Here is a 576716-nt window from a genome sequence, read left to right as displayed (position 1 = left end):
TCTGATCGCTGATAAGACTTCAGTTTGCATTTCAATGTGCTTCATTGTCAGTGCGCTATGAAGCTGTCACGTCAGCCAGGGCTCAAAAACTCTGATCAACTATTATTTGCTGTGTATTTACAGAATACTTCAATACCTTGATGTGAACCTACGATAGAAGAAAATGGCAGATACTAAATATTTGTAACAAAGCTTTACTTAACCATAAAACCTTATTCCAATTACACTGATGAAGATAAAGGTTTGTATTTACGTGCAATGTCCTCTCCACCAAGATGTCACTATTCATCTCCCATGCAGTACAGATTAGTGTGTCAGAATGACCAAAATTCTTCTCCAAACTGTGGGTAAACTGGCACATCTGCACTGATGGAATGGTGTCAGCTTTGATACAATGGCTGCACTCTCAGATTCAATTCAGGAGATTGTGGTTTCAAGTCCTATTGCAGACTCTTGAATGGAAAATCTAGGCTGACACTCCATTGACATGTTTACTGCCCTACTCCTGCTAATTTTAGTGAGGTTCTTAAAATAGTTGACCCAGATGCCTGTATGAAACTGATAGGAAACCAATTAGCCCATGTGAAATGGGCTCTTACACTGTCAAGAAGAACCAGATATAAAACTAATAAGTGATGTAAATTATTTAAAAAGTAAATTAATTAAAAACAAAATACAAATCAAAACATTAAGGTAAAATCATTTTTAAAATTACTCTTTCTCACAGCCGAGAATCCCCATTGAACTAAATGGGGTCTCTAATCCTTTTCCAGGTCTGAGTGGAGCAGATGAAGGGTCTCGACCCAAGAAGTCAGCTGCCCATTTCCTTCCATGGATGCTGCCTGACAAACTGAGTTCTTTCAGCACTTTTGGTGTGTGCTGAGTGGAGCAGAATTGGAGAGATAGATTAATCCCAGCAGACTGGGATTAAAGATCGTCATAAGATTCCTTGTGAAATGCAGTAACAGAGTGGACTACATCCATTACAGAATAGACTGAGACAGAAAAAACTATACTGGAGAATATTGGCAAAGAAATTAAATAATATATTGCGTCTAATTCACGGAAGAAGACACAGAAAACCTTGTGGAAATCATGGAGGAATAAAGATCTACTATAAATGAAGGGCTCATAGAATTTACCATTAGTAAAAATCTAGTATTGGAAAAATTATTGGACTGAAAGATAATAAATTCACAGGATCTGATGATCCTAGACTTTAGCAGGAGGTGGATGCAAAGATAGTTGGTACAGTAGTTATCATCTTCCAAAGGTACAGATTCTAGAACAGTTCCCACAGATTGGAAGTTGGCAAATGTAACATCATGATTAAGGAAGCAGAGAGAGAGAAAACAAAGAACTACAGATCAATTACTGACATCAGTTGAAGGGAAAAGGTTAGAATCTATTCTTAAGAAAGTGATAATGGACAGAAATAATAGGATTGGCAAAACTCAACAGGGATTTATGAAAGGGAAATCATGTTTGACAAATATGTTAAGAATATTTGATATTGTGAATGGTAGAATAGATAAGGTGTATCTGAACTTTCAGAAGATCTTCAAAAAAGATGCTGCATAGGATGTTATTAAACAAAATTAGAGTGTATGGTACAGGAGGTGTTCTACCATGGATTAGAACAAAGACAGAGTTCCCTAGTTCTCGCCTGACACACCACCAGCCTTTGCATTTAACATAACTTTACAATTTCCAGCAGCTCCAACATGATCCCATCACCAGTCACATCTTTACCTCTCATCCACTTTCTGAATTTCACAGCGACTCGTCACTCGTGACTTCTGATTTGCTTTTCCATCCCCACGGTCTGTCTCACGGCACCTTCCCTTGCAGCTGGAGGAGATGCAGCATTTGTCCATTCACCTCTTCCCTTCCACCATCTAGGGACCCAAACAATCATTCCATATGAAGCAGCGATTCACTTGCACTTCTTCTAATCTAGTTGACTCATTTGGTGTTCACAATGTGGCCTCCTCTACATTGGAGAAACTAGAAGCAGGTTGGGTGATTACTTTACGGATCACCCGTGCTCACTCTGCAGGGGTGATCCTGAGCTTCCTGTTTCATGCCACTTCAGTTCTCAACCCACTCCTATTCTAATCTATCTGTCTGTAGTATCCTCCACTGCCATAGTGAGGCCTAACCTGAACTAGAGGAATGACATCTTATCTTCTTTCTGGGCACTTTGCAATGAATGATGAATTTTCCAGCTTCAGATCAATTGCTCTCACTGTTTCCCATATTCAACCTTATGTCCCTTTCTCATCTTGTTTCCATAAAATGCCTCACTAATGGTCGGTACTCATGCCCCTTATCACCTAATTTGGCTTAACCAATTTCCATGTAGTGTCTTGCAACAAACAATCTGCTGGAGGAAATCGGCAGGTTGAGCAGCATCTGTGGGGGGAGAGGAACTGTGGATGTTTCAGTTCGAAACCCTGCATCAGGACCTGTTCAACTCACTGAGTTCCTCCAGCAGATTCTTTGTTCCTCCAGATTCCAGCATCTGCCGTCTTTTGTGCCTCCATATAGTCTCTGATTTTACACCTCACTCCTACCCTCAGCTCTGTTTTGTAAACTTGAACCCCTCCATCTTCCCCCAGTTCTCAGGAAGGATCCCTGACTCAAACCATTAACTGGTTTCTCTTTCCACAGATGCTTCTTGGCTGGTTATAATATCTTATGTTTTTGTTTCTATTTCTTGCAGATATCATCATGGCACAACATCCCAGCTTTCATTCAGCAGGGAAGTAAATAAACTCCTTGGCCCTTGGTCAACACGTGTATGTTATATATTTTAAATGGAGACACAAGAGACTGCAGATGCTGGAATCTGGAACAACAAACAATCTGCTGAAGAGCTCAGCGAGTCGAGCAGCATCTGTGGGAGGAAAGGAATTGTCGATGTTTTTAGGTCAAAAACCCTGCATCAGGATTATATTTGAAATAGTTAGCTGTTGCTTTGAGATCTACAAGGACATTTTCTGACTATAAAACTAAGTAAGTAAGTAACTTGAGTTTCTTGAGATGGAAACCAGAACTGGAATCCCACTGTGTCTGGAAAGTACTGCAGACATCAAGTTATAAAGAAGAATACATAATATACAGGTTGGGTAATCAGAGAACACAGGAACATGCTAGTTATTCACACAAGAATTCTTTCAAAACCTCCCAGGTACAGAGAAGAAGGATCTTATTCCAATGGCATTATCAAGAAAAACATGGAATTTTTGTTTGCAATGGAATAAATTACTATTGTTTTCTCACCTGGTCCAACCTATGCAACAATCAATGAAATATAGCTGGACACTGTATTGTTCTGTGCTCTTACACTGATGAAAGGGATTTGACTTGGAGATAGAATGGTTCTTTAAAGTAAACAATGCATAAAATAATATTTTACATGCCCCAGATTTTGCTGTTAAGCCATGGTAAGGCCACTGGTTTTGACTATTATTTATGCAAAACCAGTGCAGCAATTTCAGACAAGGGATGGGTGGGTTGTTTAAATGCCAGTACATAAAAGTTGATGTCCAAAATGAAAAAAACAGCACCTCAATATCAGCCCCATCATTCAAGGTGAATTGTAGATGGTGGAAGGGCATTGTGGTGTCAGGAGTTGAGTCACTCATCACAGATACCCAGCCTCTCCTTTGCTCTGCTAGCCACAGTATTTATGTAGCCGGTCCATTTGAATCTCCGGTGAATGTTGCAAATCCCTGAAGATAATAACTGCCAGTATAAGGAACAGTCCCAAGGGGTTACTGTACACATTGTAGGATTGGATAATGAAGAGGTAAAAATGTAAATTGCTGAATGGTGTCTATTGCACACCTCAGAAGAGTGATGCAGACAGTTTGTTTAAAGGCATCTATTTGATTGAGAAAGCTACAATAGGCATATGCATTAATGCAGTGGCAAGTTGGTCTGTTGTAGGAAAGGACATGTATCTGACATACCTCAACCACTTTCAGTTGAGTTGGAGCAAAATGGTATTGGGCACCTCTGCAGGAGAGATTCTGAACTTCGGGGGAAGTAAACCAATGGGCTGTCAGTGGAGTCGGGTGACCCAGTGGTTACAGTCTAGGACTGTGCGCCAGTGACCATGGACAAACATTGGATTGAGTGACTGTAGCTGAAGGATCAAAGCTTTGGGCACTGATTCAGGATCTACTCATCTTCAGGGTGAACTGGTCAGACCCAAATAAACTGCTAGTCAGGTGGGCTTGGAAGGTGCCAAGAAATCTCCAGCTAGCAGACACTGATATACTGCATTAATGCATATGCCTATTGTAGCTTTCTCAATCAAACAGATGCCTTTAAACAAACTGTCTGCATCACTGTTACAGGTCCAACAAAGTAGTCATGAAAAACAATAGGGCAATGGCTATTGTACAACCACATGGGACAATGAGTGAAAATACAACCCAGTTGAAAGGGGAGTGAATACAGGCAGCTCTCTCCATGGGGGAAGGTTTGGAGATCAAGGAGAAAGTAGCAATGTAACAGCATCACTGCACCTCTTTATGCCAGGAGTCAACCTGGTGAATTTTCATTACATTGCAAGTATATCTTTCCTTAAGTAAGGACATAAACATGATACTCAGTATTCTAGGTTTGGACTCAATGGTGCATTGCAGAATTGTAGCAAAGACTTTCCACTTTCATACATTATATGGCATAAGGTTAGGCATGGCTGTGAATTAATGTAGGTGCATTGAATATCCTCAGCATTACTGTTCAGAATAATTAATTAGGTCAGAGAATCCTTGGTCCCTTGGCAGGAGAGTAAAGCAGCAGAAACGACTCGATTACAGACACAGCTGCCAAAAGTTCTATACACTGGATTTTTATACAATAATCAATGGCAAAAGTTCACTTTACAGTTGATCACTGAGTCAACACACAAAATGTTCACACCGCCGGCTATTGCATTCCTAGGTCCTTTATGCTCACCACCGATGCAAGCCGCAACTGTTTTGTCCTTGTATCTGCGATTCATCATACATACTCACTGCTGAGGACAATGTAAACAATGACTGCGTACTTATTGCCACACCTGAGATATTAGGTATGTTCAGAACTAATGCACAATCTTAAAGAAGAAATACACAAAGTGTTCTTAAACAGCTAGATTGGCAAGGGTGAAGTCAAATAAGTTTATCTGTCAATTTGGTTCATTCATCACCTGCTACAGACCCAGCACTGGGTAAGCTGGTGATGCTACCAGCCCCTTCTTTGTGCTGGACATTCAAGTCCCCAATCCAGCACCCTTGTTATTTTCAGTGCTTCTTGCAGCTACTGTTCAGAACTGAGAGAGGATACTAGGTGGTAATCACGAGGAGGTTTCCTTGCCATGTTTGATCTAATGCCATGAAACTTCAAGGGATCAGGAGTCCATGTTGTGGACTCCCAGCAAATACTCACTTGCAACTGTATACAGTTGTACTGCCACCTCTGGTAGGTCTATCCTTTCAATGGGACAGGGCAGACCCATTGATTGTGATGGAGAAGTCAACATATTCACTGCAAGGTATCCTGCTACTTGACCAGTTTATGCTTCAGCTGCTCCAATTTAAACACCAGCCCTCAACTGTTCATGAGGAGGACTTTTCAAGGTTAACAAGGCTGAGAGTGATTTTGTCTTGTCAGAATTTTGTGTGTAATTTGATACTGGATTCCCTTTTGGGTTTGGTACTGAAAGTTAAATCCTGTCAAAACAAGCTCAATGATTTTTCAAAACATTATGATAGAGCTATTAATTATTACCAGTTAGCCCATCTTCCACCCAAACTGACAATCAAGAGTGTGGAATTTTTTGATCTTCATCAAGAATGTGGAATTGCATTTGTCTGGATACTGATCATTAAAGATATTTTAAAAATTCAAACCTACTTTTTTTTCAAAACAAATTATTCTGCCTGTCTTCCTGTCTATCTCCCTAAATCCATACTTACCTTCCCAGCCTAAATTTGTCTTTTCTCCACATTGAAAAAAGAACAAATGCAAATTGGATGACTGCTTTATAGAACATCTCCGTTTAGTCCGCAAGGATGACACATGAAACTTTTAATTGTCCTTCACTTAATTCTTCATCTCACCCCCGCGCCCCCCCCCCCAAGAACTCTCTGTCTCTGGTTCCTGCATTGTTTCCAGTGAAGTCCAATGTAAACTCAAGGATCTGCATCTTGTCTTCCACCAAGGTGTATCCTCAGGATTCAATATTGAATTCAACCATTTCATGTCGCAGTCTTTTCAGTTTGTATCAGAACTGGACAGTTCCGATTAAAAGTCAATAACTTATAACAGCAACTCCTTACTCCACATAAGCTGCCTGACCTGCTAACTATTCCCATTCTCTCTTATTTCAGTACCTCTATTTCCAGAACGCTTTCTCATCTGTCCTCTGTCCTCTTCATTTCCAAGGACAGCAACTTCACAATGCCAAAGACCTAGTTTCAATCCTGACCTCTGGTGCTGTTTGTGTGGAGTTTGCTTGTTGTTCCTGTGACTGTGTGGGTTCTTTGGTTTCCTCCCACATCCCAAAAGACATGCAAATTGGTGAGTTAATCGGCCACAATAAATTGCTCCCCCCCCACCTCCAAGTGTGTAGGTGAGTGGTAGAATCTGTGGGGATTTGATGAGAATGTGGGGAGGATAAAAGGAGGGACTTAGGTAGGATTAATATCAATGGGTGGTTGATGGTCAGTGCAAACTAGGTGGACTGTGAGGCCTGTTTCTATTCTGTACGGCTCTCTGACTCATTCTGTTTACATCTCCTGCAGACACATCTCCTGAGATTTACAAGCCTCACCATCTTCCCTCAGCCAGCACCACCAGCACGTGTCGTTCAGCCACTCGACATCTCCACCCAATCGCGGACATTCCCTTTGTTCTTTCTGCAATTTCACCACAACATAGTTCTGACGAAAGGTCATCAGCCCGAAATATTAACTCTGTTTTTCGCTCCACCGTTGTTGCCTGACCGATTGAATACTTCCAGAATTTTCTGCCTTTAGTTTAGATTTCCTTCTTCTGCAGTTTTTTTTTTGCTTTTCAGTTCTGTATCAGCATTGGTTGATTCTAATTCCATCACCATCACATGCAATGAATTCCAGAACATAACAAAACCCCAGATTAAAAAAAATGTTTTGTCCCTGGATGTTTTAGGCAAAACTTTAAATCAATGCCACTTGGTCCTTGAACCAGCTGCTATTAAGTCACCATCCCTCAATTTCCAATAGATCAATCAATCACTTCAGCTATTAATTCAGATAAAGCCAAAGAAATTGTGTGCACTGCTGAAAGTCAGATAACTTTGGAGTGATGGAATTTTGTGCACACTTCTGTGTCACTAAGGAACCTTTGCCAACATGATCTCTTCATTTTTAGATGAGTGTTCATTAGTTGTTCAAATATTATAAACAGCAGTACAACATTCAAAATGGGTCATCAGCAAGATTTTTTAACTACATTGGCCTGAAAAGTGACAGTTGTTCATTTGTAGAGCCACAGCTATTTTTTAAGAGGTAAACTGATTCTGATTTAAACAGCCAATCACACTAAAACTACCTTCATTGCCAGACTGCTGTACAGGCTCACAGCTTACTCTGCACATCGAAGATTAACCCTTCCTTGTAACTGTAAACACTCTGCTGTAACTAAAACCTGATTTACAATGGGGATTTGTCTCATCTTAACACTGATATGGGCATGCAGTAGACATTTTCGTGGCACCCACGAGGGTACACATTACAGGGAGGATCAGTGCCCAACAAATGATCCATGCAGGTTCATAAGGAGCCACATTCTTATCTGCATTTAGAGTCATCGAGTGGTACAGCACAGAAACAGACTCTTTGGCCTAATGAGATGATGGCAATGATCAAGCACCCATTTACAATAATCCCATTTTATTCACTATATTCCGATCAACTCCCCCTCGGATTCTACCATTCATCTACACATGAGGGACAACGTACAATAGCCAATTAACCTGCCAATTCACAAGATCACAAGACAAGGGAGCAGAAGCAGGCCATTCGGCCCATCGAGTCTGCTCCAAGGAAAAGGGAAAAAGAAATGGGGTGGGAAAAAAAGAAAAAAAACTATTCTAATCCCATTTTCCAGTCTTATCCCCATATCCCTTGATACCCTGACTATTTAGATATCTGTCTATCTCCTCCTTGAACACCCCCCACTGATCTGGCCTCCACTGCTGTGCGTGGCAAGGAGTTCCACAATTTCATCACCCTCTGGGTAAAGAATTTCTCCTCATCTCTGTCTTGAAACTGTACCCTCTAATTCTAAGATTGTGCCCTCTGGTCCTGGACTCACCCACCAAGGGAAACAGCCTAGCCACATCTACTCTATCCTTACCTGTCAACATTTTAAATGTCGCTACGAGGTCCCCTCTCATCCTTCTGTACTCCAGTGAGTACAGTCCAAGAGCCGACAAACGCTCATCATACTTAAGCCCTTTCATTCCCGGAATCATTCTCGTAAATCTCCTCTAAACCCTCTCCAATGTCAGCACATCCTTCCTAAGATGTGGGGCCCAAAACTGCGCACAGTATTCCAAATGAGGCCTCACTAGTGCCCCGTAGAGCCTCATCAACAATTAGCACGCTTTTGGGATATGGGAGGAAACCGGAACACCAGATGGAAACCTACACAGCCACAGCGAGAGTGTGCAAACCTCAAATACTAGTCCACACATATGCTTGGCCTGTTCTCACAGGGCATCTAGGTCACCCTTACTCTTGTCTTCCTTGCCTCAGAATCATTCTTGTCCCTATGACTGATATAGTTGTGTACTGCTCACCCCTGCATTTGGAAAGCTGTTGACACTCTCTGGACCACAGGGCCAGACCTCAGCCTACAGAACTAGAGAGAAGGCATAGTCATTTGCCACCATTGGGTAGGTGCTTATAGTCAATACAGTCCCTGTTCTCAAATTAATGAGCAAGTAAGTATATACTCCCAACATATATTTGGTGGCAGATGACGATCAGAAGATCTCTCTATTGGTCATTCCTCATGTGCATGCATTTGTTCCGAGTCCCAGCTGCCTTTCATCTTTCAGAAGCAACACTACCTTGAGGGTAGATTTTGTCCAAATGGCCACTCACCCCTCTCACAGCCTCTGCTGAGTAATACTACAATCACAGCCACACCAATATCTGCAGCTTTGTAGAAACAACAATAAGACTGTTAAAATGCAGTTTGTACAACACTTTACAAGGGCTTCACAGTAATCAGCAGTCAGGCTGCCATACTTTGTAGTGTTCTGCTATGCATTGCATAACTTGTCCAACAAATGATCTCAGCAACACACACAAAATGCTGGAGGAACTCCAGTCAGGCAACATCTACGGAGGGTGGTAACAGTCAATGTTTCAGGTTGAGACTTTCATCAGGACACTTTACCTTGATGTCGGCCACTGTTTGACAAGATGGAACCAGGGCAGCTTGAGCAATGGGGGTGAACAACAACACCAGGATGACCAGAAGGTGTTTCAACAAAAAGGAGGAATAAGTGGGTGAGGCACCACTCTGTCCTGATCCTCAGCAACATGAACCCCTTTCCAAGGCTCTCCTTGAGGGAAAATAAAACACATTTCTGGAAAGATTCTGAGTTTAATCCTGGTGAGATCCTCAGAAGTCCCATAACACCCATCTCTTCCTGCACACTCATTCTCAAATCACTCACAAAACTTGCAGGACTAATTTAATCCAGTACAGTACCTCAGCAATAAACTTCAATTAGCGTGATAACATAAATTGGTGCCACCATTATTGATTTCAATTAAAGTTACTCAACTTAAAATGAATGCAGACTTTCCGTTCCATAACTAGGAGGCTAAAGGTCTTAATTCACTCTCAGCCTCAGCCAGATATTGCAACAAGGGCTAATTCAGAGAGAAAAAAAAGATTTAATCGTATGTCAATATTGTCAAACATTGGAAAAAGATGAATGCAATTCCTCATTACACAAATACACAAGCACCCCGATGCATGTGGTCAACTCTAGGGTTTAGATGTTTCAGATATGATAGACAGGGTGTAAAAGAGGCGAGGGAGTTGCAGTACTGATCAGGGAGAGTGGCATAGCTGCACTTAGAGAGAACATTTGGCGGGCTCAACCAGTGAAACAATATGGATGGAGCTCAGAAATAAGAACGGTGCAAATCACTATGATGGGGTTATGTGGTAGCCTCCCAATAGCCAGCGGGATATAGAGAAACAGATATGTAGGCAGATAATGGAAAGATGCAAAGACAATAGGGTTTTAGTAGTGCTTGATTTTAATTTCCCCAATATTGACAGGGACTTCCTTAGTGCCAGAGGCTTATGGGACAGAATTTGTTAGGTGCATCCAGGAGGGTTTCTTGAAACATGAAGATATGAAGAATATTCCAACCCTTCCACACTGGACTTATATTGGGAAATGAGCTTGGCTAGGTGATCAAAGTTTCAGCAGAAGAGAATTTGGGAACTGTAATCATAACTCTGTAAGTCTGGGACCTGAGGGAATGTGCAAAATTGGGGGAAGGCTAATTACAACAGTGTTAAGCGGGTAGTGGGGAGAGTAGTTTGGGGGTGGCTGTTAGAGGGTAAATCCACATCTGACAAGTGAAAGTCGTTTAAAAGGCCAGCTGGTCAGAATTCAGGACCAATGTGTTCCCTTGGGGAAGAGATATGAGGATGGCAAGATTCAGGAAACCTTGGATGTTGGGAGATACTGTAAATTTAGGCAAAAGGAAAAAGAAGCCTATGTTAACTTAGGAAGCTGAATTTGGACTGGGCCCTTGAGGATTGTAAAGGAAGCAGGAAAGAACTTAAAACAAGGAATCAGGAGAGCCAAAAGGGGCTATGAAATGTAGGCAAGCTGATGTAAGTTTGTAGATGACACAAAAATTGGTGGAATTGTGGATGATGAGGAAGGTTGTCAAAGGATACAGCAGGATATAGATCAGTTGGAAGTATGGATGGTGAAATGGCAGATGGAGTTTCATCCAGAGAAGTGTGAGGTGTTGCACTTTGGGAAGTCAAATGTAAGAAGAAAGTATACAGTAAATGGCAGGACCCATAGAAGCATTGAAGTACGGAGGATCTGAGGGTGCAAGTCCATAGCTCCCTGAAAGTGGCAATGTAAGTGGATAGGGTGGTAAAGAAGGTGTTTGGCTTACTTTCTTTCATCATTTGGAGTATTTAGCATAAAAGTCAGCTTAATTGTAGCTGTATAAAAGTTTGGATATGTCACATTTGGAATATTGTGTGCTGTTCTGGTCACCGCATTACAGGAAGGATGTGGAGGCCTTGGAGCGACTGCAGAAGAGGTTTGCCAGGATTAGAGATTATTAGCTACAAGGAGAGGTTGGACAAACTTGGATTGCTTTTTCTGGAGCATCGAAGGTTGAGGGGAGACTTGATAGAAGTATATAAAATTATGAGAGCCATAGATAGGGGAGATAGCCAGAGTTGTTTTCCCAGGATGGAAATGTCAAATACTAGAGACCATTGCTTTGAGGTGAGAGGGGGAAAGTTTAAAGGAGAATTACAAGGCAAGTTCTTTTGCAAGGGAGTGGTAGGTGCCTGGAATGCATTGCCAGGGGAGGTGGTGGAAGCAAATACAATAGCTTCATTTAAGAGGCATTTAGACAGGTGCATGAACAGGCAGGGAACAGAAAGATACAGACCATATGTAGACAAATAGGCTTGGTTTAACTTGACATCATGGTCAGTGCAGACATCGTGGGACAAAGGTCTGGTTTCCATGATGTACTGTTCTATGTTCTATGACTTACCTCGGTTAAATAAAGGGAAGGAACTGAGGTATGGAAAGCATGATCAGAACTTGCAGTCTGGTAAGTTAAATGGTTTCACTCAGTATGAGGTACACAAATGAATCAAGAACAAACTTAATGGAACAAAAATATTTTGTTGTAAGGAAACAATATCTATTTGCCACTAATTCCTCCCAGTTTTTATGTATTTTTCCTTGCAGTTTTTATGTGCTTCTCTTGTGGTAATGCTGGCTGATTGAAGGCTTCACCTCTTCTTGACTTTGAAAGTCAGGTGAATTCTCAGGATACCCACAATAAGCTTGAGTGCTTTAAAGGGCTGACTCTAGACTCTGAGCTATCAACAGGTGTGGATTAAGTCTAGATAAGCAAGCTTGGGTATTCTGGTGAGCAGAGCGCCAGAGAGCAAAAAGCCTAACGTCTTAAAAGAGGACAAGGTTTCCCTACCTTGGCAAGTGAATTCTCAAGGTGCTGTGCAGATATTGGAATGTGCATCTGATGCTGTGCAGATTGAAGAATGGTCGTCACACATGGCTTGTAAATGGACCCTGGAACATATTTCTCTGCTCTCTGATAGCAAAACCAACGTCCTGCTGTCCCTGGGAATCAGCCTGCTGTTGGTTTAGGGTTAGCAGAGCTCTGGAGGACTTGGAATGGGCTTCAACACAGGCAGAATTCTGTTCCTTCAGCCATCATGTTTTCTTTTTGTGGTAGCCACATTCTCACCAATTCTCGCCAGATTCTACCACTCACCTACACACTAGAAGCAATTTACAATAGCCAATTAACCTTCTAACCTGCATGCCTTTGGGATGTGGGAAGAAACTGAAGCACCCAGAGGAAACCCATGCTGCCACATGGGAGAACATGCAAATTCGGGTCTCTGGCACTATGAAGAAACCTCTGCCACTGTGCCATCCAACTAGTCCAACTTCACAGTTGGCAGCAAGTCCAAGAGCACAGAAGGAAAAAGCACAGACCAAGTGGATGGAAGACAGTGATGGAGAGGGAGAAATAGGGAGAGGCACGCTGAAAAAGGAGGGAAAAGGCAAGATCAGATTAAGTGGAAGAGAGGCATATGGAGAACGACCAGGAGGCAGGAAAAGCAATAGGGACAGCAAGTGGGGAAGAGGAATTAGGGAGAGGGGAAAGATAGACAGAGTAGCCAAAACATGGAGAGAGAGAAAGCAGAAGGGATGCACAAGGAATGTATCAGTAAGAGTGGGTGTGTTGCAAGGAAAAATGTGGCCAAAATGTGAATGGAAGTGAAGACAAGAGCTGTATACAGGCGAGCCCCCACATTATGGCTGTTCGGGTAAGAGAAATTCATCCTTACAGAATTCACAAATCACTACCCAAAAATTTGAGATACTGAATAAAATTCACTCTCATAGAATTTATGTGAAAAAATGGCAAATAAATAAACGCAATCTTTTTTTAACTTCATGTTTCTTGATGCACGCGCAGATGACGCAACTCTGCATTACAAAAAAAAATCACGATAAGGCCCATTTTCTAGGAATGCAACCCGACACCCCCACCCCTCCCCATTGCCATAATGTGGGGGGGGTGGGGTTGCCTGTATACAGCTCTTGCGTTAACTTCCATTCATGTAATGATGAAATCTTGGGTATTTTGGATTCATCCTGACCAATTTTGTGAGATTGTGATAACTGTAGCATCACTGTTTGTATTGCAGGCAAATTTACTCCAAATCAACATCTTTCTTTGAAACCTTCACACCCATGTTGCCTGCATACAGCTCCGGAGGGTCTCTGTGCACTCCCTGAACAGAGGTAATCCCTCACATGGGCAATATGGTTGATCAGCCTCTCTTGGTCCTGCTCACTAAACCTGAAAATGAGCTCCATGTCCACTGGAGAGACATGCAGCCATCTCCAAGTAATTTACACTCTCCAATGGACAGATGATTGCTGCTGGTGATGTGTACATGTGTCTTTAAGGACTAGTTGTCTCAGCTGTGTGGCTAAGCATTGGCAGCTGTGAGAAACAGCCTGGCATTACATAAGGAAGCTCCGCAATGCTATTTTTCAAACTGCTGCACAACACTGTGATGTTTTTATACCCTTGTAAATCATGATGCCATTTTCACCCTGAGTAAATAATGCTTAGAAACTCTAGCTCACTATCTTGTACACCATATCAAATAAATTTTAACCAAATTTGCTCCAAATCCTATCTTCCCCATTCTAAACTTCAAACTGAGATTCCTAATCCTTGGAATAATGTTTGTAAACCCTTTCTGTTCTCTCTCTGGGGGACCTGCATATGCTTCCCGAGGTGTGCAGCCAGAAATGGTTGTCATTCTCCGGTTGTGGTCTGACTGTGCTTTATACAACATAACTTCCTCACTGCATATGTCATGTTTTGTTTATAGAGCGCAGGGTCCCGTTGGTTTCATTAATCACTCCACAACATAACAAAGTGTAAAACACTGCAGATGCTGAGAGTCAGAAATAAAAACAAAAAATGGTGAAAACACTCAGCAGGCCACACAGTGCCACCGGAGAGAGAAACAGCATTAACACTTGACGTCACTGAACCTTCAGCATAATTGGAGGCAACTTATGCAGTCATCAATTCTCTGTCAACTCAAGAAAAAAAAACTCAATCAGGTTAGTGAAATATGATTTGCCTTTATCAAATTCATTCTGGCTTTCATTATTGAACTCCAATGTCTCCAAGTGCTAAATCATGTTTTCCCAGAATATTCTTTCTTAAAGCCTCTTCACAACTGAGGTTAAATGTCTGTAGTTGCATGGTCTGTCCTTACAATCTATTTGGAACAGGAGTGCTACATTTGCCATTTTCCAGTGTTTTGGCACCTCTCTGCACTGAGGCAGATTTGGATGATTATAGCAAGCCCTTCTGCAGCCTCCTTAAGCAACCTTGAATCCATCCCATCCAGACTCGGTAGCTTGCTCACTTTTAATATCACCAACCTTTCTAGTGCCTCTTCCTGATCAATATGCACCCCATCATTAACAAACACTACCTCCCCATCTACTATAATTTTGGCAGCATTCTCTTCCATGGCAAAGATTGATGCAACATCTTCATTTAGTATTCCACCTATGCCTTCTGCCTCTCTGCCAAGTCCAGCCTCTTTATTCCTAAAGAGAGAGAGAGAGAGAGAGAGAGATGCCTCTACAAGACGTGGAGTTCTTTTTATACTAACTCCCAATCCCTTCTTATATTCTCTGTTAGCTCTTCTTATCTAAAAGATTCCCTCTTGACAGTTTCAGCCCGGTTTTGATTGGAGACATTCACTTTACATGCAAAATACTTTCCTCTTGTTTATCAGTTTCTCTAAAGCGTTGATATCCAAAGAGCTTTAGCTTTGGTTTCTCTACTCGTTCCCCCTGTGGGAATCTACCTAGGTTGTACCTGAAACATCTTCTCTTCAAATGCCCCTATTGTTCCATTATAGTTTTACCTTTTAATATTTGGTTCCATTGTATCCTAACCAGGTTCCTTTCATCCAATTGAAGTTAAGCTTCTTCCAATTTGGAAATTGTACACAGGATTTGTCCTTGGCCTTCTCCATTATTAATCTGAACCTTAAGATCTGATGATTTCTCCTCCTTCAATGTTCTCCCACTGACATGTGATCCAATTGGCCCACTTCAGTGCCCAGAATCAACTATGCCTCCTTCCTCAATGGGCCTGAAACACAGAGCTAAAAGTTCTTGGGCACATTTCAGGAAGTATAGATGCATTTCATCTATTGTAATATTGTTCCAATCAAAAATTTGATAGTTGAAATTACCTAGTATTAAACTTCACAGTTCTTCTGTAATTTCACTAATTTTCCCCACTCTCTCTCTCTCATTCACTGTTTCTTGGTCTTAAATACCCCCAGTAGCATGAGAGTGCGCTTCTTAATTTTTGACTGAAATCTATTTTAACGAAATGGATTCTATGCCTGACTTCTCAAGGATATTCATTCTCTACCATATCTTGCTTAAGTAAGGCTACTGCTCCATCTTATTTAATTCCTTCCCTATCTTTTATGAATACCTTGTTCCATAAAACATTAATTGCTCCATCCTGTCATTATTTTTGATCCATGTTTCACTTATGCCAAATATGTTATAATCCCACATGACTAAGTGTACTTGTGCTCTCACTGACCTTATTCACTGCACTTTGTACGTTAATACACATGGATTCTAAACATACTGTATTCCTTAGCTCGTATCTATCAAATCAACTGGGTTAAAGTATTCTGTTTGTAATAAACATCACAATATGTAATTTTTGAACAACATACAGAATTGCAAGTAGTGCCTGAAATATCCAGAAGATTTTCAACTTAGATGCTTAAAACAGACCTTAATCATTTGGAGTTGGAGTTTCTTCAAATGTATCCAATGAACAGAGGCACAAAATGAGTCCTCCAGTGTAGTGTCCTGGTTGTGGACAGGAATTCATCCATTTAACCCAGGAAACCGGTTGGGATGTTGGGCACTGGGTTGGAGTAATTTCTGTTGTTAGGGAAAACACTTTTCCTGGCCATACCAAAGTTCCAGTCAGAACACTTGTGCTTCTTTTGTGGTTCAGATTTGTAACTGAAAATTGTAAACGGCAAAGGACTCTAGTTTATTTAGAAATAGCCTCCCACTGCATCAAACAACCATGCTTCTTGTCCAGTTATAGGCCAGCCTGAAAATTTTAGCAGCTATGTATTGTGTGATGCCCCACCCTGGCAAATATCCATCTGTCATCTTCAAACCTTCAGGCAAGCAATGACCATCTGGCACAAGTAAATCTGTGCATGCTGACAAAGGAACTCAAAGCTAAGAATAAACATGGATTTTTTTTTCTTTGTTCACCTCAGAACGAGTTAGTTGTTTAGTTTGTTAATCCTCGCATCCCACCAGCAGAGGCCACTGTTGCAATAGTGACAGAACAGCATACAGAAAGAAATCAAATCTGACCTACTTCAGGAATTATCCTACAGATGTTATTATTAAACAAGGAATGAAATAAGAGAAGAATTTTTATTTGTGACTTTCATTGAAATTACAATCTGAAATGACACTGCATACCAATTTGGGAATTGAGCACACCATTATGTGCCACCTGAAGTTCAAGCACAAAATGTAAGCAGTCAGGAATTCTTCTCTCGTAAAAGCCACCTACAGAGTGGGAGCTGTAGTCTGTCTTTAAGCATGGAACGTGCTGTTCTTTCTGCCTCCATATGTGTTTTCAAACTGTGATTCTATTGGACATGATAGTCATGCTGTATGCCTGCTCTGCAATAATGTAATATTGTACAAACGATGTACTATTGCACAAATCATCTAGAACATTCATTCTGCACCAACAAATTAAAGACTCAACATGTAAATGGTTTAAATTCTGCACCAACAAATTAAAAACTCAACCTGTAAATAGTTTAAATCTGCTGCCTTTCAAATAAACCAATACCTCTTTTGAATATCTACATACTATATATATAAAAGCCAGAGAATGCTGGAAATACTCAGAGGGTACACTGGAGAGAGAAATAGAGTTGATATTTCCAGGCTATGACTCTTCATCAGAGTTGAGTTTCGAGGAATGGTTATTGACCTGAAATATTAACTCCAATTCACTCTGCATAGCTGCTGCCTGACTGTTGTGTACTTCCAGCATTTCCAGAATCAGTAAACCTTTTTGATTTTCAACAATTATATGTTATACTGTGATTCAGTGCATTTGTGAAAGCATTTAAGGGAGAGGATGCTGCCACAAAATATTGCCACATACAGTATTGCTCGGCAGTACAAGCACCTCATGTTGACTAAACTTGGAGGCATTGGAAGTGGAAGGAGGTACAGGCTAATTATCCAGCCTTCTTACTGAAAGCATTAACATACAGAAAAAAAATTTTTAAGAGGAAAGATGTGCTATAAGCTTAAGAATAAAAAGGATTTATGAATAATTCAGCAATATAACTTTTGAAATAAGATCTATTATTAGTTGGAGTTCAGCAAATTACTTCCCCTGTAACCAGAACCAGAACTGAATGTCTTAGGTTGCATTTATACAACAACTGAGACATTATTATAATTTTAAACTGAAGAATATGGTTGGGAAATTGTTAGGATTGGAACAACCAGCCTTTATAAACCCACCCGTGCTTAAGTTCTATTACATATTTCATTGGTACTACTGAAAAACCATGGTAGTGGAGAGTTATTCCTTGAAGATATTACTCTCATGCTCCTTTGCTTTGTGGGTAGTCTTAGGTTAACACATCGCAAACCCATCCAAAGGTGAAACAGAAAGGATTAGTGTGTGTCTAGTTTTACAATATTGCTCCCCAGTCCAAATCTGCCAATTTACTATTGAATTACGTTAAAATTTACATTCTGTGCCTCACCCACCTCCATCTTCAACCCCAACCATCCATTCTATTCACCCTTAAACATGCCTGGTCAGTTTAGATCATAAGTGACATAAATTTTGCATTGATGAAAAATTACAACGAACCAATCATTGTACTCTAAGTCACACAAATATCACAAAATACAAATTGGCCATTCAACCCATTCTAAAGAACCAATTGTCCTGATCCTATCTGTCCTTTCCAATCCCATACACCTTAAAGTCCTTTCCTTTAATAACCTATCCAAACTGTTCTTAAATTAAACCAATGTTAGACTTTCTTTAACACCATGCCTTTAACCATCTCCAGAAGTTTCCAATATAGATGATTTAGACATGGTACACAGTGCACATTTTTATAATGAATGTAGATAGAATGGAATCACATTGATGGATGCAATTGAACGGGGATACTTAAGGCTCACACACATAATTCTGGGAAGTGTGAATGCAGGCAGCTAAAGTCATAGAAAAAGTCAAAAGATTAGTATAAGTAATAGTAACAGTATAAGTAATATTGTTTATTAAAAGCCTGACTTGGGTCAGTGTTAGAGAACTCTGTTAGCTTTGGAATAAATGTGGAGCATAATCAGCTGAACTTGTATCACCTAATAGATGAGAATGCAGAATACAAGCTTCCCAACTGCTCATCAATTAGAACTTATTTAACCTTGCCTGACACCTTTCCCTCAAGGAGCCAGGTAGGCTGGCATTCATCAAAAACAGAAAGGAACACTGCAGATCTGTCAAGCTGAGAAAGTAGAATCAAACCTGCCACAGGCTTGGTTCCAATTTCTGCTTGACAAGTGTATATTCTTGATGTAACTCAGTATCAAGCTTACTGTTTCCTTCTAAAAAGTAATTAGCTGCTCCTTAGACAACTAGTAAGCATAGATTTTGAACTCTTATTAAGAAGGCAGTAAATATCAGAACTTTCCCATGCACCTTTTGCATATTACAAACAGAAATCTATGCATTGGAGGAGGTTTACAAGACAGAATAAGTGGATTTCTTATGAGGAAAGGTTGGACAAGCTAGGCTCAGATCTGCTGGAGTTTAGATGAGAAGCGATTTGTTTGGAATATACAAGATCCTGAACGGTCTCGGCAGGACTGATTTGAAGAGGATGTTTCCTCCATTGAAACAATTGAGTACTAAGGGTCATTGTTTATAATTACATGGCCCTCGTTTAAGGCAGAAGTGAAACAAAATGGTTTCTCTCAGCAGATCAAGAGTCTTTGGAAATACAAGAGACTGCAGACACTGGAATCCGGAGCAACAAACAATCTGCTGGAGGATATCAGCTGGTCAAACAGCTTCTGTGGGAGGAAAGGAATTGTTGACATTCGGATCGAAACCCTGCATTAGGACACCTAGAAATGTATTCCTCAGAGGACAGTAGAAGCAGAGTCTTTGAATATTTTTAAGGCAAAATTAGATCGATACTTGATAAGCTGTAAGGTTTCTGTGAGAAGACAAGAACTCGCTGTTGATGTTCCAGTCAGATCACCCATGATCTTCATAAATGGCAGAGCAGGCTCAAGTCTTGAATAGCTTACTCCTCCTAATTCATAAAATCATTTGAAAGTATTCAGACCATCTTTGAGTCCAGGGCATGCCACATACTTTAGGTCATTAACTTCTACATGTACCAATTTCTGGAGTGCAGCATCATTGGGTTTCTCAACAACTTTATTACGCTAACAACTGCATCTTAGGTAAAGATGGCAATTTTCTCACACTCTGCCTGTGAGCTCAGAGTCTTCTATTCAAGCATAGGTCAGACATCTATCTGCAGGCCTGATGAAAAGAACTACTCTGCTTAATTGGAAAATACTATCCATCTTGATATTTTAAACACTTCAGTGGAGTCTTGGGTGCAACACAAGGCTTATTCTTCATTAATTACATAATCCAATTCCCAATGTGAATGTAAGTGGAAAAAGAGAAAAACAAAAAGACAATGATCTTATTTTAATATGATGGATTTTGTATTTTTTCAGGAGAAACAAAATCTTTTTGACTCCAAAAGTCAGTCAAATTTGAATTAAGTGATTCACAATAATCTCTAAAAGTAAATACTGCAGTTCTGGATATCTCATGACCAAAGGTTAAATGCCATCAGCCTGAAACACCTAACTCTGTTTCTGTTTCCACACTGCTGCATGACCTGCTGAATATTTCCAACTTTTCCTATTATTTCATTAAAATCTCTTGATTTACTTGATACTGGAGTATTTTGATTCCTTTTTGGTCCCCCTCAGAAATCTTACAGCATTCCATCTATATGGCAGAGTTCAAGAGGGGGAGTTTGGTAATTCTCAACACAGATTAGTCATCCTTAATGTGATGGCTACTTACAAACTTTTACAGCAGATGTGCATATGCGAGAGAGAGTGAGAGAGTGCGAGAGAGAAAGAGTGTGAGAGAGAGAGTACGAGAGAGAGAATGCAAGGGAGCGAGATTGACTATTATTATTAATAATGCATTCCATTACTGAAGAGGATTACAAGAAAGCATGTTAGAAAGTATTTTTATAAAATATGCTGCACAGAAGGGTTTGAGGATGTTTCCTCCTTTGAAACAATTGAGTACTATCTGATGAGTCCCACTCAAATGCTGTCCAGACTTTTCCTTGTACTGAGTTACAACATTTTATTGTATTAGACTAAAAGGAACCAATCTGGAGAAATGAAAAGGGAATTCTAAAACTAATGTAATAATTAAGTAAATTGCGAGAGTCACGTAACAAATCTGTCAGTATCTGCAAAGAGCAAAGACAAATTAAGTATTATTTAATGTGTGATCTTTCTCAGAACCAGAATAAACACATTGTTTAGATTTTGGATGTGTACAATGCTGAAAGATGGCAGACATTAATTTTCTGATGTTACCTATGCACCATAATAATAATTACGTTGAGCAAAGAAAAGTTTCAGTTATAACATGCATAAGCACATTGACTAATAAACTGAATAGTTTATAGTCAGAAAAGCTAAAACCAGATAAGTTTTACTATACATAAAAATGTTAAAGTGTATTAAACAATATAATTATGAACAAGATCTGAGCTGGATTTCAGCTATTTCTAGATTTCAAATATTGTGTTAAATTAATACAAATTAATTATCCAATATATTTTGAATGTATTAAAATTGCATTGGCTGTTCTGAATTTATTCATATGAAATGAAATCATCAGTGTGGTAGCAAGTGCTGTACAGAAGGTCCATCGGAACATCAAATTCTTGTCTCCTTACACAAGTAGTCATTTTAAAATGCAACAAATCGTTCATACTGATACTGACTCATTCATTCACACTTTCTAAATTCTTCAAACACATTGGAATTTCCACTGAAAATAATTGCGTTCTTTGATTTCCCATACTGTGCATTTTACTGTAGCCAATAAATTTATAGGTTTATCCAGAGCTGAGTATCAGCAGCAGACATAATCAACCCCCACCAGACTCCCCCACCAAATTGTTATCAGCGCAAGAGGCACTGGGCAAGAATATGGGTTTCACTATTTATAAACCTATCTGTTCTGGTCTACAGGGGTGACAATATTAATGCATAGCTAAGTGCATTATTTGAGAGCAGACATGCAATTTACCAAACAAGTGTCAATGCCTGGTACCTGGAGTAGGTGTAGTACATAGTAAAGGAGATGGACGAATTTAATCTTGAATCAGCTGGCAAGTTACACAGTAGGTGCTCACACTAATGTTGCTGTGAAACCAATCCAAATTCTAATATTTCAATTTTGATGAAGGGATTTCATACTAAATCTTAATCTATCTTTTTGATTTTCCATTATTGAAAATATGCTGTGTTCCCTGCATTTTCTGCTGTTATTTTTGAGTCTGAAAGCAAGTATTAATTTAAAATATTCTGCCACAAACTCTGAAATGTAATATCATTATAAGCATGAGATCCCATTAATAGATCAGAAATTTCAGAAAATTTCAGAATAAAAGATGTTACCTCACCATCTAGATGCTAGCTGTGTGGAGCTTTTGACCGATCCTCATCGCTCTGCTTCTTCTCCATATTCTTTGACATTTGTCTCTTCATGTTTTTATCTAATCCTCTCTGAAATTCTGTGATGATTGCTTCCAATCACATGCAGTAATGCATTCTTATTTAATAATTCCTCACATAATTTTCTCAATATGATTTTAATACTCACGCCTCTTCATACTGTTTAACTGGCCAGTGGAAATAACGTTCCACAATATCAAGCTGTTCCAAAATTTTGGAACAGGATTTGTTGATTAAATAGCAGTAGGTTTAACATGTGTGGTTTGTATAAATAATTCAGAAATTTACAGATAGGAGGTGAGATGGTTTGAGATGACTATCACTCTAAATTCATGCATCATTTACCAATATACAAACATATCAGTTCAGAGTGGGAAGAGGTTACTCAGACCTTCATCCATCTCAACCATTTAAGAAGGTCATGGCTGATCTAACTGTAAACTCAACACAGCGTTCCTATCTACCCCAGAGTAACCTTTGCCACGTTGTTTATCAAGTATCTGTCTATGCCTTTAAAATTTTTCACAGAGTTTCTTCCCACTTCTCTTTAAGGAAGAGGGTTCCAAAGGAAAAACCGTATGAGAGAAGAAATGTCACCACATCTCCACCTTAAAAAGGCAACACCTCATTTTTGAACAGTGATCCCCAGTTATAGATTATCTGCAATAGTGAAAACTCTCTCCCCATCAACCCTGTCAAGATCCCACAGGATCTTATCAGTCCCCTTTTACTCTTTGAAACTCCAGTGTATAACTTCCTAGACTGGCCAACATTTCCTTCTAAGACAACCTGCCTATTCCAGGTATTAATCTGGTAAACCTTCTTTGCATCCTTTCTAAAATAAGGAAACACATACCGTATAGAATACACCAGATATATTCCCACCAATGGCCTACATAACTGAAGCTTTACCTCCCTACTTCTGTATTAAATTCAACTAGCAATAAACAATAACATTCTGTTAGCCTTCCTAATTACTTTCTGTACCTCAATATTATTCTTGACGAATCATTCACTGGGACACACAGGTCCATGTGCATCTCAGAGCTCTGTAATCCCTCACCATTTAAATAACATGTTTCTGTCTGCTGCCAAAATATTCAATTTCATATTTTAATTGATTATATTCTATTTGCCAGGTCATTGCCACTTCTTTAACCTATCAATACCCCATTGTAGCTCTCTTATGTCATAGAACCATAGAACAATACAGCACAATACAGGCCCTTCGGCCCACCATGTTGTGCCAACCTTTAAGCCATGCCTAAGACTATCTAACCCCTTCCTCCCACATATCCCCCTATTTTAAATTCCTCCATATGCTTATCTAACAATTTCTTCAACGACCAACATACCTGCCTCCACCACTACCCCAGGCAGCGCATTCCATGCACCTACCACTCTCTGGGTAAAAAGCCTCCCTCTGATATCTCCCTTGAACTTCCCATCCATTACTTTAAAGCCATGCCCTCTTGTATTGAGCAGTGGTGCCCTGGGAAAGAGGCGCTGGCTGTCTACTCTACCTATTCCTCTTAATATTTTGTATACCTCTATCATGTCTCGCCTTATCCTCCTACTCTCTGAAGAGTAAAGCCCTAGCTCCCATAGTGTCTCCTCATAATCCATACTCTCCAGACCAGGCAGCATCCTGGTAAATCTCCTCTGCACCCTTTCCAATGCTTCCACATCCTTCCTATAATGAGGTGACCAGAACTGGACACAGTACTCCAAGTATGGTCGAACCAGAGTTTTGTAGAGCTGCATCATTACCTCGTGGCTCTTAAACTCAATCCCGTGATTTACGAAAGCTAACATCCCATAAGCTTTCTCAACTATCCTATCTACCTGTGAGGCAACTTTCAGTGATCTATGGATATGAACCCCCAGATCCCTCTGCTCCTCCCCACTACCCAGAATCCTGCCATTAGCCTTGTACTCTGCCTTGGAGTTTGTCCTTCCAAAGTTACCACTTCACACTTCTCTGGATTGAACTCCATCTTCCACTTCTCAGCCCAGCTCTGCGTTCTATCAATATCCCTCTGCAAGCTTCGACAGTCCTCCACACTATCCACAACACCACTAACCTTTGTGTCATCTGCAAACTTGCTAACCCACCCTTCTACCCCCTCATCCAAGTAATTAATAAACATCACAAAAAGTAGAGGTCCCAGAACCGATCCTTGTGGGACACCGCTAATCTGAATGCACTCCCTCCACCACGACCCTCTGCTTTCTACAAGCAAGCCAATTCCGAATCCACACGGCCAAACCTCCCTGGATCCCATGCCCTCTGACCTTCTGAAGAAGCCTGCCATTTGGAACCTTGTCAAATGCCTTACTAAAATCCATGTAGACCACATCTACTGCACTACCCTCATCAATCTGCCTGGTCACCTCCTCAAAGAATCCTATCAGGCTTGTGAGACATGATCTTCCCTTCACAAAGCCATGCTGGCTATCCCTAATCAGTCCATGATTCTCTAAATGCTCATAGATCCTATCTCTAAGAATCCTTTCCAACAGCTTGCCCACCACAGACATAAGGCTCACTGGTCTGTAATTCCCTGGACTATCCCTACTACCTTTTTTGAATAAGGGGACAACATTTGCCACCCTCCAATCCTCCGGTACCATTCCCGTGGACAACGAGGACTCAAAGATCCTAGCCAACGATTCAGCAATCTCCTCCCTTGCCTCGCGGAGCAGCCTGGGGAATATTCCGTCAGGCCCCGGGGACTTATCTGTCCTAATATTTTCTAACAGCTCCATGTCCTCTGTCCTTACCCTCCATAACTTTCTGTGAGTATCAAGTCATCTCTGAATTTGGCAATGTTAAAATACATTGAGCACACCACAGAAAGAAAGGGCTTGTATTTCGTAACATAAGAACCCCATTAATGTTGAGATTTTTTTTCCTGCAATGCCATTCAAACTCTTCTTCCCAGAAAGAGAATAACCAAAACTGTGAAGTTTCATTCTTGTAGGAAATAAATTGCCCTTAGATATTCCAAGAACTTATAATTAACTTTCATATCTGACTCCCATCACTCTGATGCTTAATGCAGTCTTTCTTTCCCTCTCTATTTCTTTTTCTATTTGTGATTTAATTGCAGTTGACTCTACTCCATCTTCCATATTCAGAAATCTCATTGATTAAGCTGAACTACTCTTCCATCAATCACCAAGGTCCCAGATCCCCTGTTCATCTTGCTGCGCTGCTTTCAACTCCCACTTTCACCAATTTACAAAACAAAAACGCTTGAATAGGAGGCTGAGAAATGCAAAATATTAATGGGACGCACAACACAGCCTGCATCATGGGTTCCGTGTCTTAACTTTCTCTGCTGTGCTGAATATTATCATCATTTTTCAATTCTCTCTTCTTAACTATATCCATGCCTCCTTGGTATTTACGTTGCCAGATTTGTGCTGCAATGAAACTCGTGCTTATATTTCCAAGGCACAGTTGCTGACAATATAAATTCTACTAGGATGTATGCTCATATCTCATTCTGCAGCAGTCTATCTTCCATTAGGGATTCCTTTCATGCCTGCACGGATTGAGATGTGCTGTACATTCAGCCTGAAGCAGGTTCAAAGTAATTGCTTCTTTCCCACCGTTCACACCATGTGATTCTCAGAACAGGGGGTAACTTCACCAACTTTCCATCACATGAATATGTGGTGACGTAGACTTGCATAATTAGATTAGGCTTTGCAGACTGTGTATGTAAAGACCTTCACTGGGCAAAGAGGAAACATGAAGGACTTTGAATTAGTAGTAAGATTGCATGCAAATTTGTAACAAGCAAAAATCCTGAGAAATCATTTGGATGGTGAGGGAAGTACAATGAGCTTCACTTATATCTGTCCTTTTGTTTAGATTTGGGAATAAGGCACTGAATGGACTATATCAGACAGTCTTGAAAACCAACTTGGGGATTATGATTGGTGTTTAATCATTACCTATTGATTGCCATGCAGACAACATGTGCTCTGTACTGCAAGTTTATCTGAATGTTTTCTAGACAAACCAAGACTAACTGTACTGTTCATTGTCTTGTCTGTTCAAGCATCTAGTCAAGTACTTGAATTGCCAAGGCACAGAAAGCTATGGACCTAATGTAGGCAAATGGGATTGATGGAGAGGAGTATAACAGTTGGCATAGATGTAGTGGGCCAAAGGATCTGTTCTGTGGTGTACAACACTATGACCCTATGAGGGGTGCCTTATGGTTGGAACAGGTGCTGGTAAGCATGGAGGAACTGAATTAGTCCAGTAACAGTGAAGAAAAGAACAAAGTGGAAGAGAGCAGTTTCCAAAGGTTTCAGATGCTGGATTGGACACCTTGGTGAAAGTTGTCAAGCATAAAACAGTTGTCCTTTATCCAATGGGGCGGTGTGGGGTTGGGTGGATGAGGATCATGGAAGTCCTCCAGACAGGTTCAAAACTCAGTGGGAACATGTAGATCTGGAGTTTAATGCCACACTTCATCCCTGAGGGTCTACATATAGTGCAATGGCCTCACCAAAGTTACTGAATGTGTGTTCAAAGACCATATCTCACCATTGGATTCCTTTCATTTCATCACTGGCCTAAGGATAATCTTTAACACACGATTCATACCTAACCTTCACATGCACTACTGCATCATCCCATATTCAGTACTGTTGCAAGTCCCACAACCAAATTGTGCAGCCACCACACACTGTCACCTATTCAAGCATGCCACCTCCACCACCCAGATGCCTTACATTACACCCACTGACACATTTCCTGTTCTGTTGCAAGATAAAGTTGCAAATAACTGGAGTGGAAAGGAGCGAAACTGAACAGACATACTGACATGTCCGAATACCCATCAAGAAGACAGCATGGGCCATAATAGGAACAGAAAATGCAGAGCCTATGACCAGGAGCTGGGCTGAAATACCAGCCTAATCCTTCTTCTCGCAACCCACATCCTTCTCAGTGCACAATCTTTTTTAGTTTATAAGCTGATGATGGTGGAAATTTGTTATTAGGTAAGTGATCTTTCAATCCTCCCATTATTACTGCCCTGCCATCAACACTCTCTCCTTCCTGATCACCAAGAACTCCAACAACGTGGTGGTGGAACACAAGAAGACAGCGATGATGAAGAAACATCATCCCTTAATCTCACAGGTACCACCAGTCGCTCAAAGGTAGGATCTGTACGTAGCAAATGACATGGGATGAGCAGGCAGACGGAGAATAGCGCATATTCCAGCTCACCCTTGGGTAAGTCCTTGCATAACTTCTGTTTCAGACTCAGGTAAAGACTTCCATGGGGAAGGCGATAGAAGAAGGAGATGGAGTGCAGGTTGTAATGTTTGATGCATTGGTAAGCCTGCCATAAAGCTTGAATTTCATGTCAATGATCACAGAAGCATCTGACCTGTAGCTTTGTGCACAGTTTGGAGCCCGTGCCTTCCAGCATGGCTGCAGCAACCCTATTAGCACATTAAAGGACCAATCACCCACTTATCATTTGAAAACTGCAGTGGATGCTTAAATTACTGCCACACACACTCAGTTTTCTGCCACACACACTCAGTTTTCTGCCATGAAAGCTCAGTTTCCATCACGGTTATGAAGGGGCTTGTAAAATCGAATACATTTCAGTTGCCTGTCTGCCAACAGATCACTAAAATTATGGAGGGACTCCCTGGTGTACAGTAATGGCAGTACAGGGCACAGACCTTCTTCCCTACCTGAAGGGAGCATTCCTATTGTCATTTCTATCACTGTCAGTGTTCTGCTGTTGCCCTTTGGCTGGCATCCCTGGCCAAGGTGGTGTAGTTCATAGCTCCATATTCTAGACCCAGATCTGATCAATGCTCCAGGATCATTACTTGACTTTAGAATATAAAATGTTTTATTTCATTAATCAATTTGGTTTGGACATTCCCTTCCACTTCTTTTTCCCCTGTACCTCAGCTGCTCACATTATTGCTGGTGATCAGGGATGCCCTCATTCTGGCACTGCTGTGCATCATAAACCTTGATAGCCATTCTGCTAAGGCTGAAGTGTCTTCAGAGTGGTCCAACCAGTGAAAGCAGTATTTGATGAGGCCAGAGGCTTACTATTTCACATCTTATGTGGCTGTGCACTTGTGAGTTGTGCATCATATAGTCAGCACAATTGTCCTTGCTACACTGTAACCACCCTTTGGTTTGTCTTTTGCTCAAATAAAGCTGGTACAGTTGTATGGATCAAATTAGTGCCTTACATTGATTGGCATGATCTGCTTTCTTTGGATATTTACAGCAATATTTGCTGCAAATACTCTCAACGATCTGACGTTTGATGGCATTTATCCCCAGGTGCATGTGCTTTCTGTGAGTGCCAATGTAAAATTGTAAGGGCATTTATGCACCCAATAAACTGGCTCTAATGATCTCAATATCTTGCAGCAGTTGATATGAATTGGAAAAGCAGCTGTAGACTGCATGTTGAGGTGATTAAGAGTTGACCAATTTCAGGCTATTTGTGATCATCTCAAAATTCAAGTCAGAATTAAGAAATAAATAAGTGCTTAAAAACATATCTAGCAACTTGTGATGAATATAGCCAAATTATAAATAGTTGTTTGAAGCATAATTTTGATAAACAGATTTCTAGTCCTCTCTGTATCCTTTATTGAAATTTCTATCAAATGGCTTGAGTGATGGTTCAAAACTAATATGACATTTAAATTCCATTATATCTATAATTATATCAGCTAATCACATGAGAGATGACATATAAGGTTACTGTGGATAACTGCTCATGATGTGGTTACATACATGTGATATAAAGACCACAAGAGCTTCAATTTCTGCCCAGAATGGCAGTAGATCTACTGCAGTTCAACAGTTTAGAGAGAGTTGGAATTCATGCGGACCAACAGATTGGTCAAGGTGGAAAGAATGTGGCTCTCCAGTTCCAGAGAATAAGGACTCACAATTTTTTTGTGGAACCAGGAAGAAGCAAAAATCAGGCCCAGTGATTCTGGGCATAATTTATAATCAAACCATAATTTATTTTTGTACAATCTGCAAAATAATTTTATTATAATAATAATGTATGATATTCTCTTTTCACAAAGAAGTCATTTCATTTGCTCAGAGTGATTAAGAAGGGTAATTGGAAGCCACTTATTTCTTAATTCACTGCTATCGGAGAGTGGATGATTTTCTTTAAAGTTGCATGTGGGAAATTTACATTATTGATGGGCAATTCTGAGGTACTCAGCTGTATTAGTTGCTTAGTCAGGGATGAACGAATCAGCTGTGGTTCTAATTTTTATCACAGTTCTTTGTATTGGCAGTATTTAGGAAGTAGACATCAAATCTTCCTTTATAAGAAAACACTAAATTAAAGCAGTATTGGGATGAATTAATTCTGAAATTCCTATTGCTTCATGTATATTTAGTAATACTTTCCCTCTGTGGAAAAAACTTTAAAGATAAACAAGTAGTTTTTATGCAAAATTATTTTTAGTGGGTTATTGCCTTTTAATGACATCCATTAGAGCTTTTCATTAGGTAGCAAAATAGATGCCCAGGCCTATTCTATCAGCTTCCTGCCACTTGAGTTATACTAAAATTACACTTGGAGAATTTTGTATGAATAAATTAGTTGTTTGGGATGCTAATATCGTGCAGCACTCATCCAAAAACTACTACTTATTCAAGACCAGTTCAAGAACTTCTTTCTTTTACATTTCCAACATTCACTACTTATCCCCTATCTTCTTTAAACATATGCCAATAGCATATTGATTACTTTCACTAACTCCCATAATGTTATAAAAAAACAATGAATGAATGGAAGGATAATAAAATATATTCATGATTCATAATTGGTTTTACCAAGAAGTTTGGACAGTTAGGTGAAAGAGAAAAACCTGCAAATTCACGAATTGAGTGTGTACTTATAACCTGCCTGCTCCTAATCATAGTTGTTTCCATCTATTTCTTGAAAATCTTCAGGAAACTTCAAACTGTTGGTTATTGCTTCCAGACAGATAAACTACTTCTCACCACCAAACCCTCTGGAGCATCTTCATGAAACAATTGATTGCTACTTTTGTTTGATCTAACCAAAAGCATTATTGAAAAGCTTCCTGCAATTTTTTTTTCATTTTTGGCCTGGAGCTCTCAATAAAGTTACTTGGAACTTCCTCAAGTCCATTTTCTTTGCTATAAATAATAGCACTATTTCTTTAAACATTTTAATTCTGGTATTTAAATGAAAATGTATGACACACGATCCTTTGAAGTTTGCCAACTTCAGTATATTTACTTAACACAACCAGTTCCAATGCAGGACATTTCCATTTCCTACTTCAGTTGTTTTCTGTTCATTTAGGGCGTTTGCTTGACTTGAGTTAAAATATTACTTCCCAAAGTCATTTTATTCTGGAATCAAAAGTAGAGGATTTACAGCCAGATGGAAACGCAGCAGCTTATATCATTAATATAAAATACAGTTAATGCTGGACACACACTCTGCACTGTAATACAAGATCCTCATTTAATTATAGGGTTATTTTTGAACTGACAGATCTATTCTAACTCACTTGTACCAAAGAGTGTAAACTCTTGTTCAAATGCTTATTAGGAGTATAAAGACTATGTCCCCTCCTCTCTTATTAATTATTGTGTAACAGTAATCACAAAATAATAGGGTACCTTAAAACTTCAGCTTCAACAAGCTCAGTTCTAAAGCTAGTTTTACTGTCTGTAAACAAAGAGACTGCCAATCTGTTTATGCTGGCCTTATACAACTGACTACCAATTAGAAATTACAACAAGCTGTGATGATGTAATCATGCATTTTGTGCGCCAAAATATCTTATAGATTCAGTATAAACAAATAGCATGCATCATTGCTTAAGGACACTGAAAATAAAATTTGTTATAACTTCAAAACAAAATGAATCTTATATATTGATTATACAACATTGACAACTCACATTTATGAAGGAAGAGGACCATATTCATATCAGACTGAGAGGGATAGGAAAGGGAAGAAAATTAGAAGCATAAAATATTTGTGGAATGCTTCAGTTTACTTTTTTTATTAATCCTCAAGCTGAATATAAATAACTTCAGAATATTTTCCATTAAATAGGATGTGCAAAATAATTTATCAACTTTTAGGCACCTTCTTTAATACATTTTACTGGAACTAATGGAATTTGAAATGAATTATTGAAGACATGCAATACTTTACCAGATTAACATTGGTTTTCCTCATACATTGTGAACATGTTTTCTTCTGGCTACATTTGTATCTATCGACTCCAAATGTTGGATCACTCAGCTTTGTACTTCACTCAGAATGTAATTCACTTAGGCAGAATGCAAGGCTGTCCAAGAATCCTGAATCAGAGCAACAAAGAAGTCCCCCAAGAGTGTTGAATGCATTCAGATCAACTACCTGGTCGATATAAGATCTGCATGTGCAAAATTCATGTAAATCCATAGTAGGAGCTTCACCTCAGTCAGCTTAAAGAATGATACATTGGCACTTCTTGAGAGAAAGCTGATAGGCTTTTGCAGGGAAATTAAATTTGGAAGCAAATAAGTCTGGTGGCAACAGCAGTGATAAACCCTACCGTGAACAGAAAAAAACAGGAAAGTCACATTTTATCCTTCAGCTCAAATTATTTTGCAAGGATGCCAGAAGGACTTTATATGGTTTTGTTTAAAATAGGTGCCAAAAAAAGGCTTTATTTTCGGGATATTTCTTTTTAAAATCTATGCATTTTTTGGGAAGGACTCTACTGAGTAATTTTTATGCCCCAATATAAATTGTAGTTAAAGAGAACTAGTATGAAATATTGAATGGGAAAAACAAAGTGAAGGGGGAAATATTAAGGAATTTAATGCCTTTGAAAGTAGATAACGTACAAACACACAGAGAGTTCTCTTAAATAACATAGGAACTAGGAGGTCACTTATGCACGATCCTAATTATAACTACCGACGACAATAGGTCTGCCCAGGTAACAGTTAACAGGATCTTACAAAGCCACAAGTGATGTAAAAACCAAATGCCTTATAGAACCAGAAAAAATAAGTTACTTTAAAACAAGCTTACTCATACAATGTCACTAACTCTCAGCTAAATCTGTAATTAATTAACATTAGAAAACTGGCCAAAGCAAGCAGTAGATTTTCTAAAAACAACACTATGTTGAAAAGGGAGTTCAAAAATGTACGACCTGATTCTGATGTATGGAATTCTCACTGCATAAAACAACCTTCAAAACAAAATGAAAACCTTTAAGCATAAAATGCAATTTTTATGACATCCAGCTTTGCCTCACCACCACCTTTCTTGATCCTTCCACTTCCTTCAACTTGTCAGATTCCTTGCCAACATCCAGGACTGGATGAGCAGTTATTTCCCCAGTAAACACTGGAAGACTGAAACCAGTCTATATCATAATTTCTGTTTCCACATTCCTGATTCAATCCTAGCTACTGTCTGAAATTGCACCAGACCATTTGCAATGGTAGCCTCATTTATGACTATATTTGGACCATATATCTGAATCAGTAATACACAGCCTATTTTCACCTGCCTTAACTATGCCAATCCCTGAGCTCACTTGCTACCAAAGCTCTCACCTACGTTTCTGTTATCTTCAGAACTGCTTGTTCCAATGCACTCCTTTCTGGTCCCCCCCATTTTACTCTCCATTCACGTATCATCTAACCTCTGGTGTTCATATCCAAACTCAACAAGACCTGTTCACCTTTTACCCTTGTGTAGGTTGATCGACATTAGCTCCTGATCAAGCAAAGCCACTACTTTAAAATTCTCTCCTTTATTTTCATATCTCTTATTCTTCCCAAGTGCTATAATCCCCTGCAGCCCTGATGACCCTCTGTGATATCTGCATTCCTCAGATTCTGGCCTCCAGATCATGCTTGAATTCAATCACCTCACCTACTAATTCTCCATGGCCTGTAAATGCAATGCTAAACATCTTGCCTCTGTGACTCTCTTTCTTCCTCAAAGTGCTCATAAAAATCTACTCCTTTGCCCAGCTTTTGGTCATCTGCCCTTATACCTCCTGAAGTGGCTCAACATTAATCGTTTTTTTTGAATGACACTCCTGAAAAGTGCTTTGGAATATTTTTCTGCAATAAAGGCGCTACATAAATGAGAAATGTTATTGCTGTAGTGTGGCAACAAAAAAAATCCCTGTGCATGTTTCAGTAGTACCATAGCTCCATATTATTTACCATGAAAGCCAACCAATCAGAAAATTGACAAGGACAGATGTTACAGTGAAAATATTGTGAAGTAAAACATGAACAAAGTGTGTGTCAATGTCTCCAAAACATAAAAGCAGCACAAAACCATAAACGCATGCAACACCTCTACATTGTGATTGTTTATTCTATTATTATTAAGCCTCAACACCCAAGGAGGCATCAGAGAAAAGCAAAAGATGACTGAGACTTTATCATAAGGATAACATTTAATATCAAAGCTTAAGTGAAATGAACTAACTGCTGAAACTTTGCTCACTTACCTTGTGAAATGATTTGAACCTTTCAGCATATTTTATATGTGATATGTGGAACTGGTGGATTCAAGATGCTGGGATACAATTTGTTCATGTTTTACCTTCTACTACAATGAACCACACTATTTCAGGAATATCCGACGTTGTTCATTTTTAGATAGATCTTATTTTTTACAGTCAGTGTTTATAACCTTGTGACTATCTGTCAGGCAACTTTTGCCTTGCTAAAAATGTCAAGCTAATTTTAATTGTGATTTGGTGTTCTGCCTTCACAATATAATCATGGGAAAACCTTACACTAAATACCTAGACCTCTTTTCTCCTATATCTCTGCAATTAAAAACAAGTTATATATGACATAGGTCTTTTAATTGGAGAGATAGAAAGCAAATGATACAAAGCTGCAATAAGGCACCAGGCCTGGAGAATGTGATGTGTTTATTTCTGGATGGTGGGCCCAAACATCTGTAATGCCCAGATGAGGGCCATGATAAAGTGAATGTGGATGCACACACAGATAGTGAACGTCTATGTTAGGGCAGCTGGCTGAATGCAAAAAAATGACAAGGAGATGGAAGAGTCCATTTCAATGGTCCAGAGGAGGTTGTGGCAAGCCAGAACATGACCTCCACAGCACACTTCTTGGCAAAGACTCAGTCACAATCCCATCACACACTGCCAACTGGTTCAGGTGCCAGTGGCTGTGCAGATGCAAATGGATGGCACACCATTTCTTTCTGCTTTTATGTAGTCACAGCCTGATCCCACCAGAGGTCTAGTTCCTGCCACACAAGAGCAGCTTGATGTTCTCACTAAGCAGAGAGACAGCATTCTTGAGCAGATCATTCTGCTACAGGAGCAGAGAAGCGGCATGCTTGAACTTCCCCCTCTTCTGCAGTATAAGAGACAGACCCCCTCCACCCATCATCCTCAACTCACACACCTCTTTAGTGTGAGCAGAGTCCAGCTTAAATTGTAGAGGATGAGGCAGAAGGGTGAAAACAACAGACAACCTGTGCTTCGGGGTCTCTCGGTTGGGTTAGATCTGTGTCTGAAGGATGAAGCAACAGCAGTGTGTAGTGGATGCCAGCAGATTACTGCATCATTTTCTACTTGTCATGGGTAAGGAGATCACCGAGTGAACTTCCTCAGTTGATCAATTAGTTCTCCTCCTATTCAACAGCATTTGGAAGAAGGGCTGATATTGGCAAGGTCTCAGCAAATACTCTGGCTGAGGGATTACTGTGTCCTTCCTTAAGATTGTGTCAGTCGCATTGCTGCTGAGGAAGGAGAATTCTGTCATACAGGGCTTGCAGCAGAGTAGGAGAATCAGCATGAGGGAAAAACAAACCAGCTTATCCTCACTAATCTATCAGTTGCTGGTCCATTAGTCAAATGCAGTACTGACCATCTTGCAGACCCTGTGGAGAATTTTTGCCATCACACTGAGAAAACCATATTTTTGTTGTACTGCCACTATGTTCAATAGCTTTGATTCAGAATAGGTCTCAAAGCCCAAAACTGGGCATTCATGGGGAAGTGTGAGTCATCAGCAGTAGCAGATTCATAATCAGAACATCATCTACTTTTCCATTGACATTAAACCAGGAGACTAACTCTGGTTCAATGTGCAATACAGAATAAAATTAAAAGAGTCATAAGTGTATCTTCAAATGCAATGTTAATCTTGAGAAGTTACAACACAGGACCACAGGCGTGTCCATGCATGCTTCGCAGTGTGCCATAAATACAGCTGTGTGAATTCACAGCCAAAGGATCTGTTCAGAGTTCTGCAGTTCTGTTATATCCAGTACTAAATGTTAATGAATAAATAATAAACTAACAAGAGAAGCTTTCATGAACAACCCCATTCAAAAAGTCAGTGTGATCAATACATTGAGTGGTAAAGACAAGCATGAATTCTACCACCATCTTCAGCCAAAGGAGATGTGTGGATATTTTAATTCAGTCTCATCTGGACCCATCATCACCAAGTCAGTATTCAATTGCTTCAGTTTACTTCTTATGATATTAAAAACAGACAGAGCATGCTAAATGCACAAGTGCTATGGGACCCAATAATATTCTGGCTATATGTGATCCAAAACTATCTACACAAGCAAGAATAACATTGGTATCTATGATAACTTCTTGATATGTCCGGTCCACAAAAAAAGAAAGTAGGATAAATCCACTTTGAGTAGTTGCCATCCAATCAACCAACTCTCAATCAGCAACATTTTGGAAGGTTTTGTAGGCAGTGATATCACTCCTCATTGATGCTCAACTTGGTTACCACCAGGTTTATTTGGCTACAGCCCTCCTTGTAATCATGTCCAAATACGGACAATAGAGCTGAATTCTTGAAGTGTGATGTGATGAAGTAAGACTGCCCTCAACATCAAGATAGCTAAATGTGGCATTGTGAGCATAAGATTGAAGTGAGTAGGAACAGAGAGAAAACTCTCCACTGACTGGAGCCATTAGTAGCTCAGTGATGGCTATAATTGTTGAAGACCAATTATTTCAGACTGATACAAGAGCTCTTTAGGGAAATATCCTTGGTCTAATCATCTTCAGGTAGTTCATTAACACCACTCATCCATCTTCAGGTCAGAAATGGGCATGTTTCCATGTAATATCACAATTTGCAGCTCCATTCACATGCTCAATTCTTAGAGGGCACAACAGGGTAGATGTAGGAAGATGTTTCCTTTGGCTTAGAACAACAAGTCACAGTCTCAAAATAAGCATTAGGATAGGGGGTTGTCTATTAAGGACTGGATGAGGAGAAGTTTCTTCACTCAGAGTGCCATATCTTCAGAAACCTCTTCCCCAGAGGGTTGTGGAAGCTAATAAGATAAGGTAAGATAAGACTCAGCTGAGTTATTTCTTGCATTCAACACAGAAGTCATTAGATTTCTAGATATCAAAGGAATTAAATGACGTAGAGAAAAGTAGGAAGACAGTGTTTTGAGGTAAAAGTTCAGCTACGATCATGTTGAGTGGTGGAGCAGACAGAGGACTAAATGGCCTCATCCTGCTTATATTTCTGATGTTCTTTCATTATCTTCTCAGATAATGAAGCAGTGTCTATCTGTCTGAAGCAAAATCTGGAAAAACTTCAGGCATTTCTTGACCATTAACAAGCAGAATTCAATCTTTCCACCACAGTGGCACTATGGTGTGATGTGTACCGCCTGTAGGATTCATTGAACTAACTGAGCAAGGCTTATTTGACAGTGACTCACAGACCTGTTATTTTTATCACATAAATGGATAAGAGCAGCAGGTGCATGATAAAAACACCACCTGTAGGTTTCTGTTCAGATGACAGACTGTCCTAACCTAGAAACGTGTCACTTCTCCTTCAGTGCTGGGGAATTAGAATCCTGAAACCCTGTACCTTACAGCACTCTGGCTGACTAGTTGCATCACAGCCTGGCATGGAGGCAGAAGATACAGGAGCCTGAGGGCAAATAGCACCAGGCTCAAGGACAGCTTCTATCCCACTGTGACAAAACTATTGAATAGTTCCCTTATACAATGAGATGGACTTGTTTGACCTTGCACCTTATTGTCAACCTGCAATGCACTTCTCTGTAGCTGTGACACTTTACTCTGTATTCTGTTATTGTTTTTACCCTGTACTACCTCAATGGACTGTGTAATGAATTGATCTGTATGAATAGTATGCAAGACAAGTCTTGCACTGTACCTTGGTACAAGTGACAATAATAAATCAATACCAATACCAATGCACAGGGTCACAATAGGCTGCAGAGGGTTATAGACTCAGCCAGCCCCATCACAGGCACAACCCTCCCCACTATCAAGGACATCTTCAAGAAGCGGTGCCTCAAGAGGGCAGCATCTATCACAAAGGACCCTCACCATCCAGGACATTCCCTCTTCTCGTTACTACCATCGAGGAGGAGGTACAGGAGCCTGAAGACCCACACTCAACGATTTAGGAAAAGCTTCTTCCCCTCTACCATCAGATTTCTCAACGATCCATGAACACTACCTCATTACTTCTTTGTTGTTTGAACTATTTACTTCTGTAATTTATAGTAATTTTATGTCTTGCACTGTACTGCTGCCGCAAAACAACAAACTTCATGTCATCTAAGTCAGTGGTAAGAAATTTGATTCTGATTCTCTGAGAACAACTTCACCACCAGGACTGCAAGTGTTCAAGAAGGTGGGTCATCACCACTTTCTCAAAGGCAATTAGGGGTGTGCAATGAATGTTGACGATGTTGCAGTCACCAATGGTGGGCAAAGGAGATTGATGCATAGGAAAAAAAATCTGACATGAAGTTTCAACAAAGTGAAACCCTCCTGTATAGGATGGCACCGTGGTGCAATAGGTAGTGCTCATGCCTCACAGCTCCAGGTTCAATCCAGACCTCCAGTACTACCTTCTGGGAGCTTGCACATTCTTCCTGTGATGATGTGGGATTCCCTGAATACTCCAGTTTCCTCTCACATTCCAAAGACGTGCGTGTTGGTAGTTAATCGGCTACTATAAATTACCCTCAAGGTGGTAGTAGAATCAAGGTGGTAGGAAAGAGACTGGGTTATAGGGAAATAGCTGAGGGTTTTGGATTGTTCTGAGAGATGGTAGAGATGATAGGCTGAATGACCTCTTTCTCTGTCATAATGAGATATGAGACGATGAGATGTCAACTTCTCTAAAGTAAAGTTTTAAAATATCCATTTTGCAGTCTAGTTTACCAAAGTTTCATAATGTCCAATTGGATGCTGACTTTCTCCACATGCCTTTAGGCTACCATCACTGACTGCAGCATCAGTGGCCTCAATTTCACTTTTGGAAATTCCTCCCTTCAGTTCCTTTCCCTCTCTAAGTTCCTCCCTTCACCTCAGACCATCCCTCTTAACCCATCACTCTGTGATTGATGTGCATTTTTGTTTATGGTTCTCTGAATCCCTTTTGGACATTTTCTTACTTCAAGGAATTGTTTAGCAAAAAATGGAGAAAAACATTAAGCAGTTATAATTCTAACAGTTATGGCTGTAATAGATAGCCTAAACCTTTCTTTCCACTCAATCTTGCATCAGCTCAAGGATGAATGTACCATCGATGTTCTCAACATCAATTCTGGTAAAGGCACTAAAGTGGGAAAATGATTTTACATCCTGAGTTTTTGTGAAATTGCAGTTGTCAGCAAAGTTTACATAGGAGAAGGAATGATAATTAAGCTTTTATATCATAGTGGAAAATAAAGTTGTAATTAAATGCACATAAAAGGAGCTAAGATATGACCAAAAAAGTTAATGTTTATAACCAAAACTCAAAACTTCAACATACTTCTGACAAGCCAACTTCTAAAGGCTGGGCTTGTGGTTATTTTTTTCTCGGTGAGCTGTGGGATACAGAAGATCCAAAAAAATCTGTCTTGGTTGCATTTTCTTAACATTCAAATCTCCAATGAGATTCCCGGTGGTTGGGTTTCCCCTAAAACCTAAAGAAAATCAGATTAATTCAAAGTGAAATGCTGCATGTAAGACAGGTGGATTTTAACGCATATGTAAAGTCTCACGAGATGTGCCTTGTACTGTAACCCAAGTCCTCCATCATCATAGGAATTCAGTGGAGTCATTTTCACATCCCATTTACTTAATTACAGCTGCGTTTGCCCATTGCTGGGTTTGAATGATTTTCTAATTTTAAAAATACTGTAGTGTTACAGTAGATTAAGATCCAAGAAGAAAAAGATTAATCAAATTTGTGACAAACCCAAAATAGGCATGTGGGAGCTATGTAAACTTTGTTCAAGGCCAAGCTGCTTGATTGAAGAGAAAGATCTGCAGCACAAGTAAACATTTGCAATTGTCATCCAATTATAGTTTGAGTATTATTGAGGGTTTTATTGTGATAGAGGAGTCTTATCAAACTAGAAGTTGAATGTCAGAGAAATGTTAGAGTAGATGGACAGTATATTTTTCTAAGAAGAGCATTGATATAAAAATAGTTTATCAATAAAACAACATATGATGATGTTTTGCTCCAATATCTACACACCACCATAACTTCATATCTCTGGATTCATACAGGGAGACCTTAAACCATTTGAGTTCCTCAAAAATTAATGATGCCCAACAACCAATCATAGAACGAGGATTTCTGCACCCGTAGTGCAATATATATTCTTGATTTGTTTTTCAGTCTCCCTTTCTTCTGTTTTTTTTACAGCTTTTGACTGAAATAGTAATCACAGTTAGTTGAAGAGCTGTCATTTGTGAGAAAAAGTCTTTACACTGTTTTGTACTAATTGACAGCAATGGGCAATCATTTTCTCTGAATGACATCAATGGGCCACAGAACAAAAGAAATAAAACAAAAATGGATGCTTACTGACATCAATATGAACTTGCAGAAGTCTCTACTCAGAGACGGTCTAAGTGTTTCCTCACTTATATTTACAAAACAAATACAGTCATTCTTCTGCTTTAGTGCTTTTCAAATTATTTGAATGGACTATTGGAACACTGGTCTATACAATTATTCTTCCTTATTACAACACAAGTATTATCTGAATATTGTACATAATCAAGGGGGTTTGTACTCCTATACTTTTTAAGTTGTATTAATCCTGAGAAGCATACATCAGCCAATCCTCACTGTCAGCAGTAATAGATCTCTATAATTCCTAATACTAATTTCTTCTCGCAATATACATCCTGCATTTGCTATCCGTGGCCAAGTCCTAACACCATCTTTTATTGCAGGGATGCAATTATCTTTACCCAAATAAAACAACTACAATGAATCATCACATATTTGAAGACAGATTGCTTGATAATTACTATCTACTGACGAATTCTCTTGAAAACTGTTTGGCACAATGTTTATTCCAAACGGTGGCTGGCTCTGCTGGCAGTTGAGATAAATGTGAGAATTTAAAGAACAATTAAGCTACAACAGTAACAGTGGAATCTAAATGAAGGCACTTCAAGTACAAAGAGAAATCTTCTGCTTACAAAATACACCCCTCTTTCTTCCACAGTGCTGAGAAACTAATTATTCTGAAGCCAAATTGAGGAGGTTCATGGGATAAGAATGCATTGTTTCTTTTAGGAAATTAGAACAAGTCATTTATTCTTAAAGCCTATGTTTAAATGTCGGTTTGATCCTCAAGATATACACAAAGAATTAATAATACAGTAAGGCAAGGAAATCAAACTGTGTTCTGTAATAAACTGCTTCTTCATGTTCATTATATCGCAAGATTCCACAAAGAGCAAGACAGTTCTGATGCAAATGATGCTCCTACAATTCCTCATAATCTACCGGGAAACTTAAAGAATCAGGAACAAATATAAAATATACCTTTCAGCTAAGCTGTGTCCTTGAGTGTGATGAGTTTTACTCCCTTTTTTGTTTTATATACTAGTTTGATGCTATCAATCATAGGAAGCCTTAGGTATGACTTTGTTCTGTAGCTACTTATAAAATTGATGAAAAAAATTATAATAGGAGAGGAACATCAAAAATATGTTGGGAATTTGTTTGCATAAAGCTATGCTTTTGAGTGTCTCATGTTTGAAGAAATAGAATCCAAACATTACAAAATATTGAAGATCAATAATTTCTTCAATCACAAAATCCTACTCTGTGGCTGCCATGTTTTGGGTGTTAGCAGTGCCAAATTCTTTCCAATATTTTGTTTATTGTGTTCATACATATTTGTGAATTGTTAACCAGACGTTATACTGTTGAGAGAATTAACGTGGATGTAGGTAATGCCAGCCAGAAAAAGTGAGAACACTCCTCTACCTCTGGCCATGAAGAATCCAACTGATTGGTTTCCTGCAGAAACCATAGCATCTAGTAAACTACAATTAGTGTTAAGAAAAGATGATTGACTGTGATGCTGGGGAGCACCTGACTCCTGAGCAATGTTGCTGATTTGAATGAGGGTTCTGAAGCTATCTGAGAGATCATCCTGTTAAGCAGACATATCCTTACTGCTTTGTGTCTCTGTGACCATAATCTGTGGAGATTTGGCATATTTGGGTTTTGCTCTAATTTCTGGCCCTTAGAACACTTTGGAAATGTACTATGTAGATTTTTAGCTATTCTATTTGTGCATTGTGTTTCCACTACCCCAGGCTTTACAATCAGCTCTTCAGAAATCCCATGGATCTTCTCTAATGTACCTTCATTCAACTCACAACACCTGACATAGTTTGATGATATCACTGGCATTAGAAGTCTTCCAACATTCACATTTTCAAACATTTCAGACTCTGATAATTATTAAATAAAAATTCTTCATTTACCACTTTCGTCTCTAAATAGTGTTGAAACTGAGTTATGAAATGATAAATAAAACTGTGTTCAAATCTACTGACCATAATTAGATGAACATAATTTGATGAAAGGTAAAATGTATCTAAGTTACAAGGAGAAGTTGCAGAAAGCAGAGTTTGTTTATCCAAATGAAGATTGACAGCAGATCATATTGAGGTATTTATGATATTTTGGAAACTAAAAGGGCATTTTTTTATCAAAATTGTGGTAATGCAAATGCTCACAGTTATTTTTGTGCAACTTCAGTCAGAAGAACATGAATGATATCCAAACATTGCTACGCAAGATGTATCACTCAACTATTAGCTTCAAGGAAACAGCATTTTGTCTGCCATACAGATGATGTGCAATTGACTTGCTTGAAATAGCTGTATTTGCTCTGTAGGCCGAAACAAAAATTGCCACAGAAAGTTAGGGCACGTCTGAAGTGATGCAAGGAGCCTGCCTGTGTATCATTTAAGACTCCTACATCATTAATACATCCTGGATTCAGTCAGAGGAAGATCTTTTTTTACTGTCAGAACCTCTTTGTAGAGCATTCTGGATCCAGGGGATCAGATTTTTTTTTACATTTATGTGACATCAACAGCTGTGTAAGAGCTTAAAAAGGCCTATGAGACAGGAGAAGTCAAACAAAGTGGCTTTCTTCTCTGAGGATCTCATCGTTCAAATATTTACTGAAAGCACAGGTGAACCATGATGAGAACAACAAAAAAGGGTCAGATACTATGACTGGAACATACCAGGCATCAATCACCCATGCAGAGGAGCAGCCAAAATGGGAAAGTTTGGGTAAGGGTAGGAAAGACTGCAAGGATAGAAAAGGATGAGATCATAAGGGATTTGAACATGTGGTTGACAATTTTAAATTTGAACTATTCAGTCAAATGGAGTCATTAAACATCAATGAGGACTATGGACATGAGCAAGTATGGAGTAGTATATTAGAAATAGTTTTGGCTGGGTTTCCGTACAAGGTCACGGAAGACATGTCAGGTAACATTGGAATTGTCCAGTCAAGAAGAGACAAAGAATGAATGAGGGTTTCAGCAACACTTGGGCAACTAGAGAGACAGAGACAGGTAATGAGATGCCAAAGTTGCAAACAATACTTTGACACAATGGCTACAGAAGGGTGGAAATTAGAGGCAATACCCAGGAATTTTTTGACAGGAACAAAAAGCAATGGTTTTGCTCCTGCTTTTGGACAGAAAAAAATACAAATCATCCACAACTTCTGCCTGACAAGAACCCAGCAATGCAAGTCTGTGAAATTTGTTCAGAATTTAGTATTGGTATTGGTTTATTGTTGTCACTTGTACTGAGGTACTGTGAAAAACTTGTCTTGCATACCGTTTGTAAGATCAATTCATAACACGGTGCAGATACATTGAGTTAGTACAGAGAGCATTGAGGTAGTACAGGTAAAAAAAATAACAGAGTACGGAGTAAAGTGTCACAACTACAGGGAAGTGCATTGCAGGTAGACAATAAGGTGCAAGGTCATAACAAGGTAGATTGTGAGGTCAAGACTCCATCTCATCGTATAAGAGAACCGTTCAATAGTCTTATCACCATGGGATAGAAGCTGTCCTTGAGCCTGGTGGTACATGCCCTCAGGGTCCTGTATCTTCTGCCTGATGGGAGAGGAGAGAACAGAGAATGACCCGGGTGGGTGGGGTCTTTGATTATGCTGGCTGCTTCATCAAGGCAGTGAGAGGTATAGACAGAGTCCACAGTTCAGCAAAACAAACCTTTTAAATCAAACAGACTCAGGAAAATATGTATCTCTCCACTTTACTTTCTCCTTAAGGTAGCTGAAACAATGAACAACACATAGCAGTGCTAGCAGTGAGTGCATGCACTTGCTGCTTATATATGAAAGAGTACAGATTTATCTTTTGCAGGTCCCTCAGTGTTGAGTTGCTGGTATCTATTGTCTCACTCCTAATTAATGAGGCTATGCACAATGGCAGAGCCTTGTACAGCATAATCTATCCGAAACAATCCACACCCATTAAACAGTTGATTCAAACTAACAGCCTCCTCAGATTTTGAAAGCTGTCAAGGTGCTTTGAATGCTTGTGAATGCCACTAGCATTCAAAAACATTCAAAATCAATTACAAAGCAATGGAAACATTTTGAAAGCATTTAAAATGAAATATCACTTTTCAACAATTAAAATTATTAAATCAAATTCAACAAATTGAAAACTGTGCTACTGGCCTTACATTTACCCTTCCCCCTTCTAGCCATTTCTCTCTATTCAAGTGAATGCACTTACTGTTCCTGTGCAAAAGTTAATCAAGTTTAATGAGAAGATTCACCAATGTAACTGCTGGGGAATTTAGTAAATTGGTACTACACCATTGTTTTCCATGTGGTGCCCAACATCAGAGTGCAGCTGTAAAATCACTTTGGAGCTCAGCAGCAAGTTTAGGACTGCATGTTAGTCATAAACTTCCTGATGCCTGCAGTTTTGTGCTGAGCTGCATGCATTTCCCAGTATGGTTCAGCTCAATAAAGATTCTCTATTGATTTATTCTTTAAGCTGAAGTTTGTATGCATAATGATGCTCTCAACTGTGAATAAAAAGATGTGGGTTCATGGCCAAATCCAGGACCTGACCATAAACAATAGCTAACAGTAATAAAATGATGTTGCTGCTTTGTCAGGATTTACCGATGTTATGTTAAAATGAAGCTCTTCTGCCTGCTCAGGTTAATAAAAAAGAAAGGGTTTGGATTTCCCCATTCAAAATATGTCCCTCATTCTCCTCTTAAATGTAGGTTCACATTGCTTTTTGTTTAAGCTTATTTAAGGTAAGTGGTTGTCAAGCTTTTTCTTATAATCACAGTCCCTATACTTCAAAAATAATGAATTGCCTGCAAAGTGCTTTGAGGTATCTTGACGTCCTGTATACATGGACCTTCATTCTTTTTGCAGGATCTATTGTCAAGCTACAACTACAAATAATTGGCTTTATAAGCAGAAATGAACTCTTCTTTGTCCATTTTGAACACTGGACAATCATACTTTATCGTGATGACAACAACACAAATGCAATCTGAAGAATTGCAAATGGAGGAGAAAAAGAAAACATTTGTAGGTAAGTAATGGAGCTTTTTAATAAAAGTAGCAATTTACTTGTGTGTGTGCACTCAATCCTCTGGAGGGCAGAGATGTTGCTGCTCAGTATGACTTCATAAACGAGGTTGTACTAACTTGTCCTTCCTTTGTAATTTGTAAGTAAATAAATAGTTTCCTGAAGGTACTGGTGATATATTGCTTATAAGATAACAGTATATCTTTATTTTAAATGAAAGGGCACTTTGCAATTCATGGTAGTACTAGTAACAGCACTGCTGGCTATATAAATCAGTTCAGTTGTAATGAACTGCCAGTATCAAAACTAGTCTGACTTACTATGATACCAGCACAAAAAAATTTTGCAAAATGGTAAACATTGAGGAAACACATTCAGGTTTATTAAACTGTAGCTCTGGAAATGTTTTTATTCATTCAGAAGGACTACTGAGAACACAATGGTGAATTTTAAATTTTTGAGACCAGTGAATTCTCACCCTGACAGATGCCAATTTTATTCTGGGTCAGTGCCCCATTCAAAATAATCATGTTATGCCATTTTTTTCTCAGAGAAGGAGAGCTATTATTCATTAAACAGCAACAAACTACAAATGAACACGTCAAAAGTGTACAAGCTGATAACAGATGGAAACATTTCCAGAGAAAACTGGTAAAAATGCCTGATGTTTATTGTTTTTCAAACAATGGAGTATCTGTTTTCTTTATCCTCAATTTGCCCCAGCACCAGAATTGTTTTTCTCCTTCACTAACAAAACTATGACTTATGGAGCATGAAAATGGATTGATGGATCTGCTGTATACATCTCCTGTAAAGTGGTTCTAACTTCTGTAGTGAAACATCTGCAAGCACCTGAACACAGTGCCCAGTATCTAATTTTCAGTAGTGACAACTAGGGAGTGTTTCTGAATTATATGATTTACATATGCCCTCAAGTGTACCTTCTATTTGAAGATCAATACATGTGTGAGCATTTTCCTCTTTATTTGTTTGAGTAACAAACAACTACTTTGTTTCCCTTTAATGGGTATATCAGTTACATGCTAGAAATGCTTCTTCAGGTTCCACACAAAGCTTGTGCAGAATGCTAGAGCACCTTTGGCAAGGCGGGCCTCCCATCAGAACTTTTTTCCAAAGGTCAGACAATTTGGCATATTTCAGGATTGTTCCCAGGCATCTGTCAGGGAATTTTACTGAGAATAACAAGAAAAGTTTCCCCTTATGATGACCAAAAGACTCTGTGCATATTTAACAAAGATATATGCATGCTATCATAATGATTGCTTTGGACCCTTTAAAGATTTAAAACAAATCTCCTCGCCATACATACAATGATCAATGTCCGCAACTGGGAAGTATATTGAATGATGAAATTTCAATTGTTTTTGCTAACAGGAAATCTCAGAAATGACAGAGGAAAGCATAAAGCCATGGAAGCAGTTCCCAGTGCCTGCAGGGAAGGTTGATTGTTAGCTCGGCTCTCAGAGCACAAGCAGTCACCAATGGCACTGACTTACAGCTGAGGCAACAATTGCACCAATTCTTTTAACAGAAGTGGAGATTATTGTACCAATTTACAGTCAAAGCCGGAAAGGAGATTTCCATGCTGATATTTAATTAGCAATATAACACTGGGAGAAGATGGTAACTTCCATCAACAGCCTGAATTTCAATGTGCCAATTTTCAACTCAGTGCTGACAGAATGTCTCCTGGGATAAGTTTTTTTTACAGGCTTAGAGGTTTGGTTTCAGCTGTTCAATGCTTTTTTCCAAGCACATATATTCTCAGAGGAGTTTCTGAGCTTAAGCACGTATTTTATGCACTGGAAAAGTGTCATTTGATAGAATGCTTCTTTTATTTTGCTGCAATTTCTTTGTTTCTATGGATTTCTGAAAGATAGAGAGCCCAGTCTTTTCTGGGTGTGTCTTGCAAATCTTTGACAAGGATGACAACTATTTGCATTGTGATTGGTTTATAAGTATTTTACACATCATGCCCATCAATCAGGAAGAATAGGCTTTGACATTTTTACAATGCTTAAAGCCTTTCATAGATTTTCACAAAAGGCATAAAAATTAAATGCTGATTATAGCTTTTAGGGTACATATTCAATTTTCTTTGGATATGTCTTCTTTTGGAAAAGCACAATAGTGATTTGCAGAATAAATCTCATAGAAGAGGGCCAGATTTGAGGTAAATCTGCTCATGGCTGTTTATGGATCAGCCCATTCATACAAGGTGGACAATTGAGCATTTCCAAAAGCTGCTTTTCCAGAAGCATACTCCACCATTAGCTTTATTATTACTGTGACATTGCTATACTTGTGCAACAGATACAAACTAAATACAGATTTAAAGATATTTTTGGAAAAACTGAACTAACAGCCAGCTATACTGACATCCATTTAACAGTTGATGCAAACAGACAATCTCACGGCATCAACAGCCCAGAATTTGGGGTTGTAATGATGGCAAAAATAGTGTTGTATACAATCATAACATTATGAAACTGGCATCAACTTCATAATTTACAAGAAGACGCACACCGATATCCTGAAGGTTCACTGTTCCTCTGCCTGGTGTGTTACTCTAAAGCGTTGTCCAGCATAACCTCCAGAAAGCAGTGATTTGAAGAGAATTTCTAGTCTTTATGAACCATTCTTTCTGTAAAAATATATTCAAAATATTATACATATTGCATTGGGTACAATTGAGTTTTTACCAAATCACTAAGCCATATTTATTGCAGTATTACCTCTCTAGCCCAAAAATGCTAAAATAATCTGTATGAATTATAATTCTATTAAAATAAGTAATTCAAACAATCTATATTGAAATAATAAGATATTTTGTTTATAGTATTTTAAAGTTTTTTTTAACTAAAAATATCATTAAAATAGGTGCAAGAAATACAAGTCTTTCTTTACATTCATATTGCTATCCAGTCTCTACATGCATAATCTATACATGGAGACACAATAAATTCTGCAGATGCTGGAATCTGGAGCAATACACAAACAAAAGTGCTAGAGGAACTCAGCAGGTCTGGCAGCATCCATGGAGGGAAATAAACAGTCGACGTTTCGGGCCGAGACCCTTCATCGGGACTGGAAAGGAAGAGGGCAGAAGTCAGAATAAGAAGGCGGTGGGAGGAGGAGGAGTACATGCAGGCAGGGGATAGGTGAGTTCAGGTGACAGGCGAGTCCAGGTGGGAGGGGCAAAGTAGGGGTGGTCATCAACTCAGTATATTCAATATACAAAGCACACACTTCAAGTGTTTGAGAGACTGTTACACAGGACCCAGCCCCTCGGTGGCAGCAGGACCTTAGATTGCAGTCCTTCCTCACAACGCATTTGCATTGGCTGCACCAAGCTTCAGTGTGTCCCTGAGCACATACTCCTATGGCCCAGAATGTTCCAGGCAGCAACATTCACTTACAGACACCTTGTTGTACTGGAAGATCAACAATTTCCAGGCCAATCAAATTGCGTCTTTCACTGAGTGAATGATCTTCCAGCAGCACTTGATGTTGTCTCGGTATATGCCCCTAGGTGCAGCCCACAGACCAGAAAGTCTTCTGTTATGCAACTGCTTGGGATGAACCTTGACAAGGACCCCTGCATCTTCTTCCAGACCTTCTTTGCAAATGCACAGTTCACAAAGGTGATCATCAGGACAAGGGAAATGTTAGGAACATTTTTATTCTCATTCTCTGCAGATTTGTGCATTGTGACCCATATGACACATTCTATCTTGGGTCCCCAGGTGAGATGGAAGATGGCTCAGGTGACTGTCACAGCAGAGGAGCAGGGTATGAGCCACACTTATGCAATATCCAGCAACACTGAGGGCACCTTGAACCTGATAACCATCAATAAATTGTTTTTAAAAGGCCAGATTTTCCTAAGCTACATGTAGCTACTGGCATTTTCCCATATAACCATGAAGAGTCCCATCTTAGTGAGTGTGAACACAGAAGCCCTAAGCTTTCTCACAAACTGATTGCTGCAGTCATTCTAATTGCAATTTAACACTGGATTCCTCATAGAGTACCAGTTTGGATCTGGTAGAGATTCAGTGACTCCAATCCTTATAGTGGACTGGATTTTGAATGATGTAGCTCATTGTTTGCACACACGGCTGAGCCACACAGTTGTTCCATGCTTACCTTGTGTACATTCATGAATAAGAACTCATTGGATGTAACCCTTCTGGACATGATCAATGAGGCTCTGCATGATGCCAGGGTCACATAAGTGGGAATGACAACTCCTTTCCAAGAAAATGCTGATGGAAAAGCCACACACCATATCTTTCTCATTTATCATGCTGTGGTTTTCTCAATGCTTTTGAATGACAAAGGAAGAGAACCATAGTCATATAGTCATAGAGCTATACAGCATGGAAACAGGCCCTTCAACCCAACTCATCTGTAACAACTAAGCTAATCCCATTTGCCTGCATTTGGCTCATATCCCTCTCAACCTCTTCTATCAATGTAACTGTCCAGAAGCCTTTTACTTGTTGTAATTGTATCCACCATACCACTTCCTCTGGCAGTTCGTTCCATATACTCACCACCCTCAGGTTTCAGGTAATTCATTAATGTTCTTAAATGAAGTGAGATATAAATATTTGTCATTCTTGTTAAGTATTTTCTTATGCTCTGTGCTTTGATTTTTTATTATGTGTTTACATTTTTTTAACATTTTTAAATAGATACTAAATCTTCCACAGTACTTAAATCCTTTTCAATGCCCAAGACATAATGATAACTTAGACAGCCAATTAGTCTTGGGGGGGGGGGGGTGACTTAACCAGCTACCAGAGCATTTCTGTAGGATCTGAAACTGGAATACCCTGCACAGGTTTGAACCTGCTCCATTCAGGCAGTTTTAGCTGGGGGAGCTGCCCAAGATAAGAACAGGGTTAGCGGCTGGATGACCAGTGGAAAAAGGTGGTCCATTTCTCCCTGGTTATCCTGGGCCAGGGTTTCATCATCCACCATAATCTTCTGTGCACATTCTCTTTGTTACAGCTCTCTGTAAAATGGTTAAAATTTTAAGATTATGGCTTATGCTACCTGGTTTACATGTGAGAATTCTTCCATGTGGATTGCTCAGGCATCTTGGTGACATCACTTGTTGCTGCAGAAGTGAAGCCCAACAGCAACTAACATTGGAAAAAGGGAAAGCCCATGTCCTGGATTCTGCTTGGTCTGAATGTACTGCTTTCTTAAAAGGTGGTGTTGAGTGTTACAGTTACGCTGCTGACTAGAAAATCCAGGCCAACATGTTTACAACATCACTTCTTCCAAAGATTCGTTTGATGTGCTGACTGGCCTTTTGCTGTGCTACAGATTGATGAAATCACTGGCATGATTATACAAGGCCCAATACTACAAAGTCATTCGTAGAGGCACAATATTCTAAGTTTTAAAGTTAACCATTTATTCAGCTCTATTCAAACCAATACACTGGATAAATTGCAAATGGTATCTGGCCCATTTGATTAATTCAATCTCACTCAGGATGCACTTTTAAATATTCAGAAGGACGAACCTACAAGTCACCCCAAAAATGATTAAAATATGAATTATTAAATGAGCCAAGATTGAGAATCTCCCATTTTATCAACATTTAATCTTTATATAATTGGAGTCTCATCATAAGCTCAACTAATTAAAAAAGGCTAAATTAATCTTGTTGCTTTCCCATTTACAGGTCTCAGCCTTCAATTCCTCTTGCTCTCTGTTTAATTCATTCACTGCTCCCAAAGCTCTGATCCAGGATTATTTCACTGTTGCTTTCTTCAGGCCACTAATTCCTTCCCATCTCCAGCCCTGATCTCTTATTTCCAATTTGTATTCCTTACCTTTGATTTTTCTGTCCCTGCTTCTGATCTCTGGCTTCTGAGGTCCAAAATTTTTATTCTGTGTAAATGAAATTTCTCTCTTATTCACCACTAAATCTACTTAGCCTTTCACCTGTAATAGATGACAACAAATAAAAAATAGAAAGGCACAACATTGGGCAGAATTTTAACATTTGAGTAGGTTGGAAAGGTGAGCAGAGGGGTGGGAGTAGGTCGTACTGCTCGTTTGTGTAATGTTCTGCAGTTCATTTTTTGTCCCAGTTTTATTGACCATTAAGTTCAACAGATGTGATGGCTATGAACAAAGCTCAATTCTGCCTATACCATTGCTCATTTAAACAAAGGAAACTGTGCAAGACATGCATGGCTGTTTGCAACAATGGTTTGAGTTGGGGAAGCGTGAAGAAAATAGGTTTCACATCGAGATGTTCAGATAGGAGGTTTGTAATCTTGCAATAATGAAGGCATCCCAGGCAGTAACGTTTCTTTTGCCCCTTTTGCATTGCCCACATCAAATTCCTCCTTTTCACTCTCATTATCCAAAGAAGATCTGTCATCTCCTGAAGGTCCAACCCTCGTTGCTGTGTAATGTTGTCCTTGTGCAATAAATCATCTTCATTCTGGGAAACCCGATCGATTGGTATTGAAGGATCCCTCTGGGTCTGCCTAGACATCTGTATGAACATCATCAGCATGTTGTTATGCAGTTATGCAGTGTCTTTTTTGGTCGTCAGATAGATTTTCTTGCACTGATCCTGGGCTGATTGGTTTGGTTCCTCATAGTTATCATCAGCCATGTTTTAAAGGGGGTAGTCCTTGTCTTGAGCAACCCTTATAACTCTACTTCTAGGTTGGAAGAGATCAGGAAAGATGGATTGCCTGAAAACAAAGGCAGTATGGCAGTGAATTTTATATACACAGGCAGAAAGATCTTCTGTGGTTACAGATCTATTGCAGCTTGATGGAATGGCAAGCCTTCACTTTATGAAGTCCCTGGGGTGGGCTTTGACTGCAACAGGTCTGCTGCTGATACCACCCTAGAACTGCTAAACAAAGTAACAAAACTGAGAGCTAGTTCTTTCTGATAAGCTTCGTCACAAGCAAAGATGAAATAATTCCCACTCCTGGTTAACAAGCCATTAGGTTTTTCAGATCTCCCAGCAGAGCTTAAAAATAAATCCAGAGATTAAAAATAAATCTAATGTGCTGGAAACTTTGACAACCGCTGGTGAGGGACAATCACCTCAGCTATTAGTCACCTAGTCTCAAGGTGGTAGGTTAAGAATATCTGTCCCCAATTGGCATTAAACTCCAAGCTGCCTGGGACACTGATGTTTGGAATTTTTTAAGATTACTCTTTTCTTCAACACCTTGTATAACAATTATGGGGTCTCCTGTATGCTGGTGCCTTCTCCCCTGTACATCTGCAGGTATGTGAGGAGCAGGCTGCTGCTCTTCCTCAGGCTTCTGTTGATGATTATCATGACCATCCAACAATCCCCAACTTATTGCAGATGGATCAGCCTCCTTATGAATGTTGTCTTTGAGAGATGCAAATTGCAATTCATAAGTAGCCACCTCCAATGTTTGGAAAATGTACAAGCTTAAGTTCACTTTTAGTTTTACCCCAACATTTTCCAAGAGACCTTCCACCACAACTTCTTTGAACAAAGTCTTTTGTGGAGTCAATCAAGAAAACAGTTGTGGGGTTGATGAATTGATTGACTGATAATTGACTGACATGTTTGTCGATCCTTCAGCTCCTCTGGTAGCACTGTATTCTCACCTTGCTTTCACTGGCACAATCCTAATAGCTCAGGAAGTCTGTGCTTACTGAGTTAGAGTTCCTGTCACTGTTAACGAGTTATCAACATGGAAATTGATAATTCTCTTCTGCTGGGGGATTGATTCCACTCAGTTTTCCTGCCTTTTGCTTAAATGAAGATGATTGTGTCTTTAGAATCACTTCCCATTACAACATTACTTACGGCACTTTAAATTCCAAGTCATTTTCAAACACCCAAACTCACATAAAGTCTGGGCCATACAATAAATGGACTAAGATTTCCCATTGCTTTGATAGTTTGTGCGCCAGTGACTTAGTCTCTATCTCCCACTTCTGTCAAAGATATAGAAATAGTTGCTATAAAGGGCAGACTGTGTAGTGTGAGCCCTTAGATATTCTTCTCATATTCACTGGAAAAATACTTTGCATTTGCTTAGATTAGAGGGGAGTAAGAACTCTATAATGCAATTTTCACATTAGGGTGCCATGGGTTGAAACATAAAAACATGGAAATGTGGGAGCAGGAGTCGGCCCTTTGGCCCTTTGTGCCTGTTCTACCATTCAATATAATTGTGGCAGATAATCGATCTCAATATGATATTCTCTCTCTGCCCATACCTCATGAAATCTTTTGTGTGCAGAAATCTACCTACCACAGCCTTAAATATAATCATTAACTTGGCCTCCACCGTTTAATATGTTAGAGAGTTCTGTGTGCTCACCGCCTACTGACCGAAGAAATTTCTCCTCCTCTCAGTTCTTGCTGTCTACGTGACAATCCTAAATAACGCCATTCCCTGTCTATTGCTCCTTTCAAATCATTGCAGCTGAACTTGTACCAGGTTGTTCTTGGAGCACCTTTAATTATGTACTCCCAGAACAATTGAACCTGACTCCCACTGCACCAACCTGGGAGACTTTGGAACAAGCTAAAGTAAATAAAATACAAATCTAATTTCTTGGCCATCCTCCCACACACCACAATAAAACTACTCTTCAATACCTTATGGTCTTCAGCTGGATACTTGCTCCTTGACCTGAATCCTAATTCCCTGAGCAATTTCTCTCCCTTTACCTCGACAGACAAGAGTGCAGTGTTCCTGGTTTCCTTGGTCCATTATGCTCCCAGAGGAAGGGTAATTGTTTCCCCAATACCCAAACTGCACATCAAACATGCCAGTATATCACTGATTCTTCCTGCAACACCCACCATCTGAATGAGCCTATGGCCAATCTCTTGGGACTGGTCTCAGGAAAGGACCATGCTGCACATTTTCTGACATGATCTGTTGTGATTGATGCCCATTGGCCAACAATGAAAACAGTTTATGCCCCTCTACATCTGTATACCTTTAAGTTTACTTTTAGCTAAAGTCTTTAGCTTTCTATCCAAGAACTGAAAATATTGCAAACGTAAATATTTGAAGACTTATCAAATAAATAGTTAATTTGAAAATACATATTTTCTTTGAAAAGAATTGTATTGTACTTTTCCCGTAATTAACCAATGCTTTTTTATTTATACCTACACTTAAGGAAATATCTTAATGCAAAACTTACCATTTATACACTTGTATATCCTATTGTTTATATGTATTAATCTGTAGGCAGTGGGAAAGTTAATGCAGTCATGAATACAAGCATTTTAATTGCTCCGTATTGTAATCTGAAAATTTTAAATGTACATTTATTTTGATAATGCTGATGAATAATTGAGCAGCTGCTTGGAATAAACATGGGAAGCTTGGGGACGTTTTTTTTTGACAAGTGTTCTCTCTTGCATGACCATGCACACTACCTTGACAATAGTTATCATTGCTTGTTTTCCATTAGACTAGAACAGATGCATAGATCTCTATCTGTATCAGCAAGCTCACTACTGAGTGTACAGTAACTGTTTCATTGAATATTGAAATACTGAGGTATATAGAAAGAAGAGTGGGTTGTTAATTTTCATTTCTCCCTTTTTCATATGTACATGTGTGTTTAGGACAGGGCTTTATAATAGTCATTCTCATTGGAGAATTGCTTAACTGGGAGATGAGCAGAGAAGAACTAGAGCAGGCCAGGCTGTTCAGAGAAGGCTGAGGAAGAAAAGAGCTCTCAGCAGTAGGTCTTCTCAGCATGGTTAGGGAGCAATTCTCGCACCTGAATCTTAACAAGGAGCAGTTTCTGAAATGGCTGTTATTTTAACACCTTCAGAACATTTGAAACCCAAAGAAGGAGAGAGGAAAACAACAGAATGTTGGAAATGTGCGATATAAGGGTGGAATGGCTGATAATAAATATTGTTGAATTCATTGTTGAGTTCTGAAGGCTGTAATGTGCTAAATCAGAAGACGAAGTGAGTTTCTTAAACTGAGGTGACTTGACAGGGTGGATGTCAAGAGGATGTGACTCTTCTGGGAGAATCTAGAACTATGGTCACTATTTAAAATTAAGAAGTCAACTGTTTAAGATCGACGAGGCATTTTTTTCTCTCAAAGAATCATCAGTCTTTGGAACTGTTTTCCTTGAAGGATGGTGGAGGCAGAGTCTTTGAATATTGTTAAAGCAGAGGTAGGTAGATACTTCATAAGCAAGTGAGTGAAAGGTTACCATGGGTAGATGGGAATGCAGAGTTGAGGCTACAGTTGGGTCAACATGATTTTATTGAATGCTGAAACAAGGCTGAGGGGCCAAGTGACCTACTCCTTATACTAATTCTAATACATAATAAGTACACATGACATTATTTTAATTTCAATCAATATTAGATTCAACAGAATCTTATTGAGTACAAAGTGCACAGGAAAACATTTTCTAAATGAGATGCAAAAGATCCCTGATGTTTCTACTCATTGACGTTTTATATGGTTAAGGTAACAGAGAAGCTATTAGTGCTCTCTATTATGAAATAATTAATCCAACAGCAAATTCAAGTTTCAGCACGTCCAGTAAATTTCTGCCCAAATTATCCGGCTTCTCTAAAAGAATGTGGCAACAGTATCTCAGCAAAAATATGGCTATTGAAACACGTGGAAGGGTGTGAGATTGTGATAATTATGTAATTAAATACCCACTAAACCCATCAGAAATTGTTTGCAGTTTTTTTTATTCAAAACAAATATTTAACAGGATGATGAGTTAATTTTCCAAAGAATCTGACTGGCTTTGAGAATTTGCTTTTAACTGTGTCTTCTCATTCTTTTAGTTTCCAGTTATTGCCAGATATATAAAAATAAGAATAAGCAATTTGTTTTCACTTCTTCTTCCTATTGTTTCATCCAATCTTTCTTTCTCTCTTTTTATTACATTTTTTGTATGTTGTTACATTGAAACAACAATTCTAATTTGCATTTCCTGTTTCAGACTCTGAATTGTGCAACCTGATTGGTTAAGGAGATGAGCAGATACATCCTCTGTTCATATAAGTTTTAGATCCCCTGCATATTTTTGTCAGTCTATGAAATTTTCTGGTCACTTGATGTTCCATCACAGAGCCCATAGAAGGCCTGTGGGTTAAACATAGTCTGCTAAATGGCTGGCTCCTTTGTTTGCAGCTGACTTCAATAGCAAGGCATTAAGTCTCTGAGTGCTGTTGTTCGTGAATGCATTACTTTACGAATCTCAAGTTCAGATGGTTCCAGCCTGACAGGCAGCAGATTCTCAAATAGATAACTGTCTGGACATGGGCTTCGAATCAAACATTTCATCGTAAAGTGGTTTACAATACACCTTTAGAAATAGTTTGGAAAAAATGCTCTCCACAGATTTAAAAATGTATATTTGTACGATCACAATAGATGAATGTCCATTGTCCAGCAATTCCCATTTTAATTTTATCTTTAAAATCATTTTTTGTCTGTCTAAAACAACTTGGCATAAGTTAGAAAAATGCATAGTAAGGGAACCTTTCAATGCCCTCCTTGTGGAGGAGCTCTGGAGATGGATCAAATTTGCCTTTATGATAAGATTATTATTGGGAGAAAGTAGCACAGTGCAACAAAATGGAATCATCTGGGAGCTGGCTTAAGAGGGAAATGATGGAGTCATCAGTGGGTGCCATTGAACCTTTCCACCACAGGTGACATTCAACCAACAGAAGCCATCTGTAAACCCTATAACCATTATGGACTTCAGTTTCTCTGATAGCAATAGTAACTGGCAAAATATAGCTAAATATGGTATAGAAAAAGTCACTGGCATGCAGTGCAACAAAAACTCATGATTACAATTATAACAGCTGTAAATACTTTATTCTACATTCTGTTATTGTTTTCCCTTGTACTACCTCAATTTATTGATGTGATGAAATGATCTGCATGAATGGCATGCAAAACAAAGTTTTTCAGTGTACCTCAGTACATGTGATAATAATAAACCAATTTACTTATTTGCTTTACTTATCAAAATGCCAGTGCTGTACAGAAAATTGGATAGGCCCCTACTCAATTTTTTTTTGAGACTGGAATTGCATGCCAATGTGTTTCTGAAAACTGCTTGCAATGTATTTTGAGGTTATTCTCGTAGTGCTGGTAGCTTCAAACGAAAATAATTTCTAGGAGACACCAGGAACCTCAGAGCAATGTGTCTGCTATATTTCAGACTAAAAACAACTAAAGCATATTTATACCACACACGTGATGATATCATTACTTGACATACCCATGTGATTTACTTGTGTGCTTACATACTAATATATCATGTAAATATATTATGTCATCCAGAAGTTCAACAGAGCAAGTAACAACTGTCAACTTTACTAAGAAATTACGATTTGTTTTCTCCTTTCGTACCTCTATCTAGTTTTGAAGAAACATTTTATGATTTCCAATTAATAGAGATATATATGACCACTCTGCTATTCTGTGTTATGTGTGTACTGGTGATGAAAAAAACTATAGTAATAATCCAAGCATTGTTGCTTGAAGGAAATTATCCAATGTGGACTCTTTATCAAACAGAGAAGACATTGATCTGAAGTTGCCACTTAATTTACAACACAGAGTTGTAGTTCTAGTTGCCAGCCATATAAAGTACTAGAAATGCATTGCAGGTTCTTGCTTGGTAAAAATATAATATATTTAAGATCTTGTGCATTACCTTTAAATGAGGAAAAGAAGTCAGTCTCTGTGTGAAAAAAATAGCGGGGAAGAAAACTACATAGAAATTTTAACAGTCATGTATGGGCTAAGCAAATTTAATAGTCTGGAAATAGATTATTTTAAAATAAATGAAAGAATAAAAAAATGCGCACAAAAGAAATTTGTTCTTGGGATGGGCAAAATTTGCAAGGCGGAGTTCTCAGCTCCCAGTCACTTAGGTAGTTAGTAATGTAATGGCTGAGTTTTCAGGAAGATCCATCTTCTTTTGCAGGTGTCAGGCCATATATTACAGCACATTCAATTCAACTTCACAATTTACCCGTGTGAAATTTGAACTCATGTCATCTGGGTCGCTTGTTCATTTCTTCAACCACCATGCTTTCATACTCCTGATGTGGAGGAAAATATACATTTTTTCTTGGGTGTTAGGAGTTGTTAGGCGTGAGGTATCTTTCAGGAGATATGCAAGTGAGCAGCAGCCAGTTAAAACAAATAAGAACCAGTGGAGAACAAGGATAGCTGAATGAATAAACACCTTTGTCTGCAGAGAGAGCCTCTCCCAATATTGTGGTAAAAGGTGTCATCTGTTTAGGGTGTCTGAATTCCCAACAAAGGTGCTTCAACATGCAGAAATGTTCATGTCAGTTAAACTGTGCTCCCATTGTAAAGATATAATTCTGTGGACCCATTTGCCCACACCCAAAATGTTGAAGCTGAAACCGTATTTAATCACCTGCTAATATCTTTGTGCTTAAGAAGTGTAAAGCCTTGATTTACTTGAGTTCAGTGAGATTCATCCAAGAGACGTTCTTCCAGAATGCCTGCTTGTCATGTTGAATAAGGACCTTTTTGGTCTATGGCTCCAGTCTCTGTATCGCTCATTCAAAGTCAGGCGCCACAGTTCAAACTCAACAATAACTGAGAAAGGTGGCTGGGACAGCTATTGATGCTGCAGAGAAACTTCAATATGTTTCCTGTGCTAATGAAACTGCATGTGACTGAATATTCTATGAATCTGATGCCTAAAGCAAGGCCTCCATAATAATTAAAGATTCCAAAAACAATCATTAAATGATCCAGTGTCACAGAGTCAACCATGACGCACCAAGTTTATTGCATTATTGAAGCAGACCTACAAACCAACGGGAAATGATAACGTAATAACGATCTAATAACATGAAAATAATTAGTATTTCAACACAAACTAAATTTTAACTAACAAAATCTTCACAAAAATGTGATCAGCCTCTATAAAAATACCTACATGCTGGTAAACTGTGATTCTTCATGGGAAGTGCAAAGTAGGTCATTTTAAAAGTTTTCACAGCCAAATGGAATAGCTTCAGATTATTTTATAATGAGAAAGTTGTTGTTAGGATCATAACAATTATTGTAGCATTATGACGAATGGCTATTCCCATTTTATTTAAATGTAGTTTGGAGTGTGAAATAGCATAATGCAAAATACAACTTGTATTTCTACAGTGCTTGTCAACAGCATGAATGTTTTCTGCAAAAAGGAGGAAAATATATGTAGCAAACAGTGAACAGGAAAAGATTAAGGAATTAACTGAGGGGTCAAATCAAGGTGAAGGATATTTATAGAATATTTGAAAAGGTGGGAGGAATTGTCAAGGCAGGCAGCTGGGAAGGAAATTGCAAAAGCTGGGCATATGGAGGCTGATGTTACAGATGGAGAGTAAGGAGAAGTCCAGTGGTGGTGATTACAGTATATGTATGTACGGAGCAGGTTAAATTCCTATAAGTAGTCAGGCAGAGGAGCTCAGCTTTCTATGTGAAGACTCCAGCATATGATCTGGAATGAAGCTTCGATCTGCCATGAAACGCTCCTAAAACAGGCTGTGGAAAAAATCAGTCTGCCTTCATTCAGAGCATGTTTACTTAAAATCATTGCAATTTCATGAAATATTGGGAAATGTGGAAAACTTGGACTGTCAAAACAACTGGAGAGACGCAATAGTGATGCTCAAAGATTCCCTGCAGTGTGTTAAATAATGCCAGCTGGCAAATTAATATAATTATAGACAAGTAGATTCCCATACTGCATTCGGTTAACAAACTTCTCCCTTTGCATAATACAGTGACAGAAGGATTCAAAGTAACGTAAACAGATGAAAATGTAGAATACATTGACAATCCACATGTATAAAAGTTCCATAAAAGTGAATTTTGAAAATGCTAAAGAACCATTCAAAACATGTTTAAGGTCATTTTTAGCGCTATTACATACTGTGAATTTGAGGATACAGGGTATAGTTTTGTTCTCTACAATATGTGATGACATATTGAATGGGTATTAAATCCTTCCTTTAAATTTTGTTCCTTTGATTCAATGAAACAAAATTTCAGAATTGGGGTTCAATGGACATCTGTTATCACATTGAATGTTTTTTTTTGATTATGTTACCTCCTAATACACCACATATTATACAATAATCTAAAGATCATGTCACATGATTCACAAATATTTATTGAGAGCAGAAAAGAAAAAAAGCAGGAAACTCAATAAAGTAAAATAAAAGAATTTTAATATTTATTTGAAATATTCATGAAATATCAAATGCCAAGGGAAATATATTCCTTTATATTATATGCTTGTACCTTTGAGTTGGAAACCAAATATTGTGATTAGGTTGCACTTTGAATAAAAAAGAAAAAAGCCATGAAAATAAACCTTCAATGGGAATCAAGAATCAAAAAGCTAAATAATTTCACAAACTTCTTTTCACTGTAACTTCTTTAGGCTCAGTCACTCTAAATGTAAAAAATATGCACTGATTTATCAGAGCTAACTAAAAGTCTGCACACCTCTAAATGAAGGGGAGATCCTTATAGCAAATTATTCTTGAAGTGATATACGATAAAGTTGTCATTGTGTTTGCAAGATGGAAAAATAATTCAATGTCGTTAATCAGTACTTTTGCTACTGTGTAATAAAATTAAAAGGACTCAGTCTTGATAAACAGACAAAGTGTGTTGGTTTAGTTCACTCATTCAGACATTCCATGTTTGATACTTTCAGAACTGATAGACACTACAGATGTGTAGCAGTTCAAGATGTGATGGATGCTTTCTAGGTATGATGAAGTGTATTAGACTATTCTAGATTCAGTCAAAACTTTTAATTATAAAGCTAGATAATAGCAAGCAACTTGAGGCAACAATCCAATCTTAACATTCAAATAATTGTTATAAATTGCACAAGCTTTAGTCCCGTTATCCTTACTACTGTGTAATAAAATAAAAAGGAGTCAAAATTGTTAAACACATTAATTGGGGAGGCACGATAGCGTAGCGGTTAGCGCTACGCTATTACAGCGCCAGCGATCGGGGTTCAATTCCCATCGCTGTCTGTAAGGAGTTTGTACGTTCTCCCGTGTCTGCATTGGTTTCCTCCGGGTGCTCCGGTTTCCTCCCACATTGCAAAGACGTACAGATAGGTTAATTGGGTTTAAAATGGGCAATGCAGACTCGTAGGGCTGGAAGGGCCTGTTACCACACTGTAAATAAAAAAAATGTATATTTTTGATACATTCAGGACTGATAGATATTCCAGAAGTATAGTAGCTTGAGATTTGATGGACATTTTCTAAGTTTGATGCAGTGCATTAAATCCAATCTAGATACAATCAAGACTTTTAATAATATGGTTAGATACTATCAAGCAATTTTAGAGCATAATTCAATCTCAAGGTTTCAATAATTATTATAAATTGCACAAGCTTTAGTCCCATTATTTATATTGTTATCAGAACGTCACGATTAGTTTATAACCTTGTAACTCACTCTTGAATATCTATAAAAGATGCAAACAAGGGAGTAGTGACGAACAGAAGCAAACACACGTCGCACTCTTAGAAGTACTTAGGATTATGCAGCAATTCTAATAAATTAACTGAGTAGGATAAAGATTGTATAGCTTTCAGTGCATGATTTGTGCATTATTCTGGTTATAGCAAACATTCCATGCTAATTAAAGCATGAGCAATTGCCAAGTGGTTTGATCAACTCAGAGGTCTCTGTTCCAGCATAAAATTGATGAACATCCGTTACAATCATGATAATTGACCATCTTTAGATTTCCACAAAGTAGTGCTATCCCAGTAATAGGTTGTTCATCCTATTAATAACCTGCATTATTAATCAATGCATTAATGCAGCATAAACTGAAACCTAATTCCAGTTGGGAAAGAGCAAGATAAGACTTGCATTTAATGTTTGGTGATAGCCCAATGCATAAGCGACCAAGTAGAACATGTGTTCTTTCTTCCTCATGCGGTTTTCCATTTGCAACATAATTAGAAATATTCTGTAGAAGCTAAATTGCCTTCAATTTTTTGAGCAATTGCAGGAGACTTCTTGCTTTAACAATATTCTGACAGGTTATATGTTGAAAAGTGAGGAGGTGAGCTTTAACGCAACAATGCAAAGTAAGAACAGGATTTTGTTTGCTTTCATTGCTTCAGCACTGGCAGGATGGAAAATCCTGCTTGGTATTGCCAGGATTCTACTTTGTTTAAAATTACTATGTTCAGCACAACATCAGCAGATTAACTTTACCTACCCCATTCAAGTTTCCAATACATTGGGGTGCATTTGTCATGACGGAAAATTGAAATCAATGTCCCACGTGACCATCAAATTTACACGAATGTTTCCTCGCTTAATAAATACCATGGCGGAAAAAACAAATGAATACAAGTAGAAATATATGTACTAAACGTAATGAAAATCTCATGCATACTTAAATAATTGTGTCATTACTGCCAAACTGCCTTTGAAGTGTTGGTAGTGGCAGGGTAAAACAGCAAGGAAAAGGAATCAAATTTGGTTCCCAGATTCTCATGCAGCATCAGGGTGGATACATTCTCATCCCCACTGAAAGGAAAAATTAAGAGACTCAGCATGGGTTTGTGTCTGGCAATAAAACCAAGAAACAACAGAATTACAACATAACAAAGGCCTGCTCCCATTGTTACAGCTGCTCAGCAGAACAAACATATTTTCTTTGAACAGCTAAAGCTTCCTTAAAATCAGGAGAAAGATTAACCCTTAATTTGATGAAACATCAAGAAAATTTACTTGACCCAACTCCATCTGTTTTTAATTATTCACTTTGACCATAAAACAACATCACCGGTGGACTTAATGCCACATAATTCAATAAAATCTGGTGTTGCCATGGGTTCTGCTGCTATTACAACTTTGATTCAACCTCATAAACTTGGAGCATGTAAAAAAGAACAGCGACTTATTTCCAGTTTACCGTACAGCCTATGTTCACTTATTATGGGTTTTGGTGAAAATGTCATTTCCATCCACCCGCTGTAATTCCTGGTTCTAATGCAGTCACTGTGTCACACTTGATCATACTGTAATAAAGCTTTTCTAAACACCTCCTGATTGGGTTCCCAGTATAAACTTAATGAACAGTTTGTGTGACTTGGAGTAAGTGCAGCAGGTTTCAGGAAATGGGGTGCATAGTACACCCAATTTTGACTTAATGTTTCATGTCATATCTTACAAATGGAAAAAGAAAATGAGGCTACCCTCAATTTCACAATTGCTTCAGGCATGCAGCTGAATTTCAGGTGACAAATGAAATGCACATATGGTAGTACATCACACATTTGTCACAGGTCATCCCAGACAAATTTCTACCTCATTATCTATCAGTGTGATCTGACAAATGGAAAGAATATATGCAAGGACTGAAAGAACAAATTTTAAAATATCAATCTGTAAAGATTCGAACCTTAGTTAAATTGCATCTGATGTCAGTGGATGACTTACAAATGAGACTTTGATTTTCAGTATTCAAACATATCAACAAAAAATACATGTACCTAGCAAAGAACATTTAACATAGAAGAAAAATCACATGGCAGTTCATGGAAGCACAATAATAAAAATAGATAACAAATCAAGAAGAAGATATGTAGAAGCAAAGATCAGCTGTATTGTTGGGATAGTGTTGAGGATGCAGAATTTTGAATGGATTAAAGCCAATCAGAAATGGAGAAGGTGAAACAGTCTAGAATAGCATTGGAATTGTCAGTGAATGGAGCTGTCTAAAGCTTGGATAAAGCTATAAATAGTGGATCAGCTGAGTCAGAGGTAGAAGTGAGCAATATTAGCCAGTGTAAAGGATCTGCCTTTGAGATGAAACTTTTAAAGTACACAAAGCTTGCAAAGCTTACATTCTGCCTGGCAGAGTGCCTGAGAGGTAATCAATGTGGGATAGAGAGTTTGAAGAAAGGGGCTGAAGATGATGACTTTGGTATTCCTAATATTATAGCTTATCCAAAACTGGATATCAGACAAGCCAGCTTGTAAGCACAAAAGCTGTGGAGAGGCTTGAGAGGTACAGCTAGGTGACATCAATGTTAATATGGCAACAGATACTAAAACATAATATCATCATGCAGCAGCATGTAAATAGGAACAAGAAGAGTCCAGGATTATGGGGAAAGAGCAAGAAAGTGGTTTTGAAGTCAAGGTTGGATCAGTCATAATCTTATTGAATGGTAGAGAAGTCTTGAGGAGCTGTCTGGCCTATTCTTATTCCAGTTTTTTATGCACATGTATGAGGAACAACAATAAATCCTTGATAAATGCAGAGTGTAACCATAATCAGGACTTGAGGGCCTGAGTTATAGGGAGAGGTAGGGCAGGCTAGGATGTTATTCCTTGGAGTGTAGGAGACTGAAGTGTGACTTTATAGAGGTGTCCAAAATCAGGGACATAGATAGGGGGAATGTACACTGTGTTTTTTTCCAGGGAAAGGAAATCAAAAACTAGACGGAGGCACAAAAAATTCTGCAGATGCTGGGATCTGGATCAAGACACAAAATGTGCTGGAGGAGCTCAGCAGGTCAGGCAGCATCCATGGAGGGAAATAAACAGCTGACGTTTCGGGCCGAGACCCTTCATCAGGACTGGAAAGGAAGAAGGCAGAAGTCAGAATAAAAAGGTGGGGGGAGGGGGAGGAGCACACACAGGCAGAGGATAGGTGAGTTCAGGTGAGAAGGGGCATAGGTTTAAGGTGAGAGGGGAAAGGTTTGAAAGGGAACCGAGGTGTAATTTCTTCACACAAGAGTGGTATGTATATGGAATGAGCTGCCAAAAGAAGTGGTTGAGGCAGGTACAATAACAACATTTAAAAGACACTTGGACAGGTACATGGATAGGAAAAGTTTAGGAGAACATGGTCCAAATGCGAGCAAGTGGGACTAACTTAGATGGGAATCTTAGTTGGCATGGATGAGTTGTACTGAAGGGCTGTTTATGTGCTGTATTACTCTATGACTCTATAAACAGATTGGAACAACCATGATTGTGATCAGATAATTCAGGATAAACTGGATAACTGAGGAAAGTTCTTTGAGAAGTGTGGTATTATTGGCCATGTTAAAAGTTGTTAAAGAATCAAAGAAAGATAATGCATCATATCAGGTTGGAGGTCATTTGTGACTTTGATTGGAGGCATTTAGAGGCAAGAACAGAAAATAGAGTGTGAAGTTCTGATACAGAATGGAAGAAAGAATGGGCATAGATTTGGAAGGCATTATCTGTTTAAATTAAGTAATTTCGTATACTGTAAAACTTTGATAATCTGCTATCCGACCATTTGGAAAGCTTGATAGTTTGGCAGCTGGCTCACCTGGTGACATCTGCTGCTGTCCACCTCCACTCACCAGGGCCATGATTCCCGCACTCCCTGTCCACTGGCCGGGGCTGATTCCCACACTCTCTGTCCACTCACTAGGGCCATGATTCCTGAACTCCCTGCCCACTGGCCAGGACTGATTCCCACACTCTCTGTCCATTTACCGGGGCCATGATTCCCGCACTCCTTGTCCATTTGCTGCAGCCATGGTTCCAGTGATGCCTGTTCATTTGCCAGGGGCCTGGTTTCAGGGCCCCTTTTAAGCTCACCTGGTTCTTTTGGCTGCGCTTCCTTGAAAAATTACCTGATTCTGTTTCCTGCACTCCCTTTGAACATCGCGTTCACTGAAATGTTACTGTGGCACATTCTAATAAAAAATGAGAATTAAAATCATGTTGGAATACTGACAGTGCAGAATATCTGTTAGCCTGGCACCAAAGTCCCAATCATGCTGCATTAACAGTTTTACTGTATTACAGGCCACAATTTGAAGCTATTTATCTTAAATCTGATAATTCCAAACTTATACAAACATGATTAATGAACACAAATACTTTTGAAAAAAACTACTAATCACTGTAAAAGGAAATCAAAATTATATATTGAATCCCTAAAATAGCAGTAGTTTTGAACATTTCAATGGGAATTTTTCTCAAGAGATCATCATGTCCATTGTCCTCTATGTTTGCACAATAATTTAGAAAATGTCTGACAAAAGGCTGAAAACTGTTTAGCATTCCTTAATGCTGATCATGTCCCAGTGATGGAAAAGTACAGAACCATATTAGGACAGATTTCCACTAAATTCCAATCCACACTCTTAGGTCAGAATGAAGATCAATCTGGGATAAATTGAATACAGTTCCTCCAAGTGCCATGCCAGCTCTCCATGGGGTAGTATTGTACATAATTATTCTGACAACAGTGCTGATGCATACGTTTCTTCTTGCTTTGTTTAAGAATACAGAAAAGAAGAGTAAATGAATGGACAGTAAGTCAAAAGAGCAGATGGAACCTTTAATCTGGTAACTGCTTAGATTGCATTGCCTCTAAATGGCTTTCAGAATGATTAACCTCAGCCAGAACTGATTCAGCACTCACACCGTGTTGTTTATATTGGCAATTCGATTAGTTTTAAGCACATTTTGGGTCTGTTCTGACCTCCAATTGACAGCACAAATGGGCTTGCAGCATTATTATGTGCTTTGCAGTTTTTCACTCAAATAATGTTATGCCTAACTTACAACTTGTTGTTCTGTGAGAGCCAGAAGCAGTGAAACATTTTTCCTGAGAACCTTTAACATCTTAACTTGATTGTGTGAAATTTACATGCAGATTTGTTTTCATCTGTCAGATATTCTGGCAGACAAGAGGTTGACGATGACTTTTCATTTTCTGCAGTGGTGCAAAAGAAATGGTTGTGAATTGACTGCCTCTCACATATCCTCCCCAATTTCTTTTTCATGTGACCAATGCAAAGGATTACGAAGCAGAGTCTATGGCTAACTTTCCACTACTTAGCTTGTTCCCCTCCAAAACTGAATTTCATCTTCCTGATGTTTTTAGTGCAAGCTACACTGAGCCTTGAATATGTCAAGAGCAATATGATGTCCACAGTTATATCACCCATATGTGCTTCACTACTCATTACTGTTATGACTCAAGTGAAGAGTTATTTGGGGAGGCAGTCCCTTGTAGAGTGGCAGAGATGTCCAGCCAGTAGAGCTGCTGCCACACAGCTCCAGTGTTCCAGTCATTTCTGACTTCCAGTGCTGTCTGTGTGGAGTTTACACATCGTCCTTGTGACGGTGTGGGTTTCCTCTGAGTAACCTGGTCTCATGCCACATCCCAAAGATGAGCAGGTTTATAGGTTAATTGGCAACTTTAAATTGCCCCTAGTCCTGTAGGGACCAGTAGAATCTGAGAGAATTGATGGGAATGTAGGGAGAATCAAATTGGATTATTCTAAAGGATCCCAATGTTTAAACATCTCTATTATACAGGGCATGTTATTAAAAACATATTAATTAACATATGTTAAACAGGGCAACAAACAATCATCATATGAATGAAGTTTTCCTTGATGCAATGCTATGTTCTTTTTTTCAATATTGTAGTAGATTTGAAGACCAAGTTTCCAAGATATTTCATGACACCTTCCAAGGGTCCAGAGTTGTAAGCCAGAGTTATACACAGTTGAATGTAGACTCAGGAGAACAATTTACTGCTAAAATTCAAAGCAAAGTAAATAACATTGATGACCAATAGAATCTGGAGAAGGATGCTGATATGAAGGTGAAATAGTACCCATTCCAACCAAACTATGTGGATAAATCACAGTTCACCTGCTCTCACCATATTATGTGGTCGTCCTACAAACATGGCTTACACGTATCGTGTTTGCAGCCCAGGGTGTCTTTTTCCAGGTACAGTATGATAACTTTACGCTTAGGGTATCCATGTTCAGTTTTAAGGTGGATATCTCTGCCATATATTCTGCTTCCATATTGTTAAGTAGGGAGAACCTCATACTTTGTAAAACATATAGGAAAGATTTGATAAAATGCTAAAGCATCCCTTTTCCATTCAGCTTGACCACTTTTTTTTTGCTCTCAGTCAATTCTTCTCCTCATGCAATTACTCAGTTTCACAAGGTATAATTAAAGCCAGACTTAATCAATCTTATAGTGTTTGCATTTCTTCTTCACGCAGTCCTGTCCCCCCACCCCCACAGCAGCCCCTAAGTGAGTGCGTGCGTGCATGTGCGCGTGCATGCATGCGCGCGCGCGCGCACACACACACACACACACACACACACACATATTCCAGACAGGTAGGGAACAGCTTGCTTAGATTTTCTCTTGAGGCTAATTTACAAATCATTGCAAACTTTCTGAATATAGCAGGAAGAATTAATTAAACTAGAGACTGACTTTGCCAGATAGAGAGTTACCCTTGTGGAACTGTGTTCCTGTTATTTGGCAGCCTGCTTGAAATTTATGTGGATTTCTTTACATAATGGTGAATTTCTGAATATGCTTGGAGTGCACTCTGGTACTATGGGGATTGACAGAGTGCCACATGTGAAGTTGAAAATGAATAAAATGAATTGCTTACAACACAAGGCAGGGATTCAACTACTATCTGAATAAGTGTTGGACACATCTTGCTTTTGGATTTCTAATAAAGATGATGATCAGGCTTGGGTATTTCCTCTGGCTCCATTATGAAGCCTTACAGCATCTGCTGAACTGAGATATGGAAAAAAGATAGTTATAATGCTGAGCTTTCTACTTCAATGATGTACATTTGTTGCAGTATGATAGCATAGTGGTTAATTTATTGGATCAGTAACCCAGAGGTTTGGACTCATGATCCTGAGACAGTTCATATCTCTTTACATCACCTCAGGCATTTATATTCAATTTAGTAAATTCAAAAACAAAGCTAGAACCTGTTATAGTGACCGTAAATGTCTAGCCTTTTGTGACTCCACACCCACAGTACTATGATTGATTTAGTCCCCTCTGAGATAGCCAAACAAGCCGCTCAGGATATCTGACCCTTCATCAGATTTGCACAAATTTCAAACATGTGAATGAGGCTCTCAAATGGCATGAGCCTCAGACACTGAAACAGCTCGTAACCAGAGGGCTCATTAACCTGTCTGCCATTATCTTCTGGACCATCAATCATTTCATTGACCATCTGTCCGTCCCCTGATTGTCTCTCTGAACCCTGCTTCAGCAGCTCCTTAACTAAACCTCTCTCGATCATCTCCCCAGCTGATAACCCCCAGTGCTTCCACCTAAACCTGATCATCTCCTCTTTTTGCCTCACCCCATCCACAATCCAGTTTCCCAATCACTTTCTCAGTGATTACTACTCTCTGCAATGTGGAAGATCACAAAGAAAATACATTTTTTATACTGCTTTTGTATGGCCTGCAGGCAATTCCCCGGGCCTTTTACGAGAATGAATATCCAACTTTGGGAGGCTGTGCATGAAAGTGGCATGGATCATTTGCCTGGCACCCCTTACACACATTGTTAGACGCATTACAATTTCTAGACCCTAATCTAGTTTAGTGCCCATATGAACGATATTCCTATCACCTAGACCTATGCAATGTAAACAGACTATCAATCATATTTAAACCTATGATTACTTTAGAGACCCCCAATGAAATCTTTTCACAGTCAATGCTTTCCTGGAATAAGTCACCATACTCTTATCCTTCAATGGTTCACAAGGGCTTTTACACCAGCTGTCATTTCTCAGTGTTTCTATATCCACCCACCAAATCAGGAGATTGAAAATCAACTCACTATTTCAGTTGGTCCATCTAAGGATAGCAACTTGTTATTTATTGTATCTCATAATCCTAACAATGCAGCCACACTTTTGTGATAACCTTGTAGCACTGATCATGAACCTTCAGTGATTTATATACTGTGACACTTTGATCTTTCTCTTGCTCAAAGCCTTGAGACATCAACCCTGCATGGTTCACATTTAACATAAGCTGTATGCATTGCTCACCACTGCACTTAACTATATTTAAAGGAATTTGTTGCATGCAGGAACATCCATTCATCACATCTAAATCTGCATTTAAATATATTTTTCATTTTTGGAATCATAATACCCACACAAAATTCTGCATGATCTTCAAATATTTCCTTTGACTTCTTTAGCCAAATCTTCACTCCACAAATAAGTTGTGGATTCAAGAGTGATGAGGGACAAATCTGGATGTCTTCAGCAAGGCTTAGCCTCAGAAAGTTTGATTGCACCAGTTTGTTCTACAGAGACGATGTGACTTACCTCAGTGGACTTAGTTTAGAAAATTTCAGACCTTATTTTTCAAATGGGTACTTTGAAAAAAACCTCAATCATTGAACAATGTCTATTTAATATATGACCACTAATCCCAAGCTGAAAAACCATAAAGTGAAGTTTATTTTGTTTCATCCCACTTTTTTTTATTGGAGGATATGTCTGCAACTTGCCAGTATCTCACTTGACTTGCTCTAGTTTCTCCCAGTGGAATGATAACAGTCAATCTTCTTGTCTTGCCTTAAGTCAGGAACTGTGTATACATCTAATATTGTTGTCATCGGAAAAGTTGTAGAGACAGATGTGAATATGCATTTCTCTACAATTAGCAAATTTCTGTATCTGCCAATGGTAATTACTAACTGGTGGGATGAAGGTGTGCAAGTAAATTCACATAATAATCTGCCCATCTCCCACCAGTGTTGATTGTTTTTTAAAAAAACTATTCAAAGTGTATTCCCAAAACTACTCCGTACACTTGCATATCTGCAGCACTTGGAACATGTTTGATGTTGTTTTGAAAAAAATCTGATGTCATGTAGGGCTTCTCATATTTTAATTTGTTTCTTTGTTTTTGTATTGGAATTGTGACAGGCTGAAGAAAATGTGTTCTTTTACAATCTTGTGGCATTGTAGAGGCTAAGGGGCAGCTGCGGCTCATAATCCGGTTGCCTCTGTTGCTCTGTATGAAGAGTGCATCAACCAAAAATCACAGTACTGCCATTGTCTGTGACATTGAAAGTGCTCCCAACTGAAGCCACCTACACTGCGTTATAATGACTGACCTATTCCTCTAAGCTGCTCTCAAGGTTCAATCTATTGAAATGCATTCTTTACAGATAAGCCATTAAAACTGCTACTTCGAAGTGTACACACCAAAGATCACTGCTACTGACAGTCTTCTAGTGAATTCAAACAGCCTTGTAAACATCCTGAGCGAAAAATATGAACTGGTGTCAGGCATCATATGATGAACTGCAAGATTTTTGTATTAAACAACAAAATCTTAGCAGACGCAGGAAGGCAAGGGTGCCTCACAACATTTGCTATGTCCTGTCAGCAGGGGAGAACTAGTGGGGATGGGAATGGTTTCTTACTCACTGTGACTATGGCTTGGATTTTAATTGCTGCTAGTTCCTGGTGGGAAACCTGGTTGATTAGCACTTGGTCTGTTCCACCAGCAGGACGAGACCAGATTGATTACATTGAGGTCCAGATAAGCTCATTCCACAACAAAATAAAACATCGATCAACCTTGCCCTAAGAAGTAATTAAATTGCTATTTACTCAAGTATTTTCTTTTAAATTTAAGCTAACCATCTGAGATACTGGTGACAGAAATTGCAGGTACCTCAGCCCAGATATCAGAATCTAGAATGAAATCATTATGCAAGTTGAACTGGATAACTCTTGAAGACAGTATTGGGGATCACAATGCACAATTAGTCAATGCTGCTGGTTCTATTAATGGCAGCAACCAACTTTGTACTGCCTTCTGGTATGATTGTAGAATTTAGTAAGTGCTATCATCTCAGTTCGGAGCCTGCACACTGCAAAAGATCACAGGGATTTCAATGAAACCAGTACAGTAATAATTGAAAAATACTAACCATATCATTGGAAATTTCTTATGTTAAAAATGTCACCAGCAGTTTGAGGCCAGTAAGCAGAACGTATGCAGTGGGCAAATGTGCTGCTTTTCCCAGTTCAATAACAGCCCAATCAGCTAATAGGATGTTGCCGTCCTGCTCACTCACATTGACCAAGGTTTGGTTCTCATGCCTCTGGAGTGATGCTTGAACCTATAAACTTCAGACTCAGAGACAGGAGGACTACCATCTGTGATAGAAGTGACTCTATTGTGTATTGACTGATGACCGACATTTCAGCTTGCACTACCGAACAAGCTGAAGCCACCCAATGTCTGGATGCTGAGTGGCTTGTCATGAAAGCTCGGTTTGCTGCCACTCAGGCACAGACTGTGGCCATTCATGGGGTTACAGCAGTTCAGCAAATTGGCCAACTGCAGACTGTTAGCATCTCCAAGACGTTGCTCCAGAGAAGTGGCAGTGACCCCGTGAAACACATGCTCATTGTCCTGCTGAGGATATAGCAATTGACCTCCCATTACATCCATTCTGCCAGTTGCCTTGCCATCGCTCGTGAGTGAGATTGATTGGACTGGTAGTACACATGCCAAGATGGTGCAGTTGGGAAGCTTTCCAAGGCCAGTGCTGCTTCTTCCAATCCATCCACCATTGTAGGAGTTTTGACCCACAGCGTATGCAAGAAGGGTTGATGTCATTTGGATCCTTCTTTCCTTTAGCTCCAGCTCATCCTTCTCCTGAACCACTCACCATAAAACTGGTGGTCAGGGGTGGGGGCCCTCCTGATGGCCATGATGTGCAGCAATAGTAGACCCACCACAAATCTTGAAACCCACTTTGCGCAGTACTGCAGGGCTCCTCCTCAGTAATACAGGCAACGGAAAGAGTCAAAACTCTGCTCCACTTCCTTTCGAGTGGCTTTCCTGTGTGCGGATTTGCATCAGCCTTAAGCCATTCCATCATTGGTCGCCCCTGGTCACCCAGTGCTCAGCTCTTGGTTAGTTGTGATGATCAAATTTAGACGGCAAAGCAGTTTTCTGCCGAGATTCTGGGCATCGTCCAGTATTTTTGTTGTCTATGGACAAACATCAGATGGAAAATCAAGTCCCCTTTTGGTTGAAAAATATCTGTCAGGATCAACATTTGGTGCCCAAGAGTGACATTCATGCTGTAATTGCACCCTGCACTTTGGAGAAGCCTGTAACCTCTGCTAAATCATGTGCTCACTTCATGCGTAATTCTTGGATAAGAGATAGTAAAATATATTCATCTCTCTGTGAACAGAAAGCATCAAAACTTCTCAGTGCCACTGATAATGTAGTCCTTAGCCTACACTGGGGTTGCAGTAGCAATTGCAGCAAGTGGCAAGTTTCAGTAAGAAGATTCTTACTGAAGTGTAGCCATCCCTGACATGATTCCCCACTCTCAGGTAGGACTTCTGGTCCCTGAAGTCCTCAGATAAAAGTGCTCTCATGCTGAGAGCCATTACCCCTTGCTCTTCCTTTTTCTTCTCCCAATCATACTGCACCCCAAGTGGATGCATCTGTACAAGAGAGAAACTAAAGTGGGTCAGGACAAATGGCACCTGCACCTGTCACATTTTGCAGAACATCAGGAAACATCAAGTAGATGTAGACTTCTAGAAACAGACAGTGGAAGTAAACTGACCTGAAAATAAATGATGATCGCTTTAAACTGTACATATTAACAGGTCTTTCATGCTGCAGGTAGTGAGATAGTGGGTATGAGTGCTTTTTGGTTCAATTGTTGAGCAGCACTAGCATCAGATCAGTGTTATATGTTGACTGATATCTCAATCTGCCTGCTCTGCATACTTCCACATGTTATTGCTTTCACAAAACAATATTCATGTAACTTGAGTTACAGATGTGTACTGCATCAGGCACTATTTTAGAATGATCCAGTACCTGAGATGCCCAAAGGTCGAACACCACCAATCCAATTTTTGCACTTGTAGATGTGCTCCATACTCGTTCCCCTCACTGTCCATCGAAAAATATCCTGTCAACAATGTGGAAAGTTCATTTTGTTTTAACAAAGTAATTTTTACTAAATATTTTAAAAATTACTACACTGGTATTTTTTTAGCTTTACACATTCAGAAACTTAGTCCTGATGAAGTGCAAAAATGATCTTAGGGGCATTCACAGAGTATTATCAATTACATTCCCTCTCAGTAAGCCTTGAATTCCAACCAATTAAGTAACTAATTTCTAAATAATTTGTGTGTAGATTCAGTGTAATTGGAAGTTTAAAAACATTTAGTGAAGCTGTTAAGTCAGATCTTGTGGAACTGCTAATGCTCATCAGTGTAGAGTCAGCACAGTCATATTACAGAACTTTTCTCCAGCCTCATAGTCGGCTTCCCTCTAACGATGATAATTGCCAGTCCATAGTGACGACTATCTCTTTCATATAATCTGAGGCCTGTCATGCAGAATCAGTTGCACATCTTAGTAGACAAAAAAATGGACTCTCCACAAAACATTCACCAAAGAAAGGTTCTCTACCAGCTTGCCTCACTGCACAATATCACCCCCAGATCCCGACAGCCAAGGTCAACAATGATCATGTCCCATATCCAGGGAGGCAACCATTGATAATGATGGTGATTAATGCCCCGCTGTACACTTCAGAGACATGGACTACTTACAACGGACACCCCAAAGCATTGGAGAGGTATTACAAATATTATCTCTGCAAAAATCTTCCAAATTTCTGGCAGAATAAGCAAATCAATGTCAGTGTCCTCTCCCTGGCCCATCCATCAGAGACAGCTAGGTGTAATTAGAGCATTCCCAGAGTCAACACTCTAATTATACCTAGCTGGCTCTGATGGATGGGCCACAGTGTTTGCATTCCAACATCATACCCCTGAAATAGGCACTCTTTCAGCTCCATCACAGCAGGAGATTACCAGGAGGACAGTGGAAGTGCTTCAAGGATGTTTTCAAAGCCTCCCTGAAAAAATGTAACATCGTCATGAACTTCTGGGAAAGAGCATTCAGCATGGTATTGAGAATCCTGAGTCTTCTCACTGAGAGTACATTGAAGACAAGGAAAAACTGCAAAGGAATGCACTACCTCCCATACTATCCACCTACCTGTTAAGCACCTCCAGCCCCACCAGTGACAAAGTCCCACATTGATCTCATCAGTCACCTCAGAACCTACAGAACTGAAATGATAGCAAGTCATCCCTGATCTCAAGGATCTGCCCAGAAGCTACTCCTTGTGCAGGATCAGCATCAATCTGTTAGGATAGGCACACAGACTTTGATTGAACCTACTTCACACGGTTAACAGCAGCTCACCAGAGCTCACATTCCTCAAGAACTCAACAGTTGAAGGAGGATGAGGATAGATTCAGGTTCAGGGGAATGGTAAAAGTCTTGCTCCTCCTGGTCTGCAATCTTTTTGCAGTACTGATCATAGACCAGGAGGGGCAAGACTGTTACCCTGCCCCTAAACTTCCCCCATCAGTTCAGTTTTCCCTGTGATTAGACTTTCTTGGGTCATGAGTCAAGTTTACCAACTCTGGGCCAGAAGCAGCTGGGGTCAGAGACCGGAACGATGCCCCCAGGATCAGTCTTCAGAGATTAATGCTTCAGTTTCAGGCACAGGAACAGCAGGTCCTATATACTATAGTTTCTTTTTTTTTCCTTCCACTTATTTAGTATCATTTGATACAATCTGCATGGTTACAGTAGGCAGTTTGGCTCAATGAGCCTGTGCTGCTCCCAGGATTTTCTGTTGTACAGCAGGACTTACTGTGACCTAGCGTACATGACCCACTCACAACCTGTCATTATTGCTGGAATACGCAGTTGACATTCCTGGCTTACACCATTTATATTGGACCCATTTAACGCATTTTGCTGGAGATTTTGTTCAGGAAAGCTGAGGTTTTGAATATTCTGACTGTCAATCTCCAGGTTACTGAGACAAGAAGTAACACTGGTATTGGCACATAGCCACTCTTTTAGCTCAGATGCTTTTAATCTGTTGCTAAACATTGGTTTTTGGATCGGTGAATGGATTTGTTTGAGGATTCACTCATTATCAGATCAACTATAGTTGTAAGTAACAGCAGGGAGAAAAGAAGAGGGAGAGTATGACTGATCAAATCAAAGAGTTCGGGCTCTTCAACCATGTGCACACCCAGACTTTTCTCCCCCTCTGTGATCTCTGCTGCTCTCTGGCTCTTTGACCATGTGCTCACCCAGACCACCTGCCTATCACCACCCCCCCCCCCACCTGGATCCACCTATCACCTGCCAGCTCTTGCTCCACCCCTTCCCCCCCCCACTTTATATGCTGGCTATCTCCCCTCTTTCTTCTCAGTCCTGATGAAGGGCCTCGACCCAAAATATCAACTGTTCATTTCCCTCCAGAGATGCTACCTAACCCGTTGAGCTCCTCCAGCTTTTTTTGTATTGCTCCAAAGAGTCTTTAAATTGGTTTTCCTCTTCCTTTCAGAACACAGTACTGTGGAAATAGTGGTTGACGTTGGTGTGACGTTAACACAGCTAGAAAAACAAGAGTTAATGCTTCAGGTTGACTTTCATCAGAACGATGACCATTCCAATGAAAGGTCATCAACCTGAAACTTTAACTTTCTCCATCCACAGATACTGCCTGACTTGCTGAGTGTTTTCAACATTTTCTGTTTTTATTTTGGATTTCCAGCAATGCAAAAGTCCAGCTGGCATAGACAGGGTGGTAGAGTTTCAGCCAGAGATCCTTGCATTCTGTGGAATTTTTACTCCACTGTGTGCCCATAACCAAACCAATCCCTGGTGCCCAACAGAGCAGGGAAGACTCCAGTACATGCTGCAGAAAGAGGTAGTTCCATCCCTGATGGGAGGGAATGGTATCAGATCCTGGGGACGTCATTCCCATCTCTGGCACCAGCTGCTTCTGATCCAGAGTCAGTAGACTGATCCATGACCCGAGAAAATCTGATCACAATGGAACAGAATTGATGGGGGCAGTTTAGGGGTATGGTAATAGGCTTGCCCCTCCTGGTCTACAATCAGTACTGCAAAAAAAATATAGCCATTCCCTGAACCTATCCCCTTCAACTGTGCCCTAAGGATCCTAGCCTGGGAGGTTTGTTCTTCCAAAGTAAACTGGATGACAACACATTGCTCTTTTTAAGCACTTGTTGTGTCCTGGTGATTCCTGGCCCTGCTCTCACAACCTCTGTTGGTCTGATAGAAAAATTGGTCACATGCCAGAGTCAAGTTTCTTTCAGGTATAGGGGTGTTGGCAACTCCAGAGTAGGCACTGATTCAATAAGTCAGATGGAAGAGAATGTTCCAGAATTATTTCTTAACAATGGTAGCAATAGTGCACTTGGAGCCATGGGAACTGCCTCAAATTTTCATTCTTTTTAATGAAAGTAAAGATGAACTTACATGCAGTTTATAATTAAGCGCAGTACTCACAGATGCACCAGTGTTAATTGGGAGTTTGGTCTGAGCTATTGGGACAAGCTGTCTTCCTTTGCATTAGAGTCGGTAGATTTAGAGCGATGGCCAAAGGACCTAGAAAGAAAAGACACAGTGGATGGTTAAGATCTGGAACAGACTATCGGAAAGAACGGTGAGCTCATCGCCTTGAAAAAGTGGGCTGGTTGGTCATGGGGTAAAATTTGAGACTTAGGAGTAAGTTTGATAACTTCTTCAAAGAGCCAGCACAGATACAACAAGCTGGATGTCTGTTTGATTCCATTATTGTGAAACAACCTAATATAAAATTTAGGCTGAAAGGTATTCATCGGGAGCTATGATGCACCAAAACCTAAATAAAATGCATACTTTTGTTTTAATGATCTGCAATATAATGTAATCCTGGAATCAAGAACATTTTTACCAGTTAGTCATTAAATGCCAAAATTTAAAAAAATAAAATGTCATTAAAAAAGTGTAATTTTACAACATCAAGTCCTATTTTAAATGCCAACATCTTTATTTAAACATGCATGTGCTGCAATGTCAAATTACTGTGCTCTTAATGAATAACTTGTTGAATGTCACCTATGAAGTATCTTTCACACTGGCCATTTACAAGTCAATGCATCTTTCACGATTAGAAAATTCTAATTTACAAGGCTGCTACATTTCATCATCAGACATGTAATAATGTCTCTGTTTTACAACTTTAAGTTTTGTATGGAAATAAGAGAATTTTAACAAAGAAGGTAAGAACTGGATTTGGGAGGGTATGTAGAAAGAACCAATGACATATGGAAATTGGAATTCCATCAATTTGGAGCTAGCCAGTTGGTCCACAATAAACAAACCACAAGTGCAGCAGGAAATAAGACAATGGCTGGTGACCAATAAAAAGGTTTTACTGCAAAAATGGCTGGTGACCTTATAAGGAGAGCACAGAAAGGAGAATTTGTTTGAAGGCCTTCCTTTGCTGTGAGTTTACAGGACTACAACACATTTCTGGAATTGTCTGACCAACATGAGGAGGCTGTGCTTCTCCAGGCAGATGGTCATTGATCTATGGCACCTCCTCCACCAAAGCCCACACTAGTCCAGATGGCTATGGTAGTGAAAGATGCCAATATCCCGAACTTCATTCCCTTAAAGATCGCAACAGATACTATTTTACATTTCAGTCAGTCTTTAATGCATAATGTAGCTCACCAATCCCTTTTTTACATAAGCCAATAACCACACCAATAGATGCTAACAGGCATAATGAAAAGACCAAGGGATTTTCTGCAGTAACAGGCTGCCAATGCGGACATAGTCTACACATGTGTATCCATCAGAGTACACAACAATTAACCAGCAGTCGACAGTAATTTCTGCCAGAGAATCATGTGGCTACTTCACTGGCAGCTGCTGAAGTGAATTCTTATTGCTCCTGTCAACCATCCCCCTACATCTCAGGAAGATTGAAGATAACTTTTGAACAAGGCTACCCCATCTGCACATGGCCAAATGGAGACACAAGAGACTGCAGATACTGTTACCTGGGACAAAAAACAAGCTGCTGGAGGAACTCAGTAGGTCAAGCAGCATCAATGGAGGCACAGTGATGGTTGAGGTTTCAGGCTGAGACTCTGCATCAGGACATGTGGCCAATGACAACTATCTGTAAACCAAGCAAGCTTGCAGATACCCACATGGTCACAGGAACTGAACCCAGGTCGCTGGAACTGTGAGGCAGCAGCTCTACCTGCAGCACAATTGTGCTGTACTTTGTGCTGACCATTTGCTCCCTGGTAAACAGCAACGTGCTTGAAGGCTTTGGACTAGAGACAGCTTCAAACTTTCAGAAATGGCTCAGTTGCACCAGGATTTTTATACACCACATATTCATTAGTGTGCGGAATAAAGCTTCCTTTGGAAGCATAGCACTCAAAGGTTAGCATCTTTGTTCTCAGAACAATTTGAAGCCAGACTTCCCCACCAGTCAGTTGATTCTTGGGCGGTCCATCCACTAATCCCTGGGAATTTATGTCAGGTCCTCTGTGTAAAATGCACACTGTTCACATTCAGAGACTGCTGATTCATGCAGTGAATCAAACAGCAGCTTGATGCTCCTTGCACATTTTTTTTGTGTGTATTTGAGGCCTATAAATAACATGGGCCACCTGCACTAAAGCTGAACTTAACTGGAGAGTTGAGACCTGCTTCGATGTTACTTCAAGGGAGTGACGCTTATCTGGCATGCTGCTGGGGAATTCTAGTTTGTACTATCCATGCAAATCACCGAGTGCAGACCTTTCTCGCTCTTAGCCCACCTCCAGGAGGTTCCAAGACTTATGCTGATAATTGCAGGGATAGAATAGTTCTGGAGGGTTGTTTTTCTGTGTCCTCATCCACCATTTCCAAGTATATATAAAAAGTGTAGAGAAAGGACATAGAAACAAGGGTGTCATGGTATCAATCAGGAACACAAGAACATATGATGGAAAATAATTTCTCGCCCTTAGTGAGTGGCTACTGAGAATATGTAAATATGGGATTACACTCATATTGCATGTATGCAGAGGATGAAAAGCATTGTGATTAGTTTGGGGGAGAAGGGGTGATCAATTGAAAGAAATAGCTGGTTGTGAAATGACAAAGATTCCTAAAAAGATATTTAACATTTACTCCCAAACAAAAATGGCATCAGTGACCACTGTGAAGGCATCAAGCAATAGATCAGAGCATCAGTGGACTGAGATGTGGGTGCCACATTGAACCAAAGCGGCAGATGATATTAGACTGAGAAGTGTGCAGTTGTATAGAAGTGCATGCACCTGTACATGTCTGTTCACTGGCTGCAGTGAAGTGTGAGGCAAAAAAATATAAATTTATATAGATAGCATCATTAATACTCCTTTTGGAATTTCCTGAAGCACTTTACAGTCAATAAAGTAATTTTGAAGGATAGGTAATCTTATCATGAAGGAAGCCAGTACATATGGACTTTCTCTCACCTATGTTGATTCAGGCTGGTTCTTGAAGTGCTTTTGGCACTAATTCCATTTGCTGTGGGTGATACAATGGATCTTGACAGTGACTTCCAACTATCTTCTTACATTCAAGCTGATTCCCCTTGGGAATCCTCCTGGACTAAACCGAGAACAGGGCTGTCCTCTGTGTTTTCACTTCCTGAAGCAACACCCTCAAGACCGAGTTGGAGAAACTTGCTTCTCTTCGTTCTTCTATACTCAGTTCAGCCATTTTTTTCTCACCATTGAATGCAACATATTTTCAAGAGGAGATTTTGTAAATAGTACACTGAGTGGGCCAGTTGCAAGAAATCCCACCCTCCAAGTGGGAACGTTGTTCACCACTGCCACTATGTTACAGGCAGATAGTCATTCAAGTCTAAACTTCAGGGGTAATTTTAACCAAACTCTCTTGTTTGGAAATGGCAGAATCAGAATCAGATTTATCACTGACATATGCCATAAAATTTGTGGTTTTGTGGCAGCAGTACAGTGCAGAGATATGAAATCTGTAAATTACAAAAATAAATAAATCGTACAAAAAAAGTAATAATGAGGTAGTGATCATGGGTTCATGGATTGTTCAGAAACCTGATGTCGGAGGAGAAGAAGCTGTTCCTGAATCATTGAGTGTGGGTCTTCAGGCTCCTGTACCTCCTCCCCGATGATAATACTGAGAAGAGGGCATGTCCCAGATGGTGAGGGTCCTTAATGATGGATGCTGCCTTCTTGAAGCACTGCTTCTTGACGATGGTGGGGAGAGTTATGTCCGTGATGGAGCTGGCTGAGTCTATAACCCTCTTGCGATCCTGTACATTGGAGGCTTCATACCAGGCTGTGATGCAGCCAGTCAGGATGCAAAGATTTGACCTGCATTACTCCCCCTTGGAATTAAAATTGCCTTAATTTAATTGCCCAGTGGGTTTACTCCTCTCACCGCCTTCCCAAAAATAACTAGCAGATAAAATTTCTTCCTAATCTTCATTCAAGAGGCAATTAGAAACTGCTTGGAACCATTACTTCAAAATGTGGATCTCAACCAGACCTGAAACTTATTAATGGTCAGCACAAGATGAAGCACCTGAGCCAATTTTACTTTAACTTAAAGACATTTCCCAATTTTACCATTTGAAATGTGAAATGCAGGATTTTGTGAAGACCATTTGAAATTGACTGTGAGGAGGCTATTGGAGAGTGGCTGTCAGGAGCACCTTCGTTCCGTCCACCACAAAAGCAAGGACCTCCCGGTGGTCACCCACTTCAATTCCACGTCCCACTCCCATACTGACATGTCTATCCATGGCCTCCTCTACTGCCACACTGAGGCCAGATGCAGGTTGGAGGAACAACACCTCATATTTCGCCTTGGGAGTCTCCAACCTGACAGCCTCAACATTGATTTCTATAACTTCTGGTAACCCCTCCCCTCTTCTCCCCCCCCTTTGTCTTCCCTCATTCCTGTGGCCCCCTTCCCCCACCCTCATGACCTTCCTATCTATTCTCCACCTCCTTCCCTTTATTCCATGGTCCACTGTCCTCTCCTACCAGATTCCTTCTTCTTCAGCCCTTTGCCTCTTCTACCTATCACATCTCAGCTTCTTATTTCTCCCCCTCCCCCCTATCATCCCCCCTCACTTGAACTCACCTATCACCTGAACTCACCTATCACCTGCCTGCATGTACTCCTCCCCCTCCCCTGACCTTCTTATTCCAGCTTCTGCCCTCTTCTTTCTCAGTATTGATGAAGGGTCTTGACCTGAAACGTCGACTGTTTATTTCCCTCCATAGATGCTGCCTGACCTGCTGAGTTCCTGCAGCATTTTGTGTGTGTTGCTACAGATTTTTCTCTGCTTACAGGGACATGCTCAGTGGCTCCCCACAGTGGCATTGTTGAGATTAGCAACAGTGCAGATAGGAGTTCAGGTGTACACTTATTATTGACAAACTTATGAATTAAGAGCATGGAAAGGCCACCTGGACTCTCAAGCCAGCTCTGCGTTTTAATAAGATCACAGCTGATCTCATTACAATCTCAACTTTGCATTCTCACCCATCCATGGTAACTTTTCACCCCATTGCCTACCATGCATCTCTCTACCTCAAGAATATTCAAAGATTCTGCTTCCTCTGCTCTTTGAGGAAAAGAGTTCCAAAGACTCGTGACCCTCTGGAAGAAAAGAAACAATCAGCTCATCTCTGTCCCTGGATCTAGATTCTTCTACAAGAGAAATATCCTCTCCACATCCACCCAATCAACGATACTCAGGATTTTGCATGTTTCAATCTAGTCACTGGAACTCCACTAGAATGCTAGGATATCATCATGCTGTTAAATTATACCTTAATTAAATTCCCTACAGAGTTTCATTCATTTGTAGCAGCCAATAGAGTGACACATTGTGGGATGTGATGCTAAGGTTGACAGCAGGAAGGTAGTTAGTAAAATCATCAAAGTTCCTCATCAGCTATCAAGTTGTAAGTAGTTATTTTGCTGACCACCCGGTGAATGGTTTGGTTGTCTGTCCATCCAAAAGTGTCAAGACCATTTCTTAAATGTGTGGATCAGAGTCTGCTCATGTCACAAGTACTGACTGCTATTTTAATTTGGATCTAAGTCAAGTGAATCCACCCATCAATCTGAAGTATGTTTGTTCCTGTTTAAAGAGGCAGCAACATAAATAAATTGTTTGCTTTTTTGGAAAGGTCAGATCTCCCTTTCACTATGCCTACTGTTCTAACTCACCATTCACAAGATCCTCAGGAGACAGTCTCCCCTCACTTAACTGAGTGCCAGCAGTCCGATAAGACCATCCCAGTGCCTGACCCATTCAGATGGAAGTCCACCAGCGACATGTCAATGGAATTTGTAACTTGAAATAACCCTAGTTTGAAATCTTTAGTTACTGGCGCATTTTAACCAATCTGTTCAACACCCACCCACAGCTAAAATTGGAAAATACAAGTAATGCCACCTTTTGAAGTATTTGATCAAGTATGTATCACTGCGCACTGTCCCGTGTACCTTTCAGAGATCTCTTTGCTTCCTGCATGTTACGTCACTTTTGCCCAAGAACCCAGAGGAACAACACTCAAGTATGTTTAGTCAACCCACCCTGAACTATTTCATCCATTACTTCAGCAAACAATAAAAGATGCAGGAAGGTCAATATCAGTTAGCCTCTCCCAGTGACAAGAGAGGGCTGGTATTAATTACTTTTTAAATTGTGGAACTGTTGCTGGGGAATAGGTCAAGTGAGTGAACTAACTTGGAGGGGTGGGGTAATTTATTAACATATTTAATATAACAATTGAGAGGTTACTTTAAATTTAACGGTTGCTGGTTGTGTTTCATTGGCCGTGATTAATCCTCCTCCGACCTCCGTTGGTCTGCTTTCCCTCCTTCCCTATCAATTGCTAGGCACCATCATCATGGCTTATCTGCTGGCCAACCTGTCAGTTTGAAATGGAAAGGCTCCTCACTTGCTTCCTTCCACACTAATGTGCTCCTTCTCTGCATATATGTAAATATCAGGCCACTGATGTCAATTCCCAAGTTTCTCAGCAGCAGCAATCATCTATTTGAACAGCTGTTGAGAGGAAGAGTGACTGCGCAGGACAGGAAGGCTCAGGGGGACTGGCAGTTCTGCAAGTTTCACCATCTTCCTTGCTATAAACCCAAATGCCAGTCAGCTAGTAGTAACTATAACAAACAGTGGAACCCTTCTCCCTGTCCAATTAGCTGTCCCTGCTGTAGCTAAACTGTGCATTAACAGCCCTGTTATTGGTTTCATACCTCACACTTGGTTGCTACCATTTTTAGGCACCTTTGTTCTTGGGACAAATAAACCAGGGGTATTATTTCATCATGTCCCTGCAGGTGATATTTCAGCATAAGTAAAGAGAAAGTCCACTGAGCAAGAAATTTGAACAATATAATGATTATTTTCTCATTAGCTTCCGTGAATTAAAATTCAGATATGTACTACAACGATAATACATTTCTGTTTTCCAGCAAATGAGCCATTGAGGACACAGCAGAGACACAACAGAGCACGTAAAAATGAATACGCAACAGGCACAAATGTTCCAGTGGGTCACGGTATTAACACAACATACAATGGCAAATGCCAATATTAAATCTTTTACTCTCAACAAGCTGCCGTACAATACAAGCAGCCAAAGTATGATAACGATGCTTCTTCTGAATCTCGATTTCGCTATCAAGTACAGAAAAAGTTTGCAAATATTTTGGAAACAGCAATTGCCAAATATATTTTGATGACCTTACATGTAAAATAAGAGCCCAATCATGTTAACTGCAGATGATTCGAGATGACCCAAGTATTGAATGGGTAAACTTTTCCTTGTGACCAGTGATAGAAATGAACGGTATATATACAAACTGCTTTCCCAAGTACCCTTGTTTATTGGCTGTGGGATATCACAGAGTATTTAAAACTCATGAAAAGCTGCTGAATAAATGCAAGTTCTTTCTTTACAAGCAAGAGGTTTGAAAGAACCTCATTTAGTAAACCTTAGATCAGGGTGCCAGCTGCAGTCAAAACTGTTGTACACTCTACCACACAGAAATGACAAATCCTGTGTGGAAGTTCACAACTATGACAAAAACAAGCAACAAGGTGGATATACTCATCGGGCAAGGATTTCCTGCAGAAGAGTGTCTAATGACACCTGCCTGTTAGACCTGTTGCTGCGTCCTTCGGCTTGAAACATTTTTTGACTAAAATGTTATTGAAAATGTAAGCTGTAAGTTGTGCAGTGAAGGGACCAGACACTAAAGTCTAACTGAACATGACAACCAGCAGGGTAGCTGCTGATACGATGAAATTCAAAGATTAGGAGATAAATGTAAGAGGTACTGAGGATGAGGGCGAATTAAAGGAGGTGGATTCATTGTCAAAGAATGTACAAAAAGAGAGTGGAAATTACTAGAAGCAGAAAAATGAGACTAAGAGGAAAAAAGAAGGGAAAGATGACATTTAGATTTTGAGCCTTCGGTTCTTCCTGAAAAATTCAGGTGGTGAAGCAATGAGAATCCATTCTTGTAATCTCATTCAATATCAAAATGATTGGCAATATTTAACATCTGTTGCAGGATTAAAAGGGTACTTACACTTGTGATGGTGAAATTTAACTTCATGATGGATTTAGAGGGTAAATTAGACAAGGTCCCCAATTAAACAGGCCAATTACTATTTTATTAAAGGTAATGGCAGAGGAACACAATATACATATTTAACCATGCAGCCACACCGTATCCTAAATTTCTGGCAAATTGTGGTCTCTAAATACCATACATATGATTATTTAGAAGTAATGATCCAATGTAGTTATTGTTTTAATGTGCAGCAGCAGTCTTGTCTCAGTGCAAATCCTTCCCTTGTTACAGCTGATACCGTGATGACAGAATCTTTGTTGGATTTATTCCTCAATGGAATGCCACTGGCAAGTTGTAGACACCAAAGCACTAATGGTCCCCAGTGATGCGTGGGTGGGACCTCACTCTACTGGTCCCCTAGGAGGTCAGGCCAAGTTGAAGTAGGGCTGTAAAGAAGGGGAAACTCACCAGGATTTTTTTTATAAATCAAACCTTGTAGGATTGTGCTGTATCAGTATTAAAACAGATTATCCTGGGCTTGTAATAAAGGTTCATTGTATTCTCTCACTCCCCATCCATCACAAACAAAAAATCTATTCCTTCTCAATAAAATAACAAGCTTGATTAATAATTGATGTCAAGCACATATTATCCATTGGCCAGCATTAAAGCATTGTGTTATTACATTAATCAAAGTAATTATCAAGTCTTAGACTGATCTAGATCTGAATGTCCTTTTGGATTCTTACATTCATTGTTTTCTGGTGCAGTGTTTGCCTTAATCTAAATCAGAAAATATATCATTCCTCAGTTAACTTTGAGGATCAGTTTTGAGCATCAGATATGAATACTTGTTTATGCATAAAAAATGTATAGCATGAAATTAAATTAAAAGTAATGTATGTTTAATCACATTTGCTTCCTATCTACATCCATTTTTGCAAAATTAGCAGTGTTTGGCCAACTGAAATGAATTAAGAAAATGGAAAGACAAATTTTCTGTTTCATGCTCTCCCTATACTCTTCATAATTAATTAGAACTTCACTTTATTTTATATCTTTGAATTTATTATGCAGAATGCTGCACAGAGTCTATCATTTTTTCATGCATGAACATAATTTACTGAATATTTGAAAGATTTGTATTCATTTTAGAAGCTTCTTTCTTTAAGAAAATATAACACAAAAACATAAAGAATGAAACAAATATGGTTTGTTCAGCATCACAATACTGGGGTGGGACTGGTTGGTTAAGCAAATGCAGCCAATGTGGACACGACAATTTTTTAAAATGGCTCCTGAGCATAGGTTCAAGTTCCTCTCAAGACCTGAGCTGTACAGACACTTACCTGCAGTGGTGAGTTATGACTGCATTACTGGTATCTTTGCATTTCAGGTGCAATGTCCATCTACAGCTGTCTTGATTATTCAAATGAATGTAAATACATACCCATAGCAATTGTTTTGAAGTGCCAACGTTCGTGCCTCAAACAACACCAGAGCTTGTTCACTGGTCATTCACCTCACTGCAGTTTGTGGGGCAGGTGTCTTGTATTCAGACAATAATAACAAAGTGACTACATTCAAAAGAAACTGATTGACTGTGAAGCTTTTGACATGTCATTCCAGATCTACTATGTTGTGCTATCAACATAAGTCTCCATCAACCAGTGCAAGAAACAGATTACTTCCTCATTTGTCTTATTGATGTTTGTGTGGACTTGCTATATATGTAATTGCTGCTGTACTTACCTACACACAAACAGTCAGAGCACTTCAAAGAAATTCAATATTTGTGAAACCCTTTAAGACACTTTGCAGAAAGAGGAGCACTATATAAATATAGATTTCTCAGAGACATTCTTTCAATGAAAGTATATTTTTTCCCATGAATGTCTTTAGTTGCAGCAGAGCAAGGAATTGACAGTCCTTGCCAGAATTTCTGGTATGGTTTGATCCTCCTGAGCTATCAAATCACTGCAGAATATAAATTATATCTGACAGTTCATCACACTTTTGCAGGGTTCTTCAGTAAAGGCTACTCCTTCATAATATTAACAGTAGAATAAATCCTACTAAGCCTCAAAACCAAGATTACCTTTTAAATCAATTTGATATTAAGAAAGAAGATAGTTCTTCCTTCGAGAGTCAGACAGTTTGTTTGATTAAAAACAAATTGAATTAATATTCACTTACGTTTTTTGAAGTAGTTTCAACTGGTCTCATATTACTGTCCCCTCAGCCTGTTTACTAGTCTTTTTGTATCAGGTTGATATCTGTATTCTGGTAAAGCGAGAACGTATTTTTAAGACAACACAAAAGAGCTCAGCTACATTAACCACAGTTACGTGCCTGTAGTACTTACTTTAGCTAATCAAAGTATGTTCTGGTGTTAATTAAAAATAAAATTAGAATTTAAGGACATCATTAGAATAATTACCTTGTTATACAGTGGCATTTCAACTATGTTGTTTCAAATGTGATTAAAAGATCAGACATGTAACTGGCTAAATGCAAGAGAAAATTTAGTTTTATATTAGACCTATAAATAAGGAAATTGAACAAGTAAACCAAATGTATGTTTTCTTAATTAGAATTATCCTTTAACACAAACTTTATTTCACCTTTGTCATTTTCTTCATTAAGTTTGTGGACTACTACAATTAAGAATGTAATAATTTTACAGATAATGTATTTTAATGAGAAACACACACAATGATGCTGGGGGTATTCAGCAGGCCAGGCAGCATCCGTGGAGAAAAGCAGGCAGTCAACGTTTCATGTCAGGACCCTTCTTCAGGACTGAAGATGGGAAAAGGAGAAGTCCAATATTTAGGAGGGAAAATCAGAGCAGTGATAGGTGGACAAAAGGGGGGAGACAAGGTGGGCACAAGGTGGCGATAGGTAGATGCAGGTAAGAGATAGTGATAGGCAGGTGCGGGGGAGGAGGGGTGAGCAGATCCACCAGGGGATCAGTCAACAGTAAGGAGAGAAATAAAGGGGGGGGTAGAAAAAAGATGTAGGCTAGGAAAGGGAAGAAACGAAGAGGCATGGTTGGCGGGAGGGGGGGAGGTGGATTACTTAAAGTGGGAGAATTCAATGTTCATGCCATCGGGCTGCAAGGTTCCAAGACAGAAAAAGAAGTACTGTTCCTCCAGTTTGCACTTGGAATTCTCCTGGCAGTGGAGGAGGCCGACGACTGACATATCTGTGATAGTGTGGGAGGGGGAGTTGAAGTGACTGGCAATGGGGAGATGCAGATCATGGTTACAGACAGAGCACAGGTGTTCTGCAAAACAGTCACCTAGTCTGTGTTTGGTCTCACCAATGTAGAGGAGGCCACACTTGGAGCACTGAATGCAGCAGATGATATTAAGGGAGGTGCAGGTGAATCTCTGTCTCACCTGAAAGGACTGTTTGGGTCCCTAGATGGAGGTGATGGAGGTGGTGTAGGGGCAGGTGTTGCACCTATGGCAGAAGCAGTGGAAAGTTCCTGGGGTGGGAACAGGATGGGGGTGGGGGGTGGGGAGAAGGAGTGAACTAGGGAGTTGCAGAGAGCATGGTCCCTGCAAAATGCAGAAAGGGGTGGGAAGGGGAAGATATGCTTGGTAGTGGGGGCCTGTTGGAGATGGCGGAAGTGGCGGAGAACGATGTATTGGATACATAGGCTGGTGGGATGAAATGTGAGGACAAGGGGGACCCTTATCCTTGTTGGGTCTGGGAGGGGTGTGGGTGAGAGCAGAGGTGCGGGAAATGGCAGAGCTCTCTCGGCCACAGTCGGGGAGAAGCCACGGTTAGAAAAGAAGTTGGACATCTCAGGTGTCCTGGAGTGGAAAGCCTCATCATTGGAGATGCAGCGGAGGCAGAGAAATTAAGAAAAAATTGTGTCCTTGTAAGAGACAGGGTGAGAGGAGCTGTAATTGAGGTAGCGTCAGTGGGTTTGTAGAAGATGTCAGTGGATAAGGAATTTCCTGAGATGGAGATGGAAAGATCGAGGAAGGAGAGAGAGGTGCCAGAGAGAGGTCGCCAAGTGAACTGAAGAGTGGGGTGAAAATTAGCGGCAAAATTTATGAAACAGTTGAGTTCCGCATGGGTACAAGAGGTGGCCCCAATGCAGTTGTCGATATAGCGGAGAAAGAGTTGAGGAATGGGGCCGGAGTAGGCTTGGAACAGAGACTGTTCAACGTAGCCAACGAAGAGGCCAGCATAGCTGGGGCCCATGCGAGTGCCCATAGCCAAAGCCTTGATCTGTAGAAGGTGAGAGGAATCGAAAGTGAAGTTGTTTAGATTGAGGAAAAGTTCAGCCAGGCGGAGGAGAGTGTTAGTGGAAGGGGATTGGTTCTGCCTCTGGTCAAGAAAGAAGCGGAGGGCAGTGAAGCCATCATGATGGGGAATGGAGGTATATAGGGACTGGACGTCCAAGGTGAAGATGAGGTTGTGCATGCCAGAGAACTTAAAGCTGTGGAAGAGTTGGAGAGCATGTGATGTGTCGTGGATGTAGGTGGGAAGGGATTTGATCAAGGGGCACAAGATATAGTGTCCAGGTACGAGGATATGAGCTCCGTGGGGCAAGAGCATTTGGTCAAGAGAGCTTGCACCCGTATCTCTGCCATTTCCCGCACCCCTCCCAGACCTAACAGGGATAGGGTCCCATTTGTCCTCACATTTCATCCTACTGGCCTAAGTGTCCAACACATCATTCTCTGACACTTCCGCCATCTCCAACGGGACCCCTCCACCAAGCATATCTTCCCCTCCCCACCCCTTTCTGCCTTTCGCTGGGACCGCTCTCTCTGTGACTCCCTAGATCACCCCTCCCCACACTGGGAACTTTCCACTGCCCCTGCACCACCTCCATCATGGGACACAAACAATCCCTTCAGTGAGACAGAGATTCACCTGTACCTCCCTTAATATCATCTACTGTATTCGGTCCTCAAAGTGTGGCCTCCTCTACATTGGTGAGACCAAACGCAGACTAGGTGACTGTTTCACAGAACACCTGCGCTCTGTCTGTAACCACGATCTGCATCTCCCCGTTGCCAGTCACTTCAACTCCCCCTCCCACACTATCACAGATACGTCAGGCCTCGGCCTCCTCCACTGCCAGGAGAATTCCAAGCACAAACTGGAGGAACAGCACCTCATTTTCCATCTTGGAACCTTGCAGCCCGATGGCATGAACATTGAATTCTCCCACTAAGTAATCCCCACACCCCTTCCCCTCCCCCACAGCCCTCCCCCAACCATGCCTCTTCGTTTCTTCCTTTTCCTAGCCTCTATTTTTTCAACCCCCCTTTTTCTCTTCTCCTTACCTTTGACCCATCCCCCAGTGGATCTGCTTTCCCCACCTCCCCCACACCTGCCTATCACTATCTCTTACCTGTATCTGCCTTTCATCAACTTGTGCCCACCCCACCTCCCCTCTTTTGTCCACCTATCACTGCTCTGCTTTTCCCACCTATATATTAGGCTTTCCCTTTCCCTATCTTGAGTCCTGAAGAAGGGTCCTGACCCAAAACGTTGACCGCCTGCTTTTCTCAAATGCTGCCTGGCCTGCTGAGTTCCTCCAGCATCATAGTGTTTTTTTTCTCAATATTCCAGCATCTGCAGTCTTTTGTTTCTCTCATATATTAATGAACGTCTATAAAACCACATCATGCTGCTATCTGCACATAACCAGCTCCAGCATTATCTGATGTGCTGATCTTGAAATAGAATGCAAGCATAATAATGTGAAGTTATTGAGGACACGAGTTTGGATATGCACACTCAGTCCAGCTTTCACAGTATTGTAATGTTGAAAGTAGTTCGATCTCTCAGATTTTTAATACAGTATTAATTTTCCCCCAAAGCAGCAAACACTGAAAGTAACTGAGAACAAGCCAGTATTTTAAAAGGGGAACTTTATTTATAACACTGAGGGGCCAGGAGCAAATGCACCAGTTCTGCTCTGGTACACAATAAATTTGCAAAGCTGTTACTCAGTTTAACCATAACTGCAGTGGCACTAGAAACACGCATTCAAAATTTTTACTACCTTCCCTTTTTTTTGGTACAAAATGGTACAAACAACGATACAAAATATTTGTGCTGTTGACCATTACAAAAAAAGTTTCCTCTAACTGTGCAATGATTTGTGTTGAAATGTCGAACACACAACACGAGAAGAAATCATTCTTTGAAACAACCACAGCCATGCGAGCTTCAATATAAAACAACATGCAAAAAAAGAAAAAAGCTCCAATTATACACATAACATTAATTGGGTGATGTTTGCTTCAAGCTGTGCAACATTATGTACACACTACAGTAAGAAACCAAATGGATATCAATGTTAAAAAAATTAATTTACGTTAATTTGACGTCCATTCTACTTCAGGATGTTAAAAGAACACAACCTTAATACTAATGAAGACTAACCAGTCCTTCTGAATGTCCTTTCCTGTCCTTATCTTTACATTGCTTGACAATTAGACTTTCAATGTTAAGCTCTATACAACATTTACAACGTGATTAGCCACCCACCTGCTCAGTTTTAAACATGGTTGTTAATAAACGTGTTTCTGTACAGTTTTTTTTAAATGTATTTTACACTGATAGTTTAAAAGGCAAAAAGGAAAATCGGTCCTTTAACCAGAGTGGAAATAAATTGATTCTTTCATTTTCTTTTTGTAGCCAGTATTGGACCAGGGATCAATAGATGGTTGAATTTTAATCACTCCTGAGATTGAGGGAATCCGATAAAATGTACCAAAAAGGCACTTTAAAAACAGTGCTTCTGTACTAAGAAATTCAAGTTAATAAAGAGCTCCTTTCCTCTTTAGTTGTAAAGCAAATGTTGAGCGATATTCCTGCTGACTGACCAAAAATATGCAGCAAAGACAACAAGCATTCATGCTAACAGCTCATGTTCTAAAATAAAAAAAACCTAACACACCACTAAAATGTTATGGTCAGCAGGGAATATTAATGAAAAAAGCTGCCTCTTTTGTACAGTTCCTTCAACTTCTGGTGCACAGCGTACTGTTAGTCATCTTCACCACCACCGTACATATCTGCTAACTTCTTGAATCGTGGTCCCCAGTCATTAAGATAATCGTAATCATGGTCGCCAGAGCTGGATGAGTTCAGGGAGCTGACTGATCCTGCAGTTGAACCACTTCCTTCGTAATCAAAAACCAATAGGGAATCATAGGGTGGGGCTGTCGGGTCATTGTCCGCTGCTCTGAGACCCTGTAAAGGCAAAGACCAGGAAATCTTTAAAGCATTCTTGATAATAGTGAAGACAACATCTAATTTTAAAAACAATACAAAGTGGTCAGTTTTGAGGTCAACTCTACAAAAGCCTGAGCAATACCTTTTCCTCTATGAACTTATTTAGGATGCATTGGCAAACGACACAGCGAGCACAAGGAATTGGAGATATTTTTCAAGCATGCACTGAGGAACTTGGACTTCTTGTAACAACCTGAAGCAGCTGTGATTTCAGCACCCTGAGCTCTTGCTATGGTCATTTCAAATAGCCCAAGGAATGGGTCTTTTCTGTAATCGTCAGGTTTCAACATTCAAATTTCTTCCCTTAGTGACACACACTATGTTTCCAGCAGCAGGTAAGATGGTCTGGACCGAGCTCCATGTAAACATGAATGAATAATGTGGCTGCCATTCACTATCTTTTGCTGAGGAATACCTAACTAGAAACAGGCTATAGAAGAAGAATTAAAGAAAAAGGATAAGAATACCAGCATACAATTGTTAAATTACTGCACTAGTAATCCAGAGGTTGGACTAACAGAGACCAGAGTTCAAATCCCAACATGGCAGTTATAGAAATTCAGTTTCAATTAATAATCTGCTTATGGGCCATGATTAATAATAGCTGCAAGAACTACCATAATAAACAGTTCACTAGTGCCCTTTGGGAGAGGAATGTGCCATCCAAACCAGGTCTGCTCTGTATGCCATTCCAGGTGCACCTGCATGGTTGACTGAAATGGCCTAGCAATCCACTCATACCACAGCAGCTACATTTTGGACTGCAGCAGATCAGAAAGGTGATTCACCACCATCACCTCAGGGCCATTAGGGATGGGAAATAAATGCTGGCCTTCCAGTGATGCCCTGATTTCAAAAAATGATAGAAGTGCAGCCTTGAAACTCAAGTACAGGACTATCTGCTTGATGCTGTGTTTACATTCTTCAGTTACAGAGTAATCATAAATTATTATCCCAACTCCTATCTGAAATGAACTGGTGCAAATTTATTTCTAATTCTTAATATCTTGCAAATATGTATGTTTATTTTTTTTACAGTTACCAACTTTTCATTTATGTTTACAACTTAGATGATCTTAAATGAAACATTTTTCTAACAAAATAATTAAAGATAACAACTTAGACAAAAGCACAAAACTAATGAATTCAGCATTGTCATTAGTAATTATGGCAGGATGTGCAACGGAATATTAAAAAGTACTAAAATAAAAACAGAAACTGTTGGAACTATTCAACTGGTCAGGCAGCATCTATGGAGAAAGAAAAGTTCTGATCTGTTGAATATTTCCAGCATTTGCTGTATTTTGGATTTTAGTAAAAACCTAATTGCTGTAAAACTCTGATAATCCACAATCCGACTATTTGGAAATCACAATGCTTTGGCACCTGGCTCATTGGGTGATGTTTCCTGCATTCCATTCCAGTTGACTGGGGCCATGGTTCCCACATTCTCCTCAAACTCACTGGGGCTCTAATTCCTGAGCTCCCTTTAAACTTACAGAGCTCACTGGAAAATTCATAATACTGAACAAAATCTAAAAAAAATGAATTAAAAGTATACTGGGGTATTAACAGGAATAATGTCCAATGGTCTGGAAAATCACCACCAAAGTTCCAAGCGTATCAGATTATCAGTTTCAGAGCAAAAGATACCAGTCTGGTACTTCTGATTTATTACCTCATTAATAAAGTCTCCGATATCTCCAGGATGTGGAATTGTTGGGCGCAGTGGATACTGTGGCTCAGCACCAATGGGCCGTTCATCAACTCGCCTGATCCCAGGAGCCTTTGCCAATACAGGATCTAGTGCATCTGGTTGTTGAAGCTGGCTCAAGTCATAATCCTGCAGAACAGAAACCAAGGTTTTAGACCTAGCTCCTCTCAGATCACAAATTAAAATGAAACACTCATTCAAACTACTGCTTCCAGCACCTTTAAATATTTATTGAACCAAAGACTCAGGACTTAGCAATAACAAACCATATTTCAGAAATAGTTCATCTGAAACTATGACAGGAATGTCAGTTATATGGAAACCGTCAGAGGAAATGTACTGTGGAACAATATTTTTGCTGCCAGTTTCATTTGTTATTTAGTTTCAGATGCTTATTCAAAATTCTCAGTTATGGTTGGTTATTCAGACAGAAATATAGAATTCACATAGTTAAACCCTTTTTCAATGGAACATTGAACCTTTCATGCCAGATCGATATTGCAAAATAATGATTTATGTAAATCTTGCTGACCAATTTCAATGAACTCTGAAACCGGGCATGGATAACAATGGTACATGATTGACACAATTTCCATAATTTCCTTGCATCAGTAACCATAGTGTTGACTATCTGGGTGCTTCAGGAGGAAGCAATATTCAGGATGGCTATCATCATTTCAAGACAGGGGTAGTTGGATTTGTTCTTCTTAGCAGAGAGATAGTTAAGGAAAATTTGAGAGTTGATCAAAATCATGAATGGATTTGACAGAATAAATAAGGAAAATGTGCTTCCAATGGCAGAAAGGCCAATTATCAACTTCTGCCAATGATGACTTGAGGCAGATGGGAAAAGAATCAGAGGTATCATCAGAAAGTCATTTTGGACACAGACACCTGACGTTGATTTGACAGGACCTGCCTAGAATACAGGTTCAATTGTAAAGTTCAGTAGAGGATTATATAAATACTTGAAGGAGGAAAAAAAATTACAGAAAAATATACAGGGGAGTGGGATTAATAGGATAGACCAACAAGTGCTGTGTGACTAATTGCCTTCATCTATGACATCATTCAATAAATTCATAGAATTGTGCACAAAATCACAGGATTACACCACTTCCAAATACAGGCTTCCCAAAGTGATATTCCATTGGTGATGTTGAAAAATTTAGACATGCCAATAATAATGATCATGGAATGATTTTAAAGTGTGGACTTCTCTGAGATGGCCTCCTTCGGTGCTATAAAATTCAGATTTAGCTGTGGCTAAACCAGTGATTTGTAAAGGTTCTGGGTAACTTCCTCATTTTCAAACTCTATGCCTTTATGTAGGCATACACCAGCTTCTTAACAGTTTTCACAATCTTTCTCAAATACTGCCACCTTCAAGTACTTGCACACATATATTCCAAGAGCTCTCCAGTAGCTGCATTCCCTTCAGAATCACACCCCTAGGTTAGACTGCTTCTTTCTTCTTAACAAAATGTATAAACGTTGTACATTTTTCCTTTAAATTTCATCTGGTCATGTGTTCATCCACTCCTAGCTGTCTTTAAGCCCTCCTCGCTGTTCACTTCAGTTTCAAGTTTTGTGCCATCTGCAAATTTTGAGAAGCTCCCTGTACATTCAAGTATCAGGAAAAGGAGTAGTCCCAATATTGAAATCCGTGGAACATTTCTATCTGATATCCACCAGTATAATTAATAACCATTCACCACAATCTCTCTGGTTTTCTTGCAACAAAGACAAATGTTTATCCATACAGTTATTATGCTCAACAGTCCATGGACTCCAACCTTGCTGATGAGTCATAATTAACATTAACAAAATGTCTTTTGATAGCCCACATACACCACATCAACTGCATTGCCCAATTCAACACTCTCCCCAACAATTTCATTTATAGCCATAGAAATGCCTGCCTGTTCCCCTAATTAAAGAATCTCTATAATTATAGCATCCTCCTCCCCACCAGTACAGCTGACCTAGCTGAGGTGTTACAGATTTGGCTTTGGCTGTACCTTAACCCTCAGCAATCAGAGCTGAGTTCAAAAGCTGAATGTAATCTGAATGTTAGTTTGAGAGGGAGATCGAGCCAGGGGACTTCCGCATTAACTGCTGGGTCTTTCTTTTCTCCTTGACAGTCACTCATTCCTTCTCTGCTTGCAGATGTTTGGGTATGTTATCCACACAGCTCCCAGACATGCAGATGTATATAAAGCAGTGTCTCCCTCCCTCTCTGCAATGAAGTTCCACACTGACCAAACTCTCAGGTTGGTATTACGTTCAACTTCACTCTGCCAGGGCACTCTCATTAGTGAATAACAAATACTAAAACTATTCAGCAACCAGTCCAAAAGCAGCAAGGGTATGCTTTAATCAAAAATAATAATGTATCTCAATAAACCTGTCCTTCAAGAGGGGAAGGATAGACAATCCACTAAGGCAATAATGTAGTGAACAGCAGCAGACAGGTAGCTTGCTTGAATCCTTATCCAATTTGTTTTTTTTTGAGTTCAGAATGTTTTGCCGATTTTTCTCTCCCATTTTCTGCATTCACCCAGGGCCTATATCACCTTTAAAGAACCGAAATAGCTCAGGAAGTAGTCAAGCCAGTTTTTTAATAGCAGTAGTTACCTCCCAAACTGCACCAGGGGCTGCTCTAGGAATTCTCAGCACCAAGTCCTCTGACATATATTTGTGTGAATTATGCATTCTAGCATCCTCTCTAGAAAAGCCTTCAAGGAACTTCAGAGATGAGCAAAGTGGAACTGAAGGATTAGCATGCCTTTCCCCTCTGGGTTGCACACATTTAATAGCTTTATTTGGGAAGAGGATAGGAAAATTGGCCCTAGAAATATGGTATGATGGAATTGTTATAGGTGAATTTATCTCGCCTGAAGCTTCTCTGCTGAGGTTTGTTAAGGAGAGTTATAAGATCTGGCAGCACTTGAGGATTGGAGGCATACTAGGCCTGGGAATGAGACGAGTATGGCTTTTGTATTGCAAGTGCAAGTGCCTGATGAGACTCAAAAAATTATAATTTTATGCTCAGATAATCATCCACTGCTAGAATATTAAACTAATAATCAAAACCTGATGCTAACAAATCCCAGTGTGTACATTATGTGGAATTTACTTAGTGCTCAAATTCATCTTGACCACTTTTAGCACAATGGTCAGCACAGAATAAAACTCATAGAAATGCAAATATCTTCAAGTCCCAGCAATACTGCCATGAATAAAGTGGAACTAATCCTATTTCGTCATTATTATTGGAAATATATTAAAACCAGCATCAAATGTCATCAAAATGCATAATATAAAGGAGTAATTTGGTTTGAAACTGAGACACAATAGACTGCAGATGCTTTTCTTTTGTTTTTTTTTGTTTCAAACTGATATTAGTCACTACTGTGATGGTGGGATAGGTGGGATAGGGCATGAGCAAGGTCAGGAACACAGTGTAGGACATGGTGTAGCAACCACAGAGGTACTGTATGTCTTGAAAGAAATGTGGAAATTGCAAAATCCAGGTAACTCGCTCTTTCTTTCTGTCTGTACCAGAATTGGCCATTTTGGCCTATCATCTATCTGCTATTTTGTTTTTTTTTCCCTCTATTAGTATAGCCTGGCCTTTTGAGCATGTCTCAGAGCCATGATATTAGAGGCACATAACAGACAATGAATAACTGGACTCCAACTACATTTCCTCAGTATCAGACACAAGCATTCCTTTATTCTACCAACCCCTTCCCGACTTTCTCTGCAACTGAAAACTAACGTTTTCTTTCCTTCCCAGTTCTGACAAAGGGGTTGAGACTTGAAACATTAATTCTGTTTATCTTTCCACAGATGTCATCTGACCTGCTGAACATTACTAACATTTTCTGATTTCATTTCAGGTTGTCCAGCATCTGCATTTAAAAAAAAAATTCAGTATAAATTTATTTGGAATGCATTACTTGAAATATTAGCGGAAGAGGATTAAGTAATAACTTTCATTAGTGAAAATGATTTAAGATTTTTAAAAAAACTTTAATTACACTGGGGAAATGGTTGTTTCACAGGACAAACTGAATCACCCTTTCAAACATGGGCCAGAAAATCCAAGTGGCTACTTTGTGCACTGCATCACTCTATGTAATTTTATGAATTAATGCAAATAATGTGGAGCTTTATGCCTCAGTAGGTCACATCAGGAATTCAGCCAAGAATGCCAGCATGCCTGATTTGCAGTTCACGTAATTTACTAACAAATAATTTGGACAAATGATTTAAGATTTTTAAAAAAACTTTAATTACACTGGGGAAATGGTTGTTTCACAGGACAAACTGAATCACCCTTTCAAACATGGGCCAGAAAATCCAAGTGGCTACTTTGTGCACTGCATCACTCTATGTAATTTTATGAATTAATGCAAATAATGTGGAGCTTTATGCCTCGGTAGGTCACATCAGGAATTCAGCCAAGAATGCCAGCATGCCTGATTTGCAGTTCACGTAATTTACTAACAAATAATTTGGACAAAACACTGTACAGGTTACATTGATATCCAAACCAAATCCCTACTAAGTAGGTTAGCCTTATAAAGCTCTGCACTAGGAAGAAAAATCATAAAATTCTCTTCACAATGTAAACTTGAAGTTCAAAGAATTGGACCGTGATCCTTGTGTAGTGTATGCTGTGCACAAATAAAGTAGCCACTTGTAGGACCACAGCAAGCAGCTTTTCCATCATTCCCACTGAGCTGTGATTATCAGTAAGAACCACCAGCTGAGAGAGATAGGAAGCCAGTGGTGGTTAATGCTTTTAATCTAGTGTGAATAAGTTGTGTGGTGTATTTCTCCACATTCATGTTAATTATTTGATGTGACTTACTTGTGTGGTAGTAGCATCCAGAGGATAGACCACCTTTACAGAAGATACCCTCACGTAACAGGCCTGATACCAGTTAGGATCACTAGCTAAACCCATAACTTTACACTCCTCAATTGGTATTTTCAGGTAGCTTCATGATTATAGCTGCCTCTACTGCACTGAAACCAATGGTCTTTTTGGGTAATTTTCTGGTACAGTTCAGGTGGAGGAGGTTGCCTTCATAAATTACACTTCATACAAAATCTCCAACTCAAAAACAGGATCAGAACCATTCAATTTCTTATTTGTTTTAACTGGGACTGAGAATGCCAATAAGTTCAGCCTATAAGAATAACCATAGAACACCAGCAGCTTCTGCATAAAGGGGTGCACTTAATTATGATCTGACAACAAGGGGAGAACATGTGGTGCAAGCGTCATGTACACGTATGTTTTGTCACTTATATATCACACATAAATACAGATCATTAAAAAAATAAACATCGTGGATTTATTTATTTTGATAACTTAAACCCTTCAGAATTAAGTTGTTAAAGCTAAATTTTCCAAGACAGCACAGGATCCTGCCTGAACCAAACAATATTCAACTTGCAATATATTTCTTATATACAATAGAGAATATACAATATAGTACAATTGCATTGTATGCCTTAAAAGTGACCTGTGGAAGCATGGCCCAGGAGAGTACTGTAAGCTTGGCTCAAGTAAGTGCTTACTTTCCTAAAGGCCCTTCATCAACCTATCCCTGGTGTGACTGTCACCCAGCAAACCTCATCTCACAACCCTTGCCTGACCTGTCCTCTCACCAACTGATCTCCTAATACTACTGGGAAATACTTATCACCAACCTGCTGACACCAATTGACCCAAATAGCAATCTCTTGTGACAGTTAATCAAACCTCTAATACCTGATTCTATCCTCTGTCTTCTACTTACATGACTTAAGTTCCCCTCCATGTATTAATCCAACTAAAACCCTGCAGCAGACTATTAACCCTACTTATCCACATCTCCTACCTTCCAAGGACAAACACTGCTGTAATATATAGTATGTAGCTTAAATAATATTGAGTGTATACACCTAAGAAATGTAACCATATGTCTACATATACATTGGTACAATGTTTAGTGTTGAAGATGCAAGAAATGGTTGCCTCTTAAGCACAAACAAAAATAAATTCTCTCTCATTCCCCCTATTATTGTCACTCTCAGTCCATTTATTTAATCAAACAATTTCTTCATTGAATCTACTTGCTGACCTCCAGTATCTTAGAGAGTAAACTAATACTCGGTGTCGAAAGTGCTGCTTAATGAAACCAAGATGCTGGGGACTGGGGACGCATTGAAAAACTAGATATGGAACAAGAGGAGGGGGCTGGGAGGGAGGAATGGAGACCGACCATCATAGAGTCATACAGTTGTACAGCATAGAAACAGGACCTTCAGCCTGCCAGGTCTTTGCCAACCGTCATTCCCATCTACTCTGACCTCACTTGCCCACATTAATTTCATATCCCTCTACACCTTGTTCATTCATGTACCTGTTTCGACACCTCTTAAATGTTGTTACCTTCTCTGACATCTCATTTCAGCTACCAACTGCTTTTTGAGTGCAAAATTTACCCCTCAGATCCCCTTTAAACCTCCTCCCTCTCACCTTAAACCTATGCCTCTAGTTTTAGACACACTACCATGGGAAACAGACAGTGGCTCTCTACCCTATATTGGTAAATTGGTTTATTATTGTCACATGTGCAAAGGTACAGTGGAAAAACTCATCTTGCATGCTGTTCATACAGGTCAATTCATTACAACAGAGCATTGAGGTAAAGCAATAACAGGATGCAGAATAAAGTGTTAGAGTTACAGAGAAAGTGCAGTGAAGGCAGACAATAAGGTGCAAGGCCATAACGAGGTAAATTGTGAGGTCAAGAGTCCATCTTATTGTACTAGGGAACCATTCAATGGTCTTCTAACAGTGGGATAGGAGCTGTCCTTGAGCCTGGTGGTACGTGCTTTCAGGCTTTTCTAACTTCTGCCCAATGGGAGGGAGTAGAAGAGAGAATGTCTGTGCTGGGTGGGATCTTTGATTATGCTGGCTGCTTTACTGAGGCAGCGAGAAGTGTATTCAGAGTCCACGGAGGGGTGGCTGGTTTCCGTGATGTGCTGAGCTGTGTCCCCAACTCTGCAGTTTCTTGCGGTCACAGGCAGAGCAGGTGCTGTACCAAGCCGTGATACATCCAGGTAGGATGCTTTCTGTGGTGCATCAATAAAAATTGATGACGGTCAAAGGGGACATGCTAAATTTCTTTAACCTCCTGAAGAAGTAGAGGCACTGATGAGCATTTTTGGCCGTGGCATCTATGTGGTTAGACCAAGACAGGCTATTGGTGATGTTCACTCTGAGGAATTTGAAGCTCTCAACCCTCTCGACCTGAGCACCATTGATGTAGACAGCAGCACGTGCACTGCCCCTCTTCCTGAAGTCAATGACCAGCTCTTTTGTTTTGCTGACATTGAGGAAAACATTGTTGTCATGACACCCTATCTATGCTTCTCATAATTTGATCTATCACATCATCTCTCAGCCTCTTTCACTTCAGGACAAACAGACCCAGCCTATCCAATCTCTCCTTATAACTGAAGCCCTCCAATCCAGGCAACATCCTTGTGAATCGCTTCTGCACTCTCTCTAGCTTAATGGCATCCCTCTTATAGTGTGGCAATCAGAACTGTATACAGTTCTCCAACTGCAGCCTAACCAATGGTTTCCACAACTGTAACAAGATGTACCAACTCCTCTACTCAACGCCTCGGCTGATAAAGTCAAACACGCCACACGGCTTACTCACAACCCTATCAACCTGTGTTGCTGCTTTCAGAGAACCATCTACTCATACCCTTAAGTCTGTGTGTTCAATAATACTCTCTAGAGCCCTGACATTTACTGTGTACGTCCTGCCCTGGTTTAACTTCCCAAAATACATCACTTTGCACTTGTCTGGGTTAAATTTCTATCATCCCCTTGCCCACTTTCCCAGTTATATGTATATCCTGTTGTAACCTTAGACACTTCTTCGTTGTCCACTATACCAACAATTTTGGTGTCATCTTGAACTTACTAATCATGCCACCTACATTCTCATGTAAATCATTAACATATATGACAAAGGACCCAGCACTGATTCCTGCTACACACCACTGGTCACAGGCCTCCCGTATGAAAAACAACCCTTCATTCCACCCTCTGCCTCCTACCACCAAGCCAATTTTGTATCCAATTTGCAAGCTCACTCCAGATTCTCTGTGACCTAACCTTCCAGACCAGCATTCCAGGTAGGACCTTGTCAAAGACCTTGCTAAAGTCCATGTAGACAACATCAATCCTCTTGGTTATCTCTTCAAAAAACTCAAGCAAATTTATGAGAGATGATTTCCCACATGCAAATCAAGCTGACCATCCCTAATCAGTCCTTGCCTTCCCAAATGCAAATAAATCCTGTCCCTCAGAATCCCTTTCAATAACTTTCCCACCAGCCTATTGTTGCCTGGCTTATCTCTGCTGTCCTTAAATAAAGACATGATATTAGCTATGCTCAGGCAAACACTTGTTGGATTCGACTGTTTTAAGTAGTTTTTTTAAACATGTATAGTGTTTAATAAACCTCAAGCGGCTGCACAAGGAATGGCTGCTGTTAGTTTATTGGTTTGTCCATCAGGTGAATATGTGTTTTCTCACTGGTTGATTTGGCCACAGGAATCTAATAGGTTTTCTATTTGGACTATTGTTAGCTAAGGAGTACCTCTTATCTCAGGTATAAAAGGTGTCTTTTTTTTTTCCGTTAATCACTCTCTTGCTCTCTTCCTCCCCCGGCCCTAGCTCACCTTTAGTTCCTTTTGCCTCGGCTCATCTCCTAGTAGTAAAGCTAGTACCATGTGCTCTGTAACTGTTTCATTTTGAACTTTTCCAATAAAACTTTGTGAAGCACCAAGTTGTTTTCAACTCATTCCTGGACTCCTGAAGGAACCTGCGGATTCGAAAAAAACCGGATCCGACAGACTCTAACCTCAGCAGACCTGCATCCCCACCTTGAGTTTGGGTCCTCATGTACTGAGAAATCTCACAGCAAATTTTCTGCATCTAAGAGATCTTAATGGATCTCTGAAGAGGAGGAGTTATTCTGTAGATTTTGTAGTTGTGTTTTCCCAGATATGAGCAAACCCAAAATCTTTCAGTGTGAAGGACACAAAAAAATTGGTTAAGCTTGTAAAGCTCGATAAAGAGGGTGCATAATTAACCTGTTTCATCACACCACTTGGAGAACACACACTAGTCCTCATTGAGGGGTCAGCGGTGGAAAGGGTGAGCAGCTTCAAGTTCCTGGGCGTCAACATCTCAGAGGATCTATCCTGGGCCCAACACATTGATGCAAGTCACAAAGAAGCAGCTCTAATTCATTAGGAGTTTTGAGGAGATTTGGTATGTCACCAAAGACTCTTGCAAATTTCTACAAATATACGGTGGAGAGCAGTCTGACTGGTTGCATCACCACCTGGTATGGAGGCTCGAATGTGCAGGATTGAAAGAGGTTGAGGTGGGTTGCAGACTCAGCCAGTTCCATCACGGGCACAACACTCCTCACCATCGAGGACATCTTCAAGAGGCGGTGCCTCAAGAAGGTGGCATCCATCATTAAGGACCCTCACCATTCGGGACACACTCTCTTTTCATTACTACCATCTGGGAGGAGGTACAGGAGCCTGAAGAGCCACACTCAACATTTTAGGAACAGCTTCTTCCCCTCCGCCATCAGATTTCAGAATGGTTCATGAACCCATGTACACTACGTTATTATTCCTCATTTGCACTATTTATTTATTTTTGTAACTTATAGTAATTTTTATGTCTTGCACTGTACTGCTGCTGCAAAACAACAAATTTCATGACATATGTCAGTGATAATAAACATGATTCTGATACCAAGAATGCAATTTGAAATCAAGAAAGCACCAGAAAAATTTCAACAAAGGCTGCATTCTGCACTTGAAGGTGACAGTGAGGTAAAGACCATTGGAGATGGCATCTTGGTCTTTGAAGAAGGGCCATAATGGAAGAGGCAATTAGACCATGACTAGAAGCTCAGAGCCCCTGATGAATTGGTGCAGGGAGTAGCCAAAATGAAAGAATTTCCTTCATGGATCACTTTATCATCAGAGATGACCTGCGGCTAGATTCAGTAAAAGTCAATGCTGCAAAACGAATGCCAAAGAGATTCAGCATGTCCCCATTGACCCTCACCAATTTATATAGATGCACCATTGAAAACATCTTATCTGGATGCATCACGGCTTGGTATGGCATCTGCTCTGACCAAGACTGCAAGAAACTGCAGAGAGTTGTGGACACAGCCCAGCGCATCACAAAAACCAGCCACCCCTCCATGGACTCTGTGTACACTTCTCGCTGCCTTGGGAAAGCAGCCAACATAATCAAAGATCCCTCCCTCTCAGACATTCTCTCTTCTCCCCCTCCCTTTGGGTAGAAGATACAAAAGCCTGAAAGCAGTACCACTAGGCTCAAGGACAGCTTCTATCTCGCTGTTATAAGACTTTTGAATGGACCTCTTACAGGATAAGATGGACTCTTGGCCTCACAATCTACTTCATCTTGGCCTTGCACCTTATTGTCTACCTGCACTGCACTTTCTCTGTAACTGTAACACTATGTTCTGCATTCTGTTATTGCTTTTCCCTTGTACTTCCTCGATGTACTGTTTTTGTGAAATGATCTGTGTGAATGGCATGCAGAACTAAGTTTTTCACTCTACCTCAATACACGTGACAATAACATACCAATTTCCCAAACCTGATGAATGTTGCAGGAATACAATGGTGTCCTGGTTACAGATACTTTCTAAGCAAGTCCCTAATCCTCTTCAGTGAGATGTGTGAGCCACGCTGACCACTGACCAAGAAGGATGTGGAATGGAATTGATTCCATATTCATGATCAAATGAAATAAGGAGACAGTTACAGCAGAGCCTGTGCTGCATTATCTCAATGAAACTGGCACTGCAAGAAGAGGCCTCAGAAGAGGAGCAATGAACTTGTAGAAGATCAACCCACGGCATATACCATAAAAGCACTAACAGAGGCAGAAATGTATTACACACAAATTGAGAAGGAGCTACTTGCTGGGATCTTTGGTCTGGAGAACATCGACCAATATACTGTATAAAAGAACTGTATTTCAGCATAGTGATCACAAGCCACTCAAGATTGTTGCTGTGAAACCTCTCCACAGTATAGAAACAGCAGAAAATACTTGTGAGGATACAGTCAAACAGTGCAAAGAGTCATTGTTGTCCAGGCAAAGATCTGTACGTGGTCAACACACTTCGCTGAGCCTATTTCAAGGACACAAGGGTGACATGGATATCGAGTCTGAGAGTGATCAACATGATTCAATCTCTTAGCCATTGATGCCAGAAGAGGCAATCAGACAGGGTGATGTATTGCAGCACCTGAAATTAGTGAAATAGGTAAAATGGAAGAGACACAGGATGAGGTGGAAATTGTTCTCAGATTATTGATGAAGGCTAATGGAATGTTGGCCTGTATTACAAGGGGAATTGAGTACAGAAGCAAAGAGATTCTTTTGCATTTGTACAGGGCCCTGGTGTCACCACTCCTGGAGTATTGTGTACAGTTTTGGTCTCCAGGGTTAAGGAAGGATATCCTGGCTATAGAGGGCGTGCAGCATAGGTTTACGAGGTTAATTCCGGGGATGTCGGGACTGTCTTATGCTGAGAGGTTGGAGAGACTGGGATTGTACACGCTGGAATTGAGAAGATTGAGAGGGGATCTGGTTGAAACATACAGGATTATTAAGGGATTGGACAAAATAGAGACAGGAAATATGGTCCAGATGTTGGGGAAGTCCAGGACCAGGGGGCATGATTTAAGAATAAGGGCTAAGCCATTTAGGACAGAGGTGAGGAAAAACTTCTTCTCCCAGAGGGTTGTGAATTTGTGGAATGCACTGCCTCAGAGGGCAGTGGAGGCCAATTCTCTGGGCACTTTCAAGAAGGAGCTAGATAGGTTTCTTATGGATAGGGGAATCAAGCAATATGGGGACAAGGCAGGAACAGGATATTGATTGTTGAGGATCAGCCATGATCTCAGAATGGTGGTACAGACTTGAAGGGCCGAATGGTCTATTTCTGCTCCTATTGTCTATTATACTTCCAAATGAGTGATGAACTGGACACTCACATTGACCTGATCTTCAAAGGTGAAAGGACAAGCTCCAAGCTCCAAAGGAACAACATGATGACATGTGTTCCCTCCTCATATCTGAGAGCAAATTGTTGCCCCTCAGAGTAAGGAGAAATGTCTGCTGGCCAGGGATGAATGGGGAAATCAGGGACCAGGTGCAGAAATGAGAGACCTGCTCATCTCTAGAAAGGAACCAAAGGAAAAGCTTCACTTTCATCACATCTCAGGCAGACCCAGGGCCAAGGCCAGATCAAATCTGCTTCATCTTGAGGTGAAAACACATCTAGTGACAGAAGTCAGATCTTCAGATCCTTGTAAGGTAACTTTTTAGAAAACACCCATTAGTTGATAGAAATGAGCATTTTGTCAGACATAGCACTCCTCAGATGACAGAAGCTGCATGTCTTACATCCCTAAGAACAATATCCAGTCCAGTCTCTGAATACTTTACTTTGTTGTGAAATCTTCCAGACACTTGAACCCATGTACTGTCCTTCCGGATCTGGTTCTAATTTGTCACAGCTGTCCTTGATCTTTTGCTGCATTGTTCTCACTCTGCAGGGTTCTTAGTACACCCTCTGCATCAAACAAACTTTTTTTGCTGTTTTTTGTGACGATGTGCTTATTCTTCTGATAATGGGATACCCTTCAGAAGAACAGGTGCACACTTGACAGAAAAGACTCGAGTGTTCAATAGCCTGCAGTACACTAGGCCCACAAGCGGCTGAATTTCACACTGATAAGTCATCGATCAAAATGTTTGCTGGCCCATTGTGAACCATGACACATACCTTCAGAAATGCAGAGTAATTTCTCGGTACCAGACTTTCAGATGTCAACATGGCACAAAAGCCTAAGCTGATACTCCAGTACAGTAATGCACAGTCAGTACTATTGTCTTTCAAAGGTGACATTACACCTAGACCCTGTCTGATCTTCATCACGCAAAAATGATCTCATGGCACTGTTTCAAAGGAGAGCAGAAGAGATATTCCCAGTCCCCAGATCAAGATTTATCCTTAACTAATGTCATTGAAACAGATGACCTGGTCACTCTCGCAGTGCTGATTATTGGAGCCTGCTGTGTGAAAACTGTAAATACATCAGTCCAGCAGTGACAATACTTCACAAAGGTTGGTTTATTGTTTGTAAACCACTTAAAAGGGTGCAAAAGGCTCCACATAAATGTGTCTATATTTTCTTCCTTAAAAGTGACCAAAAACAAAACAAATTAAATGTCTTATCATATATGATCTAACATATTAAGTTTTTGCAATATGGTGACAATAACTGGCATGAGAAATCTGGAGACAGTGAAAAATTCAGAGGCCAAGAAATTAAATGGCACAGCAGTCCAACCCTCTTGACAGCTGACAAAATGGCAATGATAGAGAATGAGATATCAAAAACAAGGGTTGCACTAATTCTGTGTTCAGGACAGACTAGAGCATGTCTGAACAAGACTGGCAGATGGAGAGAGTCATCTTTTATCGCTTTCTTGCCTGCCTAGCATCTCTTCATGGTTCTTTTCCCAAATAAAATAGTACATGAGAACTCCCATGGAGAAACCTATTGCTCAAATACCTTGATTATGTAATAACAAAGGGCAATGAGAGATTATATGACACAGAGTCCAAGAGGTAGAGATGTTGAAACAGAACAGAAACAAAAACCATTTTCAGATATAATTTGTTCTCAAAAGGTTTAGAATATAATGCAAGGACACCTGATACATCAGATTCTAGCAACATTAATAAGGACAATTCAACTGTATCTCATTTCTGACTTGCAGATAAAGGCTGTTAACTGGAAATTAATTAACTATGATGAGCCAGAGCAATAAATTAGATAAGTATATTGATGGAAGAGAAGGAAGTAGTTGGAGTTATTAACTAAATATGATTGAAATCCACACCTAATTGCTGATCTCACTCCGTGGAGAAGCTCAGGGAAGAGAAAGGCATACAGTCCAAGTTCTACTAATTGGCTCTTACTCATGGAGAAATTTGCATCACCCGGGTTTGAGCCTGGAGCTATGAAAATGCCCTAATTGACCCTTTGTTCTAAAAACAGGCTGATAATTGGAGAAAGAAAAATTAACTTCATATGGTGAGTGAGTCATTTAACAGCAGCATTTAGCAGCTGTTTTACATGAGCATGTGGGAGAAATTACATCACTAATTTTATCAGTTTAAATCATGGAAGTTACAAGATCCTCCTCCACGTCTTCCCATTGTTCAGGCCATCAAGGCTGCTCTAACTTGATTTCACTCTTGCTGATCCAATTGTAACAAGAGGATCTGTATTAATGACCATAATTCTCAGTCCCATCTTGTCACCTTGGAAAGCCACTGAGCTATTCTTGGCAATCTCCTCTTGCATATCTACAAATGACCTGGAAAGTTGCTCACTGACATACTATTTTCATACAATGACATCCAGTTCTACAAAGTCACTGCTAATTCTTTCAAAATGTGCCTATTGCCTCTATGGTGTCAGATTGCTTCAATGATATTAATCCTAGTCCTTTGAAATAGTGAAATGACTGAAGCCATTGCATTTGCTCCCAACCGAAGGCTTAATTCCTTGCTGCACAAGTAATGCCTGACTCAATGTTTACAGTTCTGGCATTTGATCTGAATTACCGCTTCTGACATTACACTTTCCTATCACAGACATTACTTGGGGTCCTGTCAGTCACTGAGACATAGTCACATCAAGATAGTCAATTCTCATGGTCTCTTGGCCAGTTTTCCATCTTCAAACTTCAATACATCCAAAATTCTACACCAATTATCCTATTTTGCATCAGGTCTCACTCGATCATTACACTGTATCTCTCTTTGCTCTATCCTCAGTCCTTCTTGTTTGAACTGTCCACAATAGCTTAGACCTAACTGCATCCATGACCTTAAAATTTTCTAACACTGTGTCTCCTTGTAGCTTACTTTCAAGGTAACCTCCTCCAGTGTTTCAGCTTCTCTTTCCATGATTCTGACCCCAAGGATATCAATCCTCCCTTCTCCCCCATGATGGTGATGGTACCTAGGCCCCCAGCTCTGGAATTTCCTTCTTTGATTCCTCTTCTCCTGCTAAATCACTCACTGGTTTTACCATCTATTTTTTGAATCCCTACTTCTTTGGCTAAGCTTTTGGTCACCATTCCTAACTTCTCCTTTGGTTCGCTGTCCATATTTTCCCTTGTGAAAATGTTCATACATTCTATTTGCTGAATGAATTCTCGCTCAAAGAAATTCAAGCTATAAAACAACATGATCAAATGAATGATTGGTTGAACAACAACAATAGATTCATCAATCTCAATCAATTCACCCTTCCCTGTCATATTAGCATAAAAATAAATGAACACTGCTCTCTTCATTTGCATCAATCTATATTGCTCCTCAAGCAAGTATAATTAATAAACTTTTCTGTAGCATTGGATCAAGATGGCCTAATTAGCATGCACTCATGGTTTGAAGTGCACTTGTAAGTACTCACTCCACTTACAAGTGCTCGCAAGATAGTACTATTCTCAAGTATTTGTAAAGAGTAGATGGAAATACCTTACTCCCACTTACTTACTGCAAATTGTTTTTCTCAGCAGACAAATTCTATACACCCATGTTGGCATTTTTTTCCAGAAATCCATGGTTGCCTAGATTTTTCTCAAGTCAATAAATGTAACAGCTAATGGGAGATCCTGCTAGATCAACAGAGCTTCCCCTGGAACATATTACTTTACATCTTCCAATAATCTTTCTGCAAAGGTTCTTTGCATTATCTGTACCTCCAAATGAAGATCTGCAGAAATCTTTGAGAAAAAATTATTCTTTTTCTCCAGGTTTGTTTGCCTTTTGAATTATAGTATGCCATCTATAAAATACTCAACAATTACTCGATGTTTCGTACTTATCATCACAAGTTCAATGGTCTGATCATTCTCTGGTCAAACAACTACCCCTAATGCAGTTGGGAGTTACAGATACTGTATATTCCATGGCTTTTCACCAACTCCCAAAAATCAACAAGTGTAAACCTCTTTTCTCTGCCCACCTGAGCAAATGTTCACGATCTCCATAAATTTTGCTATCTCTGGTAAGAGGTTTTATTAGCCTCAGACTGCTGAGTCATTACATTCTTTATTGAACAGAAGCACAGCATTGCAACCTATCAATTCTCTGGAACACTCCAACATACGAGAAAGATTGTAAGATTGCTGTCAGAACATCCACGATTTCAACATTTACTATCTTCATCAATCTTTGAAGGCATCCCATCTGGACTAGGTCGCTTCTCTACACTAAGCACTATCAACCTTTTCAGCAACTTGAAGTATTTTGTCCCATCCAGTTTTGTTTTTGTTTTGCAACGTTTTTGTTGGAACTTTGAAACTTTAGTTGACAATGATCAGAAATCTTTTCTTTCTAGAAACCACAAATAGGTTATTACACTCTCACTCATCCAGTTAATAAAAGAAAAGGAAAGCAGCCAGAGTGTATAATTCCCCCTACTTGCTCTGTCCTACTGCCTAAACTGAAATACATCTACGTAGTTTAGTGTGATTACCTACTGGTTGCACTCCCTCTTTCACTGTACCCGAGTTTAATTACATTTTAGGGATGTTTTCATATAATAGTATCCAAATGCATCAGGAATACAAAGCACACAGCATGCAAATTGGAAATAAGTCTGATTCCACACTTTCACTTCTCTCAGCAACAAACTATCTGCAATGTACAAATTGCTTTGGCAAAGTAGTTATATTTGTTTTTGAAAGCAATGGTGCCAAAATCTTTTAAATTAACTCGTGACAACAGTGGCAGCTTTGGCAAGAGAGATCCAGTAGTTCTTTTCCCCTACAAATTGTCCAATTACATTGTTACTAATTTTGTACTTGAGTTAGAAAGCAAAAGAACAAAAATAACACATTACATCAATGTAACACGGGTTTAGTTTTTTTTGCCATTTTGCAAGATATGATATCAAGTGTAAAGCCAGCATTTATTGACTATTCCTAAACACCCTTCAGAATGTGATGGTGAGTCACCTTTTTGAACCTGTACAGTCACTCTGGTGAAAACTATATTGCTGGGTAGGGAGTTCCAGGAATGAGGCCAAGCAACAATGAAGGATTAGTGACACATTTCTAAGTCAGGATGTTGTAGGAGTTGGAGAGGAACCTGAAAGTGGTGGTGTTCCCATGTGAAAATCACCCTTGTCCTTCTTCACTACAAAGGTCAAGTGTTCGGGTGGTGCTATTCAAGCAGCCAAGGTGAGTAACTGCAATGCATTTTGCAGACGGCACACACTGTAGCCACGTTGTGTCGATGGTAGAGAGAATGATTATTATGGGTGGTGGATGAGGTGCCAGTCAAACAGGTGGCTTTATCCTGGATGGTGTCGAGCTTCCTGAGTGCAATTGGAATAGCACTCATGCAGTGAAATGGAAAATATTCCATTACAAACAGTTTGGAATGTCAGGAGTAGAGTCACTGACCACAGGAAACACTGCCTCTGACCTGCTTTTGAAACCACAGTTTTTATGTGTCTGGTCCAGTTGAGCTTCTGGACAATGTTGAATCCCAGAATGGTGATAATGGGACACCTAGTAACGGAATGTCAAAGATAGGTGGTTAGATTTTGACTTGTAGGAAATGGTGAATTTTGGTAATTTTGTGGTGCAAATGTTTACTGCCACTTATCAGCCCATGCTCGAAAGTTGTCTAGGTCTTGCTGAATGCAGGAATGAACTACTTTGCTTGCCGACGAGTTCTAAATGGAGCTTAATATTATGCAATCATCAGCAAACAGCCTCACTTTTGACTTTACAAAGCGGCTAAAGATGATTGAGCTGGGGACTCTTCCCTGTCAAATCCCTGCAAGGATGTCCTGGGGTTGGGACGGTTGACCTCCAACAATCACAGCCATCTTCTACGGTGTTCGATGCGATTTCAGCCATTGCAGTGTTTTCCTCTTGATGTCCGTTGACTTCAGTTTTACCAGGGTGCTTTGATACAACAGTCATTCACAAGCTACCTTGATGTTAATGGCAGTCACTTCCATCTCTTTAAAACTTTATTTTTAAAACTTTAATTATACAGCATGGTAACAGGCCCTTCTGGCCCAATGAGTCTACTCTGCCCATTTTTTAAATCCATGTTAACCTACCTGTACGTCTTTAGAACGTGGGTGGAAACCCACACAGACACGGGGAGAATGTACAAACTCCTTACAGACAGCGACGGGAATCGAACCCCAATTGCTGGCACTGTAATAGCGTCACACTAACTGCTACACTACTGTGCCACCCTATGTATGTGCTCACCTCTGGAGTTCAGCTCTTTGCTCCATGCTTGGACCAAGGCTATGATGAGGTTTGAAGTGGAATAGTCCTGGCAAAAGCTAAACTGGGCATCAGTAAGTGCAGTACATTAGAACTGGGACATAACGTCAACCAATATGAACAATGCAACACCAGTACTATTGTTGTCAAATAGATTGGTATTGCATAAAACCCCACTGTTGCTGTACGCTATTTTCTTGTGAATTAGCAGTTGTTTTAACTAACTGGTTTTCATTTGAACCTTTTACTCTTTTTAAAATTGGTAGTCAACTCATTGAATTGAACTTTTGAGAAAATTGTTTACTTCCTGATATAATGTGACCATGGCTGCTATTGTGACCATAGTTTGTATGTGCCTGGTCCAGTTGAGTTTCTGGTCAATGGTGGCACCCAGGATGTTGGTGGCAGGGCTATCAGTGATAATAACTCTAATGAATATCAAAGGTAGGTGGTTAGACTCTTTATTGTTTGAGTTGGTCACTGGCTTGCATTTGTGTGATGCAAGGGTTACATATCACTTATCGGGCCTTGCATGTGTGTTGTCAAGGTTTTGGTTTGCATATAATGAACTGATTCCCCAGACAGATATTTATATGACCTTTCATCAAACCTTCATTATCTCTGACAGGAAGTCACATCAGTTGGTTCATTAAAAAAGCCCAGAAATAATGCAAGCATGCTCTGGCTTTACCAATTAGTCAGTCCTGATGTTTCACAGATTTCCTTGATGATCCTACAATGCACAGAAGCTGGTGTAAAAAAAATCCTTTGAAGCATCAACTTTTGAAATATTGGGAAGAAACCAAAATAAATCATAATTACAATATTTCAACAGACACTGCGTAACTTCTGATTGTTGTGTTTCTGCTTGGTCCAGCATATTACACCCTTATGGCTCCAACAAATTTGTAAAAGATACATCGAATAAAACATTTTTGGAAAAAATAGATATTATTAATACTGTGGAGCAGCAATTAAGCAAACTAACTTCCAACAGTGCTGGTTTCCCTCACTCTCTCTCTCTCACCACATGTGCACACATTTGTATTTGTGGAAGGGAACCAATGTGTAGAGAATATTTGGTAGCTTTAAAAATGTAACTCGGGTTTTCATCCAGGAATCAAAACCCAAGAATTTGTTCCAACCCAGAACCTTGGAGTCTACAACACAATTGCACAGTAACGGGAATTCACAGTTTGCCAGAGTTCACCACTGCTTGCCCCATCACATGGAGTATGAAGGATAAGTAGGAGAAGCAAAAATCCAGTGCTTAACAAATGTTGTGACATGGAAATAGATCAACTATGGCTACATCATGTCTAGATGGGGTGGGTTAATGAACTGGATAGTTTGTTCCAATCCTTTGTAAATCTTTAAGTGTACTTTTCTTTTTTGAACTTTTAACTATCTCTTCATTTATGTCACATAATTGTTACAGCACAGGAGGACAACATTTGGCCCATTGAGCCTTTTCTAACTTCTAATAGAGAAACTCCATTGGCTCCATTACTCTGGTCTATCCTTGTAATTGTGCAAATCATTCTTTCTCAAGTGCCAATCCAATTCCCTTTAGGAGGCACTGATTGTTTCTGTTCCACCATCATCACTGGCAGTGAATTCTAAATCCTAATGACTGTTTTTCTCACATCTCCCTTTGTATATTTTGCCCAAAGTTATAAATCTGTGCCTCTGATCCTTGAGCCATCTGTTGTTGTGAACAGCTTTGCTCGATTTACCAGTCACCATCTAGTACACTTCTGTCAAATCTTCTCTCAATTTTCTCTGCTCCAATGAGAACCAGCCCAGCTTTTCCAATCAAAACTTATAGCTGAAATCCCTGGAACTATTATAGTAAGTCTTTTGTATACTCTCTCAGATATTCACATCCCTCCTAAAGTGTGGTGACCAGAGATGGACACAATATTTAATTTGTGGATTGAACTTTGTTTTGTTCATAGAGTCAGAGAGCAATACAGCATGGATACAGGCTCTTCGGCCCAACCAGTCCATGCTGACCATGGTGCCCAACCAGCTCGTCTCAATTTCCTATGTTCGGCCAATATCCCTCCAAGCCCTGCCCCTCCATGTACACGTGCTTCAAGTTCTTCTTCAATGAAACTATTGTACCTGCCTCAACCACTTCCTCTGGCAGCTCATTCCATATACTCACCACCTTCTGTGTGAAAAAGGTGCCCCTCAGGTCCTTTTTAAATCTTTCCCCTCTAAGCCTAACTGTATGCCCCTAGTTTTGGACTCTGCTGCCCTGGGGAAAAGACTGTTACCATCCACCTTATCTATGCCTCTCATAATTTTAAACATTTCTATAAGGTCGCCCCTCATTCTCCTACGTTCCAAGGAATAGAGACCCAGCCTGGCCAACCTCTCCCTATAATTTAGGCCCTCTAGTCCTGGTAACATCCTTGTAAATCTTTTCTGCATTCTTTCCAGTTTAACCACTTCTTTTCTGTAACAGGGTGACCAAAACTCTACACAGTACTCCAAGTGCAGTAACTAAGTACTCCAATGACTTATACCACTGCAACATAATATCCCAACTGCTGTACTCAGTGCCCTGACTGATGAATGCCAGCATGCTAAATGCCTTTTTCACCACCCTGTCTACCTGTGATGTTGCTTTAAATGAGCTATGTACTTATACACCTAGGTCCCTCTGTTCTATTACACTCCCTTGTGCCCTATCATTCATAGTATAAGTCCGACGCTGGTTTGGATTGGAATTGGAATTGGTTTATTATCGTCACATGTATCGAGGTACAGTGAAAAACTTGTCTTGCATACCGATCACACAAGTCAATTCATTACACAGTGAATTGAGGTAGTACAGGGTAAAACAATAACAGAATGCAGAATAAAGTGTCACAGCTACAGAGGAAGTGCAGTGCAGGTAGACAATAAGGTGCAAGGTCATAACAAGGTAGATTGTGAGGTCAAAAGTCCATTTTATCGTACTAGGGAACCATTCAATAGTCTTATAACAGCAGGATAGAAGCTGTCCTTGAGCCTGGTGGTATGTGCTTTCAGGCTTTTGTATCTTCTGCCCAATGGGAGAGGGGAGGAGAGAGAATGCCTGGGGTGGGTGGGGTCTTTCATTATGCTTCACTGAGGCAGTGACAAGTACAGACAGAGTCCATGGAGGGGAGGCTGATTTCTGTGATATGCTGAGCTGTGTTCACAACTCTCTGCAGTTTCTTGCAGTCTTGGGCAGAGTAGCTGCCATAACAAACCGTGATGCATCCAGATAGGATGCTTTCTATGGTGCATTGATAAAAATCAGTGATGTTTGACAGTGCCATGCCAAATTTCTTTAGCCTCCTGAGGAAGTGGAGGCACTGGTGAGTTTTCTTGGCTGTGGCGTCCACGTGGTTGGACCAGGACAGGCTATTGGTGATGTTCACTCCTAGGAACTTGAAGCTCCCAACCCCCTTGACCTCAGCACCATTGATGTAGACAGGAGCATGTGCACCTCCCCCCTTCCTGAAGTCAATGACCAGTTCTTTTGTTTTGCTGACGTTGTGCTAAAGGTTGTTGTCATGACACCATGTCACTGGGCTCTCTATCTCCTTCCTGTACTCCGACTCATTGTTATTTAAGATACGGCCCATTACGGTGGTATCATCTGCAAACTTGTAGATGGAATTAGAGCAGAATCTGGCCACACAGTGATATAGGGAGTAGAGTAGGGGGTTGAGGACGCAGCCTTGTGGGGCACCTGTGTTGAGAATAATCATGGCTGAGGTGTTGCTGCCTGTCCTTACTGATTGCGGTCTGTTGGTCAGGAAATCAAGGATCCAATTGCAAAGGGAGGTTTTGAATCCCAGGTCTTGGAGTTTGGTGATGAGTTTGCTTGGAATTATTGAAGGCGGACCTGTAGTCAATAAACAATCATCTAATGTAAGTGTCTCCACTGTTCAGATTTTGCAGAGATGAGTGCAAGGCCAGGGAAATGGTGTCTGCCACAGATCTGTTTTGGTGGTAGGCAAGTTGCAGTGGGTCGAGGTTTTCTGGGAGGCCGGAGTTAATGTGTGCCATGACCAGCCTCTCGAAGCACTTCATAATAGTGGATGTCAGACCCACCAGGTGGTAGTCATTAAGGCATTTTACCCTGTTTTTCTGATCTAACGGGATGATAGTGGTCTCCTTAAAGCAAGTGGGAAGCTCAGATTGAAGCAGGGAGATGTTAAAAATGTCTGCAAATACCCCTGCCAGCTGATCTGCACAGGACCTAAGGACACAGCCAGGGACACCATCCGGGCCAGTTGCATTCTGTGTGTTCACTCTCCGGAAGACTGATCTTATGTCTGCAGTGGTGACTGTGGGTTCAGGTGCATTGGAGGCTGTGGGGGTGGGTGGTGACACTCCAATCCCCTTCTATTCAAACGTGCATAGAATGTGTTAAGCTCATCAGGAAGGGATGTGCTGTTGTCGGTGATGCTGCCTGACTTCCAAAACGACTTTCCAACTTTTTGACTTTCCAAAATACACCAACCTCACACTTATCTGCATTGAAATCCATTTGCCACACCTTGGCCCACTTCCCTAACTGATCAAGATACCTCTGTAATCCACGATAACCTTCTTCACTGTCAACAACACCTCCTAATTTTGTGTCATCAGCAAACTTACTGATCAAGCCTTATGCATTCACATCCAAAACATTTATATAAATAACGAATAACAAAAGTCCCAACACCGAGCCCTACGGTTCACCACAAGTCACCGGCCTCCATTCTGAGAAACAACCTTCAACAACCACCTTCTGTTTCCTACCTATGGGCCAATTTTGAATCCACCTCACTAGCTCTCCCTGGAGTCCATGGGACCTACTTCTCCAGACCAGCCTGCCATGCGGGACCTTGTCAAAGGCTTTGCTCAAGTCCAAATACATAGATGACATTCACTGCCCCACTCTCATCTACCTTTTCGGCTACCTCTTCAAAAATCTCTAAAAGGTTAGTCAAGAACAACTTTCTACATACAAAACCATGCTGACCCCTCTGTCTATCCAAATGCTGGTAGATCCTGTCCCTCAGAATTCCCTCCAGTAATTTCCCCACTACTGATGTCAGGCTGACCAGCCTGTAGTTCCCTGGCTTGTCCTTGTCACCGTTCTTAAACAATGGAACAACATTACCCACCTTCCAGTCTTCAGGAACTTCACCAGTGGCTAACGATGAAGCAAATATCTCTGCAAGGGCCTTTGCAATTTCTTCTCTAGCCTCCCACAAAATATGAGGATGCACTTGGTCAGGCCCTGGGGATTTATCCACCTTAATCCACTGTAAAGTTGCAAGTACCTCCTCTCTGGTAATATGAATGTTCTCCAAAACATCTTCACTTGTTTCCCTTACCTCTTGAGCAACCATGATTTTCTCCTCAGTAAACACAGAGGAGAAATATTTGTTAAAAATTCCACACATCTCCTGCGGCTCAAGACATAGGCGGCATCACGAAGGGATGTGCTGCCTGACCCGCTGAGTTCCTCCAGATTCTTTGTGGATTTCACTTTAAGCCTGTCCATATTTAATCTAAATGTAAAAATATTATGATCACTGCTCCCCAAATGCCCTTCCATTGACACATGGACCACTTGGCTCACTCTATATAGAACCGGGTCTAATGATGTCTCTTTCCTCACTTGGTTGGAAATACATTGCACATTGAAATTCTTGAGCACATTCCAGAAAGTCATCCCCTTCTTTGTCCTTTACTGCAACAGTGTTCCAAACAACAGGGCAACACAATGGCAATGCTACTAGATCTGCTTCCTCACAGCTTGATTCAGTCCTAACTTCCAGTGCTGTCAGTGTGGAGCTGGTACATCTTCCTTTGTCCACATGGGTGCCCTGTAGGTATGCCAGTTTCCTCCCACATTGCAACAACATACAGTTTGGCAGTTTAACTGGCCACTGTAAATTACCTTGAGCACGGAGATGAGTGAAAGAATATGGAGGGAGTTGGTGGCGAGCAAGCCAAAGGGGCTGCTTCTGTGCTGCATGTCTCTATGAACTTTGGAGTAATTGATATCAATCCTCATCACCATTCCACAGCTTTTGCACATTTCTGTAAGTTCTCTGCAGGTTTGCTCCTTTGCCTTTCTCCCGTTCATTATTGTGTGACCTTTTGAATACCCCGCAATAATTTGACAGCTTTCTTTGTGCTTTTCATCTCTAACCAAATGAAATCTATACCCTGACCACTCAAGGACATTTTCTTCCTTCAGCACAATGATATCTTTCTTAATTAGTATTGTCACACTCACAAAACTCTATAACAGAAAACTTAACTAAATTTTAGAATGAAATAACTCTCTATAAGAGATATAAATTCCCATTTTTTAGATACACAGAAAGCGGCACACTGTGGAAAATGCACCTGATGTTCAACACTCTTTGTGACAATAATCTGAACAAGTTTCACACCCCTCCATTGCAGTCTTATCAACATTAGACCTAGAAATTGCTACCAATCCTGTTGGCATTTTGAGTGGTACTCACACACAAGTCAATCTAAGAAATGAAATCAAATTATATTTTATTAATGAGGAAGTGGATAATTATTCTAGTATCAGCTACAATTAATGACCATTTCATAGGTCAAGCTCTTATTTCCTACTTATCTGTCAAAAATCAACAACTATTCAGCACTTTATATAACAACATGAAAAAGCAGTTAAACATTAGTGAGACCAAATGCAGACTAGGTGACCATTTCACAGAACAGCTGCATTCTATCCGTAACTGCGACCTGCACCTCCCCGTTGCCAGTCACTTCAACTCCCCCTCCCACACTGTCACTGATATGTCAGTCCTCGGCCTTCTCCACTGCCAGGAGAATACTAAGTGCAAACTAGAGGAACAGCACCTCATTTCCCACCTTGGAATCTTGTGGCTTAATGGCATGAACACTGAATTCTCCCACTTTAAGTAATTCCTCCCACCCCACCTTGGTTCTTCTCTTCTTCCCTTTCCTAGCCTCTTTCTCTTTTTTTTACCCTTTTTTTCTTTTCTCTCCTTACCTTGGACTCATCCCCCAGTGGATCTGCTCTCCCCACCTCTCCATCACTATCTCTTACCTGTATCTACCTATCACCACCTTGTGCCCATCCCACCTCCCTTCTTCTGTCCACCTATCACTGCTCTGCTTCCCCCTCCCCTCCTATATTGGGCTTCCCCTTTTCCTATCTTCATTCCTGAAGTATGGTCCTGACCCAAAACGTTGACTGTCTGCTTTTCTTCATAGATGCTGCCTGGCCTGCTGAGTTCCTCCAGCATCATAGTGTTTTTCAAGCAAAACATTTATTTTGAAAAAACATCTGTGGTGTGATATTGTTAGTCAGTATTTTGATACAATTTATTAAAATACTATTTCTCCAACGAATATTCCAAGTGGACTGATTGCAAAAAGGAAAAACGGGATTGGGGTTGGATTACACTTAAAAATATAACCTTTGGAATGTTCTAATAAAATTTTCCAATGATTGTTGGAGATTCCAAACTCATTTGTTAGTTGGAAAACAAGTGGGTAGATACAGGCACTTTTCCACTTAAAGAACAATGTAATGAACTCTGATTCAATTAATTTTGTTTCACTTCCTGTACCTCAGCTTCTTGAATTAGCAATTCAATTTTACTTTAGTTCTAAGCTAATTTGAATTAGTTTAAATTCAAATGGATTCACTATTACTCTCTGATTGTGAAAACAATAAAAACCTTCATATATTTTCATTCATAATAAGTGAATAAGCTTGGTGAGAAGCTATTGGCATCTGTAGTCCATTCAACAGAAGGTTATATTTGGAACATGCTTAATAGCTCCTGCTATTCTGAGTGTTTTAGATAGGAAGCTAGATCCAAAAAAATCTATGGGACTATGAATATATCATCTATTAATTACCAACTGACAGTTAAATTTATCAGGATAGAAATTATACACATGTATTGTGCATTCTTACTTATTGTCCATTTCTTGTACACATGATGCACTAACACAATCCAACAGCAGAGATTATAAACAACAACCTGAGAACATGCAATCAATAGATCCAGGACTCTGTTACATGTGACGCTTATTTTAGAATTACAGAAAGCTGAAATTACTCATGTTAATAAGTTGTGCAATACAATTAGTGCAACCTCTATTACCTCTATTTATTTTTGGGGTGGCACGGTAGCGTAGCGGTTAGCACGACGCTATTACAGCGCCAGCAATCGGGGTTCGATTCCCGTCGCTGTCTGTAAGGAGTTTGTACGTTCTCCCTTGTCTGCGTGGGTTTCCTCCGGGTGCTCCGGTTTCCTCCCACATTGCAAAGATGTACGGGTAGGTTAATTTGGGTTTAAAATGGGCAGTGCTGACTCGTTGGGCCGGAAGGGCCTGTTACCACGCTGTAAATAAAACTTTTAAAAATTTTAAAAAAAACACAAAATTAACTGTTTTGGTCTCAGGCTGATTCTTTCTGTTCAAAGTAATGGAGGAAGAATTTCATTGCAGGGTGTTTTAGAATACTTGAAGGAAAATGATCAACCTTGAAAGCAAGGATTAACAAATGGAAGAGTAATTATAAATTTTAAAGGAATTTCCACACTCCTATTACATCTGCAATCCATTTTAACTACTCTGAACAGTAATTACAAATGCAAAATAGTTTTTCTTGTTGATAATTTGAAAAATCTCAAAGATATTACAGCAGAGGGATTAATCTTCATCACACAATCAAAATTATCTTGCCACAACTGGAGAATAAAAATATTGAAAACATTGTCAGTAAGATTTGTCAAAGCTCCAGAACTTGTGGTCAATGTTGAATCACCAGTGCCGGCTGCTCACCAATATCGAAAAATCAGACTTACTTTTTGTGGATCTCCCAAGCCTGACTCATTAGACAAAGCCAGCTCCACCCTCAGAAGTGAGGCTGTGTGCCTGGACAGGGCTTTCAGTGCGCAAATCTCAATACATGGGTGGGTTAGAACAAGCCCCACCCATGGATCTGCTGAAAAAACTCACAGCAGCCTGCACTCGCACTAACTTGTGGGTTGTCAAAGTTGTCAAAAGCACTGACTGTTTCTGACATTTGAACAAATTTAGAAAAGAGTTTTAAAAGTTAAGTAAAAAATAAAAAAAATACAAATGCACTTAAAAACAATTGAAAATCATCAAATAAATTAAAACAGCTTTAAAACTGAAAATTAATTAAAACTCACCTTGGCCCTATGGAGCCATTTGCCTCCATTCTGATAATGTTCCTCCATTAGATCTAACCTGCTGCAAATTAATTGAGTAGATTCCCTGATCGAAGTGTGGAAGTTTACTCTGTCACTGGACAATGAGGAACTAACTGAATGGCGGAAAACAGCTGGAAAAACGCTAGCTCATGCTGATAGGAATTTCGGGACTTCTGCATTTGAAAAAGACAACATGGAGGTCCCAAATTTGCAGGCACTTATATGGTATTTCCCCACGACATCTGGGGTAATAAATGAAAAGTTCTGTTTTGTTACTTTTCACACACAGTAATACCATGCTGCAATAAACTCCAGTGTGACATGCTATTGTGGAATCTTTTCGGAAATGTAGTGCTCCATTGCTCTTGTTAGATGATCAAATCAGTTTTAAAAATACACTACTTCTGCTTCACTAACACTATTGCCAAGGTCAAAAGTAGGTGATGTGCTGAACACTGCACAATCATTTACTTCAGTAAACTTTTATTTCTGAGGATCCTTAAACAAAAGCAATGAACTGGAGAAAACAAAATTGCACTTGTATCACAGAAGATGATATACTGCCAACAAATGATATGTTAGTCTTTTTGACTTCCTGCCGTCTACAAAACAGATCTTAAGTCAATGTTCTTTAAAAGCTGCATTTCACTGAATTTTTGTGAACTGCAACCTTTTCTCTTTAAGAAGCAGGTTGAACCTTGTCTATCACACAGGTTTGCCCCAGAATGTACTTCAAATATGTGGTTCATATCTCTTGTGGCAGAGTTATGTTAAAATGCTGTCTTACCTGATCTTCTTCACCACCACCCTCCTCATCATATTTCAGAATGTTGTCCCTGACGTCATCCTCTGGGTCAATTAGAAGTTGTTTTGTTTGTCGTTCTTTATCCCTGCGTTTCATCCATATCACAAATAGCAAGACGAGAACTGAAGGAACAAGCATTACATCGTTAATATTACACAATGCGACTTTAATCACTGTTTAATTCTACCTTCGCAACTTACTTAACAAAATGATGATGCATAGGAGGATTGCTATAATGGCTCCTGTGCCCAATCCAGCTGCTGCAATAGCACCAATGGCTGTACAATCTCCATGCTCATCACAAGGGCAGACTTTCACTTTAATAACAGTGGTGCTTGATAATGGAGGGTTGCCAGAATCTGTGATTATGATTGGAATATCATATACACTAGCGACCAGGAATCCAATTCTCAAACTGAGCTGAGCAGAGTCCCCTGTTGAATACACAGAGAGAAAATTAATCAGAATTTTATACATCATAAACAAGTCAATGAGCTCTTTCACAACTAAAAAAGCAGAAATAATCTCACAGTGATTGTAAATCACAAGCATGAAAGATCTAAAATTAACATAAAATATGTACATGGAAAAACATTCTTCATTGATGATAAAGAACAAGTGAAGCTGTCAATTGTCCACCAAGTACTTATAGAACAAGTCAGTACCAGAACCTTAGTGTATCCTTTAATTAAAGTGCTATGATAATGAATTATTATTAAAACAATGCACACTTGCCTGCATTGTCAATCTATAAGGCAAAATAAGGTTTTCACTTGAATAAAGCACTTTATGATTCACATAATCCCATTATCAAACCTATTCATGCAATAATACATGTACAATGCACTGTATTGTTGCTATTAAATTGTCTACTGTTCTATTTTGGAAAAGTTGGTGTGTTAATAGTTGTACTGTACACACTTGTGACAATTTCATGACTGAATTTGCCATAAACTGAAAACCAATCAATAAAAAAATGAATTTAAGTCACTGGGCTTATGGTTTATCAGCCTTTCAATCACTTATCACATTCTGAAAATCTTTTCCTCCAGGCACATTTACTTTTATTATTTTTATAGGATTGCCAACAAATAGGCAATTGTCATTTCATGATGTGTAATGGTATCAGAATATCAGAAATTAGTTGCTACTACATTTTCACGTGCAGACATAAATTCCAAGTAGAAATGATGATATAAACTACAAACTAAAGTGTTGCAATCTTGGACCAACATGGATATCATATTCCAGTATTCCTTTCACGCATCCTTGTAGGCTTTATGACACCTTCTGTAAAGTATATTTTCTGTGCTGAAAAACACAGCTAACAGACTCATTCTTGAAAACTGTACTCCAGAATGCTTAATATTTCAATGAATTTGAGTCTATCTAAGTGATGTTCTCCCCAGAAACATAAATTAATAATGCATGCAGTTGTAATTTATATATACACAAATTACATTAATTATTAAAAGAACTTTCACTATTTAAAAAAAAACATATCCTTCAGTTTTAAATTGGGAAGAAATATTTTCACTGTTTGAAGTGAAAATACTTCTTCCCAACACTGTTGCTTGTTTACTAGACGTGCAATGCTTTCCCTTGTTAAGCAGTATGAATTCAGCAAACCAGTTGTGATGGAGTTTTCCTTCACAAGAACTTGCATCATGTAACTCATGAGGAACTTCTGGGAGCTGGTTTAGTGCCTCAGAATGACAGCATTGAGGATGTATTGACAATGTATTTTCATGTTCCTGTGAGTGGCCCCCCATCGAGTTTCAGTCAGTCTTGCTCAGGACACATGGGAATGATTAAACTGGGATAGACTGGGTCAGAGCCCAGGTTCTGATGGCCAGAAGACATGGATATCCTTCCTTCCATTCAGCAGTCCAGATGTGTCAACTCAGGTTGCTGCTACCGGCATTGCTGGTGGTAGCGACTGTCAGCAGATTGAAGAGCAGGTAATTCCAGTGAGATACTGAGTTCTACGGACAGCTGAATGGATGGGAGGCTAACTGGAAGATAGGGAAACGGAGTCCAATTCAAAAAGATAGGCCTGTAAATACTGGCAGTTATTGGAGTAACTGCTGATGGGCAATTGCAGGATATGCCCCATTGTTTCCTTTGACTCCCCTGTTAGTGGCAAATATAATACTGCATCTGGTTTTTGCTGCACTCTCGTAAATTGAATTCCATCTTTCCATTCAATGTGGATTTTAGCAGCAATCTGCAACCCAAGTCTACCCTTCAAATGATCCAGTTGTGCCATTTTTATTTCTTCTTGCCTCAAATACATTGTCAATCCCATTCCTACACCAAACCATCATTCTTCACTAATGTTCCACTGTCCTAGGCTTGGATCCCTCTTTGGATGAGCCTACAGCCACACACAGTGCCATTCTAGGTATTAGAGTCAATGAGCCATACAGCACAAAGCAGGGCTTTGGATCATCTTGTCCATGCCGACCACCAAGTACCCATGTATATTTATCCCATGTTCTAGCACTTGGCCTGTAGCATCCCAATCTTTCACAATTCAAGTGCTCACCTTGATACTTCTTAAATGTTGTGAGCACTTCTGTCTCTGACATCCCCTTAGGCAGTGCATTCCAGATTTTAACCACTTTCTAGGTGAAAAAAAAATCTTCCCCAGATCTGCTCCAAACCCACCTCTCATCTTAAACCTCAAGTTTTGGATATCTGTGCTATGGGGAAAAGTTTTTTGCAATCTGCCCTATCTATGCCCCTTATAATTTCTCTGAGGAGCATCTATTAGCCTTCTCCTAAAGGACAACAAACCCAGCCCATCCAGTCTCTCCTGATAACTGAAATGCCCCATTCCAGGCAAAATCCTGGTGTATCTGCTTTGCATCCTCTTCAGAGTAATCACATCCTTCCTATTCTCCAAAATGGTTATCAGAGCACTCATCAACACACTCTCATGGGAAACAATACTTAGCTACCCATCTTCTTTGTTCACTGACTGCACTTCTAGTCTTCACCATAGTGGTGCAGGGCTTATTAAAATATTGCACTGTGTATCACCCTCCTGCTTTTGTGAGGATACACACTGTTCCACCAAAATTACCTCTTCTATAAAATTCTCATTCTTTATTGCCCCAGTTGTCTCACTGAAATATTCACCTTCTCTACCTGTAGTATATGCAGTACATACAGTATATAATGAATCTTAGTTATTTCAATTTCCATCTTTATTCACATTTTTCCCCACCCATGAGCTTTCCAACAGCCAACTCAGTTTAACCGTACAGCACTGGATCTATTGGACCACATGAAGCACGGTGAATCCACCTAGTGTCTCTGAACCTCTCACCCTTACCCTCTACCACCACCACCATATGCAAGAACCTGTGACTGTCTTTCTTGCTGTGAATCCAGGCCATCTCTTCAGCTGCCATGGAGACACAAAAGACAAGCAGTCCTGATGCGGGGTCTTGATCTGACCTGAATCGTCAACCATCCCATTGCCTCCACAGATGCTGCTCGACCTGCTAAGTTCCTCCGGCATTTTGTTTTTTATTCGGCTGCCATTACTGCTGCTGCATCCTTCGTTCCTCTTAATCACAAAAAGATATTCCACAGGATCACCTTGTTGCTCCTTCCTTTCTTCCCTAATGGCACCTTATCTTCTTCACCAAAACTCCTTCCTGCTCCATCAACTGCATTAAAGTTGATGGAGCTGGAATCTGTTCCATCTGTTGCAATAAAGTTCTCCCCATAACTTTTCTGCTGAATGATGTTATAAATAGGTCCCAGGCACTGACTCCCTCCATTTCAAACCTACCATTATCACTTCCATGTAAAAACACTTGCATCTATCCTTGTAGACCAACATTCAATATCCAAAAAACCCTCTTCCAACATCTCTTTGCTCAGATTAATTATGTTGCCTTCACTTAATTTTTTGCAGTTTATTAACAAACCACAGTCAAGCAATCTCCAGAAATAGCTTTTCATTTCAATTCTGCATCAGATTATTTGCAAATTCACCCCTATTTGACTGCTCTTGACATTTCATCAAAAAATCTATCTCAACTTCTGTAGCGTTCCCTGCTTCCATTGCTGCTTCAGCTCATCAGTTGCAGATAACTTTACCCATGCTTTTCTAACTTCCACAACGAAATATTCCAATGCTCTCATGCAGGCCTGCCACTAACCACTTCTGAGAAACCTCCGCCTCATCAAATCTCTGTTGTCCATATCTAATCCCCACCATGACTTCCTCTTTGCTGAGATTGGCTCCTGTTCCCCTTAAGTTTATTTTTTTTTAGAATTCTCACTATGGCATTTAATGTTCTAACATTGCTATTTTACTTTAAGATAGGGAAGTATTAAGCCTGCATGCTCTAGTCTAATTATCCTACATCCACTTCATCCAGAGATGCTACAATTTATTTCATTCTTGTTTGCAATATTGGTTCAAATAACTCAAATAAATATCGATATATACATTTGGGAGCAAAGATTATGATAACTACACTTGTATGAAATAAAATACCTTTCTATTTTTTTCTTAAATTGAGAAACCATATTAATTACCAGATAAATAAACGTTCATGAGGAGAATGCTGACGGCTCAGCAGATCTGCTTTTATAATCCATGTGATGGATGGCAATCCAACCAAACTGTAAACTCTTGGGGAAACTGGAAGAAAAGTAGTTTACTGCAGTACTTTTTTCTCCTCTGGCCCGAGTTCACATTCATAAACTGGATGAAAGTCTATTTTCTCTAATAGCCAGCAACTTATTGAGATGAATAGGGGCATGCTGGATCTCAGTAAACATAATCCACAATGGAAAGTCCTGTTTAAATTCAGCACATTCAAAACTTATTCAAGATGCCACTCAGAGGTCAGGAAGAAACACACATTGGGAAATGAAGAAATTATGCTTGTTCAACATAGATGCTCAAAGATTGAGGATCAGGTACACCATCAGAGTAATGCACATGGATTTCTACACTGCACTTAGCCTGTGTACCTCTGACCCAGGACTGATCAATACTGCCAGCAAGTAGGAAATCAATTCCCAACACTGCTTTGCAGTACATCTACAGGCACAACCCCATCAAATCTCTCAAAAGAAAACACAAAAACAATGGGTATATAGAAACATGTAAATTTAAACTCAAAGGGTCTCAGTAACTACTGAAAGGTAGCAGAATTTTTCTTAGAGTCAGTATGAGTCACACAAGCAGAAGTTCAAATAAAAGTACGAGATCTTTTTGTTAGTTGAAATTTATTTGTCAAATCCAGTGACATAAGTTGTTGTATTACCCATGTTCAAACTATTGCATGCTAAAACTGACAAAAATTGGGTCTATTTGACCCAGATTTCCTTACACAGATTCTGGAACTTATGGGATTGTGCCCTTTTTCTGAACAAGAACTCATCCAGTCTCTTTTAACAATTACTGCGATCTCTATTCCATTGTCCCAGCTGAGTTACCTGTTCCTTAGTTCTATTACTCTCCTATAAAAGGCAAGTTATTTAATTATCCTATTTACATTGAATTTTATTTTAACTCATTTCTCTGAATAACGTTCCTGACACAAAGTTGTCCTTGCAGCCAAGTTGTGTAGATCAGCAGGTATCTTCCCGCCTCCGCACTTCCATCACCCTCTTTCACTCTTCAGTAATCTCTCAGGGTAATTTCTCAGAGTTTAATTTTTCAGCAGCAGTTTCAGGTTTGAAGACACTGATTATTATCACTGCAACTCGTGAGCGTCATTACATTTGAGGGTTACATATGTTTTCTCTTCCATTATGTTGCCTTAATGGAATGATCTACTTGGGAACAATGGACTTTCAAAACAAAAGGCAACTTACTTCAGAATGACTGTGGTTGCTTTGCGAGTTGTAATGAATTGGTTTCTGATAAAAAATAGCTGAGATCCAAAACTGCTTACTTAGCACCAAAATAAAAATGATGAGTCATTGCCTTAGGAAAGATCGGTATGTCATGTGTGACTTAAAATCAAAGGATTCAGTGGAAAGACAGACCATGAAGCAAGAATACAGTTGTTCATATGTACAGAGGAATTTAAAATATATTTTTATGGATGCATGAATGATTTTACTTTAGGTTGTAAAAAGCAGAACTCTTCCTCAAGAAAATATAACAGCCAGTTAGTGTTAAGTTCATATTTAGCCAAATATTTTTTGAAGTGTGTTTGATCTCTAAGCCATGCATTTAAGTGCATGGAAGTGAATTAGTCCAACTGAACAGGATCACATAGAGAGGGCGAGAGTGAGAACAAGAATAGCTACGATCATATTGAACAGCTGGGCAGGCTTGAGAGATTGAGTGGTCTACTCCTGCTCCAATTTTCTTAAGTTCTTATATTTCAAGCCAATGACCCTTCTTCAGAACTAGGAATGAGAAAGCAGCTGTGTTTTAAGTTGCAGAAAAGGGCAAAGGAGAGTTCTGAAGAAAGATCAGTGATCTGAAACGTTTTCTCTATTTCTCACTCTGTTGTTGCTGTCTGGCCTGCTGTGCACTTCTACCATTTTCTGATCCTGTTTTGGATTTCTTGTACCTGCAGTTCCTTGCTCTAATCCAACAAAATTAACTGCTTAACTTTGTGTAAATAATGTGAAAATCTTTTAACATTCAGAGCTACGTTACCTGTGTAAACAATTGATAATATTTTAGATGCATATAAACTAATGGCACACAATAACTGTTTGCCAGCTATTGCATATGAGAGATCACCCAGTTCCAAACATTTATATATGGTTTCTGTCACGTTGTATAATATAAATAGTATTGCTTACTTGAGAACCATGCCTGTTCCAAAATGTATATACCTTTTCAGAATGATTGAAGTTGCTTTGTCATTTGTAATGTAGAAAATTTGACTCCTGATGAAAATGGATGAGATCTAAAATTGCTTACTAAGCCCCAAACAACTCCTATGCAACTCCCTTCAGCCTAACGTGTCAATGCAGACCAAAAATAACAACCAATTTCACGTGCTTGCACCTTGTCCATAACCTGTGTAAGCTATGGCACTTCAAATGCTCATCCAGGTGCTTGAGAAAGTGATAACAGTTTCCAGAAGAGGGTAGTAAGCTCCAGATGCTGACAAAAAATGCTCCTCGATTCCTCTCAAGTCCGACTCATAAACCAAAATCTATATTGCATAACCATTGACCTTTCTGCAAAGAGAAGAATGTTCTTATTGTTTATGCTGTCTAGGTCTCTCTCATGATTTTATTAACCTCAATGAAATCTCTGTGTAGCTCACATTATTTTGAGGAAAACCATCTCAGGCAACTCTTAGAAATTGTGGATGTTTTGAGACCCTATGTTTGTAGTACAATCACCAGACTCCTAATAGGTAGGACCAACAAGCACAGATAGTTGTGGCCAAGTGCTGAAAGTTGAAAGGATTGTCACTAAATGAAATCAATACCCACATCCACTTTGACCTGTGCTCCCTCAAGCTCGGTTCCATGCTGGAAAAAGAGGCTTCCAAAAAATTTCCCTTCCAGACAATTTGCACTAGATTATGATGTACATCAATATGTAATTTTAAGGGAATAAATAAATAATTTTCTTGTGCTAATTATGCAAATAATATAATTACACATTGAATAGTGACGTCAGCATTAATTCAGCATGAGAAACCACAAAGAATAATTTCCACTAAAGTAAATGAATATAATCACTCATTAAATAAAATTGGCTTTTTACAGCAGGATGGCTGAATATTACAGAAAATTCCATGTGATAGAATTTATCAAATATTGTACTGAAATTCTGATTGAAAGTATCCAAAGAATCCAGTACCTGAAAAAGGCATTAAAGATTTCAGTAAGAAGTGTTTAATTTTACCTTTGTGGAACTTTCCAGTATTGTTCAAATATCCATTTATTGGAGAATTTCAGGAACCAAACACACACAAAAAGATCACGTTCTAACAAAGTGGAAGCTGCTCATGACTGAAAACTATCTACAACTGTCCATCTGAGTTTCGGTAGATGAAATGTCTCTGGGATAAATAGTCAGAGTTGCTTCACTTTCATGACTGGTATCCTAAATTTTCAAGCCTCATACTGCCTGCAGCTCTGGACATAAACTCTTTTTGAACACAGCTCCTCACACACCTGAGCATATAATAGTCTATAGTGGTGCACTGTTGTATTGATTTATGAGATGCGAGTGTCATCAGAAAGGTTAGCATAGACTACCCATCCCTAAATCCCCTTAAGAAAGTTGAGGTTAGCTACCTTCATAAGTTGCTACAGTTTATGGATTGCAGGTGCTCCAATGATGCTGTTGGACAGGAAGTTCTTGGGGTTAGACCCAGCAATGAAAGAACCATAATAGATTTTCAATATAAATTCCCTGGCTATTACAGTAGGAGTCAGAATCTCACCTCTGGATTGTTAGGCTAGTCCTTCTGTTTCTTTCAGCCCAGTAATTTAATCCCTATGCTCTCATTACTGTAACTCTGACTTTCTGTCAAGGGCCACTCTCACATACAGCAAAACTACGAAAGAGTCATAGAGTCAAAAAGCCCTGCATCCCACCGAGTCTGTGCCTGCCATCAAGCACCCATTACACTAATCCTACGTTAATCCCCTTTTATTCTCCCCACATTTCCATCAACTCTTCTGAGATTCTACCACACACGTACATATACAAACCACGTCTTCGGGAGGTGAGATGAAACTGGAGCAACTGGGGGAAATCCGCCAGTCATAGAAGAGAGCGTTCAAACTCCATACAAACAATACCAGAGGTCAGGATTGAACCTGGGTTACTGGAGTTGCAAGGCAGCTGCTCAACCAGTTGCGCCACTGTGCTGCCCTTTGTATTGAGGTGTAAAACTGCGCTTGCACACTTGAAGAAAGAAAAGCTACAAAAATATATCACTCCCAGGGAGCTATGATTAGAAACAAGAGAACAGATTGCATGAATAAAGGAAAATTGTTACAATAATATTATGAGTAACACTGCATTATATTTTAACTTCTACTTTGACTGTGAACTGTTAATTCTATGGAGTTTACTTTTACTTTGACCTGACATGTACTATTCAGTACCAGAACAGATCAACACTCTCTAGGCTTGCAGCTTACCATTTAATCGTGTGATTGTCCAGTTCCGCTTGACACCCGGTGGTTTATTTGTCAGTTCAAACACAAATGGGTCTGTATTTGGATCTCTGTCAGCGTCTCCAGCTGTGATGTTTATTGCGTTTGGATTTGGCTTTTCACAAATTTGGGTTTCTTTGGGAATCAGCTCTGGTGCATTATCATTAACATCGATGAGATAAATCTGAATGGTGCCAGTTCCACTTGCTGCAGGATTGCCTGAATGGAGACAAGCACCTATTAGTTTACAGGAAATCATTCATCAAACCATTTTTTTTTAAATGGAGATGCTGATTCACGAAACTTTGCCACAAGGGGTCCAGCCAGCTCTCCACTGCTAGAATAAATTTTATTTGGAAGTTGGTCTTTGAGCATGGATAGATATATGGTGACTGCAAATTCTTCACGATATCATAAATAAATACAAAACAATACAAACACCTCCAAGTTTTGTTTAAAAATCTATTTACTATATTTTAATGAAACATTTTTATCCCAGATGCTGACTGGGACTTTTCACATTAATATTGCATTTATACTCCAACTGTGTTACAGGTACAAAAAGTCTCAAAATCAGATTGCTACAGTCTTGGTGTAAAGGGACGAAAAAGCAACCAAACAAGACTAATTGGTGAAGAGGTCTCCCTCCATTTTGCTTTATGCAATCTGGACCTTCATACCAGAGTGAAATTCCAAACATGAGCATCAAGTTTATCCACCCAGAAGTGGTAGTGTAGCGGTTAGCATACGTAATGCTATTACAGCACCAAGTGACCCGGGTTCAATTCTGGCCACTGTCTGTAAGGAGTTTGTACGTTCTCCCCATGTCTGCGTGGGTTTCCTCTGGGTGCTCTGGTTTTCTCCCACATTCCAAAGATGTACGGGTTAGGAAGTTGTGGGCGTGCTATGTTGGCGCCGGAAGCGTGGCGACACTTGCGCCCCCAGAACATTCTACGCAAAGATGAATTTCACTGTGTGTTTCCATGTACACGTGACTAATGAAGATATCTTATCCTGAACTCAGTGAGACTTGCATTGTTTTTGTAGAATGTCATTGGTAGTAGAATAGCAGACCATGACACAATTTCAACGATCAATTAAGGAAAATAAGAAATGAAATAAATGACCATTCAATTTTATTCATTCCTAATAACTTTCCACAAAATATCTGACCTGGGTGTAATCCTGCAAGCACATGAAGTTAACATATCACATTCCAGCATTTCTATGCTTTGAGACCATAGGAAGAGAATTAAAGGCACTTGACTGAAAAGATGCAAAAAGACAAGATATCACTAAGCTAGACATTGCATTGTATCACAGTAGGAAGCCAACACCTACCATTGTCAGCTGCCAGGAATGTTGCTTCATAAATATTATTTTTAACATAGATGGATTCTCTGTCCAGGATGGCTGTGGTTGTGATCTGACCAGTTGTGGCATTAATGTTCAGCCAGCTTGCAGGATCTGACAATTCAGAATATCTAAGAAAAGCAGTAACTATTAATAAAGGTTTTAGCTAGCAGGTAGGAAAGCCAGTGGCAGATTTAGCTGAATACACATGAAACCAACAACTTTATAAGCAACAGTCCCACAGACGAAAATTCTTCTGAAGTCGTATGTACCAGATAAACAAAATGTTTTTTATTGTTAGCCTCATTCATCTAGTTGCAAGTGTGATGCTTCCACATGAAAACATTTGAAAAGTTCCACACCGCCTATTCTTGGTGATGGACATTGAAGATGTCCACCCAGAGTACATTCTGTGCTCTTGCTACCTTCAGTGCTTCAAGTGTTGTTCAACACAGAACACTCTATCAGCTGAGAGATGATGGAAGGTCCATCCTTGCTCACGTTTGATGAGAGATTTCATGGAGTATAGAGTCATTGACCTGCCGAAGTCTCTTACCTCTACTCCCTCTGCCTTGCTGATGGGACTAGATTGTGGTGGATTAGCCATAATTCTGAACAATATAACCATTGGAAAAAACATATTTGGCACATTGTCTATAAGGTATGATTCAGAGAGCAGGACTATGTTAGGCTGTTGCTTGGTTAGTCTGTGAGACGGTTTCCCAAAGCGGTCACCAGGTGTTAGTGAGCTGGATTTGGCCAATTTGACTGGCTTGCAGCTGAACCTGCGTGATGGAAGATACTGGTGGTGAATTCAAATAAGCTGAGGAAAATTAATATTTAAAGAACCAAGGTGGAGGAAGTGAAAAACCAGGATATGTTAAACTTGGAGAGCATACAAGTATCAAATGAAGGAGATTCAGTGGAGTACATCATCCACATCAAAGCATAATTGACATTGAATCAAAATGAGTGGAACGGGATTGAGGCTGGAGGTTTGGACCATTTAAGACAGAGGTTGAAGCCGAAAAGGGAAGCCATACAGATAAGTGGCAAAATCCTGGCTCAGGTCTACTGAGACCTCCAGCAATGTACTTTTTGGTTTCTCGTGATCCCACTCCTGGCCTGAAAAATCTGCAGTCCATACAAAGCCACGGACATCCAGAAGGAAGACCCTTGTACAGTGTCCCCAGAATAAGCCTTTTACACAAATTCATTTTTTGACGTGTTTTCACCCTATTTTTTTCTTTTACATGACATTTAATTTATCAAGAAGATTTGTGCCATTATTCTGATAGTTTTTGCCTTGGTAAAGATAGTAGAATCAATGGAATTGCTGATGATAATTCTCCTCTCTAAGTATTTCAATAAAGTGAAGGAATGTCAGATTGGTCATTTGACAGGTGCTCCGTCCCCATTGGACCTGCAGTCCAAGCATGGAAACCTACCTCAGTAGAGCATCTCAGACATTCAGCAGAAGTCCAATAAGTTGCAAATAAAAACTCATCTTTGTGGGTTCTGGTGGAATAAGGAAGATGGCCACTGAGGCCCTTGGTCCACTCATTCCTCCTCCGCTCTTCTCAACCCCTGCAATTTACTTTGGAGCTCACCCAATCAGCTCTAAGCTTTTCAACCTTAATAGGTTCAAAGCCTTTGAGCTGACTATTATGGGTGGCTAGGTGTGCTGTTATTGATGCCCAGCCATTAAATAAAAATGAATCAAACCTTTCAGCACAGCTTCTAGGCCTGTGGCCCCATTCATTCCTGCAGCTTCTCATCTGCAAGTCAAAATTCTCCCTCAAGTGGCTATTCAGTGGAAGAATCCCATTGCCAGGCACTAGCTGACTTGTGCTTGAGTTGTATCTCTTCACAATTGGACATAAAAGAGCAATAACCAGAGCCATAAAGAAATAGATGTCTGAGAAAGTGCAGGAGTTTGCAACTGAGACTGCAGACGAGAGGAGTTTATATGGTAATCAATTCTGAACAATATAGCCATTGGAAGAAACACATTCGGGATCATTAAACATTAAAAGCAATAAAAGAAAATAAATATAGATGAAGTATAATACATTGTGCAGGGAAGGAATACTCAAACAGACAGATGGGCTCATCCATGGTCATGAACCAATGTAGTAAACATTTATGTTTTAATGAAAGTCTTATTGCCTTCAAGTTGAATTAATTTATTGGTTACTCTAATCATACTTTCCAGCATATCTGTTTAAGGATGAATGCAATGCATTTTCACAAAACTGAATGTAACACATAAATGGAAAAACAGGCATAGGTTATAAATAAAAATTAATTACTGTAATAAATCAGTTCTAAGCATCCCCTTTGCCATCACCTAATCTCCTTAGAATAAGTACTTTCAGAATTGAAAACCTGCGCATACACTTAGATTTCTTAGCAATCTTTTGGGCTCATTTTGCACAAGCATGCTAGTATTGTTGTAGATCAATTTAGACCACACTGAAGACAACAAACATGAAGCAGAATTTTAAATACTGGACTAAAACAAGATACGTGATGGACATATGTAGCATGTCCATTACGATCTCAGTTCCAAATGTTAATCTGCCTATTTCTCTTAATAGATACAAACAGGCTTTCTGTATGTTTTTAGATATGAGACCTCTTATAGATGTAGTTTTTTTTAAATATACAAATTGAGATCATGTAAAAGGAGTCACTTTGGTTTAACTGTAGATCTTAAACTAAAGTTAAGAAATAATAAATAAGTCTCAACCATTATACACTAGTGACAATTCAAAGTAAGTTTCTGCTACAAAGTTTCAATGTCACAAAGTAAGCATATCAAAGATCTTTTCCATGCTGGATTTTCCAAAAATGCACGCATTAACAGACACGTTTGGCAAGTATGCCACAAATGGTCCAACATTACAATAGCCTGCATTTTAAAAAAATGGAATTATTTCTTTATACATGACAAGACTGCAGAGTTGCTAAATTTCAAATTTGAAATGAATAAGTTTACAAAGCATGTTGAACCAATTCAACCTCATCCTATGGATTTTTCATTCAGAATATTAGCTGCAAAAATTGGTATTACAAAGTTCAGGAAGTGATTTCAGCTGTAAAATTGATATTTTCAGTGCTTTTATTCCAGTAATCATAAGCTTGAAGACCGAGTTGCATATTCAATCAGAGAAATGCTGCAAAGCTTTAACAAAAAACAAAAGTTAGTGAGATGCTAGAGAGCTTAAGCAACAAATATGACTGAAATCTGACATAAAATAAGCTGCTTTGAAGGAACAACTTCAATTAAAACAACGATCCAAGATCTTCATTGTTGTTTCAAGTCCTATTGCATACTCAATGCATCCTACTTAGTTGGTTGCATGGTGGGTAATGTTATTGGATGAACAGCCAGAAGTCTGGCCCATTGATCCAGATGCTGGAGTTCTAAATCTCACCATGCCATCTGGTGAATTTAAATATTAATAATTAAGTAATTATTTTATTTTAGAAGAGCTGATCTCAGTAAAGGTAACCATGAAACTATTGTTGTAAAACAAAACATCTGGTCTTTCAGAGAAGGAGATCTCTCATCCTTATCCAATCTGGCCTTTTTGTGATTCAAGACCATCAACTGGTTCGCTCTTAATACCTCCACAATTCAGGGGCATCAAGAAATGAACAATAAATGCTGGCATTTCCAACAACATCCACATCCTGTGAATTAATTAACAGTGAGCACCATCTGAGGAAAGTCTATCAGTATTTCCACTACTAGCCTTTGGAATTTACTTCCCAAACCTCTCTATCTTCTTGCCTGAAAAAAACACTCCTAAAATCCAACTACTTAAATTATGCCTCAATACCTCCTTTTCCATTTCTCATCACTCTGTTTTCTCAACTGTTGCTCAGGATTCCCCACTCACAAAGGATTCAGACACACCTTTGTGTGAGTAGTACCACATATTATCTGTTGATGTTGTCATAACAGCTCCAGGTGCCTTGAGCAAACTATAGAATGGCACTTCCCATAATTAGGACCCAAACCCATATTAAATTGTATCTAGAAATGTAAAAATACTTTTAAACTCCAAAATTAACATTGAGTTGGCATGAATAACTAGAGTGTCAATGTACTGTGGGATGAAATAGGATGCAGTAGATTAAAACAGTGCTGTCACATCACAGTTTCCAGTTGCTGTCGGGAATAGTCTTAAGCCACTAGTTAGTAACTTGGAAATAGGAATATGTTACAAAAATGAAAATTTGGATGGGTTGAAAAAGGTTCAAATTTTAGGCAGGCATCACAACATAGGTCCTCTTGACAGGAGGAACAGTAGAAATTAATTCTGTTGACCAGGAACCAGATTTCATCATCCACCCTTCTGCCACATTGCCCCACACTTCCACAGCCCCAGATACTTGTGAGGAGAGCAATGTTAAAATGATTTCAAAAACCCGTTACAAAAAAAAGTGTAAAAGGCATAGAAAGCTCCCGACCAGGTGCTGGTAAATGGGGTTAGTACAAAAGGGTACTTGATAGTCGGCAGAGATGGGGTGGGCTGAAGGATGTGTTTCTGTGCTGTATGACTCAGTGACTAAAAAAGCTTGAGGTAATTCTTGGTAGACTAAAAGGGGTCATATTTTTGTAATTGGAATCAGCACACATATGCTTCATTGTTATTTCAAAGTTGTACACTTGTTTTGCTGTACACAGCATGGAGAATACCATATTTTGGTTCTCCATTTCCCAGCTTTCCAGAAGGGGTTGATCCTTTGTTGGGCTGGAGGTTCGAGGCAATTGGGAGCAGCAAGTAATTCTCTGCATCTTCAGAAGGAGACAGGTGTCTGATAAGGCCAATAAACTGACATGCCAAACATCTGGTGAAATATTTTTAATTTGCCAAAATGCTTTAGAGATGGCCAGTTTGTTTCAGAGTCACATGCTCTGAAATTTGCTTTCAGCAAGAAGTTGATGGAAGTGAATTTCGGAACCAGCGTACGACATGGTGCTGCTACCTGAGGTTGAATTTCTAGCTGCTGAGATTTTAAAAAATAGCATATAATGGGAAACATTGACTCAGTGTTACACCTCTCCTGATTATTATTCTTGTGAATTGCAAATTTATTATCACTTACTTTACAATATTGCCAAAAGCTGAAGTGTATTTTTTTTAGGATGGGGATGAAATGGAAAGCTAAATTAATTTTTATGGCTGGTTTTCTTACCGTATTGCCTGCTGCATAAAGCGATCAGGATCTTGAGCTGCAAATGTTGTCAGCAGTGTGCCCACAGGCATCTCTTCCTCCTGCCTGACTAGTTTGGGATTGGGAATGAAAAATGGTGCCTCATTGACATCCGTGACGGAGATAGCAACTGTTGCCGTGGACTGGAGTGAAGATTGAATTCCAGTTGCCAGTGGAGCTTGATTCATTACCACCACAGTCAGTACAAAGGCCCTGTTTATTTCATAATCTACTGGCTGAAAAACACAAAATTCAGTGTGTTGGATTATGTATCTAATTTCCACATAAATTCTGTTCTAGGGAATAAAAAAAATCAAGTTCCATGCAGCAGGAAATTTGGACAAATTAACAGCGCAGTTATGACGAGCAATGCATTTTGCTACGAGTTTATAGTTGGGATGGTTAAGCCTCAATTATAAAAATAAAGCCTTTGTTTTTATTAATGTTAATTGTAAGTCTAATCATTAGTAATGCAAATGTCAGAATTCAAGTCTTATTGCAGCCATTTCTTGTTTTGAGATTTGGACGTACTCATATGTTAGGGGAGGGGAACGGAGTGGCAGTAACATTGACTGCAGAACACTGATTATGGCTTTATGCTACGTTATAATGCAGCCCATGGAAGAATGTTTGTAATGAGGAAATGCAAGCTTTGTTTTCCCCCAGAAAGAAAATAAATCTTTCAGCTATCATCGTCTATCCTTCTAACCAGTGATGAAATTCTGGAGATGGCATCAATGAATAGCTTGATTATCTGCAGTCTTTTGCAAGTGTCGTCAATGGTGACTCTTAACACACGGATGAAAGAAAATCAATTGCCACCATGTTTCCAATCAAGCTGATCTGCCCTCAATTTGTGCAATTATGTATTCAATCTCATTCAATAAAATGTTCCAAGTTTGAGGTTAAAATCAGGTGGATACAAAGAAACTTGTTGCTGATTACTATTTTGGTGGCTTATAACAGCAACTCAACCATTAGATCTCATGTTCTAACTTTATTATGAGAGAACCCATGAAATACAACTATATTTTGTTCTCTAGTTCATGTGGAAATAATGTATGTTCCAAATAAACAAAAAAAAACATAACTAGTTATAGCAAAGCTTATTTTGGCACTTTATAATGGATTCATTTAAACCGAAGTTAGTTTAAGATTAATTTTTGTGGTTCTTATACAAGGTCAAATATACAGTGGCATGCAAAAGTTTGGGTACCCCTGGTCAAAATTTCTGTTACTGTGAATAGCTAAGCGAGTAAAAGATGACCTGATTTCCGAAAGGCAGAAAGTTAAAGATGACACTTTTCTTTAATATTTTAAGCAAGATTACTTTTTTATTTCCATCTTTTACAATTTCAAAATAACAAGAAAGGAAAAGGGCCCGAAGCAAAAGTTTGGGCATCCTGCATGGTCGGTACTTAGTAACAGCCCCTTTGGCAAGTATCACAGCTTGTAAATGCTTTCTGTAGCCAGCTAAGAGTCTTTCAATTCTTGTTTGGGGGATTTTCGCCCATTCTTCCTTGCAAAAGTCTTCTAGTTCTGTGAGATTCTTGGGCCATCTTGCATGCACTGCTCTTTTGAGGGCTATCCACAGATTTTCAATGATGCTTAGGTGTATGAGGGCCATGGCAAAACCTTGAGCTTGTGTCTCTTGAGGTAGTCCATTGTGGATTCTTTTCATGAAATTCTGCACCCTTTTTTCTCCAAACATACCTTTGTTCATTGCAGCCAAAAAGTTCTATTTTAACTTCATCAGTCCACAGGACCTGTTTCCAAAATGCATCAGGCTTGTTTAGATGTTCCTTTGCAAACTTCTGATGCTGAATTTTGTGGTGAGGACGCAGGAAGGTTTGGAGAAAAAAGGATGCAGAATTTCATGAAAAGAACACTTCTCCAACTGTTAAGCACGGGGGTGGATCAATCATGCTTTGGGCTTGTGTTGCAGCCAGTGGCACGGGGAACATTTCACTGGTAGAGGGAAGAATGAATTCAATTAAATACCAGCAAATTCTGGAAGCAAAAATCACACTGTCTGTAAAAAAAGCTGGTTAAAAAGAGGATGGCTTCTACAACAGGATAGCTACCCTAAACACACCTCAAAATCCACAATGGACTACCTCAAGAGGCACAAGCTCAAGGTTTTGCCATGGCCCTCACAGTCCCCTGACCTAAACATCAATGAAAATCTGTGGATAGACGTCAAAAGAGCAGTGCATGCAAGACGGCCCAAGAATCTCACAGAACTAGAAGACTTTTGCAAGGAAGAATGGGCGAAAATCCCCCAAACAAGAATTGAAAGACTCTTAGCTGGCTACAGAAAGCATTTACAAGCTGTGATACTTGCCAAAGGGGCTGTTACTAAGTACCAACCATGCAGGGTGCCCAAACTTTTGCTTCGGGCCCTTTTCCTTTTTTGTTATTTTGAAACTGTAAAAGATGGAAATAAAAAAGTAATCTTGCTTAAAATATTAAAGAAATGTGTCATCTTTAACTTTCTGCCTTTCGGAAATCAGGTCATCTTTTACTTGTTTAGTTATTTACAACAACAGAAATTTTGACCAGGAGTGTCCATACTTTTGCATGCCACTGTAATTTTCAGACAAATTAATGAAAGTAGTATGAAGACATTTACATTACATATGGAAGCCTACACAAAATTTGAATAAAGAAACACGTACTAGATCAATTTTACCAGCTTTTAATTTGTAAGACCTAATCTGCCTTTGGTAGAGCAAATTGTGTGTCTGTTCTCTAATTTTTTTTAATCTCCCTCTTCTTATCCAAGCCTGGCTATTAGCATTTCAACCACCATCATCTCTATACTTAAATTACTTAAGTGCAGTTGGCTTTAAAATGACAATGTTTAAAAAGACACTGCTCTTGCTGCTCAGAATATGTTCACGGGAATGAGAGTACTAATAAAAGGAGTCACTATAGCGTTATATGATAAGTGATGCATTATTGATAGGGCTGTGGTACAGGAAGCTGGTGCAATCTCCTGCTGTCCTGATTACTGCTTGCTGCTCTGCCAGGAACTGGGGTAAATCCACCAATGATTCACCTCATGGCTTAGTGTGGAGAGACTGCTTGTGTAGGCTGGGCCGGGACAAGTGGTATGGCGCCACAGGCTGAGATGTGTGGTGCAGGGCTGCACCCTGGCTGGTACGGTGAGCATGGACTACTGCTGGGGACCAGTAGCACCTGCTCCAGGGGTTAATAGACCACTCAGATTCTATAAGGTCTCTCATAACCTCTTGTTGAAGCTGTTGTTTCTTTCTCTTGGTTTGCCTGCGTTGTTTCCCCAAAGCTCAGATGTTAAAACAAAAACTCAGTGTTGGAGAGAACCATGGGATCTGGGTGGTCTGTTCACAAATGGAGCAGCCACTGACAGTCCCAACAATGGGCCACATTCACCATGCCAACCAAGGTGCAGCCCCGAGCCCCACAGTTCAGTGCTGAGCAGCTGCACCACTCACTGCAGCCCGGGCAGCATGAGCCTCTTCACACTGTGCCATGGGCGATTTATTACTGGAGGAGTGCCAGCGCAGGTCAGGGATTCATCCCAGTATCCCAGCACTGCAGCACACAGCCCCACTGGATGTCTTTCTTACAGCAGGGTTGTACTTACCCATGAGTGTTTGGTCTAGAAGACCAAGAATGCTATAACAGTTCAGTGCTCTGTGGGATACCAGTGTAACTCTTCTTCCAAAATCTTTGTGTAAAGATAGTCAAAAAATGTCAAAACTAAGAGGAACTGAGATACTACCAAATGGCAGCAATAATATGTGGGTCACTGCAGAAACTCAATTTAAAAGATTAATAGATGTGAGGTACAAAGTGATGTTGAATTATTTAGCAGTTTAGAAAAAGAAATATAAAACGTATACCATGAAGATGCCAAGACAAAATTTATATGGCACAAATCCGCTGGTCTGATTATGCACAATCAGAAATGTTACAGGTGAATCAGACCAACAAGATGAGAGAACTATAAATTATACTTCAGAGGACTACTTATAATGTCATTTACTTAATATGTTTTTAAATGAAGTTAGAAGAATTGGCTATCAGTAAGATATACAACATGATGTGTTATTTCTTTTTAGCTTGTTCCAATACGTGCAAATAGCACAAGTCTGTTGTCATATGATGTACAATAAGAGCAAAAATTGAATGCTCAAATTTCCATGATTTAAATAAATTCAGTACTCCTCTTAATGAACAAGTTGCATAAAATATCTTACTTTCTAACATATAAGCTCATGTTTTTGTGTGAAGCTTTGCTTAATGGGTGCAGGAACTGTAGCTTTATACCTTATCTGTTGCATTTGGCTCTCAAGCACAAGCTATACACATAATTTCAAACACGGGCTTAAGAGCTGCAACTTACCTTTACTACAATAACCATGCCATCATTGGTGACTGGATCTGTCTTAACAACAAAATGACCAGCAGGGTCGCCACTGACAATGCGGTATACAGCATTCCAATTTGAAGTGTGTGGCTGGTCTCGATCTGTGACACTCAAGTTAGCAACAATAACTTCTATTTTGTTCTCTTGTACTTCTCCATAGTACTGGAAATAAAAAAAAGTACCATATTAAGGAACACATATTGCATTTCATATCAAGTAGATCAGAATATTCTGAAGGCTGAAACACATTCCACCTTCAGTTGCACGAAACAGAAAATAAAATACAATCACACAATTAGAATTATTATACTTCAAATTAACCCATTAGAAATCAATTTTTGTTTATTCTGATGAAGGTGCGAGAGTAAATGGTTCCACTTACAACATAAAAACAATTCAATTGCTTTTGGATGTCCAACTTTCCAATAAAAGTACCAATTAACTATGTATTTTAAGTATAATAAGTTAAAATAGCAATGCTGCTTACAAAGCCACCTGCAAGATTCGGTAGTGCAGAACCGTAAAGCCAGCACTTGGTCACCGATGATCAAACTATTTTGCTTTTTCACTCCCAAGTACCGACTGCGTGAAAATGTCTTGTGTAAGTATTTTTAAAAGTTCATGTATTTCCCTCAATTGCAGTTAAACTTAAACAATAGTTATATCTTTTAGGTATCTGGTAATATATTATGAAGTAATGAGTATAAATGATTAGTTCTTAAAGATACGGGTGAAACTAAAATTAATTAAATCAAAATATCAGATATTGATTGAATATTTTCCATCTGTTTTCACAGATGATAAAACGTTAATGGCACAAGAGAATTAAAAAAGAAATAGGCGATTAAATAGAAGTTTAAGAAATGGTAATTTCCGGTGTGAGGAATTGGAGTGGAAAACTGGAAATGCCACAATTATTTAATTACAGGAAAGGAAAACCAGCTTCCTCTAGAGCTTTTAATTTAACATTAGTTATAGTGAAGTCACAGATGTTCATAATGAGAGACAGAATGAGGAGTTGAACATGAATATTGCAATCTGTGATCTTGGGCTACCTTCTTGATTTGATATTCTGATAGCAAAAGGAAACCCAAGGTCAGAGATTCTAAGGCTGGCAACATAGTAGTGGAAATTATGAACAAATGAACCTTGAAGTGCCACTGCCACCATATTCTTCTCATCCAGACAGTCCCCACATCAGATGTCATCAATGGTCCCCACTTTAAATATATTATCACAGAAGACTTGCGTCCAGTTTTATCACAATGTCTCCAAGTCTCCCTCTCATATGCCCAATCCCCAACAAAGCATGGGGGAAGATGGTGGCCAGAATAATACATTGGTGGCAATGCAGGAAGTGTCAGTAAATAGCTGGAGAGGTCCTCATGGAGAAGTCTCTCAAGCTTTTATCTCTGGATTCTCAGTCGCTGCTGAGGCATAGAGAAACTACAGCTCTTTCCAGTTTTAAAATGTCTTCATAGAATCATAGAAAGTACAGCACAATACAGGCCCTTCCGCCCACAATGTTGTGCCAACCTTTAAACCTCGCCTAAAAACTATCTAACCCCTTCTCCTCATATATCCCTCTATTTTAAATTCTTCCATATGCTTATCTAGCAATCTCTTGAATTTGACCAATGTACCTGCCTCCACCACTGCCCCAGGCAACACATTCCATGCTCCAGCCACTCTCTGGGTAAAAAACCTCCCTCTGATATCTCCCTTGAACTTCCCACCCATTATGTTAAAGCCATGCCCTCTTGTATTGAGCATTGGTGCCCTGGGAAAGAGGCACTGGCTGTCTACTCTATCTATTCCTCTTAATATTTTGTATACTTCTATCATGTCTCCTCTCATCCTCCTTCTCTTGAAAGAGTAAAACCCTAGCTCCCTTAGTCTCTCCTCATAATGCATACTCTCTAAACCAGGCAGCATCCTGGTAAATCTTCTTTGCACCCTTTCCAATGCTTCCACATCCTGTTTAAAGTTTTCACTTCCTCTTCGATAGATACCTAGAACTGGCATCACTCTGGCTCAGGTGAGAATCAACTGTAGGTTCAACCTGCAAGGTTACTAGGGCAATATAAGAGGACGGGTCAGAGTTGTGGTGTTACTCCACTGCCAATCACTTGATTGAAGGGAAAAGTTCTCGACCGTGACTAAAATATCTTCTGAGGATGTTGCAATTACAGTTTTGTACCATTTGGTACAGACTCCAATAGAAATCCCACAAAGGCACTTAATTACTTCCCTTCATTAACTTCCTAATCTCATAAACACGTGAGAAATATGAACAGTTAGTGGTCAGATTGCTCTGCCATTCAGTGAGAGCTCATCTGCTCAAAGCCTTGGCTCCACTTTTCAATGTGTTCCCTCTAACTCTTGACTATTTTATGTTCAAATATCCTTCCAGTGCAGCCTTGAAAGTTTCCACAGCTCCCTGGGGTACAGAATTTCAAAGATGCATGATCCTCTCTGACAGAAAAAATTCCTCCTCAACTACATCTTAAATGGGCGACCCCTTGTTCTGAAAGTGGAACACCTTCTTAGAATCTCTGCAAATAAGCACCCTCAGAAACTTCTGTGCTTCGATAAGATTATATCTCATTCTTCTAAGTTCCAATGAGTAAAGACCCAACCTGCTCAATTTTCCCTCATAAGAAGTGATCTAGGCAGCTTTCTCAGAAAGTGCATCACTTCTTAAATAAGGAGACCAAAACTTGAGGCAGAAATCCAGATGCAGTCTCACCAAAGTCATGTAAAACTGTAACTTGACCTCCTTACTTTTGTACTCTATCCCTTTGAAATGAAGACCAACATTACTTTTGCTTTCCTAATTACTTGTTGTATCTACTTACTGATTTCCTGTGTTTCATTTAAAATGAGACTCTGATCCCTCTGTACAGCAGCATTTAATAGTCCGTTTCCACTTAAACAATATTCTGCTCTTCTATTCTTCAGGAGCCGATAACCTCTTATTTTCCCACATTATATTCATTTGCCAAATTTCTTCCCACTCACTCAACCTTTTGAAAACACTATGTCCTTCTCATAACCTGCTTTCCGATGTCTCTTTGTATTATCAACAAATTTAACTATAGTATGCTTGGTCTCTTTGTCAATGTCAATAAAGTTTGTAAGTAGCTTAGGCCCTCACCGTGTGACGATTCCAAGAAAAATGCAGGGAGCAGACTACAAATGGCCTTTTTCAATTTCAGCAATGCCTTTGACTCCATTGGTAGGAAGGATTGTGGCACACCTTCCTCAAGATGATTTTCTGGCTGCCCTCAGAAAGTCACCTCCATCTGATTCATGCTCCATGACGGCATGCAAACCTTGATATTAACCAATGAGTCTTCAACAGAACTGGTTTCAAACAGGACTGTGTCATTGCCCCAACACGTTTTTCAATCTTTTTTGCGAAAATACTGTATCTCATCTCCAACAAACTTCCTGCAGGAATGAAGCTAATCTCCGGAACGAATGAGAAGCTATTTTGTTTCAGTTATGAGGAGGGACTGGATAGATTGGGTTTGTTTTCTTTGGAGCAGAGGAGGCTGAGGGGGGGGGGGGGGTCCTGATAAAATAATGAGGAGCAGAGACAGAGTTGATAGTAGGAAACTTTTCCCTATTGCGGAGGTATCTAAAACTAGAGGGAAAAGGATTAAGGCTAAGGATAAGAGGTTTAGTGGGAATCTGAGGAAGAACTTTTTCCAAACAGTGGGTGGTTGAAATCTGGAATGCACTATCTGAAGGGCTGACAGAAACAGGTGCTCTCACAACATTTAAGCAGATAGATGAGGCGTGGAGGGCTACAGATCATATTGGTAAATGGGATTAGTACAGGTAGCTACTTGATGGTTGAAACAGACATTATTAGAAGTGGCCAGTAACATCACAACAGTAGACAAGTAGAAATGCAAAAGTAGGCCTGTTATGAAATGGAGGAGAGTCACATCTTATGTTTCAAGATAAGAGAACTGACTGGGTATTTTGGGACTTGAACACATTCCATTTCTGTGGTCCGATGGACAGAACTGACCAGCTAGGCCTCCCTTATCAGAACTGAGGCAGTTTGAGCTGGATACACATGGTCCTAGATACAGGGTCATTGTTCCAGCTCAGGGACAGTGAACAGGGTGTTTGGTAAACATCAGAGTTAGACCCAGGAGCTATCAGCTGTCCATGAGATGGTAGAACCATCCCCTTACATTTATTAAACACCATGTGGGGTATGCATATAACGTATATAATCAATTGTTAATATTATTAGTTTTCCCTTTGTGCACCCCACTGGTGATAAATAATAAATCTTTTTCATGCTTGAAATGAATCTGGTTCCTGGGGATTCTTCAATTGTTCAATTTCCATTAAGACATGGTGTGGTGAAAGACCTGTTTTTGAGCTGTATGACTTCATAACCTACAGTGACCACACTCTAGAACCAAGGTCAACTGAACCTGGGTAGCAGAGCTGCCACATGCAGATGACACTTACATTTGTGGACACGAGAGACTCAGCTCCAAGCCATCGTTGACGCTTTCACTGAAGCGTACAAGAGAATAGACCTTACACTCAACATCTGCAAAACTAAAGACCCTCTATGAATCTGCCCCTGCTGCCTTCCCACAGTAACATTTAACAGGAAGATCCTGAAAAAAATGTGGACTACCTCCAATAACTCAGAACCACTGCTCAATGAAGACGGACATCAATGATGAAATTTAACACTGCCAAGCAGACTTTGGTTGATTGATGAAAAGGGTATTTGAAGATTGCATCCTTACAGCTGGCACAAAATTCATGGTCAGGTAGACAGCAGTAAACCCTACCCTCCAATATGCTTCTGAGACCTGCACTACCCACAGTGAGCATCTCTAAGCACTGGAAAATATGACTAACACTGTCGCTGCAAACTTTCACTGCAGGGGGAAGTAAACTAATGTCATCATCCTCTCCTAGGCCAACACCTCCAGTGCTGAGGCCTAGTTATGCTCAGTTAACTACATTAAGACCACCTCACCAGTTATATTCCCAAAACAAACAATTTCTTCTGAGCTTTGTCATGGGAAGAGAAAACTAAGTGGACAGAGAAAAAGATTCAGGGAGGTGCCTGGAAGTCCCTGCCCCAGGAATGCTCAAAGTGGAGAAGGAGCATTCGGGATGGTACTGAGAACCTTGAGTCTATACATCAAGAGGCCCAGTGTAAGCTGCAGAAGGAAAAGAGCTCCTCACATGCTACCCAACCACCTACCCAAATATCAAAAAGTCCACTCAATTGACCCACAGAACTGAAGAGGAAGTAACTGATCTTCAGTGACGAGAGACTGCAGAAGAACAACAAGGATACGGACAAGAAGTAATCGAGGCACCATCATCAGTCCCTGTTACGCTACACTATGGATTGCCAACCTGAAAATGTACAATTCTCAATTTTCTGTTGCACAGTTATCTGGCCGGGCTAATACTTTACCCCAAAATGTGAGCATTTACCCTTAATTTGGCACTTAAATTGAATACTTTTTGGCAATCAATATATGTTACATCAACTGGTTCCCCTTTATTTTCCCAGCTCGTTAAACCCTTGAAGAACTTTAATAAATCTGTCAAACTTGATTTCTCTTTACAAAAACCACATTGACTTTGCTTAATTCTAAATAGCCTATTACCACTTGCTTAGTAATGGATTCCAGTATATTTCCACTGATGGATGTTAGCTAATTAGCCTATAACCTTCCGCTTTCTGTCTCCCTTCTTGAATAAGGGTGCTACATCTTCAGCTTTCCAATCTACTGGGACTTTCACAGAATTCTGGAATATCACAACCAATGTATTCAGTGTATCTACATCCACTTCTTTCCAGACTGTAGGATGCAGACCATTAAGTCCAAGGCTGTCAGCTTTTAGTTCCATTGTTTGCTCAGGTTACTTCATCAAATGTCTCTGCAAGGTGCAACAGGCCTGAGTGAACATAGACCTGGTCAACCATATCTTGATTCAATAAGTAAACTACTGCTAGACTCAAATGGCTGCAGTGATACCCAGCAGCAAGCCTGAGGGTATTGTTACTCCTGCCACAACAAAAGGTTGATAGATCATTGCTCACCATTTTGACTTCATGCAGTCCCACTGCAACAGAAATGCTGTCTTCTACTCTAATTCTTAATTTCAATGAGTGAACAGCTCTTCATTATTTTGTGTTATTCAGTGGTACAATTTGCAGATGGTACCTCTGCGATGCAAGGCAAATTCCAGGAATGCGGAAGCTTCTAAAATTGGTGCCTGAAGCTTCAAATCCTATTTCTCTAATGATCTCTGGCTTAATTTCATATAGTTAAAACAGAATTCATCAATGTGCGGTTAGAGAAATCAATTAGTCTCAAGGTAGGATATTGTTACAATTAAGCAGCTCATAAAGATACAGCATGGTACTTCCAGGACGCCTTAACCTTTACTTTCACCTAATCATATTACTGCTGTAGAACAAGGTTCACATCTTTAAAAGAATTTAACAACCTTATTCAAATTCTCTCCACAACTGCTGTGTGTATAAATGCATAACGTTATTTTAGTTCTCCAGCCACTGTCTGCAGTTATTTTGTAAACTTTGGATCAAGTAACGGATTGCTACTGTTCTATACTATTAATCTTCAAGGTGCTGAATTTTCTGTACAAAAATCTATTTTTACCGTGACATCTACAAGCAAGATGCAAAAATTAAAATGAATAATTTATGAGCGATGAGAAAGCGACAAAGTAATGTTTCATGTGGTCTATTCGATTGTATCATTGCCCTCCAAGGATCAATACTGAATGGTGATGTATAGTCGGAATCACTCTCAAAGCTGTTACAGGAAGCAGATTCTATTTTTTCTGGTTAAATGTTTTTCAATGCGATAAAGTATAAAGCAAAAAAATTAAATATACACCAGAAACACCATTATAATCTTTGGGGATTGACTTGGACTTTTATGACAGGTTCTAATGAAGCCTCCAGGTGGAACTGAGAAAACAGCTGGTTGAACACTAACACCTCTCAAATTTTGTAAAAGTGAGGTGTGTTACATGTCTGGAACCTTACTGTTTTTACTTCAGGAGTCTTTTAACTGATCTGTTTAACACACTACTACTGCACATTCCTTACAGAGCATTACAGCCAACACTTAAGATACATAGCTAGAAATTAGTTACATTTTCATTCTGTGGCAGTTTTGAAATATCTGTGCCCATTTCTTACCCATTACGAAACTGGATTGGGGTCTTCAACACAGGTTTCATTTCCTAACTCCAACTCACAGACCCTTAATTTCTGCGCCGAAAGCTGCTACTGCTCCTGAGGACTTGGGGCTACTATATTCAAGAGGGGAAGTTCTCTACCTACCATTGTCAAGGAGGGCAGTGAGGTTGTTCTCCAATGGGAGAGATGCCATTGACTCTGCCATTTTCTTCTCTTTCCACCACTATTTTTTGTTATTGTTCCTCCTACTCCCAGCTCTCCCTCATTTCGATTGCAGCCTGAGGGCTCAGCTGAAAATCCCCGATCCTTTTGCCATGGGTGAACACACAAATGACAGGATAGATGCAAGGACAGCAAGCAGCAGCCTTTGTGAAACCCACACATGAGATTTTAATACTCTCAATGAGGAGCAAACCGTGGTAATAATTTCTTAAAAATGCATATCCCAAATTCATGATTTTTTAGTGACTTCAGATTTGGCAGCAGTGTTAAACTCTGCACCCCTTTAAAGGACTAAAATGGCTAAAGTCCAGTTTCTGGGCATTATAAATGTAATTTACTTATTTTAACCACAGAGTAGAGCTAGGTTACTCAATGAACATTTTTAGTTATATTCCTTTTATTGCAAAGGAATTTTTTTTAAATCAGTGCATACATCCCCTTTCCATGCCAAGATTCTACACATTCCATTGGATCTTAAAATGAGTGATTGGCACATTGAAGGTCCACAACCAGTGGTCATTGCAAATCTTGCAATTTGTCAGAGTAAATGTTAAAAGCATTTGAGATAAACTCAGGACCATCCTTTTCATGTCACTTCACTAACTCCAATTACTCTATTGTGCAGATCACTTTCAGATGGAAAAAGGGGTGTGAAATGAAAAAAGGGAGCTACAGTGTGGCTCTGTTGGAATCAATTTTTCCTCGAGTCTACCATCAGAGATGTACTTTCAAACTAGGAAAGATCCTCTTGAAATTTTCTTCCCATCTTCAATCATTCTTAGCCAATTGCTCTTTTCAAACAGCAACACTCGAGTCATTTTTAGTGCTTCTGCCTTGTGAAATTTCTAAATCCAAATTTAAGCATTTCTAATGATATTACAGCACATTATATCTGGTTACTTTTGGTATCTTGTAAATAAGGACATAACTGTGTAAAACCTTTTAATTTTCCTTGCATACAACTTGCTTGCCTCTCTTCCTCACAACAAGAGAACAGAATCAAATCACTGACTCCAGCAGTATTTCAATAATCAATATTATGGACAGAGGCAGACTTCAATTATTTTCCTGATGAATGTTCAAGATGAAGTGAACTGAAATTTTTAATCTCATTTAAAATAAACAATCATAATGTCTATCTTTGCACTGGATAAATAATGAAGAGTTAATTGAAAAAAAGAATTATTCCTGGGAGATATCTTATAAAACAAACATTTTGATGCCTTAATGAATTCCCAAGCTATAACTGACAACAGTAAGTTTACTTCCCCTGCATTCAGCCATACTGGACATGATCAATTTACTTTGAAATTCTTGCCAGCTGATTTTAAAATCTTGTATTTCCAATAAAACCTGAAATTGTTTTTTACAATCTTTAAATTTAGGAATGTCATTATTATTCCTTCCCAAATAAAAGGACACTCCCTTAGAGTCATAGAGCAATACAGCACGGATAGAGACCCTTCAGCCCAATGAGTCCGTGCTGACCACCGTGTCCACCCAGCTAGTCCCAATTTCCTGCAGTCGGCACATATCCCTCTAAGCCCCGCTCCTCCATGTACCTATCCAAGTGCTGCTTAAATGATACCATTGTACCTGCCTAAACCGCTTCCTCTGACAGCTCATTCCATATACTCACAACCCTCTGCATCAAAAAGTTGCCCTTCAGGTCCCTTTTAAATTGTTCCCACCCTCACCATAAATCTATGCCCCCTAGTTCTGGACTCTTCAACCTTGGGGAAAAGACTGTTACCGTCCACTTTATCTTTGACTCTCATAATTTTAAACATTTCTATAGGGTCGCCCCTCATTCTCCTATGTTCCAAAGACCCAGCCTGACCAACTTCTCCTTATAACTCAGGCCTTCAAGTCCTGGCAACATCCTAGTAAATCTTTGCACTCTTTCCCTTGCATTGTTTGCTGACCCATGTGAGAAAGTAGCTTGCTCCAAAACTTTTCACTTAATTGACTGTATGCAGTTACTTGCAGTTAGATGAGTGCCCCAGATGGGTTCTCTTTTATTCACCCTCCCCATTGAGGAAACACTATTCTTCATCTCTGCATTAAACCCCTGAGATTAAAAGCTCTAATCATGTGAACATTCATTCTCACAGGACTACCATCCATTAAAGAATTCAAATAGATTCCATTAAGAATACTATTTTGGATTGTAAAAGGAATCTTCTGACTCTTATGATTAAGGGATGCATTTTCAATCTATATTTGCTGTTCAGATCTAAATATAGCAACACATTCTAACACAATGCTTTATTTAAAGAAAACCCTTTGTCAACTTGATTGCTAAATTTCAAACCGAAAAGCAATGTCAATAACACATATTTAAACTTTGAAGGCTACAGATAGATGGCAGCCATATATATGAATGTTATACGATATTAATACTCACTGTGGCAGCAGTAAATTCTGGAGGATTATCATTCACGTCGGTGACAATAATGAGTGCAGTTGCTGTGTTAGAAAGTCCATATTTGAGATTTCCATCCATATCAGTGGCTTGGATCGTAATTGTGTATCGTGGGACTTTCTGAAAAGGTAAGGACACAGACTACAATAAATATATTCAGTCATTGAACCTGGATACAGTTGGAAGTGGGTGAGTGGCAAAAGAATCAGAGGGGAAGTGGACAATCACATGAAAGAGAATAAGTTACTAGCTATAGGAGAGTAAGCCAAAGGGAAATTGGACTGATGGGACTGTTCAGCTGGGAGCTGGCATGCCTTTGATGGGCTAAACATCTGATGTCCTGATGCAGGGTTCCAACCAAAAACATTGACAATTCCTTCCCCCCTCTCCCTCCACAGGCATTGCTCAGCCTGCCGAGTTCCTCCAGCAGATTGTTTGTTACTCCAGATTCCAGCATCCGCATCCTTTTGTGTCTTCTTTCTCTTACTAAGTCTTGCTGGTCAGTTTCTAGCGTATTAAAATATACACTTCTTAGCAGCCCACTGCATAACGTTAACTCAGCCCAGCTGTGATATTATGCCAAGCCTGAGATTTTGCTGCACAAGTGGAGTGCATCAAGAAAGACAAACAAATCACATCAGAGCTTCACATCACACAACACTCCAGATAAAATATATTACTTTTAAATGCAGGGACTGTTAAGTAAGCAAATGGAATAACCATTTTGAAAATGTGATTGTACTGGAGAGGATGCAAATGTGTTTTCTGAAGATATAGCCATGCAGCTCTGAGGAAATATGGGGTAAGCTAGTATTATTTGATTTGGAACAGAGGCAGAGGAAGACTTAAATGAGGTGCATAAAGTTCTAAGGGGTGTAGATAAGTAAGGGAAACCTATTCCCTTTGGTTCAAAAAACCATGGGGTATGGATTTAAAGAAACTGGCAGAAGGGTTGGAGGGGAGATCAGGAAAAGCTTTTTACCCAAGGACGATAGGGGTCTGGGACATGCTGCTCAGTGCAGCCAGAAACCATCTTCATATTTAAACAGTACCGTGTAATTGAATAACTGTGAGCTGCATGGCTACAAGCCTTGGAACTGGTAGCTTCTTTTTGACTGGAACATTCGCAATTGACTAAATGGCCTCCTTAATCACAATCTTTCTTTGATTCAATGAAATGTAGATTCCACAAATGGCATTGAGATTACTGAACTGAAATGAGATTACAGTAGGTATTTTTTTAATATATATTAATAGTCACGCAATGAATGGCATTTTGGGGTTTGGAAAATGTGAAAGAAAAGATGCCAGGTAGATGTATACCAGGAATTTATTGCACAATGTCATTTGATTTCAGCTTTACACCATCTAATTGATATCTCCATGAGTGAGGCACGAAAAGAAACATTTCTAGGTCCTTTTACATCACTCAAAAACTGAGCATCTTCTGTTGTGAATCGCCCTTGTAACCCCAGCCTCATTTTTGTATAAGAGCTGCCAGCAAAAACATCATTCTCTGTCCTGGGGTACTTAAACAATTTAGTCTTCTGCAACCCTTCATTAAGCAAGCTGAAATAACATTGTCTGACTGCTACAGCCCCTAGTAAATTATACACTTCCATACAGCTTTGCCTGCTGCATAAATGGTACACCCCAAACCACTCAATCTCCTAGTGGACCTCCAACCCCACCTGTCCCTCAACAGCCATTCCTTCAACCTCCCAAAACATCATGGCCACTGTGGTTCCCAATCCCTCTCCCTCACTCCACGATAGTGATCATGTGATATCTTCTCCCTCCCTCACTACAGTCTGTGCACACTCAAGTCCTCACTGCAGCCCCTCATCTAATTGTAAGATCCTTCAGGGAGCACTGAAACGTTGGGTAGTCATTCATTGTGTAGGATATTTATTTTTATTAAATTGAAAATTGGACCAGACCCAGATCTAGCCTGCCAAGGACAGCTGCAGACTTGCTCCCTTGCACCCACCATCACAGATGAGCACTTTGATGAAGGCATGAATTCTACTGGGAGTCTGTTGATGACATTTATATAACCTTGATTTCATAAAACCAGGCAAGAAAACTGACCCAATTGCTCATCCTTATTGCAACTGTGAAGTTGAAGAAACTCAACTGAATTTAGTTGCCAGGCAATTTCCAGTTATGCATTTGGTACTGCATTTGATTGGCTCTAAAATTGATCCGCAGCTACCAGAAGAGGAAAAGTCCGGTGAGGTTATAACACCTTGAAAATATCCATGCCCACATCCAATTTAGATTGGAAGAAAAAAGTGAGTGATCATTTTACAACCTTGGTAAATAAACTCCCAATTGCATATGTGTTGCAAGATGTTAATAGCTCATTTCTGTAATTGGGAAAAGCTGATGATAAGTCAGAAGCTCACAGTATGGGTCATTAGATACCACCAAAGTTAAAGTGAGATGAATCTGAAACTAACAGCCTCAGTGTCAGAGAGGATGATGTAATTTCATCTTGTACACTATTGTTTGATGATCTACATCCCAGTGTTTTGAAAGAGGCAGCTTTAGAGGTAGTGGATGCTCTGGTTGTCATCTTCTGAGGCACAGTAGATTCAGGAATTGTTTCTGTGGATTGAACGATACCAAACATGACCTTACTTTTTAAGAAATGAAGGAGGGAGAAGTCAGGAAATAACTGGCCTGTAAACATGGATTTATAAAGATAAAATCATTGTTGACCAATCTGTGGGAGCCTTTGGTAGAAGAGATAAGGGAGAACCAGTGGAGATGTTGTACTTGGATTTCTGGAAAGCTTTCAATAAGATCCTACACAGGAGGTTAATTAATAAAGTCAGAATAGATGGAATTGGGGTATTCACTGACGTAAGCTGAGAATTAGTTATTCGCAGAAAGAGTGGGAATAAATGTATCCTTCTCAGATCTGCAGGCTGTGACAAGTAGGGAACAGCAGGGATTGGTGCACAATTTATATCAACGACTTGGCTGAGAGTACAAAAAGTCACATTTCCAAGTTTCTGACAACAGCAAACTAGATGGAGTTGCGAGTACAGAGGAGGAAGTAAAGGCTCTTCAAGTGGATATGGACAAACATAGAACAGTACAGCAATGGACAGGACATTCGGCCCACAATGTTGTGCTGATCTTGATGCCAGTTTATACTAAATGTCCTCCTCCTGTGCATCATCCATATCCCTCCATTCCCTTTATATTCATGCGTCTATCCAAAAACCTCTTAAACTCCACCAAACTGCCAGTTTCCACTACTACCCCACTAACCCATTCCAGGCACCTACCACTCCCTACGTTAAAACCTTGCCCCTCCCATCACCTTTAAACCTCCCCCCCCCACCCCCCAACCTTAAAAGCACGTCCTCTGGTGTTTGACATTTCTACCCCAAAAAGATTCTGACTGTCTACGCTATTTATACTTTGCATAATTTAATAAACTTCTATCAGGACTCCCCTCAGCCTTCAATGCTCTAGGGAGATCAACCCAAGTTTGTCCAACCTGTTCTTATAGATCATACCCTCTAATCCAGGGAGCATCCTAGTAAACCTCTTCTGCACCCACTCCACATCCTTCCTATATTGGGGCTGAGTAAACGGACAAGAATATTGGAGATGCAATATAATGTGGAAGAACGTAAGGTTATTCCCTATAATGCACAAAACAGAAAAGCAGAGTATTTGATAAGTGATGGGAAATCAAGTCGTGTTGCTATCCAAAGGGGAATATGTGTATTTGTACACAAGTCACTGAAGGCCAACAGGCAGGTTCAGCAAGTGCTTAGGATGACAAACGGTAGGTCAGCCTTTAGTAGAGTTTGATTACAGGAATAAGGAAGCCTTACAACAAGTGTACAGAGCATTGGTAAGACTGCACCTGGAGTATTGTTTACAGTTTTGATCTCCTTATCCAAGAAAGGATGCACTTTCCTTAGAGGCAGCGTAGCAAAGATTTAATTGACTGGTTCCATGGATGGCAGAGTGAGGAATTGGGTAGACTAGGACTGCATTCTTTGCAGTTTAGAAGGATGAGATAACATCTCATCTAAGCTTACAAAATCCTTCAAGCACTTGACGCACTGGAAGCTGAGAGAATGTTTTCCCTGCTTGAGGAGTCTTGGACCAAAAGGCACAGCTTCAGCCTAACAGTATGCCATTTGAGACAGAGATGAGGCAAAACTTCTCATTTGGAATTCTCCAACCTGAAGAGCTATGAAAACTCAGTGATTATATTCGATCAAAACAGAGATCAATAGATTTCTGAGCATTTTGGGAATGAAGGGATATGGGGAGAGTGCTGGAAAAGAGCACTGAAATTGAAGACTGGCCATGACGTTGATGAACGGCAGAGCAGCTCAAGGAGCCCTGTGGCCTATCCCAGCTCCTGTCTTATGTTCATTAAATTTGGGTCAATAATGAAGAGCCGGTCCATTGTTTTCAAGAAATACTGGCAGCTATCAAGTGTCAAAGTGTCCATTTAGTCACTGTGATAGTTGAACCCAAGAAATTCGCATCTGCAGTATCCACCTTTTTTTGGTGTGAGCCAGGCCCCAGCAGTACCGTGGGTCTCAAAATATGTACTTCCCTTAATAGAGTTCAAAGAGGGCAGCTCACAAATTCACTAGCCACATAGCTTTGTTTCATTCATAGTAGCATGATCCCTGTAAAGACAGAAACTGAGTCAGCATTCAGATGCGATGAGGGAAGGGTAACAAAGCTGACATTTTAGTGTGATACTCATTTCAGTGAGCTTTTCAGGTCATACTTATTTTGATATGACACACCACCCATAGCTGCAGCTGAAAACTTTGATTGACGTGAATAATGACATGAAATTAGACATATATGAGCTGATTATAAATGTTTTCTTCACAATGAACAGCCAATAACCTCAACCCTCTTGTAGTCTTTTAAAGGACCTCTCTCATTGGACTGAAATGTCTTCACGAAAACTAAGAAGATTTGAATTTAGGGCATGTACTTTTGTCCAGAGTGATTAGGGTAATTTTTTATATACAGGTTTCATTTGGTCTAGAGTGGTTAAGCAAGGGAGCAAATCCAGGCAGAATGATAATGTGCTAATAACATGTATATTTTCAGGGTCGTCTCATCCTCATTGTGTTCTTAACTGTGTGTGTCATTTTTTCATCCATGAAGGGTTGATGATAAGAGATGAGACAAGAAGTTTGTGATTCAGGCAATGGTTAAATATGCATTAAAAGTTTGAATAAAAAATGCCAAAGAACAGGAGGATAAAATTTCTTCCAATGTCTGACAGATGTTGAGGTGCATTTTGGACATTGAAACTATTTGGCAAGACTGTAAGAAAGGGCTAAGAACTAAATGAAGGAAAAAGAAACTTAAAGTGGAAGTACTAAGTTTGTAATTGATCACATCTGCTTCCCACCAGTCTCTTCCTCCAAAATTCCCATCTTTTTGATGCTTACTAGAAGAAGTGACAGATCTACACACCTATTTCCTAGTGCATAACATTATCCTCATAGGAAGGCCTAGGAATCCAGCCTCTGCCTGTGTCATAGTAAGTAAGAAAGGTTGCAACTTATGGGGAAAACCTGATGCAAAATGCAACTTGAAACGCAGCAAAATCTGTTGTGCTCAGTAATTTGTGGATATAAGGATTAGCTGCTAAATTGCTGGTAAATTATGTGCTACATTATCTCAGTAGTGACGGAGCAGACTGAGTAATTGGGCCAGAAGCAGAGGCTGGCAAGGGTGATCAGTAGTTGAAGGTGAATGCAGTGTGGGAGAGAGGGGGCTTGATAGAACTCACAAAAAGCAGAGGACCCAAATTTGAAATTATTTCTGCTTTTAATTGTTTCCAACACGGGTTCATTTAACACTGTGCAATATGGAAGGTAATTAGAGTAGTAGGTGCTTCTCATCTGTCATAATGAAACAATAATAAGTACTGCAGTTTTGGGAGGTATCATCAAACTCAGTTATGTGTTGACAATCTGAATTTGTGATCCGCCTTCTTTGAACTCTGTTTGTAGGAGTACGTATTTGGGACCCGTGATCCCATGATATTGTTGGGGCCTGACTTGCTCTTTGAAAAAAATGATATAGTAGATCTGAATTTCTGGGCATGAGGGTCAATATTTTATTTGCTAAGTGTATAGTTATTCCAAAGTTGCTCGCTTAGCTTGTCAATGCTCTGAATTTTAAGACAAGATGTACTACCTGACCAAGGTAGAAGGAGCCACCAGTTCTTGGAACACCAACACATAGATACTGCTGGAGACAGAGTTGTCTGCATGACATTGATAATAGCTTTATAGAAACAGACCAAATCCATTACTTGGAAAGTATCTAAAAAAAAACTGTCTGATCAATTTTGAAAGCAATTCAATAAATCAAACCATAAAGTTGCTCTAATTTCCCTATTTAACTGTACTACAAAATGCAGGTGGATCTTTTTTTTTGTGCAGAACAGACCACGAGTTGTCCTGGACACAAGAAGGTGCCAGCTTTGGCTCTCTATTACTATTCCTGATGCTGAGTCAGAAAGTTGTTGGTTCAAGTCTCAGCCCAAAATCATTCAACCTGGATTGACTGTCTCAGTCCTTTTTGAAGAAATGCAGCATTTTAAAAGGTGTCATCAAATTATCAAATTCTGCGATGTGTTGGCAGTAATAGTCATTCTGGCCTGATGACAAAGGAGCACATGGCTCATAAACTTGTGAAGTGCACTCTTTCAACTCTATTAATCAGAGTACATTTTCTGATCCCTGTGACACTGTTGGGCATGCGGCCCCAATTTTCCATCCACTGATTTCAAATGCAGTTTTCTATTACAGCTAGGCCGTGTTGTAGGGGAAGCACAGCGGGTCTTGGCAGAGGCAGGATCAAACACACATTCAGAACATCAACCTTTGTTAAGTTAGTTACCCAGGAAATGCATTGACCCACATCAGCACCCTTTTACACCCTTCCCACAAAACTCTGAATTTATACAGTGCTCCATGATGAGATATGACAGTACAAGACAGGATTTCTGGAGTGATCTCATGCAATGTGATTTTACTGCATAAGGAAGGTAGTGGGCTACTTCCAAAAGGATTTGTCTTGAATTCTGTCCAATTTCATAGTTAACCCTAATTTCAAAAAAGATGCCAATGTGACACACACTCTGAACAGGAAGCTCATTAATTAGAAGAATAAGATCAGAATGTCAATTCAAAAGCACAGAGCAGTATCTTAAGTATTTCTTGTAAAATTACTGGGGACACAGACCAGTAATTTTGCAAGGCAATTTTTCAGTGTGGGGGAAATCCACTATCAACTTATGTTGGTTTCCACCCACTTGGAAGTAACAATCTTCAGTTCGCTGTGCACAGATACTGTATCTCAATAGTAACGAGTGCTGGAAGACAAGCCTGGAGTTGTAGTCTCTTTGTTCGGAATGCGAATTTGAGATGTAAAGTCTTTTTTAATAGGTTTATGAAGGAAAATATTTGTGCAGACACATCTTAGTATGCAAAGGCTGCAGGAATTTACCCACTGCAAGTTGACTTTTCCATTCATTCATAGGACGTCGTCACCAATTGCAAAGCTGGCATTTATTTGCCATTTTTAATCACCTTCAAGAAGGTGATAGGAACTGACTCCTTGAACCACAGCAATCTGATAGTATTCCCAAGGTGCATTTAAATAATGAGTTCTTGGATCATGATCCGACACTGTTGAAGAAACAGCAATTTATTCCAAAGTTGGAGAGATGTGTGCATCTTGGAAGGGACCTTGGAGATGGTGACGTTTCCTTATGTCAGCTGTCCTTTGTCCTTTTAGGTGGTGGACGCCAAGGAGTGGATGTTGTTAAGAAACCTTCACAAGGTGAGGCCGAGTTTCCAACAACGCAACCCACAGGTTATATCATCTCCCATGACTTTTATCATCATTACACATTAACATCCATTAGTTTCGCAAATTTCGATCATAAGGCACTTGTCTAATTGAATCAAAGGGAAAGGATATAATAACTCTACTCATACCTCCAATATGAGCAGCCATGAAAGGATGCTGAAATCTGAGCTATTGAGATGTGTCTCAGACACTTCCTGCTTCAGTAGTTCACTTTTCATCAAATCAGAGAATCAACACAAGAACAGACTGATCCCCAAATCTCAGAATGCTGCTTCTCTGGCAGTGAGTGTTGCAGCTGAGGCCACTTGAACAAGAACTAATGAGGGATGCCTTTGCTGATCATGGGAGCCCACTGCTCAGTCATCTCTTCTGCAGACATGCTAGAAGCTTGAAATAGATTGCTCATGAATGTCCTACAGTCTACACTTCAGCAGATCAGACCTTCTCACAAAATGCTGGAGGAATTCAGCGGGTCAGACAGCATCTGTGGTGGAAAATGGATAGTCGATGATTCAGGTCGAGACCCTTCATCTGGACTGAAAGATAAATGGGATATAGCCAGCATAAAAAGGTGGAGGGAAGGGGTAGAGCAAGCACTGGCAGGTGATAGGTGGATCCAGGTGAGGGGGGTGATCGGCAGATGGGGGAGGAGAGAGTGGGAATGGCACCAGAAGTTGGGAGATGATAGGCTGAAGTGACAAAGGGCTGAAGTGACACTTCCACCTATCACCTCCCAGCTTTTGGTGCTATTCCTCACCTGGATCCACCTATCGTCCATCTCCCTCCGCAGATGCTGCCTGACCCACTGTGTTCTTCCAGTGTTTTGTGTGTTGCTTCAGATTCCAGCATCTGCAGTCTCTTGTGTCTCCAGATCAAACTTTCTGCTGGTCAGTGACAACTGTACTAAGGGAATGGAAGATGCTGCCACCTCTACCATTAACATCATCTTTGGATCCTAGCCACCTACCGAAATGTTACTTTGCTGGTTGGAAGGAGCCAGCTGAACAAGCCCACCCCAACAGAAACTTAGTTATCAGTACAGAAAGCTGCCTCAAAATTTACATCAGGCGTGCTTGGCAGTTAGGAGGTGTAGTGACGCAAAGTGAACATCAGTAGCCTCATCAGACACCTGTTAGGAAAATTATAATGATCCCAATTGTTTTAGATGTGAGGTCCAACTGGTAGGATTGTGGTCTGTCTAAAAATGGAAACAAATGGGATCTTGCTAGTAAGTTGGTGCTTTCATCTAATGCAGTTTAAGGGTATGAGTTGGTGGCATGAAACTCACTCCTATTATTCTCCTCGTGGCTTATACTGGCTTGATCCTTCTCAGTGACTCCAACTGGTCTTCACCCGAACCATGAAACACTCTAAGCACTACTAATTTAATCTACGTTTTATGCCAAACATTTTAGACAGTTGTGCAGACCTTTTGCTGAAATAAATCATCTGATCTTTTCCTAAAGTCATACAAAACACAAACAGGCCCTAAGCCCACAGTCTATACTTTCCCCATTTTTCAGCACACGGCCCATAGGTTCTATGCCCTGGCATTTCAAGTGCTCATCTGAATATTAGTTAAATGTTGTGAGAGTACTTGCCTCCACTAACCCCTCAGACAGTTCATCCATTCACTTGGTGAATAAAATTCTTCCTCAAATCTCCTCTCAATCTTCTACCCCTTTTCTTAAACCTATGCCCTCTGGTTATAGACACCTTTGTCAAGGGGAAAGGTTTCTCTCTATTTGTGGTCTTCATAATTCCGCAGACCTTAGGATCCCCCCTCAGCCTTCTCCATGCCAAGGAAATTAAGTCCAGCCAATCCAGTCATTCCATACAGCTAAAACACTTCATCCTAGGCAACACCCTGGTGAATCTCCTCTGCAGCTTCTCCAGTACCATCACCTTCTTCCTGTGTTGTGGTGAGCAGAACCGCACCTTCCTTCACCAAAAGGATACTAGTGATTGAGAAAACAGTTCACCACCTTCTCAAGGATGACCAAGGATGGGCAATAAACGCTGGCCTTGTAAACAAACAGGAAACGTGTTCACACAAGAGAGACTGCAGATGCTGGAAATCTGGAGCAACGCACACAAAATGCTGGAGAAACTCAGCGGGTCAGGCAGCATCTATGGAGGGAAATGAAGAGTCGACATTTTGGGCCGAGACCCTTCGTTGGGACTGGAAAGGAAGAGGGCAGAAGCTGAAACAAAAGGGGAGGGGGAGGAGCATGAGCTGGCAGGTGAAAGGTGAGTCCAGGTGAGAGGGGGAAGGTAGGTAAGTGGAGGGAGGGGAGGGTAAAGGAAATGATGTGAGAAGCTGGGAGGTGATGGGTGGAAGAGGCAAAGAGCTGAAGAAGAAGGAATCCGATAGGAGAAGACAGTGGACCAAGGAATAAAGGGAAGGAGGTGGGCAGGTTGTCAGGGTGGGGGAGGGGTAGGAGAAGGGGTGAAGAGACCACAGGAATGAGGGCAGTGGTTACCAGAAGTTAGAAAAATTGATGTTGATGCTGTCAGGTTGGAGACTACCAAGACAGATACGAGGTGTTGTTCCTCCAACCTGCATCTGGCCTCAGTGGCAGTAGAGGAGGCAGTGGACAGACATGTCAGTGTGGGAATGGGAAGTGGAATGACTATGACTGGCCGCCGGGAGATCCTGGCTGGTGTGATGGATGGAGCAAAGGTGCTCGACGAAGCAGTCCCCCAATCTGCATCGGGTCTCACCGATGTAGAGGAGGTCCCTCCAGGAGCACTGGATGCAATAAATGACACCCTCAGATTCACAGGTGAAGCGCTGCCTCACCTGGAAGGACTGTTTAGGGCCCTGAATGATGGTGAGGGAGGAGCACTTTGCACGATTGCAGGGATAAGTGCTGGGTGGGTGATGGGTGAGGAGGGACGAGCGGACAAGGGAGTCACAGAGAGAGTGATCCCTGCGGAAAGCGGTGAGGGGGGTGGAGGGGAAGATGTGCCTAGTAGTGGGATCCTGTTGGAGATGCCGGAAGATGTGGAGAATGATGTGTTGGACGCGGAGGCTTGCAGAGTGGTAGGTGAGGACAAGGGGAACCCTATCCCTGTTGTGTCGGGGGGGGGGGGGGTGTAGGAGGAATGGGGTGAGGGCATACATGTGGGAAATGGAGGAGATACAGGTGCAGGCAGTTCATTGTTCACAAATCAGTTAGTCAGCTTGCATGAGCTGAGAAGTTTTCTTTTAATGTTTACTTTAACTTTTACAAAAAAAACCTACAGTCACTTGTGCAAATTAGTATCAAAAAACAATTCAACTGAATGTTGAATTTTAAGTTTCAGCAGTTTTAAAATTCTTTTATAATCATATGCATCACAGGACCCTGATCTTCCCATTGTACCTACTCCCTGGTCCATTCTTGTATATTCACCAACCAGTCTCCTCCTCATTGCACTTTCCATGCAACCACAGGAGATGCAGCACCTGCTCTTTTCCCCCATCCCTTCCTACCATCCAGGGACCAAACAACCTGAAGGAGCAATTCACTTACACTTCCAATCCAGTGTAGTGCATTTGGTGCTCAATATTGGATCTCCTTTAGTCTGCAGAAACCAAACACATATTGTGTGCAGCTTTGTAGATTGACTGCATTCAGTCTGCAGGGTATCTCTCTATCATACTCCCACTCTGACCTATCTGCTTGGGGGCTCCTCATTGTTCCAATGTGGCCCAATGCAAGCTTAAGAAACAGCAGTTCATCTTGTGTCTGGTCACGTTGCAGCCATTGGGTCTCAATATCTCATCAGCAATTTCAGGAAACTTGCTTTGTTTGCATCAGAGTGGCGCAGTAATTAGCCCTGCTGCTACAGAGCTCCAGCGATCCAGGCTTAATCCTGACCACTGGGAGCTGCCTGTTACCATGTGGATATCCCCAGACGCTCTGCCTTCCTCCCCCATCCCAAAGTCGTGCTGGTTGCTCGGTTAACTGGTTGCTAGTATAGCTGATGATAATTGGGTGAACATGAGGAGGAATAGGTTAGAGGGAAATAAGTGGGTTAACAGGATTAACAGAAATGCTCTGAGAACTGGTTTAGACTCAATAGGCTGAATGGCCTCCTTCTACATCATTAGGAAACATAAAAAATGAGAAATGACCAGCTCTGCTGAAAAGGTTATCCATCCACAGTATGAACTTAAGTTTTTCTCTCTCCACAGATATTATCCGATCTGTTGGGCATTTCCAACATTGTCCTTTTGCTTTCAGTCCTCTGCCAACAGCTCTGACCTGTATTTCACACATTTTTACAGGTTTTTTTTGTTTTCCCTCTCTCTCACACACACTGCCCGCATGGATTTATCAACCACAAGGCCTTGTAAATAGTGTATCACCATGACAACCCTGGCCTCAGTTTAGTGAAATTTACATCCTTTCCCTCATCCATTCTGCAACTTGGAACTAACTTGTTTTCTGATGATGGGTCTCAACCTGAAAGGTTACCTCTATTTCTCTTTCCACAGATGCTGCCTTACCTGTACTAATCAATTGCTGCCCTTAGAATATGTTGCATAATAAGTAGCAGACAGAATTATTTTATGGGCTCACAGTATGGGACACAGATAATGTTACACTTTTGGAAAGAAAATGTTTCTATTTTGTTTCTCTGGATTAATGTCCTGCTCTGGTCACCAAAGATAAAAGCACAGCACTTGAATCAAATATATACTGTATGCATGGAAATTCATTCCATAACACTAAACACATTGTATAGCAATGAGTCAGTGCACTCTGCCTCTGAATTTGGTGCCATTGAAGACACTGGAATGTGTTTTGGAGGCAGGGGGTTGGAGTTAGTGGCTAATGCCACTACGTGGTGCATTCACCACTGTCAAAGGGTAATGAATTTTCACCCATTCTAATCAATCCCTTTAGTCACAAAAGAACAAGCAAACCATAGCATTAAAAAAATTCTAATTTCACAAATCAAAAATCTGATTTTAAAAGAGATAAAGTTAAAAAGCTCACCTCTCGATCAAGTCCAGCAGCTACAGTAACAATATCTCCGTTCTCACTGTTGATGGTGAACATACTTGAAGGACTCACTGGTAACTGGGACAACATCCGATATTTCACCATACCATTTGCTGTGGTTGGGTCATCTGCATCATTGGCAGTTACTGTCATTACATATGAACCTAACAATAAACAGTACACAAGTGATGTTAAAATAATTTAGCTTTCATCTGATAACCATAAATATGGCAAGTTATGATAAATGTTCTTCAAGTTTATCTGGAGAGAAATATTATTGAACTTCTAACTCAATTTGCCATGAAATCAATAAATCAAAACTCAATTGATTTCAGCCCCACGAGGAATATATAACAAAGCACAAATTTAATTTTGAGAACAAAACTTCTCTTTTGCACTGCAAGGAATATCTGGACAGTTGAAAGTGTAGATATGGGCAAAAAATTCTCTCTCTTAAATGTAGTATAGGAAATCACAGAAAATAGAATGGAGTAAATAACATTTCTCAAATGTTCCAGATCTCCACTCAAATAAAAAAGACCTGCCTAACGGTAAATCAGGTGAAGTATATTCAAAGTGCAACGATTTTTGTTTTGTGCACTAGCACTGGAAATCTTGAAGCAGCTTATCTTTGTTTTAGCTCATGACACTATTATTTGAGGGTCACACATTTCTTTTTTCGCCAGATGTGCCAAAAACGCTTTCTCAAGGAGCTTCTACTCTTGATCTGGGAAGATCAAGTATAAAACATTCTGGTTCAAGGCTGAGCCACACCGTTTAGAGCTATTACACTCTTTTCAAATGCAACCATCATTCTTTGCGTCCATATATTTAGATGTTAGTTATTAGTGGCTAATGTTTAATCAGTACTAAAGGACTTCAATGTGTACAGGCTTGGGTGGAAGTAATACATATTGTTAGCTGAGAAGGTGGCGGCCAATAGTGGGATCTTTCTAGATTTAAAGGGCCAAGTAGGTCCCTTAAAATTCACCTGGTACATGGGTCACCTCAACCTTCTCTACTGGTGCCCCTCCACCTGTCATCTTTCATTATTGAGTAAATGTTGGCCAATGCTCCATGTAATTATTAGAATAGAGTGTGTACAGACCAATGTGCTTTCAATGGAGGCCTTGAAAGGTACCAGAGGAATTGAAGTTTTTCTTCCATTATGTACAGCATGTACAGTAAGCACATACAAATTCTAATCTGGATAAGTGAACTAATTGAACTAGGAAGCAACAATGGTCCAATCTAAGAGTTTTTCTGTGATTCCTGATACTCTAGCTTCTGCAAGCCACATCACTGAAAAATGAAGGCAAGTCAATGGAATTGTAGAATACAACAAAAGACAGTTGCAACTAATAACTGTGGTATTTACTTTTTTCCAGTACAATAATTAATTTGATCCATGAACTCCCTCCATCGGTCACATACACTCATTTCTGCTTTATTAAAAGTAGACGTCAAGTGTTCAAAGAGGTTTGCAAAACTACTACTATGAACAACTTTAACCTTGTTACTTCATATAAATCAGACTACAACTATAGGGCCTGAAGTATTAATTTCACAGCCTTTAAATCACTATTCAATTATGAAACTAATTCAAGTTCATAATTGGCTTTCCACTCAAATCTGTGAGGCCAAAAATTTAAACCTTTTAATTTCACATGAATTTTAAGTGCCAAGCTGTATCAGTGCATTAGTCCATGTTATTATTTTCTCAAGAGAACATGCCATAGACAGCAAGTTTTGCACATTTTGAAAAATAGAAAACAGTAATGATGAACTGTACAAAGAAAAGTATTGTCTAATTACCAGATAATATATACCCCAAACCTACACATAAAGTTCTCTCGGTAACGTGTTGAACCTTGTCCAGAAACAAAAACTAGTACTGCACTGAAAATACCTTTCTTTGGCAGATCATTCATTCTCCCTTCGTTTGACTTTGCCAGTCCCTAGCCTGTGTACAGAGTAGTGGAACTTTTCCTGTGGCCTCAAAACTTGCAGGGAAAGAATTGGTGATGCTCAGCCAAAAAATCTTATTAATGCACTATTGACCATTAATGTGGAATTATTAGCAATTATTTTGTGAGATTCAGCAGTTGTACCGCCAGAGCTGTGGAGTGGGACGGTTTAATGAAGCAGAGTCGAATTTCACTGATTTTGTCTTTAGTGCTCACATCAGTTTCAATGTGGTACAGTCAGGTCAAGATCACCACACTTGTACCTCAGACTCCTTCAATGGTTCAGACAAGTTATGGATTGAATATGAAGGATACTTTTTTGCTACAAATGATAGCAAAGGAGAAGTTGTTGTCTGTGGATGCTGAGATATATAAATTCATAAAAACCTTGCTGGCTCCAGCTAAATTGGGTGACAAACCATCAAAAATAAAAATAAGTTGGGGAGAATCAAGAGCATGAAGAAATTGCATCAATTGTACTTGACAAGTGCCCAGAGGTATTTTGTAATGAATTTGACAGCAATTTAAGGTATGAAAATAAAGATTCACCTGAAGGAGACATGATTACCTGTGACAGAATGTTGAGTAATCTTATTATTAATGCAGATGAGTTCATAAAAAATAAAACTGGCTTTCTTCAGAGAGCTTCACATGTTAAGCTGCTGAATCATGAGTATCGTTTTTACTTGAGGTTTGAATACATTAACAATAATGCTATGATAATTGTCAAGGATGAAGGCAACTGTTTCCTGTACCTTTCAGATCTCCCAGTTTGGCACTGCAATTTTAAGACCATGTTGTCCCTGGAGTGCTCACCAATAGGTGGCCCCAAGGCCCCAAGACCACATGGTCCACGTTCACTTCATAATATGCATCTTGATGTAGCAGTCACACCACCGTCACATGGGTGACCCACAGCCAAAAGTGCTCACTATTTCCCAAATGGCATGAGTCTATTGGGAGACAGAGGCAAATACGATTTACTGCAGGTTAATACAATTTTCAATCACATAGCTCTACAAAAAATAAGTAGCTCCATGTGATTGAATTTCCATGTATATGCAATTTTGGAAGTATACTTGGTTAGAGAAAAAAACATTTTATTTCAAACAGATTCTCTGAACTTTTTTTTTGCCTTTACTCTATTTTGTAACTCATTCCCAGGAATTACTAAAACTGGTTCTGAAAACTGAAGTATATCTTTATAAAAACACAAGAGATTGCAGATGCTGGAATCTGGAGCAATGCACAAAGTGCTGGAGGAACTCAGCGGGGCAGGTAGCATCTATGGAGGGAAATGGACAGTTGACGTTTCGGTCGAGTCCCTTCACCTGGACTGAAAGATAGAGGAGAGATAGCCAGTAATAAAAAGGTGGAGGGAAGGAGTGGAGCAAGAGCTGGCAGGTGATAGGTGGATCCAGTGAGGGGGTGATACATAGTTGAGGGTGGGAATGATGTCAGAAGCTGGGAGGTGATAAGTGGAAGTGATGAGGTGGCTGGAGATGATGGACTCTGATAGGAGGACTGTGGGGCATGGAATAAAGGGAAGGACGTGGGGAGGGGAACCGGTGGGAGGAGCATGTGGGTGATGGGCAGGTGGAGAGAGAGAGAGAGGGTGAGGGAGGGGAAAGGCATAGGGTGATTGGGACCAGTTGGATCAGGAGGGGAACATGAACATCGAGCATGAGCATCAAGAACATTGAATTCTCAAACTTCCGGTAACCGCTCCTCCTCTGTCCCTTTTCCCCTATTTTTCTATTTTCTCTCTCCTCCTCATCCAACTAGCCCCAATCACCCTATGCCTTTCCCCTCCCTCACCCTCTGCCTTTCCCCTCCCTCACCCTCTGCCCATCACCCACACACACTCCTCTCACCGGTTCCCCTCCCCACCTCCCCCCCCTTTATTCCATGCTCCACCTTCCTCTCCTATCAGATTCCACCGTCTTCAGCCCTATCACCTCCCTGCTTCTGACATCATTCCCCCCCCCCCATCTGCCTATCACCCATCCTCCTCACCTAGATCCACCTATCACCTGCCAGCTCTTGCTCCACCCCTTCCCCCACCTTTATATACTGGCTACCTCCCCTCTTTCTTTCAGTCCAGACGAAGAGTCTCGACCTGAAACATCGACTGTCCATTTCCCTCCACAGATGCTGCCTGAGTTCCCCCAGTGTTTTGTGTGTTGTTCTATATCTTTAAGAAAATTGACCCCCTTGGGGGGAAAAAAAAGATTTTTTTTGACAGAAGATGAGTTACAACACTCTGGGACTAATTGGGATGTGCACCAACCAGCTCTCAAACCTGTCACTGTTGCTCAGGAAACTGCTATTAATAGCGGCACAGGACATAACAGTGGTGACTCACTCAACATTTAATCAGCATTTTTTTTGAAGAGCTTCCTCTGAGCAACTTTTATTTATGACAGCACTGAAATTGGGAGCTTACCTTTGTGTGTCCACCCTGGATCTAGCTGATTGTTCACAACAACAAATTTCCCTTAAAAATTCATTTTCAATAACAACTTTCTGATTATAACATTTACTCAGTTCTATTGATAGATATAACAAAAACACAAAAATCTGCAGTTTGAATTCTGAGTTCTAATGAAGATAAAATGAAATCCCAATTGTACAATGCAATGAAGACAAAATTAACAGCTGCAATGTATTCATAAATTTAAAATAACAAAATTGCTTTGACCAGCAAATGCTTTTAGTTTGTAAGCTTAAAACACAATATATGAACATTGCAAATGTAATTTGGATAATGATTTATCATTGCATCAGACAAGAGGTAGTCCATAATTTTATGTGACACCATCAGCAATGTGTCAGAGTCTAGGAGCTTTCTTCTGAAAATGAATGCAGTTCAAGGCTGTTAAATTCATAGGATTCAATATAAGGATAGTGCTTTTCAAGTAACATTGAACTAAAAGCGACTAAATATTTGATAGGGCTTTGTGATTTCTCTACAAGCCCAAACAGCCACAGTTAATATTTGTGAATTCCTTGGCTATTTTTCAGTTGGGGCCAAGCTCACTTTGATCCCATGACTCTGCTTTCCAAAATTGAACACAAATTAATTAAAAGTTTATCTGGTAGCATGAAGATTGACATATTGCTATTGACATATTTGTCACAGGTGTTCAAACATGTTTGATTTACTGTCATGAGGAGATCAGTCCAGAGAGGTGGAAAACAGGAATGAAAAAGGAAGGAGGTAGTTATGGCTGGTCAGTCAATAAAAACAGACCAGTAAGGAAGATACAGATACAGGAGAGGACAATGGAAGTGAAAATGGGTGGAGAAATAATTGAGCAGAATCTTATAATCAAAGTTGCTTTTGAGCAAACTTTTCCTTTAGTCTTGTTTAAAAATATGTAGTATATTTATAGCATTAGAGACCACCAATTAATCTGTACAAAATTAAAGTATTCGCTCATGTCCTCCCTAATGTCGATTTTGCAAAAGTGAAGGCCAAAGGGAGCTGCTTTGTTTGCATCTAATTGTGTATAAATATTTAAAAAGTAATTTTGGTAATGGCTCCAGATGGAAATTAGCCACACTAGAACAGGCAACTGACAAACCCTCATCATGGTGCTTTTTTTAAAACCCCTTCGAAATTTTCTCAGGAAAAACATACGATAAAACAAATACTGAAATAAAGCAGACCACAAATCAATTGCAAAATAAAGAAGTACTGTTACCATGCAGCTCACTGAACAGCATTGAGTCTCACATGAGTTAGTGACTTCACACACTATTTTGGTGATTCGTCGGGAAATTAGCTCAAATTAATGCTGTTGTGTGCCTTACAGTTCATTGTTATGGAAAACTTGATTCATCATATGAAAACTTATTGTGCTGGAAAACTTTTATATTTGACTAACTATATACTGTGATTCTTACACAAGAAGTGGCTTGATGCCTCTTTGGAAGCTGCATGCTTTCTTAAAAGGCTCAAAATACAATCAAGTTGCAAGAGGAGATAAATAAAATTTGTATCATTAAAGTAAACAATACTACTGCTGAACATTTATGTATCTTTAACTTAAACAAGATTTAACACTGCAAATTTAACACCCTCCCATCAGCTTACAAAGGTACATTTCAGGCAATTAAAAGCACATTTGCCTATATTAGCTAATTTATCTTTCTCTCTAACTGCAGAAGCTGTTCTCCAAATAAAATAAATAGGAAAAAAAAAACGCTCTTGGCAAAGCTAGACATTGATTTGCCTAATGTGATCCCATGATTTATGCCTCCTGATAAGGTTTGTTTTGGATTTGGATCAGGGCTATAATTAATCTTCTGGTATTAACTTCTTCCAGCACCTCAATGGGCTGCAGGTGTTTTTATATGGATCATTCACTCAAACTTCTAAAGAAATCAAGACTATAAACAGGCAACAATACCTCAATCACTGCATAAAAGTGCATCAGACTCCAAGCTGACATCCCTTTCCCTGCATTAGAAATACACGTGGGTTGTTTGGTTCAGAATGGAATTTATATCAAGTCCAAAGTACAGACAAAGGCCTGCAGTCCAGAAATTCATTCAGATAACTCCAAGGAAAATTAGTGGTGTGCTGTGAACACGGGGTTAATCAGAGAAGAATAATTTTGCACAAATTTCTGTGTTCATTAGCACCGTTAGGAAATTTGACTCCTCATTTTTAGCAGGGCTTTCATTCTCCCTGGCACCTTCTTTCTGATATAAAACTGCCCCAAGTAACACCACCTGTCAAGCAATGTGCAAAATTTGTTGGTTCTGAAAAATTATAATTTTCACTCTGAAAACAGCCTTTTTTTAAAATCAGCTCTGCTGACATGGTGCTACTAATGAACCAATATCCAAACTACAATTTTTATCCTCAATGAGATGTGTGACCTATTGCAAGCTTAAATATAACTTCACACTGACTTGACTGCCCATGTAGGTGAAAGTTATGATCATTCTCAGCTTCCTAGCTTCAGGATCATATCAGAGTGCTATTGCTGACCTTCACAGCAACTCATTAGTACATTCAGGGTGTTCACTCAAACTTCATGCTCAAGAATGGGCATCTTCATCTAATTTTCCTTCTGCCAGACCGAGTGGAAATGGGAATTTGCCAACCATACACATTTTCCAAGTACAAGCATTCAGAAATTGCACTTGTATCCTCACTGAGACCTGCTTCCCGATTTCTTGCCAGAAGCCCCTTGCTGTGGCCTGGAAGAACTTCATGCATCCCTTGAACAAAGAACATGCCTCCTACTGGCAAAGTTCTTGAATAACCTGTCCTACTACCTCTAAAACCCTGGGTACATTCTCCCACAATTAAGCAGCATTAAGCAGCAACAACCCCTTAGCTTGGAAAGTGTTGTCTCAACATCCTTTTAAGAAATGGCTGCAGAGGTTGCACCAGCTGAGTTACAAGATGACATGTGTGAAGCATGCAATACATTAACAGCGAATGTGCTGAACAAAAAAATCCAACAATGCTAGCAACTGAAATTCTTTTGCAACCTTTGCAAACAGCATTAGTGTAATCTACAGCACAGCCTTTTTGTCATAAAAGTGGCACAAAACAAGTTCCAGATTTGCATCTCCAATTGAAAATGTATAGAAATTGATTCTCTATACAACATATTTACTTGCAAGTTGAATGGGGAGCTGAAAATCAAAAACATATATAATATAATAAGTCAGTGTTTTTGCTTGTAATATTGTTTTTGTTACGGACTCAGTGAAAGTCCCTTTAAGATAGAGAGTGTGTGTGTTTGTGTGTGTGGGGCGTGCTTACGTCAATAGAAGATAAAGGACGTAATGACGTTGTTGAAGAAGTTAGAAGAAGAGGGAGAGAGAGAGAGAGAGAGAGAGAGAGAGAAGGGAGAGAGACACCAGCCTGCTAGTTTTCTCTATCGATGGATGAGAAACAATAACTGTGTCTGCCACTGAAATCCATGTATGGAAGTTGGAAGTAATCCGGTGGAGTTCACTTTGTTGCTGACCTGTAGAAGGAAACAGGTATTTGTGTGTGTGGATGACCACGATTCGGATGCTTTTCGGGGTGAGGAAGTCACTACCGAGTAAACACTGAAGTGTCATTTGGGTTCCATCGTGGAACATTTGGATTTCGTATGTACTCTCTCTATGTTTTTCTACATCTACGTCTTACCTTCTGACAACGGTGGTTGTTGAAGAAGCCCTTGCTCATGTTTCACCTTATGGCTTGCAGAACTGAACTTTAAGAACCATTCCGGAACTGGGAGTTTTGGACTTTGCCACGCACACACACGAGGAGTTTAGTTTTGGGGTTAACGTTCAAGGTTTAACATTTTTGAATTCTAACATACTAACATTTTTACTTTTATTTTACGTATTATCATAAGTAGTAATTAATAAAATAGTTTTTAACACTGAATCATGCTCAGTGTGTTTCTTTTGTTGCTGGTTCGTGACATTTTCAGTAACCAAACTAAATGGGAAAATAATAAAAAAACATTTCAAATGCTGGAAATCTGAAAAATAAACAGAAAATACTGAAAAACTCGGAGGGTCAGGCAGCATTTGTAGAAAGAGAAACAGTCAACATTTTGGATCTGAAGAGTCACAGTCCAATATTTTTCCAACTTTTCTGTTTTCTTATTTTAAACCGAATGTAGTGCACAACTATGAATCAGCAAGTGGGCTAATGGAGGTCCTCGAGATAATGAAAGGCTTCAAAGGGGAAAAAGTTGAGATGTTTCCTCTTATAGATGACACTGGAACCAGGGAACATAAAAGAAAAACAGTAGCTAATTTCCCATGAGGAAGCCAAAACAATTCTTCTTTCAGAATGTGGGTAGAAAGTGCAACTCATACTGTTGGGAGTAGTTGAGATGCATTCAAGGGTAAGCTGGTTAGGGAGGCCAAGAAGGCCTAAATGGACCTATTGCCAGGAGTGGGTGAAGTGGGGGAAAGGCATGGAAAAAAGTTAGCATAAGGCATAAACACTGAAATTCAGGGCATTATATATATTTCATATTATATATGAAATGCAGTTTCTATGCTCTAAATAAATACATCACCACATGAATTTACATATAACTCAAAACAAAAAAGTCTTTCGATGTGCTAAAATCCGTAAATAAATTGTTTCATTTCTCCATGGAATAGATTAACTGTTTTACAGTTTCTTACCTACTTTCACAGTTGAAGATCTCTTGTACTACACAATGAAGAGATAGAGCTTTTTTAAAAATTTTTTATTGATCTTGAACGTTTAATACTTAAAGTAGTAATGAATAAGTTTTATTTCTTCTTCACAAGGCCAAGTTAAATGAATCAAGGTGATAAAAGTCATGTATTACCCCGAACATAGAGAAGATAAATGAAGGCGATAACCTGGGTAGTTAATATTTAAAGCCTTTCAGACAACAATGACAAATTATGCAGAGCTGTGGATCATAGTTCAGTTAAAATATTTCTCCTTTTACCTGGCTTTGATCCTTCAGCCACGCTCCCATTATATACATGGTTCAGAAACTCCGGTCTGTTATCATTCATATCAATAACATTGATGTAAAGGTCAATTGGGTTTTCCACCTTGTTTCCATTCATGTCAACTGCATGTGCTCTCAGCTGTAAACATAGAAACCAAGATATGGTCAAAACTATTTATGTAACTTGTACAGCTGAACAAATCCCAAAAGACCATTTCACACAAGAGGTACCAAACATCATGAATCAGTGATGGATGTTATTATCTATTATAAGCCTCACAGGAAATGTCCTGAAACCACATATGACAATATGCTAGAAGAATCACAAGAACCTATTCCAGTGTGAGAATTGTTATAGATTTACACCCATTCTTGATAATCTGGTACAAATTATATAATTAGATGATTAGAAATGAAGAAGACTGTCTGAATGAAGACCACCCAGTAAAATCCCATTCAGCCTTCATTGCAGCAAGCAGTTGATTATTAATTGATTCCAAGGTTTTCACTTGTACTTTTTCATTTCTGTGCTATGTCACGAACTGATTACTTGGTGTAAGCAAGATTTTCATGCTATTAGTCCTAAATAAGTATTTTACTGATTCGAATCTATTCCATTTGATCCTCCCCAAAACATCCTTTGGAACCAACAAAAAAATTTAGGCATTTTAACCAGGAAATTGTACCGTAGAGGTTCCCCTATTTAGAGGATGGAGCTGGAATCATGGATTCTCTCAGGAATATTATAGTTAATGTGAAAGTAACTGTGGATTCCAGTTTGATGAACTCTACTTTGTCTGGATTAACCAATTTAGTGAACTGAGTGCACTGCATACTGACAGGAGGAAATGAAGAACTCTTTTTAATTGGTGGAGAGTTCAAGGAAAATATAACAATATAAAACCAACTCAAACTGCAGTACTGATGCCAAGTTTTCTGGAATTTATCTTCATTATTCAATGAAACTGACAGAAACTTCAACATTTTGTATGTGCACAGTTTAACACCAAAATCTCAAAGTTGTAGTCAGTGGTTCAGTGCACCTCTGTGGATAGTGTAATTTGTTCAGTTTTGGGTGGGATTTTCTCTCCATCTGGTATGTTTTTTTCCCAACATTAAACACCTCCAAATTACTTTAATGGTGGTGCAAAATGCAAAATTAGCAGACACTGAGATTTTCAACCTCACTAATCTAAAACAAAGAGCCATTCTTATTTCCTCGTAGATCACCAAGGCTTTGCTAACCCTGTCTCCCCTAAAGCAGGGCCAACACTTAAACTGCATTCTTTCTCCTCATTGAGATCTGTGTCACAACTATGACCTTAAATACAACTTCAATCCCTTCAATGCTTTGCCCGTGAAGGTCATGGCCACTTAGTTTCCTAGAGGAGAGTTCACTGCTGTGATAACTTCAGGACACTAGGACCTTTTGCACACTGTTCTACTGACACTGAACATATTGTCGTATTTGGGATAGTGCCATCTGGTGTGCAGACACCTAACTCAATAATAATAAAAGTACTCCTCAGATGATTGCACACATTGGACATGATGAGCTAGGAATTTGTCTTATTTCAATATGCTTGGATCAATCAAATGGTGCCACTATGTTGATCTAATTTTCCTTCAGTCCAAAATGAGCAAGTGGAGTGGGCATGGTCATTTGTCTGTATTGCAGGCTGCTCCAACATATTGGCGTACAAAGACTACATTTGTCCTTCAGAGATCTTCTTGGAAATCGCTTGCCATGAGTGTCATGAGGGTCTCAGCAGTTTCCTTCAAAAAAGGGAAATGCTTCCTGCAGACATTGCTATCCTAGATGGTCTCAATGCTCCCATTGCTCAAAAAAAGGCCTCCTGCAGACACTGTTCACTATCAGCCTGTCCAAATCCCTTTAAACTTTCCACATACCTCCTGTCATTACAGCATCCATTCATTAAGTAGCACAATTCTCCTGTAGCCAAAGTAGCATTGCTTGTATTGTAATACATCCCTTTAATGTGGCTGCAAAAATTGTACCAACGTGATGACAACTGTGAGAACTTGCAAAACACCAAAAGGGGGAAGGCCACACTGAAACTGAGAATGTCAGTTTTAATACTGCATTTCACAGGGAAATCCAATAACACTAAAATGTGAACCTTTCCACTGTTGTTTATGCAACTCTCACCAGCAGCGTCAGGGTAACCCAGAGTGCTGTTTAAGTAGCAAAAGAGATGTTGTGGAGCAATTACTAGGCGTTGATTCAAGGACAGGTATGTGGAATTAGGTCAAAGATCATCCATGAGCTTAAGTAAAATACAACTCATCTGAGGAGGCTAAATGGACTACTTCTGATTCCATGTCTGTAACAAAAATATATATGCAAAAGTTGCAAAGTTGCAAAAACATCATCAACATGACAGATCATTAAAACAGGAATATATTCGATAGAGGCCCAATTTGTGTGATCTGGAAAGGTGCTATACACTTACCTTGTGAATTGGAAAAAAATTGTGCTTATTGCACAATGCTGGCACCATTTGAAAGACTTTTGCTCAGCAAAAATCCCAGCCTCCAAGATGTATGGCAATAAAATAGCAGCCTGGGGTACTGTCACTTGGATCATGGATTTTCACAATGCTGCTCCAGCTTTGCTATCAAACCAGTGAAAGTGTGTTGGAAATGATTGTCAAGACATTGCATTAGTAACAATGACAAAACTGTGGATGAAACTAAAAGCAGCTTTGCGATTTCATGTTAGTGTAGTTTAAGGTGGAAATCCTGTCAGTTTTCACCACCTCTTTATGGGTGTTTCTATTTGTAGTCTTCTCCAATGGAATAAAGGCTAATGACTGGCAAGAACTTAAGGCATTAACAATGTAATCCCATCATAAAATTTCTTAAAATTCTACACTTAGTTAAAGGAGACAAAGGGTGTTTTGAATGGTATGCAGAGTTGTAGTGACAGCCAGCCAACTTCATAGCTTACATACTATAACTTCTTTACATACTTCAAAGTATAAGGGATATTAAAATAACTTCTTTAAATTGTTTATGGATTATTTTTCATTCTCTAATTGTGTGTTTTTTTTTAATCTTTGTTTAGCAATTAGCCTAATTTTTAAAATGTTAATTAAAATGTACTCCCTGTACTGTTACAGTAAAGTTCTTTAACCTGAATGGTTCATCAACCATTAAAACTTCACAAATCCTGACACCAGGAACCTCTCAAACTGATGACTGGCAGTACTATTGCCTGTAGATTTTGGACCTTTGTTTGCACATGTCTGTGGAGTTTTAGCAGCACTTCCATTCACTTCCCTGCCAGCAGGGACGGGGGAGGAAAACAGAGCAAGGCCAAGGCACACAACATGCATTCACCCATCTCTTCCTGAATCCTGATTAACAGAACCTGCTCAATGATGCAATGAAACCTTGAAGTGAGATGAGGTGAACAAAAACAAAATGCTATAAAATGTAAACAGCATAAAGGAACGCTGCTTCAAACTTCGTGAAATTCTTGTTGAACTTTCCTAACTTCTTTTGAAGACAAGTCTGTTTACATATGACTAGCTCCCATCAAACCATCTTCACAAAAAATGTAGCTTTTGATAAACAGAAGTCTCACAATCTTAAGTTACTGAAGTGACATGTCAGTAGTTATTGATGTTCATAGTTCTTTGGATGTCTTACCTGAATACACAGTCAAAGATGAGAGGAAGTTGTGTACTGATTTTGGTGAACACCTAATAAAGCATTAAGTTACTGGAGCCATTAAGTAAACATTCAGGGATACCCAGGAATCCAGAGGCTTGGCTGTGATCACACACACATTGATACCAAAAAAAAAGTCCATATTTTGAGTTGAACAGTCAAGTTGATCATCCTCAAATGCAAACTATTAAACAATGGTGAAGTTATCACAATGAAAAGTCTGACTGAAAACTATATGATATGTTTATGCTTATGTTAGAGATGGCGGCCTAAATTTGGGGCTATATTGTTGCTGTCTGTAACACTGTGGTCAATGTTTTTAAATGCCACCGAATGGAGAATATAATTCAGCAATGTCAATAATCATTTTAATTCATTCAGCATTCCCTGCTTCTTACTTTGCTCCTAAATGGTGATGAAAATGGGTGCTTCCAAACTAAAATACAAGTTAAGAAATTTACTTTCAAGAACAAACAGCATCATAATAATTTAAATATTACAAAATAAATTTTTGCGAGATAATCAATGTATAAAAAACTGAGAAATTTTACAACAGAATAATATTCAGCAACGCTCTTAAATAAAGTGATATAAATCACGACATCCTTCAAAATGCACAGGAGAAACATACCTCACAATGATTTTACTTTAACATTGCTACCGATTTAATCATAAGGTCTTTGCTTCATGAATACATCCCATGCATTGCACTACCCCTGTAAAGATAGGGCTCATTGGTTCTGATTTTCCTGAGAAATAGTGGCATTTCTCCACATTACTAATGAAATTCAGGATTTGAGCACAAGCATATGTGAAAGCAAAACCCTAAAATCCCGAAAAGGTCTTCACTGTTGTCATTCCTTACGCATTCTGAGGTGCAACACTAACTTCCCGCAGTTTTTCAGCAGTTGTGCTGGGGAATCTGTCCACTGAACTATGCCTGGCTACATCTTGTTCAGATTCAGCAGTGAAGGAGAGCCAGGTTAGGTAGTTTGGAATATTTTTAATTAATTGAGATAACATAAATTTATTGCTTCTAAAATTTATTTTGTGTTTTCCACGCATTATAATTTTTCATTTTTTTTAAACAGTATGGCTAATTTTGCATGTTTTTCAGTGTTTATGACCGTAGGAGATATTCACAAGCATTCAAACCTGGACAAATTTGACAGCTGATAATCCTAGGAGAGCGGCTAAACCAACTGTTATAGCATTTGTGTGTGGAGCTTGCTACTTATATTAAAAGGCTCAATGTTCTGCAAGGCCTTTGTTTCTGTTGGACACTTGAAGTGTGGACCTAATGGGTAGGAGTTTGTTTTGGTTGGGAGGCTTGCTGCTCAAGGGAAGTTCAGTGCCTTTATATAAAGTTTACATTACAAAAATAAGATATTATTGCCTCCCATTATCGTGAGTTCAAAGCAATAAATTACCTAATAATTTTAGCAATCCCAGCAGTGTATAAAATGTATTAATCATACTGCAGGTACAGCTGAAAACAAATGATCCTCATTTTGTTGGTGCAGCATTCTCTGAGCACCAACTTCACTCAGGCTTTTCTCTTCAATTACTCCTACCCATCAATCGGTACTTGAGAAGCTAAGGTGTTACTCCAATTATAAATGAACTGCAACAAATATGGAAATTTATGCAAATAAATTCTTAAAATGATTCCTTTTCTGTATCATTTCCGAGCAGAAGTACCTAACTTCATTAAGTTTTTCCACTTGTGCACACATTTCTAGAGATTAATGTTTTCACAGTCCAAACACATTTTCCATTGTTAGTCAGGTGGGATGAGGTTAAACACACCCACCATTTTGCATCTTTTGACATTTTGCTAAATTTTTACAATGATTGAGCTACTGACAAGAGACATTCAATGCAGATGGAGATTAAAAAAAAACTATCTATATATTTGCAACGTAGCAGTTTCTCCAAAATCTAAAACTCTGGACGTTTTCGAATGTGTATTATTCCTTCAACATTGTTTATAATATACTGATGGAAATGACACCAATTGCTGATAGGAGAATCCATCTGATTTCCTTTTCATTTAAATAAATGAAGGAAAAATGATAATTCAGAACCAAGCATCTGATCCTTGATAACCAATATTCCTCTCTGTGCATTGACTAGACTGTGTTTAATGTTTCTCAATAAAAGAAGACCCCTCTCTGCATATAGCTCAGAAAGAACTCTGGGTACACAAAGTGCAGGTACTCACTACTTGCACTTCTGGGAAAATCCCAGTACCTGAGGTGCCACCTGTTTTGCCCTGAAGGCACAACAAACAAAATAATTTCTCCACGAACACAGACCTTTTCAATGCACCAATGAGCAGCAATCTATGACACACAAGAGAGTTCTGCTGTGGTCACTTTGAAAGATCCAGTGGAGAGGCTGTTGAAAATCAAAATGATCTTGAACTCAATGGAGAGAACAATTCAAGCACTACAGCATGGCCAAAGGTCATAGAAACAGGCCACTCCGCCCAACTCATCCAAGTCTTCCCATGGGTATTCCCATAGCAACCACGACACAACTTTGGAAGACCTGAAGCTGTGAATACATTTTTCAGAGAGATCCAGGTGGAGCGCATATCGGTGGGAGAAAGCTCTTTGCTCTGTTCTGCAGGTGGTGAGCCCATCCTCTCTCATGTCTTAGTTTCCCCTCTGATCACACGCAAACACAAGTGACATCTGCATACTGCAGCTTGATCTCGACTAACCTGTCCCTGCTGCACAACACTGCCCAACTTGGAAAACGTGGACCACTTTTCACGTCACAGGAGCCTTCTCTCAGTGAAGGCAGACAAAAACTCATGGTCTATTGGGCAGCAGTGATCCCAGCCATCCACTATGCATCTGAGACCTAGATTGCCTACAGTGGGCATCTCAAGGTACTGGAAAAATACCATCAGTGCCGTCTCTTAAAATCCTCCATGTTCCCTGGATATGCATATCAATGTCACTGCCCTTTCCCAGGCCAACATCCCCAGTACTGGGACCCTACTTGCACCCAGTCAGCTAAACTGGGCTAGCATGCCTGACATAAGACTCCCAAAACTAATAAGCTGTTCCTAGCTTTATAATGGGAGGACATTACCAAGCAGACAGAAGAAAAGATTCAAGGATGTGCTCAAAGCCTCCTTGAAGAAATGCAACATTCCCACTGACTTCCGGAAATCTCTGGCCCACGATTGCTTAAAGTGCAGAAGGGGTAATCGGGATGGTATCGAGTATGTAAGCTGCAGAAGGAAACAACTACCTCACAAACTACTGATTCACCCACCTCATCAGCCATCACCTGCCCCATTTATGCAAGTATGTAGTCCCCACATTGGCCTCAGTAGCCATCTCAGAACTCTCAAAACTGGAGTGGGAGCCAGTCATCCTTGATCCCGAGGGACTGCTTAATAATTATAACAATGATGCAGCTCTTAGAACATATCTTTGCTTCCTACCCCTAGATCTCCAATCTCCACTCTCGCCTCACAACCTACCCCACTGCTGATTGGTCAGCCATGGCCATAATCACTGCTCTAGGATTGGAGTGCTGCAAAGAGCATCATTGCCGTTGCATCCATCAAATGAATAAAAAGCTCCTGTTAGCTCTCGCAAGCTCTAAGCTTCGAAAGCGATGTGAGCAACCTGCAGTCAGCTCTGAGGTTCCTTATGCTGGCAGAGTATCCCTTTAAATTGATTTACACGGACAAACTGGATGATAATCAATTCACTGTCAAGATCAGATGTGCTCCTTTGCCTCTGATATCCATTTCAGATGGAGAACAGGCTTTTCTTCTGAAACTTGTCAGTTAACTTAATAAAACCCTTTCTCAAGATGCCAGTAAGTGGCAAGGGTATGAGGACTGAAGTGATTGCATCAAAGGCACTATTGGGTCTATTTCTGATGTGCAAAATGGTGTCAAAGGAGGAGCATCACAGCTCGATTAGCACATATACTGTCTGGTCCCCAAAGACACGTCCAGACCAAAAAACTCATTCATGCTATTCTCAGGTCTGAAAATGTGTTTTATTTTTGCAATTTTATTCATTGTGGTTCCATTTTCATCCTTTAAATGTTTTGAAAAGATTGTGGTATAAAATCTTTAACATTAGTTGTTAAGGATATTTTGAAGAAAGGTCTCTCCACATCTTAATGCAAAAATCCAATTTTATTATGTTTCAGAAGCTTCCTTGTAGCTTAACTTGTCACTGTACCACACCGTTTGCAAATCGAAAGCAAAATATGTAATGGGATGTCACATCGACTTAATGTTTACAATTCACAGCTTAGGGCTTTACTCAGTCATGGAATATTATCCCTGTTGCTGTTGATTGTGCTTTATTTCTATTAACATCTGAGCTTTGTAAACTTAAGGTAAAATGTTTATTTGTGTCCAAGTGGAAAATTTACGTCAGGCTGATTTGGTAGAAGGTTGGCATCAGCTGAAGGAATCAGATGAGCTGCCTCCACCATATGGCCAGCTGATGTTACTCACGGGTCAGGTCCTGAAGAATTCTGGCTATTTCTATACACTTGCCTGTGTGGAATTGGTAGGGGAGCTGGTGTGCTGGTTAGGGTGATGCAGAGGATCTGGGAAGGTCTTCGGAGGTTCCAAGAAGCAGGTGAAGATGAGGTGAGAGGAGGGGACCCAGACATAAGCTGGCAATAGGCAACAGTATTTTTGTCAAACCAATTTTGTGTCCATTTCTTGTCAACAGCACTGACCCCTGTGGCACACCACAGGCTTCCAATCTGCAAAACCAGCCTCAACCACCACCCTCCATCTCCTTCCACCAAGCTAGTTTTGTATCCAATTGGTCTAGCTCACCCTGGATCCCACGTGATCTAATCTTCCAGATCAGCCTACCATGTGGGACCTTGTCAAAGGCCTACAACATCTACTGCCCTACTTTGCTCATGGATTCCCCTGATGTTGCAGCCAGGCTTGACCAATGCTGGGACTAGAGGCCGGGGGAGGGAGGGGGGGAGAGAGAGGGAGAGAGAGAGAGGGAGAGAGGGAGAGAGAGAGAGAGAGTGTGTGTGTGTGTGTGTGTGTTGGGTGGGGAGGGGGGGTGCAGTTGGGAATTACTGCAGGAAGTGCAGGAAGGCACAAGGTCAGCGGGGTGGGGGAGGGGGAACATGGAGGTCACAGTCTATCGGGGGGTGGGGTGGGGGGAGGGGAAGGCGCCACATGCAGCTTGGAGGGGCTAGCCACTCCTTAATTTAATTTTCCTTGTGTATTAAGGCACAGGTGTATCTTGCAAATCAAGAGCACCAACTCAATGATGCTAGTGCGATTACTATTTCCAGCACTATCTGTTAGCTGTAATTTTATGCATCTCAGTTGGCTCACTATATTTATTCCATCCCGTATTTCACAGTCCATTTTTCCATATCTACACGCCTGCATCATTCCTCTTCAATGAAATTATATTCGATTCTATTACAATGCTCTCCCCTGACACTCAAAAAGCTGCGTTGAAATCCACAACCTTCTCCTAATGAAAATAAATGTTAAGATATTAAACCAACAGATCATTTTCTAAACACTGCACCATTATTGTTATTTTGTGTCGGTGGCAAAAATGGGGTATTGTTGATTCTTTCTGCCAGATATAGGTCTATTGATTTGTGCACTCCTTTTAATCTAAATAGATTACATACACATAAAAAGTTTGCCCTTCAAGTTAGTCCAAAAAATGCTTGATTAACTGTCAGAAAATCTGGCAGGGCAAGAGCTGATCCAGCAATGTGTTTGAACGTTAAAAGCCAAATTATGGCTGTGGCCAAAAAGTAGAATAATTACTCACAAATGCAGAGTAAAAACATATGGGCAACATTGCTCCTTTTAGATCTGGTGTAGGAATTACTACTGAGTCAGGTGCACCAAGGAAGTTTGGCTTTGTTTATTAGGACTCGTGATTAATCTGTAACAGAAGTGCAAGTGCCTGCTCGGTGGAGAGTCTTTACAATCGAACCATGAGGCTAACCTAGCCTTTCTACCTTGCTGCAAATGCAGAATGTATTTGCCAACTTTAGGGCCAAGTCAATGGTAAGCATGTCACTCATTTTTGCAAACTCTTTTTACCTGGTGTTTGTTCCTTCTGGTTCAAGTGTCAGCGCTTCATCCTTTAGGAGATACCACTTGAAGCACTGTACACAATCATTATCCTTTTGCACACACACTGCATTGTGCCAAAGCTGAATGGCAAACATTCCTAGAATGCATAATCATTACATCATGGAAATAGATCATTTAGCCTCATGAGCAGTATTGGTACTCATGCTCCACACTCACGAGTTTGAACCCACCTACCTGTTCTTTCCTCGCATCCATTCATTCACCTTTCCTTCTACAACTAGGCCATTCACAAATATTGCTAATTCCAGTCATGCATTCCATAATATCTCGTACTTTAAGTATCTCCATAATAAGTTTTGTCTATATTCAAAAGTAGCCTAAATGAAAAGCCACCTGCAACACTCGTACAGAAAACCAACAACATGACCATTTTCAAAAATCAAACTGCTCTTCTTTCAGCAGTAGTCCAACTACTGCACTATTTTTTGAATAAAAGGCTGGAAACTGAACTGCATGGCACTTATTTTAGGCACCAATGACGCAAAATTCAACCTCACTCGGAGTGGATCATTCCAGTGATCAGACCGGGCACTTCTGATTGTGTTCCACATTATTATGTCATTCCTTTCCCCAGCATGTAGTGTGCACCTAAGGACACCACCGGTTGCAATTCATGTGTTTCTACTTGTACCAACATGAATCAGAGGTTAAAGCTCCACATAACAACCAACATGGAACAGTCTCAATAGAAACAGGAGCATACACCATAACGTTTCATTTTCCTTGCTACTTAAAGGGAAGATTGCCTGACACCTGGACACTTTACAGGGCAGCTTTGGAACCAACAGTGGGCTGCTCAGAAACCTTCCAAAGTACACAGACCCTGCTTAAATTAACAGCGAGTGCTTTCTCCAGCACTTAGCTGCTGAGCTATTCATTCAGCAGACACTTTGAGAGCGATACCACCAGCAAGACTATACAACTCAAAGCATCATAATGGTGATGGCTGGTCACTTAATATAGGCTGCAGCCCTCATAGCATGCACATTAATGAAGAGCTTACTCCCAGAGACACATTTTACCTAGATCTGAGGAACAATTTATTCAAAGGCTTGGGTTTCCCAGGCTGATATTAATGAGATGTGTGATATACATAGGGAGGACCTTCTACCATGATGTTGAGCCTGGACTGTGCTCTTCATCAGTGTTGACTTCTTATTCACTCTCAATCTCCTCAGCACTGGATCTTTCCAAAGAGAACGCAGAAAATCTTTGCTGAATCTACCAATCTGCTGCTCACCATTACATCAGAGAGGTTACTCAGGCACTGCATTGTTGGAGAAATGATACATCCCCTATTATTTCAGTGGTGCACAGATGGCATCACAGGTACTGGGATCTGCCAGCACTGTTGGCTTTCCATGAGTAAGGCAGCCGTTGACTGCACTAAAGTGTGCTCAAGGACTCCTGTTATTAAACCAGACTTTTACATTTATGAGAATGGTGTTCACTTTCTCAATGTGCAGGTTGCTGCAGGATTGTGGAAGGATTTGCTCCCATGATTCCTTTAACATGAGAGAGTTTGCACTACTGATATGCTCAGCGACAATCAGTGCTCTAAGGGTAGGATACTGGAGGACAAAGGCCATCATCTGCTTCTGTGGCTATATCCACCTATTCGCGCTCCATCCAAAGCACCCAAGCAGAGATACATTGAGAGCCACACGAGTACTAGAATGGTTTTGGAAAAGGCCACAGATCTCCTCAAGATGAGACTTTCTTGCCTGCATTGGGCCAGGAGTGCACTGCAGTAACTGCCCAGCAGAGGCAGAGACTTCATCGTGTGCTTGATGATGCACAACTTAGCAAACCAAAGTTACCAGCCACTGTCAGAGGAAGAGCCAGAAGAAGACCCAAACTTCAGGGTCATGAGGCAGGGCCATAAGCACAGCAGGAGCAAGTTGGTGGCTCACAGGGGTTGTGTCTGCTCAGTATCCACATCCTCATCTCCCAGTTGAGGAAAGCATTGTTAGTACATACCTTAGGGGCTCCCTGAAAGATATTTTTTCCCCTATGGAACCCACATAACCATTTTAAATAGAAGCCATGATCTTCTCCACACTCCAGAAGAGGGGTTTTCATAGTGAAGCATTAACTCTGTTTCTCTCTCCACAGATGCTACCTGACCAGCAAAGTGTTCACAACCTTTTCATTTCATGTTTCAGATTTCCAGCATCAGCAGCCTTTTTTTGAATTACCTCGCTGCTCCAATTGTTATCACCAGTACAGAGCAACAATACTCAGGTGGGGAGCTCAGGTGATGCTTTAAATCTCTCACATCCAACTTTGTGGGTCCACCTCCACTGACTGTAACACATGAACAAATACCTGATTCCCAATTAAATCACTTGCTCCCACATCTCATATTCCTTGGTGAACGGTGCTTTGCTTCAAGAACTCAGAACTCCACCTGAAATATGTTTTCTGTGAGGATTGCCACTCAAAACAGTGTTTTGCAGATGACCCTGACGTACATTGTGAGGACATGAAATTTCATTAAACATTGCTCCATTGCGTAGGAATGTTGTTCAGGGAGGAGCCTCCTGAAACCACCCTCCACATTCTTCTTAGTGGGCTTTGTTGGTCTCCTATAACCATTTCATCCCATTCCCCAAGTGCACAGCACCTTCCTCCCACTATGCATCTCAGACTAGGACTTGCATTGTGTTTTTGAGGGAACATCGGAAGTGTCTCCCTTTCCCTGAAGCAGCCCTGATATGTGTTGCTCTGTCTGGCCACCATGTGATATGTTCCTTTAAGAGCTGATATAGTTCTCTGATTGCTGCATATCAAACTATTGAAAGCTGCACTGAATTGACTTTGGGAGTTACACAAGTGCCATTTTAGCATTTGCTTGTGGGCATATTTCACCCTTGTGCTGTCTCACACTAGAGCTTTAGTTAATTTTGTGAAGTTTTTGAGGGGATCCTCTTTGGCACCAACTTTAAATGCAACACTGTTTAATTATAACAAGAATTCTTGACAACACTCCAAAATTAATGTGTTTCCTGAACGAAATACCAATTCCAATGCAAAGTGTCAACATTTTCAGCTTTTAGTCAATGAGTACAAAAAAGAAAGCCAAACGAAAAGGGTGATCTCTTACATGAAAGGATGCAATGTCCTCGCGATCCAGGGGTCTTTTGACGTGCATCTTACCAGCAACCTGATCAATACCGAAGACCTCCATGGGTGGCTGATCTGCCCCAGGCCCAGTGATACTGTACCGGATCTGAATATCCCTGTCTTTATCTGAGCGAATCTGAAATCAAAACCCATTGAGAGATGTGGAGAGTTAATCAAAAATATCTTTAGATTGTATAATTAAAAGACTATAGTAAATGGATACAATTGGAAAACTTCTAATATGCATCTTTCTATCATATATCATGGAATTACATAATAAGGAACAAAGGTTAATTCCGGCAAATATTGGTGAAAATTGAAATAAACTGAACTGAAGTAGACAATAAAAAATTGATCAAAACATTTATTTGGATGGAATATACCATTTCCAAGTCAGTAAGGAGTTGCTCTTGACTTTTAACATTTCAAACCGTGTGCACACATTGACAGACAATTTCAAACAGGTTACAGGTTATTACTTAAAGTTACAGATTAGGTTGTGATTTGGTGAATGTCCCATTAAGACATAGTACAGTTGTTTGTGTGTGCGTGTGTGGCGTCATTACAACAACAGGAGATAATGACGTGCTGACATTTTGGTTCAGTCAGAAAAAAGAGGGAGAGAGACACCCTGCCTGCTGGTCTCTGTATCGATGGATGAACAACAATAACTGTGTCTGTCACTACAATCCACGTATGGATTTTTGGAATGATCCAGTGGAGTCCACTTTGTCATTAACCTGTAGAAGGAAACAGGTATCTCTGTGGACAGCCATGTCTCGAATGCCTTTTGGGGTGGCAGATACTTTGGAACAAAGCAGTGGAGATCATCAGTGGAGGTGTCGTATGGGTTCCATCGTGGATGGAACATTTGGATTTCGTAATTTCTCTCCATTTTTTCTCAACATCTTCTCTTCAGTCAACGGTGGATTTGCAGAAGCCTTTGCTCACGTTTCACTTTATGGCTTGCTGAACTGAACTTTGAGAACTAGTCCTGGACTTGGAGTTTGGGAATTTGCCACACACACACTTCGAGTTTAGTTTTTGGGGTTAATGTTTAATATCTAACATTTTTTTTTCTTCTTTCTTATTATCATAAGTAGTTATTAATAAATAGTTTCTAACACTTATACATGTTTCTTTTGTTGCTGGTACATAACAAAATTGGGGGCTCGTCCGGGATCGATCCCAAGATTGATGAGGGTGGTCTGAAATCGAACTCAAGACTGGTACTAGAGGTATGGGTTTGAACAAATTGGGGTCTTCTTGGATGACTGATTGTGGTCGGTCATATAAAATTCTTTTTGATTGGTTTGTGTGTGTGGAAACCAGCAACAATGGATACATTTTTGAAAAAGCCAACTCCTGTGGGATTGCAAGGGATGAGGAAGCCTGATTTGGTGAAAATTGCCGCAGAGCCAAATCTTGAGGCAGTAACGAAATTTATGAGAAAGGCAGATACTCAGAGACTGATAGCTGGCCGTTATGTGGAGAAGGAGGTGTTTGAGGAGGAGGTGTTAAAACAGTTTCCTGGGAGTGAACCAGTGATTTCTGAGGCCCAGGTGCAGCTGGCAAAGATAGAGGCTGAATGAGAACAAACTCGGCTGAAGTTTGAGGCTGAGGCACAGCAAAGGAAGATAAATGCCCAGATAGAATTGAAGAGGATGGAGGATGAGGACAAGGAGAGACGGAGGCGGCATGAGTTAGAAATGAAACAAAAGAGTTCTGAATCTGATTCTGATGATGGTTTTATAGCCAGTAGGGAGGTTCGATTAGTCCCTCTTTTTGAGCAAGATCAGGTTGATCAGTATTTCCAACATTTTGAAAAGGTTGCTGAGAGTTCAAACTGGCCAAAGGAAAGATGGGCTCTTATGTTACAGAGTGTGATTAAAGGTAAAGCTCAACAAGCTTATTTTGCTTTGTCTGTTGGGGATGCAGCTGATTATATAAAGGTAAAACAAGCTGTGCTGAAGGCTTATGAATTAGTACCTGAAGCTTACAGGCAGAAATTTAGAGACCTGAAGAAGTCTGCAGATCAGACGTACAGGAATTTGCCAATGGAAAGAGATTATGTTTTGAATGATGGTGCATGGCTAAAAATGTAGACAGGGACTATGATGAATTGAAAGAATTGATTTTAGTGGAAGACTTTAAAAAGTGTGTCCCAGCTGAAATAACAACATGTCTAAATGAAAAGGAGGTGGCAACTTTGCAAGAAACTGCTAAGTTGGCAGATGATTATGCTTTAACCCTAAATCCAAATGGGGACAAACTAAGACCTTCTAAAAGAGTTTTGATTGGAAGCCAGTGCTGGAGAAAGTTCCCGAGCATACTTGTTATTACTGTAAGAAACCTGGTCATGTGATAGCTAATTGTTCCCTCTTGGAGAAAAAGAAAGAAAAGGAGGCCGTGCCAAATGCTTGTTTGCACGTAGTTGAACCCAAAAATCAAAAAGGTTCAGGACATGTTGTGAAAGATCAGTCCTTGTCAGAGGTAAAGGCTGAAAAGTTGGATGAGGTGAGGTAGGAATTCCGTTCTTGTGTATCAGAGGGCTTTGTTTCACTGAATGTTGGGTCACCCCAAGTGCCAGTGAAAATTCTTAGAGATACTGGGGCTTCCCAATCTATCTTGCCAGACAGTGTTTTAAATTTTGGTGAAGAAACTGATACTGGTGAGGTAAATCTAGTGCGAGGCATTACAGGTGACACTGTGTCTGAACCTTTACACCAAGTGATTTTAAAGTCAAAGTTCATAGAAGGACCTGTTGAGATAGGGATACAATCTAGTTTACCAGTGGAAGGAGTTTCGTTGTTATTAGGGAATGACCTTGCAGGTGGAGAAATTGTCCCTGTGGTACGGTTAATGACCAAACCAAGTATTGACGAGTCTAAGAACGATCCTGATGTTTATCTATCCTGTGCAGTGACTCGAGCTAGGGCTAAGGAATTAGCCAAGGCCGATAATCCTGTGCAGCCTGATTTTGTTCCCTGTGACAGCCCTAACCAGGATGCAAGTCATGATGACTTATCTGAGACTTTTCTGTCTTCACTGGAGGATCAAAATCCTTGTATTGGGCCTAAATATAAAGATTTGTCTCTATCCAGGGAAGAATTTATAGTGGAGCAGACTAAAGACCCTGAGCTTACTGAATTGAGAGAAAAAGCACTCTCAAGTGATGAGATTGAGAAGGTGCCAATTGGATATTATGTCAAAAATGGAGTGTTAATGAGGAAATGGAGACCTCCTCATGTCCCTGCTAATGAGGAATGGGAAGTTATTCACCAGGATGTGGTTCCTAAAGTTTATAGGAATGAGATTTTAAACCTGGCCCATAGTATACCTTTAGGTGATCATTTTGATGTGAATAAAACTGTAAGAAAGATTTGGAAACAATTCTATTGGCCTGGTTTGAGGAAGGATGTGGTGATGTTTTGTAGAACTTGTCACACATGACAGATGGTAGGTAAACCAAATCAAAGTCCCCCTGTGGCTCCTTTGAAGCCTATTCCTGCTTTTGGTAAACCCTTTTCGAAGGTGATTGTGGACGGTGTTGGCCCATTGCCAAAGTCTAAAGCTGAGAATCAAAACGCAGCTGTGGCCAATTCCGTTGACATTGAAAGCGCGAAAGTTGAGTCTGGTGAAGATTATGTTAGACCAAACATAATGATAGCAAGACTGAAAAGCAAATATGAGTTGGAAAACACTGAAACAAAATTGGCACATTTCCAAACTGGACAAGGAAAAAAAGAGAAACAATTAATTTTAAAATTTCAAAGCATGTTTGAAAATGGATAAAATGGAGTATGATCACATGATAAGTCACATGGAAGGCAATCAGCAATGGCCTTTTCCGATGTTAAATGGGAAAAATGTATCTTTACTAATCTGATATTCTGCAATTGTGTAGAGTGATAATTATTAACACAGTTCTTTACTAACCATATGCGCGGTTAAAAATTTTGCTCTTGTATATCAAATTTTTTTTAGGGTGGAGGTGTTATGGATTACGTTGCGATTTGGTGAATGTCCCTTTAAGACATAGTACAGTAGTGTGTGCGTGTGTGTGCGTGTGTGTGCGCGTGCGTGCGCGGCATCATTACGACAACAACAGAAGATAAAGACGTGCTGACGTTTTGGTTCAGTCAGAAAAGAGAGAGAAGGAGAGAGACACCCCGCCTGCTGGTCTCTGTATCAATGGATTACAATCCACGTATGGATTTTTGGAATGATCCAGTGGAGTCCACTTTGTCATTAACCTGTACAAGGAAACAGGTATTTCTGTGGACAGTCATGTCTTGAATGCCTTTCAGGGTGGCAGATACTTCAGAACAAAGCAGTGGAGATCATCAGTGACTGAGGTGTCGTATGGGTTCCATCGTGGAACATTTGGATTTCTTAATTTCTCTCTATTTTCTCTCTACATCTTCTCTTCAGTCAACGGTGGGTTTGCAGAAGCCTTTGCTCACGTTTCACTTTATGGCTTGCTGAACTGAACTTTGAGAACTAGTCCTGGACTTGGAGTTTGGGAATTTGCCACACACACACTTCGAGTTTAGTTTTTGGGGTTAATGTTTAATATCTAACATTTTTATTTTTTTCTTCTTTCTTATTATCATAAGTAGTTATTACTAAAATAGTTTCTAACACTTATACATGATTCAGTGTGTTTCTTTTGTTGCTGGTACGTAACATTACTCTCTTGTACTTAGCATGACTAAAATCTCCAGAGAACTTAAAAATATGGATAAATGAAAAGAAAGCTAAAAGTTAACTATTAACTGGTGAAGAATAGTATTAAAATGGAGTATTACTATCCTATCTTTCATCTCCAGCATCAGTATAAACCGGCAGTATAAACTGCCCAATGGCTTGAATAAAATGGGCATTAATGAGTTTAAGATGGTCTATAAAGTCTGTTATAAGGTCATTCCATTCTGAGAATACTTAAATGCTTCCATAAAGTCTGTTCAAGAAATTCTTGCATTTTAATACATAAGATGTTTAAATTAAATTGTACAACATTGTTTTATGTGGCATTAAGCAAATGGAAGATCAATTCTTTCTGGAATGAAAGGGAATAAAATCATCTCTATACTCCTCTGCCTCTTCCTACTTTCCTGCCATTTTAAGCCACTTCTTCAAACCACCATTTTGACCAAACATTTGGCCCTAAAATGTTCTTACGTTGCTCATTGTCCAAGTATGTTTGATAACACTCCTGCAGAGCATCTTACAGTGTTTTAGTACATTAAAGATGCTACACAAATGCAAAGTTGTTACTGCAGTTCAGTCTCCCCTTGTATGCTACCAGATGCTCAAGTGTCTAGTTCTTCTGTACATTTCTTTAGTAAGCAACATGGTAATGAGCTCACATTTCTCAATGACTGCCTCCTTTTTAGAAAATCACTTCCCTAACCTCAATCACTGAGAATCACTTTCAGAAAAATATGAAGGCTGGTCATGCATACTTGTCTTCTGACTAAATTACCAAGACTCCCAGCATATTAGCCCACCTGCTTGGCTGAATTGTTGCTGGGAGGTTGACATTTAAAAGTGTACCTGGCAGACTACTCCAGCTTGTGGAGATACCAAAGTACTGGCCTTCCTCAGATAACAGTTCTTGCAACATTACTTCTTTAATCTTTGCATAAATGATCTGTCAGTGATGCAAGCATTGCTAACAATACCTTTACTAGTTAAGCTTGTGTAATGACAAATTCAATTGCACAGCACTGTTTATTTTCTTGGATATGGTGAGATACCATAGCCACCATTTCCTGATAGTTTTGCATCACTCCAGAAATTCAACAGGGTAGTTCACAGCATGCATCAGATGTAACTTCAGCATCAAGTGATGCTATTTCCCTTGCAATACTCCTGTTGGAACATTATGGGAAATATTAATCAATGTTGTTCCAGGAATTACATTTTGATCACTCCCAACTGCTTTGTTTTCATTGCAGTGTCACAGTGGGACTCTTAAAATCAACCATAAATATAGGCAGCACAAAGCAGGGTCCAGAATTTGAGCAGTGCTGATGTAAGCGTTGATCAGCTTGAGAAGACCACCATGAAGAAAAACACTACAACTATGAGATGTCAACAATGAATTGCCCAATTAACCTTTAGCCACCTTGATCCATTTGCTAACAGTCGTATGTCTATTTCAAGCAGTACAATTCTGATATTTATGGCAATGGTCATTTCTTTTTAAACAAATAAATTGCTCTATTCCTTAGCCCTCAGGGTGATGTGTGTTCTTTGGTAAAATGGGAAGCACTCCCACCTGAAGATCAGGGGTTTAAGTTCAGCCGGTGAGATTTCAGTTGAAGAATCTAGGCAGACTCTTCAGTACGGTACTGAGGGAGTGTGGCACAGCTGTAAGTGCCATCCTTCAGATAGGACAGTAAATCAGGCCCAGAATACTCTCCGAGAGGGACATAAAAAGTTGTGTGGCATTTTGAAAAGGAGCACAGGATCTCTATGCGATGCTGGCCAATGTTTACCTCTCAATCAACATTACTGAAAACAGATTGATCATAATCACATTGTTCGTCCTGGGAGCTTGCTGTTTAAATATTGGCTGACCTGTTTTCTACCTTACAACACACAGAATTCATTGAGAAGTGCCAAAAATGATATGAAAGGTGTTATATAAGTTTGTCCTCTCTGTATTAACCTGTATAATAAGGATTACACTTCAAAAGTAATCCAGTACATATAAATACTTTAGGAAACATTACTATGTTCTGGCTAAATTTAACTGAGTGCATTGTGGTTTCTAGACAGAATTTGCTTGTTCTTATTTTTGTTCAATGTTTTAAAAATCAGACAGATATAGTGAAATATTCAGTGTCACACTACCATGAGGGATCTGCAGTGACGTGCTTGTGCTAAAAAATGTCCAAAGCACAATGGCAATGTCATTTACACTTCCAGTTTGCTGCCATTTATAGCATTTTATTTCCCATTGAAACAAGCATTTTCTATGCAGCTGTTGCTAAGCTCTAATGATTTTATGTGGTTTTCAATAAAATCCAAATCATTTTTAAAGAACCCATTAAAATTAATCCCAGGAGTCCTGTCAGTGTCTGCACTTTCTGGCAGTGTAATGCAATCTCCAGCAGTCAAAGCCCAAGCCAATTCTATACAAGAGCAAGTCTTTCCATCAATGTCAATTGTTTTAAAATTCAAGAATGTAAATAACTCCACACATAAGATTAACTTTCACAGCAAGGTAAAAAGATACACCTCACACTATTGGTTTCAAGTCTGAAACTAGCTTGGAATCCAATCAAAACAGGCTGATATAAAATGCTCCAAGATAGAGCCTGGTGACTCCTCCAGTATAGCAGGCCGTGTCATTCAATCAGATATTTGTCCTACTTTGGGGAGGTAATGGTGGGCAAAATGTTGAGTGGCACTGAAGGAGTCCAGTTACAATAAACTTGACACTTCGTGAAGATGGATGGAGAGTGGCACTTCATCATACACCCTGCAGAGCAGGCCGAAGTGGAGGGTCATTCGGAGAATGAGTCAGGAGTGGCAACCCATGTACCCGGCAGCAAAACTCATTATCCAGAGAATTTGTGGGTGGGTGGGGAAGTGAGGGCTGAATGATGCAAAAGGAGAATAAAACATGAACATTAATATCCAGAAAAAAATTAGTGCAGGTTTTTTTTATTTCTTAAATGTACCCTCTTCTCTCTGTAGTTGCTAATCAGCCTACGTCAAATAATTAGAAGATTTTTTCTGCATAGTAAATCAGATTTCATTATGCATTGAAATAAAAGGCATACCTTACTGTTTAGTACATTCAGTGCTTTCAAAATGTATTCATAGACCCATTTTCACACTTCTACAAGTTAACAAAATTCGCTACAATTAGATGTTTTAAGTGCTCTCACAAAAGAGCTAATGGATTCATTTTAAGATTCATTGTGCACATGAAGTGCCACCATGGGGCCATTTAATGTTAGCTTTCAAGTTGAGCTTATTTTAATGTCTGCAAGGAAAAACTTTTGATATTGTAACATCAAAGCCGGGTTGTCACATGGCAATGGTTTTGTGACTTGTGGTTCACTCTCTGAAATGTTGCCATGGATTTTAATTTCCCAGCTGTTGAAGATCATTTTCAATAAGTCATTAAAAGTTCTTTTTAAATTCTCATGTTTCTAACATTTTTTATTCTGCCCTCCTCTCCTGAAGGTATTGACTCCCTGCTTGGTGCATGGTACCACAGGACCTGGTCACCTTACAGTGCACTGCCCATTGTTGTATTGGAGTTTCACATGTATTAAAGATGGCATTAAGTGACAATATTCCCAGTCACAGTGAAAATGACTGGGCAATTCTGCTGTCAATCAACCTAAGTGACCACACTATTTTGCAAGGCACTGTATTTTCTGTCATCACCTCTGTTTCCTCTGACTTTTAAAATGAATCTGAGTAAAATGATTTTCTTTCCACGTCAATAAACCCTGTTTGTTGTGCACCAGACTTACACCCCAATTCACCGCCCAACTCATTGGCTGCAGCACTGTTGGCAATGGATACGCCATTAAATCAGCAAATCCAAAACAGAACAAGGATCAGACCTGGGGTCTTTTTTATGCCTGGTAACTCCTTAAATCAATCACATTAAAAATGTTACAAAAGCAAAATTCTACACATGGTGAAAATATGAACAAAAATGTTGTAAAACACCCGGTATTTCTGACAGCACTTGTGGAAGGGCATTTTAGCTCAATGACCATGCAACAGAATTCATTCAGAACAGATAAGTATTGATGAAAGATTGTCAACCCAAAACATTAACTCTTTCTCTCCATAGAAGCAGCACCTAATGAGTATCATATAAATACACGAAGATAAAACAAAGTAAAATGTGAAAGCTCGAAATAGTTGTAGATAAAAAATGAAATTTAACCAAACCAGGTTCCTAGGACACAGGCTGGGTGATTTACATCAGTGAGACCCGACACAGATTGGGGGTTCGCTTTGTTGAGCACCTTCGCTTCATCCGCCGTAACAGGCAGGATCTCCCGGTGGCCAGCCATTTTAATTCAACTTCCCATTCCCACACCAACATGTCTGTCCATGGCCTCCCCTATTGCCAAGTTGAGGCCAGACACAGATTAGAGGAACAGCACCTCATATTCCATCTTGGTAGTCTCCAACCTGACAGTATGAACATAGATTTCTCTAATTTTCAGTTACCACTCCCCTCTGTCCCCACATTTGTTTTCCCTTATCCCACTAGCCCCACCAACCCTTCTCTTTCCCCTCCCCCACCCTCTTGATCTGCCCATCACCCACATATTCCTCCCTTCCGTTCCCCTCCTCACCTCCTTCCCTTTATTCCATGGTCCACTGTCCTCTCCTGTCAGATTCCATCTTCTTCAGTCCTTTGTCACTTCCACCTATCACATCCCAGCTTCTTACACCATTCCCACTTCCCCCTCCCTCATCTGTCTATCTTCCCCCTCTCACCTAGATCCACCTATCACCTGCCAGCTCTCGCTTCATCCCCTGCCCCCACCTTTTTGTACTGGCTATCTCCCCTCTTTCCTTCCAGTCCTGAAGAAGGGTCCTGACGTGAAACATCGACTGTCCGTTTCCCTCCACAGATGCTGCCTGACCCGCTAAGTTCCTCCAGCATTTTATGGGTTGCTCCAGATTTCCAGCATCTGCAGTCTCTCTCATGTCTCCTGGGTGATTTCAGTATTTTCTGTCTGTATTTCAGATTCCCAGACCTGCACTGCTGTGTTCTACTGATGACAATAATCTCAGGGAGAAAATGCCAGACTGCAAAAATGTACCAAGTGATGAAAAAGAACATGATGGCCTCAGGCCTCCATAAGTGGACGGAAAATAAAACTCCCCTGGGAAAACTCACTCCCCTGAACCGCTTGTGCGTGAAAACCGTGAAGAGTAATTTAACTAATGCTGTATCACAAACATACTTTAACCCTCTCCAGCACCTGATGACAAAGGTATAGCACAGTGGATAATTGTATCAGAATCAGATTTATTATCACTAGCATACGTCGTGAAATTTGTTGTGTTGTGGCAGCAATACAGTGCAAGACATAAAACTTAAATGACTTAAAACCATGTTGCTTACTGCAGTCTCTGTGGCTGCAGATTTCAGCCATAGTTGTTGTAAGCAGGAGTATTTTATAATTCCCTTGGGAGCTGCACACAAAAAGTCGCCCCTCTCTGGCGCCATCTCTAGAACAATTTTAAGTGGACATGATAGCAGAGGGGATAAGATGATATCTTGCGCATTTGTTTGTTTCTTGGCACCAAAGACAGTGAACTGCATAGGAGTGGAAATCTAATTTAAAAGGTAATCTTGCTTCTTGATGATGATGGACAGGCCTGCACACTATTTACTTAAGATCCAAGTGCAGCCCACTTGGTTACTGATCTATCATTAAAATGTTAATGCAGCAACAATCCAGGCCCGGGTATTTTCTTTTTCCAAGTTGCCTTATAGGTTAAGACCAATGCCCAAGGCCATTCCTGCCCAACATATAGAGACTATCACCACTATCCCAATTCTTTGCTGAATTATTTCTGTGGGTCACCAATGAAGCTCACTTCTTCCTCTTAAGAGCACGTGTCGAGTTTGAGTGGATGCCAGGCACAGGGCCTAGAAATGTGGCCAGGGAGTAGTATGTTTTGGGCTTCATGTTCCTGAATACAGATGATTCATCACAAGACAAAGGAGCAGAAGTAGGCCATTCGGCCCATTGAGTCTGCTCTGCCATTTCACCATGAGCTAAACTATTCTCCCATCTAACCTCAATTCCCGGCCTTTTCCCCATATCCCTTGATACCTTGACTAATTAGATACCTAATTAGATTCATTGTCCACTTTGGATAATGAATATAAATAATTGTCAATATAAAAGAAAAACAAAGGAAGAAAGTTGACATGTTAGCATTGGAAATATTGGGCCCATCTTGTCTGCCCTAAATTTCAGTTTGTAACAGATGATAATAATTAGCAATCTCAGAATGACCCACCAGCACCACCACCCCATTCCTCACACCCTAACAAAAGGAACATATTTACTCAGTGTAACCATCCAATAGATTCCTGAACAGCATAAATTGATGTACATCGGGCACCTCATTAGACTTAGTGGCAATATTCCTCCATCTTGAATTAGGAGCTTGTGAGTCTTGGCTCACAGTTTGGTGATACCAAAGGATTGTTCACCCGGACAAACACAAGTTGCTTTATTCCACTTGGTGGCATCTTACATTGGACCAATCTGATTAAAATGTTTTATACACAAAAAAATGTCTATATTTTCTATAATAAAAATAATAATAATGAATAACGATAAAAATGAATGAGGAAAAAATAGCTATTAACAATTCAGGGTATAATGAATTCAGGGATATTATAAACTTGAGCAGCAGCCACTTAGATGAAGGACCTGGGCGGACAACCAAGAATGAAACAAGGCTGAAGAGATATTGATGAGTTGACATTTATGGAGGATTGCAGACTGCCTGGTAAAGCAATGGGCTGATCAGCTCCAGAGATGATAATGGGTTTGTTTAAAGCATCAGGATGTCAAGGTTGTGAAGAGTCTGATGAACGACGAGTGGTTGGCTGAGTTGATGGGATCAAAGGTAAGGGTAGCCAGCTAATGGAGAGGACAAAACTCGATGCCTTTAGTCTTCCCAATATTCAACAGAAGAAAATTACCAACTGTCCAAACTTGACATTCCATTATCCATACGGTACCACTGGCAAGGCCAGCATTTAAAGCTCATCTTTATCTGCCTCTGCAAAGCAATTCCAGAGGGAAATTAATAGTCAATCCTATTGATCTGGAGTTGGACTCTCTAAACCCAGACATACAAACGCACTAATTAGGACCAGGGTCAGATCACTCAGCCCTCAGGTTTGCTCCACCACTTAATAAGATCATGGTTGTTCTGACTGTAACTTCAACTCCACATTCCCAGCTACTACGGTAACCCTTAGCCCTTTCTCATCAAGAACCTACCTACTTGTGCCTTAAAAACATTTGAAGATTCTGCTTCCACCACCCTTTGAGGAAGAGAGTTCCAAAGACTTATGAAACTCAAGGGGGAGAAAATGATGTCATCCTTGTCTGAAATAAGCAAATCCTCATTTTTCAACTGTGCTCCCTAAGATTCAATTTCTTTCACAAGAAGAAATACCTTCTCCACATCCACCCTGTCAGGACTCCTTGCACGTTTCAGTCAAGTTACCGCTCATTCTTCTAAGCTCCAGCAGATAAAAGCCTGGCCTGTGCAGCTGACTGGGTGAGATGACAGACTTCCTTCCTTAAAAAGGGCACTAATGAACCAGAAAGCTGAAAACAATAATATAGCAGTTTCACAATCACAATTACTGAAACCATGCTTTCATTCCAGATTTATTTAATCAATGAAATTTAAATTTACATATGGCATGGGAGGATTAAAATTCATGTCCATCAATCATTATTCCAGCTCTCTGGAATATTAATGTCACTTCTTTTTTCAGAAAGGGTGAGGAGGGGTTAAGAAACGTGGCGAAGCGGTGGAGTTAGATGTCTTCAGTGTATATGGGGTGACACCATGTTTCACAAGATGTTTCTAAGGAAAAGGTTTAAAAAAAAGGAGTGGGGGGGGGGCAGGATCATCCTTTGCAAAAGATGGAGGAAATGATATGATGACAGGTGAACAAGACACTGTTTAAGAGACTATGACTGGAAGCAGACAGATAAGAACCGACCAATAGAGGAGAGACATCTTTCTTCATAAATCATTGACAAAAGCTCCAATGGGTTTATGAAATCTATGAAACAAACGTAAGTGTTTGCAGGATAGGAATACTGAAGATTTTCTGCAAACTTATGGTACGTAAATATGCTTCAAATCCGTTGATCATAGTGCTATTTTTAAAGCACTAAACCACTGTGCAATTATTTTCTATTCTTCAAACTGCTTTTTCTCTGGATTGCATCCCAAAGATTAATGTCCTTGTGGCTCCCTTACAATATGGTGCATTCCCTTTATATCTATAACTTACGTTTCTACATGTTTGTGTCCAGCAGGAAAGCACCCCATTCAGCTGTTCCTGTCCATCTGTCACAGAGTCTGTGACACTACCTGACAACTGAACTGGTAAAGAGTTAGACTAAAATTATTTCAGTGGAAGTAACACAGAACTTTACTTTCATGGCTCTCGGTGATTTCCAGCAAAATTAAATTAAAGGCTGTGTAGTACTTTTAATGTAGTTTTAAATAGTGGTTATGCATTATTTGTGCTCTCTTGATTGAATAATGGCATTCTATTTTGGGGTTAAGAATTAGTGTAGAGACGGGAATAGGGCAGAGAATCAGAGAAGAAATGTGCCAATTTGAATTGGGCCAAGAGAGGAGAGAGTGCCAGGATGACTAGAGAGGAGTGGGAAGGAGGTGATGTGCTATCTGTCACTCTGTGACAAGTATATAAAGCAATTTTCAAACCATTTAATAATCAGGCTGAGAGTACCAATTTATAAACACAATAACCAGCAATCTCTTCACAATAAATAGGGGAAATCCTGCATTTTTTTGTCACAATCTCCCATCATATGACTTAGAAAAAGCACAAGCCCAGCAATCAAAGCAACTGTGTGAGGAACATAACTGTTAGTAGTACTGGAATGAGCAGGTTCATGGTGACATCCCTGGCAGGTATCTGCACCATCATGTGTACCTTCTAACGAGGCAGCAGAAAGCAAAACTCTAGCTGAGCAAATGGCCCTATCACCATCAGATAGGGCAGCAGCTCCCTTTGATGATAGATGGGAGATGGGATTAGCTTAAATTGGCATCATGGTTGGCACCGATATCATGGTCCGCAGGGCCTGTACCTGTGCTGTACTGTTCTATGTTCTACGTTTATGAGGAAGAGGCAAATTCTTGGGCACTGGGGTTCCCAGAATTGCTGGTTGCCATGAGATACGTCTCAGCACACTGGGTACACAAGGTTGCAAAGACTTGCTACCATTCAGACAGCATGGCCAATTTTTCAACTGCAGACCAGGACCAGAGCAGACTGACAGATCTTAGGTGTTTGTTCCTTACCAACCACTCCCTGGAATCAACTCTGTGCGGTCTGAGCAGCTTTCTCCTCGCGGAGAGGTGTGTGAGCAGGGAGCACACATGCAGGCAAATGCCTGAAAACAAATGAGTTCTCAAGTGTCATTTTGCCACTCCAGCAGGACAGTACCTTGTTCATACAAGTCATCTCTCTGTTCACACAGCAGAGTAATTTGCTGATGCGTCATGGCGCTGTTCATGGAGAACGACCAGTGCTCACATCACCTGTTTGGTGGAGAACTGTAAGCTGCTCATAGGTTGCATTCTTGTGCCCACTGACAGCAGCAATCCACTCACTGCTGAATGAGCAGAGTGATCTGCTCACAAGTGGTAGTTTACTCTTTCTGAAAAGCTCCAAGCTCCTCTACAGCCTGATCACTATCTAGATCCGGGCATGATTTAAAGAAGCAGAAAGATACATGTGCCCTCTATCTGTAGCTCCAGAGCATTCATCACCGGAACTCGTCGTTACTGTGTGATGGGATTGTCACTGTTCCCCTCCAAAGAGATGCACTCACCCAGAGTGGAGGCCATGGTCTCCTGTCTCTGCACCAACTCCTACAAGAGCATGGGCATGGATGCCTCCATGTTTTTGTCATCTCATGCACTCAGCCAGTGAGACCTTACCACAACATTCTGCATTTGCATCACCCATGCCATGAAAGCATATCAGTTATGGTCCTCAACCTCAGGACCAGCATGGTTGTAACATTCAGTGGGCCCCCACACCAGATTCACTGTGCTTCAATGTCAGACTGCAACCCACCAACCCCTGGTGTATCTCTCTGTGACACATCTCTTTAACCCATTTTGTTCATCCCTCATGGTACCAGTCATTGAGGTGATGCTGGGGGTATCAAACACAATGAGGCTCTCTGCTTATCATCATTAGCCTCTCCCTCTTCTTCATCTCCCTCCAGCTTTCTTCTCAGAGTCTGTGCCATACTGCATGACTCAGTGACTCTAATTGTATGGTTTGCAAACCAGATAAAGGTTTACTGTTTCAAACATGTTTTTGACCAATTTTGCAAAGTTATGAAAAGTATTGAATTTGATGCGACCTGCAAATGCAGCAATGTTTTTGCAACATAGAGACATACAATCCAATTTCTCAGCTTGTGTTTGCATTTGGATTGAGAATCCAAAACTAGAGTCCATCAATACAAGGGAGTATCTGTTCAATCCAACAGAAACTTCAAAATAGACTTGTGTGTAAAGAGTGGTGAGAATAATGAAAATTAAGATTAAAGGGTGTTAATGAGGCAAACAACACTGAGCAACACACAAAAAATGCTGGAGGAACTCAGCAGGTCAGGCAGCATCTATGGAGGGAAAAGAACAGCTGACATTTCAGGCCGAGACCCTTCATCAGGCCATTGATGCATTTAAATGGAAGCTAGATAAGCACAAGAAAGAAAGTGAATAACATGCTGGCTGATAGGGTTAGATTTGAGAAGGTTAGTAACATACTCACATCTTGTATGGTGCACAAGGAGCTTCCAAGATCACTTCAGGCAAACAACCTGTTTCTACATTGTCAATTTTGAAGCTGGGTGGGGGGGGGGGGGGGGGGGGGGGGGGGGGTGGCGGGGGTGGTGACTGTATAGCTGGGAGTTGGGGTGACTGGTTTTCCCACAAAACAGAATTTGACCTCACAGCCTGCAGATTTCCTTTGACAAGTTCCCTACCAAAACCCAGTCACCCTAATTAAATGCTTGGCTCCCAGTCAGATTGGGAGTCTATAAATACTTCTGTGTCCAATGGGAGTTAATCCTTGACTGGGTGGGACAGGTTGTCTGACGGGAAACTGGGGAGCTTGGCCAGATGGAAGTATTTATCTTCTTAAATCTCTCCTCCCTTCAGCTTCCCATGTTTCTAGAGAAATCTGGCCAACCAGAGTTAAACTTCAAAGCAAGTATAATAGAGACTCTCAGCCTCGGCAAAGTACTTAATTTTTAAATCAACTCATGAGAGGGGATTGGCTTCTCAATCTGTGTCCTACCTACACTGGACTTGGCAGTAGGCAGATTCCAGTCAAGCTGGGATTGTGTTTGATGTTTCTCACACAAACTCAACCTACCCATTTTAAAATTCACTCCCACATGAGCATGTGGTTACATTCTCAAGTATTATGAGCTTTTGTCCCAATGTCCACGGAGTCTTAATTGCACAGGTTTACATCAAGGGATGCTTTTACTCAGTCAGCTCTTGATAATTTTCATTGGTGGGTGTATATTAAAATGTTTTCAAACTTTTATGAACAAGCAGCTCAGAACATGCAGTGTAGATCTCTTTAAAATATTAGATAGAAACCTCAGAAGTAGACTGATTCATTGGGCTGGATATGTCACATGTGAATCAGCCAAGATAATTTACAAAGTAGGTGCATTTTTGTGAGCGTGCAATCTGTGTTGGTGTGGATTACTGCAATTCAATTGGACAGCAGGGTCAGGTGGTGTGCCTGCTTTGTTACAATTAAAACATTTATGGGTGACCCTGCATTACAGCTGTTCAGGTCACAGACATTTGTTCTTACAGAATTCACAAATCACTGCTCAAACATTTGAGATGGGGGAGAAAGATCACTCTCATGGAGCTTGTGTGAAAAAAAGTAAATAAATAAACACAAAATTTATTTATTTTTAAAACTTACATTTTTTTTGTTGACACATTCGCAGATGAAGCAACTACACGTCACGGAAAATTCCGAAACGGCCCATTTTCTTGGAATGCAACCCCTCTCCTCCACTGTAACACAGGGATCATCTCTAATCTGAAGCAGGAGCTTAAAGTCTCAATGTGTTCATACGTTAGGTTGTTTCGCTTTGCAAATAAATCGCTACCTTTTATATATTCATTATGAATGTGCTACAAATGGCAAATGAGAATAGGATCTCCGGTAGTCTTTATTGAGATTATTGAAGATTGTCAACTGGTTAGTTTTAGGGTGTACACATAGCATCAGAAATGATTCTTCTTTGCTGTGATTTCTTGTGCCAGCTCACCTGGAATCTCATTTTTCTAAGGCCACCACATGTACTAATGAGACTGCGTTGCACAGCAAGCCATGGTGACAAAGGAAAGCAACACTGCATTATCACTGGACCAAGTTCAGCAAAGTCACTGCTGAATAACATTAGGTCAACATGGTTGCAACATTATTAGTGTCGGGAATGACCATGCTAAAAACAAAATTCAACTCATTTCTTGAATATTCTTTGAGTGATCACTATCATTATTTGTGGAGGAGGAATTACCATGTGAGCTCAAAATTATGTGCACTGCCAGTGTAAAAAAAGCAATGCCCTTGACAGAGACTGGAATAAAAACAAGTGAAAGATGACATATCTTCTTGCACCACTCAAGGCCGTAGGCACTCACATGGGCCCCAGAAGCACTCGTCTTTTTGTTGGCGACTTGGGGAAGTCCTTGTTCCAAACCTACCCTGGCACCCTTCCCAAACTCTTTCTCCACTACATCGGTGACTGCATTGCTGCTGCTTCCTGCACCCATGTGGAACTCATCAATTTTATTACTTTTCCACCCTGCCCTCAAGTTCACTGGACTTCTCTTCCTTTTCTGGATCTGTCTCCAACTCAGGAGACAAACTAACCACCAATATCTACTATAAACCTGACTCCTGTAGCTACCTCGACGACACCCCTTCCAGTCCTCCTTCTTCCAGACGGTAGCTTCCCCTCTGTCTTAGTTGATGGAGCACTCACACACATTTCCTCCATTTCCAACACGTCTGCCTTCACCACCTCCCTGCTCCACCCCCAGACAGAACAGAGGTAGAGCTCCCCTGGTCTTCACCTTTCTTCCCACTACTCTCTGCAACCAGCATATCATCCTTCGCAATTTCCACCAGATTCAGAGGCATCCTGCCACCAGTCACATCTCCTCCTCTCCCCCCTTCCTGCTTTCCACAGGGACCACTTTCTTCTTGACTCCCTGGTCTGCTCATCTCTCCCCACCCACCTTTCTCTGTCCCCTGGCACTTTCTCCTTCAACCGTAGGAGCTGCAGCTCATTCCCTCACCACCAGCCGGGGACCATAACAGCCCTTCCAGATGAGGCAGAGATTCACATGCACCTCCTTCAAGCTCATCTACTGCATTCAGTGCTTGGAATGTGTTCTCCTCTACATCGGCTACAACCAAGCATAGACCAGGTGACAGTTTTGAAATGCACCCGCGCTCTGTTCACAACAGCCATCTTGAGTTTCCTGTTGTATGACATTTCAATTCCCCTTCTCATTTCACTCCCACACTGCCCTGTCTGACATCGGCCTTCTCCATTTCTGCAGTGAATCCAAACTCAAACTCAAACTCAAAGAACACCACCACAAATTCTGCTTAGGAAGCTTACAATGCATGAACATTGAATTTTCCAATGTCAAGTGACCCACATTCCCCTGTATTTGTTTCCCACTTCCACCAGTCCACTCAGGTTTTGTGTTCACCTTTTCCATCCCTCCCCCACCTGCCCATGATTCCCCTCATCATCTGGTTCCATGGATCACCTACCAACCCCTGTCCCACCCCTCCACTTCTTTGCCCCAGTCCTAATACAGAGTCTCAACTCGAAACGTCAACATATCCCTTTTGCCTCCACAGATCCTGCTTGACCTGCTGAGTCCTTCCAGTAGTTTATTTTTTCCTCCAGATTTAAGCTCCAGACATTGTGCTAAATCTGGAAGATTACTTTAATCCAAAGCTGTTAGAAATAGGCACGCACTATGTTTGCGACAAGGAGCCAAAAACAAGATGAAACAATTAATGAGGACATTGTTTCATTAAAGAACCTAATGGAGTGAAGAATAACAGGTCTAAGTGAATGAGCAGCTGAAATAAGTTAGAATTACTTAAAAAGTATTGGAGAAATTATTGGGACTAAAAGCCAATAAATCCCCTGAAACTGATGACCTACAATCCAAGGTTTTGAAAGGGGTTGATACGGGCATAATGAATGCACCAGTTATCATGTTCCAAAATTCCACAGATTCTAGAATGATTCAGAATGATTTAAGGTAGCAACAACCGAATGCTGAATGCAATGATTTAATGTCGAATGACTTAACGTGGCAAAAGTATGTCCATTATTTTAATAAATGGAGGGCGAGAGAAAACAGCATCTACAGATAAGCAGCATCAGTTATAGGGAAAATGCTGAAAACTATTGTTTGCAAGTGATAACAGTATATCCGGAAAACAATAATAGGATCAGACAGAGGTAACATGGAATTATGAAAGGAAAATCTGATGACATTTTTTGAAGTTGTAACTAGCAGAATAGATAAGAAGGAACTAGTGCGTGTTGGGTATTTGGATTTCCTTAAGGCCTTCAATAAGATACAATACAGATAATTAAATAAAATTAGAACACAAAGGATTGGGGTACTTTACTGGAATAGATTAAGAATTGGTTAAGGAACCAAAAGCAGGAATAAATGAGTAATTTTTAGATTTGGAGGCTATCACTAGTGAGGAGCCACAGGGATCAGGGCTGGGACTCCAGCTGTTCAGGATCTATATCATTGGTTTGGATAAAGAGACTAAATATAACAAGTTTGTCGATAATGCAAAATTGGGGAGCAATGTGGGTTGTGAGAAGGATGCAGAGAGGCTTCAGGGGGAATACAGACAGCCTAAATGAAGGGGTGAGAACACGGCAAGTGGAATATAATGTCCAAAAATGTGAGGTCATCCACATTGGTAGAAAAAAAAGAGGGACAGAGTAGTTTTAAAATGTTGAAAGGAACCAACATGTCCTTGTACACAAATCACAGGAAATTTACATCCAGGTGCAGGAGGCAATTGGGAAGGCAAGCAGTATGTTACCCTTTATTGTGGAGGATTTGAGCATAAGAGTAAATGTAATACTGTACATCTATAGTAAGTACTTTCATGTACTTACTGTAATTATATAGGTGACTGGTGAGACCTCACATGGAATATTGTAGAAGGTATGGTCTCCCTATGCAAGGAAGGAGATATTTGCAATAGACGGAATGCAAAGAGACAGATTGATCTGTGGGATGGGGAGTTGGATCGATGAGGAAATGTTAAACAGACTGAGTCCGTGTTGTCTAGTGTTTGGAAGAATGAGAAGTAATTCCACTGGAATGTATAACATTCTTACCTGACTTGATAGGGTAGGATGATGTTTCCCTGGTTGAGATATCGAGAACCAAGTGTCATAGTATCAAGATAAGGGATTGGCCATTCAGGATTGAAATGAGAAGTGATTTCGTCAGCCAGAGATAAAGTATCAGCTGTGATCTTACTGAAAGCAGAGCATCCATAAGGGGAAATGGTCTTCTCTGCTTCTACTTCTAGCGTTCTTTTCCTTCTCATGTAATTTTGGTGCCCTTTAGATAATGCCTTTGCTACAGGTTCGTGCATGAACTGGTCAGTGAAAGAACGCAGCCAAAGCTGTTGAGGATGCAAAACCTGACATTTGAAGCTGCACGTAAAGTTGTTGTGCTGAGGAAAACAACATTCAAGAATGTAGAGTATGTTGTCCACTATGAGTGATTGGCATATTTGCAGTCCGCAGTCAGGAAACTGGATGTCAAAGCATGCTGATGAGAGCAGATTAGTCACTAGCTTTCAAGTCAATGGGCATCATTCATCAGTCTCATCAGTTTAGAAATGTCACATGCGTCAGTTGCCAAAAGATCAGATTTCGACAACCTGATGATCCAAGGCTAAATCAGGAATGAAAGTAATTTCAGTGGCAATTTGAAACAACCACAGAACAAAGGGCATCATAGTTTGGAAGTTCTATCAGAAAAAAAGGAATTGGGAGTGTACAGTATCTATGCCACTCGTAATAGCGGCAGCAAACAGACAGACTTTAATGTCAAAGTGTTGATCAACAATCTTGCTGCAGACTGTTCAGAAATGAGTCAAGACAGTTTAGTGAGTTCAGCCAGATACATTGATGGAAAACATTGACAAACTGCAAACCTCTGCTGGTGACATGAGGGCAAATAGAGTGCAAGGTCCAACACAATTTTCAGCAAGTGCAGCCATCCATCATTGCAGCAAACTATGAAAACAAGCTAACTTTAATGTGGGAAGGACTGGTGAAGACAACTCAAGATAGATTGGGAGAATGTTTTTTGCACTGACAATTCAATGTTACGCTATTGGAATGGTATGATGATATTTTAAAGATGGCTGCACTGGTATGGCAATGTGCAATACGCACAACTGTATCTGGCCAACTGGAAAGATGGTTATTACAAGCCTCGACCAGTCCCATATACGCTGAAGCATCAATCAAGAAGGAACTGGATAGGGTAAAACGAAATGGTGTGCTTGTGAAAATCACCTGAGTAAGTGGAACACATCAATTGCAGTTGTGGCAGAGGCAGACAAAATGGTTCTGTGGCAAATATAAGGTCTCAATAAAACAACCCATAGTTGATAAAATAACACCTTGAAACTACTTTGAAGTGTTTGTACAATCAAAGTTATTGACAGAAATGGACATCATCTTGTCTACACGCAGTTGAATGTCAACATTGAACTGATTGCCAACACATACACAGGGTTTTAGTCATTCACAGAATTGTCCAATGGAATCATGTCTTCACCTGACATTTTCCAAGCCAAGATGTGGATTTTGCAAGGAGTGGATCTTGACTGTTGATTATCACAAACACAAAAGAAGAAAATTATGAAGTATTTAAGAGGTGACATGAGCACAACTGAATCAGAATCAGGTTTATTATCACTGACTTATATGTTGTGAAATTTGTTGTTTTGCAGCAGCAGTATAGTGCAAGACATAATAATTATTATAAATTACAAAATTAATAAATAGTGCAACAAGAAAGGAATAACAAAGTAGTATTCATGGGTTCATGGACCATTCAGAAATCTGACGGCAGAGGGGAAGAAGCTGTTCCTGAAACACTGAGTGTGGGTCTTCAGGCTCCTGTACCTCCTCGCCGATGGTAGGACCGAGAAGAGGGCATGTCCCAGATGTTGAGGGTCCTTGTTGATGGATGCTGCCTTCTTGAGGCACCGCCTCTTGAAGATATCCTCGATGGTGGGGAGGGTTGTGCCCATGATGGAACTTGGCTGAGTCTGCAACCCTCTGCAGCTACTTGTGATCCTGTGCTTTGGAACCTCCATAACAGACTGTGATACAAGTAGTCAAAATGCTCGCTACCATACATCTATAGGAATTTGCAAGAGTCTTTGGTGACATACCAAATCTCCTCAAACTCCTGACGAAGTAATGCCACTAGCATGCTTCCTTCATGATTGCATCAATGTGTTGGGCCCAGGATAGATCCTCCGAGATGCTGACGCCCAGGAACTTGAAGCTGCTCACTCTTTCCACCACGGATCCCTCAATGAGGACTGGTGTGTGTTCTCCCAACTTCCCCTTCCTGAAGTCCACAATCAATTCCTTGATGTTGCTTATGTTGAGTGTGAGGTTGTTGTTGCAACACCATTCAACCAACAGATCTATCTCACTCCCGTACACCCCCTCGTCACCATCTGAGAGTCTACGGACAACAGTGGTATCGTCGGTGAATTTATTGATGGTATTTGAGGTGTGCTTAGCAACACAGTCATAAGTGTAATGCAGTGCAGAGAGTAGAGCAGTGGGCTAAGCACACATCCTTGAGGTGTGCCTGTGCTGATTGTTAGTGAGGAGGAGATGTAGAACCGATCCACAGTGACTGTGGTCTCCTGATAAGGAAGTTGAGGATCCAGTTGCAGAGGGAGGTACAGAGACCTTTGAAGCTTGTTCATTAATACTGAGTGGATGATTGTGTTTAACACTGAGCTGTAATTGATAAATAGTAGACTGATGTACATTTTACTGTTGTGTAGGTGCTTCAAAGCAGAGTGGAGAGCCATTGAAATTGGAAGTTGAAACATGGCAAATATGTTTTTGTTATGCACCTTGGTTTGAAGTAGAGACCATCAAGCAATGCACCAAAGCCTGAAAATATAATAAGAGCTAAAGTCACATCTAGGAATGGTGCATTTGATTACACGATTCCCCCCAGGTCTTGTGACAGTGCTCAGGCCATTGCAACACTTGTTGACAAAGGAAATGAAACGAATGTGGAGTAAAGAACAACACAGTGCAAATGATGAAAGAAAGAAAAGCTAAATAAATGTCATCTCCTTATTCACTACAGTACCATGCCTGAGTTGAAGCTGGTATGTGCTGCCTGCAGATTTGGTGCAGAGGCAATAATAAGCTGGATGTTGGGCAAAAGAAACTCATTTCTTTCACTACATGCACACTCATAAAGAGCCACTGCAATTATACACACATGGAGAACTAAATGTTTGGAATTTCTGGATTTCAAGCATTTTACCAAGTCATGGTAATAGATTATGCACCACTACAGCAAACCTATTGTAGTAGCATCAAGGGCGCAAGGATGGGCAATTCTCCTCTTCCAGTACAGATATACAATTGAATACAGGAATTCCAAGCAGAACGTCATTGCAGGTGCTCTGTCTCAGCTACCACATGACAGGTCTATGCTAGAAGTGAAAATGTGGTCTAGATAATAAATATGGTCCATGAAGATTTTCCAGCATCTCAACTCCTAGCTAAGGCTCAAGAAGACCCGCTGTTGAAAAGGGTTTATGAGCAGGCATTGAAAGGGCAGATAGAAGTTCAATGTAAAGAAGAGAAACTGAAAGCATTCCATAATCATCATAAGGGTTTGTCACATGATCAGGGATACATCAGGTAGTGGTCATACCCAGCACTTTGAGAGAAAATATTTTGATCAAACTTTGGGTAAAATGGAAAGCAATTTACTGTCCCAATTTGGATGGTAACCTAGATTCACTAGTAAGCAAATGCAGTATTTGCCAAAGCCACCAAAATCTCTTTTGCAGTCATGGTCATGTCCCACTAGAGCTTTTCAGAGGTTACCTGTATGTCTTGGTGAAAAACGATGGCTTCCTAGTATTGATCAATAGTGACTCAGAGGAGATTGAAGTGAAACACAAGGATTCATATACTATGGATGAGTTGAACTCTATAACCGTATGTCATGATTTACCTGAACAGCTTGCGTCTGACACGAGGAGAACAGAGGAGCCTAGAACAAGAGCATAGTTTGCTGAAAGCAGTGTCATGTGTAGACAGGGTGGTGAAAAAGGTATTTAGCATACTGGCCTTCATCAATCAGGGCACTGAGTATAGATGTTGGGACAAAATGTTGCAGTTGTATAAGTCATTGGTGAGGCCACACTTGGAGTACTCTGTACAGTTTTAGTCACCCTGTTATAGGAAAGACGTGATTAAAGTGGAAAGAGTGCAGAAAATATTTACAAGGATGTTGCTGGGACTAGAGGGCCTGAATTATAGGGAGAGGTTGGAAAGGCTCGGTCTTTATTCCTTGGAGTGTAGGAGAATGAGGGGTGACCTTACAGAGGTTTATAAAATCATGAGGGACATAGCTAAGGTGGATGGAAGAAGTCTTTTCCCCAGGGTAGGGAATCCAAAACTAGGGGGCATAGATTTAGGGTGAAAGAGGAAAGATTTAATAGGGACTTGAGGGGCAACATTTTCCATGCAGAGGGTGGTGAGTATATGGAACGAGCTGCCAGAGGAAGTGGTTGAGGCAGGTACAGTAGTATCATTTAAGCAGCATTTGGATAGGTACATGCAGGGGCGGGGCTGAGAGCGACATGGGCCAAATGCGGGAAATTGGGATGAGCTGGGCGGACACCGTGGTTGGCATGGACTCGTTGGGCCAAAGGGCCTGTATCCTTGCTGTACTGCTCTCTGACTCTAATAGACCCCAGATTCAATACAGTCTGTTTGCAAAAGCTTTATTAAAAAGCATGGTATCAGCTACATTCAAACAACCTTCATTATCATTCTGCTTCAAACAGGGGAACCAAGAGATCATTCAAAATAGTGGCAGCAGAGTGGCACAGCTAGAAGGTCTGATGCCTCACAGCTTTAGCAACCCAAGTTCAATCCTGACCTCCTGTGCTGGCTAGGTAGCGTTTTTATGTTATCCATGTGACTGAGTGGGTTTCCTCCAGGTGCTCCATTTTCCTCCCAAGTCCCAAAGGTGTGCAGTTTGACAGATTAATTGGCCAGTGCAAATTGCCTCTAGTATGTAGGCGAGTGGTAGAATCTTGGGTGGGGGGAGGGGTGGAGGAGTTGAGGGGAACACAAGCAGAATAAAACTAGTATTAATGTAAATGGATGCTTGAAGATCATTGTGGACTTTATGGATTGAAGGGGCTGTTTCTGTGCTATATGACTCTATAACTCAGCATGCAAATTCTCCGGCCAATTTCTTGCACAACAATTCTGTATGGTATTCACCTGCAGGGCACTTAATGAAAAGAAGATCATTTTTGAACTTTGCTCAACCAAATTTGGCTTCCAGCTCAGAAGCAGAGTCAACAAGTTCACAATGATATTAATCAAAAGGGACACAGTTTCAAAGAAAAATTGCAGTATGTTCATAGCTCGCCTTGCAAGCCACACAAATGGAAATAAGAATCATTAGGAGAAGTTGCAAAATCATGAGGTAGTTGGTTGAAATTGATGACAAATCCAAAATATCCATATACATCAATTGATATCTCGTTGAGATAACCAAGTCTGGACAGTGAACCAACTGATCATGAATTTGTGTCTGAATTTGATCCAGTGAAGACTTAAGGAAGTGAAGCACAAAACATTTTTTGGGTTCAAATCTGGAGCCAAACATTCCAAAGAATGATTCAACATGAAACCTGTAAGGAAATCAGGAAGCCTCCAAAAATTGATTCTTTACTAGATTAAAAATTCTATTCATTTCACATAATTATAAGTTACTTGTACCACACTGTGGAAAAACAAGGAGTAAAGACAAAAATACCTCTTTTAAAATATAAAAATGGACGTGGGCTGGGGGAGGGGTCAGTGTAATATGGGGATGAACATTCTTCGTGCATCTGAGTGTGTGGATATACAGTGATCAAAATTGGACAGGACAGTCATGTGATGTGCCTGCTTTGTAACAATGTAACACTCAATTTGAAACAGGAGCTTAAAGGATTAATATGCATTCGGTATTCTGCCTCACAAACAACCAAGTACCTTTCAGCTATGTGTTCTCTGCCTTAATGCATTGGTGAAGACAGTAGAGCGCTTAACAACATGATACAATTAATAATCTCAAATAACCTCAAACTGTTTACTACCATGTAGTCCTTACTTCCATGTAAAAAGTGTTGGAATTTCAGAAACAGAACTTCTTGATATCTTGTTACCACTGTCACAGTCTATTTAATAAGCGGAGATTTTATTCCTAATTGGTCTAAAACTGACATGCTGTGCTCCGCAGCAGTGCCCAGATTGCATCATTTTAACTTGTACTAATTAGGGCAAAGAAAAACATCAAAAAGATAATGCACAGCAGTGCCCAGCACGTAGCAGCCCCTGGGAGTTCTAATTGTGACCTCTCACACCTACACTGTGTACCAAACCAGCTGGCAATCCAGATGTTCATTGTCAGGTAAAAAGTGACTGGTACTTAGGTTAATCTTTCAATGCATTTTTGCTTGAACTTCAGTTTTATTTTTGCTTGCCTTGGGTATGATTGCAGTAACTTGAATCCGGTTTTAATTAGAAACCCTAGGCCCAAATTTTAGATTCTGAGAAGTGGATGAATAAGGAATGTAAACATTCCACTCCCCTTATAACCACATAAAATGCTGAGAGCCCTCAGCTGTTAGACAGCTCAAAAGCATTCAGGGTTAATAATTAACAATAGTTTCCTTGAGCATATTTTCCCAAAAAGAGAAAATTTCTACCTAATGCACCAGAGTATTATAAACCCCAGGGTATTGGCTTTGTGCTTTAACAAGACAAACTAGAATTTCATTAAGATTCATGATGTCCCACACAGGGACCATTGAAAGATTGTGCTGAATATTCAATGCGGCTCTGTTGTATTTTAACAAAATTATCACTGCCGCTGAGTTGTTAGGCAAGACTCTGGTGGTAGACTTAAACAGGCCAGACAGCTAAATATCTTGCATCATGAAAATATTGTTCAGCTACTCAGAACGCTTCATAGATAGCAATGTAAAAAAATCCCAATGCCACTGCAGAATTAAACCATATTGGAGAAAATTACTGACATGTTTATGCACTCAAGCCTAGTGCTCAGCAGTAAATCTTAAATGTTAGGTCTCTGGCTATTGGTACCATATTTAATCCTAATCAGAGCCTCTCATGACCTATCAATGCCAACACACATACTGGGTACCATTTGTGTGATTATGTGTTATTATGTAGTTATAATAAAGAACTACAGTTCCCAGTAGGCAATGTAAGGGGTCACATGGGGAAAACAGGAAGTGGCTGGAAAGAGCGGGAAAAGCAGCCAGCCTGGTGTTGTAAGTCTGTGCAGTCTGTTGTTTTGTGTTTTTTTTCAATAAATGTTCAGATGTTAAACCCAAGCTAAGTTTGTCTCGTGATGAAGAACAAACATAACATGGTGTCAGAAGTTGGTGTGAGGTCTGAACAAGGAAAGTAAATGAATACTGTGTGCAATTGAGAAAGATACTCAGTGATTATGAAAGAAAAGCTGTAAAAAGACAGAGAAAAAGCCGGCCGGCGTGGTAAAGGAGCACGTTGTTCCTGAAGTTCAGCAGTCACCGGATTTGCCAAGAGAGATTCAGGTGGGAGGCCAAGAGATCCCGTTATGGATAAGCTGAGTCCTCCCAAGCCTATGCAGTTTACTGGCAATCTAGCTGATAATTGCAAACGCTTCAAACAGCGATTCAACATATATTTAGATGCTAGTGGAGTGGGAAGGAACATTGAAAAGTTGAAAGTGTCTATTTTTCTGCACGTGATTGGCGAAGATGCTTTGGACATCTATAACAGCTTTCAAATTGATGATAAAGCTTTTGAGTTGGGCACCTTGATGGAAAAATTTGAGGAGTATTTTATCCCAAGTAAAAACATCACATTTGAGAGATATAGATTCTTTTCCTGTGACCAGAAACAAAGTGTTAGCTTCAACCAATACTTGGCTGAGCTTCACACACTGAGTAAGTCTTGTGAATTTGGAGATTTAAGAAACTCACTAGTTAAAGACAGAATAGTTTGTGGAATTCTAGATAACAGACTCAGAGAAAGACTGTTGTGTGAAAAAGATTTGACCATGGAAAAGGCAGTGAATATGTGTAGGTCAGCAGAAACCACATGAGCACAAGCTAAGGAGTTGTACAGAGCAGTCACAACAGTACATGCTGTGAAAACAGAGAAGCAGCTTCCAAGGTGTTTCCGAAAGCAACAGCAAATCAAAGAGGAAGGCTCAAAAAGCAAATGCAGCAGATGTGGAGGTAAACACATTCCAAAGATGTGCCCTGCTTATGGGAAGTCCTGCAATAGCTGTGGGAAGAAGAATCACTTTGCAAGGTGCTGCAAAGCTGGAGCTAACAAGAGAAAGGTACACACAGTTGATGAGAAAATGGAGGAATTCTTTGTGGATTCTGTACAGACTGTGGCTGCTGGTAAAACAGAATGGATTGGTCCAGTAACTGTGAATGAGACAGTAATTCCATTCCAGCTTGACACCGGAGCTCAGGTGAATCTGTTATCCATGGATGATTATAAGACTCTCACAGTAAAGAGTAAGATTTACCCTGTGAAGTTAAAAGTGACAGGCTGCACTGGAGAGAAAGTTCCAGTAAAAGGGGGCTGTATGGTGACCTTTAAGCACAAAGGGCAGAACTTAAAATCACAGCTACTGATTGTAGAAAAGAGAGTACAGCCAATATTAGGTCTGAGTACATGTGAAAAGCTCAACCTAGTGAAAAGAGTTTTCATAGTAGCTTCACATACCAAAGATGACCACACAACACTCATGGAAGAGTATGCAGATGTCTTTGAGGGGCTCGGATGCTTACCTGGTGTACACAAAGTTCACATGGATGAGGCAGTGGCTCCTGTTGTCCATGCATGCAGGAAAGTTCCGTTTCAACTTAGAGATAAACTTAAACAAGAACTATCAAGCATGGAACTAATGAATGTCATACAGAAAATTGAAGAACCAACAGATTGGGTGAGTTCACTGGTCATTCTGCAAAAGAAAAATGGAGCATTGCGGATATGTCTAGACCCAAGAGATCTCAATAAAGCCACCAAGAGAGAGCATTTTAAATTGCCAACACGAGAGGAGATCATGTCCCGGTTTTCACGTGCCAAATGATTTAGCAAGCTCAATGCATCATCTGGGTTTTGTCAGATGAAGCAAGTTAGAGACTGTGTACTTTTAACACACCACAGGGAAGATATCATTATCTTCGGCTGCCATATGGGATCCTGTCCGCACCAGAAGTCTACCATAAAACCATCCACATGATTTGAGGGCATACCTGGTGTCGAGACCATGATGGATGACATCATCGTCTGGGGGTCCACCAAGGAGGAACACGATACTTGACTGAGGCAAGTGCTTGATGTGACAAGGAATGTCAATTTGAAATTAAATAAAGAGAAATGTGAGTTTGGTGTGAAGACACCGACCTTCTTAGGAGATGTCATATCTGAAGAGGGAGTGAAGCCTGACCCAAGAAAGATGTCAGCCATTGAAAACATGGAGAGTCCTCAAAACAAAGAGGAGGTGAGACATTTCTTAGGGATGGTGACTTACCTGGCTAAGTTCATCCCATGACTGTCAACAGTGTCGGCACCAATTAGGTCACTCCTTGAGCAACAAAATGAATGGATTTGGTCTCACGAGCAAGAAGAGTGTTTCCAGACATTGAAAAGGGTCCTAACTGAAGAGCTTGTGCTGAAGTTTTGTGATCCGGAAAAGTGTATCAGGATATCAGCTGATGCGTCCCAGCATGGCCTTGGATCAGTACTACTGCAGCAGCATGATGGCAAATGGCAACCTGTGGCCTATGCATCAAGGGCTTTAAAAAGTGCAGAAGCCAACTATGCACAAATAGAGAAAGAGCTTCTCACCACTACATATACATGTGAAAGGTTCCATCAGTACATACATGGGCAAGCTATTGAAGTGGAGACAGACCATAAACCACTGGTCTCAATTATGTCCAAACCACTGAATGACTGTCCCATGAGGATACAGCGCATGTTGATAAGGCTGCAGAAATATGATGTGAAGATGATCTACACACCGGGAAAATATACGTTTGCTGCTGATGCTCTGTCTCGAGCAGTCGACAAGACAGAAAAAAGTGACCAACGGGTTAATGCGGATATACAGGCCTATGTTGACATGATGGTCACCTCTCTTCCAGTATCTATGGATAGAACAGAGCAGACTAGGAAAGTAGCAGAGGCAGATGAAACAATGAAAGTACTCAATGATACAATATGGAAAGGATGGCCAGCAGCAAAGGATGACTGTCCAATGTGTATTCGGGATTATCGGGCACGCAGAGCTGAACTGTCAGCAGTGAAAGATATGGTCTTCAAAGGGAACAGGTTTGTGATTCCAGTGTCACTACACAACGAGATGCTCCAGAAGATACACGAAGGGCATCTTGGGGAGGAAAAATCTAAACGTAGAGCACGTGAAGTGATGTACTCGCCAAGAATGAACCAAGACATCAGCCGGACTACTGCTTCATGTGAAATATGCCTTACCTACAGACCAAAGCAGCAAGCAGAACCACTTACACCACACCCTGTACCAGACAGGCCGTATTTCAAAGTTGGAGTGGATTTGTTTGACTGTAATGGGAAGAGCCATATTGTTGTAACAGACTACTTTTCCAATTACCCAGAGGCTGCGGCACTGCAATCAATGTCCAGCAAAGCAGTTATCACGTTCCTGAAAGCTGTGTTTGCGAGGCATGGAGTTCCATGTGAAGTAGTATCAGACAATGGTCCACAATTTTCGAGCAGTGAATTTGAATCCTTTGCCGATGTTTGGGGGGCTTCGACATATATCACCCACATCACCCAAAATCTAATGGCCTAGCAGAGAGTTCAGTTAAGGTAGTGAAGGGCGTCATGAAGAAAGCGCAAGATGGACGAGAGGATTTCCATATAAGTCTAATGATTTACAGAAGTGCCCACTGCAGAACGGCCTTTCACCAGCCCAAATGCTGATGCGTCGACGCATACACACTGACCTTCCAATACATGAAAACCTGTTGACACCTGAAGGAGCACACAAGGTCAAACAGGCTAAAGAGGAAGGGAAAGAAAAACAGAAATGGAATCATGACAAGACAGCGAAAAGCCAACCAGTCTTGAAGCCTGGGGATCAAGTACGAATCCGAGATCATGATTCTGGCACATGGACCGTGCAAGGAGTTGTGCAAGAGGAAGTACATCCACATTCATACCAGATCCAGACGGAGCGAGGGACACCTCTGAGGAGGAACCGCGTGGATCTACGACCACAAGCTCCAACCCTTGGCTGTGACCCGTCCCCTGTCAGTACACCAAAGGGGCCAGCATATGGAGAAAGTGAACATGTGGACCAGAGTCCCCAGGAAAACACCAATAGTAATGCAGCAAATGAAAGCAACACACCTGCAGAAACAAGTACCAGACCAAAAAGGACCATAAAACCATCTCAGAGACTGATTGAAAGCTGCTGAGTGGACTAGGGTTCTTGGCAGGTTTATAAGGACAAAGTATTGTGTTTGTTTTTCTTTAAAGGGGGAAGATGTGTTATTATGTGTTATTATGTAGTTATAATAAAGAACTCCAGTTCCCAGTAGGCAATGCAAGGGGTCACATGGGGGAAACAGGAAGTGGCTGGAAAGAGCGGGAAAAGCCAGCCAGCCTGGTGGTGTAAGTCTGTGCAGTCGGTTGTTTTTTCAATAATTGTTCAGATGTTAAACCCACGCCAAGTTTGTCTCATGATGAAGAAGAAACATAACACCATTGTATCCAGAACACTGTCCATTCCTGCTCCACTTTAGTTCATATAGCACTGAAACCCTCATCCCTGCCCTCCTCTACTTCAATGACCATTTTCCATTATCCATCTAACTCATCCAAGATCAATGGTGCAAGAGTTCCCCCAGGTTGTTTCACACCCCTTGGATATGTCATGATTTAAGTGCAATCTTGGACTGGTGCAAAACCACATTATGACAGGTCTAAGGCAATCCCTTGAAGTTGCATTGATTGGTTGAAACTTCATATGAAATGTACTTTAACTTAAAGAGAAAACAAATGCTGTTCCTCACATTTGCCTAACATCATCACAACAACTTACTTTCATATATCACCCTTAATACAGGAGGATTCCCCAAACTGCATCATGGATGAGTAATAAAAAGGTCATGTATTTAATTGACAAAATCTCAAGATTTCATTCTAATTCAAAGAACTTAGACGCAAAAATGTTGAAGAGTAGAGACCGAAGGGACTGCAGAAGCTGGAATCAGGAGCAACAGTCTGTTGGAGGAAATCAGCGGGAAAGGAACTGTCGATGTTTCGGGTCCTGATGCAGGGTTTCGACCCAAAATGTGGTGATAACTCCTTCCCCACACCCCCTCCCCCCACACAGATACTGCTCGACTCGCTGAGTTCCTCCAGCAGATTGCTTGTTGCTTGTTAACAAAGAGTGGTGTTGGCCAAAATACTTTTCAAATTCATTGCGTATTATGGCCGGTAGATCACACTGTAAATTCTTATTGCAAATTATTACAATAAAAAAGGTTTCCAGAGAACACTCTGAATAACCAGGTCCTCAAAGAATGGGCATTAGCAATCTCAACTCAGAATACCTTCCACATAGAAGTTCAATTTATGCCTTTCTTCCTAAGCTAAATCTTAATTTTTAAATGGATAGTTTGCATGTCACTGAGAGACATTTGATGATGATATCCTTGTCCTCTGCTCTTGAAGGAGGTAATCCAGACTGTACTGGGAAACCATCTGAAACTCTGAATGACCACAGTTAAAATCAACATTGGACATGTTAATGTCTTCCATTCCTCCTGTTAGCACCATCTAGTGGGAATTTTACTTCTTTGTGCACATTATGTTGAGCTAGCTAGAGATCCTCAAAAGACAGCTTCATACAGCTGGCTGGCACATCGAAAGATAATCATTATAAATACAGGGATTTAAACAAGGTTTCCCAAATGGCAGTGATCACTGGACTGAATTTATAAAGGAACACTGAAAAATGACATTGTTCAAGAATTATCATACAAGAATTACTGATACAACGAGCTATTTTAGGAGATTTCAGCTCTTACTAATTTTTTTGTTAAAACCAGAATGAAATCAAATTAATACCCAAAAATCTTTTCAGCAGAGATGTAGGATCACTCCTCCAAATGGATTAGATTAATTAGTTCAAAAGGCACTGTATCCGATTAACTCATACCATGACAAAACCACCTTCTTTAATGGAATTTGAACAAATCTCATAATCACTGTTCCCAAGATTATATTTGACCCAGAACATACCAAAGGAGGTGAATCACACAGTGAGTTGTGATGTTTTTTTTAAAGCAATGGAAATGTTTTACATCTGCTACTGGTTTGAAGAAATGTTTACACAAGAGCTTCATTATTTGATTAGCATTTTCATCAGAGTAGTGACTGGGATTAATCCTGCATAAAATAAATGAGCAGATTCCATCTGACGACAAGAATAGCAGTTTGAGAGGGAAATGGATAGATTAGAGATATTTGGTCGCCATTTCATTGTCAACAAACTTGACCGCATGTGTCATGAAACTTCTTGAGCCTTTTGTTTTACAAAGTAGAGGGCAAGAAACATAGTTAAGGAAGATGCCATAATTTCATAAGCGTTTGATCTACAGGTTCCCTTTATATAAATTAAGCACCAATGTCTTTAGTATCAAACTTCCTGGAAATGTTTCATAAAGGGAAATAGAACCAGTACTGCGCACCAATACTTTCATTCCTAAGATTACAGAGTAAACAATTCAGATCATTGCTAGGTGCATCTTGAAAATCCTTATTTGTCAGTGAACATATTTTGTAATACTTGGTTAAAGTAAGTTGGAGCTTGCAATGCACTTTGAACATGAACTTCAATGCCCTTTGTGGCTTCTTCTTCTGAGTGCATTCTGATTCCTTATTGAAGTGGAATTTCAGAATCGACTCCAAGACTTTAAGTCAAAACAATATTCTCTGCATATGTTAATGCAAAAACTTTGAACTATTTTCCACCTTCGCAAGACAGCCTGCGGGGTATGAAGGAACTGAGGTGGTTTGACATTAGTCTTAGAGGGATAAAGTGCAGTTGGAGGGAATTTATTCAGAAACAGAGCAAGATCTTTCTGGCTGAGCTGGGATTGTTTTAAAACTGTTCATTTTTTTTGGTTAAAGATTCATAATGGGATAGGCCAGGAACTAGATTCATCTTCAAACTACAGTGAGTTCTGTTTGACATTCAACACTGTTTTCATTGCTGTATCCTCTAGTCTCAACAGCCTGGGAATTGCCCATGACCAGAAATACTGAGGCTACAGCAGCAGATCAGAGACTGGGTATCCTATCAGATGTGATGTACTTCCTGATTCCCCAAAGCCTTGATGTTTTCTGCAAGGCACAAGTCAAGAGTGTGACTTCATCAAAGAAACTTTACACCATGCAGGCACAAGAAAACCCACTTGCCATCCACCACTCTAAATGTTAACTCCCTCTACCACTTTTGTTGTGTGGCTGCAGGATGTGCTGTCTACACTTTGTAATGGAGCACCTTGCTTGAGCTGCTTTAACAGTACTTTCCAAACTGGTGAACTTCCACAGCTTATCAGGGAAAAGGCAGTAGGTGTATGGGATCATCACCACTTGCAAGTTGCACATCACCCTGTCTTGGAAATATATCGCCGTTCTTTCATCACAGGATCAAAGTCTTGAAACTAGCTGGTAGGAAGTATCTTCAATGGATTGCAATAATTCAGAGGTAGATGGCTATCACTTTACTAAAGGTAATTAGGAATGGGTAATAAATGCAGGTCAGCCAAGTCCTTTTAAATAACTAATAAAAACAGTCCAGGTTTTAAATACAGTCCATAAACAAAGTTCAATGTCAAGTTTATTGTCATACGCACAAGTACATGTATGCACAGATGCAATGAAAAACTTACTTGTGGCAGTATCACAGGCACATAGCATCAGAGATGCAACATTCACAAGAAAAACATAAATTAAACATAAAGTATACAAAATTATACAAGAAAGAACACAATTAGAACAAAAAGAAAGTCCATTATAATGCAAAGTGGTCATAGTGTTGCTAAACTGAGGTAGTGATTAGGGTTGTGCAGGTTGGTTCAAGAACTGAATGGTTGAAGAGAAGTAACTGTTCTTGAACCTGGTGGTGTGGGACTTTAGGCTTCTGTACATCCTACCTGATGGTAGCTGTGAGAAGATGGCATGGCCCAGATGGTGGGGATCTTTGATGACAGAACTTCAACGACTAATGGCAAACTACCTCAGTTCCTTCATATTCTGCAGGCTGTCTTGTGAAGGTGGAAAATAGTTCAAAGCTTCTGTATTAACATATGCAGAGAATATTGTTTTGACTTGGAAAGTCTTGGATTCTGGTCTGAAATTCCACTTCGATAAGGAATCAGAATGCACTCTGAAGATACCACAAAGTGCATTAAAGTTCAGTTGAAATGGATGGTTGTTGTTTAACATAACACAAGATGATCTGCTTCATAACCCACAAAGTTCAAAAGTTATACTTGCTTTCTCCAGAAAAACTTTAATAGAATTCATGACCCCTTCAAAGTTTACTCACTTTGAGATGGCAGTTCATCAGAATAAGATTTACTTTATCAAGATGTGTATATTGAGGCTGTTCAGTGTTTCTACCAAAGTATTATAATGCCAAGTTTCTTTCCTAATTGTTAACAGTTGACCTGTGTTTACAATACAACTGAATGGAATGATGATTTAGAAAGCTTTTTAAATATTGTCTCTTCCCCACACACTCTCTCTCTAACTTACCCCCTAATTCTCCTCCCTTTCTCCTGCAGATCTGAAAAAACTTGTTCTTCCTTTGCCGGTGTTACAAGTACAAGGTTAATGTTTTTCTCCAGTCCGTATGTCACACTGAGATCCGCTAAGTAAGATGGCAGAGGCCTCATTTGTTGGAAGTGGTTCTTATCAGTATGTGCTTTTGATGCCATTCATTACAATACTGTGGAGGTATGGTTAACATATTGAGTGATTTTTGTGTATTATCCAACTTATGGACAAAATCAACTTAACAACATCTGTGAAAATGGAGCCCGTTCATTACCTGGGGTCTGCCTGTATTTGAAAATACAGTATTATTACTTGCCATGGAAATAAATTTTCATTTAAGAAACCAAAACTATTTGTCAATTTTAAAAGGTGGGAGGTGATTTTCACTTTCATTACTGAGTATTTTTGCTTTATGGATCCAAAAGCAATCAAGTTTCTACAGAAGGCAACCCATCTTATCGGCCACATTACCAGGTTGAAAGTAGTGTTCCCTACTCCTACCACCCACTCCCAACCATACTGTTCGTTACTTGTCAGCCATGAAGCCAACTGGTGAATGATCATATGTTGTACCTCATTAGTATTTGCATCATTTCTGAGACTGTACTTAAAAAGTCATGGGAACATGTGAGCAATGGCATCAACTGCACCCATATACAAAGCCTTGCATAGGTTAAAAACTAAGGAACCACAGAAATAAAATTCATTTCTCAACTGAGAAACTGCTGACTAACAAGAAAAAAAAAGTTAAGGTTTCAAAGCCTTCCTTAAGTATGCTTTAATATATTACATTTTAAAAATCCACAGTCATGATCATTACATGTTGCAGTGATAGCAAACTATATTTGATTCTACATGTAGAACCATCACCATTATATTGAAATCATATGTCCCTGTTGGAATAGTTACCATAATCTTAAATGAGCTTAAATCTCCTCCTGCCCAAAGCTACCAATTTTATTGCTCACTATCAGGAAGAATTTTAGGGAACTTCAGGGAACTGGAAAAACCAGAGATATTTATTCTGTTTGTAAAATTCACTATCTTGTGTGCTATCAAATATCTATATTTTCGCTGACAGCAGGTTTATTGGAGAGAAGACAATTAGATGATGATTGCTTTTCATTTTAGATGCTCAATTGTTTCAAAAGAGAGTCACCATCAATAATTTTCCCAAGATCTACTCAAACCATGAAAAATTAACATCAGCTCCTCTGTGATACAGTGTAGGAAGATTGTACTTCTTAACTAAACCTAGGGAACGTAAGTCTCGGTTCAATGATGGTACCATCCAGCTAGTTGGAAAATTGTAGATTCAAGTCATTACTGAGAATTGGGGATAGAATCCTGACTAAAAGTCTGGTGCAGTTTTGATGGGGTGCTGCAGTATTGGAGGACAGAACTTTTTGATACAACATTAGATGAGGCCCCTTCTGCTTTCTTAGCTAAATTCTGGTCTGTATCTGTCCCTCAAACAGTCCTGCTAAAATTTCTACATGAGAATATTGGGTGATGTATCTTGATGTTGTTTATTAGACTCTGTCATCTACAAATCTGCTGTCCACATTTATCTGAATCACTGCAGTGATGACATTTCACTGAGACATCCTGATCCCAAGAAATGTTGCCATGTAAATGGATATTATCCTCGCAAGCATGACTTTTGGAGGATAAGAAAAACACACTTCCTACCATACATGCCTATGTATACCCGATAGCACACAAAGCATTGGAAACTCATGTGTCTCCAGATGGACCCAATGGCACGAAGCAGGTTTCCTACCATTACCAGCTTGCTACTTCTCTGGGGATGGTCAAGATATCAGAGTAGGGTGAAAGAACAGGGGATGAAAGTTGGGGGAGGGGAAAGGGGATGGACAATTGAAGGGTGAAAGAGACAGGAAATCAAAGGGAGTGAAAGGATGACTGCAGATTGCAAGGAGGAGAATGGAGAGAACCAAGGGATGAGGTTGGGAGTTGGGGAGGGGAATGATGTTGAATATGATGTAGGACTAAACTGTGGGCAGATGAGAGGTAGAAGGTAGGGTTATGTTTTCCTCTACCCTTTATCCCCAAACTCTTAGCAAATGAAGCACATCCTCATCCCTGGGCCAGGCACATGCCCTGGGCACAAATGGGAACAAATTGATTTCTCTGAAAGCTAAGCTGCATCAAATCTGAAAATCATTAGACTGTCACTCTTACATCAAGACACGCAACTGCTGAATCCAAACGCCACACCTTCTATCCAATCAACCACCTGTGACTCTCGATGTCACGTCAGCCCCGACAACTCTCACCCAGCAATCGTAGTTTACCAGAGAGCCAGTGAGGATGCTGATGGCTTTCCATGAGCTGAGCCTGTTGATAATCCCATTATCAAAGCATGCTGAAGATTCAAGGCTCTGCTCGTGACATCACATTTATTGACTTCACCCTCACCACTAACAAAGTGGACCTTACTAAAACCTTCTTGCTACTTGCATTGCCTGCAATAGTCACCAAATTGGGTTTGTCAAAATCAGCCTGAGACAAATGCTTTGAGTACCCCACATGTCCATTCATTGGGTCACATTATTGATGGGACTTGAGGCAGCACAAAGTTAACACTGGAAATATCAATGGCATGCAGGCATTGCCTAAATGGACAGGAGCTCATTCCCACTGATCACTTTCAAAAACTGATTCAAAATAAAACTCTTGCAGTTGCAATCTGAAACGGACTGCTGCAAAGGCTCAGCAAATCAAGGGAAATTTATGGAAGAATATTTTCTGACTGTAGATCGCTGAACTGAAACATCAGTTCTGTTTCTCTCCTCAGGAATGCTGACTGAATTGCTGAATATGTGTAACATCTTCCGTTATATCACTCAACTGTTTGTTGTGAGAAGGTCAAAAGGAAGCCTACTCAAGGCAAGTCAGAGATGTTTTGCTTGTCTCGTTACACACCATCTTAATAAGTGGATGGCATTATGCTGCCTGCACTGGAGCAGCGTGGCTCATGGAGGGATAAGTTGCGATTTAGAACTGTTCTACACCATGTGGGATAATTGCTGTGGTCATATTTCCCCACTGGAGTGGAAACGATTTTTCAGGCAAGGGATAACTCTAATAATTACAGGCCAGTTAGCCTAACATAAATAATGGTGAATCTTTGAGAGTTAATAACCTAGGACAAAATGAATTGGCATTTAGGAAAATATGGGCCAATAATTGAAAGTCAATGTAGATATGTGAAAGACAAATCATGTTTGACTAACGTAATCGAGTTCTTTGATGAAGTAATGGAGAGGGTTGATGAGGGTCATGTGGTTGATGAGAATATGTACTTTCAAAAGACATTTGTTTGATAAAATAGCACATAATAGACTCATTAGGAAAATTAATGCCATTACATTAAAGAGCTGCTTGGCCATGGGACAGAAATCAGAGAGGAGTGGTGAACAGGCAATTTTCACACTAGTGACAAGTGTGTAGCAGTATCTATTGGGGAGGTCAATATTTGGACTGAGCAACCTGGATATCTGCATAAAAGGGATAATTACAAAGTTTGCATATGACGACAAACTTGGAAATACTGCAGGAAGCACTGAGGAGCGAAAAAGACTCCAGTCGAGTAGACACAATGGTGAAACAGCCAAACTTATGAAAAGATTAAATTTAATGCATACAAGTGTAAAGTAATTAGTTTTGTTTGAGAGAGAATATAGAATAAATAATACAATTTGAAAAAAAGTTGAGGAAAAGAGAGACTTGTGAGCATAACAGTCTTTGAGAGTGTCAGGGCAAGCTGAGAAGGCCATTAAAAAGGTGTACGTGATCCTTAACTACTAATACAGGCACAGAATGTAAAGGCATGGTTTAACGCTGTGCCTTTTAAAAGCATAGTTGTGGCCCCAGCTAAAGTGCTGTACTCACTTCTGGACATCACCCATTAGAAAGGATGTCAAGGCCACAGAGAAAATACAGAGGAAATTTACTGGAATTGTGCCAAGGATAAAAAACTTCAGTTCAATGGGGAGACTGCAGAAACTGGATTTGTTCACCTTGGTGAAAGTCAAAGAAAAAAATGATGGAGATGTAAAAATCTCTTAAGGGTTTTGATAGAATAATTCAGGAGCATCTGTTACTTGTGGCAGAATGCTCAGTAATCAAGGGACACAAACTTCAGGAAACTGGCAAAATCCAAGGTAATATGTTATGCAAGGAGCTGGTAATGCATTGAGGGGTCTGAAATAAATTACTTTTTTGGTTTCTTCATGAAATTATTAAATGGTTGAAACACTTAATTGACTATGGAAAGGATGGGCACACTAATTATTGTCTAGCCCTTTCAAGGAGCTGAAATGGACATTGTGGATTGAATAGCCACTTTTTTTTTGAAAGAGTATCACTACTCTTTCAAAAAGTGAATTCCAGATTTAACCTTGCATGTGAAAACATTCTCCTTGATTCCACTCAAACCCCTTTACTACTTAGTGAGTCGGATTGTGCTCACCTTGACCTGTCCCACACCTCAACTTCACTCCACAGTAACCTTATGCAGCCATGCAGGTCAAATCAAGTTCCAGACCTGGGGTATTGCGGCTGTCGCATGAGGTGCATTGATCGCGAGTGGAAACCAGGCTCAGGAGGTGGAGCCTGAGGCCTGACCCAAGAAGACAGTTTATTCTGTCAAAGGCCTTTTTAAGTATTTCTAAATATTTTTGATAATGTTACATTTAAAAGCAGATGAAGCAAATTTAAATTATTGATAGAAAGATGTTAAAAATTAAGAAACAATTAATGAATTTAAAATGCATTTATCTGATATAAACTAAAGTCTGAATATTAACTAAAATAAATAAAACAAACCACTTAGCTCCATCTGCATTTTCCATTCAGGTCAGAAATCCTATTCAAATGAATGAGATGGCATAACATCTGCCAGCCTCAGCTTAGTATGATGAGCTCTCCCCTTGGAGTCAGTGCCGAATTCAGTGGCAGAACAGGATATGAGATGTGTTGCTGACTGACCTCCAGCACATTCCTGATATCCTTGCACCTGCAGAAATTAAATCTTGTCTGGCTTCACCCATCACTCCACAAAGCTGAATTGTCCCATTCCTATTATGATCTTCGTAAACCACCTTGATCTCTGCTTCCAGACTTTGACATTCTACCCGAAGTGTAGTGACACAATTTGTCGATTGAGATTTGTAAAGCTTTAGCATTATTTCCTTGCTCTTTTTCATTAAATATCTCAATTTACAAAACTCAGGATCCCACAGGTTTCCTTAACAGTTTTACCAACTTGCCCTACCATCTTCTAAGATTTTTGAATACGTATGTCCAAACCCCACTGTACTTATGGCCCTTGATCTGTGTTTTTCACCCCTTTAAACTAGGTTAAAATGCCATGGCAAAGTTGTCTCTCAAAAAGTGCATCACTTCATACTTACATGCATTAGAGTGGATCTGAGACATGTCTGTGAAAATCAACAATTTATCTTTATTGCCCTAAAGTTTGCTCCAGTTTTGATCAAAAGGTACTGCAACAGCAAGTTTTGTGTAACATTTGTCAATATATCCCTACATTCAATTCCAAATCTTTAAATCCAGAAAAAAAATTCACTCTGCATCCTATCACTTGGCCAAGGTGTTTGCAAATATTTTGCTTCACCTCACATTAAAGAGATTGTTTTTTTATGGCCATACCCCACCTTCACCACCAGAACCATTTTCAACTCTCTAACACTGTAAACACTGAATACGTTTTTGTTTATAATTGTGCCCCTCCTAACTTCACCACATTTCAATTGTGAAGCTGGCAACCACCCTCCCCATCACCTAATTTTTAAAACCTAGGCCTTAGCCAATTTCATAAACAGGTTTCCAACATTTCTTTATGCCATGTATTTTTGTGTTCTGAAGAAATCTGTTATGGTGGTTTTATCAAGGGCCTTTTGGAAGTTCAATCTGACAACACCAACTGTACTTCATCAACATGCTCCATTCAATAAATACTTCCTCCAGATTAGAACTGCAGAATTTTCTTTAAAAAGATTCATGCTGGCTGTCCTTTATATATCTCTTCTTCTCAAAGTGAGAATTAATTTTGTACTTGACGATTATCTCCAATAATTTCTCCACTGCTGACACGAGTCTGATAGAGCTGTTACCAGGTCTTCTCTTTCCTTTGTGAACAATAAAATTTCCATCCTCCAGCACCACATAAATATTCAAGGATTATTAAAGACTGTGATAAGAACATAAGCTTTCTCCATTCCAACCTCCCTCAGAAACCATTTAGATTATGCGATGTGACAAGACGGCAGAGGCAAAATGTAATCGGTGGAGTTGAGCAATTCCACAACCAGTGGATTAGATCAAAGCTCTGCACTCCTGCCACATTCAGTCATGAATGGTGATGAACAATTAAACCCCCGACTGGAGAAAGAGATTCTATAACCATCCTCTTCCTCATTATCAGAACTCAGCATGTGAGCACAAATGACAAGGCTGCAGCATTTGCAGCTATCTTCAGCCAGAAGTGCCAAATGGATGATTCATCTCTGCCTTCCTTTCAGGTCCATTCCATCACAGAAGCCAGCTTTCAGTCAATTTGACAAGAAGTGGCTGAGTGTAGCTAATGCAGAAAAGGCTAGTTCTGACAAGTTCTCAGTTGTAATGCTGTAAATCTGTCCTCCAGTACTAGCCTCACCTCTAGTCATATATTTCCAGTACAGCATATAGCGTGCACCTGATGAAGTGCAAAAATTCTCCAGCTAAGTCCTTTCTCCATATAATAGGACAAATTCAATTTGTTCAATAACTGCTTTGTCAGCTTACTTCCAGTCATTAACTGAGCAATGGAACTGCTGTTGGCAATGCTTTCAAGCGGCACTTACTCATCAACAACCTGCTGACTTATACACTGTTTAAGTTCTATCAGGAGCATTCTGCTCCAGAACCTATCGTAGCTTTGTTCCAAACATGAACAAAGAGCTGAATTCAACAGGGGAGATGAGAATTACTTCTCCTGTTGGCATTGCAGCAGCATTTAGACCAAGAGTTACATGAAATGGACCGAGTAAATTACTGGGAATGAAGATGGAAGCCTCTGGTTGGTGTCATACCCAACGCAAAATAAGATAGTTATGACTGATGGAGGTTAATCACCTTGGTTCTGGTACAAAGCTGCATCTCATCCCAGTGTTCAGAATCTTCAGCTGCTTCAACCAACGTCTTTTTCTTCATTGTTGTTGTATTCATGGTTGTCATCGTTGTACTTACTGTTGCGTCACTTCACGTTACGACCATCGGGGAGGAGGTACAGGAGCCTGAAGACCCACATTCGACGTTTCAGGAACAGCTTCTTCCCCTCCGCCATCAGATTTCTGAACGGTCCATGAATACTGCCTCGTTATTCCTCTTTTGTACTATTATTTATTTTTGTAACTTACAGTCATTTTTATGTCTTGCACTGCACTGCTGCTGCAAAACAACAAATTTCACGACATACTATATGTCAGTGATAATAAACCTGATTCTGATATTTATTATTACCATGTATCCTGCTTACCCTGTGAGCTTCATGTGAGCAAGGAATTTCAGGGCACCCTGGTGTATATGACAACAAACTAATCTGAATCTGAGGTGGTAACATTCAAAAGTAATTGCAATATTTAGTTCCATCTGTTATTCCTCAGAGCTTAGCACAGTTTTATGCCTATGTGTAGTAAAATTTGTACTGTTGTGTTATGCTATCTCCAATTGCTGTCCTTAGATCACGTGGAGTATTCCTTGCCACATTTACTGACCTCTAAGTGAGTTGATTAGCTCTGAGCTCCTCATATGCCTGTAATATGTCCACCCTTCATTTTGGGGGGACTGGAACATTGACTCCAAAATGCTTGATGTTTGGCATTATTGTACTCCCAGGTTTGCCATTATTGTACTCCGAGGAGATGATATTAGTTGGTGCTGCCTCTCATACACCATTCAGCATTAAGCCTGGACAAAAAGTGGAAAAACGTTATCAGCAGCACACAAGTAGAAAGCAATAACCACCAGGAGGCTGTTGGCACCTCCCCATGACAAAGGCATTACTGTCATTAAATGAATTATAAAGCTGCACTGCAATAACTTGCCCTGGTTTCTTTGACAGCACTTTTCAAAATGAATTTCGGAGCATGAATTTCTGTGTTATTTGAAACTGGACCCTGCAGCACTTTGCATTCCCCTGGTGTGTCATGGACTCAATAGACCAAGCCTCTGCAGCGCTGTGCATTCTCTGAAGTTAGCCCTTGGGGTGCCACGTGTTCTGCATACTCTGTCCCTGGGAGTACTGTGCATTTTTTGACTATGGGCCCCAGGCCATTGTGCTTTCTCTGAAGTGTCCCTGAAGTTCACTGAACTCAGCTCCTGGAATATTGCATTTGGTGCATTTGTATACAGTTATCAGAGGAAGTCATGTGGTCAGAGAACATTGCGACATCATCACATCTATATTTTATGATGCAAGTACCATATACAATGAATTCCTTACTGTTAGTTATAAGAATCACCTCTGCTTGACACTCCCATGCCCTACAAGTATTGTTGTAATTAAAATTTCTCTGGTCTCCAGCAGTTTCCACCTCAGGATACGTTATAATTGGCAGTGATGATCAAAAAAGTTAAAAATAATCAGTACTGCACCTTTATAAGCAGGATTTCAAACCCTGTGAAAACTCTGTGACTGCAAAGAAAAATGGTTAAAGCAGAAAAAAGGCCCCAGCATTGAATCTCCCAAATGCAGGTGCAATAAGTCCATTTTGTGTGGGTCCTGTGACTCAGATCAAAGGGAGCCAGGAAGGAATCAAGATGGCTGTGCTGGCTATGAGACAGCAGCACTCATTTTCATAGTGGCACAGATTTTTTTAATGAAAAATTCAAAAGTAGTGTAAACCTACAAATAGTGGAACAAGCTGACGGATATTTGATTGGGCAGAAGTTCTTACAGCTGAAGTTGACACTCTGCTGACATGAACTGTTAGACATTGGGATTAAAAGATTCATTTTCATTCCATAACTTGTAGATGAGGTTTTTCTGGTTAACACCCAATGAGATTGCTCAGTTGTCTCATCAAGCTGTCGTACTGAAGCAGCTTTATGGACACACTTCCAGAGCACCGGTTAGCTTGGAGAAGTGTCCAAATAAATCCTTTACCACAATTCCATCATCAGAAGGTTGTATTACAAAATTGACCAGCTGAAATGAGGACATAGAGTACTGAGCTCAAGGGTTCTCAGAGAAAGGAATGTAGACATGCTGCATATCAAACATAATGGAAATCTCCAATACAATGGCCCTTGCTAGGGGTTTGTGTATTTGATAAATATTGGCAGAGAGTTGGAAGAAGTTGCTTCCATGTGTACAGCTCATCAGCAATGCAGAAAAATACCACCTAAACACCACTATGGCCATGAAATGATGTCCACTGCAATTTTGAAAGGAAAATTATCGGTTCCTTCTGCTCATTGATGTGCATTCAAAATGGATTGTAATCAGATACGTAGGCACTTGTACAGCTGTAGAATGTACCACTGAAAAGTAGAGATAGATCATTTTCTTGGCATGAAATACTGACAGAATTAGACTGACAATGGACCACATTTCTCTTCACATTAACTTGAGAGCCTTGTAATGTATTGGTGTCAACCATCTATTGATTTCTCCACATCATCCTGCTTTCAATGGGGCAGTAAAAATATCTGTACGAGTGTTAAGAAAGGCCTTTAGAGGGCTAGGTGGTCCAGGGATACTCTGGCTTCACGATGAATCTTTGATTAGCTGGATTCTCCTTTAAATACTATACCACTCCACACTCTTCAGCAGGTTTTATTCTAGTGGAACTGTTAATGCATCAATGTCATGGCACGTTATTGAGCTTGGTGTGATCTAACTTTGAGAGGCAACTGCTGAAACAAAAGACAATGTTTCCAGGAGGAGAATGTTCTGACTGAATGAAAGCTAAGGTCAAGTACAAGACTCATGGAGTGATACATGTTTTTTTATCTCAAACCTGGAATGATGAGTGTTAACATGGAACATAGGACAGTACAGCACAGGAGCAGGCTCTTCGGCCCACTTTGTCTATGCCGACCATGATGCCAAATTAAACTAATCCCATCTGCCTGCACATGGTCTGTGTCCCTCAATTCCCTGCCTGAATGCCTCTTAAACATTGCTATTGTATCTGCTTCCACCGTCTCCCTTAGCAGTGTGTTCCACTCTCTCTGTAAAAAACTGGTCTCTTAAATCTCCTTTAAACTTTCCCACTCTCACGTTAAAGCTATGCCCGCTGGGTATTTTACATTTCCTCCCAGGAAAAAAGACTCTGACTATGCCTCTCATTATTTTATATATTTATATCAGGTTGCCCCTCAGCCTCTGATGTTCCAGACAAAATAATCCGAGTTTGTCCAACCTCTCCTTGTAGGTAATACTTTCTAATCTAGGCAACATACTGGTGGATGTCTTCTGCATCCTGAGTACTCTCTGATCTCACTCCCGTAGTGAGTGGATGGCAGTTTTGTGCTTACTCTTGTGTGAATGCTGTTCAAACTCCCAACCTGCAGTTATGTGCACTGTTACATTTGGTGGTGGCACTGCCTTCCTAACAATGATGATTATACAACAAGGAGAATTTGAATTACTCTACAGCAGATAAAATCATCAAAATGACAGGTCACTGCCGCCCGAACCATATTTTGCTTTTGAAATAGAGGCAAGACCAAGTTCTCTGTATAAGCACTTGAAAGACATCCTAAATTGCAGTCTGCAATGGGTCAGCACCAATTAAATTGCTCAAGACAGAGGCGAGACTGACAGACTTCCCAATCCCGCAGTGTAGTTGACTCTGTGCACTAAGGTCTGAACTTCGGGTCACACGCGAAGCCATAGATAAACTGTGCAACAACTTCATCATCACTGCCATTGGTGGACAAATGAGAGAGAAAGAGAGGCAGGTCAGGTGACACAGTACATACAAACTGTTGGGCAGGTCCTGTCTGCAAAGAGACTAACCAGAAAAATGGCTCTTCAGTCTCAAGTTTCAAATAGATGACACCACAAATCATAGCTTTATTTCTTTTGTTCTCTGAATTTGCAGCTTTAAATTAAATGTCTATCAAAGTTCCAGTACAAAGTACAGTTGCTATGGTAGAATCTGTAGTGTATTTGTCTAAATTAGTTTTCATTTATCTCTCCCGTCCCTCAAAAATGTGCTTTACCAATAAATGAATATCATTTGCAAGCTCATTCAAGCTTGGCCTCTTGGCTTTTACAATTTAAATAAGAATCTCTATTCATCAAGAAGAAATTATTTAAATCTTAAGTTTGAGATGTTTAAGTCATGTCCAAATCTTGAACACAATCTTGGTCTTCATACTTCACACAACACACTTCAGTCCAGCACCAAATAAGTGCTCCATTGTCACAGGGTCCACATTTTGATCAAACTCTAAAGCAATGCCTCATCTGCTCATAAAAGTTTGCAACAATATTTCAGAGAGGGCATTCTCCTGGTATCTTGGCCAAATTTCTATCAGGCAACCCAACCAAACTAGGCTAAATGGTTGGAAGAACGGTAAGTCAGGAAAACATGTCTGTGATAGGATGCAGACCAAAGTTATCTGAGTAACAATTATTTTAAAAAACTGCAGTTAGAGAGAGAAGAAAAAGAACTGAAATAGTACGATACAGCTACACCTGCTGGGGAAGAGAAATAAAGGGGGCAATGGTCTCAAATTGTTAAATTCGATATGAAGTTCCAAGGGCAGTAACATCTCCAGGTGGAAGATGAAATGCTGTTCCTCAAACTTATGTCAGGCATTGCTGGGGCAATGTAGGAGATCAACAAGAGAGATGTCAGAGTGAGAATAGGACAAAGAATTAAAGTGACAGATGACTGGAAGCTCAGCACTGCCCTTGACGACTGAATGGAGGTGAACACTGAATGCAATAAACTGGATGAAGTACAAGTGAATTGCTGTTTCACCTGGACAGACAGCTTGGGTTTATGGACCATGAGAAAGTAAGAAGTAAAAGGACAAGTGCTGCATCTCTTGTGGCTGCTGGGAAAGTGCCATGAGAAAGGGAGTAGTTAGTGGAGATGAAAGAGTGGACCAGGGAGTCACAGAGGGAATTATTCCCTTGGAATGTGAAAAGGGAGGGAAGGGGAAAATGAGTTCTGGAATCCCATTGGAAGTGGTGGAAGTTATGAAGAATGATCTATTGAATATGAAGGCTGATGGGATGGAAAGCAAGGATTTAGGGAGCTCTGCCCACATCCTAGCTGGAAGAAGAAGGATGCAACAAAAGCACAGAAAATGGGAGAGATGCAATTAAGAGCCTTGTCAATTATGACAGAGAGGAAGACATGGTTAAGGAAAAGGAAAGACATCTCGAAGACACAGGTGTGAGAAGTCTCCTTATCAGAGCAGATACAATGAAGGCAGAGAAACTGAGAGAATGGAGTCCATACAGGAGGAGGTGCAGTCGTGATAGCTGTGGGAGTTGGTGGGATTATCGAGGATATTAGTTGCTAACATATACCCTGAGATGGACACAGAGATGTTTGGAAAGAGAAAGGAAAATTTAGTTATGGACCAGAGCAACATAGTAGTGCAGCAGTTCGTCTCACTGGTCCAATGACCCTGGTTCAATCCTGACCTTTGGTTCATGAACACATAGGTTTCCCCCAACCGTTCCAGTTTCCTCCCACATCTCTAAGACTTGATGATTGATTAGTCAAGTGACTGCTGTAAATTACCACTATTGTAGGCACTGAGGAGAGAATAGGTTGTGAGGGAATTGGGTTCATGGGATTATTCTGAGAGCAACATAGATGATAGGCTGAATAGTCTCCTTCTTTGTCAAAAGGAAATACAATAGATGAAAGTGAGGGGAGAGTGGACATTGGCAGCAAAGGTAATGAAACTGAACAGTTCTATATGAATGCAAGAAACAGTACCATTGTAGTCTTTAACATAATAGGAAAAGAGTGGGGCCTTAATAGACTGAAAGAACAGTTTGACATATTCAGCAAAGAGGCAGGCCCAGCTTGAGATGATGTGAGTTTTAATAGATATACATTTGACTTGGAGAAAGTAAGTGGAGTTGAAGGAAAGGTTGTTCAGTGTAGGAATGGGTTCAGTCTGGTGGTGATGGAAAGGGATTTGCCTGGCCTCTTGCTCAATGCTCTCGGACCTTCCTAGAGTAGGATAGAATTAGAGGGATTGGATGTCCATGGCAAGAATGATCAGCTTGGACCAGGAAAGTGGAAACTATCAAAGTGGCAGAAGGCTTCACAGGAATCGTGGATGTAAGTGGGAAGGGACTGGACAAAGGGAAAAGGGATGGAGTCCAGGTGGGAAGAAATAAGTTCAGAGGTGCACATGCATGCCAAGACAACGGGTCTACCAGAACAGTCTTGCTTGTCAGTCTTGGGAGGAGATAAAATTGGTCTGTGCACATTTGAGGACCATGAGGTTAATAGCTGTGGAGGGAAGATCTCCTGAGAAAATAAGATCAATGACTGCCTGCAAGATAATGCCCTGCTGTTCAGTGGTGTGGTCATGATCCCATGGGAGGTAGGAAGAGGTGACTGAGAGCTGATGTTTGGCCTCTTATGAGATGGAGGTCAGTTCTCCAAACCACAACGGTATGGCTCTTGTTAGCAGATTTGAGGATAAGGCCAGGGTTTGTCCTTAGTGAGTGAAATACATAAAGTTCAATAAGATGTATGTTAGAATGTGCAAGGATATTGGAAAAATTAAGGTGGTCAATGTTGTATCAGCAATGAATAGATCTACAGAGGGCAATAGCTTAGAAAGAGGGATCCAGTTGGATTGAGAATGCTGAAGACAGAAGAAAGTGTCCATGGTGTGGGGTGAGGACTCCTGACCAAACAAATAGTTAGTCACCTCATCCACTGTTGTGGGACCTTGCTGATTGCCAATGAGTTCATTGACAATGAATCTCCAGGGGCATCCCAAGGATATCAAAGATGCTATTTCCTCTTTTGCAGAGGACCTTTGATACTAAAAGTTGGCCACCTTATTCTCCCATGTCGAGCTAAATTTTAACAATAAAGAAACTTCAGATTTAAGCAATTTTTTAACCCTTTGAAGAGATATTACTTCCCAGAGATGCTGCTTTAAAATAGAATGTTGAGTGATGAATCCAGAATGGTGTTTCACAACATAATTAGGTTAGTGCTTTCTTCATTCATGGACTAGCACTGCATCTCAAAGCAGTGCTCCCTGGAAGCAACAAAGGAAGAGTATGCAATGAGCTTGTGACAATGAAATATTAGGTGAGTGTTGTGCAAGAATAGCCATTGTTCAGCAGAGTTAACTAAGGAATTGCCGATTCAATCGAAGATAACTATCTCCTGTTCTCTACAAGCCTGTTATAAATAAAATCACATAAGTAAATTGAAATTGTAGAAAAACGTTTCAGCATTGGGTCAAAGCAGTGTGAATCAACTGGCTGGTTTTAATTTAGAAGCAACCTCTTAGAAATTCTCACAATGAATCTACCTTCTTCAGATGAATCCACAATTATATACGGTCTGTCTCAACATTATGAATCATCCCCAGTTTGATTACATGCTTTTAAATGCATTTGGAAAATCCTATTATTTTTTTCCTTGCTTTCTTCTCTTGCACTACATGATCGCCTCAAAGACTGTTCATTCTGAGATTCTGGAAGCAGAAACCTTTCACAAACTGAATGCTGTTCTCCAACTGATGGAGTGATTTCTCTATATGTAGTAGACCTGGCTATAAAATTATCTACTTTAGCACATAATCAACAGAGTCTGTGAGGAATGAGAAGTGCAATGTTTTGTAAATACTTCCCAAATTTAACCTCATATCAGGGTACATACTTTGACATTCATCTATTATAATCTTTCTTTGAATTGCCACAAGCTCTCTTGTTAAATCAATCACTGTTTGAACCCCAGCTATAGTTTAAATCCCAGGTTTCTTTAATTAATAGATGCCCATTGATATTGTATCATGGTGATCTGAAACCTGGAAAACAATTGGAATGCATGGTTGTTAATTTGCCCTATGACCTTCAGCTGATTCTAAATAAGCAAAGGATTTATTGTGTGAAAAAAAACCTACTAATTGAACAGTTGTGGTCTCCTATCAATTTCAGCCCAATTACTTTTTCCAAAAAAAAAGTTTTAGTTAAGGTTATGTTGCATGGAAAAATTTCATGCATCATTCAGTTTTCTATTAGTTGCAAGCCAAATATGCCTTTGGTTTATATACATCAAGAAATTTCCAATAATATTAATAGTCAAAGGATTGCAGCTTTTTGAAAAGCTGGTATATCAGAACACACAAAACAGAATGGTCCAGAAATCTCTGTGGGATTTTTATCAGTCTCCTTTGGTAACTGTAGAGGGAGGCAAGCAGAACCTCAAGGGAAATAGCACAAATGGCCACTTTCAGCCATTCATTATGCTTTTCCCAAGGATAACCACTGTCAGAGTTATGTTGGGTGACTAATAACAAACCCCAAATGGTTTTAGGTCCGGTATTCTATAATATTATTTATCTCAAGTCTGGGTTTCCCTCGCATTCTGTTAAGTTATTATTAATCAATCTCAGTATTCAAACAATTAAAAGGTGGAGGCTGAAGGGCCTGTTCCCATGCTGTATAACTCTATGAGACAGTTTCACATTATTTGTTGGTAAAGAGTCATATAGTTTCTTCACAATGTTATTCTAAGAGTAGAACAGAAGATTGGAACACAGCACTTACTGGCTGCAGGGAAGAATGAAATCAAGATATGTGCACTAATTAAGCAATTTAATATTCAATTCTATTTTGTTTTTACACACTCTCTGTCCAGAAAATAGAAAAAAAATCACAAGGAGAATGCCACAGTGGCATAACTGGTAGAACTGCTGCCTCTCAGCTACACTGACCCAGGTTCAGTCCTGACTGCTGGTGCTCCTCTGTGGAGTTTGCAAATTCTCCCTGTGACTGTGTGGGTTTCCTCTGGGTGCTCTGATGTCCTCCTATTTCCCAAAGATGTGTGGGTTGGAAGTTAATTGGACACTGTAGATTGCTCCTGGTGTGCAGATGAATAGTTGATTTATTTTTGTTTTGGGTGGGGGAGTTAATGGGTATGTGGAGAGAATAAAATTATTTAAGTGTAAGTGGGTATCAGAAAATCAAAAACAAACTGCAGATGCTGGAAATCTGAAGTAAAATCAGAAAATTCTGGAAATACTCAGCAGGTTGAGAAGCATCCGTGGAAAGAGCAGGTTAGCTAAGTGGATGTTTAGACAAAGGGTCTCAGACCTGAAACATTCACTCTATTACTATTAGCGTAAATGGATGCTAGATACACCAAAGGGCCTGTTTCTGTGCTGTATAACTCCATGACTCCGTGATAACAGGCAGATAACCAATGTAATACTTATTGCTAAGGGGATAAATGGTACTTGTCAAGGAAATGCAGATCATCCAGTTAAACATCTCTAATAGGAAGAGATGTAAAAGCAGACTAATGAGAAAAGTATCCAGAAACCAAAAATATAGTGATCATTGATGGCCAATTATAGATTTCAATATGGTAATCCTTCCTTGGCCAATAACACCGAATTCTTTGAATAGAGTGAGCATACCAAAGTAATCCAGTAAAAGCATCCAGTTTAGCCTTTGAAAGATCTTAATTATTGATTAAAGAACAAGGTCACAGCAAACGTAGTTAGGGGACATGTGGTAGAATACATAGCTGTATGGGTTCATCACTAGGCAGAAAGTAGGGCAAAAGATAGCTATTCAGTAAAGGTGAAAGTGTGATTGTGCAAAGATCAGTGCTGGGACCACCGTTATTCACAATCTGATCAATCATTAAGCCTGTGGAATCAAATCTCTGAATTCATGGCAGCACCAAATTTGGAAGGGAAGGGTGAGAGTAAGAGGAGTGGTTAATATTGATGAGGACAGCAATAAACAGCAAAGCACTAATAAACTTGCAGAACAGTGATATGTTTGGAAAATAAGCTTTGACACATAATAATAAGACATCATATTTTGGTGAGAAAAATGAGGACATATAACTGAAGTTGGAAAATTAGCATCTAATTGTGTTGGAGGAATAAAGATATGGTAGGACAAATTCACAAATCACAGAAGCAAAATGAAGCAGGCTAATTAGGCAATAATAAAAACAAATGAAGCACAGGTTTATTTTTGGAGAGTTAAAGTAACAAAATTCAACACAACCTTAGATGAATTTGGAGTACTGTTAACAATTCAACTAGGGAACTTAAATTCAGCTGATTAAATAAATCAAAAATGGTGATCGTGAAACTGCCAGATTGTCATTAAAACCCACCTGATTTATTAATATCCTTTAAGGGAGGAAATCTGCTGCCTTTAACCAGTATGCTTACATGCAACTCCAGGCCCACTATTATTTGGTTGACTCAACTCAACTTCCCTCTGAAAGGGCCCAGCAAGCCAATCTGTTAAATCAAACAATTATACCCAAATGCAATGAGACCAGACAGCTCATCATTCAGTGAACTAGGCATCAGTTTCAGATGTTGTGAGGGAATATCCTAGCCTTGAAAAGTCCTCCTCACCAACTCAGAGGGACATAAAAGAGCTGTCCCACAGTCTAGCCATGGAATCAAGTTAGACATAGGACAATGGGGAGACAAAAACTAGAGATGCTGAAATCTGGAGCAAAAAGCAAACCACCAGAGATATTCAACGGGTCAAGCATCATCTGTGGAGGCAAAGGGACGGTCGACATTTCGGGTCAAGACCCTGCATCAGAACCAAGAGTACAGAGGGGAGATAGCTAGTGTAAAGGGATGAGAGGGAGAGATGAGGCAGGGGCTGGCAGGTGATAGGTGGAACCAGGTGAGTAAGGGATGATGGACAGATAGAAAGTGGAGATAGCCAGTAATAAAGAGATGAGAGGGAGTCATGTGGCAGGGGCTGGCAGGTGACAGGTGTATAAAGAGAGAGGGAGGGAGGGGTGCCCATCATCCCCTTCCTCACCTGGTTCCACATTATCCTTCACACAAGTTCAATTGTGCCCAAGGCCCAGGGTCTTGAATTAAATGCCATGTGCATTAGGGAGCACATGAACAATTGCTAACACCTCACTGCAACACTAACCTGCTGAAATAAAATCTCCAGGCCGAAGTGCACTTTCTCGTGTAGGAGAGCAAATGTTAAGGTTTTAATACAGCTTCTCAATTCCATTCATCTTCACATGTACAAGTGGATATCACTTTCGAACAAAGGCAAATTTAGTGCGGTCATGTTTTAATACTGTTTTTTGCTAAACGTGGATACCTACCCTTAATCGTAATGTTGCCCTTGACTATCAACAACCCTTCATTCTAATCATGATCCACACAGAATGCAATACAGGATCCACTGGATTTCTACAGTCACTCCGAACTGAAGGCACAGACAAATGGGGATGACAACATTGTTGGTGCACATCTATATCAGTGCCTAAACATCCAATAGGGAGGGTTGCAGGTAACGCATATTCTACCCTTGCCAGTTGACAAATTGATAAAAGGTGAATTGTTGGTTACCAGTTATGATTAGCAAGTCACCTATTTAGCCTATCAGCCATTTCAGAACTCTTCCCTGAAAGCAGCCACAGCAGGCTATCTGTAATCAGGATAGCCAAGGCTCATGTAATCCGACCCTCAAAGATACCACTGAAAGCCACCAACAAAAAGCTGAACATTTTTAAAAATACAGACTTTGCAGCACTTATAAAGACAGTCACTGGTCCATACTTGGCCCTCTCTTGATCACTTCCCCTGCAAGCCCCATCGACCCCACCAATGCCAGAACCTGCCTAAGGGTCATTGTGACGGAACAACCCAAAATACAAAGCTGCTGCATCAGTGAGCTCTTTGTGGATTGTGAGCAACTGTTGGCAGCTTATAGACACCATTTTATACAACCTTTCTATAGGTACCATAGAGTTCAAACCAGCTACTTCCCCTTTCAGTAAGTACAACTATGAAAGATAGAATATAGAACAGTACAGCACTGGAATAGGCCCTTTGGCCCACAATGTTGTGGTGAACTAATTAAGCTAATGACACCTAATTAAACTAAACACTTCTGCCTGCACGTGATCCATGTCTCTCCTTTCTCTGTATATTCAAGTGTCTATCTAAGAGCCTCTTAAACACCTCTGTCATATTTGCCTCCGCCACCACCCCAGGCAGCGCATTTCAGACACCCACCACTCTCTGTGTAAAAAAACTTGCCCCACACATCCCCTTTGAACTTCCCCCCCACTCACCTTAAATGCATGCCCTCTAGTATTAGACATTTCAACCCCAGGAAAAAGATATCGGCTGTCTTCTCTATCTACACCTCTCACAATTTTATATACAGTACTTCTCTACTCGGCCTCTGCTGTGCCAGAGAAAACAACCCTAGTTTATCCAGTGTCTCCTTATAGCACTTGCCCTCTACTCCAAGCAGCATCCTGGTAAACCTCTGCACCCTCGAAATAGCCTCCACATCTTTCCTATAGTGGGGCGAGCAGAATTGAATGCAATACTCCAGAGGCAGCCTAACTAGTGATTTATAAAATTGCAACATAACTTCCTGACTCTTGAACTCACTGCCGCAACTAATAAAGGCAAGTGTGCCATATACCTTCTTTACCACCCTGTCAAATTGTACGGCCATTTTCAGGGAGCTATGGACTGGGACCCCAAGATCCCTCTGTACATCAACACTGTTAAGAGTCTTGCCATTAACAGTGTACTGTCCCTTTACATTTGATCTCCCAAAGTGCAACACCTCACCCTCGCACAGATTAAACTCCATCTGCCATTTCTCTGCCCATATCTGCAATTGATCTATATCCTGCTGTAACCTTTGACACTATCCACAACACCACCAGTCTCTCTGGTATCTGCAAACTTACTAACCCACCCATCCATGTTTTCATCCAAGTTAGTTATATATATCACAAACAGCAGAGGTCCCAGTCCCTGTAGAACACCACTAGTCACTGATCTCCAGCAAGAACAAGACCCATCAACCACTACCCTCTGGGCAAGCCAATTTTCTATGGGCAAGCCAATTCTGCATCCAAACAGCCAAGTCATCATGGATTCCTTCCATCTTAATCTTCTGGATGAACCTACTATGAGGGACCTTGTCAAACACCTTACTAAAATCCATATAGACAACATCCACTGCTCTATCCTCAATCAGCTTCACCACTTCCTCAAAAAACTCAATCAAGTTAGTAAGATGTAACCTGCCCCACACAAGGCCATGCTGACTGTCCATAATTAGGCCATGCTCTTCTAAATGATCATAAATCCTATCACTAAGGATCCTCTCCATTAGCTTCCATACCACTGACATGAGACTCATTGGTCTATTATGTCCAGGAACAAAGGAACAACATTGGCTACTTGCCAGTCCTCTGGGACCTCGCATGTGATCAGAGAGGACACAAAGATCATGGTCAAGGCCTCAGTAATCACATCTCTTGCCTCTCTCAATAATCTGGGGTACATCCCATCAGGCCCTCGGGACTTATCCACCTTAACGATCTTTAAGAGACCCAACACCACCTCTTCACCTCAAAATGCCCTAACATATTAGCATGCTCCACAATGATCTCACTATCGTCCATGTCCTTCTCCTTGATGAATACCAACACAAAGGACTCATTTAGGACCTCGCCAACATCTCCTGCCTCCTAGCAATGTACCCTCCTTTATCTTTGAGTGGTCCTACCCTCTCCCTAGTTATCTTCTTGCTCTTGATGTATGTGTAGAATGCCTTGGGATTGCATTCTAGTTGAAGAGTTCCTGTCAGGTTGCATGGACAATTATTGTACGAAACCCAGGCTTTTATTTTGATAACAATCACATTGTGTTTATTTTTTTTCCGCAAAAGTTCCAACAAAGAGGTAAAGCCACTTCTAGCAATATGTAGCATTGACACACACAAATCCAGTAAAGCCAATCACAAACACTGTTTCTGAGCAGCTCACTTACAGAGCATTCCGCCAATAATACACCAAAAACTAGATTTACAAAATGCAGGACTAAGTTCGACCTGCACACCTTCCAGAGAGCACACTTGGTAATGGGACACTTCTTTCAGTTAGTAAAGCAACTATAACTTGCTTAGACAGCTGCCATTTCTTTATCATTACTGTCCAACTCAACCACGGGGGACGTGGAAATTCAAAACTCACCATCACTTTTATGGGCTTTGATAAACGATAACCAACAGCTACTACAGTTTGCCAAGAGTAGCTTGATTTGCAGTTGGGCTCACGCTATAAGATGCAACATGCATTATCTTTCTGTCATGCCTGAGATTCCATGATTGGAAACAGATACTGTTCCTTTTGCTCAGTTTAGTGGCAAGTTGGACAACTTGCATACATGGAAAAGACTGCATAAATCAATTATACAGCTGCCAGTGGTTTATTGAGTATGCCAGGTGCAGGCATGGCCACGTGACAAGCCTCTTATTAAGAGTAACAGTCACTTATTTTGGATCAAGGATTTGATCTAACAGTGCATACCAGCCAAGGACAGGAATTGACTGAAGCCCCCCATGCTCCTATAGTTACAATTAAATGAAAGGAAATTAAGCCAGGTGAGCAATGTTGTTCACCTTTGGGAAACCCAGTCTTAAAACAAAATGCCAAAAGCCTGGAGGGAGCAAAGAACAATGAATGCCAACACCCGAAGTCAAAGAGGCTTGCCCCAGTGAAGTGGATTCCTTGCTTTTATTGAACTCTCCCAGTTTTAAACAAAGTCAGTAGTTAACCCATTTCCCCTTGCTGTATATATTACAACAGCAACCACACATCAAATTATTTTGACTGACTATCAAGTGCTTTGGTAGGTCCTGAAGTTGTGCAAGTAGTCAAATAAATACGCTGTTCCAATAAAGCCCAACATGAGCTCCAGGAACAGCACCTTATCTTCCGTCTGGGCATGACCCAGCCCTTGGAAGTATACGCAGAATTCAATCATTTCAGGTAACCAGCCTTTCCAGTTTGTGCCAGAACTGACCAGTTCTGATACAAAGTCATCCAAATGTGGCATTTTCTCAGCAGCAACCTGATCTGCTCAGTATTTGCAGCTTTTTTTGTATCTCAGATTTCCAGCTTCTGTTTCTCACAGGTCCAGCATTGCACTGGTTTTGCTGCCCACTGCCTCATTCATCTCCCTCTGCTGAAAGCAGATCAGTTGTGATTAACAAGCCGCCTTCACCCTCTCTTTGATGTCACCACTTTTTTCACCTGGATGATTTTAGTCTTCATCCTATCACAGACATCCTCTACGTTCTCTCCACCCCATGCTTGTTTTCCCACTTTTGTTTTCCTCACAGGAGGATGTACGAGAAGCTCGAATTAGAGGAATAGAGAGAATACAGCCGGGATAGGGAGGGTCAGTTAGCACAGGGGTGAAAGGTAAAAATGATGATACAAGTTAGAGCATGGGCAGCAGAGTTTGGTATGAGCTTAAACTTTTGTAGCATGGGACACCAGACTGGGCAGCAGTGGAATGATTGAGGGAGACCAACTCCGGCCTCACTGTCTTTGGCCTGTTCCAATGAAGGCCAATGGAAGCATCTCATTTTCCAGTCCAGTCACGTTGTAGCCATTCAGACTCAGCACTGGATTTAATAAATCTGGAGGAGTTGTAAGGGGGTGAGTTGGGTGGAATTGCAGAAGTGATCGTGGTGATAAAACTATCGTTTGTTTAACAATGTAAAAATTACAAGTAGGAGTCGGCCACTCAAACCTACTCTGCTTGGAAGCAAATTGCAAGGTTAAGTACGAACCAGAGATTGCTGGCAGTGCATTCAGTTTCCTGAAAGTAGCATGAAGTTGATTGCAAGGGAACAGGAATTAAAGCAGAAAATGCTGAGTTTGAGCAATTTCTATGGAGAGAGAAACAGAGTTGATGTTACAGGTCAATGACCCTTCGCCAGAGCTGGGGCAAGGTTAGAAAACAAGCATACTTTAAACTGCAGGGAAGGGAGAAGGTTGAAAATAATACAGGAAACGTCTGTGATAGGCTGAAGACCTAGAGAGACCGATTGACGCAGATGACATTGATGCTGGATGAGGGACCATTGTAAAGACTCGTTAATTGTAGCTTATCAGAACTGAGGTGTAAATAGAATAAATATGAACAGAAGAGAGATCAAAACAAATGTTGAAACTGTGAGGTACAGAAAACAGTGGTAAAAGTAAAAGAAAATGGGTGGCATGGTGACCCAATAGCAGGTACCGATATCTCACAACTCCAAGGACCTGGGTTCAATCCTGATCTTGGGTGCTCAGTTTGTGGAGTTTACATGTCCTTCCATGTGAATTTCCACTGGGTTCCTCCCACATTGTAGTTCAGGTTAATTGCTACTGTAGATTACAATTAAATGTCAGTAAAGTGGCAAAAGTATCAAAGGGATTGATGGTCATGTGAAAGAGAATAAGTTGCAGGGTTACAGTGAAGTACAAAGAGGGCACTGATGAGATTGCTCTGTTGGGAATCGCATGGATCTGATGTGTTAACATCTGCCACGTCATGAAAATAAGAGAATACTCAGCAGCTCATGCAGCATCTGTGGAGGGAGTAAAACTGAGTTGCCATTACTGGTTGATGACCTTGCATCAGAACTGCTGAAAACTAAGAAAGATACTTGTCTAAATTTATTGAATTCAGTGCCAAATCCGCATGGCTGCAACATGACTAGACTGGAAGATGAGATGCATACATTGGGCTTCATTGGAACAGTGTGAGATGCCAAAGACAGAGAAGCCAGAGTTAGAATGGAATGGGGAATTAAAGTGACAGGGAGTTCAGGGTTATTTTTGTACACTGAACAGAAGTATTCTACAAGGCAGTCTCCCAAAATGCATTTTGTTTCTCCAATTTAGAGCAGCAAATGCAATATACTAAATTGGAAGGACAGGTGAATCATTGTTTCACCTGCAAAGACAGTTTAGGTCCCTGGACATTGGGAGGGATTGAAGCAAAAAGACAGTTGATGCACCTCCTGCGGTTGTACAGGAAGTTGCCGTCAAAAGGGTCGTGGTTATTGGTGGAGAATCACTGAAGGAACAGTTCCTTCAAAATGCTGGCAATGGAGAGAAGGGGAGGATCTGTCTGGTGCAGCATCAAGTTTAAGGTGTTGAATACTCCAAAGGATGGTCCATTGAATATGGAGGCTGGTGAGTCAGAACTTGAGGAAAAGGGAATCTTTTTCTTTATTCTGGGTGGAAAAAAGTGGGTAAGAGCAGAGGTGTTGGAACCTGAGAAGACATGGTTGAGAAATGAGTTTATTTTGCGAATGGAAACAAATTCTCTGATTTTGTCATCATTTACAAACGAACATCATTCACCTCATTGACACTTTCCTACAAAGTTTTAGTGAGCTTCAGATTGCAGAAATTCTCCAATCAGGTGCTTGATCCAGGACGGTATCCTCTATAGGGTCAGTGAGCAAGTGGTGCAACAGTAAAGCTCTTCAACAGATCAGACTGAAGAACGCTCAAATTCAGCCATGCAGCATAAACCAGGTGACAAAATATAGTAACTCAATTCACATCAATGTAGAGAAAATAAAATAAAAATTGGGAGACACGAGGATAGAATGAAAGAGATGGAGACAGGAAGTCAAGAAAACTCTTTAAAATGTTTTTCTTTTATATCTCCAACATTTATTACTTTTTCTGTGAATTAAATTCTGCATTACAATGATATTTCGAGGGTCTTTCATTATGATTTAACACTGCATTAAATGCTCATTCGTTCCCAAGTGCCCCAGTTTTGATATTTTCAGCCATCTTTCATGAGGAAATTTTTGGACATGAACTTCCTGCGCTTGTCATTGGTTCTAATTCAGTACTCAAATTATTGGCAATATCTACAACAGTGCAGTCTGTTGAGGAGCAGGTAAATCTGGCAGCAACTTCCAGATGTGTGTGTCTAACCGCACATACGTGGGTGGCCTACAATGCTGTCAGGTTTATTCTACAATAGTGACGAATACTGCTACTCTTACTGATACAGTGATTGCAAAAATCAGACTTTATGGCTCCTCATTTAGTTGGAAGATATTTCTGTTCATCGCCACTGCATGTTGCAGAAGCAGTGTGACCAAGCAGTGTGACAGTGGAGAGGCCTAGGGAGGTAACAGATGAGTAGAGTTAAGCATCAGTGTTCACTTGGAACATTGTTTTATCAAATAATGTCACTTAGAGGAAGCACAGTGTTTAGAAGACAGATGGGCGAAGGAACAAGCATTGGAGGACTCCAGAGATTATGGTGTGGAGCTGGCACTGGATAGTGAGAAGTGGTTGTAGGTGATTCTCTGCCTTTGCTTGGATATATAATAGAATAGACCACCATGGTTCAGTTTCAGGACTCAATTGGGAAGAATAGTTACTTAGTCAAGCTACGAGAAGTCTTGTTCCATCATTGGGAAGGTGCCCCAGCAAAGATCACTACCTTCAAGGAAGAATAACTGGCTGATAAGATATTCCTGATGTACCTCGCCTACTTTGTTGGTAAAGGTAAATATGCTGCATTTCCTATATTTTCTAATGACAGATAAGGTGATAATTTTGCCCTCAAATCTGTGCCAGCTCTCGGGGCTTTCTCCTCAGTCCAATTCTCCCACTTATTTGCCTGTAACTTATTTTTTTCCCACAAGCTCCCACACCTACACTAGGGACAAGTCACATTAGCCAATTAACCTACAAACACGTCTTTAGGATATGGAAGGAAACTTGACCCATACTTCACAGGGAGAACATGCACGCTCCACACAGACAGCATCTGAGATCAGGATCAAACCTGGGTTCCTGGAGCTGTGAAGAAGCAGTGCTAATCACTGAGGTACTTGTGTGAATAGGTTTGCAATCCAAGTCAGTCCTGGAAATCAAACTGTTGAGATTTCCTGGTGTCAGATGCTCTCTGAAGCAGGACATTCACATCTCATATTCAGTCATTCTTTACAATTCTACTACAAAGTGCAATTCCAAGAAAATCAAGAATGTGTGTTTTGGTGTACATCATTGCCTTAAGTTAGCCCAGATCATAAGGATGCATGAAATTCAAAAAATTCCCGCTGAGGTCTTCCAACTTTGGAACTTGTCACCAGAGTTCTTTTTATGCAGTCAAAATAGGAATAATAATGGTATTGAATTTGGTCATTTTTGTTCAATTATCTCACTGGAAACTTGCTTCCAGGATTTGCCAACTCTGATGTGAGTGCTCAGTGCTGGAAGGAAGTCAATTCAAAGCATTTCTTTTCGTGACATTCCTCCAGTTCTGATATATTTACACAAGATTAGCTACTTCATAAAATTGCTTGTCAATATTCAAGATAACACCATATCTTATTTTCTTCTGTTGGCATGGTACCACGTATGATTCTAGTGTTTGAAACAACTCTCGTGGGTTCATTTGGAGTACTGTAGCCACAATCAATCCATTCAACTTGCACAAAGCACATTGCACTCTGCAGGATATACGATCAAGTCCACAGTAAACTCATTCTGCACATAAAGCAACACACGGCTTGGCAGGTTAAAGAAACGCACTCTCAATACCAGTTCTCAGAGTCAGCAGGTTGTCCACAGAGCCTTGCCCTAGGCTTATCTATTTCCCTTTACCTTACTTTTTGTTGGAACTCATTTTCTTTATCCTGTTCAGCATTCAGACAAAGGAGAAATCTGAACATTTATACTTTGTGCGTTCCTCTGCCTTCAACCAACTTCAGCCCGAGGCAAAAGCATCATTTTCTTTGAAGTGTTTATGAATCAGAATTTAGTGGTCAGTGATCTCACTTCCTATGCATCACTGTCTAATTCCTCATCATTTTGCTTGCATCTTCAGCCTCACAAATGCTGCAGAACCGTCACTTCAGAGTTCTGAAAATTCTGAACAGAGAACTTAAAAGATGAAGGACCAAAGTGTAGATTACTGCCTGCTGCAGCAGAAGGTAGAATCAGATAATGTTTAGTTCAACAACAAAATCAAAAAATCGTACAGCATGGAAGCAGGCCATTCAGCCCATCTCGTCCACACCAACCAGTAGGCATCCTTCTATAATAACTCTACAGCCCGGCATTTGATCCATAGTCCTCTATGCCCAAGCAGCAAGTGTTCATTTAGACACTTCTTAAATGTTGTCAGCAACCTAGATTTAACCACTCTCTCAGGTAGTGAGAGGTATGTACCATTCTAGGCACTTACCAGTCCCTGGGTGAAGAAGGTCCCCCACATACTCTCTCTAAATCTCTTCCCCCTTATCCTCAACCTATAACCTCTAGTTTCATCTACCCCTGATACGGGGAAAAGTTTCCTGCAGTCTACCTTATCCATACTCCTCAATTTTATATGCCTTAATCATGTCCCTTCTTAACCTCCTCCGCTCCAGGGAGAAAATACCCAGCTCCTCCCTCTTCAGAAATGAACTGCTCCATCCCGGTCAACATCCTGGTGAATCTCCTCTGCACCCTCTCCAGTGCAAACCACATCCTTCCTACACCTTGGTGACCAGAACTGCATGCAGTACTCCAGCTGAGATCTGACTAAGGTTAAGCATAACCTCCCTACTTCAGTATTCAATGCCCTATTTGCCATCTTCATGGATCTATGGACTTGTACTCTGAGGTCCTTCTGTTCTTCAATATTCCCTAAGACCCCACTATTCATGGTGTATGTCCTAGCCTCAATAGTGCTTCCAAAATGCATCACCTCACATTTGTCTGCATTTAACCCCATCTGCCATTTTCAGCCCATTTCATCAAAACATTGATAACTCTCTGCAACCTAAGACTACCTTTCACACCATTAATAACTCTGCCTGTCTTTGCTTCACCCACAAACTTACTGATCTTGCCTCTCACATCCATATCCAAGTCATTCATTTATATTACAGACAACAAGGGATCCTTCACCATTCCTTGTGGGACATCACATGTCACATGCATCCAATCACAAAAACAACCCTTTATCATCGCCCTTTGTCTCCTATTACCACACCAATTTAGGATCCAGTTTGCCAGATTGCTCTCAATCCCAAGGGCCCTAACCTTTTGAACCAATTTCCCACATTAGACCATGTCAAAAGATTTACTAAAGTCCATGTAACTGACATCTACTACACTGCCCTCATCGATACACTTTGTTACCTCTTCAAAGAAGTCAATCAAATTGGTCATACGAAATCTGCCCTTGACAAAGCCATGTTGGCTGTTCCTCATTAGGTCCCTGCCTTTCCAAGTGATCATTAATCCTCTCCCTTAGAATTTTTTCCAGCATCTTCCCTATCACAGGTGTATAGTTACCAAGCTTTTCCCAGCTGCCATTTCTTGAAAAGGTAGGCCACGGTTCCTGTCCTCCAGTCATCTGGTACCTCATGTGTTCAGCAATGATTTAAAAATGAGCCCCAGCAATCTCTTCCCTTGCCTCCTGCCTTAGCCTGGGATAAATCCCATCTGATCCTGGGAATTTATCCAACTTTAAGCCTGCCAAGGCATTGTGTATCTTTTCTTTATTTATGGAGACCTGCACTGGAATCTCACCTACCCCTTCACTGATTTCTCCAACGACAAAGTCTGTCCTTTCTGAATAATAATGTAAAGTATTCATTTAGGACCTTGCCTCTACCTTCTGTCTTCAGCCACAGATTGCCCATGTTGTCCCTCATGAACCCTAATTTGTTCCTGGTAGTTCTTTTGACCTTAATGTAATTAATGAATGCCTTGGATTTACCTTAATTTGGTCTGCCAGTGAATTCTCGTGACCCCTCTTTGCCTTCCTAATTTCCTTTCTTCATGCCTCCCTACACTTTTTATAGGCCTCTCCCATCATTAGTTCCCCCTGTCATATGCTTCCTTTTTTCCCTTTATATAATCCTCAGTATCCCTTGACATCCAGGGTTGTCTATACTTTTTATCCCTGGCTTTTACCCTTACATTACCATGCTGACCTTGAACTCTTGCCATTTCTCCTTTGAATGCTTCCTGTTGTGCAGATGTAGGTTTACCTGCAAGTAGATTCTTCCAATGAAATTGGCCTTACCCCTGTTTAATTACTGGTCCATCCTTCTCCTTTTCCACTTTAAAATATATGGAGTTATGGTCATTATTTTCAGAATATACCCTGATTGACTCTCCCTCCATCTGACCAGCTACATTCCCCAAGATAAGGTCCAGTAATGCTCTTTCCCTTATTGGTCTATCTACACACTGCATCAAAAATCTCTCCTGGACACACCTCAAAAACCCCACCCCTTCTGAATTTTTAAATAATGAGGCAATCCCCATTAACATTTGGGATATGGAAATACCCAGGTATGACAACCCTAATTTTGTTGCATCTTCCTCAAATCTGCCTATGCATCTGTCCCTCTATCTCATGTTATCTGTTGGGAGGTCAGAAATACACTCTTTTGTTTCTAATCTCTACCCATATCATTTGACGAGCCTTTAGGGAATTTTTCCCTCAATACTGAAGTAATGGAATCCATGACTAATAGTGTATTACCTCCTCTCCTTTTACTTCGACCTCTGTCTTGCCTGAAAATTTTATAATCTGGGATATTGAGTCCCATCCATTCTTCAATCATATCTCAGTAATGGCAACAATATCATAGCCCCTCTTGCTAATTATAGCTTTGATTTCATCGACATGACTGGGTACACAACTTGCATTAAAATAGACACAATTTAGCTTTGAATTTCCTTAATGTTCACTCACTGGCTTCTTCTGCCGACTGGACTTACTGACTTCATCTCCTCTAGGTGTTTGTACTTTTTATCTCAGGCCCTTCCTTGCCAACTCAGTTTAAACCTTCCCTTCCCCCATTGGACCAACAACCTCCCAGCAAAGATATTGGTCCCACTCCAGTTAACATTGTGGCAAACATTATGCTCACTAATTACAAGCACATTACAGTCTCTGCTTCTACAGCCTCATCTTGAAAAGGCACCAGACAATTGGGAATGAAGACAAAAGGTAAAAGTAGGCGCTGAAAGTCTAAATTAAGGCAAAATTGCTAAGGAGTTCATAAGAGATTGGTCGGGATCCAAAATGGAAAGAAAGGCTGAGCTTTCACAGGGGCACGCTGCCACTTTTCTCTTTGAGATTTGCCTGAGCACTTCCAGTATTGGACTTCTTTTCTGTTAAAGTGGATTTGTTTCTACTGTTACTTAACTATAAAAGATACAAATTCTAAAATCAGTAAATAAGGCACAAGCATCTTAAAAGATTTCATCTTCCAACAGATATTTTGAACACTATAGCAAATAACTCTAAATTTAGTCACCTCTTCACATTCCAAAGCATTGAACACACAATATTTCAGAAATATTGTGGTGAAATTTTAGGGTGAAAGGGGAAAGGTTTAGGGGGAACATTAGGGGGAACTTCTTCACTCAAAGAGTGGTGGGAGTATGGAACGGGCTGCCATCTGATGCAGTAAATGTGGGCTCACTCTTGAGTTTTAAGAATAAATTGGATAGATACATGGACGGCAGTGGTCTGGAGGGTTAGGGACTGGGTGCAGGTAAATGGGACTAGCGGGATAACGTTTCAGCACAGACTAGAAGGGTCGAATGGCCTGTTTTTCTGTGCTGTAGTGTTCTATGGTTAAATATATTAATGAAGGTGTGCAAGACAGCAATCACAATGATTTCACACCAAACCAAGTCCCAAACACACAAGAAGAAAAAAATTGTGAAATAATTGCTTTTGGGAGTGGTTATTCGGGGAATTTGGAAGTTATTTCTGAATAGTGCTACTAGATCTTTAACATCCACCTGAACAAGTAAATGCTGCAACTCATTTGATGAACATTTTTTCAGAACTGCACTGAACTGTCAATTTTGATTATGTGCTCAAGGCTTGGGACTTTAGCTTGAACAGAGTGATCTTTTTGACTGTGGCAATTGTGCTAACAATCAAAACAAATTAGAAGAGGAAAATTCAGCAGTATAAAATTTGTGAATTGCCAGATTTAGTCATGAGACTTGTAAGTTTGACCTATTTGTGACTATGATCCAAAGTCATGAAATATTTTGAGAAAAAGCAACAGAATAATAAAGCAAGTTAAAAGTTTAATGTACAGCAATGATAGCCAGAAAAAAATGTTAATGCCATATCTGGGTTCAGCCAAATGATCATAGATTAGCCTTTCGCTGGGTTTTAGTGTTAAGTGATGCCAAGAGTGAGGATAAATCAAGGATCAGGCCCTGATCATCAGTAAATTCTGCTGTGTGTAGAGTATAGTACAGTACAAGAAGGCTCTCCTATGCCTATTCATGATTAAGTAATCTGATGATATTCAGACACAACAAATGCGAAAATAGTGTACCCATACTCTAGAACAAGTCACTGGCTTTAGGTCAGGACAGCAGAAAAAATGTGAAAATTAACAAAAGTTTAACATTTACATCACTCATGAAAAGGTCATTCACTTTTCTCATCTTTATCTTCTTCGGAATAAATGGACATGAAATTCCTGTATTTATCATTTGCATTACTGTGACTATTGGTGAGATCTACAACAGCACAGTTTCTTCAGCATATGACAGCATTTTCTTCCGAGCATGCCTCAGAGCTTAGCCAGTATGTTCAACTAATGCATCTGGGGGTTAGTTTCCTCTTGAATGGTGAATGGCCGTTTATCTCAGGCAGGTATCAGCGTTTATACTGATCTCCCAATGGTGTTCAGAGTGCACTTCTTCTAGTTTGATTAGTCCCACTCTATATTTTCAAGTACTGCTTTAACTCTTTATGGGGATTAACTCTACCAGAATATCTCAAGAGATCTGGGAAGGAAAACAGATACACAGCCCATTTGCTCAGCTTCATTCTAATGACTTTCAAAGAAATAACTCATCAGAATGGTTTATTTAACTTACTAATTAGTTTAGTATGCCGTGATTTGTGTGGGTTATGGAGCATTTCAAATTGTTAAAATTCATTGTGAATGTTATCGTATACATGGACTGCTATTTTACCTTCAAAATTGGGAAAATGCACATTGGGACAAGTATGACTTTACAGTATCCAGCTTTCATAACAGTGTTTCACTGTTGAGTCCCTGGGTCACACTGACTAGATAGTGGCAGCAAAGTTAAGCATCTGATCACAGAGAAGCAATTTCTACAGACTGTGGGAATGTGTGGAACCCAGGAGAATAGTTACAGCAGACCTGAAATCTGCAACAACACCTTGAACATGTTTCACTTCCCAGCATATTAGTGACTTTCAATTGGAGCAGCAGCACTCTTGACAGAAATACATCACCATTCACCGCCGAGGTGCAGACATAACAACAGAAGAGCCTTGAATGGAGGTCAGCAAACTTAAGTCAGAGAAAGTCACTTTATTTTTTTTCTTGGAATCTGATCGACACTGGCAGGGTCTGCACTTATTGCCGATTCCTCTGGTCTAAGGAGATGGCTGTGGACCTTGTCCTTATGGTGATTGTGCCATCATTCTTGGATATGAACCTAGTGAAGATGAAGGATCATCTGTATGTCCATGCTGGGAGTGCACTTGGAGATGCTGGTGCTGGTAACAGAAGCTGCAAAGGGGTCAGATGTACATAATCTTGATTTGAAGTTGTATACTGCTACTTTTTTTGTAGCTTTTAAAGTGATTCTACGGTTAATACTACAAAAGGAGATAGCAATTCTAATATATGTCATAATTAATTTGATGACAGAATTGCCACCTGTCATAGTGGATTTAGTTCAGATAAAGCACCTGTGAAAGATCAATTCCTAATTTCAGTAGGAAGCAGAGAGATGCAATTAAAAAAATATATTCAGGGGGTTCAATGAAGTCCTGATCCAGGAGTTCGGAATCATTAACTTGTTTGTAGCTTTTCTGTTTGAACATAAACTGATTTTTTTCCAATATTGTCTCATACTTAGTGTCCACTGAAGAGGTTCAGAGCACTGAAGACACAATTGATATATTACGCATTCAAGAGACACTTTCAAAGCAAGGAAGTAAATCACAGCAGAAACATGTCCAACTTGTTTACTTAAATTTGAACCATGCAGAGATTATCACTTTCAAAAGTCGTCTTTCTCTGTTTGGGGATTGATCAGAAGAGGCACTTCAGGAGCCTTGCACAGTTGTGAGAGGGAATGAAACCTGCACCCTGAGCATTCAAACAGAGAATTAATGCAAACACACAAAAGTGATCTGCAAGCAAAATACAGCAGTTATTGGAAACCTTAAAAAGAAATAGAAAATGTTGGAAATACCTTGCAGATCAGGCAGCATCTGTGGTATGAGAAACAGAGTTAACTTTTTGGGTCAATGACCCCTCATCAGAACCTAAAATAACTTCACCACCAACAGCTTTCAGCATGGAGAAGTTGGGCTGAAGGGCCTGTTTCCATGCTGTAAGACTCTATAACAAAGCAACTTAATGTCTAAGCAGCAAATGCAGACATGCAAAGGCAAGCTTATTGAAAAAATTGCTGTTGTGTTGAGTTGAAACTGTATTCTGAGTAAAACAAGAAAAGCCCTTAGACAATTGTGCTCTGTCTTATTCTTTCAACAGTTCCAAGGAGCTACCCACATACCCAGGGAAGGAATTTGCCGAATTATGACAAGCTTGCATACTATGTGTAGAGGGCACACAGAGCATTACATACTGTAACCATCTCTTAAAGATTTCAAAAACTTCTCAGGAATTTGAAAATTACATATTTTTTCAAATATCTTTAAGGGAAATGTTCTCTGCATTATTAATACAGGAGGTAAAATTGGACAATGGTGTTACTTTAAACAGCGGCCATGTTTGCAGGACTAATTAATCATGGTCATTGCCAGATAAATTCAAATGAAATCAATAGCTGGAATCTGCTATCATAAATTCTAACTCCAAGTCAAGCTGAAAGGAAATTGTAACCGGTATTCCCAAATCTATGTAGCTTCAGAGACACACTGGAGCTGAAGAGTCATATGTGCAAAGCACAGGGGGTGGCTTGCTTCAGTAATTCATCAGTAAAGAACCTGCAGGGTTTTCACTTCCATCCGTACATTTATTTTGCTGAAAAGTTAACTGAAGGGAAGCAGAAAAGCATCAAAGCTCCAAGATGTTGATTGAGCCTAATTTACCAGCAGAATGGAAGGAGATGATGATTGCGTAACTTGATGCATTTCATGGCAAGGTTCTTTGCTTTCCTAGGTTCTGTGTTTCTCTTCCACCTCCAATTCTATTGTGGCTGTTTTTATCTCCCCTCATGTTTCTATATTTGTTATTGGCACTCTTTGTTGTCGTCTTCCGTCATCCTTTTTATCAGTTATTCAGGCCATCCCTGTCCCTTTAATCTTTCCCTGCAACTGCATTTCTTGATTTTCTACAGCTCCTCATATGTTAAGGAACTATTCATCAGGAACATCTTCCAGTTCTGACAGAAAGTGAGGAACCTGGAAATATTGGGCCTGCTCTTGCTGAATCCTGCCCACAGTGACTGAGGTTCACTGGGCTGGATACAGAAAGCAAATCCACTTGCCCTCAGGCACCCAAGTCAGGGAGTGTGCCCAGACCTCAAATGGCAAACTGCAAGAATCATAGCAAATTCACAAAACGAAGGGAGGATGTGGCGAGGGAGGACGCGGCGAGGGAGGACGGGAGGACACGGCGGGGGAGGACGTGGTGAGGGAGGAGGTGTTGGTGGAGGTTGTGGTGGTGCAGGAGGAGGAGGAGAGGCAACATCTGGTGAGGATTTTCCCCAGAGTGCGCTGCTTCTATTTCAGATTGCTTCTCAAGGTTTTAAATTGCCGAAATAACATGAGCAAAGACAAATTCCACTGAAGCAACCCCATGGGTGAATGCAATCATATTTTAGTGACAAAAAGACCAGAACTAATAAAACAAACTGGATGACTCTGCATCTATTTCCTATTATACCAACACCAGTTTAGATTTTCCAATTCATGTTATTTTGAAGAACTCTGAACTTATTTAAAATTAATAGGTTACTGCCAGCATGAAGATAACTGTAAAAAAACCAGGCCAGTGAGTTTTCAGAAATAAGTGGCTTTTGTTTTTATATCAAGGGCCTAAAGATGGAATTTCCATCTTTAGACCCTTTGTACACTGGTAAATTCCCAACAAAATATTTAATGGAAAAATGTATACTGCTGCTTTCCGTTGATGATTTGCTCTCTCACTTCTGTACAAGTCACCGAAGCTGAAAAGACCAAAAACTCTTTATATTAAAAAAATCCTTCAGCATCTTTCAGATAACAGCCAAGCCAAGACATTTTTGCATGTCAGCAAACCTTTGATGAACTATCTGGAGGTGTTCTGAATATTTTCAGCAAAAGCAGATAAATAAATATACATTCTTTGTAACAATATACCCAAATCAATTAGAAATGATCCCCAATACATGTAAAGATTGTCTTTGGACTGATAGTCATGCAAACAATAGCACCCTTCTCACATACTACAAGCACCAAATAGTGGCAGTATTTGCTGAGACAGAAAGGGTTAATGTTTTCTGACAATAATCTTACATTAGAACTGTAAAACAGATGACGATGTGACATGTTATAATATGCAGGAAAAGAGGACCCAGGAAGGGAAGGGAGAAGGGGGTGGTTGGGGATTGGCAATAGGCTTGAAGGCAAGATAGATTAAAAGTCAAAGAAAGTTGATATTAAGACATATAGAAGGCAACATGAATGAGATCTGGAAAAGTGTTAACGGAAATCGTGGGATGATTTTCTGCAGTTGCTGGTTAAGTGTCGAAGGCTGATGTGCCTAATGAAAAGATGAAGGGATGCTCCCTGAGCTTCTTTGCAAATTTTGCAGGAGGGAGGCAATGAAGAATTAAATTGAGATCATGCTTGTGGACTGAATGGACTGCAAAGTGGTCACCAAATCTTAGTTTTCCTCACTACTCTGCAGAGGAGACCACATTATGAACACCCAATACTTAATTACTTGTATTACTTAACATTTCTTATTGTTGCTGGGAAAGGAAAAGGTTTTAAAAAAAATAAGGTGTTGTATCTGCTGCACTTGTACAGGAAGGTGCAATGCATGGAAAGGGGAGGAGATTTTTGGAAGCTTATTGATGAGTGGCCCAGGCTATTGGAGAGCAGTAAGTCCATTCAGCGTGAAGGTGTCCTGGAAATTGATGAAGATATGGAGTCACAAAGTCACAGATACAGCACAGAAACAGGCTCGTCAGCTCACCAAGCCGATAGCGACCATCAACCACCCATTTACTCTAATACTATATTTAACACCATTTTTTTTTAATTAAAAGTTGGTCGCAAGGTGAGTTAAAGAGGAAAACTATTGTGGTTGTGGCAAGGTGGTGGTGGTATGAGAACAGAATATATGAAATGGAAAAATAAGCAGTTTGGTTAATAACCTTGGAGGGGAATGCATTTAGGATAGAAGAGCAGGAAATGAGGGAAAGAAATCTGGGAAATGGCTTGGAATCTTTACAGGTGAGGTGATTATGGGCCGTGGTGGATTTTAGTTGATACTCTATCGCCAGAAATTGGAGACAGAAGTCAACAGAGCGAAGGAAAAGACTGAAGATGGGTCAAAAGGTGAAGCATGGAAATGGAAAGGAAAGTTGATGAAACATTACTCTGATTTTATAGCAAAAGGTAACATGCAAGACAATGATCAGACCTGCAAATTTCCACTTTGCATTAATTACAATATAACCTTTTCCCACTGTAGCACCATCTTCTGGCTTTTGAGTGCATCTATATTCAAATGTAATTTTTTTTAAAGCGTACTTTGGTTCTAAGACTTCATTTTTGCCATGATACAACTCTTGATCGCTGACAGGCTTCTATGTATCAGCTTGTTAATTTTGGTTTGTTTCACTCTGGTTAACAAAGATTACAACATGTTGTTTTCTGCACTTTGAGTAAATTGGCATTGACAACAACAGCAACAAACTTCTTATCTTCGTGCTGTACTTCCTGCTATATGAAGCAGGATTTGAAGAACTGGCATTTGCCCAATTGCAGCAAGATTGCCAAAATGAAGACAACATGACAGCTTTCCAGTGAGCATTGAAGAAGCAAAGGCTCCAAAAATAAAAGAACATTCATTTGCCATGTGAAAACTCCGCAAATTAAAAATACTAGACGTATAAAAGACAAACTGATTTGGAAGGGTTTTGTTTAGGTTTAATTGGCACTTTCCCTGCCAATGTATTGAAGATTTTCCCACAGAATCGCAAATCACCCAGTAGAATACTTATCAGTTTGCATGATAATGTCATGACTGGCATGCATCATAATCCAGCTAGTTAGTATGCCAGTCCAGTCCTAACTCTATATTCTTAATGCAAGAATAATGTGATGTCGTCAATTTTTTGATATTGGACTAGATGGGAGACATATGCTGCTGAATAACATAATTCAAATTTCATAAATGTTGTGAAGAATTACAATGAGCACTGTCTATATAGTGGCTGAGACTCAACATATTCAGTTTACATTCAGTATTTGTAGATAGTCTCCTACGCAGTTATGGACATAAAAGGGGGCAATGCCTTTCCATTCATGATTTGCAAGAGCAGAATTCACCCTCTATTGTATACGCTAAAACTTGACATGTTATCATACGTTTGCTGAACTCCGCTTCTAAAATGTGGTTTCACAGCTGTAAATTTCCACCCAGTTATCTTTCATGCTGGCTTACTGCAGATCTACTAGGATCTTGAGTTCAAACACTACAGCCTTGTAAGCAAAAGTTACATTTGTTTACATTCCAATTGGTAGCATTTTTAAATGGATAAGTGGAGTCAAAAATACACAGGCCTTCACCATGCATGTGTGCTTAAGCAACACAGCAGTAATGTCAGATGTGGGTTCTGAGCCAAGTGACAGCCATCAGTCCATGCATGAGCTCCACACACGGAGCAATATGATAAAATTACCCAAAGTAGAGAACTCTCATATCATTTTGTGATCAATTTTGCAAATCTATTGCACTACACATTAAAATGCAGACTAAGACCATATGACCAAACAAATTGGGAACAAGCAGAGGTCATTCAGCCCCCCATGCTTGCTCTGCCACAAATGAGACCATGGCCGATCCAATATTCCTTGTCCACTTTCTTGCTCTTTCCCCATAAACCTCGATTCCTTTGCTGATTAGTAATCCATCTGAGCCATAAATATGCACAAGAACTCTGCTCCTTCAACTCTCTGTGGCAGGGAATTTCAAAGACTCACAACGCTCAGGCAAAAAATTCTTCCTCATATCAGTCTTAAATGAGTACCCCCTTATTTTGAGAGTTTGCCTCAAGTTCAGGACTCTCTCATGAGAGGAGATATCCTCTCAGCACCTAGCTTGTCTAACCCGTAAGAAACTTATATGCTCCAAAAAAAATCGTCTTTTATTTTTCTAAAGCCCAATGAGTAGGGTTCTAACCTGTTAAATCTTTCCTCCAGGGACAATCCTTTCTTGCCTTGGATCATTCTAGTGAACCTTCGCTGAACTGCCTCCAATGAAATAATATCCTTCCTTAAATAAGGGGAGCAAAATTGTTCACAGTGGTCTAGAGGTAGTCTCACCATAAGGTGACAGTTAAAAAAATGTGCTACTTTTCTACTGAAACTGCTTTGAAATAAGGGCTAAGATTATAAGTGTTCATATTACCTGCAGCATTTGTGTGCTACCTTTGTTTCATACATAAGGGGCCCCAAATCCTTTTGTAAAGTGGCTTTGTACAGATTTTTTTTCCCATGAAAATAATTCCTTGTTCTGTTGTTCTTCATCCCAAAGTGAACAACTTCTCAATTTCCCATATATGCTTTATGCCAAATTTTTGTCCACTCACATAACCTGTCAATATCTCACCGTAAACTAATCTTTTTTGTTAGGCAACTTGACAAAGCCATTCTAGGGGTACAAGACATTTATTCCCTCTATCTGCTTCAGTCAAGACTTTCTCAAGAAACTCAAATGACTCTGACACAAATGATGTCCTCTTCATGAAGCCATGTTGACTCTGCTTGATGAGATTATAATTCTTCAAATGTGCTGTTATTACTTCCTTAATTGTTGCTTCTAACATTTTTCCAACTATATATGTTAAGTTGATCAACCTACAGCTACCCACTTTTGCCCCCCTCCCTTTTTGAATAGGAGTGTCACTTTGGCAATTTTCCAATCATCTGGTCCTTCACCAGAACCCATGTAAGATTATAATTAGAAGATTATAATAATTCCATCCATTTTCTTGGTAGCCACTTCTTTTAGGATCCTAGTACACAGGTCATCTGGGCCAGGGAACTTATCAATCTTTGGCCCCATGAGTTTGCTTAATACTATTTCTCCAGTGATGGTGACGGTGATGGTGACGGTGATGGTATTTAATTCCTCCCCAGCATTATTCAGTATAATGCAATGTTCACACCATGTGATAGAATTTTGACCCAAAGATTTAACAAAAAATCACCAGGGATGATGATATTAAGGAGTGATCTGATAGATGATATTAAGATTATGAAGGTACATCATGGTTAATCACATCAGACAGGTTCCAATTTTGTTAAAACAGTAACAAAAGGCTGCAACAGATGGATAATTAGTTTCTACTCACTGCCCAGTTGGCAAGCTATCACAAATTAAACTTTGTTCTTCTTTTGTCCAGGAGATACATGAAAGATTTCTGATTATGTGACAAGTCAACCTTCAATTATCTCTCATGATTGGCTCAAAAACAAAGGATTATAGAGCCAATAGTGCATGAGTATTTTAAATACTGCTGATTCCAGTTTAAAACAAGAGTGCGTAGATTAAGATAATAGAACTGTAACTAAGAATTTCAAATTAGATTAAGAGTAAAATTAAACAAGGATAAAATATAAACCAAGTTATAGATAACAGTTAATTAACTTTTCTGACATCTGAACATTATTGTGATTGATTGAGAGCTCAACCCAGATGCCATTTTCAGATGAGAGGGCAAGAGGATGGTAGATAGGTCAGTAGGTAGAGAAGGAAGGAGGAGAAGAATGGGTATAGAGGGGCAATGAATGGTGGGAGAAAGGAGAGGGTAATGAGAGAGGGAGCAACATTCAGAGAGGAGGGAGTGCAGCCACAGGAGCGGCAGAGAGAGAGGTGGGAACAGCCAGTGGTGGGGCAGGGGTTTGAAGGAGCCTCACGTAACCATACCTTACAGATCATGTGCCAGATACCTCCATCACAATTCCTGGCTCCTCTTATCAGCAGAACTGACCAACCAGAGACAGAACATTGAACAGTATGGGCTTTCATCTCTTTCCTGGCAGCACATTCCAGATGGCGACACTGTGGTATACTGACAGGAGGCAGTTGTCCTTGGATTCCTCAACATTGACTTGGATTTCATGGTATTAGGATCTGTCTCTTGATTATCACTCCTCAAATGAGCACATCTACTAAGTAGAAAGGATGTGGACTGGATCAGGGATTTGAACGTCCATTATTAAGAGAGGTTTGAGAGCACCACTACTGACCAAGCTGGCCGAGTCCTGAAGGACATAGCTACCAAACTGGGTCTGTGGAGGGTAGTGACTGAACCAACTTGAGGGATACAGCCACTTAACTTTATGCTCACCAACCTACCTGTGGCAGACACATGACAGCACTTGTAGTGCTGGCCTCTGTAAAATCCTTGAGGAGAAAAACTTCTATCTTCACTGCAAAGACACATTCACTGTGTTGAAAGTCCTTGTGCTAAACTGTGCTAAATGGGGTTGAGTCAGAACTGACCTGGCAGCTGTAAACTGGGCATCCACAAGTCACTGTGCACCATCAGCAGCAGTAGCAGCAGAATGTACATTGCCACAATCTGCAATCTCATGGTGTGACATGAGCTGGGATAAACCCTGGTTTAATGAGGAGTGCAAAAGGCAGGAGCAGCACCAGGCGTAACTAAAAATGATGAAGTGCTAGCTTTGTAAAGTTGCAACACAGGACTGGATGCACGTGAAATAATAAAAACCAACATGACATATACAGAGCCATGTGATTGCATAACCAGATCAGATCTGAGCTTTGCATTCTATCACACCCAGCCATTAATGGTTGTGGATAACTAAACAGTTAACAGTGGGGGAGGAGGCCTTAAGAACATCCCATTGTGAACAATGGCAGGGCCTGCATGTGAATACTAAACATAAGGCTGAAGCATTCACAACCATGATCAGCCAGAAGTGCTGAAAAGATGACCCTTCTCGCCCTCCTCCTGACATCCGCACCATCACAGAACCCAGTCTCCAGCCAATTTGATTTACTCTACATGTAATCAAGAAATGTGGTAAGAGGATCGGACATCAAAGGCCACGGGAATCAGACAACATCCAGCCATAATGCTAAAGAGCTGCACTAAAGAACTAGCTGTGCTTCCAACCAAGCTGTTCCAGTACAGTTGCAACACCATCATCAAGCTGACAATGTGGAAATTGCCCAGGTACAGCCTGTTCACAAAAATCCAAACCAGCTAATCACTGCCCTTTCAGTCAACTCTCAATTATCAACAAACTGACAGTAGCTGCCATCGACAATGTTACCAAGCAGCACTTAGTCACTAATAACCTGCTCACTGATGCCCAGTTTGAATTACATCAGGGCCACACTAATCCAGAACTCATCATTGCCTTGGTTCAAAGATGGACCAAAGAGGCAAGTTCCAGTGCTGAAGTGGGAGCGACTGCCCTTTACATTGAGACACCATTTGACCAACGGTGGCCTCAAGGAGCTGACGTCTTTGGGAATCCAACAGAAGGCACCCAGTGTCTGGAGTCAAGCCTCACACAAAGATTGTGGTTGTCAGAAGTCAGTCATCCCAGCTCCAGTATATTAGAATTAGAATCAGGTTTATTATCACTGACTTATATGTCGTGATCTACAGAGGTTGCTTCATCAATGACTTACCTTCCATCACAAGGTTAGAAGTGGGGGCATTCACTGGTGATTTCATAACATTCAATGGCTTTCTCAGCTCTTTAGGAAATTAAGCAGTCCACGCATGTATGTATGCATCAAGTCCCAGACAACATTCAGGCATGGACTAATAACTAACATTCACACTGCACAAGTGGTAGGAATCTCAGCCCGAAACGTCGACTGTTTATTTCTCTCCATGGATGCTGCCTGACCTGCTGAGTTCCTCCAGCACTTTTTGTGTATTGCTCCAGGTTCCAGCATCTGCAGAACTTTTTTGTGTCTTGGTAGGAAATGACGATCTCTGACAAGGGAGAGTCTAACTGTAGATATTCAGTGGCATTGCCATCAATATCCTGGAGGTCACCACTGACCAGAAACTTAACTAGACCAGTCACATAAATACTGGTGGTAAGAACAGGTCAGAAGCTGGGTATTCTGTGCAAATTACCCACCTCCTGACATCACTAGGCCTTACCACCATCTATAAGCAACATCTGTAGCACAATGGAAAGCTCTCCACCTGCCTGGGTGAATGCAGCTCCAACAATGCTCAAGAAGCTGGCCACGACAAAGCAGCCCACTTGACTGGTAACTCATTAATACTCATTCCCTACACCACTGGTCCAGTGTCTGTACCCACAAAATGCACTGCAGCTTCTCACCCTAGTTACTCCAACAGCTCCTCCAAACCTGTGACCTCTACCACCAAGAAGGGCAAGGATAACAGGTGCATGGTAACGTCACCATATGCAGTCTCCCCTCCAAATCACACACCATCTTGATTTGGAGACATATCACTAATAATGAATTGACCCGTACGATCAGTAGGCAAGACAAGTTTTTCACTGAACCTCGGTATAAGTGACAATAATAAAACAATACCAATACCAATCCTTCATCACTTGGTTTAAATCCTCAGACTCTCTATCCAACAGCACAGAAGGGGAACCAGAAAGACTGCAACAATTTAAGGTGGTGGCTCATCACCACCTTCCAGAAAGCAATTAGGGATGGGCAAAAAATGCTGACCTTGCTGTCGACATCCAGATCCTAAAAAATAAATGGATAAATAAAGTGTGCAGAAGGGCAGGGATCGCTGCTGCTTGGTAAAGCCTGTGCTTTGTTCTTTATCAGAGATCTTGGCATTCAAACACTCCTTTATTCAGAAGGCCAAAGGGTATACTGGCACACTGGAGGTTGTGGTGCACTTCATCATTGGTGTGTTCCTTCACTGGGCGGGCCCCTGAGATATGAAAATTAGTCCACATTTTCAGGGCATTTCATAGTTTTATCTTGTTTGGGGTTTTCTGGTGGTGTACATCTGGGGCAGGTTGGAAGAGGTTGGAATCTTCAGAATGGAATCATCTATATATTCGCCGATGACACCACAGTTATTGGCAGATACTCAGATAGCGACGGGGAGACATACAGGAGTGAGGTAGATCGGCTGGTTGAGTGGTGTTGCAACGACAACCTTGCACTCAATGTCAGCAAGACCAAGGAATTGATTGTGGGCTTCAGGAAAGGGAAGTCGGGAGAACACACACCAGTCTTCATTGAGGGGTCAGCGGTGGAAGGGGTGAGCAGCTTCAAGTTCCTGGGCGTCAACATCTCAGAGGATCAGTCTTGGACCCAACATATTGATGCAATTACAAAGAAGGCACGCCAGCGGCTCTACTTCATTAGGAGTTTGAGGAGATTTGCTATGTCAGCAAAGACTCTTGCAAATTTCTACAGATGTGCAGTGGAGAGCAGTCTGACTGCTTGCATCACCGACTGGTATGGAGGCTCCAATGCACAAGATCGAAAGAAGCTGCAGAGGGTTGTAGACTCAGCCAGCTCCATCAAGGGCACAACCCTCCCCGCCATCGAGGACATCTTCAAGAGGCGGTGCCTCAAGAAGGCAGCATCCATCATTAAGGACTCTCACCATCTGGGACATGTCCTCTTCTCGTTACTACCATCGGGGAGGAGGTACAGGAGCCTGAACAGACACACTCAATGGTTCAGGAACAGCTTCTTCTCCTCCTCTACCATCAGATTTCTGAATGGTCCACGAACCTATAAACACTACCTCGTTATTCCTCTCTTGCACTATTTATTTATTTTTTTAACTTATAGTAATTTTTTATGTCTTGCACTGTACTGCTGCTGCAAAACAACAAGTTTCACGACATATGTCAGTGATAATAAACCTGATTCTGAGGATCTTTGTGTTGTAGATGTTTAGTTTACTCTATGAACAGTGAACAAGCTGAAGAGTCATAGAGAAATACCATGTGGAAACATGTCCTTTGGCTCACTGAGATCTCAACAACTACTTTTCTCCCCACATTCTCATGAACTCCCCCCAGGTTCTATCACTGCCCTACACACCAGGAGTAATTTACAGTGGCCAATTAACCTACCAACCTGCACATCTTTGGGATATTGGAATAAAACCAGAGTGCCTGGAGGAAACAGTCACAGGGAGGATGTGCAAACCTTACACACACAGTACCCGAGGTCAGGATTGAACATAGGTCTATGGCACTGCGAGGTAGCAGCACTATTAGACATGGAGCTTGGCATTCAAATGTGCAGAAAAATAAGTGTTGCCTCTGTACTAAGGTTCTGGAGTGGAGGCTACTAAAGTTCACTCATTCATCCTGTAGACTAATTCCGCTCCTGTGGGGAGCTTCTTGGATGTGAGGTACATTACTGCAGAGAAATAGATTGAGAGGATTGGAGATATGACACAACCTTGCTTGATCTCTGCCTGCACTGGGATTGGGTGAGTGGTGGGTCCATTGATTGGAGTCATGGCTTGAATGCCATCACATGCGTGGGCTGCGACATTTGTGAATGATTGTCCTCAATCCCTCTTGCTCGAGTCAGAGGTGTTTCTCTAGAGTCAAGGAGCAAGGAAAAAGGCTCTTTAGCCCTCTGGGTCTTCACCAATAATCAAGCTCTCACTTAGGCTAATCCTGTATTAATCCCATTTTATTCTCCCCACATTCCCAGATTCTACAACTCCGTTCCTTATACCATAAGGGCATTTTACTGTGGTTAATCAACCTATTAATCTGCATATTTTTGGAATGTGGGAGGAGTATCCAGAGGTGACCAATACAATCACAGGCAGAACATGGAAACTCCACACACGCAGCACCAGATGTCAGGATTGAACCCGAGTGACTGCAGCGGTGAGTCAGCAGCCCTGCCACTTGCATCACTGTACTGACCCTTTCTGTCAAGCTTCTCTAACGTAGCTACAACACCGAGATCTAGCTAACACTTGCTCAAATATAGCCTGTTCACAAAATGGAAACAATTCCAAAACAGATAATTATCAGTCCATCAGTCTATTGCCAATTATCAGCAAAGTGTTGCAAGGTGTTGTCAGCAGTGCTATCAAATGGCACTTAGACACCCATAATCCTTTCACTGGTATTCAGTTTCAGTTCCACCAGCTCCACACTTCATAAAAACCTTAGTCTAAGCATGGGTGAAAAGCCGAATTCCAGAGTTGACATGAGACTAAATGCCTTTTGCCACACGGCACCACTTTAACAGAGTATGATATCAAAGAACCTGAGGAAACCTGAAGACAATGGGAATAGAGAGGAAAACTCTCCAATTTAGCACATTGCATTCAGTGCGCACCATGTGTTCTTTATGTTGGGATGACTAAATGCAGACTGACTGACTATCTTGCAGGACACTTTCCCTCGGTCGGCAATAGTGACCCTGTGTTGCTCATTGCCTGTCACTTTAATTTTCTACCCCACTCCTACTCTGACCTCTCTGTCTTTGGTCTCTAATATTGGTCCAATGATGCCCAGCGTAAATTTGAGGAACAACAGCTTACCTTCCAACTAGACACTTTACAACGCTAAGCAATTAATATTGAGGTTAACTCTTTCAAGGTAACCCAACACCCCGCTCCCTCCTTTCCCTCTGCCACAGATGTAGTTGAATCTTTTTACTTCAATTTGTTATGTACCAAATTGTTTCTGTATCACCTTGTTCCAATGGCTGGCTTTTAAACTAACTGTTTCCCTGACAACTTTATTCTATGCCCTATCACAGACATTCTGTCTACTGTCTACACCAAGCTCTGCAACTTAGAACAGGGCCTTTGCGTTTATTATACGCATTAACGATTTATACCCAAAAGAGACGTGATAAAGAATCCTGCACATTATACCAAAGTTGGTCATGTAATTGACAGTGAGGAGAGAAAATTTAGATTGCAGGGGGATACAGATGCTCTGGTCAGTTGTGCAAAAAAATGGCAATGGAATTTAATTCAGAGAAATGTGAGGGAGTGCCTTTGGAGAGGTGTAACAGGGCAAATGAATAGACCATAAAAAATGGGAGGATAGTCGGAGATGCAGTGGAACAAAAAGACCTTGGAACACATGTCCATAGATTCTTAAAGGCAGCAGGACAAGAAAACAAGGAGAATAATTCTATGATCTCCTGGAAATCAACCTCCAAATAAAAGGTAGGCTACTGGAATTACCAAGCCCCTGGGGCCAACCTGCTTCCGCATCACCTCTGAGCTCTGTTGCTTTGCTGTTGATCTCAACATCTGGACTGGCATTGTAATACTCAATCCTCATTTAAGAAAATAATTTTTTGAAAATTGCCCAGAAAGATCAAAGTATCTTTCAAGACTACCTCCCCTCTCTCAACTCATCAGAAAGCCAATTGCAAAATGAAGTCAGTCTTCTCAATTGGATAAGGCGATTTTCTTGCCATATGGACTTGGAATCCCAACATAAAATTACTTGCAACCATTTGTATAACGAGAATTGAATTAAGGTGTAGGATATGAGGCCAGACCTTTGGCTTCCAATACATTGCGAGTATGTAACAACTCACAAGGCAAGTGTCAATTTATTTTGGCACCACATCTTAAAAATGCAGCTTGCAATGAAGCCTGGTAACTGTTATACTCAAATATTCAGAGATAAGTACCAGATTAGAAATACAGCTTCTGAACACAAATGATAAAATTTTTTATACTAAAGTTAATTTATTGCTTTAGAATGAAGAAATCAGTTTGGGAACAGTATAAACCTTGAAAAAAAACTTAAAGGGAAGGTTCATCTAAATGTACTTAAACTATTTTAACTAGAATTACCTTACCTGAAGTATTACAACTATTCCTGATCTTGGATTAACATGATTCATTACATCAATTAATTTTAGACATCCTCCTCATATTCAGCTCTTCCCTGGAGCTTTGTCAGTGGTGCAGTTACGATAAGGGGAAGTGTCAAAATCACTTACTCTCCCTATGCAACAACCCTAACAGCTCTTCACTTGATTAAGTCAAATTGTTTCCAGTTTGATCATATTTGATGCAAAAAATGTAAATAACCTATTCAGAATTTAATTTCTACAGGAGATTAATTATGGGTCTATTTGCTACCAGACCTCAAGTATATTGGCAGTTTGGGGATTCACTTTAGTGATTTTGGAATTCGGTGTAGTCTAAGCTTCAAATCATTTACTTTAAATTAATTTCACAGCCTGAACATAGACATTATTAATGTGAACTAAAACCTTTTCTCCGATAATGGACCTGCAGAGTATGATAAAACAATATTACTGATAGTGACAATTATTCATGTATCACCTGAAGACACATGATTTGTAAAAGAAACATCAGTTTTCTCACATCAATATTTATTTATTTTGATCTCCAGCACTGTTTATTAATGCCAGCAAGGATATTACAGCCAATGATAATTATCCCATTGATCAAACATTACAGGAATAACACCACATCTAAAACAAACTTTTACAATTGATTTAATAACTCCAAACATCTCTTAGGATGTGCATGATGTTTTACAGCATTTTAGCAGACAGTGCAGGGAACATTTGCTCCATGTACTCCTGTCAATTGCCTTTTAAAAAGATAAGAACTTTTGAAGAATTCAATGGATTATAATATCTATCCAACTGTGATAGTATTAAATAAAGCAAAGTCATTCAGTACAATGAGAAGTCATTGTACATGTTGTTACTGGATTGCCAGGACTTTGGGGAATGCATGTTGGACAACACAGATTGAGTTTATCTGGTGTGCTTTTTCAGACAGCCACAGTTTCAGAACATTTCAAAAATCTTTGTCATAACATAATCTATAACCCTACAAACCTTGCTCAATCAGGAGTCAATCAAATTCCCTTTTGAATTCTTCAGCTAGGGAACAGATGACAGAGGTTTCTTGCAGGATTCTTGAGAGTAGTGGAATTAAATGAGAAAATGCTGTACAGTTCATTGAGCAGATTTTCCCATGAGACCATGGTTCACTTACACTGTTGTGAACGGGGCTGAATAAAGTAGCTTCATAAGTCAATGAAGAAATTACTCCGTCTATTTAATCTTTTGATTGATATTAGCAACTTCAGGTAACCAGGTGAACTGCACAACAATCCTATCACATTTTCAACTTCTATCTTCCACAGAAATTTTCCATTGGATGTCCAAAGATAAATACATCAAAAATATATTTTCTGTCTTCTTCATTGGAGGGAATAATCTTGAAGTTTAGTCTTGAATGGAATGGAAAAAGTGAGGGGTGGAGAAAAATTAGCTTGTTTTTTTGTTTCTGATTGGTGCACCTCAACACCAAAAGGAGACTGCAGCCGTGATTGCAAAAAGTTATTCCAGGTTCAAGGTTAGAGGTGATGCTGAAAGAGCCAAATGTCACCACAAGTTAGAGTTATACACGTAATGGTCTTTTGGGCATAATAAAGCAGATGGCTCTGAAGATGACCCCAGCATATGGCAGGATCTTCAGAACAGAAGGAAAAATCTGGAGATGGGGCTGGAGAAGATGGTGGAAAATCATTTGCACAAATAAAATTTTAACCTAAAATAACACCAAATGTCTTTAACCATTTATTCACATTATCCATCTTCCCCACTGCTCAAATTTCTTGTGATTTCATTTTCTTTCCTTTCTACCTTTTCCTTACCTCTATTTCTCTTCATTATTCCATTGTTTTATTGTATTTTTTTTCTAAATCTATTCTTCCACTTAATCTGAGGACAAAGCAAGCAGTGCTAAATGTTCAAGAGGTCAAACACCCATACACTTCCGTCCATTGAAAGGTCCTTCTCGGAAGTGATTGCCAGCTCAGAGGGAATAAAATCACACCCGAAAGGTTAACCCGTCATTCTCTTTGAAGAGTCAATCAATCTGCTATGCATTTCTAGTTTTGTTTCTGGAAGTCAGCGACTTTTCCTCTTACTATAATGTTCAGACAGTAACCAATTGAATAATATTGATAAATCTTGCATTTGCGCTTCAATAAAATTGTTGCCAAGATTTACAGAGAAAATACACAATCCAGCACAAGGTCAAAGAAAAATAGATAATTTGTTGTGGGCAGTTCATGGCCTATATCTGGTAATTTTGTGTGCTATAAGGATTCTAGGAAATTGAGAGGACTGAAAGAGTATAGTGCACACTGCAGCTTATATGAATAACACGTTTTCCATTTGCACATTACGTACCACAAAAACACCTTATACACATAGATAAGTGTCAAAGTTGGCTTCAGATGTTCTGCAGGAAAACAGAAGCTGTAGAAGTAGCAATCGAAAGCATGAGAACCAAAGGACAGACTTGCAAGCAATTTTCACAATTGGTAACAGAGCAACAAGGTGCAAGGACAGCAGGGATAGCTTCAAACTTAGGGAACGAGGTGGCTGAGGATTTTCCAGCAATGGTGAAGATCTAGCAGCAGATACATAGGAGTTCCCAAGTGGGATGTCCTGCGTGGTAAGTTTGAGCAAACCACAACGGTAGCAAGTGCAAAATGTGTAGGAATCTATAAGTGAGAATGAAAATTTTAAATTCAACATGCTGGATGCACATTAACAAAGGAAGGGCATGTGGAACGGTGTGGGCAGGGTGGAGCAGGAAATGGCTTGGCCCTGCACAGCCTAAAGCCAAAATAATTAAAAATAAAAACATTTCACCTGGAATGTATGCTGAAATCAGTGGAGTTTCAGATCTGCCATCCCAACTGACTGGCCCAAGATCTGAATGGGATTCCTCAGTACAATGAATCTCATCAAGACTGACACTTTCAGAAGGCATGCAAGCTCAGGACTTATTTCAATTTGGATGGCCAAATGCCAGTGGGACCCTTTGGAATTGCTGGCCACAGCCAACAAGATTCAGCACAATGACAAGTAAATTACCCAACTTTACCTCTTTCGATTGATACAATAATATCTCAAGAGTGGAAAGAATTGCCTTCATTAAATAGGACTAGTGAAACAGCTCCAGCAACAAAAAAATAGCAAAACAGAAGTACAACCCAAAAATTGTGTGCATGACATCTCTTATTTATGATCTCTTGCACCCTGTGCTACAGCATGGTTGGCTGAACAGTTGAACTTGTGGTTCTGGTGAGTCTTCAGTCTGGGTCAAGCTGATAACTGAGTTACATGCTTCTGAACAGGTAGGGAACCAAGGCAAGTGTGCCTCTCCTGAGCACAAACCAAGCCTTTAAATAGTTATATTCCAGGATAACTTGGGAAATGAGGCTGTGATGTATTAAAATAAAAGTGCTGTCTATAAAATGGTTAATCTCTTAAAGAAGGCTATTTATATTGAAAGCAAAATGAACACATCAAACATTTTTGTTTCATTTCCCACAATTTTGCTTCATTACTTTGAATTAAAGAATCCAAAGAAAATCACCTTCATTTTGTATAAAAGCTTCTGTCAACTCTGTCCATCCTTTCCCATTTGAATGGCACAAATAGATCATAACCATTGCCATGTAATCCCACTCAGATTAAACAAACATAGATATGTATCTGAACAGCAAAGAACCATAAGTAAGCTCAAGTATTCAATATTGATTTACCTTCTTGAAACTTACAGTTAATATTGGCTGATTAGTAGTAGCTGTAAAGCAAAGACTAAATGTTACTGAATGGATTAACTGGATTTAACTTACTGGCAAGATGTGTGAATTATTTGCCAAAAATATTATCAAGCTGCACAGATGATACTTGTAATTTATGCAGATAGGCCACATCAGACAAAATACAGAACGAGGAGTCCTTCATTCCATTTACTTGCAGTTATTTTTTCTAAAATATAACTTCCCAGCTTTGTGTTTAGAACATTGCCTCTTTCCAATGACAGTGGAGGGTGTTTAGATTGGAAGGTGCAGAATAGAAACACTTTTAATTCTTTGACACTACTTACCCGAACCAGCTGGATGGGAAAGGGACCTCTAGAATTTTCTGGCACATTGATTGGAGGAATGACCCAATCCCTCTTCTGCCGTCTTAGCCCATTGGAGATCTGTGGTCGGCGCCATGGAAATAGTGTATTATCCAGCTGCTCTGAAGACTCGGGAGGCATATTTTTCTTCCCATTCTGTTCATGAAATGAAATAAAAAACTCTTCAACTTTGACTTTCAGGAATCAATTGTTAAAATGACCCTGATGATCAGCCTAACTCAATGAAAATTCGCATGTGAAAACTAATCAAAATGTCCCAGTTCAACAGCTTGATTCAATTTATTAGCTCCTGTCCTGTTTAACCGACACATGGGTATGAGATTATCCCATATAAATCAACTTGACTGTTGGAACAATTACATTTCCACAATAATGACCATTGATTTTGACATAGATCTGCACTAAAAAGTACAGCCTTTTCCAAAGCCTTGTAGATTCTGTACATTTTAAAAATGTAATATTTACAGATATTGTGGTAGTAATACCACATTGATTATGTGACACAGTAAACTGAGCAAAGAAGAACAAATTTTGTTTTCAAATAATGGTAAGGATCTTATTATCCAGTCCAGTTCCGCCCACTTGTGATCCTTTGGAAAATGTGGTAACAGAATTTGGTTTAGTATCAGAAATAGTACAGTCTTGCCTGAGCCTGGTAGTTACTTTATTCAGCAATACTGTTTATTGGTTAATAATCATAAATTATACATCAGAAAGGTTATTAACCCTGAAAGAAGCTTTATTTAATTGTACTGTATTAATCTATGCTATTTTTACCTAACTAAATTGGAAAAAGGGAAAATATGTCCCCAAATCAACTACAATTGCAAGTGGATAAATAAAAAGAACATTTCTACATCTGTGGCCTACTTCAATGTTATTACAAAGACCAAGACAAACTTGAGGAAGAGACTTCAGATTTCGGCACATTGCAGTCTTTTAGACTCGATATCAAATTCACATCAGGTAACACACTTTAGAGACACAAGAGACTGCAGATGCTGGAATCTTGAGCGACACACAAAATGCTGGAGAAACTCTGCAGGTCAGGCAGCATTTATGGAGGGAAATGGACAGTCAACTTCTTGGGTCGAAATTCTTTATCCGGACTGGTCCAGATGAAGGGTCTCAACCCAAAACGTCGACAGTCCATTTCCATCTCTAGATGCTGCCTGACCCGCTGAGGTAACATACTTTCTATATTTGTATTAAAACTGGCCGATTCTACTCTAGGTCATCCATCTGTAACACTGAGTCAGTTTTTCTCCCTCCACTGATATGGCCTGATTTGCTGGGCATTTCCTGAAGCTCTACATCTCACAGCTTTTACATTTCTTTGCTTGTATTTCCTCCCTCTAACTGCTATTATTCAGTTGGTTACTTAGTGACTGTAACTTACACTTGGTGGAGGTGGATGGCAGGAGAAACTGGTGGCAGTTGATGGGTATGTGAAAGAGAAATAATCAGGGGGTGGGACTAATGGATTTGCTCTGAGAGGCAGCACAGACTCGACAGGCTGAATAACCATCTTCTATGTTGTGAGGAATATGAAAAATGAATCTATCAGCAAGATGATTCCATCAGTGGTTTATCACCATGGCAACTCTGGTCTCACTCGATAAGAGATAATTTCTTTGTTCTAGCCATTCCCGTCACCTTCTCCGCAGCATAAAACTAATGTTTCTTCACTTTTCCAGTTCCGATGAAGGGTCTTTGTCCTGAAATATTAACTCAAGTCTTTCAACAGATGCTGTCTGACCTGCTGAATGCTTTCAGCATTTTCTGTTTTTTTCAGATTTCCAGCATATGCATTTTTTCAGTTTTCAAAAATATTCCTATATTTGCCCTTTTAAGATTATAGACTTTTAAGATTGTAAAACTATTCAATGAATAAGCAATAGGTAACACCAATGAAGAGGAACATAAAATGTATAAACGCAAGGAGGGTTCAGATCATTTATACGTAAACATTTAACCTTTCATTAGACCAAAATCTAAATCCAATTTGTGCAATGCAGGACATAGGAGTTTGTTTTCAAGCGTTTTCCTTAACAGAAGAAGACATCCAATCAACATGCATGTCAAACTATTGGTTATTATAGTACATGTTAGCGAGAGATAAAGAATGCTTGGACATCATAGTTCTTTCTTGCGCTGAGTTGCCTCTTCAAAGATAGTTGCTCTGAAGGCAGTTTTTTTTTTAAATAACTGAATCCTTTTGGCAATTCCATCAAAAGTTGACACATGTCACTGATCGGGTCCACAGGATTCTAGAGTGGGAGGGAGAACAGCCAGAAGTCATGGTTCATGTTGGTACCAACGACATAGGTAGGAAGAGGGATGAGGTGCTGAAAAGTGAGTCTAGTGAGCTAGGCAGAAGGCTGAAGAACAGAACCTCAAGGGTAGCAGTCTCAGGATTGCTGCCAGTGCCACACGATAATGAAGGTAGGAATAGGAGGAGATGGCAAATAAATGCGTGGCTGAGAAGCTGGTACAGGAGGGAGGGTTTTAGATTTTTAGATCATTGGGATCTCTTCTGGGGAAGGTGGGACCTGTACAGAGAGGATGGGTTACACCCGTACCTGAGGGGGGCCAATATCTTTGCAGCCAGGTTTGCTAGGGTGGTTCAGGAGGGTTTAAACTAGATTGTGAGGGGGTAGGGAACCAGAGGAGTAGGTCAGAGGAAGAAGGGGATGGAGAAAAGTCAGATCTAACAGGTAGAGAGGCTTTGAGGAAGGAGAAGCAGAGTACAGGCTATAAAAGTAGTAAGGTGGATGGGCTAAAGTGCAAGAAGCATCAGGAATTAGGGAGATGAACTGAGAGCTTGGATAAGTACATGGGACTATGATATTGTGGCTGACATCAGGGCAGGAATGGATATTGAATATTCCTGGTTTTGTGTTTTAAAAGGGATAGGGAGGGGGGAGAAGAGGCGGAGGGGTGGCGATACTGGTCAGGGACACGGTTACTGCTGCAGAAGGGGTAGATAATGTAGAAGGATCCTCTCTAGAATCAATATGGGTGGAAGTTAGGAACAAGAAAGGAGCAGTTACCCTCCTAGGAGTATTCTATAGGGTCCCCGGTAGCAGTAGGGATACTGAGGAGCAGATTGGGAGGCAGTTTTTGGAAAGATGCGAAAGTAACAGGGTTATTATAATGGGAGACTTCAACTTTCCAAATATTGATTGGCACCTACTTAGTGCCAAAGGTTTAGATGGGGCAGAGTTTGTTAGGTGTGTCCAGGACGGATTCCTGACACAGTATGTTGACAGGCCGACTAGAGGGAATGCCATATTAGATCTAGTTTTAGGTAATGAACCGGGACAGGTGATAGATCTATTGGTGGGTGAGCATTTGGGGGAAAGTGACCATGCTCTATAACCTTTAGAATTGTCATGGACAGGGATAGGAGCAAAGAGGATGGAAAGATGGGGAAAGGCGAATTGTGAGGCTATAAGGCGAGAACTTGGGAGTGTAAATTGGCATGATATTTTTGAAGGGAAATGTACTATGGAGATGTGGTCGACATTTGTTAGGGATAAATTTGTCCCGGTGAGGTAGAGAAGGAACGGCAGGGTGAAGGAACCATTGGTGACGAGAGAGGTGGAACAACTAGTTAGGAAGAAGAAGGCAGCATACATAAGGTGTAAGCAGCAAGGATCGGACAGGGCTCGTGAGGAATATAGAGTAGCATGGAAGGAACTTAAGAAAGGGCTGAGCAGAGCGAGAAAGGGACATGAAAAGGCTTTGGTGAGTAGGGTTAAGGAGAATCCCAAGGCTTTTTCCTCGTACGTAAAGAGCAGAAGGATGGCGAGAGTAAAGGTAGGCCTGATTAAAGACAAAGGTGGGAGGACATGCCTGGAAGCTGTGGAAGTGGGTGAGGTTCTCAATGAATACTTCTCTTCAGTGTTCACCAAGGAGAGGGGTCTTGATGATGCTGAGAACAGTGTAGGTGAGGGTAATGTTCTAGAGTATGTAGATATCAAGAGAGAGGATGTGTTGGAGTTGTTAGAAAATATTAGGACAGATAAGTCCCCGGGGACTGACGGATTATTCCCCATGCTGCTTCGTGAGGCAAGGGAGGAGATTGCTGAACCGTTGGTTAGGATCCTTGAGTTCTCGTTGTCTACGAGGATGGTACCGGAGAATTAGAGAGTGGCGAATGTTGTCCCATTATTCAAAAAATGTAGTAGGGATAGTCCAGGGAATTACAGACTAGTGAGCCTTACGTCTGTAGTGGGTAAGCTGTTAGAAAGGATTCTAAGAGATAGGATCTATGAGCATTTAGAGAATCATGGACTGATTAGGGACAGCCAGCATGGCTTTGTGAAGGGAAGATCTTGCCTCACAAGCCTGATAGGGTTCTTTGAGGAGGTGACCAGGAAGATTGATTGACGGTAGTGCAGTGGATGTGGTCTACATGGATTTTAGTAAGGCGTTTGATAAGGTTCCGCATGGTAAGCTTCTTCAGAAGGTCAGAGGCCAAAGGATCCAGGGAGGCTTGGCAATGTGGGTTCAGAGTTGGCTTGCCTGTAGAAAGCAGAGGGTTGTGGTGGAGGGACTGCATTCAGATGTGACTAGCGGTGTCCCACAGGGATCAGTTCTGGGACCTCTACTTTTTGTGATATTTATTAATGACTTAGATGAGGGGGTGGAAGGGTGGGTTAGCAAGTTTGCAGATGACACAAAGATCGGTGGTGTTGTGGATAGTGTGGAGGGCTGTCAAAGCTTACAGAGGGATATTGATAGGATGCAGAGCTGGGCTGACAAGTGGCAGATGGAGTTCAATCTGGAGAAGTGTGAGGTGGTACACTTTGGAAGGACAAACTCCAAGGCAAAATACAAGGTAAATGGCAAGATTCTGGGCAGTGTAGAGGAGCAGAGGGATCTGGGGGTTCATATCCACAGATCACTGAAAGTTGCCTCACAGGTGGATAGGGTAGTTAAGAAAGCTTATGAGATATTAGCTTTCATAAGTCACGGGATCGAGTTTAAGAGCCGCGAAGTAATGATGCAGCTTTACAAAACTCGGGTTAGCCACACTGAGAGTACTGTGTCCAGTTCTGGTCGCCTCATTATAGGAAGGATGTGGAGGTGTTGGAAAGGGTGCAGAGGAGATTTACTAGGATGCTGCCTGGATAAGAGAGTATGGATTATGAGGAGAGACTAAAGGAGCTAGGGCTTTACTCATTGGAGAGAAGGAGGATGAGGGGAGACATGATAGAAGTATACAAGATATTAAGAGGAATAGTTAGAGTGGACAGCCAGCGCCTCTTTCCCAGGGCACCAATGCTCAAAACAAGAGGACATGACTTTAAGATAATGGGTAGGAAGTTCAAGGGAGATGTCAGAGGGAGATTTTTCACCCAGAGAGTGGTAGGTACATGGAATGCGCTGCCTGGGGTGGTGGTAGAGGCTGATACGTTGGTCAAGTTCAAGAGATTGTTAGATAAGCATATGGAGGAATTTAAGATAGGGGGATATGTGGGAGGAAGGGGTTAGATAGTCTTAGGTGTGGTTTGAAGGGCGGCACAATATGGTGGACCGAAGGGCCTGTATTGTGCTGTATTGTTCTATGGTTCTATGGTTTTTGTCAGCACAGACCTTGTGAAAATTCTGCAATTATTCAAATGTCTTTAACATGGACAAATGGTTCCAGTTTGACTAATTTGAGGAGGTTATACTGCTTCTGAGTTAGAGTCTTGCAATTTCCATGGAAGTAAAGGGCATTTTAATTGGAATAATGATTTTACAGACACAATTCACACCAGATGGATAAATATTCATAAACAGAATATACCATTGAGAGATACACAACCCATATGGTTCTCAAGTGCTTCATGTTTTCAAATGAAGAGCTACATGGTGCAATGAAAACTGATACTATAGATCAGATTCCATTATCTGTATGGGATGTCCTATCTATAAATCACTGGAACAAAAGATGGCAGAAGAAATAGGGTGATGCCAATGGATAGAAACCGGAAACTTAGCACCAAAACTATCCCCAAGTGTTGCACATTGGTAGCTGATATTCACTGGATGGTGGAAGTCAACTTGAAGTCAATTTCCCAAAATGATCCAACATCCTCAGCACAAAGCACATGTGGCATCATCTCTGAAGGTCCTTGAATTGATAAAGTTATTTCAATTTAACACAATATTTTGTTATAAAATAAAATGGTTTATTAAAATAAAGAGAAAGAGTTAGAATATCAATACAGATTCTGCATAGCACTATCATTCAGCATTTAGAGCATAGAGAGAAAAGTAAATTCATTGACTGCTGTTATTTTGAATCATTTACTAAACTTGGGAGCCAGTACTCAGGCTTGGGCTAATAAATATGTCATAAAAGTGTCAGACAACAACCATCTACAATTGGAGAAGCTGACATTCTGGTGTTCACCACCAACTAGAAACTTAACTGGCCAAGCCTAGCAAACACTGTGGAAATAAGCTGTCAGAGGCTCAGTAATCTATGGTAAGTGACTTGCATTTCGACTCCCCAAAGTCAAGGCATACGCCAAGAACATGCTCCACTCCACTGGATGTGAAGTAGCTCAACAGAATCCAGGACAAACTGGCTAATTTAATTGGTATCACCTTAATCTTCATTCCCTCTTCACAAGCACAGTACGATTGCTGTCTGACTGTCAAACAATGCTGCAACTCAAGCAATTTTGCACCATCTTCCTAACCCATAACCTCTAACAGTTAGAAGGACAAGGACAATATTTAAATGTGAATTCTACACTTGCAAGTTCCCCTTATCTCCAAGCCACACTCCATCCTGATATGAACATATTGCCATTCTTTCATCACAATGGACCAAGCTCCTGTTGATCTCTATGTATCACCACTTAGCAAGCACCTTCACCACACAGATGGTGCTGGTTCAAAGTAGTAATTCCCCACTGGCTTCAACGTAATCAGGGGGAGTTAATTAGAATACACCATCAGCAGAAACCCAGTTGGCAGTAAACTTCCTATTATGTCAATCAGTGTCAGATATTACAAAAGGTGTTACTCAGCAGACCATATCAAAAGCAATTTACATACTATAATATTCAAGTATTTTATCAGGTTCTTTGAGAAGTCTTCAGAACAGATACAATTACCTTTTTTACATTGTCATTTGAGTCTCCCCATGCTTTTACAAGTAGTTTGATCACTGTTTCCCATTTCTCTTGGGTCCTGACATTCTGTGCAGTCACTATGAACTTCACTTGCTTTGCAGGGACCTGCATTGATCGAGCTGCATTCAGGATGCCATCTTTCTCCACCTTGAAGTCAGGGTCACTGCTTCCATACTGAATCTCTTGGTTCCCAGCACAGTCATCAAATTCCACTAGAAAAGGGATCAGAGCAAAAAGAAAAGCACAGATAATGTGATGTGCTGTGATAGGCAGCTAACAAGAAAGGCAATCAAACACAAGTTGGAGACATTTAATTTCAAGCAGTAAATTTTCAATTTTAAAATACCTATCAAGGAAATGATCTAACAGCCTTTACTGAAACGCATTTGACCTTTCAGGAAGACTGTTGTATTTTATCTCTCTCCCTTGAGAACTTGCACCAGAAGCAACTCTTATTTTTTTTTAAATACATTCACACAGGGCCATCAATTCACGGAAATAGCCATCATCTATGTTCCAACTGCGAAGAATGCTGAATATGTTTCTCAGCCCTCAGTCCACTTTATCGTCCCATTTTTACTTGAGTATGTGAGCTGCATGAAAGAAACCTCCCAGTTAGTTAAGAAAAGCTGTTTCCATTTACTGTTCAAACAGTTCCATTAGCAAAGATGAATGAACAAGACAAAGGATACCTCACTATCCCAAAAATAATTAAACAAGACTTGTTAAATATACTTTGGCGGGGTTGTTACAAGCTCTCTTCTAATCAGGTGTTTTCAATGTAATATGACAACTAATTTATAGGAGTTTTCATCTCTAATAGACCCTTTTTGGATTAACCCCATATACGGTTAATTACAGTATCATTAGATGAGAATCTCAAATATTATCCCATCTCTTATGCAGCTAAATCTTATCCATTTCCTGCTGATCAAATAGAAACAGCTACTGGAAATAATGGAAAGAGATAAGACATGACACTCTGAGTGAGACAATAAAGTGACCATGAGTCACGGTTGTTACATCAGAGGACTATTACTTTCTGTGGCACAAGTGAATTGATGAAACAGTCATCATTCATATGTGGAGAATGCAGATACCACTGTGCTGGCATGGAAATGAGCTGAAGCTCAAAATTATGCATCTAGTTTGACAATACATACATTTTAAGATCTCACTTTGATCACTTTTATTGGCTCCTGCGAAACATTTTAGCAAGATTGCCTAAAAGGTATTGAAGTATTTGCATATCACATTAAAAATGATCCCGTTGTTTCAAAATCAAGTTTTCTTTCTAGCACATTTGACTATTCCTCTGCTCTTTGATCCTGAGATTTCCCCCCTCTTGTGCTACCTTTTAACTTCTCAACCTCCATTTAAGACTATAAGACATAGGAGCAGAATTAGACCATTTGGCCCATCGAGTCTGCTTCGCCATTCGATCATGGCTGATTTATTTTTCCCTCTCAACCCTATTCTCTTGCCTTCTCCCCGTAATCTTTGACACCCTTTCTAATCAAGAAACTATCAACCTCTGCTTTAAATATACCCAATGACTTGGCCTCCACAGCCGTCTGTGGCAATGAATTCCACAAATTCACCACCCTCTGGCTAAAGAAATTCCTCCTCATCTCTGTTCTAAAGGGACATCCTGCTATTCTGAGGCTGTGCCCTCTGGTCCTAGACTCTCCCACAACTAGAAACATCCTCTTCATGTCCACTCTATCCAGGCCTTTCAATATTCGGTAGGTTTCAATGAGATCCCCCCTCATCCTTCTGAACTCCAGTGAGTATAACCCAGAGCCATCAAATGCTCCTCATATGTTAACGCTTTCATCCCTGGGATCATTCTCGTAAACCTCCTCTGGACCCTCTCCAATTCCAGCACATGCTTCCTTAGATATGGGGCCCAAAACTGCTCACAATACTCCAACTGTGGTCTGACCAATGCCTAATAAACCCTCAGCATTACATCCTTGCTTTTATATTCCAGTCCTCTCGAAATTAATGCGAACATTTCATTTGCCTTCCTTACTACCACTTCAACCTGCAAGTTAACCTTTAGGGAATCCCTGCACTCGGACTCCCAAGTCCCTTTGCACCTCTGATTTCTGAATCAGCTCCCTATTTAGAAAACAGTCTATGCCTTTATTCCTTCTACCAAAGTGCATGACCGCACACTTCCCTACACTGTATCCCATCTGCCACTTCTTTGCCCATTCTCCCAACCTGTCCAAGTCCTTCTGCAAACTCCCTGCTTCTCAACACTACCTGCCCCTCCATCTATCTTTGTATCATCCACAAACCTGGCCACAAAGCCATCAATTCCATCATCCAGATCATTGACATATAACGTGAAAAGCAGCGGACCCAACACCAACTCCTGTGGAACACCAATAGTCACCGGCAGCTAACCAGAAAAGGCCTTCTTTATTCCCACTCTTTGCCTTCTGCCAGTCAGCCAATCTTCTATCCGTGCTAGTACCTTTCCTGTAATACCATGAGCTCCTATCTTGTTTAGCAGCCCCACATGCGGCAAAAGGCCTTCTGAAAATCCAAGTAAACAACATCCACTGACTCTCCTTTGTCTATCCTGCATGTTTACTTCCTCAAAATAATTCCAACAGATTTGTCAGGCAAGATCTCCCCTTAGGGAAACCATGCTGACAGTGGCATATTTTATCATGTGCTTCCAAGTAGCCCAAAACCTCATCCATAATAATAAACTCTAACATCTTACCAATCACTGAAGTCAGGCTAATTGGCCTTTAATTTCCTGTCTTTTACCTCCCTCCCTTCTTAAAGAGTGATTATAGAACATAGAACAGTACAGCACAGAACAGACCTTTCAGCTCACAATGTTGTGCTGACATAGCTAATCCCTTCCACCTTCAGAATGCCCATATCCCTCCATTTTCCTCTCATCCATGTGCCCATCCAAGCCCCTCTTAAAAGCCTCCAATGAAATTGCCTCCACCACCCTATCAGGCAATGCATTCCAGGCATCCACCACTCTCTGAGTAAAAATCTTACCCCTCACGTCTCTTCTGAACCTACCCCCTCTCACCTTAAATGCATGCCTTCTGGTACGGGATCGCTCAAAAATGGGAAAAAGATATTGTTTGTCCACCCTATCCATGCCCCTCATAATTTTATACACTTCCAACAGATCACCCCTCAGCCTCTGCCACTCCAGAGAAAAAAGCCTGAGTTTGTCCAGCCTCTCCTGATAGCACATGCCCTCTAATCCAGGCAGCATCCTAAGTAAACCTCCTATGCACCCTCTCTAAAGCTTTGACATCCTTTCTATAGTGATCAGAATTGCACGCAATACTCTAAATGCAGCCTAACCAGAGTTCTCTAGAGATGCATCATAACTTCTTGACTCCTATACTCAATACCTCGATTAATGAAAACAAGCATTCCATAAGCCTTCTTAACCACCTTATCTACCTGTGTAGCCACTTTCAATGAACCATGGACTTACACCCCAAGGTCTCTCTGCTCTTCAACACTGTTAAGGGTCTTGCCCTTAAGAGTGTACTGCCTCTTGACATTAGTCTTACCAAGGTGCAACACCTCACATTTATCCGGGTTAAACTCCATCTGCCATTTCTCTGCCCATATCTGCAACTGATCTATATCACACTGTATCTGTCGCCAGTCTTCTACACTAATCACAACTCCACCAATTCATAACTCCTCTGGAACCATTCCTGAATCTAGTTGTTGAAAGATCACAACCAATGCCACCACAATCTCTTCAGCTTCCTCTTCCAGAACCCTGGGGTGTAGTCCATCCAGTCCAGGTGACTTATCCACCTTCAGACCTTTCAGTTCCCAAGCACCTTCTCCTTAGTAATAGCGACTACACTTGCTTCTGCCCCCTGACTCTCTCAAATTTCTGGCACGTTGCTGGTGTTTTCCACAGTGAAGATGCAAAATACTTATTCAGTTTGTCCGCCATTTCTTTGTTCCCCATTACTACTTCTCCAGTGTCATTTTCCAGCAGTCCGATGTCCATTCTTGCCACTCTTTTACTCTTTATGTATCTGAAAAAACTTTTGGTATCCTCTTTTATGTTATTAGCTAGCTTACCTTCATATTTCATTTTTTCTCCCTTGTTGCTTTTATGGTTGCCTTCTGTTGGTCTTTAAAATCTTCCCATTCCTCTGGTTTTCCACTAACTTTTGCAATATTGTATGCTCTCTCTTTTGCTTTAAGCTGTCTTTGATTTCCCTTGTCAGCCATGGTTACCTCATCCTCCCTTTGGAATGTTGCTTCTTCTTTGGGATGAGCTGATCCTGCTTTTCCCAATTACTCCCAGAAACTCCTGCCATTGCTGCTCTAACATCATCCCTGCTAGGGTCCCCTTCCAAACAACTTTGGCCAGCTCCTCTCTCATGTCTCTGTAGTTACCTTTACTCTAATACTGATACATCTAATTTTAGCTTCTCCCTCTCAAACTGCAGGGTGAATTCTATCATATTATGATCACTGCCTCCTAAGGGTTTCTTTACCTTAAGCTCCCCAATCAAATCTGATTCATTGCACAACACCAAATCCAGAATTGCCTTTTACCTAGTGGGCTCGACCCTAAGCTGCTCTAAAAAGCCATCTCGTAGGCATTTTACAAATTCCTTCTCTTGGAAACCAGTACCAACCTGATTTTCCCAGTCTACCTGCATATTGAAGTCCCCCATGACCACCATAACATTGCCTTTCTTACATGCCTTTTCTATCTCCTGTTGTAATTTGTACCCCACATCCTGGCTACTATTCAGAGGCCTGTATATAACTCCCATCAGGGTCTTATTACCTTTGCAGTTACTTAACTCTACCGACAAAGATTCTACATCTTCCGATCTTAAGTCACTTCTTACTAAAGATTTGACTTCATTCTTTTTTAAATCAACAGAGCCACCTCACCCCCTCTGCCCACCTGCTTGTCTTTTCATTAGGATGTGTATCCTTCGACGTTTAGCTCCCGGCTGTGATCTTCTTTCAGCCACAACTCTGTGATGCCCGCAATGTCACACCTGCCAATTTCTAACTGCGCTATGCTCACCTACCTTATTTCATCTACTGCGTACATTCAAATATAACACCTTCAGTCCTGTATTCACCGCCCTTCTTCTCAAATTTGTCTCCATATTGCCTGAAGTTAAATTCTTATCCCTTTCTCAACTTTGTCTTTTTTTCATTCTGGAGATTTCAGTAACCTCTCTTGCACTCTCCTTCCCTTTTACTTTATCCATACTTTTCCAATCTATTGAACTCACCCCCCTACTATTTAGTTTAAAGCCCTATCCACAGCCCTAGTTATGTGATTCACCAGGACCCTGGTCCCAGCATTGTTCAGGTGAAGCCCATCCCATCGGAACAGCTCCCTCCTTCCCCAATACTGGTGCCAATGTCCCACGAATTAGAACCCACTTCTCCCACAACAATCTTTGAGACACATATTTAACTTTCTGATCTTATTGACCCTGTGCTAATTTGCATGTGGCTCAGGTAGCAATCCAGAGGTTATTTCCTTTTTGGTTCTGCTTTTTAATTTTGTCCCTAGCTGCTCAAGTTCCCTCAGCAGAACTTCTTTCCTGGTTCTACCTATGTTGTCGATACCCACATGTACCACAACAACTGAAGCTTTCCCCTCCCACTTGAAACTCCTCTGCAGATCAGATGTGATGTCCCAAACCTGGGTACCAGACATTTTTTCACTTTTTCTATTTGAAAATGTGTGCATTAAATAAGGGGACCCTCTTCTAAATATTGTTGCCCTTGTATTATTCTTTTCTGAAAAGTTATAAAAGCCAGTATTTGCTTTCATCACATTCTGAAGTTTTGGGATGACTTGCCTTAATCATGATTGTCAACATAGAATTCTGTGTGGCCCTTCCTCTATTGTCTCTCTACATATGCAATGTTCTCAGGCCAATCTGCTTCATTTTGATGAATCATCTATCTAGCGCTTGGACAACTCCAAATCCTAACAATAAGATGTGGTAGCATACATTTCTAAGGATGCTACAACTATATATGGACTCTAAGGTCAGCTACATTTCACAGTAGTCTGCTTTCTTTTCAAATCACTGCTTGTATTGTAGTTGATGGGGTCTTTTCTTCCCTGTTAACTCAGGAGATCCCAAGGGCTCTGTTAGCTCTCCTAACTCTAGTTCTTCTTCACATCAATGACCTCGTCCACTCGTTATCCATTTCTATCAAATCTTTTGCTGATGCTCCCTCCTTAAAATTGCACATCCTGAAAAGCTGACAATCTCCAATTGCCTTCTGGCTGACTCATGCCATTGTCTCCTATGTGTCTTCCATTACAGAATGAAAACTTGGTTTCATTCAATTCCCCACAGAATTTTTTTTTCCCAAAACAAATCTGTTCTGATCAGTCTGACCTAATACTGTGTTTTACCTTTTATAGCCTCAACCTCAATCTTGATCCATCTCACCTGGTCTTAGTATCTATCTGCTCTGGACAAAAATAAAAATAGAAGTTCTACAATTCTTTCATTGCTACAGGCATCTACTTCCATGTCAAATAATTTGTTTCCTCTCATTATTCCCCTATAAAGCCCAAATCTTCACTGAGTTCGATAATGTTCTCTTTGTATCCTGTCAGGCGTGCAAGAGAAGTCTGTCATTTGATGGGCAGTCTTTCTTTCCCTTGCAAGCTTCCTCCCTCTGCTGTAACCTTTCTGGCCTGTCTCTGTTGATTGATACCAGTGTGGTCAGTGTGGCTCTAAACATTTCTCTGGTATTTCATCTTGGCTCTAAATGCATAATCCTCTACCTACTTTCTCATCTTATACTCGCACCATGTTGAAATCAAACCAATTGCATCAACTCTAACTCATTTGTTCCTGAGATCTCAAAACATCTAAATATTATTTATTGCCATCAGCTTTCCCTTCCACCTAAAAACTTCAGATTTTTAAAACCAATAGCTTGCTAAGATATAATCACTCTGTCTTGATTTATCTTGTTTTCTCTATACTCTTTTTAACATTAGTATCACATATACACATGCCTCAAAAACGCATCCTACCAACCGGCACGTTACACTACCCAGCAAGCTGATAGACTAAGCCAAATTATGCTCAGAAAAAGTATGTTTTAGAAAATAAATACACCTTATATTCAAATGTGCAATAATCAGCTGAATTTAGATTGATCAAATCTCCAAGTCTTCAGGCTTTGTTCATTCAAATGAGCATTGAAGCAGAAAATTCAGTTTTGAAACCTTGTTTTCTCTCCAGTACCCATAAAATAGAGATCACTACTAGAAACAATTTTTTTTTTCCAAATGATAAATCAATTCTACAGCAATAATGTAATGTGTATCAATTAAATTAACCTATTTATTGCCTCAAATTATGTTTCTTTCACAAGTTTATATATCACGACAAGGTTTCATTATTAGATGGTGTCTAATCAGTATTCTCTTGAGAATACATCTGAATAAGGTCAGGAAAAACACACAGTGCAAGACCTGAACCATTCAGACATAGTCCAGCCTTATTTATGACTATCTCACTTCCCAGTCAGATAACAATGTGAATCATTATTGATCCAACAGAGAAGCCAAAAATGAATGAGAAAAAAAACTTAAAGTTATCACCTTTAACTAATGATACAGTAATTTACTACAGATTCTGGCCAAAATAATCTTACTTTATACTAGATATTAAAGCCTGAAAATGTGTGATATCAAGACTAGGGTAGAGACAGTGGGCGGGATGTGTACAGCTACTAATTTTCTTAGTATCAATCTGATTTATTCTTTTAAATTCTGCTCCTCTCCCTACCCCCTCCCCCAGTCCCCTTATGTTTCCCTTTACTTCTCATGTCAGATTCTTAAATTCCTCTCTCCTTTGCAGACCTTTGGTCTCCCTGAAAATTGTTTCTGTCCCTGGTTTCCCAGTATTCCTCATATGTGTGCAACATATCTGTGAACTTTTCTGCTCATATGTTCATCTGAACACTCACCTACTTCTCATCATTCTTAACCTCACCAGTATCTCCAATCATTTCCATTGCTTGTTTTCCTTCAGAACTCCTAACAATATACATCAACAATTCTACAGATTGCTTGCAATAGATTTGCTTTCAGCCAGATGGTCATTCTTTCTTATCTCACTCTATTCAAAACTAATGTAATGAGCTGGATTTTGTTCACTGCCGGCTCTACTTTCGCAGCTGCATCTACTCGATGCGACATTCCCCACTCGCCCAACCTCATCTTCCCCACCAAGATTCAACCAAACTGTAGGCCTCACTGCTGTGATTGCTCTGTCGTGTGATATATAGGTAGAAACATGGACTCAAGCATTTCTGAATATCTAACTATAGAAAAAAGTGCCTAAAAGAGACATTTAAAATATCTCTAGATAATAAAAATATTACTAACAATACTTAAAAGAGAAATTAATTAAAAGTAAATTAAAATTTAAAAATATAAAATCACACCCACACTTTCATTTGGGTCTAATGAATTGAACTGTTAAGCACATGCTGAAGGGCATTTATGCTCTGGCCTTGGACTTGGTGCTTGCACCAGTGAGGGCGGATACAACAGCCAATATCCTCCAGCTCATTCCCAATTTCCACATGGCCATGCACAGGCTTCAACAGCCCAAGCACACTGCAGCTGGTTTGCGGTTCCCTATGGCACAATCGGCTAATAAGCAGCACAGTCCAGCTCACTGTAAATTACAGCACAATATATTCCACTCCTGACATTGGCAATAAGCTCTGGGCAGCATTACGTCGGTGAGCGGTCACTATTTTCTACCAATTTTGAAATCAGTAAGAATAAAAAACAGACAGGACAAAATAAATGCTGAGAAAAGCAATGGAAAAATGATGCCAGTTTCATCTCTTCAAACCACAGATTTGTTTATTCTATATTTCCTATCTCATTATGCCAGAATATTAATTGGTTGTTTTTAGCACTTTATCTATCCAACAACAATCAATGCACTTCAAAGTAATATATGAAGTGTGAAGCACATTGAGGGATTTCTGGCCAGTGTAATAATGTGCTATTTCCTTTGAATTGCTTCCTTTTTCACTGGGAGCACAGAGAGGAGATTACACTCCTTGGTACATTAGCCAAAGGATGCGGGTGCTGCTGTTGAGGTGAGCAATTACTGCCCATCCCTAACTGCTCTTCAGAAAGTGGTGAGCAGATGCCTCCTTGAAGATCTCAAGCAAAGGTTTCCAAAATCTTAATCCAGCAGTGTTGAAGGATCCATTTCAAACCCTGGATGATATATGACTCGGAGGGAAATTTGCAAGTACTGATGTTCTCTTATACTTGCTGTCCTTGTCCCTCTTTATGGGTTTCTGGGGTGCTTTGAAAGAGCCGAGGCAAGTTACTGCAATACATATTGTAGGTGGCATACATTTCACTAATGAAATTTTGGTGTTGGGAGGATTGAACGTTTAACGTGCTGGATGTGATACCAATCAAACAGACTGATCACACCGAACTTTAGATGTTGCTGGAGTCGCACCTGGCCGAGCAAAAAGATTATTCCAACACATTTGTCACATGTCAATAGTGCCAAGGGTCTGGGGAGTGAGGAGGAAATCAATTACCATTGCATAACCAGCCTTTGACTTGCTGTCGGAGCCATAATAATTGGCTCACCCAATTAAACTTTTGGTCAGTAGTCACGTCACAGACTTGGTTTGATGATGCTAATGCCATTGAATGAAATAGTTAGACCAATTTCTCTTTGAGATGGGCATTCCCTAGCATGTGTGTGACATAAACATTACCTACAATTCATCAACCCTGGCCTGAATGTCAGCCTGATCTTGGTGTATGTGGGAACAGGCTGCTTCAGTAGCTCAAGTTTGGTGGTCAATTTTATGCAACAGCACGTGTCAACTATCAGCACACCTCTCCACTTCTGGCCACATTGTAGAGGAAACATTATCAAAGAAGCAGCTAAAGATGGTTGAGCAACTATTGCAGTGATGACCCAGGACTGGGTCTATAAGGCCTTCAACAGCCACAGCCACCTTTCATTCTGCTAGGTATGACTCCATCAGTGCACGTTTCCCCCAATTCCCAGTGATTACAAATTTTACCAAAACCTCCCATTGCCACATTTAACAAACAGCAGTCATGATGTCAAGTGCAATTCTTTATATTTCATCTTTCAAAGTGATCTCTCTGTTCACATTTGGCTCAATTTTGGTATGAGGTCTGGAGCCAAATACTCCTTGTGGAACTCGAACTGAGTAGAGGTGAGTAGATCTTTGGAGAGCGTCATTTGTCAGCACTGTCAACAATATCTATCATCTTGCTGATAACTGAGAGCAGATTGATGGGATGATAATTAGATTTCTCCCCCTTTCTGTGAACAGTAAAAATCCAGTAAGTTTTCCACTTTGTTGGGAAGTTGCCAATAGTTGCAGTGGAACAAGTTGGCTGGAATCTGAAGCCCAACTTAAGTGCTGCAGCTTGGATCATGTTAGGTCTCACAGCAGTATTCACTGGACAGAGAAACACCTCTTTCTGAATAGCATTAAAAGTGAATCAAATTTACTAATATGATTACCGTGATGGTGGACCTTACAAGGAGATCAAAGTAAATCATACACAAGGCACTTTTGGCTAAAAAAAAATTAAAAACACAACCAGCCTTCTCTCTTGCACTTGCTCGATAAAGTACCATAAATGAGAATGAAGCTTCTGTTAGATGTTCAATTGAGATCACTATTTCATGATCCACTGTGCCAGAAGAGCTAAGGTTTGATTTGATCTAAGTTTCGAATTGCTTAGCTCCATGTACAGCTTGCTGCATCTGCTACTTGGGACTGTGATACACGTTGCTGTAGATTACAACAGGATATTGATAGAATGCAGACCTGGGCTAAGATGGAGTTCAACCCAGAAAAATGTGAAGTGATACATTTCGGGAGATTGAATTAAGGCAGAATACAAGGTTAATGGCAGGACTCTTAGCAGCGTGGAGGAACAGAGGGATCTTGGGGGCTACGTCCATAGATCCCTCAAGTTTGCCACGCAGGTCGATAGGATTGTTAAGAAGGCGTATAGTGTGTTGGCCTTCATTAGTCGTAGTATTGAGTTCAAGATCCATGAGGTAATGTTGCAGCTCTATAGAACTCTGGTCAGACCACACTTGGAGTAATGTGTTCCGTTCTGATCACCTCATTATAGGAAAGATGTAGAAGCTTTAGAGAGGGTGCAGAGGAGATTTACCAGGATGCAACCTGGACTGGAGAGCATGTCTTATGAGGATAGATTGAGTGAGCTAGGACTTTTCTCTTTGGAGAGGAAGATGAGAGGTGACTTGATAGAGGTGTACAAGATGATAAGAGGCATAGATCGAGTGGACAGTCAGAGACCTTTTTCCCAGGACACAAATGGCTAACACAAGGGGGCATCATTTTAAGGTGAGTGGAGGAAGATAAGGGGGATGTAAAAGGTAAGTTTTTTTTTAAACACAGAGTGGTGGGTGCGTGGAACGCACTGCAGGCAGAGGTTGTGGGGGCAGATACATCAGGGGCATTTAAGAGACTCTTAGATAGCCACATGAATGATAGAGAAATGAAGGGCTATGTGGGAAGGAAGGGTTCGATAGATATTAGAGCAGGATAAAATGTCGGCACAACATCACGGGCTGAAGGGCCTGTACTGTGCTGTAATGTTCTATGTTTACTGGGATAGCCCTTCAAAGTATAAATGAATCCAATTCTGATGGCCAAAAGTACTTCAAAGAAGCCCAGCTGAGTTGCAAGGCAAGTTCGGAATCTATCCAGTTTAGCCTGATGTTAGCGGTACAGAATATGGTAGAAAGTGTCCTCAGTGTGATAATGAGCACCACAAAACTCAGCAGTCCTTCCAATACAGAGATATAAAGAGAGGAATGGAAGCAACAGACAGATTGGGGCAGATGAAGTTGGGTAGGTTTCATCCTTTGTCTTGGCTCTATCATCATGTGCTGAACCTAGCCTGGCAGCTACTAAGTACTCAAACAGTGGCAATGTTACTAAACTACTGGGTGATATTCATTGAAATGCCCTGCCAGAGTGCCCCCATGCCATATTGCTCCCATTAATAAAGGTTTCCAATAGGGTTCAAATGTAGTACTGAAAGAACCAGTTGATCTTTATCAGTAGGAGATTTCTTTGTTCGGGTTTGACTGTGGATCATGTGAAGTCTACGTTAAGCATTCTTGTGGCCACTGCCTTCTATCACATGGCCAGCACTTCCAGTAGGTCTTCCCTGCTGATGGGGCTGGACGTATTAAGGGATAACAATAAGGATGTTGTCAGAAAAGTATAATTCAATGGGATCAGGGTGTTTCTTGGCTTGTTTGGGGTCATCTTTCCCAGCTTGCAGAGACGGAGAGAATTCTTGTTATAACCAGATTCTTTAACTAAAAATAGTTGAGCATAGTATAATTTTCTGAATCTACTTTGATTTACAATTTTATCCCTTCCAGCACTGAATATACTTGAATTCTAATATACATATTCACTAATTATTCTGAATATTTAAACTTTGTAAAAACTGAATTGAAAAGATAATAAGCTTAATTAAGTGATCGAAAACTTGATGTTTAATATTAGATTCATCTTACACAATACATTCTCTTGCCATTGATCCAGGTTGTAGTGAATATTAATACATAGAATGTTGAACACCAATATTGCTAATGCAGAGATTTTACTTTTGGCAATGAAATAAGAATTACGAAGCAGAGGTCTTAAAAACAAACACCAAAGCTTTGTTAATTTCATCTACCCACTAAAAGAAAATGAGTCTTGCTATTTTGGCTGACTGCTTCTTTTTAAAATCAACCCAACGACCTTGGATTGCTGTGTACGGACTTCCAATTACCTCCCCAAGTGCACTGCAGTACCCTTGATTTAAAAGGGGAAGAGCTTGGAGAAATAACATTTTTATGTTGTAAAGGCTGACCATGTAGCTGGAGAAGTCCATTTTGTAATTTCTTCTGCAGCCTTGGTGCTTTTTATAAATCAATTTTGAGAAATAACTTTTCACAATGTTAATGTCAATAGCTAAATTATTGATCAATTCACAATTATTTTATCCATTTCACAATCTAAAAACCCAATTGCTATTTGGAATCACATTCTGCAATTGTCTAAACACAACAGTCTTCTATGCACAATTAAGAAAACGCATTTATAAAAACACAGGTCCTGAGCTTCCCAGTAAGGTTACAAGGGTTAATGCTAGCTAATTGATTGAATCCTTCAAGGAATGTGAAAAACATTTCCCACACAAATTTCCAAATTTTGAGCTGCATTTTTTAAAATACAAAATACACTAGTTTTTATTCTGGTTTTTTAAAATAGCTTTCACCACTGCAGGAAGCCAGACTCCGGGCAGCATGAAATGTTTCATTATTCACTTGGAAAAACAAGCCTTTCCTTCAGAGATGATTTGATTATTCAGATAATTGCCGACACATAATTTTAATGCAATCTAAATGTGGCCCAGAATGAGGTGGCAAGCCAAAAGCTATGCGGTAACCATACTGAATACACCATTATCAAGCATGTAGGAACATTGGTGTCAATTTACACCCATCTATTTTTTGTTGATTGGTATTTTATTCCCATATTGTATTTCTCTGCATGAGTGCAGCTCGATATTACATAAGTAACCAATCTTTTGCTAAGAAGTTTCCAATTCAGTATTTCTGTACCCTTTTGACTAGGGCAATCTTGCTAGAAACACAGACATTCTGATTTATTTGAAGACAATTTCCTTTCCTCTGGCCCAGCACTGTAATCTTGATGAACGAAGGAAGACATGACTGACAAGAGAATGGCATTCCAACTGATTTGCAGCACAGTGCTTGAATGTGCTTTACCACAGAGCTGACCTTGATCACAAAAGATGTGCACATTCTTGAGACAGTAAGAGCAATGATGCTTAATTAATTTTTTTTTCCATGTGCTTCCATGCTGGAGTTCTGTATGGTTATTAGGGAAAATGATCATAAGAGAACAATGTTTAGTAAACATTTTAGTTAAGAAAAGGTGGACAAGATACCAGAATACAGCATTAAATTCTATGCAAGAAATGAACACAAATAAGGGGACCAGAGAGGGAGAAAGTTGGCAGAAAAATGAGGAAAGCGAAAAGAAGCAAAAATGTCTAAATATTGGGCATCACTAATTATAATGAGGACACCAAAGAATACATGTGAGAAAGATTATACTCAAAGTCAATGCCTGCAAGTATTATGCAGCAGCTGTTTGCAGAATTCAGTGGAATACAGAAAATGATCAATCTGCAAATAACCATCCCTTTTGGAAAATAATATGGAAATGGAGGTAAACACATGGCAAAATGATCTCCCCAACGACAAAACCTAACAATAGGATGGAAACACTTAAACAAGCGAGAGATTTTTGACCCATCAACAAAATATACCAGAAATCTGAAACAAAAATAGAAATTCTCGAAATACTCAGCAAGCCAGACTACATATGTGGCAAGAGAAAATGAGTTAACATTTTATTTTAAACAGATCAAATAAAAGATCATTAACTTGAAATGCTAACCAATTCTCTCTCCTCGTGCTAAATGATCTGTTGAGTATTTTCAGCATTTTTTTGGTTTAAGGATGCAGTTTTCTTTCAGAAAGGAAAAAAATCATGCTCTGTATTGCATATCAACTGTTTAAAACTAGGTAGAGATTAACGTCCAGAGATTAGCGCTGGAAGGCAGGGATGATATTTCAAAATGGACAAGTATCAGTGTGCCATAACTATCAGTCCTGACATTAATAGAAAGTGTGGTGTTTGACTGTAAAGAACTTGAGGAAAATGGGGAATGTGAAATATACTGTATAGCTCCCTGCCAAATATCTTCAGTGGGTAACAATAGTAATCATAAACCATGCCTTTTTCCACCATGACTAAGACACACAGACCCAGGAAAACCTGGAGATAGGATACAAATCGCAACAATAAGCAATGGGCCAAATAGTGCTGATGGCTAGCCAGTTGTTCTATGGGGAACCACTGACTAGCTGCAGTGAACGGGCCACTTCATCGGTAGTTGGGGATGAAATTGACATTTGGGAGTTTGGTTGTGTCCACTGATGGGGATGATTATTTGGCTTGCAGATGGAACAGGCCATGCAGGCACCAGAGTAAACTCAGAACTGGTGCTCAGGCGCATATTGCATGCATGTCTGGAGTCCTGCCTGCAATAGCCCATCAGATACAGAAGACCAGAATGAAAATCATGACCTAAAAACACCAAAACCTTGATTTTCAATTATATTTTATTTTTCATAAAAGTGGTTCCTGTAGTACTTAAAAAGATGCTGCCATACATTCCAATTTTACTCACGTTTACTACTGAGGCAGCAATGGAATTTACATTTTGTTACTCATCTTACATGGAGCCTGCTGTGCTACTTTGGGAAGAAAGGCCACCATGAATGTTTATTACAATGGAGATATGTACACATCCACAGATAGAAGTGAAACTATGGGTATCAGAAGATGGGCCTGAAGCTTGTGCCAAGCAATGAGATCAACCTGGTATGCTGCCAAAATTCATTCTTTGGTTCCAAATGCACCATAAAGGGGCCTTCGTTTGAGATATTCTTAGATGCCATTAAGTATCCCAGGGTAAAATAAAAATCTATAATAATGATTAATGGACATTTAGTTCAGGAACAAAACCAAAGTAGTATCACTGACATCTTGGAATTTGATAGGCATTGGCCATTCAGCCCTCTGGGATGGTTTCAATTCAATCATGTGTTAAACCTCAAACTCATTTATCTGCCTTTGTTCAGTATTCCTTGATAGGCTTACATAAAAACCTATCGTTCTCATTCCATTCCCACCACCACAAAAATTCAAGCCAGGTCTTGGCATAAAGTGTCCAAGAATTTTTATAGACATACGGAACAATTGGTGCAAAGACTACTGAGAACTTAACTGCCTACAGGAAAATAAAAAAAGATGAGTATATTGCTATTGCTGTACCATTTGCACAACAGTCCAAAATTTCCTCTAAAAAGCCATCAGTGTCAAATAAAACTGTTAGCTTTTAGCTCCAAACTGTACAAACGTTTGGCGCTCTGATGCAAGCATGTACAAAACATGGAAGGTCCAAATGCCTGTACAACTATAAAGTCCATTGTGCCCCAAGTCTAAAGTGAAGCTCGAAGTTCTGCAGTTTCCCAGCACTCATGCTGGTGAACCTGCATCAAGGTTACACTTCCCCCAAGTTCAGTGAATCTATTAATTTAACTGGAGAGAAATGGCTGTGAGGAAGGTAGCCAAGTTATGGCAATTTATTTTTTTTAATTAAATGGAAATGCATTTCAACATTTCCAAGGTTGTTTTAATTTTCCTTGTTTTAGTTTTTTTAAAAAAACTATTAAAAACATCTTAAAAGTGTTTGGAGTTTTGAATGTTTGGAAATAAAACTTTGAATGTCAGAGTTCTTTGAGAGTTGATCATAGCTTAACTGATTCTCACAGCATTTTGTTGTGTTGTCGATCACCGAGGTTTGCTGAGGAGGTCAGAGCCCGATTCTTTGTTTAAGTTCACACCAGCAGACCCGAGCTAGGTAAGGGCTGGGTTCGTGGGGAAGTAATCAGTGACTGCAGGCAACTTTTTGTGGGAAGCGAACATTGCTGGCAAGGTGAGAATTCTTTATCCATTCCTAAGTGTTCTTGAGAAGATAGTGTTGAGCTTCAACTTTTGGTTTGGCATGGTCTCCAGGAAATGCTGCTGTCCGGTACTACAGAGTAACATGGATTGAGGTGTGGAATTAACGTTCTCATGAATTAATACTTAAATTATGCTCCCATCTGTTTGAGATTAACAGTTCCAAAGCACAGGACCAATCTACCAGAAAGTGGCATTGGAACCAATACAGAGAACATTTCTGATGGGATAAGTCATTCACACATTTTGTGCAACTGCTCTGTACCACAACAGATTGCTGGCACTGGAAAACTCCAGGCTACATGGTCACATAATAGGTTTGAAGGAAGAACATAGCTGTTTTATTAAGGCAGCTTTCAGCCTCCAAGTTATTAATTGCCTCATACTCACATCTCTATCATCACTGTTGTTCAACTAATCAATGTTCACTTTGCCCTTATTCCTACAATTTAATAAAAATAATTACAGCATTCAAAGGTCAAGCATGTCCAGCATGCAAAATGTGCAGAAGAATTCTCTACTGGGATTCAATGACGTGTTTGTACTACATGTCATCACTAGGGCTGAGAGCCAGGTAACAGAAGAGACCCTTGAAGTCAGAGTGTTCCACTTGAAGCCCACTTGTCTCTTGAAATTTTGTATTCTCTGAACAAATCAAATCAAAATTTGAGCACAAGTTTTAGTTTGGTGCACAAGTTCAGTGTGGGGGCAATAGGATGAATGTCACGTCTACTTGGCCTTGCAGCAGTGAGAAGTGAGCCAGACAGAAGCTCCACTGAGCCATGAACTGCAGATTGGGACTGAAGTTAAGACAAGAGAAATGAAGGACGCTTAAAAAAAATACCCAGACTCATGCTCAGCAAGCCAAGGGAGTCCTTAACTGCAACACTGGTTTTTCATAAATACAATTAATAATGAAAATATTGGTAATATTTCAATTGATATTAAGGTGACCTTTAGAAGCTTAAATAACAATCCAAGTTAATTCATACAAAACTGAATTTTGTGTGCTTAATAGTGCATTAGTCACTGTTGGTGCACAGAGCACATGGTATTTCATGCATCCTTTCAAGGTGCATAAATCCCGTTAGGCTGCTTTAAACTTAACTCTAAGAAATCAGCACACCACTGCCCTTAATGTGTTCTGCTCACATCATAATGATCAATGGGAAATAAATATAGTATCAAAGGTAAATCAGTATCACTCAAACATGGTGCCATATTTATAGTGAACAAAGGAAAAAGTCAATTTGAATGCTGCAACACAAAAGGGAAACAAAATTTGTATGTTTTTAATATTGGAAGTTAATTTAGAATGTATCAAAATAGTGGGCTAAACTGGGCGTCTTACATTCACAGTAAATTTAACACGCATTTATTCACTTTCAATGACAGAGCCATGGAATTGTTAGGTTACACAATTCAGGAAGGTTCTAGGTTTAATTCCTTGCTTATACACCATGCAGCTGCATACAAAGTCAAGGATCTGGAAAAGCTTTATTAACTAGTGCTATCACCATGAACAATTTGTGCATCCAGATGCTGGAGGAACTCAGCAGACCAGGCAGCATCAGTGGAGAAAAGGGTTCCTGAAGAAGGGTCCTGACCTGAAATGCTGACCACCTGCTTTTCTCCACGGATGCTGCTTGGCCTGCTGAGTTCCTCCAGCATCATAGTGTTCTTCATCAGGATATTCCAGCATCTGCAGTCTTTTATTTCTCTTGTGCATCCAGAACTACTCATCTCTCCACATGAGGACAGAGCCAGGTTTGTACAAATACCAAAAACCCAAATGACCACAGCCCAACAAGATGACAATGGCCTTGAAATCTAATCACACTGTGACAGCATTTCAATGTATGGATTGTGTATGATGGGAAAATTATTTCCATATGATCTGCCAATGCACAGGGCTGCCAGATGCATAGCAGTGATGTCAATAGCTCTATAACATGTATTCAACATTCCTGTTGTGAAACTAGAGTGCAAACACTGTCTGAAAAAATTTGGAGGCATTAATTAGAAATGGGTGGATAAAGGCCTGCTCAAATACGTTAAACATATTTACCCAGGACACTGTTCGAGATGATTGCCTCTATGAAGCCAGTTATGTAATTGTAAAGGAAGTCATAAAACTATAGATTGTGGAAATCTGAAATTAAAACAGAAAATGCTGGAAACACTGAGCAAGTCAGGCAGCATCTATGGAGAGAGAAACGGAGTAATGTTTTAGGTTGAAGACCCTTCCTTCAGCAGAACAGAAAAACAGAAAAAGTGAGAAATCAAGCTCACTTAAAGTTGCAGAGGAGAGGTGAGGGAGCCCCTGCTCAACCCTCACCCATTCTCTCAGCAACTAAAACTAAATTGTCTTCTCAGTTTGTCCAGTTCTGATGCAAGGTTTTTGACTTGAAATGTTAACTTTGTTTCTCTCTCTCTACAGACACTGTCTGATCTGATGTGTGTTTCTGTTTTCCTTACAAAATTCTTAAGGATGGACCAGGCACTCCCAAGTCTGAGACAAGCTTGCTTCATTCTTAGTTGGAGAAAACGGTCAGTGTACATGAGTGACGATGACATTGCTACCTGCCACTATCCACCTCTGCCTTCACAAGCTCCATTTTCCACCAGAGTTATTAAGTTTCTGGTTCCATCTTGGAGCTACCACTACTGGTTAAGGTGTTCCATTTTAACTCTGTTATTTGAAGCAATGGTTTCAAATCAGAACTGACATGGTGTGAGATTGTATAGCTCAAATTTGTACCTTGTACACTCTCAAAATTGTGTGCAGTTTCTCTGGATACAAGATGATCATTTCCACTTGGTTCTGGAAGAAACTAACACTACTAACTAGTACTGCCCATTTGAACATACATTCCTCCATGTTATACAATTTCGAGCCAAAGACTGACGAATAAATAGGGAAAAGTATGGCATATGTTTATTGTGTACTTCTTAAATTCTAATACAAGTTGTCATTTTGCTAGAGGAGGAAAACAGCTATTGCCCATTCCTAGACATGTCCATGCTTATTTAATCACTGTTACATTTTTCCCTACAAACTGCAAAAAGTGAGAGCAAAAGCAACCTGGGCACCTGGAAATTTAGTGAACAAGGCAAGCAACTGCTTTTCCTTAAATCAATCAGAGCGAATGATTATGAAATTAACAGCAAATGAGAAAAAAAAAACAAGTGCAAGTTACCACAGGTGAATTCGGTGCCAAATCAGGTGCAGAAACAGGAAGACAGAAGAAAAAAAATTGATTTAAAGCTGTGACATTTGAGTATAAATTACTGCCAATTATGTTTGATCTTCAGCCACTGGAAAAACAGCCAGTTTAAAGAAACAGATGTAAAGAAGCCAACAGTTAAAGGTAAAGCACAAAAAAAATAACTAAAACAAATAACGTGTATGTTGCATTGCTTTCCATTTCAACAGCATCTCTTAGAACTTTAACATTTGAATTAGAAACCTTTGAAATAAGTTTTAAGCCTCTTTGATTTGAAAGACTAATTTTGGATTTCAGATCTATATGCACATTATTTTTATTCATTCATGGGATGTAAGCAAAGTTGGCATTTATTATCCATCCCTGACTGGCCTTGAACTGGGCATAACCCAGACCAAGTGCAGCAAGTTTCCTTCCCCAAAGTGTATTAGTGAATTAGATGGGTTTTTACAACCACCCAGTACTTGTAGGGTCATTTACTTCAGATTGCACTTCTAATTGAATTTAATTTGGAACTCACATCTCCTAATCATTAGTCCAGACCTCCAGATTACAAGCCCCATAAAATATTTCAATATTCCCTTCGGTAGGGTCACAATGTGAAATGAGACGAGATATTTTACCTTGCAGGCATCCATTAAATCTAGCCAAAGGAGGTGGAATATCACCTGCCTCCATCAGTCTGCTTTGCAAGGGTCACATAACACACCCAAAGAGTTTTGTGAGAGGTTGGGGAGCATAAAATGAATGGAATCGATAAATCGATGGGATTCACCACACATCCAAAAGGCTTTATTGAGGGGAGGTGAGGGGAGGTGAGGTGGGGTAGAATGAATGGAACCAATAAGAATCTTGCACTCCTCCTAGCTACAAGATAAAAATTGATACATGTTTCTGATGTTCAAATGACAACCAAGTTCCAATTCCACTACAATCTGAAGGTTCAGATGTTATTAAGAGTGTATCCAGCAGGGAATGCTGCTAGACACTAACAGGAAGGTCGTAGATTGGCTTCCTTGCTTGATCTGCTTAACTCATTAGGTAGCACTCATCTCAGTCAGAAACATTTGCTTTCCAAACCTTGTTTGGGAGTCAAGCACATAATCCAGTCCAACGCATCAATGCAATACCGAGGGACTGCTTCTGATCGCAATCCGGCGAACTATGTTGGATGTGAATGGCAAGATCAGGCTCCTGGAGTCAAACAACCTGCTGACATTCACACACAAATAATAGTTACTTTGATAGGATCAATGGGTGACCAGCAACTATGGAACCATACCACAGAAAGTAGTTAATGCCTTTAGCTGTGAAGGAGAAGGGAGAGGAGAAGAAGAGTGTGTTTCCAACAATCCAAAGCCTTTCTTTTGTATCTCAAATCTTAACATTTAAATTCAGCTATCCTTTCTTTTTTATTTATACTAGCATAGGGAACTGGTGAAAATTAATAAGGAGAATATAACAAAATTATTATTTTTTAAGTTTTAGTAACAGCATTACAGCATTCTGAAATCACCAGCATTTGTTGCATTGGTTTATTTATATAAAACAAAGGCATCTGACCTTGTATGCACATGGACACATGATATCAAAATGGAAGGGAAAAATTAGAAGCACAAGGTGATGATGTTGTAGAAATAGAATTCCTGGAGGACCCAACCAATCTGTAACTGCTGAGAGCAGCAATCTCTCTTGAATGTGCAACTTTGCCCAAGTAAAAGAAAACTACAGCAGACATATAGTGTTTACAATAAGGACATTTTAGGAATTTTAGTTATTCACATTTAGAATTGACCTGTGGGTTAACATTTTTTGTCTTACTTATTTAAACTGGAACCATTCTGGGAGATTCAAAGAAAAAGCTAAACAATAATAAAAAAAAAATCAGCGGTGTTTCTTTCACATAAAGAATGGAATGTACAGGGTCCCTTCTGGGAGCCCGAGCAATACAGTAGCAAGTATCCTGGCCTACTGATTAAAAACAATTAACAGCAACTTCTCTCAACACTGACAAAATGCTGGAGGAACTCAGCAGGTCAGGCAGCATCTATGGAGGGAAATAAACAGCTGACATTTCAGGTCGAGATCCTTCATCAGAACTGGAAAGGAAGAGGGCAGAAGCCAGAATAAGAAGGGGGAAGAGCACAGCGCTGGCAGGTGATAGGCAAGTCCAGGTGAGAGGGGAAAGGAGATGGGTGGGGTTGGGGGGGGCGGGGAATGACCCTCCACAGATGCTGCCTGACCTGCTGAGTTCCTCCAGCATTTTGTGTGTGTTGCTCCATATTCCAGCATCTGCAGAATCTCATGTTCTCTCGACACTGGGTCACTGCTCATTATTGACGTTATATAATGTGGTGGGATGCAGACTTAAACCATGTTAGGTATACCTACTTTATCAAATCTTCCCTCTGGAATGTGTTGCAAGGATAGGCCAACTATAACATAATCAGACTTCCTGTAACTCCCCTCCTAAAGAGGCAACTAAAAGGAAATGTTATTCACTCCAAGTGCATGTTTACACTTGTGCAAGTGGAATTTCTTATAAATCTGAAGTTTGAGATTGTAGCCCAACTGTCATCACCTCACTTTCACAAATGTGGCTTCTCCCTAACACACTATTTTGAATACTTTTTATTTCTCATTTCTTTGGTTCTCTGCAAGAGTTCTTATTCCCATTCTGTCTTAGCTTTTTCCACCATCATTCCCAGTATTTCCCATTAACCTATATGCTCCTCATGTCTGTCCCTTTAATATGTCCTGTATCGCATGGTTATTTTGGTGTAGTCTCCCACAATTACCACTTCTTAAACCAACTTCTGTCCTCTGCTTGACCTGATTTCACAAATATCTGCTTGTCAAGGATCTCTACGCTGCAACAATATGTGTAGAAAGTTCCAGAGGCAAAGGCAGTCTGTGAAGCAACCTCCAATAAATCAGAGGCACTTTGTCTCAGCTCCTGATGCCTCATACCTTTCAATTTGATCAGATTAAAAGACAAGACTAGGAACTGTTGAAGTGGAAGACAGTCAATACAGGCAGTCCAGTTCCAGTCCAGTTATACTGGTAAACTCAATATTTACAACAGAAAATGGAAGTCCTTCAATTCACACACAGAAAGAACAGGAGACACTGTTTTGTGTGAAGGTGGAGGGTGATGCTTAGAATGAACTCGAAAGGAAGAAAATAATCTCAGCAGAAATAGTGCCAAATATTTACCTGGCATTAGCAAACTTACTTGCCAGGATGATCGACGACCCATTTCACAAAGTAACAGAAAAACTGCAAAATCATTTTGACCAAGCATCAGAGATTGTGCCAAGTTATAAAAGTTTGGAACCCATAATCAAACCTCAGGAAACAATTTTATGGTCATTCTAAAAAATCTATTGCAGCATTGCAACTTTGGTACATTTCAGAATCAAGAGCTGCAAGTTTGTCTGTGGATTAACTGATGAGTGGTTTCAGTTCCGTTAACTTTACATGCAAGATTTAACATTTGATGTCAGAGCTCCTACCATTGGTACACATGCCATGTTATTCCTATTGTTCTCTGTTGGCCAAAGTTCTTCATCAATGTTAACATTTACATGCAAGATAGCTACGTATTTGGAAATTGCCTAAAAAGATGAAGAATAATTTTGGACAACACAGAATAATAGCATGAACATGTTATATATGCCAATGTCAGGAGCAATCACTGGAGCTCTGACCTTGATTCCAAGTTGCACAAGCATAAAAAGGCACAAAAGCAGGCCTAGCTGGAAAGGTTACAACTAATCCAATGGAAGTTATTCACCACAGGTGTGTAAATTCAGAGCAGTTAGTCATATGACATAATCCTGAGAGGGGAGATGGCTTTAATGCAACCAGCATTACATAAACTACACCAGCACTTATTAAAAAGGCAGTCCAACAACAGAGGCCTCTTTATAGTTTCCATGCAAGACTGGGCTTGGGTGTTAGCTCAAACCAGATCTGACTCTTTGCCTCTGCATGTATACAGTTTTAATGGGAATCACTGGATAATAATTGAGGTGGGGATTAGGCTTTTCTTCCAGTATGCCATTTGATATCAACTTATTCAGCATGAAATAAGACGCATACCCATTCCTTTTTGCTCAGTGTTGTTCGGTAGATTTTGATGAGCTGCAGAATCATCGTGGAAAGAGATGACTCTGAACTTTGCCCAGAAATTCAACTGTATATCTCTGATTTACTTCACCGGCAGTCAATTGAATTTTCCTGAGTGAAATATGACAATGACCATGTCTAAGCCACACTGATTCATACCAGAAATTCGACCAGGCATACCATACTCATGTGACCCAATTCAACTTCTTCATCGATTGAGCATTGAATAACATGATTCCACCTTTAATATTCATTGTGGGACTCTGCAGGGAAACCTGCATTAAGTTGCCCCAGATAGGATCATCACTGAGTACTTTATTACATCCATGTTTAAGTGCAACAGCAGTGTGCTGAGACCTTGGGAAGGTGTCCCTCAATGAGCATTGATTATTCAGCCTCCTCCCCTTCTACCCAACAGCAACCCGATCCCACTGATCTCGTATCCAATGTTCATGCCCCTGACTAGCCATCTGGACGTACAGGCCTAACACCAGCCCTCAAGGCCCTTCTGACCCCATCAACCACCCTCTGATCTTTCTGAACTGCCACCACTCCCTGAGAATCTAATCTCCATATCCTGCACCCAACCACTTAACCTAAAGTCCCAGTTCCTTCGAACTCCCATCCCCCGAGCCTTGATTGCACCTAGAGGTGCTGGCCAACCTTGCTGCTCATCACTCCTGTCTGATGTGAGATAAGGTAACTTTAGGCTTCGGGCAGAACTGATGTTATACTTGGGTACTAATGATTAAAACAGTTATTACAGCCTTGCTACAATGCTAGTCTATTGCATCCATTTCTTGGCATGTTTCTTAACTTATAAATAAAATTATAATATGCATGTTTATTTGAAGAGTATAATGTTAATACTCTTGAGCTTAGCAGTATGAAGTTCACAGTTCTGCAAGATTCATCTAGAATGCCTGCACTTTTCATGGAGCAGGAGATTTCTTCCATGAAGAAGTGAGCAAAGATTTGTCTTCAGAGGGTTGGCTCATGATGATAGAAGTTATTCCAAGTCTAACAATATTTTTACATCATTTTGAAGACTGGTGCTCAACAGGTCCACCTTTTACAGAGAGATTTGTTTTTAGCCTTGATCAGTGATGCCCAACTGACATTATTAAAGAATGCCGCTTCCAGCCTATCAGTATAGTTCCCAATTAACCTTGCCCATCCTGCACAGCAGTGAATTGTAGGGCTGGTTTTCATGCTGTGGTGCTCAAATTTCTCTGGAGTTTTCTAAAATTCAACATACACGTAATCCTTAACAGGCTTTACAGAGTTTTCCAAGAGTGCCTCTATCTTTCGTGCACAAAGTTCTCCCCTCGGACATCCGGAATCATTTCTTGAACATCCCCAAGATGTATTTTGTACTTAATTAGCCAGGCATATCAAAGCTTCTGCATTGAGAATCCTGCCACACTTTGTGAGAAAGCTGCACTAATAGGGGAGTTGCAGTGTTGTTATTTTTCCAAGCTGCAGCCCTTTTTAATTCAAGATTCATAATAAGATCTCTCAACTGGAAAAAAAGTGCAGTGAGTAAGGGTACTAAACATGCATTCTGTACACGGGTCCATGCTGCTTAATTGCAATCACTGGAGCCAGACAGATGAATTGCACTCAAGTGGCTGCTCAGAGTAAAAAAAATCCTGCCCATGAATGCTCATAACTTTCAATGCATCTGGTATTTTTGATTTTTCCTTGTGTTTTGCAGCAATTGTACAAACAAAAGAAACTCAAACTATATTCAGCTCCTCTTTAGAAAATTAAATGCATTAAGCAACCTTATCTGACCCCGCAATTATAGCAAATGGCTCTAATCACTCATTGTGAATTGTTAGATTTCCTCCAAACTGATTGCTCTAATTCGAAAGTCACATACATACATATAAAAGCGAGAATCTTTCATACTTTCTGGTGGAATCCCCAAGAACAATGCTCCGTCAAAGGATTGTAGAAGCGAGCTCCAACAGAAAATTCATGGTTGCAAGATGCAGTTTCTCTTCCTTTCACTCCCCTTTCTGTTTTCATCCCCATTCCCCACAGTCCTTCCCCTCGTTTGGTTCTCTCTCTGCTATAGGATACTTCTGCCAATCAGGTATAAAACTGGGTTTGGATATTGACTGCCTGTTCCAGAAATTGCCTGATTTTTATTTCAGAAAGGGTGCAAGCTAAATATCTAAGCCTTGCATCTCCTCCCCTTGGACATACTGCTGTGTTTGCTCATTCCTGTCAATCTTAAGTTTGTGTCACCATCTCTTCTCGCAATAAGCAAAAGAAGGGAAGGTATTTTCCCATTTATCGCCCTTCCTCTCACCTTTGACAATGTTTTGCTATCTTACTCTCCTTTTTCCACTCCATACCCAAATATAACTGAACGAAATAAACATTGTTTTTAGATTTTAATTTTGCTTATTGGAGTGATTGCAACTAACTTCAAGACAAGGCCCATTGGAAAATCCACAGCAACTTATTGGTAGCTTGTAAATGATTTCAGTTTTGTTTCCTCTCATGCTAATTTACTGTGTAGAATTGTACATGCAGAAAACTCCCACTGACTACGTCTGAGCCATTCACTAGACATGCTTTTGTTGTCCTGAGATATGCTGAAGACATAACAAGAGTTTATTAATATATATTTGCACTTTGATTTTTTTTGTTTTCTCCTTTCCCTAACTTCCTTCTCAAGTACATAAGAAGTAGAGCAGTAAATCTTTGTCATTTACTATTCCCTTGTCTTTCTCTCTGCTATTCTAATTGCATCCAAATGCCTTACCTGCCGTATTTTTTTCTGTTGGTAGCTTGTCAGACAAACTATTGACTAAGACAATTAATAGTGTTAGCAAGCAACACAAAGTGCTGGACTGCAATAGATACTGAAATTGGCATCAAGAGAAACAACTGTTTACATTTTTCATACGTCTTTCTCTCACGCTGTGCTTCTCTGGAGGGTTTATCCTCTCAAACAGATAGATCCTTCATTGACAAATTCAACTTTAACTTCTAAACATACAAGGCACATACTGTCAATAGGGAAAGGCTCCCGAGATTTGAATTAATTTACATTGAAATATAGAGATTAAAAAAATAGAAACTACAGAATTCCAAAACTAAACCTGGAAATGCTGGCAACACAGTGGTTTTTGAACAGGGTCCTTCTTCAGAAATATCCCAATGCAACACCCAGTCCAGAGTATGAACTGGTACTTTATCTCCTTATTTGCATTCAGGTGGACATACTGCTTCATGGTATTGATTATTTTCACATGTACCGAGATACAGAGAAAAGCTTTTGCTTGCGTGCCATTCAAACAGATCATTCCATACACAAGTACATCTTTTTATCAGGACCTTTACAATGGGACGTGAATGTGGGCAATAGTCCAAGTAAAAAAAAAGGGTCTAGCATAGTGTGATTTGATAAGGTTGAAAAATTCTAGAACATGCCATGGTGCTTTTCAGCAGCCTCAATGAACAAGATTTAAATCAGAGATGCATGATAACAAATGAAAGCTTGGTCAGAGATAGGTTTTAAGGCACATCTTTAAGGGGAAAAGGGAAGTTAAAACACAAAGGTTCAGGGAGGGCAATGCCTTGGCACTGAAAGCATGACACCAAAGGTGTTGTGATTAAAACAGTGACTGGTCAAGAGACCAGAACCACAGGATGACATAGAAAGAGATGAGGGCTTCAGCAGTACAAAAGCTTAGGATGTGGCAAGGTCAGGCAATATCTCTGCAGGTCTTTGAGTTGCAGAGAACAAATGGCTGGATTGCCATGTTAGCATCAGGTATGGCAGCGTGGTTATGAGCAGTCTGGATTAGCTTCAGTTGGGCCAGTGGAGGGATGCAGTTTGTGGCAGGGATCCAGAAGTTGGACAAGCAATCTGATAATTTCATAAAATAAAACTGAGAACAATGGAATTACTAAACTGGTCAAGAGAGACAAATAGGGTTAACGACCTTTCATCGGAAGAGATGCTCTGATGAGAAGTCAGTGACCTGAAATGTTAACTCTATTTCTCTCCACTGATGAGGCCCAACCCAAACATTTCCAGAATTTATATTTCAAACATCTGTAATTTTTGCTTACTGATGATTTCATCATTGAGGAGGAATTGCCGAGGTTCACAGGTATGATGAATTGGAGCTGTAATGATGGTACTTCAACTGAAGCCGTTTTTAATAGTGTCACCGATGGACAATGTGAATAGCAGGGGAGCAAAACTAGGCCTGAAGGATATCAAAGGGTAAAGGTATAGGAAGTGAGACCATTGCAACTGATCGTTTAAACTGCAAATGAACATAAACTATCAAGTACAGACCTGCCACATGAACAACTTTGGAAGAAGGTTTGGTTAACCTCAGCTGCAAGCAGGTCAATCAGATCAGATTATTTTGTCATACACTGTACATCAGGGTGCAATGAAATTCCTTGCTCCTGTGAAGCTCAGAGAGTAAACAGTACACATGGTAATAATAGATAGAACAATCAACACAGTGATGAGCACAAAACAACAGAATGGTGCAAGGTTTTAGTGCAATCCGAAGTACTGCACAAGGATATGCTAAAATGACAATAACAATTAATAATAGAGGCAGAATTAAGAGTCTGAGAACATGGCAACACAACTGGGAAGGAGATTTAGAAGAGGTGATTGGTTCAGAAGTCTGACAGCAGTGGGTAAAAAGCTATTCTTAAGTCTCGCCATCCAGGCTTTCAAGCTCCTGTATCTTCTCACAGAAGGTGGAAGAGAGAAAAAGGAATGGCCAGGATGGTATTGGTATTGGTTTATTATTGTCACTTGTACCGAGGTACAGTGAAAAGCTTGTCTTACAAACCGATCGTACAGGTCAATTCATTACACAGTGCAGTTACATTGAGTCAGTACAGAGTGCATTGATGTAGTACAGGTAAAAACAATAACAGTACAGGGTAAAGTATCACAGCTACAGAGAAAGTGCAGTGCAATAAGGTGCGAGGTCACAGCAAGGTCGATCGTGAGGTCAGATTCCATCTCATTGTATAAGCCTCCCCTCCTTGGACTCTGTCTTTACCTCTCATTGTCTTGGTGAAGCAGCCAGCATAATCAAAGACCCCACCCACCCAGGACATTCTCTCTCCTTTCCTCTTCCATCGGGTAGGAGATACAGGAGCCTGAGGGCACGTACCACCAGACTTAAGGACAGCTTCTACCCCACACACATCCTTGACGAAAATATTAGCCTTCCTGAAGATGGAATTTTTTTTTATTCAAAGTAAACTTTACTCATAATAAAAGACAAACTATATACAATTATAAAACAGTGCAAACCTTTACATTCTTGTACAGATCATTCATTAGTGTTACCTTTTTACATATATGTTAAAAAAACAGCACCGATGCCACACGTGGCTCCCTGGAAGCTACCCGGTCCCGTATTTACAATATTTAGGGGCTTTCTTACCTGTCCCCGCCCCTCCCTCTCTAGTGGCAGAAGAACTCTAAACTGTAGTCCTTCCCCACTGAGCTTTTGCGTTGGCTGCCCCCAGCTTCAGTGCGTCCCTCAGCACGTACTCCTGCAGCCTGGAATGTGCCAGCCGGCAGCATTCCCCTACGGACATCTCGCAGTGCTGGGAGACCAACAAGTTTCGGGCAGACCAAAGAGCATCTTTCACCGAGTTGATGACCTTCCAGCAGCAGTTGATGTCCGTCTCTGTGTGTCCCCCCCCGGGAACAGCCCATAGATCAGACAATCCTCTGTTACGCTGCTGCTGGGGATGAACTGTGACAAGGACCCCTGCGTCTTTCACCACACCCTCCTCACAAACCTACAGCCCGCAAAGAGGTGGGCGATCGTCTCGTCCCCAGCGCAGTCCTCCCAGGGGCAACGCACGCTGGGAGTGAGGTTCCAACCATACAGGAAGGATCGGACTGGGAGGGCCCCTCTCACTGCCAGTCAAGCGAGGTCTTGGTGCCTGTTGGTGAGTTCTGGCGATGAGACATTTTGCCAGATGGTCTGGACAGTCTGCTCAGGGAACCACCCCACAGTACCCATTGAGTCCTTCTCCTGGAGTACCTGCAGGATGTTCCATGCTGATCACTGCCTGATGGACTTGTGGTCAAAGGTATTGGTCTGGAAGAACTTTTCCACGAAGGACAGGTAGCGCAGCAGCGTCCAGCTGACTGGGACGCTGTGTGGCCATAGGGTCAGGCCCATCCTTCACAACAGCCGGGACAGGTAGAACCTCAGTACGTAGTGGCACTTGGTGCCCACATACTTGGGTTCCACGCACAGCCTGATGCAGCCACAGACGAAAGTGGTCATCAGGAGGAGGGTGACACTGGGGGACACCCTTACCCCCATTGTCCAGGGACTTGTGCATGGTGGCCTGTCGGACCCACTCCATCCTGGATCCCCAGATGAACCGGAAGACGGCACGGGTCATTCCCGTGCCAGAGGAGCAAGGAACAGACCACACCTGCGCCAAGTACAGCAGCCCTGAGAGTGCCTCACACCTGATGACCAAGTTCTTCCCAGTTATCAATAGGGAGCGCCGTTCCCACAGTCCCAGTCTCTGCTTCACCTTCCCAATCCGCTCCCGCTAATTTTTGTTGCACGCCCCAGCTCCTCCGAACCAGATCCCCAGCACCTTCAGATAGTCAGGCCTGACGGTGAAGGGGACGATGGATCAGTCAGGCCAGTTACCAAAGAGCATGGCCTCGCTCTTCGCGCGATTGACTTTGGCCCCTAATGCCAACTCAAACTGGTCGCAGATGCTGATCAATCTGCGAACTGACCTCTGATCCGAGCAGAAGACAGTGACGTCGTCCATGTACAGGGAGGTTTTCACCTGGGTGACCTCACTGCCTGGCAATGTCACCCCTCTGATGCTCTCGTCCTTCCTGATGGATTCGGCAAAGGGTTCTATATAGCACACGAACCATGAAGATCATCATGGACTGGATGGAAGTAGCAAGCCTGTGATGGATGAGAAGGAATGGGTTGCCTTCGTCATAGACACACAGTTCATTTACTGTGACTTTAGTAAGAGGTATTTTGTAATTGTGATATTGGAGAGCAGTATAATTGAACAGATTCAAATGTGGGATTCCTGAAAATATAAGCATGGAATTTGAAAGTGAAGCACAATCAATGTCTTTGGAGCAGAGAGGGGGGTTGGAGGTGGGGCATTAGCTTGCAAATTAGAGGTGGTACCTTAGATTTGGAGGAGAGTTGAGAATAGAGTAGCCGAGGAGGGAGATTAATAGACTCAGCTAACATTGGAGGCAGGCAAAAAAGTAGTTCAGTGGAAAGGAGGATGAGTGAGCTAGGGATGGATCTTTTTTTTAATTTTTATTTACAGCGTGGTAACAGGCCCTTTCGGCCCAACGAGTCCGCGCTGCCCATTTTTTTTTAAAACCCAAATTAACCTACCCGTACGTCTTTGGAATGTGGGAGGAAACCGGAGCACCCGAAGGAAACCCACACAGACACAGGAGAACGTACAAACTCCTTACAGACAGCGACGGGAATCAAACTCCGATCGCTGGTGCTGTAATAGCGTCGCGCTAACCGCTACGCTACCGTGCCGCCCTGATAGATAAGATGAACATGGAAGGATATCAAGGAAATAGGAAAAGATGCAAGTTCGGGTTGGTCTCAAGGATTTCCTGAGTGGACAAATGGAAGGAGGGAAGCAACAAAATAGCTGACTGATTAGCCTAGATGTTACTCTGAGGATGGTAATTATGGATTCGTGGCAAAACTTCTAATCTTTTTTCTGCATGAATTTTGCACTTAAGGCATGTAATTGGAGGAATCTGTGCAATTTTCATGCCAATTATAAAGTGAACTATCTTTGCTGGAACATAATTAGTAGAATTGCTGAGAAAAGTGCAACTTGGTGAAATAACTGAACTCAGTGAATAAAAGATTTTCTGTGAACAAGATAACTAGAGAATAGCCAATAACAAGGAGTTAAACAAAGATTTAAATAGCCAAGGAAAATGAAAATTGACTGTTCATTTAATGTTCACATGGGCAACAGATTTAATACAATCTGCAGACTTCAATATACAACAGCAGAAGAATTGTAAGATATGTTGTAATTATAATTGTTTCCACAGAAGAAAACGGACATTTTCTAACAATGGAATGGAAAATGTAAACGTTTTTTACCTTTCTGTTCATGCAGAACATTTTTTGACACTTCTGCAGTTTCTACTGGCTTTCAATAAATTTCAAACAGAGGAATCCAATTTGAATTCTGTGCCCAGTTCAGATAACACTTTTAAAACAGCTAGCTCATCACTGAAAATAACCCAAATGGCCCGTTGGCTCATAAAATTGTGACACATCTGACAATCATCTCACTGCTGCAATCAATACTGTAGCCTCTGCTGGTGATGGCTAGGTAAAGCCATCTGTCAATTAGCACAAAGTGGGACTGTTACAATTACGTGAGCCATATAGGCAAGTAAAAAGAAAAGAAGCCTCCCCAAATCCCATATGGCTGGATTACCACCACCTCCTTAATTCTGTGAACACAGGTAGAATGCCTCACTAAGTTCATGAATACTTTATCAATTTTACCAATTCTTTTTTAGTTTTCCAGTGACCTTTTCCGTAAGTATATTAACTGAAATAATATGGCACATCACCTCATCTTTTTATTATTACACTATTAATACACTTTTTAAACAACTGCCAGATTATAATTGGATTTGTGGATGACCAATACAATGAGTTACAGAAAAGTACCTCATCACATCAGATAAAGAAAAATACACAAATACACTTGTTTATAAGCAGCACAGGTGAACAGCATTGAGAAATTATGGACAGGTGTTGGTGAGGAAATCTGTACACAACTGAAACCTTATCTTTAGTTAGCTTGCATCAAAACTTCCCCTTGGGTGTTAAACACTTAAAAGTAATTTTAATACAATGTCATATGGACTTTCCATCGAATGCAGGAAGATGAACAGGGATATTAATTTGACATGATCAATTGATGTGCACATTCATTTCACCAACATTTGGCAAGCTGTCCATCATTTAATCAATACAATCTGCGTTCATTTGAATGCAATGTACAATTTACAGTATGGATTTCAGATCTGGAGACTAGAGAATGAACTTCGTGATATTCATATTTTGCACGATGTACATACGTTACTCACACTGTGCTGCTGAAGAGCAAACTTTTACCAGAAGTAATGATAGCTTTCACATCTTAATGTTCTAGTTAAAGTATCTGGAACACTGTGCAATAAAACACTTGGAGCCTTAAAGTTATTTAACTATTAAGGTTGGCAAATGCAAATAAAGCACATACCGAAAGGTTTTTCTTGTCAATTTCTTTTATGAAAAAGAAAATATGGAGTGAAAAATAAAAATAACTTAAAGCTCTGCGCTGAATTCAAATGCACTTGCTAAACAAACTCTTGTTTGAGTCACTCTCAAAAGGTGGAAGTCCTGGACTTACTGACATATTCGGAGTACTGAATCCATCAGTTCTCTCCGTCATCAGAGCCCATCTCAATGCACAGTATTACTGAGATTCACCAGCAGTACACTCAGAAATCTCCTGTTGGATCCTGTACAATGTCTGCCCTGGCCCGAGATTTGAAACCCCATTAAACTCAACAGGAATCAGAGGGCTACTGATTAGGAGGCAAATGGGAAGGCAAGTTATTTTTTTGTTTAATCTTATCAATTGTAAGTGCATTTAGATATTTCAGTTACCATTTTGAAAAGGATTTGTTTTATTTACTACAATAGTTTTAAAACTCATCTTATAGATGCTTCTGAACACCAAACTTACAGCGTCAAAACCAGCAGCAGGGCTTGGCCAGCTACTGAGATGTGGAACCTCCTGAATGCGTTGTGGAGAACTTGCTGCTGCTCAGGCCATTGTGCTGGAATCCAGGATGCTTTGGACCAGCAAGGTTGGTGTTCCATGATTAGACCAGGTAAGCACAAGGATGGATGACTTGTTGGTGGCGATCTGGCCCATCATTTCCTCTGGCTCCACAAAATATAGCTCCACATTTAACCCGGTTTGGTTTCCTTGCTCATGGAACTAATTGAAGCAAACATTTGTATAGGCTCAGGCTCTGAGTAAATACATCCTATGATGTCAATTTGCTTCTTTAAAGTGGTCAACTGCTCAGATCAGGATGGTTCCAACAATAACAGAGTGCATTGAAACATATCAGTTCTCTCTTCACTGTGAACAATGAATGAAGCCTACCCATCCATTTGAGGCTGCCACTGTCCCACAAGGTAAATCAAGTGAAATGTGACCCCAACCGTTTAACTTGGATATTTATTTCCTTCACCTGTCACACTCGTCGAGATACAAGGGTTATACTTAACAGGGTCAACTCATTTCCCTGTGTTGTAATGCCAGACTCCAAACTGCTTTGAACTAGGGTCTCCAAATGCCAAAGAACTAATACTGGGCCTTATATTTCTTACCCCAAAGTCTGCTATCATGGTACAAATATTCACAAGGAGGATTGTGAAATAATTGATGTTATTATAAATGTCACTACATATCTTCAAAAAAGTTAAATTTCAACAGTCATAGCAAAAGCTAAGCTACTAAATCATCTAATTTAGTTGCAACCAATTTAAAATGGGCCAAAATTAAAATGGGCAAATGAAAATTCAAGATTAAACAGTCATATAAGAAGGAAAAATAATCCACAAACCCTTTGTCGATAAAGAACATTAAATAAGCATGAAATTAAAAGTAAAACTAGGATTTTAATGTCTACACAATAAGCACTGTGGCAGAAGAAACACGGCCTTTATTTTTTTTCTTTAAACTTCTAATTGCTGGTTCAAAGCTGGTTGATTATTAGCACTGTTTGAACAAAGCTTTATCAGGAACACACAGTACAATAATGATGTAGATATTTAAAGGCTCTAAATCCTATTAATTTCTCAACTAATTGATTGATTAGTCCTTGTATTGAAAAAATATTAAATATTTCATCAAATTAAACAAAATTAATGTTCCACTTAAAAACAACATTGGAACAGATAGAATCCCTGTCTTACCTCAGGCAAAGTAGAAGGAGAAACAGATAATATAGACACGTTTAAGATGATTCTAACAGAATGACACCAATTTCATAAACAGGTCAAGGTTGCCTGATAAGTTCTCATTCCTGAATTGGTTCATGAAAAATCTATTTAAGTACAGTACATCTACTGTGAAAAATAAATTCCTGTGATCTGACCATGCAAAAGAATGAGAAAAACATACCACTAGTTACACCCCGGCACATTGTTACAATTTGGAAACATGACTGAAAGCAAGACCTGCAGGTGGGGGATTGGGGGGGGGGGGGGTAGGGGGTGGGGGGAGAGGAAGTGGAGAGGGGAGAGGAAGTGGAGGGGGGGGGAGGTGGGGGTGGAGGGGTCAGCCCATCCACCCCATGCAATTGAAGTGATGCGAGGTTTATTTCAATTGCTTTGAAGCAGGTGTCATTACCCACTGACCAGGAGCTAGGTGCTATTCTTACCAAAGACTGTGATCATGTTTCTCAGTGTTCCTAAAAGCATCCTCAAAGTCATTGCTTGACAAATCCAGACAGAGGTGGCTGAGAGGCACTTCAGTGTACAGCAGTTGTATATGCTCCAAACGTTCCCTTCACCCTGGCTGAATACTCCCCACTTTACCCTGAAGGAATGTTCCCCACATGCCAAATTGATTGGCCACAAGAGACTCAACACACGGTAGTGTAGCGGTTAGCATAACGCTTTACAGCACCAGTGACCTGGGTTCAAATCCGGCTGCTGTAAGGAGTTTTTGCATTCTCCGTGTCTGCGTGGGTTTCCTCCGGGTGCTCCGGTTTCCTCCCACATTCCAAAGACGTACAGGTTAGGAAGTTGTGTGCATGCTATGCTAGCGCCAGAACTGTGGCGACACATGGGCTGCCCCCAGAACACTATGCAAAAAGATATATTTCACTGTGTGTTTTGACGTTCATGTGACTAATATATCTTATCTTATCCACTTGCCTGCTATTAATCATTCTAAATATTCACCCTCTCTATAACCAACATATTGCAACAACAGTACTACTGACAAAATGCACTGCAATTATTGCCAAATTTACCTCAACAGCATCATCCTAACTCATGACTTTTACTACTTAGAGCAGTAGGTGCAGGGGAACACCACCACCTCCAGAGTTCCTTCCAAGTTGCACACTTTCCTGACCTGAATATCACCATTCTTTCATCATGACTTGGTTTAAATCCTGGAACTCACTAATCAACTGTACTTTCACCAGAAGGAATGTAATGGTTCACAGTTATCTCAAGGGCAATTAAGGATGGGCAATAAATATTAAGCATGCTTGCCAAGGTCTCAATCCATGAACAAACTTTAAAAAAAATCACAGGAACCTAGTGGTCTGTGCAGTGGAACTTCTTCCTGTCTCGTGATGCATAATAATTGAAAAATACACCTCGCTGGAAAACACTTGTTAGTTTTAACATGGTAATTTAGAAAAATATACTGACATCACAAACAAATTACAGAGGAAACTAATTTTCACTTCACTGGCAATCAGGTTATCAAAGTTAGCATTTTCCTTTGAATTCTTTCAGTGGTATTCTCCCTTTTTACAAGTTTGCTGCTGAAGATATTGGAGTGAAACATGCTTGATGTTGCTGTTGTCTTGGGTCCATGGGTCCGATCACACACGAGCTCTGGCTGTTGTGTCTCTTGCCAAAGCAGAGCAGACTGCAATCAATGACTAGGCCTCCGGTGGCAGATCCTGAGGCCCATCCCCCAGGATACCTTGATATGCTTTTGACAACTTGCTTCTGTCAGATGCCTTTGAACAGCTTTTAAACACCTCCAATAATGAGACATTTAAAAACTGCTCAGATTATTTTAAATAATTAAGAATATAAAAATGCATTAAAACATCATTAAGAGCTAGAAATTAGGTACAATAAAAAGGGAAAATAAATAAAACATTTACTTTTTATGAAAAAAAGATCAGTGACACCATTCAAATTGGGGCTACTTTCCATACATCACGTTACCACAATTTTAAACAAGATCGTTAGAGTAACATGGGATGAAAATCAAGTGTGCAGAATTGAATGTATCAGGGCATGGGATAAAAGTGCCAATGAATAACGGTAATTTAAATAGAATCCAGCCTTAAAAGCAAAATATTGTAAATATAATGGTCCAACATTGAACTGTCTGAAGGAAGTCCATCAGTTAATGTAGGCAATGGCATCATTCATCAGATCAAATGGCCTAGAGATGTAAAAGAGCAACTGGATTCTGTCACTGCTCCATTGTGGCCTTTCAGTATCTTTCTCTATCTGTTCCCATAGATTTTTCAAATAAAGCTGAGGGGTTGGATGCCAAGTGTACCATTTTAAACGTCTGGGTTGTATCCCATCCCACAATCGAATCTTTTACTCAATCCCAACAGGAATCAGCCCTCAGCTGGCCAGCAGCAGCAGGATACCTCTAGTGCAGCTGGTTCCAGCAGTCCCTCCTTTGGGTATTGTCTACATACTTTGCAGTTGCAGGTCAAGGAAAACACATGGTTTTCTTGTGTTTTATTCCTGCTGCTTGCTGGCTCATTACATAAGACTTTTATTTCCAATCACTTTTGGATTCCTCTTCAAGGGCTGGTGGCAGCAGCTTCACTAAAAAGACATGATTAGGGTGCCAAATTCACAGGTTCAAACAGTATCACATGCTCTTAACTGTTCGAGTCTGCCCAAAATATGTTTATTAAAATAGTTGGGCACAAGTGTAGCACAGACTGGATGAGGATCACACTGCACCAACTTTAAGCAATTTCATTGGGTCTGGGTCAGTGGATTAAAATCAAGTGTGAAAACTTGAATGTTTTAGAACATGGTTCAAAACACCAAATAAAAGAAAAATGTTATCAACAGACCATTGTTGAACTAAGTAAAGAAAATCTATTTGTTAATAAAATTAAAAGCATCATTCATCACATGTATAGATGCAACTTACACGTTCTTTAGATAGGTGACAGGTTCTTCATGGTAGAATTACAATACGCTTGATGCTAACAGAACCAGTAACAAACAAATTCTATTTCAATTAGCATCATCTTAAAAGTAAACATACTAGAAATACCTGCACTGAATTACACTGCAATGCTCTTGGACTGGATTTCATGCTACACAGTTAGGAAATGTTTGGAATCCTCATAGTGTCTTAGTCTCTTCAACATATGAAGAGTTAATGTCATAATTGTCTCATTCAAAGTAATTCCCAGTCAAATGTGGTATATAAAACTCATAGCAACCAAACAATGATTTTATTGGTAACCAGAATGTTTACAGAGTGCTTGAAAATTAATAACACACGTGTATTGGTATAAAAATAGAAAAAATGTGAAACTGTAATAATGCATTATAAATTGCAATCCAAATTTTAAGCATCTTTTATTGAAAATGTGAAATATGAAACTTTGCTTTTGAATGGGACAAAAGCCCATAAATGTTCTGTACCTTTTTCCAGTGGGTGGGAACAGTAATTAGCCAACAATTAGTTCAGCCAATTACAATATCCACCCACATACAGCAGGTTCATAGTTTCCTCTCCACTTTACATTTTCTGAGCTCTATTTCATTTTATCCAAATCTCATCATACAGATGTATGTTAATTTACATTTTTTTTAATTATCAGTTACAGTTTCAGCTTGTCCCATGATTTAACATTTATGAAAGTGTGGGAAAATTATCGTCAACATTTTTAAAATATCAATAATTATTATGGGCATAGAATATCAATAGAGCAGCAAGGCTGACTGAAGCTTGTTTTTTTTTGGATGGGGGAGGGGAAGAGTGGTTGAAATGATTTTTTTTCTCTCTGTGAAATCTACAATTCTAGTCAAAGGGGGCTCTTTTATAACCCTACAATGATACAAAAGAAAACCTCATAGGACCGTACTCAACTGACAGATAATGCGTCAATGAAGCCAGTTTGAAGTAGCTACCCATGTCTTCTCCTGCTGTTACTATCCACCCATGTCCGCAGCCTCGTATTTATCTGGCATATTGCTTGATACACGTAAAAAACAGTTTGATCTGAGTAAGACTGCTGCATTTTAAAAATCAATATGACACAGCTCATATACTCTGGTGGTTTCCGACTAGGCTCCTTTCTGTATAGACTTGACCAGATTCAAATCAATTCCTGTGGGTGCATAATGACTGAGGATATTGCAAAATGAAGTGACATGGATTACAAATTCATTGTTTTGGTGTTGAATTCTTACTCCCACTTTTGAACCTTACAAATTTTTAACAGATCACATGCGATCAACATTCAGTTAGTTCTCAATTGTTTTGTTTAACAAAATATCAAAGTATTATTGCAGTAGGAAATTCTCATTCACATTTTGGCCATTTTCTCAAAAACTTGCTTTGAACAAAATCATGTCAGCATGATGCTCTAAGTCAGCTACTTATTCATCACTAAACATTCCCTGATAGCTGTTATATGATAGAAAGCTCTCATCCCATAACCATTTAAGCAAGACTGCCTAAAGAAAACATCATGGCAAAATCTATTGCAATCATTATCTCACCTACAAGACAAATATTATTACAAACAATTGAATAAGTAATATTTTTTTAACAGGTGTGGCAGATTCAATTCCATTTGAAACACTGTCTCAGACATTTGAGACAATCTTAACTGTTTGTGAGCTTAGAAGAGTCCAGGTCACTCTTCAAACTTCATCTCGTCCACAATTTTTCATTCATCTAATCCAGATTTAGTGCTATATAAATGGATGAATGTACTTAGACCATTAGACATAGGAGCAGAATTAGGCCATTCGGCCCATTGAGTCTGCTCCGCCATTCGATCATGGCCGATTTATTTTTCCCTCTCAACCCCTTTCTCCTGCCTTCTCCCCATAACCTTTGATGCCCTTACTAATCAAGAACCTATCAACCTCTGCTTTAAATATGCCCAATGACTTGGCCTCCACTGCCATCTGTGGCAATGAATTCTTGCTTAATAAGTCTGAATTCCCGCTGTCATGTTGAATAATTTCTGTACAACTTCCTATTAAATTAATATATCCACTTTTATAATAGAAAATCGCCAAAGTTTATCGTCAAATCAAGTGATTGGGTTTCACTAATACTCAAATAACTTTCTGAATTATTATTACACCACCTGTGTACTTTCTCCCCTCATCTATCTACAAGTATGTTTTAATCAAATGAATGCAAAAACTATACTTTTCACAATAATATGATTGAATTTCCTGATTAGTCTTCTTTTGTGTCGATGTCTACATGAAAGCCTTCAGTTTAGGACCATAGCTTCTCCCAAAAGATTGGGCTTGGAGTTGATATACAGGCTGGGCACTGAGATGAATTCAGCACACAGGGTCTGAGCATGTATAGTGAACTTAAATTTCCCTAGATACATCAGTTTCATTAATTCGGTCAGATTATACTAAGCTTTTATTTAGCTTTATTCTGCTGGGACGTGATATCTTGCAGCTTGGTACTGCTTTCTAACTGCAAGGGTACATTGCTACTGAGGTGGCACCAAAACCTCTAAAGCAACTTGGAAAGAAGGCTTGTTATTCTGATTTCTCCAGTGGCAGTTCTGTAACTCATCACACCATTGGCATGTGCTTAGAAATTAGATCACATAGTAGCATGTGATCTAATTTCTAGTTTCTAAACTAAAAATTTCTTCAGACCAAACATGATCCAAAAATCAGGGACCTAGCATGATCCGTGATACCCAAAGATTTCCGTTCAGGTTTCTCCTACAACTTTTAATGCATGGTGGACCAATAGCATGTGTGATGGATTCCAACTCCATGCACCACACATCTGGGATTTTCCATTCACTTCAGAATAGCCCAACTCCTGTGTCATTCCTGCAGAAACAGGCTTTCACAATGCCGAGTCCTGCTTCTATGTAATTCAAGTGGGATTCTCAGGCATATTTTCCAGTCCAACACTGGGATCCTGACCTCACATAGGTCCTGTTTATGTTATTCATTTACTAGCTCTCCCTCAGCAATCCCTAATTCACTCCATGATACTCACTCACACACACACACCTCCTGAGCTCACAAACTTTGCCCAACTCGACTCCTCCAAACCAATCATCCCCCCAACTGACCAAGCACCCCAGCCAATCTCCAACCACACCCTCATCCCAATAAAGACTAGTTTCTCCCTTCCTACCACCAATAATTTTTGGCAGCCAACCATTGCCCCAATTCCCTCTTCCAATCTCAAACTTTGTCAGCCCCTGGGCTTCTCTCAGCAGTGAACACCGGAATTGGTCACTGCCCCTGGTGTACCCAATATCCTTCACACACCCTACACAGGTGCTGCACCTGAAGGAAAGGCCTCACTTGTCTAAGGTCTGGGTGTTATTTAATTTCCAAGCAATGGCCCACTCAATAATCACAAGGGTCACTGGGTGAGTCTGTAGACATAGCAGAAATTCTAGGTCATATTTCGAAGAATAAGTTGCATTTATAAATCACTTTTAACATAATTCAATGTCCCAAGTCACTATTCTCAATCAAAATTTGTCACCAAACCATCTGAGATACAAGGAAGATGACCAAGATGATGAAAGAGTTATATTTTAAAGAGCATCTTAGAAGAGAAAGATGCAGAGTGGCAGTGACATTTAAGCAGTGAATTCTGGAGATTATGACCTAGACAGCTAGATTCCAGAAGGGATTGACAAACCTGAGGCAAGGTCATGGAAGACACATTGATGAATAGAAATATACCAAAGGATAATTGAAAGAAACCCATTCAAGCCCAGTTTGCCCTGTGACTTGGACTGCTATTATGCTTCCATAGGTATAGAACAATAATCCTGGAAAACCTTAGCCTAAATGGTCACAGTAAAATGACAAGTGTTGTTATGGGATTGGACAACTCTCACTTCTACACAGCTTGATTAAAAACAGAATTTTGAAAATGCAAATGCTTTCCTCACACCCAAATAAAAATTCTAATGCTCAGTGGGACTGAAAATGCTTAATTATCGGATTTTAGTACTATTTATACATTTTGATTGTTTTGTAACGTAAAGCATATTCCCTCAGCTCCTTTGTTAATCTGTTAATGGACTACAGTTTGCTGTTGTGCAGATTCGGTCTAAAATAAATTGCTCAGATCATAGGAAAAATAAGTCTTGGAGGAAGTCAGCAGCAAGACATAAATAATCAGATCTGCATTGATTAGATTACTTTACATATTACTTTAGAACTATTTCCCCCCCCCCCCCCCCCACACACACACACACAGGGTATGCAGCTTTTAGGAAACTTAATTGTGGCTGATGCAAAACAGAGGGGAAAAAATACACTAATGCCTGCAGTACAGAAATTATTCTTCAAACATATTAATACCAGCTTTACTTTACAGGTTTAGAAAAATGGATCAAAGCTGGTAAAGTCTGACAATTTTGCTGCTTTCATTCAATAATCCTGAACAAAGGTCCCAGCTCTTCTCAAAAGCAGTTTTGCAGTACAATGTAATTTAACTTTATTCCAAATGATGTTAAAAGAAAATTGAACCATGCATCCAAAGCCTTTAAAACCTCTTAATCCTGTCAGCATGATTGTAGCCTTACTGCAGTGAAATAAACACAAGCTTACAATTTATTCGGTGCACCTTGTAAGTGCAAAGACTGCAGAAATATTCTGTGCTTAAATAATCCCATTTAAATTTGTTTTCTTATCTCACTTCTTTTCTCCTCTCATAGACCTCCCTTTTGGGTTATTATTCTAGGTGTGTGTACGCCTTGCACAGAGGGCATCAAATTCAGGCATGATTATGTTCACCCGCCATGATCCCATTTCCCTATTTCAGTAGCAATCCTCCAATCCGAACCACTGCTATTTTTTTCAGATAGCAAGTGCTGGTAATGATTTTCCAAGTGCCTCCTTCTGTCTGCCACTCCCAATCACTTTGCACAATTATCCCTTTTGTCATTTATTCTCTCCTATTTTACAATCAATCCCAAACCATATCTTTTGTTCCTTTCTTCAACTGCCCACCCCCACTTTCCTCATTTTCTACCTGCTTGAAATCTATCACATTGCTATCTCACTCACTGGATTTTGGAAGAAAGATGCTAACACTGAGACGTACAAAATTCTGAGGTAGCTTGACAGTGTATTTGCTGAGAGAATGAGTACCCTTGTGAAGATCTAGAATTAGGAAGCATATCTTCAGAATGCAGAGTTGCCCACTTCAGGTGACGAGAAAGAATTGTTTCTCTGAGAGGAATGTGAACGTTTGGAATTCTCTGCTCCAGACAGCTGAGGAGGAAAGGGCAGGAAAATGAAGCTGAAGCCAAGATCAGATCAGCCATCATCTGACTGAATGATGGAGAAGGCTCAAGGTGACATCTGGTCTATTCATGAAACTTCACGAAACACTGAGTAGGCTGCACTTGGAGTATTATGTCCAGTTTTGGTTGCCACACAATAGGAAGGAGATACAAGAGACTGAAGGGGCTGGAATCTGGAGCAACACGGAAAGCACTGGAGGAACTCAGTGGGTCAGGCAGCATCATACACACTGTAGGAAGGACTGGTTTTCCTTGTAATGAAGGAGGCTGAGGGGGTAACCCGACAGAAGTACATACGATTATGAGAGGCATAGACAGGGTAGTCAAAATCTTTTTCCCATGATAAGGCTGTCAAAAACCAGGCATAGGTTTAAGGTGTAAGAAAGGCATTTTAAAGGGGATCTGAATGGTAAGTTTTTTGCTTATAAAGCGAGTGGTTGTTCCAGTTCACATTCCTGGAATGCATTGTCAGTGAAGGCAGTGGAATCGTACATTATGTTTAAGAGGCATTTTGACAGGCACTTAAATACAGTCCTAATGCAGGCAAATGGGACGTATAGATAGGCAAAAAGGTTAGCATGGAGAAGGACTTGGCGAGTGGAATTAAGGAAAATCACGAAGCATTCTTCGTGTATGGAGAGAGCAGGAGGATGACTAGAGTGGGGTAGGACCGCTAAGGGATAAAGGGGAAAACATGTGCCTGGAAGCGGAGGAGGTAAGGGAGGGCCTTAATGAATACTTTGCTTCAGTGTTCACTTGGGAGAGGGACTTTGACGAATGTGAGGTCAGCGTAGAACAGGCTAATGTGCTGGAGCATGTCGAAGTTAAGAAAGTGGTAGTGTTGGAGCTTCTGAAAAACATTAGGATAGAGAAGTCCCCGAGGCCAGATGGGATATACCCCAGGTTATTACAGGAGGCAAGGGAAGAGATTGCTGGGGCATTGACAATGATATTTGCATCCTCCCTGGCCACAGGAGTGGTACCAGAAGATTGGAGGATGGGAAAAGTTGTCCCCTTGCTCAATAAAGATAATAGCTATAATCCTGGGAAACATAGACCAGTGAGTCTTACGTCAGTGGTGGGCAAGCTATTGGAGGGGATTCTTAGGGACATGATTTACGAACATTTGGAGAAGCATAGTCTTATTAGGGATAGTCAGCATCGCTTTGTGAGAGGCAGGTTGTGCCTCACGAGCCTAATTGATTCTTTCAAGGAGGTGACTAAACAAATTGATGAAGGTAGAGCGGTGGATGTGGTGTATATGGACTTTAGTAAGGCGTATGATGAGGTTCCTTATTGTAGGCTCATCCAGAAAGTCATGAGGCATGGGATCCACGGAGACTTGGCTGCATGGATTCAGAATTGGCTTGTCCACAGAAGGCAGAGGGTGATAGTAGATGAAGAGTATTCTGGCTGGAGGTCTGTGACTAGTGGTGTTCCACAGGGATCTATTCTAGGACCCCTGCTCTTTGTGATTTTTATAAGCGACTTGGATGAGGAAGCGGAGGGATGGGTTAGTAAGTTTGCAGATGATACACAGGTTGGAGGTGTTGTGGATAGCGTAGAAAGTTGTCGTAGGTTACAACGGATATAGACAGGATGCAGAGTTGGGCAGAGAAGTGGCAGACGGAGTTCAAAATGGAAAAGTATGAAGTGATGCACTTTGGAAGAAAGAACTTGAAGGCGGAGTACAAGGTTAATGGCAGGATTCTTAGCAGTGTGGAGGAACAGAGGGATCTTGGGGTCCAAGTCCATAGGTCCCTCAAAGTTGCCACGCAAGTTGATAGGGTGGTTAAGAAGGTGTATGGTGTGCTGGCCTTCATTAGTCAGGGGATTGAGTTCAAGAGCCACTAGGTAATGTTGCAGCTCTATAAAACTCTGATTAGACCACACTTGGAATATTGTTTTCAATTCCGGTCACATTAAAAGGAGGACGTGGAAGCTTTAGAGAGGGTGCAGAGGAGATTTACCAGGATACTGCCTGGATTAGAGAACATGTCCTATGAGGAAAGGTTGAGCAAGCTAGGGCTTTTCTCTTTGGAGCGAAGGAGGATGAGAGGTGACTTGACAGAAGTGGATAAGATTATGAGGGGCATAGATAGAGCGGACAGCCAGCACCTTTTCCCCAGGGTGGCAATGGCCAATACCAGAGGACATCAGTTTCAGGTCAGAGGAGGAAAGTTTAGGGGGAGAGGTCAGAGGTAGATTACTTTTTATTATACACAGAGTGGTGGGTTCCTGGAACACACTGCCAGGGGTGGTTGTAGAGGCTGATACAATAGGGACATTTAAAAGGCTCTTAGATAGGCACATGGATGTAAGAAAAATGGGCTGTATAGGAAGGAGGGGCTAGATTGACCAAGGAGTAGGTGTTTATATAGGTCGGCACAATATCGTGGGCTGAAGGGCCCTTACTGTGCTGTACTGTTCCATGTTCCATGGGTGTAGTGGGCTATAAGGCCTGTTTCTGTGCTGACTTGTTCTATGATTCTATGTCTTGTGTTCTGAAAAGCTTTGGCTCATATTCTTAAAGCATTGGTTCACAAGGGGAACTTTCAGTTCACTTTGTGAGGCATATCTTGTTCAGCTCTTTCCTATTGTCGGAGGTCAGAATTGGACACCCTGAGGAATCATTAAAATGCCCTTGCACCCCAAACAAAAGAAAATCTAAGATTTTACCTCAAATATTGGTCTAAATCGAGAAGATTTGACAGTTTGGGTAGGGACTGGCCCTTTAAATTAAGTTTGAGCCAGTTTTCTTTTTCTCATTAAGACTTACCCTTCCATCAATGCCCACAAGAGTTCTGAAGTGTGTATATACAATGTCAAATGTGCATTGCACCCTGATTAATGTCTCTGCTATGTGCCTAATGATCTCTGTGCACAGGCTCATAACATGTATAGAACATGCAGTACTCTGTGATACAAGTTAAGTACCAATCACATTTTGGCAGAGAAAACATGCTACATGACATAATGTATGGTCCAACATTGCAGCTTAGTTTTTCCTGTTCAGACACCTTTCTTCAACTCTACTTACTGCTATCATAGAGTACAGAAGACAGGTGCAAAACAGTAAGTTTATTCAGCAGATCACCTCCTTATTATGGGACCCATAATTTCTACCTACATTGCTCTCAATATACAATTCATTTGTTATTCATTTCTGAAGGATGGAACAATTACTCTGCCAGCTTACTGCTCCAAGGATGGAGATCAAAATCATCCCCTTAATACAAATGCTTCCACAACCAAGTTCAAACTCAAAAATATTTCACCAAAAGCTACCTCATCCTATTTCCCAGCTTATAATATTGCAAACCATGTCGATGCTGCCTAAACACAGTATGTGATGACTACTTTAAAAGCTATTAACAATAACTTTGTCAGACACTTTATAATCAAATCATCTTAACATGTAATCACAGGAAAGAAACAAAATCCATTTTCTAAAACAAATGAAACAGTCTGTTGCTGCTGGCTTTCTCTCCTCACATCTGTCAAGGAAGGCAACAAGTGTGACACCTTCGATTAACCAGAGAGACAGTGATGTTTCTTGAAAGTGATAGCAATGAGAGAATGTCTGGCTTTGGAGATTGTAAACTCAAAGACTGAAAAAAAAAGGAAAGGGCAAGTGCATTTTCTTAGAGACTGGATAATGGTGCTGACCATTTTGATGACACGGTGGGGGGCGGGGGGGTGGGGGGGGGTGGAACTACACTTCCCCAGAGATAACTGATTGAATTATGGAAAGAGTTCTGGAATTTTCAGTTTCATTCTAATGAACGAAAGTGTCACAAATTTCAATCTGCCCTGACAGTAGACTGGGTTTTGCTGCAAGGGGCTTTGAAATATTCATTAAGAACACACAAACAAAAACAGGCCATTTGATCCCTTAAACATGACCTGCACTCAATGTGATTTGTTGTTACATATACCCATCTTGGTCCCATATCCCTCCAAAGTCCATCAATCTGAGAATTAATATTTTAACAATTACTTGGCAGCAACTGCCCTTTTGAGAAGTGAATCCCAAACCTCTACTACCCTTTGCATGAATTGTTTTCCACCCAAAAGTCTGATGCTGATTTTTAATCTATGTTTCCCAACCCATAATTAAGTCTAAAACTTCCTCCTCTCAGATTCCTTTAATATCTTGAGAACTTTGATCAAGTCATCCCAGAGAATATAAACACAATTTTTATAATCCCTCCTTGTAATTTAACCCCTGAAATCCAGGTATCTTTCAGTAAACTACACTCCCATCAGAATTAATACATCCTTCCTAAAAATGTGGTGCCTGAAACAGAACACCATTTTCCTGCTTGGCTTTGTGCAACATAGTAACGACCTCCCACAATCCAGAGAAGAATATTCTATTCACATTTTTGAACTTTTTCTGCATCCAGCAGATTCTAATGGCTTACACAGTCAGCCCAGTCTGTTTAAACCTGCTATTTATAGACTATTTCTAGCTTGACACTATTCAAAATCTCCACTAATCTAATTCCTTAGGACCAAACTAACCTCACACTTGCTTGCATTGAAATTGTTTTGCAATGGTTTTGCTCATTTGCTTAATCTACCAATATCTCTTTGGATATGCGTTCCTCATAATTCTGTCTATACATGCACCATCAGCAGACTTTTATATGTGGCTCTCCATCCAGTTATCCAAGTCATTTATAAAAACAATGAGCCAGATTGTGCTGACTTCTGCCTGCAAGGCATTCAGCTGTTGAAAATCAAGTCAGTCCCAGATTTCTACACACGGACTGTGAAAGAGAGGTCCAGGACTACTGGCAGACTTGGAGGCATAGACTGTCAATTCACTTTGCCAATGGACGTCCAATAAAGTTCAGCAGCAGAGCATGGCCTTGCTGCGATCCTTCAGTGTCATCTGCACTCAAATCCTGGACCAATCAGACCTGGCACAGGGTTAAAGACATGGTGATTTTTCCATTGTAACTGTGAACTTAGCAGTCTTTTAGTAATGTGTGCTTCTGTATTTCTTAGTTAGTGTTTTGCATTCAAATAATATTTTTTATATTACGTACTCCAATTTTAATAGTGTTTGATAATGGCTTTGACTGTCTATAGCATTTAAAAACTATTAAAATCAATGAGAGAAACATGATGATGCTGGAGGAACTCAGCAGGTCAGGCAGCATCCGTGGAGAAAAGCAGGCGGTCAGTGTTTCAGACAGGACCCTTCTCCAGTCCTGAAGAAGAGTCCTGACCCAAAACGTTAAGCCAGTCCTGAAGAAGGGTCCTGACCTGAAATGTTAACTGCCTGCTTTTCTCCATGGATGCTGCCTGGCCTGCTGAGTTTCTTCAGCATCGTAGTGTTTTTCATCTAGATTCCAGCAACTGCAGTCCTTTGTTTCTCTAAAATCAATGAGAGCTTTTACAGCTGGTAAAGACCCACCTCTAGCTTTGCCGAATCTCAAAGGTCAACAATTTCATTTCAGGGGCAAGGTCACCATACTATCCTGTCTGAAGCCCTGCTCATGGTCATCAGGGTTTGGAGCCCCTCCCCATCCAATCCAGGCAAGTGCAGGTCTGGGCAGGGGATTCTGGGGACATCACTTGAAGCACCAAGACAAATCCCTAGTCATAGAGTCCTAGAGTAATACAGCACGGAAACAGGCCCTTCTGCCCAACTGGTCCATGCCGACCTCAGCATCCTCCTTGCTAGTCCCAGTTGCCCATATTCAACCCATAACCCTCCAAGCCCCTTCCCTCCATGTACCTGTCACATACATGGAGACAGATCTTCTGCTCAAAAGCTGACGGCACAGACTTAGACCAAGAAGTCTGCGCACTGAACCTATGTCAGGTTAAACCCAGAGTTTGTACAATGTGACCCACTGAAGTGAACAGGAATAAATGGCTGACAAAAATACAATAAGTAGACCTTTTTTTATTTGGTTTAATACAGTTAGTTTAAAATTTAAACTGTTTAAAAGCATGCGCATGAGCACACTGGCATGTTTTACTGCTTTAATTTTAAAGAGAAAATATACATATGTTTTTGAATGTTTGGGGCTTTGGGGCTTCACCTGCTGCCAAAGCCATTCTGGAGGAGGCCATGTGCTTAGAGGGTCCCCACAGGGCCTCAAGTCATCAGCTGGGAGCTGGCCTCCCAGGGGAGGGCTTCCTGGACTGCATAGAGAGAAACAGTGGGAGTAAGGCAGGCAACTGGTCAATTTAGTGAGTGGAAGATCTAGCCCACGATGCTTAAAAGACTTGCCATTTGTGTCACACATTATTATTGTAATTTGTGCTCCAAGTACAAAGCTGCAGCAGGACTTCACCAAAACAAAATCAGTGTCATTGTGCTATCACTCATTTTCCCACATCCAAGTGGATTTTAACTGCATGGGTATCCAAATAGAGCAAAAAAAAAGACATCACTTTGACTTTGGTGATGCTGCTCAACTTGTACAAATGGAACAACAAAACAAAGAAAAATCTTTCAATCAATATATCATGAGAATAGTTGCATCCTTGAATTGACAATCTAAATCCTACATGTGAAGGCGATGAAAATCCCAAAGACTGCAACATGCAGCTAACAGGGATACCAAGCAGGAAAGCTTATACCAAAAATAATCATAATATATTTTATTTCAGCAGTACTCATGGCAAATCTGAACATACCGAGTGATGTGAAATCTAACACCAATATCTGCAATATTAATAAAAAATCTCAAATTGCTTGGCATCTGGGAATAGGTTTATATTTGTCTCTGAAGATTATAGGCATTAAAGCACATATTTATCCCCGACTCTAGAATGATTTAGAGCAAAATAAAAACTGCCAGTGCTGGAAATCCAAAACAGAAAATGTTGTGAACATTCTGCAGGTCAGGCAGCAATCGAGGGGAGAGAAATAGAATCAACACCTCAGGCCAAGGACCCTTCATCAGAACAGGAAAAGTGTAAAAACAAGCATGTTTTAATTTGTGGGAATGGGTGGGGTGCAGAGTGGGTGGTGATGCTAGTGGGGAAAATAGAGAATATTTGATAGGATGCCAACCAAAGTTATCGAGGTACCAATTACTTTGATAACGAGACAGAAGTCCTGAGGGCCACAACAGATCAAGACAAGAGATGATGAGCTGTTCCTTGACCTCAGGTAATGTTTTTGCAGAACATGTCCATTCTGATCACAGTGGTGACCTTGAACTTCCAGTTGCCTTTCACTTTAATTCTTAATCCTACTCCCCTCTGACCTGTCTCTGGCTTCCAACATAACTCCAAAAATATCCAATACAATTTTGAGAGCCACACTTCATCTTCAAACTGGGCACATTGCAGCCCTTGGAATTTGATATTGAATTTAACTATTTCATGTAACCACGCCTTTTCCCCTCTCCATGGGTGTAGCTGTACCTTTCTATATCAATTTGTTTCTTTTTCTTTCCCTCATCAGTCTTTAACTGCTGGTCTTATAATTACTGTTATTTAGATGACAGAAGTCTTCACCCAATCACAGGCATTTTCTTTGTTCCTTCCACCCCTCCCTATCTCTGCAACTTAAAACACACCAGTTTTCTCACTTGACTGTTTCTTTCTCCACAGATGCTGCTTGACCTGCTGAGGTCCCTGTATTTTCTGTTTTTGTTTTAAATGTAGAATTGTTTTATTTTGCCACGACACTCAGAACTTGAAGGGACCCTCCCTTGGACTAAACTGTGGAAACCCTTCCAGAAACTACTTCTACAATGGACTGAGATGTAACCAGCAGATTCTGTCACCATGCTAAATTCTGGGACAATGAGATCCCCCAAAAGACTTGTATGCACTTTAGTTATTAGTTTTGAGGAAAAAGGATGTTTCATTAATGCCGCAAGAACAGTTTGAAAATTGGAAACAGCTTTGCAAGTTTTTCCTTCATATTTGATTAAATAGGTTCCTTAGATCTAGATACCTGTCCGGTCTAATTTCATGTTTTCAAAAAGTGATCAAAGATCAGAATGAAATACATTCTGAGAAAAACACGTGTAGCTTAAAAGGCTGTTAAGCCTAAGACGACTCAAAAGCCTGGTATGGCATTGTTAGATTCAGATAATTGTCCAATTCATTTAGCACTCACATGTTCCAAAGTTTCTCATTTCTTACACAGCAGCAGTGATGGATCCACAATACAAATCCATAACTGGGCCTCAAGAATGGCCCAAATGGATTCCCATCCTTATCACTTCAGCATTTCTGTATTGAGATGACAAAGAACCAGCCACAACACTAGCAGCTTCCATTTGCAAAGTGTTTGAGTTTGGAAAATCTGGGGTGTTCACAGGCAATGCCTTTTGTGAGCAATATCTAACGTGAGGGGTTTAATAGAGCTTGCAAACACTAGAAACTATACCTTTTGATATAAAAAAATACATCTGAAGCTACAAGTTCATCAGTCCCCAGAAAAGGTGCTCATCTCTGCATTCCCTCATGATAAATCCAGGTCTTCACTGGAAACTTTACAATCAAGAGATAATAGGATTGAGGATGTACTGTTGGCACCAGAGCATCGGTTCCTGATTGCACTAATTTTTCCTCACTTGGTTCCACTGAAGTTCATACTTTTCCCAATTTAAGTATTCTCAAAACATGCTGAAGTCTTGTATCAAGTTCAAAGCTTGATAGTATAATTAAGTACAATTACAGCTTTAGTATAATTGAGACTAAATGAAATCCATCAACTGTTAAAGAAAAACACTCATTTTGTTTTTGCATGTACCAGATACTGGGGAGAAGCACGCAGGAGATCTCCGTCCCTCTTTCTCCTCCTGCCTTTAGGCTCCTCATTGTGTGATGGCACTGCACTAGCCAGTATTAACCATCTCAGGGCCATTTCTGCCTGGGAGATGAAGAAATAACAAGAGCAGCCCTGGGTGTTCATCCAAAAGTCCATGGATCACTGCTAATTGTATTAAGTTACCAGAGACTCTAGTATAATCCTAGTGTGCTCCTGGGTGAGTCCATCACACTTCCACCCTCTACATTTATTATTCTTGGGGCTGGACAAGGGTGTGAAGTTGTTGGTGGGTGGGTCATGGATTGAGGAGCAGCGTTCACTGTTCTTTCTGATTCCATGCAAATTTTGTAACGCCGGCTACATAGCCACAGGGTTAAGCCAGTCCACTCCTCAGGATATTGTCCTCTTGGACGATACGTTTTGGTCTCCTTATTTGGGCCCAGTGCTGGTGTGAAGTGGGCAACAGAGAAGTTTAATGAATCAGCTTATCTAATTTTGCATCAGACTTTTGTCATCTGCTGTTCAGGTGAAAGTCACTCATTTTGAGATTGAGTTTCAGTGTATCTATTTTATGGTCTTAAAATGAGATCCATTTTCTATGCCATAATTATTTATTAACTTTATTATGAAGTTCCCTGCGAAAAATTATTTTGCATAATTTCATATTCTGGGAAATGCAAATTTATGGCTGTTTTCAACCAAGAGCAGGAAATAACACTGCCATCGTGCATCTGCTCATTGAGTGAACAGGTAGTTCAAAAAACTAGATACAGGAAGAATGTTTAGTATGATGAAACAATAACTGATGCTCCTGTAGAAAATATCCCTCTAATTATATTTAGTGTACAGAATATCACCTTTGTTCTGTTTTGTTATTAAGGTAAACTTAAGGTTTACTTCAACAATTCTTCAATCGTAGTATTCCTCCTGATCTTTCTTCCCCTTCACCTCATCTATACCCCAATCTAACCCTTGCCCTCATTTTCAGTGTCCCCTCTGAATGTCCTTCCTCTGGTCCCAAATGATCAGTCTTCATGCTGCCTCAGTGGATTCCAAGCACCAGATAATGTTGAAATTTTCTTCTGCCACATCCACATCACTGTCCAGTTCTTTGGCCAGCAATCTTCACCCAGACCATTGACTCTTTTCCCCACCTTTGGGATTCTTCTGAACTTGACTATTATTGCTGCTTTCAACCAGACTCTTTGCAATTACATCAGTGACATCTCTGACACCCTCAGCCACGTTGACAGTTTCCAGTTTCCTGATTCCCTGGGTCATTTTCACCATGGACATTCACTCTCTCAACCCCTCCACCCCACACCAGGATGCTGGGAGTGCCCTGCACTTAGAGGAACAAAGGCCAAACACCTCTCCATCACCATCACCCACTTCCTGTCACAATGCAAATCCACATGGATCCAACTGATCCCCGCCCTTTTGTGGCATTGGTGCAAGTAGTCTCATTTCAGTCTTACTTTTTATTCGTTACAATGATGACTGTATTGGAACTACTTCCTCTTCTCAAGTTGAGTGCTGAAGTCATTGGTTTATTATAACCAGCCTTTCCAGTTTACATCAACAACCTGAAACATCTACTCTATTTCTCTCTAACCAGATGCTTCTTGACCAGTTGAATATTCAAGGAAAGCAGTGTTCCGGCCTCCTGATCATTTGCACACTCAGCCCATATACATGATATAAAGCAAAACATATTAGAGAATAAATATACAGAGCCATTCTTACAATATACATATTGCTAGAACCTTGCTATCAAGCCTTCTACAGTAAACAGGTTTATTAATCTAAAGTATATAGATTACACCACTTAGAACCTATGAAAAATTGACAAAGGTAAACAACTGATGATTTGCCAAGATACTTCTCAAGAGGAGAGCAATCAATTTCACAAAGTTACACAATGTATTGTCAAATCACAGGTTCCCGAATGACGGAAAATACTTCAGGAAGAAATACACGCAGCAACAAACAAGAAGTTTGAATTTCTTTTATACACCCACACCTACTTTATTTAGAATTATATAGACACAATTATGTTTTGTTTCAGAGCTAGCGAACAGCTTGACTCAGTCCTACTTTTCTCGGCATTGGCTGTACATCTTTTAAGATGCTCGCCCTACCTTATTTTCACTTGTCAATGATTATTCACCCTTGAGCAACTGCAACTCTGATTTTTCATCTAAATTCTTATTCTTCAGAAGTGGATGACACAATATCGTCATAAAAAGACTTAATTATGACAACAAAACCTGATCCTGCTTTTGTCCCAGAGATACTTGCACACTTTCCAGTTTATTTCAATAAAGAACAGCAATCTTAGCCAAGTTACCTCTCAGCTGAGCAGAAGCTCCAAGGATAAGTATTCCTGTAATGCCTGTATCACTGCTTCAGCTCAGTAAGGCAACTAACTAGGGACTGCACCTGTAACCTTCCTAGTCAGCCTGGTTAAAGTCACTCAATTGTTGCACTGACCCACTAAGCCATCAACAATCTTGTAAAAATCTCTACCTGAAAGTTTATTTCATTCCCTGCATGAAGAATTTCCTGACATATCCAAAATTTTCTCTTCACCAGTTTAATGTGCATGTTTCTATGAATTCAAATGAATTCAAACTATTATTCTGTCTCTGATTTCTGCACTCCACTGAAAGGGTAATGTTTATGTGGATTATGCTATTCCCACAAATCACTCAAAGATGACACCACACCAGAGACAGCAGGATAATCATATAACCAGACAACAACCTGAATATACCATTTTAGTAATCTAGACAATGAGTAAGCATGTGTCTGGCTGAGAGAATAGGACAGAAAGATGCTTTGGGCACAGTTCCAAAAGCAGGACTCATGGGAAGAGCAAACCATGTTTAGAAATGCAATAATCAAAAGGCAGGAATAGAAAATTGTCCAGCCTCCAGCTAGATGCCTACAAATGAACACTAAAGAAGTGAGAAAGGTTAGATCTTTTGATTAGACAAGACCCACATGAACAATGTGATCATCAGATAAAAGATTACACGACTTTCAGTCAGTGGAAAAGAAACAATTCACAAACAAAGCATAATACAGACATTATAAATATTGTTACACCACCACTGCTCAGGGGAGAGCATTATATTAATCCTGTATAAATGTCATCTGTCCACTTTATTAACCCAAGTGTGGTACCCCGAGGAGACTCTATTTAGGATTAATATAGATGTAAATTAGAAAACAGCCTTGTGTGAAGGAATCTGGTAAATTTATTTGACAGAAGAAGCTAATCGAAATGGAAGGAAAGACAAGGCCGCTTGACATTATTTTCAGAAAGACAGTGGCAATTTTGGGCCCAGTGAGAGCAGTAACATGAAAGTCTTTGCAGAAAACATTTATTGCGATTTGACCATTACTGGCAAGGCCAACATTTATTGCCCATCCTTAACTGCCCTCAAGGGGTGGTGAGCTGCAGTCTTGATCTGCTAAATCCTTCTGGTGAAGGTATTCCTATGGTGCTGTTGGGGCCAGAGTTTCAAGATTTAGACCCAGTGATGATGAAGGAACAGCAATTTATTTCTCAGTCGGGATGGTGCACGACTTGAATGGCACACACACAGGTGGTGGCACTTGAAGCCCGTTGACCTTGGTGGCAGAAGTCATGCATTTGGATGGTGCTAACGGAGTATCCTTGTTGAGTAAATGCAATGCATGTTCATACAGATTGTAGCCACTGCACTTGGTGACTGAGGTAATATATATTTAGGCTGGTGAACGTGATTCCAATCAAGCAGGCTGCTTTTTTTTCTGCATGGTATCGAGTTTCTTAACGAGTTATTAATGTTGCATTCATCCAAGCAAATGCAGAGTATTCAATCCTGCTTTTGATCTGTGCTTTGTGGATGACGGAAAGACTTTGTGGTGCCAAAAGGTGAGTCACTGGTCATGGAATACCCAGCCTTTGAACTGTCCTTACAGCCATAACATTTACCTGGTTATTCCAGCTGAGTGTCTAGTCAGTGGTGAACCCTAAAAAGTGGGAGATTCAACAATAGCAAGCCCATTAAATGTTAACAGAATGTTGTTGGACCTTCTCCCTTTGGGGATGGTCATTTTCCAGTACCTTTGTGACATAAGTGCCGCACTTAGCCGCACATGCCCGATTGTTGTCGAGGTCTTGCTACATGCAGGCATGGACTGCTTCATTTGCAAAAGGAATTGAATATTGCAAAGTAATCAAACATTCCCACTTCTGACCTCATATCGGAAGGAAGGTCACTACTGAAGCAGCGGAAGATGGTTGGACCTCAGACACTACCCTGAGGAACACTTGCAGTGATGACCCGGGGCTGGGATGATTGATCTCCAATAACCATTGGATGTTTTTCCTTTGATGCCACAATCTGTCAAATGCTGCCTTGATCTTCAGGGCAGTCACTCTCATTTCAACTCTTTGGTCCATTTGATCTCTGTTGCCATGCAGAACATAGTTGTTAATGGACACTTTTATAAACAGGACAGCTTACTGACGCAAACATTCACTCTGCATAATCTCCAGTCCACAAACTATTTAGATTGAGTTGCTTTTTGTATCACAATCATGAACTAACATTGCAATTAGCACATAACTGAATTTAGCAGAAACAGCTGTTTTAAATAAAATTAAGAACTGAAGAATTCTAACAGCAAGCATTCCAACAGCAGTTTTAGCCAATTGTGTCAAGGATGGAAGGTGTGGTACCATAGTGTTTAATTATTGAATTAATAGCAAATGTCTGGACTATTGACATGGCTACTCAAGTTCAAACCTCAGTGGGACCTTAAATAAGTTTGGACTAATAGGCAAACTTCAGTAACAGTGATGATGAAACTATTGGATTGTTGCAAAAACAAACATCCATTTTATTGATGTCCTTAAGGGAAGAAAATCTGTCACCCTTATCCAGTCTGAAGCAAATGTGACTCAGAACCACCGATGTGCTTGACTCTGATTGCCAGTGGCTAACACAACAATGGCTAACATGAGGGGACACAATTTTATGGTGATTGGAGGAAGGTATAAGGGGGATGTCAGGGGTAAGTTTTCTTTTCCCCACACAGAGTGTGGTGGGTGCGTGGAACTCACTGCCTGCAGAGGTTGTGGGGGCAGATACATTAGGAACATTTAAGAGACACTTAGATAGACACATGAATGATAGAAAAATAGGGGGCTATGTGGGAGGGAAGGGTTAGATAGATCTTACAGCAGGATAAAATGTCAGCACAACATTGTGGGCCAAAGGGCCTGTACTGTGCTGTAGTGTTCTATGTTCTATGATCTGCCTCTTCTGTTCAGAGGCAATTAATAGAAGCACTGCCTGAAATAATACAGCATGTACATTTTGTTTTCTTGTTTTTTCCATCCAGAAAGAACGACCTCCATGTATCACCTCAGCACTTCTATTGTGACCAGGTGTTGGTGGTGTTCACCAACCAAGTACCAGTGAGAACCAAGACAAATAATATTTGATCATAAAAAGACCAACTTTAAAGATAGGGGATGACCTCAGTCACCTTTAGTGAAAGACCTGTTCGGGGAAAAAACAAACATTTCTGAAACTAAATATTAGTTTTGCACAATGTGAAAAATAAATATGAAGGAAACAACTGGTCTCCAGAATGAATGGAAAGGTCAAATTAAAATAGGAATGAAACAACACATTTCACATGAGAAAAGAAGTCCAGTTAGTAAGAAGCTGCAAAGAAAGGTTAAAAGCAATATTAAAGGTGAGCATATTTTATGTTCCTTCTCATATTTTAGGAATAAGGTGGTGCAGCTCGGTTGAAAACTGGCATAACCCAGAGTAGATCAATATTGGAATTATTTCTGGGTTTCTTAGCACCAGTCAGGAAACCTGTCCCCTGACTTTTTGACAGCATTTTCATTCTCCCTAGCACTTTTTTCTGCCACAAAAGTCATCCAAATTACATCAATTGTCATACAACACCTAAGATATCACCTGCATGATATTCCACGCCACTGGCTTGTATAAACAGTTTTTACAAAAATAACTAATTTCCCTTGAAACTGTACTATTTAAAGGATAACACTGAAAGTGCATTCTCTGCACTGACCTAGACTTGCTTATCAAGAGACCAGTCAGTGCGGATCGGTAAAATCATCTCCTCCTTGCTGACAAACAACAGAGACACACCTCAAGGATGCATGCTTAGCCCATTGCTCTACTCTCTCTTCATTCATGAGCACAGATCAAACGCCATCTATAAATTCACTGATGACACCACTGTTGTTGGTAAAATCTCAGAAGGCAAAGAGGAAATGTACAAGAGTGACACAGGTCGACTGATTGGGTGGTGTCACAACAACAACCACCTCGCACTCACTATCAGCGAGACCAAGGAATTGATTGCGGATTTCAGGAAGGGGAAGTCGGGAGAACGCACACCAGTCCTTATTGAGGGGTCAGCGGTGGAAAGGGTGAACAACTTCAAGTTCCTAGGTGTCAACATCTCGGAGGATCTATCCTGGGCCCAACACATTGATGAAATCATGAAGGCAGCACGCCAGTGGCTCTACTTCATTAGGAGTTTGAGGAGATTTGGTATGTCACCAAAGGCTCTTACAAATTTCCATAGATGTACAGTGGAGAGCATTATGACTGATTGCATCACAGCCCGGTATGGAACCTCCAATGCACAGAATTGCAAGAGGCTGCAGAGGGTTATAGACTCAGCTCCATCACAGGCACAACCCTCCCCACCATCGAGAACATCTTTAAAAGGTGGTGCCTCAAGAAGGCGGCATACATCATTAAGGACCCTCACCATCCGGACATGCCCTCTTGGTGTTACTACCATTGAAGAGGAGGTACAGGAGCCTGAAGACCCACAATCAATGATTCAAGAACAGCTTCTTCCCCTCCACCATCAGATTTCTGAATAGTCCATGAACCCATGAACACTACCTCATTATTCCTCTTTATTTTGCATTATTTATTTTTGTAATTTATAGTAATTTTGTGTCTTTGCACTGTACTGCTGCTGCAAAACAACAAATTTCATGTCACATAAGTCAGTGATAATAACCCTGATTCTGACAAGGTCTGATCTCCCCCAAGCTCAAATGTAGTCTTGCACATGAACCTTGACTGGTTTATCCATGGAGGTCAAGGCCACAGTTACTCTCAGTTCCTCACCCACAGACCATCTCATTCTACTGCTGATGATCCCTGCTATCTCTCATAATTTGCTGCATTAGGGATGTCGCACAATTTCCATACTCAAGGAAAGAAGAATTCATCTCCTTTTCCTCGAGTCTACAGCTGCAGATACAGTGGCCACAGAGATTTGCCTGCACTGCAGGCTTCCCCAAAGTTCAGGAACTGTTCACATTCAGTACTCCCAAATAGAGACCTCCCTGGCAATCTCCTGATCAGAGGGCTTAGTGCTTGCAATAGAGGCTCTCTGTAGCCCCCTTGCACATGCCTCCTGTGGATACTGTTCTTCACCATCTTGTCCAGGTCCCTCTAACCCATGAGGGGTACTCTCCTACTCCACATTTATCATTGCAACATCTATTTATTAAACAGCTGGAAGAGTGCTGATTATGTTGCTGAACGTCCCTTCAAGGGCCGGTGGCCAAATTCACAGCTGCCATGCTTTGAGAATGTATAACAAATCAAAACAATAACATGCACGCAAACTGACACAGTGTAGCACGACACATGGAAACTTGACGGATGTCTTCTGGAAACCACACAAATAATGGTTGTGCTGTTTATGGGACTTCTGAACACAGTGTTACAGTGATGAATCATGCTATTTTAACTACATTAAAACATAGTAAAGCACTTTACAGGCTGTTAGAAGAAATGAGAACTCTGGAAGTTAAAGATAGCAGTGAAATTACAAATAAATCACCAAACTATTTAAACTCATGCCATCGAATGCAAGGACTTGGAGAGGATGCACACATTTAAACATATTTAAAACCACACAACTGCACTCTAATGCACATACCATATCAACCCAAGTCACCTGCAATTATAAGCAGCCCTCAGTGGCTGAATTTTTAAATGCATCTAACATTTTGAAAAACCTCGCAGAGAGGATTACTTTCTAAATGTTTGCAATGAACCTGGGGTAATATCCCTCAGAAGAATTTGGAAATCGGCAAGGCAGTATTACTCGATAAGTGGAAGGGGACCATGTGAACAATTTATCTAGAACTGATGGGATATCATCTCATGCAGGCAAAATGTAATAAAGGAAACATTTTGGATGTTGCTTCCCATCGATCAAGCCATACTGGAGGCCGTTGTGGTCATCTGGGTCATCTTTGGTGCTAGAGCAAGCCTCCTCCACTCAGTGCATTCTCTCAGTTGTATCTCCATTCATTCCTTGATTTTAGTTCCCCAACTCTTCTTGGGTCTACTTCTCTCTTTTTCTGTGCTACGTTGGCAAGGACATATGGCTTTTTTGTGAATGTGTGGAATTTCACATCAGCACAATCATTAGCATCACAATTTTAAAAAGATGGTGCATTCTTCCCTGAAGAAACCACCCACTCATTATCACCACACCAGTAACAGATCAACTAAAGGGATAAGTTGTATGATTTAGGCTGCTGCAGGTTTATTAATGAAGGGATTTGTTGGCATATGTTTAAAAGAGGAAGATTCTACTTGTCACATTACTTGAGAACATTACTGATGAAGGTATTAGACAACCTCTGATGACATCCAGACATGCAAAAGTATATTTTTTCTGGTGTTCCATACAAAGACTTTTGTTAAATTAAACATCTCTGAAATCCACAGATTAAAATGGGACTAGGTAAAAAAATTGGAATTAAAAAAAAGATTTGTGAAAGATTGCAAGGATTTGAAAGGAAATTATTTTTATGCTCATCTCTAATGGCCATTACATATTTTGGGCAGTGGTAAGTCGTGCCATTAAAAAGATCAAAAGTTTGTGCATTGTACACACATTGTTCTTGACAGCTGTGATAAGAAAAACTATCGCGCCAATTCAGACAAGGAATTTCCTGAAAATGAAGTAGAGTATACAAAAGAGATAGAACACCTCTAACATTTCAATGGAAGATCTAAGATAGTTATGTAAATTAGACAAATTTCATTTCAACACTTATAAAAGGTCAAAAAAATGTCGGTCATAACCAGTAAATTACCGTAGAGAATTTGAGCACCTCCTAGTAACTGCTATTTACAATACCTGGACATTGTGACAAGATTGTTATAACCATCAATTCAACCATCGAGGTACTTAATTAAAATCAACAGAAGTTATGTTTCCAAGCACAGACAGATTGGAGTCAAGCTACAGCTATCACAGCTCAGGATTCGTTCCCATCTTTCAAAGAGAGGAGATCATAAACCAGTCCTAAAGTGCGATTCTGGGAACAAATATGAAAGTGGGAATTTGACAGGAGACAGCACCTCAGGAGAACTGCACGCCATGTGGTGAGAATGCAGGCACATGAGAGGCTTTAAACATGCGCTGGGACCACCCCAAACAAACCTCAACAGTGAATTCTGTGAACAACATTTTTTTTTCAGGAAGATATATAGCAAATGGGGGCAGATCTTCCAATAACTGGCATGCTGCCAAAGGTTGTCAATGACGTGCCATCTGGAGTATGTCTCTTCCTCTAGCCCACTCCTGGATGTATCAGCTGATTAGCAAGCCTGACTCGTGGAGGGCCTGTCTGATGGTAACATCCTTGGCAGCCAGCAAGTTCTTGCCCCACGGCTGGTTCTCACTTGCTTCTCTGGGTCACTCCTAAACCCATGCCATAGTATCCTGTTCCTAGAATGGTGGCAGTGGGATGGACGCACAGCCCAGGAGAAGCTCTAGGAGTGGCTCACCCACACGGCCCAGCCTGGGAGAGGCTCTGGGAGGTGATAGCTGAATAGCCAGGCTTGGGAGAAGCCTGGGCCAGTGGCTCAGACACAAGGGCCTGGCTCAGGCTGTGAGCAGTGGCTTGGACACACAGCCCAGGCAGGAGAACCTCGAGCAGTGGCTTGAAATACAGCCAGGCCCAGGAGAGGCTATAGACAGTGGCTCAGACACATGGCACGGCTCAGGTTGTGGGTGATGACTCAGACCAACAGGCCTGGCTCAGAATAAAGCAGTGGCTCAGGGTCACAGCCCAGTCTAGAAGGGGCTATGAGCAGTAGCTCGGGAATATTTAACTGTTTCCTGCTTCTAGCCTGAGAGTTCACTTGTACTCATGCCATTCAGCAGTCCCAGTGTACCCGTTGCTGTCAACACTGCCTGGGTTACCAGCATCAGAGGCCGTCCACTGACACAAAAGTTGGGAGATTCCATTGGGTCACCGAGTTCTGTGGACAACGCAAAAGGCTCCTACTGGAACAACAAGAGGCCAGTTGGAAGAAAGGCAACTAAACCAAGTTGCCTGTTTGTTATCTTTGGATTGGACCACTGTCCAGTCTGGTGCTTTCCTCGTTTTCTACCCATTCAATTGTAGCATGAATATTTCTAACAATTACTCCACTTTCCAATCTTGGACTTCAGTTTCCCTGAGGTCCAACATAGTCCCCTTCACTTCCTCCTCTACATGCTGTCCCTTGTTTGATCAGGTTCTAAATGCATGCAAACAAGCCACATTTTTGTCTGCCAACATTCTTCATGAGCCTGCTATTGTTTATGTTGTAAAATGTTTGTTTCACAACCACCCTGTAGTGTTGTAAAATTCTACAACTCAACTTTGGAGAAAAGAAAGCCATTGTTTTCACATCCATCACAAATTCTCTGCAACACAGTAATGTAGCAGTTTGGGTAACATTATTACAGCATCAGCAACCTGGGTTCAGTGGGCATGCTATGTTGGCGCCGGAAGAGAGGCAACACTTGCGGGCTGCCCCCAGCACATTCACAGTAACGCAAAATGATGCATTTCACTGCACGTTTCGATGTACATGTGACTAATAAATAAATATCTAAAAATATGGTTGATGCAGCATTTAATTCTTTAATTGTCAGCAATGCACTTTGGATGTTGTCAAAGAGCAGCAGACTGCAAGGGACAACCTCTACTGGTGTGTTTTCACATCAAGTAAAACAGGCCACGAAGGTGAATCAGCATACATATATTCTTCATCTATTTTTGAAATAGTACAGGAACAGAAGTTACAAATGATGAATTCCAAAGAGTTCCACACATTTTGCCTGCTGTGGATTAAAGCAGCTTATGATTCGAACCAACCGAGTGTTAAGTTGATCCGATTTATGAGAGATTGAAGCACAAGGTTATAAAAAAGAATTTGAGTCCAGAGCAGAAGGGACTTACTTTGAGCACTCCCAGGTCTTGCTGGCAGGGTGGGAGCCAGCTTCCAGGAAAGATGTTTGGGTCCTTAACAGGCTGATTAACCCCTAGCAAACTAAATACCTGCCACACGGAGGAACACACGAGAATGGGGTATTTGCCAATTGAAATAATATTCGTGTGTGCCGAGGCACTGAATCAACAGCAGTTCTGCTGCAGTCGTGGTAGTAGTGCCTTCTTCACATGGCTAGACCTGGAATCTCGACTCTTGTAGCCAGCAGAGAGAGCTCTGCATATATGTGCAAACACACAAGCACAGAACTGCCAAAAGTTTTCAGAATGGCAGCATAAGTGCTTTCTGAAATCACAGAAAGCAACTCTGCCCGATTGTACCACAAGCAACCTGGACAGCACACCAGGCCCTCACAGTAGTTTCTCATACCATGGTGGTTGAAGACTGGCCTGGATTCGGTGATCCAAAGGGCCAGTTTCTGTGCTGTCTCTCTCTCTATGACTCCCTGACAATATTCAGCCTTGGCTCTGCTTCAGCACTGGTGCCTCTGTCAGAAACACTGGGACTTCAGTACCACTCCAGAGACTTGACCTCACTCCAGGCTGGTGAGATACCAGGGGGATTGCAGCACAGTTGGGAGTTCTGTCTTCCACACAGGGCTCTTTTGGGTAAAAAAAAATTCCACTGCAACATTTTGAAGAGGAGAGCTGTGGCCTTCTGATATTTACCACATAACCAATATCACAGGGAGACTGAATAATCATATTGCTTGTTGTGGAATCTTGCTGTGCACATATTGGTTGTGTGCAAACTTGTTTTGTTTCCTACAGCAGGAGCTACACTACAACAATATTTAGTTGGTTGTAAAATACTCTGAGGTGCAAAGACACTACTTAAAGGCAAGTCCATCTCTTTACTGGTGTTACCTTGCTTTACCTCTCCCATATTGTCCATCATCTTTCCCACCCATGTATCTCAAGGTATTGAAAATTCTCATTTATTCTTTTTAAGTTTTGTTTCTTCTAAATTTGTAATCCACCCAGTTTAGAAAGCTGAATTTACCCTATACAAATCTGTTATTAGTGAACAGGCACTTCTAAGTTAGGCAGAGTACACATACCTTCCACAGATTGATCCAGTAGATCAAATACCCAAATCAAACAATCTGCTTTGATTTTATCTGGGATGGGTGGAAGGGATGTGGTATATTAACCACCCTTTCTTCAGCACTCAGAAGTAGAAAGTAATCCTTTGCTCAAAAGATGCACTAAACAGCAATTCACCTCATATCCATCGTGAATTTTTCAGTTCTGCAGTTGAAAGGGAATGGTAATTGAAATTTCATCTGTACAAATGAGAGGGCTTTTGCAAAAAGATTTTCTTTAAAGACATTGGATGGATTTTCCATATGAACTGCTGCCATTTCTGAGCATTTGCACCATAAAGTTTTGGAACTCCCACAAGAATGTGGGATCAAAGTACCTAGCTGAACTCCACTAGCTATAATCCTGAACCCTGTGGCTAAGCTTTTGCTTGGTGACACTCCCAACCATTATGAGGGAGGGGGAGGGGGAAGGGGAGGAACTGTCAATGTTTTAACAGTTTTAAATTTTTTTTCAAATATCAGAGACATTCTGAGACATTTAAAACTTTGACAGTTTTGACAGCTGATTAAGTTGGGACTGAACCTTCAGGGAACCTTTGTGGGCAGGCCACATTCTGACTCACTCAAGATGTACCATTACCTCCTCTGAGGTGCTGCTTCCACTCAGTGCCTCACTTCTAGACTCCAGGAAGCTTCAGAGGTGGGAAGGTTCGGGAGCATGACGTATGTAGTCCAGCAAAATCCAGGTGGAGATCGAGAACAAATAGCCAAAATCTTTGCTCATGTCATATTATAATCTGGCCATGAACTGAACATCTCCAGAAACTTTGGGAGAAAGAAGTCTCAACATTTATAATATTCTTTTGCATATATTGCATACATCTACAGTTAAGAAAAAACAAGCTATGATTGCTTGAAAGTATACATAATCAGGGACATTTTATAAAAAGAGAAGTTATTAAAAGGAGAGAGATATTGACGTCTCTCTTTGACATACAGCTGTCTGACAGTAACAAAATGAATTATCTGCAATAACGGATACCCCAAAATCAGAAATATTTTAAACAAAATTTCCAGCAGGAAACTGAAAATATTCAATAAAAAGTACTACTTTTACATAATGAAAATCAAAAACTGGCAATGAAGAGCCTTCCATCTGAAACATTAACTGTCTCTTTTTCTGCAAAACACTGCCTGACCTGCTGAGTATTTCCAGCACTTTTTGATTTTTATTTCATATTTATTATATATTTGCAATAAATTTCTAAACACTGTATATTTTTTTAAGGTCAACTAAGATCTTGTAAATTAATCCAGTGTCTTCCATGTCCCTTCAATGACATTTGCTCTGCTCCATTTTAACAGTGTTACAGACTTATTTCAAGAAAATGAACCCTCAGTCGTGCAGTGCGACATTTAATTTTAAAGGATGTTCTTGGTAAATCAGCATTTGGTGAGAAAGGCACCAAGGAGCACAGAGGATTTGAGAGGGATGGAAGAAGTGGTCAAAGAGAGAAGACTTCAGAGACAAAGGACTGAAAGGAGGAGGTACCAGTGATCAAAAACAACTCATTGTAATTACAAGACATCAGTACAGGAGTTCTTCAAGGAAATGTCCATTATCCAGCTAATTTCACCTCCTTTCTCAATTACTGATCATCTGCAGGTAACAAATCGGTTCCATTTTTACAGGCGTCCTTAAGTCAATTGTATCCATGTCAAAAAATATGCTAAATTCACTTGATAAGGTAACCATACCTCCACAGTATTGTAATGAATGGGAGCAAAAGAGTACAAGACTGCTAAGAAAAAACAATGACTAAAAGTGGGGGCAGGGGAGGGAGGCGGGGGGGAGAGAGCGCGGGAGGAGGGAGGGAGGGAGGGAGGGAGGGAGTGGGAGAGAGAGAGAGAGAGAGAGAGAGAGAGAGAGAGAGAGATGGGGGGGCGGGGGGAGAGAGAAAACTAGTTCTGCCATTCTTTAGAAATAAACATGTTCGTCAGACCTTTGAATTTAATAGTATTATGGAAGCTCATATGTGCGTCTGAGTGTCCGTAAGTCGGGCATTCCTGACCCAGGGACAGCCTGCATGTTCCCTCCACTATAATTTCACAAATGGTATTTGTATTAATGATTCCATTGTATTCTCATCCCATCACTTTTCTATTTAAGAATTAAGGCCTGCATAACACACAGATTTGAAATGACAAGTGAAAGGTTACATTCAGTCAGCCAAAATCTTAACACAATCATTCATTGGCTAAAGTGCTCTCATGGGTCCCAGCATGCTGAAAGATGCCACATAAGTACAAGATTTCTTTACTTTGTGATGACTTGCTCATCGTCCACCCTGTGATATCTTTCTACTGGCATCACACAGCAGGAGCCTAAAGGATAATTCACCATGGACAGAGATGCAACAATGCTCAGGAACCAGAGAACATACATGGAAGGAGATTTTGTTTTATTAGTTACCCTGCCATTTACTTAAGTGTCTAGTCCTTCCACCACTGGCACTGCTGCTATAACATACACGTTTTATAGATTCTGAACAGCAACTCATTAAACTTATTTTTAACTGGTTTGCTTATGAAGCAAGACCTGAATAATGTATTGATTTGGACTGACAAATTACAGGTAACATTCACCCATCATAATAAGCCTTCAACACATTCATTAGCTTTCTCCTGACTTGTATATTCTACCCTCAGGAAGAGTAAGAGCAGCAAGCTTGTGGAAATATGAGCACTCTTCAATCACACATTATCCTTATTTGGACTGGATTCCTAGAAGTTCATAGCTGCTACCATTGAGGAGATCATCAGAACAAGAACTGCAGTGTTCAAGGAAGTGACCATCACCTCTTGAGAGCAAGACGAACTGTCCTCAAAATTATAGAAAGTATCCATTCAGGAATGTATGCAGTTCACAAAGTAAAGTAATTCAATTTCATTTCAAAGCCACAGCCTAATACACTACATTAATTATTCCTTTCCCATTGCATTCATGTTGTATAAATGCCCTGCACAGTGACGAATTGAAATTTCAGAGAGAGAGAGAGAGAAAAACTGGCATTGACATCGAAATCTTTAACAAATGGAAAGAGACTACACCATAGATTCTCTCTATATCAAATGACATTGATGTAAATCTTTCCATCTTCCAATAAATTAAGATTTCTTTGTAGTCTGTAATTAAATGAATGCAACTAATGCACATAATGGAAGTAACAGAATACCTGAGAGTCTTCAAGACACCTTTGATCAAGTACCATTCTGCCAACAATAGCTTCAATTTCACCTCTGATTCCAAGCCCTGGATAGTCGGCTACTATTTGTGCAATTACCCAATTTGACATTTAAATCCAATTCAACTGCAATAATGCAGTATTATTTTTAACAGGAATAATTTAATTCACTGCGTTATCATCTTGACTAGCAGTACTCTTACTCCTACAAAATCTGCTGTCCGAAGAATCCACTTTTGCAGGTTGCCTTGTGTTCCGCTGTAATGCGAACACAGATTACAGTTTGGGAATGTCTGCATCCTCCTCATAACTCATCAGTTTAGTGCAGCTGTGATCTCCTTACCTGAAAAATGGCAGCAACCAGAATGTGAAATGTCACATCAGACTTAGCATAAAATATAGAGTCCTGCATCAAAGCAAAACCAGCATTGTTTCCATTGAAGGCCACTGGATCAATATCACTTACTACCACTAATCTAATTGTTGGGACCCATACAGATAGAGAGAAAAAATTATGGTAATCGTGCAGGACTGGAATTAATGGATAGAAATGTTCACAAAAACTGTTTAAGCCATTGCTCATATTTTAGTCTTATATCGTTTAGCCCAAAGTTTAAATGTCTTCTTGATGTAATAGGAGTCTAATAACCAAATGAATTTTTCCCTCTCTCATGTAGGGAATATTAACATAAATAACATTTTACCTCAAGCAGCCACAAAGGCAAAAGCTATAACAACCAGAAGAGAATCGAATTCGGAAAGATAATAAGCAAGGGGCAAGATTTATAGGTCGAGATAGATGGCTGCAGATGAATGGCCAAAAACAATGTGCATTCATATAGCAACTAAAGGACTTTAATGAGGTACTTTGAAGTATGGTCACATGTGCATAGTAAGATCCTACAAACAGCAACAGCGACATGCCCAGACAGTCCAGTTGACTGAATTTAGTTAAGGAATAATGGTCAGTAAATATTGGTAAGAATTATCCTTTGCCAAACAGTGACAAAAGATCTTTTACAACCACTTCAGAGGAAATGGGGCCTTCATTTAACATCTCATCTGAAAAACTGCACTTCCAACAACGTAACTATCAGTTAGGTGAAGTGTCCATTACTGACAGGCGGGACAGATGAAATTTTTCTAGACATGAACCGTTCTTATTACATGGAGGTAAATGACTCCATTGTCAAGACACAAACCCATTTACCTCCCACATCCTGTTGCAAAAAGATCAACAAAGGACATGGCAGTAATAAATGTGTTAAGGTTCAAAACACTCTAAAGTGAAAATAATTTTCTTAATTTATGTAAAATGTGAGGAGATGCAGGTGATTAGAAATTGTCATTCACATCGTACACCAAAACATATAAAAAGACCTTCAATGTGAGGATCAAAAGGATCACATTTGGTTGCAATGTTTGCACATCTGACACAGCAGTAAACATTTTAACTCAAAACATGCACAGAATTAACATACTATTCTGTACTACACAGTGGGTTATCCAGGCTCTTTTTGAGAGAAATCATGCGCCAGTTCTACTTTACTCAGTGGGATATCTCCAATGAAATATTGTTCTAAAACAATGGTGGATCATTGCCTCTTTAAAGCTCTCAATCTGTAGGGCATATTAAATCAAACTAATGATCTACAGTGTACTATCTAACCTAATCTGCAGCAGTGCTTTAAACAGAAAAAGAATTGGCCATTAAATAAAAAGGATTCATTTCCAGAACAAGAAAGCACTTCCTGAGGACCAGTTTCTCATACATATTTCAAAACACAAGTGCTTCTCTTTTCAATAAAACTTTAGAGTTAAGAGAAAAAAAAAGTCTGATTTGACATTTCATGTAAAGTGAAAATTGTAGAGAATTGGACCAGGGAAAAAATAAGGAAGAGAAAACTGAAATGTCTACTGCTGATGTAACCTGCATTGTTTAAAAAGGTCACCATCTGCCACATAATCATGAAAAATATTAAAAACACTCAGAGAATGTGTTGACACTAGTGCATCTCACAGGCAATCATGACTTTCGCATATAAAAACGATGACTATTTCATCTCAATCTTTTCATCTTGAGGGACTGAATCAACACAAAGTTAATGTCAGATTCATTTTATTCAGAACTTTTATATGTGCTGAATGCCTTGATTTTAAACAGCCGTTGTACAAGTAAAGGTCACTGAAAATACTCGAGGGTTGAAGGGAGTTATGTTCTGTATCATAAAAGATCTTCCTCTTTTACTGGAATACTGTGGTTGAGTGGGGGAGGGGGGCGAGGGTGTATGATGATAAAAGAGCATTTCCTTCTATAATTATCCAACCTAAACATTCTTGGGACTCTATAGTTTCAATATTTACGGGGAGCTTCAAATATTATCAGTTCCTTTCAAAGAGAGTTTGCCTTATTAAACACAGCCAAACAATGTTGTGGTGTTCCAGAATTTAATACCATTGCTGAATTAGTTTTGCAAAAAGATGCAGAAGGTTGGCCCTGCTGGACAAAATAAGCTGTGTAAAAAAAAGTTTCAAATTGTGCAGGGAAAGGAATGTATTGGCAAGACAAGTCAGCAATACTTCATCTACCCAACAAAGGGCAACCCGGTGCTAAAGTTTAATGAACTTCCCAAGTTGGCCAGGCACAAGAAGTCAAACCTCACATGCTTATATCATGGAGACTGTTTTCCAAGGACACAAGGGCCAGTACATTCATCCACCCCTCACAGCATCATCAATAACACTGGGATTTGCCCCTTCTGGAAAATATGGTGAACAATGTTATTGCTCTCAATTTATGCCACAGTCATGGGCAAACTACACTGGAAAATCCAGTCACAATCTTAATTGATCATGCTAGTTGACTCATCACATCAGCTGCAATTCAAGTACCTGGATTTATGCATTTGCTATAAAGAGGCAAAAATGTGCATCAGATTGCTAAAAAGGTTTTAAAGCAATGGCTTTTCCATTCAATTGCATCTAATTGGTTGCACAATGATCAGTCCTTTATGCTGCAACATAGAAAATTTGCAGAAACATCAAGCCATGATTTTTTTTTCAGACCTGCAGCGTTCAATGGCTGTTGAAAATCAGGAATGTATGAGAGCACACCACTTATATAGCAATTCAAAAAAAATGGATTGTTTAGTTACATCATGGTTGGTAAAGTGATTTTGAATACAACCATTTCAACCATAGGTCGTGTGAACAGGCAACAGAAATAAAAGTCTCCTTTTTCTAATCATAGCTATAGATCTGTAACAAGCTCCGTCCAGTAGCAAGCCAGTCCCCAATGGATGGGAGCCCACAGCTTTCCATAATGTGGCACTAATTAGGCAATCTCTCAAAGACCATTAGTGAAACTACTGTGAGAAACGAAAATGTCACACTGACAAAGCCAGCAAGAATTGCTTTGATTTTGTAGATAAGGCATAATGCTGAGGCAGACTGCACGTGCTTTAAAATGCTCTAATGCACTCATTTTATCTGACTCATTGATTAAACTATTCCGATCACAAGGCAGATAGGAAAGCTTCCAATCAGCCACAAACAACCAACACAGTTGAAACTATCGAAATCACATTACTCACTTTTGTCCAACCCAATAATCAAAAAAGCAATTATCACAAAAATAATCAATGTTCAAATAGTTTGCTCAGACTGTTTTAGTCACCACACCCACTTTTACAAAGGCCCCATACACTGCTAAACTTATAGGTAAAATAATAAGAACAGTGAAAAATGTCAATGTTATTTATGAATTTAGTTAATTAACTTTAAAATAAATTTCCAAATGAAGTTACAGCAGTAGTTAATTACTGCAGTAGTTAAAACACAGGGCTTCAATTGGAAATCTTACCTGGGCCTTAAGCAGTGAGGATCCTGAAAGGATAGTTTGCGTGACAGACCAGAGATTCACAGGTTTGGGGGGGGAGGAGGGGAGGGGGGGGGGGGGGGGGGGGAGGAGGGAGGGGGGGGGGGGGGAGGGGGGAGGGGGGGGGGGGGGGGAGGGAGGGAGGGGGGGGGGGGAGGGAGGGAGGGAGGGGGGGGGGGGGGGGGGAGGGAGGGAGGGAGGGAGGGGGGGGGGGGAGGGAGGGAGGGAGGGAGGGGGGGGGGGGAGGGAGGGAGGGAGGGGGGGGGGGGAGGGGGGGGGGGGGGGGGAGGGAGGGAGGGAGGGGGGGGGGGGGGGGGAGGGAGGGAGGGGGGGGGGGGGGAGGGAGGGAGGGGGGGGGGGAGGGAGGGAGGGAGGGGGGGGGTGAGGAGGAGGGGGGGGAGGGAGGGGGGGGTGAGGAGGAGGGGGGGGGGGAGGGAGGGAGGGAGGGAGGGGGGGGAGGGAGGGAGGGAGGGAGGGGGGGGTGAGGGAGGGAGGGGGGGGTGAGGGAGGGAGGAGGGGGTGAGGGAGGGAGGAGGGGGGAGGGAGGAGGGGGGGGAGGGAGGGGGGAGGGAGGAGGGGGGGGAGGGAGGGGGGGGGAGGGGGGAGGGGGGGAGGAGGGGGGGGGGAGGGAGGGGGGGTGAGGAGGAGGGGGGGGGAGGGAGGGAGGGAGGGAGGGGAGGGAGGGAGGGGGGGGGAGGGAGGGAGGGAGGGGGGGGAGGGAGGGAGGGGGGGGAGGGAGGGAGGGGGGGGGAGGGGGGGGAGGGAGGGAGGGGGGGGGAGGGAGGGAGGGAGGGGGGGGAGGGAGGGAGGGAGGGGGGAGGGAGGGGGGGAGGGGGGAGGGGGGGAGGGGGGGAGGGGGGGAGGGGGGAGGGAGGGGGGGCGAGGGAGGGAGGGAGGGGGGGGGGGAGGGGGGGAGGGAGGGGGGGAGGGGGGGGGAGGGGGGGGGAGGGAGGGGGGGAGGGGGGGAGGGAGGGGGGGGGAGGGAGGGGGGGAGGGAGGGGGGGAGGGGGGGAGGGGGGGAGGGAGGGGGGGAGGGGGGGAGGGGGGGGGGGGAGGGGGGGGGGAGGGGGGGAGGGAGGGGGGGAGGGGGGGAGGGGGGGAGGGGGGGAGGGGGGGAGGGAGGGGGGGAGGGGGGGGAGGGGGGGAGGGAGGGGGGGAGGGGGGGAGGGGGGGAGGGAGGGGGGAGGGGGGAGGGGGGGAGGGAGGGGGGAGGGGGGAGGGGGGGAGGAGGGGGGGAGGGGGGGAGGAGGGGGGGAGGGGGGGAGGGAGGGGGGAGGGGGGAGGGGGGGGGGAGGGGGGGAGGGAGGGAGGGAGGGAGGGAGGGAGGGGGGGAGGGAGGGAGGGAGGGGGGGAGGGAGGGGGGGAGGGAGGGAGGGGGGGGTGGAGGGAGGAGGGGGGGGAGAGAGGAGGAGAGGGGGGAGAGGAGGGGGGGGGAGAGGAGGGGAGGGAGGAGCCGGAGAGAGTGAGGAGGGGGGGAGCGAGCCAGAGAGAGTGAGGAGGGGGGGGAGCGAGCCAGAGAGAGTGAGGAGGGGGGGAGCGAGCCAGAGAGAGTGAGAGATGTTGTTTGAGAGAGGGAGACACACTTTCAAAAGAGAGGGGGTCCTCAAAAGGAGATTGTTAGTTCGAGAGAGAAAAAAGGGAATTCGAGAGAAGTATGGAATTAAAGTGCAAGACAGTTAGAGAGTGAAAGTGACAGAGATAGAGGGAAACAGCAGATTTATAATACTTTGAAAGAATGGCAACCTACAGACAGAAAATCTTTAACCAATGGAAGAAGACAGAAATGTTTTTCCAGCAATCCAAATATGGGAGGCATTTCCAAAGTGATCTGAAAGAAAGCAGCACAAGACAGGACTGTGGTGTAAACTTTCAAAGCAGTGAAAGTCTCAGAGCATGTAATGGGCAATGAAGTACATGAAAAATATCATTACTGTTGTAATATAGAAAACATGGTAGTGGTACCAAAACAAGAGGACATAGATTTAAGGTGAGAGGAAGGAGTTTTACAGGGGACCTGACAGTCAGGTTTTTTTTAAACAAACACCGAGTAGTTGATATTGGATACCTGCTGCCAGAGGAGATGGTGGAGTCAGATACAACTACTACATTTAAGGGGCATTTAGTCAGACACTTAATAAACAAGGTTTAGAAGGATATAATCCCAATGCAGACAAATGGCATTAGGGTAGATGGGCTGAAAGGTCAGCAGTGAGGTGACTTCTGTGGTGTATGACTACAACTAATATGGTGCACAGCATGCTCCCCTAAATAGGAACGTAATCATGCCGATCTACTTTTGTGTTGTCAGTTGAGGGGAGAATCATCGACTAGGATCATCAAGATAACCCCATACTCTCCCTCAAAATCACCTCGCGTGATCTGGTGCATCCACTCAAAAGAATTGGCAGAGGCTCAGCTTAGCGCCTCACAAAGAGAACAACATCTGACATGGCACTGGAATGTCCACCGCAATTTTCGTGCTGAACTCTCAGACTCCTCCAAAAACTGTGAGTGCCACTAGCTGAGCAATTGTTGACAAGGAGGAGAAGTGGAATGACAAATTCACCATCAGAGAATCTGTAATTTCTGCATCATTTAGTAACAATATAATGAGCAACATCCAGGTCACGTACTGCTTTCCTAAACTGGGCATCAAACAGTGAGGGAGAGCCACAAGGAGGAATATGCAAGGTCCCAGGGTAGTCTTAAGGAAGGCTACAAGAAAGCTAATATCTGCAAGAAATGTAATTAGTAGCAAAAAGTTAAACTGATCATATATCAATATAGAAACTGCTCAAAATCTTTTTGATGGAAGTATGAAAGAAGGAGCTTTGATGTTTCATTCTAAGATCATTGCATCAGGATAACAGATTTCCATTATAATCTAGAGACCTGCATAAAACCAATAAACTGGATTGTCTGTGTATCAAAGATTAATCACATTTTAACAGCAAGGTCCACTATATTGACAACACACACACAAATACCTTTCATCACCCAAACATCTGAACAATACCAGCAGCAATTTATGCCCACACACAGAATAAAGACAGACACAAGAGAGACTGCAAATGCCAAGATCTGGAGCAAAAAAAAATGCTGAAGGAACTCAGCAGGTCAAGTGGCATCTGTGGAGGCAAAGGGATGGTCGACGATTCAGGTCAAGACCCTGCATCAGGAATTTATAAAGTCATCAGGATAGTAGAATGAAGGAAGCTTGATTTCACTCAGTTGGCAGTCTCTGGCTTCGCTGATCTACGTGGGCTGTGAGATCAGGTATCAAGTCTTCATGTGCGGGACTCACAGCATTCCACATCCTTTCATAGCCAATTTGAGAGACAAAAATATGGATTGCAGGCAATTGCAGAAAGTCATGAGGAATCATTTAGAGCAGCATCAGTGTACTATGTTATGAAGATAGCAGCATTTGATGAGAATTTCTGATAACATTTAACAGATGGCCTGCAGCTTTAAGGAACACATTTTGAACAGAAATCAAGGCACATTGCTAGACTTACTCTTATTCTCTTCACACACAGAAAAGATGCAACAAACTACTTCAGGTCAGCCTCATGTTGCCCAACAGGCATAAATAATTCATGAGCTTTCTGCCTGGATTTCCTTAGGAATTTAGCATGAAGCCTTGATGTACTCTCCTCTTTTACTTCGATTCAGTTTGATTTTGGCTAAAGCCTTTCATCACTAATTCTTTCTGCACCATGCAGAGTCAGGTTTCATAGAATTTGAGTTCAAGATGTTGCATAATTAAAGTATCACTTGCAGAATTTCAGATATTTAATCCCGCCTGCCAAATGAGCACAATATCAAAGGGGGTTGGAAATGAGAATGTTGCCTTTTTACTCTAAGACAAGCATTTGGACTGTGGTGAATACTTTTAGACCAAAACAAATTGAATTCAGAAACTCAGATTCTTTAATAAATAACCAGGCACCAATAATGTAGCAGCAGATAGCATGAATTAATTAAATGCATCATTTTGAGGAAGCTTTCAAAGCTTCATGATTTCTTCTTGGCAAGGTGCAAAGAAATGCCACCATTTCTGCATCACATTACACATGCAAACTGTTAGCAAGTGTCAAGCCCAGTGAATACACAAAACAGGTAGTTCAAATCTTTCTCTTCAACTCAGTAAATCATCGGTATGCTGAACATGATGAAATGTGTTGTAACTGCTCTGGAGATCTAGCAGAATCTGTAGAGAGGGAAGCAGTATTGGTGTTTCGGTGGGTTTTCCCAATCTCTGTAGATGATGCCTCACCTACTGAGACCACTGTTTCTTATTACATTTATTTTAGATTTGCAGAGTCTCCATCAATTTGCTTTTGGTTTGGTTTAGTTGAAAGAAGCTGCTGAATCTTAGTTGGGTTGGTTGGCTGGCAGAAACTAGAGTGGGAGGAAGATCAGAAGTGGAATATGAACTTTCTTGTGTTGAAATGCCATTTGTCAGTCACAATGCTTTCAAACAATCGAGGTTTTGACAAGACTCACATTCATTCTAAATTTCATGTCAGTTCCATGCTGGAGATGGAAATTTAACAGTCTAACCCTTATCCACACAAATAGATTTGCATTATTAAAGCTGTGGATTTTGAGGCAAAAACATTTTTTTTGAGCTTCCTCTCCTATACATCACTGCAGTTTTTCTATGTGTTTTGATATTGTGCTCCTGTTGGTAACAGACAACAAGATATCTTTATTAGTCACATGTACGTTGAAACACAGTGAAATACACCTTTTTGCGTAGTATTCTGGGGGCAGCATTCAAGTGCCCACCCAGTGGTCCTTAAAAGGTATCATTGAAACCTTTCTGAAAAAGTTAACTCTTTAAAAACGTATTTTGTTGCATCAGGACCTACTCATCCACCACCTACCTTCCTACCACTCACCACTACCCATGTTTGAAGATTGGCCATGATTTATTTTTCTACATTTCCATGTCTCCCCACTAATATCCTGGTGAATGTCCTTTGACAAATTAAACCTGAACTAACATAAATACATCCATGCTAAATATTATATACACTTATTCTTTCTGGCATTAAGCTAGTTTAATTTTCTTTGTCAATATCAGCAATCCTCAGAATGGCAATGGTCAGCCAATGTAAACATCGTCTTGTGATCCAGCACACAAGCTCAGGGTAGGAATGGAACTACCATTAGTAGAATTCTATATTTTTTGCCAAGAACATTTTTTTTAAAGAAAATATTTACCTCACATTATTTCAATGTTATCTTTTAGCCAACAATCCAATAGAAGTAGTCACATTTCTTTTTTTGACATTTGGACAAGACCAACTTTTATTGCTTATTCTTCATTGCTTGGCTAGGTCATGATCATTTAAGAGTCAACCACATTGACGTTGGCATGGAGTCACAAAGGCCAAAGCAGCTATGGTTGCAGATGTTTTTTAAATGACGATATGGTGATTTAAAAAAAATCCTGATTATTAATCTGAATTTAGTTTTACAACTACCAAAGTGGGATTCGAACTCAAGTTTCTGGATTGTTAGTCAATGGCTCTGGGTTATTAGTGTGGTATTTTAACTAGAGCACCATCCATATTAGAACATTACTGAGACATAGTGGATGACACACTGCTGCAGTTCTCAGCATGATTGCTCCTAACTAGTCTCAGGATGTCGGCTTCACTTGCTGGTGACAGAAACTAGATTACACTGTGGAGCACAACCCACTGAACCAAAACCTGGCCAGGCATTTCCACTAACAACTTCTCCCACCCCACCCTAAAGTTTGTGTAATGGGCTCCGGCCATGATATGGGGAAGTTTTTCCTTTCGGTTCATGCTTGTATCTTAGCAAATGATACATTCCTTTATTTGGCCACTATTTTTCATATACAGAAACTTATCGATTGCCCATCTGCAATTTACTGAAATTATCAGTACAAAGTCATCAGGGCAATTCTGACATTTGTGCAATTGGAAGAATCCTCGATTTAAACAATTAACTGCATGTGGATCGAGATCTTGTATGGGAAAGAACACAAGTCTGTTAGATGCCTGTCAATACAGAAATATCTGATATGCTTGGGGAGGGGCAAGTCCAAGAATGAATATAGTACACAGGGTTTCTTGCTCAAGGCTGCTGTACAGGAAGAAAAATGGAGGTTATTGTGCACAAGTCCTTGAAGGTCCATAAGTGCTGCAAGGTTACTATAATGGCAAATAAGGCTGTCAGGATGTATTGAATGAACAATTAAACATAAAACATACTGGGATATGGTTTGTCTTTACATTAAAAAAAGGTAGTGACAGACATCCAATGACATGCATTCAGTTTAGATATGCAACATTAAATATGTGGCAATGCACCTTTAAATTTTATTTAACATTTAAAGTGATCTCTTTTTGCCTTCAAAGTGGGAGCTAAAGTCAGTTACAGAAAGAATTGATTTCTTTTCCTGTTTGCACCTGTTCTAAAATTCTTTTTAGATATATATGGGAGCGGGATGAACTAAACATGATTTTTTTGTCACTGTCCTCTGCTTTTCCTTTTCACAGAACAGGAAACCAAAAAAAAGGTCAACACTGTGAAATATAACACCTTCTCTGAAAGAAGCTGAACTGAACCACACAACAAACATGTAGGGATTTGTACACACTTTATATTCCCCTCCTTTCCTGATGGCACACAGTTGGTCACTTTGGGTGGTTGCATCCAAAACTTAATTATATTTGGAATTTTTTTTATGCGAGCTAGAAAACTGCTAGAGATTCAAAGTTAAAGCTGGCATGAGCACACTCTAGCATAATCATTTTAATAGTAATGAGGAGCAAGAACCCGGGTTGGTATTCCCCACCTGGGACACCAAGATCAATTAGCTTCATAAGCCTGGAACTCTCCCTCTCATTCACATGTTACCATTTCTATTGCAGCCATTGAGGAAGTTCCAAATACAAATTTATCATTCTTTTCTGACTTTTTTTTAAATTCCTTTCCTGTGTATATAGTTTGCACATTTTTGCTCCCTTTTCATAAACCATTGTTCATACTGTAGAATCCTGAGCTGCAGCTCTTGTTATTGTGGAGAGACACCCAGAAATAGTGGGAACAAGTAGAAAAAGCAACAAAATGGGGGTGGGAATGGGACCAGTTTTAAATGAATACAGCTTGGCATAGAGAGAGATTGGACCAGTGTTAAACCAATGTGTGACTGATGTCTTGATGCAGGGATTCAACCTGAAATGTTGACAATTCATTTCTCCCCACAGATGCTGCTTGACCCACTGATTTCCTCCAGCAGATTGTTTGTTGGACCAGTGTAAAGCTCGGCACAGAGGGGGAAAATCCAGAAAACAAAATATCAAAAGAGGAAGAAAATTGTTAGTGAAGATGTAAAAAAAAGAATGCAGAGTGATTGAAATGATTACCTGTCAATCAGAGAAAACCAATGTAGCATCATTGAAGTTAGTATTGATTCTGGTTCTCCATTTCCCTAGTGCTGTTGGACATCCTTCAATACTTGAGAAACAACATGGGAACACTATTGTTGGAACAAATCATCACTTTTTAACTAAAATGGGGAAAATAATATGTATAATAATTGTGGGTAATTGACTCTTTTAACTGCTAATGGTGCAGAGGCATTTACTGACCAAGTCAGACTTGTACGTCAACAGCAGGGAGGTAACAAATCTCAAAGCCTGTCTTCCCTTGCGCATAATATTCAGTTAACATGTGAAATGCACAGTTAGATTTTAACTTCACGCTGTGTTTAGTCTTCTGTTGCATCTGGCCTTCCTTGTACAGCAGCAAGAGAGCATTGTAGCCTAATACACAATGTGAAACATAGCATCAAAGACAGAGCTCATCTCTCTGCGAGATAAACCATCCTTGTTATCTTCGTCATTCCTGTTGCCTCTGGTTGGAGTTACACGCAGCTCAAGCTGCTTGGTAACGCTTTGCAATTCTCTTCCTGTCTTTGATGTTATAACTCTTATTATTTAAAAATCTAAAAGTTATTTAATTTATTACAGACATTTTAAATATCCCTCCTGGCATTATGCTGCATTTTAAAGATATTGCACCAAATGTGAGGTGAAGCTGACCAAGTACTGTATTTACAATGGAAAATTTTTGAGCAATTTCTGGATTAATACAGCACTGAGATGTGCACTGTTACTCAACAAAATCCTTCAGGGTATTGCATGCAAATGAACATATTAGGTCGATTTAATTCCATCTGTTTTAGTTTCTGATCTCTGCCAGCTATTAAAATTTTCTAACATTTCTCCCTAAGTTGATACCTGTGCACAACACATTAACCCTACAGTCTACAAAACTTAGCTTTCATGTGCATACTTTTGCTGGCACACAATTCTGAGCAAGCAGTTATTCTTTAAAGTCTATTAATTTCATATTAAAGGGAGAGGGTCATTTGATAAAATAATCCACAATTAGGAAACTGCAGAAAAACATGAACATCCCTTTTGATTTGGAAACGAGTTGGAATCCCATCACTGCAACAAATAAACACAAATTGAAGGAATTAACTAGGTCTAGAATAACAAGTTGGTATCAGTAACAGTGACCATGAAACAAATGAACTGCCATCAGAGGAGTCCTGCAATCCTTCCCAGGCTGGCTTTATCATTCTCTGGATCCTCAGAATTGTATTTGACTCTTGACTGCCCTCTAAAATGTCATATCAAGCCACTCAGCTCAAGGTCACTTTGGAATTAGTAATAAACACCAGCCTTGCCATTGATGTTCCAATCCTGCAAAGGATAAAGGCAGATTTAAGAGATTCTAGGTAGTACCTAATGAATAGTACAAAAGTCCAACTGAGTTCCAATGTGGGTCTCTAAAACAATACCAAAAATAGCTGATTTGTTGAACAAACCATTTGCTGTTGTCTGAAAGACTTGATGCACGCAATTTTTTAGCCTGCTGTTTTTCTTAAATTCAGTAACACCTGCACTTCAAAAGCACTTCATTGGCTGTAAAGTGCTCTGAAACATCACAAAGTTGTTCAAAGCACCAGATCAGAACCCCCTTCCTTCTTTTACTTTTATTAATAATTACCAAGCAAATATTTTGCTATCAAAATCAAACTACCAGGGCATGAACCAAAAGCAGCAGAATATTCCCACAGACTGAAGCTATAGGAATTTAATGCAATAATATAAATTTAGTAAGGAGCCAGAAGCAGCCAAAGCCAGATCTGCATAGTTGATTTGGAGATGTGAATAAATGTAATTTTTCTTCAGAAGCCCACACCTCCAATATCATGAACGTTCATGAAGATCCTCATCTTTTCACCAGTGCCATTTACGCAGTACACGGCTTTCAGTTTATGCTGGTGTCTAAAACCAGAGTTCTTTAAGTTTAAGAATACGAGGCCAAGTACCAGCACTGAATAAGAGCTCAAAGCTGTTAATTTGCTTCTTCATTTCTGTTGTCTTCTCTTTAGGTTAACAGCAGAATTCTGTGTAGTAGCACTAAAAGACAGAATATCTATCTTTTCTTTCTATCAAATGTTTTCACAACTATATTTTCAGTAAAAATACATATGAAAGTTGAGCCCTTGCAGCTAATTGCGACAAACCTCTGCCCAGGCTTTAGCTTTTTCTCCTATAATTCCATTGATTTTTAGATTGGATCCATATCTTACATGATATTCTCATAACTGACAGCTTGCATCTCATCTAGTGTTGTGTCCTCTTTGAGTGCTTCTCTCTCGTCCTCTCTCTCTCCTTTGACTACATTACCCTTGTGCAAAGCTGTCAATCAACATCAAACTCTGAGCAGAACCTCAGCAATAGATCACCTGACTTCTGGCTGTGCATGGAAAAATGATTCCGCATAACGGGTTTATAGATTTGTCAATAATTTAGCACAAAACCTTTTTTTTATGGTCATTGCTGCCCTCTGAGATGCAGTTTCCCTTGGTATTTGAGGTTTCTCGTGGATATTTGGAAATGAGTTGCAGGCTTGTAACAAATGCAAAAGCTGAGCAGCTACTGTAAAAATTGTGATTTGCAATCTTACTTTGGATACATTATTAAATTAAAAGTCTGGATTGAATTTAATTTTTTTTTTCTTCTTCTATTATGCTCTTCCTACATTAGCCTGTCAAAAGGTCTCAACCAACATATTTTTCAGCACAAGGCTCTCATCTCTTGATCTCACTGGGTGCAGGCAGTATTTGTTTATTGTTAAAATCAAGGTGACCCATTGCAATGTAGAAAGAAATGTAAATTTTTGGGAAACTATCCTTTTGGTCAGGGAAAGGGTCCTCGATATGACAAATTCAATGTGATTAATTACAAGCTCTTCAGTATGACTTGTTTCATTACTTTTTTTGCATTAAATGTAATTTTTGGAACTGACAGTTCATAGGACTATGCTACATAGATTTTAATCTTTTTTCCCCCAATATAACACCATATTTAGCATGCTTTTTTCCCCAATCTTTGATCCAGCAGTTGTGTTCAAATCTCAAAATTTGCTGACTTTTGTTGCAGAGCTGCAAGGGTTAAAAACATTCGATTGAGTGAGATGGAAAAATGGGCAAAGTGAATAGGATCTGGACTGAGAAAGCAATAGATAATGGCAGGTTTCAGAACATGTTCCTGCAAGGGGAGATTATTGAGATCATTAGGCTTTTAGGACAGTCAATGATTTAATAAGGAATGAAAAGTACAGGAGAATGTACTGAATACTGATCTAGACAGGAGAGTACAAAGTTATGTTTAAGAAAAAGATTATTTGAAATGTCCTGTTTATTGAAGCACTTCAAGTACCACTGCTATCAAAATGAGAGGAGTGAGACCATTATGGTCCACTGAATGTGTTGTGGGATAAGGTGAAGGGGCAATGGGTTAAAGAACAAGAGAGGTCTTCAGAAGTATGTCATTCTTTAATGAGATTACTTAAAAATCTAACCCTGCATGCATGAAGAAACAAAACAAAAATACCATTTACATAATGTTTCTTTTGGCCTTGGATAGGCCCAAGTTGGCCTGACACTGATGTCAATAGAGAAAGCTGGTAGATGTCCAAAGGTTGACCTTCATGTATTTCAAGCAGAAAAGAAAAATGCCAGCAGGACACGTGGGAAATGAGGATGGCACAGCTGGTGGTAGTGTTTGGAGATGGTGGGGGACAGGGTAGTGGTGGAAGTGAGGTATAATACTGTTCAGTTATCTTCAATGCCATGTTCTGCCCTGACAAAGGAAAAGTTTCCACAAGGCCAAAGGCAACTCCAGAATTTCAGAAAAGCCAGTTTTGCAGCAGGACACCAAAGAGGTTTGGGGAGAGAGGGAAGGCAGAGATGAAATGCTAAGAATAGACAGAAGGCAAAGCAAAGTACAGCAGGTTTATTTCAGCTTCATGCAGAATTTTGGTCTTTAAATTAGCCTTGATTTCTTCCAAGTGTTATGCAATTATTCATGGTGCTCATTTTTAACATCCTTCAGAAATGCCTGGAAGAAATAAATCTGTCAAAAGGAATAGCTTGACATCTTGAGCCACACAGTTCCAGCCTCAATCTATCCCACCATTATACTTGCATCAGCATTAGCTGAGACGCACCTAATGTAGAAGAGAGTGAAGCACTGCTAAGCATTGGGAATTATAGCCTTGAGTCTGTATCAGCATCACACAGAAGCCCTGTATAAGCATCAGAGGGATCACATCACCCCACAACTAAACGTCTGCCCCATCAGCCACCTCCTGCCCCTTCCTTGCCAGAGTCTGCAGTTGCCACACATCGGCCTCATCAGCCACTGGAAAAGTGGAGGTAAGTCATCCTCAATTCTGAGCAACTGTCTAAGAAAGAGAGGATTGGTAAGCATGAGAAATGTGAACGGAATATGACATAGCCAAACTTCAATCACATATTCCCCGATACATTCCAGCTTCAATGGTCTGCATCAAAACTCAATGTTCTCTCTTCTACCTCTCTTCAATTAATCCACTGCCTTATTCTAGACACCCAAATTACTGGAAACAATCTGTTTTTAAACTGTTCAGTTCCATCCTTTCATAATTTTAAGACTCACTTACAAAATCAACTGCTATTCACCATAGTTTGATGAAAAACAGCCCAATGTTCAAGCATTGCTTTGTATTCAGGCATCTTCCTACCAGATACAGTGAATCTGTGCAGCACTATGGTTCTTACTTCAACATTGTTCCTGTAGAGCCAAAACCTCCCATTACTCCACATCGTTTTACTAAGGTTTATTTTTGATTTGCACAATTATTATATCCTTTTACTCTAAAAAAGGAGGCCCAGAAACTGGATTAATCAGCTCCAATTTTATTTAAATGTACAAATTGTGCAAAAATCATCTTAATCCAGAATAGATCTCAGGAGCAGTCATTTCCTGGCGAGTTTGCACCAACAGCTGCGCTCTTCACATGTCTGATGTTACCCCAGCATGAGACATGCATTGCATGTTGTCAGTATTCAGACAGCACCCACTTCCACCTTGACCAAAAGCCAAAGGCGAGTTTATTGTCATGTGCACAAGTATATGTATGCACAGGTGCAATGAAAATCTTACTTGCAGCAGCATCACAGGCACATAGCATCATATAAGCAGCATTCACAAGAAAAACATAAATTATATATAAGTGGAGCTTATAAGGTGTAAATCAAGGAATGGCTTCAGTACGTCTGGGAGCACACCACAGTATATTGTTGCTTTTATCCCAATTTAAAGGGAAACTTTGTTGACACGGGGACATGTGAAACTGGAGAACATTAAAACTTACTGCAGCCTGCTTCAGTATTCTCCAAAGTCCAAAAGTGACAGCGATTGGTTTCTCCAGCAATTAGCTGTTGACATAATCATTCAGCGGGTGCCTCAGTGATGAAACCGTTGGCAGCAGCCCATTAGCAATCTTTCTACGCCAGGCACTGAAGGGTCTACAGGAGCTGCCACACCAGTGTTGCTATTTCTGCTGAATGAAGGGTGTGGCTTGCCCCAAATGAGGAGGAATTTGTAAAGTACTAGATGTTCAAAATGATTTGACATCAAAAAAATTAAATGCAAGAATGAGAAGTCCTAACATTTGGGTCTGAACTGTAATGCCCTGCTACCTTCCCCATTTCACAACCATGGGTTTTGATGTCCTGGTGCTTCATTGCAATGGCTCCTCTGCGACTGCAGTCCGACTGTTCACTTTCCCTTTCAGTCCATGCAGGGATCCATGAGAAATTTTAGCCCAAGGCTGGCTGGCTTCAGACTGCTGCCCCCATCCGTTTGAAGGTGACATCTTCAATAGCTGGCAGTAAAGCTCAGGCAAGTGTAGTGCTGCAGAGGCCATAGTGAGAGGTGATTTGATGACCTTGTGACCAGTGACATCAACATCCTGAACCCACACACCAGATCAACTCTTCAAAGGACTACACTGGAAATGGTGCAATGATTTGTCAGTACTCGGACCAATCCACCATTGTTTCAACCTCCAGACACAATGGTAAGCTAGCAAACAGACCCTGAATCACAGCCATCTGTTTCCTGCTCTCCAGCCTTCTCAGGATGAAAAGGTGGAAGAGTGGAGGTAATACACACCTCTATTTCTGCACGAGACAGGGGGAGAGAGATTCCCACGTGTCATATCTCTTCCCATTTAGAAGAGTGATGTCCCTACATGTCATCTCTCTGCCCATGCAAAGGAGCCACTTTGCCACATTTTTGATCACAGAGAACAGCGAGCCACCCACTGACAGCATTCCTTCGCTCTTGTCGAGCTGCACGAGTTGCATTGCCACTTACTTGGACAGCAACAAGCAATCTGCTCGAGTGACATCTTGCTCCTCAACATAAACATCTGATATTCTCGGAACTTCAAGCTGCTCAAATGCGGTAGAGACTAGATCTTTGGCAGAAGCTGTGTGCATTAAAAAGACCATGTGTGGCCTCTCCCTCTACCTCCTCAGCAGCTATCACCTGGAACAGTAGATGCTTTACCATAGGATTGCCATTTTCCTTCAGTGAAGAATTGTGCATGCTGTCCAAACCTACACAATCTTCTGCTAGAGCTTGGAAATGGACTCCTATATGCTTCTTATCTTTTCCTTCTTTAGTGAAGTAGGCTTGACAGCTTACACACCACCCGAGTGTGCACCCACAACTGTCATGAAAATCCCAATTGTGGGTCTCTGTCCTCCATAGCAATAAGGATCCCTCTCCCAACAAAATCCCACAACAGATTCCCTGCACCTAAGTAAAGGCCGCTTATGCATCTTCCAGTATCCCTGTAATCTAACCCATGCCTCCCTTCCAGTACCAGTCTGAGGTGGTACAGTGAGGCATTAAATGAAACAAAGCACTGTACTCTTCACCATTTCCCCACACCATCCCAACTCCACCTCGACGTCCAGTGCCCTCTCCTATTCCATGTTATCGTCTTTTTGAGGGGGGGAAAACAGGTGGCCTATTGTGACATTCCACAAAGACAAAACAGAAGTTACAGTCAAACCACCTTTATGTCATGCAACATCACAGATGTTAATGAGAGTGTCCAGTGTTAGTCAAATCAAAAGGGATATAGTGATCCCCATGCTTGTGAGCATTCCTGGCCAATTACCATTGGCAGTTACTCTTCAGCTGATTTGAGGTTTGGCAGCCCCCTCTCCCCAAGAATTGCAGGGCAGTGTCTCCCATTTCTCATCTATTGTTACCAAAATGGACGTGATGAACGACATTGCATAACCTTCGCATTATTCTCCCTTTGGAGTTTGACCTTAGCAGCACTGATGGAGCGGGAGGGTAGAATGTCAATGATAGGATCAGGTTGAGAGCTATGGATGCAGTTACATTTCACCACGAACAGCATGCATGTGCAAGTGGGAGTGCTGAGCTCATCTTGTCATATCTAGTAAGGCCATGAAATTTCAGGCATTATTGCTGTGTTCTCAGTCTTGGCCAACTCTATCCCTACCACGTGTTGCTACGCTCTTCTGACAACAGCCCTGGTAGATCTATTGCAATATCACCCTCTTTCCCCCGCCCCAGCCCACCCAACATGCAGGATACCACTCCTGGCCTTCGTATCTTGCAGCAGGTCTTCAAAATGTGCCCTCTTCCCATAGAAGTTACTGTGCAAATTGCTGGTGGCTGACTGCCATGGAGAATGCACCTTCGAGGGCTGACACCCTTTACTGGGGCACAGCCAAATGTTTGAAGCTGCACTCAACTCAGTGAGGTCCTGTGGGAAACTGCCCAGGTCCAATTTTAGTGCATGCTTCTGTGTATGAAGCAGCCTAATATTGTTTTATTATTTTGCCCAATTTCATAGGTTTTGCAGGAACCCAATTCAGAGTTAGTGTGAAATTAGTGTTAGTCCAGCACCTTTTAAAAAAAGCATGTAATCCAACTTCTGGGCTTGAGTTTATTCACATATGTTTAAATGATTATATTTACTTCAGGTGCTATGAACCTGAGAGCAAAACAAACCTGCTTGTTTCCCCCACATTACCATAGAACAATATAGCACAATACAGGTCCTTCGGCCCACAATGTTGTGCCACCCTTCAAACCACACCTAAGACTATCTAACCCCTTCCTCCCACATATCCCCCTATCTTAAATTCCTCCATATGATTATCTAACAATCTCTTGAACTTGACCAACATAACAACCTCCACCACCACCTCAGGCAGCGCATTCCATCCACCACTCTCTGGGTGAAAAACCTCCCTCTGACATCTCCCTTGAACTTCCTACCCATTACCTTAAAACCATGTCCTCTTGTTTTGAGCATTGGTGCCCTGAGAAACAGGCGCTGGCTGTCTACTCTATCTATTCCTCTTAATATCTTGTATACCTCTATCCTGTCTCCTCTCATCCTCCTTCTCTCCAATGAGTAAAGCCCTAGCTCCTTTAGTCTCTCCTCATAATCCATACTCTCTAATCCAGGCAGCATCCTAGTAAATCTCCTCTGCACCCTTTCCAACACCTCCACATCCTTCCTATAATGAGGCGACCAGAACTGGACACAGTACTCTCAGTGTGGCTAACCCGAGTTTTGTAAAGCTGCATCATTACTTCGCGGCTCTTAAACTCAATCCCACGACCTACGAAAGCTAACATCCCATAAGCTTTCTTAACTACCCTATCCACCTGTGAGGCAACTTTCAGTGATCTGTGGATATGAACCCCCAGATCCCTCTGCTCCTCTACACTGCCCAGAATCCTGCCATTTACCTTGTACTCCGCCTTGGAGTTTGTCCTTCCAAAGTGTACTACCTCACACTTCTCCAGATTGAACTGCATCTGCTACTTGTCAGCCCAGCTCTGCATCCTATCAATATCCCTCTGTAAGCTTCGACAGCCCTCCACACTATCCACAACACCACCGATCTTTGTGTCATCTGCAAACTTGCTAACCCACCCTTCCACCCCCTCATCTAAGTCATTAATAAATATCACAAAAAGTAGAGGTCCCAGAACCGATCCCTGTGGGACACCACTAGTCACAGCCCTCCAATCAGAATGCACTCCCTCCACCACAACCCTCTGCTTTCTACAGGCAAGCCAATTCTGAATCCACACTGCCAAGCCTCCCTGGATCCCTTGGCCTCTGACCTTCTGAAGAAGCCTACCATGCAGAACCTTATTAAACGCCTTACTAAAATCCATGTAGCCCACATCCACTGCACTACCCTCATCAATCTTCCTGGTCACGTCCTCAAAGAACCCTATCAGGCTTGTGAGGCAAGATCTTCCCTTCACAAAGCCATGGTTGCTGTCCCTAATCAGTCCATGATTCTCTAAATGCTCATAGATCCTCTCTCTTAGAATCCTTTCTAACAGCTTACCCACCACAGACGTAAGGCTTACTGGTCTGTAATTCCCTGGACTATCCGTACTACCTTTTCTGAATAAGGGGACAACATTCGCCACCCTCCAATTCTCCAGGACCATCCCTGTAGACAACGAGGACTCAAAGATCCTAACCAACGGTTCAGCAATCTCCTCCCTCGCCTCACAAAGGAGCCTGGGGAATATTCCGTCAGGCCCCGTGGACTTATCTGTCCTAATATTTTCTAACAACTCCAACACATCCTCTCTCTTAATATCTACATACTCTAGAACATTACCCTTACCAACACTGTCCTCAGCATCATCAAGAACCCTCTCCTTGGTGAATACTGAAGAGAAGTATTCATTGAAAACATCACCCACTTCCACAGCTTCCAGGCACATCCTCCCACCTTTGTCTCTAATCAGTCCTACCTTTACTCTCATCATTCTTCTGCTCTTCACGTACGAGGAAAAAGCCTTGGGATTCTCCTTAACCCTACTCGCCAAAGCCTTTTCATGTCCCCTTCTCACTCTGCTCAGCCCTTTAAGTTCCTTCCCTGCTACTCTATATTCCTCACGAGCCCTGTCTGATCCTTGCTGCTCACACCTTATGTATGCTGCCTTCTTCTTCCTAACTAGTTGTTCCACCTCTCTCGTCACCAATGGTTCCTTCACCCTGCCATTCCTTCTCTACCTCACCGGGACAAATTTATCCCTAACATCCTACAAAAGATCCCTCAACATCGACCACATCTCCATAGTACATTTCCCTTAAAAAATGTCATGCCAATTTACACTCCCAAGTTCTCGCCTTATAGCATAATTCGCCTTTCCTCAATTAAATATCTTCCCGTCCTCTTTGCTCCTATCCCTGTCCATGACAATTCTAAAGGTTATGGAGCAATGGTCACTGTCCCCCAAATGCTTACCCACCGATAGATCTGTCACCTGCCCCGGTTCATTACCTAAAACTAGATCTAATATGGCATTCCCTCTAGTCGGCCTGTCAACATACTGTGTCAGCAATCAGTCCTGGACACACTTAAACTCTGCCCCATCTAAACATTTGGCACTAAGTAGGTGCCAATCAATATTTGGAAAGTTGAAGTCTCCCATTACAATAACCCTGTTATTTTCGCATCTTTCCAAAACTGCCTCCCAATCTGCTCCTCAGTATCTCTAACTGCTATCGGGGGCCCTATAGAATACTCCCAGGAGGGTAACTACTCCTTTCTTGTTCCTAACTTCCACCCATATTGACTCTAGAGAGGATCCTTCTACATTATCTACCCTTTCTGCAGCAGTAACAGTGTCCCTGACCAGTATCGCCACCCCTCCTCCTCTTCTTCCCTCCACCCACCCCCCCATCCCTTTTAAAACACTGAAAACCAGGAATATTCAATATCTATTCCTGCCCTGATGTCCAGTTATTCCTCACTGGAAGTAAAACAAACCATACAACTTTCTACCTACGCATGTTGAATTCTGGTCTTTCAATAAATGCTTGTTACATCATCTATTCAATAGTTACTGGCGGCTCCTTCAGCCCCCTTGTCCATATTTCTTGTGCCGCTAATTTTGTACGATTTAGAAATGTAACAGATAATTTTTCATTAAATTTAAGTACCAAAATACATGTTCAATATTTACTGGTTAAAATTGGCTCTCCTGTGATGTCTGTGGCATTTCCCTTTAAATGGGGGAAACTGTGTTTGAAGCATTAGTTAGAATGGAGCTCATGTCAATTAGCAGACAACTGCAAAAGAGAAACAATCCATAAGAGAGGTGCTGAGCAAAAGAGGGGATTTGCAAAAATTAAATGGAATTAGGTGAATGCATTTAGACTGCCCAAAAGGGAGAAATATAGCAACAAGCTTAGAATCCCAATGAGTAATATGTAAATTTACATTTTAATTTTAAAACAATCCTAATAAGAATGTAAAATTCAATATGAAGGTTTGCAGACACAGTAGAGAATTGTTTGGAGTCATGAGATTAATGGGCTATTGCCAAGTGTACATTCTAAGTTTGCATCATTTGGGAATGCTCCAAGGTTGGATTCTCCACCTAACAGCAGCAGTAGTTAGTGAACTGTGAGTGAAGGTTCCAAATAGGTCTTTGATCACAGTGGATATCCACTTCAAATGAATATTCATGCATGTTAATGAAATGTTGAACTGAGAAACAAAACCATTTTCACAAAATGATCGCAACAAAATTGTGAAAAATAAACTAGATTTGATTGGTGCTTATGAGAGCATTTTCCAAGCAATGTTAAGTAACTGTCAGTGTTCAGCATTCTTCTCCCTTTACTACTTTCGCCAGTGTCTCCAAGGGGGAAAAGAGATTTTGTCTCCACTAATAGAACACCTACTCATTCATTACGGCTTAATAATTCAATGTTGTTCAATGCACTTCTGGTGACAACTTAATGGACTTTGACAGTATCTCCTGTTTTCATCTCTGAAATGGAAACAATACCCATTTTAAATTCAGTTCCTTTCTGCTACTTTTTTTTTTAAAGTTGCTGCACATTCACAGCTTCAAAACTTTTGTCTTGTTGTCTATACTGAAGTTAATATTCATAAATTCTGTGTTTTGACAATCTCAGCATTCAATTACTGGCACAGTGTTACTACTGAGATTTTCCAGTTATCCATACTGTCAAATCACTGTCCTGCAACCATCACAGGGCTTCAAAGATGATAGCATGAGTCACAATGATATCTTAATAACCACACTTTGCATTCCATACTGTAGGTTCTTTATGCTATTCATACAATATCAGCTTGACTCCATGTAGCATTGCTGTTTTTCTACCAATTTATATTCTTTATGTAGAAAGGATGGCGAGTGGGGAAAAGGGAAACCCAGTTATTCATTTTAGAACATCAAGAACTCAAGGAGGTCATCTCTTTAAACATCAAAATTATTCACTCCTACACCAGATCCTGTGGTACATGGAATGGAGAAGACTCTATTCCATGTCCATAAGCAAGAGCAAATTTTTATTGCTTCAGTGTAAGTGGTCAAGGCTCTCACAAAGCTTTTGTTTTTGAGAAATTTGGATGATCGTGTTCCCAATCCTTTTCAAATAATGTCTCATTTCTCTTCAATCGGCTGTGGTCCTTCCACCCCCCTACTCCCCCCCACCTCGCAACTTCCCCCACGCTCTTTGTTTAAAGTATGGCAAATGTTTAGAGTAAAGACAGGATTTAATCGATAGCCAAATTACTAAATGTTATGCAGCAAGTAAAGGTTCTTTTGAGCAATGTCCCGAACATTTACTTTACTATGCACTATGTTAGGTTTCAGTTTCATTCCTTCAATCTAGTTCTGTAGGTTTGTTCATCTCTCTTTCTCCCATCATTTCCAGGTTATTTCTGTAATTTCCAGTCCCTCAAATTACATTGCTGCACTTTCTTTTGCTCTGTCAAATGGAATACCAGAAATTACATTTAATGGGTGCTGTCCAGGAGGAAATTGATCATCATCCCCGTCTGGGCTAAACTCTTGCAAAAACACTTAGGCAGCTAAGGTACTTTTAAGAGGAACATGCAGTTAGACCTCCCAGGCTTCATCAGCATCAACTGTTTTCTGTTCAGCAATCTTTCTAATCAAACCCATTGAAACAATATTCCTAATGCTGCAAATTACTGAGTGATACTTCTATCTGGAGACCATAATTCAGAGACAGAAAGTGGACATCATACACAAACACAATATAATCTTTAAGTGTAGATTCAGTATGTCACCAAAGACTCCAAATTTCTATAGATTTACGTTGGAGAGCATCTCCCCAGGAGCATCATAGCCTGATATGGAGGCTCCAATGCACAGGATCGCAAGAGGTTGTAGACTCAGTCAGCTCCATCACGGGAACAACCCTCCCCACCATCGAGGACATCTTCAAGAGGCGGTGCCGCAAGGCAGCAGTATCCATCACTAAAGACCTTCACCATCCAGGACATGGCCTCTTCATGTTACTACCATCGTGGAGGTGGTACAGGAGCCTGAAGACCCACACTCAACAATTCAGGAACAGCTTCTTCCCCTCCACCATCAGATTTCTGAACAATGAAACGTACCTCATTATTCTTTTTTTTTCCCCACTATTTATTTTATGTCTTTTATGTCTTTATGTAATTTTATGTCTTTGCATTGTACTGCTGCTGCAAAGCAACAAATTTCATGACATACAAGCTCACCCAAATTCTGTCCAGGTGAAGTAGCAAATCACTTGCATCATTCCAATCTAGTATTTTGCATTCTGTACTCACGATGTCATCTCCTCTACAGTGGAGGAGCCACAGATTGGGAGACTGTTTTGCAGAATATCTCTGGTCAATCCACAAGGGTGACCTTACACTTTAATTTGCTATCTCACTCATTCTTTGACTTCTACACAGCACCAACAAAACCCAATGCAAGTTGAGGAAACAGCATCTTTTCTTCCATCTAAGCACAATTCAGCCCTTGAGATTCAATATTGAATTTAACAATGTCTAAAAACCAATTTTTTTTTATGTCAGAAGCAACCAGTTCTGAAACAAGTTCATCCATATTAACTGTATTTTCCTCTCTCCACAGATACCGTCTGGTCTGCTGGGTTTTTCCAGCATTCTCTTTTGTTTCAGATTTCCAGCAGCTGTTGTGTTTGGCCTCTCACAGTTACAGCATGTTCTCATCTATAATTGCTTTTATTCCTTTACTAACTAAACACTCTGAAAGCATTGCATCACCTGGGCAATCGCGGTCTCCACCCATTCACAGAGATTTACCCTGTTCTCTTCACATCTATCCCTCTGCAACATAAAGCACACTCGCTTTCTCTCTTCCCCAATTCTAATGAAGGGTCATTGACCTGAAACATTAACTCTATTTATCTCTCCACAGATGATGCCTAGACTGTTGAATATTTCCAGCATTTTCTTTAGTTATTTCCTGCACCTGCATATTTTTGATTTGCAATTTTTTGAAAAAGTTTTATAGAGTCATAGAGCTTGTATAGCACGAAAAAGGCCCTTCAGCCCAACTTATCCATGCCAACCAAATTACCAAACAGAGCTTGTCCCTTTTCCCTGCATTTGGCACATATCCCTCTAAACATTTCCTATCCATGTATCTGTCCAAATGTTTTTTAAACATAGTAATCGTACCCACCTCTACCACTTCCTCTGGCAGTTCATTCCATATACATACCACCCTCCGTGTGGAAAAATTTGCCTCTCGGGTCCCTTTTCGATCTTCCCCCTCTCACCTTAAACCTATGCCCTCCAATTTTTGACTCCTCTACCCTGGGGAAAAGACAGTGGCTATTCACTTTATCTATGCCCCTCATGATATAAAGCTCTATGAGGTTACCCTTTACCCTCTTGCACCCCAGAGAAAAATATCCTAGCCTATCTCACCTTTCCTTATAACTCAAACCCTCCAGTCCTGGTAACATCTCCATAAATCTTTTTCATACCATTTCCAGTTTAAAAACATCTTTCCTGATAGTAGGGCGAGCAGAACTGTACCCAATACTCCAAATGTGGCCTTACCAATGTCTTGTGCAGCAATCCCAATTCCTGTACTTAATATTCTGACTGATGAAGGCAAGCGTGCCAAACGCCTTCTTCATGATCCTGTCTACCTGTCAAGGAATTATGTACCTGCACCCCTAGGTCTGTTTCATTTGAATCAATACAACTGCAGCACCTTTTCTGATTAAATACGATGGTAACCATTACAATTACTCAAAGGCTCTTGGTTTTTTTGCATTTGGAAAAGTATTTGTTAAAATTAATTAACGATAATACAGGTGCATACTTATTGCTAATCTCAGATGTTTTTCTTCCAAATCAGCTGGTTTCCTTGGAAGGGACTGTGATCTGATATTCTGGCATTGTGAAGGAAAAACAGGTGGTGTATGGTCCCTGAACAACTTTAACCATCACATATTTTTATCAGTTGATTCCCAATACCATGACCAGCTAAATTAGCTTGGACCTACCAAATTGATTCAAATAAGAACTGCTGTGAAAATAGCTGTCTTTATTAAAACAATAACATTTCTTAAAAAAAAGGTTAATTTATGGCAAATCTGTCAATTAAGTATGATCAGAAAATTCCATTCAAAAACAAATGAATCACCAAGGTCAGCTGTGTGATTCTTTTAGTTTTAAGTGCATCTGTTGTTCATCCCCCCACTCTCTCCTGTCCATAGTAATTGCAGCTAGGATTCTGTTGTCAGAACACCGAATTTATGAATATAGAATGGGTTTGGTATGAAGAGGAAATTTATTTCAAAATATCGTTATGACTAAAGTTGAGAAGTGAATTGAAATACAGGGATATAAATGAATTCTGAATAAGTCATCCATGTTTCCACACTAAAGATTAAGGCAGGAGATATTGGCAAAGCTCAGCAACTTGTCACTGACTGCCTTTGAATTACTCAATAATCCCAACAAAAAAAGTCCTGCATCTTACCTTATGATCTGTGTATATCCTTCAGTAAGTGGTCACCATTACAACACACCATCAGGTAATTTGATATGCCCACTTCTGATGAATATCTCCAAAAAAGATGAGCTATTGGTTATAGAATGCAGTGTCAAATTGTCATAGATAGCAAAACAAAAGCATGACAAGAGGAGGAAAGGACTAAACCTTTAAGAGGTCTGGCCAATAATTAATTAATCTTTCTGAACTACATTCTTCTTCAGTTAGCCTAAAATATTAAGTAGTTATTTATACTGTTACTCGATTAGGAACCGCATTTTAGCACTGAGCTGAACTCTGTAGCAATGCCAATAGGATGAGTGACCAACAAGCTACATTGAAGGCAGGTGGTTCTACAACAGAGACAGTTTATGGCCCACAAATCCTGAAATTGACCAAAATATAGTACTCCAGTGTGCTGTGAGACAACCAAAGCCTCTGTTATTGTACACACTGAGAACAGAGTGAGGAGGGTTGGGTTTTATTTTGACTCTACCCAAGATTTTAATATTCACAAGGTAGTAATAACCCAGGCTCAAGTTATCCACCGAGGTCATTAGGTGTGCTCAAATAAGCAGGAACTATTCAGTTGAAAAGAAAATCCATTGGAAAGAGTGCTCCAGTTACTCAAACCAGTAAAAGGCTGCAATTGGAAAGCCCATTGTGCATCTGAAGGACATGTTTAGTTACACACGCTGTTTTATGTAAATTTTAGATCAGTTGCTTCAATAGCGAGAGACATAGGTGGAGAAGTTTTAAGGCATGTTTCTCCCACCAGAAATGTAAACCCGTTATGAATATGTAACTTCATTCAAACTGTCATCCTACATGAAACCCCACTGATGCATAAAGTGTTACCCATTGTAATAGAGAAATTGCAATTGACGACCCTCTGGAATCTAATTCAGAATAATGAGCGTAACAATGAAAATTGTATCAAATAGCTGGCACAGATACCAGACAGGAGAGTGGGCGAGAGTCTAGACCTGTTTGCTCAGACTAGAAAGGGAGTGGGAAGCACAAAACATGGTGTTAGATAAATGGGCAATTTGCTTTAATTTATTTATGGCTTCCTTTGATTTAGTCACAAGAATACTGCTGTCAATGAAGGAAGTGATCAGTCAGCAGATGTGTCTCATCCCTGGGATGATCACGAGTGCATGCAGGATTCAACTTGTGGCAAATGGGAAGAGAGAGAAAGTGAAGGGTATCATGGTGTCAAACATGGCATTACGATTATTGTAATCTCTGAATGTCAAGAAAAGGCTTTTCACCACTGAATAAGGAACTGCTGTCTTTTATAATTTATTGAAATTTCTAGTTAAGACTTCTGTACAGCTGATGGTGATTCAATTATCAGCCTGTTATAAATGTGAGTATGGAGGATTTAAGTAAACTTAAATGACAGGATCTGATCAAATCCTTAATTTCTTGGCTTTTGAGCAAGGTAAGTGACCAATATCTAATAGTGTTAAAAATACTCTGAATTCTCCACAAAATAGAAACAGGAAAGACACAATCTGCTCAATTTATCTGTCTAACTTCCTACATGTATGACATACTGGAAATGAATCAATGAAATTCTATAATGGACCTCTGCTGAACCAGTAATCCATGTACCAGCAAATACGTATTTTCTGAAGTCTGACAGAGCAGTGACTGCTTCATGAGTGAGGTGGAACCTAGTGGAACAAACAAAATCTCCGTTGGATCTTGATTATTTTCTTTGGGTTATACAATTTCAGCATATCCTTTAAGTCCATGACCACTAGTCTCAAAATTATTCATTTCTTGAATTCTGTGTTCTTGAAGACAAGTGCTGAAAGGTAGAATAATCTTCACTGACACCACTGTTATCATTCCTGGATCACAGGTAGCATGGTATATGCAAAGAATGGTTTATGAGCCTACTGCAGAAAAAGCATCATTTTCTGAACTAGTGAAGTATTTGCAGTTTCTGACAATGACCATTCTGCAGCCTCAGTCAGTCAGCATCAAATTAAAAGCCATTCATTTGATGAATACAAGCAGAGTTTGGAGAGTCATCCCACCCACTTAGGCCCCAGAATTAAGGTTGATAGGCCCCTTACAACTGGCCAAACACATACTAACAGGCATACACAAACTTCCTTAAGAACACCTTTTTAATTTGTCTACCTGCACCGCACTCTCTCTGTAATTGCAACATTACATTTTGCATCGTTTTTCTTTTAGCTACATTGATGCACTTACGTATAGCATGATCTGTCTAGATGGCATGCAAACAAAAGCTTTTCACTGTATCTCAGTAAATGTGACAATAATAAACCAATATATCCTTGGATAATGATGTCATTGTGTTTTGTAAATGTTTGTTAATAATCATCTTATTGGAAAACTAAACAACAGTTTGTACAGGCTCCTTCCTCAGTGAATTTTTGGCCTCACTTCTGATACGAATAAGTTATTACAGTACCATTGTAAGTGTGAACCTTTAAAGTAAAATTGGCCTCTTCACCCCTCATTCCCAGGCACAGAAGGATGTTTCCAACAATTCTGATGAGTGTAGGAAGAGCAGTTTTTACTCTAATGTGTATTTTCAAAAAGTTATCACCTTTTAATACCCATTTAATGTCAAGAGGAAGGCAAAGCAAAAAATAGTATGGCTCTGTTGACAGAGAGTCTCAGTATTAAATTGTCATTTAATCATCCTTTTTAAAAGGACATCTACTTCATCTGCAAAATACGCTCGTTCCCATCACCTTCTGGAGGATTCATCCTCCAGGAGATACTCTTAATAAAAATGAGATGACAAAATTGTTGCACTCTGAAACTATAAAGATGATGGCAAGCAAATAAAAAAATGTTATTTTCATTCCATTGCAGCCCATAAGGGATAGTCTGCTTCCCACTAGTCCTACCACTCAGACACTTGAATATGAAAAATAGGAAATAAGCTAAAAATGATTTACTTTGACCAGTATTATTCAACAACCTTTCCAATAAACTGATCTACAGCTTTATATTTCAAAGAGTTTGGGTGTTAGTGCAGTTTCTGGGAAAGTTGTTTCTCTTTTAAGGTAACACTGATTTCTTAGCAATACAACCTTCTGCAGTTTTGTCTCAATCCTGAAGAAAGAGCAGACAGTTCTCAAATTCCATGCAGGTAGCAGACAGTGACTCATTCAAGAAATTATGGACGATGTTCCATCAGTTAAAATTAATGACAGGATTGCTCAATGCTATTCAGATGAGTGATGCTCATTGTTGAAAGTATTATAGCTCTCAGTTGACAGTTTTATTACCCAACGTTGATTTTACATAAAGTCTTGGTTACACAGGGTATCCGAGAGCCACTGGGCACTTTCACATGGCTTTCATTAAAAGAATGGCTATGTTTTGACTTGGCTGCCTGGGCAGAGGTTATTGAAATGTACTCAAGTGGAGTACCATGCGGGAAGTTAATGTGAAAATCTATACCGCAACATTTCAAATGGTAAGGCACAGGTCATGCATTCAATAGGATTGTACTTTTTTAAAAAATGAACTTATTTTCTGCTGATAGTTATAATACTTGTACCAATAACCTTTCAGCTAATGTTAGATTAGTGATAACAAGCAAAAAGTTCCTTGCAAGACCAACATAACTTCAAGTTACATTAGACACAAAACCTTCATTATGAAAATCAAATATCCAAAGTACCTTCATCCTTCGTAATTTGACTTTCTTCCCCAAAAGAGTTGCTTATACCTGACTAGACTTGAATTCAACAATAAAATATTGGTAATGGCAACTGAAATTGTACACAGTGTACCATTGTCTCAAATGTTTCTTGCAAGACCACTATTTTAAATTGCATTGCCTGAGATCTGTGTTGTATGCTTTTAGTTATACATCCCAAAGATGAGTACCTCCTTTCTACCACTAAATGTTTTACATTGGCTCATCAACCATAAGCAAATAACCCTTCTCCAGATACATCCTTCAGTAGGCGTTCCTGAACTTATGTTCACTATTTGCTATTCCTCGACTGGGAAGGGTATCGTGGTTGATAGGACATGTGACTATGTGCATTCCATTTCCTGTATTTCTCTTCTCATCCCTTCAGAACCACAATACAATTATATCTGCCCTCACTAGCCTCCATATTCAACCATCTTTGCTCTATAATTTCCATCCCTCCAACATGACAACAACATCAAAGACATGCTCCACTCCTTTCTGTAATACAAAGAGTCTGTTCCCTCCACGACACTCTGGTCCACTCTTTGACTGCTGACAGCAGCTCCCCTTCATGTCATTTTCCTGTGCAAGAGCAGAAGATCCAACAACTGCCCTGTTCTTTCCTTCCTCCTTATCATGCAGGACTTTAAACACTGCTTCCAGGTGAAGCAGCAATTTAGTTTTATTTCTTGCAATTTACTACATTGCACTAACTGTTCATAGAGCAAGGGGATCTGATGGTGGTACTTAAAATCATGAAGCACACAGATGGAGGGAAACTGGACCAGTTGCTGGAGGGATAAGAACCAAGGGACACAGAATAAAGAAGACTGGCAGAAGAATCCTTTAAGAAACTGAGCAAGTGATTTGGATGTAGAGTGCACGAGCAGGGATAGTAGCGGAGGCAGACTCAATTTCTGAATAAGACAACAAAGCCACACCTCAGATCACAATAATACAACTTAAAAAATAACACACGTCAGTATAACCATTGAAAAGGCAGTCATAATTTTGCAAGGCTCTGCTCTGGAAGCAGATACGAGAGGAAAAAAAAGCAGAATTTACAAAATCTTATACAAATCAGAGCAAGACTGGCTTATGGTCCTGGCCAGGTGACAATTTCTTAGTAGTGAATGTACCAAAATTAATGTGGATATGAGCAGTATTAGGATTCGTCTTCTCTTATTTTCCATTCATGGTAACGGAAGTGCCTGAAGCAACCGAAAACATCACCAAGCGCAATCAGTTCCCTGTAGAGGGATCAGCAGTTACCATGGGGACTTGGTGCACGAATGGCTTCATTATCAGCTGAGGCCAAACATCCAGGGATTTCACTGCTAATGGATTCAGAAAGCTAGCTAATCACAGGGCTCCAGGACTCTCAACTACATCACTGATCTTAACATTTAATACTAACTGCAAGATCTCAAAATATTTACAATAAAAATAACAAGGTTTAACAAATTTACCCAAAAAAAAAATGGATATTTGGAGAATGGCGAGGATTCCTCCAGTTAAAAGACATTTACCTCCAGTTTTCCTTGGCATTTGCAGGTCTGTATTAATCAACAGCTGTGTGAAAATGGTGGGGAGCAGGGGTTAATGAACCAGTTGTACATTAAGAAAATGTGGAGCATGGAAAAGAAATGAAAGATATATGGTTACAGACCTGGGACAAGGGACAGGGGGTGGGGGTGGGGGGGGGGGAGGGGGACAAGAGGGTGAAGAGCTGGTGGGTACAAGGTCAGGTTAAGTGTTGGCTTCTAATAGATTGTTGGTCCATTGGCAGGGCATTGATAAGTGAGCACATGATCAGAGCATTGTAATAAAAAGGGTCAGACGATTTGGGGTGGGCACAAGAGGAGTGGTGGAAAGCCTTAAAGCGAGTTGGTAATTGAGTAACAAAGGGTGCCTACTCAAGCCATCTTTCTGGGCACCAAGCTAGGACATGCTGAGGGAGCTTTCCTTTTAATTAGACAATTGCAGAGCAATCAATGCCTGCTTTGAAACAACACTACCTAATCACTTCAAGCAACACGCTAACGAGAATTGCACCAGCAATGATATCATTTTGCATGTGCTCAATACTGAATAAGATTTGTAGGTGCAATTCACAAAGGAGAGCAGCTGGTCAAATTTCTGGACAGAAGCAATTCAACAAGAAAACCCCCTAATCTCACTGCATGTAGAAAATAGCAGTAGTAGACCACTTGGCCCTTTGAGCCTTTGCTTTCCTTTTAATACCACCACACTCTGAAAAACATCCATCTTTCTATGCAAAGCACTGATAAAAGGCAGCATTATGTGACCGAATTTCTAGGCATTTGGCTCTCAACGCATACAATTTTTGCCTCAAGATCTACTGAGTACCAAAACAATAAATGATTTCAGCAGTTAATTGTTTCTTTGTTCCATGAGTTGTGAAGAAATCTTAACAAATTTAGTAAAATGATTTAAAAAAAAATGCTGTTATCATACATTTGAACAGTCTCTACATTAAGTTTTTGCCTATTTCTTGTAAAGATGAAGATAATAACTAACTTCATTTTGTACTTGTGAAACATTTATCATGCAATGAGAATATTAATTTATTTTCAAATTATTTAAATATATCTAAACCATTGCTATTGATCCTGTTCTACAGCAGAAACCACTGAACAGGAATGTGGGAGATAATCATTTCTTTGATTTGCTTTTGACACCACTGGTAGATTGGGTTACCGTAGAATTTTTATTCATGTGTGACTTAAAATGTGATTATGTTGAAACATTTACAATGTTAAAATACAGAATCCTAAATTGTTAATTAACATGCACAAAGTGAGACTTCTGATCAATTGCTACAGCTTCTAAGTATTGTAAGGACTTGGAGTCCGAAAGAACTACTGTACTATTGTGCGTGTTGCTCCTATTTTAATAAGGCTCATTCTCCCACTGAGCACACAGATAGGATAAGATAGTTTGTCCAAGCAAGACCCACAGATAAACAAAATAACACCAGGACTGAAAAATGTAATGAGCAACATTATTTCATTTCTGCTTTCCATTCATGATGAAGGCATGCTGTGTCCTCACTGCTGTTCAAGATAATGCTGAAAGACCCAATGGCCTCTTTCCCAATCAATGCACACTATGGAACACCTACACATCCCATTTGTAATTCTATTCAAAAGCATTTCATTCTGTAAACAGTTGGTAGACCAACAACATTCATCACGGAAAATAACCCAGGTTTTAGTCAGAAGCTGCTGTTGTATCATAGCAATGCAGTTACAAGATGCTCCCTTAGCAATCCTTCCCATCTTCATGTCCTTCAGAGGGGTGTGGAACCTTCCGGAGAATACTATCAATAAAAACATTTCATTTTTATTGCCCTGAATTCACCAACATGGCCAAAGCAAGTGTCTGACAAAGTTCAATCTTCCCACCAACCTGCTCACTAAATGCAGTCAACAAAATTAATCCACACTGAACAATTCAGCAGAGTACAATAGCTACAAGCTAGTTACACAGACAGGGACGCAAGCTGAATATCAATAAGCAATACTGCATTCTCAGATAACTTCGCACTGTATATGAAGAAACACCCTGTTCACTGTTGTTGCACAAGGAAAGAAGGCACAAAGAAAAAATACTGAAGTTATATGGCAGATAAACTTACTTCCAACAGATTTTATTGCTTCTTTAGTATTGGTAAAAAGGAATAATAAAAAAAACATAGGATTTCTTGTTACCCCAGAAACATGATGGCAGAGAACACTGCATTTCTTCTATTGAATTGTTCATTTATCCTAGCTTGCAGGAATTGCTTTGAATTATATTTATGGTAAAGATATATTTAATGATTGTGCCTGGAAATTCATCCCCAGTCAGTAACACTATATGTTACACAGCAGCATTAGCTTGTTATAATATGCCTCTGAAATTCATTCAACTAAAATCAATGGAAATGATATTCAGGAACTCTGTAAAATGCACTGAAACTACTTTATAAGTGTTTAATGTTGCTGACAAAAGATGAATTCTGAGACATTGGAGGCTCCAATGATCATTCATGAATAATTGTCAATGAACAGTGGCTGTGATAGGGGAAGAGGAGAAACTCACAATAACCTACTTGACAGCCCCACTTGGCTCCACAAAGCACAAGTAGGTTCAGCTTTGACTTAGACATTAATTTCTTGCAGCTAGAGAAACATTCTTGAGATTTTCATATATTACTCACCAGTACTGGTAACAATAATTTCCATTTCATTAGCAAAATTCAGAAGGATGTAGGTCATATTCACACAGGCATGTTTTGACAGATACAAGATAGCTCCAAACATGTACCCAATTTCATTGTTTACCTTTGCCCATACAGATTTATGCTTTGGGAAACATGTATTCTATAATAAAAGTTGTTTGCAGTGTTTGCCGCTTGTAATTACCACGTGGTTAGAAGACTGAAAAGCTTGGTTGCCAAAATCAATATGAACCTAGCATTAAGCTTCCTTAGGTTGCACTATTCACCTCATGTAGGATATTTGGTACGCCCTGTGGGATATTGAGTACTAATGTAAATGTCAGATTGACTCAGCAGTAGTTGACTCACCTGAGTTGGAAGGTTGAAGGTTCAAGACCAATCCAAGATGTGAGCACATAATCCAGTCCGACAATTCACTGCAATCATTTGGAATGACTTTAAACCGACTGCTTGCCTATGGTTCAGGTGGATGCAAAAAGATCCAATAGCACCTTTTCAAAAGCAACCCAGGAAGATTACCTGTATCCTGCCGAAAGCCATCCTTAAACAACAGATTAATTGATCTTTGCAATTTATGTCATCTTCCTTTTGCAGACTGCCTGCCACATTTGTCTACTAACAACAATAATTGCACATCAAGGGTTTTTCATCAGCTTGGAAGCCAATAGGTCATCCCAAAGACGTGTACTGGGCTCTATAAACCCTCCAGTGCTCAATGTATATTACCACAGCTGGGAAAAAGGTGCTCATCAAAAAGTTCCACAATCATTCAAGAAAGCAGTCCGCAGTAAAATAAAAAAAAGATGCTGTTTGCCCTGAGTATTTGCAGCTTCTATGAAGAGAGAAATAGCATTAACATTTCATCAGTTCTGATAGCTCATCAACTTGATACACTATCATTTCTCTCCCCACAGATGCTGCCTGAGCTGCTGAGTATTTCCAGCATTTTTCATTTTTTTTCCCCCCAGATTTCCAATATCTGTGAATTTTTGTTTGCCAAATCAATGGTAAGTTGTGCATGTGTGCTTGTGTGTGGGGGTGAGGAAGTGTATGGTGTACAGGGAACTGTCAGTGGGTGGATGCTCAGTGTTCTGTGGAATGTTTCTCCTAGCTGTACAAAGATTTCCCAAAGTAGGTACACTGCATGATTTTAGCAGAGGCTTCCAATGGTTCCTTTTGAGGATTATTGGTTAGTCTCTTAGTTGCGTGCTTACACAGCATATATGTTGCCAAACTGTATTTGAAAGTGGGATCCTGCACACCGCACAAGACCTTAATTTATGTTTATGAGCAACCTCCCACCCATTTTGCACAAGAATCTTAGGAGGCCACTTACAGAACCACTTGAAAATTGAATTGGGTACACATTAAGGATCAAAGGGTCGCTTGCTGTTGGAAACCGCCTCTGTTATGCTTTATGCTACGGATCTTTTTTTTAAATATACAGGTTGTGGGTTCCTTTAACATTCACATCAAAGTGGCAACATTCTTTGGTTTCAGATCTCAGCTCAGAAGATCACTGCTCAGGCTTTTGACTGAGGAGAATTTGACCTCACTTTCAGCTGTGTACATCTGGGCTTCTCCCCAATGCATTCAAATAGTTAGAAAGCTTTTAGAAAAGTGGAGTTAGCTCAGAATGATTGGTAATGGAGTCTGAAATAATGTCACTTTTATGGAAGGAATACTACATGCAATGCAATTTTCATTTTCAAGTAATTTTATCACAAGGTTCAGAATTATTATTGTTCTATTTGTATCCAATCGACACAATGTTAGCATTTCAGTGGGAGATTAAAATTAAGCACTATTTGAAAGCCAATTCAATGTCTCACTCTGTGGATGCTATTGGAAGACTCCAGCAGAAACATGAGAGTAAACTTCACTCCAAGAGTTACAGATATACATTTTATACAGCTTGATATGAAAGGATATCCTGTTTCAGCACATCAGAAGAATACAGCTGGGCACAAAGACTGATCTATCTGCACTCACCAATCTACAAAGCTGATCTATAGCAGAATTTTACCAAAAGTACCTCAGTTTTGAACGGTCTGTGCCTGGTCTGGGAATGCTTAGAACCCTCTTCAACAAGCCTGTACTTATTTGTGATTTCTCAGGGTGAGGGTAGGTCTCAAGGAAGAGGAAAGAGGCAAGAGGAACAGAAATAGCTCAGGCATTGTTTTTGTGTCTTCACTTTTTAATATGGAGAGAGAAAAGAATATCAGATTTTTTTTTATGCCTTACTGAAGATGCCAAAGCTCTGAAACCTTCTCACCCACTGTAGAAGTGACAAATAATGCTAGCTGTCAGCACACAGTCGAATGGAAGACACTGGCATCTGTCCCCACATATCTGAAGTGCCCTTCACCCAGTACAGTTTTCCAACCACCATAAAGAATCTCAACTTTTCCTATGTGATAGACTGACAAACTAACAATTGATGTTGATAGCAAGAAAAATGATAGAATAATGCATCAAAACACTGCCCTGGAAACACAAGAAAATTCATGGGTTTGAGGAGATTTAGGTATGGACAAGCTTCTCAGATTTCAGTTTCATGCATTGTCGCTCCATTACTACTCTTGTCCAATTGGACTCTGTTTTGAGCTACATACCAAAGCATCTGCTTTCCCAGTACATCAGGAGTTCACTGATAGTAGTAAGGGTTGTCACTGCAAATCGTAAGCTGGGCAACAAGTAGAACTAGAAAAGCAAACAGCACTTTTGGCAAGAGTGAGATGAGCCAAAGAGCTGGAAAAAAAAGTGAGGGTGTGAATGGGGGAGGTAAAGGCAAACATTAGCTGTGCAAGGTAAGGCTTTAGAAACAATAAAAACAGCAGTGTGAAGTGGAGAGGAATCTCGGGGTAGATGACATGCTGTGAAATACACAAGGCAACGACTATGAGTAATATTGTCATCACAGACAAGAGAAAAAGCTTGCTTCAGTAGCCCTTAACCAAAATGAATGATACTCTATGGAAAAAATTTTCAGGGAAGCCTCAATACTCCTCAGAACGAGGTGAGAAATCATTGTTTAAAACAGAGTTTGAAACTGCACTAAACTTTCCGCAGGTTGCCCTCATACTGTAACCATTGTATTTGGAGTCAGCACATGAAAGCGCTGTAAGAGGAAACAGAAACAGCTCATCTCGCATTTGTGGTCCTGTTATATTTGGTAATTTTCATAAGGGCCAAAACAAAGGCAATATACTGAAGACTTTGGAAATCTGACACAAAACCAGAAAATAATGACAAACCAGGCTGTACTCAGAACAGAAGAGCTAACTTTTCATCAGAAAGGGACTTGCAGAATGGTAATGTTACTGTACTGGGTTTCTATAATCCATGCCAGTTTTGAAAATTTGCTACATCTTCTAAAGATAAGCAAATTTATTGGAGTATATGCTGTAAGCAAGCATTTTGACTCACAGCACAAATCTATTGTGCAAATAATTGGGATTGATCTGGACGGGACTGGAAAAGACCAAGTAAGTGAGTCAGAGAATGAAAGTCCTGACAAGATCTTCAGAACATTTAGCAAGTACCTCAAGCACAAATCATGTCAGCAGATTGACAGATGAAAGTTCCAAAGCCAAAGACAGGAACAAAGTGTGGGCACAGCAGAAGACATCCAGAACTTTAGAATGGATAACAAAGCTCAATACTATCTCTCTGAGACAACAGAAAGAACCAGAAAGGTTGGACTCAGCTAAGTGCTGATGAATGCAGCATAAAGGAGGAAGTTGCAAGTTCTTCTGAACGGTGTGTACACTGGATTTAGTTAAATCAAGCCCAGAAGTCGTCTCAGCTATCGAGATGAAAGCATCAAAAGGACACAAAAGGACTGAGCAGATTTTTTAGGGCTCATCCAACATACGAATTTTATTTCTCATATGTCAGAACATACGACAAACTTGACAGAACTGAAAAGATGCCGAATACTCATGGCCACAAACCCATGAAACAGATTTAAACAAACTTTAAGAAGTGACGGGCATTGAGATGAGCCTGTCATATTACAATAGGAAAAGATCCCTTCGTTTCACAGGAATGTACGTGGGAGCAGATCCAGTACAAGATGACAAGCCGATAGCGTCTGCATCTACAACACTTGTGTTGTTAGAAATGAGACATGCCAACGTAGCTCTGTTTCTATGAGCAATCATATGCAGATGCAAAAGGTTTCATGCCTATCTTTACAAACAGATAATACGCGATCACTGACCTCTGGAGCAAATTTATAAGAAAAAAAGGTTAGCACAAACAAGGATATAAAGATTGCTCTTGAGGCTTCAATGTTATGATTTCTCTCAAACACAAATCAGGAAAAGAAATGACACTTGTTGATTGATTACCATGACTGTCAGCACAGAAAAAAAAACAAGTTGAGAGACCTCAATATACAGATACTTTATTTGGTAAGTGTGACACCAAAGCTGAAAAAGTTTAAAGAGATCGATATAGGCAAGGAATTACAAATGCTTTCTCAACAAGCGATTTGAGATGATCCAAAAAGAGGAAACAGAAACAACCCCCAGCAAGATACATTGTTCAATCAGAGATGGCATCTTACTCAAAGATGGTGTTCTACTGGCTGGATCTGAATGATCATAACCTAAAGGTTGCAAGGATAATTACTCTGTAAGATAACCAAGGGCCACACAGATACAGAGAAATGAAACCCGTGATTTGAGTCAACTATATATTGTGCTGACGTCTACAAAGACAGATAGAGAATGCTGCCAGCATGCTGTATATAGAAATAGTATAGAAATAGACAAGAGAAGATGTTGGCTTCTGAGATACCACCTGGGCCAAAGCATACAGTGGGAGATGATTTGTTCACACACAAATAACATTTATCTCAGTTGTAGACGATTTATCCAAATTCCCATTCATCAGAAGGATGAAGGACTTGAACCACAGCAATTTAAATCCTGTTGACAGAACAAGGGATTACTGAACAACTGGAGTGAGAAACTGGAATCTAATTCATCTCTTGAGAATTTTGAGAGTTTGCATAATGATGCAGGTTCACTATTATAATCTCTAGAAGCCACAAAAGAGGACACTGTTTTATGAACAGACACGTCCAAACAATCAAGAGGACTTATTCACTACAGAGGCACAAAGGTAGAGCCAAGCCTTGCCTCATTGTCACACTGGACAACATCCCTCAAGACCAACTTGAAATCACCAGCCAAGCCACTGAAATAGCAGAAAATTCGGAGCTAACCCTGCAAACAAAGCATGCTCTTCATGAGACCTAGTAACAGGAAGACAACAACAGACTCATACACACATGAAAGGAAGTCAACATCACAATAACAAGAGTTAAAGCGGTCAAGCAGTGCACATACAGGATCTGATAACAAAAACCTGGGACTCAGCTCAGGCTATTGGTAAGCTTAGGTCGTACATCAAGGTCAACACAGTCCAACAAATGAGATGGAACAAAATCCATACCCAGACTGTAGCCATACCTGCAGGAAGAGCATACCAAACTACATCTACATTGATATAGCCAGGTAGCTGTAAAGGCAGCTTGTGGCCCACATACACGGAAAACGAACAACATTTAAAAATCGGCCAACATGCCAAGAGAGAACCAAGGGCTCTGTAAGTGTACAAGCTGTGAGAAGAGGATTGTCGCAATTCTTCTCTTGGTCTCTGTTTTTTTCCTAAATGATTCACAAAATCCATAATTTTAACAAGACCAGCAAAAAGGGATACAAAATGTTCAGATGCATAACCAAAATCTTTGGAAATGCTGAACTGTCAGATCACCATTGCACTGAAATCCATTGAACAGTTCTTTAACATGCAACAAACAGAGCTATTTCATTCAAAACACCAGTGTATCACAAAGGCAGGTTTCTTTACTGAATAACAATGGTGTAGTTAATTCAGGCTGCCATATCAAACAAAGACATCAGGTCAGAGGGAAGCTGTGGGTGATGGAGGTCTTGGAATTTATATTTGTCCACCTGAAATATCACTCCATTGAAATTTATGATTTCCTACTTTACGTGCAACTTCGTGGCAACTATACAAGTCTGCTTAGTGTTTTACCACCTGTTATTCAAATTGTGATCATATTAATATTGCATCGGAGCTGATGAAGGTATCGGGGAGTTCAGAGTGAATTCTGATATGGTCAGGCCAGGAAACTGCAATTACAGATGATAATAACTGGTGATGTTTAATCTTACAATTAAGACCTCTCAGCCCCAGGGGTGCTGTAGTTGGGGACGGTGATCTGGTCAATGACCAGAAGTCACTGGACCATCAGTGGATTGATGTGGGCTCAGCTCATAGTACAAAGGCTGAGAGAGACAGTATCATAGTGTTAAACTTTACATTAAATTTACAGTAAACGTTCAATTTCAAGTAAAGGGTTTATCTGCAATAAAGTTTTCTGGTATCAATTATTATATCCCTGCATCAGAGCCTTGCACAAATCGACAGTGGGTCAATGACCAGCCTCTGTTTTTTTTTGACATGGTGGATACGTAGAGGATGTTTCTTTTTATGTGAAAATCTAGAACCAGGTGACACTGTTTAAAAATATAAGGTTTTCCATTTAAGACAAAGAAGAGGTAAATTCTCTCCGTCAAAGGGTCGAGAACTTTTGGATATATTAAAAAGGTAGACATAGATAAATTCCTGATAATCAAGGTGAAGAATTACTGGGGAATACATTGTGAGATCAGCCATGATCTTATTGAATGGCAAAGCAGGCTTAATGAGCCAAATAGCAGCCTCAAGCTACTAATGTGCACGCTCTAATGATCATAAATATAGGTGGGCAATGGGAAACACCAGGCCTACATCAGAGAATTGATAAAACACAGAGAGCAAATGCTTCAACAAGAGTGACAGATATTATATCACCAGCACATTGCATCAACTCATTGAAGAGAAGGATGATTACACATTCAAGTCTGCAAAATGGAGAAACAACACCTGACCACCTGAGCAACATCGTGAATGACTCAGGAGCATTACAGTTGAAATTATTTCTTTAAAAAACATTGCTCAAGTTAAAATTTAAGAAAACATACAAAAGACAAAGGAACATTTTATTACTGTAAGAATGAAATCTATATTGCTATAGATGCAAGTATACCAAGTTCTTATGTTTTTCAGAATGTGGACATTGTTGGAAAAGCTAACATTTATTGCTCATCCCTGGTTGCTCTCGAGAAGTTGGTAGTGAGCTGCTTCAATGCTTCGGGTGAAGGTATTTCCACAGTGCTGTCAAGAATGGAGTTCCAGGATCTAGATCCACTGACGACAAAGGACTGACTTTACACTTCCTCATCAGAGCAGTGTACAAAAGGAGAGAAATTTGCAGCTAGTCACGTTCCAATGCGTCTCCTGCCTTTGTTCTTTGTTGTAGAAGCTGCAGACTCACAAGGTGCTGTTGGATTCGTCCAGAAGATCAGCTGCAGAGTATTCTGGAAATGCTACATGTTAAAGCCAAGAATATCTGTTGCTTGGTGCGGGAAAGTCTGTGATGGCTGTATCATTGAATATCACAAGGAAGCTCTCTCTTGTTGGACAATGTCACTGCTGGCACTTTTGTGGTATGAATGCTACTTGCCATTTGCCAGCCCATGGCTGACTGTCCTGTGGGACTTGCTGCATGCAGGCATGGGCTGCTTCATTTACTGAGGAACTGAGACTGAAATTGAACATTATGTCATCATCAGCAAACATTCCCACTTCTGATCTTATGATGGAATGGAGATCATTGGTAAAGCAGCTGAAGGTGTTTGGGCTTTAGACACTATCCTGAGGAACTCCTGCAGTGACATTCTAGAGCTGTGATGATCGATTTTCGACACAGTCATCATCCATTGTGCGAGATAGGATATTAATTTTCAGGACTTTTCCCCTTGATGTCCATTGACTTCAGTTTTAATAGGACTGCTTGAAGCCACTCAGACAATTGCTGCCTTAAAAAGGTCCTCCCCAGGTTACGGCAGGGTTCATAATCAGGACAGTTTGCAAGTCGTAAATGTGGCTGCGAACTGAGTTCCCGCACAGTGGAAGATACCTGTAGCCCCGCGGCAGCAGGGAACTCCATCCCACCAGTCTCCCAGATGCCTGTTTGTATGTACCGGCTGTTCACAAGTTGGGCTTTGTAAGCTGTGGAGGACCTGCGGTGCACATTTGGACCAAGGCTGCGAGCCAAGTGATCTTGGGGAAACCCAAACTGGTATCAGTTTATTATTGTCACTTGTACCGAGGTACAGTGAAAAAACTTGTCTTGCATACCGATCATACAGACCAATTCATTACACAGTGCAGTTACATTGGGTTAGTAGAGAGTGCATTGGGTTAGTACAGGTAAAAACAATAACAGTACATAGTGTCACAGCTACAGAGGAAGTGCAGTGTAGACAATAAGGTGCAAGGTCACAACAAGGTAGATTGAGGTCAGAGTTCATCTCATCGTATAAGGGAACCATTCAATAGTCTTATCACAGTGGGATAGAAGCTATCCTTAAGATATCTTTATTAGTCACATGTACATCCAAACACAGTGAAATGCATCTTTTGCGTAGAATGTTCTGGGGGCAGCCCACAAGTGTCACCACACTTCCGGTGCCAACGTAGCATGCCCACAACTTCCTAACCCATACGTCTTTAGAATGTGGAAGGAAACCAGAGCACCTGGAGGAGACCCATGCAGATACGGGGAGAACGTACAAACTCCTTACAGACAGTGGCTGGAATTGAACCGGGTCCCTGGCACTGTAATAGTGTTATGCTAACCACTACACTACTGTGCCTGGTGGTATGTGCTCTCAGACTCCTGTATCTTCTGCCTGATGGAAGGGGAGAGGAGAGAGAATGACCCAGGTGGGTGGGGTCTTTGATTATGCTGGCTGCTTCACCAAGGCAGCAAGAGGTAAAGACAGAGTCCATGGAGGGGAGGCTGGTTTCTGTGACGCGCTGGGCTGTGTCCATAACTCTCTGCAGTTTCTTACGGTCCTGGGCAGAGCAGCAAACTGAGCATTACTCAGTAGCAATCTGAGGACAGCGCTGCATGACAGGACTGTCGCTGACACCGTCCATCACTTTCCTGATGATTGAGTGTTACTGATTGGGTGCTGCAGATTGGATAATTTTCCATAACAAGTACTAATTGTACTTATCAAACTACATAACTCACTAGTACACTATATCATTTGAAGAAAGCCCACATTGTATCTCTCAGTAGTGCAAAGCCTGTAGGAAAAAAAAACACATTTTTTGATATTTAGTGCAATTTAAAAATGGATCTCCGAGAATGACTAATTGTGTCACACCATGGTCAAATGTTTGTCTATACATGAACACAGCATGGACAAATATTGCTAAGTATTTGCATCCTTCCCTGAGACACACTTGAACAGTGGAGGGCAGGCAGGTTTACTTTCTGCCTGGGAATGGGTGTAACAGAAGTGCTGGGCTTTATAATTGAATTTGAAGGCATTAGTATATAAAAACTTCACAGCAAAGGGAGATGTCCAAAACTTTCTTTAGTGGCTTGGCTCCATGAGGGAAGAAACAGACAGATCAGCCCAGATCTTTTTCCTGTTGATTTCAGCTGGTGGAAAAGTGGCAATGGCATAGTTTACATGTCCAAACTTCACGTTTGAGGACCAAGGGTGCGTCCAATGGTCAACCTTGCTACTTGCCCACAAGAATGTGTGAAAATTGAAGTCAGATGGATGCAGATGTTATCTTGGCATCATTCAAGAACATGTCATTTTAAATTGCCCATTCACCAGTTTCTGTCAGGTGAACTGTGTCAAAAACATCAGCCAGACAGTATACAGATGCAGCTGCCAGTAGAATAACCTCGCTTAGTGAACGTGGAAACATGAAGACAAAAGAAGAACTAATTGAGAACACTTCAGGGTCAAAACAAGCAGAGCAACCCGATGTTGGAGCCTCAGTACATTTCTGAAATTTATTGCTCAATTTCATGATCAGTGGTGGTCTGAACATAATCTTATTAATGCCGAGGTTGTCTTGTGCTCAGTGCCAACATTAACAAAATGTTGATTAAATCTGGTTGCTTCACGGTCCCAGAAGAGGTACAAAATCTGATTACAAGTTCAGCATTTTTTGGTTAATTTAAAACATTGCTGCATTAAATTAAACTAAAAAAAATTAACAAAAATCAAAATAAAAGCTTTGGAGAATCTTAGCACTGTTTTTGAAAAATGGGTCAGTGCAAGTTCAGAGTGTGTGGCTTAGAAAGGAATCTTTTATTCACTGCCTCCACGCACCACAAAAAGCACATTGTTTTCCAGCTCGAGTCATCAGTTCCAGCTTGACCAAATGCCACAATTTGATATTGTGCTCCATGCTATTTCTCTTCTGTCATGATTACATGGTTCTGAGCTTTATAAAATGCTCCTACACAAACCTTCTCCAATTTACGTAACCCGGGCTCTTTTCTCTCCCAGCAGCTGTCAAGTTGTTGCCCAAACTTGGCTTATATACATTTCACCTCTCTCTCCCCCCAGCAGAATCATTCTGCTGCCAAGCAACTCACCTTCCTCACGATTGCCACGAACACTCTTAAGTCATGGTGCTGTACAGGACTGGGACATTAACAAGCAGAAAGTAAAGAGAAATAAGAACTGGCCTGAATTATAAAATGACCCCTGCCTCAATGAAGTGAGTTTACTTTCCCTACCTCTCAACCCACCACCACAATGATAGTTGGAACACAGCAAGCCATTGGCCAGAAATTCCTCTGGAGACTGTCAATAAAATACCTGAGTCTGTGAAGATTTATTACCAACTTATAAACGGTTTATTTTATCAACGCAGAAAACAATGAGAATATTGAGTATGTCAGGGAACAACAGTGGGGGGAGAGATTTAATGTTTCAGGTCAATAACATTTCATTACAACTTTCACCAGTTTTCCTCGACCCCCCCCCCCCAGATTTTCAGCATCTGCAGTATTTTGCTTTCAGGCAAATTTCTTTTAGATCTGATAATACATGCAAGAACTAACAGTACAGATACCCAGAGATTGGATCTCATGCTTTAGCTGTCAGTGCTGCACACTACAAAGACCATTTTACCTGGGGTAAATCATGTTAGTGGTCATTTCCGGGTGAAATTATATCACTTGTGAATTTGGACTGGACATTTCCAGATGTGATACATATTGGTGCACTTGGCATGTTCTCAGCATCAGACTTGCACCCAGTAATGTCACTTGTTCTCCAAAGCACGTCTTAGCCTTTAAAAGCTCCACACAATGGCAGACTCAGAAGGAGAACAGTGACCACTGCTGTACAAGTTTTTCCTTACTGTTTAAAGGGACACACAGGTGACCTTGGAGCACCTCATTGTGCAGTCTCGGAGATATTGGGCAAAGAAGCAACAGCTTGTTCATCTATGAACACCTATTCTCAGAGAATCTTCAGGGACCCTACCACATCCTACCTGGACCAGTCCGGACACCAGTGTCGCTGGCAGCTCAGGCTACAATCCTGTGGGATATCCCTCGGCCACTTTCTTACCTCTGGACTGGTCTCTCTGCAGAGATCTGTGTCAATGACTCTCAACTTCCTGGCTAGTAGATTATTCCAGGCAGCTGAAGATTCAAGCCACATATTCTTCTAATCTGCTGCTCACTGTGTTGGAATGATGTGTTCATAAAACAAAAAAATCTATGAAGAATATGGCATCCTGGGCACTGGGTTTGCCAGCATTTCTGGCTCTCCATGATTGTAGGCAGTCATTGACCACAAAGTTTCAATTAATAACCCAGACCTTTTCACTGATAGAAAAGGTGCCCATTCTCTGGTATCCAGCTGGTCATGGGCCACGAGAAGTTCTTGATGATGGTGAATGCCACAGCTCCTCTGCCCCCTTTATTGTGGTAGTGCACACAAATGGATGTTTTCAATGACCAACACTGTCTGGAGGATGAAACATGGGGACAAAGGGGTGTCCTCAACTTCCAAGGCTTCTGACACTTGTTCACATTCCAACTGCACAAGCTGAGAGATGCAGAGACAGACATGCATGTATCAGGATAGTTGTAGAGGATGCCTCAAGACGAGCCTTCATTAGCTGTATCAGTCCAGGGGCAGGCCCAACGGCAGTGGAGACATCAACGAGATGTGCTGCAAACCACAGATAGTAACCAGTTCCAGTGGAAGAGCAGCATGGATACCTGGAACCTGCAGGGCAACAGCAGCGACTGGAACAGGAGGATGACGAAGGATTCCAGGAGATATCCCAGCTTTACATCAACAGTCTCTTCCCCCAACTGAGTGCAAGAAACATTGCTCAGTTTGGTCAACATGGACACAGTGGGCCATAGGACGTGTGCTGTATGACGCTACAAATGGCTTTACTAAGCAGTCTGCAAAATCATGCCACCCAACACAAAAAAAAGTGACCTTCTCCGTAGTCCAACCATAAGCAACATAGTACACCAATCAGCTGGGAGAGCCCAGATGTCATACAATATGCTCTCGCATGCTGCTTTGCTGGTCCCTCACAATAAATGTATCCCTGATCTAATTACTTAAGTAGACATGCTATGTCTCTATTTTTTGCTGAATGGCACCCCTTTCAAAGAACTCTAGGCTCTACATAAAATGCACTTTCCTTGAAAGAGCTCCACTTTGGGGAGGGTGGGGGTAAACAATGGTCAAGAGTTGGAATTGTATTCAAACTCTTGACCATTGTTTACCCCACACTGCTCAATTACCTACCCCCTGCTGAGTTCAACACTGAGGATGGATATTTACCATTGTAGCGAATGCAGCTGAAAGTAATACACATTGCAATATATTGATCAAATTGTGTGGGAATTACACTAAGGGTTAACACAGAGGCAACAATCCCCCATGGAGCTGCAGGCAGGATCCTTTAAAGCTAATTTCTCAATTGACCACGTGAAGGTTAACAGTGAGGAGAACTCACTCAGCTCACAACTGGATCCGACCAGCGTAAAACTATGTTTTCCGCACATGCAGTCAATTTTAATTAATGCTCAATTACCTACCCCCTGCTGATTTCAATTCCACATATAAAGGGCTTCCTTGAGAATGGGCAAAATAAAGCAGAAGTTTTATTTCACCCTTTGATCTTGCTCATATTATTCGGTTGCTTAGAGAAGATCCTCCTTCAAAGATTGCCATTGTACATATTGGAAGTGAAAATCAAGCGGGGAGAAGAATCTCAACTTCCCACTAGCAGTCATATTCAATCGTTTCCAGAATAACACAGTAACTATGTCACAAGTCAAATTACTTCACCAAAATATGTTCTGCTGCAGTGAGACAATCATTTTTATTGGGAAAGCATGAATGTCTAACAGGAATCAAAGTTTTGGAGCAAGTTAGCATGAAATGCATGATGCTATCAACCTTCCATTGCAACACTGCTGTACAATGGTGTGACTTACCTTTGTACACTGAAGGATGTCATGTGCCCTCAGTCAGAACACAATCAGCTGGGCTGGCTCAGATGACTTAACCAGACTGAGAATGCAATTGATCCATTTATAATAAAGCAAATATCAAATATTACAAATGGAAAATTGTAAATGTTGTCTACCACATCAGACGGGTTTGACGTCCTAGCCCAAATTCACAGTGCCCACTCTGCAGTTGCTGCGTCACTGCTGGCAGACTACACCTTTCATTTCAAATACATTACCAATGACCCACAAGAAGCTTTTTTCCATGAATGGACTGGTTTTAGAATGCTGTCCATGGTCAATCAAAAGGTGGAGTTTGCGACGGTTGGTAGTGAGGTATGGATGAAGGGTCTTTGTAGGAGGCGAGGTGATAACCTTGCAATGGAAAGACATCATTCCTGAACCTGCACACGAGGCACTCCATCAGGGACCGAGCACACAATGGCACCAAAACCACACTACCAACACTGCAGCCTTATGAGCCTGGTGACCCACAAGCGGGCCATGGGCAACATCCCTGTAGCCAGAGAGCAGCAGTCTGCTCACAACTTGCATCAGGACATTGAGGTGGCACATCATTGTTCCTGCACTCCCTAGTGGCAGGAACAGATTTCTAACTGGGTCAGGATGACGCAGCATTGAAGTAGCCTCCGTCTCTATTTCCAAGGCAGTAATAACCTCAAGCAGGCCACTGTGATGGGAATGTAGCTGAGCCTCTGTTAAATGCACATTACATCCACATGCTCATGGTCTCCTCATTCCACGTGGCCTATTGCAAGATCATGGAGATGGACTCCTCTGTGCTCCTTTACACTTCATGTGTTGATCCAGACAGGCTTGACAATGTAATACCCATCTGTTTGTGCATCCACATTGTGCTCCTAATCCCTCAAGGTTAAGTACAGATGCATCTACCTGCCCTCCAGCAAGCCCCCACACCAGATTTTCACCAGTCTGTAGCCCGTTGGTGTCTAGTCTGATTCCCCTTGTGCCTGTCTGTCCAGCTTTTCTTTTTGCTCATCCTTTGTGGCAACAGTGTCTGAGGGCATGCCCTTCTCCCATCATCTCCTTTCCTGCACCTGTCGCTGCTCCTGCTTTCTACCCTGAGTGAGAAACAGAAGGCCACTTCTCTTATTCAGCAAACACAAAACTGAAGATAGTTGGACTTAAGTGGTGGCCGAACAACTTTGTGGTGATTCAGCATATGTGGTCGTAAGATCTTGGCTGTAGGTCAATTCAAAAAGCCCACTGTAATCACAATGAAACATTGGCACTGAGTATGCCCGACAAATTTCAACAGCAATGCAAGCAAGGTGCATTGCTGTTGTCTGGCTGCTACAAAGGGTGTGCCTGTAAGGGCTGTCACCCTTTTCTGACAGCTGCACAATACAGGCAGCTGCTCTGAAATGTGTATGGTTGCATCAAGAACTGGGTAGGTTGCATCTTACACATCACAAATTATCGCATACGTGCTTTGGACCAATTACTTGATTTTTGAGGAGACAACAACTATCCCACCAAAAGAATAGATGCAATCCAACTTCGAGGCAATAAACCTACTGCAAATCTTTGCTTTCTTTGCATTTTAATGGATTCTGATTCAGTTTGCAGTATTGAATGTATATTCCTTTCTCTGTTCAACTTCATCTTTCTTTCTAAATCTATGAGGAGGAGATGGTGGAGGTGGAGGGATTGAAAACTTTATCCAGATTCATTCATCAGGTCCATAGTTATGACATGGGTTTCTGTAATTCTCAAAATTACTGCTGACCAGAAGTTTAAATTAATTTGTGCTCAGCTTAATCCAGTTTCATTTAAGATGCTTACTTTCTTGCACAAAATCCATTAAATCAGTCTGAGCTCATGTTTCCTTGATACAAGTATTTTCTTACACTGCTTGGGATGTGCACTTTTTAAAACCAGAATAACTCCCTGCTACATGCAGACGTAGCTCATCTATCCCCAAACCTGGCCACTAATAACTGTAGAACAAATCACTGGAATACAGCAAGTATATATGATTTGACCACATAGTGCTTTCTACTTTGCAGTGAAATACTTTGGAGATTCCGGCCTTGATTTCTACAGTTTGGATTAACTTCAAGGTTTTGCAATCCAACGTATGAATATTAGCACATCAGACTGACAATCATCAAAAGCAAACAAAAGAATTTCACAAATACATTAAATATTCATCAACTATTACTTACACAGCATTACCTCAGACCCAAGTGTATAGCGCTTGCTCCATTAGCTTCTTACTGGACTGTTAACAAATCACCAGTCCACTTGCAGACCTAGAATATAGCACTGAACTCCACATGGAGTCCTGCAACAGGCCAGTTATTTGGTCACATTTCGGGATTTTTTTTTCAATCACCTTTTAATGGAAAGGATTTGAAACAAGTTGCATTTGAATGTTGCTTTTTTAAAGAAATATGTCGTCACACCAATTGTACACAAAAAGTGCAAAGAAGATTTATGAGAATGTTGCCAGGACTCAAGGGCCTGAGCTATTGGGAGAGGTTGGCAGGCTAGGACTTTATTCCTTGGAGTGTAGGAGACAGGGGTGACCTTTTAGGGTTGTATAAAATTATAAAAGGGGCATAGATAAGGTGAATGCACACACAGTCACTTTCCCCAAGGAAAGGGAATCAAAAACTGGAGGGCATAGGTTTAAGGTGAGGGGAAAGATTTAAAAGGGGACCAGAGAGGCAACTTCCTCATGCAGGAGGGTGGTGCATACATGGAACGAGCTGCTAGAAGTAGTGGTTGAGGCAGGTACAGCAACAACATTTAAAAGGTACTTGGACAGACACATTGATAGGAAAGGTTTGGAGGGATAAGGGCCAAATGCAGGCAAATGGGACCAGCTTGGTCAGCATGGACAGCTTGGGCTGAAGGGCCTATTTCCATGTTAAATGAATGACTTTTGCCACTGACTGCTGAACCTCAGACAGACTTCTCAAGCAATCCCATCAGCATTCAGTGTACCGGGGGAAAACTGTCAAACTACTGAGTTTCCCTTTTATGACCAAGTGTATTCTATCCTGCAATCACCTTTGTTAATGGAAGTTGCATGTTTTGGGATTTCATCGTCATTACAAACACAGATCACACAAAATACTAACAGCAGTCTGACCAATATTTTATACAAATCCACTGTTACCTCTTTGCTCGTGTACATTTTCCATCTGAAGAAAGACTGCATTTTCAGATCAATTTCTAACAGATTGCCAGAATATTTAAAGAAAAATATTTAATTTAGTTCAGTTCTATCATTGAATGTTCTATGAGTGTATTCCCCTCTCTTCTTCCCTCACTGCGGTGTTAAGTGCTGTACAGTTTTTCTCATTATCCAAGGATTTTTCATTAAATCGCACCTTGTCTACTGCTATGGTAATGCCACAGAGGTTTGGACACGGTGATACAATTCAACAGTAAAATTGATCCGAAGTCTAGCTTCAAAGTTCAAAGGTTGGCCAGCCAAAGACTATCAGAGCAATTATGCTTTTTTTAAAAAAAAATTTCCATTAAAAATACATTAGAAATCTATTATCTATATTCAGAGACTTGAGCCAAAGGGATAGGATAGCTTAAAGTCAAAATGGCACTAGAACCAAATGGGTTGTATTAAATGCAGTAGAGAAATTGACAAATTTTCACTCACGCACCCAAATCACACAGGCAGACATCCAAATTACGAAATAGATAATTTACATTCATTTCTCAAATTATGCTGCTGTGCAGTCAATTTGCAGTAAAGTCAAGTGAAAAATCATGATGGTCTTGAAATTGCCCAGCACCTGAAGAGAACAGTTAAAATGGTGCTGCACAGGTTAAAGTACGTGAGGTGAAGTGTTATTTTTGGCCAAGGTCTATGGCAGGACGATTCTACCATACACAGGGTGCGTGGATCACTTGTTAGGAGAAGGGAGATGAGGAATAGAGACAGGGTTGGAGTCAAGCAGGAAGGGGCTATGCCTGGAGTCAGAGGTTGTTGGCCTCCATCTACATGTGGACAATACACAGGCAGTTACTCCTGGAAATCTGCTCCAGCTCTTCCACATGATACACTTGCATAGAGGCTGGCGACCCTGTAGAGTAATATCAAGCAACAAGCAATGCATGTTTTAGCATTGCTTGTGCAAAATTCTTCTACAAAAGGAGGAACCCAGCAGCCAGATGCCTTTCACATCAAAGCAGACCTTAAACCGATGGCTGAAATGTGCTCTGGCATTAATGGACCCTGATCTTATCTGGTCTGGTGCCAGAAATCCAAGACATCCAACATTGTCTGGTTTCATTGAAATGGTTTCCTCTGCAATTGCTCTCATTCTACCTCCTCCACCACCTTGCTGCTGATGTTTTCAGGGTCCTCGTTTGCCTGCCTGACCAAAGCCAAATTGATAACTGACTAAGGAAGCGCATCCAAGATGCCAAGACTGCAAGAAATTGCAGAGAGTTGTGAACACAGTCCAGTCCATCAAGCAAACCAACCTCACCTTCATTAACTCAGTCTACACTTCCCACTGCCTTGGGAAGGCAGCCAACATAATCAAGGACTCCTCCCACATTGTCCATTCTATCTTCGTCCATCTCCCATCGGGAAGATACAAGAGCCTGAGAGCATGAACCACCAGACTCAATGACAGCTTCTATCCCACTGTTAGCAGACTCTTGAATGGACTTCTCATACACTAAAGGATGAACTACTGAACTCCCAATCTACCTCAAAGTGACCCTTGCACTTTATTTGTCTACCTGCACTGCACTTTCTCTGTAATTGCAACACTATATTTTGCATTGTTTTCTTTTTACTAAATTGAGGGAATTACATATGGCATGATGTCTGGATGGCACGCAAAACAAAAGCTTTTCACCGTATCTCGGTACATGCGACAATAATAAACCAATTACCATTACCAATAATTCTCAACCGCATGCTGCACAAAATCACTTGGCAACATGATCCAATTTTTAGGCCAATGTTTTTAACATACTAGAAACTATTTACAGAAAATTCAAGGAATGTCCAAAGGAAACTTAACTTATTCATAACTCTATTGCTGAAATGTGTTGCTTGGAACATCTTCCAAGACAAATTGAATTTTAATCCTTCACATTATTAAAAGCGATTTTATGCAGACTGTGCGAGAAAATAAAATGTGATCTCCAGTACTTCCTTCTCCTGAGGATAATGTTCAAATATGGGTGGAGTACTTGGAAGCTATAAATGAACCATGTATACAAGTTTAAACACAGAAGGTGTTGTAATGACCCCATATACTGAGGTGCAGCTGACAGAGTGAAAAGGACATTTGTCCATGTAAATTACAATTATCAAGAACAACCAAGATCTTCTTTCTGCATTAAAGATAAACTGGGTTTTTGTTTGACTGAGCTCTTCCTTTAATACAATCCCCTGCAATTTCTCATGACAAATAATTACACTGTACTGCATACAGGGCAGCAATTTCATATTCATGATATGCTCCTTTTATACTTAACTAGATGATAATTTGTTTTGGCATTTTAACTATGCACAATAAGGTTGGTGGCTGAGCAACTCAGGAGGCATGGCACAGTGCAGGGATACCTTAAGTATGCATTTGTGAACAGCTTATTACAGTTGTGTACTACAACAGTTGGGAGGAATACAAGAATTTGCTTGTTCACAAGTAAATTAAAAATAACAATGGCTCCTGAATTAAGTTTACAGAAGAACCCAAGGGCTTCATACTTCCCCACACCACCTTGTAATTCAACATATTTTGTCAACAACCATTTTGGGCCAAATTTTAACTTGTATATTCCTTGCAGAACTTGTCTTTTCTTCACAGAATACCAGGGGACATGGCAGTCTTGATAACATTAATTCACATAGTCAACCGCTGATGTGAAATTCACAGTTTCATTGGAAAGCAACCAGATCAAATTAAAAGCTATCACATACAACAGCATACCCATCCATACTCAATCTCAGTTCTGCCATTGGTGGAAAGGCAGCATGCAAACCTAACTTTTGTTCTATGTTGTCTGTTGTGAAGGTAACTTGGTATTTATCCAGTTAAGTCACAGCTAGTCCCATTTGCCTGTGTTTGACCAATGTCCTTCTGAACCTTTCCTATCCATGTACCTGTCTAAAAGTCTTTTAAACGTTATAATTGTACCCATCTCTACAGCTTCCTCTGGCACCTCATTCCATATACTCACCACCTTCTGTATGAAAAACTCACCCCTCTTTTAAATCTTTCCCTTCTCACCTTAAACCCATGCCCTCTAGTTTTCGAACCCCCTACTCTGGAAAAAAGGCTGTGACCATTCACTTTATCTGTGCCTCTCATGATATTATAAACCACTATAAAGATCAGTCCTCAACCTTGTCTGCTCCAGGGAAAACGGCCCCGGTCTAGTCAGTCTCTCCTTACAAGCCCAGCCATCCGGTCCTGGCAACTTCTTAGCGTATCTTTTCGGAACCTTTCCAGCTTAATGCCATCCTTCCTATAGCGAGGCAACCAGAATTGTGCATAATACTCCAAATGCAGTCTCACCAAGTTCTTGTACAGCTGTAATATGACATCGCAACTCTTGTACTCGACGGCCTGATGAATGAAGGCAAGTGTGCCAAGTGCCTTCCTCGCCACCCTATCTACCTGCGTTTCTACTTTCAGGGAACACTGTACTTGTACAGCTATGTTGTATAACACTCTCCAGGATCCCGCCATTCACTGTGCATGTCCAGTTTTGATTTAACTTCCCAAAATGCATCATTTTGCACTTGTCTGAGTTAAATTCCATCTGTCATTCCCTTGCCCACTTCCTAAATTGAACCATATGCTGTTGTAATCTTGATAATCTCCTGCACTGTCGACACCACCAATTTTGGTGTCATCCGCTGTGGTTTAACTTCCCAAAATGCAACATTTTGCACTTGTCTGAGTTAAATTCCATCTGCCATTTCCTTGCTCACTTCCCCAATTGTTCAAGATCCTGTTGTGATTTTTGACAACCTTCCTCTCTGCCAACTATGCCACCAATTTTGGTGTCATCCACAAATTTACTCACCATGCCACCTACATTGTCATCCAAGTCATTAACATAGATGACAAACAATAGTGGACCCAACACCAATCTCTAATTTGCCCTGGATCCCATGTGATCTAACCTTCCAGACCAGCCTACCATGCAGGACCTTGTCAAAGGCTTTGATGAAGCCCATATGGACCACATACACCACCCTGCCCTCAATCCTCTTAGTCACCTCTTCAAAAAAAAACTCAAATTCTTGAGACACGATTTCCTACACACAGTCATGCTCACTATCCTGAATCAGCCCTTGCTTTTCTAAATGCCAGTATATTCTGTCCCTCAGAATCTTCTTTAGTAACTTAACCACCACTGATGTTAGGTTGGCCATCCTGTAATCCCTGGCTTGTCCTTGCAGCCCTTCTTAAGGCACAACATTAGCCACCCTCCAGTCTTCTGGTATCTCACCCTTGGCTAACGATGAAACGATACAAATATCTTTGTCAGGGCCCCTGCAATTTCTTACCTGGCTTCCCACAATATACTAGGATAACTACCAGTGGACTACAATTTCAAGGGAAGCTTAGGGGAATGGAAAACAAAACCAAACCCATTGCAATTAGCCTGATGACCTCCCTGAAGCAAGCTGACAAAGAGGCATATGATCTATACAAAAAGAATATAATAGGGAAGGGGTGAGGGAGTGGGCCATGGGAATGCACTATACATACAGACATAGAAATACACATAAACTGATCTTCAAAATCACTCAAATCCTTTGTGGAGGCGGGAGTGGAAAGAGCCTTAGGGTATATTGAGATACTCACCAATTTAGCATCATAAACCTTTGCTTCTTCAAACAATTCTCAAAGGAGTACATTTGTGTAGAAAATGTTCAACACTTAGCAGAAAGCAGAAGCCACGAAACACATTGTCGCTATTTTCAAGTGCAATTTTAATTAAAACCTAACATTCCATCTAGGGACCCTAGTGTCCAGAAAAAAAACAACACCCTTTAGTGGCAACTCATACTGTCATAGGTTCTTATAGAGTCATACAGCATGGAAACAGGCCCTTCTGCTCAACAGGTCCATGCCGACCAAGATGCTTAATGTGCTCAACGGCTTTCCTCTGCACACTCTGTGAAACGATCACTGAGGCTCCAGAGGCATCAGTAGCATCTTGTTTACCTTACAACACCAAAATCAAAATTGACGTTGCTGTCAGCAACTACACTATAATTGCAGCACCCAATTGCTACAACAGACTGCTAATGTTTAAAGGAAAACTACAAGGTATCAGAAATACCAGGAATCATTAAAATTCAGAGTCATTTTTAAGAGAGACTTCATGAAAAATTACCTCGCAATCTGCTTTTGACTTAATGTACAACATAATGATAGAGATCAAGTTGAAGCACAACACCTACACATGACATTATTGTTTGCCAAACATTTTGCTTTTAGAGTAAGAGAGAGATGTGCTTGAAGAATGTGCCCCTTTAAACAGACAAGAAATAAGAGTCGTTCTACAGCTCAGCATTCATCCTTTTGTACTATGCAGCTCAAGTTAGAATTTATAGCCACAGTGGAAATGAGGCATTAAAACTATTCAGTACACATTCAGCATATACAGTGCTGAGCATAAGGATGTGCAAACCCAGCATTTTTGTTGTGTCTCAAAGACCATTTCCTGCTAACTTGCCAAGCAACTTTTCTTTGGTTACAAAACAATGCTGAAACCTTGAAATAGTTAAGGCTTGTGGAAAAAAAAATTTTGAAGTTATTACTTCATAGACACGGATAATACAATTAGACAGGGAAAACCTGCTTAATTATTGTCCGAGGCTGTCAATTCCCTGTAAGAATATTAAATTTCAGAGTATTGCCAGCTCTTCATACTCAAATTACAGCCAGGTTTATCAGTCTGTGTAAAGGCTGCCAAGAACTCATGCCAGAATCACACAAACACTACAGCACTCCGAGAACAATGTACTTTCACATTGCTCATTTCATTCTACATAACCACAGGTTCCGCTAACATTAATACACACCAGATGCTTAAACATTCTTGACCAAACTCTGTATTTGAAGATTAGGATGATACTTTTGGCTCTTGGAAGTCATTATTTTATTGCACAATTCCAGCCAAAACATGCTTTAGTCAATATATTAGCATGTATGTATGGGCATTACTCATTTTAATTGTGTTGGTTTTAAATTTTTGTTCAATTAGAAGTAATTAAAAACTTATGAACAAATACATGAAATAAAACCAGTCCTACCCAGGAAAAGAGTCACAAGCCCCACACTGATATCAGCCATTCTAAATGCTTTAATTATTTCTTGGAGCAAACTCCCTACTGTCAAACAATGGCACTATGAAAGGAACAAGATATGGCTTTACAAGAAGCACAGCACATTGCCCACAAGTCTCATTTACATTTATAATTTACATCAAATTCTGCATTTTAATTGCTTACTTGAAATTTTATGCAAATAGCTACACGAGGAGGAGCTCAGCGGGACAACGTATTTCCCACTCTTGGTGCCGATCTTAACTCAGCATTTTCTTATGCATGAGTTATCAGGTCTCTTGTGGCACCTCACTGTTTATTCTCCAGAATTCATGATAAAATTAAATCTATTCACTGATGCACCGACATGAATTATGCCGGGTTGCATCAATTGCATCATAGGATTTACTAGAATTCCAGGAATGAGGGACTGCAGTTACAAGGACAGTCCAAAGAAGCTGGGTCTTTCTTTGGAGAGATGAAATTGTAAGGGGTTCAGAGAGAAGTATTGAAAATCAGAGTTCAGATAGACAGAAACTGCTCTAATTAGGGGTGGAGGTGTGAAGGGTCGAGAACTACGTGCCAGAGAACGAAGGTGATCAACAAAAGGACAAAAAGGAAAGCATCTGCAAACACATGCACATCCTTAGCACATTTATTGATCAGTTGTGAGGGGTGCATATGCCTGACCATCTGTTCCCTTCCCCTCTCCCCAAGACCAACCCCTTTCACATGCCCCTGTCCCAATCATTTTGAGACTGCAAGTAACAGCACCTATTGCATTACTGTTGTGAACTGGCTCAGTCATCATCTCAAAGGCTTCCAAAGAAATTGAACTCTTCAACCTTCTGAAGTCACGCTGACAGACAGTTTACTTGTACAAAACAAAAGCAAGGAAGTTTGAGGGCTGTTTGAATAATTTTGAACAAATCCTATGTTTAAAAATAATGAAGAGGATAGATGAAATATGTGCATTCCTTAAAAATATTCTTGTGATAATTGTGGAAAACAACAAATTTATGCAACTATGAAAATATTAAGATTTTAAACTGTAAAATGAGCCAAGTAACATTTGTCTGGAAATAAGGTAATCAATGTTTCATATTTTTCTTAAAGGAGGCCATTTAACTCACCTGGTCCATGCAGGCTCTAGCATGAAGAATTTAGCTCATCCCTTCCACCCAGCCCTACAAACTGTCTCCTTTCAAATATTATTCATTCCCCTATCAAACGTCACAATGAAATCTGACCCCACTATCCACTCCCAAATAGTGACCCCAACTCCAAAGCCTCCAACCCCAGCAGTGCATTCCAGATCCTGACCAATCACTGCATCTAAAAAGAATGTTTTTCTTCACTTCACTGCTTTTTTTTTTGCTCACCTTCATTTTAGGTCTTCCACTTCTTGACCCTTCCACCAAAAGGAGCTGTTAGGAAATAAAAGACAGAAACAATAGGCCCTTTTATACCTCATGTTTGATGAACTATTGAGGATCATGGCCAGGCGTTTACCTCAGCAATACTTTCCCTCACTAATCCAAAATTCATTGATTCCCTTCATCGCTAAGAAGCTATCAATGTCAATCTTTAATTCCCTCAGTGACAGAGTCTCCACAGTCCTCTTGGTGCCAGAATTCCAAAGATTCACTACCCTCCAAGTGAAGAAATTGCTTGCCCTCTCTCCCCCTGGACGTCATGGAGGAATACAACAATGGATACAGGGCCTTCAGCCCAACCAGTCCACGCCAACCGTGTTGTCCACCTAGCTAGTCTCAATTTCCTGCATTCGGCCCATATCCCTCCAGGCCCTTCCCCCTCCATGGACCTATCCAAGTGCTTCTTAAATGATACTATTGTACCTACCTCAACCACTTCCCCTGGCAGCTCATTCCATATATTCACCACCCTCCGTGTGAGAAAGTTGCTCCTCAGCTCCCTTTCAAGTCCTTCCCTCTGACCATAAATCAATGCCCCCTAGTTTTGGACTCCCCTATCCTGGGGAAAAGACTGTTACCATCCACCTTATCTATGCCTCTCATAATTTTAAATATTTCTATATGGTCATCCCTCATTCTCTTACACTCCAAAGAATAAAGACCTTGCTGGTCAACCTCTCCCTATAACTCAGGCCCTCTAGCCCTGGCAATCATCTGCAATTTCTTCTCTAGCCTCCCACAAAGTCCAAGGATGTACTGTACCTGATCAGTCCCTGGGGATCAAAGACTTTGAGATTGCGTTCTCTCCTTTGGGTCTAAATACCTCAACCAGGGGAAGCATCAACTTTGCATCTACCTTACTAAGAATTTCAAACATTTAAATAAGATCAACATTCTTCTAACCTTCAGAGATTACAGACTGAATCTTCTTAATTTCCCCTCATAAAACAAACCAATCATCCAAGAAAACAACATGCTGAATCTTCACTGAACCTTTTCTATTGCCCACACTTCCTTACTTAGGGAAACCAAACCAGTATGGAACAAGGCTTCTCTACTTTTGTACAGAAATGTCCATGCAATAAAGGCCAACATACCATGTGCCTTCCTAATTAAGGATGAGGTTTTGGGGTACTTGGAAGTTCATGATAAAATAGGCCAAAGTCAGCATGGTTTCCTTAAGGGGAGATTTTGCCTGACGAATCTGTTGGAATTCTTTGAGGAAGTAACAAGCAAGATAGAGAGTCAGTGGATGTCGTTTACTTGGACTTTCAGTAGGCTTTTGACGAAGTGTCGCACATAATGCTGCTAAACAAGATAAGAGCTCATGGTATTACAGGAAAGGTACTGGCAATGGATAGAACGTTGGCTGACTGGCAGAAGGCAAAGAGTGGGAATAAAGGGGCCCTTTTCTGGTTGGCTGCTGGTGACAAGTGGTGTTTCATAGGGGTAGGTGTTGGGTCCGCTACTTTTCACGTTATACATTAATGATCTGGATGATGGAACTGACAGCTTCTTGGCCAAGTTTGTGGATCGTACAAAGATAGATTGAGGGGCAGGTAGTGTTGAGGAAGCAAAAAGTCTGCAGAAGGACTTGCACAGGTTGGGAGAATGGGCAAAGAAGTGGCAGATGGAATTCAGCACAGGGAAGTGTACGGTCATGCACTTTGGTAGAAGGAATAAAGGCGTAGACTATTTTCTAAACAGGAAGTGAATTCAGAAATCAGAGGTGCACAGGGACTTGGGAGTCCGAGTGCAGGATTCTCTGAAGGTTAACTTGCAGGTCGAGTCAGTAGGAAGGAAGGCAAATGCAATGTTAGCATTTATTTCAAGAGGACTAGAATATAAAAGTAAGAATGTAATGCTGAGGCTTTATAAGGTGATGGCCAGACCACATGTGGAGTATTGAGAGTAGTTTTGGGCCCCATATCTAAGGAAGGATGTGCTGGCATTGGAGAGGGTCCAGAGGAGGTTCATGAGAATGATCCTGGGGATGAAAGGGTTAATATATGAAGAGCGTTTGATGGCTCTGGGTCTGAACTCACTGGAGTTTAGAAGGATTGGGGGGAGGGGGGGGATCTCATTGAAACCTAAGGAATATGGAAAGGCCTGGATAGAGTGGACGTGGAGAGCATGTTTCCATTAGTGGGAGAGTCTAGGACCAGCCTCAGAATAGAAGGATGCCCCCCTAGAACAAAGATGAGGAGGAATTTCTTTAGCCAGAGGGTGGTGAATCTGTGGAATTTATTGCTACACAGCTGTGGAGGCCAAGTCATTGGGTATATCTGAAGTAGATATTGTTAGGTTCTTAATTAATCAGGGTGTCAAGAGGTTACAGGGAGAAGGCAGGAGAATGGGGTTAAGAGGGAAAAATAAATCAGCCATGATTGAATGGCAGAGCAGACTCGAAGGGCCAAATGGCCTAATTCTGCTCCTATGTCTTATGGTCTAACTGCTTGCTGTCCCCACATTTTAACTTTCAGTGGGTTATGCTTTCAACTCCTCATGATTTTAAATCATCTGTCATATCCCATCTCAACCTCCTCTGTTCCAAGGAGAAAAACTCCAGCTTCTCCAGTCTCTCCATGCAACTTATCCCTGGTTTCATTCTCATAAATCCATTATATTGTAATGGATGTAATCTGGTGTAATTCAGGATATAGATCTACCAGCGAGTGGGTTTCATTTCACAGAAGATTCAAAAAGAGAATGGAATAAGCACTTAATATGTCCTCCAAAAGCAATCAAATTCAAATTCCTGTGCAAGGCTTACATAAGCATTGACCAATTTTCTGTATGCTTTGAGAATTGGCATAGCAACAGGAGGCATAGGGCACTGACAAATAGAAAAGTATTGTCTGGGAAACAGTAACCAGTAACGTTTCATAGACAACAGGTTTGAAACCCCTGCTGTTCGCACTATTTGTGACTGATTTGGTATAGGGTGCTTTGTATGGTATTGCACTGTGGAGGGCATGAAGATATGTGGGCAAGCAGCAATCAGAATGGAGGCTATCTTTAGACATATGGACTGATCATGCAGACAGATAACATGCAGCAGATGGATTTTAATGTGGATATTTACGGCAAAGTAAATTGAAGCTGTGACAACAAACATGTGTCTGATGGTTCTTTTAAGGTTGCCACTTGCAGAAGCTGGAAGGGAAGGAGGTTTGGGAATGAGCATTTATTGTACTCCAAAAATATTTATTCAACATACAGCAGTAATCAGCAAGAACCAAAAGGACAGATCTAGAGGGTATTGGATCACAAGCCTGAAGAAATTAGACTGACATTTTACTGACCAACAGGAAGCCTACCCCAGAGTACCATGTGCCATTTTGCTCACCTTTCTCAAAAATGTTTCAAAAAAAAATAACAAGACTTGGATGATGCCAAGCCTTGGTGGGAGAGAAACAGGCAATTAAATTATTTCTATTGTGAAAAATACCTCAAGTAGAAACTGTCTTTAAAATAACAAGACATTGCACCATTGAAGCTTTTTCCACTCTGACAATGAATATAGGATAAGAGAACACAGGGTAGAAATCTGCTTATGGTTACATGGGCTAGCCATGCAATACAGCAGTGTATGCCTATTATTCAGTGCTTCAGAAATTAGGATTCATTGAAGTCAACGTTACTGAATTTTGGAGCAGAGCAGCACTGTGTATATACTACTGTATTCTGCACACACAAAAGTATTGTTCATGTAAGACATGTCCTCTAACAGATTCCTACCCGAAGTACAAAATGAACAAGCTGTTAGAAAGCAAAGAATGGTTAATAAATGGAGCACAGTTTCAGTAAGGTTCACTTATTCACGATGAACTAGTACCTTTCAGAAGGAAGTTGGGTCGATAATAGATGAGAATAGGGACTGAAGACTCTGGAGACTACAACAGTACTGCTTGCCTTCCTTGCCACCACACAACCCAAGCCCTACCTTGGTTACACACAGTGACACGCCCAGAAGAAGCAATCATTGTGGTGAAATCCACTCGGATGGTATCAAAGTCACAAAATATAATGTCAGGCAAAGAGGTTGCCAATTCATTATCACCAGTTTCACATTACCAAACCAAGCTGAATTTCAACTCATACAGCATTCAACAGGTGGTGCAGTTAACAAGATGGAGCAAACCACATTCAACAACCTTAATATTGTAGCTTACTACTTAAAACTGGGTTCAGTTTGGTTATTTTGAAAGATCCAAAAATTTTGCTGAGAAAATGACTTGACGCTGACTTATGACAATAACTGTGGTCATCATGGAAAAATGTGCATCTTGAACAGCCTGAGTTTTGTCTTCTGATTTCTGTTGCAGACCGGTTTGTGCCTGCCCCAGACACAGGCTCCTCCACAGGAAAAAAAATGAGACAGAACATACACAGAAGCACATTAATTAGAAAGGATGAAGTACTCAGCATCTTGTCTCAGGCTTTTCTAAAGTTGAGATTTAATTTTCTAAATAAACATTAATATGCTGTCACCCATTGGCAAAAGATCAGAAATATGAGCTGGTTTAATCCTTCAGGTGCTATTGGGCTCACATAGCACTTCCGCCATTTTATTTTTAACTTTCGTGCACACAAGAAAAAAAACAACCGACACCATTTGCTTTGAACACCACGACCATGAGTCAATACTTGATTCGTCACCACAAGCCCAGATCACTACATAAATAGATTGGCAATTCAGTGCAGCACAGGAGCATGTGCTCTATCTAAACAAATATGACAGCTGCGATTTAATACAGCGGGAGAGATTGAAACCTGATTATTTTACATCAGTGGGTGGAAAATGCTTTGTAAATGAAAATGCTTGATCTTCACCGGGATTTGATTGGAACAGATTTGGTCTTTAAAAGCTGTTGTCCTTCCAATAAAACAAATTCCAACAGAAATTATAAACATACATCTTTACCAATCTCCAGTCACACTGTTTCCTCAGTCAAGGCAATGAGTTGATGATGTCACTATAAGCAGTATCATCTACCACATTTGTCCCATTCCCTCTCCCATAATCCTAATATTACAAATTGCAATCTGGGCCCTCTGCAGTACACTCACATTTAGGTAAATTAACAAAGCAATGCAAATTAAAGAAAGGAAAGAATAAATGTCGACTGTTTATTTCCCTCCATAGATACTGCCTGACCTGCTCCAGTATTTTGTGCCAGTCTTACCATTGTTTACATGCAAGTTAGCTGCTTAAACTAAAGACAATGGACTACAAGACCAAGGCTGCACATACTTGCTATTCTGCCCCTTGGTTGTGTGCAAGAATCACAATGAGATACTACTGAGCTTCTTAGCTTCCAAAGCACTTCATAACCAATAAATTAATTTGATCCATTGTTATTTTGTAATGTAAACACAGCAGCCAATAATAAGACTGGCATGCAGATGCCCCAAGGAACCTCACAGCCAGTGATATACCCAAGTGTAGTCAGTATTGTGATGAAGGCACGTAGCTACCCATTTATTCACAAGAAGCTCCCACAAGTACCAATGTGGGTACTACCTAGATAATCTGATTTATTATATGTTTTTTTTGTTGATTGCACAATATATATTAGCCTAGACACTAGGGAGTAACTCCTTTATTCTTCTAAAAAAAAATGCAAGGGAAGCTTTTAATTTCAGCTGTGAGGGCCAGAGGAGCCTTGGCTTAATTTTGTATGTGTAAGAGCACTTCATTGCAGTGTTGTGTTGTCAGGAGTAAATGGTCTGGATTTTTATCCTGCAACTTTTGGGATGGAGCACTAAACACAGAATGACTCTGAGAAGTAGACAAAGCTGGCACTATATTCAATAATAGACTGATTAGTATTTACTTTTTAAACATAAACAGAGATTGGTACAGTCTAATATCCACTAAATGCATTTCCTCCACCACAGTAAACTCCAACCTTGATGGCACATGCCCTAAATAGACAACAATTGCTTTCCTGAAATTTTAAAATGAAGGATCTTCATTCAGAGAGCCAAGTACAGCAATATTCAGTAAGACCCGACTTACATTTCCTTGGTCATCTATTTATAGCACGGAACAATTTGTGTAAAGTTTTCAGAAAATAGTTTAAGGTAATCAAAATTAATTTGCTCAAGAACATAAAACAGTGCAGCACAGGAACACGGTATCTGTGCCAACCATGATGCCAGTTTAAACTTCACATCTGCCTGCATGTGGTCTATATCCCTTTATGCAATGCAAGTTTCCTCCCAATCCAACTGACGCCCCTGATAAAGGATCTCCGACCCGAGATGTTAACTCTGCTTCTCTTTTCACAGACGCTGCATGACCTGCTGAGTATTTCCAGTACGTTTTGCTTTTATTATGTCCTCCCAGGCTCCACCTTGGACCTCATTCAGCATTTTCCAAAGCTATTTGCTTCAAGGTGCTCACAAAACAAAAACATTTCAATTGTTTTTTTTAAACCCCAGAAGAACACCAGGCATTCATTCTTCCCAACCGAGTACAGGACGTGAGAGGGATGCTGTGGGATGGAGCTCCAACTCAAACTAGGTCAACAAATCTGTGGTCCAACCAATCACCAGCTAGAACAGAGTATCAGATAAATAAGCTGCTGCAGAATTGAGTTATGACAGTTCTTTGTTGTATGTTTTCTTTAATTAACAGGCAATTATTTTAATTGGAGCTTTGCATTGATGCAGAAAAATGTCTATTTGAATGTAAGTTGTCCCCCTACATCTATAAATATATCAGAAATTACTCACATTCAGATTTCATTTTCCAAGCCCATTCTGATACTTAATTATATTCAGTGTTACTGCCAGTCACATTAATAAGAAAACATTCAGGGCTGAAAGCGCGTAATGAATTGACACCAAGGGGAAGACATTCCTCCATTTCTCGCTTAAATGTGCCTTTTGGGAGAGGCTGTGCCTCATGTAAAATGACCAAAATTCTGCTCAACTCAAGTCACTGGAAATTAACTTTGGAAGAGGACGACTACATGGATACGTTACTGCACTGTATGCTCAACACATACAAGAGGACAGATTTCTAAACCCTATGTTCTTTCAACAAGTAAAAGATTGAGTTTCAATTTACTTAAATGTCATTTGTGCACAAGTTATGCAAACATTTTAATGAGCCTTATGGTTTTTCATCAATGCCAAAAACGTTAAAAATCTCACTCTATTATGCCCCTGTAACTTGACGGGGATGCTTATTAAGGCCAGGAATCTGTTCAGCCAGTGGAATTGGAAGGGTTCTTTGAAAGATCTCGAAGATTTGAGTATTTTGTACTTGCTCTGTGTCCTGATTTTGTGCACCATTGGTCTGGAAATCTCTGCATGTTTTCCCCGGGAGTCTGAAACTGGTGCTGCTCAATTTGGTACCTGGTTTTACAGATTTCTCCTGGTCTCTTATGCTGGGATTTAAGCTGAGGATTTCCACTCAGAGCATAAAACCATTCTCAGTTTCAGCAAAGGATTAATTCTGTCTGAATCAAGTGTTAAGGAACTCAAATAAATGTGTGATTTTACTGGATAATTTTATCGATGCATTCACACAAATGGTTAAAAAAACAAAGCTGCAGGTGATCATAATGCTCATTCCAGTGGCAGTTCTTTGCTGCTCAACAAGAAAAAGTCAGTTCCAGTTTCCACTGAACCTGCAATCATTTTGTTTTATTCACACAAGTTTTTTGAATCCATGGAGACACAGGTCATACATACACTTCCAAGAAACACTTGGATTTCTAGCCACATCACCCCAAAATGTCTGGTTCAAACTACACACACAAGCGTACATTTAAGAAGCCAACTCATTGCTCGAACTATTTGTTGCAAACAACCTCCATTTTCCTTTACATTGGTTGGCTGGCAATAGTCACCTTGCATCTTTACTTAGAGCACTTACTGGTTGCTAAGCAATGACCTAGCAACCTTCAGTAGCTTCCAGAGAGGTGCTAATGATACAAATGTATCACTTTGGGGCTTCTGTTGTCTGACAACTAAGTAATCTTAGGTGACAGTAAATCTGTTAAGAACTGTTCAAGCTGCAGCAGTCTAACTGTACAGCAGCCTAGGGACACTGGCTACAGATACAGAATTTGAGATGTCTTTAAAAAATGTCGTTCATAAACTTGTTCTCTCTCATTCTTTTTCACTTCCATTGCATACATGCATCTTGTAACCAGAAACCTCAGTGAAGGATCACATCTCAATGTACTTGGAACCATACACTGGAAACCTGCTGGTGAAAACAAAATGCAAAATGGAGGGGGGGGGGGGGAATAGAAAAAGCACATCGTAAGACAGCAATGGAGTAAATAATTTGGTAATGTTGACAATTTAGCTGTTGTTGCTTTGCTGACCTTTGCCTTGTGAGATCCAAAGCCCTGGGCAGCACTGAATTTCTCACTTGCCCTCCAGCAGCCAATTCACAAAGATATTATGTAAACTGCAATTCAGCCAGGAGTGATCTTGGACCTGTGTAGAACTGGCACTGCATGTTGTATGCCTGAGGTAGTTGATCCAAAAGCTGGAGCTATTCTTTCCCCTGGCAAGGCTGCTCTCTCACTAGAAAAGCTCTACTTCAGTACGAGTTCATTCTCTTGTTCAGCAGAGGGTTAAACCCCTGAAACGTCAACTTTGAGCACCATTTCAGTTCTATATTTTCAGCTGAAATTACTTCCACTCCACCATCAATCTCACTGTATATGTTACTGGAAATGTTCTGGTAACTTCATGTCATATTAGATACAGGAGCCAGACTTACTGTTTCATTGACCTTTTTGTCATGACCTTTAAGCTCCACTATCTTTCAATATTGTGTTCAAATATAAGCTCTGGACTTTAGTTGCTATGGTTGTAATTGGGATAAAAATCCTACCCTGCAAAAGGCCATTAATCGATTCTTTGCTTCAAGGGGAGGGGCATCATGCAATAGAGGAAATAATTCTGAAATACTAATTCATTCTTTATAATGTCCAGCAGTCCCAGAAAATATAAATACATGTATAATGTGAAAAGAAGAATGAAGAGATTACTTGCTGCAGTGTATCCTTAGGAAGCATTGGTTGGCTTTGTTTCTAATTTCTTTTAAAGTTGACATTATTATTATACCACAAATGTGTTGGTTGATTCATTTGTTTTAGTTGCATACAGAAGCATGCTCATTGGTTACCTTAAGCCACCCTGGTGTTTTCTCCAGGAAACATTTTATTCATTGCCTAATCGAGCAAAGCACACTTAAAACAAAGGCATATTTTATAGGCAGTAATTTTCCTTACAAGTTGAACATCAATTTCCCTAATTTTTAAGGCCCTTTTAGCACAGTGGATGATGTCAACCATCCTAAAGTTGATCCACAGTGAACAATATTCTTCCCTCAGCGAAATGCTTTGCCATTAGTTTCAAACAGGTCTGAGGAAATTATACTTCTATGACGCAATCTTCCTTTAACCATAGCACATGAAATACTGATATATGGTGACAAAGCTGCCCGGATTTCTGTAATAGCTTTACTAATATTATCTCATACAATTAAAATTCATTTATTATGGTCCATTGTTTCCTCTTCTACCTTTCATTATTTCAACCGTTGTGCGAGGTGTGTTGTGTGTGTGGGGCCCAAACAACCAAAATTAATTGGCAGTGTCCAGTCAAATTCACATGAGACACAAGGAGCTCAAAACAAGGTAAATCTTCTTCATTCAGCACTCCTCATAGACTTCTGCTCCAGAACTTGCTGTATACATCCCTACACCCCAGAGAGCAATTCCATAACAAGATCCTTAAAGTCATAATAGCCTTAAAGCGACAGTTTTTGGTTGCTACCCAAATTTGTTAAGTGCATCCAGAAAAGTTTCAAGTAATCTGCAGGTGGTCCTACTTGAGCGAGAGAGAGTGAGAGAGAAACACACAACCTCCTATTGGGACATGAGGCAGGACAAGTGACAGAAATGTCAGTGGGGGAGCACTTTGAGACCAGTGACCATAATTTTATTAGTTATAATCTAGTTGTAGAAAAAGATAGAAATAGTCAACAAATTAAAGCCCTAAATTGGGGCAAGGTTCATTTTGATGGCCTTTGACAGGAGCTTGCAAAAGTTGAGTGGGAAAGTTCTGGAGGACATCTTGACAGACAGGATCTATCTACCTTTGGAAAGGCAAGGGCTGATTGGAGATAGTCAGCATGGCTTTGTGCATGGGAAATTGTGTGTTTTTTTTTTAAAAAGAGTTTTGTTTTTGAGGAGAAGACCAAGAGGATTGACGAGAGTGGGAGTGGGGGTGGGGTTTGCTGCAGGGATCAGTGCTGGGTTCCGTTGTTCGTCACACAATATCAACAACGTGGATGAGAATGCAGGTAGCATTATTAGCAAGTTTGCAGGTGACATCCAAATCGATGGTGTGGAGGACAGTGAAGGAAGTTGTCTAAGGTTACAACAGGGTACTGATCATAGGAGAAAGTGGGCAAGGGAATGACAGATGGAAAACTCGGACAAGTGCAAAGCCGTGCATTCTGGAAATTTAACCAGGGCAGGAAATGCACAGGGAACGTCAAGGCCCTGGGGATTGTTGTAGAACAGAGACACCAAGGGAGTACATAGTTCCCCAACTGTGGCGACACAGGTGGACAAAGTGGTGAAGGCAGCGTTTTGGCACACTTGCCTTCATTAGACAGGGCATTGCATACAGGAGTTGGTACAAGAAGTTGGTGAATCTGCACCCACAACGTTGTGTGCAGTTCTGGTTGCCACGCTATAGAAAGGATGCAATTAAGCTGAAGAAAGTGCGTAATGATTCACAAGGATGTGGTCGGGACTAGAGGCTTGACTTATAAGGAGAGAATGGATAAGCTGGGTCTGTTTTCCCTGCAGCGAAGGAGGCTGAGGTGTGATCTTATAAAAAGGTTTACAAAACCATGAGGGGCATGGATAATGAGGATGGTCACAGTCTTTTTCCCAGGCTAGGGGAGTCTAAAGCCTGAGAGAATGGGTTTAAGGTAAGAGGCAAATACTTAAAAGGGAACCGAGGGGCAAGTTTTCCCCACACAGAGGGTGGTGGGTATATGGAATGGGCTGCCAGAGGAAGTGGTAGAGGCAGGTACAATTACAACATACAAAAGATGTTTGGACAGGAATATGGATAGGAAAGGATTAGAGAGAGATATAGGCTGAATGCAGGCAAAGTGTACCAGCTCAAGTCGGCACCTTGATTAGCATGGACAAGTTGGGCCAGAGGGCCCCTTTCCTCATTGTACAACCCTGACTCTATAGTCACACGTACCGCCATCTTGTTTCTATTGTAATTAATGAGTGGGGTGAATCTTTCTGTCTGTGGCTGTCAGTGAAGTGAACACTGAGCATTCAGTCATTCAGCTGGAAGTCAGGATTTCCATATTTCTTCAGAACATAGAAGGCCACTTCAGCCCATCAGATCCACACCAGCTCACAGAGCAATCCAAGTCTCCACTAATTTTCCTTGTAATCTATTCTCCCCACATTCCCAACAATTCCCTGCAGATTCTACCATTCACCACGCAGTCGGGACAATTTACAGTAACCAATTTACCTACCAATTCATATGCCTTTAGAAGATGGGAGGAAACTGGACTCCCGGGAGGAAATCCACACAGTCACAGGGAGGACATGCAAACTCCACACAGAGGGCACCAGGAGGTTAGGATTAAATCTGGGTCTCTGGAGCTATGAGGCAGCGGATCTACTAGCTGTCACAATGGGAGGTAGTAGACCTGTCCACTTACGAGCACGCACAGGGACACAATGACAGCTTTGGGGGATCAAATCTATAGTTCAACCAACAGCTGGAGGCTTGGTCTTGCTGAGATTTCCAGCATTGTACGGGGGAAATCACACTCCAGATCAGACCAGTCTCAGAATTTGACACCACATCAACTTCCAGGGACATTCTAGGCTTGCAGAATAGGGGAGGGAACTTTTTAAACATTTTCCTTTTTGTTTATAATTACTTTGAAGATCATTTTACTTTTTAATTAACTTTTTTTAAATCTTTTAAAAAAAGTGACAATTTTTATTTTAATTTACTTCAATTTGATCATTTCTGAATGTTAAACATTTAAACAGCTTTGAGAACTGGCAAAGTCTGTCAGGGTGTTCCTGAGGCAGGGCCTCGGCACTGCATCAGCTGAGGCCCATTGGCCGTTGGACCTCACAGCCCAACTCAAGGGCTGGCAAGATCAGCCCTCCACATCCAGCTCAGGTTGCATCTGTGCACGTGGCTGGCTCCAGCGAGATCCAGACTAATTCTTCTTCTCTTTGAGCTTTGACCTGAGGCAACAGGGTTCCCCTGACCAGAGATGGGAGGAAAGGTGAAGTCCTAAAAAAAACTCGCAAGTACCTGCAGCTAATTAGTTTGCATTGTTTCAACACAAAGACTTGGTAAATCTGCTGATGTAAATTGCTTGTGTCAAATGAATCCTTCAATCACTTGACAAGATATCTCACTCTTGGCACTGCTACAAATACAAACAATTTTCCTACGATTAAAATAATTGTGGGAAAACTGGAGCAGCCTCCAGATCTAACACTAGTTTGGTCTGAGTCACTGGGGTGATTTTAAGCTCAGTGTGCATTATGACTATGCACAAGAATGGTTTTCTGAAAAATTACCTGGTATTGTGAGAGGATGACATAATTATTAAAGCAAACCTTTCTGGGCAAACAGCATAAAATAGTGCTTTCCTTAGCAAAATGGATTAAGGTACAGAATCTTGTCACTGTATTTAGTTGAAAATCGTGTTGGATGTCCACACTGCTGTATTTACTTCTGGGACATAGTGAAGGGGAAAAAAATGTACTTAAATCACCAGCATGATTAACAACAACCCAAGCACTAGCACTTAAAGTGCAGCACTCTTGTGAGTGTTTCCTGGTTCTGAATTATACATGAGGTGCACAGAAACGCGACTAACATCTAGCATAAGTTTTAACAGTCACTTGTACAGGCAGTGAATAAAGCATAGTCCCAGTGGTGACCATTATAGACAGAGTTCACTATAGTATATTTTGCTGCCAAGTAACCTTTGACCCACTGCTAATCTCTGATCAGCAACCATCTGTTCAGCATAACTTCAAAGCATAAGTACCTTCAATAAACTGGAAGTGACCCAATGGCTAAACACACTGTAAACTGTAGGTTTCAGAATACTGATGGCCATTAATTCTGGCAGCACTAATACTGAATTTTATTTCAAATGTCCATGTAACAACAATAGTCTGTGTAAAACAGTAAGCCACTTCCCACCATGACTGCACCATATCTGACCTTGGGAAATGAATACTACTCAAGCCAGCATTCTGTATTTATACCTTTTACTACATACGAGAAAGGAGAGTCCCTGGAATGGGGCTATCCTCTCAGCCCAAGAGATTTAAAAAAACCAAAGCAATGTTACATTTGGGTTTGTTTAGTCCCAATGTTGGAGGCATCTGTTGAAAAAAAGATCCTTTCATTCACAAAAGCTGACAGTGAAGTAATGGTGCAGGTACAGAGAGATTCAACAAGAGCTTCTGCAGCTGTTGAGTAATTGGGGAGCGACTAAACTGATGTGCAGTTTCTTTAACCCTTTGCCCTCATTAGCTGTAGTGCCCTCTAGTGGTTTGTTTGTACTTTAGCTAATTTCTGAAGGTTGTAATTACAATGATTAAGTTGCTTAAGCAATTACAGTGTATTGAAAGTGATAGAGAAGGGAATTACATAGATTCAATTTTTCCTCTACTTTTAAGGATGGCAACGGCAAATCAAGCACAGTGTATTTGCATTTGCAGTGCTAATTATATGCTGCCTTTAAGCCGTGTGATGTAAAAATCAGGTGCACACAATTATTACTGTCCTAGAACAAAAAGATACCACACATTATTTGTAATAAGACTTAGTGCATTGCAATGAAATTGGAATGGAATGAATTTTGTGGAATGCTGTTAAAGGTGGCCCAGAATTCTGTTGGCTATGATCAAAAAAAAAAGCAGGATGTCCAGGAGTCAGAAGCATCAAAAACTTGTAAACTACCCACTAGGCTACTAAATGGTCCAGAAAAACAGACAAAGCCTCTAAACAAAGAATACAGGCCTTCTGTATGCAAGGAACCAAGAGTTCAGTCAGTTACTTGGTTGTGATAACCTGAGCTGCATACATACCTGACATCCCATCAACTGATAATGAGCAAAGTCATTACTCAGTGCTTCCCTTTGCCAAATCAGGAGGTTACAATATTCTATTATCAGAGAGATGTGGAGGCACTCTTTGGATCTTCCTCTACCCCAACCCCTTCCTCCCAGAGGGATTTGAAAACATCCCAAGAATTTTAAAATCAAGTTATTACAGTAGCTTATTTTAGTGAGCACATGGGTGATGGGCAAGAGGGACTTGTTGCAAGTAGGGATACCAGAGTTATGGTTGATGAAGTTTATGAAATTGGAGACTGACTGGGGAGTATTGAGGTTGCCACTGAGGAGCAAAGACATGGATTATGGCTTCTGCCAAAGATTCAGTGAATACAGTAGTGGCAATTGTCTAAAATTCTTCAAATTCTGGAACAGTCCCAAGAACCAGAAGGTATGAAATGTAATACTCCCATTCAAGAAAGGAGGGCGAGACAAAACAAGGAACTAAACAGATCAGTTAGCCTGACATCTGTTATCAGGAAATGCTGATATCTATTATTAAAGGAGAAGTAACAAAGCACTTAATTCACAATGTGATTAGGCTGAGTTAACATGGTTTGATGAAAGGAAAATAGGTTTGATGAATGTAATAAGAGTTTGAAGATGTAATTAACAGAGGGGATAAAGGGGGTGGGGAGGAGGGGAATGCAATGATTGTAGTTCATCCGGGTTTTCCAAAAGGCATTGATAAAACACCACATAAAAAGACTGTCAAATAAAATAAAGACTCATGGCATTGAGGGCAATAATACTCTGGACTGGTTGACTCAAGGCAGCAAACGGAGAGGGAGGAACAAAAGGGTCTGTTCCGGTTAGGGCCTATCTACCCACCCCATATCCATGCCTCAGATCTCTGAAGTTTATTTAATGCAGGTAGGCAAGTCATTTTTATTGAGAATTACTGCTGGCCACCAACCTTCCTCTCATCGCTGGATGCTTCAGATAGGAGCCAAGAACAGAGAAGGTCCATGGAAGCGATAGGAAGCAGTTCCTGAGGCAGTCTCCACACAGTAGGAGTTTGAATGAAATGATCTTGATTCACAAGGAATTCCTAACCAGGAGGCTCAAAAATCCAACCAAAAGAAATAGAGATCACCAATATCTTGAATTTGTTTTTTTAAAATTTTTCTGGAATCTATTGCAGAAAGGAACCATTTGCCCAATCTTCAAAATTTAGAGGATGTAATAAGGGGAAAGACTGGGGATACTCTAGCTGTTCGGGTGACTCAGGACAACGACTGTTATTCAACATAGTAAATAACAAACCTTCATTTACATAATGGTTTTCACACCTCTTTCTAAACATCTAAAGCACTTTATGGTCAATGAAAAGCACTTTATGGTCAATGAAGTACTTTTAAAATGTAGCTACTGCAATTTAGGAAACATAACATGCAGCAATCTCTCACAAATAGCAAGGTAATGGCAATCAGATAACCTGCTTTTGGAAATGATGATTGAGAAACAAAATGTTGTCTGGGACACCAGGAACAGCAAACAGCTCTTCAACATGGAACCACAAGAGTAGACAGGTTTCAATACAATATCTTGTCCAAAAAGTGGCACCACCAACAGTGCAACCTACCAGAGGTTAATCTGAAACAGCAATCAGATTTAAACAGTGACAATAAGGGTGAAGATTTAAAACAGTAAGCAGTAAATTAGGGCTGATGCCAAGAAAATCAAAAGGTATAAAAATGGAATGGGTCGAGGAGCAAAGCAAATACCCAGAATCAGTTCAAAAACAGCTGGATGTTATTGGGGGCGAGAGCCGAATCAGAACGACTTTGGTGGCCATTGTCACTCCCACCTATTGTATGGGTTCAAACTAAAGCTTTCACAATGGTCAAGAAAAAAAGCTTTACTGTGCTCACAGCACAGAACATGACCCTTTTCTTCCCGCATTTAAATAGAGTGAAGAGCAAAGCCATCAGTAGATTTTTTTGTAAAACAAATAAATTCCCCATTTCTGACAGTGTTTCTCTTCAATTCTGCAGGGCCTTGGACTTATTCAAAGCACGTGCTGTTTGCTTTATAAAATAGACACTAGATCTGTCAAAGTTGATATAACAGCATGGCATCCCTTTGTGTAAATTAAACTAGATAATAGACAGCTGCCAGTGCAAAAATATCAAATATTCTATAATGTGCTCCGTGTAAATCATAGGTAACTTAAGCTCTTGTTATAGTAGGGAATCCATCACAAATTATATCCCATTGTAGCAAAACTAGCTAAAGGATTGTAATAAAGCAACCTCTGTCTTATGAAGCAATATGGAAGAAATATTTTGATTTAATAGCTCAGGAGCCAAAGCACAGGGAACATTGAAAAATCATTCATGCCTTCTTGTCACTGGGCAATTTCTGGCTTTACATTTGAAGCTTCATTCAGAAAACTGCATGTATTTGTGAAGTCATTACAATTTATCTCACACTCTGCAATTGGGATTCTGGGCATCACCAGCCATATGCCAGCACAGATTTCTTCTTGGGGCCAAGATAATTTAGTGAGTAGCCCAAAGCAGGTATGATGGGAAACCAGCTACATTTGCCTTTGAATGTTAAACATTAATTGATAAACCAAAGTTCTTGTATATGGAATGGAAAATTGCAAGTCAGGCAGGTGACAGGGGGAGGACTGTGGCCATCCTGAAGGGATCTCACTAAATCGGAACTGGGTGTCCCTGGCAAGACAAGTTTTTCTTGTGGCATCTGAAGACTTTCATGCTTGGGATGTTCACTAAAAATGTCCAACCTCATTGCAACAGACAATCTGTTGGAGGAACTCAGCAGGTCAGGCAGCATCAACCTACTGAGTTCCTCCAGCAGACTGTTTGTTGCTCCAGATTCCAGTATCTGCAGTCTTGTGTCTCCAATCTCATTCTAATTTGTCTCAATCCACTCATATCTCTTACCAGCTTACGTCTTTCAAATAAACCTTGCACAGTAGCAGATCTCAAAATGAATGCATCATGAAAGATCCCGATCTTTTCGGTATCGGCCAGAATTTAGTCTTACAATAGTCAAATTAAAATGACCCAGAGCAAAATGTCTGTTGTGTCCAGAAAAGGAAATGCTTACCAGTTACTTAAACTAAATGTGTAAATCTCATTACACTAAGGAAAGGTCTTCAGAATCATCCTTGGCTGCTTCGTGATGAAATACAAAGAGAAGTTATCATGCAACAGGATGGGGAGATGCCAAAAAATGATAATAAAACAAAATGATGTACAATTGCTGCCAGAAAGACTAATCACTCATTGATAGATGTCTCATTTAATCAAGCATTACTTCCCCTTAACAAACAATCTTCCTACTTGGTCATCATGCTGAGGCCCAGGGCTGGTTTCTGTGTTGTATTGCTCAATGACATCAGGTAAACATTGGGCACTTCCTCAAAAGCTTCATCTGAACCACCACACATACCCATCCATCTACTGTCACCTTGATAATCTCCCCAAAGATTGTTGAACTAGGGCGAAATGAAACCCAATAAATATGCTGAAAAACACATGGCAAAGTCTTTTTTTTATTATGTGCAGCTAATGGGTTCATGCTCCCACTCCAGAATTTAAGCATTTAATCTGGACTATCATTTCACTGCAGTATGAAGTGTGATATCAGAATGCTATTTTCCCCAAAGGAGACCCTGAACTGGATGACATGCAGTTTGACTTCAAGGATCTCTCTGAACTTTATCCACTGAAGTATAGGAAGATTGTCCGGAACTCTGGCCAACATTAAACTGTCAAAGAACCCCATCAAAACAGATTAAATGGCCATTCACCTCTCTCTCATTCTCCCCATGACTGCATGGATTTCCTCCAGGTGCTCTGGCTTCCTCCCACATTCCAAAGACGTATGGTTTAGGAAGTTGTGGGCATGCTATGTTGGCACCAGAAGCGTGGCCCACAGAACACACTACGCAAAGGATGCATTTCGCTATGTGTTTAAATGTACCTGACTAATAAAGATATCTTAATCATCTTGTTTGTGAATTGATGTTTGCATATTGGTTGCTGCATTTCCTTACACAATGGCTACATTTGTGGCATGCATACTACACAGGTTTTCCTTAAACAAAAGTAACAAACCTCTACTAGTGATAACTATCCAACAATAAAATGGTTAGTTTATAAATATGATGAAACATGTATAAATATACAGTGAGATATTAACATACAAAATACTGAGCAATAGTTACAACTTTGAGCTCTGGGTTTTCTCCAACTGCAAAGCTGTTTTAGTTGCTCCTGAATTGCTCATTCCCCACATCCTTTATTCTCATGGATTAACTCCTCCTGCAACCTGCTTTATTTCTTGTTTTCGGGACTCTGATGCCTCCAGACCCACGTCCTGCCTTGCAGTGTCAACACCACCAGAGTATCCTGTAACTTGACCTCAGGCTCAGCCTGCACATTATTTCTCGATACGAGCCTCCCAAGTGCCAGCAGTGCATCAAAAGGCTGGCATGCACCTCCTTTCAGTATCTGCACTATATGGCCCCTGACTCCTCCAAGCTCCTTACAAGCCCAGTTTGACAATTGTCCATGCCCTGGCGATCAGAATATTCTCACAGCAGCCCAAACCTGAAACTCTCCCCCAACTTGTGCCACCTGTTCAGACTCCTCTTCCTCCTCCATATTCAAGCTTGGCTGCACTAAATTCAGCCTGGTCCACATACATCAACCCTTCAGGATCTCACCTGGGGAATACCCTGCAGTGGGAATGGAGAGGCAGTCCGACACACAATCATAAATAATGCCAGTCCATGACTCATGAACCACTTAGCCCCTTGGTTCAATAACTGCTGCTTCATTGTCTCCTTTGTGCAGACAGATAGTTCATCCTTCCCAGTACTGAGCACCAGGTTCAGCACTGTTTGTCACATTCCTGTTGAAGTGTGGACCAGTGTTAGACACACAAGAGAGACTGCAGATGCTGGAAATCTGAAGCAACACAACCGAAATGCTGGAGGAACTCAGCAGGTCAGGCACCATCTATGGAGGGAAACGAACAGTCGACACTTCAGGTCAGGACTGAAGAAAGGTCTCGGCCCGAAACGTCGACTGTTCATTTCCCTCCATAGATGCTGCCTGACCTGCTGAGTTCCTCTAGCACTTCGGTTGTGTTGACCAGTGCTCGGAAGCAGCTCCTGTGTGAGGTCCTGCATTGCAAAATCTAACCTCCCAGTTTCAATGGTCCATCCATAAGAGGAACCTAATTCAAATGGCAATACCTCCAACCACCGAGGGGCTGTCAGCCAGCAAAAGGAATCAGTCAGATTCCAGCTAAACAAAGTCAATATTACCCACTCAGTGTCCTAACACACTGAGTAGGTCTTCACCACATCCTCAGTATCCTGACCAATTCCGGGCCAACAATGTAGCCGCACCCAGCTGCTGAACATGAACATCCTTTGATGCGAGTCCAACAGCACCTTTGGAACCGCTACTCTGACCTCCCAAAAGGGACGCCCCACGCAGTTCATGCCCTCTTCTCTAGAATGGGGAGATCTTGTCATTCAAACCTACTCCTACTCACCCCAGCCCTACATGGTACATCTGCCGCAGAGATACATCAGTATGAGTGACCTTGGCAATCTTGTCAACAAGATTGGAACATACTTTCCAATGGAGGGTAGCTGAAAAGATTCTCACTACCTCCCCACGGGGCAGGCGATGATAACTCATAGCATTCTGCTTTTCTGTGAACAATCAATGGAATAGTCCAGATGTGATAACAACACAACTTAACATACGGCGCTCATGAAAATAGCCAACTCTGGCCAAATAATAACCACCATTAGCTGATGGCCTGTGACCTGAGAGAAATGCTTGCCAATGAGAAATTTCTGGAATCCTTAACCTCAAAAATTATAGTCAAAACCTAAGTTTTATTAATGGTAGTAAGGGTGAACTGGCAATTCATGTCCTGATTCCATAACATGGGTAATGACCACACCCACCCCAAACCTAGAGGCATCACAACAGTCATTATAGTTTACATAATTATATATGAACCAGGAATAACCCACTTAGCTGGTATAGCGGTCATTGCTTGTCACTCCAGAGACAAGCTCCTCTCTGTGAAAAGGAATCAGTATGCTGACTAATTCCAGTAAAAAAAAATTCTGATAATACTGAAGTATTTCCAGTCAAGTATAAAACCAGTAATGTTAGTCAGCTCTCTAGCATCCAATACCACAACCCATCTTCGCTCAGGCAGGTCTCTGAAATTGGCACATTTCCCACAGATATTTAATCAACATGCTTATTATTGTTATGTCAAAAGAAAATCAAAACACTGTACATAGATTTGGCTAGTTAAATAGGTTAAACCTGATTTAAATAAAAATAAACCTCTTCAAATAGAGGAAGGAGGAACTGCAGACTGGACAAAACTGCTGGAAATACAAGGTGAGGAATGAATTTCCTGATGCTTTCATTACTTTCATAGATCAGGAAATTCCTTTCGCAGGTCAGGGAGCTAAGAACAGAACACTATAGCGCAGTACAGGTCCTTCGGCCCATAATGTTGTGCCGACATTTTATCCTGCTCTAAGATCTATCTAACCCTTCCCTCCCACATAGCCCCCTATTTTTCTATCATTCATGTGTCTATCTAAGTGTCTCTTAAATGTCCCTAATGTATCCGCCCCCACCACCTCTGCCGGCTGTGCGTTCCACACACCCACCACTCTGTGTAAAAAAAAACTTACCCCTGACATCCCCCCATACCTTCTTCCAATCACCTTAAAATTATGCCCCCTCGTGTTGGCCATTGTCGCCCTAGGAAAAAGTCTCTGACTGTCCACTCGACCTATGCCTCTTATCTTGTACACCTCTGTCAAGTCACCTCTCATCCTCCTCCCCTCCAAAGAGAAATGCCCTAGCTCGCTCAACCTATCCTCATAAAACAAAATCCTTTAAGATGGAAAATATTCCCTTGTCAAAATGAACTGGTAAGTCTGGAATCCAATATGGGACCGAATGTACATGGTCTGCAGAGGGAGCAAGCTTGATAATACAATGCAATACACAAAGTGCTGGAGGAACTCAGCAGGTCAGGCAACATTTATGGAGGGAAATGGACAATCGACGTTTTGTGTCAAGACCCTTCATCTGGACTGCTTCCAGCATCTGCAGTCTCTCATGCCTCCTCAAATGGTACAACAGCCTTCCCTCAGTCTATGCTTAGATCTCACATTCATTGACTTACTGAACACTTAACATAGCAGACAAGTTGCAAGGCATTTCACAGGACGGTTATAAAACAACAAAACAGCAACAGAATAAGATGCCAAGGTAGAAATCCTAAAGCCTGTCAAAATTATACTTTAAATGCAGGAAAAAAGTATTTGGAAGGGAATTCCAGATCTTAGAGCCTAGGCAGCTGAAGCAATGGCCACCAAGGATGGCACAATCCGGGTCTGCAAGTCCTGAATTGGAGGAGAACAAATATCTCAGAGGGCTTCAAGACTAGAAGAGATGAGAGAGATAGGGAAAGATGTGCCACAAATGAAACTGTAAACGATTTCAAGGGAAGAACGTTAAAAATAAAACCTTGTTTAACCAGCAGTCAATGTAGGTCAGGGCGCATAGGCTGATGGGTGAATAGGATTGGGTGGAAGTTAGGGCAGCAGTCTGCACCACAGAATTTACAGAATGAAGGAGGACTGAAAATGTCAAGTCGGGAAACAATGAAAGCAGGTTTTTCAAAAAAAAACCCTGAAAATCTAGATTCAGCATCAGCCACAATGATGTACATAATACCTCAGTCACACACCAATGAATGCATCAACATTGTTCCAATAAATTACCTCTAAACCACTGAAGACAGTAATAAGTTATACTTTTGTCCAAGAACTCCATCAAGGTCATAATCTATTGTTTTTTTCCTGCCTGCCTGAACTAGGAAGAATGAGTGGGTATTAATATTTCTTGCATTGTCCTAATTTCTACAGTGTTATGAGATTGTTGGAGAGGATCACTGTTAAAAATATTCATTAAGAAGCAAATCAGTCAGAAGCTTAAAACTGTATTACATTTTAGCCATTGGCCAAATCTTTTTGCATCATGGAATAAGATACCAGGTGATTTGGGCAAGATGAAAATTGATTTTTTTCCAAGTCCAACGACAGATGAAATATTTCTGCCAGCATCATCTTTGCACTTTTATAAACCCTATGAAGTAGAAAGTAGCCACATAGAATGGGAACAGAACAAATAATTTTATGAGGAAGTGTCAATCACAGCAATAGCAAATGTTTCTTGCCTTTGTTCCTCCCGATTCACACTCCACTGCAAAGCTCATGGAACCATTACACACTGACACTCTGCACAAGAAAACTACAGCAATAGGACCATAAAAATGCCTTTCCTACCAAAATCATCACGCAGTTTGGGTGCACAGGGTCACCATTTTTGCAAACTTACCGAGTCACACTTGGTGTGCGAGACATTAACTTAAAGAAAAATTACCAGTTTCCACTCCATCATTTGCTCAGTGAACAGAAACTTAAAGCAGTCGTCTAGACTGTCAATGCATTTTTCTCATTTTGTGACTGCCTTGACTTGTAATTTTATATACAAGAAAGGAAATAGGATACTAAATTATAGAAGAAAAAGCATTTTACATCTTCACATCAAAGTAACTGAGAAAACTTCAGCCATCCTTTTAAAATAAAGGAAACTAATAAATATAAAGGGAATGGGACTGATGGCACAGGGGTGGGTTGCAGGAGGAAGAGGTAAGATGGATGCAAAATGATCGTGTCATTTTCCTTTGGATCTGAGCTTTTCAAAAGGAAAAAAAAATGACTGGCATTGTGGGACATGGCTTTTTGTCTGCTGTTATACCCAATGAATTAATATTGCTGAAATTAAGTACAGTTATTGAGATGAAACAAAGGCATTATACATGATCAAACATAATGGCCCAGGATTACAAATGACTGCATCTTGCTGAACACACTTAACACTTTACTGTTTGCTTTGGAAATAATTCCATTCTAGGCTTTCTAGTGGGTTCTGTAATATTGCCCCACTTGTATATTAATTGCTCACTGAACTTACAGAAGCAAGCTATAGCTGATAATTAATCGTGCAAATACCTTTTAATTGAGGAGACCTATGCTCCTGCAATGACAAATCACCATCTCCAGATTACAAAGAAAAAGGGGCACCCTCATCCCTGCTGATGAGAATTTTTCTTTTAACTTTTGTCTCTTTTTTTCCTCCTACTAATCTACTATATTGCTGTCATTTCCTAGTCCATCTAATTCAACTCTAATTCACCTTTCTTGTTCATGGCTCTATTTCTTTCTGAACTCCCAAATCTCAGATGGTAGGGAGATAGACATTCATTAACTGAGGATGCCCCATTACCTTGAGCACGCCATTATCACCTCACAGCTCCAGTGCTCCAAGGTCAAACAAATTTTGAGTTGAAGGTTTATGGAGAAATTATAACGAACGAGGCACTCCAAGCGATTCCCTACTCTGGCACAACCTTGGCCAATATCGATTAATTTTGCTTTTCTTGCCACTATCTATAAAAAAATGACCACTGGCCTTTGTCTCATCGCAGAACCCAAACTTTGATTCCGATGGATTCTGACTTTGAAATGAATACCTCTTGACCATTACCTTGTTAAAACTTAGAATTGTTTCAATATGCAAAGCTTGCTTCAGGAATTTTATCATTTTACTCACAGCATCCAATTCAGATTCAACCTCACCATTAGTCAAGGAAATGAATCAAGACCAGCATATTGTAAATTCAGGCTGACGTGTTTCTTCATGTCATTGAAGTCCACTCTACATGTTCAAGTGGAGAGATAGCAGCCAAGCAATAATCAGCAAGGCAATGAATAGTTTAATTTATCTGTGTCAATGTTGTGACACAAAACCTACAACTTCATTATGCTGATTCTTCACTGAGGTTCAACTGGGCTCAGCACTCAAAGTTATTGAAGCTCCGGACACACACAGTCAAATGTAAATCTATTATGCAAACCAGCTTAATGGGAAGGAAGTTGAACAGATCAGGCTGGAGCCATTCAACTGCGAGTCAACCTTGCATGTAACCTAACGTAATGCTCAAAGAAATGAAGAGTAGAATCCCCCACATTTATATTTGGAAAATTACAGGATTCAGAAAGAACGTGGCTGCTTTTTGCCTTTATGAATGAGCCGCGAGGCGAGAAGAAAAAGAAAATGGAATCATGTGGTGTCCTCCAGTTCACTCATGTGGAGAGACCCGCAGTCTCTGCAGAAATTTTCGAACAACACACAGAGCAATTGATCAGATATCAAAAGGGCAGTGTGCACATAGAAATACAGTACAACGTGTATGGCTGGTGACTTCAGAAAAGCCACAAAAAAATTGCACACCCTCATGACAAACCACCCAAAAGGGAGGGAACTGCACGGTCAGGCACAGCTACTAATTAAAATTTAAAAGCTATGTATTTCTATGGTATTTAAAACCTTCATTCAATGGGAAAACTTTTCTTCATTTAAGAAATGGAAACTTTATTGTTCAGTATTTCTGATATATTGAAATACAATCTATGGACTTCATAACTAAGCAATCCCTAACAGATAAAATACACACAAAATATATAACTACATTCAAACAAGCAACTCATCTCAGTAATACAAATCAATAGGATTAGGACCTCTTTTTAAAATTTTTTTTTATGATAAGTGGTATAATTTCAATTCTCTCTCAATTCTATTCAATCAGGTGAAACAGAGCAGCATTTTCTGCCCATTCAGACAAGTCAAATTACAGAGGATTATGAACTAAACATTTAGCTACCACAGGGCATCTCAGACCTTCAGGTACTAATAGTTCTAAAAGTGGATTTTGTTTCTTCTCATGCTAATAGCGACAGCGAACCTTGGGAGGTGAAGGCAAGTGGTTGGGTCTGTCTTCCACAATCAGTATAACCCAAACGATTCTTTTCCTACAGGACAAATGGGTCATCTTGTCACACAATACTAGGAAGCACAGAAATCTCTGATGACTTGTCAAACTCTGATGCAGCTGTCAATGGTCCCTCCATCCAGACAATGAGCCATGCCATGTCAAATGAATTTCAATAGCAGTCATGAAAGGAAAACCCTCTAGTCTTGTCCAACAACACAGCCATCACTGTGACAACATGTAGCAAGAAGCTGCTATTCATGAAAGCTGAATCTGTCCCTCCCTTTTAGAGGGCAGAATATGCTAATACTATTGATCATACGAGCTCCAGCTGAAGAACATGTACGCAGGACAAAAGGTAGGAAGCGCCCCATATTTCCAGTTAAAATAGTCTATTTGAAAAGCCACTGGAGTAAATATATTTAACAGATGTTTTCACTTTTTTTTATCCCAGCATTTCCATCCTAACCAGAAACCATTCAGTGCATTTAGAATAAGGGAATTCAGGAGCAATGATCATCAATTACAGATTTAAGTGGGAGCTCAGCACCTGCGGTGCCAAGTGGTCAAAAACAAAGCTTCCTGTAAAATTTAAACAGATCGCGCTATCAAAAGGAAAATGCAATGTTTTTTTTAAAATTGTACTTCATTTCCAATTTAGAGATGTTTCTTCAAGGCAAGTCACTTGTAAATAGGTAGAGGCACAAAATAAATGCACGAGTGCTTCCAAAATTCTCACTCACAAGTCAAACTGGATCAACATTTGTGTAACGTAACTGGATATTTTTTTGTTCCATCCCACCTTGGGTTCCCTTCCTCACTTTGTTTGCTGATAAATTTTGCAACTCTTATTCCCTATTCTCATTCCAAATCGAAAATAAAATTCATTAAGTTTAAAAATCCCACCCTTTCCATGGTCGATCTCCTGCCCTTCCCTTGTCACTCTTCAGAGCTCCAAAGCCTTGCAAACAAAACCTGGAAACAGAATCCACAGCCCACCGCCACAGCACCAACTACCAAACTCTCATCCAAGTGAATCAGGCAAAAATGATTTGACTGTAACGTTTCAAAATCCAGTACAAAAGCAAAATACTCCAGATATTGTAAATAATACAAAATGCTGGAAATACTTGGAGCAGAGAGAAACTCCTCTCTCAAATGGAGAGAGAAAAATTGAGTTAATCTTTCATTTGAATTGGCCTGCTTTAAATTTAGTGTACTGTATTTACTGCTCCCTCACTAGTCACTTCTGCACCGGCAGGGACGTGGCAATGGGATGACTACTTTGCGGAACATCTTCATTCACTTTACAAGCATGGCTCTGAGTTTCCATTCAACTATTTTATTCACTCACCTGTGTCCTCTGCCTCCTACAATTTCTCAGAGTAAGCACAAGAAATAAATATCATTTTGAGCTTCAGATAAATTACAGCCTTCCGGCATCACCACTGTTCAGGCACTGATTCTGCCCCTTCCATCTACCCCTCCTCTGGAGCTGCTTTTTGTTTCTTTACTTGCCCGAATATCCATCCCTCCTGCATTACAGCATCACCTCTTTTCATCATGAACCTTCTCATCTTCTACCAATCACATAACTTCACTTTTATTCTTTCCTATTTCATTGCATCTTTAAAACTGTTGCCAGATGTCAAATTTCTGGTGAAAGGGTATCAACACAAAACTCTGTTCCCCTTCGCGGATGCTACTTGCACTGCAAAATATCATATCATTTTCTGTTTGTTTCAGATTTCCAGAATCTAACCTATTGTGCTCTCGTAAGACGAATTCTTTGTTGTCCATTTGGTAAAACAACCCTTTTTCCATTTGTAGCACTTTAGGGAATATAGTTCAGTTCCTTTTGTGAAAATCAAAAACCTGAAGATCTACTCTGCTCTTCAACAGGATTTCCATCTTGCTTTGTTCACCCTTCGTGGTGTCCCTTTCCCTTTTTGTCTTTGACCAAAACCCACTCCCACAGTCACACCTTTTTCCTTAGCATGTCTTTGGCTCCACCTCATCCCACATGGATTCCAACTCATGACCCACAGTTCCATTTTATTCTTTGCCACATTCAATACCTTAGCAGGTGATTTTTCTCCTTCCTTTCAGACAAAGTTTGGAAACTCCAACACTACTGCATTCCAGTAACCCTCCAGATCTTTTTCCTCCTACACATTCCCGAGATCACATCTCTCCCTCCCCAGACACACCCCTGCCACGTTTCCATCATCCCTTCCAATCTTCATGTCTCCGATTCCCAAAAACCATCCCCACTCTGATCCCTCAGTCCATGGCCTCCTGTACTGTCCCAGCTTGAAAAACAGCACCTCATCTTTCGTTTGGTCATGTTGCAGCCTTCTTCACTCGATATTGATTTCTACAACTTCAGATAACTTGACGTCTCAGTCTGTTTCAGGCATCCATCTGTGATATTAACTCAGCTTGTTCTTTTTTCCTCTCTGGGAGTGAAGGACATGTCCAGCCTGACCTGCTGGGCAGGCCCTCCTGCTCTGCATTTGGCAACTCCCATGTTCTTTTGCCCATGTTTTCAACCCCTAACTGCTTCCATTCATTCATTGAATCAGATAACCTTGTTTACAGTTTATTCACATGTTTTGCCCTATCAGGGACCTCACTCCTCCCCTACCTTCCTTCAGCTTTACAAGGACATGCACTTTTGGTTTTGGGGGGGGGGGGGTGGGGGGGGAAGAGTTTAAAAGGAGATAAGCAGGACAAGTTTTTGTTTTAAACCAGATAATGGTAGGTGCCTGGAACAGGCTGCCAGGGGTAGTGGTGGAAGCAGATATGATAGTGGCATTTAAGAGGCTGTTAGACAGACACATGCAGGGAATATGCAGGGAATAGAGGGATATGGTTCATGTGCAGGCAGAAGAGATTTAGCATTGTGTTCAGTGCAGACATAGTGGGCTGAAGGGCCTGTTCCTGTGCTGTACTGTTCTAAGCTTTTGTCTCATTTTCAGTCTGTCAAAGAGTCACTGACCTAAAACGTTGACTCAAATGAGCCCTGACCTGCTGAACTTTTCCAGCATTTTCTGGTTTTCAGTTCCTCATGTGCTCCTCTTGACCCCAGCCTCATGAGCAGTTCTGTGATAATGGACAACTAATGATAATGAACCTCTTTGACAGTAGTCTGTCAATAATGCAACCTTTAGCATCCACAGTGCTGCCTTCCTGCATTATGGGGCAATGCAGAACACTATTTCCAGTGCTTGATAGTGCAGCCTGGAAGTGCCTCAGGAACTTGAAGCCTGCACAAAGGCTCGTGAGAACCTCAATTACGACGCAAGTGATCAGATGCCCTCAATGCACATGGAGCACTTGAACACTCAGCATTCTCTTCCATTTAGTTGGTCCTTGTTCCAGAAGTTGCAGTGTTTTTTTAGTTTAAAAATGGTTAGGCACTTTTAGGATACAGACTCTCATCTATATTGTGTCTTGGGACAACAGAAGCTAATAATATTAAGCTCTCTCAACATTTTAAAGCTACAAAGCATCCTTCATCAGAGCCTGTTACTTTTTGGCACATTGTTGAAGGGAGTTGGGGTGGGAGGTCAGAGGTGGGAGTGGGTGGCATGGAATTCACAACAAAATGACAGTGTTGAAGTAATGCAAACATAAATGTGTCTGATGGCTCTGGAGGCAGGTCAGAGGAGATATTTTACAAGGTGATTACACTTTAAATATTCTATGCCTAATCTAGCATTTCTGTATGTAAGGTAGTACAACTTATTCTCTTGGTTTTCTGATAGCTTTGACCCAGTAAAAGTTTAGGAATTGTACCTTCAAAATTTTAAACCAGGTTTCTTTTCCCAGTCACCAGTGGAAGGAAAGTCATACACTCCCTATGGATAGTAGTGACTAAACACCTCTTTCTGCAGTGGTAACGATTCTGAAATGAAAGGCACCCTTAGTTATTGATTGTGATGTCCTGTATGTATCTTCACTTTCAATCATTGCAACCATGAACAGAGGCACAAAGTTACCCCGAGAATCAATTCTATAAACCATGCCATTTTTATTTTATGCAAGACCAAGAGCACTGACCACTGGACTGGATAAAGCCCTGTATTCCACCCCTTTCAATCTCATTTCCCAATGAGGTAAATCCAGACAAGATAGACTTACAGGGAACTTGAATTTTAAGCCCGATTCATTGCATTTATTATTGGTAGCTCTGGTGTAGAGGACACCAGGTGGTCACAGTTTCCATAACAATCTGCAGCTGTGTTATCAAGAAAATGCAGCTTGTGAATTCCTCCATAACAGCCCCTTCAACTGCTTGATATTTAATTAAAATGAACCAGGGCTGCATTTGGAATTCAGAATATACCATATAAATTACAGATTTTTTTTTGTTAACTTAGTAAGCGTGCCTTTCCCTATTTGAATTACATTTGAAGAGTTCACTCAATTAAGGAAGGTGGTGACAAATTTAAGTATTCACCCTGCTTGGACAATTCTTGGTAATTGACAATTTGGCAATGTTCTGTATTTTGACACTCAGCACGTATCTATAACTCTACCTACATTGTTTAGGACCTCTCGTTATGTTAAATCTTTTTTTGACCAACACTAAATAAGCCTTTTATACCAGAAGATGACAGAAAAAGGGGCATAAATTTATTGTGATAAAACCCAAACGTACTGATGCAAGCTCAGCTACCAGGTAAAAAGCCACTCAACATCAATTATGTACAGTAATGTGGATTATTAAACTGTCAAAGTAAAGCAAATCTGGTGCAGCAACGATACAAGATTTACCTCGTCAACATATCCGCATATTGAAATGCATTTAAGACAGATGCTTGCAGCAAAACTTGAAAATTAGCACTCCCACCCACCATCTCCATTGCAGAAACAGTCACAAAAAGAGAACAGTGTATTATATTGGTTTAGAAAAATAGATGGCTAAAATATTTTGTCAATAATTCCCAATTATGCATCGACTTAGCATGTGATGCAGAAAGGATCAAGGTCACACTCCTGTCAAGGCGTGGAGATCTCCAAGTAGATCAAGATTTTCTGAATTTCCTTCTGAAAACACAACGTACCCTGCCAGTTCAAGTGTTTCTTACAGGTATGGAGGTGTAATGAAATACACAGAGGCGACCTCTTCACAAGGGAGGACATTCCTTTTGATCTCTCCATCATTTTGACCCACTGCAAATGTTCACTGTTTAATTGTTATGGGAAATCTTCACTTTATTTTCTGTCAGGATTATACGGTATATAGACACTTCAATGTCTTCAGGTTATTATTGGATCTGTATTACTAATGCTCTTCCTGCTCAAATACACTGACAATAAGGGCAAACAAAATGTACTAATTTTCCATTTACTAGTTTTAAACTCAAGATCTGAAGGCATCCCCAAAAAAGACATTTATTAGATGACCTGATGAACTATAGATACAAGAACAGCACCATTATTTAGCTGATTTTAGCTTATCTAGCAGTATTGGCAATACAATTGGTCTTGGGGTCCCTTGGGAGAATGGACAGGGTTCCTGTTCCTGATCATTAGACGGCGACTGTGATTGGAAGTGTATGCTTGTGGAGATTGATCAAGAACAGAATGAGGTGTTGCTCCAACATTCTCGGGGAAAGAAAAGTCTGCCAACAGTCAAAGTCAAGGATTATAATGCCAGCAGTCAAAATGGTGTGTATGGAGTCATATCCCAGTAAGGAGGGGGGGGAAGGGAGGGATTGGGAGTGATGGGATATTGATGAAAGCAAATTAATGTGAAAGAATGAGGAGCTTTTCTTAAAAAAAAATCAGACCTCTACAGAAATGGTGATAAAAAGCATACACAATATTACTTTTGAAAAATACAACATTTTTTTGTCAATAATTTCTAACCTTCCTATCGATTGGTTTTACATGTGATTGGAAGCAAAAGAAAAGTCTGAACTATTTTGTTTAACCATTGGGCACTCTTGCACTGCTGAATGATCACCACAGTTAAGCAGAATTATCCTAAATGGTTCTCTGCAAGGATGATCAGAATACAAATTAAAGTGTCTGTTCCACTTTTCAGGTATCAATGCCACCTGATAAAGCCGGATAGACAGCAAGTCCCATTTCTTCATCACTTCCTCCAGTGAGTCTTGGGCACATTAAACCCACAACAAAAATAATGATTTTTTTTATTATTATCCTAAATTACTCTGGGCCTCTCTCTTATCGCCTATTAGTCAACAATACTAAACTGTTTCTAATTTATTTCAATAGAGGAAAATACATAAATACACCAGTAATCTCCCTCAAGCCGATAATTTTGACTTGAAAACCAGCAAATAGACAATACATTTGCTGAACAAATGGAAGCTGTGACATTTGTGAATAGCAGTTCCTAACATTCAGGTAAAAGCCAAAAAGCAGTGACTTCCAACCAATCCAAGCCAAAATTCAGACAGAATTTCTTCAAGTGGATCCAAAAAGAATAATATCTTAAAATAATTGATTAGATTAAATCTCTGATTTAGAAAGCTGAAGCAGAGTTAAAGCTGACCTGCCAGTCTCTTACTGTATCTGTGCCACAAATTTTTAGGTACGTATTTAGATCTAAATTTGAAAAGGAATATGAAAATTGTATCTTGGAGCAGAGATCATGGAGTATTATATCTACAATGATGACAAGGCATGATTAGAAACAGATTCAAAAATAAAAATAAATTTTAACAGCTTGGGGGAAGAAAGATTGAGATGTTTATTTATCAGTAGAACTGCAGCAGAGAAAATCAATGATAACTCCCAAGCTGCTAATAATGACAGGAATTGTGCATTGCCAAAACATTTAAGGGCAAAAGGCTGATATCATTTATAGGTTTGTGAAATTAGGTCCATTTTGCATTTATTTATACAACTAGTGAAGCTGTGCAGAACCAATATATTACAATTAACTCCTGCACTTCCAGGCCTCATTCTGTAGAATGCTGGCCACCATTCTTTAAAGAATATCAAAAAGGTAAATAGAACATTTGCTGAGAGTTATTTTTGATTGAGAGAAAATAACATGGAAACATTATACATCATGCCATATTTCAAAAATGACTTGTATAACATCATGCATTTGTAAAAAGAGCTAATTTCTAAGACTTCCAATCGATGGTGCACGATAGAAGTGTATTTATTTCCTATCTTAAAGGACTTCAGCAGTTACTATTATTTGGCAGGAAGCTCTGACAACAACACACAGACACACATTGCTGACTCAATAGCAAGCAATACAACCTCTGGTTATTTTTGGCTGATAAACTTACAAGAGTCAAATATCAGATATTGCTGAGAAGCAATTTTTCTTCCACCAGTTCAACCACCTTCCGGCAAATGATTATTTTTAATTTGTCACTTGCACTTTTTTTTTGGCCTGATTTATATTTAGGATGCTACAAAAAAAAAAGTTTTTACAATACTGCCTACATACCAAGGTGCTGTGGTTACCAAACCCAAATATCTTTTGAGGGTGCATGCAAGAAACAAGGTGAATAACCTAGTCATGAGCCTTTGTTGTCAGCAAGAGTTGCACAGTTCACCTACAGACAGAAGATGTGGCCAACTCTGCCTCGGGCAGCATTAATTATTGCTGTATTGCCAATACTACAGTATTATTGTGTAGGCACCTTTGAGATCTGTCCCTGAAATGAGTCCGAGTGTCTACTGCAGTAATGCTACTTAATTCAATTCACTGTACACAGTGTTGTAAACAAAGTTGCCATTATTAGACCACACCAGTAAAATGTACAGGGAATTTAAGACAAGCATTCTAGTAAAAAGCTCATGCACCACACAATATCCAGCAATGATCCAGTGACATCCCACAGCTCGTATTACATAAAATACAAGGTTCTGGAGGTAGATACAATCCAATAAAATGGCACCCAGCATTCAAAGTTATCTCCACCAAAGCTTTATCTTCATATATATTGAACCAAGAGCATTTCAAAATAACAGCACAGAATCCCTTTTTAATAAAAGGTACAACTTCAATGGCAGCCCATGTGGCTATAACTAAGGTCTTTAAAGCACTATTACCCTGCTATTTATATTCAGAGCTTATGAGATCTGAACCATTTACCTAATAATACGTATAATGCCAAGAAAAATTCCGCAACCCAGGACAATTCAAGATCCTTCTCACTTGTGGAATTCTATTTATAGTTCTGAATATTCAGCTTCAAGTAGAAGAGCATCTTACTTTTTTTTAAAAACACAATGACAACTATAATAAAAAGAGGGGATCTTAAAGTACCATAACGTTCTCCAGAAGAGAAGTTAGGATCTTGAAAATCCTCTTGGTATTCATGAATAATTGACAAGACTGTCATGCCCCAAAATAGATCTTATTGCATCACTGATTTATGAAGCGAAGTCATCTTAAATAACAAGACAAAAAATGTCAAATACTTCCTAATCTCAGTTTGGTTGCCTGTCTGTTATATTTAAATTGGAAAAGAATTCTACACAGCAGTCAAATTAATTTACAGCGGTTTTGCTGAACTGAAGAGCTGAAAGCTTCTTTAACCTTGTGACTAAGTACTGTGATAAGATCCATTTTGGAGGAAGCACGGTGTGTAAATTTATTTAAATGGATTTCCATTCTTTGGTCCTCACCCAAGGGAATCAGCCTTTACTTCCACCACTGCCCCCACTCCCCCACACACACAAGCATGAATGATGCATGCAAATCTAAATGTGCACAATAGGTATTAAGGTGCACACTTTGATACTACTAAAGCAAATAACTATTTGAACTGTAGATATAACTTACAGAAAAGCCAGGAAGTGGTTACAAGATGGCAATATAATTGGAGGGAGAGGAAAACTGAACTAGTCAGAAGCCTATTAATGATTGAGATTCTACACATGCAAGTACTTGACTTTGAATCATTCTTTATTGAACTTGTATATGTGCTATCTCAAAAGAATGGTTTAAAAAAATGCTAGCAATGACGCTTGCTAACCTCAGTAAACAATGTTTCAAATCTACGAAACAAATGCTTGAAATTGTATAACATGACTGCTGAATATATGACTACACATTTCAACTATAAACCTGCCAAGAGATTGAGAGGGGCGCTTAAAAGCAGTGAACTCACTTAAGCCAGGTCTCAACCCACTGAAGGTTTTACAGAAAATGGATACACACAGGCTTAAGCTATTAGTCTCTTTTACAAGCAATTGTGAATACATTTTACTGACCATATTAAAACTATCAAAAAGAGATTAGTGAACTGAAATCCATGGCACAGCATATTGAATGTGTCTGGTTCATAATAAAGAACACGTTTAAATTTTTAAAAAAGACAGAATAAGGTGCATTTGAAAGTTACAATCACTGATTGAAGGTGATTCTTTATAATATTGCTATTAATGTCAAAGTCACTTTTCAATTAGGCATGTACTATGGGTTTGATTCAGACTTTTGTACCGATAAACCATTATTCCCTCCTAATTGAAGAAAGCTAATGCTTCATTTTTCTCTGGTACAGATGCTCTGATGAAAATGTTAGCTCTCAGAGGGCAAAACATTAAAAAAAAAATTCCCCAACTCTTATGAAAATGTAAATATTTCAACATTTCGACAACGTCAGCATTATACTTTGCAGCTGCTCTTTTTGGTTACCCGAGGGTTGCATTGATAATGAATATACTTATCCTTCTGCATACCTACTTCAGCCCAATCTATTCAGTTCATAATTCCTGCCTCGACTGTTCAGGATAGGATAACAAAAACAGACCCCCCATGGGATGTGCAGGACTTCATATCATGCCCATAGTTATAATTGATCAATTAGGCATGTGGTATCAAAGCCTTTCCCTGAACATCAGTCACCCTTTAACATCAGGGAAAAAGGAAAACTGAACTCCTTGGCAGTTTAAATGCCATCAATATTTGAAGGATCTGGTGTTTACAGGTGGAAAATAGACACTACCACATGCACAGCTTCCCAGTTCTTAGAACAAAGTTGAAGCCTACAGGCTTGCTAAAAGGAAAAACCGGAAATGCATTTAATTACTCAATAGGTACACGTATTTTGTTATTTGCATTCAAAGATTGGGAGTCGAACAAAATTGTTTCATTTATTCATAACCTCTTCAAATGACATTTAGCCTCTACGCGAATAATAATGACCAGTGAACCACGTTAGGCACAGAAGTTTAGTACAATTTTCCAGGGATCTCATCTGTTCTCCAAGTTTCAATTTTAAACAATTAAAACAGTGGCAAGTGCTTTGTGAACTGGAATCTTATGCCCATGTCCTGATTATGTATGCAATTTTACGTTTAAGTTAATACACATTTGTCTTTATATTACTACCTTCAATTCTTAACATCTTGAAAACTGAATAACAGCAAAACACGAGGGATGTAATGGATGTTCTGCTTTCTGCCATTAGGCATTGGCTTGTTTATTATAAAGCTTCAGACATGTATACAATTAGTACCCAAGGGAGTGTCATTATCGCAAGACCACAATCAGAGCACAGAGATCATGGTATGGAGTAACATTCTTCAAGCTAATTAAAACAAATCAAGTCCATTACATTAGTTGGAGACACAGGTTTGATTCTTTCCCATTGAGGGATCACTGGGATTAGGATTCACCATGTCAAGGATTGCAGGCAGGAGCTCAGTTCCTACCCGTGTCATGTCTGATGTTTAGGCTCCAAGACATTGAATTGTCCCTCAGTAGCATCTTTTGATTATTAATATAGGCAGTATAGTCAAACCACATTTATTAAATTAACAAAATTATTTTGTCTTCATGTGCTTCTGATATCATTTTTCAATGTTCTGCGTTTGTTTTGGAAACTGCCAAATATATGGAATGTGTTCTTATATGATTTTACATGGCTTTGCATAAACATGGTTAACAAGTTCCTGGAGAACTCAACAATTCAATCTATACTTCATTTAAAGTGGTTAGTTTTTATTTGTTCAATCACTTAAATATTTTGCAATGTAAAAGAATGACCGAATTTTCAGCAGTCTGCATTCTTCAAATACTTGAAAATGCAATGCTTATTTATTGACCACATTTCTGAAATATACAAATGGGTCATCATTGAAAGGCCATCAAAACAGCTTGCTGGAAAAGAATTGTGCTGATTAATTTATACAATAAACAAAACCCACAAATGTCCACATTTATTATTCATATATTTATCAAAAACCTAAAACATGATGACTGTAGATACGCTTTAGAAAATTATCTTTATCTGAACTTCTATCCATCTGTGTTTTAAGATTGCAATCCACAATGACAGAAGCACCATATGGTTACATTAAAGTGCAAGAAAAATATAAAGTGCCTTAACTGTTCCTAAACAAAAACTAGATTACGGTGTTGTGAAAACAAAAGCTAATACTTAATGCAAATCTGCACATAATTCAAACAGATATCTGCATCAGAATGCCTTCTTAAAACTTGATAGGTCATCAGGATAAATGTATTGGCAAAAACAGTAATTCATATTTCCTTATGACATAGAAGGCTATTCAGCCCATTGAGTCTATACTGGCTCCTCAGAGCAATTCCTTTCACCTATTATTTGCCTGTAACCCATTCTCATTGATTCTACCCATCTGCTCGAGGAATAACTTACAGTAACCAATTAACTGGTCATCAGCACATCTTTGGGACGTGCAAGGAAGCTAAAGCACCCAGGAGAATCACACACAGTAACCAGGAGAATGCGCAAACTTCACAGTGACGCCACTGGAGGTCAGATTGGCATCTGGGTTGGTGGAGCTGTGAAGCAACCAGATTAACTTCTGTGCCACTGTGCTGGAAGAAACAGTGTGGGGCCAATTTTAATCCCATCCACATTCCTGCATCACATTGCAAAACAATAATAAATCACTGCATCAGGAATAGAAGAAACAGAAAACAAAATGCATAAATGGTGTACCCAAGTGGCCAGCAACAATTATTAACAAAGATCTAACCAACCAACTTACTACATGGACCACAACTAGAACATAAGAAATAAAAGCAGGAACAATCTATGTGCTCCTCACAACTGTGCTACCATTCAATGATATCCTTTTTTTTTCCCCTGAACGCCACATCCTTTGATGCCCTTAACAGCTACAAACTCATCCACCTCTTCATTTGGCTTTCTGCCCATCCTTGTCACACTTGGTCTGGATGTGGAGTACGGGACAAAATGCCAGTCAACTTTGTTGTCAAAGTGAAGCTAGGAGGTAAAGAGCTGGTTGCCATGAAATCCACCAAGATCATGACCTGATCCATGGAACAATGGACAAGTGCTCATGTTTTTTCTTCCAAAAACTTCACAGAGAAGATTCCATGATCAGTACCTTAAAGACACAGATAGTTCATCAGCATCCTCGAAGTCCAAAATATTAAGGACTTACAAATCCCCCTACGCTGGGCCAAACAATACGAAAGCCACAGACAGCATTGCTTCCCAAAACTTCATGTCCTCTTATCTCAGAGGTTTCAGATAAGAGCAAATGGGAGAATCTGGACCACCCATTAAATCTGGATGAGCACACAAGTTCTATATATTCGTTTGTGGCAAATAAATCTCCTGGAAGTGATGGTTCACTAGCTGAGAGGCACAGCAGTCCGTGGGTCTGGATAGGCCCAGGGCTCCAGACTGTGTCCAGCTGGTAGCGTGCCAGAAGTCACAAGGATGAGCATCAGCACTCTCATGGACAAGCAGAAAAAACAAGAGGAAAAGTAGAACTGTAATTTGTGATCCATCTCACTGCTTAAAGGATGACAAAATTCTGGGAAATCAAATCAAATCAAATCTGCCCTGGAGCTAGTGAAACACCCAGATCAAACCTATGCTGGACTTCGTAAGCAGTTGAAATATCTGTGACAGTCTAACACTATGCACTGATATGATTATTTATGTGTGGGACAGAGGATGGAGACTAGCTTGGATCAGGTCAAGATATTAGACAAAATATCCCACATGTACATGATGGATGCATTCTCCAAAATGAGGTTTGGGAAAGAAATCCACAATTAGATACCACTTCTTCACCACGGTATTAGTAGTGCAGTCTAAACTAATGAATGGGAAACAAAGCTTCCCAATAAAATCTGGGGTTAGACAAGGCTGCTTCTCCTCTGTCTTGCTTGTGTGTATTTTGCTAGGTCCATGCAAAGGCTGCAGGTGTAAAGGGGCTACCAATCCGAGGCATGGGAGCACTCACGTCAAAACCTTCCAGGACATGGACAACACTGCCTTCTTCTGCATGGTCTGCAGACTGATGAGCACCTGAACCCAGGGCTAATTCCAGCAAAAGTGGAGACATATTTAATATCAACTGGTCCAATCAATCCATTGTCCCCTTTGCTATCGGGTCTAAATACCTGAAGGTGCTGGGGATGGAGCATACACCAAAAATTGAGCAAGACAGAGGAGGGAGGGCCTCTGCCTTTTCCCCTTTGAGCCTTTAGGACAGTTGCACCATTTGTATCTCTGCAGCATTGATCAATTTATGATCTCCAGATAAAATGGAAGACATCTAGTTCAGCTGTAGTGCACAGGCTATGCCTGCACAATGTAAGTAACACCAAGAGCATCCATCATGTACATGTGGGATATTTTGTCTAATATCTTGACCTGATCCAAGCTAGTCTCCATCCTCTGTCCCACACATAAATAATCATAATGCTGCAGAGATACAAATGGTGCAACTGTCCCAAAGGCTCAAAGGGGAAAAGGCAGAGGCCCTCCCACCATAATCTACTGAATGGCTGGAACACATACTAAAAACACCCATGTTTGCTCAATGACAAAGGAAAATCAATGCCATGACAATCTAGTATGTAAATGGCACGATATCACTGGCACCAATAATGGCAACGTACAAATCTCCTTCATTCATAACAGTTGCAAATGGGTAATAAATTACATTTTTTGATAAGACAAAAGCACATCTCTACTGCAGGATCCACGTTGAGCTCAGCAATGGCGCAGAGCGGCAGGTTTGTCTGTCAGTGAGCATGTCTTGAGCATATGTTGGCGCAACTCTGGAACTTGCTAACAGGAAGCATTGAATGCTGGCAGTTCCCACGAGAACCACTGGCCACAAAATAGTACACAGTAAATTTTTTGGCATCTGTTGAACTACCATCTTCAGGTTTTTCAATAGTCTAAGCACTAGTAACTGGCCAGAAAATTTGTGTAAATTATTATTTCTATTGTAACACATTTCACACAAAAAATAATTAGCCTAGCTACATACTATTATTTGCTAGAAACCCCAGTAATAACACTTTCAATCAGATGCCTGTGCCCATAATAAGAAACCTTTGCCTACAGTTAGAGTATTTGCAGAGCCAGCACTTCCAACTGAAGAGAAGCGATGGGTTGGATGTTATGGCTCCCAGCATGCCCCTTGCTAACTGATAGAAAACTTGACTGGTCATTAACAGGCCGTGACAATATTTGGTATTTGTCTGCATCAGCTCCTTTTGGATGCAAGCACAGATGGAAACCCCAAGGCATTTCACTACTAGAAGCAGCCAAGAAGAAAATTGTACAGAACATCAAATGAAGGTAAAGCCCATTCAACTTTACCAAGTACTTTTCAACAGATAAATGTTAATTGTGTTTTCTTCCAATGTAGGGAGAGACCATTTGGCCCATCGAGCCTATGCAGTGCTCATAGAAATCCCACCGGTCCCATTCCCCAGCTTAGTTCTCTGTAACCCATTCTCTTTCGCATACCATCAACTTACACCTGGTTCACCTGCCACCCACATACAACTTACAGAAACCCATTATCCTCCTTGCGTGTGTATGAGATCCAGATTCAAACCTGACTTCTAGTGTTGTCTGTGTGGAGTTTGCATGTTCTCCCTGTGACCATGTGGGCTTCCTCTGGGTGTTCTGGTTTCTCCCACAGCCCAAGTATGTCCAGCTTGGTAGGCTACTTGCCCTCTGGAAATTGCCCATAGTGTGTTGGTGAGGGGTAGAATCTGGGGTGTAATTGTGGGAAATGTGGGGAGAATAAGATGGGATTAGTACAAGACTAAAGTAAATGGGATCATGATGGGTAGCACAAACTTGTTGGGTCAAAGGGTCAGTTTCCATGCTGTCAACTCTACAGCTCACTTTTTTTTACCTCAAACATCCTTCCAAATTCTTTCACTAGAGATCTCCAACATCTAACTGGAGCCCTTTCGTAAAAGAGCAACCCTCTGAGGAAAGCTATTGGAGATCTTGTAAAAAAAAACTAGACTGACAAAAGCGGCTCAAGTAGCAAGCAGTTTTTTGTAATTGACTGCCAGGAGAAACAGTGAAACAACAGGTTGGAATTAAAAGACAAGCCTTACATATTTCATTTTCGATATACTGAAACTCCTCACCACATTGGACAGTTGGGACAAGGTAATGAAGTTTTCATTCACTTGCTGTCTGATTTCAAATGCCAGAGGCAGAGCTCTGTCAGTCACATCATTTTAAACCCAAAGTCTAAAATCATTGATTTTTTTTTTGGTAATGGCACCTTAACGCATTTTCCTTTGCTTCATTCCTTGAATTTTTTTCTGCTTTCCAATCCATTTAGTCCTGGCCACATCATATATTGTTCTCTGATTGAACAGGTAAGGTATTAACTGTCCCAAGCCTCAGCTCGGAATGAACCACGAGCAGTTTATCCAGTTGCCAATTGGTTTGCATTTTGTTCTGTTTTGTCGATCTCCATTTTAGCACCTCCTTGACACTTTTACACTTCCTCCACTAAGTGATTAGAGCTTAACAGTGGACAGAATGCTCTCCTCTGGAAGCTCAGGGAAGTGAAAAATATTTTCTATGGATTAGTCAAGATTTTCACAAGGTTTTACTGCCCAAGTTTTAAAGTATTTAAATGGAACCCATCTATAAAGATATTTAATTACAAGGAGAGGCTTACAGCTAGAAATGTGTGGTGTGCATTACAGAATGGAGAGGGAAGGTGCCCTTCTCTACCTATGCTACGCTACAACTGCAAGCGCAAAATATCTTCAAAGATTTACACTTGCAAAGACTTAGATCAGTCTGGCCTGATAGTTACAGAAAGAGCATAGACTGGCTATATGCAATTTATTATTGTGATGTTATGCACAATGTAACACAGTCATCATTCAATGAACACTGGCTGTCAAACATAGCTACTGTCTTCGAAAGCCAAACATGGCTGTGCAAAACAGGGCAATGTGAATTCATGTCTGTATACCATCACTCTACATTGCAAGGCTAGCTTTTTACACTTAACTTTTCACTAAGGCTTACGTTAATAGCAATCCCCTTTCTGGTTTCTTTTAAATTCACGCTTGGATATATTAGTTTTTGTGACAATCCAACAATTCCACGTTTACATTTATTCTGCTGTGGCTTGCCCAGTTGCGTTCTTCCAGCAGTGTATTTTTATTCCTGATGGGAGACTGTCTCCATTTATTCTCCGTTCATGTTTAAAAAAAATCTGGAATCAAATTGAATGGACATGCAGGGATTTGATCGCATATTTGCGGGATCATTCAGTAGGCCTCTGGATTACTAATCCAATAACACAGAAATAATTATCCTCTATGTGTTTCAGTCAAAAAAAAACAAATTGCCGCTTCTTTCCCCTGCAAAGACTTGCTCATTTCATTGGCTCACATCTGGCTGCAATACCAGTGTTTCAAGTACAAAGGTTATGCAGAACTCACAAATATTCCAGTGGAAACCACAAGGTACTAATCAAAGCTTATTGCATAGAAGAGAACTTCCAAAAACTTTCCAAGGCTACTTTAAAGGATAAGAATGACTGCCAGTTGCAAATGCTAAAATGTTCACCACAATTTTAAATAGTTTTATAAATGCTAAAATAAGTCACTCACAACAAAGTGAGGCGAGGTGGGGTGGGGGCAAGTGTAGCGGTAGAAAGAGGAAGCTTGAGAGGGAGAACATAAGAGCAGGAGGAAGCCACTCAGACCCTCAAGCCTACAATGCCATTCAATACGATCAGGACTGATCTCCTCCAGGCTTCATCTCTCTCCTCTTCTGAGCCAGAACCCCATAACCCCCAACATTTCTAAATGTTTCTGCTTTACCTACGAGAAAGAAAGGAGATCCAATTGACATAGCAATCAGTTAAGGTTATATTAAAAAAAACTAACCATTTCTTTGCAACAGAAATTAATATGGTTACCTTTTTATATTTATGATCATCACTATCCACATTGTTTACTCCTTTCCTCATAGTTTTATACTTATGAAATGTGCATTTGCTTCTCTTTATAAGCAGTAGAGACCTGCAAAGTACTTAGTGTTTTAAGTTCAACAGCAAGAGGCATAGGCTTTACTTTAAAAGATTATACATCAGAGACAGAGTCATCTCTGGATCTGCTTTTCCAGCAAGTCATTTTGCTGTGAAATGCCTTGTGATATCCAGAGAGATGAGGCAAATGAAATCCTCCAAGTTATTCACCATAACTTTAAGAGTCTGAAAACACCCAAACAACCAAATAAATCAAATCTATCCTGTAGGCGCCAGTTCTTTTCCATTTATATTTTATACTAAAATGTCATTGATCTGTGTTTTGTTGCTTAGCAGATTGGTTTGATTAGCTCCAAGTAATGAGTTGTAACTTTTAAAATACATTACACATCCTCCGCAGTTACAAATATCCCACTCATGTACAGCCTGTACGCACGGACAAGCGTTTGGGAGACCAGCGGGATGGATTTGCCGGCTGCTGCGGGCATCTTCTGCTGTGTGGGAACTTGGTTCACAGCAACATCTGAATAGTTGAGTTAAATATCATGGTTTAACTACATATTGCCCGTGATTGGCCGATGCTTATATTTACATATATTACTGCATTTCCAACTTGCGAACTATTCGGGTTATGGACAGTTCTCAGAAATATAACCTTAATGTAACTGGGGAGGACCCATAGTTTGTACATTAAATCACATGGGAACACTGAATGAATTCCAGCAGCCCAAGACCACCCTTGCAAATGAAAGTGGGACATTGACTTTTACTTTTAAAATTTTATTAACATCGTGCTTATTTCTGGCTGATGTCACGACAACCCTATTCTACAGTTGCTGGATTTACTCAAGTCCAAGAACACCATGACACAAACTAACAGAGCAACAATTAACCACAATCAAATATGCATTGCTCTCCTGGATTTTTCTCTCCCAATTTTGTTTCTTCCACGGCCTTCGGAATTTTTCTGCTGTTGTTCAGTTAAGCTTCTTGAATTCCCTTTCCTCATTTGGTTTTACTTTCTCTCACCTGAGTATTCCAAGTAGTTATAACCTGCTGTTTAATTGAAACATGCTGCAAGTTAATCCCAGCAGTCAATCCACTTCATTCCATGTCAAATCCTTATTGTGACCAATCCCTCTCCCAAGTAAGACCCCAATCATTCCTACATGCAAGAGCAGATCCCAACTCCTGATGCTGTATCAGTTTATACTTCCTGAAGAAAATAAACCAATATTACCACAGAGACTAGAATATTCTAATAGTATTACTTGACACTTATTTTCATTGCACAGTAGGCATATTGGGATAAGAATTAATCCTTGCTTGCTCGCTTGCTCTAACCACACATTGTGGCAGCTGCATGTCATATCCACTTCTGGAATCTGGCTCTATTCAACTCATTTATGGGTTTAGGCATTTTGCTTTCAGCACAGCACCCTCTTAAAAAAGGATCTGGAGCCTGTATGAGGTAGCTAGGAAATGCAGTGTCTAGTTTAAGAATCCTCGCAGAAGGAGAAAGGGATGGGGGTAGAAAGAAATAGTGGAATTTGTCCTTGATCATTAATTCTAAACATGCACAAATATATCATCTATCAGTTGGATAGAGCTCCCAACACTCTGTTCTAATGAAGTCAGTGGAGCCAAATGAATACAATCGGTAGCTGATGCACTCCAATCTGATTAGTGCTCCTGGCCACATGACATTTTTTTCCCTCCAGAGGCACTGAACTAGCCAAGTATTATAGTCATAGAGTGTAAAGTCACATCTGATAGCAAAACAATGGAGAGGAATATGGATTACAATAAATATAATTTTTACTTTTTGAAGAAAAAATTCAACAATAGCGAGAAATGAGAGTCCACGCCTGAAAAGTCATATATCCCAAGCTGTTTGGCAGCAAGGCATAGCATCATTAAATTATTCAAAATATCTTAAGCACCAGCCCTAGCAGTTCTTCTCATGATTCGGGGTAACTAATGGGGTAAGTACTGCAACTTTACAGTGTTCATGGATCTTAATGCCAAACTGCATCATGTTTGTTTAGAAGCAGGCTACTCCCCAATTTGACCAGATTGTGCTGCATGTCGGTGTGGTCTGTTACATTACAGGAAATGTAAATGGAATGGAACTCTTCCTGGTCAGCAAAGATTCCCATTTCTGACCCTGAAGGACTGAAGTTCATTCATGAAACAGCATGTACTTGGGCCTAGGACACTGCTGAGCAGAAGTGATTCACCTCCAACACCCAAAACCATCTTCCTTTGTGTTGGGCATGACTCCAGCTGGTGGAGTTGCTTTTTAATCCTCACTACAACATCCTCTCCTGCTGAGTTTAATTTTACCAGAGATTCTTGATGCCACAATCAGTCAACCATGTCAACAGCAGTTTGATGGAGACCAGTGTTGATTTGATAGATTCACAGAATTTTTAAATATAAAAGGATTATAGGCAAACTTTAAAAAATCTAACTAAACCAAAGATTTACAACAAAAACAAAGTGTTAGCAATTTTTAGCAGTGCAGGCAGCATCTCAGGAGAGAGAAAATAATCTTTCACATCAGTCACTTTCTTTAGAACACAAACCTGAAATGCTATAGAGTAAGAGAGATGTACAGCATATAAACAGGCCTTACAGCCCATCACGCACATACTAACCTTTTTGCCCAACTACACTAATCCCATTTGCCCGCACCAGGTCCATATCCCTCTATGCCTTGCCTTTTTAAGTTCCCATCTAAATATCTCTTAAACATAGTGATTGTATCCGACTCCACCACCTCCTCTGGTAACACATTCCAAATATCAACAAGTCTCTCTCTAAACGAAAACCCTTAAGTTTCTCTATCCACAGATGCTGCCTGACCTACTGCATTTTCTGCTTTTGTTTCAGATTTCCAGCATCTGCATTTTTATGTCTGCTTTTACTAAGACAGAAAAATACTTTGGGGTTCACAATTAATTACAGAAATCCCCAAAATAGCCTCACACACAAAAAGCCCTGACACAAACTTGTCAACTGATTAAAACAAAATCTTAACAAAAATCAGTCACTGAAAATATTGAAATGAAAATATGAAACATCAAAGACAACAACATTGTTTCTTTATTCAGTCCTGGTAGTTTGGAAAAATCCTCCTTCCTTTGAGTGTGTAGAATTTTAATGAGATGACTTGAGCAAATCACAAACAGCTGAAAAACATTACAAATAAACATCATAGAAAATTTGTAATCCTGTGCAGGAGCTTAATAATGAATGCTTCATCACACAGGAACTCTTGTAAATTTGTAGCCACGGCATATAATGGTTACATATAAATGGATATTTAATAAAGGATACACTGAATCTGTAGATTATTGTAGACACTGCAAAAACAAACAAGCAAAAAATAAATTGATTTCTCATGAACCCATGTGGCTCATCTCATGCACTTCAAAAGGATACATGTTGGGTCATGGGAAACACACATGCAGACACTTCTTACCTGCACAAGAAATATAATAGATGCCTAGATGAACCATGAGGACATTTTCATATTATTCAACATTCAATAAAATTGCAATCCACTTTGAACAAAACGAGATTACCTGTTTCCGTAACATAGCAACATTCTGTATTAATGATGCAATTAAATTTACGAAAACAGCACCAAAATTTACAGAACAACTTCTTTCCTGGTCTCTATTGTCAAGTAATTATTGTTTCTCTTTTCCTCGCCTCTTATTAATCTGATGCATAACAGTTTAGCCTCAGGTTGTGTTTCTTAAAACAAAACTCCACCATGAGTGGAAACTGAGATACAAAATGTTGTAATCAAAAAGGAACGAGTTCCTTTGGATTTGCAGCGTTGTCATTTCATCTTTTTCCATTAACACACACATTTCTGTTAAAGTGAACCCTTAGGGAATAACCAAACGAAATGTTGAGACCGCATTCCCTGAATATGAAGTACTGCAGCTTCTAAAACAATTTGACTTTTGACTTGAAAGCACGTGTCAGTTTTTATAGCTTTCCAATGAGAAACCAATTCAATTATATTTGTGTTGTTTAATCAGCTTATGTCTCTAACACCTAATTTGCAGCAAGTTGCAATTACCATTTATGTCTATTTTATACCTTGATTTATAATTTTGGAATCTAAAATACTTGCCTCACTTTAACTAAGTGACATCATATTTAAAACTGAAATAGCTCATTAGTCAGCTTATAATCACTTACCAAAAAGCCTTCTAAATTAAATTTTAGTAGCTAGGTTTTGCAGGAGGCAGGTGATGAACAAGGAAATATCAGAGTATCCTCATATTCAAACAGGAATTTTTGAACAGCATGGCAGGAGATCATTCTGCTTCCAACCAAAAAGGAAAGCATTCTGTGCAGCAGCTGGAATTCAAGCATCCCTTTAGTTCTGATTTCAAGTTCATCTAGAGTGCCAGCATCAAGACATTAACTGCAAAGTATCTCCTTGATATCTATTAACTTACAAACTTCATAGACATCTCAGTAGCTTGATTAATGCAGAAATTTGCATCGCTACCCCATATTTAAACACAGCCTTGAAACAAGAGGAAAAAAACAAAATAGTTTTTAAAAAGTGCAAACCGGAAAATTTAAAGTCAGAAGCTCCAGTGGCATTTGGAAACAATTAAAAAAACAAATTTCAATTATTATTGATTACAGGAATCACACACGTATAGTTACAGGAACATATAAACTTTACTTTGAAAGCTAGGAGATGACACTATTTCATAGTATACTCAGTTCCTTTACCAAATGGAATGATTGATTTTTGGTTTCTGGAAAGTCCCATATCAGGTGGATTATTAGGACAGACAAGAATGATAAAATGACAGATGAGAAGAGAATAATTGTGCTCCATGAATATGGCAGAGAGAGAATGGGGGAAGGAGGTCATGGGGATAAAAAAAGAAAGGGTACGCACGAAGACCAAACAAAAGTAATGCCAGTGCTAAAAATGGAAATAAAGAGGCAAGGCCAGGGACAGCAGGTTAGGGTTCACAGTGAAAAAGGAGAGGAGGAAAGGAGATGAGCTAACATTAACCTGTGCTAGGGTGCAGGGTGGGACTACGTAAAGAACTACAGTGTAAGGTAAAGAAATAAAGATGGGTCCCATAGACTTGTATACGATAACAGCAGAGTCTCTCACATTTGCTGCTCAAACAAAAGTGAAAACTCAGAAGGTTCTGAGGGACAGTGAAGTACGTTAGGTAATGTGGGGAACTAGGAAGGACAAAAGAAGGGAATTCAAAGGTGAAAATGAGAAAGAAAGGAAGGTGGTGATAAGAAGGAACAGACTTCAATGGAAAGTAAAGGTGAATTGAATGTAAACTGTACTGTTCATGTTGAATGAATGTAATGAATCTGCTGAATATAACATATTCAGTACTGAATATATTAAAATTACTTCCATAATCCCCAGTTCCCAACTGAAAATGCCCTCTATTGGATTGTAGATGAAGGCCAACCTCAATCTATTGGATATAAAACATGACCCATGTTTGACACCATGGCCAATTCAAATCCACCCATGCTGAGGACTTTAACATTTCTGATGTTTGACCCGGCACTGACACATCTGGTTGGGTCACTTTGGGCACAGGTCAGGTAGCCCGATCCTACTGTAACCCACGATTGCCTTGGGTTATACATTTTTTTTTTGTAAAGGATCAAGTCAGCATTTAATTTACAGAAACCTGCAATTTGAGTTTTATGTTGATTTGCCTGTAGTAGTGTGTAACCACTACCATCACTGTAATGTAGTAGTTTCAAGCATACTGGTAGCACTGTTTAAGAGAGAGTGGATATATATTATTCATTTGGTCCTCATGCGCAAATAATGAAGGAACGAGAGGGGGAATTCCTCTCCTGGATATATAAGAAAGCAGCAGAGCAGTTAAAACAGAACAGCTCAAGAAGAGGCCTCATTAATCAATCCAAAGCCAGGAGTGGGGTTGGGGGAAGGGTGGAAAAGATTGGTAGGAGGGATTGTCCCACGTTGGACATGACTGAACAAAGTGACTCCATGAGCTAAACATACGAGGAGTCAGCAAAGTTGCTGCCATTAAAAGGAGGGATTTTCCACAAAGAAAAACCAGGTTCTATGGCTCCGGGATATTCCCCACTAAACAAGGACAAATCACACCACCTTTGCCTCTGAAATTGACATCATTCAAACTGGGCAATTAAATTCTTCAAGGATGACTCTCATATTCATTTCTCATCCAGTGCCAGAAGAATTCAATCTGGCTCAACTATAATACCCAGATAAGAAGCCATTTCACCCAATATTTATACAGATTTAATTTAGTTCCAAAGTTTAAGCAAAGCAAACCCTGCCTGACCCTACTGGAACAGAAGGTCATGTCGAGAGCCTCACCTTATACAAAAATGAATATTCCCCATGCCCTTTCCAGTAACAATTTTACTACCTGTTATGTTACAAAATATTAACTGATACATGTATTCCAAAGCAAGGTCACATACATGTCTCTTAAAGCAGAGGCATCAGCACTTAAAACAGAATAAACATCACTGTATCAAATGGCCCTAGTGTTATCACTGCCATCAAAAGCATTACAATTTGGCATTAATTCCATTTGCACCAATGTAAGAAGATACTTCATTCCAGAGCATCAAAGAAATATTACCCATTACCAGTCAAATCAACTACTAGATAGAGGCGCCAATTACACCCTTCATAAAATGCAGTAATTTTGAGTTCAAGAAAGAGGAAATACTGGGTTACAGCTTAATTTATATAGTAATTGAACCCAAATAAACAGCCAAGACAAAGTGCAACACCGCAGAAACAAGATATTTGGGATGAAAAATACAAAATGTATTTCATAGAAATGTTAAATTTCTGCTACATTAAAGGGGATGAAAGCATGAAAATTACTTCCAGAAATTTCACAGACAAGTTTCACTCCAAAAACAGCACAGTGAGCACACTACAGTACTACAGGGAAGATTTCTTTTTAGAAAAGGAACATCTGTCTTGTTGCTGGATCACAACATGACCAGTGTTTATGAAACAACAAAGCCGTAACCTGTATTATTAATAGTTTCCTTGCCTGCAGTTCATTACGGAGAAGAATGGCTGTGTGGGTGTTGCAGGTGATATTGACTGTGCAAGGCTTAAGCTGCCAGTGTAGCTTCATTTCCTAGCTGCTGGAGATGAGAGGAGAACTAGTGGCTAGCCTGTTTCTCTGCATAAATACAAGTTAAATGAGCAGTGCCTCTCACACATTTCCATATGGATCTGACGGAGTTGACATTGGTGCTACAAGCTTCCACATATAGAAGCTCGGTTTTATTTCTTTTACCTCGAATATAGACACATACAAAAATGCCATGCACGTCTGCCTTCAAAGGCAATGACAGCATTAAAACAACCTTGTTTCTTTAATACTTCATCTCAGAAGACACAAACTCACCTTGCTAAAAATCTCATGAGTATATTCACCTATATCACTCACTCAGATTGGTTGCAAGCATTGCAAAGAAAACTAGATGACTTATTCCATTTATGAGCATTTAGAGGAGCAGGTTCTCCTTTTCCTTTGGGTGGGGTAATGGCAATAATGAAGGAAAACAAGATCAGACCGGAGGGCTCACACAGTCCCCAAGAGACCCCACTGATTTTCTGTCTAGAAGCCTCATGCATATGGATGGAAAACCGTCCTGATCTCTCTTGCTTCCTTTTACAGTGCTGGATTTCTCAAATGCCCAGGTTATAGTTAAAATTCCAACTGCTGCAATCAGTTACTCTGTGAAAACATTTTAAAGCAGCACAGTGATTTTAATATGCAGTATAGCCACTCTTCTAGCGTTCATGGAAAAGATCTGCAAAAACCAAATTAAAAAGCCAGGAATGAAATAGAGAAACAGAAAATTAATGTTCTGTGTGTTCTCATTGTCATTAGTAATACATGGCAACTGTGCAGAATAGACACTACAGGAAAGCAGTGGTCATGATTACATAGAACCATCCTGCAAGTGCAGTGGAGAAAATTAAGCATATGTGGAGGCCTATTGTTGGCTTTAGGTTTATCCTTGGGGGAATGGTTATGAAGAAAGGAAGGCCTGTGTGGACTTCCCTCTACATCTCCCCCTCCCTCCAACAGCTTTGCACATTTATTGGAATACCTTTACCTTTACAGTCAATCCCTTAGCAGGACAAGTGCAGCATTTACTTTCAACTGGCCTATTCCAGTTGTGACAGTATATTCACAGCAGGTATACTTTACACATACTAACCAGCTATTTATCATTAAAGATGTTAATGTCTCCATGGCACCAGGCCCTATGCATAGCCAGATCACAGAATGTCTCAAAACACTAGCTGTCAGAAATGTTAGATTACCCACTCGAGGCACCATCCTCCTCAACCTTCAAGTTCACTTCCAGATACAACAGAAACTTCCATCATTGCACAAGGGGATAGAGGTGGGGCAGTCATCTGGGGACCCAATCAAAAGCTTTGCACTCTGCACAGCGATTTCATGCTGTGCCCTTCACCACTTGCTGTGTGCAAGGTCACATGCTGAGCTCTGTGCTTAATGCTGTTCCTTCAGGCAAAGAATGAAACCCCAAGAAACAGATGTAATGAAAATTACAGCTCCCATCCACAGTGGGTCAAAGAGGAGAAGTGAAGAGGATGTCGCCCAGATGTCAGAATGGAAAAAACACAGGATCAAGATGGATACAATTTGCTAAATTGGGAGTCCAGAAATTATTCACCTCACTTTTTTTATTTCGCCACTCATCCCCTGCATGCTTCCCACCCCAACCCATGGAATATTATGCAGGACATAAAGACGAATAAGACCAAGTGTCTCAGAATCAGCAGCTGCTCTGCTCCCTCCGAGACAAAGTTGATCTTTGCTCTTGATGCTTTTGTTCTTTCCTTGCTGTCTCTGCTGGTCAAATGGCGGCACATTCTTCCCCCTCTCCCCAAGAGGGGCTCAGGCCGACATTCTTAAGATGAGAATCAGTAATAGTAATTCTCCTCCCATTCCCTCCCCCTACTCCAAAAGACTGCAGCTTAACCTGGGTGCCTGACAATAACTGGCACAGCATCAAGCCTGATAGTGAACCTGTTTCCTCAGCTACTCTATTGATTTAGTGATAAAGGGCTGCGGTTCAGCAAAGATAAACTGAGGTAATTTTACAAACCTAGACTCTGGAGAGCAAGGGTCCTTACGGGTATCAAGGAATTATAAAATGGCTTTACAAGTTTAAATTAAAATCACACACCCTTATTTCTCCTGTAGGTTAAAATGATTTTCAGTGATAAAAAGCAACTATTTTTATGCAAGTGTTTTTCCTTAATGTTTGTTATTCTGCATGTAAAACTTTTATTATGAGTAATTGAGGATTTAAAATTACTGCAATTTTTAATTGCAAATAATAGGCATTTTAAATGCTTCATCATAATCCTTGACTATAAATCACATGACACAACCCTGATCACAGTCTCTAGCCGCATGACAGCATATTCAGAGGACTATTTTTAAGTTTCTTAAACAGACAATGTGCCATTAGAAGAATCACTTTTGATGAATCATTCATAAACAGAGTGGAACACACAAATATGGAATAATATGGTACAGTGCAGATCTTTGCTGAACTTCCAACTACTGAACTTAGTCATTTATGTGTCAGAAAAATCAAAGCTCAGAAATTCTAGCAAACTCTTTCATTCTATTCCCACTTGTTTAATAAAATTTGAAAGAACAACATCAACTGACAAGAAAATGAACAGTTTATTAAGATTCCATGTTTATAGCAAACTGCTATTTTGCTTACCAGCATAAGCAATGATATAGCTGAAAATTATAACATACAGCTTCATTCTCAGTGGTACAACTGAAGTTGAGCATCGTAAATTCTCTTTGTTGTTTTGCAGAACTCGGTGCCTTTATTTCACAAAGGATCATACTATTTAAAAATTGATTACAAAGCTGGGAAGCTATTAACCCTAAAAGTATGTTGCAAAATAGAAGCATCCAGGCAGCAAGAGCTTTTGCGCTAATTGTATTAGAATACTAACCTCCAAGTTAATTCTCAAAATTTTGTATATGCATTAGAGAGGAAAAAATAATCGGATGCACAGCAAAACCAGCTAATGTGTTTTGGCACATGGCAATTAGAGCTTCTGGTTCAGATTTTAATTAAACAATTTTAAGCCTTAATGTATTGTTGAGTTAGAACCATCAGACAGTGTTACACTAGAATTAAATAGCCCAATTATTTTAATCCTCCTGATCCAAACTGCTGAACAATCCATTGCACTGTAATGGGAGCTACCCGAAATAGGGAGCTAACTCCACCCATTTCCAAACAGCATTTATTGAATGTTAAAAAAAATGTTAAACACAGCACATTATTGCCATCATAAGAACATAACAGAAGGCAAACCAGGTCCCCGAACCTGCTCTGCCATTCAATGTGATGGCTGAGCCAATCTTGGTCTCAAATGCCACTTTCCTGCTCTCTTCCCCTACTCCTCAACTCCCTTGTTCTTCAAATACCAGTCAATCTCCACCTTGAATACTGACCTCACAACCTACCTTGTTTGACCTTGCACCTTATTGTCTACCTGCAATGCACTTCCCTGTAGCTGTGACACTTTACCCTGTATTCCGTTATTGTTTTTATCCTGTACTACCTTAATGCACTGTGTAATCAATTGATCTGTACAAACGGTATGCAAGACAAGTTTTTCCCTTTACCTTGGTACAAGTGACAATAATAAACCAATACATTTGATGACTCCTCCTCTTAGTTCTCTTCATTAAAGAATTTTAAAGAATCCTCCTCGTATCAATTTTAAATGCTGACAACACCACCCCACCCAGAGTTCTAGATACCTCACTTGGGGGAACAACCTCTTGGTATACCTTTTGTCAATACCCCTCAGAATCCAGGGAGCATTAGATTACAACCAAAGCATCCATCTCCATCATAGCTATTAGTTTTAAGATCCTAGTATGCATGCCATACTTTTTACTTTATTGATGGATATTGTTACAAGGTCCTCTTTCCCTTTAGCGCCTGATTATCAATTATTATCGGGACATCTCCTACCATAAAGATCATTACAAAATTAGAATCTCTCCCATTTCTCCGTTTTCCTTTATTAATTCCCAAATTTCATCCTCTCAGGGACCATTATTTGCTCAAGGTAATCTCTTCCTTTTTATACCCCTGTAGAAAATCTTTGCAAGTTTGTATTATTTGTTAGTTTAATCTCAGACTTATTAAGCTTATGTTCCATATAATAATAAAGACATAATTTACTAACAGCACCATTAAAAAAATGACTATCATTGCTCAAATGCAGATAACTTCAAATCTGATTGGTTGGGAGAGAGCAAGAGGGTGAAAGTATTGCACTAGCAAGAGATTGTTCAACATGGAGCAAAGAATTTTCAATATTTGATTTTCTTTCCAATTAAGACAAGACATGACTAACAGATAACAGTATAAAAAGCATTGTTACAGAGTCAGTTTTGCAAAAAAAAAGAGCTTGTAAAAGTTTTCAATTATGCAATTATACACACATGTAGAAACAATGGCACAAAAGGTAAGCAATATGGACAAATAATTTAGTTGCATCATTAAGCTTATAACATAATAATTCAGAGCTCCATTCTTCAGTGAACAGTATTGATATATTTAATTTTCCAAAGCATTTGCTTAATCTTTTATTGCACCAGAATTGCAAGAAGGATAATGATTCTATTGAAAAAAGGTCCCAATATCTTTAAAAAAAGGCTATCATTGCTCAAATGCAGATAACTTCAAATCTGATTGGTTGGGAAAGCAATTAAATAATTTAGGGACTATTTGGGCCAAACTACATACCCCACAAAAGAAAAGCATCCAAGAGTCATCAATTTTCAGTCTATTAACCATAACAAGGGGAAAATTACAGGTTATAATATCTTGATGTACTACTTGAGCACTTCTCTACTTCAAGCAGAGAGTCAATCCCATTATTCCTATCTCACTGAAGTCCTGTTTTGCAGGCTGCACGAATTTGCAGCAACGCCAGTGAAAAGAAAATTGGAATGGGGAACAATTACAACCGAAAAGGCAGATGGCTTTTTAGAACAGCTTGTGGTTGAGCTGACTAGGAAAAGGCAATTCCAGATTTGGTGTTGTGCAATGAGCCAGATTTGATCTGGGAGCTTAAGGTAAAAGAACCCTTTGGAGGCAGTGATCATAATATGATAGAATTAACCCTGTAGTTTGAGAGGGAGGAGCTAAAATTAGATGTATCAGTATTATTTGAATATAGGTAACTACAGAGGCATGAGAGAGGAGTTGGCCAAAGTTGATTAGAAGGGGACCCTAGCAGGGATGATGGTGGAGCAGCAATGGCAGGAGTTGCTGGGATTAATTCTGAAGACGCAGGATCAGTTCATCCCAAAGCAGCAGCAGCAGCAGCATTCTAAAGGGAGGATGAGGCAACTATGGCTGACAAGAGAAGTCAAAGACAGCATAAAAGCAAAAGAGAGGTCATACAATATTGCAAAAATTAGTGGGAAGCTAGAAGATTGGGAAGCTTTTAAAAACTCAAGAATCACTAGATTCAGGAATAGTTCCGGAGGACTGGAAAATCGCAAATATCACCCCGCTCTTTAAGGGATGGAGGCAAAAGGCAGGAAATTTTAGGCCAGTTCGCCTGACTTCAGTGGTTCGTAAGATGTTAGAGTTCATTATTAAGGATGAGGTTTCAGGATACTTAGCACATGATAAAATAGGCTGAAGTCAGCATGGTTTCCTTAAGGGAAAATCTTGCCCGACAAATCTGCTGGAATTCTTTGAGGAAGTAGGCAGGATAGACAAAGGAGAGAGTCAGTGGATATTGTTTACTTAAAAATAAATCAGCCATGATCGAATGTCGGAGCAGACTCAAGGGCTGAATGGCCTATATCTGCTCCTAGGTCTTACTGTTTTATGGAGATGATTGGGGGGGGGGGGGGGGGGGGGGGGAGGCGGTGGTTGTGGAAATAGAGAGGTGGTCAGGACCAGCACTAGACATTTTTGTGCCAACCCACATTTTATTGCGAGCTGATTTCTAATGAAATTTCCAGAAAAATTATCAGCTGATTAGATTGCAGAAAATATTGAATGCCTAAGCAATCAGTTCATTCATGCATTTTGAAGTCTAACCTTCCTGTCCTGCACACGAGGAAAATTCCACAGTTGATAAGGTTTGGAATTTGGATTGTAATGGTTCCTTGTTCTAGCACGAGAGAGAGGAGAAGAGGGAGATGGGCTTTTGAAGATCTGAGTTAGAAAACCCATCATTTTTCCAAAAACTGACATAAGGTTAGAGGTTTCCAACCGCCAAATGCTCAAATACAACAGCATCAAATTGTACCACTTAAAGGCTGCTTCTATTTTGGAAGAAGGTTTAGCACACTGAACGAAGGACAAATTTGGTCGACAGAATTTATTGCACAGGAGACCAATTTTTGGCCAGTCATAAATTTATCATCTCTCCAAGATAGCTCTCTAACAGCCCTTATTCATCCTCTTGTAGCGGTTGCTACCGCGGAATAAAACAAGACTCTACTCGGAGGATTGCCAAACAGAACTGGTTTATTTTCCCGCCTTGCGCGGGCCCTTTAAGGGAGAATGTTCCCGCCCAAAACAACCGGTAATGACGTAAGTCCTACGTCATCAGGACTTTCCCGCGCGCGGGTTCTCCCCGTCGCTCGGAAAGACGAGGCCCGCCGCCATCTTGGGCCTCGTCGCTCCGATGCCGCGTGACCCGACTGCCGAGCCGGTTCGCCCGACTAGACGGTGAGTCGCCACACTCTGCTATTTCCAGCATTCATTCCCCTCTCTCAAATGGCACCAAACGCAATTGTGGCACCAGCCCAACCTTGGCCTCCACCCTATCACATACATTCCCTTTTCCCCTCCACTCCTCCCCTTCTTTGCAAATTAAAATATACTTGTTTTCTCACTTTTCCCAGTTTGGTTGGTCAGTGACTCAAAACTTTAGCTGTTTTTTTCTCTCCACATTGCTCCGACTTGCTGAGCCTCCTCGGCCTTTTCTGTTTCTAGCTTGAAAAGAACAGCCTGTTTACTCTCTTTTTGCCAACTCTTCTCCACATCTGAGAGGTTTCTCCTCTACATCTACAGTAGATGTCCTGTCCAAACATGCAGAATCCAAAAAAGTATTCCAAATTCAAACTTATTAAATCAAGAAACATTTCTGAATTCTAAAAAAAAATCAGTAAATGTTTTTCTAAAGTTTTACAAAGCCTCATACAAATAAATCTAATAATTATATTGGATACACAAAAGCACAAGGATGTATCTTCTGAACTTAGCTATATTGCAAATAATACCAAGTCCAAAGGAACTCCTAAAGAACTAAAGCCTGGAGATGTTTTACTCTATTTATTCAGTAATCTATTTATCTTGTAAACTTTTAAAAACTTATGAATCCTATCTAGCACCGATCTTGGTATAGCAGTCTGTACACTAACAGTCCTCCACATTAAAGAAAAGCATTCTCTTTACTACTACCCTTGCCTCCTCACTCAATCATAAACAAATACTTTTTGAATGTTATTATTAAAGAGGTGGTTTCCTAGCAATTTAATCACATCAATATTCATCAACAGAAGTTATTGGACATCTTCATTCTCAGAAGTCCCAGTATTTTTGTCTCTCTTATCCATCATACCACATTAGTGAATTTTGCCTGTACCTTCTCCACATCCATGTTATCTTTGTACATCACTGCCACAGCAATCCATCCAATCATCGTACACGTTCTTGAATACAGAAGCAAAACCTTTGTTGACTAATGTGGGCAGAGAGGGGCCTTACCCAGATACAAAAAGTAGTATTTCCAACAATGCAGCACTCCAAGTGACAGAGAAGATTGTGTATCAAGCTGGATTAGTGTTCTACTTTCAATAAAGTACTGACAGACTCTGAACTAAGGAGGAAATCACCAGTATGTAGATATTTTTGATGTCTTACACAGAAATGATTTTCACTTGTGTTCATTAATGTTGTCAAGCAATAGCAGAGACACAGCATGTTGAACTCACAAAAGTGGACATTAGGCTTTCCACCTGATTTGAGAACAATCATTTTTACACACATTTAGAATTAGAACACAGGAAATAAATATGTTTGCCATACTTTACAGAAGTGACCTTCAGTGTGCAAGGATATCCCTGGCATTCAGTTCTGGGCAGTTCTAACTCTGTCATTGCTCTAACCTTATGGGAAATAATATGCCAATACACCTTTCAGTTTCCAGTCAATATATGTGCACGATGATATTCTCCAGGAAATTCCAATTTTTATTATATTTTATATAAATAATATAGTACCTTCAAGCATTGCCTTGAGCTCTGTTCAAAATGCATTAGTGAACTGATTACTCATTCACTCAATATTTAACTGTATATGATTTAAATGGAGTCTCCTGAGTCAGGATTTAAACAGACCCTTACAATTCAAAATTTCTGCCATTGAAGAAAAAAATTACAGTAGAACAATCTTTCATGTCCTATTTCCCTATCAGTGGTAAAGAGAAAAACAGCTAGATATATTTAAGAAAAAACTCAATCTGATTCTAGCTCAGAAATCACAAGACATTGGGTCTGCTTTCAATACTTCATGGTTATGTGTATGTGGATTTCAGGTCACTGCACAAGTTAAATGAACAACCTCACAAATGCAGAAATAATACAAACCAAGATGGGTCCAATTTCCTTGTAGCCACGCTCCAAAGTGAAATACAATCATAAACTGCCCTCTGTGCTTTACACATGTGCCCTATCCATGACTGAGAATTTAGGACAAGCAGTCATCCAGTACTTGTGTTCATTACAGTGCAGCTGTATTTGCTATTAAAGAACAGGTCTGTACTTAAAGAAGCTAAGCCGCTATTCAGCATGATACTTAAATTAGATTGGGCCCTGTTACATTACACACAAATAGCTAGAGAAACCACCTTAAAAAAGATATTTAAAAATGTAATTATTTTAACTCCTAATAACATGATTGAGGTTGCTTAAGGATTTTTAAACAAGTGCTTTTTTTCCCCCAAAACGTCATTTGTTCCTATTACTACAGAAAGGTTGGGATTTGTAATTATAATTACAACAACATTGTCAGTGCTCACTGTTGTTACTGTGGTAAACTGACAATACCACATGCAGTTAAACATGAAATTCACAAGGTGCTGGCAAATTTTAATGCACTGCTCCACAAGGAGTATTGCTACGTTCTTTCTTGTGTATTAAACCAGAATCATCAATTTGATGCAATTCAAAAAATACTTGTGCACTACACTCACCATAAAACAATGGTATTATGTATTGCTGCATTAAAAGCATACTGAGCCATAATTCCCCAAGCACCACCTGGGCACAAAAGTTGGTTTTATAAATGTGGAGTATCATTTTCCCCAGACCACGACAGAGAACAAGCAATATTTTTTTAAAAAAATCATTGGTTGTGTTCATTTCAGTTTCTGCTTTAATCCCATGTGTATGCCACAATTTTTATTTCACTTTCTTTAAAGTGAATTAAAAATTGTTATTTAGTGTTTACTTCCTGGCTTGTTATGACAGAATTCCTCAGTCTGTTTGGTTGCTTAACCCGCTTGATGATTTCACCATAGATCTCCTGAAGATGGAATTAAACCAAAAGTCACAGCAAAATAGGGTAAAGATCAATACCACAGAACCTACTAAATCTTTGTGGGCCACTTTCTTCATGGTTGGATGCTAATGCAATCCTTTCATTGCTGGCTTAAAATGCTTTGAGATATGAGAGGTTATGAGGTTTACTGCAAACATTAGAAATAGTCTAGCAAGCTACGGCTGGCATTTATTGTCCATATCAAGTTACTTTGAGTGGGCAGCCCATTTCTCAAACCACAACTGTTTTGACACAACAGAATGCCTAACTAGCACACTTCAGAGGGGAGTTATGATTTGATCTTTGGGACTAGATGTGTATTCTCAGGAAACTGAGCAGGGCGGCAGATTACTTTCTCCAAAAACTTGATGGTATTATGACTGAGAAATCAAAAAAAAACCCACAGATGCTGGAAATCTAAAAACAAAACAGAAATGCTAGAAGTACTCTGACATCGTTGATGAATAAATTGCTGGAAGGGATTTTTATGGACAGGATCTACCAACATTTGGAGGGACAAGGCTCGATTTGGGACAGTCAGCATGGCTTTGTGCATAGGAAGTTGTGTCTGATAAATCTCTTGGGGTTCCTTGAGGAGGTAACCAAGAGGGTAGATGAGGGTAGGGAAGTGAACATTGTCTATATGGACTTTAGAAAGGCCTTTGACAAGGTTCCTTATGGCAGGCGAGTCCACATGGAATCCAGGGGGAGATAGTGGATTGGATTCATAATTGGCTAAGTGATAGGAAGCAAAGGTGATGGTTGAGGGTTGTTTCTCGGACTGGAGGCCGGTATCTAGTGGTGTGCCACAGGGGTTGGTGCTGGGACCTTTCTTCTTTGTAATTTATATAAACGATTTGGATGTAAATGTACAAGGCTTGGTTAGCAAGTTTGCAGATGATACTAAAATAGCTGGTGTTGTAGACTGTGTAGAAGGTTATGGAAAATTACAGGGGGATCCCGATCAGCTGGGTATGTGGGCTGAGGATTGGCAAATGGCTTTCAATCCAGATAAATGTGAGGTATTCCATTTTGGGAGTCAAACCAGGGTAGGATGTACAGTGAATGGTAGGGCCTTGAGGAGGGACCTAGGAGTGCTAGTGCACAATTTGCTGAAAGCAGCATCACAGGTAGATAGGGTGGTGAAGAGGGCGTTTGGCACGCTGGCCTTCATCGGTCAGGGCATTGAGTATAGGAGTTGACAAGTTATGGTGCAGTTATACAAGACATTGGTGAAGCCTCACTTGGAGTATTGCGTACAGTTTTGGTCACCTTGCTATAGGAAATGTTTTATTAAACTAGAAAGAAAGAGTGCAGAAAAGATTTGCCAGGATGTCGCCTGGTCTTGGGGGGCCCGAGTTACAAGGAGAAGCTGTGTAGACGAGGTCTTTATTCCCTGGAACGTACGAGATTGAGGGGTGACCTGAGGTATACAAGATCATGAGGGACATACATAGGTTTAAGATCAGAGGCTAGATATTTAAAAGGGGCTATTGGGACAGCTTCAAAGGGTGGTGCATATTTGGAATGACCTGTGGGGAAAAAAAAGTGGTTGAGGTGGGCACATTAGCAATGTTTAAAAGCCACCTAGACAAGTACATTGGATTAAGAGAGGTTTAGAGGGCTATGGGCCAAACACAGGCAGATGGGACTAGCTCACTGGGCAACACAGTCGGCATCATCAAGGCGGCTGAAGGGCCTGTTTCCATGCTGTATGACTATGACGCTATTCAGCAGGTCATGCAGCATCTGTGGGAAGAGAAAGAGTCAAATTTTCAGGTCAGAGACCCTTTGTCAGAAGGAGACACAGCAGATTATAAACCCGTGGGGAGGGTGGGGGAAAGAGGGATGTCTCTGGGGTGACCCTGGGGATAAGCTGTAAGCAAGGCCATCTTGTCAATGAGTGGGGGCAGTTAGAGAGCGAAAACACAGACAAAAGAATGTGGGAACAGTGAAACGTGGAGTAGAAGAACAAGGCTAGCAGGTCAGGCTGGGCACGTCCTCCACTCCCAGTGGGGAGAGAGAAAAGAAACAAGCCGAGTTAATAATACACACAGATGACTGATACAGACCAAGTCCTGGGTCTTACTGCTATTTGACAGTGTTGCGATCACTGTGTAGGTCTTGGCTTCTTAATTGCATGTTTATGAAATGGAATGCAAATTCTGACACAGTCATAATGGAATTTGAATGACATTCTTTACATTATTGGTTGAGGTCTCCTGATTAGCAGTTCATGAATACAGTCATAACACTATCATATTCTTTTAAATTTAGTTTCATCAATTACCTTATCGGAAAAATCAAGGCTATTCCTATTGGATGGACGAGAACCTTGGCTAAAGGTTATAGAGAAAACACAAGTGTAAACAGACTGGAAAAAGAATCCAGCTCTAAGATTGCCAAGAATCTGGCTACCATTATTCTCCACATACAGAAACTGTCAAACAAAAGCACAAAGAAAGAATTAACATTCAGTGACAGTATCAAATTATAGTCAAGGAAAACTGAGAAGAATGTTGAAGAAAAAAATCAAACTTGTAAGGTTATAAAAAATGGGCAGCAGTGAAAAGGCAGCACAGTGGCGCAGCCAATAGAGCTGCTGCTCCAGAGACCAGAGTTCAATTCTGACCTCGGGTGCTATTTGTGGGGAGTTTTCATGTTCTCCATGACTGCAAGGGTTTCCTCTGAGTACTCTGGTTTCCTCCCACATGATAAAGATGTGCAGGTTGAAACATTCCGCAGCCACTGTAAATTGCCCCCAGAAAGTAGGTGATTGGTAGAATCTGGAGGGGGAGGGAGTTGATGAGAACATAGGATTAATGTAAATAGGCATTTCATGGTTGGCACAGACTTGGTGAGGCTCTGCTGTACCTCTCCATGACCCTATGGATGAGAATTTGGGAAACAGTGTGGTGCAAATGAATATGAAGTATGACGGTTGGGGGAGTGAACAAGAAGGGGAAACAGAAGAGAAATACAATTGGGAAGTGGATTTTTACAGATATTGAAGGTGCAGAAAGAAATAACCTAGGGCTTAACCTGAAGTTAGATAATCTCTGATAATCAATCACAATAGGGAAAAATTGATGTACATGTCAGTAATTTTATTAAAAAATCCAAAAGAATCACTTCAATACATTTAGCTCATAAATATGAAAAATATGAACAAGATAAAAGGTCAGTGATATCATTCAAAATAAATGAGGCCTCACTTGATATGCCATTTACAGTCAGTATGAGGTTGAGGAGTCAGATCTGAAGTGTATCCAATCCTTTAGCTCACTGCATTATGGAAACACTCCAAGACTCCATGTCAAGTCCACGACCACCCAGGAAGCGAGATGGCATTCCATACTTCTATGTGGCGGGGCATAGAAACAGAAGAGGAACACACTGGTGACCAACACACTGCAGCTTAAAACTTCCAGCCAACCACAAAATTACCAGCCAACCATCTACGTAACCTGGTCCATTATTTCAAAACTGTTGATGAATCAATACCAAAAACATTCATAATTTGCACCAGAAGTAGAAAAGGAAAATCAAGCATTTTTTTTTCATCTTCCCCCCACTTCCTCAGAGCGGAGAATCCTTGGTCATAAACCATCAAAACTGGAAGTACTAGATGGAGCACAGGCCTTTTGTAGCAATAATATTGCTTCAATAGAAGCAAAGAAAATCAGACAAAAATGAAGCCAAGAGATTTTAATGCCCTGAAATGATCACAATTTTTCAAATTCAAATGATGCTGGTATATACATCATACTGTCAAATCTTAATTCTGAAATTTCATTAGGCATGAAGTCAATCATTTAAAGTGAATCTTCATATAGTACAGTGCTCTACAATGGCAATGTGCAGTTCTGTAGAGACATGGAATCAATTGATTCCTACTAAGTCTTCATTTCAGGCACACTGTTAGAGAGAGTGACCAAACAAGAGTGAAATCTTGAGGGAAGTGGAGTGGATGGTGAGAGTATTACTAAATACCTTCAACTAGTCAATTGAAAAAATGCAATGGCAAGTCTGGCACGCTCAACCACACAGCTGAAGACAAAAAGAAATAAACCTATCTTAATACATTCTATTTTATTGCAACATTTACAAATCAAATTTAATACAGTGAAACCGAGTGCAGCAAACAGCTGTTTCTTTCAGTCTTATTTTGTAATACTTCTGCAATCCTTTACATACACAGAAACAGTTATGGCTTGTGAAAAACATTTCTGAAGCAGTTAACCCAGTTGTATTAGCACATAATACCGACACAATGCTGGAAAAATAAACGCAAATACGAACTGGAGGTATGCCTCTGAATAGTTAAAAGATAAACTACATTAGCCACATCGATACACACACCATAATACGCTAGCGCTAGCACTAACTCAACCAGCATAGCTTCTGTGCTTCATAGAGCCACAGGCAGAGGGGCACATTCAAGTTTCTCTTTTTCTGCATCACGATCAGCTAATGAAGTAAAGACATTTTCATTTGAAACTATTTTGTTTGAAATTTCACAAAGTGATCCATTTTGAGAATCATTACATTCACTTAAGCTGTAAAATGCAGTGCTGCCCCGTGGGAGTCCACGCTGCTCCCAGGTATTTGGCATTTGTCAACGATCATAGACCCTCTTAAACAGCTGTGACAGGCAAGGCATGGTTCAGCACCCAGTGTTCAAAGGAAACTAAATGTAAAGCCCATCAGATGCTAATAATAAAAAATAACCAGTGTGCCTGCAAATGAAAACGAGGAGAAAAAGAAGAAAATGTTTACTGTAAAAAAAAGTTATAAAAATAGGTTGTTCAAGATTTGCAGAGCTAATTGCATTAGCTTTCTACCTCTAGATGCAGATGACTTTAACAGCTTTATCCTGATTTTTAGCCAAAACATTTCTAGGGTGTTATTCTTTTATTAACTGATTGTATCTCTTCAAAGGATATTTCACTACTGCTTCAAAAATGCTCACTCTCCCAATTATCGATGGAAATCAGCTACAAAGAAAAATCACCAGATGCGATGACAGCAACAATGTGGACGTGAGACCAGCATTTGCTTTGCAGTTCTGGATATGTGCTATTCAGAAAGGGTGCTGTTAAGTTGAAAAGGGGGAATAGATGATTAATAGAAGGTGATTCTAAGACTCCAAACTCAAATTAGGAGAGACGAAGTTGAATTCTTCTTCTTAAACAGTTTGAAGGGCAGGTTGTTAAGACACTGAAAGGCAAGAGTAATGTGAACAAAAGCAGGTTACTCAATATATAAAAAGCAATTACAGGACTGAAGGACACAAGAACATCTTTAGTACATCTCTGGTCCAAAAGGAAAACAAGTTACAAAACTAAAAAAGATAGGCTGCAAACCAGGTCAGAGGGGCAGACCAGAGGGAGGAAACTGTTCACAAACACAGTTAACTCAACTTCCCTTCGTCTTCGAGGAGTGCTGCACATTCTGCCAACAACTGCTTTGGTCATGGACCTGCCACTTGGAAATTCAGTGAAACCTAAATGCCAAGTCATTAGGTGCCTTTGAATCTTTCTTGCACAGAAAAAGCAAAACACTCATTGGAGAGACAGAACTAAATGTGGCCCCATTAAGTACAAACAGCAGACAGCTGGAAGTTTCAAGATTAATGGGCCAAATGACCTTTATTCCTACTGTACTAGTGTCCCTGCAATGAAATGCCATCTTTATTCCTTCATTTCCAACATAGAAATGAAGGAAAGGAAGAATAGTGATAAATGCAAATTATATGTATTTGCATTTACTCCAACAATGTATCCTATCAACTTCAAATGAAGCACTAATATAACAATCCACATCCCCATACAATTCCTCCATCTTGATGGGCACTCATGCCAGCAAAAACTGAAATGAGACTTCACAAACTAAATTTTAACAAGCCTGGCAAAAACAAAAGACTTTTCATTCTATTTGAATACATCTCAAGCTAAAAAGACAACATTCAAACCCCTGCAATAAATTGTGCAACTTCATCTCCCTTGCTTCTTTTAAACATGCTTTTAGCATTGAAATCAACCATTCTTTGATCACGACATGTCAGAACAGTCACACAGAATGGTGATGTTTGCAGCAAGATTTCTATTCTTAAAAACCCCATTTAACTTGTCTAAATAAGACCAAATTGACTATTAACTTAAATCAATGTAATTTATTGGTATAATTTTCCTGAGTAATCAAAATGAGGAGGCAGAAGACCATTTACAGATGTTATAATGATTTGAAGAGAATATAAACACATTTATAGAAAACCAACTTGGATTTTAAATAACTAAATTCAGGAAAAAAAAGGGAATTAATTAGGAAAAAAAGGTTTCATGTCAACTCCATTAGGTTGAAGGGGAAAGAGTGCATTTAGATTAAACAGTGACCTAACAAGGTACATTTATGTTGGACTTTGGCAATATCATCCAAGAGCAGAGTACAATCACCGATTTATGCTAATGACACCAATCTTGACTACTTACTGTTCCAACTTACAAGAACTTCCAGAGAAGTACTCAGTTTCTTGATTCGCTGCCGTCTATATGTTGAAAATATTATCACAACACTGAAAACTAGGGAGTTCATGGATTTTATAAGAGCAACAATGGTATACAACTTGAAGAACCAGGTGTTTTTGAAGAGTTTAACCCTCGTCAGTGCAAAGGTCACAAGTTTGAACTGCTGACAAAGAAATATTATCAAATTGCCCCAAGGCATCTTATGGATGTTATACTCTCCAGGACCATTGGTGGTGGTCGGGTTTCCTTAAGGTGGTGAATGAGGTAGGGCTTTGTCCTACCAGGTGTAATGATAGATTAGCAAATAGCAAGTATTCCATCTGCTCCCCACCTTGCCACTAGATGCTGATGGTGGGAATTCAACAATGCTAATGTTGGTTAATGTCAAGGGCAGTGGTTACAATGTTCCTTGTGGGAGATGCTCATTGCCCATCATCTTATCATCCCAAGCCTGATAGATGTCCAGGTCTCATCTCAAGCTAGCAAGGATCATTTCATTGTTTAGAGATGAAAGTGGAACCAACACTGCTGGATCAATGGTCTGACATTCAAATCCTCAATGGACCACAATTTCCCGATTGTCCAGCTGATTTTATGGTCTGTAACTCCAAATACAAACATCATAACCTTCCCACAGATCCCACCTCTTCCAGACAACAGCTGAAGCTGCACAAGAATGCTCACAACCTCTGGAAGTTAAACTGGAGCCACACTACAAAATGTGCCTCATTTTCTGCAATGGAAATACTTGTGTCAAGCTGTGATGTCACCCATCTTCACCTCTGTCAAATCAACCAGCTTAATTATCCCTCCAAAGGTAATAATTCCTTTGCTCTTTGGGCAAGTCTTCTATCCTCCAAGCTCTGTAAGCCTCAGTTCATTCAAAACATTGGTGTATGCACCTTCTCTTGTATCAAGTCTCATACAGTGGCCGGTATATACATTGGCTCTCTGCCCACAATGGAGCTTCCTACCCCTTACAGTCACCAATTTAAAACGTTATCCATGTATTATAATCCCTTCACGGGTTTACACCACCATTCCACCCCTAATACCACAGCCCATATTCTCCATGTCTCCAAATCTGTAATCTCTTGTAAAGTCCATTTCCATCCATTTTGCCCTGCTTTTGACAGCTAGGCCTTCAGCCACTAAACCCACATTCTAAAAGCAGAGGTGAGCAAGTTAATTGATAACCTTTTAGGTCACATTACCCTGCAAAAGGCAGAGCATTGAAAATGTAAAGCTGTGTGCCAATGAGAGTCTGCCCATAAAAAGGACCATCATAAACTGTATAAAATTGAAACTGCTCTACATGTATAAAAAAATAAATCAGTTAAATGAAATTTCAATAGTTGGTTTGAAAACCACAAATTTTTGGGTAATGCCTTTCCCTCAGATCATCTTACATGAACTGTCAAAACATTGTATTCTCAATATTCATATTTATTGGACAAATTCCAAAGTTTATCCCGTTCATTAAATTGCAATTTTTTTTAGCAGTAGGACTGGATTACATTCAAAGGACAGTCTATTTTGCATATCCTGGAGTACACCAGGCAGTACAGCATGAAGAATGACTGGGAAACAATCTGACAACTGCAGCCTTCGATTGCGTCCCCCTCCTCTCGCTCTAATCACACGGCTGCAGCATTGATTCAGAACACAGCAGCCCATGAAAAATGGCACCGTTTTTGTCGATGTCACTGGATCCACTGGCAATTTCAGCCTTTACTGGATGCACACAAAGGTTGATAAGGCACTACATCCTGCCATGCTCAGCAGGTTTTTCATTTCCTCTTGCAATTACACATCAAACTGTTTTAGCTTCACAAGCTTCTCCACTTTAAATGGCCTCGAGGCTCAAACACTACCTTGCACTCTGATGAAATTTCTCCAGAGCATGTTTCAAAATTAAGTATAAAATCCTCAGAAATTCAAGTTACTGATTTCTTCCAATGCAGTGCAAGGGCAGCAAGAAAAATATTTTATTGGCTTCTTAAACCAACCCCACCAAAGATGACTTTTAAAACCAAATAGTTCTTTCAAATTAATCTTCAGGTCATAGCATAAACTTGAGGGCAGTAGGTGTGGGTGGGGGTGATGAACAAGATTATTTGAATTCAGCCCAAGTTTGTGGTCTGTCAGCACTGGGGGTAATACGTCAAATCTGAGACAGCTTCTCTGTGAAAAAACAAAGGAAAGTTAACAGATCTGCAGATGAACTTGCATGCCTCATTTATTTGATGTAACTTTGGTAATGATCAATTTAGAGCAAGAATCCCAGGCTGCACTAATTAGTTTGTGTAAATCTCTATTATGCCATGAAAATACAATAAGTGTCCAAACTCAGGAAAAACTTCTGTTTCTATCAGTTGCTTATTGCAGGCAAACGCAGTGCATCTTTGACAACTTGTTTCATTTAAGCCTTCAACCTTTCCTTAGAAAATAGGTTACCTTTTTAAATATATGAAGAGTAAAAGAGAGACACGGGTTGATATAGGACCAATTGAAAACGTTGCGGGAGAGATTATAATGGATAACAAAGAGATGGCAGAGGAACTAAATGAGTATTTTGCATCGGTCTTTACTGTGGAGGACATCAGCAATATACCGGATAGTCAGGGGTCTCAGGGGATAGAATTGAATTCAGTTAAGATTCCCAGAGAGAAGGTGCTCGGGAAGCTAAATGGACTAAAGACAGATAAGTCTCCCAGACCGGATGAGGTGCACCCTCAGGTTCTGAAGGAGGTGGCTTCAGAGATTGCAGAGGAATTGGTGATAATTTTCCAGGAATCAATAGTCTCCGGCATGGTTCCGGAGGACTGGAAGGTCGCAAATGTAGTTCTGCTGTATAAGAAGGGTGGGAGACAGCATAAAGGAAATTACAGACCTATTAGTCTGACATTGGTGGCAGGAAAGTTATTGGAATCGATCCTCAAGGATGAGGTCATGGAATACCTAGAGGTGCAAGGCAAGATAGGCCCAAGCCAGCATGGTTTCATGAAGGGAAGATCCTGCCTGACCAACCTATTGGAGTTTTTTGAGGAAATCTCAGGTAGGGTGGATAAGGAAAAGGCTGTGGACGTTGTGTATTTAGACTTTCAAAAGGCCTTCGACAAGGTGCCACACAAGAGGCTGATTAATAAGATGAGAGCTCATGGAATTACAGGTAGGATATTGGAATGGGTGGAGCATTGGCTGGTAGGCAGAAAGCAAAGGGTGGGAATAAAAGGATACGGTTCTGGTTGGCTACCAGTTACTAGTGGTGTTCCACAGGGGTCGGTGTTGGGGCCCCTTTATACTCTGTACATTAACGATTTGGATTATGGAATAAATGGTCTTGTGGCTAAGTTTGCAGATGACACCAAGATAGGTGGAGGAATACAGAGTATTGAAGAAACAGGAAGGTTGCAGAAAGACTTAGATAGTTTAGGAGAGCAGGCAAAGAAATGGCAGATGAGATTCAATGTTGACGAATGTGCCGTTGTACACTTTGGAAAAAGAAATAAATGGGCAGATTATTATCTAGATGGGGAGAAAATTCAAAGTACAGAAGTACAAAGGGACTTGGGGGTACTCGTGAAAGATACCCTAAAGGTTAACCACCAGGTCGGATCGGCGGTAAAGAAAACGAATGCTATGTTAGCATTCATTTCAGGAGGTATAGAAGTAAGGAAGTGTTGATGAGGCTCTATGGGGCACTGGTGAGGCCTCATTTGGAGTACTGTGTGCAATTTTGGGCCCCATATCTTAGGAAGGATGTACTGATGTTGGAGAAGGTTCAGAGGAGATTTACGAGGATGATTCCCAGAATGAAAGGGCTTATGATGAGTGTTTGTTGGCTCTTGGACTGTACTCACTGGAGTACGGAAGAATGAGAGGAGACCTCAGAAACATTTAGAATGTTGAAAGGACTGGACAGAGTAGATGTGGTTAAGCTGTTTTTCCTTGGTGGGTGAGTCCAGGACTAGAGGGCACTATCTTAGGACTAGAGGGTACTGGTTTAAAACAGAAATTTCTTTAGCCAGAGGCTAGTGAGATTATGGAATTCTTTGCCACGTACACCTGTGGAGGCCCAATCATTGGGGGCGTTTGAGGAGGAGATTGATAGGTATCTAATTAGTCAAGGTATCAAGGGATATGGGGATAAGGCCGGAAATTGGGGCTAGATAGGAATAGTATTAGTTTAGCTCATGGAGCAGACTCAATAGGCCGAATGGTCTTGTGATATTAGAATACCAGTTTTTAGATTTCCAACTTCAAACACAAAATGATGAGATTTAATCCAAAAATTGGCAAACTGACACCAGAAATATGGGTTGCACCGTTTTGTGAAAGCACATTTGGCTTCCATCATTAAAATCACATTTGGAATAGGCTTGAAGAAATGTCAGTCAAAAATCAGCCAAGAAATGTTAATGAATTGTATGGATACTTATGTAATGGATTCAAACAAATCAGGATCCTCGGGAATGCAAATCTTCTTGCAAATACGTATGCCATCTCTGCATACTATTTACTTCCTCACAATCTTGGTAACATCTTAAATGGGGTCCTTGCACACTGCTAATTTTAACTGTATACTTTCTAGGTCAATTGCCTTTTGCTGCAGAAGACAGCTAGAATGCAAATAAAAGGTGATCTGTTACATAATAAATTACTCCAGCGAACACTCGTTGGAGTGCATTGGTCAACTGAAAGGTCATTGACCGAAAACATTCGTTCCATTTCTCCTTCCACAGATGTTGACTGACCTCCATTTTCTGTCTGTACTCTTGGCATTAGCTAAGGTTCACCCAACATCAACTACAATTGACAACAAAGACTATTTTACACCCTGACCTGGATAGGCACTGGGAAGAAAAGTAAAAAGAGAAATTGTCGTCTAACCTCATGTTTATCATGGAACTCCAGGAAAACTCTACAGTGACAAGGTAAAGGCAGTAAAACAGCAGAAAACTATCTACAGAGGTACAGGCCCATTGAGTGTGACTCTTTTTGAGCTGATGTACCACACAGAGGGTGAAAGTGAGGACCACACAGGAGGACAACTTCAAAGAGCAGCTTTCGCTCCCAAAGCTCCATCAACTAATTTTAAGATAAAATTAAAGTGAAACTGCTGTTGCTCATAGTGGAACATGCCAGATATAAAGTGCAAACACACACGAGAGACTTGAGTACAGCCGCATAGTTTGGATGGGGAAAAAATAAAATGGCAGCTCACGCACAAGCAGGCTTCATGGGCAGTCTGGGGATGTATAGCAAGGGGATTGGGTGAATCATCCCAACTGAAGATGGAAATACTTCATGGCCATTAATATTAAGTTGGAAGACAGTGATGAGAATGGGCAGACATTGAATGCTCCAACGAGAGAATGAAAGAGTGATTTTACTCCCAGAAATCAGCTCTGATGCATATGACACTCACTAAGCACTGCAGAAAGCTATAGATAAATTAATTGTAGGAATATTTCTTACAAATACATCAGCCTATGGCTGTTTGTGATAATGGAGAGCTATAAATTTAGCATGGGAATCAGAAAATGAGGGAAAACAGCAAGCGATTATATTGCCATGCTAAAAGACAGTGCAACTTTGGAGAGCTTAAGATCACACACAAAGGTACGCTTGTGTCCAGATTACAGTCTAAAGGTCAATGGAATCTTGTCTTGGCAGTTAGGTACAAAAAGTCCCACATTTTATGGCTTTTGGATTGCAACATGCATGCAGACAGCAGCCAAGAATGTTAAGGAATTCTGTCCTTTGGCAGCCGCAGATGTAACAGTAGCCTGCAATGTATGAATCCCCAAGTTTTGGTCCAGAAACAGAGTCAGCATTATGTGAGTGCAAGTGGTTTAAGTCAGTTATAGATCTATCAGCAGTCAGTGATCACACAATTGTTCTTCAACGAAGCCAAGTACTATTCATGCCAGAAGGAAAGAAACATAGCAGCAAGCTGTACATCAAAACACAAGGCAACACAAGGCAACACAAGACAACAGGTAAGAGCAGTTTCTAATGCAACGCCAGCACAGATAAAACAAGTTTCTTACTTTTACGTTAAAGTGGAAATCTGCACAATATTACAACCACTGCAGAATTTGCTTTCCATAACATCAATGCTAACACCATGCCATAGTGTGAGGCAATAGGACTTTAAAGGTCATGGTTCTGACTGATGACATGTCATTAGTGATGCAGATTACTGGAGCCACAGATCGTTCTATAAATGGGAGTGATACCTTTGACAAATGAATCAGTCACCTGCACATAGTAAGGAATATAGTCCACCTCAAAGCTTAAATAGAAGCATTGAAGAATCCAGGATCAATGCAATGCGCAATGTCCTATGATGGCCAGAGTCTCTCTGAACACTAGTGTAATGGACTGTATTAGACATCTGACTCTGTTGGGCAAAGATTAGCTTGTACAATTGAAAGCCAATTGGAAGGTCATATTCAGCAGAAGAAAAAACACAATACAACAAATTGTTCAAATATGATCACATCTTCAAAGATAGTTACATGGGCATCATGTATATGAATTAACCAAACCAATCTACCACAAACTAAGGCCAACTCCCTCTTTGTTGAAGAGCCAATTGGATGATGGTGTTTTCTCAAAGTCACTCATAACAATTGGGCAGCCTCTCAGTAGCCATACCCAAGGTGGATAAAACAGTAACATTACAATGCTGCTTTTGAGATTAGACAGGATGATGAAGACTGTATCCTTGACTATCTGCTGGGGGCCTGTTTATAGACTTGGTGGGATCCAAGTTTTCCTTTAACAACTTGATTTGTTACACACTGATATACAGCTCAATATAGATGACAGTTAGAGATATCTCACAACTGATATACATTCAGGATCCTCATTCTATTCTGAGCTACCAAATAGAGTCAAGTCCTCAGCAGAAATCTTCCAGTCCACTGTACGCAAAACCTTGCGGGAACATAGAACAGTACAGCACAGGACAGGCCCTTCAGCCCACAATGTTATGCTGGACAAACATAAACAGTATATGCAATCAAGATGTTTTCCTAATTGCTACAGTCAGTGACAATAATTTATACCTTTTGCATAAAGTACTGAAGCAACTCTACCAAAGTGAAGGTAGCAATATCATTACACCAACTGAAGAACAAAAAATGGAATTGGACTGGTGCACAAAACAAAGCATTTAATTAATGTAATTGCAGTGTGCTCCACAAATCTCCACCAGTTCATTACACACAATGAAAACCTCCAAACCAGCATGAAATGCTTCACTGTACAGCACTAGCACCATTAGCACCTATGTCATGCACGATGGTCAGTAACATCAATAGCATTTGTTTTGCACATACTTAAAGGTGAATGTAGCCATATGCAAATTGAGAAGTGCAAGCAATTATCTTCAGTGTAAAATCATTATCGGTTCCTTCTGGATAAGCCCTTGTTCTCCTCACAGATCACAACCCTTTATTGGCAATTTAGGTCCTAAAGCAGTAATTCCGACATTGACAAGTTTCCTGGATGCAATGGTGGGCAGTTTTGCTGTTGCATTGTGATGAAGTAAATGAACATTATTCATCAATGCAAAATGTAATTGATGGCCTGTCTAGTTACCATACAAATTATTTTATATTGCTTGAGAGTTTGATTTTCACACTGCAACTTGCAGATGAGAATTTCCCAGTTACAGCAACAGAGATAGCTCAGGCAACTCAGCAAGTGGTATTACTAATGCAAGTCAACAAACACACTTTAAGATGACAGAGCAGCATGGACAAGTGTCCAACTGAAGACTTACAGACCAACTGAGGGGAAAATAGAGAGGCAGCAATGAAAGTAAAAGGCAATGTTTTGAAGTAAAGAAAAGCAATTTCCACTCATAGTTAAAATAAATCAGACCAGCAAGCATGTACAATTCTCAGCAAAAGGACTGCAGTGGTGTAGTCCAAAAAAAGTTATTTAGTTTCCACTGGAAACAATGACAAAAGTGCCCAAATTGATGGACCCACAGCAAGAGACATACGCCAAGATACCTACGCTGTGTCTCAGTCAGAATTGTACAGCACAGAAAACAGACCCTTTGGCCCAACTTGAAGAATCTAATCCTGGGTGTTACAGAACAGCAGATCAGGCCAAGGGATTGCAAGCTCAAGGAACCAGGACAATGTCAGAAGCAGAGAAGGTGTGGCTGCATTGGTAATCTTGCTTTTGAAGAGGACCATCAGTATGGTTTTGTAATGTACTATACGCAATTACTTCCACAATATGTTTGGTGCCTTACTGTTAGACTGAAATACACATCCTTAACTCGAGTGTCCTATTGATATTATTGTGTTTAGAGCTCACGGACCCTCCCAGCACAGTCCAGGAACCATTTCAAAATAAATTACAGAGGTGGGTCCAAATAGAAAGGAAAATAACTCAATACGAAGAAACTATCAGATTAGAACTGAAAACAAGGACATTGAAGAGTGAGCTGAGCAGAATTGAGGCATGAAAAGAAATTGGCACACACAGGTTTGTGGATCAACCATGGGATAGTTTTAAGGAAAATGCAAAGAAAGTAAATATATATTATTAACAAAAGGCCATCTTAATTTACAGAATGTCTTGCATAAATAAAGAGGTTATTAATAACCAAAAGGTTTATTTTGATAAAAGAGGCAACAAGAAAGTAAGAGAAGATACAGAGAGAGAAAAATAAAGAATAAAAAGGTCAGAGCCTGAGATTTAGGAAAGCAGTTACGAGTAGTGGGGTTCCAACAAAATAACGAAGGAGAAATGGTTTCTAATGGCAGGGGTTTGAGGTAATCCAGATGATATGCATAAAATGTCATACCTGGAGTCATACAATTACAGCAAGGATACAACTAGTTCACTGGGGGCAAAAGTAGCAGCAGCAAGTGCCCAGAAACACAGCATCTGTGGAATCAGACAGCAAGAGTGTTGGGGATAAAAGCAGCAGCAGGAACTGTTCAAGGGCTATCAGTGGATTAGAGGGCAAGACCAGGTGGCGGAGCCAATGTCCCGAAGGATGGAAAGGTAAATTACATACGTTAGTGGGGAGCAAGTATAGGGCCACACTATTATACAACTTAGTTGTGATGGGAGTGTCCAGGATCAGCTGTTTCTGGGATTATAGATACCAATTTCCCCAGCAATGGTCCAAAAGTTGCATATGGAATGATGTTATTTGACGCATGAGAACGCGCAAGTGTTTCTCATGTGGAAATTGCATAAATTGAGTTTCTGGTGTATTGCTGAAAAACCAAGAAATGATTGTGATTGCATTTCACTCCAGAAGAAAAAGGATTTTCAGTTGCCTAATCTGTTGAGTATTTCTAGCACTTTGCTTTTTATGGTAGACCCAGTTGACATTCCCTGTCCACATTATAAAGTGACATTGGGGCACTCTGAACACTGTAGGTCATTGACTATTCACTAGAAGGCCTTGGGCAAATGACATGAAGAGCAGTAATTGGTCAAAAAAAATAAACATACTGGCTCCATTTTATCCCCACTACCACCCTGATACCCTTGACAGGAGATCACAATATTCTCGTAATGGTGTCTAAACATGGCTTGCATTTCTTTTCTATTAACAGAAAAGAAAATGTTCTCACACTGATTAACTGCCAATAATGTGGGACTGAATAATGGTGGCCAAATCTCCTGTCCTTGCAAAATTGCAGATAAAAAAGGCACGCCAACCATTATTCAAAACTCATAAAATTCTTTCAATTGTGAAGCAAATGTGACAGCTACTGGAACGCTCATTAATTTCGTGTCCCCTCGATGTCACGTTTTGATTTGGTTAATTCTTCACACCCTTCATTATTCTACCATTGTTAGACATTATAGCATTAAAGCACTGGATAAATTTCACGCCTTCAACTTTCCTGGAAAAATGGTCAACGGCTCTGAAACAGCTTACTGAGAATGAGAATTTTGCATAGCTCGCTGATGAAATATATGCTCTGAACTAATGAATTATAACATACAACATTCTTTTGCATTCAGCACAGGTCTTAAAAGCAGCCCATCTTTGTCACTGAAGAGACAGAGGAGCCAAAAATAAGACATAAATTATCATTGATGTGTTGGTATCATGCACAAGTGACAATACTTTTTAGTTTCGCCTTGTCACTTTTGGGATATATGTCACTGTGCTGAAAATTGGCAAATAAGTCCTCAAATACTTAAGTTAAATAAGAATCGCTCATATTTGGTTCAACAAGTCTCTCTTTGTAAAATTATTTTTGGTTTTGAATATACGCAAAGACAATAATTAACAAAATTATTCTACTGATAGAATCATCATGAATCTGTTACTATGAAAAAAAAGTAAAATCAATTTGTAATATGAACATTTTTAAAGCTATGCACCACAGGATTGGGGTTGCAAATTCAAATAAGGCAAATAATTTTATGTAAATGGCAGCATTTTTAATCCTTTCTAATCAACTAAAAGGTTTATCGCCTGCTGGGTAGTTTCAGCAAATGATTGACTGTGCCCTTGTCTGTCACTTAGCACATTTCAACTTTCCTCACCCAATTCCCAATAATTCATGATTTCAGAATTTATCCAAACAGACTGAACAAGTTTTGACTAAATTATATTTTCCATACAAATAAACCTAGTTATCTCGATATTCTGCAATTATTCCCAATTAAAATAGGTAAGGTTCCCAACTTAAAACTAAAATATATTCAGGGACCACATAAAAGAATCAACAAATACTGATTCTCAAGTGAGCGTCAATTTAAACAACTTAAATTTGATGATGCACGATTTCCAATTTCTTTGGAATAAGTGGTAACATCTAACCCAATTATCTAATTATCGCAGAGGTAGCTACATGAAAGTTTATCACAGGTAGACAGGAATACAGAGTTAATATTACAATCAGATCAGTCACGATCTTATTAAAAGGCAGAGTGGGTTCGAGGGGCCAAATCGCCTTCTCCTAATTTATATTCATGTATAAACCACAATTATTTGATAATTCTGTTATCCACACCAGACTCAGTTTCCCAGTAGAAGAACTCTCATTTCATCTATTATTGACCAACACTCAGAAGATTTCCTAACTGCTCATTTAAAAATACATTGGTTACTTATCACTTTACATCTGCACATATTGAATTGCACTTGCCAATCATTAGCCCAATAGCCTTGCACACGATTATTTCATGACAAAGTCACAGCAACAGCCAAGGAAGATTAAAAAAAAGTGGCCAAGTGTAGTACCTTTCGCAACTCAAGGACGAAACAGCATTTTTTTTTATTCGAGCATATTCAATTTTTGTTTTTGACAGTCACCAATTTATTCACAGCAGGACCTCACAAAACAGCACTGAGGCAATGACCAGATAATCTGTTTTAAGTGTCGGTTAAGGGATAAATAATCAGGGAGAACTCTCTTACTCCTCAAAATATCGTCATGGAATCTTTTGCTTTCATTGGGAAATCAGTCGAGGTCCTAGTTTAATATCTCTTATGAAAGTCAGCACCAGTGCTATTATAGCACTGCTGTGCCCAGTTGAATGTTGAGTTCACATATAGATGTGAGACTTGGACTCCAAACCTTCTGAATCAGTAATTAAAGCTGAATTTAACAAAACACAGTATTTACCTAGAAATTGGAGTTTGACATTTCTGATGCTCTTACCATGTGCTACGTATATTGACAACAGTCCATACATTTGCCTGGAGAAGGTTTTAACAGGTTCATGCACCACAATGAGCTTCTCTGGTTCCCATCCGAGCCTCTATGCTGTTCCAGTGGTCAGTATGTCCCAGTGCTATACTGACCACTGGAACACCAATCAGCATGAAAAGAACCTTCTCTGTGGCAAACGCAGTGGAGCAGCACAAAAAGCTGCCATTAGAGACAAGGGAAAATATGGTCTCAGGGTTGATCTTCAGTGCCTCTGGATGACTCCTACTCAATGAATTCCCATGCTCCAAGGATCCTTGGGTATTGTGAGATGCCAGCTGATCGAGGACCAGTGACCACAAAGTGCAGCTCAGCATCAAAGCTAGAAAAGATGGAGTCAGTGAAAGAAGCTTCAGTGAATTATCTATGCTGACCATTGAACAATGCGAGGCTGGCAGGACTTTGATGTGAATGTATGGTCCCTTCAGTTATTGTCCCAAACCTTGTGCAACATGCTCCTGATCTTCTTGCATGAGTGAACAGAGAAGGCAATAGTTTTTTGCCCCCCAAAACCTTCTCTCAGCAGTGGAGGACATTTATACTGCACACATGATAATGTAATCAGCTGCATGTCCAATGCCAGGCAAACAGTCATGTGAAGGGACATCACAAATGGAAATAACTGGACCAATTTTCCAATAGCTGCATATCAACTCAGAAATGATCACTAACATTAGCATAAAACCTGGGTAATGGGTCCAGTTTTTATACATATGTGCCTATATTTGTTTAAAAATCATCCTCTGCGGCTGTGCATCACACCCTTTATTTAGAGGGGGCCATGCCAAGCAATCAGTTAGTTTGTGAGCAGTATAAAAGGCAACTGCCCAACTTTGCATTACACTGGCTTTGTTCTTTTTATTTTGAAACTCTTTCAAGGGACGTGAACTTCACTGCCAATGTCAGCCTTTGTCCATTCCCAATTGTCCCGAACTGAGGGGATAGTCAACAGTCAACCACCTGGATTCTCTGGAGTCACACATGGCCAGACTGCATCTTGTGACCAGATGGAGTTTCACAACAATCCAGAAGGTTATGGTTACTATAACTGAAGTTTGTCTTTTTTCTTCACAAAAAAAAATTTAATATGCACAAATTTAAAAAAAAAACCTCACCATAAGCCTGTTCCTTCAGGAGCAGTTTAATTAGCTTAAAGAGCTGGAAATTAAGGTAAATTCAGTGCCATCCTCAGTTCTCTCAAATTTCCTCTGCTGTCATCATTCATTAATGGCTAATTTTGTAACTGGTATAACTTGACCTGCTTTGATGGGAATCAAGCATTTGAATTGGTAGTTAAATTAACAGGAAACATTTTCTGTTTCCATCAGATCTATGCGTTTTCCAGAATACTATCAGCAGTAACATCCGCCCTCTTGAAATGCATTTTTGTAGCCAAGCACTGATCAGTTAATACAGCAGACTGGTGGAAAAGAAATTGGATAAATGGAGGACTAATTCACTTGACATTTCCAAAGAACTGTGGGGTGCAAGTGCTCTCTGTTTTGGAAATTAATATGAAGTACCATGGAGAAAATAGGATGAAAAGCATCTTAGGTTTCTTTGAAAATATCAAATTTAATAGCAGAGCAAAATATCCTTAATACCTGCAGACAAAATGTGGAAGAAAACATGAAAAATTCTTCCAAAACAAAACATTAAGTAATGGAAAATATGTATTTCTTGAAGCTCTGTCTGATTTGTTCGTAGCAGAGCATTACAATTGTAATGCTGTTGTGGAGAGTGGCAACACCCCTGTCGCTGCAGAGTCTGGTCTAAATGCTTGGTCCAGATTCCCTTTAAGTTATTTAGCACAAAGGAGATGATCAGTTAAGTCCAGCACAGGAAGTAGCAGGAATGCCATATCTAATGAGTTGCCAATGAGAACAGTCATGAATCTTGACAAGATTCTGTCAACACACCAGTGAAACTGCCGCCTTGCACCTGTGTTTCTTATCAACTGCAGTTGTCACATTTAATGTATTCTGCAGGTACTACAACTAACCATCAATTGTTCCCATTTTTCTGCAATAAAGAAATAAAAAGGGCACCACTTTATCTAAATAACATTGTCACATTTTATTGGAAAGAACTGGCATTTAATGTCCCACAGTGGCAGAGAGCAAAGCACAGACTACATAAACCGTTTCTCACAATGAAACACTGAAAACACCGTTACTAATGTGTACAAGAGTGCAGACTTATAGGCTTCTGAGTCAAAGCTCGCATTTCCATTTTATCTTGCACCATCATTCCAGCATGGGTTTTTATATTATTGTGAATGGAAACAGCCAGGCATGAAACTGGTTTTGCAACACCTGGAGTCCTACACATTACCAAGAAGAATACTTATTTTGTTTCACTGCATTATGAATGGTGTTCGAGACAAATTTTTACCAAATATAAATGCTTTGAATTGATTTTCACTATTTTTTTTTAAAAAAGCTCATTATTTAAGTTCTGAAATTTTATCATATTAAACAAGGTATTGAAATCACTGATCAACAAGAAAATTCTGCTTCAGTCCAACAGTTCTTTCCTGAAGCTGCCAACTCCTTGTCTGGGATACAGTTTCATAGACCCTAGTTACACTTCATCAGCTTGTACAAAAGATCATTATTTCTGAGATCTCTGATAGCTAGCGTCAGACTGTCAGATTGCCAGTGAGAGACGGCTTTGCAGCTAAGTTCAATTCTGTCCATTCCTGGAGTTTCCTTCTTGGTCTGAATATGCATGTCAGATGTCAAAATATATTCAAACTTGGTTTTACTTGGCCAGTGTCAAGCGACACCCAAACATGGTCCCATTCGTATGCCAAACTTAGTTGGTATTGATCAGCATTAACAGCTGGACCCAAAAAAGTGCCAAAATATATTTTTTGACTCATAACTTTAAAAGTACTGCTCAGATTGCATGGATGATAGAATAAGATTTAATTCATTCAACTAAGTTTTCATGTAGATTATACTTGCTGCAGATAGACCTGCCCCCAGAACACACTACACAAAAGATGCATTTCACTGTGTGTTTCAATGTACATGTGACTGATAAAGTTATCTTATATATGGAACAGGTCTCAAATGAGAACAAATTAAAAGACAAAAATATGCCAAGTGTTTCTGCTGAAAGACGAGAAAACCCTCTGCTATCCCAAAGTCCAGACGCATTTCACAGATACAACCTCTGACTGAAAACAGGAGACAGTGTATGGACAGAGATGGATGGAGGCCAGTGAGAAAAAGGGAATGTGCGGTGGAAATAGGAAGGGGCTGAAGATGGAAGGAGCCAACGGCATGCACGCCCAAGCGGGAAGCAGCATGTGGGTTCACACACCAAAGGGAAGACAGACAGAAAGGGCATATGGTTGTCATCACAAAGATTCCAATGATGCTTACACCAGAGAGAAAGAGCACATGGGTGGATATACAGGGGGAAGAGCAGCAGGTGGCCACATGCACCAGAGAGAAAGAGCGGACAGGTAAGTGCAGGGCAAAAAGAATCCACTGACTCATGTATTACAGGAAGAGCAGTGAATGCATACACCAACGAGAAAGAGCAAGACATACGCACCAGAGAAAATATCCAAAGCATGCATCAGACAGAGCCATGCACGAGGAGCACACAGGCATCACACAAAACAAAAAAAATCACACAGCTGGATGCGTCAGAAAGGAGACGTGAATCCATTCCAAAAATTGTTCTGCAAATGTAGTCATCCAGCCATAGATTGAACTTATGTTGATCAGGTAAAAACCACCTTTATTCATGTTCCCTACCTCCCTCAAAATGAAATTTTCATTTTGAGGGAGGTAGGCACCTATCAACCGCATTAACAGATGCACAAGTATAGCCACTTGGAGCAAAGCAGATATCGCTGAAGAAATCCTAACTTTCAGCCAGCATCCCCCCAGAGAAGCAGTTTACCTTAAGAAGCCAATGCTTTAATATTCCACACAACGGTGCATTAAAACTTCACTCCACGTTAGCCCCATTGAAAGTTTAACACATCTCACTTTGGCATGGAACTGCCTAAACCAGCTAAATAATTAAATATATAAAATTATACAACGGATGTGGCCCATATGCCGACAGAATTGAACTACAATTTGTAACAATACAACACACAAGAAATACAAAAGTGCAGATGAAAACCCACAACCTAAGAAGTGTGAAAGCACTCTTACAGTGCAGACTACATTTATATTAAATATTAAAGTGAGTCTGCAATGTGAATTAGAATATTAAAGCATAGGCTCACATATACTATTCTTTCTAGAGTAAAAGGCAGGCAACAGAAATTCACATGCACCTCCTCCAACGTCTTATTGTACTTGGTGCTCCCGATGTGGCCTCTTCTGCTTCCGCAAGAGGAAGCGTAGATCAGGTGACAATTTTGCAAAGCACCTGCACTCTGTCCGCAACGGCCACCGTGATCTTCTGGTTGCCTATCATTACAACGCCCCTTCCCATTCCCACACTAACCTGTCTGTATTCTCCACTGGCACAGTGAGGCCAAATGCAAATGCAAATGAGAAGAACGCCTCTTTCTGCCCGGGTAGCCTACAACCCAAATGGTACGAACAGTGAATTTTCCAATTTCAGGTCACCCACACCCAATGTCCTTTTCTCACTCCAACCAATCCACCTAGGTGCTCTCTCCTTCTGTTCACCCTTTTTCTCCCCCTCAACATTACCTGGATTTCTCACTATCCCTCATCTGTCCATTGCCCACACACCTATCTAGGTTTCTTCTCCCTTGGCCTACTTTTCCTCTCCCCTCTGGTTCCATCAGCCTGTCATCTCTCCCTTACCTCCTTCCACCAATCACCTGCCAACCTCTGCCCGCCACCCCCTCCGCCCAGTTGGCTCCATCCAGCCATCATACCGCACCTCACCTGGTTCCACTTATAGAACCATAGAACAAATCAGCACAATACAGGCCCTTCAGCCCACAACCCCCAACTCACCCCTTCCTCTCACTTCTTTATACTGGGCATCGCCCCTCTATACTATCAATCCTGATACAGTGTCCCAACCTGAAACGTCGACCATCCCTTTGCCTCCGCAGATGCTCCATGACCCGCTGAGTTCCTCCAGCAGTTTGGTTTTTTTGCTCCAGATTCCAGCATCTGCAGTTTCGTGTCTCCAACAGTTAGGAATATAAACATGCATACACTTGAGTAAAGTTTGTGTTCCACTCTGTGTCAATTGTAAATGTCTTCATTTTTGTTATATTTTGTAATCCCTCTAATCACCATAGATGTTTAAGCACTTTTTGTTTATTATTTTTGGCACCAGCTGACTTCATCTTGAATGCTGATGGCAATTTCATCAGAGGAATTGATGTTGTGAATACAGACTGAAGGACGAATAATCATGAGGTAATTATAACATATTTATTGAAAAGTCACCCCAGTTGATTGCAGTGGAACATCAATTTTCTGCCTTCTTGCCACCAGCCATTTCTCCAGGGTATAACCATAGAACCACACAGCACAAAACAGGCCCTTCTGCCCACCATGTTGTGCCGTCCATCAAAACACCCTCACACTACCTAACCCCTTCCTCCCGCATATCCCTCCCTCTCACACTCCTCCATATGCCTATCCAACAAGCTCTTGAACCTGTCCAATGTATCTGCCTCCACCACCACCCCAGGCAGTGCATTCCATGCACCAACCACTCTCTGGGTGAAAAACCTCTCCCCTGACATCTCCCCTGAACCTCCCACCCATAACCTTAAAGCCATGCCCTCTCATCTTGAGCATTGGTGCCCTGGGAAGAAGGCGCTGACTGTCTACTCTATCTATTCCTCTCAATATTTTATATACCTCTATCATGTTCCCTCCCATCCTCCTCCTTTCCAGTGAATAAAGCCCTAGCACCTTAATCCTCTCCTCATATTCAATACTCTCTAATCCAGGCAGCATCCTGGTAAATCTCCTCTGCACCCTCTCCAACGCCTCCACATCCTTCCTATAATGAGGCGACCAGAACTGAACACAGTACTCCAAGTACGGTTTTGTTGAAGATGTTCAGCCCATCGAGTCTGCTCCAACATTCAATCATGACTGATTTTTTTCAACCCTATTCTCCCACCTTTCCCCCATAACCTTTAATCCCATTACCATCAAGAACCTTGTAATCTCCACCTTAATACACCCACTGACTTGGCCTCCACAGCCCTCTGTGGCAACAAGTTCCACAGGTTCACCACCAGCTAGCTGAAGAAATTCCTCCTCTTCTCAGTTTTGAAGGAACGTCCCTTTGTTCCGAGTCTGTGCCCTCAGATTCTGGACTTCCCTACTAATGGAAACAACCTCTCCACATCCACCCTATCCAGGCCTTTCTGTATCCAGTAGGTGTCAATAAGATTCTCCCTCATCCTTCTGAACTCCATTGAATACAGGCCCAGAGCCATCAAATGCTCCTCATATGTTAAACCTTTCATTCCCAGGATCATTCTTGTGAACCTCCTCTGGACCCTCTCCAGGGCCAGCACATCCTTCCTTCGATACAGGGCCCAAAATTGCTCACATTATTCCAAATGCCAACACCTTATAAAGCCTCATCAATACATAATTGCTTTTATATTTTCCTCCTCCTCTCGAAAAGAATGCCAACACTGAAGATGCCTTCTTTACTACCAGCTCAACCTGCAAGTTAACCTTGAGGGAATCCTGAACCAAGACTTCCACATCCCTTGCGCCTCCGATTTCTGAATTCTCTCTCCATTTAGAAAATAGTCTACATCTTTATTCTTCCTACCAAAGTGCACAACCCCACACTTCCCGACACAGTGTTCCATCTGCCACTTCTTTGCCCACTCTCCCAACCTGTCCAAGTCCTTCTACAGACTCCCTGCCTCTGCAACACTACCTTAGTACCATCTGCAAACTTGCCCACAATGCCATCAGTTCCTTCATCCAGATCATTAATGTACAAAGTGAAAAGTTGCTGTCCCTGTGGAACTCCATTAGTCACTGGCAGCCATCCAGAAGAGGACCCCTTTATCCCCACTCCGACTTCTGCCACTCAGCCAATGGCGTCAGTGCATAGCTTCTCTCGTTCACGCATTTTGTTTAATGTCCTTTGTGCACAGAACTTTTATTATTTGGATTACACTGGTCTTCTGTTGCTTATGGTGATACTGTACCAGATTTGGACACTTGCTGTAAGCATTTTGCACATTCAGCTTGGACAAGGGAAGAGTCCTCTTTACTCTGGTGTCAATGAAGGCTTCAGTTTAATACTAAGTTGCCTGAAATGTGTAGAACATTTCTTTACCACAAATACTTTCATAAATAAAACCAAAGCCAAAATCAAAATCAGGGTTAACAACAAGCACAGGTATAGATAACAAAATTTACTACACTTTAGCTAGGCTCTTCTGTCAAAATACTAATGGTTTTAGATTTCAAAGCAAAGATATTTAAACATATAAACCCTCCATCTTTTGGATCTGAACATAAAAATCATGTACAATAAATGGAATAAATAAAATGCTGAATTATAATTATATTCATCACTAATAATGATTGAACAAAATGTCAGACCTTTAATGTATGTAAATGTGATGAGACCTGAACAACAGGCATTCGAAGGCCATGTGTTATACTGGGGTACCTGGACCACAAGGTTACAATGTCTTTATAAAGCAATGTTACATTGCACAACTGTGTACAGTGGACAATAGTGACAAGAATGATTAATGCTTGAACACAGTGTCCACTCAAGCAGTAGAACAGTAAAGGTATTAATTTGCCTGAAAACATTAAAGCATGTATGGTAAGATAGATTTTCAACCACCACGAGAGCACTATAGCCAATCGTAGCACATTAAGCTATTTATTCATTGTATTAAATGAAGTTAATGAGATTTGGAACATCTAGCAGTCACCAAGCATGTGGATGATGCATTGATGCTTACAATCACTAAGGGACGAATTATGCAGATTCAGTATAGTTTAAATCCACAGGAAGGAAAGAAGCCGTTCAGCCCAACTGCTTCATGTTCAATAGAAACCTCCTCCCATTCATCTTCACCAAATACCATCAACATTGACTATTATTATTACTACCTTCATGTGCTTGCCTAGTTTTATACTAAATGGACCCATGCTTTTGTCTTATTCATTTTTCATGTAGTGGGCTTGTCTGCCTGGCTCTTGATAATGGGCTTGAGTTCACAAGTTCTGTTGATGAATTCAAACACTAAGACTGGTGCTTTCAGAGATATGATCTTTCGTATCAGTCATTAAGCTAAGACTGCGTGTGTTTCTCCCCAGGTGGATACAAATGATTGTATGATAAGACCTAAATAAAAAGATAGAGAGCTTGCAAGCTCTCTTGGTATTCTATGCAGCAATCCTTTCTCAACCAACATCACCAAAAGCAAATTAACTTCCTTTGTTTATGATGCATTTTGAAATTTCTTCAAAGCACAATTATGAGCCGAAGACAGATTGGCTTGTTTACTAAATATCTGGGAGCTATTGGCCAGGGGTTGCAATACATGCATTGGTGCTGGCATTAAAATGCAGAATATAGCTACACTTTGTCCTCCACTTCTGGAATGTGGTTCCATTGAATTCAAAGGAACGAAAATTTTATAAGTGGAGAATGTGACATGTAGCTCCTGTCGTCAACGACATTTATTGCAAGCAACTGCGGATGAATTTCTATATTTAAGTCGCTCGAATCATTTGAGATTCCAGCAGAACTCCAGTCTTATGTATTATATTATCACTTTTTGTGATAATACATGAAAGCATGCATCTTCATTAAACATCTTATTTGAAAATAGTAATTTAAATGACATTGAACACTCCTGAATGAATTGCCATGGAAACCTAATGCTCTCAGGTTGAAAGTATAAGCTGCAGTTGTGTCTGAAAGCAAATAGGTTGACAGAGCTGCAATGTATGACAACTTTGAAATCAGAATGATTTAATTCTTGTAGTTCAAACATGAATATTTATATCAAGTTGGAGCACATTTTATGGAGAGCAGTGCAAGCTTTTCTGGCTGAAAAAAAGAAAACAAGAAGTGCAAGACTCACTTATTTTCTTCAGAACACTTGACAATTGTGAATTCAAATAGGGAAACAAGATGCCAACACAATCAACAATTATAATATCATGATTACATAAGCATTCTTGCACATCAATCTGAACAAATTGGGCGAAACTGGTTTTAAGAAATATGTGGGCGAAAGTTCATTCACACCCACTTTTGTGGTATTGTAATTTTGAAACTCTAGTGACATTTATATCAATGATGAATGCCTCAGAAATATTTGCAGAAGATGCAGATCATGTTTTGGCTAGATCCTATCCCACCTCGTGTGGTATCCTCTTCACTACACAGTAAAATTGCTTGGTCAACAATTCAGCTTGTTTCCCCCCCCCCCCCCACATTTTTTTTGTAGGTAGATCACTTGATGTGCCTCTTGTTGTAACCTTTACTAATGATTAACAACAATCATGGCGCAGTGGTAATCATGCAAGGATACCTCAACTAATCAGTGAGTCTGCATCAGGCAGGATATTAATTGTTGCAAGGAAAATGCAAGTATTTGGGTGCTCTAGAATGCTTCCAAGGTCTGCAAGGCGTACACTTCCCTGTAATGTTATTGGGGAACATTCAGAATGTTATCCTGCCTTCAAGGTATCTGAACAAATTAGTTACTCGGAATCAATGGAGCATTAATGGTCATTGTCCTTGGAATACAGGATGACTGGGAGAACATGCAGCTGGAATGCAGAGCAGACCAAGCAGCAAGAAGAAAAAGGAGGGGTCAAATGGAGAAAGAGACCACAAACCACTCAGAATGCAATTCTTAAACACAAGCCTCAGTAAAAGGACCAATACGCAAGATATCAATGCTTTGATAAGATGCCTTCACCAAAATCTACCTCACTGCAGCCATTGCATCCTCTGAGCTGGGTGCATCAGCAAAGGCTATCAAGATGATCATGGCAATGAACTTGTCCCTTCCAAAATGTAGCTGTACATATTTTCAGCCCTCTGATTGGTTACAGTTGTGTTTAGTTGAATACCATCTTCCGCCACATGCAGAGAAGTGCCTTATTGACCCACTGGGACAATTAGCTGCCTGGTTGAATAGCTGGCAGCATATACAAGCTGCGAGATGTGGACGCGAGACACTCCAATGTTCCCATTGTTCTGGGCATTAGATAATGCAGACCCATTGGCTTTCTGTAGCTTGTCTCATTGAAGTTCTCACTCAAATGTTTGGCAGATCACACACACAACCACATCCTGTGGAACCCAAAATACTCTTACCCACTTCTCCTCAGCTACTGACCAGCAGATGGAGCACGTAAATTTGTAAGAATTACAACTTCCCCCTTGGTACATGGCACCCATGACCACATGCAAGGTGCTCTGCAAGCACATTAATTGCGGGCAATACTGCAATAAAAGAAACCCACTCCTTCAATGTCCACCTGGACTTTGACCGTAACCAGCAAAAGATGCAAGTCATGCCTTATCCCTGCATCTGTCATAATTCTGTGACAGCTTGCTGCAGCAACTGCATTTGAGCTGCACTTCCACTACAGGATGACGATGGCTATCCATCAAATGACATAGTGCAGATTCCAATTAGGGCACAGTTCACACCAAGCTTACAATGACAGTCATGCAGTCAGATAAAATGTGATAGAGCAGATTACAGATTGGCAGCCTGGACCATTCTGAAAGAACCAGCAGTGTTAGATGCTACCATTGTCAGGAGTCTCAGTGATGTATTGCTTGGTGTATTTTGATGCAAACAGCAAGGAGCTGAGCAGAACAGGAAGGAACAGGATGGGCAGAGCCACATCAAGTTAATTATATTCTGCCTACAAGTCCAATATTGGTAACAGTGACGTCACTTATCCAATCACAGGCATACATTTTCCCTTCCTTCTGCCATTAATCATCACTTCATTCCCCGTCACAATTCAAAAACGCCAGGCATCACTAAATAAATGTTACAAACCAAATTTATACAAATTATGGTACATTCCATAAAAATGTAAAATGAGCACATGGACGAGCAACCAACATGTGCCTGGGGTTGTCCCAGTACTTCTGCACACCGTTACTGCAGTAAATGCAGCATGACTGGTGGAAGGCCGTCGACTTTTAGTAGAGAAATCAGAAGTTCTGGAAGGACAGTTTCATGCAAACGCCAGCTGCAGACTCCATTATCTTGGCAGGGGTGCTGCAGTCTGGACCAGATGGCTGGCATGCCATAATGTGAGGGGGGAGTGGGAGAATGACGAGAACGAATCGTGGATTTTCTAGCCTACGCAAAGAGTCGCTCCTACTGACCTAGGGCTGGACCTCGAATCTGAGGAATTTAAATGGAAGTCCTATTGGTAGAACATTGCGATACCCTCCTTGCAAGCCCCTCTGCACAATGATCTATGGCCGAGATGGCAGCTGACTGAGCGTCCTTGATAATAACCTGAGCTTCTACTGCAGAACACAGCTTGTCCGAATATGATATTATGCTGGAAAGGATGTGCTGCAAGCTCTGCACCAATCCTGGAGCCAAGCTGTTGCTGGACATCCACACTCCTTCACACTGGGCACACTAGAACTTCTGCAAAGTTCCTATTGCCCAAAACGTTTCATTACAACTTTTCTTGTCACCCTCCCCATTTGTTCCCACTCAAATTTATTCTAGATCTAATCTCTGGCACCCAAGATACCCTTGCTCCTGCCCAGAGGGCAGGTCAGTCAAGTTTGGTGACTCTTCAGCTGCAATGCCATTTCCCAATTAGCTGCGAGCTTGAACTAGTACATTGGTTGTTCTTGATCACTGTTCTTGTTCAACTGCCTGGCCAGGTTGTAGTTGTTTAGTATCTTGGACAGAGACAAGGGCCAATGTTGTGTCACCGGGTGCTAAAGAGAAAGCAAGGTGTACCCATCGGCATTAGCAGCTGCTCACTGTAGGATAAAGAATTTTGAAAAGGAGAAGCATGATTACAAAGAACAGGTGTCACCTTCTGAGGTTTCAGTCCCATCTCTGGCTGTGCCCTCAATGGCAACCATTCAAATATTGACTAGCACCATTTCCTCCATGGGGGTTTGGACATCATGCATTTTGTTCTCTCTGGCCAGCTGGCATTTGAATTTATTTCAGTGTACACCACCTTCTCCAGCACAAGAGAGTAAAGCTTCCTGGCAATTCATTTGGGCAATATGGCCGTCATGATGGACTACCTGACAGTGCACGAGCTAAAAAATGTGTGAGATTTGTAGAAGAGAAAATTGAGTGAAAGTGAGGCAAAGCATCCAATTGTAAGGTCTGAGTACTAATTGATAACTAGCAAGCAATGAGAGGGTGGTCAGTTGAGCTCTGTCCAAGTTATGCTGTCAGGTTGTTTTGGTATGGGAACTGAAGAACTTTTCCGATTATGACATTCATGCAAAGTCTTTAAACCCCTTGCAGCAAGGCACTCAGATCCAGGACCAACTTCCTACTCCTATTGCCTTAGAAAGATGTAACTGGTAACCTTGGCCTCCTGGGGATACAGGACACCGTGACCCCTCATCTTCTCAACCAAGGTCACCAGTGCTTCTGAGTGCACTCTCTTACATGTATTGAGCCATTTCCCCAGGCTAGATTCACTTCCTAATGGACTCCCAGCACTGGCTTTGGCCACAAGCTTCATTAAGAGCCATAAGCTAGTTTTCATTGGTAGTAGTTTGCAGCACGCTAATGCAGCGAGCCAGTTAAAGCATGATTAGCAATGAACGGACATAGGAATTATTAAAATGTATAGGTGGCATGATATAGATTTGTCACCTGCATTGTTTTCCACAGTTTAAAATGCATCATGATCTCTTCACCCAAAGAGCTACAGAGCTAAGCTCCAAGCACATTAAATTAACCCCACTACATAGGAGACAACAGGCTAGAAACTCATCTGTTGCATTCATTAAGCAGGCAATATAGTAACATATACATGCTGAATTCCAATTCTGAAATTGTTCCATTGATGTCAATGGAAACAAATTTCAAAAGCAAACTTCAGTGCCCATATGATGTAGTTTATGCATAACAAGGTATCATAAAACTTAAAATCAGACTTTGCTGATTTCTTAATCTATTTGATTAAATTTAATGTAATTCTGGTAACTTTGAAAAGCTTTCTTTAAAAAAAAATTTTTGCAAAAGTGTTTGAGATTAATTCCCGTACAAAACAAACGATGGCTCTTCAATAAAAATGTGCTGCACTTTTTCCTGACCCATTCAATTATCTCACACCATTTTCCATTAAATTTTCAGAATGAAAGCATAATTTTGCAATTTCAGTAGTAGCCGCTGTCATCTTGAATACCTCTGCACTATGTCAGGTTGTTATAGAAAGTCGACTGCTACATAACAAATTTCCCATTATTTGTAGTGCAGTCAAATCTGTAAAAAGCTGACTTCCAGGTTTAACTAGTTATGCAAAAGTCATGTAGTGGCAGTTATTTAATTGAAATCTTGAAATCATTTACTGTACATGCATTGCTAAAGGGTCCGTATGGGGTATCCAAATTATTTTATTAGAAAAAGAAACTGCATGTTATTTTGCTAAATTTTATATAGCGATGAAGGAGGGATTCAGAATGCATTCTCTCTTTATTGCTTCAAATACAGATAGACAGCAGGCAAAAGCAAAGGAATTCATTATTTTCAGTCAACTTAGCTATTTTTAGCAATAGTGCAGTTATGGAACCACCACTAATTCAACGTCAGTGATAGACAGATAACATTTGTTTGCTCCAACACTATGGTGTTTATATTTATAAATGATGTTCATCAGCATCATATACATGATGAAGCAGTTCTCAGTAAAGGTGCCAATCAGCTCTAAAAGAACAAAGTTTCCTTCAGAGCTTTGTGCAAGTCCCAGATACATTTGCTGCTGGCAACATGTTCTGAATACTAATGATACAATTAAGTTTGCTTCGGTAAGTAACCACAAACTTTCCCACATCAGATTTACTGCCCTATAAACTAATTGTGTGAAATGTTAAAAACTCCACAGCCAGAGATCACACTGGGCTTTGAAACAACAGATGGACACAAGTTAGAATTTAGCTTTCACTGCAATGATAAACATTTTTATTTGCCCATTTTTCTTTCAACTCTATATTGGCATTCAGTAATTTAATGTCTGACCCTGGTTGAATGATATTGATAACTGACAAGTGGGTATTACTCATCATAGAACCCAGGGGGGTCAAATTGGGTTGGGAATAGATGAGATCATTCCAGTTCAGGTAATCCTACAAATACTAGATTGTATGGAGTGGATAAACTAGCCTCAGGATGTTTTCTTGCCCTCTGCACCAATAACCTTTAACTGGTTTTACAACTTATACACAATGTGGGTCCTTAAGCCTTTCAATATTCCTCTGTGAAGTTAGTGATGACCAGGGTATCTCTATGAGAACTCAGGCATTCCAAAAATCAGTGTGCAGATTAGCCAGTAATCTGTGTTTTGCGATTGTTGAATATGAGCGTGTTTGTATGTATTGGGTTCCCAGCTACACAAAGAGAAACTCTCAATCATTAAGTGTCCCATATTTCAGATTAAACTTTGCACAGCTAATCATGAATAAAATCTGGGGATTATGAAATGGATACTCACAAAGGGGAGGGGGCAAAATCATGACAAAGAGATTGCTTTCATGCATTTTCAATAAACTGCAACCATGTAAAGGGCTTCAGCAAATCGCCAAAGATTTGTTCAGATAGTACAGCACATTCTGACTTTAATTTACATGCGCATCACTTAAGTAGCAAACAATATTTTTTATTGCTATTAACATCACTGGAAAAAAATTAGCAAAGTGGGCCACCTATTCAATATTCTTCATTTTACACAATTATACAAGGTCTAAATGTACCTCAAACTATTCTACAACCCTTCCCATATATTCTGCATGCTCAACTTGTTTGTACTCAGATCAACATCCCGAATGATCATAACAACATCTGAAAAGCCTAAGGCGACCAATACTATTTCAAATAAATCCCACACAGAGCTGAAGCATCACCAGAAAGCAGCATTCAGAGATGGGACGGATGTCAGTTCCCACTCTGGCAACTGATCAGAAAAAGTCTCAGCTGATTTACAGCAGCAGGTTACCACAATGCACTTCTTTTAGAAGAACATTTTCTCTCAGTGAAGAGACATTCTTAGTAACAAGTATCCTACCAGAATAAAGTTGAGGAAAATAGAACATTGTTTGCTGACATTCTGCACTAGCAGCACAGAACTTTACACAATAGAAGGCTGCGATCTAGTCTATTGTGCCTATGCCAACTCCAAAGGAGTTATCTATTTGGTGTTGCTTACCACCATTCCGGAATAACCTTCTATTCCTTTTCAAATATTAACTTTTTAAATTGAAGAGAATTATGTATTCTGCTTGCACCACTCTCACAGCTAGGGCACTCTTGGTTTTCACAATCCCTTACATAAAAGAATCATAACCTCTCACTTCATTTTGATAAATGGTCTTGAAGTAACATCTAGTTACAGACTCCGCAGCAAGTAGGACAAGTTTTTTTCCCCAACAATTAACCTCATTAAAAGTACTCAAAATTGTGAACACCTCTATCAGTCTCTTCAGTAGCAGAGGTAAGGTGATGAAAAGTGCCCCAGATTCTCCATTAGCAAAGATTTATCCTAGTGTCATTTTAAACTTCTTTTCTTTATCCTCTTCATGACACAGACCTAAAAAATAAAGCAGCCAAGGCTAGCTATAAATATTTGGACTGGTCCAACCAGTGACACATACAGGTTTAGCATCCTGTTTTCAGCCTGCAATTCTTTGCATTTTAAAGGAAGTCAGGACCCAAAGCATTCTTCATACAGCTATATAATCTTGTCCTTCCCACCAAAGACTTGTGGATCTTCTCAGATGTATTAACATTTAGTACACATCTTTCACACAGCATATAATTCAACACTTCCCAACAGTAAAAAAAACTATTTATCAAAAATGATATTGTACCCCCATGAAGTCCTGCAAATTCCTGTTCAGTTAGCAGTTTTACTATTGATCACCTTGAGTATTTTTTTAAGTTAACTTTGTGACTACATTGTCACACTGCCTTCAACAAGTGAGCCTTAATATCACCAACTTCAGTAAATAAACACCACTGCAAAGTCTGTTTCTCACTTTGCCCGACCTTCGGGTATTTCAAACAATTTCTGATTTTATTTCATATTTGCAGTCCTATGCTGGTTTGACTTTCCAAAATTCATCACCTCACATTTTATCTGGATTTCAATACAGATAAGTGAGAGGTGATGCATTTTGGAAAGTCAAACCAGTGTAGAACTTATACCATGAAATGGTAGGTCACTAGGGAGCGTAACGGAACAGAGGGATCTAGGAGTACAAGTGCACAGTTCATTGAAAGCAGCGTCACAGGTAGACAGGCTGGTGAAAAAGGTATTTAGCATGCTGGCCTTCATCAGTCAGGGCATTGAGGATAGGAGTTTGGACATTATGTTGCAGTTGCACAAGTCATTGATGAGGCTGTACTTGGAGTACTGTGTATAGTTTTGGTCACCTTGTTATGAGAAAGATGTGGTTAAACTGGAAAGAGTGCAGGAAAAGGTTTATGGGGATGTTGGCAGGACTAGAAGGCCTAAGTTAGAGGAAGAGATTGGCCAGGCTTGGCCTTTATTCTTTAGAAGATAGGAGAATGAGGGGCGACCTTATGGAAATGTTTAAAATTGAGAGGCATAGATAAGACGAATGGTAACAATCTTTTAGGATGAGAGGGGAAAGATTTAAAAAGGGACCCAAGGGGCAACTTTTTCCACACAGAGGGTGGTGAGTATATGGAATGAGCTGCCAGAGGAAGTGATTGAGGCAGATACAATGGTACACGAAGAGGCGAGGCTTAAAAGGGATATGGGCCGAACGCAGGCAATTGCGACTAGCTGGGTGAACATGGTCGGCATGGACTGGTTGGGCCGAAGGGCCTGTATTTGTGCTGCATTGCTTTATGACTCTATACAAGCTTCTGCAATCATTTTGCTTTTTGATGACCGTTACAAGTTCTCTGCTCTAACTACATCTAATAGATCAGGACACTATTAGTCCCTCAAAAAATTCAATTAAAAAGGAAATCAACTTTGCAAATACCTGCTGTGTTAAGACAACATAGTAGGATATGCATATTATCATATCCTACTTCTGACCTTCATTTCCATAGACTTCAATGAAATAGAATTTCACAAGCAGAGAACAAAACAGAGATACTGCAATGCTCCGGCATTTTAGTACATTCAATCAAGGACATTCTTTTTATTTCCACAAATATTTGTGCAGTTTAGGAGCCTTTAAAATGAGAAATTTAAATAAAGTTCATAACATTCAGCAGAAATAGATCGAATTCCTAACATATTCATGTAACCATTTTGTTTTCAAGTTGACTTGATTCTCATTGAGGGTCACGTGGGTTTAAATGCACTGACAGCCACAGAGAACCTCCAGCTGGCAGCAGAGTGCACATTGGTGTGTTCCAGGCTTCAACACCTGTGCAGTGCAACACGGAAAAGGTTGGAATCATGTCAGAGGTCAGATATGCAGACACTGAACTCTTGCTTTGCTACTGGGCTGATTAAGACCAGTAGCCTTCTGCAATCGGTTGAGTAAATGAGCCTGATGCACTTCATGTTTGGCCCCTCACACCCTCAACATTTTAGTGGTCAGGAAGCATTTCTCCACAATGGCCTACCTTGTGTTTCACTATTTGCAAGGAGTCAAACCTACCAGGTGCTATTGAATCACAAAACTCTGCTCAGAGATATGCTGCAAGCACTCCCTTTAATGATGTTTTTGAACCAGTTGGATTCCACCGAAGAAAAGGAAAATTAAGCTGAAAGGAAGCCCGACATCCTGAACTAAACTCAATACAATGGTGTGGTAATGCCACAAACCACATTTTTTTCTAAAACAGGTTTTGAGGCTGGCATGTGGATTCTTAGAATCAATCCCCAGTTTCTGTTAACTTTATAAGAAAATTGGCATCCTGAGAAGCGGAGGACAACAGATTTTCCTTCTTGATATCGGAAGTCATGCATTCTACAGGTGGTGGTGTTATTACAAAGGGAACATTCACAAATATATTTGGAGAAATATACAAGGAGAAATTTACTCCTTCAGCAAACAGTTGGATCATATGGCGAGGGGGGTGGTGGGCAACCAAGGCAGTTGATGTTAAGTCAGGGAAAAATAAAATCCCTTCGTTTGCCTGCTCAACATAAGAGGGAGATGAGCAGAAGCAGTTGACATCTGGAAACCACCCACTGAGACCTGGTATAGGAACAGCAGGGGTTTGGAACAGGGAACGTGCATTACTTCAACCACAATGGCTTGAGGAGTAATCCTTATCCTAACAGTTCTAAAAATCTAAAGAGTCTCATTGCTGATCCGACCAATTTCTTGCCAATTGTGGGTATTGCTGTGGACTCAGGCAAAAGCTTCCTACACCTGAAAGATCAGACAGGTTAATGAAATTCCCACTCCACCGGTTTCAGACAAAGATGCTAAAACATTCAGAGTTCATATTAAAAAAACATTTAAAACTATCTCCACACATAGCTGGAGGTAGTCCAGGAAACTCAGTTCCTCTGCTGGTATTGGTATATTATCATCATTTGTACCAAGGAACAGTGAAAAACTTATTTTGCATACCGTTCATACAGATCAATTCATTACACAGTGCATTGAGGTAGCACAGGATAAAACAATACCAGAATACAAAGTAAAGGTGTCACAGATACAAGGAAGTGTATTGCAGGTGGATAAAGGTTCAAGATCATAACAAGGTAGATTGTGAGGTCAAGAGTCCATCTCATTGTGTAAAGGAACCATTCAATAGTCCTATCACAGTGGGATAGATGCTGTCCTTGAGCCTAGTGGTACGTGCCCTCAGGCTCCTGTATCTTGTACTTGACGGGAGAGGAAAAAGAGAATGACCCAGGTGGGTGGGGTCTTTGATTATGCTGGCTGCTTCACCAAGGCAGCGAGAGGTATAGACAGAGTCCATGGAGAGGAGGCTGGTTTCCAATGATGTGCTGGCTTGTGTCCACAACTCTGTCCAGTTTCTTGCCGTCCTGGGCAGAGCAGTTGCCATACCAAACCGTGATGCATCCAGATTGGATTCTTTCTATGGTGCATCGATAAAAGTTGGTAAGTGTTAAAGGGGCCATGCCAAATTTCTTTACCCCCCTAAGCAGAGGCACTGATGAGCTTTCTTAGCCATGGAGTCAACGTGGTTGGACCAGGACAGGTTATTGGTGATGTTCACTCCAAGGAACTTGAAGCTCTCAACCTCAGCACCATTGATGTAAACAGGTGCATGTATACCACCTCATTTCCTGAAGTCAATGACCAGCTCTCCAATTTCACTGACATTGAGGGAAAGGTCGCTGTCATGACACTATATCACCAAGTTCTCTATCTCCTTCCTGTATTCCGACTCATCGTTATTTGAGATGCGGCCCACAACAGTGGTATCATCTGCAAACTTGTTTCTTTTCTTTCAAAAAGAAATGTACAGCTTTGCATGCAACATCTTTGTAAGACATATGCCACTCCTAGTCATGAAACAGCCCTAAATTTCACAACGGCAGATCTGCGGCTGGCAAGGTGGTTACAAGAGACCTGAACTTCTGCGGAACTCAACATTCAGCTCAGAAGTGCACCACCTGAACACACTGCTTCCTATCAAATAAAAGGGCCTTAAAAGGAAAAGCATAAGCCTTTTCACCATTAGCACCATTTTAATTTTATTTTGAAACGGTAACTGAATTGACATTTCCTTCACCTCTTATTTTGTATGTATCCTACAATTGTGATTTACCACATTCATAATCAATTACCTGCCTCTTTTTTCCTCAAAATGAATCAATCATCAATATTTGAGCAGCAGTCTGTAAAGCAATCACTGCAGCATTCCACCACTTGAATCTTAACTTTCCAATATTTGGCTTTGCAGTGTTTTCCCTTCCTTCCTGCAGCAGTACAAGATATGATCAAGATCACAATCATGGCCTTGGCCACACCTCAGTTGACACCACTCCATATTTGTTCAGTGAGGGGCACAGACAGAACACTACAGCACAGTACAGGCCCTTCACCTCACAATGTTGTGCCGACATTTAATCCTGCTCTAATATCTTTCTAACCCTTCTCTCCCACATAGCCCACCATTTCTCTATCACTCATGTGTCTAACTAAGAGTCTCTTAAATGTCCCTAATGTATCTGCTCCCACAACCTCAGCTGGCAGTGCGTTCCACACACCCACCACTGTGTAAAAAAAACTTGCCCCTGATATTCCCATTATATCTTCCTCCAAACACAAAATGATGCCCCCTCATGTTAGCCATTGTCACCCTGAGAAAAAGTCTTGACTGTCCATGCGATCTACGCCCCTTGTACACCTCTTGGCAGCATTTTCATCATTATGTATTGTTGAGACTCCATCCCTCTCAACTAGCCAAATAATCACTCAGTTGGAGGTGGGCATTTTCACTGGAAGATCAAAGCATTCCAATTGATTTTTAATGACAAGTTGTATTGATCATAATAACTTTAAATTACAGGTCCTCAAGTCTCTTCAATACTAATGGTTTAGAAACCAAGGGTGAAATAGCTACTCCCTGCCCAGCCAGTCTGCAGATGTTTATCTTGGTACAGAATCAATCTCCAACAGATCTCTGTGCTTGTTGATGACAATGAATCTTTTCCTTTTGTATGCAGTCTGAAATTGCACTTAGTGCTTCACATTCATTGAGAAACTCATTATCTTGGCACATATTGTTTTTGTCTTGTTCCAAGATTGTGTGTGTTTTTCCCTAGCATTCTCATTGGTTGAACAGTTATGTTTGCTTCCATTCTGCATGCAAAGCATCCTCATTATAACCATTTGGTTACTTGACCAGTTCGGGGATTTTATATCATTGATGTGGCTTGTCAGTAGCGAGTGGAAAAATATCGTATCTGCATTCATTTTGGATATGAGCATTAAATAACCTGACATCTGTATACATCAGATAATGTATTCCGCGTGTATGTAAAAAAGGATGATTTTGGAATACCAACATTTTGAAATTGGAGAAATGCAAAGAACGATTTAAACAAAACAAGCACTTACCACCAATGACAGCCCTCCAAGGGATAAGTAGATTTTATAATTGAGCATTTCAATAGTATACAAATGAAATATGAATATCAATTACATTAAGACAGCTACAAAGAACTGGAAGAATCTACTCTAGCCTTCAATCCTCCATTTTATACCCTCCTTTATGACTAGATTTTAAGGAAATGTTGAGACTATTTTGTTTTAAATCAAAGCTCAGGTAGTGCAATAAAAGGAACCTCGTCAGTCAAATGTTTTACCTTTCACACCTAATTTTGGATGGTGGCAGAGAGGAGCAACATAAGATAGAGAAGCAGAAAAGGAAACAAAATCATGCATGCAAACGAGGTTTGTAGTAATGGATTGCAGGAACAAAATGTAAGAGTTTAGCCGTGTCAATAGAAAACTTCACACCATACAGTTTGGCGTAACCCTGATTGATGGGAATTCAGAAGTTTTCACTCTTTCCAAAATGATCTCACCAGGTTTTTGACTCTTACTGCAGTATTAACAGTGGGTCATCCAGGTGATGTATAGATTTGTGATTGGTTTCTGTAGAATACAGCTCAAAACAGGCAGAGCTGCCAGCCAAAGGGATGAAAGATTTCAAGGGATTAAAAAGGCAATAACCAACCAACTGGGAGATGGTAGGAAAGCAAGTGGCTGTGGCAGGCATCCAAGATCAGGTACTGCAGCATCATGGTACCATGTCATACTTCCTGTATGCAAACTCCGAACCAAGAGGGTTTTGCTTTTGCAGAACCAACAATACAAACAGCAGCTTGCAACTCTTTATCCAACATCCTCTATCACCCACCACCCACAAAATAAAAATCTCCACATTCTGGAATTCTAAAATAAAAAGCAGGAAATGTTGGAATACACAATAGGTTGTTGATACCTGTAAGAGAGGAAAAGACCAAAGTGTATCTGTGCAGGGGTGGGGGAAAGAGGAGGTAGGGGTGAAGAGGGATGGAGTGAGAGAGTGGGGGGGGGAGGATGGTGAGATTGGAGGATAGCAAATGTGACCCTCACTATTTCTGGAGGGGGTGGAGGAAGATGGCAATGACCTGTTAAGCCTAATATCAGTGGGAGGGAAAATACTGGAATGCATAATGGAGATTGTAGTAACAGAACACAATGAAAATAGTAGAATTGAGCAAAGCCAATATGCTTGGAAATACTCTGCAGCTCCGTAATATCTGCAAAGTCAATGTTTCAGGTCAATTGTCTTTATTCAAAACTTGGAAAGTTAGAAATTGCATGTTTTATATTGCAAAGGAATGGGAGGGCAGGGAGAACAAAGGAAATTTCTGTGATAGGGTGAAGACCAAGAGATACTGAATGACACAGGAGAGAGGATGTTGAAGGCTTGGTAATCTCAGCTGATCTACCTCGAGGATATATTGTTAGGAGATAAATGGGAATGGAGGATACAAGATGCTTCAGTTGCTGGTAACCTGAAAAAAAAAAGCAAAATTTGGAAATACTCAACAAGGCAAAAAAAGAGTCATGGGGGAGCAAAACAGAGCAAGCGTCACGGATTGGTCATCTTGCAACTGACCTTCTGAAGTTGTTGAATTCAGTGTCAAGTCCCAAAGGCTGTAACGTTCCCTGATGGAAGAGAAATTGTTCTTTGAGCTTAAACAGGGCTTTTCTGGAATCGTCTAAGAGGCCAAAGGCAGAGGACCGTAGGGGTGGGATGTAGGGACAGGCAACTGGAAACTCACTGCCACCCTTATGGATTGAAGTGAAGTGTTCTACAAAGCAGTTATCCAATCTTTGTTTGGTTTTTACAATAGAGACCACATCATCAACACTGAACATAGTACCCTAAACCGAAGAAAGTACAAGTGCTACTGCCTCTTGGAGGGTACTGTTTGAATCCTTGTATGGTGGGAAGAGAAGAGGCAAAGCAGAAGGGGTTGCATCTTCCATAGTTCCATGCAAAAGGGAGACAGGAGAGTTAACCAGAATATCACAGCATTAATGGTCACTTCAGAATTGTTGAAACTAGAGGGGAAGGGCAGATGTGTCTGATGGTGGAATTGTCATGAAGGTGGGAGGAATTACCTTCTGTTGATTGTGGAGGTTTGTAGGGTGGAAGGATAAAGGGATACCTATTGTTGCACAGTGTAGGAAATAGAAGGGCTGAGTGTCAAAGTGCAGGAAATGGAACAGAGAGTCAGTATGAAACAGTAGAGAAACAAGACCTTTGGTCCACCGCATCCATCCTGTACACATCAAGTACACACCTATAACCAATCCCATTGTCCAGCACTCAGCCTGTACCCTGGTCATTCAAGTGATCAAAATACTTAATTGTTGTTAAGAGTACCTGCCTCCACCAACTCTCAGGCAGTCTCTTCCAGATTTCAACCACTTTCCAGGTTAAAAAAAATCCTTCCTCAAATCCTTGCTGAATCTCCTCCCCCCTACCTTAGACTTGTGCCCTCTGGTTATAGACACCACTGCTATCCCCTCTGTCCTGTCCATTCCTCCCCCACCAACTCTGCCACTTAAAAACTGACTTGTTTTCTTTCTTTCCCCAGCTCTGACAGAGAGTCTTTATCCCAAAGCATTCGCACTGATCATCCTTCACCGGTCGTGTGGTCTGCTGACTGGTCCCAGCATTTTCTTCTATTTTTAAAAAAGAAAAAATTTCAGATTTCTGGCATCTCCAGCTTTTGACTATCACAGTGGAGAGGAAACCATGGCCAAGGTAAAAGGAAGACATCTGGGAAATACTTGTGTGGAAAGCATTCTTACCAGAACACAATGAAACTGGGAGAATCGATATCTTTATTCATCTCATGTACATTGAAACACACAGAGAAACACATCTTTTTTTGCGTAGAGTGTTCTGGGGACAGCCCGCAAGTGTCAACGCACTTCTGGCGCCAACACAGCATGCCCACAACTTCTAATCCATACGTCTTTGGAACGTGGGAGGAAACTGGAGCATCTGGAGGAAATCCACACAGATACGGGGAGAACATACAAACTCCTTACAGACAGCAGCCGGAATTGAACACAGGTCGCTGGTGCTGTAATAGCGTCATGCTATTACAGCACCACTACACTACCGAGCCTGCCCTAACTGAGTTGGATCCAATTAAGTTGGATCCTTTCAGAAAACAGTGGGAGGAGACAAGGTCGTGGTAACCCAATAGGCTGTGGAATGGATATTGTTTGCCAATGCTCCTCATGAGATGGAAATAGATATCAAGAAAGGGATGGAGGAGTCAGAAATGGACCATATGGAAATGAGAGCAGGATGGACATCAAAGATAGAGACTTATGCATTCTGTACAAGTGCAGGAAGCAGCACCACAGTCATTAATGTACCAAAAAAAAAGACCCAAGGGAAAAGACTGAAAGGTGGATTACTCCATATATCCCTTAGAGAGATGGGTGTTGTCTGGACCCACGTGGGCTCCCATACTCTACTTTGGCAAGCCACAAGTCCGAGTAAGTGGAGTTGAAGGAGAAATTGTTCAATGTGAAAACAAATTTAACCAGACAAAAGGATGGATGTCCAAAGAAAAGAGCAAATGGCTCTCAGGACATATTGCTGTTAGATGGGAGGTGTAGATGAATTGGGCTTCCACAGTGATAGTGAGCTGGCTGGGACCAGGAAACTGTCAAAGTGACAAATGACAAAAGGACACCGGAGATGTCGTATTGCCGGGGGAGAAAAAGAAAAGTGGACAAGGAGAGAAAAATAAGAGTTAAGGTCAGAAGAAGCAAGTTCTAAATGAAATAAGACTGGAAACAAAGGGCAAGCTGCTTGTGGATTTTGAAGGGAGGTAGAAGCAGGCAAAGCAGGGTTGAGGGATTATGAAGCTGGAGGCTTTGCAGGGAAGATCTTCAAGAGGAAACCTCAAGCCTTAGCAGTGTTGCATTGAGTGTTTTATTGGTCCTATGGGATGGGTAAGCCTGGGACTGAGACCTTCAGCCGGGGTGGGAGGGACTGCAGGATTTTGATTGTCGACTAAGGAGCCCTGGGAAAGACTGATGGAGATTTCAATACAAATTATAATACAAATCGTTACTGTACTTTTACAATACAAATTGGTAAATTTGTACAGTTTTAATAATTAAAATTTAATTTATAAAGCAATGAATATTTTAAAATCAATAATAAGTAGCTGGTTGGATCAGAAATCCAGACAGTTAAGAGTCTCCAGGACTGATAAAAGCCATAAAATAATTTCAAATTATTTTGTCAAACTAGAACACCATTCATAGTTCCCTGCATTTTAAATGAGGAAACCATTAATGGTTTGTTGTTGACATTGTTTGGTAGCAATTGCAACAGAAATAGTTATAAAAAAACTCAGATATGGTGGCAAGTACCTAGGTGTATGTAGCTAAAACATGCTTCAGACATGGGACTGTCAAACGATTCAGATGTTCAATATGGTCTTTCCTTCAAAAGTTGTGTACCATGGACAAAAGATATTTAAAGTTTTCTTAACAGTTTAATTAATTATTAAGAATGAATGAGACCTTCAGCACAATCTTTACTTCAGACTAACTTTAGCTTCAAATATCTGCACAGATATCAAATGAATCTGCAAAAAAAAGTTAACTCTCTCTTTTTGACACATCCTTGAGCATGGAGTGCAGCTAGTGAAAATTCACTACAAACTCCAGAGATTAAAACTCAGGTTGGCAGAGCAGAATCCAGGCAGGACTGGTTTTTGACCAAATTTTGTTGGCTTGGCCTGGCAGAATTCTAGTTTTCACTCATCTCTGGACTGTAAAATAACAAATACAACTGATATCACTTTTTAAAGCAAAAGCACATAATAACTTGGCATCTGTGCAACAAAGGCCATATATAACAGGACATATGGTTTACACTTGCTATTGATGAATGAGTGGAGTCTTTTACAATCTTAATATTCCCATCTCCACCAGAACAATGAATAGATTACTCATGCAATAGATACATCAGAGTGTCTCACTAAGGTACTAAGGGAATGGCTGTTAATTATGGTGCCAACATTATACTTACGACAGCACTACTTGAGTAAGTTCCAAATTCTAGAGGGCTTTCAGGGGACTTTTATTTTATGGGAAATGTGAATTGGTCTGGCCTCTACAACCGTAGAGAGTCTTGTTACTATTCCCATTTCCTTGCTGTAGGATAACACTTGCTTCATTACTTTGCTCTGCATTGAACACAAGGGATTGAAAGGTCATCCAGGGAGCTTTAACTAAATTCTTTGTGATATCAGCACAAAGTGGCAAATGAAGCATGCAGCACATACTTGATCCGAGCATACTTTCACTGTTACACAACAAGGCAATAAAAATTCTATCGTTTTCCTTCATTAAAGTTCTGCTTTTCACTACAACAGAACACAGATTTAATTATTGCAATTGCAAATGATTTCTCCCCCTTGATTTCCATCTTTTTCCTTGGTCAGATAAAACAAGCTTCCTGTCTGTTATATTGGTTTAAAAACATATTACCGTCTCCTATAGTAAAAGGTAATGCAAACCAACAGATTGAGGCAGCCAGATGAATTCTCATTATCAGTTGCAGTTTGTATGAAAGATTTAAAATAAATGCAGTTAATTAGCTGTTTATAATGGTGGCTACTATCACACTTAGTTTGTGATTTAAATTATGTTGAACATCAGGTAATATTTACAACAGAATTCCTCCACTTTCCAAAATACAGCTCAACTGCTTGATACTTCAGAAACCTACCATTTATTTCAGGTGAGGTAGGAGATAATACTAACTTGATAGAAGTACACTTTTCATTTCTTCCAAGTGTTATTCAAAATAAAAGTTCAAAATGTTTGTTTTTTTTTATATAAAGGACTCATTACAAGAAGCCTCTGATTCTGAGTACAGGTGGTGAAAGGCTGTTTGCTTTGACTGGAAAGTCTAAAATGGCAGAATCTCAAGATAAAGGATTGTCAGTTAGGACTGAGATCAAGAGAAATCTCTTTACGTTGAGTTGGAATGTCAGTGTTAGCGTTTGAAATTTGCTACCTTAAGAATGTGAATGTTCAGTCATTGAGTATTCTTAAAGACAAAAATAGGTTGATTTTTGGAAATGGGGAAATCAAATGGCAAAATGAGCTTGAGGCAGCCATGACCTTGCTGAATGGCAGTGCAGGCTTCAGGTACTGGATGACCTACTCATGCTTTTATGTTCTAAAAATTTATGCATTGGACACTGTGGTTAAAGATAGCAGAATAAGCAAAGCAGGCAGCCCAGGTTGAAATCTGAGAGTTTGTCTGTGGAAAATTACATTGTCCTGCTGCAAAGAAAAGTTAGGTCAACTTAATTTTGATGAAGAAGATGCCCCTCACCCTGCCCCCCCATGGGGAAAGGAGTCTAGTGAAAATGAAAGGGCAACTGTGAGATAAGGTGTGAGTGTAAACAGAATTGATTTGGAATATTCTAATGAGGTAACTTTCTGGTTTCTGCCACCCTTGCACCAGAATTACACTGAAAGAGCAGAAACTCTCAGCTGTGCTGTTTGCAATAGTGTAGAATATCTGTAACAAATTATTTTTCCCATTAATTAACTGGATTAAATGCCAATGAACCACTGGATGAAAAAAAAGGTCAATTTAGAATTAAAAACGGTGACAAATTTGAAGTTTTAAGCCATCACAAACCAAAACATTAACGCATGCATTCTTAAAAGGACTAGAACTTAACTGAAGTCTCTAATACAATGTTCACACAAAAGAAAAGAGTTGCACATTCCTGTGAAATCACAGTACACAGAAACATTTAACTGCAGCAACTAGCTCGAAAATGCACCAGATTTGCCTCTCCACTCCTAACCAATCGGCAGCTTCATTCCTGCAATGGTCCACTCAGTGTGTCTAACTGATCCACTATGGCCATTAAAGTGACAACATAGTTGTTTAGACTGCAGCTATGTTATTGTGCAGCTGTGCCGAGGTGAAACCATTGAGCCACAGCGAATTTTCACTTTCAACAAGTCATTTTCAAGTGGGTGGGGAAAGAAGGGAAGAAAATAAACCATATGTGCACCAGAAGGTTTACAATACCATGTAAAATCGAGCTGACCATGGCTATCTACTCCTTGATCAAGTTATCTATGCTTTTCATAAATCAAATTAAAGCAGATTCTTCCAATTCTTTTCAGTCTTCTAGATGCTCACTTTGTATCCATTTACAACAGACAGCCAAAGCAAATGTGTGCAGAGATTAAAAACACATCAGTTCACTATAGCTTTTCTTTCATGAAATCCCCAGAATGATTTACTAATCAACTATTTTTAAAGCACAAGAACCCAACAATTGTGCCCTTATGGTGGTTTCTTGCAATTCTTAACAGTCATTTTCCCCTTCCTGGAGAATCTGTGCAAGGTCATAGGAAAGCTGTGTGACAAGCTAAGTATTAATTAGCAGTCACGCTGAGCACATAAAGGTCTCTACATGGACAAATACAGGTTTTCAGCCAAAATCTCTCACCCAGCAGAAAATGCAGTATTTAACTTTCAAATATTTCTGTAAACTTGTTATGGGAACAGAAGTGTCTTAACTGCTGGTTTTCTTTAATAATTACAAATGCTAGCCAAACCAACCTTATCTCAAAGTTGGGGAATTTTGGTTTTAAATACTTCACCAGGACTACAGCACAATCATTACTTACCCAGGGAAATGTGGTACCAACAGAAATGACAATCTATTGTTCTGTTTTGGCAATACAATCGGTTTTAAAAAGCCTATCTTGCTCAAATTCATCATTAAGCAATGCATCCAACGAAAAAAAACAAAATCAGACTTCGATTACTTCATTTCTTTATGCACAATGTCTGCAAAATGAGGGCAGGCACAGTAGTGTAGCAGTCAGCGTAATGTTATTACAGCGCCAGCAACTGTAAGGAGTTTGTACGTTCTCCCCATGACTGCGTGGGTTTCCTCCAGGTGCTCCGGTTTCCTCCCACATTTCAAAGTACAGATTAGGAAGTTGTGGGCATGCTATGTTGGCGCCAGAAGTGTGGCGACACTTGCGGGCTGTCGCCAGATTACTCACTGCAAAAGATGCATTTCACTGTGTGTTTCGATGTACATGTGACTAATAAAGATTTCTTATGTGCAGACAGGGCTACTTGATGACATAAATTTTACTTACAACACCGTGAAGTAATTCAATATACAAAAGGTTTTTTTTCCTGTTTCTGATCTGTTCAGAACAGAAAGAGGAAAATATTATTTTATGATGCATTACCTTAGTAGATGATAGTAAGAACAGCAACGCTTATAAATCATGTGATCTTCAAATACAGAAGATACAAAAGCCTGAAAGCACGTACCACCAGGTTCAAAGATGGCTTCTATTCTGCTGTTAGAAGACTACTGAAAGGTGCCCTAGAACAATAAAATGGACCAACTCAAAATCTACTTCATTATGGCCTTGCACCTTATCGTCTGTCTGCACTCTCCCTGTAACTGTAACACTATTCTGCAATCTGTTCTTGTTTTCCCTTGTACTATCTCAATGCACTGATGTAATGATCTGTATGGATGGCATGCAAAACAGTTTTTCACTGTAGCTTGGTACATGACAATAATAAACCAATTTACCAAAGACAATTAAATTCAAGAAAATATTTAACAAAAGAAACCAAAAGGATTCTAAAAGTGTGTTGATATTAGCTCCTAATCCAACAACACATTATCTATACTTTTTTTTATTAAAGTGCTTACATTAACAGCTTTAATTCATAGGCCTCATCTGCTTTAAATATTACTAAACAATTAAAATCAGGACATCATTCCACTTTGTAGTTTTATATGAAATACACTATCTCAAATGAACCATATTAAATAAAAAAATGCAACATCTCACAATCTGCATTTTAAGGGACTGCCCTCCACATTTGAACTATTTACTGTAACTGATGATAGATCAGTGTTGACCAGTGGCCTTGAAATCCAAATTTTGAAAACTACATTAACCTCATCTGCTTCAAATTCTCTCTATTTACACCTTTCCTTGGAACCATCCTCTTGAAATGCCTCCCACAAACTCCAGTTACTGTTCAAGTTTCCCCATGTGACCTTATGTACACAATCCCAAGGAAACAACCATATTCCCCCTTTTGTTTTAAAAACATTTAGCAAGTTTGGAAATACCCTATAGCAGCTGTCCTTGCTGGATAAAGCTGGAATGTGTCAATGATGCACGTACCTTCAGTGTGTTATGTCACTGTTCAGAGAACAGAATGCTCTTGGCAAGTTGTACCAAGAAATGAAACTGGGCAAACTTTTAAACTTGGAGACATCATTCTATATTAAATTAAGAGAAAGCTGCACTTGCAAAAAGTAATGGATGCAGTGAAAACTATATTAAGTGAAAAAAAATCTTATCAGAGCCAGGAGGTTATGGGCTCAAGTCTTATGATGAACTCAAATTCATAATCAATGATGACATTTCATTGAAATCCCGCTTTGTCAAAGGAGCCACATTTCAGTTAAGATGTTAAATCAAAGCCCATCTGCCACTTTTAAAAGGACAGCCATGCATGCACTGTGTTCTGACCAACATTAAAGAATATTTGAACGAAAGAAAAGAGTAGGTCTCCTCTGCTGTTCAGAGAGATAATGATTGATCCTCTACCTCAAATCTACTTTCACACCAATCCTCAGTCCTAGATTCCTTTGGTCTTCAAAAATATATCGATCTCAGCCTTTATATTCACAACTGAGCACCCATGGTTCTCTAGAATAGAGAACCGTAAAGATTTGCAAAAAAAAGTTGTTCTTATTTCACTGCCAAATGGCTAATTCTGAGAGGAACTTAACCCCCCCCCCATTATAGATTCACCAATCTAACACCAATTCCTCACCAACCCCTCTTTCCTCTTAATTAGCAACAACAAAAAAGTGTTATCACAGAGTTGAATTGTTGTGCTGCAAAAGGCAACTTTATAGCTCATACTGGCAACTTTAAAAATAATGCTTTGTTCACGGAAGTCTTGATGATGCAAGAAAGATGATTGAGCAGCAATAGGGCACTGCTGCTTTCCCCATCCCCCCAACCATAAGTGTTAATGAAGCCTGTGAGTAACATTAGCTGCATCTGCTAAAGTCTGTTGCACAATAATATACACAGCCAGTTACAAACCAGTAAGTGCCTATACCACAATCTTTCACCTGGATGCAGAGTGGCTTCCAAAAAAAATTATCAAGTTCAAACCCCAACAGTCAGGAATCCACGTAGTGGAGCTGGGTTTGACCATTGCACCATCCTATCCCAATACGTCAGAGCTTGGTATGGCAACTGCTCTGTTCAAGACCACAAGAAATTACAGAATTGTGAACGCAGCCTCGCCCATTGTGCAAACCAACCTTTTCTCCATTGACTCCATCTACACCTCCCGCTGCCTCGGGAAAGCAGCCGACATATTCAAGGACCCCTCACACCCGTCATTCTCTCAGTAATACAGCATGGAAACAGGCCCTTCAGCCCAACTCATCTATGGGACCAAGATTCCCATCTAAACTAGTCCCATAACCCTCTAAACTTTTCTTATCCATATACCTGTTCAATGGCCTTTTAAATGTTGTTAATGTACCTGCCTCAACCACTTTCTCTAGCAGCTCATTCTACATACTGACCACTGAGTGGAAAAAGTTGCCCTTCAGGTTCCTATTAAACCTCTCCCCTCTCACTTTAAACCTGTGCCCTCTAGTTCTTGATTCCCCAACCTTGAGAAAAAGACTGCACATTCAGCCTATGCCTCTCATGATTTTATACACTTCTATAAGATCACCTCTCATTCTCCTACACTCCCATGAAAGAAGTCCCAATCTGCTCAACCACTCTCTATAACTCAGACCCTCGAATCCCAGCAACATCCTCATAAATCACCTCTGCACTCTTTCCAGCTTAATCTCATCTTTCCTAAAGCAGGGAGACCAATACTGAACACAATATTCCAAATGCGGCCTCACTAACATCTTGTACAACTTCAACATAACATCCCAAATTCTATACTCAGTGCCTTGGTGATGAAGGCAAGCATGCCAAAAGCCTTCACCACCCTGTCTACCTGCAACATCACTTTCAGGGAATCATGTACATGTACTCTTAGGTCCCTCTGTTCTACAACACTCCTTAAGGCCCTACCCTGATTTGTCTTCCCAAAAGGCAACACCCTGCACTTATCCGAATTGAGCTCAATTTGCCATTCCTCAGCCTACTTACCCAGATCATCAAGATTAGTCTGTAAATCCTGATAACCATCTTCACTATCAATGACACCACCTATTTTGGTGTCATCTGCGAACTTACTAACCATACCTTGTACATTTTCATCCAAATCATTGATATAGATGATCAATAGCAATGGGCCTAGCACAGAGCCCTGGGGAACACCACTAGTCATAGGCCTCCAGTCCAAAAAACAACCTTCCACCATCACCCTCTGCTTCCAACCATCAAGCCAATTCTGTATCCAAATAACTAGCTCTCCCTGGATCACATGCAATCCAACTTTCAACAGCAGCCTACCATACAGAACCTTAAAGGCCTTACTGAAGTCCATATACACCACGTCTACCACCCTTCCCTTAACGACCTTCTAGGTTACTTTTTCAAAGCAAAACTCAAATCAAATTTGAGAGATGAGAGCTCCTACTCATTTCTTCTCTCCTGTCAGGCAGAAGATAAAATAGCCTGAGCACAAACAACCAGACTCAAAGGACAGTTCTTTCCCCACTATCATCATGGACCTCTCATATGCTAAAGGAACTCTTGATCTCCCAATCTACTTTGTCATGGCCCTTTCACTTTTTATCTACCTGCTCTGCACTTTCTCTAACTGCAGCACTAAATTCTGCAGAGTTTTCTTTTTACTACCTTGATACAATCACGTACGGCACGATGATATGTAAAACAAAAACATGTCACGGAATCTCAGTACATGCGACGATAATTAACCAATACTAAACCTTACTAATAATTTTATTTCTATCTTGGGAATCAGAGCAAGCCAGAAAACTGAGGAACCAAAAGAGGAAAAAGAAAATAAAGTTTCAAGAATATAATGTTTGAGTGAGATGAAAGGGAAGGAACAAGGGTACACAGTCACATGAAAATCTAACATTCACTCCAATTCACAGTTCATGAAATTTAATAGTACGTGTTAGGAATGCTCTGGTAAAAAGTCCCAGGGGTACATATTAACCACACAAACACTTCAGTAGTTCATGAAGAGGGTTCTCTATCTCCACTAGGCCAATGAGGATCAGCGACAAATGCTGGTCTTGCCACTGAAGTCCTTTTCCAGAGAATGGATAAAAAGGCAAACCAAAAACTGATGTTTACCACAGAGGGAAATTAACATTTAATGTAAAAAAGTTAATTTACCTCCACCCACCCCAAGCCACCAGAAAATCTCAGTGGAGACAAGTAGTGCATAGGAAGGATAAGAATGGGAAAAATGAGTGCTCCTCTGGTGAATCAATTAGGGTTTCTCCAACATGAAGAGTTCTGCAACTTACTGCAAAGCAACACTTGACACACACGTTTTCATATGGTTTCAGAATCAATATTATGTTATCTTTGGAAATGTGTTGAATACTCAGTTAAGTGTCAGTGCTAAAAGTAAATTTTAAATACTAGTGGGTGGAGATTATAAAAGGGAGCACCAGTCATCAAATTTCAAAGTGATTTTATTTGAGCAATTATTCCCTTGAAAGACCAAGTCGTACCAATACAACCACAATTTTACTATGGAATTCAAAAACCTCATAACATTTCTGATACGAATTGTAAAAGGCACTGTCGCATTCTAAGGAAAAGGTCAAACTTAAATTTTTAAACTCTATTCCCCTCTTCAAAGATGCTGCCTGATCTGACAAGTATTTCCAGCGATCACTATTTTTATTTCAGATTTTCCATATCTATCATGCATTGCTTCTCCACTTTGTATCTCACGGTTCCATCACCATTTTCATTTCCTTTTCCGTCTTCCTCTGATTCGTAATTATGAAGCCTTCGCCACCTTCTCTCAGCCTGCTCTACCACCATCTGTATCAGTGTCTCCTGGCTCTCCAGCCTATCACGAACATTTCTTTGTTCTCCCTGCCCTTCAAAACCTGCTTGACTTCTAATTTTTGTCCTGATGAAGATTCATTGACCTGAAACATATTAACTTTGTTTTTCTTAGTGCATGCCAAATACTTTCAATGTTTCCAACATTTAGTTTTTTTTTTGCTTTTACAACATTACCATGAGAATTAAAACAACTGAATTCAACAGTGGATGAGTATATAATCCAATGTGGGCAGAGACAAGATAAGAAATACCCATGTAATGTTTTTAAAAAGACATAACTGTGGCTGAACATTTTAAATTCTAATATAATGAAACAAAGACCATATCTGATAAAGCAGCAACCCAGGACTTTAAGGGAATACTTGGCAGTTCATTGTTGCAAGCTTTTGATGTGCTACAACCTATAACAGCTGTTTCTCTTTTTCAGATTTACCTCATCAACTGGTTGAAATCCCAGAGTAGTGTGAACTGAGAGATCCTAATCCTGTAAACAGGATGCTTGGAGAGAAAGGGTGGTCGGTGGTGTTGGTGCAGGGAGTGGGGGACAGGGAAGACATGAGGGCAGACAGTAAGTTCCAAATAAGTGACTAAAATAGCTGTACTGTAGCAATATTGATTCTCAACTTTTCTTTCAATAATTGTTTCCAACGCAGTAGGTGCATCTTTTTACAGCGTTAGCACTATAAAAAGAATCGAAACTATATTGCCATAGAATTGACTGCAAAACATCAGACATATTGCAAAACAATAGGCAGAAGCAACACCAAATTCAAAAAAAGTAAAAAACAGAATGCACACCTGTCAATAAAATCTCTGATCTCAGCACAAATGCAAGTGAGATTAGTTCTATTGATGGCCAAACATCAAAACTCTGCTTATATTGACAATGTAATTTAAGAAAAAACTTCAAGAAGATCATTCATAGCAGCTCTTTGAACATTCAGTCAATATTTTGAGTGGTGAGCTGCCTTAAGGTTTAATGATATTTTAACTGTTTTATATTATTTGCTGACATTAATATTCAAAATGCCACATTTATGTACTTGTCATTCAATGTCCATAACAACTCAGGAATTTGCACTTAACCGGCCTTTGCCGAACCCTATCACTCAGCTGCGATCTAAGGTGGTTACTTTCCTCATGAGTGATACCATGGCCTCCCACAACAGCTGGAGATACTTTTTCCATTCATTTGCATTAAAATAGTCCAGGATCCTAAAATGAGATAATGATATCTCTCCACATTGTTTAACAGCAAGTCGTACTAAAAATACTGTCATATATTGAAGTGATCAAATTATTTAATTCCTGCAAGATCAGAGGGAGAAATGCAGTATGGGTGAAGATTACGGCTATGTGGTGATAGGGAAGAAAACATTTACTTTTGCCCATTATAATGCTCATTGTTAATTAAATACTGTTGTAGTGTTTTGTAAATCAATTTGCAAATAGCAATCTCCCACAAATAAAATGTAATAATGACCAAATAATCAGTTTGAGATATTGACTGAGGACTCAATATTGGGTAGAACATGCTGCTCATCTTCAAGATAATGCCAAACATTTTACCTAGCTTAAAGAGGAGACAGGATCTCAGTTTCAAGTCTTTGCTTAAAGACAGACTCACCGACTATGCTGCATTCCCTCCAGTCCTACACTGGAGGCCACATCTTCCCTGGAGCCTAGCGCAAGTCGCTGAAGCATCTGAGTCATAAAGTAAGGATGTTAGCAACTGATCCACTGCTGAAGATGCTGTATTGTACAACATCCAAAAGGTTTAGCTTTGGACAGAGTAAAGAAGGAAGATCATTGGCATTAAACAAAGATTTCTAAACTCAACAATATAGGGTAGAGTTGAAAATTTGAAGCCATTTGAGTAAACCTAGAAGTTGAAAAGGGAAGCATTCATCTATTGGAAGCCAATAAAATGATTGATGAACACTGGAAATTACAGAGCAAAAGAAATGTAGACGAATTATGTAAACAATGCAGTGTGGCTTTGATCATCCAAGTAAACTGGAGTAAAAATAACAAGTGACAAAGGAATGAGTTGATACAAAAGTATTAGGATTTTTTTTTATTTGAAGGAAATGAGCAGTAGTAGGTGTATTTCTTGTAATATAGTGTCCGTGTTAATTAGATAAAAACTGAGAGGACAAAATAGGTACTTGTTTTGAAAAAAAAGCATGATAAAATGTTCACAGGTCTACAATTGGGCAGGTAAGTCAAATAAAAGGAGTGGAAAGACTTGATTTGTGTGCTTCCCAAAGTGCACCCAGTGAAGCAACAGGAAATGCAGGACCTGCCAGAGAAGATTCTGGTATTAATTTATTAATACTGTATAATTGTTGACCTTGGACTAATAACAATGAAAGACAAAATTACAGAAATTTACAATGAGTATTTGGTCACAATTTTCACAGCCTGACAGCAAGGATCAGAGTATAAAAGATGAACTAATCGGAGACTCATTGATATTGAAATATCGTGGAATGCAATAGAATCATCAGGTTCTGACAACACATGACTTAAGAGTGCTGAGGAAAGTTTAATGAGCTGAAGCTCTGAACACAATCCTTGAAACGCTCTTGAATAGAGTGTGTAAGCCAGGGTACTGGGACTTGGAGTAAGACGACTCCATGAACTGTTCCTTCCAAGCACAAGTACCCAAGACAAGAATTTAAAATATCTTCAATTTTAAAGGCATTGGGATCTAACAACATCCTGGCTCCAGTGAGGACACTTTGTCTACCTATTTATGAACACTGAACACTGCCATCTATCCAGTGAAAATATCCCCCATCCATCCTGCTGAGAACAAATTCAAATCACAGCTCACCCATCCAATGTTCAAATCAATCAAGTCACTGAAGGTGTCACCAGTAGAGCTATCAAACAGCATTGACCCAAAACCTGCTGATTAATGCTCAGTTGAGGTTTTGTCAGGTCTACCTCTGGTAGAAACCTTATTCCAGCCTCAGTTCAAATATGGGCAATAAATCTTATTGGTCAAGTGATATGGACTGCTCCTCAATAGGAGCTGGCATAGACTAATTGGGCTTAATGGCATTCTTCAGTGCTGTGATAGTTACAAGGCAACATTTGATTGTATAGATTACAGAGGACATAGAACATTACAGCACAGTACAGGCCCTTCAGCCCATGACATGGGAAAACTGAATTCAGTCAGAATCAGGAATAAAAAAAAGACTACCGTTTACTACCATTTGCAATCACAGCTAGTACAAAAGGAAGATGGATGTGGCTGTTGGAGGCTAACATCTGAGCTCCAGGTCATTTCTGCAAGACTTCATCAATAACTTTCCCTCTAACTCGAAGCCAAAGTAGGGATGTTCACCGATGACAGCAGCATTCCATCCCATTTATAAACCTCACATGATGGAACACCATGTCCAGATGTAGCAAGACTCGAAAAATGTTCAAGCCTCAGTTGACAAATAGCAGGTAACGGTTATACGAGTGCCAGACAATGACTATCCGTAGCAAGGTGGTGTCTACTCATCTCCCATTGACATTCAAATAGTATGACATGGTTAGCAAGTCTCCCACATGACATCTTGTGGGTCACTATGAGAAACTTTGATTAGCAACAAACTCTGACTACAAAAATAGGGTGGAAACTAAGCATTTCAAATAATGATTCACTTCCCAATTTGTGACTTGTAGATGGCAGATAATGAAGAAGTCTTCATTTGCCTGCATGAATGTAACACCTCCATAACATAAGCGAGGTTAAAACAGCCCAATTGTCTGGTACTTCAGCACCAGAGTACCATGGCTGCAGTGTACACCACCTCAAAAAATGAACTCTCGCAAAATGCTGAGGCTTCTTCAAAAGCACCTCCCAGGCCCATGACCTTAACCTCTCGTAAAAATGACAATAGAAGATATTCAGGAACTCCACCTTTCCCAAGACCTGATTTAGAAATATAATCATTTTTTTTTTACTGACTGCATCAGTACAAGACAGTAGCTCTGTATCACCTTTTCCAGGGCAATGAGGAGATCACCAAAAATGCAGATGCCAGTGATGCCCACAACAAAAGAATGAACATTATTAAAAACGGATTCAGTGGGATGACTCTGAATAATTGCACATTTTCTAGTTCAAAAATGTAAAGCTTCTACATTCTCTCTCAATCCATCTCCCTTTACCATATTGCAGCATCTACTACACAGTAGCTCCATGCAATCTTTGCCTGTAATATTATATTGTCTGCAGGTACAACTACTGAATCTATTAAAAGTAAATTGTACTTACAAGCTTTTCATTTCAATATGGAAATATAACTTGTGTTTTGAACTTGGCAATCTAATAGAGAACTAAAGTATTATCATTTGTTTTAACAGTCACAAGTCGTCATGTTTTTACTGAAAACCACTTAACCAGATTATCGAAAAGGAACAAGAAAAATTAAAAATAGTGTGGATGGGAGCTGTGTGGGGAAATTCAGCTCAATTTAATTGACATTGTGAGACTGCATTTACACAGACAAGCTGAACTGCTTCTTGGGCATAATAGAAGTCTCTGAATTTGTCAATCATAGTTATCAATGGCAAAGTGGAACCTACAGCAATACAAACATGATTTGCAGCTTCTACAAAGCTTGATCTCAGCTTTCTGACAATTGTGGTGCAGGCTAAAACTAATATGAACTGACTGACCATTCACAACTAATAAATTCAGTTCTCTTCCTCTATACATGTTCTGCATGAGTGAAGACAATCTTCATCTAAGGCAATTGTAGACTCAATTACAAATGCCACTACTCAGACGCTGTGTAGGTTTCCTTAAAAAAAAATGTTGTCAAAATGAGCAAAAATTGAACATTGAGTATCTTAGTCTTTCCAATGTATCACTGATTGAATGATCAAGCATAAAAGGGCAGGAAATCTCTTCTGAATAACTGCTATGCCCCCAACCCACCCACAGTTTTCCAAGAATCAGTGTCTAAGATGTCAGAGAGGAAGACAATGATTGAAATCCTGAACCTGAGGAAATTTGGTTATATTTCCCTGTGGATTGAGAATTTCAAAGAATTTTGTAATTATCATAACTAAATGTTATAAAGCAGTGAAAGTACATGCCTTACTCTAAAGGTGGGGCTGAATAAAGCCACATGCAAGTAGATATGTGACATAATGCAATGTATTACAGAACGCAGCACAAAACTACACCAATAAATTGCAATACAAGCAAGGAAGATGTTCCTCAGGGCAGTGTCCAAGGCCAGACAACCTTCAGATGCTTCATCAATTTGCTTTCTTCCATCACAAAGTAATGAAGATGATTACACAACGTTTAATTCTACTGACAGGTCCTCAGAAAATGAATCAGTTCATGCACACATGCAAACAAGACTGGCCAACAGTCAGGCATAGGCCAATAAGTAGCAAATAACACTGATGTTGTGGAAATGGCAGACAATTCAAGAGAGATTAACCATCAGCCCCTTACATTCAAATTATCAGATCACAGTCACCCCATCAGGAATATCCCAGAGGAGTGATTACCATTGATCTGAAATGTAACTGGATCAACCACACAAATATTGTGGCTGGGTATCCAATGGCATGTGACTCACCTCTTGGCACCCAGAGCGTATCCATCATCTGTAGGCTATAAAAGGGCAGGAATGTTCCCTACTTGCCTGAACTTTTTACAAAAAATCAAAAAAACTCACCACCACCCAGGACAAAAAACTTACTTGACTAACACCCCATCCGCCACCCCACATAATCTTCGTTCACCATCATCATACTGTAACCGCAGTGCATACTGTCAACAAAATGCACAAAATACACAATCTGCTCCAAAACCACAACCTCTAGCGATAAGGCAGATGTAGGGCAACAGAAAAATAAGAATCTCACTGTCTGTGACTCAAGAGTTAAAGTCAGGAGATTTAGATCACTGTGGATCTAAATCTTGGCGCTTCTTTTATTGTCACACTGAATACGTCCTAGAACTTCCTTCTTCCAACAACATTGCAGGAGTAACTTAACGAGGACTGCAGCAGTTGAAGTTGCTGACTCACTACCTTCAAGTGGAATTAGGGTTAGTCAATAAGTTCTGGCCTTGTCATTGACACTTACATCCTGAATAATTAATTTAAGATTAAAAAACAAAATACAAAAGGCAAGGTTGATAAAATCAACTTGCACATGTAACATGTCTCTAAACAGTCATTAAGGATATATGGTCCACTCCCAACAGAACATAGAGCATTACAGCACAGTGTAGGCCCTTCAGCCCACAACGCTGTGCCGACATTTTATCCAGCTCCAAGATCTATCTAACCCTTCCCTCCCACATAGCCCCCTATTTCTATCACTCATGTAACTAAGAGTCTCTTAAAAGAGAAATAAATGAAGAAATGGGATGGGAAGGAGATTGTAAGAAAATATCCTCGTTACTGAAAATTTAACTGCAGATCATTACAGTTTACAATCCAAAATTATTCCCATTACATATTAATATTTCCAAATGGTTAAACTGTAATCTCTAAAGCACACCTTTAACATCTGGCTTCAATTGTCCCTTGAGGGTTCCTGTTGCCAGATTAAGGATTAAAATTCTATTTTGCACCAGCTATTTTGGGATCAGTACCTTTGATTTCCAAGATGGATAGTCATGTATCTGCCTAAACTTCATATAGTTACTATTCTCTCTGGCTGAGCATTCCATGCTCCAAAAACCTTTATAGTTTTACTTCATCCTCAGTTTTAAGTGAGAGTTTTATTATAATTCAGTTCAACAACCAGAGGAAATAGCCCTTCCTTTTGCATGCTGAGAAAATTCATAATTTTGATCATCTCATTTAAATTTCCACTTAGCCTCGACCATTATTCCCAGCATCTCACCTCATACCCATGCAGTGCCATCCTTATCCACATATTGTGCATATGACCAAAGTGTTCACATCCTTTTAATAGTTGGATATCCAGAACTGCCTGCAAGCCCAGGAATTCCAGTGGTTTAGAATTGTGCAGATATGACCACTTTCCCACCAAGGACCAAAGCCTCGCTTGGAATAAATTGGGCACTGCACACTTTCCCAGTCAAAACATGTCACCTGGCCCTCTTCACAAGCTTGGGCTCAAGAGTACAGACACAGACACGTTTTGGATGGGGGTGGAGGTTGGATGAGAAGCGGGGACCATCACATCATTATGGGGTTGGAATGGAATACATCTGTGATTGATATACTGTTGTAGAGGAGTGGAGGAAGTGGCATCCAGAAGATCCAATTCAGCACTGTAGTTTTAAAGTCATATTATCCCAGGAGTACTGAACCATTGGGAACCTTAACATAACATGATCCAAGTTCACCTGCGAGGTTCCTAAAGCTGTTGAATGGGAAGTTATATCCTATTGACCTATCACATGAAACATTGGAGTGTTTTAACTGCACAGACAGATGGACTAAGTGGCTGTCTCATGTCGTAGATTTTCTATGATTCTAGTGTTATCTTCTTCACTGGAGCTCTCAGCACCTACTTAAAAAAAAAATCAAGTGATAGGACATTGATTTTGGACTCAAAATCAATCTGCTTCTCTCCCCTCTCAGGAGATTCTGCAAAGGAAAACTAACTTGGTATTCTCCCTTTCCCGATTCTGAAAAAGGTCTTCAATCTGAAATGTTAACTATTTCTCTTTCCACAGTTGCTGCCCAACCTACAGAGCATTTCCAGTGTTTTCTGCTTTTGTTACCATTCACTCGTCCACTTATTACCAGGTTTACCCAGAACCTCTTGCTCTTCTCTGACACTTGCCAAACATCTTTCTTTTGTCGCTAAAAATTTAAACTTGTGCGCTCAGTACCCAAATTATTCTGTGCACTTCTCAAATAGACTAACACTATCCATTAACCTACTTTCTATCCTTGCTACATTTCCCCTTACACCACATGCAAGAAGTTCAAATATTCTTGTATTAAACCTTTTGGCTGTATGCCTTTTGACACCAAGTACCATCAGCTGCTATCTATTCGATGTATTATTTCTTTCTACTCAGAAGGCGGCAAGGCTGCCAATAGTAGAGCAATACAAATCAGATTGCAAAGAGAACAGAATTGGAGAGGTGTAGTGATTTAAGGATCGTAGGATTGGCAGAGGCCATCAGCCTTTATATGTGAGCCTTTGGCATGGGGAGAGAGATAATATTGTGTGCAGCAATGATTTAGTTGCAAGGAGGAGTTGTTGAAATGCAAAGCTATTGCACATCTGGAAAAGTCTGGAATAAAACACATACTATCTGGTAATTCAAATGTCAGCTTTGTATTCTGGAATACAGAAATAAATCTAGTTTTTTAAAAAAATAAAGATCAAAAAACCAGGATTGTCATAAAAACTCTTCCACAATTCACCAATGCCCTTGAAGGCATGAAATGTGCCTTCTTCATACAGTCTGCCATATTCAAAGCTCCAGATGTGCAGCCACACTATTGCTTTTCAATACCTTCTGAAATAGCCTGACAACTAATTCAGTCGGCACTAAACGCTGGCCTTGTCAGTGGTGCCCAGATCCTTGAAGTGAATGCATAAATATATCTCCAGCTCTTTAACAATAAGAGGTTGAAACAAAGTGGTTTAAACAGACATTGCACGAGGCCTGGTGGAATTTGAAAACAGAAGCAAAGTAGCGTAGACAAGTGTGGGTTCTCTTACATACTTATCATCAACTATACCTTTGACCAGGATATAGACGAAATGAAATTTCTTCAGCCACATGATAGGGAGTCTTTGGAATTCACTACCAACTACTACCATGGAGCCTCAATTGCTTGGTATATTCAAGACAGGGATCAATTCCCTCAGTACTCCAAAATCTATCAAAGGAAATGGAGTTGGTGCAGGTAAGATCAGCCAATCTTATATTATTGCAGAGTAGCCACAAGGAGTCAAATGGATTACTTCTGCTTCCATGTTCACAGAACCACTCTGTCTTCATCTTCCCTCCTGCTTTCTTCATGTCTTCCACTTTACAATGCTCCGAAGATACTTAATTTCAGATGCAGCTTTTCGTCAGTATTCCAACCTCTCATTTTGTCTATCAAAATTTGCCTCATTTTATCTCTCTAAACCATTAAACAGAGCAATCTGCCTTTCAGCCCCTCACCTCTGCCTCTTTAACCCATCCTGCCCCAAAAAGATCTGACGGCACACCAAGGAAGGAGGGTTACATTACCACCGAACTTCCAGACACCTTTACAAGTCTAAAGTCTTAAATTTCCATAAACAAAGTCGAAGCTAAAAGTAAAAAAGTGTTGATCCTGATTGGGCCCCTTTTGAGGCAGCAGTTCCAGAGAGAAGCACCAACTCATGGGCCTGTGCAGGTCAATGCAATCTCCACTTCCAAGCCTGTACACTGCCATGCCAAATACAGGAAGTATTGAAAGTGCCCCAAGGGCAGAGGACATCAGCTGGATTTAAGGGCAGGGCTGGAGCTCCAACAGATCCTTTGCATCTGGCTGCTTGTGGTTGATACATCTACAACTGGAGTCACTTGAGTGGGGCTGCAAAACTGGATTGGCCAGATAAATGAATGCAGAGTTCTTAAGTCAGCCAATATCTCCCGGTAGACCTCAGAGACCAGCCAACTACAATGTGAAAACACAGAACCTGATGATATACACATTTAGCTACTTTTATTGTAGTTTAATTTTTTTTAATATTTCAAACTCCATACTTGTCAAATGCTGTTCCAAAGTACAAATGATGCCCGTTTGCAATATTCCCCTCCAGTGTAAGAATGGAACTACAAAATAAATCAAACTGGCTGCTAATAAAATGCCTATCCCTATTCATTGATTATGTTGTAATATTACAATTAGGTAGGTTGAACTTTTATGCACAACTGATATTTCAAACGTTGGAACTTGATTTTCAGATTCCACTTTGATGAAGGGTCAACACTATAAATACACAAGTCTACGGGAATTAAAATGCAAAAGAATTCAATTCCGTTCTCATACCTTAAATGTTTGTACTTAGCAAAGATGACATCATAGTGATGTCCAGTCACCACGCGAGTGCATCATCAACTGGTATGCAGCTTAAATAGATTCAAAGTTTTGCATCAATGCCACATTTACACTAAAGACTGAAAATGTTGGCAATTTTAGTGGGGTGGAGAATGTTTAATATGACTGCAGAACATTCAGCTGTAAATTATATTAACAAAAAGTGCCAGACAATTTATTTAAAACAACCTTCTGGTGAAAGAATGGATAGATTCCCAGATTATACCCTTTAAGAGTATCAAAATGACATGGATTAGTGTGACAGGTTTCTCTCCATCTGCTACCCAAGAAATAGTTGAGACTTAATCTCAAGGTATGCTTGAAAAAAAAAATTGGGCAGTATGCTTGTTGGCAAAAGATCTGTAATGTAGATAAAATATTTTCCTCCTCAAAAGGCTCACATCATTGTCCATTTAACAACTACAGAAAATTTAGAAAATTGAAGAACAATTAACAGAGGGATAACTGAAAATTAAGTTAAAAAGAGACTAAAAGTTAACAAGAGCAGCACAATGGTATAGCTAGTTAAGCTGCTGCCTCACTACACCAGACATCCAGGTTCAATTCCAACCTTGGGTGCCATCTATGTGGAGTTCACACATTCTCCTCGTTCTCCCACAATCCAACTAAGTGCAGATTGGTAGGTTAATTGCTATGGTAAATTGCCCTTAGTGTGCAGGTGCATGGTTGAATCTGAAGGGGAGTGTGGGGGTAGTTGAGAGGGTAGAGAGAATACAAAGAAACTGGGATTAATGTAGGATTGGTAAAAATGGTGGTTGATGGTCTGCACTGCCTCAGTGGGCCAAAGAGCCCGTTTCTGTGCTGCGCTCTCTCTATGACTGTTTCTAATTCCCCTGCAAAGTACCCCTACTTCTAAACAGAGTCACTAGTTACTGAATGCAACACAATTATTCCAGACAGAGGAGAAAATAAGAAAGCATAACCCAATTAGCAAGAAATTGCTGGAGTCCGTTCTGGTACTAAGATAACCAAAGTCTTATTAAAGTGAATGCCATTATTTTAAAATGTGATGAGCAGAGTAGATAAAGGCAAACCAATGGGCATAGTATCTTTGGATGTTCAGAAATCATTTGTTAAAGGTAACTTACAAGTGGCTGGTAAATGGCTCATAGGATAGGGTAATACATTAGCATGGATTAGGACGAGTGTATGAAAAATCATCAACTTCAAGGTCATTTCACAACTAACTGCGTTTCATCAGCAGACATGGAAATATTATCTCGAACCCATTTGTCCAAGTCATAAATATGAATGGGAAATGGCTGTGGGCCCATCATGGATCCTTTTGACACCCCATGAATAATATCTGGGAAAGACTGGTTTAATATTACTATATCTTTTACTTTTAAACAAAGCTTTTATTCACACAAAAGAAAGTGCTGGAAATATTCAGGTCAGGCATCACTCAGCTGATTCTCTTTCCATGATGCTACCCGACTTGCTGAATATTTCCAGCACTTGATTTTTCTCTTCAGAATGAGTAGAAGACTGGTTAAAAGAACAGAAAACAGTAATATTAATGTAGTCTTTCCCAGATATTATTCATTGGACATCAAAAGCATCTATCATGGGCCAACAGCCATTTACCATCCATGCTAATGATGATACCAGTCCAAAATAGAGTCCCAGATCAACCAGTTGTGGCAGGGCTTATATGTTATAATGGGCCAAAAAAACCCAAAAAGTCAGGCAGCATCGCCAACAACAGCGCATCCCTTCCTTATGAGTTTAACGCAGTTAATGTATGTTTTGAACAGAAGGAGATTGGAATGTCACCACCCACCCTGACAGCCTCCAGTGCACCCGAACCCACAGTCACCATTGTGGATGTAAGATCAGTCTTCTGGAGAGTGAACCCACAGAAAGCATCTGGTCCAGATGGTGTCCCCGGCCATGTCCTTAGATCCTGCACAGATCAACTTGCGGGGGCATTTGCAGACAAATTGTTATCCTCTCCCTACTTCATTCTGAGGTTCCACCTACTGTAAGGAGGCCACTATCATCCCAGTAAAGAAATCCCAAGAAAAACAAGGTAACGTGCCTTAATGACTACTGCCTGGTGGCTTTGACATCCACCATCATGAAATGCTTTGAGAGGCTGGTCATTGGGACATATTAACTCCAGCCTGCTGGAAAACCTCAATCCACTGCAAATTTGTCTACCACCGAAACAGGTCTATGGCGGATACCATTTCCCTGGCCTTGCACTCATCTCTGGAGCATCTGGACAGTAAAAACAATTCTTTATTGACTACAGCTCTGTCTTCAATACTAGAATTCCAAGCAAACTCATCTCCAAACTCAGACCTGGGACTCAACACCTCCCTTTGCAACTAGATCCTTGACTTCCTGACCAACAGACTGCAATCAGCGAGGATAGGCAGCAACACCTCCACCACAATTATCCTCAACATTAGTGCCCACAAGGCTGCATCCTCAGCCCTCTACTCTCTATACACACACAACTGTGTGGCCAGATTCTGCTCTACTTCCATCTACAAGTTTGCAGATGATACCACCATAGTGGGCCACATCTCAAATGAGTCAGAGCACAGGAAGGAAATAGAGAGCTTAGTGACATGGCATCCTGACCATAGAATAGTACAGCACAAATACAGGCCCTTCAGCCCACAATGTTGTGCTGACCTTTAAACCTTGCCTAAGGATATCTAACCCCTTCCTCCCACATATCCCTCTATTTCAAATTCCTCCATATGCTTATCTAGCAACCTCTTGAATTTGAGCATTGTACCTGCCTCCACCGCCGCATTCCATGCCCCAATCACTCTGCATAAAAAACCTTCCACTGATATCTCCCTTGAACTCCACCCCCCACCCATTACTTTAAAGCCATGCCCTCTTGTATTGAGCATTGGTGCCCTGGGAAAGAGGCACTGGCTATCTACTCTTATCTATTCCTCTTAATATTTTGTACACTTCTATCATGTCTCCTCTCCAAAGAGTAAAGCCCTAGCTCCCTTAGTCTCTCCTCATAAGGCATACTCTCTAAACCAGGCAGCATCCTGGGAAATCTCCTCTGTACCCTTTCCAATGCATCCACATCCTTCCTATGATGAGGCGACCAGAACTGGACACAGTACTCCAAGTGTGGTCTAACCGGAGTTTTGTAGAGCTGCATCATTACCTCGCGGCTCTTAAACTCGATCCCACAATTTATGAATGCTAACATACCATAAGCTTTCTTAACTACCCTATCCACCTGTGAGGCAACTTTCAGGGATCTGTGGATATGAACCCCCAGGTCCCTCTGCTCCTCCACACTACCCACCTTTCCCTCAATGTCTGCAAAAATAAAAGAGCTGGTCATTGACTTCAGAAGGTTGGGGGGTGGGGTCAAAAATGACAGTGCACATGCTTCTATTTACATCAAATGGTGCCAAGGTCTAGAGGGTTGAGAGCTTTAAGTTCCTTAAGTTCCTAGGAGTGAACATCACCAATAGCCTATCCTGGTCCAACCAGGTAGATGCTACAGTCAAGAAAGCTCACCAGCACCTCTAGTTCCTCAGGAGGCAAAAGAAATTTGCTATTTCCCCTTTGACCCTCAACAATTTTTATTGATACACCATAGGAAGCATCCTTTCCAGATGTATCACAGCTTGGCACGGCAACTGCTCTGTGCAAGACCGCAGGAAACCGCAGAGTTGTGCTGAGCAGCGTCCAAATCACGTCTAGCCTCCTCTCCGGGGACTCTGAATACACTTCTTGCTGCCTCGGTAAAGCAGCCAGCATAAAGACCCCACATATTCTCTCTTCTTCCCCTTCCTATCGGGTAGGAGATGCAAAAGCCTGAAAGCATGTACCACCAGGTTCAAGGACAGCCTCTATCCTGCTGTTGTAAGACTATTGAACGGTTCCCTAGTAAAGATGGACTCTTGACTCCACAATCTACCTCATTATGATCTTGCACCTTGCTGTCTACCTGCACTGCACTCTAAGTGCAACACTTTATTCTGCATTATTGTTTTACCTTGTACTACCTCAATGCACTGTTGTAATGAATTGATGTGAATGAACAGTATGCAAGATAAGTTCTTCCAATGTTCTGTAGTACATGTGCCAATAATAAATCAATTTACTTAGATGAATAGGACGAACATAACATACCCACATCTGCAGACAAATCACAGCCAGTTGAGAAAATAAGCTGCAAGAAAGATAAAGGGATGTAAACAGGGCAAGTGTCTGGGCAAAGTGGTGACAGATGGTAATTTAAATTTGGGGGGGGGTGGGTGGAGGAAAAGTCTATTGATCTTGGCAGAAAGAATAAGAACAGACCATTTCTAAAAGCAATGAGAAACTCTCAAATGCTAGTGCACAATGTGGGATCAAAGTGTGCAGCTACATGAAATACAAACATTAACATTTAGAAACAGCATACTAATCAAGATGACATTTTATATTGGTATATTATTGTCACTTGTACCAAGGTACAGTGAAAAATTAGTCTTGCATACCGATCATACAGGTCAATTCATTACACAGTGCAGTTACATTGGGTTAGTACAGAGTGCATCGAGGTAGTACAGGTAAAAACAATAACAGTAAAGCATCATAGCTACAGAGAAAGTGCAGTACAATAAGGTGCAAGGTCACAACAAAGTAGATCATGAGGTCATAGTCCATCTCATCGTATAAGAGAACCGTTCAATAGTCTTATCACCGTGGGATAGAAGCTGTCCTTAAGCCTGGTGGTACATGCTCTCAGGCTCCTGTATTTTCTACCTGAGGAGAGAAGAAAGAATGACCCAGGTGGGTGGGGTCTTTGATTCTGCTGGCTGCTTCACCAAGACAGCAAGAGGTAAAGACAGAGTCCATGGAGGGGATGCTGGTGTCCATGATGTGCTGGGCTGTGTCCACAACTCTCTGCAGTTTCTTGCGTGTAATAAAGGCCAATATGAAAAACATTGAAGTCTTGCAACAATTGTACAGAGGTTTGTGACACTACAAATCTGAAGCAATGTGGTTCCTGAACTAAGGTGAGCAGTACAACATATATTCATCTGTTTCTTGAATGAGGAGGGGAGCCCTCCAAAGAAGAGATGAAGTGCAATGAGCCTTTACTCATTAGAAGAATCTGAAGTCAACCTATTGAAAAATGAGATTCTGAAAGGGATTAAAATATTTCCCGACTGGAAAAGCTAGAACCAGGAGACAGACTGTTAGGATAAGGTGACAAACTACAATTTCTCAGGGTTGTGAATTTTTGGAATTGTTTGCTCCCGAGGGTTGAAGATGCCCTGCTGCTCAGTACATCTCCAAGAATGAGATAGATACATATTTGGATACTCTGAGATCAGAAGCTGTGGCGAAAAAGCCAACATACAAGAACACATGATAACAGGAGCTGGAGTGGGGTGCCAGTTCCCTCATTGAATGACTGGGCTGGCATGTGATCATGGATGATCTATGCTGGCCTCAACTCCTCTTCTATGCCATTTCCCCATAATCCTCAATTCCTTGATCTTGCAAACACTTAGCAAAAGGTGGAAGAGGACAATACACTGGACAGACTGTTGTCAACTGAAAAATTCTTAAAACAAGCAATGGAAACAGAAATAATGGATATTACTAGGTGCACATATTTGAAAAGCAAGATTCTTAATCTAAAGTAACCAGCTTTAAAATATTTTCACATTAAATTAAAATTCATCCATAGCAGTTAGCGCGACGCTATTACAGCGCCAGCGATCAGGGTTCGATTCCCATTGTCTGTAAGGAGTTTGTACGTTCTCCCGTGTCTGCGTGGGTTTCCTCTGGGTGCTCCAGTTCCCTCCCACATTGCAAAGACGTATGGGTAGGTTAATTTGGGTTCAAAATGGGCGGCGCGGACTCGTTGGGCCGGAAGGGCCTGTTATCATGTTGTAAATAAAATTTAAATTTAAAATTATAACATTATTTGACATCCTTCTGATGCATCGAGTTAAAAATCAATAAACAGTATATGTTGAACTAGTAGAAATATACCAGCATATTCTTGCTTTTAGATTAGTCTGCCAATCCTCAATTCTGAGGTAATCATCCATTTATTTTCAATGGACAAGCAGAAGATATGCAAATTATTTCCCCATTAGTCAACAAAGCAATGACTACTTGAAATGGTAATTCACTGCAACAAATCACATTGAGATACCTTAAAGATCTGAAAGACACTACATAATGTAGTTTTTTGATAAGGTATAGACAAATATAAAACTGAGCATATGTAATGTTAAAGGTCACGATGAGAGTCAAAGACTTTAAAATAGGAAATAAATAACTGAGTATTTGGAGCTCAGAGTTTAAACAGGTTGGACGACTTAGAGCGGTTACCATTTTCCAGGAAACACAGTGGAACACACAGAGGTCCTTTCAATCAAAAATATATTGCAGGATCTTCCAGCCAGCAGCAAACATTTGTTGACCTTGTCTGCATTTCTTTATGGAAAGCTCCCAAGTCTAGCACTTCTGCTGGCTTAAAACAGCGATGGAATCTTCTACCATCTTGTCTGCTCCTGTGCTGGACTGGACTGCATGGCAAGTTCAAAGGGTCAGTGCAGACCTATGCGGAGTCCTCAGCTGTCAGGCCAGGAAATCTGCCCACTGAGCCTCCAGCAGGTTAATGGTGAAACAGCTCCACTGAGCTGAAAGGGGAGAAATGCCTGATGGCATTAGAAAATAGTTGAAGATATCCAAAGCAAAATTAAGTGTATACGAGTGTGTGGATGAGAATGCAAGATAGTTTAATTATTTTTTTTATATAGGTAGCAGAGCCTTTTCAAGTAGCGTCAAAGACAGTCACAAACATTGAAATTCAGTGACAGCTTCAACAACCAGAGAATCAAGGGCAGGGTCTTTCCAACTCTGGGCACTTCTGGCACTGGAGCTGCTCACTTGTACCATGTCCTTTTCTTTGCTATGTTGCCTTGGGAGGTACTAGCCTTCTGCTAGTACTCTGGAAGCAAGTTTGTTCCAAGGCAGGCAACTATTGGGTCAGAAGTAGATCTTCCCTAATAATTAAAATGAGTTTATCGCCTCTAATATCATAGCCTGAAAACCAAATGCAGCTACATTCTAGAGAACATTGAAAGGGTGATAGAAAACAACCATGCACAAGGCAGTTTTGATCCCTTCTGGCCCTATTTTCATTTGATAATTTGTGAACCCAAGAAGCTGGTTGATTGCAGCATTGAGATGAAAATGAAGTGTTATTACACAAATGTTAGATTAAAACAAATGATTATAGCTACTATCATTCACAATGAAGATCTATAATAATTTCAGCCAATGAACATTATTAAGACAGGGTTATGGAGTGCAGGAGGAATTACTGCTAATGCTGCTTTACGAGTCCTACAGGATCAATTTGCAGCACAGTGCTCAATTGTTAGAGCCAAATCTAACATTAATACACTAGTGAGTTTTAGTTTTGTGCTCCCACATACTTGCCCAAAAGGTATATTTGGAGAATTTAAAAGGCAACCTTCAGTTAATATTTTTAAGCCTCTAATGAAAACCAAACCTTCCCATTGAGAAAGATCAAAGCTTTGAGAAAGATTTTGAGCACCTTTAAGTTTTAAAGGTGATCAAATCAGAAAACTACTTTAACAAAGTTGACCCATGGTTGAATAAAGACTTTGTAATTATACGGCTAATTTTATAATCAAAACATCCCTAAATGTTTGTTCCCCCCCAAAATATATGAAAGCACAAGTTATTACTTCCACGATAACAATCATAACAGCCAATTTACACACAGCTTGATCCCACAAATGGTTCAAGTAGAGAGGAGACCTCACCAGCTGCCTTACACAATAGAAATATTGTCATGGAAGCAAACATGACAAACATTCTGTACAGCTAGAGATGAACGATTACTTTTTGTTGATTTGTTGAGGGAGGTTTGAGCACAACAACAAACTGGTTTCCAAACAGTCCCACACAAAATCAACTACCAAGACGTTAAAAACTCGAAAAAACTTCACACTTGGCATTATTTCCACCCGCCCCCCCCACCACAAAGAATGTTTAAAGGTCTACGTGGATATTTCCACATTAAAATAGGCTATTGGTAATAAGCGTTCCAGTTGAACAAAAACTCAGTGCAGTCACACAACATTAAATGTCAAACATAGACTGCTAATGAAAAATTGTAACAAGACTGACCACATAATTGCACAGAATACTATTGTTCAAAATCGGTTTCCGCAATAATCGCATAAAAAGACAAGGGTTTGCCAGTGATTTCCTTGTCCAAGATCAGCTGCATTTGTTCAATGCCAGATTTTTAAAAACTGGACTACTTCCAGAGACACAGTGTTAGCGTAATTCCCTGTTGTTACCACGTAGTCTTTCTGCAATAGAAGTTTTAATTACAACTTAGGTTGGCTCCAGACATTTCTGAAATTCTAATATGCATAATTAAAGCAACACAATAATTAAAGATAGAGTTGCATTCACAAAATACTGTTCCATCATCTCCAGACTGTTAATTCACTAATATTCCAATGCACAATGAAAAAGATTAAAATTAAAGTATGCAATTCATGTCAGCATGGAGAAAAGGATTGCTGAACCAATTTTTCCCTTATATAATCCTTCAAATTCTCAGAAGGAAATAATGATTGCACATGACAAATGATCAATAGAATTCATGTATTCCAATCTAATCTTTGTTGCATATGTACACTTGTCTCAATTGATGTACTAATCTAAACAATCCGGGTGCCAATCTGCCTAACTACAGCTCGCCAGCAATGAAAGACAGTAGAATCTTGTACCACAATTGAGAAATAATACTAAATAGTGACTGTTTGTAATCATAACATCAATGCTGACATGCAAAAAAAAAGCACTAAATTACTGCTTTCCTTTTCCAAAACACTGTGGTAAATATTGTGCTGTTGAATTTTTACTTGTTATGAAAAACACTTTTGTCTTTGCATTTCAGACATGAACTTGTTCATTCTCATTTCAATGGGTTATGGATTGAACACATCTTCAGAAAGTGCAACATGAATTTAACCTTTTCCATCTAAATTTTGATTGTGAACAGGTCTGGGCAAGGGAAACAGGGTCCAAATGGAATAAGATTTGGCCGAGTTAAACACACCCCAGAGAGCTTGCTTTCAGGACTAGTCTCCGGGTACACATGCTGCAGCTGAAGTACATCACCACTTTGCTCCTGGTGAAAAGGCCTGCAATCCTGGTTTAGCATTTTGCCAGCAATATTCAAGCACTCGCCTCTCCAACCTTTGAAACTGACAAGAAAACTCCATTGATCACTTCAACTCTCCCATGAAGTTCTGTTTGTGACATCAATTCCCACTACTAACTAAAGTACAGATTGACTGCCTCCCATACTTGTGCATCTCAGCAATCTGCCTTTCACTTTGTAAAGTAGTTACTCACTTGGCATCCAGCATTCTCCACTTTTAGTTTAGGTTCAAAGTTTAGGTCTTTGTAAACATTTTTATTTATTATGTTTGTGACAAGCTATAAAGGAAAATATTTTGAGCATGAAAGATCAGAGCATGGTATCCAGCTGTTTTTTTGTTGGGCTTTTGATGGAGTTGTCAGAATAATTCTCCTCATAGTAAGTTGGTAACAGTGGTTCTGACCATCTCATTTCCTATTACATATTCATTTCAAAAATCAGAAGGAAGAAAAGGTTAGCAGGGACATCCTTGTAGTTTAGCAATGTTTAAAAAAAAATTAGCTTTTCTCAAAGTGCAGTGGTTAATAGCCTCCCGTGTGCACAGCCCATTCTTCACAATAAAGTTATTGCCAAATGTTTAATTTACTGAAGGCCAAGTTGTGCAATATTAAATTGTAGCTGGGATTGTCAATCTACCAGTGGTCCTGGAATCACAAGGAATTGGATTAATCTGCGGACGCAGCTGTAAGTAATGCTAGGGAAAATTCATTAAGGCATTCATTATGATCTTTATTCATCTTCTGAAAACAATTTCCTTCAGTAAAATTATCATATAACATGACCTCTGTTCTCCAATTCCACTCCCCAGGAGTGCATGCAGCCAGTATTATAACAAGGATTGATATTTATAATGGTCAAGTTAGTGGACAAGCATTCAAAGACCTGGACTACTGATCTGTAGACATGGGTTCCTACTATATAAGTCGGTGAGGTTAAATGCCAGCTACTAAGTAAACCTAGATGAAAAGCTGATGTCAGTAATTATGACCAAAGAATGATGAGATTATCATAAAACTCAAATTGGGTTGACCAATGCCCTTCAGAGAAGGGCATCATCCTTAAATCAGTCTGGATTATTTGCAACTCCAGTTCCATTAAGGTGGTTAATTCCAACTTCCCTCTAATTGTAAAGGGGAGTTGGGGATGGATGATAAACACCTCCCTCTGCAACCAGATCCTTGACTTTCTGACCAACAGACTGCAATCGGTGAGGATAGGTAACACCTCCAGCATGATTATTCTCAACACTGGTGCCCCACAAGGCTGTGCACTGTGTAATGAATTGATCTGTACAAATGGTATGAAGACAAGTTCTTCATTGCACCTTGGTGCAAGTGACAATAATAAACCAATACCAGGCTGAGCATATCCACACAGTGAAGGAGTAAATAAGACCCAACAGTGGGCTGCATCTGACGAGGGGCCTTTGAGCAGAAACGTTAACTGCTTCTTTCCACAGATGCTGTCTGATCTACTCTTTCAGCATTTTTTTTTACATTGTAGAATCATTTGTTCCCTCCAACCCCATTCAACTCTCACTTGCTCTTCTTGGGAATGACCTGAGTAGAAGACAGCATTTTAGGAAGAACACACATATGGCACCAAGATACAGTAAACAGAGTGGTGAGTCTTCAACCTTGCCTACTGGAAACAAAGATCAGGAAATTCAAGTGCATCTGCTCATCATGGATGCAAACATCACAGGGAAGACCAGTTATGGATTTCCCAATAATCTGCTCCAGGCAAATGAGGCTGTCAGCCCGACACAGCAATTGATATAAAACTGACTATTTATATTTGGGAACATAAGCTTGTGGATTCCCAAGTGAAAAAAATAATTGTAATAGTTGCCCGTTTTCCAAAAGCAATTTCCCAAACAAAATGGCTAAAACCAACTGCAATTGTTTTGCAGATCATAGGAATGACAATGTGATTCACAATAAGTACTGCAGTTTTGCAGCAGAAAACATTGCACCAGTTGGACATTATACTGTAAGTAAGGAGATGCTGCAGTTACCTTTTCTCACAACAGAGGCCTTGAACATTTGATTGTGGTAGAAAATTTACATCAAAGATTGGAATGCATGAGCGACCAGATTTTGATCAGTACACCAATTTGGCCTGGCACAGGTAAACACAAGAAATAGAAGCAGGAATGGGCCATTTGGCTCCTTGTGTCCGCTCCATCATTCAATGAGATCACAGCTAAACTTTTACTTCAGTGCCACTTTCTTATACTGACTACATTTCGATTCCCTTAATATCCAAAAATCTTTCCATCTACAAATCCATAGCTCTCTGGAAGCAGCAACACAAGTGGACAGGCTGGTAAAGGCAGCATAAGGCATCCTTGCTTTCATTGGTCAGTGTGTTGAGTAAACAAGTTGGGAATCACGTTGCAGCTGTATAAAACTTCGGCTGGGACACATTTGGAGCACTGTGTCCAGCAGTTCCGACCGCCACCTGTAGGAAGGACGTGGAGGCTTTGGAGAGGGTGCAGAAGAGGGTCACTAGGATGTTGCTTGGACTGGAATGTATTCAAATATAAAGGGGAGGTTGGACAAACTTGGATTGTTTTCTATGGAGTGTTGGAAACCCTATGAACTTATGTAATATAACGAGCAACACAAATAGGGAAGAGAGAGTCTTTCTTCTCCACCACCTCCCCCCCCAACCCCAAGGCAAAAAATGTTAAATACAAGAGGGAAAAAAGTTCAAGGTGAGGGGAGAAAGTTTAAAAGGAGACAGGGGAGGTGTTAGAAGCAGATAGGATTGCAACTTTTAAGAGGCACTTGGACAGACAGGGAATAGAGGGATACAGACTACATGCAGGCAGATGGGATCAGTTTAGGTTGGGATCATGGCGGGCCAAAGGGCTGTTCCTGTGCTGTACTACTCCCCGTTCCGTGTTCCAAAGATACTCAGCAATTGAGCTTCCAGTGCCCTCCTGGAAAGAGAATTCCCAGGATTCACTACCCCCGGGTGACAAAATTTCTTCTCATCTCTGCTCTGAATGGCTGTCCTCATCTTGAGACTGTGCCTCTTGGTCCTAGAGGACGAGGTCAGGAGAAACATCAGCCCTGCATCCTTCTTGACAAGCCCCATAGGCATTTCAATAGAGATGACCTCTCATTCGCCCAAAGTCGATAGGCCCAGTCTGTTCACTCTCCTCAAAGCATAAAAACACACTTTCCCCCCTCCCCCACAAAAAACAGCAATCCAGTGAACGACAGCACCTCAAATTTGTGAAGGCATATTATTATTCCAATTGCTATACAGTGTCTCGTTTTTTGAATTACCACATATTCGATCTTGGAACCAGCCAATATCTCCGCTTCCACTGCAGCACTAGCTGGGAGCTGCCCAGCACCGAAGTGCAGCCGTGCCAGCTCAAACTACTGTTATCACTGCTGTGCATAAACAGTATTCCAAAAGGGGCTTTTAAAAAGAGTGTGTGGAGCAGCAATTGATCCTTTGGATTATTGAAACTGGTGTGACACTGCTCCAGATAGTGGCAGCAACTCAGAAGATCTGGCTTGGAAAGCTAATTTGGTTGTCTTATGCTTGAGAGTGGTTGTTAAGCAGACATTGAGATACAATTGGTGACGTTGACAATGAGAAGGCAAGATGAGAAACTTTGCTTTCCTTTCATGTTCAATTCACTTTCTGAAGATGGGCATTGCTGGCGAGTTGAGCTCGATATGGTGGTGAGAATTTAGCTTTCTTGCCCTGCTGCAGTGTTTTTGTAGCACAATGCACTTTTTCTACTCATTTTTTGGGATCTGGGCATTAAAAGGCAAGGTCAGCTATTATTGCCTATCTCCAATTGCAAGTTTTGTGGAATATGCCCAGCAGTTTTCTGCCAGTAGACTTCAAACAATTCATATATTCAGGGAGTGAAAGCCCTTTATTCCCGAGGATAGGATTCACGTGTGAAGCCCTTATTACCATGCGGACTCTGTATTACTGCATGAATCAGTGGGAAGCCTACTATCTCTGCACATTGACACACCCACATGACCTGCTACTTTTTATCCACAGGGATAATGAATTTCCCACTCTGGATCAAAAGCCTCCATGAAGCTCTTTATGCAACAGTGGGTTGAAAACAGGAACCTGTAGTTGTCCACAGTGACTGCTTGAATGACTCAGAGGCAATGTTGAGGAACACCATGAAATCCTCTGGCAGAAAGGGGAGCAGACAAGGGACGGCTGTATGGCTGGAGCCAGATATGCAACAGGCTGAGATCCACAAGAAATCTAAGAGCCCAGATGCAATGACTCAATACTCCTTTAAGATTCTTGAAGGACAAGCTTTATTGGCCTAAGCCTTTCCTGTCTGGCAAGAAGCCTCTTCTCTCCTCTTTCAGTCATCTAGAGACTCAGTGACTTGGTGTCTGTGATTAACTGTTCTACTCAAACTTGCCAAATTGATTGAAAAAATGCTTTGTCTGCAGTACAGTTCTCTGGAATCAGCCCACCTCCCACCAAATGCCCAATGAATCTACACCTAGTGGAGTATGCCTTTAGATTGTGCAGGAGAGTGGAGGAGTTTGGGAAGGTGTGCGGGTACCAATGGGGTTCTTCCTGAACATACACGATGTTAGATAGACTTACAGGGGCCCATGGATCAAATTAGTATGAGGATTGTGCCTATTTCCACAGAAATTCATTTGGTGTCTAGCCCGAAGCATGCTCAAAACACTGCAATTGTGTGGTAAAAGAAATTTTGACCAAATCAAGATCCATAGCACCATTTATAGCACCCAGTCTTTGAGTAGGCACAGCAGAACTTTATCATGTCAAAACTAATTGACTTGGTGGATTGTGGAAGGATGCCATAATCATGTTTAAGTAAAGATAATGTACAAAATTTGACAACTTTATTGTAGATCCCCACCCTCTCCATTCTGTTCAGTGTTAGTAACCAGTTAAAAAGAGACAAAAAGTCTTTATTATGGCAGCTGTTACTTCAAAAGTTATAGAATTGTTACTGTACAGAAGGCCATTCAACCCATAAATTTATACTGGCTTCTTGTGGAGAAATCTGGCAGTTCCAGTCCCCTGCTGTTTCCCATTGCCCTGAAAATTCTCTCAAGCATCTATACAACTCACTTTTGAAAGCACTAATTGATTGTTTCCAACACTCACTTGTAGTAAATTCAGGCAATGAAACAAATTTAAAGTGGCCAAAACAATGGCAATTGGTTACAGCTTGTCCTGGGTTGCTAGTCTTCACAATAGATGGTTTCCAACATTCTAGAGTCAAATCTGCTACAGAGCCACTTACAAAGACATTTTTTAAAATATGAGTAGATGCTTTGAATTTTACCCAAGCAGAACACAACATATCAAAATGATGTGATTTCATGGCAAGGCAAGTATTTTAAGACACTCTTCAATAACTTATTTGCAAGATGGAATAAAATAAACGATCTCAGCACCAGCAATTGCAATGTATACCTCAGAAGAGCTTGAAATCTCACTCAAGTTTGCTTGATTTTGGCCACTGAATAACTGGAGGAAAAAGAGACACAGCACAGCAAGATTTTTTTTAATAAATTGAGTTTAATACACAAAATATTCCCCCCTTCTGATAATAGGAGAACATGGAGATTTTTCTAGCCAAAGAAGAGAAAGTGATCCAATTTTTAAATATAAATATATATATATATACACACACACAGGCATGCTAAAAATCTCATTTAATTACAGTAAAACTCATCATTTAGAGTTTAAGACTTCAACCAGCTTCCTTGCAGCTACATCTTGTTCCTGATATTTCAGTATTGTCATATTAACTTGCCAATTACTGCACAAATCTATTGAAAGTGCTGCCTGAGGTGTCTGACATCAGCTATCAATTGAAACGAATTGCACAAGTGAAAAATCAACCACAAAAATCTAATTGATTATTGTTAACTGATACATGAAAAGAGGAAAGGAGGTGGTGAGAAAATGCAGATCCAAAAAAGGTGGATAGTTACTTATAATGTGTTTCAAGCTTCAAATTTGTCAGTTGTTTTTTTTTTAAAATCCCTTCACTCCACTAGAATCATCACAATGCCCTAACGACTGTAGACCTGGTGAACTAAGGCATGGTTCAATACTAAATCTAAATGCATGCGAACGAGAAAGCTAGTTTAGCTTTCGGCAACTTCAGTGAAGCAACAAATGGACCATGACAAGTGAGAGAGTTTTACTACCTCCTAAGAAATACTTAACAGATTGATTCTCCCTAAAATGTATTGCTGCAGTATGTACTGGCAAAATATTGACTTTTAAATGAAGTAATCCACTAAACACAATAGACCAATTCAGCTCTCCCATTTAGAAAAATTGCCCTAGGATCAGTCTGCACTTCAACTCAACCTGCAAATACCACATCATCGACAAGATCTAACAAAATCAAACCCAGACCGTTTATTTCCCCTCCAAATGAAACAGATGCACTAACAGATGGGGTAAAAACAGTGGTGGGTCAAATTGCTCAGTTGCAGCAGCTAATTTCTTTCTCCCATTTGTCACAAAAAACAGTTCCATAATGAACAAGGCAATGTGCTTCAAAAGAGCTAGTTCAGCAAATGTTGCTTCCTTCAATGTCTTTTCGAATTAAGGTATTCATTATGAACAACGTACAAGCACGTGACCCAGCACTGGCAGGCTAAAAGAACCTGCCCACCATAAATAAAACCAATCAAAATGGAAATTAATGCAACCTCTAGGTTCTTTATTAGCTTGCAGCAGTTACTGCACTTGAGTGTGGGTACTTCTACATTACAGCAGAAACTTCCAATTTGGCCTTGCTCTGTTGTTAAATTTATGGTAAAGCATTTTGATTTAGCAAGTCATCACCATCAACATCAAGTTGTAGATGACTGTTATTAAAGGCTTCATTAATAAATTATTTACTTTCAGACTGGACACAGTAGTTCAATTTCCACTTATCTAATCAGATAAGTCAATTTACTCCATTTATACTGGAACACTGGTGAAACCAATGTCAACTTTTGACAGTAATATTCCATTGGAACGTTGCCCCTTAACCAACCAGCCCATAGCTGGTATTGGTCTACAGGTTATTAACACTTGACGTGTACAGCCCATACATACAGATGAGCATCTGGGAGACTGGCAGGATGGATTCGCTGGCTGCTGCAGGGCTGCATTTTCTGCTGTGTGGAAACTCTGCTTTTTTCTGACTTGCAAACTGTTTGGGTTAGGAACAGTCCGCAGGAACAGAATCCTGCTGTAACTGGGGAGGACCTGTACTGTCAACATTACTTTTCAATAAGCCACTGGCATCAAATCAGTGACAAACACTGAAACGGAGGATATTTGTCCTTTCCAGCATGAATGGTTTTTGGAATTTTCACTTCAGTTGCAAAAATAACCAAAAATTCAGTATAACCCAGGCATTAAAATAAACAAACATTTCAAATAAAAGCCCAGGAATATAGCTATCCACTCCAAATTTTGTTTTTTTTGTCTTTTTTGTGCTTAGAGCAATTCAGCTCTAAAATAAAAAGTAATTTGATTCAAATGACAGAATCAAGAACAAATGGATAAGCATGTTGGGTAGGAAAATGAAAATTACATAAGCTAGACAAATTAAGTGGTCATTTTCAAAACCACTTGCAACTTTTCCCTCCAATGCACGTTTTCAGTGCATCTTTTCCCTGTTTTCTTAAAGGCTGGCACTAACCTTTCCCATAAATTTTTGCACTCTCACAATTTTTGCCTGTGCTTTCTACCCCAAGAAACTGCTTTCATTTTTTTTAAAACTACTCTTACACACTGTTCCCAACCTCCTGTCTCTTTCCACCAGCATTCATTGCTACCTTTCATTTCTCTCCAGTGTCAGTCCTTTTGCTGTTGTACCCAAAGTGCAAAATCATCATCATAGAGGGATTCATTAGTGTAAAGTGTAATGGGGAGAATCACCCTGACTGGGAACAGTTCTGCTGATACACAAAGCAAAGAATATACAGGACTAAACAACAGGTACACAAATCTGAGGTATGCAGTCTAGAAGCTACACCGCTAAATCACATGGCGATTGGTTTCATGTCTGCAGTTAATGCAAAACTGCCATTATGCCTGATACAGGGCTTGACAATAATTGGCCAGAATTCAAATTGGAAACATGACATTGTGCTCATGAAGTTGTTTTAACATGGGGATCCTGGTTCATCATTTTACCAAAGGATTTAAAGCAGTGTCTCCACCTCATTCTCCAATGAATTTGTCAGAATTACACGTGTAAATGATTCTAAATCTCCCATTTCAAACTATGTGTTGTTCAGAATATTATGCTATCTCTAAGCACACAGACAAACAAGTACTTTCCAGGGCTTTTATAAACCCGATTATCTATTGTCCTGTATGATAATACAAATAAACAAGGAAAGCCCCAGAGTTTACAGGCCCAGGCTATCATTCTTGCCCACTGCTCACAGAGGCCAAGTATAAAAGGCAATGCTTATAATTATTTGCATGCGTTGAAAGCATCAATACTATTCTTAGCTTCTCTTAATTACATATCACATTGAACTCCAAAATCTTCAGCTGATCTGTTAACGTGTAGGGCTGTATTTGAATCCTGCTTATTTTTAGAATTGTTGGCCATTGAAAGCAACATGTCACAGCCCCAATTCTGGTTAGAATGATCTGCCATTGCTTTTAAGTAGATCAGTTTCATTCATAGAATGCTCGACGTGGAGTTTCACTGATTTGACAGCAGTGCAACCCAGGACAAAGGCGGATATCTTTCAGACACTATTGCTGTCAAATCCAATACCATGTAGGTTTTTGTGTGGGTGACAGGACAACATTTTTCAAAATGAACCTAAAGCTGCAGAACTGCATAAATGGAAAATTTAAAAGGGCAAACTTGCTTTCCCTGAAAGGAAAATATTGAACAGTTCCATTCTGATAAGTTTAGAAACGTTTCATGCAGCCAATGATTTCTGTACATCTTAGCGTCTAATTCACATCACTCGATAAAGACTGCAAGTAAATATCAGTCTACTGGTTGTCAATCAAAGCAATATTCACAACGTGCTAACATCAGTGTGAAGCAGCCCTTGAATCATTCCCTCAGAAACTGGATGTACTGACGAGTGATAAGCAGCCTCATTGTCAAACCACTTTCTGAAAAAAAAAGATTTACTTAAATTAAAAAAAGGATTTAATCACTTATGTATCCTTTTAAAAATCATGTATAGAACATCAGGAGATACAAACTTCAACAATTATTCAGGTAATTAGTACAGTTGACTGATCATATTCACAATACAAAATGAATATACATTTGCAGTGGGATTCTGTCAAACTGCAGGAATCAAAATATGGAAAACAAGCAGATCTACACCATGTCATCTTCATTCACAAATACTTCCCTAGAGTTAAAACCTTAGAAAATACTCCCCTGAAATAACAGAAGGCACACACAACTGCATTATAGAACCAAGACAAAAATTATTTGGTGACTGAAATAATTCCTCAACAAGTTTTATACAAAAACTTCCATCATTCAATACTAGCTTATAGAAAAAAAATCTCGACTGGAGCAGTCCACCATTATGAAAAGTGATAATTCTAGAAAATTCATCCACAAGTCTAGCATTGAACCAAAATTACAGGAATCTAAGTAACTTGTAATCACAATTCATTACACAACCACTTGTAATTTCATATCATAATGCAAGATTCAACAAATCTTCAGATGGTGAATACAAGCAAATGTCATATTCTTGATAAATTGCTTGGCATTGGCCACATTACTGCAATTCTCTGTGCATCAGCTATTTGGAGCAGAGCTATTGAAAACACAGACCAACTCCATTACACAGAGCTACCATTAAATGACAAGAATTTACAGTTGTCCAGTTGAGCACAACAAGGTCAATTTTAATTCAAGTCACCCAACAGGAAACCCACAAGATCAGGGGGATAAACAAGTCTATCTTCAATGATCATCATCTACCATAATACATCTTGCCTAATATTAGTCTATATTTCCAAAAACAAATGGGTAGGATATAAAAATCTGCTTTGCACTGAATGGTTGACAACTTCTCAACAAACAAATTAAATAAGAATGGGTTCCTATATTAACTCAACAGGTAAAATACAACTATGGTATATTGACAATGTTACAGTGTCAATGTAACATGACACAAGCACACATTAATTGTTAATCTGCAATCAAGGAGTCTGCATCCATTCTGAAGAGCTGCATGCCTCCTGGAATTATCACCATTTATTCTCATTAGTTCTAATTATTGTGGTACTAGCAACTCTTTACAAAACACAAGTTGCACCTGAACATAACTTAAAGCGCAGCGAGACCACACACTGATAAGAGCCAACAGGAGTTCAAAGCCCTGAACGTGATGACCAGCAGAACCCGCTGGGATGTAGAACAGTGAACCTGCATAACCAACTGCAGTGCCCAGTAGCACTGCAGGATGGAACAATGTAGATATTTAAGGAATTAGCATCGGAGAACAAGACTTCTGCACCACAGCATGTTTGGTGTGCAGCAGCATTGCTAATTAACAAGACAGGCAAAAATGACCCAGCATAGACAGGATACGGAATATTTAAGCAGTCAATGAATGTGCAATTGAGTATGGGAGTTTCCTCCCCCCCCCCCATGTATATGGAGAGGACAGAAGTTTTTATTTTTAAAATGATTGTATTATTCTAGTTGAAACATGATGAAAATGTAGAGGCATTGCCTACTCATAAGGTGGGTATTTTACTAATGGAGATAGGTCTCAGAGGCAATCTTATGCTTACTAATCTGGCAGTCCTACAGAAAGTCAGAGATTTTGCTTTTACTGAGACATTGCAGAAACTGGATTATTATTTCAATCCACAGACATTTGAAACAGCAGAGCATTACAAGTTTGGCATGAGGAATCAAAATGCTGAGGACACAGTCAGTGAATCACTCTCATTGCATTAAAGGATTTATCAAGGCACTGCAATTTGGGTGAATACTTAAACCGTGCGCTGTGGGATGGATTGCATGTGGCTGAATGACTAGCAAAATCAGGCCCAAACTGTTGAGCATGAAGAGTGTAATGTTGCACATGACTTGCAGAATTGACAATTCGATAGAAGTGGCTTTGAGAAGTACCCGGGATCTTTGTCCAGCACTGGACAAGGATGACTGCCGCTTAGTCTGCGGCAAAATCTCCATTTCCCAAACAAGCTTTGCACTACATGGGCTCAAACAGTAAGAAGTTTTTGCTCCTGATGCAACAGGCTTCACTGACTGCTTACCTGCTTGTTTAAAAAGCAGCAAAGTGCTACAAGTGTCAGGAGACTGATTTGCATGCCTTTTGCATTTTAAGGCCATGAGAACAAGGTGACCAATGCAAGCCCTTCAGAGGGAAAGCTTTTCCAACAGGAAAGAGGGAGAACCTACCAAACATGAAGTGAAACAGACAGTGCAAGGCCTAGACGGCATCTGTGCCATGTGTGCAAACAGCAGGAAATAAAAACAGGGTTTTCAAGTCATTGAGAAGATCAACAATCAAATTAAAAGAAATGCCTATTAACACAGCAGCAGATTGTTGTCATGGGTAGGGACATCCAGAGGATTAAGTTCTTTGACCAAAAGCACGACTGGTCTCAACACATTCTAGCAAAATATTAAAAATTATGCTGGGTCAAATTAAAAAACCTTGTACTATAATGGTCAATTGGAACTGGCAACAGTAGTAGCCAACTGCACAAAGCAGCAAGGATTGGATGAAGAACTAAAGATCAATTGGAGAACTGTTTAGCATCCACAGGCACACTTGAAATGTCTTTGTTTATGGAAGACTACATCAAGGATGTTTGTACTGACATTACTGGATACAAGGCACACGTCCACATCAAGTCCAGTGATGCGCCTTTGCCTAGTAAGCTTCATCCAGGGCCATATTCACTAAAAGATCAAAAGAAGAATTGACATGGTTAAGAATGGGGCTTTTGTGACGATGACTCATTGAATAGATAAATGAGACTATACCCAAAATAACATGTTTAGATGACGGCACCTATAAAAGTAATCCCTAACAAATTAACCGAATATGAGCAGCTCCCATGTCAACATCTTCTACAATGGATTAATGAAAGCCAATCTTCCCAAAGCTAGACTTGTCACATGCTTTTATTCAATTGAGGATGAAAGTAAACATTACCTCATAGTAAATACACACAGGCTCTGGATACTTTTGTACTACATTGCCATAGAGCACCAAATCTGTTCCATCCCACAAGGAGGGAAAATGCTGCAAGGCATACACCATTACATAAATGGGGAAAGACTATAAACCTTGCATTTTTAGAGTTGCATTTTAGAGTTCCTCAATAGACCACATCATAATGCAAAACTCGATTAAAGACACTTTTGTTCAACCAGGAATTGTCAATCACAGATTGGTTGCCAACAATAATAGCATACAACCCATCAAGGTCAAAGTTGAAGCTGTTGTAAAAGAAAGAAGAAGAACACACATAGTATTCAGATTTTTTTTCGATGTGGTTCTCTATAATTCAGGATTCTTACCAAGTTTAGCAATGGTGCTCACACCACTGTGAAAGCAGCACAAGAGAAAAACAGATGGAGAGGTTCAGAGAGCATGAGGCTTATACAAATGTATCCTCCTCCAAACATCATGACACATAAGGACATTAAAGTTTGTGTGACATCTCAAACTGCAAAGTGAGTAGTGTTATCAGTCACATCAAGGGTGCTGGCCAGAAGAGAGAGCATTTGCCTCTCACTTCAGAAGAGAATAGAACTGGGTGTAGATGGGAAAAAAAAGAGACCTCTATCAATTTAGTTTAGGAACGATCTTGCATTCTAGTCACAGACTCTTATCATTCCAGGTCCAAAAATTAGCGATTACAACCACAGTAGGTCCAAAAAAAGTGCCAAGATGGGCGATTTTGTTCAAATATAACATTCAGCACTGCTCTTCCCAGCAAAATGCAATTTCTGACACCATGTCCAGATCATCACACAAAGATTCTGATGTAGGTAGTGAAAACACACTACCCACATCCGTAGTGACAAGTTGTGTGCAATGAATGAAAGCAGCCTATGAGCAAACAGAATGGCAATGTTCACCAAATGAGCAGAAAAAGACAAACTGGAATAGTGTGCAGAAATCTGATGAAGAAGAAGTAACCACTGAAGAGAAGACAAGCTGACAACAAGTTGAATAAGGATGTCACAAGACTTAAGTCAAAAGACAACTATGCCAGATACCCAGCTACAAAATACAAACACTTATGAAAACCAGTTAATAGACTGAATTTATAACTGCTGCCTTTATGCAAATGGGAAAGAATTTTCAAAGACCAATTCAAATAAATATCCAGATGTTGACATGCAAATATTTTTCAACAGAATATGCTAATTGCTCAGTGATCAAGAACCTCTGCAGTGGGGACAGTGAACAGTTGTCCCAAATGCCCCTGAAAATTCCAAACAATTCCAGAAGATGTCAGAGAAACAGTTGATGACAAGTTTATTCCAGGAGTGGATACAGAACTGACCGGAGGGAAACAAGATGACAGCGAGTTGAATTAGGACATCACATTGTCCTCAGGACAAAAGACTCTCAACACCACAATACAAATATCAACTTCCAAATACAGTGGCATGCAAAAGTTTGGGCACCCCAGTCAAAATTTCTGTTACTGTGAATAGCTGAGTAAAAGATAACCCAATTTCCAAAAGGCATAAAGTTAAAGATGATGCATTTCTTTAATTTTAAGATTACTTTTTTTATTTCCATCTTTTACAGTTTCAAAATAACAGAAAAAAAAAAGAGGAAAAAGGTCCCAAAGCAAAAGTTTGGGCACCCTGCATGGTCAGTACATAGTAACACCCCCTTTGGCAAGTTCACAGTTTATAAATGCTTTCTGTAGCCAACTAAGAGTCTTTCAATTCTTGTTTGAGGGATTTTTGCCCATTCTTCCTTGCAAAAGGCTTCTAGTTCTGTGAGATTCTTGGGCCATCTTGCACGCACTGCTCTTTTGAAATCTATCCACAGATTTTCGATGATGTTTAGGTCAGGGGACTGTGAGGGCCATGGCAAAACCTTCAGCTTGTTCAAGGTAGTCCATTGTGGATTTTGAGGTGTGTTTGGGATCATTATCCTGTTGTAGATGCCCTCCTCTTCATCTTCAGCTTTTTTTAAAAAAAAGTGTGATGTTTGCTTCTAGAATTTGCTGGTATTTAATGGAATTCATTCTTCCCTCTACTAGTGAAATGCTCCCCGTGCCACTGGCTGCAATACAAGCCCAAAGCATGATCGATCCAACCCGTGCTTAACAGTTGCAGAGGTGTTCTTTTCATGAAATTCTGCACATTTTTTTCTCCAAACTTTCCTGCGTCCTCACCACAAAATTCAGTGTCAGAAGTTTGCAAAGGAACATCTAAACAAGTCTGATGCATTTTGGAAACAAGTCCTGTGGACCAATGAAGTTAAAATAGAACTTTTTGGCTGCAATGAGCAAAGGTATGTTTGGAGGAAAAAGGGTGCAGAATTTCATGAAAAGAACACCTCTCCAACTGTTAAGCACGGGGGTGCATCAATCATGCTTTGGGCTTGTGTTGCAGCCAGTGGCACGGGGAACATTTCACTGGTAGAGGGGAGAATGAATTCAATTAAATACCAGAAAATTCTGGAAGCAAACATCACACTGTCTGTAAAAAAAAAAGCTGAAGATGAAAGGAGGATGGCTTCTACAACAGGATAACTATCCTAAACACATGTCAAAATCCACAATGGACTACCTCAAGAGACACAAGCTCAAGGTTTTGCCATGGCTCTCAGTCCCCCGACCTAAACATCATCGAAAGTCTGTGGATAGACCTCAAGAGCAGTGCATGCAAGACAGCCTAAGAATCTCACAGAACTAGAAACCTTTTGCAAGGAAGAATGGGTGAAAATCCCCCAAGAAAGAATCAAAAGACTCTTAGCTGGCTACAGAAAGTGTTTACAAGCTGTGATACTTGCCAAAGGGGATGTTACTAAGTACTGACCACGCAGGGTGCCCAAACTTTTGCTTCAGGTCCTTTTCCTTTTTTGTTATTTTGAATCTGTAAAAGATGGAAATAAAAAAGTAATCTTGCTTAAAATATTAAAGAAATGCATCATCTTTAACTTTATGCCTTTTGGAAATCAGGTCATCTTTTACTTGCTTAGCTATTCACAGTAACAGAAATTTTGACCAGGGGTGCCCAAACTTGCATGCCACTATACATCAAGAATATTCAAGCACTTAAACAGCCAACAGAATGACTTTGTAGCTGTTGTGTATTTGGGGAAGAATGCTTTTCAAAGTGTAGTATGTTAGTGTACAAGTAAATCACTTATGTTACCAGCCCGATTAGTTTTTCTTAGTCAGCAAATTCTGAAGAGCTCTATGTTTCAGCAATTTTTAAATCAATTCTACTGTTGTGTAATCAGTAATATCTCACAATACAGCATTTACCTCTAGCTGCTTACAAGTACAAATTCACCATATTATAAGTGCCCTTTTTTCTCTTCATTTTATACTTTAGAGTCAACTGGAGAGAGGTGTGAAATTGTAAGTGTTATGTCTCTAATTAGTATTCATAATATTACTCAGATGACCAGAGCGCCCAAACCAATCTGTTTTGGAGTAATGGTTGGTTCCCAAGGGAATAGAAGTCTGTTGAATTGTGAAAATAACGATTTCATCAGCAAAAATCTCAAAATCATTGGAAAAATAAATTACCCATGTGTTGACCATAAGATAAGCAATCTGCTTGCATGCTCCCTGCAAATGGTTTCTAACAATGGCCAGCTGCAATATGAACTGCAACATCACAAAAAAGGATGAAGGTGAGCATATTTTTGTTTGTTCTGCTCAAGGCACCAGCACCACAAGATATTGCATAATAACATTGTTATCCAGTCATTTCTACTTAGTTTGATAAAATGAAACATCTCCAAAGAGCTGCATTTTAATGCAATTACACAAAACTTCAAATTCAGTCATTCTACATACAGTATCAATCAATTAGAATTAAATATATACACCATTCCATTCCCAAGAAGTTTAAGAGAATAAGTGTGTCAACAATACTTGGTGCCCTTCTGGTAAACCAGTAAAAATGTTGTTACAATACTAACCCAACATGAAGTTGATTAATATTCACTTAAGATTTTCTCTGTTACTGTATTACCACATCACAAATCAGCAGTTGTAAAAAGCTCACCTTCAACATCCCAGCACAAAAAAAAATCCATTACAATATCTTCCTTCCACAGCTCTGAACCAACTTATGGAAGTATCCAATCTGCTGCCTTAAAGGCAAAGCTCATCACTGTAAACCTATCAGATTTAGTTACTTTGCTATTTCACACCACTTACATTGGAGTAAGAAGTTAAATGCCATCACCATTAGATAAGTTAGATAACAGCATGATTTGCTTGCACTTCATGGCTTTATCTGCACATATTCTTTGAAATTTAAGATTATGCAAGAATGACAAAATTTCTTCATTTAAATTGTTACTTTTTCCTTCACGCATCTACCTTTGAAAGTCATTTATTGACAGCTACTTATAGTAGCACTGGCCACAACTCTTCCACTTTCCTTTAAATACCTGGGAGGGGGAAAGAATGTCATCATGGATATTTCAATTAATCATAGAGCTAACAACCTAGACACATCTTGAGTAAGGATCTTCTTATGTATCTGCGCATCATTACCAAACATGAAAAGAAAGAGTGGTTCATCTGGAAATTATATTTAACACAGCAGAATGGGACCTTGGCAACTCTTCCTATCTGACTACCTACATAACTCAAAAACCTGGGGGAGGACTAAGGCTTGCTTTAGCACAAGACTAAAATCAACAATTACAGCAGGAGGATACTACACCAAGCTCAAATCTATTGTCTGGAGACATTTTATCTTTTGTTTAAATAAGTCAAGGGGAACAAGTGGAGCGTATATAATACACTCTCCACTTGAATAGAAGTAGCAGGATTCACATGTAGGTGTTCAGAGGCTAGGGTTTCGACTTTATCGAAGTGGTGCAAGAAAGTATTTAACAGTAGCAGCAAAGTGAATGATTCAGCCACAGCACAGAGCATGAAATAGGGAGCCTAGTGATCGACTCTCATACAAAGACTCCAAAAGATCACAAATAAATATGTAATTAGAATTATTCCAACTTCTCACAATCCTCTAAGATATTTGTTCTTCTAAATCAAGCTTTTAGTACAGTACTAATTATGATCATGCCATCACTGACAGCCATGGATGCTGCTCTTGGGTCTAAAACAGCATTGTCCTCTTTATACCTCTTCACCACAGTCCCCTTTAATGTGCAACTTATAAAATTTACTTCTTTTATCAAGATATTCTTGTGTCATGCATTGTGAAATTTAAATTGTTCAGCATCTTTAAACAGCCTTTGGCTATTTATTGGGTCATACACATTGTATAAATGCACATAATTCCCCAATCTACTTTCTAAGGACACTCCTGGCTGCATGGTCAAACAGCTTCCAGCTACTAACCTCCTGCATCCTCTCTCCAGTCACACATCCTCAAAGCATACCGATTTAAAGCTTACCATGGCCTTTTTTTTTGATATTCTGCTGCCTTCTGGGTTTTCCCCCACTGGGAAAGGCTGCCCCTTCAAAAGTCAATGCTGTAACTAAAATAAATTTGCAGTGCCAAGAATCAGTCATTTCAATAAAACCCTGGTTTCTTACAGAGAGAAAAATTTCAGGCAAATTGGAGGATACGCAAAACGAATGGAATCAGAAAGAAACAGGCAATGACCGGCGCAAATTTGAACTTGCTCTCAAGAGGGAGGGAGGAACCAAAAAAATTAAAATTTCCCATCATTTAACTCAGTATGTGGTTAACTGTAGAAGAAAAAATACCTGGACATCTGTAAATAAGTGTTATTTTTAAAAAACAGTATGACCCATCAGGAAAATATATTTTGCTGTCTCAAAACATCTGAAGATTGTAATATGTACTCATGGACCTTTAAGGTGGCCCTAGAGTAGACCTTTGTAGCCCAGTTTAACAGTTACAGAGTTTACTCTTGGCATTAAATGCCCTGGAAAAGAAAGTGCAAAGTTAAGGGATGCTGTTGAGATTTGTCCAATAGTATGCCCTTTCCACTTATTGGAATTCAGGTTTTGACGAAACCAGCACTATTCCAATGGAAATGGAACACAAAACAATGTAACCAATGATAAACAGAACCTTCATTCATATTATCCTTGAGCTTTTCTAGGAGTGAAAGAGCAAAGATGAGAATAATTTGAGATACCTTAGACCATTTCACAAATGAATAGACTGATCACTAATTTTCTGTCAGTTCATTGTAACAAAACTGAAATTATTTGACCTACAGATCTTTATAACTATGAATATATTTTAAGCATTCATAAAATGATTTCTTTGAAATCATAAATACTTCATACTCTTCATCAAGTCATTAAAATTGCCTACGACCATCTGGAACCAGCTGGATAAACTATTAAATCTCTTCCATCCAGTTATGTTCATATATTTGTATGTCTACATCAGTAATAAAAGTTGAAAGAAAAATCCATATATTTGGTTCTCATGGGCAGGGCTAACAAACTGCTACAGAGAAGTGGCAAAGCCAAAATGTTGAGGGTTTGCAAGGCAAGTCTTTCTTGAATTGCAGTAGTTATGTGATAAAGGGTGCATTGGTGGAGAGTTCCAGAATACATTGATACGTTTCCAAGGCATGTGAGGAAGGGAATTTGCCTGCTACATGGTCATGGTCATAGGTTTGGGGAGATGCTGGTAACGGTTCTCTGGTGAATTACTGTAGTGCATCCTGTAATTTCACTTAAAACATGGGTATTCTGCAGTGTGAATTGAAGGGAAACTTCTGATGAACTTCTTTTTGAATTTATACATGCCCCTAAAGCACTCTCAGACCATGCTTGGTGCATTTTCACATACAGTACACTGCTCACTTTGATAATGTTTCCCACTGCAAAAGAACAAGCCTCCAGTTCCCAGCAAAAAAAAAAGTCTTTTTGGCTCTTCAAATAGGTTGCTGCATTAATTAGCAGCAGATGTGACAGTTCTATGCCATGATTGTCATCCAATAGGAAACAAGACTGAAATGCTGCAACTAATTTTTAGTCTCAAAGATATTCCCCAACTATAATCTTACAACTAAAACAAAAATATTTAAATTCTTATCTATTGTAATCCTTGGAAAAATTCAATACTTATTAAAACTTTTATCTGTAAAAATCAAGCTTGTATTGCAAGGTGCATCATTATACTTAGATTGGCTGTAAACATAAGAACATGTTATGAATGTGCAAATTGTAAGTATATAGGTGGAGCCATATGAATATTAAAACCTATTCCCAGACTTTTCTTTAAATGCAATAAAAAAGTGTCCCAAGATGTTTCACAAGGGGCTTAAAAAAGTGTAAGAAACACAAGGAATAGGGCAAGTGTAGTCCACCCAGCCCTTCAAGCCAGTTCTGCCATTCCTCAAGATCATGGTTGGTCATCTACCCCAGCATCATTTTCTAGCACAGTCATCCCATCACTTGATTCCCATGATGTCCACAAATCTATTAATCACAGTTTTGAATGAACTCAGTGATTGAGTCCCCATTGCTTCCCAAGGATGAGAATTTCAAAGGTTGACCACTTTCTACACTGTTTTTTCTCACCTCAATCCTAAGTGGGCTTGCCCTTATTCTCAAATTGCATCCCTAGTCCTTAAGAGAAGATCTTATATGTGGAGACCACGCTGAAAAATATACTTAGATGATATTTTTGAAAGTGGAGAGATTCAATATTGCAGCTGTTTGATGCAACAATCTGAAGTCATTCCCAGAGAATACTGGTGTGGAGGCCACAATGTCTAGAGACTAACAGGAGATGTTGGGGGTGAGAGGAAAGGCAGCAATGGAGATAGAGTCATAAGAGTATGGAAACAGGCCCTTCAGCCCAACTGGTCCATGCCAAACAGGATTCCCATCTAAGCTAATCCTATTTGCCTGTGCTTGGCCATATCCCTCTAAATCTTTCCTAAGACTTAGAGGACACTTGCCCAAGTGTCATATTAAAATTGTTAATATACTTGCCTCAACCACTCTGGCAATTCATTCCATACATGGATCACCTTCTGGTGAAAAAGTTGTCCTTCAGGTACCCATTGTCTTTCCCCTCTCACCATAAACCTATGCCCTTTATTTCTTGATTTCCCAACCCTGGGAAAAAAAAAGACTGTATTCATGCTATGCCCTTCATGATTTTATACACCTCCATGATATCACCCCTCATTCTTCTGTACGCCAGTGAATAAAGTGCCAACCTACTCAACCCCTCTCCCATAACAGTCACTGGAGTCCTGGCAACATCCTCAAATCTCCTCTGCACTCTTTTCATCTTAACAGCAAGATGTGCATGTTTCAATGAAAGTTGCTAGTGCTCCAGAGAGTGGTCTAACAGTGTAGATCTTTGAATTGAATGAGGTCAGGCTTTACATTTCAAAGTTTCCAAGAATCAGATACTTCAGGCATCTTGTTAATTTGGACATAACAAGAACAGCCTGAAGCAGATGCAAGCTGAGAATGAAGGTGGCAGGTTGAAAACAGACATCATCAACACATACATGAAAATCAAATTCCCAGGTGTCACTGACAGCCAGATATTGAAGAGAAATAGGAAGTTATTAAGAACAGGTTTTTGGGTGACAGTGGAAAGAATCAGCAGGCCATTAAAATTGCACTGGTGATGTGTGTATCACAGCACCCAGAATTGCCTTCAGTACAAGATGCTGCATTCCAATTCAGGCAAGTACATGAACCACCCTGCAAAAATGCCTGAGAGCAGGAAGTACACCCACCACCTCAGGCTTTAGCTTCCAAAGCCATCTTCAGCAGGCTCTGGATTTCTTCCTGCAGCCAATATATGACACAGAGAGCATGTAAAAAGTCAAACAAAGAAGAAACCAGCCCTCAGAAGGTTTATAAGCCTTCCATATATGAAAGCATTAAGTATAGATTGTTAGGGGCTGAACAGGGAATTTTCTTAAAGCTGAGAGATGCAGATTTAAACCCCCAACTTTGTAGAGACTTGCTTCTTCATTAAATATAAACCTCTAGCCTATATACAGCAATGAGACCCACTGGAGAGATCCCACCACCGATGATCACATTTCTGCAACCAGCAACAATTACAAATCATGTTCTATTGAATTTATTATCCCAATTCAACAGAATGACTGTGTATAGACTAACATTCAAACACAGGCTTAAATGAGACAAAACTAGTGGATTTATCTAAAACCTGGACTGCAGTGATTCTGCTATACTCACCTCTGCAGTACCTTTCGCATAATTTAAAAGGAAGATATAACACTGAAAAATTAGAATGAGCCAAATCCTAAGGCATCAATTATTTCACTAGCCTTAAAAATCATAGCTTGCTGTTAAGTGGCTATATTTTGTGAACTGCTGTATGTTAAAATGAAGTAAAAAGTTACCTAATTAACAGATTAACTATTACCACTGATACAATAATTTAAGAAAAAAAACAAGTTTCCAAACAAAGTGAAAACTATTTGACTAAATTTCCTCACCATCTCTTCTTTATAACTGCACACTAGAGTGTAATCAGGTAACTATGCTGATGAGGTTACGGTTCAAGTTTCTGCTCAAAATAATTTGCATAATTAAAAACTCTTCTGTGTGCCAGCACAATAAGAATAATTGCATGTGATTATTTTATTTGCATTAGAAGTATTGGGCTGGTTCACTCTGCACTCCCCAGAGTTAACACCTATTGTCCACACCCACTTACGCTGACTTCACCCAGAGCAAACTGGTCTCAGACACCATCCCAAGGCCATCTCAAAAAGAAGTTTCTAAACAATCTGATGGTCAGCAATTTTTAAGCATCTCAACTAGTCAGCAGTATTTGAAAAAGTAATCTCAAAATGAACACATTAAAGTACGAATGAAAATACATTGAAAACTAAAAAGAAAATATTTAGTTATTTCCAAAGAATCCAGTGACCCTATTCAAATGAATAGGACAATTATTAATACAGTGGCCCTCATGCAGTAAAGTCAAGTGGTGGATGCAGAGTACATCTGGACCCTGTGCTCAGCAAGTCACTATTCCGTCATTTGGCTAAATGGCAAGTCCAATGGTAGTGAGAGCAGTCAGATGTGCCAACATTTCATCTTCAGAAAGTATCAGACTTCTACAAGTGTGCATAGTAAAATACAGATTTGAGACCTTGAGGAACGAACAGTGCCTTTAGAACAGCCATCATCCCACATTATTCTGATGTATTTAAGAATGGCAACATGGTAAAGATTCTGTAATGTAGTTGAAAACAGATTTATTATTGAAAATACATTTTCAACTAGGATGCCCTATTCTTCAACTGTAAGGAACTAGGTGTGCCAAGGACTTTAAAATGCTGAGCCAATTATTATTTTTGAAATTATTCAATATGGAAAAAAATAAATGATAGGTGCTTACTAGTACCTGTGCACCTCAGAAAATGAATGCTATTTGAACAGCCTATCCAAACCAGTGAAAAAAATTGGTGCAAACTCAATTTAGACAAGGGATTGTGATGGGCTGAGGGTGCAGTCTGATGTTACCAAACTGAATTTGTCCCTCAGCATAAATGAAATCAGAAAATATAAACGTGTTTTGGATTATAACTCGCCTTTTTAAACTTGACAATTTAACAGGTACCCTATATAATTTTAAGCAAACTACATCTGGAATTTTCAACTTTAGATGAAATACTACAAGGCTACATTCAGAGATAACACAAGTGGCAGTGTGTGGGTTCAGAGTAGCAAAGCTGAATATTGATGATACAATCACATAAATAGTGACATGTTTTAAATGCACTGATTTTTTCTTATCCTTGCAATGATTTAAGTGACAAATAACAATTGATGTTTTAAATTATCTGGTCTGCATGCATGACTGATGTTAAAACCATATTTGCACATGCATAGACCATCTGTGACCAATATATTTCAGTAACAAATCAAATGCATGGTTCATGAAACAAGGATTGAAAAAACTCAACTTTGAATAGAATTAAAGTAGTTATTTGAAAAAATCTGAATGCATCCATTTAGCTGTCAAGCAGCTTCAGGATCAGCAATGGGTTTACTTATTTTTGTTGCTATTGTAACTCTCACACAAATACTTCTTGATCTTAAATTCCACAAATCCCATTTATCAGTGCATCATTTATTGGTCACTATTAGCTGAAGTCAAGCTTCTCACTTCCCTTAACATTTCAAACCTATACAAGATCCCAGAATGGTCAAGATGTTGTTAGCCACCACATGCCAGAAATATCATATGCTCTTGACCAAGGACACCTCAATAAGGCAATGCTGAAAAACATGTCAAGAATTAAGTTGATTAGCAGTTGGATCTATCACAAATACAAAGTTCAATTCAAACTGGTTTCCATTCAATGAATGTTAATTTTTCTTAACTTTCCTCATCTTCAAAATAGATGATAGCAGCCTGAATAAAGAAAAAACACCAATCTATTTGTTTAGGAAATGAAAGGTTAGGCTAAGTTAGATTCAATTAGGCTGAGTGAAAATGTTCAAACTGCACAAGCTAGATAAGAGAATGCAAAGAAATAAGAACAAAAGGGCAAGCATTTTTTGTTTAAAATTATCCTAATGATTCTACTCTACGAAACTTTAGTTCTGAGAATTGCATTACTGTTGCTTGTGATAGAAAGGAGTCTGCAGTTACCCAGTATTTCAGTATCAGATGCTACAAAAATAACAACTGCAACATTGACTAGTTCTAGTCATTTCCTTTGACAGGTTGAAAATCTCAAGGTCAAAATGTGGATTTGTTCATTTGCAAGGTACTTCACTTATTTAATAATGTTGAAACAAGATAATACAACAACAGCCATAGCTGCAGTGCAAAACTGCTCCTCAGAGTCATTGTGTCAGATTTAAGGAAATTGTATTGGAATGCCAACAAGCAAGTTACATACTTTGATCACATCCTATCACTGATCACTAAACATTGGCCAGCTCAGCACTTCTGCTCAAATAAAATTCAGAATTCTAGATTACCTCCTTACGTGTTCATCTGCTACTTGGATACGATCCGCGTATCATACACAACTCAGCATTAATAACAATGCTTTATTCATTGTGAAAATACATTGCATTTACCCGACTGAAGCTTTAAAGGCATCTGGTATGATGTATAGTCCATATTATGCAAATTTTAGGCTATCAGTTTAAGATGAACGTTCACAGCTTCCTAGAAAAAACACTATCATCGTTAAAATTTTAATGTCAACTACATCGGAAAGCTAAAGGCACACGTTCTGTTTCGTGGAACAGAGTGTGACAATCCAAATCTCCAGCAATAAAACCGGCTTCAGAATTAATTGGTTACTTTATTACTGTGATGTCATGCAATTGCCTCTAATAATATTACACTACACAAATATTATGAACCACCACTAATTCATAACCCACAAAAATTGTACCTTCCGCTGAATCACCTTGGCTTCTAGCCAAAGAACTCAATCTATTGGTAGAGAACTTTCAGCAGACCTACGCTGTGGTATATTCCATCTAAAATGGCTTAGAATGTCACTCTGTTGCTCTACATCTTCAAACAGTATTTCCCCCACTGTCCCTCTACCACCCCATCCACAGTGAAGAAAAGCCCCGTTTTATTTGTTTTTGTCAAGAAAACAGTACGCATTCCAAGAGGATTTTTGCTTGTAAAACAATCAGTATGCTCAGGGTTCATCAAAACAGCATTCAAGTATGCGCCTGTTCTGAAACAATGCCATAATCTACGTAGAGTGTCAATTCAAGTCATTCACACCGCAGCCATGATTAAAAACCAACAATAACTACTTCAATAATCCTCCTCCGGGAGGAAAGTCTACCCTGTGAAACTACCAAACTGCAATGGACAGAGGGATCCAGGCGAGAACTGACTAGCTGCTTTCCGATCCATCTCCTAAATTATCAGATATTTCATGTTTCCCCACACGTTGCCATAACTGATCGCAAAAAAGATCAAAGTTAAAAATAAAGTGAACAAAATGTAATAAATGCATTCTGGCGCTTCACTACTCAGAAGTGCAGATACGAGTAATACAATTTTCAACCCTTATCCACCGTTTCAATCCGCAGTGGTTTCCCGACTGTATTTAAATGTCCCCCTCCGCACAAAACAAAATATCGGGCGTAATTCCAGTGATAAAAAGGTGTTGGGCAAGCAATAAAACGCACTAATTTGGACCCATGCGGTATAAATGGTACCAACCCAGCTCAAAACACATCCCTTCACAACAGCCATCTCTCTCCCACATCACTGCACAAATACTTGTCAGGTTTCAAAGTTTGAAGGGTGCATACTGTGATACTACATTCGTATCAGGAAGCAAACGGAGAGCAAAATGAAATTTCTTTAAACAATCAATTCCTCAATTCAATTTAATTGGACAGCTTTCAAACTCAGTTATAACCACAGTTCGGGGAAGCGGGGGGGGGGGGGGGGAAATAAGCCGAAATATACCAGAGCCATAAATCCATACATCAGCACGAAGAAATAACTAGCGGTCGCACAAGGCAGGGGCCGGTTCCGCAATTCTCCGGCCACTATCAGACCGGGGGGGGGGGGGGGGGGGGGTAGAGAGACCGATGAGGATTGCTGGAAATAAAGGTCTAAACAGCCCCCCCCCCCCATCATCATCATCATCTGCCCATACGCTAAAAGTAGACAATGAAAGTTTTATTACGGCTAATGAGTTGCACGGGGTGATGGTGAAGGGTTCTGCGTTCCCAATGATCAGGGTAATTGCCACTTGCGCCACGGTTCCTCCAGCCTCCCCACCAAAGTCAGGAGGGGGGGATTTTTTTCCCCCTCGGTGCTGGGCGCAGCCTGCTTCAGATAGAGGATCGCCTTGGAGCATCTGACTGCTCTTACCTTTAAGGAAACTCTGGCCTTCAGAAATACTCCTAGAAACAAACACTGCATATACATCTTCGGAAAATCCAGTCTTACAGGAGGATATTCCCCGTTCAGCATCCACCGCCGTTGCCTGAGATGATCAAGCAGAAAAAAACATTCAAACTTATTGCTGATTAAAACTACTCGGACCAGGGGCAGGTTTTTAAAAAATAAGCAAAAAAAAACGAGCACAGAACACAACGTAAAAAAAATCGGAAAGAATGCAGTGTAAACTAACACGTAGAAAAAGAAATACACCCGATGAAGCTATGCTTTAACGATAACTGCGGCTCGCAAGCTCAATACAACCAAATACATTTATCACCAGCAATTAACAAGAATTATTTCCTCACCCGATCAGAGCAAATAAGCAGAGCGATCGGAAGGATGGCAGCGGAGGTTAGCATTCTGCTCAGTGCAAACCCCCTGCACAAAAAAAAGTCGGGCAAAGTTTAAATTAAAATAAAAGCCCTCTTTGGTGCCGGTGTCAGCTCCTCATCCAGCAGCGGTTGTGAGCTGAGTCGGCGCCGCTGGCTCCCTCTCCCTGCCTCTCTGCACTGGGCTCTTCTCTTGTGTCTGTGTCAATTTCACGCTGCAGGTGCGCGGCGCTCCACCACCTCCTCCTCCCGGTCGTCGGCGCGTCAGCAGCCCCGCCCATCGAGGGGAGGGGGGCAGTCGTGGTGGGGTTGTAACAAGGCGAAGATTAGCCCCCCCGAAGGATTTACATGACAGTGCAGATACCAACCACCCACAATACTGTTGTTTAAAATCACTGCATTCTCCAGTATTTGTACCACAGAAGTGATCCAAATACACTACGTCAGGAGCCTCTCGCTAGTACTACCACCCTTTAATATTGAATCATTTCTACAGTGCATCGCTACAGTATGTCTAAAACATGTCTGTATGATTTATAACATGTGTACATAATATGAATGACATGTATCTATGCATTCCAACCTGAATGCTCCGTCTTTTTCCCATGGTAGTGGAGTATAAAACTGGAGGGCAAAGGTTTTAAGGTGAAAGGGAAAAGATTTAAAAGGGACCCCAGGGGCAAGTTATTCACACAGAGGGTGGCCGCGATGTGGAACAAGCTGCCAGAGGAAGTGGTAGAGGTGGGTACCATTACAATATTTAAAAGACATTTAGAGAGTTACATGGATAGGAAAGGTTCAGAGGGATGTGGGCCAAACAGAGGCAAAGGGCACTAGTTTAGATAGACATCTTGGTTGGCATGGACAAGTTGGGCCAAAGGGCCTGTTTCCGTGCTGTATGACTCTATGGACCAGGGTTTGAACAGCAATTTAAATTTGACCACTTTTTGAGGCACACTTTAAATAATGGTATCTTATACCCTTATTCAAAAGTACACTTGTTCGTAATGTCCTGAATGTTTTTTTTGGGAATGTGATGAACTCTCCCCTGCTGCCTCTCCACCACCCTGTTCTCCACTCCATTTTGTGCACACCCCTGATTAGAATAGGCCACAAAAATGCCACATTATTGATTATGATCCACTGTCATTAAATAAACCCACATGAACTCCAAGATAAAAACAGAGAATGCTGGAAATACATAGCAGGTCAGGCAGCATCTGCAAAGGGAGGAGCTGAGTCAAAGTGTCATCAGAACTGGGAAAAGTAAGAAATCAAACATATGCAGACAGGGATGGAAATAAAGAGTTACTTAATTGCTTATTTTTGTAGCCATGTGAGCAAAAAAAAACTCCAAGAAGCTTGATGGGAAATTAAACAAATTCAAATCAAGTTATTGTCATATGCACAAGTACGTGTATGCACAGGTGCAATGAAAAACTTACTTGCAGCAGCATCACAGGAACATAGCATTAGAGACAATAACATTCACAAGAAAAACATAAATTATACAAAATTATACAAGAAAGAACAAAAAAAACAGTCCATTGTAGTGCAAAGTGGCCATACCTAGTGTTGCTATATTGAGGTATTGATTAGAGTTGTGCAGATTGGTTCAGGAACTGAATGGTTGAAGCGAAGTAGCTGTTCCTGAATGCGGTGATGTGCAACTTCAGGCTTCTATACCTCCTGCCTGATCCTGCCTGATGGTAGCTGTGAAAAGATAGCATGGCCCGGATGATGGGGCTCTTTGATGATAGATGTTGCCTTCTTGAGGCAGGGCCTCATGTAGATACTTTTGATGGTGGGGAGGGATGTGCCTGTGATCTATTGGGCTGATTCCACGACTCTGCAGCTTCTTATGTTCCTGCATATTTGAATTGCCACACTAGACCATGATGCAACCAGTCAGGATATTTTCAACAGTACATCTGTAGAGGTTTGTAAGAGTGTTCGGTTACATGCTGACCCTCCTTAACATCCTAAGTAAGTAAAGACGCTGTCATGCTTTCCTTGCGGTTGTATCCATGTGCTGGGCCTAGGACAGATCATAAGATATGTCAACACCCAGGAATTTCTATTTCTATTACAAGTTCTATTGTAAGTACCGATCTGTTGGAAGAAGTGAAGTAAAATCAGATTGCTGATTCAACCAATGTTGAGGGCTAAGGGTCACCTAAACTTTTGCAGGTGCAAGGTCTTTGAATCAAGAGAATGCAAAGGAACAATTGAGCAGATACATCCTGTTTGCACTCGTGGATGGATGATCTCAGAATCACATGGGTTCTTGAAAGGACATCCAGCAAACATTCTGGAAGATAGGAAAAAACATACATTAAAAAAAAGGAACATCAGAGACAAAAGCAGCAAGAACTCAAGATCAACTGTTGCAAAGATGAGAACCCCGTGCTCCGAGTTCAGAGAAGACTAGTTGTCCTCAGAATGAAACTGCTATCAGTTTCAGTTCCTCCAGCTTAAGTAAAATCCATGTCTGAAAGCAGTCGTTAAAAGTGCACTAGGTTGTGTACGTGTTTAACCAATGTACTGAATAGTAATGTAGAACTTTAAAGTAGAATTGAGTTGAGTGGTCTTTGTTCAACAAGGTAGTTGACTGGAAGAGAATGGTCTACATTATGACACAGAAGGAAGCCAGTTGGCCATTCCCAGCAGAGCAATCCCATTAATCTCATTGCCCCCTCTTATTTCCCGACACTCCTGCAATTTATTGTCTCTTAACACTTGGTTTGATTCACTTGCCACTTACCTACATGAAGAGGAAATTTACACTTGCCAACTAATCTACCAGCACACATTTGGATTATGGGAGAAAAGCAGACCACCCAGGGGAAACTCCATCTTGGTCTCCACCCTGTCACGAACATTCCCTCCACTCTGCTCCCTTCTCTGCAACTTAAAACATGTTTGATTTCTAAGTTTTCCTCATTCTGATGAATGGTCATCAATATGAAACATCAGCTTTGTTTCCCTCTTCACAGCTGCTGCCTGATTTGCTGATTATTTCCAGCATTTTCTGTTATTATTGCAGACTCTAGCATCTGCATCTTTTTGGCCTTTTGACATGAGCTTTAAGGCCACTTTGTGTACATTCAGTTCTTTGCAAAATGAAATGGATGGGGTCATGATTCTTCAATAATGTATTAGAAATATAGAGAATCTCAAAGAGTAATAGGTAATTTAAACAAAAATTAAGAAAACACGTGATAATTCAACTGCAGTTAAATATGTGGCATCAACAGTGGTGTTCCATTGGGATCAGTTCTGAGACTTCTGTTGTTTGTGGTATATATAAATGATTTGGATGAAAATGTAGGTGGGCTGATCAGTAAGTTTGCAAATGGCACAGAAGTTTGCAGAGTTGTGGATAGTGAGGTGTGATTCAGCAGGATATAGACCAGTTAGAAATGTGGGCCGAGAAATGGCAGGTGGAGTTTAATCTGGACAAGTGTAAGGTGTTTCACTTTGGGAGGACAAATTCAAGAGGAAAGTATGCAGTAAATGGCAGGACCCTTAGGAGCATTGACGTACGAGAGGGATCTTAGGGTGCAAGTCCATAGCTCCCTAAAAGTGGCAACTCAAGATGATAGGGTGGTAAAGAAGGCATAAGCATAGTTACCTTCATCAGTCAGGGTGTTGAGTATAAAGGAGGGAAGTCATGTTGCAGCTGCATAAAGCTTTCATTGGGCCATATTTGGAGTATATAGTGTGCAGTTCTGGTTGCTGCATTACAGAAAGGATGTGGAGGCTTTGGAGAGGGTGCAGAAGAGGTTCACCAGGATGTCACCTGGACTGGAGAGTGTTAGCTATAAGGAGAGGTTGGGGAAAACTTGGATTGTTTCTTCTGGAGCATTGGAGACTGAGGGGCAATCTGATAGAAGTATATAAAATTATGTAAAGCATAGATAGGGTCGATAGTCAGAGTCCTTTCCTCACGGTGGAAATGTCAAATACTAGAGGGCATAGCTTTAACGTGGGAGGCGGAAAGTTTAAAGGAGATTTATGAGGCAATTTTTTTTTACACAGTGAGTGATAGGTGCCTAATGTATCTGCTTCCACCGCATCTAACAGGTGATGTGGTGGAAGCAGATACAATATCAATGTTTAAGAGGCATTTTGACAGGCACATGAACAGGCAGGGAATGGAGGGATACAGACCATGTGCAGGCAGATGGGATTAGTTTGGAACGGCATCAGGGTTGGTACAGACATCTTGGGTCAATCAAATTGCCAATCCAAAATAATCTATATCATGTGTTAACAATACTTAGAGAATTTCCTTCAAAGGATTCCTTAATATTGTTAGACCTTAAGCACATTCACTTTGGAAGCCAATGAATCTCATCATGAAAACCCTACAGCTGATTTAAATAAGTAGGTTAAATATAATCAGAGGTGACAGGACTGATACAAGCCGGAAAGAAATAGGCTGATGGAATCAGTACAAATAGTTTATATTGGCAATGTTAGCAACACAATTTCACTGGTAAGAAATTTAAGTAACTTTAATCCCTGAGTATAATACAAAGCATTTCACTACAAGTATTGCTGTTAAATCTCCCTATTCATTTCACAACTTCCACATTCTTGTTTACTCGAGGTGGTCCTAATGTGGAGTTCCAGTCTGCATTGAGAACAGAACAGCATCAATCACTGTTTATAGCTAAGGCATGGAATAGAGGCAGGGTAAATCTCTGGCTGCTCTGCCCAAACAATCAACCTTAACTATTCACCCTTGAAAGTAGAGCCCTTATGAACCAATGTGAATTTTCTCATTTTCCATGCTATCCATCTTCATAACATCTCTGAGAATGGTTGAAAATTTTATGTCAAATTTTTGGCAAACTATAGTCAGTTTTGTTCTTTGGATTTATACCCACACATCTGGATCGATATTACCCAACATCACTTCAAATAAAACTAATATGGGTCATCAGGCCTCTCGTCTAAAAGAGAATCACATCCAAACTCCAAAATTAAAGTTGAACACCAGTAGAAAAGTAATGTATTTTAACTATGGTAACGTATTGTGCAGCGGTGCCATTGTAAAATTGTACATTAGTGTACCTTACAATGGGAAAGATCTGCAAATAAAAGCCATGGGAAGCAAAATGGAAGAGAGTGAGTTGGAAATACATTGTGATTTTCCAAGAGAATTACAGAGAATAATGCTGAAACAACTAAAGTTCAGCCTTTGATAAGTGGCATGAAGGAGATAGAGCAGAAGCATCACTCCAGAACCTGAGAAGCAGAAACAAAAACAAATGTTACTAAATCTCCCAGTTTATTCATTCTAGTTTATTCTAAGCTGTTAATACATGTTTTTAATTGACTAAGTTTTATGCCTTAACTCTTTATCATTTAATTATCTCTGTTCTCCTTCCTATCACAAATACTCCATTCTTTAATGTTTTCCTCCCCCTTATCACTAATGTCCCTCCTCTCCAATCAATCTTTCAACTCTGCTGCTTAGTTAAAAACTGACAATGCTCTAAGCAAGGACAACTTCTGTCAGATCTGGTGAAAACTTATCAAGCTGAAATGGTAACACTGTCTCTCCATACATCTGGCCTGACTCACTGAGCATTTCCACCTCTTTTGTGTATTAGAGAAGCAGAGCAAGTTTATTTGAATGTATAGTAACAAAAGATTTCTCAAGTGGAGTCTAGGGAGGACTTGGAAATAAGATGAATATCTTGGAAAATAATAAACTGCTGAAAATCTGAAATGAAACTAGAAAATGCTGGAAAACACTCAAAAAGTCGGGCAGCATCTGTAGAGAGAGAGAAAAAACAGAGTTAAAAGGTAATGGTCCTTCAACAGCACCGATGAGTATTTTGAATCCAATTGGACGGCCCAGGGAACTGATGGGGTTAAACTAGGATAAAGGTGCAGATATGTGGAATTTTCCATGAAAATTAGGCCAGGTCACAAGATGTCAAACCGTCCATATTCCTGCTGAAGATTGAAACAAAAACACAGTTGGGGATAAAAAAGGAATGAAGGTTAAGGGTTTATTGAAACAACTGAATGTAAATTACAAAATAAAATGTCATGGCACAGGGACTACATAGAAAAAGAAAATCTCCTATAGTAGCTGTATTATCTGGGGATGTTTTCATTTTTGCCCACACACTGCTGTTGTACTCTTCCTGCTGAGTTCAAGAAGCCAGAATATTGTCAGCCAAGCCATGGTACTGAAACATAGAAACCAACAGCACAATTCAGGCCCTTCGGCCCACAAAGCTGTGCTGAACATGTCCCTACCTTAGAAATTACTAGGCTTAGCCATGGCCCTCTATTTTTCTAAGCTCCATGTACCTATCCAAAAGTCTCTTAAAAGTTGATTCATTAGGTCTGACTTTGTTGATTACAAAACCTTCAAGTCCAGCAGTGGCTCCCCCTTTGGTGATGGACCTCTAATGTCTTGTCCCCATAATTATTTAATCATAATTGCTTTTTTGCCTGTTTAGACGACATATTCTGATGCAAACCTGTACAGCCTTCAAAATTAAGGACCTTAAATAATTTGGCAAATTCCAGTCACTTTTCAAGGTTTTCTGCAGGTCTCCTGCCCTGTAATTGGAGTGCTGCAGCTTGTGCATGATCTGGGACCTTCTTGCTTACGTGCTTGCTAATACTGCATGAACTTATTACCATGGACTATAATAAGGAGGGACTATGTTTAAGTCCCCAGATCCCATGACTTACACTCCCATCACAACAAGAGTAATTTAGAAACCAATAAAAATGGCATTCCTGCTTTCATTAGCAGCCAACACTCGCAGAATTTCTTTATTTTGGAATGTGCAGTCTGAAGAAGCTTTCAAGAGATATTGCTGGAGATTCAGAAGGGCCTTTGAAGCATTTTTTTTTACTTAGTTTTGTCTGCATTGAGTTAGACTTGCCTTTGACAGCCTGAGGGCTTCTGATACCACTGGGATCTTTTTTGCCTCTACCCGCAGAAAGTGATTTGGACTGCCAGGAATGTGATTCACAGTAAGGATTTCCTTGCATGTAACCTTAATGGAGAATGAAGTAGAGCAGTGCAGGATGGAGCAAAGGAAAGTGTTACACCACAGGAGGAGCCTGTGCCCACGAGAAATTATTCCCATCCCCTTGCAGAATTTACAGACCAGGCAAATCCAATGATGCCAGTGAAGATTTCTGTGTTACAGTGAACAGTGGGGTATTGCCAGTTACTGCATGAAGACCTGTGGATCTGCAGCTCTGCCTGTCGGTGTGAAATTGATAACCCCACTTATCTTTTCTGCCATAGGTTCATTTTAAGCCAAGCAGCAGATTCTTGCGATACCAGCCAGAATGCTGCCCAAGGATTCATCCAGGTTGATGTGGAGAATCCAGCCATGTGTTAGGATTACTTTACTGCATTCTGGACTTAACATTTTGTGGAATAGTCTGAAATCATAGCCACTAAATCTACTATTATATTCTATCAATTATTAAGATTCATCTTCCTATCACCATTGCACTTGATGTATACATAGCATTATCAACCCCAACGATTCAATTTAAAGTCTGAATATTTGAGTTCAAATCTTCAAAACTTTAATAGCTCTGCACCTCCTTATGTCTGTAACCTTTCCCAAGACATCTTATAAGTACATGAGGAGCAAGAGGATATTCAGGGAGCAACAAACAATCCACTGGAGCAACTCAATGTGTCGAGTAGCATTTGTGGGAGGAAATGAATTATCCATGTTTCAGTTGAAACCTTGCACCAGTCCTGATGCAGGGATTCGACCTGAAATGTCAACAATGATATGACTCTCACTTCAAAGAATACTGTATTCTTCTAATTCTGTTGTGTTTCTCCTTGGCCCAGGGCAACTATGCCTTGACCTGTGTAGACTTTGATTTCTGGAATTCCTTCCCTAAATCTTCCAGCCTTTCAAATTCAGTGATTAAAAACATAATTTTTGACAGACTTAGATCACCCTTTATGATATCTCCTTTGGTTTGCAATCCATTCTTGTTCGATTATGTTTCTGTGAAGTACCTCAATATTTCTCACTAGGTTAAAGGTACTATTTAATTGTGGCTATTGGAAAAGTCGAGCAAAGTCAATGAGAATGCTCCCAAGTATGTAGGAAGTCAATACAGGCTGTGAATGTTGTTTAGTCTGCTTAAAGATGATTAAGAGAGGAAGGAACTTAAAGGAGTATATGACTAAGAGTTGCTTTTCAGCTTCTCAAACTAGTCCCATCATTTTATTGAATTATGAATGACCAGCACTTATATTATGTTCAGGCCCTATTTTCTCTACACAGTTTGATGACCTTATTAAACAAGTACCCATTCATTTTATTCGTTTTAACAAAAACATGTAATTTTGGTAGAAGGTACTGCTGAGGCTGCCTTTGTTGGGAACATCCCTGTTTCTAATCTAGATAAAGAACTTGGATTCAGGGCCACAATGCAGAAGAATAAAATCTGCAATTGATGCATTGGAACTTGAAGCAGGAATGAACTGGTAATGGAAAGGAACAGTTTGGAAATACAAGTGTTTAAATACATAACGATCAAGCTGAAAGAGATATAGGGGTGCTGGTAGATTTGATGCAAAACATGTCAAACTAATGCAGAGTAGCAAACAATAAACTCAATAGGAGGTTGAGCTACACAGTCAAAACATTTGAAAGAAAAACTTCCATCAGGGCATCCCAAAATGTCTTACAGATGATTTTTTTTTGAATGGTGCAGTCTGGGAAATACAGCAGCAGATTTTTACACAATAGTCTTCCCTAAACAGTGGAGTTATATATCAGGAAAATACATTTTTTGTGATGCCAACAAAGGAATAAGCAGCAGCCAGGACAACAGGAATAGTTGCACTCTCCTTCAAAAGAACTCCGTATGATCTTACCTTTCTACATGAGACTGTGGATATCTTGTCAGTTTAACATCTCATATAGAAAACACTCTCTCAGTACTAGACCAGACTGTCAAACTGGATGTTTGTTGAAT

General features: G+C 40.2%; 1 protein-coding gene across 1 annotated transcript; it reads right to left on the bottom strand.

The window, feature by feature from the left end:
• Nucleotides 1–91655: 91655 nt before the first annotated feature.
• LOC127578909 (cadherin-4-like) lies at nucleotides 91656–567954 on the bottom strand. The gene is made up of 16 exons (XM_052031464.1): nucleotides 567690–567954; nucleotides 567313–567427; nucleotides 283128–283357; nucleotides 275968–276141; nucleotides 188590–188745; nucleotides 175634–175778; nucleotides 166198–166367; nucleotides 153293–153430; nucleotides 143403–143588; nucleotides 138995–139248; nucleotides 133772–133914; nucleotides 132416–132649; nucleotides 123505–123738; nucleotides 123287–123426; nucleotides 94717–94881; nucleotides 91656–92996 (listed from the first exon to the last, which is right to left on the bottom strand). The coding sequence occupies exons 1-16, from the start codon at nucleotides 567741–567743 to the stop codon at nucleotides 92790–92792; spliced, it is 2745 nt and encodes a 914-aa protein (XP_051887424.1). The 5' UTR covers nucleotides 567744–567954; the 3' UTR covers nucleotides 91656–92789.
• Nucleotides 567955–576716: the final 8762 nt, after the last annotated feature.

The sequence above is a fragment of the Pristis pectinata genome, chromosome 16 (assembly GCF_009764475.1).
Source record: "Pristis pectinata isolate sPriPec2 chromosome 16, sPriPec2.1.pri, whole genome shotgun sequence".
In the NCBI taxonomy this organism is placed as follows: domain Eukaryota; kingdom Metazoa; phylum Chordata; class Chondrichthyes; order Rhinopristiformes; family Pristidae; genus Pristis; species Pristis pectinata.
Note: the sequence above shows the minus strand (reverse complement) of the source record. Positions and strands in the feature narration are given on the sequence as shown.

Excerpts from the sequence above, each read along its gene's own strand:
- LOC127578909 (XM_052031464.1), bottom strand. The coding sequence starts at position 567,743 with ATGCTAACCTCCGCTGCCATCCTTCCGATCGCTCTGCTTATTTGCTCT. Across the intron at positions 567,428-567,689 it reads TGCTTATTTGCTCTGATCGG|GCAACGGCGGTGGATGCTGA; the intron begins GTGAGGAAATAA and ends TGATCATCTCAG. Across the intron at positions 283,358-567,312 it reads AGGCCAGAGTTTCCTTAAAG|TGGAATTTGATGACTGTGCT; the intron begins GTAAGAGCAGTC and ends TCCCTTTTCTAG.